General features: G+C 38.8%; 4 protein-coding genes across 13 annotated transcripts in view; all 4 read right to left on the bottom strand.

Annotated features, from left to right (window-relative positions):
* LOC128653928 (uncharacterized) overlaps positions 1-28,590 on the bottom strand; it is a 155,520-nt gene extending 126,930 nt beyond the window's left edge. Inside the window, exon 1 of one of the 6 annotated variants that reach the window (XM_053707543.1) lies at positions 28,329-28,590. In XM_053707543.1, the coding sequence (XP_053563518.1) occupies positions 28,329-28,391 (63 nt within the window). In that variant the 5' untranslated portion in view covers positions 28,392-28,590. The remainder of the gene's footprint in view (positions 1-28,328) is intronic. The other 5 variants (XM_053707528.1, XM_053707536.1, XM_053707519.1 and 2 more) reach the window with 5 other exon arrangements.
* A 71,383-nt stretch (positions 28,591-99,973) lies between these two features.
* On the bottom strand, positions 99,974-341,970 carry RHOT1 (ras homolog family member T1). Of its 3 annotated transcripts, XM_053707478.1 has the most exons (21): positions 341,814-341,970; positions 332,912-332,970; positions 330,238-330,319; positions 329,922-329,965; positions 324,554-324,607; positions 310,169-310,221; positions 308,640-308,748; positions 301,949-302,050; positions 300,372-300,470; positions 299,785-299,893; positions 284,863-284,983; positions 257,833-257,917; positions 256,237-256,382; positions 254,968-255,068; positions 216,755-216,885; positions 216,233-216,316; positions 196,838-196,957; positions 194,726-194,928; positions 159,409-159,531; positions 122,590-122,733; positions 99,974-101,618 (listed from the first exon to the last, which is right to left on the bottom strand). In XM_053707478.1, exons 1-21 carry the CDS (start codon positions 341,848-341,850, stop codon positions 101,501-101,503), a joined length of 2,124 nt encoding a protein of 707 aa, XP_053563453.1. In that variant the 5' UTR covers positions 341,851-341,970; the 3' UTR covers positions 99,974-101,500. The 3 variants fall into 3 exon arrangements, with proteins under 3 accessions (XP_053563453.1, XP_053563463.1, XP_053563469.1); XM_053707488.1 differs by lacking the exon at positions 122,590-122,733; XM_053707494.1 differs by lacking the exons at positions 122,590-122,733; positions 159,409-159,531.
* Positions 341,971-386,988: 45,018 nt separating this feature from the next.
* RNF135 (ring finger protein 135) lies at positions 386,989-458,569 on the bottom strand. 2 transcript variants are annotated; one of them, XM_053707461.1, is made up of 7 exons: positions 457,987-458,568; positions 443,692-443,787; positions 428,595-428,825; positions 414,392-414,557; positions 407,871-407,954; positions 394,975-395,079; positions 386,989-391,965 (listed from the first exon to the last, which is right to left on the bottom strand). In XM_053707461.1, exons 1-7 carry the CDS (start codon positions 458,530-458,532, stop codon positions 391,445-391,447), a joined length of 1,749 nt encoding a protein of 582 aa, XP_053563436.1. In that variant the 5' UTR covers positions 458,533-458,568; the 3' UTR covers positions 386,989-391,444. The 2 variants fall into 2 exon arrangements, with proteins under 2 accessions (XP_053563436.1, XP_053563442.1); XM_053707467.1 differs by lacking the exon at positions 407,871-407,954 and having other exon boundaries at positions 457,987-458,569.
* Positions 458,570-463,154: 4,585 nt separating this feature from the next.
* ADAP2 (ArfGAP with dual PH domains 2) overlaps positions 463,155-560,000 on the bottom strand; it is a 101,266-nt gene continuing 4,420 nt past the window's right edge. For both annotated transcript variants that reach the window (XM_053707449.1, XM_053707440.1), the window contains 10 exons: positions 530,050-530,180; positions 516,924-517,015; positions 509,785-509,864; positions 507,848-507,954; positions 505,482-505,628; positions 504,768-504,851; positions 491,094-491,156; positions 476,223-476,300; positions 475,436-475,664; positions 463,155-466,431 (listed from right to left, as the gene is read on the bottom strand). In XM_053707449.1, coding sequence (XP_053563424.1) covers positions 466,397-466,431; positions 475,436-475,664; positions 476,223-476,300; positions 491,094-491,156; positions 504,768-504,851; positions 505,482-505,628; positions 507,848-507,954; positions 509,785-509,864; positions 516,924-517,012 — 912 coding nt within the window. In that variant the 5' untranslated portion in view covers positions 517,013-517,015; positions 530,050-530,180 and the 3' untranslated portion in view covers positions 463,155-466,396. The remainder of the gene's footprint in view (positions 466,432-475,435; positions 475,665-476,222; positions 476,301-491,093; positions 491,157-504,767; positions 504,852-505,481; positions 505,629-507,847; positions 507,955-509,784; positions 509,865-516,923; positions 517,016-530,049; positions 530,181-560,000) is intronic.

The raw sequence follows: 560,000 nt of genomic DNA, 5'->3' as shown, positions 1-560,000 counted from the left end.
CTTTTCAGGCGCTGGAGGTGGCGGATCCCATAGGAATCAATGGGAGTCTGACCATAGCGAAAGTTCATGTTCGCTGCTGCCAGATATCCCATTGATTCCTATGGGAGCTGTCTACACCTAACACCCTAACATGTACCTCGAGTCTAAACACTCCTACTCTGCCCCCCCCTACACCGCCGCAACTAAATAAATATATTACCCCCCTATACCGGTACCCCCGGAGCCCCCCGCAACTAAATAAAGTTATTAACCCCTAAACCGCCGCTCCTAGACCCCGCCGCAACTATAATAAATGTATTAACCCCTAAACCGCCGCTCCCGAACACCGCTGCCACCTACATTATACCTAGTAACCCCTATCCTGCCCCCCCTATACCGCCGCCACCTATAATTAAGTTATTAACCCCTATCCTGCGGATCCCGGACCTCGCCGCACCTAAATAAATAGTTTAACCCCTAAACCGCCGCTCCAGGACCCCGCTGCAACCTATATTAAACTTATTAACCCCTAATCTGCCCCCCCTACACCGTCGCCACCTATAATAAATTTATTAACCCCTATCCTGCCCCCCCTATACTGCCGCAACCTATAATAAATGTATTAACCCCTATCCTGCCCCCCTACACCGCCGCCACTATAATAAAATTATTAACCCCTAAACCTAAGTCTAACCCTAACCCTAACACCCCCCTAACTTAAATATTAATTAAATACATCTAAATAAATGTAACTCTTATTAAATTAATTATTCCTATTTAAAACTAAATACTTTAAAATAAACCCTAATATAGCTACAATATAAATAATAATTTTATTGTAGCTATCTTAGGATTTATTTTTATTTTACAGGCAAAGTTCAATTTATTTTAACTAGGTACAATAGCTATTAAATAGTTATTAACTATTTAATAGCTACCTAGTTAAAATAAAGAGAAATTAACCTGTAAAATAAAAACTAACCTACAATTACACCTAACACTACACTATACTTAAATAATTTATTCCTATTTAAAACTAAATACTTACCTGTAAAATAAACCCTAAGATAGCTACAATGTAATTAATAATTACATTGTAGCTATTGTAGGATTTATATTTATTTTACAGGTAACTTTGTATTTATTTTAGCTAGTTAGAATAGTTATTAAATAGTTATTAACTATTTAATAATTACCTAGCTAAAAGAAATACAAAATTACCTGTAAAATAAATCCTAACCTAAGTTACAATTAAACCTAACACTACACTATTATTAAATTAATTAAATAAATTACCTACAAATAACTACAATTAAATACAATTAAATAAACTAACTAAAGTAAAAAAAAAGCTGTTACAAAAAATAAAAAAAATAAGTTACAAACATTTAAAAAATATTACCACAATTTTAAGCTACTTACACCTAATCTAAGCCCCCTAATAAAATAACAAAGCCCCCCAAAATAAAAAAATGCCCTACCCTATTCAAAATTAAAAAGTTACCAGCTCAATTACCTTACCAGCCCTGATCGAAACAGCCAATAGAATGTGAGCTCAATCTGATTGGCTGATTGGATCAGCCAATCGGATTGAACTTCAATCTGATTGGCTGATTCAATCAGCCAATCAGATTTTTCCTACCTTAATTCCGATTGGCTGATAGAATCCTATCAGCCAATCGGAATTGAAGGGACGCCATCTTGGATGACGTCCCTTAAAGGAACCTTCATTCTTCGTTAGTCGTCGGGAAGAAGAGGATGGCTCTGCGTCGGCTCGTCTGAAGATGGCTCCGCTCCGCTCCAGATGGATGAAGATTGAAGACGCCACTTGGATGAAGACTTCAATCGGATGGAAGACTTCTTCAGCGCCCCTTGGATGATGACTTCTGATGCTCCGGATCTCCTCTTCAGTTCCATCGGTGGTTGGCTAGCTGAAGACGGCTAAAGGTAGGATGATCTTCAGGGGGGTAGTGTTAGGTTTATTTAAGGGGGGTTTGGGTTAGAGTAGGGGTATGTGGGTGGTGGGTTTTAATGTTGGGGGGGTTGTATTTTTATTTTACAGGCAAAATAGCTGTTTTCTTTGGGGCATGCCCTGCAAAAGGCCCTTTTAAGGGCTGGTAAGGTAATTGTAATGGAGCTGGTAACTTTTTAATTTAGAATAGGGTAGGGCATTTTTTTATTTTGGGGGGCTTTGTTATTTTATTAGGGGGCTTAGATTAGGTGTAAGTAGCTTAAAATTGTGGTAATATTTTTTAAATGTTTGTAACTTATTTTTTTTATTTTTTGTAACTTAGCTTTTTTTGTACTTTAGTTAGTTTATTTAATTGTATTTAATTGTAGTTATTTGTAGGTAATTTATTTAATAAATTTAATGATAGTGTAGTGTTAGGTTTAATTGTAACTTAGGTTAGGATTTATTTTACAGGTAATTTTGTATTTCTTTTAGCTAGGTAGTTATTAAATAGTTAATAACTATTTAATAACTATTCTAACTAGCTAAAATAAATACAAAGTTACCTGTAAAATAAATATAAATCCTAAAATAACTACAATGTAATTATGAATTACATTGTAGCTATCTTAGGGTTTATTTTACAGGTAAGTATTTAGTTTTAAATAGGAATAAATTATTTAAGTATAGTGTAGTGTTAGGTGTAATTGTAACTTAGGTTAGTTTTTATTTTACAGGTTAATTTCTCTTTATTTTAACTAGGTAGCTATTAAATAGTTAATAACTATTTAATAGCTATTGTACCTAGTTAAAATAAATTGAAATTTGCCTGTAAAATAAAAATAAATCCTAAGATAGCTACAATAAAATTATTATTTATATTGTAGCTATATTAGGGTATATTTTAAAGGTAAGTATTTAGTTTTAAATAGGAATAATTAATTTAATAAGAGTTACATTTATTTAGATGTATTTAATTAATATTTAAGTTAGGGGGGTGTTAGGGTTAGACTTAGGTTTAGGGGTTAATAATTTTATTATAGTGGCGGCGGTGTAGGGGGCAGGATAGGGGTTAATACATTTATTATAGGTTGCGGCGGTATGGGGGGGCAGGATAGGGGTTAATTAATTTATTATAGGTGGCGACAGTGTAGGGGCAGATTAGGGGTTAATAAGTTTAATATAGGTTGCGGCGGGGTCCGGAAGCAGCGGTTTAGGGGTTAAACTATTTATTTAGGTGCGGCGGGGTCCGGGGGTTAATAACTTTATTATCGTGGCGGCGGTATAGGGGGGGCAGGGTAGGGGTTACTAGTTATAATGTAGGTGGCGGCGGTGTACGGGTGCGGCGGTTTAGGGGTTAATACATTTATTATAGTTGCGGCGGGGTCTAGGAGCGGTGGTTTAGGGGTTACTAACTTTATTTAGTTGTGGGGGGCTCCGGGGGCGGCGGTGTAGGGGGTAGAACAGTGTAGTTAGTGTGGGTGCTTAGTGACAGCTTGTCAATAAAGCTGTCAAAAAGCCGAAGAGCAGCGAGATCGGATGAGTGATAACTATAACAGTCCGCTGCTTATCGCCCCGTACTTGGTGCGCAGCTTTTTGACAGCTTTTTTGATAACTTTGGCAAACGTATTCAGGTCCGCGGCGGCGATGGTAGGCGAGCTTAGGCGGGCGTATTGGGCCGGCGAAGACAGGTAAAGTAGACGCGTTGATAACTAGAGGCCTTAGTGTCTATAAAACACTGGGAGCTGCCATGTTGTAACTTGTGTTACCTTCTCTGCTGTGGCCAATTAGAGACAGTTATAAATAGGTCAGCCAATGGTTGTGCTGGATTTAACAGTGTTCTGCACTTCCATTTCTAACAGGAACTGAAAAGCTCACAATTTTAGAATGGAATTACAGGCAAAGAGGACAAAATAAATAATGAAAGTATATTGCCGAGTTGTTTTATATATACAATTTATCATTTTATATTACCATCTCAAAGTGTTTAATGTCCCTTTAACCCTGGGAGACTAGATTAAAAACCCTGGGATCCTGAACAGACTGAAACCAAACTTCCAGAAAGAAGCTTAACCTACCCCCAACCAGAGTCTCTGGAACAAGAGCCGCACCCTCATGCAATACAATATAATAATATATATTATTATATATATTTATATATAAAAGTAGCAAAAGGTGTTCATCGCCAATGTAGCAAAAGGTAAGCAAAGTATCTGTAGAGTGAAGGCACTGAACTTATTCGGAAAATGTATAAAACATACCTTTATTGAAATTCATGTTCAAAAGAAACAGTCTAACAGAAAAGACAGTGACCAGGAGCGTAGGTATAAGCGGAGTGTGAAGTCATCTGACACGTATCACGCCGTTATGACGCTTTCTAAAAGATAGGTGTGTGGGATTACTCTGCCTTCTTATAGGTTGTAATACAAAATTAAAACACCACCTTTAATTACTGATGTACCAATTATATTTCACCTAAAGTGAATTGACTAACAACATACAAGTTTACGTGTAAAAAACTAAACAAGAACATCTTTAGCAAATCAAGTATTAGTGAAGACTCATTGAATATCTTAACTAAATATTTTAAACAAAGTATTTTAAACACAAAGGGGTATATTTATCAAAGCCTCAACAATGCTGCATTCGCCGGCACCAATACGCTCGCCTAACATCGCGGACGCGGACCTGAAAATACACTTAGACACAAACAGCGACAACACGGTCCTTGACTTAAAAAATAGCCTTATGAAAGCTAAAAAGGCAACTCTCTCTTTATCACTAAGAGAAGCACAGGTGATACTGATTAATTGGGACTATATTACTCCAAGCAGATGAATAAAATGGAACCCAACTTCTCTGAACCAGTGTATTAAGTGTCAATATCACAATCCCTCCCTAACATCGCAGCCGTGGACCAGAATATGATCTCCATATTTATAAAAATAAAACGTCAAAAAGCTGCGCACCAAGTACGGGGCGATGAGCATTGGACTGTTGTTAACTAGCAGTCATCAATCTCGCGTCCATTCAGCTTTTTACCAACTTTATTTATACCCTGTCACTAAACGCCGCCACTATACTAAAATGTTTAACCCCTATCCCGCCGCTCCTGGACCCCGCCGCAACTTTAATAAAGTTATTAACCCCTATCCTGCCGCTCCTGAACCCCGCCGCAACTTTAATAAAGTTATTAACCCCTATCCCACCGCACCCGGACCCCGCCGCCACTAAATAAATGTATTAACCCCTAAACCTTTGGCCTCCCACATCACTACCATTCACTAAACCTATTAACCCCTAAACCGCCAGTCCCCCACATCACCATAAACTAAATTAAGCTATTAACCCCTAAACCTAACAACCCGCTAACTTTACATTAAGATTACAACATCCCTATCTTAAAATAAATTTAAACTTACCTGTAGAAGTAAAAGAAACTATATTAAACTATTAATTAACCTACCCTAACTATTATACTAAAATTACATTAAATTATCAATTAAATTAACTGTATGACATATTAGAAAACACTAACCCTACTCAAATTATTTAAATCTACTATTAAATATTACTAAATTACAAAACGAATAAACGCTAAGTTACAAAAAAAACAAACTAAATTACGAAAACAAACAAACCACAGTATCAAAAATAAAAACGAATTTCACCTAATCTAATAGCCCTATTAAAATAAAAAAGCCCCCCTAAAATAAAAAAACCCTAGCCTACAATAAACTACCAATGGCCCTTAAAAGGGCCTTTTGCGGGGCATTGCCACAAAGAAATCCGCTCTTTTACCTGTAAAAAAAAATACAAACACCCCCCAACAGTAAAACCCACCAACCAACCAACCCCCCTAAATAAAAAGCTTATCTAAAAAAACCTAAGCTCCCCATTGCCCTGAAAAGGGCATTTGTATGGGCATTGCCCTTAAAAGGGCATTTAGCTCTTTTACCTGCCCAGACCCTACTCTAAAAATAAAACCCACCCATAAAACCCTTAAATAAACCTAACACTAAACCTTGATGATCCACTTACAGTTTGTCAGGGATTTTACCCGTTTTGTTTGCCATGTGCTGCTGGCAGCCATTTTACTCACCTCTCTTGCTGACTGTGGTGCATTGTGGGGGATGCTGCTCATTTCCTGCACTTCCTTTTATGGCCACACTGGTGTGCATCATCCGTGTGAGACAGGATGCAGTCTCAGAATTGTGATGGAACCTTTCAGCCAATAGGAATGCAAGGGACCCCATCTTGGATGACGTCACTTGCATTCAAGTTCCAGTTGGCGGCGGCGACCGTATTGAAGAGGAGCTCCGCGCCAGATGTCTTCAGGATGGACCCGCTCCGCACCAGATGGCTGAAGATAGAAGAGACCGCATGGATGAAGACTTTGCCGGATGGATGAAGATGGAAGAGGCTGCCCGGATGAAGACTTCTTGCCGGCTGGATGGATCCTTCAAGTGGAACTTTAAAAACTGTAAGTGGATCGTCGGGGGTTAGTGTTAGGTTTATTTAAGAGTTTTTTGGGTGGGTTTTATTTTTAGAGTAGGGTCTGGGCAGGTAAAAGAGCTAAATGCCCTTTTAAGGGCAATGCCCATACAAATGCCATTTTCAGGGCAATGGGGAGTTTAGGTTTTTTAGATAGGATTTTTATTTGGGGGGGTTGGTTAATTGGGTGGTGGGTTTTACTGTTCAGGGGTGTTTGTATTTTTTTTTTACAGGTAAAAGAGCTGATTTCTTTGTGGCAATGCCCCGTAAAAGGCCCTTTTAAGGGCCATTGGTTGTTTATTGTAGGCTAGGGTTTTTTTTATTTTGGGGGAGTTTTTTTCATTTTGATAGGGCTATTAGATTAGGTGTAATTCGTTTTTATTTTTTATACTGTTTTTTTTTTCTCGTAATTTAGTGTGTTTTTTTTGTAAATTATTTTTTTTTTTTGTAATTTAGTAATTTTTAATAGTAGATTTAAATAATTTGAGTAGGGTTAGTGTTTTTTAATATGTAATATAGTTAATTTAATTGCTATTTTAATGTAATTTTAGTATAATAGTTAGGGTAGGTTAATTAATAGTTTAATATAGTTTCTATTAAATCTACAGGTAAGTTTAAATTTATTTTAAGATAGGGATATTGTAATTTTAATGTAAAGTTAGCGGGTTATTAAGTTTAGGGGTTAATAGCTTAATTTAGTTTATGGCGATGTGGGGGGCTGGCGGTTTAGGGGTTAATAGGTTTAGTTAATGGTAGTGATGTGGTAGGCCAAAGGTTTAGGGGTTAATATGTTTATTTAGTGGCAGTGGGGTCCGGGAGTGGCGGGATAGGGGTTAAGACATTTATTTAGTTGCGGCGGTGTCGGGGAGTGTTGGAATAGGGGTTAATAACTTTATGTAGTCGTGGCGGGGTACAGGAGCGGTGGGATATGGTTAATACCTTTTATTTAGGTTGCAGCGATGTCGGGCGGCAGATTAGGGGTGTTTAGACTCGGGGCTTATGTTAGGGTGTTAGGTGTAAACGTTACTGGTCTTCTACCATTGAAATCAATGGGATATCTGGCAACATCGAACATAAGCTTTCACTGCTTTCAGACTCCCATTGATTCCTATGGCATCCGCGGCCTCCAGGGTGATGGTTTGAAAACCGGGTACGCTGGGCCGGAATAGCCGCGAGCGTACCGGTTAACTATTTGATAACTTTTAAAAAGTGTCAAATAATGCTGAATGTGTATTCGGAACATCTGTACTGACGTAAGCATTGATCTGTATCGGTATGTTACATCACAGATTTAAATTTTTGCCGGTCTGTAGGTTTTGATAACTAGGTCGGATCAAGCTCGCAACAATTACGCTGCAGAATTCCAGCGTATTTGCGGTTGACGGCTTGATAAATATCCCCCAAAGTCCTAATTCCACTGACTTTACACCTCATTTAGAAGACAAAATGTTGTGAAATGTTGAGAAAGTGCCATAACGTTGTGAAACAAGTCAGATTACTTCACACTCCGCTTATACATACGCTCCTGGTCACTGTCTTTTCCATTAGACTGTTTCTTTTTAACATGAATTTTAATAAAGGTATGTTTTATAAATTTTCCGAATAAGTTCAGTGCCTTCACTCTACAGGTACTTTGTGTACCTTTTTGCTACATAGGAGATAAACACCTTTTGCTCATTAGATACAGTCTCAACTGATAGTGATGTATCTGTGGCTGCTACCCCCCCCCCCGCTAGCCCCCCTGCTAGAAGGAGACGTGTTGCTCCAGCTGCCATTGCTGCTGAAGGGTGTGTAATGCCTCATCTCCAGAGGCCAGATATCCCACCCTTCAAAGCAAATCCTGGCATCAAAGTGGATGTGGCAGGATTTAGCCCCCAGCAGTTTATGGAGGTGTTTCTGCGCGATGATGTATTGGGGAACATTGTCGCCCAAACTAATTTATATGCCCATCAGTTCCATGCTGCAAAGCCTGACACTGTTTTGGCAAAGCAGCAATGGGCCCTATCGATGTGCCAGAATTTTAAAAATTCTGGGCATTGACTATGCTGATGTACAACATAAAGAAACCCTCCATCCGCTCCTACTGGAGCAGTAGTCCCATTTGCTCTACCCCCATTTACTCCCAGAGTATGTCGAGGAAGAGTTATGAAATGATTCTACATTTCATGCACTTCAGCGACAACAGCTTGTGTCCCCCTAGGGAGCATCCCCAGTTTGACAGGCTGTATAAAATCTGCACCTGATTACACACTTTGCTGCCAGGTTTGCAGAGGCTTATACACCTGGAAGGAATATATGCGTGGATGAATCCCTGATGAAGTATAAGAGAAAGCTGGGATTTAAGCAGTATATTCCTTCCAAGCGCTCTAGGTATGGTGTAAAGCTGTATAAGCGCTGTAAAAGCAAGACTGGGTATACTTAGGCCTTCGGGGTGTACGAGGCAAAGGATATCCACCTTGACCCTCTAGGTTGCCAGAACATATGGGAACCAGTGGCAAGATTTTCTGGGACGTGATATTACCCCTGATGAACAAAGGGTACCACTTGTATCTAGACAATTTTTATACAGGTGTCCCTTCATTCAAGCTACTGTATTGTTTTGATACAGTAGCTTGCGGTACAATCAGAAAGAACCGCCCAGGTTTCCCAGGACAACTTTTATGCACCCGGCTATAAAGTAGGGAAAACCTCAGCTCTGCACCAAGAGGAGCTGTTGGCAGTTAAGTACAGAGGCAAGAAGGATGTGTATCTTCTTACCACCATCTACACTGAGAGAACTGTGGAGGTCTCTGTATGTGGCAGTGCTGAGAACACAAGGAAGCCATTGCAGAATGCAGCAACCCACAACGCTTTTTTGTTGTTTAAAAAAGCAAACCTCGGAATGAAACTGACTTTTTTACAGTTTCAGCTCCAGATCATTTTAGGGATTTTGTACCATGATGCACCTGCTCCCCGGGCAGTGGTGGGAGAGAGCAGAGTTGGGGCTACCCACTTTATTTTTAAAATCCCCCCTACTGCGGCAAAGCAGAATCCTCAAAAAAGATGCAGAGTCTGTACCAAGACGGGACAGAGAACGGACACCACCTTTTACTGTCCTGATTGCCCTGGACAGCCTGGAGTCTGCATTGGGGACTGCTTCAGGCGGTATCACACACTGGTCCATTTTTTTGTTTTTTACATTTGCCGTTCATTTTTTTTTTGTTACGTTTACTGTTACTGAGTTAGTTGTTTGTTTATTTTTACTTTTACTGTGCCAGACTTTTACATTTCACTACTCTATTTTTAAAAGTTCTAAAATTGGTGCATGGGTGTACTGAGAAGGCCTTGCAGAAAACACCCTGAAGTGTTTTCTTGCAATAACAGGCACTCCTAAATCATAGTCAAAAAGCAATGTGTGTGTAAAAATTAAAATTAAAAGATAACCTCAATACACTTTCTCCAAAAATTTTGGCTAAAATGGTTGCAACAAAGGCATCAAATCACTCCATACCTCGGGGTGTCAACATTTCAAATATATAAACTTTCATGGCAATAAATAAAACTGGGGTATGTGATAGGCCCCAAACTAAAGATAGGCCTATCAGAAGAAATACTCTCAATTTCAACTCAAATTGCTAAAACAGTTGCATCAAAGGCATCAAAACACTCCATATCCAATACCTTGGAGTGTCAACTTTTCAAATATATGCATGTTCATGGAAAGCAAATAAATTGGTGTATGTAAAAAGGCCCCAAAAAAGAAGATAGGCAAAGAAGATATGTCAAATTTGAAAACAATTACAAACACATGTCAGAAGTTTGGCATTGCACCCCCCAAACAACTCAACAAACCTATGCATAGATTGTATCACTGTACTCAGGAGATCTTGCTGAACACATATTGGGGAGTTCTTTGGCAGTAACACATAACAGGAGCTGTGAATCTATGCCTAAAGTACAACGTGTGTGAAAAATTACACAAAAACATTACTACCCAAAAGTTCGACAAAGACTGGTATTTGAATTGGTGCATGGAAAGTGTTAAAATACCAACATTTCAAATACCCTAGGGTGTCTACTTTTCAAATATATATGGTTTGATGGGGGTAAATTACATTGGCCGGCTTCAAAATTTTCCCAAATAGGACATGGGTGCATGATGACCAGATGTGAAAATTCCAAGTTGGAAAACTGGAATGCGCCCCCTAAAAATAAGGCCTTTTAGCCCCCAGAGAACCCGACACAACTATACATGGGTGGTATCACTGTACTCAGGAGATGTTGCTGAACACATATTGGGGTGTTTTTTGGCAGTGACCCTTAAAGTTCTCAGTACATGTATTCTTAAATTGATATGTGTGTCAAAAAAACACCACATTTTTTTCACATTTTGGCATAGATTGGTGATAAAATGGTTGCGTGAAAAGAATTTAATACCTTAGGTTGTCTTTTTAAAAAAAATATATACATGTGAAGGGTTATTTAGGGATTCCTGACAGATATCAGTGTTACAATGTAACTTTTGCTAATTTTGAAAAAAAAAATGGTTTGGAAATATCAAAGTGCTACTTGTACTTATTGCCCTTTAACTTGCAAAAAAAGCAAAGAACATGTAAACATTGGGTATTTCTAAAATCAGGACAAAAATTAGAAACTATTTAGCATGGGTGTTTTTTGGTGGTTGTAGATGCGTAACAGATTTTGGGGGTCAAAGTTAGAAAAAACTAAATTTATGCTAACCTGATAAATTTCTTTCTTTCTGCACATGGAGAGTCCACAACGTCATTCCAATTACTAGTGGGATATTCAACTCCTGGCCAGCAGGAGGAGGCAAAGAGCATCCCAACAAAGCTGTTAAGTGTAACTTCCCTTACCCATAATCCCCAGTAATTCAGCTGAAGGAAAATTAAAAAAGAAGAGACACAAGGGTGAAAAGGTGTCTGAGGTTTACTCAAAAAAACTGCCAAATAATAATTAAAGGGGGCAGGGTCCTGGAATTTCCATGTCCAGAAAGAAAGAAATTTATCAGGTAAGCATAAATTTTGTTTTCTTCCCTAAGACATGGAGAGTCCACAATATCATTCCAATTACAACCAATACCCAAGCTAGAGGACACAGAATGAACAGTGTTATGGTTGCCTCCAGGCTGGCTGGAAGTTGGACCGTAGAAAAGGATGCTCCTAGCACTCACCAAAGGAGCAGCAGCACCGTAGACTCTATAACTGCTGCGTAGCCACCATAAGTAATGCAGACTCTATGAACCACCGCTGCTGGGCTGGTATCTCGCCGTCTGCTCTGCGCCCTGGACCTATGACCAGGCTCCAGTAGGTGAACCTCTTCCTTCTGTAGCAATCCCTGTAGCTAAGGGAGTATGAAGAGCATAGCAATCCCTGTAGTGATTATAAGCTGTATCCTACAAACATGAGTCAAAGCTTCAAGTTAGAGGGTCAACATAGGTCTGAAGTGCTGGAGCACACAGCCTGCTTTTTATTGAGGTTACATGCAAACAGGACACTCTCAGGGGGAGGCATAAAATCCCCCATCACACATTTGATATTAGATAGAGAGACACTCCCTTTGACAGGCCACAACATTACTTCAGCAGATAACATTTTACACACAATAAAACAATGCAGTCCACCTTATCACTACTAGAAGTCTGATTAGACAATGGGAATGTTTTATCACTAAACTTAATTAGAGCTGATCCCAGCAAACTTGTATTCAGAATGCTTCTTGAAGCTGAACAAAGTTATCTCTGTAGTTCTGACTGAAGGGTCTGTCACATAGCACTTAATGGCACACAATGAAACTGAACCAAGTGGGAGAAAGCCAGGGACAAGTCATTTCACAGGTCTGGGGACATAGTCTTAAAGGGGCATTGTTCACCAAAGTCACAATATGTCCCCAGACGGTTCTTAAAGGGCCATACACACCCAATAAAAGTTAATATGTTTTCAGGGGCACAATCTTCCAGGGGCCATAGTCATGTGGAAGGAGGCTGGCAAATACGCTTCTCCAAAATCCAGGGAAGCAGGGCAATTTTCCATTTAAAGGGCCAGTTACAAATAGCAGTTTGTAACAAACAGGAAGGGAGAAAAAGGCAGGAGGACCTAAACAGAAAGCACCGCCGCTTGACGATCCTTTCTCCCAAAAGAAGCCTCGGCCGAGGCAAAAGTATCAAATTTGTAGAATTTGGAAAAAGTATGCAGAGAGGACCATGTTGCCGCCTTGCAAATCTGTTCCACAGAAGCTTTATTTTTTAAAGCCCAAGAAAGGACACAGCCCTAGTGGAATGAGCTGTAATTCTATCAGGTGGCTGCTGTCCAGCAGTCTCATAAGCCAAACAAATCAAACTTCTCAACCAGAGAGACAGAGTAGTAGAAGTGGCCTTCTGGCCCTTATGCTTTCCAGAGAAAACAACAAACAGGGCAGAGGATTGTCGAAAATCCTTAGTAGCTTGTAAGTAACATTTTAGAGTGCGCACAACATCCAAGTTATGCAAAAGACGTTCCTTATGAGACGAAGGATTAGGACAAAAAGAAGGAACAACAATTTACTGATTAATGTTTCGATCCAACACCACCTTAGGGAGAAAACCCAATTTAGTACAAAGGACCGCCCTATCTGCATGAAAAATAAGGTAGGGGATTAACACTGCAGAGCTGAAAGCTCAGAAACTCTGCGAGCGGAAGAAATATCAAGTAGAAACAAAACCTTCCAAGAAAACAATTTTATATCAACAACATGTATTGGCTCAAACGGAGCCTGCTGCAAAACTTTAAGAACTATATTAAGGCTCCACGGAGGAGCAACAGGTTTAAACACAGGCCTGATTCTAACCAGAGCCTGAACAAAGGCTTGAACATCTGGAAAGTCTGCCAGACGTTTGTGCAAAAGGATAGATAATGCAGAAGTCTGACCCTTCAAAGTACTAACCGACAAACCCTTCTCCAGGCCATCTTGAAGAAAAGACAAAATCTGGGGAATCTTGACTCGGCTCCAGGAGAAACCCTTAGATTCACACCAATAAAGATATTTACATCATATCTTATGGTAGATCTTGAAGCATAGTATCAATGACCAACTCAGAAAAACCACGCCTAAACAGAACCAGGCGTTTAATCTACAAGCAGTCAGCTTCAGAGAATCCAGGTTTGGATGGAGGAAAGGACCCTGAATTAGAAGGTCCTTCCTTAGAGGTAACCTCCAAGGAGGAAGAGATGACATCCTTACTAGATCCGTGAACCAAATACTGAGAGGCCATGCAGGAGCAATTAGGATTACCGATGCTTTCTCCTGTTTGATACAAGCAATGACTCGTGGAAAGAGAGCAAATGGAGGAAATAGATATGCCAGAGAGAACTTCCAAGAAATTGCTAGAGCATCTATTAGAACAGCCTGAGGATCTCTTGACCTTGAACTTTACTTTGAAAACTTGGTGTTTTGATGGGACGCCATCAAATCCAACTCTGGAACCCCCCATCTGAGGGTTATCTGAACACTTCCGGATGGAGAGCCCACTTCCCAGGATGAAAGTTCTGTCTGCTCAGAAAATCTGCCTCCCAATTGTCCACTCCTGGAATGTGGATGGCAGATAGGAGACCATTGTGAGCTTCCACCCACTGCAGAATGCGAGTCACCTTCTTCATGGCTAAGGAACTCCGAGTCCCTCCATGGTGGTTGATGTAAGCCACTGATGTGATGTTGTCCGACTGGAATCTGATAAGCCTGACTAAAGACAGTTGAGGCCACGCTGATAGGGCATTGAAGATAGCTCTCAACTCCAAGATGTTTATGGGAAGAGAAGACTCTTCCTGAGACCACAGGCCCTGAGCCATCAGAGAACCCAAACAGCTCCCCAGCCTAACAGGCTGGCATTCGTCATCACAATCACCCAGGAAGGTCTCAGGAAACAAGTGCCCCGAGACAGATGATCCTGAGAAATCCACCACAAGAGAGAGTCTCTTGTTAGGGGTCCAGATTTATCCTCTGCAACAAATCTGAATGGTCTTTGTTCCATTGACGGAGCATAAAAAGCTGCAGCGGTCGCAGATGGAACCGAGCAAAAGGAATGATGTCCATGGAGGCCACCATCAGACCAATCACATCCATGCATTGAGCCACTGATGGATAAAAGGCAGGAAGCAAGAAGTTTGGATTTTCTGACCTCTGTCAGTAAAATCTTCATGTACAGGGAATGTATTATTGTCCCTAGAAAACACACTCTTGTAGTTGGAACTAGAGAACTCTTTTCCATGGGAACATAGAAAAAAACAACAACATTTCTGTATGAGATTTTGCTAATTGAAAAGATGATGCCTGAACCAAAATGTCGTCTAGATAAGGTGCCACAGCAATTCCCTGTGATCTGACCACTGCCAATAGCGCCCCAAGAACCTTTGTGAATATTCTGGGAGACGTGGCCAGACCAAACGGAAGCGCAACAAAATGGAAATGAAGGTCCAGAAAGGCAAACCTCAGAAACTGATGATGATCCCTGTGAACGCGAACATGAAGGTACACGTCCTTCAGGTCTATGGTCATCATAAACCGACCTTCTTGTACCAATGGAAGAATAGAACGAATAGTTTCCATCTTGAAGGACATAACCCTGAGGAATTTGTTGAGACACTTTAGATCTAGGATGGGACGAAAAGTTCCCTCTTTTTTGGGAACCACAAATAGATTTGAATAGAATCCTAAACCTTGTTCCTTTAGAGGGACTGGTACAATACCTCACAGGGAAGATAGGTCCTTTACGCAATTACAAAGGCCTCCTTCTTTACCTGGTTTGAGGATAATCTTGACAGGAGGAATCTGCTCCTTGGTGGGCAAGACTTGAATCCTATTTTGTAACCCTGCGATACTATGTACACAGCCCATGGATCTGGGACATCTCGTATCCAAGCATGTCGAAAAAGAGAAATCCTGCCCCCCACCTGATCCAAATTCGGATCAGGGGCGGACCCTTTATGCTGATAGAGTCAGCGGAAGGCTTCTTGTTTTTTTTTTTTTTTAAATAATTTTTTTATTGAAGTTAAAGCATAAATCATCACAACAAGGACTCGCCCTGAGGCCAAAGTTACAACAAAGAGAGTAATACATTGTCTATACAAAGGCATTATTGAGAAAGCAATATGCACATACAGCAAGAGAAAATACATTTCAAATCTGGTTATGAAGATAGACAGCATCTTAGGCGAGATGAAATAGAACTTCATTTTATATTATATTGTCAGCGTATGAACTCCACACTCTAATAATATTTTACCTAAAACCAAAATATCAGCCTGTGGAGGGTTAACATAAGTATCAGCCACTCTTGGGCCGAGATATATAGGGGGGGGGGATATTCAGCGGATAAGCACCGCTATACGCATAGGGAAAGGGGTGGGGGGGACGGAGCCATATATAGATGTAAGTAGCATAAGGCACCTGGTGTGGACTCAGAAGTGTCCGATCGTAGAGACCGTGGGCCTGGTAGCTGGATTACTAAAAAGCCAAATGAGATATGTCTTGGAAAGTTAGTCTACTTAGGAGTAGATAGTGGGGTAAAGTAACATCCTTATACGAAATGGAGTAACTAAATTGGGGCCAGAGGCCACTCTGCTGATTTATTCAGGGAGACCCAGACATTACAAGCATAAACTATAAATAAATGCATACATGTCATGATAATAGCAATTCACATAGCTGTTCAGGACTGATCTAAAGAGTAACGAAGTAGACAATATATGAACTTATCCAAACATTGCGTATCACACTTGCCCACTAGCTGATGTGGGGCATGATAGAAAATATACATTTCCATATAACATTTGAGAAGATAGTAAACAGTTTTAACTTGCAAATACAAGAATAAACATTTCTCAATCTTGTGTCTAATCTTTCCCTATTACTGGGCCATGAGAGCAGAAAAATACTAAACCTTAACTATACCTAGGTGGGGTTTCAAAAATCTAGAAATGTTGCATATGCATGGTTATCCCTTCCAAGCTAGTAAGACCCAAAATAATAACCTTTCGACTCCATTTTCTGACTGTGCGTGAACTTAGACCCAGTGATCTATCTGGGTTTATGGCGGTGCCTATAAATGTACATTTACATTTTGGCTAAAATCAGATAATAGAAGTGGTCAAGTTTTAAGTACTGTTCTGTTAATGTATGAAACTATTAAAACACATGAGAGTTTGCAAAGCGGCAAGCTTACCCTCCATTTTACTCCTTAATGTAGTGACAGTATGTCATTGCAAGTTATATCACACCCCAAGGTGAGTTGGTCACTTATTAGATTAGTAGTCTAAAAAGGAGACCTTTAAGCAAGAAATGAAAGTTAGCTAACTCTAAAATAAAAGACATAACAAATATAAAATATAAGGTATTGGCAACATTAGCATAACTACTAGCTTGTACAAGGAAAATAGGAACTGGAGATAAAATGGCCACGACCTGCAGGGAAGAGACACTGAAGTCAGAAACCCTTCACACATACAAGCATTACCTCTGATTTGCACATTGTGAATTATAGATACACTAATACATTGTGTATAGAACATAAACAAAAATATTGGGTGTTGAGGCTCTAAAGATATGGATGAGAACCTCCCTTGGGGACTATGATTACATCTTTAGTTATGAGGGTAATGTGGGACCCAGCACATATATTATTGGAACTCGTATTTAACAGAAAATCAGGGAATATGGAATCAATATGGAGGAACAGGGAAGAGAAATATAACAGAAACACTATCCCTCAGTATTGTAATATTATAAGTGGTACATTTAGCGAAGGATAAGCCTTGCAGGTTCAATTAGCACAAGCCGATTTCAGCAAAAGTTCCGGGTGAACCTCTGAACAATAACACAGCTGATGCCTGCGTATTTCTTGTAGTCAAATTAAGTGCGATCAGCTTAAGGGGCCTGAGAGTTATATTAGGCAAGTCTTTATCAAATCTCCCATAAGGTGTAGTCGCATTAAGGGAGAGAAAAAAAAGAATAAAGAAAAAAAAAAAGAAAAAATGCAGTTCATACATACGATCTAAGAATATTCATTAGATCTCTATTCAATGTGTCTGTTGAGTGAACTCCGGTAGAGAGTGTGAGGGTGCCATTTTCTTTTGCACCTAGGGATTAGGTTATGCAGCTAGCCGATGCCACACGGTAGTAAAGCCAGGGCAGGTACTGTATCCACAATCCACAAACCGCCCACTCCGATGAAAGGCACCTGGGTTCTTATCAGAAAAATTAGAACCTTCTCTGTTAGGTGAGAAGTACCAGGATTCAGCATCTGTCCCTCCGGAGCAGGCTTGTAGTGTAGAGAACCGGGGGCCGCTTGTGTAGGCATGTGCTCCATCGCTTCTTCCACTGTGACTGCTGTTTCCCAGCTTAGAGGGATGGCCACATCCCCTGGGGCTCGGGCGCATTGAAAGCCCATGGAGTCGGCAGATAGCGAGGTCGTAGGTGGGTGCTTGCAATCTTTATCCTCTGGTAGCAGCGGTGCCGATCTCGGACGGGTCACTAAACTTCCACTTGCTAGGCTCTCTGTAGGAGCGCGGTTCTCACTAGATAGCCGTATGCCAGCACTCCCGGTCTCCATTTTTTGCATATCAGAATTGACTGGTTGTAATAGCTGTTTGATTTCAGCTAGATTCTCATCCATCCGCCATGCCAGTCGTTTCAGCAGAGACTGTACAGTAGGGTTTAGATCTTCTGTGGGTACCAGGAACATTTTTGCAAAAGTAGTCAGCTTTATTCAAGTGAATAGTATAGGAGTAGTCCATAAAACAATCTATTTAAAAGCTTCTGGAGTTTGTAGTTGGGCTCTGAGCCCACGTGGCGAATATCGAGCATGTAAGTTGAGGAATAAATCTACTCCTTAGCTTCAAAATCCGGTTCTTTGCTCAACTTCCACATTAAGTGTGTTGGAACCTTCTTTAGGTACTTTGGTTGCAGTAAGTATTAGCAATTATCTCCTAAAAAATAGGATTTAGAGCCAGAGCTCTTACTATGTGCGTCTAGCTTGTTTGGCAGTTGGCTTCGCCCCCCAGGCTTCTTGTTTTGTTTTTCCTTATTCCAAGGCTTGCTAGATTTCCAAGTGGACCTTGATTGGTCTGGTTTAGAAGAGGAAGAGGAGGACTTCTGTCCCTTAAAGTTGCGAAAGGAACGAAAATTAGAAGACTGTCGACCCCTAGGTCTATTCTTCTTGTCCTGGGGTAGGAAAGATCCCTTTCCACCCGTAATCTCAGCAATGATTTCTAAAGCCAGGTCCAAACAGAGTTTTACCCTTATAAGGTAAAGCCAAAAGCTTGGCCTTTGAAGAAACATCCACGGATCAAGATTTTAACCAAATAGCTCTGCGGGCTAGTACAGTGAAGCCAGACATCTTAGTTCCCAGTCTAATTATCTGCATGTTGGCATCACAGATAAAGGTACTGGCCAGTTTGAGAGCTTTTAACCTATCTTGCATCTCCTCTACAGTAGTTTCCTCTGAAACAAGGTCAGACAAGGCATCACACCAATAAGATGCTGCTTCCGCAACCGTGCAATACTCCCTGCAGGTTGCCACTGTAATCCTTGATGGATATAGATCTTCTTTAAGTAAGCCTCTAGCTTCCTATCCTTAAAAGAACAACTATCCTCTATAGGAATAGTAGTTCTCTTATCAAGAGTAGAAATAGCTCCTTCTACTTTAGGCACAGTGCGCCATGAGTCACGAATAGAGTCAGCAACAGGAAACATCTTTTTAAAAACAGGGGAAGGGAAAAAAGGAATCTCTGGTTTATCCCATTCCTGAGATATAATTTCAGACATCGTCCTTGAAACAAGAAAAACCTCCTCCGAAGATGGAGAATCATAAACTCTATCCAGCTTAGAAGACTTTGTGGGGTTGACAGCAATCGAAGGTTTAGAGTCGTCCAAAGTAGCTAGGACCTTCTTTAGAAGTAACCAGAGGTGTTTAAGCTTAAATCTAAAATTAACCTTTCAGATCCTAAAGATTTTTCTGCTAAAGTGTCAGAGTCTGAGATTTCACCTTCAGAAGCTACTGAAGTATTTTCCTTATCAGACAAAATGGAAAGGGCAGACATAGAGGGCTCAGAAGCCTTACTAGTAGGCAAATGTTTAGATTTCCTCTTACGCTTACCCGAAGAAGGGAACACTGACAAAGCCGCTGATACTGCAGATGTAATCTGAGCGGCAAAATCCACAGGTAAATACACACCCCCGGGAGGTTGAGAGGGCACAGAAGGCACAGTATGAGACACAACTAAGGCTTGGGACATTTGAGGAAAAAGCTGAGGCATGTCACGCACAGCATTATCCTGAGAGACACTTGGCTCAGAAGGAAGGAATTTTTTTCTTTAAATTTTTAAGTTTTTGCTAAACATGAGGAACAAAACTGCATAGGTAGGCAATCTGGCTCTCTAAACAAAGCAAACATCTATCCATAAAGATAGACTGATCCTGTTCTGAATACATAGCTTAGTATAACAGGCCCACTAGCAATGTCCAATCAATACATTTTAATATCAAAAACAAAATTTATTCTTAAAGTTAAATATTAAACATCAAACAATTCTTTTTTAGGTTCAAATATATTTATAATTTTGAAAACTGCCTCAGTTGCCTGAGGCTCCTATAGGCCAGAAAAAATTGTCCTACTAGTAAGAGGAACTCTATTCGGAAAAGATGGAGGTCGTAAACTGAGAGCTAGTTAGAACGCCTTAAGCTCACTATCAAAAGTCCCCTAGCGTACTAAAAGGTAACATATGAATTATGGGTGAGAGAGTGAGCGCTAAAAGCTAAAAAGGCTAAAATAACTAAAAGCAGTACAATTTAATAGGACAATTCCAATATGCAAAATTCATAAAATACAGTTTCACAAATAGCAATGGCTAAAAACTACATGGATCCATGTTAAGTCTATAAAAATAAAATTATAGTACACGTGCTATACCAAGGTGATGATGTACAAAATTGTATGCACAGCATAGGTAAAACAATACAAAGGTAACATGCAAATTGTGGGTTAATAACCAATCCTGTGATATATGTGGCAATCAAAAAATGACTGGATGTGAGTAAAAAATAATGACACAATAGAAAAAAATGTCCAATATAAACAAAAAAGTGTCCAATATAAACAAATAAATGAAGTCCAAAGTGTCCAGTGATAAATATCCAAAACGCTGCTATATAATAATCAGTCCACCTTCAATGTGTCGTGGAGGAGTGGTAGATGTATAAGGTAAAAATGTATAAGGTAAAAATGGTTATAATAGTTGGACTTTTGCACTTTTTGTATTTTTTACGGTTTATATATATTTGTTACGGTGTATTTTTTTTTTTTTTTTAATATTTTTATTGAGGGAAAAATGTCGGCAAACAAGCCAAACAATTGAGCATTGTACAGTCACCTACAAAGAGTAACAATCATAAGGTATCATATACAGTATACATTATAGGCTGCATAAACCAAGGTTAATAAGTCTGCCTAAAATAGGAGAGATCACTTATGGATCCCTTAACATTCACCTCAGATTTTACATTTTTCATGATGTTATAGCTGGTAACTAATAATAGGATGAACTTTAAATTGTTAGGTTTAAGACTTTTAACTCAATTTGTAAGTGAGGCTGAACATGTTACATAAGAGAGAGTTGTTAGATTTAAGACTTTTAACTCAATTTGTCAGTGGAGCTGATCATTTTAATCATGCTAAAAAAAAAAGAGATAAAGTCAATACTGTGGTAAAATGAAAAGCTGCAAGTAAAAAAGTAGTGAAGGTTGTGGTATTAGTTAGAGAGACCGCGGAGATAGTCCTCCTGAATTAGGAGGCATATTATGGTGGGGGGGGTGGTCATTGGAGTGTAGTGGGTAGTTGAAGTGCTAGTTACATATTAGGTTAATGGAATATCCAGTACATGGGAGCCACAAATTCTATAAACGCAGAGCTGGCGTAATTTATAGAGCTTATTCGGAGAACGGAGCATAGGGAGGGTATGAAATATAGTAGTAATGCAGGACCTGCCTGCACTAAAGACGCTATGGTGGACCTCAAACTGAAGTTATGTGTCCCAATATAGAAATGGTAGGCAATATGAACTTAAACCTGGCATTATTAAAATGTATGTTGGTAACCCAAAGTAATACAGATATAGCTCTGCACATAATGAAACCAAAAAAAAAACAGGTTGCGGTATATGAACGACTAGTCGCGTAGTTAGCCTTCCTTAGTAGAAGGATTATTATGGAAGGGGGGGAGGAGGGGGAGGGGGGACTCTAAGTATGAGGGGTTAATTATGTCAGGTATGATCCCTACATCGGCATCTGAGTATTCGGCAATTGCTATTGAGAGCGCTAGCTAACAAACTGCCCTACTGTGTATGCATGTATCTTACGTCAGGTTCCTAAATGTAGATTAGGACTAGTACCTTGTTAGTGTGTAGAGGAAGAGAGCCTCGCTGCCTCGGCCCGCCGGCAGTTTGGCTTCTTTTTGTGAAAAGAGAATTATTGGCACTTGCCTAGGGGTATGTTAAGAGAGTAAAATGCAAGAGTGTGGTTTTGTGTCAGGCTTGCAACAGAAATAAGTATAAACATAAGAGACTTTTAGGATGTAGAGTAAATGGACCCTCTATGGCAGCTACTTTAGAGCAGCCTCCATTAAGCTATTTTGAAATATCTACAGGGCTAAACCAAGGAACAGTACTCAGTATAGTAGGAGAATTAATATCTAGGAGAACTTGATTACAAGCTAGTATATGCGAAATACGAGTATATATGATTCTCAGTACAATATACATAGTAGTAAATAAATATTATACAAGGTGAATGTATAGTAGGACATCAGCATTGCATGCTAGTTTAAAGAAACAACTTTAACTGCTGTGACTTTCGCTCAAAGCACTCATGTGCACATCATACATTCTTGCAAACATATTTACAGGGTATGCCTAAAGTGGCCATACAGAGTAATGAGGTTGTAGGGAGGTAATATTGCATAACAATACAGAGTTAAAAAATTGGCCATCTATGATATTGCCTGCTGAGGATATTGCATAAACATATGGTTATGTGTCAAGGTCACAGCAATTGCCTAATACCCTACACTATAAAAATACTGAACCCTTCTCCTCTACAAAACACAGTGTTGAGATGGCTTTTGGGGTATAAAGAGTAAGCAAAAAGGGGGGGCACCCAACATAACTCAAAAAAGCAATGGCAGTTTACAGCTAGTTCTACCTAGTGCAAACGTAAATAACAGGTCAATAACAGGTCACATCAGACAAAGTAAACTTGCATATATGAAATGTTAAGATGAGGTAATTATCCATATCTAGCGCACTGTCCACCATTTCCTTCAGGGGGCAGAATCGTCTGTCAGCATGATTAGCCCACTTCATGGTAAGTCAGGCTCAGTCCAAATACTGTAACTTTTCCGGTGCGAGGAAGTGGTCCCCAAGATTGTAAAGGTCCGTGTTTGGGCCATGGTGTCCCTTTAGAGTCCGCAATTACTGTTGAATTGAAGGATGGCACATATGCTACCAGTGCAGGGATCTTCATCAGGTGAGATTTATGTGAGAAAGCAGGCTGGATGACTGCGAACCTGCCAGATGGTGAAGCGCCCATAACTATCACCTTCTCCTGACCGGAGCCCAGGGATTCAAATAGTGGGCTGCCTGCAGTCTTTTCATGACCGCTCTGAGGTGTGTGTGTAGCTGTGACGATGACACTCACGTGCTGCTGGTAATGTGAGGTTTCTGTAACCTGCCTTGGTCTCTGTGTCAGGGCTGAAACAAATGCAATAAGGTCCATCTCCAGGCTCCGAAAGCGCTCATCTATGAGTCGTCGCGCAGACTGCTCCCAGACCTCCATATTAGTGCTGCGTCACAGACAGCTTACTTTCTACGGCCCTTAGGGTGTCACAGTATGAATGGCTAATTAGGTACGGGTACCCAGGACCTGGTAGTTTGTAGTCCCCTGATTTCTCTATTCACATTAGACTCTGGAGGGAATGAGCCCATCAGCCAAAACGGCGATGCACACCATGGGGTGGGGTTGAAGGGCTCAAAGTTGGTATAAAGCCTCTGCGTAGAGCTCCTGCTCGACTTGTGCTCCTACGTGGGTGCCAAAGGACTCTTGGGTGGCAAACTGGGGAAAGTGAAGGTTTATATCAGTACGGTATTTTCCATATTATGGCCCAGAAGCCAGGAGCTCTGCTCAAACACGTCCAGCTCCATCGGCAGTTGGCTCCGCCCCCTTTACGGTGTATTTTTTACCTTATACATCTACCACTCCTCCACGACACATTGAAGGTGGACTGATTATTATATAGCAGCATTTTGGATATTTATCACTGGACACTTTGGACTTCATTTATTTGTTTATATTGGACACTTTTTTGTTTATATTGGACATTTTTTCTATTGTGTCATTATTTTTTACTCACATCCAGTCATTTTTTGATTGCCACATATATCACAGGATTGGTTATTAACCCACAATTTGTATGTTACCTTTGTATTGTTTTACCTATGTTGTGCATACAATTTTGTACATCATCACCTTGGTATAGCACGTGTACTATATTTTTATTTTTATAGACTTAACATGGATCCATGTAGTTTTTAGCCATTGTTATTTGTGAAACTGTATTTTATGAATTTTGCATATTGGAATTGTTCTATTAAATTGTACTGCTTTTAGTTATTTTAGCGCTCACTCTCTCACCCATAATTAGTAAGAGGAACTCTCCTGTAGTGATTTTCTCCGGTGAGCTGATTAACAGAGCCATTACCGCTCCGCTCCGTAAAAGCAGAAGTGTGGTCGTCACGTGAGCGGGACATACAGAAACTACGTCAAAGAAATTTCCACATCTCTAAGAAAGAGCGTGAAAGAAACTTGCAGTTTAAAAAAAACAACTAAAATATAAAACAGTTAATACACTGTTTAAAACAAGTCCTATCAATGTAAAATTCATATACAAGCCTCTAAACCTAGAAGCATACATGTATAGTAGGTAACTAATAAAAGAAAGTCTTCTACTGTTAACCCATAGAATCCCCTGGCCAAGTGAACTCCCCATATTTGAGTCCCATACTTGCAAAATAAAAAACACTCAAGTGCCTTGTCCCCATATGAATCCTTAACTGATAAGAATTATTAAATCCCCCAAAAAGTATCAGATAATGAGGCTTAACCTCTTAAGTGCTGCTGTCCTTATGTACCTTGAAGGCAAAGGCACTTACCTTAGATCCAACTGCAGGACAGATGCTGCTCCTTAGGTGTGGCAGGTATTTCACTCCCTGTCATGGACCTGTAGGAAAAGAAAGAACAGAGTAACCAACTCTGGCTTTCTGTAAAGGGGTAGCAAAGTGTTAAAAGTAAAGCAAAGACTACCTTGCCGCCTTTTAACTGCTAAAAGCCACCACTACTCTTACTAAAGAGATTGACATGGACACAGCTAGACCCCAATCCTTGCTTGCAGGGAAAAGTACCCATAAAATCTTCAGACATTAACTTTGCACATCCTCCAATGACAGAGGCATGACTGGGGATTATGGGTAAGAGAAGTTACACTTAACAGCTTTGCTGGAGTCCTCTTTGCCTCCTCCTGCTGGCCAGGAGTTGAATATCCCACTAGTAATTGGAATGGACTCTCCATGTCTTAGGAAAGAAAGTATTTTTTTCTCCATTTTTTCATCATATTTTATCATTTGTTTTATAGTAAGTTATATGATATGATGAAAATAATGCTATCTTTAAAAAGTCCATTTATTGGTTACAAAAACGGTATAAAATATGTGTGGGAACAGTAAATGAGTAAGAGGAAAATTACAGCTAAACACAAACACCGCAGAAATTTAAAAACAGCCCTGGTCCTTAACGGTAAGGAAATTGAAAACAGTCTGGTCAATAAGGGGTTAAACAGTTATTAAAAAATACATATAAAAACATACATATTGTGCAAGCATGGAAAATATCAAAATCTATTATAAGTGATGAAATTTATAACAGAACTTATCTTATTTAAAATAGCTCAATTTAATCCAAGTCTTTTGTGACACTTTTTTGTTTCGCGAAACAGTTAACCAGAGCTCTGTGGATGCGCTAACCATGAATTGTGCTTAAGCGTTTGCATTTACTTTCAACTTGCAATACAAGTGCGATTTAACTTGCGTGCAAACAAAGGTGAAAACCCAATATTGCTCGTGCACAAGTGTTTGCGCTCCACTCATAATATGGCCATATGGCCTATAATGTATAAATATATATATATATATATGTGTATATATATATATATATATATATATATATATATGTTACAGTTAAAGTGCAGAAACAGTTAATGTGCACATTAGCTAGCTAATCTGCAGATTAACTAATTTGCTCAGTTAAAGTGCAGAATCTGCACTTTACCTCGGTAATGTGCACATTAACTGCTTCCGTGTAGTTAAAGTTGGAAACGCTTGTTTCTCTCATGTAAACTGTTTATTGAAAAAGAAGCTGAAGAATGTTCCGATTTCGGCCGAGGGCATATACGCTCCAGAGTGCTCTGTTCTAATCACCTAGGTAATGTGCACATTAACTGCTTCCGTGTAGTTAAAGTTGGAAAAGTTTGTTTCTCTCATGTAAACTGTTTATTGAAAAAGAAGCCAAAGAATATTCTGATTTCGGCCGAGGGCAGATACGCTCCAGAGTGCTCTGTTCTAATCAGAGCCTCGGGCGCCGCAACTGCCTCTGGGAACCTTACCATGGGTTCCAGCCCACACGTCTTGAAATTCTCTGTCTGGGAAATTATCTATCGAATCTATCTATTTATTATAGATTCGATAGATAGATAATTTCCCAGACAGAGAATTTCAAGATGTGCGGGCTGAGACCCATGGTAAGGTTCCCAGAGGCAGTTGATTAGAACAGAGCACTCTGGAGCGTATCTGCCCTCGGCCGAAATCGGAACATTCTTCGGCTTCTTTTTCAATAAACAGTTTACATGAGAGAAACAAACTTTTCTAAAAAGCTAAAGTGCTTGAAAGTGTATTATTTGTTTTTCAACTGTATTATCACAGATACATTACAGCTAGAATGGCAGATATTTCACATTCTCAGTATGATGTTCTTACATTTATTTGTGCTCATTGCATAATTCCACAATGGGTTGCAGGGAAGTCGATTCTGTAACAATTCAGAATGCAGAATGGGAAATATACAATGCTTAGAAGTGTAGAGGCCAAGATGCTAATAAATGCAAAAACAGAATGAGAGCAGTTGTTATACCCTTGGGAAAACTACTATAAATTTGTTAAGAAGTTGAAGTATGTCTGGGCAATGAATGATGCATAAAGTGCGCTGCACTGCCCTTTAAGATTTTGTTTTTACCTCCATTTTCAGAAGAAAGTGCCCCAGGCTCTCTAAAAAAAAGTGATATGAACTGATTATCATAGGAAAAACCATGGGACTCCCTTTAGTTTATATATATGTTACCGCTAAAGTGCATTTTTTGCACTTTAAATAGTGCCTAGTAGGTAATGTGCAGATTATCTAGGTAATTTGAGAAATGAAACAATTTTTCTGCACTTTAACTGATCACCCTAGTTAATCTGCAGATTAGCTAGGTAATGTGCACATTAACTGATTTCTGCACTTTAACTGTAACATATATATATATATATATATATATATATACACACAGTATATATATTTAAAATTAACAAAAACATTTTCTTCTATGTATTCTTAAAGCACTTTCAGTTTGAGCTTAGTTGTTTTAGTGCACCTTCGAAAGACAAAAGAGTCTTTATAGCGTTCCCCATAGAAGTCTATAGCAAAATGGATGCTAGTCTTTTGCTCTCGTGCTGGCATTTTACTTTCAAAGTGAGCGCAGTACTAGTAGAAGCACTATAGATTTAACTTGAGTGGTGTTAGTTCTTAAAATATTTTTGTGCTCCACTTGTAATCTAGTCCTTTGTGTTTTAGGTCTTTAAGTAATCTAAGGTATCTTTCTGCTTTCGAATTTCTGTATTTGTGGAGAAAAACTGAAAACTTGTTATACAGGAAATGGCTAACCTGGGCACATTATACTTTTACTGTTTGACAAGGATTTAAAAAAAATTTTTTTATTATGTTATGTTGCAGATCATATTTTGTTCCGGGGATTTTTTGCCTTTATTAAGCTTGTTACACTTTACCTAAATATGCTTCATTAATACTGATCCAAGAAAACAAGAAATGTGCTACTTTAAAATAATATAGGTGTAAACAAATTGTACTAAGTGACAGATTTTTTTATGTAACTAATGTGTGTGTATGATCTGTTCTCACCAATAGTCTCAGTATGCACCAAAAACGACCATGGAGTGTAGTTTCTTTTTTTTCTTTTTTGTATTTAATGAATGTGACACAATTTTTATGTGACTTTTATTTCCTTTCAACACTGGTATTTTTTATTTTTGCCTAATTTTAAAAATACATGAAGAGGAAAATAAATGTATTTTTAATAAAGTATTTTTGTAAAACGGCAAAGTTCTCTAATTTACATTTGTTTTTAAACAGCTGTTTCTCATTTACTTTAAACATTGCATTTGGGGCTTTAGAAAAATACCAGTTTTTCTATATACAGTAATGTGGAATACGTACAAACATAACTAAAAAATAATGTTATCTCAGTTTAATGGATTTTCTTGCTTTTTTATTCTTTATTACTATCACTACAAATGTTTTTTAATGGAACGAACCACACTTATTTTGATTATTTGGCAATGTAATACCTTCTCAATAAAACAAAATTATTTTAAGATATTGCAGTTTGTTATCAAATTCTCCCAAGACTAACTGTTTTACACAGTGTAACTAGAGGAATTTAAATTATTTACAATAAATGTTAAAGTATACAAGTCACTCTCTACTAAAATACAGCAACGCTTACCCTTGTGTCTTTTCTTTTTTCCAGAAAGCTTTCAAAAATCAAATCATCTATTACAGGATCCATGAGTTCACTAGCTCGCTGAGTCTGCTGCGATGCTGATATTCTTATGTAAAATACTGGTTACTTCCTTGTTCTAATGCTCTGTTCCCTGACCCATACAACCAGGGAAGAGCATGGTTTGTTTGTCTTTCCACAATGGTATCACTAGCTGTCTCTTTTATGATTTATTCTTCTAAACTGAAATTTAAATTACTAAATGGGGAAAAGCCTCCACAAACCTGAAAAAATAGTTTGTTTGATTAGCACAAGAAATAAATAAATAATACATTTTTTAAATATTTTATTTTAGATGGGACAAAAAAAACTAGATTTATGCTTAAAGGGAAACTGAACCCAAATTTTTGCTTTCATGATTCAGATAGAGCATGCAATTTTAAGCAACTTTCTAATTTACTCCTATTATCAATTTTTCTTCGTTCTCTTGCTATCTTTATTTGAAAAAGAAGTCATCTAAGCTATTTGTTTGGTTCAGTACCATGGAAAGCACTTGTTCATTGGTGGATAAATGTATCCACCAATCAGCAAGAACAACCAAGGTTGTTCACCAAAAATGGGCCGGCATCTAAACATACATTTTTGCATTTCAAATAAAGATACCAAGAGAATGAAGAAAATTTGATAATAGGAGTAAATTAGAAAGTTGCTTAAAATTGCATGCTCTATCTGAATCATGAAAGAAAAAATTTGGGTTCAGTGTCCCTTTAACTGATAAATTATTTTCTTTCCTGGCAGGCAGAGTCCACAAATTCATTCATTACTGTTGGGAATACAACACCTGGCCACCAGGAGGAGGCAAAGACACCCTAGTCAAAGCATTAAAGGTACTTGAAACCCAAAAAATTTCTGTCATGATTCAGATAGAGAATACAATTTTAAACAACTTTCTAATTTACTTCTATTATCTAATCTGTTTTATTCTCTTGGTATCATTTGTTGAAGGAGCAGCAATGCACTACTAGTTTATAACTGAACACATGGGTGAGCCAATAACATCATTCTTCCTGCCTGAAGTCCGACGCCACCCACACTCTGTCACTCAGTCAGCAGCCCAGCAGGCACGCCTCCCCGGCAGCGCTGAGGCTGTGTGATCTAGCTCCATAATGGAGGCGGTTTTGAGAACCGCCTCTATTGGAGCTTGTATGGGGCCCGGCGAGACACCACTGGGTGGCGCTAGCTCTTAGTGAGCAGTGAGCACTATATTCAGGTCCATGTTGCACAATAATGGAGGGCAGCGGACCGGCTCATATCCTCCTTATTGCGCAACATGCGCTGAATATCATTGGCAGCAGTAGTAGGAAATAATGTTCATGATGATCTGGGTAATCGCAGGCGGGGGGTGGGGGGTACCCTTGGGGGGGGCGTGGCCAAAAACAAAAAATACTTTTTTTTTTTTTTTAAATAAATTTTATTTTAAGAGAAAAAATGTGGGGGCGCCCTAAAAGGGGATAAATCTAATATCTTACAAGGGTGATGCTAAATAGCAAAGGGTTAGATATAATATGTCAAATCCATACACCTCATGAGAGAAAGATTATGTTGATAGATTGATTATAAGACTAACAGTCTAAATAATTACAGCATGTGGGATATAATAATTACCTCCTAAGAGAAAGACAATAAAATATATTATATATATATACACAATGGTGAATAGTGGCTCAATTTCAGATATATTCTGCTATAAATACCTCCTAAGAGAAAGACAAAAATAAGAAAATATATATACACAATGGTAAATAGGTAGCTCAATCTTAGATATACTTAATTCACAATAATGGGTGAATTGTAGGATCCAATGCACTTTGTAGCAAACATATGGAGGATAGCAAATACTAGAGGTGATATAGTCTCTAATAATGTTGGTGCAAAGTCACTGTTAGAAAGTAGGCAGCTATCTGTAGAGATCCAAGGCCGGGATCCAAAGCAGCAATCTACAAAGACAAGAAAAAACAGAAGCGCCACATGGCCCAATATTGTCTGATCCAGAAATAAAGTAGATATATGTGCACAGAGTGAACTCACATTTGTTTAAGCACCTCAATTAGTGCTATAGTAGCAGTCTGGGATTTCTTATAGTCACCCAGGGGACCAATCTTTGATATAGGTATGATGTCTAAATTAACGACATAAAAGAACACAGGTGCCTATATGGCCTAGTATTGTCTTGACAGAGGTGAGTTTAGAGTATTGATAGAAAGGTACTCAAATTTGTTGTAGCATCTCCCTTGATGCTATAGAGGCAGGATGGGATCAATATAGTCACCCACCAGACTTAAGCAAAGGCCTATATCTTAACACTGGTGGTTCCTGGATTTCCTCTGTGTCCAGCAGGCCTTTGCTTAAGTCTGGTGGGTGACTATATTGATCCCATCCTGCCTCTATAGCATCAAGGGAGATGCTACAACAAATGTGAGTACCTTTCTATCAATACTCTAAACTCACCTCTGTCAAGACAATACTAGGCCATATAGGCACCTGTGTTCTTTTATGTCGTTAATTTAGACATCATACCTATACCGAAGATTGGTCCCCTGGGTGACTATAAGAAATCCCAGACTGCTACTATAGCACTAATTGAGGTGCTTCAACAAATGTGAGTTCACTCTGTGCACATATATCTACTTTATTTCTGGACCAGACAATATTGGGCCATGTGGCGCTTCTGTTTTTTCTTGTCTTTGTTAAATATTATTTTAAATCTTCTTTTCTCTGATTGGACAGGGGAGGCGCTGCCTCCCCTGCCTCCTATTACTGCACGTCACTGATTTAATATATATATGCAGCCACCAATCAACAGCTAGAACCTAGTTTCTCTGCTGCTCATGAACCTGCCTAGATAAACCTTTCAGCAAATGATAACAAGAGAAGGAAGCAAATTAAATAATAGAAGTAAATTGGAAAGTTGTTTAAAATTGTATTCTCTATCTGAATCATGAAAGAAAATGTTTGGGTTTCATGTCCCTTTAAGTACCCTCCAACTTCCCTTACTCCCCCAGTCATTCAGCCAAGGAAAAAGGAAAAGTAGGAGAAACACTAGGGGTATAGAGGTTCCTGAAAAACAATGCCCAAAAAATAATAGGGTGGGTTTGTAAACTCTCCGTGCCAGGAAAGAAAATAATTTATCAGATAAGCATACATTTTGTTTTCTTTCCAATGGCAGGGAGAGTCCACTAATTCAATCATTACTGTTGGGAATCCAATACCCAAGCTAGAGAGGACACAGAATGAACAGGGAGGGAAAATAAGGCAGGTGAACCTAAACTGAAGGCACTACCGCTTGAAGCACTTTTCTCCCAAAAGAAGCCTCAGCTGAGGCTAAACCATCAAACCTAAAGTTTGAAAAGGTACAGATTTGTTCTATAGAAGCTTTGTTCTTAAAACTACCCATTAAAGGGACAGTCTAGTAAAAATTAAACTTTCATGATTTAGATAGGGCATGAATTTTTAACAACTTTCCAATTGACTTTTATCATTAAATTTGCTTTGTTACCTTGGTGGTATTTTTGAAAAGCTAAACCTAGCTAGGCTCAAACTGATTTCTAAACCACTGAAAACCGCCTCTTAGCTCAGAGCATTTTGAAAGTTTTTCACAGTTAGACAGTACTAGTTCATGTGTGTCATATAGATAGCATTGTGCTCACTCTCCTGTGCAGTTATTTAGGAGTCTGCACTGATTGGCTAAACTGCATGTCTGTCAAAAGCACTGAGATAAGGGGGCAGTCTGCATAGGCTTAGATACAAGGTAATCACAGAGGTAAAACATATATTAATCTAACAGTGTTGGTTATGCAAAACTAGCTAATGGGTAATAAAGGGATTATCTATCTTTTTAAACAATAACAATTATGTTGTAGACTGGCCCTTTAAATGACTTAAAAACAATCTTCTTCAGAGCACTTTCTTCGCCATCCTCCTAGTTTACTAGGCAAAGAATGACTGGGGGAGTAAGGGAAGTGGGAGGGATATTTAATGCTTTGGCTGGGGTATCTTTGACTCCTCCTGGTGGCCAGATGTTGTATTTCCAACAGTAATGAATTCATTTGTGGACTCTCCCTTCCATTGGAAAGAAAAAACAAAAGATTGAGTAAAATTTCATAATGCACTAATGCCATATTTTTAAAATGTCTGATACAGCGGCAGGGTGAATTTGATTTAAATCAAACTGATTTAAATCACAATTTAAATCACCAGCCAGTATGACCAATCTAAATCAATTGAAATTGTGGCTTTCATTTTTAGAATAATAACTTTGTAGATTATTTTTCCAGTTATATCAGACCATTACTGATTTGGTTATTTATCATTAGATATGCATAGATAGATCATTGAAATAAATGAAATTCTTGGGAGGTGAACTAAATCCAGTTTTATAGGTTAATCATTCATATTTTATCAACTTTTCAGCTCTATTTAATTTATTGAAAGGAGAAAAATAATTATTACCTTAATAATAACAATTTAAATAGTTTAATTTAACTAAAGAAAAATAACCATTACCTTAATAATAACAAATGAACTTGTTTTATTTAACTAAAACAATAACATTATATTTATTTGTTATGCTTGCCCCTCCCTCCTCACACTTAGGTCCTTGTGCAGATCTATTCCACTATAAACAGTCTTCTATTCAGTAAGCTTCTTTTTAGGGGAGCAATGACATTAAAGGGACAGTAAAGTCAAAATTAAACTTTCTTGATTCAGAAAGAACATGCAATTATTAACAATTTTCCAATTTACGCCTATGATATAAATTGCTTCGTTCTCTTGGTATCCACTGTTAAAAGGCATACATATGTAGGCTGAAAGGCAATGCACTACTGTGAGCTAGCTGCTTGTTACTGTCCCAATGTGTTTAGCTAGTCCCGGGTAGAGCATTGTACTCCTTCAACAAATGATAACAGGAGAATAAAGCAAATATGATAATAGAAGTAAATCTGAAAATTGCATGCTCTATCTGAAACCCAAAAGTTTTCTTTCATGATCATGTCCCTTTAAGGTCTATTTCTCAACTCTGAATGTTTATTTTAGAACATTTTACTGTGAAGAAGGGGCGTGTTATTTCTGCAGACACAAATTCACAGTTTTGAGAACTACAAAACCAGTAATCTGTGATAATATCTTCAAGATAGAAAAATGAGCCAAAATAACTTGACAGAAACCTCTGGGAGAGCGTGACATGGTGAATGATGGATTAATGGAATTTATCAAAAAAATAAACATTACATCCATGAAAATACAACATCTTGCTACACAATTAAAAACTAGAAGCAAATTTTTGGTGGATTTAGAAAATCCGCCCAAAGAAAGAATACACTTATAGCACTCAAGAGCTATCAGATTATCTATAACATCACCTGGGTGATGAAATAATTATCAGTACTTTACAACAAGTCTTTGATAAGTAATTGTCAGAGGTGAGTAGAAAGAAATGATAAAATATAACTTTTATTTACTTCATTGTATTAAAAGGGGGGGGAAAAACCACACACAATTAAAAATACACGCAATCTAGACCCATGCGTTGTTACCCAGTATGTCTAATATAGTTAGATGAACTTGGAGCCGATATAAAAATCAAAACAGACACTAGTACAGGGAAAAGTAGATATCCAGTTGGATGGATTAATTAGATGTAAGATTATGGATATACGTACAAAATTTGTGAGTCTATTGATCAAAATTGATCTAAATTCGATATCTACACCATTAGAAGGTTTGGTTGATATCTAGTTGAATACGTATACTGTTAGTATTAATCAGGTACAACCTAACTGAGATCTGACCTATATTGGTTGATTGTGTCTGCTACTAACCAATACAGTCTATTTGTCAGTTGGTGATATTAAGGTGATGCAACTAATATTTACATAATAAATTTGTGTTCTATAATGTGAGTAACACTTTGATGTGATATATTGTTAAGTATAGTTACGCCTTTATGGTAGCTTACTGTATAGGTGGATTAATACTGAAATATATTGGACTTGTATTACAAGCTACAATAGTATCTATATATGTTACCTATTGGTATACACCTATAAGTGAATTTCACTATCAGTATTACTATTTGTGCTCCTTGTCAGCAATGTTGCAACTATGTGTTTAATAGTTCTACTATTTATGCTCCTTATCAGCAGTGTTGCAACTATGTGTTTAATAGTTGTTAAATATTTTTTAGGGTATATTAGCCACACATAGAAAGTTGAAATATTGTTGTCTGTTTTAGTATTTTCCTCACAGTCTTTTGTGGGTTATTATTTTGGTATATAAAGATCTTTCAAAAATGTTTTAGATCTCGCAATACTTTGCAAGTGATTCTATTTATATATAAAGATCTTACAAAAATATTTAAGATCTCACAACTTTTTAAATTATTGTGTAGGAAAAGATTCAACTTTAGTGTTAGCTACATAGTTACATTGAAAAGATATACATAGAAACAATGTTATAAAAAATATTTAAGTATATATTCTTTCAACATATGTATTGTCTGATGTTATAATTTGAGCTGCAGTTTAATCACCAACAGCAAACCCACACAGTCACAATGCTATTCTAAAAAGTTTGTCAGGCTATGTTACAGCACATTTCCGGTATTGTATGGTGTTTACTGTTAATGAATAATTAGTGAGACTGCAGTTCTGACACTGCTAATGGAATATAGACTGCGGTATCTAACACTGCTAATGAAATATAAACTACGGTTCTAACACTGCTAGTAACATACAAACTCCCAAGGTTGACGATTTTAATTATTACATCAAAGAGTCAATGAATCTTATAGCTACATAAATACTAGGAGATCTACTTCTCCTGTTAATTAGAGTATTAAGGTTCAAGTGCTTTCCTTATCAGTTCTGTTCAGCGTTCAAACACTGCTTTTAGTCAGTTAGTCAATTGTAAGTTTTGTGAAGCATTTTAAGCAGTTTTTGGTAATATTCAGTTAAGTATATCCCTGATTCAAACGCTACTCTTATCAAAACTAACAAGCATTCTGTGCAGCTGTTAGCTATGTTAAACTAGAGTCTTTTCTTAATATCCGGTTCCTTAGTAAAATATATTTAACATGAGTATAACTGAGTTTTTATAAGTAAACAAGAGTGAAATTATTTATAGTGTCTTCAAATGTAACTCCACCTCTCTAGAGTACGTCCCATAATGGGCGTATACAGATAGGATTCTGGGTCTTGTAGCAGTGATGTGCAGTCACTAGAGGCAGGTGAGGCAGTGCTTCACCTCTCATATGGGCAAAAATATATATTTTTTTATTGGCTTTAAAAAATAAAAAAAATAAAAATTGCAATTTTTTTTCACCCAGCATTTTTTTTCACAGCTAGATGTTGTGCAATGGAGAGGCACAAGCAGGTCTGCCCATCATTACACAACATGCTGCGCCACCTACTGGATGAAAGTGGTTAAGATCATTGCATGGCCCATAAGTGCTTTATTTGAGGCAGTCCTATTTGGGCTGACCCAATCCAGTGAGAGGCATTAGTAAGTGGAACTTAGGGTTGGGGCTGGATGTTAAATCATATAAAACAAAACAAAAACGCAAAAAAACAACTTTCATTTATTTTGTTGCTGTCCTGTGAAGCTGCCAGCTTTTGCTAAAGTGAAAAAGAGAGTTCTGTATTTCCCCTCTAAGTGCATTGGAATGTTCCACTGTCACTTCCTTAATACAGACAGAGGCAGAGCAGGAAGAGAGATGCAGTCAATGAGCAGTGTTTTAGCCACATCTTAGTAAGTTCTTCAACCTTAGATTTCACTGAAAGGGATTCTGTTAGTGACAATTATAATTTAATGAATGTGGTTTAGTGTTTTTTTTACTGTTTTACAACAGTTAAAGGATCGTTTTTGTATTTTGTTTCCTCAAACTTTACACCCACTAACTTAGCAGCTTGCCTCTGTACTAATTTATAGTCTTACTTTCTGAACTCTCTGTAGCTCTGCTGTTTTATTACTTAAAAATGCAATGGTCCCTCTTCACCCCCACCCTTGTGTGTGTGTGTGTGTCTCTCTCTCTATCTATCTATCTATCTATCTATCCATCTCTCTTCTTATGTGTTGCTCTACCCATGGTCTCTTTCTCTCTCTGTCTCTCTTCCTCCCCATCTGACTCTCTCATCCCTTATGTGTCTCTCTAACCCTCTGTGTTTGATTGTCTGTGTCTCTCTCTCTCTCTCTAACTCTCTGTGTGCGATTGTGTCTCTCTCTCTCACACCCTCTGTGTGTGATTGTGTCTCTCTCTCTTTCTCTCTAACCCTCTGTGTGTCTCTCCCCCCATCTCTCTCTCCCTCTCCCCCCGAGTGCCTTTCTGTTTTTCTGTCTGCCTTTTATTTATTTAATTAATGAATTGGTAGTGCCATCTGATAGTGTGGCTTTATTTAAAGGGGTGGGGTCAAGCGCCCCACCATCTTTAAATTTCACCAGCGACCACTGGATCAAGACATTTTTATATTTACTGAATAATGAAAAAATCTATAAGCATAATTTGCAGCATTAAAGTAAAAAGTATGTTTTAAACATATTTTAACCCTTTGAGTGCTAATGACTGCTCTGAGCCGTCACAGAGTTTTTCACTCTGGTGCTAATGACAGCTCAGAGCCGTCATGAGCACTCTCCCACCTTGAGGGAGATCTGGGGGCTCCTTACTGATCCTACCCCAGCAATCGTGCCTGTAGAGTGACAGGCATCACCGGGGCTTCACGTGATGCACGGTGACGTCACGCGCAATTACGTGATGACGTCACCGCGCAACTTTATTTATACTTAACCATGTTAAGTATAGGAGGAGGGGGCATGATGCTTAGAAGCCTGCATCTCAGGCATATAAGCAGCTACAGACCCCCAAGACCCATTGTTGGAAAGGTAATCGCCTAACCTTTCCAACAGTGTAAGTCTTGGGGTCTTTTCAAAAATAAAAATAAATATTAGCACCCAGGTGGGAAATGGCTTAGCAGCCAACGGGTTAATGGGCATGGATTTCTATATCTCATAATCAAAGCTAGCATTTTGTTATCTGGCAAGTGTTTCTGTTACAATCCTTTAGACTAAAATCAGATGTTTACTAAGTTGACCAGTTTTCCAAGAAACCATTTAAAGGGACATGAAACCCATATGTTTTCTTTCATGATTTAGAAAGAGCATGCAATTTTAAATAACTTTCCAATTTACATCTAATATCTAATTTTCTTCATTCTTTTCATATCCTTTGTTGAAAATCATATCTAAATATGCTCAGTAGCTGCTGATTGGTGGCTGCACATAGATACCTCAAATGATTGGCTCACCCATGTGCATTGCTATTTCTTCAACAAAGGATATCTAAAGAATGAAGGCGTATCCTAGCCACTGCCTCACCAGCCTCTGACGTCACTGCACGTCACTGTCTTGTAGTCAGATTACGTTGAACTGCGGTATTGAGATGGAAATAAACAGGTTTTAATATTAGGTCTCTGTGTGATGAATTTTGTTCTGTAATTTGTCAAATTCTGCACTTAAATAAATCTTTCTAATTTATAGCAAATGTTATGTTAGTTTATCCTGAAGAAATATATTTGGTTATTGGTGATTACCCTAAATAGAAATATTACATGTCTATTAACATAAACTTTATTCTTTTGTACTGCCTTATTATTGTTTTGTTGTTTTTTTTGTCATATTCTTGACTGTGTATATTATTATAAGATACGATGTTATATTTAATATTGTGTTTGAATACATGAATTATTTTTAGTAAAATATACTTGTGAATAAAAAAGTTATGATACAAAAAGGGGGGTTATCTGATTAACTGTGTGAAAATGTTGCTATTATGTATATTGACCAGTGTTTGGATAAAAATAAATGTGTGAACTGTGACATAGGTGTGCGTGAGAAAAAGTGTTACTTAACTTAAATTCTGTGCTGATATTGTTATTAATACGTGTATTAAAAACTAATCTATATTTCGGGATGAATAACCTTTAGCTCAGTGGTCTCAAATACCGGTCCCAGGGCCGTAAGTGCCCTCAAAGATAGTTTCACCTGGCCCTCCCTTGTTTATTAGGTAAATCATTAATTTTAGCCCCATCAATTTTTTTAGGGTTCTAAGAGGTGTAACAAGTTGATTTTCTATATAGGGTCTCACTAGGTACCTGGTTGGATAAATGTCACTTTTTACACAGTTATACAGTTCCAGAATGATAACTTTACTTGGCACACAAAAGATAAAAATACTCAACTGTGTATGTCTATTGTGGGTTACAACTCCCAACATACACTACTACTTGGGTAAATGTCACTTCTAGGGACATTTACAGAGCACTCACTCTTTTAAAGTGGCCCCCATCGGAGAAGCACACTTGGCCCCTAGATACAATGAGCTTGGTACTCCTGCTATAGATTCTAATTTATCTTAAATAGAAACTATCTCTAGATGGATGTTTCCTCAAAAAAACATTTTATTGAAAAAAAAATCATATTTACATAAAAAAAACATAATTTATGTAAGAACTTACCTGATAAATTCATTTCTTTCATATTAGCAAGAGTCCATGAGCTAGTGACGTATGGGATATACATTCCTACCAGGAGGGGCAAAGTTTCCCAAACCTCAAAATGCCTATAAATACACCCCTCACCACACCCACAAATCAGTTTAACGTATAGCCAAGAAGTGGGGTGATAAGAAAAAAGTGCGAAAGCATAAAAAATAAGGAATTGGAATAATTGTGCTTTATACAAAAAAATCATAACCACCACAAAAGGGTGGGCCTCATGGACTCTTGCTAATATGAAAGAAATGAATTTATCAGGTAAGTTCTTACATAAATTATGTTTTCTTTCATGTAATTAGCAAGAGTCCATGAGCTAGTGACGTATGGGATAATGACTACCCAAGATGTGGATCTTCCACGCAAGAGTCACTAGAGAGGGAGGGATAAAAAGACAGCCAATTCCGCTGAAAATAATCCGCACCCAAAATAAAGTTTAAATCTTATAATGAAAAAAACTGAAATTATAAGCAGAAGAATCAAACTGAAACAGCTGCCTGAAGTACTTTTCTACCAAAAACTGCTTCAGAAGAAGAAAACACATCAAAAAGGTAGAATTTAGTAAAAATATGCAAAGAAGACCAAGTGGCTGCTTTGCAAATCTGATCAACTGAAGCTTCATTCCTATACGCCCAGGAAGTAGAAACTGACCTAGTAGAATGAGCTGTAATCCTTTGAGGCGGAGTTTTACCCGACTCGACATAGGCATGATGAAACAAAGATTTTAACCAAGATGCCAAAGAAATGGCAGAAGCCTTCTGACCTTTCCTAGAACCGGAAAAGATAACAAATAGACTAGAAGTCTTTCGGAAATCCTTAGTAGCTTCAACATAATATTTCAAAGCTCTAACTACATCCAAAGAATGCAACGCGTTTTCCTTAGAATTCTTAGGATTAGGACACAATGAAGGAACCACAATTTCTCTACTAATGTTGTTAGAATTCACAACCTTAGGTAAAAATTTAAAAGAAGTTCGCAACACCGCCTTATCCTGATGAAAAATTAGAAAAGGAGACTCACAAGAAAGAGCAGATAATTCAGAAAACTCTTCTTAGCAGAAGAGATGGCCAAAAGAAACAAAACTTTCCAAGAAAGTAATTTAATGTCATCGTATTATAAGATACGATGTTATATTTAATATTGTGTTTGAATACATGAATTATTTTTAGTAAAATATACTTGTGAATAAAAAAGTTATGATACAAAAAGGGGGGTTATCTGATTAACTGTGTGAAAATGTTGCTATTATGTATATTGACCAGTGTTTGGATAAAAATAAATGTGTGAACTGTGACATAGGTGTGCGTGAGAAAAAGTGTTACTTAACTTAAATTCTGTGCTGATATTGTTATTAATACGTGTATTAAAAACTAATCTATATTTCGGGATGAATAACCTTTAGCTCAGTGGTCTCAAATACCGGTCCCAGGGCCGTAAGTGCCCTCAAAGATAGTTTCACCTGGCCCTCCCTTGTTTATTAGGTAAATCATTAATTTTAGCCCCATCAATTTTTTTAGGGTTCTAAGAGGTGTAACAAGTTGATTTTCTATATAGGGTCTCACTAGGTACCTGGTTGGATAAATGTCACTTTTTACACAGTTATACAGTTCCAGAATGATAACTTTACTTGGCACACAAAAGATAAAAATACTCAACTGTGTATGTCTATTGTGGGTTACAACTCCCAACATACACTACTACTTGGGTAAATGTCACTTCTAGGGACATTTACAGAGCACTCACTCTTTTAAAGTGGCCCCCATCGGAGAAGCACACTTGGCCCCTAGATACAATGAGCTTGGTACTCCTGCTATAGATTCTAATTTATCTTAAATAGAAACTATCTCTAGATGGATGTTTCCTCAAAAAAACATTTTATTGAAAAAAAAATCATATTTACATAAAAAAAACATAATTTATGTAAGAACTTACCTGATAAATTCATTTCTTTCATATTAGCAAGAGTCCATGAGCTAGTGACGTATGGGATATACATTCCTACCAGGAGGGGCAAAGTTTCCCAAACCTCAAAATGCCTATAAATACACCCCTCACCACACCCACAAATCAGTTTAACGTATAGCCAAGAAGTGGGGTGATAAGAAAAAAGTGCGAAAGCATAAAAAATAAGGAATTGGAATAATTGTGCTTTATACAAAAAAATCATAACCACCACAAAAGGGTGGGCCTCATGGACTCTTGCTAATATGAAAGAAATGAATTTATCAGGTAAGTTCTTACATAAATTATGTTTTCTTTCATGTAATTAGCAAGAGTCCATGAGCTAGTGACGTATGGGATAATGACTACCCAAGATGTGGATCTTCCACGCAAGAGTCACTAGAGAGGGAGGGATAAAAAGACAGCCAATTCCGCTGAAAATAATCCGCACCCAAAATAAAGTTTAAATCTTATAATGAAAAAAACTGAAATTATAAGCAGAAGAATCAAACTGAAACAGCTGCCTGAAGTACTTTTCTACCAAAAACTGCTTCAGAAGAAGAAAACACATCAAAAAGGTAGAATTTAGTAAAAATATGCAAAGAAGACCAAGTGGCTGCTTTGCAAATCTGATCAACTGAAGCTTCATTCCTATACGCCCAGGAAGTAGAAACTGACCTAGTAGAATGAGCTGTAATCCTTTGAGGCGGAGTTTTACCCGACTCGACATAGGCATGATGAAACAAAGATTTTAACCAAGATGCCAAAGAAATGGCAGAAGCCTTCTGACCTTTCCTAGAACCGGAAAAGATAACAAATAGACTAGAAGTCTTTCGGAAATCCTTAGTAGCTTCAACATAATATTTCAAAGCTCTAACTACATCCAAAGAATGCAACGCGTTTTCCTTAGAATTCTTAGGATTAGGACACAATGAAGGAACCACAATTTCTCTACTAATGTTGTTAGAATTCACAACCTTAGGTAAAAATTTAAAAGAAGTTCGCAACACCGCCTTATCCTGATGAAAAATTAGAAAAGGAGACTCACAAGAAAGAGCAGATAATTCAGAAAACTCTTCTTAGCAGAAGAGATGGCCAAAAGAAACAAAACTTTCCAAGAAAGTAATTTAATGTCTAGCGAATGCATAGGTTCAAACGGAGGAGCTTGAAGAGCCCCCAGAACCAAATTCAAACTCCAAGGAGGAGAGATTGACTTAATAACAGGTTTTATACGAGCCAAAGCTTGTACAAAACAATGAATATCAGGAAGACTAGCAATCTTTCTGTGAAAAAAAGAACAGAAAGAGCAGAGATTTGACCTTTCAAGGAACTTGCAGACAAACCTTATCCAAACCATCCTGAAGAAACTTTAAAATTCTAGGAATTCTAAAAGAATGCCAAGAAAAAAAGATGAGAAAAACACCAAGAAATGAAAATCTTCCAGACTCGATAATATATCTTCCTAGATACAGTTTTACGAGCCTGTAACATAGTATTAATCACAGAGTCAGAGAAACCTCTATGATTGAGAATCAAGCGTTCAATCTCCATACCTTCAAATTGAAGGATTTGAGAACCTGATGGAAAAAAGGACCTTGTGATAGAAGGTCTGGTCTTAACGGAAGAGTCCACGGTTGGCAAGTGGCCATCCGGACAAGATCCGCATACCAAAACCTGTGAGGCCATGCTGGAGCCACCAGCAGAATAAACTAACGTTCCTTAGAATCTTGGAAAAAGAACTATAGGCGGAAAGATATAAGCAGGATGATACTTCCAAGGAAGTGACAATGCATCCACTACTTCCGCCTGAGGATCCCTGGATCTGGACAGATACCTGGGAAGCTTCTTGTTTAGATGAGAAGCCATCAGATCTATTTCTTGAAGTCCCCATATTTGAACAATCTGAAGAAATACCTCTGGGTGAAGAAACCATTCGCCCGGATGTAGTGTTTGGCGACTGAGATAATCCGCTTCCCAATTGTCTATACCTAGGATATGAACCGCAGAAATTAGACAGGAGCTGGATTCCGCCCATACAAGTATTCGAGAGACTTCTTTCATAGCCAGAGGACTGTGAGTTCCTCCTTGATGATTGACATATGCCACGGTTGTGGCATCGTCCGTCTAGAAACAAATGAACGACTCTCTCTTTAGAAGAGGCCACGACTGAAGAGCTCTGAAAATTGCACGGAGTTCCAAAAATGTTGATTGGTAATCTCACCTCCTGAGATTCCCAAACCCCTTGTGCTGTCAGAAACCCCCATACAGCTCCCCAACCTGTCAGATTTGCATCTGTTGAGATCACAGTCTAGGTTGGAGGAACAAAAAGAAGCCCCCTGAACTAAACAATGGTGATCTGTCCACCACGTCAGAGAGTGTCGAACAATCGGTTTTAAAGATATTAATTAAGATATCTTTGTATAATCCCTGCACCACTGGTTCAGCATACAGAGCTGAAGAGGTCGCATGTGAAAACGAGCAAAGGGAATCGCATCCAATGCAGCAGTCATAAGACCTAGAATTTCCATGCATAAGGCTACCGAAGGGAATGATTGAGACTGAAGGTTTCGATAAGCTGAAACCAATTTCAGACGCCTCTTGTCCGTCAGAGACAGAATCAAGAACACTGAATCCATCAGGAAACCTAAAAAGGTTACCCTTGTCTGAGGAATCAAACGAACTTTTTGGTAAATTGATCCTCCAATCATGTTCTTGAAGAAACAACACTTATAAAAGACTGAAAAGGTTCTTTCTAGAGAAAATGAGCAAAGGGAATTGAATCCAATGCTGTGGCCATAAGACCTAAAACTTCTATACATATATAGCAACTGAAGGAAATAATAGAGACTAAAGGTACCGATAGACGGAACCCAATAACATTATCCCTTGTCTGATAGAGACAAGGACAGTGACACAAACTATCTGGAAACCTAAAAAAGGTGACCCTTGTATGAGGGATCAAGAGCTTTAGAAAAGAAGATCCTCTAACTATGTCCTGAAGAGTAAGTGAATCATATGAGATTCCGCATCCTCAGAAAATAATCTGAATGAAAACAGAAAAATGAAAATATGCATTTATTGTATCTAATGAAAACAAATAATGCTATCAAAGACCATAAAAAGGCAAAATAGTTTGAATAAAACTCCAAAACCCGGTTCCTCAAAAGAAACTGGAAGAAATACCCCAGAAGATTCCAGGTCTGAGCAGCGCTTGAACCCCATGGGTGCCCAGCCATGCTTCAACAGTACCCAAAATATATAGGACAGAAACACAGTTAAAGAAAGTGTTAGCCTTGCTGGAATAAAATCAAAGACATTTTGAGCAAAATAAATTTCAAAGAAGCCTTAACCTGCCCCTTACCAGCCAAGCTGGAATACGGCACGTACATCGCAAAATTAGGGAGCTGATTTCGAACTCCAATTATAGACATGTTACTTGGGAAAGAACTCAGGAATTCGTTCCTTAATAGGAACAACCAAACTAGTATAAGCTTAAAGTTTTAGTCTTAGAACTCAACCTTGAAGCTCAGAGTAACAGTTAAGAATTGAATCCAATTATAAAACAAATAATTGATTATCTTAGAACAAAGGAAATATGGATTTTTTTTAAAAAAAAATCACAAAATTCTTCTAGCTAAAAAAGCTAAAGACATAGATTAACCCTCATTTGCGAAAATATTCAATAAAATAAAGACACAAATGAAATTATTAGCATGATAGTCCGGATTAAAGGACCAGCCAATACAGTGGACTTGCATAATCAATAAATGCAAAACAACAAGACAAATGCAACAGCACCTAGTCTAGTAAATGTTGTCCCTTTAACAATGCTAAAATAAATCATAATCTGATACTTGATCTTAAAGTAAACAGAGAAAATTAAGCAATTGCAATATCCAAATAAATCACAGGACCAAGAAAAGTACCTGAAACTAAATAATTTTCCATAAATAAGATACAACTATCTAAAGGAAAATAAATACTATTTTGCTATAGAAACAATAGCATAATTAGTAGAATTAGAGATAGCCCCAATAAATTGGAGAACCCTCCAAATTGAATTTAACTGCTGGCAAAGAATATAGTTTAAAACCTTTGAAGAAGGAATAAAAGAAAATTCTCAGCCTATTCCATTCCCTAGTATAGGGAATTGGAAAGAAAACCTCTAAAGAAATAAATAGGCAGAAATAATGTCAGCTAGTCTTAAAGAACTAGTTACCTTAATATCCAAAATAATCAACACCTTTTCAACAAAGAACAAATGTACTTTAATAATTGAAAAATAATAAAAAAGTAGATTTGTTAGTGTCAATATCTGATGAAGAAAATTTCTGAAAAAAACATCATCAGAGAAGGATAAATTAGTATGTTATTGGTCATTTGAAACTTCAATAATTACAAAAGAAGTGAAAAAGACCTAAAAATTTTATTAGAAGGCACGAAGTCAGACAAAGCCTTTAACATAGAATCAGAAAAATATTTCTTATAAGTCTTTTAAATATTTCTTGTAAGAAAAGAAAATATATAAAGCATAAATAATAATGGAATCCGCATGTAAAAGTATAACATATTATCTTATTACAAACCATAGCTAAAGATAAACATTAATAACAAAATTAAATGAACTTAGCTTTGGTAGAACTGAAACTCAGTTAAGCGTTTTTCCAAAAGTGGCTTCTGATTCAGAGTCCATTTGAGACATCTTGCAATATGTAATAGAAAAAACAACATATAAAGCAAAATTGATCAAATTCCTTAAATGACAGTTTCAGGAATGTAAAAAAAATGCCAATGAACAAGCTTCTAGCAACCAGAAGCAATAAATAATGAGACTTAAATATTGTGGAGACAACAATGACGCTCAAATTTTTTAGCGCCAAAAAAGCCGCCCACATTATTTGGCGCCTAAATGCTTTTGGCACCAAAAATGGCGCCACATCCGGTAACACCGACATTTTTTGGCGCAAAAACGTCAAAAAAATTACGCAACTTACGGCGACACGTATGACGCCGAAAATGACAAGAAAATTTTTGCGCCAAGAAAGTCCGCGCCAAGAATGACGCAATAAAATGAAGCATTTTCAGCCCCCGTGCGCCTAACAGCCCACAGGAAAAAAAGTAAAATTTTAAGGTAAGAAAAAATTGAATTATTCATATGCATTATCCCAAATATGAAACTGACTGTCTGAAAATAAGGAACGTTGAACATCCTGAATCAAGGCAAATAAATGTTTGAATACATATATTTAGAACTTTATATAAAAGTGCCTAACCATAGCTTAGAGTGTCACAGAAAATAAGACTTACTTACCCCAGGACACTCATCTACATGTAGTAGAAAGCCAAACCAGTACTGAAACGAGAATCAGTAGAGGTAATGGTATATATAAGAGTATATCGTCGATCTGAAAAGGGAGGTAAGAGATGAATCTCTACGACCGATAACAGAGAACCTATGAAATAGACCCCGTAGAAGGAGATCATTGAATTCAAATAGGCAATACTCCCTTCACATCCCTCTGACATTCACTGCACGCTGAGAGGAAAACCGGGCTCCAACCTGCTGCGGAGCGCATATCAACGTAGAATCTAGCACAAACTTACTTCACCACCTCCACAGGAGGCAAAGTTTGTAAAACTGATTTGTGGGTGTGGTGAGGGGTGTATTTATAGGCATTTTGAGGTTTGGGAAACTTTGCCCCTCCTGGTAGGAATGTATATCCCATACGTCACTAGCTCATGGACTCTTGCTAATTACATGAAAGAAAAACTAATTTACATTAAAAAAAATCTTGTTTTTGTTTTTTAAATAATTGATTTGTATCCACTCTGTGCAGTGGTAAAAGTGCCACCCAGCTGTTATTTCACTGGCATGGCTTGAATTTTCAAAGTTATATTAAATGTAGAGTTTGTATTTAAAGGGACTTTCATGATTTAGATAGAACAACTTTCCAATTTAGTTATTTTATCACATTTACCTCATTCTCATGGTATCCTTTGCTGAAGGATACTGAAATGTACAATTGGGAGCTAGCTGAACACACTGGGTGAGCCAATGACAAGAGGAATATATTTATAGTCACAAATCATCAATTAGCTAGCTGACCGCAGTGTATTTCGGTTCCCAAGCCTACCTACATATGCTATTCAACAAAGAATACTTAGTCAATATAGTAAATTAGATAATACCTGGAAATAGGAAAGTTGTTTAAAATGGCATGCTTTATCAGTATAATGAAACTTTAAATTTGACTTTACTGTTCCTTTAAAATATGAATAGACTTTAAATCATAGTTAAAAGATATAATTAAAAATAAAAGCTGTGCTACACAGTCCACTAGAAAAATACAGGCACGCTCCCTTTTAAAACTGTAGCCGCAGGACCGAGCAGTAATTCCAAATACTTCCTGCTTGTCAGGGGCAAGGTGCAAACTATGCATAGTATATAGCAGGTGGGATCACTCTATATGTCACTACACTAGGATTAATAAGGGAGTGATAAGGAAGAGGAAGTGTTGGTAGGATAGAAACTGTAATATATATATAATCAATGAAAAATAAATGTATTAGTGTTTCAGTCCTAAGTGTATATACATGATATTGCATCATTTGCTATCACTTTAAGGTTCAGGACCTTAAATGGACAGTCTACTCCAGAATTTGATTGTTTAAAAGGATAGATAATCCCTTTATTACACATTCCCCAGTTTTGCAAATTTAGAAACATGTTTGCTAATACATGTATATTACAAAAATGCTTCTATTCAAAATGGAAATGCATCCATGTGGATTCCAATTTTAGCTGGAATGTCCCTTTAATTTATTTGGTCCTCTTTTCTGAAATTTAATTCTGAAAATGTTGGGCTTTCTAATTAATGAGTGGAGACTCCAAAAGTAACACTGATAAATTGCACATGCACGTGACCCCTCTAACTGGCCGCTGCATAGAAGGAAACCTAGATTACAACAATGTGGCCCATATTGTTTTAGAGACTAAAACGTTAAACTTATTTTATCAAAATATACACAACTAATATAATGCTTCTGTCTATTATGTTCAGGCTAATCTTTGCTTTGAATACACTATTCTAGCTAGCATTTATTTAGTCTTTAAGGTCCCTTTAAGAGGGAAACAAAATTTAACCATTAAATAAAACTGGTTTAACTGCATTGCTGCTATGCAGTTTATGCTATTCAAATGTTGTGAATTAGATAAGAAAAACAATAGTTAAGCAAAAGTATCACATAAAGATGTCTATCCTGTTTTAAAGGGACAGTCAATTACAAGACATTTCTGTTGTCTTGTTAAATGACATTAACTTATTGTTTGCTGCAATTGTTTTTCAAAAGCCAAATTCCACTCACCACTTGCCATATTTGGAAAAGCCAATCTGGGCTCAAAGCTGCAGACAAGAAAGATACAGCCACCAAGTTAGTATGAAATGAATTGTTTTGCAGCTGTTATCTGTTAAAGCCAATGAGAGAAAGACATTTAACAGGGTTAGCCTTGAGATGTCTGCACTGCAGTGCACATTGCCAGCTATGAGAATAAAATGTAAAAAAAAAATCACAATTTTTCAGAGCTAAACTGCAAAGTTGTTTTCATGTGTATGTACTAAACCTTTTATATTAAAATCTCAAGGTGTTTTAAGCTGCAGTCTCTGTGCAACATTTCAAAAGTATTAAAGGGACAGTCAACACCAGAATTGTTGTTGTCAGATAAGATAGATAATCCCTTTATTGCCCATTCCCCAGTTTTGCACAATCAACACAGTTATAATAATACACTTTTTACTTCTGTGATTACCTTGTATCTAAGCCTCAGCAGACTGCCCCCTTATTTCAGTTCTTTTGACAGACTCAAGTTGTTTTTGTTGCAGACACTTGAGTTCCTGTTATCCCATAATTTCTTCCAGTTTAACGGCAAGTTCTATCTGCAGAGACGTGGCACGGCCATGGGGGCTAAATTTGCCCCAGCCTACGCCAACCTATTTATGGGTTGGTGGGAGGCGTGCCACATCTTTGCAGATAGAAACCCATTCAAGGCTGACATTAAAATGTACAAAAGATATATCGATGACCTCCTGTTCATCTGGATGGGGGGTCACGATAAATTGGTACAGTTTGTGGAGTATCTCAACACCAACTATGTAAATCTTCAATTTACATATGCTCATGACCACACCTGCATACCATATTTGGATCTCCTCTTGATAGGGGACATGGATGCAAGGGTCATCAAAACCACCTTATACCGTAAGTCCATTGCTTCAAATGCCATTTTACATGGAAGAAGCAATCATCCGAGACATATGGGCTTCGGAGTAGCAAAGGGCCAGTTCATCCGTGTTAAGGGCAACTGCACGGATGTAGAGGATTTTGAGAGAGAGAGACAAATTCTGATGAATAATCTCTTGGATAGGGGCTATCACAAGAAAACAGTGAGCCGAGCACTGTTGGAGGTCAATCGTATGGATAGAAAGCAATTACTCATTGATCATGATATGCAAAAAAACAATGAGAACAAATTTGATGCTTCTAAGCCACTTTTTGTGACCTCCTTCAGTTCACAATTCAGCGCTATATGTAATATAGTGAAAAAACACCTTCCAATTCTTGCGGCTGAAGACAGCTTCAGAGATATTACATCAGAAGGCTGTAATTTTGTTTCGAGGAGGGGATGCACACTTGGTAATACCCTATCCCCCAGCTTACTGCATCAATCCACTATACCCAGAAGTAGTTGGTTGGAAGTTAAGGGGCATTGCAGATGTCATTATAGCAACTGTATATCCTGTGGTCATACTCGATCTACACACAACTTCCAGTCAGCAGTCACTCAGAGGGTTTATGACCTTAACACGTATACCAACTGCCGCTCGACTTATGTCATTTATATGGTGGATTGTACACAATGTAATAAACAATACGTGGGGTGTACCTCCAGAGAAGCCAGAAGCAGGATCAGGGAACATTTAAACAATATTGAAAATGGCACTGAATGTTCCGATCTGGCTAGGCATTTCATTTTCATCCATGATAAAGTGGCCACGACATTCAAATGGCAAGTAATAGAACACATTCGACCATCTATAAGAGGGGGTGATCGAGCAGCCAAATTACTCTACAAAGAGGCCTTCTGGATCTTCAAATTGCAGACCAGAAGACCCAAAGGCTTTAACATTGATGGTGACATCATCAATTTTTGGTGCCACCATAAGTAATAATTGCCAGTCAAATTTTACCATTCAGAAGAGACTGGTTTATTTACAATATACACATGTAACTTAATATAATGCCCTTAGAAATGTAATACTATTGGTTTACTCAAGACTAGAAGGGATGCTAGCAAATAATAAATATCTATCTGATCTTATTTATATGATCTTTTGTGTGTAAAATATATACATTCACTGTATTTAGGCTTGTAGGATTAACTGTTCAGTATAAGAATACTAACACTAGCATATTTTGACTCTAAGTGCAGACCTTATATATTAGGCTCCTGATAACGGTAGAGCCATATATGAATTGTGACCTAATTTGATATGTATGTCTTTTCATATTTATGTTATAGGTCTTTGCCTTCCTTACACTACAGTTTTCAGGGAGTCTCAATGACCCTGAACATGCTTTCTTTATGCAATTTTTTATCTAGCTATATACTGGTTACCATTGCAATGTTAGTTCCTAAAAATATGCTGCTGTTTACTTGCCATTTTACTATGACATTATTATCTAGCTATAGCTTTGATTACAATTGCACTCCTAGTCTTTAATAACATGCTGCTGATTATATGCAAAATATCTTCTATAATTACTGTTTTTTACATTGTGTAAAATCATAAAGTCCGATAGCCAGCACTGCCCTTGTCCATTACGTCTCAATAGGTCCCTTCTCATTGGTCAATCCAGGTTTGACATACCTGTGCACTCAGGTGTATTTAAGTAGTGGTTTTTATACTATACAATAGTGTCCATGACTAAGGCAATGGGTTGCCGAAACGCGTAGGACTAGTGTTTTTTTTTTGTCCTGGATTGATTAGGGCCATTTTTTGTTTATTTATTTTATGTTCTCCTACAGTTTCTTTTCAAAATAAACTTGTGATTTATACGCTTAGAAGGCTTGTGGGACTTTGTTCTATTTTTCTGCATATCTTGTTTTCCCACTAAGCCTCAGCATATCCCGGACCCGAGGAGTACCTTTACCCAGTCTACGTCACAACCCGGAAGTGATAGCCGGCAGAGCGGGCGGCCCATGCCGCTTCGTAACGCTCACCCTGAAGAGAACGGAGGTCCAAGTGGTTGAGAAGAGGCAGTTGACGCGGGGACCCAGGCTGTTTGGAGGACTTACAGCTTTCCTGGTGAACGATCCGCTGTCTCCAGTTTGCCCTAACCACAAGAAGATCAGCTGCGGGTGAGTGTTATCAATTGCTATTTGACTATCTTCAGTGACTAAATAAGTGTACTATTACCTTGAGCTGTTGAGAGGGACTTCTTGTATATATTGAATCATTTTATTTGAATTGTCTAGTTATTATGTATTAAGAAATGTTTTATATGAATATGGGTTGTTGTTCTGCCTTTTTCTTCAGACACAATGATTAAGTGTTAATAAGAGACCTAGACCCCAGACTGTAACAACACCTCGGCCCTACAGGTTATTGATAGTGATATCACCTACAGCACAAAAATCCTATTAGCTAAATTCTCCCCAACCTCTAACACACTGTCTACAAATGCATTCACAACATATAGGGTTACACCTAAGGGAACCTGAAACCAGTATTAGTTCAGACATCAGACATCAAGAAGGTCCCTAACGAATGTTTCAGATTGATAGTACCTACAATATTCTAAGATGGGACCTCAGCCCCAGACAAGAGAACACATGGAAACACCTATCCATAAGATTGTGAGTCAATGCTAACAACTAACATGACTAATAAGGGTATGAATAAAGGAAAATAAAAGGGGGTCACTAAACCTATTCTGCATTGCAACAAAACCACTACAAAAGGTAACAAACGACTCCACCACCCCTTTGACATGACATGAGGCCCAAGAAACTAACAGGACTGGGTGGGCAAAGGTTCCATAATAGACGGCACTGGCCGGAAGCAAATACTAGTTGGGTTACTGTTTATACCAGTTAGAATTTGTACAGTTTTTCTTGGTCGATTTAGACACTATCGCCTAGATTTAGAGTTTTGCGTTAGCCGTCAAAACCAGCGTTAGGGGCTCCTAACGCTGGTTTTGGGCTACCGCTGGTATTTAGAGTCAGTCAGGAAAGGGTCTAACGCTCACTTTCCAGCCGCGACTTTTCAATACCGCAGATCCCCCTACGCCATTTGCGTATCCTATCTTTTCAATGGGATCTTTCTAACGCCGGTATTTAGAGTCTTGGCTGAAGTGAGCGTTAGAAATCTAACGACAAAACTCCAGCCGCAGAGAAAAGCCAGGAGTTAAGAGCTTTTTGGGCTAACGCCGGTTCATAAAGCTCTTAACTACTGTGCTCTAAAGTACACTAACACCCATAAACTACCTATGTACCCCTAAACCGAGGTCCCCCCACATCGGTGCCACTCTAATAAAAAATTTTAACCCCTAATCTGCCGACCGCAAACCGCCGCAACCTACGTTATCCCTATGTACCCCTAATCTGCTGCCCCTAACACCGCCGACCCCTATATTATATTTATTAACCCCTAATCTGCCACCCCCAACGTCGCTGCCACCTACCTACAATTATAAACCCCTAATCTGCCGACCGGACCTCACCGCTACTATAATAAAGTTATTAACCCCTAATCCGCCTCACTCCGCCTCAAAAACCCTATAATAAATAGTATTAACCCCTAATCTGCCCTCCCTAACCGGACCTCGCCGCTACTCTAATAAATGGATTAACCCCTAAAGCTAAATCTAACCCTAACCCTAACACCCCCCTAAGTTAAATATAATTTTTATCTAACGAAATAAATTAACTTTTATTAAATAAATTATTGCTATTTAAAGCTAAATACTTACCTGTAAAATAAACCCTAATATAGCTACAATATAACGAATAATTATATTGTAGCTATTTTAGGATTTATATTTATTTTACGGGCAACTTTGTATTTATTTTAACTAGGTACAATAGCTATTAAATAGTTAATAACTATTTAATAGCTACCTAGTTAAAATAATTACAAAATTACCTGTAAAATAAATCCTAACCTAAGTTACAATTAAACCTAACACTACACTATCAATAAATTAATTAAATAAAATACCTACAAATAAATACAATTAAATAAACTAACTAAAGTACAAAAAATAAAAAAAGAACTAAGTTACAAAAAATAAAAAAATAATTTACAAACATTATAAAAATATTACAACAATTTTAAGCTAATTACACCTACTCTAAGCCCCCTAATAAAATAACAAAGCACCCCAAAATAAAAAAATGACCTACCCTATTCTAAAATAAAAATTGAAAAGCTCTTTTACCTTACCAGCCCTTAAAAGGGCCTTTTGCGGGGCATGCCCCAAAGAAAACAGCTCTTTTGCCTGTAAAAAAAAACATACAATACCCCCCCCCCAACATTACAACCCACCACCCACATACCCCTAATCTAACCCAAACCCCGCTTAAATAAACCTAACACTAAGCCCCTGAAGATCTCCCTACCTTGTCTTCACTATGCCGGGTATCACCGATCCGTCCAGAAGATGGTCCGAAGTCTTCATCCAAGCCCAAGCGGGGGCTGAAGATATCCATCATCAGGCTGAAGAGGTCCATCATCCGGCTGAAGTCTTGATCCAAGCCCAAGCAGGGGCTGAAGATATCCATCATCCGGCTGAAGTCTTCAATCTTCTTTCTTCCGGATCCATCTTCATGGCCGACGACTTCCCGACGAATGACGGTTCCTTTAAGGGACGTCATCCAAGATGGCGTCCCTCGAATTCCGATTGGCTGATAGAATCCTATCAGCCAATCGGAATTAAGGTAGGAAAATTCTGATTGGCTGATTGAATCAGCCAATCAGATTCAAGTTCAAGTTCAATCCGATTGGCTGATCCAATCAGCCAATCAGATTGAGCTTGCATTCTATTGGCTGATCGGAACAGCCAATAGAATGCGAGATCCAATCAGCCAATCGGATTGAACTTGAATCTGATTGGCTGATTCAATCAGCCAAACAGAATTTTCCTACCTTAATTCCGATTGGCTGATAGAATCCTATCAGCCAATCGGAATTCGAGGGACGCCATCTTGGATGACGTCCCTTAAAGGAACCGTCATTCGTCGGGAAGTCGTCGGCCAGGATGGATGTTCCGCGTCGGCGGGATGAAGATGGATCCGGAAGAAAGAAGATTGAAGATGCCGCTTGATAGAAGACTTCAGCCGGATGATGGATATCTTCAGCCCCCGCTTGGATCAAGACTTCAGCCGGATGATGGACCTCTTCAGCCCGATGATGGATATCTTCAGCCCCCGCTTGGGCTTGGATGAAGACTTCAGCCGGATGATGGACCTCTTCAGCCCGATGATGGATATCTTCAGCCCCTGCTTGGGCTTGGATGAAGACTTCGGACCATCTTCTGGATGGATCAGTGATACCCGGCGTGGTGAAGACAAGGTAGGGAGATCTTCAGGGGCTTAGTGTTAGGTTTATTTAAGGGGGGTTTGGGTTAGATTAGGGGTATGTGGGTGGTGGGTTGTAATGTTGGGGGGGGTGTATTGTATGTTTTTTTTTACAGGCAAAAGAGCTGTTTTCTTTGGGGCATGCCCCGCAAAAGGCCCTTTTAAGGGCTGGTAAGGTAAAAGAGCTTTTCAATTTTTATTTTAGAATAGGATAGGGCATTTTTTTCTTTGTTATTTTATTAGGGGGCTTAGAGTAGGTGTAATTAGCTTAAAATTGTTGTAATATTTTTTATAATGTTTGTAAATTATTTTTTTATTTTGTGTAACAGTTCTTTTTTTATTTTTTGTACTTTAGTTAGTTTATTTAATTGTATTTATTTGTAGGTATTTTATTTAATTAATTTATTGATAGTGTAAATTCTAGGTATTTTATTTAATTAATTTATTGATAGTGTAGTGTTAGGTTTAATTGTAACTTAGGTTAGGATTTATTTTACAGGTAATTTTGTAATTATTTTAACTATGTAGCTATTAAATAGTTATTAACTATTTAATAGCTGTTGTACCCTAATTAAAATAAATACAAAGTTGCCTGTAAAATAAATATTAATCCTAAAATAGCTACAATATAATTATTATTTATATTGTAGCTATATTAGGGTTTATTTTACAGGTAAGTATTTAGCTTTAAATAGGATTAATTTATTTAATAAGAGTTATTTTATTTCGTTAGAATAAAATTATATTTAACTTAGGGGGGTGTTAGTGTTAGGGTTAGACTTAGCTTTAGGGGTTAATCCATTTATTAGAGTAGCGGCGAGGTCCGTTCGGCAGATTAGGGGTTAATAATTGAAGTTACGTGTCGGCGATGTTAGGGAGGGCTGATTAGGGGTTAATACTATTTATTATAGGGTTTTTGAGGCGGGAGTGAGGCGGATTAGGGGTTAATAACTTTATTATAGTAGCAGTGAGGTCCGGTCGGCAGATTAGGGGTTAATAAGTATAGTTAGGTGGCGGCGACGTTGGGGGGGGGCAGATTAGGGGTTAATAATTATAATATAGGGGTCGGCGGTGTTAGGGGCAGCAGATTAGGGGTACATAGGGATAATGTAGGTTGCGGCGGTGTACGGAGCGGCAGATTAGGGGTTAAAAGTGTAATGTCGGTATCAGCGATAGCGGGGGTGGCAGATTAGGGGTTAATAAGTGTAAGGTTAGGGGTGTTTAGACTTGGGGTTCATGTTAGAGTGTTAGGTGCAGACTTAGAAACTGTTTCCCCATAGGAAACAATGGGGCTGCGTTAGGAGCTGAACGCTGCTTTTTTGCAGGTGTTAGGTTTTTTTTCAGCTCAAACTGCCCCATTGTTTCCTATGGGGGAATCGTGCACGAGCACGTTTTTGAAACTGGCCGCGTCCGTTAGCACCGCTGGTATTGAGAGTTGCAGTGGCGGTAAATATGCCTCTATGCTCCCTTTTTCGATCCTAACGCAGCCATTCTCTGAACTCTAAATACCAGCGGTATTTAAAAGGTGCGGGGGAAAAAAAGCACGCGTAGCTAACGCACCCCTTCTAACGCAAAACTCTAAATCTAGCCGTATGTTTTTTGTGAAAAAGGTTCTCTCAACTTATGAAGCTTACATATGTTCAGGTAAATCAGAATGCATAAAATTCCTTTCCAGAAAATCAACTGATGCTTTCCACTCTGCCCTCATTGGTCTCCTTCCCTCATAATCAACAAGCCCCCCCCCTTCCCCAAATTCTTCACCTCCCTCTCCCTTCCATTTCCTCCCCTCCCACTTACTTCAGGTAGACCCTTAAAGGAATAATAATCACTTATAAATTATCCGGTGATGGGGTTACTTACCCTACTGAAATTTGTTTTATCTCTAGATAATCCCGATCTAGCGGATTGAAACTGAATAAGTAGCATTTTGCACTTATTTATCTCTCTCTCTTACATATTTCCTTACTAATATCTACTAGTTGCTCTCTTATATTTCTATCCCCTATTCTGCTCTCCCCTTTCCCCCTACTTTCTACATCCCCCTCTTCCCCCCCTTTTTTTTTTCTCCCCCCCCCCCTCCTTTTTATCGGAGTACACTCCCAGATCTAAGATGTCCAAACACAGTAGGTTCCAAGAACACACCCTTCATATGACCTCAATTAACGCAAAGAGACTTAACATAAATCCCTCCCTCTTAACCTCACACACATTGACAAAGACACTGACGGAAGGTATATCCTTCTGGTAGGGACCCTCTTCGGCCATCACATTACGTTGTTAACGTATACGCCCCAAACCAAGCCCAAAGTACCTTCTTCAAAAAAGTTGGCCAACCAAATGTTAGATCATGCGAAGGGAGTTCTATTTTTGGCAGGGGATTTTAACCTCTCGCTAGATCCTGCAATGGATTTGTCTAAAAGCAACTTGTGTGTCCCTAAAAAAATCCTCAAAGCAGTGAAAAACATCCACAACAGCCTCACTCTGCATGACATTTGGAGAACCCTACACCCAGCTGGTAAGGACTATACATTTTTCTCTTCACCCCACAATAGTTACCAGTGGCGTATTTAGGTTTTGTGCTGCCCTAGGCACTCAAAATTCTGCTGCCCCCCCCCCCTTTTTTGTAGACATTTTTTTTGGTCAGAGCATAACATGACATTTTTAAAAAAATTATTTTTCATGGCAAGGAACAATTTCCAATATATTTAAGTCTCTAGGAGCAAATTAACAGAAATAAATTATAGAACAGTGTTTCTCTAATTGTCAAGAGTTAAATGCAAAATAAAGTAAAGAAAATTTGTTTTACTATGTATATTGAAATGTGCATTTTCTGAGAACGTTGATAACAAGGACTTAATTTAATTTAAATTACTTTTGTTTTTATTTGAAAATAAGTAGTTTGTTGATTTTCTTTCTCTCTTTTTTTTTCTTTTGTAAGCTGATTTATTAAAGCATCTCTAAATCAGACTAAAATAAATTAATCTAAAAATACATTTTCCACCAGATCTCACGCTAGCAATTATTGTGGAAGATATGTAGCACAAGCAAACATATAAACACAGACACATAACCAAACAGAAATACACTAGTTACACTGACTGAATAGGAGGACCTCCTTGTTTGAGATAGAAATCAAATATTTGAATGTGATAAAGACCAAGCTAGGCATATCAGCTCTGCTATAAAGCACATTCCTGGCTCAGATAAAAACTTTTTTTGCATGCCTATAACAAAGATTTATGTTCTCCTTTGCTCCCTACCTGCGGGCACACTCTGTGCAGGGGGAAGCTTGCTAGTTATTTGCAGACCACCGGAACTTCCACTCTCCTTCATTAGCTGCCTCAACAGGTTGATCATCTCTGCTAATACAGCACATTCCTGGCTAAGATAACAGCTTCTCTGCATGCCTATAAAATAGATTTATGATCCTCTTCCTACTTGCGGGCACTGAGCAGTGAGAAGCTTGTTAAGTAATTGCAGCGGGCCAAAACTTTCACTCTCCTTCATTACGTGCCTCACCAGCTCACATGACCAATAGAGGCATTACTTCAGCTTACAACCCAATAAACAACAAGTGTCCGATGCATGTTATATACAGTGGGAAGTCAGCTGACATATCGCAGGGTCAGAGCTGCTTGTAAATAGAGCTAGTGTGATAAAAACATGACTACATAGTGTAAAAACCAAATTCCGCGTGATGGCAATTTTAACATGAAATAAATAAATAAGCATTATGCAATTGTTTGCTGCTTCCCCAAATATGCCGCCCTAGGCCCGTGCCTTGTTGGCCTAGGCCATAAAATGCCCCTGATAGTTACACAAGAATAGACCACATATACACAGATTCTAACGGACTCTCAAAATTACCAATCAATGTGAAATAGGACCAATAACATGGTCTGACCATGCCCCAGTAACGTGTACAATTATCTGGCCAGATCTCCCGATTACATCTAAAATATGGAGATTAGATGACACTCTCCTATATAACCTGTTAATATTGCAGGAAACACAGAAAGAGCTGGAAGAATACTTCCGACTTAATGCTCATTTATCCTCCTCAGCTATAGTCGAATGGGAAGCCCATAAATCTGTTCTGCACGGCTCCTTTATAAAACACAAAGCCAAGATCAATAGACAGAATAGAGAAAAACACTCAGAACTCTTAGCCCAAATTAAATCCCTTGAAGCAGAACACAAAAAGATGCATCTAATGAGTTAGTCAAAACCCTGAAACTTAGCACGAGATCTACCCTTAAACAACACTTAACCGAGATACACCAAAGGAAAGCATTACATCTCAAACAATATTACTTTGAAGGTGGCAATAAACCAGGGAAAGTATTGGCTTGCTGTATTCGAAGCAATTAAATAGTTACATACAGTCCCTTACGACAAGGGAAGGACACATTTTAAAGAGCAGCCCTCAAATTGCATCAGCATTCAGAGCATATTACAATTCACTATACAACATAGATAACACTAGGACCACTACATTTACCAGAGGTTGATAACATTGCTCTCCAAAAAGCCACATATACCTACTTTCAGGGGTTAGATTTACCATCATTAAATAATTAAGACGTCGTGTGCCTTGAGGCACCAATTACAGTTGAGGAATTGTATCAGGCCATTAAAGACACGCCAACGGGTAAAAGCCCGGGGCTGGATGGTTTTACTTCCAGATATTATAAAATGCTTAAAGAAGTACTTTCACCCCACATGCTAGCCATTTTTAACAAATTAAGAGATGACCCATACGTATCTACCAACCTGTTAGAGGCCACGTCACAGTCATCCCGAAACCTGGGAAACCGCATACAAGCCCTAAACATTTCAGACCAATATCCTTAATAAACACTGACATGAAAATTCTGGCCAAGATTTTAGTTAACAGGCTAAATAAGTTCCTCCCGGTCCTGATATCCAATGACTAAGTGGGATTTGTGTCTGCAAGAGAAGCCAGGGACAACACCATCAAAATAATGACTTTAATAAATCATGCAAGAGCCTTCGGGGTTCCCATGGTTCTTTTCTCGACGGATGCGGAAAAGGCCTTTGATAGGGTTAGATGGTCTTTTCTGCACAGGGCAATGGAGGAGATGGGCATACCAAAGGCTTTCGTTAACATGACAATGGCACTATACTCTAACCCTAATGGCAAGAATAAGGGTAAATGGCACCCTATCGGAGTCATTTAGAATTAGTAACGGTACCAGGCAGGGATGTACTCTCTCTGCCCTCCTATTCGACATCTCCTTAGAAGTATTAGCACAAAAAATAAGGAATAATAAGTTGGTTAGAGGCCTGACTGTGGGGGACAAGTAACATAAACAAGCTATCTTTGCAAACAACATTCTCTTCTCCTTGACGGAGGCAGAGAATTCTGTCCCAGAACTTTTAAAAGAATTGGAATCATATGGTAAAATCTCTAATTTCAGCCTCAATATCAGTAAATCTGAGCTCCTAAACATTAATACACAACCACATCATGTACAACACTTAAAAAATAGATATAATATCTCTATTGCACAAAATAAGCTATGATACTTGGGAATATACTTAACCGCCACACCACAAGACCTTTTCAAATATAATTACTTCGATTTAAAACAAGAAATTTCCAGAGACTTATCTTCCTGGTAAAATAAACCACTCACATGGCTTGGTAGGATTGGAGTGGTAAAAATGAATGTCCAACCTAGGATCCTATATATCTTGCAAACACTACCTATTCCTATGCAAGAGGGTTACTTTGATCAGCTTCAGAAACTGATAAAAAATTTTATTTGGGCAGGATCTAAACCCAGAGTACCTAAACGAACTATGTATCTGCCCAGAGAGAGAGAGGTGGACTTGAAGTCCCTAAATTAATAGATTACAGAAAGGCAATCATGCTCCAACATATTGTAGAGTGGGCTCATAACACTAACCAGAAAGCTTGGACCGGACTAGACAGACACATTTTTAAATTTAATAACATGAGTGCCCTGGCATGGACCCGCCACAGAAAAGGCCCAGAACCTTAATCAAATACTCTGTCCCATCCACAACATTGGCGGAATGGGATAGAATTATAGCTACAAGCACTCACATCTCTTCTAAACAGGGTCCATTAACATCAATCATTGAAAACTCTGAACTTCCTTATAGCCAACTGGGGTTTCGAGTGAAACAGCCATATAGCCTTAGAACAAGCTCCATATGCTACCTTGTAGAGAACGGTAGAGCCAAACCACAAGCAGCCCTTTAGGAAACCCACAAAGAGATTTTTGCGTCGTGGCTACGCTATAACCAACTCATTCACTATATCTCACATCACAAAAGCGAGCTGGGAAGGGAAGCTACACCATTCGAAAAAATATGCATCCTACCTATCACACCTAAGCACCTTATCTCGGCCCTCTATAAAATTGTGGCCGTCATTGATTCAACGACTCTCCCGTCATACACTATAGAGTGTCAAAAATATCTAAATTTAGAAATAGAGACTGATACTTGGCTCAAAGCATTTAATGCAACAAAAAGTCATCAGTCTCAGCACAAATTCAGGAAATGCTCATAAATTTTTTGAGCAGGCAGTATCTCACCCCTCTGAGACTTCACAAAATGTTTCCTTCTTTGAGTGCGAGTTGTTGGAGGGGATGTGGAGAGGAGGGTTCCCTCCACCATATTTGGTGGTCCTGCCCGAGGATTCAAAACTTTTGGCTAGAGGTGTCTCATGAAATGTCAGAGATACTTGCCACTCAGATATCCAATAGCCTAGAGACCCTCCTACTCTGCTCGCTACCCAAAACAAGTGGCTCAGCCCATAAGGCTCTCCTTCTGATAATGTTGACGGCTGATAAAAAGCTCATCCCAAAACATTGGAAGACACATGTCACTTCTTCTATTCAGGACTGGAAAACACAAGTAGCAGAACTTATCACACTAGAAAAATATCACTACTTTAAAACATAATTTGGCAGCTCACGAGATGATCTTGTCTCTCTGGAACAGAACAATTTGAGGGTTTAACCTGAACCTCCCATCCCTATATATGATTCTACACATAAATCCCTTCTTCCCCATCCCTATGGGAATAGTCCACCCCCCCCTTTTTTTTTCCTCTCTCCTTCTTCTCCTCTCCCTCTCTCTCCCCTATCTCTTCCCTCCTCTCTATTGTCCTTATTTTATGTACCACTTTCTTTCCTTCTTTTTTCTAATACTGACTAAAGGTATATTCATCATACAACTACTTTCTCTGACATGTATTCTACGCTAAGAATAACATATAATAAATGAAGAAAAACAAAGTGCATCACCCAGGCAAGCAAGATCAGAGACAGAGGATCTATCACCTTGACAAAATTGATTAGACTAAATACTTGGGCCTAGATTTGGAGTTCGGCGGTAAAAGGTCTGTTAACGCTCCGCGGGCTTTTTTCTGGCCGCATCATAAAATTAACTCTGGTATCGAGAGTTCAAACAAATGCTGCGTTAGGCTCCAAAAAAGGAGCGTAGAGCATTTTTACCGCAAATGCAACTCTCTATACCAGAGTTGCTTACGGACGCGGCCGGCCTCAAAAACGTGCTCGTGCACGATTCTCCCATAGGAAACAATGGGGCTGTTTGAGCTGAAAAAAAACCTAACACCTGCAAAAAAGCAGCGTTCAGCTCCTAACGCAGCCCCATTGTTTCCTATGGGGAAACACTTCCTACGTCTGCACCTAACACTCTAACATGTACCCCGAGTCTAAACACCCCTATCCTTACACTTATTAACCCCTAATCTGCCGCCCCCGCTATCGCTGACACCTGCATATTTTTTTTAACCCCTAATCTGCCGCTCCGTAAACCGCCGCAACCTACGTTATCCCTATGTACCCCTAATCTGCTACCCCTAACACCGCCGACCCCTATATTATATTTATTAACCCCTAATCTGCCCCCCTCAACGTCGCCGACACCCGCCTACACTTATTAACCCCTAATCTGCCGAGCGGACCTGAGCGCTACTATAATAAAGTTATTAACCCCTAATCCGCCTCACTAACCCTATCATAAATAGTATTAACCCCTAATCTGCCCTCCCTAACATCGTCGACACCTACCTTCAATTATTAACCCCTAATCTTCCGATCGGAGCTCACCGCTATTCTAATAAATGTATTAACCCCTAAAGCTAAGTCTAACCCTAACACTAACACCCCCCTAAGTTAAATATAATTTTTATCTAACGAAATAAATTAACTCTTATTAAATAACTTATTCCTATTTAAAGCTAAATACTTACCTGTAAAATAAACCCTAATATAGCTACAATATAAATTATAATTATATTATAGCTATTTTAGGATTAATATTTATTTTACAGGCAACTTTGTAATTATTTTAACCAGGTACAATAGCTATTAAATAGTTAAGAACTATTTAATAGTTACCTAGTTAAAATAATAACAAAATTACCTGTAAAATAAATCCTAACCTAAGATATAATTAAACCTAACACTACCCTATCAATAAATTAATTAAATAAACTACCTACAATTACCTACAATTAACCTAACACTACACTATCAATAAATTAATTAAACACAATTCCTACAAATAAATACAATTAAATAAACTAGCTAAAGTACAAAAAATAAAAAAGAACTAAGTTACAGAAAATAAAAAAATATTTACAAACATAAGAAAAATATTACAACAATTTTAAACTAATTACACCTACTCTAAGCCCCCTAATAAAATAACAAAGCCCCCCAAAATAAAAAATTCCCTACCCTATTCTAAATTAAAAAAGTTACAAGCTCTTTTACCTTACCAACCCTGAACAGGGCCCTTTGCGGGGCATGCCCCAAGAATTTCAGCTCTTTTGCCTGTAAAAAAAAACATACAATACCCCCCCCCCAACATTACAACCCACCACCCACATACCCCTAATCTAACCCAAACCCCCCTTAAATAAACCTAACACTAATCCCCTGAAGATCTTCCTACCTTGTCTTCACCATCCAGGTATCACCGATCCGTCCTGGCTCCAAGATCTTCATCCAACCCAAGCGGGGGTTGGCGATCCATATTCCGGTGCTGAAGAGGTCCAGAAGAGGCTCCAAAGTCTTCCTCCTATCCGGCAAGAAGAGGACATCCGGACCGGCAAACATCTTCTCCAAGCGGCATCTTCGATCTTCTTCCATCCGGAGCGAAGCGGCAGGATCCTGAAGACCTCCAGCGCGGAACATCCATCCGGACCGACGACTGAACGACGAATGACTGTTCCTTTAAGGGACGTCATCCAAGATAGCGTCCCTCGAATTCCGATTGGCTGATAGGATTCTATCAGCCAATCGGAATTAAGGTAGGAATTTTCTGATTGGCTGATGGAATCAGCCAATCAGAATCAAGTTCAATCCGATTGGCTGATCCAATCAGCCAATCAGATTGAGCTCGCATTCTATTGGCTGTTCCGATCAGCCAATAGAATGCGAGCTCAATCTGATTGGCTGATTGGATCGGCCAATCGGATTGAACTAGATTCTGATTGGCTGATTCCATCAGCCAATCAGAAAATTCCTACCTTAATTCCGATTGGCTGATAGAATCCTATCAGCCAATCGGAATTCGAGGGACGCCATCTTGGATGACGTCCCTTAAAGGAACAGTCATTCGTCGTTCAGTCGTCGGTCCGGATGGATGTTCCGCGCTGGAGGTCTTCAGGATCCTGCCGCTTCGCTCCGGATGGAAGAAGATCGAAGATGCCGCTTGGAGAAGATGTTTGCCGGTCCGGATGTCCTCTTCTTGCCGGATAGGAGGAAGACTTTGGAGCCTCTTCTGGACCTCTTCAGCACCGGATTATGGATCGCCAACCCCCGCTTGGGTTGGATGAAGATCTTGGAGCCAGGACGGATCGGTGATACCTGGATGGTGAAGACAAGGTAGGAAGATCTTCAGGGGATTAGTGTTAGGTTTATTTAAGGGGGGTTTGGGTTAGATTAGGGGTATGTGGGTGGTGGGTTGTAATGTTGGGGGGGGTATTGTATGTTTTTTTTTACAGGCAAAAGAGCTGAACTTCTTGGGGCATGCCCCGCAAAGGGCCCTGTTCAGGGCTGGTAAGGTAAAAGAGCTTGTAACTTTTTTAATTTAGAATAGGGTAGGGAATTTTTTATTTTGGGGGGCTTTGTTATTTTATTAGGGGGCTTAGAGTAGGTGTAATTAGTTTAAAATTGTTGTAATATTTTTCTTATGTTTGTAAATATTTTTTTATTTTCTGTAACTTAGTTCTTTTTTATTTTTTGTACTTTAGCTAGTTTATTTAATTGTATTTATTTGTAGGAATTGTGTTTAATTAATTTATTGATAGTGTAGTGTTAGGTTAATTGTAGGTAATTGTAGGTAGTTTATTTAATTATTTTATTGATAGGGTAGTGTTAGGTTTAATTATAACTTAGGTTAGGATTTATTTTACAGGTAAATTTGTTATTATTTTAACTAGGTAACTATTAAATAGTTCTTAACTATTTAATAGCTATTGTACCTGGTTAAAATAATTACAAAGTTGCCTGTAAAATAAATATTAATCCTAAAATAGCTATAATATAATTATAATTTATATTGTAGCTATATTAGGGTTTATTTTACTGGTAAGTATTTAGCTTTAAATAGGAATAATTTATTTAATAAGAGTTAATTAATTTCGTTAGATGTAAATTATATTTAACTTAGGGGGGTGTTAGTGTTAGGGTTAGACTTAGCTTTAGGGGTTAATACATTTATTAGAATAGCGGTGAGCTCCAGTCGACAGATTAGGGGTTAATAATTGAAGGTAGGTGTCGGCGATGTTAGGGAGGGCAGATTAGGGGTTAATACTATTTATGATAGGGTTAGTGAGGCGGATTAGGGGTTAATAACTTTATTATAGTAGCGCTCAGGTCCGCTCGGCAGATTAGGAGTTAATAAGTGTAGGCAGGTGTCGGCGACGTTGTGGGGGGCAGATTAGGGGTTAATAAATATAATATAGGGGTCGGCGGTGTTAGGGGTAGCAGATTAGGGGTACATAGGGATAACGTAGGTGGCGGCGCTTTGCGGTCGGAAGATTAGGGGTTAATTATTTTAAGTAGCTGGCGGCGATGTTGTGGGGGGCAGGTTAGGGGTTAATAAATATAATACAGGGGTCGGCGGGGTTAGGGGCAGCAGATTAGGGGTACATAAATATAACGTAGGTGGCGGTCGGCAGATTAGGGGTTAAAAATTTTAATCGAGTGTCGGCGATGTGGGGGGGCCTCGGTTTAGGGGTACATAGGTAGTTTATGGGTGTTAGTGTACTTTAGGGTACAGTAGTTAAGAGCTTTATGAACCGGCGTTAGCCAGAAAGCTCTTAACTCCTGCTATTTTCAGGCGGCTGGAATTTTGTCGTTAGAGCTCTAACGCTCACTTCAGAAACGACTCTAAATACCAGCGTTAGAAAGATCCCATTGAAAAGATAGGCTACGCAAATGGCGTAGGGGGATCTGCGGTATGGAAAAGTCGCGGCTGAAAAGTGAGCGTTAGACCCTTTAATCACTGACTCCAAATACCAGCGGGCGGCCAAAACCAGCGTTAGGAGCCTCTAACGCTGGTTTTGACGGCTACCGCCGAACTCCAAATCTAGGCCTCAGTTTGATACTTTAGGAAGGTGAGGACAATATTCAGCCGGGGTTACTATTTTAATCTCATCAATCTTCTTTCTTTTTCCTTTCTTAATAATTAATTTACCTTGTGACATACATTTGAATGCCATGTACATTATTGTCAAACAAATTTTATTGCCATGTTATGTTATATTGTCATCTTCTTTTTACAAATTTCAATAAAGCTTCTTTGAAAATAAAAAATAAATAAAAAAGTGCAGTTACACTCAATAACACTATCTAATAAAAATCATAAAAAAAATATATTGCACAAAAAGGTTATAAGGGCTCAAAGATATGAGATATATATATCTAAACATATATATATATATGTGTGTGTGTGTACAGATATATTTATGTTTATATATGTATGTACAGACATATATAAGTGCATTGGAGTCCTTTGTAGTTAAGTAGATGGAAACATGACAAATCATATTAATCTAACTTTAATTTTTTAATAAAGTGTTATACTGTGTATTTACTGTAAATATTTCAAATTCCAATGTTTTGCACATAGCAGAATATGTTCTATATTTTTACATAGATATTCCTATATATACAGTATCTCAGTATCTATACCTATATATGATCATGTGTGTATATTATATACAGTGCATATATATATATATATAAAATTAGTATCCTATATAATAAAAGACAAGAGTTTGTCTGAAGCCGTCATGCGCAGTTCAGACAAACTCTTGCTGATCGCACGCGCACCCACCCGGCAGCAGCGCGAGGACCCGGCAGCTCAGCTGTAACACAGAGGCGCGCGAGGACGAGAGAGGAGAGAGAAGAGAGAGAAGAGAGAGAAGAGAGAGGAGAGAGAGGAGAGAGAGGAGAGAGAGGAGAGAGAGGAGAGAGAGGAGAGAGAGGAGAGAGAGGAGAGAGAGAGAGAGAGAGAGAGAGAGAGAGAGAGATTTTAAATATAACACAACATGGCCCGTGTTAACGGGCTTTAGGACTAGTAGCTATATACTGTACCAAAATACCTTCAGATATACACTGTGTGGCCACTTTATTAGGTACAGCTACCTAGTAGCGTGTTGAGCCTCGTTTAGCCTTTAGAACAGTCTGAATTCATGTAGGCATGGGTTCAACAAGATGCTGAAAAAATGTTGGAGGTATTGTGTACCAACTCCTGCAGATTCGATGGAGGTGTAGGCCTGCAGCGAATAGCCCTTTCCAGCTCATCTCAAAGATGTTTAATAGAATTGAGAAACAGGACTGAGCAGGAAAGAAAAGTCATTGTCATGTTCCAGAAACCATCCCATAGTGATGCAGGCTTTGTGCACCGGCGCATTATCCTGTTGGAAGTAACCATCTGCCTGAGGATAAACTGTCAACATGAATGGATGCACTTGGTCAGCAACAATGTTTACGTATGCTGTGGCATTCAGACATGAATCTAGGGGTAAAACATTCCCTACACCTTAACACCGCAGCCACCAACTGTAGAGTTTTCATCAGACATGATGGGTCTATGGATTCATGCTGTTTTTGACAAATTTGGAGCCTGCCATCAACATCATGCACTAGGAAGATCGACTCATCAGGCAAAGTTACCTTTTTCCAGTCTTCTATGGTCCAGTGCTGGTGGTGTTGTGCCCACAGAAGGCATGCTATGTTGTTCTTCTCTAAAACAAAGGCTCCTGACGTGGCCGCTGGCTGTTGTAGCCCATCCACAAGGTGCCCCAAGAGGTGTATTGTATGTTTTTCACTACACCAAGGTTAAATTCTGATGTAATTTGCAAAATTGTGGCCTGTCTGTTTGCTTGCACAAGTCTAGCTATCCCCCTTAGACCTCTCTCATCAACGAGTGTCTTTCTTTAACAGTTCTGCCGCTGACTGGATGTTTTTTGTTCATTGCACCATTCTCGATACACTTTTAAAACTGTGGTACATGAAAAGTTCAGGAGTACTGCTGTTTCAGATAAGCTTCGTCCAGCACGTCTTGAACCTACTATCATGCCATGTTCAAAGTCCATTAGATCACTGCTCTTCCCCATTCTAGCTGCAATTTGTATGCTTAACTGATAGTAGGAAGGTTGTACTGCTGTATTAATACCAAAACTGTGGCCACGTGACATGTAACATAGTGGAACAAACCATTTGTGTGCACAGCAGGGCTGTACATAATAAAGTGGCCGCACAGTGTATGAAGAAATATGTATTTCTGAATAAATAGAACATATTCTGCTATGTGAAGAACATTGTAATGTGAAATACTCATATTTTCATGTCGGGTTAGCATATTTGAGAATATGCGACCAGCTTTGCGCACAAGTAGGGTGTTAGGTTTTCCCACCACTTTTTTTGCTCCATTGACTTCTATGGGGGAATATATTAATGTGTTTGTTATGACTCCATTTTGCCTAACTAAAGTCTCTTTCATAATCTCTCTTCTGAAAGGCAAGGCTCTGACCTGTGTATCACCTCTTGAGAAAGATGATCCGGTACTTAGAACCCTGTTCCTTCAACCACCTACATACCCCAGCTCATTTGGTGAAAAGACTGAAGAACCTATGGAAGTCGGCTCTCTTCACCTTTCAAACTCTGAGCGACTTAGACGGAGTAGATTGGGGTTATGCTTATATTGTGGACAAAAGGGTAACCTTTTATGTAATTGTCCAACCCGTTCAGTAAAAGACAAAGCTTAATTCAGGTGGGAAGAGCTGAATTAAGCCATACCAAGTCTTCTATCTCTTCCCAAACTATGTTTTCTGTTCCTGTAACCCTGCACTTTAATGCTACTACCCTTCACTTACAAGCCATGATTGATTCAGGAGCTGCAGGAGTCTTCATGGATGAAGAAGTTGCCTTTAGGAATGGGATTCCTACTATCCTCTGGACTGTTCCACTCCGAGTATCCACTTTTAGTGGTCAACCATTGGGTACTGGCATTATCCAATATGAAACCAAACCTTTGCATTTTACCATAGGAGTGCATCATAAAGAAATCTTGAATTTCAACCTGGTCTCTTCATCCCGATACCCACTAATCTTGGGTTTACCTTGGCTCAAGACTCATGATCCTCTTTTCTGTTGGTCTTCTGGAGATCTTCTGTCCTGGGGTGTGCAGTGCATTGATCACTGTAGTGTTGTTTCACTCAAAAGACCTTCCTGCAATATAGCCTCTGTCTCCATACATCCAGAATTACCTCCAGAGTACAAGGAATTTGCTGATGTGTTCTCCAAATCTAAAGCGGAAGAATTACCTCCTCATCGGGTATTTGACTGTCCTATTGATCTCCTCCCTGGCTCCCCTTTACCTAAGGGTAAGACTTATTTATTATCTGTTCCTGAGATTAAAGCCCTTGAGCTATATATTTCTGAAAACCTTTAGAGAGGCTTCATTTGTCCATCCTCTTCACCGGCAGGGGCAGGATACTTCTTTGTATCTAAAAAAAGACGGAGGATTACGTTGACTATCGGGCTCTTAAAAAGATTACCATCAAGAATAGTAATCTGCTACCCCTCATATCTGAACTGTTTAACTATCTGAAAGTGTCTTCTATCTTCACAAAATTGGACCTTAAGGGAGCCTATAACTTGATCCGTGTCCGAGAAGGAGATGAGTGGAAGACTGCTTTTAATGCTAGGTTTGGACATTATGAGTATCTAGTGATGCCTTTTGGGCTATGTAATGTCTTTCAAAATTTGTGAATGAGGTATTCAGAGACTATTTGAATCAATTTGTGATCATCTATTTAGATGATATCCTGATCTTTTCTGCAAACCTAGAGGATCACATTAAGCATGTTCGTTTGGACCTTCAACGACTCAGGGATAATCATCTTTTTGCCAAGTCTGAGAAATGTTCCTTCCATCAAACGAAAATCCCTTTCCTGGGTTACATCATATCCATGGTGTGGGTGTAGAGGGTTTAGTAGTGCGCTGGTATAAAGGTAGATACCAAACACCTAAAAAGTAGAAAGATCCTTCAGTCTTTCAACAAACGATAGAGTGTGTGATTGGGAGTGATAGGTGCGCTACTTGTAGCTGAAGGTATACTAAAAATTTGATAGATATATATCAATGAAGGATATGTGAACGATATAAGGATGTGAATTACAAGGTGAAATATAGATAAAAAGTAAAAACTAAATAGTGTTCATTACTATATTACTATTTTTATAACACTTTGGTAGGATAATAAAGAAATTATGTAGTCACTGTGAGTGGAAAATATATTTTATAAAAATGCATATAAACAATATACTAGTTATACTAAAAACATCAATTTAAAGGGACGTCTCCCTTATTATATAAAATGCTCAGATATAAAAACATACATAGATTATTTGACACTTTAAATAGTGTTTACATATGCTGCCCCATACATAAATTTATGCAAGTGTCCGTCTCTTTGAACGTATAGGCAAGTAAATGGTGTTTGTATATCCTGCTGTACTCAGGTAGATAATAACAGTGCAGATGTGCAGTTCAAATTTGCATGAACACTTTAGCCGATGTTAATAATAGAGAGTTATTTCTAGATAAGTATTTTCTCCGGGTGAGACAGGTTACTATACAATATTTTCTCAGTACCTGTTATTCTCCAAACCCGTCTGCAGCGTCCGATTCCCCTTCTCACCTGGTAACTGATCAGCGCCGCATGTGTCTTGGTGTCTGACGTCACAGCTTGGTATCTCGGGTAGGATTGGCTGGGATTGTTAAAAGACAAATTCTTTTGAATGATGAGATGAAAACTTTTATGAAATAACGATATTTGTAGAAGGATCCTGCACTTAGTGCTAGATGCACGCAGGATTTTGAAGGTTCCAATAGGAGTATGATAGTCAACCCGGGTTGTTACAGTTTATAAACTGAAATCGTAAGGTATCCAGAAAAAGACAGTCTCTTTGTGTATTTATTTCACACAATTGTAGGGTCAGCAGTCACAAGGTCGACGCGTTTCCCTCAATAGAGCTTTATCAAGATCCTGGTGACTGTTGTATGATTATATTTAAAGGCATCAGTTCTTTCTGATTGGTCTTCCAATAATTGGACTCATTTAAGGTGGAATGTTTTGTTATCCATCTTGCTTATATGTATCAGTAAAGATTTAAGGTGGGATTTTTATGGGACAGCTTTCTATATGTTAAACAGTTATAAACTCTACAATACAGAACATAATCAAAGAATTATTATAATAACATAGTTCTATTATAGATCGAAGTTTTTTAGGTATTAACTATATGGCTTCATTCAAAGAGAAAAGGTGATAGATCCATTTCAGAGTTAAGCCCATTTGGATATAATGTGTTGTATTTATAAATTAATTCAGCTTCTTTAATTAATAATTTTTTCTCTATATCTCCTCCCCTCCAGTTATTTTTTACTTTTTGTATTCCCCAATAAGAAAGATCTTTGGTGTTCCCTTTGTGGACAGATTTGAAGTGTTTATATAGATGTGTATCTTCAGAGCCTCGTTCTATCTGGCAAAGATGTTCTCTTATTCTGTCTCTTACCATTCTTTTGGTCTCACCAAAATAAAAGAGATTACAAGAACATTTGAGAATATAGATTATGTTCTTGTTGGTGCATCTTATTATATCCTTGATATTAATTAATTTGTCAAAATTATTTATTTGTAAGTTTTTTAACTTTTTACTATGTGTGCAGGCTTTGCAGGTATAGCATGGGAAAAAACCACTAATGTTTTTTCCTGTCAGATCTTTCTGTCTCTTCACATTTTGTTTTGGCTTTTTTAGTTCACTGGGAGCTAGTATTGATTTTAAGTTTGTTGCTCTTTTAAAAACAAATTTGGGTTGTTCCATAATAGTTTTCCCCAGAATAGTATCCTCCCTTATAAGGTGCCAATGTTTTCTTATGATGCCTTTAATTATATTGTAATCGGCATGATAATTAGTAATAATCATACAACAGTCACCAGGATCTTGATAAAGCTCTATTGAGCGAAACGCGTCGACCTTGTGACTGCTGACCCTACAATTGTGTGAAATAAATACACAAAGAGACTGTCTTTTTCTGGATACCTTACGATTTCAGTTTATAAACTGTAACAACCCGGGTTGACTATCATACTCCTATTGGAACCTTCAAAATCCTGCGTGCATCTAGCACTAAGTGCAGGATCCTTCTACAAATATCGTTATTTCATAAAAGTTTTCATCTCATCATTCAAAAGAATTTGTTTGTCTTTTAACAATCCCAGCCAATCCTACCCGAGATACCAAGCTGTGACGTCAGACGCCAAGACACATGCGGCGCTGATCAGTTACCAGGTGAGAAGGGGAATCGGACGCTGCAGACGGGTTTGGAGAATAACAGGTACTGAGAAAATATTGTATAGTAACCTGTCTCACCCGGAGAAAATACTTATCTAGAAATAACTCTCTATTATTAACATCGGCTAAAGTGTTCATGCAAATTTGAACTGCACATCTGCACTGTTATTATCTACCTGAGTACAGCAGGATATACAAACACCATTTACTTGCCTATACGTTCAAAGAGACGGACACTTGCATATATTTATGTATGGGGCAGCATATGTAAACACTATTTAAAGTGTCAAATAATCTATGTATGTTTTTATATCTGAGCATTTTATATAATAAGGGAGACGTCCCTTTAAATTGATGTTTTTAGTATAACTAGTATATTGTTTATATGCATTTTTATAAAATATATTTTCCACTCACAGTGACTACATAATTTCTTTATTATCCTACCAAAGTGTTATAAAAATAGTAATATAGTAATGAACACTATTTAGTTTTTACTTTTTATCTATATTTCACCTTGTAATTCACATCCTTATATCGTTCACATATCCTTCATTGATATATATCTATGAAATTTTTAGTATACCTTCAGCTACAAGTAGCGCACCTATCACTCCCAATCACACACTCTATCGTTTGTTGAAAGACGGAAGGATCTTTTTAGGTGTTTGGTAACTACCTTTATACCAGCGCACTACTAAACCCTCTACACCCACACCAAGTTCTTTTCCTTCACTCAGTAGTTGCTGCAGGTAACTCCCTCTTTTTTAAAAAAACATGGAAGATATTTTTGATTTTCGAGATAAAATAATTTTAAATATGAAAGATGATAATGCCCCCTCAAACAACTCTGCCCCATCTGAGAAACTAACAGATCTGTTACACGACCTAGAAATTAATATGACTAAAGAATTAAAACAAAAAATGGAAGTAACTTTTCTAAACAGATATACAACTAAAGGCTTAATCCCCAAAGGTTTAAAGATTAACAAAAATTGTACTTTCCAACTTTCAGACGCTTTACAAATGGAATGGTCTGAAACTTTAAATAAAGCCTCAAATACTCTGATTGATATCTTAAAAAGATCCAGACAAGAAACACTAACCATTATTGAAAATAACATCTTAGAAATAAAAGAGAGATTAAAAGACAAAAAATCAAGCTATGAATTCAAAGAGAGACAGAAAGTCATAATGGAAAAATTGGCAAGTTTAAATAAAGATCTCTTACGGACAAAATGGGGAAAAATGGAAAGGGATATAAATGACAGTACCCTAGGACACAAAGAAACAAACCCTAATGAGACATTACCCAAAGAATATAGAGAGGAACCAAGAAGGGAATACACATATACAAATAGGATAGCAAAAGATTCACAACAACCATATCGCAATAATTATACCAATAATAGAAACTATTCAAATAATGGTAATTATAACTATGATAAACCATATAACACTAATTCTCGCCCCCAATATGAAGGATACAGCTATCCAAGATACAGAAATAGGGAACATTTTTATCAAGAATTCAGACATAATTCCTTCAGACATAATGAAGAAAGAGGCTATTACCCTAGACAAAGAGAATGGGAATATCCAAGAAGGACAAACAGACAGAATAGCTACAGACAGGAAGATAATTGGAAAATCCCAGTCCAAAATCGTTTTGAAAATTTAAGGGAATATAGACCTATAGGTAATGAACACAAAAATGAGGAACCAGTTTTTTTAGAGAAGAGCCCTCTAAGGGAGGGCACATCAAGAGATATAAAAGAAAAGGAGCAAGATTCCAATTTAAGAAAGAAAAGAAGCTTAGAGGAAAGAGAGGGAGAGGATTACTTAAACGAGGCAAAAAGATGGAGGTAGAAAAAGAACACCAGGGAATTTTCAACCTCAGTAGTCACATTTTAAAAAAGGAAGAAGAAAATATCTTAAAACTAGGCCTCTCATTTGCCCCCACAGCAAGATTAAGCAAATTTCATACACACATCCATGTTAAAAAATTTGTAAGAAATCTCACAATCAAAAGATTTTTTCTTAAGAACCCAGTTGAAAGACAAATGAATATAAAAACACAAAATTTAGATAACATTCAACATACTAATCTTAAGGATAAATCCAAATTTAATCCTGTTTTTGCCAAAGGGAATTTTCTGGAAACGTTTGAAAAATTGGTCTGTAATGATATACAAAAATGCTCCCTCCCTAAAATAAAATTTTTTAATATGAGTATCAGAGAAAAGTCTATCATTGAGAACCTTCAAAAAAATGCAGAAATAACAATAAAGCCAGCGGAGAAGGGAGGTGGGATTGTCCTTCTAAATACCAGTGACTACCTAAAAGAGGCACACAGATTACTTGGAGACATAAAAACATATAAACCATTAGACTCCGACCCTACAAATCTTTTTAAAAAAAGACTTGATAAGATTCTAACAGATGGGAAAAAATCAGGAATATTAAATGAAAAAGAATTTGTCTTTCTAACATCAAAATTCCCTGTGATTCCCATCTTTTATTATCTTCCCAAAGTCCATAAATGTTTGGTCAACCCCCCAGGGAGACCAATCATTTCTGGAATCAACTCTCTATCTGCAAACTTATCTAGATACGTAGATAATTATTTACAAAAACATGTAAAGAACTTAAAATCTTATCTGAAAGACTCTACACAAGTCCTTAACACTCTAAAGACAGTACAGTGGGAAGATGATATGTTTTTAGTAACATGTGATGTTACATCATTATACACTGTGATCAATCACTCTAAAGGTATAAAATCAGTGGATCTTTTTCTTAAAAAAGATATAAATATGTCAGATCAACATAGAGCATTCATCCTAAAAAGCATAACATATATATTAGAAAACAATTATTTTTCATTTGATGGAAAGTTTTATTTACAGACCGAAGGTACAGCAATGGGCACAAGGTTTGCACCTAGCTATGCCAATTTGTTTATGGGAGCATGGGAAGATGATTTTTTTGGCTCCGGCAGCTATGGTGCAAACCTTGTGCTCTACAAGAGATACATAGATGATCTCTTATTAATATGGAGGGGTACTGAACAAGATCTTAAATCTATGTTTGACAGAATGAACCTTAACACCTGGGGTCTAAAATTCACTTCTAACTATAGTAAAGAAAAAATTATCTTTCTAGACCTAGAGATAATGATTATGAATAAAGAACTTGAAACAAAGACCCACTTCAAAAAGGTTGACAGTAGTAGTTATATACACTCAAAAAGTTGCCATTTATACACCTGGAAACTTAATATTCCCACAGGTCAGTACCTCCGGATTAGAAAAAACTGTTCAAGAACCATAGATTTCGAACAACAATCAGAAGTCCTAGCAGAGAGATTTCAGGCTAGAGGGTATAATAAATTAACTACAGACAAAGCAATTGATAGAGCCAAAAACACTGATAGAGAGTCCCTCTTAACTTATAAGGAGAAAAGAAAAGAAAACGATAATGAAAATGTTATTGATATTCCGTTTATTACTAATTATCATGCCGATTACAATATAATTAAAGGCATCATAAGAAAACATTGGCACCTTATAAGGGAGGATACTATTCTGGGGAAAACTATTATGGAACAACCCAAATTTGTTTTTAAAAGAGCAACAAACTTAAAATCAATACTAGCTCCCAGTGAACTAAAAAAAACAAAACAAAATGTGAAGAGACAGAAAGATCTGACAGGAAAAAACATTAGTGGTTTTTTCCCATGCTATACCTGCAAAGCCTGCAAACATAGTAAAAAGTTAAAAAACTTACAAATAAATAATTTTGACAAATTAATTAATATCAAGGATATAATAAGATGCACCAACAAGAACATAATCTATATTCTCAAATGCTCTTGTAATCTCTTTTATTTTGGTGAGACCAAAAGAATGGTAAGAGACAGAATAAGAGAACATCTTTGCCAGATAGAACGAGGCTCTGAAGATACACATCTATATAAACACTTCAAATCTGTCCACAAAGGGAACACCAAAGATCTTTCTTATTGGGGAATACAAAAAGTAAAAAATAACTGGAGGGGAGGAGATATAGAGAAAAAAATATTAATTAAAGAAGCTGAATTAATTTATAAATACAACACATTATATCCAAATGGGCTTAACTCTGAAATGGATCTATCACCTTTTCTCTTTGAATGAAGCCATATAGTTAATACCTAAAAAACTTCGATCTATAATAGAACTATGTTATTATAATAATTCTTTGATTATGTTCTGTATTGTAGAGTTTATAACTGTTTAACATATAGAAAGCTGTCCCATAAAAATTCCACCTTAAATCTTTACTGATACATATAAGCAAGATGGATAACAAAACATTCCACCTTAAATGAGTCCAATTATTGGAAGACCAATCAGAAAGAACTGATGCCTTTAAATATAATCATACAACAGTCACCAGGATCTTGATAAAGCTCTATTGAGCGAAACGCGTCGACCTTGTGACTGCTGACCCTACAATTGTGTGAAATAAATACACAAAGAGACTGTCTTTTTCTGGATACCTTACGATTTCAGTTTATAAACTGTAACAACCCGGGTTGACTATCATACTCCTATTGGAACCTTCAAAATCCTGCGTGCATCTAGCACTAAGTGCAGGATCCTTCTACAAATATCGTTATTTCATAAAAGTTTTCATCTCATCATTCAAAAGAATTTGTTTTTCTTTTAACAATCCCAGCCAATCCTACCCGAGATACCAAGCTGTGACGTCAGACGCCAAGACACATGCGGCGCTGATCAGTTACCAGGTGAGAAGGGAAATCGGACGCTGCAGATGGGTTTGTAGAATAACAGGTACTGAGAAAATATTGTATAGTAACCTGTCTCACCCGGAGAAAATACTTATCTAGAAATAACTCTCTATTATTAACATCGGCTAAAGTGTTCATGCAAATTTGAACTGCACATCTGCACTGTTATTATCTACCTGAGTACAGCAGGATACAAACACCATTTACTTGCCTATACGTTCAAAGAGACGGACACTTGCATAAATTTATGTATGGGGCAGCATATGTAAACACTATTTAAAGTGTCAAATAATCTATGTATGTTTTTATATCTGAGCATTTTATATAATAAGGGAGACGTCCCTTTAAATTGATGTTTTTAGTATAACTAGTATATTGTTTATATGCATTTTTATAAAATATATTTTCCACTCACAGTGACTACATAATTTCTTTATTATCCTACCAAAGTGTTATAAAAATAGTAATATAGTAATGAACACTATTTAGTTTTTACTTTTTATCTATATTTCACCTTGTAATTCACATCCTTATATCGTTCACATATCCTTCATTGATATATATCTATCAAATTTTTAGTATACCTTCAGCTACAAGTAGCGCACCTATCACTCCAAATCACACATTACATCATATCCAAACTAGGATTTGTGATGGATTCTGGTAAATTATTTGCCATTCTTGACTGGCCGCAACCCACTACCCTGAAAGAGTTACAGAGGTTCTTGGGATTTGCCAATTACTACCGAAAGTTCATCAATAATTTTGCTTCAATTTGTATCCCTCTTACCAATCTAACACAGAAAGGTGCCAATGTAAAGAATTGGTCTGAGACTGCCATCCATGGTTTCAAACTCCTTAACCCTTTAAGGACACAGCTTTCAGTTTGCTCAATTGTTTTATGACGGAAAAATTCCGTCATATGTCCTTAAGAGGTTAAAGAGGAGTTTTGTTCCGCCCCTGTACTTCATCATCCTAAACCTGCGAACCAGTTTATCTTAGAAGTGGATGCATCAGATGTTGGAGCTGGTGCAATCCTTTCCCAAAGAGATCCAAAAACCTCTCGAATACATCCAGTTGCTTTCTTTTCTTGAAAATTCTCCCTTTCCAAACAACACTATGATGTGGGAAATAAAGAATGGTTAGCCATAAAGATTGCATTGGAAGAATGGCGACACTTATTAGTGGGGTCCTTTTGTGATTCTCATTGATCACAAAAACCTTCTTTATGTCCAATCTGCCAAAAGACTCAATGCCCGACAAGCCAGATGGTCATTATTCTTCTCATGATTCAATTTTGTGTTGTCTTTTGTTTCGGAAACTAAAAATGTCAAAGCAGATACATTATCTAGACAATTCCCGTCTAAAGTAACCATGCATTCTTCCGAGACAATCATCTCTCCAGATAGAATAATCGCTCATATTGATGCTTCCGCTCTCAAGAGTCTTAGGACTGCACAAATTCAAATTCCCTCTAACTTTCATCTACCTACCAATTGTCTTTATGTACCTAAGAAGCTACGTGTCAAACTTCTTGCTTGGGCACATGACAACAAACTCTCTGGACATCCTGGAATCAAATATACCCTGGAGAGGCTGAGAAGGCATGTATGGTGGCCGACGTTATAAAATGATGCTAAAAATATGTTTCTTCTTGTTCTGTCTGCAACTCTAATAAGACCTCCATAAAACCACCTTCAGGTATTCTCTATCCAATTCCTATTCCTTATATTCCTTGGACCCATATAACTATGGACTTTATCAGTGATCTGCCTCCTTCAGATGATAATACTACTGTATGGGTAGTTGTTGACCGGTTATCCCGTATGGCCCATTTCATTGCCTTACCTGGTCTACCTACAGCACAGAAACTATCCGGCCTCTTCATCCAATATATCCTCCGTCACCATGGTATTCCCACTGATATCGTTTCTGATGGGGGAACTCAGTTTGTGGCTATGTTCTGGAGAGCTTTCTGCAAACAACTGGGTATTACTATATCTCTTTCCACAGCATTCTATCCGCAGACAAATGGACTCACTGAGCATACCAATCTGTCTTTGGAAGTTTACCTCCGACACTATGTGAATGCTCATCAAGAAAATTGGTCCTCCTTGTTACCGCTGGCCAAATTAGCCCACAACACACAATGGAATGCCTCCCTAAAGACTACTCTAGCTCAAGCAGCTTTGTGATATCTACCTCGAACCTTTCCCCTGGTGACTTTGGATTCAGAGGTTTCTACTGCTTCCCAAAGAGTACACTCTCTCATCAGACACTAGTGAAACATTTGTCAGTCTTTACGCCATAAGTATGGCTCTCTACCCGACATTTGAAGTTGAAGCAACCCTCAGCCAAGCTCGGTCCATGGTTTGTTGGACCATTCTGTGTCTTACAGAAAGTGTAAACTAGCCTTACCCTCTGCCTTACGAGTACATCCTGTTTTTCATGTCTAGTTACTCAAATCTGCAATATATTAACAGTACGCCCATCCAGTCCATCGTCGTCCTTCTCTTGTGGTTGATGGTCATCAGGAATACGAAGTGTTTCATATTTTGGACTCTAAACTCTGTGGCTCCAAGTTGTGGTATCTGGCAGACTGGAAAGGATATTCGGTGGTGGATCGCACCTAGATACCTGCTACCAATGTTCATGCTCCTGGGCTGGGTTGTTCCTTCCACCGTTCCCATCCCAATAGCCCTGGGTCCTCTTCCTAAGTATCTTGAGGGTGGGGTACTGTTATGACTCCAGGTTGCCATGACACTATTTTGATGCCAGGTTGCTCTGCCTCGTGTCACCTGTGACGTATCATGTCACCTGTGGCGTATCGCATCACCGTTGGCGCACTTTTTCCTTTATATGCCATTCAGTTTCTCTATTTTCATTGCCCTTGTATTGAGTTTATCTCTGGGTATGTTTTGTGCTATATATTTGAATATCAAACTTTGGCTTGTGACCTGGACCTCCTTTGACTATTCTTCTGCCTGCTGATTTCACCTTGTTTGTTGCCCGATTGGTTATGACCTTGGATTTCCCTGACTACTCTTTTGGATTCTGATTCTGTTCCTGTGACTGTTTGGTTTGACCCCTGGCTTGTCGACTCGCTTTGACCTTCCCGATCTCTTTCTGGTATTCAGCTCATTATACTTATATACTATAGTCATCTTCCTCCTGGGTCCTATCACTACTATCCTAATAGATTTTTCGTTATCACTCTATTTGACGCCGGGATAACAAGACTACCGGCCAGGATTGGTTTGATAGCGAAATATCTGAAAGGATTTTAACAGTGTAATGATATTCTAACTTTGTTTTTTTTTGTTTGTGTGTATCTGGTTAGCGCAAGAGTGAAAACATTTTACTTTCAACTTGTAATACGAGCACTACCCAATGCGTGAAAAAAAATTACTTCTAGCGGTTAGCTTGCGAGCTGAAGCGTTAAATACCGTTAGGGCCCTGTATTGGGTTTTGGTTTCATATAGCAGAAACAGCTATTTCCTATACAATAATATACATAAAGGAACATTTTCTATATATATATATATATACATATATATTTCTTTTTTAAGACACGATGAGTCCACGGATCATCTTAATTACTAATGGGTTATTCACCTTCATATCAGTCTCTACAGCAGAGCGTTCGTGGTTTTAGAGCAATGGGAACTTGTGGGACATAATTCTTACAGCGCTTCCCATATATTTTGCTGCCCTAACCCTAAAAACCTGAGGAATACATATTCAGGAATTTCTTTCTCTTCACAAGTCCATGTGGGGGATAGGACCCCTCAAACCTGGTGAACTGCCTTAGCTGTCAAGCAGATATATAAGGTGTTTTGTTATTTTCCTGGGAACGCTGTGAGGAAAAGGAGCACTTTACTATTTACCATTTGTTAACATTATATAAAGGGCTTATATATTGGGCACGTTATTATGGGACATAGCTCTCAGTGTCTGAGAGAACAAGACAGCGTTTTTTGCAGGCACTGGGGCTGGGTGAAAGCATTTTTGAGGGCTGGTGTTTTTCATGGCATTAGAGTTTAATTTAAAATAACATCATTACAGGAGTCTTGACAGTTAGCCACGCCCACGATGGGCGGTTCTTCGGTATTGCGCGCTTTTTCACTGCGTCTCAATTTGTAGACTCAGTCAGACACATATACGAGTTGGATGTTTTGTTCTGCCTAGAAACACTTGTTTTTGACAATAAATCAAGTGTTTCTAGTTCTGGAGTGTAGCTAATGCAATTGTTATCGAGTCCGGATTACTGGCCAGACAGGGTAGTGATTTTTCCGGTCTTGCAGTAAGGTAGGCACCTCAGCAGAGCTGCTGAGGTGTAGGGGTGTATTTATTTTTAATTAAAGTATAGTTGTTTAATCATGTTTTTGCAACTCTCAGTAAAAAGGTGACACTTTTTTAAAATTTTTAAAGAAAATCAAATTTAAAGATACAGTAACGTTTTTTTGTGCATACATTTTATTTGTCAAAATTAAAGTTTTTATAGCCTAATTATTCTATTGTGATTAAGTATGGACCAAGGAGACTTGCAAAATGTTACTTGCTCCTTGTGTTTTAATGCAAATGTGGAATCACCAATCCCTTTCTGTCCCTCATGTATTGAGAGGACTTTAAGTAAAAATTCCTGAGCAAAACTTTTCAAAAGGGGATGCTATCCAAGAGTCTAATGTCGAGATTCAAGGTATGTCGTTGCTTTCTTCCCAAGCGTCGCAAATTTTAACGCCCACACAAGCAGTACCCAGCACTTCTGCTCTAGCGCCCGCTGGACTTACTTTAAGAGACATAGCTTCTCTCATGTCTTCTACAATCTCTGATGCATTGTCTGCTTTCCCAATGTTGCAGGGCAAGTGTAAGAGGAAAACCAGACATTCAGTAAGTTCTGATGCAATTGTTGCAATTTCGGAGGTACCCTCCCAAAGACACGAAGAGGAGGGTACTGCTATAGTATCTGAGGGGGAAATCTCAGATTCAGAAAGTGCTTTGCCTCCGACGGATTCGGAGGTTGTAACTTTTAGATTTAAACTTGAACACCTCTGCCTATTGCTTAGGGAGGTTTTGGTTACGTTGGATGACTGACTCCACAGTTGTGGTTATCCCTGAAAAGTCTAGTAAATTGGACAGATACTTTGAGGTTCCTTCTTACACAGACGTATTTCCAGTTCCAAAGAGAGCTTCGGAGATTATTACTAAGGAATGGGAGAGACCAGGCATTCCCTTTTCTCCCTCTACTATTTTCAAGAAGATGTTTCCCATAGCGGACTCTTTTAAGGAGGCTTGGCAAACAGTTCCTAAGGTGGAAGGGGCTGTTTCCACCTTAGCCAAGAGAATGACTATTCCCATAGAGGATAGTTGTGCTTTCAAGGACCCTATGGATAAGAAGTTAGAGGGTCTACTTAAGAAGATTTACGTTCACCAGGGTCTGGAATGGCAACCAGCTACGTTCATTGCTACCGTCACTAGTGCGGCGGTCTATTGGTTTGATGCACTGTCTGAATCTCTAAGACTTCCTTGGAAGAGATCCAGGACAGGATAAAGGCTCTAAAGCTTGCCAATGCCTTTATTACGGATGCTTCCCTTCAAATGAATAAACTGGGAGCTAAGATTTCAGGTTTCTCTATCCTAGCCCGCAGAGCTTTATGGTTGTAACCTTGGCCTGTGGATGTATCTTCCAAGTCTAAGCTTATGGCTATTCCTTACAAAGGGAAGATTTTGTTTGGACCTGACCTAACGGAAATTATCTCTGATATCACGGGAGGTAAGGGTCATCTTCTTCCTCAAGATAAGAGAAACAAACAGAAAGGACGACAGAGTAATTTTCGTTCCTTTCGAAACTTCAAAGGAAATTCTTCCTCTTCCTCCTCTAAGCAGGAACAATCTAAACCTGCATGGAGACCTAACCAGTCTTGGACTAAGGGAAAGCAGTCCAAGAAGCCTGCTATTGAATCCAAGACAGCATGAAGGGCATGCCCCCGATCCGGGACCGGATCTTGAAGGGGCAGACTTTCCTTCTTTGCTCGGGTTTGGGTTCAGGATGTTCAGGATCCCTGGGCAATAGAGATTGTGTTCCAGGGATACAAACTAGAGTTCAAAAGTTTTCCTCCCAGAGGCAGGTTTCTACTTTCAAGGTTATCTGCAAACCAGACAAAGAGAGAGGCGTTCTTACATTGTGTAAGAGAACTCTCTACCCTGGGAGTGATTGTCCCTGTTCCAGTCCTGGAACAGGGTCAGGGTTTTTATTCCAATCTGTTCATAGTTCAAAAAAAGGAGGGAACTTTCAGACCAATTTTAGACCTCAAGTGTCTAAACAAATTTCTAAGGGTTCCGTCCTTCAAGATGGAAACTATTCGTTCCATTCTTCCCTTAATCCAGGAGGGTCAATTTATGACAACTGTGGATTTAAAGGACGCGTACCTACATGTTCCGATTCACAGGGATCATCACAGTTTCCTAAGGTTTGCCTTCCAGGACAAGCACTTCCAGTTCATGGCTCTTCCTTTCGGGCTGGCCACTGCTCCCAGAATTTTCACAAAGGTTCTGGGGTCTCTGTTGGCGGTCCTTCGATCTCGGGGCATAGGAGTGGCGCCTTATTTGGACGACATTTTAGTCCATTCCCATCTTTTCAGCAAGCAAGATCCCACACAGAAATAGTGTTATCTTTCCTGAGAACTCACGGGTGGAAGGTAAATTTGGAAAAGAGTTCCCTAGTTCCAGACACAAGGGTCACCTTCTTAGGAACAATAATAGACTCCCTGTCTATGAAGATTTTTCTGACAGAGGTCAGGAAATCAAAGATTATCGATACTTTCCTAGTCCTTCAGTCTACTTCCCGGCTGTCAGTGGCTCAGTGTATGGAGGTAATCAGGCTGATGGTAGCGGCAATGGACATCATCCCATTTGCTCGGTTCCACCTCAGACCTCTGCAGTTAAGCATGCTCAGACAATGGAACAGAGACTATGCGGACTTGTCTCCTCGAATAACTCTGGACCAGGAGACAAGGGACTCTCTTCAATGGTGGTTGTCTCTGGATTATCTCTACCAGGAAACCTGCTTTCACAGACCATCTTGGGTGATTGTGACAACAGACGCCAGCCTTCTGGGGTGGGGAGCAGTTTGGGGCTACCTAAAGGCTCAGGGAGCTTGGACTCAGTCAGAGTCTACTCTTCCTATAAACATTCTGGAACTGAGAGCGATCTACAATGCTCTCCTGGCCTGGCCTCAGTTAGCCACGGTCCAGTTTATCAGGTTCCAGTCTGACAACATAACTTAAGTAGCTTACATCAATCATCAGGGAGGAACGAGGAGTTCCTTAGCGATGACAGAGGTAACCAAAATAATCCAGTGGGCGGAGGCATACTTTTGTTGCCTGTCGGCGATCCACATCCCAGGGGTGGACAACTGGGAGGCGGATTTTTTGAGCAGGCAGACCTTTCATCCAGGGGAGTGGGAACGTGATCTCCAACCTGATTCTCAAGTGGGGTCAGCCGGAATTGGATCTCATGGCATCTCGACAGAATGCCAAGCTTCCAAGATACGGGTCGAGGTCCAGGGACCCCCAGGCGGAACTGATAGATGCTCTGGCGGTTCATTGGAACTTTAGTCTAGCATACCTATTTCCTCCGTTTGCTCTTCTTCCTCGGGTAATTGCTCGAATCAAACAGGAGAGGGCCTCAGTGATCCTCATAGCACCGGCCTGGCCTTGCAGGATTTGGTATGCAGATCTGGTAGAGATGACATCTCTTCCGCCTTGGAGACTTCTGTTGAGAAAGGACCTTCTGATTCAAGGGCCCTTCCTTCACCCAAATCTAGTTTCACTGAAGCTGACTGCTTGGAGATTGAATGCTTACTTTTATCCAAGCGGGGGTTTTCTGACCTGGTCATAGAGACTATGATTCAGGCTCGTAAGCCTGTAAATAGAAGGATTTCCATAAGATTTGGCGTAAATAGCTCTATTGGTGTGAATTCAAGGGCTACTCATGGAGTAGAGTTAGGATTCCTAGAATTTTGGCTTTTCTCCAAGAGGGTTTGGAGAAGGGTTTATCGACGAGTTCCCTAAAGGGGCAAATCTTGGCCTTATCTATTTCGTTACACAAACTTCTGGCGGATGTCCCAGATGTACAATCATTTTGTCAGGCTTTGGTCAGGATCAGGCCTGTGTTCAAACCAGTTACTCCTCCATGGAGTCTTAATTTAGTTCTCAAAGTTCTTCAAGGGGATCCGTTTGAGCCTATGCATTCCTTAGATATTAAGTTGTTATCTTGGAAAGTTTTATTTCTTGTTGCTATTTCTTCTGCTTGAAGAGTATCAGAGCTCTCGGCATTGCAGTATGAGTCTCCTTACCTTATTTTCCATTCAGATAAGGTGATTTTACGTACAAAATTAGGATTTCTTCCTAAGGTTGTTTCTGATCGGAACATTAACCATGAGATTGTTGTTCCTTCTTTGTGTCCTAATCCTTCTTTTCAGAAGGAAAGACTTCTGCACAATTTGGACGTGGTCCGTGCTTTAAAGTTTTTCTGAAATATTTTTTTTATTGAGGTAATAAACGATTACAATAAAACAGAAAATGTGTCCAAATCAAAATCGGGTATAAAGAATACATCTTCATAACTCTCTTGTAGAAAATAAGCTAGGTCAGAAGCCTTAAGACAGCAATATTACAATAATGAGTATTCTCCTTATTAGATCATTGCAAATAAAAGTGCTAACCAAGCTAAATAACAAAATTCATAATAAAGGCATTGTGTCTAGCGATGATTGGGAGAATATATCTATAGATGTGGGTCGAAAAATGTATAGCGTATAGGGTTGGGAGCAATAGAAAGGGCTCATATATGAAAGAGAAGGGTGACTTGGACACGTAAATATGAAACCTCTTTTTTAGCCCTTGCGTTGGAGGGCATTGAAAATGGTCCCCATATTACTACGGTAAACAGGGAAAAATGTATTCTAAATGAGTTAAAGCAACATGGGGGGTTAGTATGGTGGCTTTAAGTGGGGGAGGGGATGTTCAGCTGGCCAGAGCCGCTCAAAAAAGGGGGGGGCGGAGCTGTAGGAACTTTAAGTGTATCTAAGTATAAAGCCTTTGGGGTAGCTACCAAAAGAACATACTTATAGAAAAGTATACCAGTATATACTGTGGGTTGCCTAGTGTGAATGTCTCATCCGGTGTAGGTCCAATAATATGTATAGAATTATGGTAGTGTGGGGAGTATGTAGGGGAGATGTTAACTATGAATCGGTCCCCCAAGGACTTTACTTAAATCAACATTGAGTCATAGTAGTGGAAGTCTAAGGGATAAAATGGAGTTGTAACTGTATTTAAATCTCTATAAGTATCCTGATACTAGGAGTTAAGCGAAAATACGGGCAGTGATATCTTAAGGGAAGTGGCGTATGAGAACCAATATGATATGTATAGGGAGGGGATAATATGGCATCCTATAAATGGTATTGCATAGATCAGCCCAAAATATAAACAGCAAATATGTAGCTAGCAACATAGAGATTAAGGAATACAGTAGCTTGCAGGGCATAGGTATAACAATAGGATATAACGACATTTACCTGTGAGGATACGTTAAATATAAGAACATTATAGAGGGTCTCGAAACCACCTGTTTAGGAGCAACCTCATGTTATGGGATCAGCATTTACAATATGGGCGCTGTAACTAGGTCTCTTCACCGTTGCGTTATAGAAAATGTTCAGCATATGAAATATGAATTGGCTGCCCATAAACACCATCTCATATGCTAACAATTAACAGTTAAACAACAGCTATGCATGACTGTATATAATGATGAGTGGATATAAAGCACAATTCTAAAGGTCCTAACTAGGTTAGCCAATATAGTATATGTTCTCTGAATTATTATGAGCTCAGCTACCTAGGACACTGGTCTCATTGCTGGTTAATCCCTATACATCATATATGATTTAACATAGAGATGGTCGACTGTAGCCACAGAGAGATAATATATAATTAAATTGGGTTAGGCTAAAAACACTCGAAACACTGTAAAATGGTTTTCTTAAACAATGACATAACTATGAAACATCTATATACACATTGCATAGTGACAATACAGACAATCGTGGCAAAATCACTAGGAGCTAGGGTCACTAAGAATTGACAGAGTCGAACAAAATAAATATCTGCATAAACTTGTTTGTTAAGTTCTCTAGGGTAACAGCACTAAGTCACATAAAGAGGGCTACATAAATGTATCTCTGTTACCACTTGCGTCGAATCATCCATAGCTAGCCAATTCCTGCTTTTAGAGGCTTTAGAACGTCTCTTTGGAGCCATTGATGTGGGGGTCCATGTAAGGGGGCATAAAACATTGGGGCTGCGGTATGAGTAGGAATGTCTAAGGATCTCAAGTATCTGCCATTTCGGAATCCTCTTTCTGCACCCAATTTCGGAAGTGCCGGTTCACTGTATCTCCCTTTCTAAAGGGCCCCGGTTATTTGCATGGGTGTTTAATGGCTGCCTCATGGGGAACAGGAGCGTCTCTGAGCTGCAGCTGTCTTCTTACGAGCAGCCGTGATCTATCAATTCAATCTTCGGCGTGGGAGGACTCCCTTCTCAGACAGTTGAGGCTGGTTAATCCAGATATGCCCTGTGGGTGTTTCAAAGGGCTCCTGTAAGTAGGTAGACAGGTACGTTCGCTGGGCTGGTCTGTTTGGGGAGGGCTGGTCAGTGTCGTAGCTTCTTCTCTGACTGCTGCTAAGTCAAAGGCGGTTAATACAGTCAAGGGCCGCAATTCTGTTGCATGGTGGGGAACATGTCTTGGGGTCACTGTCGGCCGGCTGATATTCCCGGTCTCCTCTCGGGTGTTATCTTCTCGCCTAAGTCTTGGACTTCCCATGTACGGCGTCGGAAGGCTCTCCCCGCAATACAACCTCTCTCCTACTAGATTAATCAGGGTGGAAAGTTCCCGGCTTATTGAGGTAAAGTGACGATCCAGTAGCTGCGTCACTTTCGACTCCCATCTGTCCAAGTACTCCATGAGTATAACAGGCTCGCCTCAGAGTAGTATATACGAAGCTTAAACGATCAGGTGTATTTGCTTATGACTTGTTACCACGTCAGGATGTTGCTTCTAAGCCCAGATGACAAAGCAACAAGGTAACAGCAGTGCAATAGATCCCAGAATCAGGGCAGCATCAGACAGTAGTGTTTTATTACGAGTCCCGCTCAACTCAGCTGTGTAAACTTGGTATCTCTGTGATCGGTAACTTTTATAGATCAAGTTGTAAGAGCTCGAGATATCAAAATTTAGAATAAAAGTTGCAATGGCAGTAAATAAATGAGTTATATAAGCGGGAGCTCCAAGAAACACGTCCGTTCCACTCCAATGTTAGCTCCACCCCCCGTGCTTTAAAGTTTTACCTGCAGGCGACTAAGGACTTTCGTCAGTCTTCATCTTTGTTTGTGATTTTCTCAGGAAAACGTAAGGGTCAGAAACTACTCTTTCTTTTTGGCTGAAGAGTATCATACGTTTTGCATATGAGACTGCTGGACAGCAGCCTCCCGAGAAGGTTACAGTTCATTCCACGAGGGCTGTTGCTTCCTCATGGGCATTCAAAAATGAAGCTTCTGTGGAACAGATTTGCAAGGCTGCAACTTGGTCCTCTCTGCACACTTTTTAAAAATTCTACAAATTTGACACTTTTGCCTCAGCTGAGGCCGCTTTTAGGAGAAAGGTTCTTCAAGCAATGGTGCCTTCCGTTTAGGTGCCCTGTCTTGTCCCTCCCGTATCATCTGTGTACTCTAGCTTGGGTATTGGATCCCATTAGTAATTAAGATGATCCGTGGACTCATTGTGTCTTAAAAAAGAAAAGAAAATGTATGCTTACCTGATAAATTTATTTCTTTTTTGACACGATGAGTCCACGGCCGCCCTGTTCTTGTAAGACAGGTTGTTGGTTATTATAAACTTCAGACACCTCTGCACCTTGGCGTTTCCTTTCTTTCCTTAACTTCGGTCGAATGATTGGAGTGGGAGGAAAGGGAGGAGCTATTTAACAGGTCTGATGTGGTGCTCTTTGCCGCCTCCTGCTGACCAAGAGGTGAATATCCCATTAGTAATTAAGATGATCCGTGGACTCATCCTATCAAAAAAGAAATACATTTATCAGGTAAGCATAAATTTTCTTATATATGTATATATATATATATATACACATATATTTAAACTCTGCAGTTTGTATAACAAGTAATTCGAAACACATTAAGGGAAAAACAATTTTACATTACACGGTCCCTTTAAGATTGGCTCCTCTTTACTGTCCCTTAAAACCAAGCTGTATGTTTCTGAGCCCTTATGACTTTTCATATCTCATTTAAGACACAATATTAGTGAACTATAAAACAACTTGAGCATGACTTTCTCTGGCTGAACTAGCAAGTAACTCTCTGTCATTCTTATCTCCAATATTATCCTTTCCTTGCCACTATTCGCTACTAACCATGCTCAGTTCATACTATTGCAGAACGTGCACCAGTGGCAGACTGTCTGGTTTGTAGACACATCTCATTGGCATTGTGTTATAAGTATATTGATTTACTCCACTCATTTATGCAAGACAGTTGTGGACAAAATCCAATGCATTTCATAAAAGAGACTGTGGTTACTTGTTCAGTGGATCATTTGATATACTTCAAAGATTTACTGAGTTTGCTTACCAGTGAGGTTACTTCCATTACCAAAAATGCTTCTAGTGAAAGCTATTACTGTTTTCAGTGGCATATGCACATATCCTGTGAGGACCCGTGTACCAGTGTTCAAATACCATAACTGCTCAGAGAGCTGACAGTGGAGAGTATGGCCTTTGAAGACCTATGCCATACAAACCACCACTCTTTGAAAAGGTGTGGTGCTTGAATACTGGTGCAAAGGTCCTCATAGAATATGAGCGTATGGCGCTGAAAAACAGTAATACATTTTATTAGAAGCATTTTTGATAATGGAGGTATATTGCAAAAGTTCTTATATTTCAAATTGAAATGCAGCTGTGCACATTTCATTTTAGACCCTTCTATCCCTTTAAGGTAAAACACTGACAGTCGATGATGTGCAATGAGCCAGAAAAGGGAGGAATCAAAACGTTATTTTTAGTACTAGATTCAAACCTGGAAGAACTAAATGCAAATCGTGTATTATTCAAAGTTTTGTCACAAATTAAGAGAGATAAATTAATTAGAGATGAAAAGATAAATACAGAATTAAATCCACTAAAAAAACTAAAACAAATAAAAATTCACTTAAAGAAAATCACAACACCAAATTATGGTACACAGTTTTGTTTTTTTAATGAAATCCACAAAAAAGGGGCAGTGATGAAAAATATAGGTTTCATATAAGTTAATATTCCTATTTTTAGTTTGCCTTTACAAATGTGCTACTAATGGGAATTTATCTATCTAGATTTCGACTATTTTATTTGCTCGGTTCCACCTCAGACCTCTGCAGTTAAGCATGCTCAGACAATGGAACGGAGACTATGCGGACTTCTCTCCTCGAATAACTCTGGACCAGGAGACAAGGGACTCTCTTCAATGGTGGTTGTCTCTGGATTATCTCTCCCAGGGAACCTGCTTTCGCAGACCATCTTGGGTGATTGTGACAACAGACACCAGCCTTCTGGGGTGGGGAGCAGTCTGGGGCTACCTAAAGGCTCAGGGAGCTTGGACTCAGTCAGAGTCTACTCTTCCTATAAACATTCTGGAACTGAGAGCGATCTACAATGCTCTCCTGGCCTGGCCTCAGTTAGCCATGGTCCAGTTTATCAGGTTCCAGTCGGACAACATAACTTAAGTAGCTTACATCAATCATCAGGGAGGAACGAGGAGTTCCTTAGTGATGACAGAGGTAACCAAAATAATCCAGTGGGCGAAGGCCCACTTTTGTTGCCTGTCGGCGATCCACATCCCAGGGGTGGACAACTGGGAGGCGGATTTTTTGAGCAGGCAGACCTTTCATCCAGGGGAGTGGGAACTCCATCCGGAAGTGTTCTCCAACCTGAGTCTCAAGTGTGGTCAGCCGGAATTGGATCTCATGGCATCTCGACAGAATGCCAAGCTTCCAAGATACGGGTCGAGGTCCAGTGACCCCCAGGCGGAACTGATAGATGCTCTGGCGGTTCATTGGAACTTTAGTCTAGCATACCTATTTCCTCCGTTTGCTCTTCTTCCTCGGGTAATTGCTCGAATCAAACAGGAGAGGGCCTCGTGATCCTCATAGCACCGGCCTGGCCTCGCAGGATTTGGTATGCAGATCTAGTGGAGATGACATCTCTTCCGCCTTGGAGACTTCTGTTGAGAAAGGACCTTCTGATTCAAGGGCTCTTCCTTCACCCAAATCTAGTTTCTCTGAAGCTGACTGCTTGTAGATTGAACGCTTAATTTTATCCAAGCGGGGGTTTTCTGACCTGGTCATAGAGACTATGAGTCAGGCTCATAAGTCTGTAAATAGGATTTCCATAAGATTTGGCCTAAATATCTCTATTGGTTGAATACAAGGGCTACTCATGTAGTAGAGTTAGGATTCCTAGAATTTTGGCTTTTCTCCAAGAGGGATTGGAGAAGGGTTTATCGACGAGTTCCCTAAAGGGGCATATCTTGGCCTTGGCTATTTTGTTACACAAACGTCTGGTGGATGTCCCAGATGTACAATCATTTTGTTAGGCCTTGGTCAGGATCAGGCCTGTGTTCAAACCAGTTACTCCTCCATGGAGTCTTAATTTAGTTCTCAAAGTTCTTCAAGGAGCTCCGTTTGAGCCTATGCATTCCTTAGATATTAAGTTGTTATCTTGGTAAGTTTTATTTCTTGTTGCTATTTCTTCTGCTTGAAGAGTATCAGAGCTCTCGGCATTGCAGTATGAGTCTCCTTATCTTATTTTCCATTCAGATAAGGTGGTTTTACGTACAAAATTAGGATTTCTTCCTAAGGTTGTTTCTGATCGGAACATTAAGCAGGAGATTGTTGTTCCTTCTTTGTGTCCTAATCCTTCTTCTCAGAAGGAACGACTTCTGCACAATTTGGATGTGGTCCGTGCTTTAAAGTTTTACCTGCAGGCGACTAAGGACTTTCGTCAGTCTTCTTCTTTGTTTGTGATTTTCTCAGGAAAACGTAAGGGTCAGAAACTACTCTTTCTTTTTGGCTGAAGAGTATCATACGTTTTGCATAAGAGACTGCTGGACAGCAGCCTCCCGAAAAGGTTATGGCTCATTCCACGAGGGCTGTTGCTTCCTCATGGGCATTAAAAAAATGAAGCTTCTGTGGAACAGATTTGCAAGGCTGCAACTTGGTCCTCTCTACACACTTTTTCAAAATTCTACAAATTTGACACTTTTGCCTCAGTTGAGGCCGCTTTTGGGAGAAAGGTTTTTTAAGCAATGGTACCTTATGTTTAGGTGTCCTGTCTTGTCCCTCCCGTATCATCTGTGTACTCTAGCTTGGGTATTGGATCCCATTAGTAATTAAGATGATCCGTGGACTCATCGTGTCTTAAAAAAGGAAATTTATGCTTAAATGATAAAAAAAAATTTTTTTTGACATGATGAGTCCACAGCTGCCCTGTTCTTGTAAGACAGGTTGTTGGTTATTATAAACTTCAGACACCTCTGCACCTTGGCTGTTCCTTTCTTTCCTTAACTTCGGTCGAATGACTGGAGTGGGAGGAAAGGGCGGAGCTATTTAACAGCTCTGCTGTGGTACTCTTTGCCGCCTCCTGCTGACCAGGAGATGAATATCCCATTAGTAATTAAGATGATCCATGGACTCATCGTGTCAAAAACATAATTTATGTAAGAACTTACCTGATAAATTCATTTCTTTCATATTAGCAAGAGTCCATGAGCTAGTGACGTATGGGATATACATTCCTACCAGGAGGGGCAAAGTTTCCCAAACCTCAAAATGCCTATAAATACACCCCTCACTACACCCACAAATCAGTTTAACGAATAGCCAAGAAGTGGGGTGATAAGAAAAAAGTGCGAAGCATAAAAATAAGGAATTGGAATAATTGTGCTTTATACAAAAAAATCATAACCACCACAAAAAAGGGTGGGCCTCATGGACTCTTGCTAATATGAAAGAAATGAATTTATCAGGTAAGTTCTTACATAAATTATGTTTTCTTTCATGTAATTAGCAAGAGTCCATGAGCTAGTGACGTATGGGATAATGACTACTCAAGATGTGGATCTTCCACGCAAGAGTCAGTAGAGAGGGAGGGATAAAATAAAGACAGCCAATTCCGCTGAAAAAAATCCACACCCAAAAATAAAGTTTAAATCTTATAAAGAAAAAAACTGAAAATATAAGCAGAAGAATCAAACTGAAACAGCTGCCTGAAGTACTTTTCTACCAAAAACAGCTTCAGAAGAAGAAAACACATCAAAATGGTAGAATTTAGTTAAAGTATGCAAAGAAGACCAAGTTGCTGCTTTGCAAATCTGATCAACCGAAGCTTCATTCCTAAACGCCCAGGAAGTAGAAACTGACCTAGTAGAATGAGCTGTAATCCTTTGAGGCGGAGTTTTACCCGACTCGACATAAGCATGATGAATTAAAGATTTCAACCAAGATGCCAAAGAAATGGCAGAAGCCTTCTGACCTTTCCTAGAACCGGAAAAGATAACAAATAGACTAGAAGTCTTTCGGAAATTCTTAGTAGCTTCAACATAATATTTCAAAGCTCTAACTACATCCAAAGAATGCAATGATTTTTCCTTAGAATTCTTAGGATTAGGACATAATGAAGGAACCACAATTTCTCTACTAATGTTGTTAGAATTCACAACCTTAGGTAAAAATTTAAAAGAAGTTCGCAACACCGCCTTATCCTGGTGAAAAATCAGAAAAGGAGACTCACAAGAAAGAGCAGATAATTCAGAAACTCTTCTGGCAGAAGAGATGGCCAAAAGGAACAAAACTTTCCAAGAAAGTAATTTAATGTCCAATGAATGCATAGGTTCAAACGGAGGAGCTTGAAGAGCCCCCAGAACCAAATTCAAACTCCAAGGAGGAGAAATTGACTTAATGACAGGTTTTATACGAACCAAAGCTTGTACAAAACAATGAATATCAGGAAGATTAGCAATCTTTCTGTGAAAAAGAACAGAAAGAGCAGAGATTTGTCCTTTCAAGGAACTTGCAGACAAACCTTTATCCAAACCATCCTGAAGAAACTGTAAAATTCTCGGAATTCTAAAAGAATGCCAGGAAAAATGATGAGAAAGACACCGAGAAATATAAGTCTTCCAGACTCTATAATATATCTCCCTAGATACGGATTTACGAGCCTGTAACATAGTATTAATCACAGAGTCAGAGAAACCTCTTTGACTAAGAATCAAGCGTTCAATCTCCATACCTTTAAATTTAAGGATTTGAGATCCTGATGGAAAAAAGGACCTTGCGACAGAAGGTCTGGTCTTAACGGAAGAGTCCACGGTTGGCAAGAGGCCATCCGGACAAGATCCACATACCAAAACCTGTGAGGCCATGCTGGAGCTACCAGCAGAACAAACGAGCATTCCTTCAGAATCTTGGAGATTACTCTTGGAAGAAGAACTAGAGGCGGAAAGATATAGGCAGGATGATACTTCCAAGGAAGTGACAATGCATCCACTGCATCCGCTTGAGGATCCCTGGATCTGGACAGATACCTGGGAAGTTTCATGTTTAGATGAGAGGCCATCAGATCTATTTCTGGAAGTCCCCACATTTGAACAATCTGAAGAAATACCTCTGGGTGAAGAGACCATTCGCCCGGATGTAACGTTTGGCGACTGAGATAATCCGCTTCCCAATTGTCTATACCTGGGATATGAAAAGCAGAAACTAGACAGGAGCTGGATTCCGCCCATACCAGAATTCGAGATACTTCTTTCATAGCCAGAGGACTGTGAGTCCCTCCTTAATGATTGATGTATGCCACAGTTGTGACATTGTCTATCTGAAAACAAATGAACGATTCTCTCTTTAGAAGAGGCCATGACTGAAGAGCTCTGAAAATTGCACGGAGTTCCAAAATATTGATTGGTAATCTCACCTCCTGAGATTCCCAAACCCCTTGTGCTGTCAGAGACCCCCACACAGCTCTCCAACCTGTAAGACTTGCATCTGTTGAAATTACAGTCCAGGTCGGAAGAACAAAAGAAGCCCCCTGAACTAAACGATGGTGATCTGTCCACCACGTCAGAGAGTGTCGTACAATCGGTTTTAAAGATATTAATTGAGATATCTTTGTGTAATCCCTGCACCACTGGTTCAGCATACAGAGCTGAAGAGGTTGCATGTGAAAACGAGCAAAGGGGATCGCGTCCGATGCAGCAGTCATAAGACCTAGAATTTCCATGCATAAGGCTACCGAAGGGAATGATTGTGACTGAAGGTTTCGACAAGCTGATATCAATTTCAGACGTCTGTTGTCTGTCAAAGACAGAGTCATGGACACTGAATCTATCTGGAAACCTAAAAAGGTTACCTTTGTCTGAGGAATCAATGAACGTTTTGGTAAATTGATCCTCCAACCATGATCTTGAAGAAACAATACAAGTCGATTCGTATGAGATTCTGCTAAATGTGAAGACTGAGCAAGTACCAAGATATCGTCCAAATAAGGAAATACCACAATACCCTGTTCTCTGATTACAGACAGAAGGGCACCGAGAACCTTTGTAAAAATTCTTGGAGCTGTTGCTAGGCCAAACGGTAGAGCCACAAACTGGTAATGCTTGTCTAGGAAAGAGAATCTCAGAAACGGATAGTGATCTGGATGAATCGGAATATGCAGATATGCATCCTGTAAATCTATTGTGGACATATAATGCCCTTGCTGAACAAAAGGCAGGATAGTCCTTACAGTTACCATTTTGAATGTTGGTATCCTTACATAACGATTCAATATTTTTAGATCCAGAACTGGTCTGAAGGAATTCTCCTTCTTTGGTACAATGAAGAGATTTGAATAAAACCCTAGCCCCTGTTCCAGAACTGGAACTGGCATAATTACTCCAGCCAACTCTAGATCTGAAACACATTTCAGAAATGCTTGAGCCTTCGCTGGGTTTACTGGGACACGGGAAAGAAAAAATCTCTTTGCAGGAGGCCTTATCTTGAAGCCAATTCTGTACCCTTCTGAAACAATGTTCTGAATCCAAAGATTGTGAATGGAATTGATCCAAATTTCTTTGAAAAAACGTAATCTGCCCCCTACCAGCTGAGCTGGAATGAGGGCCGCACCTTCATGTGGACTTAGGAGCTGGCTTTGGTTTTCTAAAAGGCTTGGATTTATTCCAGACTGGAGATGGTTTCCAAACTGATACCGCTCCTGAGGATGAAGGATCAGGCTTTTGTTCCTTATTGTGACGAAAGGAACGAAAACGATTATTAGACCTAAATTTACCTTTAGATTTTTTATCCTGTGGTAAAAAAGTTCCTTTCCCTCCAGTAACAGTTGAGATAATAGAATCCAACTGAGAACCAAATAATTTATTACCCTGGAAAGAAAGGGAAAGCAAAGTAGACTTAGAAGACATATCAGCATTCCAAGTTTTAAGCCATAAAACTCTTCTAGCTAAAATAGCTAGAGACATATACCTGACATCAACTCTAATGATATCAAAGATGGCATCACAAATAAAATTATTAGCATGTTGAAGAAGATTAATAATGCTATGAGAATTATGATCTGTTACTTGTTGCGCTAAAGCTTCTAACCAAAAAGTTGAAGCTGCAGCAACATCTGCTAAAGATATAGCAGGTCTAAGAAGATTACCTGAACACAAGTAAGCTTTTCTTAGAAAGGATTCAATTTTCCTATCTAAAGGATCCTTAAAGGAAGTACTATCTGCCGTAGGAATAGTAGTACGCTTAGCAAGAGTAGAGACAGCCCCATCAACCTTAGGGATTTTGTCCCAAAACTCTAATCTGTCAGATGGCACAGGATATAATTGCTTAAAACGTTTTGAAGGAGTAAATGAATTACCCAAATTATTCCATTCCCTGGAAATTACTTCAGAAATAGCATCAGGGACAGGAAAAACTTCTGGAATAACTACAGGAGATTTAAAAACCTTATTTAAACGTTTAGATTTAGTATCAAGAGGACCAGAATCCTCTATTTCTAACGCAATTAAGACTTCTTTAAGTAAAGAACGAATAAATTCCATTTTAAATAAATATGAAGATTTATCAGCATCAACCTCTGAGACAGAATCCTCTGAACCAGAAGAACCATTATCAGAATCAGAATGATGATGTTCATTTAAAAATTCATCTGAAAAATGAGAAGTTTTAAAAGACTTTTTACGTTTACTAGAAGGAGGAATAACAGACATAGCCTTCTTAATGGATTTAGAAACAAAATCTCTTATGTTATCAGGAACACTCTGAGCATTAGATGTTGACGGAACAGCAACAGGTAATGTAACATTACTAAAGGAAATATTATCTGCATTAACAAGTTTGTCATGACATTCAGTACAAACAACAGCTGGAGGAACAGATACCACAAGTTTACAGCAGATACACTTAACTTTGGTAGATCCAGCACCAGGCAGCGATTTTCCAGAAGTATCTTCTGACTCAGTGTCAACGTGGGACATCTTGCAATATGTAATAGAAAAAACAACATATAAAGCAAAATTGATCAAATTCCTTAAGCAGTGAACAAGCTTCTAGCAACCAGAAGCAATAAATAATGAGACTTAAATAATGTGGAGACAATAGTGACGCCCATATTTTTTAGCGCCAAAAAAGACGCCCACATTATTTGGTGCCTAAATGCTTTTGGCGCCAAAAATGACGCCACATCCGGAACGCAGACACTTTTGGCGCAAAAAAACGTCAAAAATGACGCAACTTCCGGCGACACGTATGACGCCGGAAACAGAAAAAAAATTTTGCGCCAAAAAAGTCCGCGCCAAGAATGACGCAATAAAATGAAGCATTTTCAGCCCCCGCGAGCCTAACAGCCCACAGGGAAAAAGTCAAATTTTAAGGTAAGAAAAAATTGATTTAATCATATGCATTATCCCAAATATGAAACTGACTGTCTGAAAAAAGGAACGTTGAACATCCTGAGACAAGGCAAATAAATGTTTGAATACATATATTTAGAACTTTATAAAAAAGTGCCCAACCATAGCTTAGAGTGTCACAGATAATAAGACTTACTTACCCCAGGACACTCATCTACATGTAGTAGAAAGCCAAACCAGTACTGAAACGAGAATCAGTAGAGGTAATGGTATATATAAGAGTATATCGTCGATCTGAAAAAGGAGGTAAGAGATGAATCTCTACGACCGATAACAGAGAACCTATGAAATAGACCCCGTAGAAGGAGATCATTGAATTCAAATAGGCAATACTCTCCTCACATCCCTCTGACATTCACTGCACGCTGAGAGGAAAACCGGGCTCCAACCTGCTGCGGAGCGCATATCAACGTAGAATCTAGCACAAACTTACTTCACCACCTCCATAGGAGGCAAAGTTTGTAAAACTGATTTGTGGGTGTGGTGAGGGGTGTATTTATAGGCATTTTGAGGTTTGGGAAACTTTGCCCCTCCTGGTAGGAATGTATATCCCATACGTCACTAGCTCATGGACTCTTGCTAATTACATGAAAGAAAAAGAAATACATTTATCAGGTAAGCATAAATTAAGGGAAAAACTATTTTACATTACACGGTCCCTTTAAGATTGGCTCCTCTTTACTGTCCCTTAAAACCAAGCTGTATGTTTCTGAGCCCTTATGACTTTTTATATCTCATTTAAGACACAATATTAGTGAACTATAAAACAACTTGAGTATTACTTTCTCTGGCTGAACTAGCAAGTAACTCTCTGTCATTCTTATCTCCAATATTATCCTTTCCTTGCCACTATTCGCTACTAACCATGCTCAGTTCATACTATTGCAGAACGTGCACCAGTGGCAGACTGGCTGGTTTGTAGACACATCTCATTGGCATTGTGTTATAAGTATATTGATTCACTCCACTCATTTATGCAAGACAGTTGTGGACAAAATCCAATGCATTTCATGAAAGAGATTGTGGTTGCTTGTTCAGTGGATCATTTGATATACTTCAAAGAGTTACTGAGTTTGCTTACCAGTGAGGTTACTTCCATTACCAAAAATGCTTCTAGTGAAAGTTTTTACTGTTTTCAGTGGCATATGCACATATCCTGTGAGGACCCGTGTACCAGTGTTCAAATACCATAACTGCTCAGAGAGCTGGCTGTGGAGTGTATGGCCTCTGAAGACCTATGTCATACAAACCACTGCATACTCTTTGAAAAGGTGTGGTGCTTGAATACTGGTGCAAAGGTCCTCATAGAATATGAGCGTATGGCGCTGAAAAACAGTAATACATTTTACTAGAAGCATTTTTAATAATGGAGGTATATTGCAAAAGTTCTTATATTTCAAATTGAAATGCAGCTGTGCACATTTAATTTTAGACCCTTCTATCCCTTTAAGGTAAAACACTGACAGTCGATGATGTGCAATGACTCAGAAAAGGGAGGAGTCAAAACGTTATTTTTAGTACTAGATTCAAACCTGGAAGAACTAAATGCAAATCATGTATTATTCAAAGTTTTGTCACAAATTAAGAGAGATAAATTAATTAGAGATGAAAAGATAAATACAGAATTAAATACTGTACACTAAAAAAACTAAAACAAATAAAAATCCACTTAAAGAAAATCACAACACCAAATTATGGTACACAGTTTTGTTTTTTTAATGAAATCCACAAAAAAGGGGCAGTGATGAAAAATATAGGTTTCATATAAGTTAATATTCCTATTTTTAGTTTGCCTTTACAAATGTGCTACTAATTGGAATTTATCTATCTAGATTTCGACTATTTTATTGTGATAACTAACTACATTAAGCAACTAAAAACTGTGTAAATTTCCTAAAGCCTATAATACATGGGTGTATATGGTGAGAAACTAAAAGTGGCATTTTTTTCCCCCCATGAATGTGAATCATTTTAGAAATTGCATTTGATTTGGGTTCTAAAATATATTTATATTTCAAAAAAATAAAATAACTTAGCTCACAAAATTATATATAGACATTCATTCACCTGGTATTAGCAGTCGCAGTGGTTTTTTTCTGACAGAACACAAATTGAATTTAGACATTAATTAATTTGTTTTAAGATTCCTTTTAGACCACGTGCATCTTTAAAAAAATAATCAGGGAATTCAATTTACATCACATTCAAGTAAATGTAATTTTGCTCAGGGAGCAGAACATTTCAGAAAGATAATCAAAGATACTTGAACAATCTCTCTGGTTTGAGGTTAAAAAAAGAAAAGCTATAATTCACAGGTTGGCTGCTGGGTGCAACAGGTGCCCTGTAATGGTTTTAAGGTAGAGTTGAAACAAAGTTATATACAATATGTACAGGAAAATTCCTTTTGGGTGATCTGCTTTGGAGGCATTTAGTAGGTAGGCTAGCACATTACTAAACGCACAACTGAATATAAACGTTTAACCATTGCATGATTGGTTAACAAATATGTCAGCAGTTATCTTTTAAAACAGCATTACATCATGCAGCTATTTGTATTTTGTGTGTTTCGTTTTTTACAACATGAAGGGTGTCAAACCCACAACTGTCAAAGGATTGTATGAATTAATGACTGCAACAGCAGTTAGTCTTTAGCACCACTGCCTGACTTGTAATGGTCTTCAGTAACTTTTCATTATTGGTGCCAAAACAAGAGATTATGCGTTCAATCTCTACCATAACTGGTTGCATGTACTAAGTTCTACTTTAACTTTATAACTTGGGCAAAGTTTACTTTAAAAAGCTGCTGTGGCATCACTGTATCAAAAAATGCCATCAGTCCATCTAAGCATGGACTGTCCTGCTCCCACGAGGACCGGAAGATCAACTGCATTGTATTGATGAACACATTGATGAGCAAACTAAGAACATGTATGCATTTATAATGCAGCCCACAACAAAACCTTTAACATCAGAGTCTTCTTCAGTGCAGACATAATCATCTTGAGCGTTGGCAAATTCACCTTTGAAAAAACTTTCTTGAATACTGTTAACACATTTTTTTTTAAAAAAAAAACAGGTGTAGTTGAGCGTTACAATGAATAATGTCATTATAAATACATCTGAGCTGGCAGAAATGTAAGCATGGGCAACATACATCAAAAGGATTTGTGGCTTTTTGGCTGTGGGGTAAGGTATCCACATGGCTTATTTCATCATGGATCATCGCTGCTTTAACAAGGCTTTGTACATGGCAAAACCCAGAACGGCAAAAATTGTTGCACCAAAACTTGCCCGAAGCCAAAACGTTGAATTTTTCAACTCTGCTTGTGACATGTGCCTGTTAGAAAAAAATAAAACACAATATAAAATTATTAGTCCAAGTCAGTCCTGAAAAAAAGAGAATAAACCTTTCAAATATTATAATGTATATGTTATGGCAGGATGTAAACATTTGGCTTATTGGAGATCATCATTTGTCTGTGCTAACTGGATTCGTAAAATGTAAAAACGTACATTGATATTGTCTTTAATCCATTCAGCAGAATAATAGATCTAATAATAAATCATTTGTAAACTTAATTTACCTTGATGACTGTTTTGTAAAACATTTGTGTTATTTCAATTCATCTACACCCCAGAAATAAAAAACCTTCTTAAAAAGCGAAAAACAGAATTTATGTTTACCTGATAAATTACTTTCTCCAACGGTGTGTCCGGTCCACGGCGTCATCCTTACTTGTGGGATATTCTCTTCCCCAACAGGAAATGGCAAAGAGCCCAGCAAAGCTGGTCACATGATCCCTCCTAGGCTCCGCCTACCCCAGTCATTCGACCGACGTTAAGGAGGAATATTTGCATAGGAGAAACCATATGATACCGTGGTGACTGTAGTTAAAGAAAATAAATTATCAGACCTGATTAAAAAACCAGGGCGGGCCGTGGACCGGACACACCGTTGGAGAAAGTAATTTATCAGGTAAACATAAATTCTGTTTTCTCCAACATAGGTGTGTCCGGTCCACGGCGTCATCCTTACTTGTGGGAACCAATACCAAACCTTTAGGACACGGATGATGGGAGGGAGCAAATCAGGTCACCTAGATGGAAGGCACCACGGCTTGCAAAACCTTTCTCCCAAAAATAGCCTCAGAAGAAGCAAAAGTATCAAACTTGTAAAATTTGGTAAAAGTGTGCAGTGAAGACCAAGTCGCTGCCCTACATATCTGATCAACAGAAGCCTCGTTCTTGAAGGCCCATGTGGAAGCCACAGCCCTAGTGGAATGAGCTGTGATTCTTTCGGGAGGCTGCCGTCCGGCAGTCTCGTAAGCCAATCTGATGATGCTTTTAATCCAAAAAGAGAGAGAGGTAGAAGTTGCTTTTTGACCTCTCCTTTTACCGGAATAAACAACAAACAAGGAAGATGTTTGTCTAAAATCCTTTGTAGCGTCTAAATAGAATTTTAGAGTGCGAACAACATCCAAATTGTGCAACAAACGTTCCTTCTTTGAAACTGGTTTCGGGCACAGAGAAGGTACGATAATCTCCTGGTTAATGTTTTTGTTAGAAACAACTTTTGGAAGAAAACCAGGTTTAGTACGTAAAACCACCTTATCTGCATGGAACACCAGATAAGGAGGAGAACACTGCAGAGCAGATAATTCTGAAACTCTTCTAGCAGAAGAAATTGCAACCAAAAACAAAACTTTCCAAGATAATAACTTAATATCAACGGAATGTAAGGGTTCAAACGGAACCCCCTGAAGAACTGAAAGAACTAAGTTGAGACTCCAAGGAGGAGTCAAAGGTTTGTAAACAGGCTTGATTCTAACCAGAGCCTGAACAAAGGCTTGAACATCTGGCACAGCTGCCAGCTTTTTGTGAAGTAACACAGACAAGGCAGAAATCTGTCCCTTCAGGGAACTTGCAGATAATCCTTTTTCCAATCCTTCTTGAAGGAAGGATAGAATCTTAGGAATCTTAACCTTGTCCCAAGGGAATCCTTTAGATTCACACCAACAGATATATTTTTTCCTAATTTTGTGGTAAATCTTTCTAGTTACAGGCTTTCTGGCCTGAACAAGAGTATCGATAACAGAATCTGAGAACCCTCGCTTCGATAAGATCAAGCGTTCAATCTCCAAGCAGTCAGCTGGAGTGAGACCAGATTCGGATGTTCGAACGGACCTTGAACAAGAAGGTCTCGTCTCAAAGGTAGCTTCCATGGTGGAGCCGATGACATATTCACCAGATCTGCATACCAAGTCCTGCGTGGCCACGCAGGAGCTATCAAGATCACCGACGCCCTCTCCTGATTGATCCTGGCTACCAGCCTGGGGATGAGAGGAAACGGCGGGAATACATAAGCTAGTTTGAAGGTCCAAGGTGCTACTAGTGCATCCACTAGAGCCGCCTTGGGATCCCTGGATCTGGACCCGTAGCAAGGAACTTTGAAGTTCTGACGAGAGGCCATCAGATCCATGTCTGGAATGCCCCACAGTTGAGTGATTTGGACAAAGATTTCCGGATGGAGTTCCCACTCCCCCGGATGCAATGTCTGACGACTCAGAAAATCCGCTTCCCAATTTTCCACTCCTGGGATGTGGATTGCAGACAGGTGGCAGGAGTGAGACTCCGCCCATTGAATGATTTTGGTCACTTCTTCCATCGCCAGGGAACTCCTTGTTCCCCCCTGATGGTTGATGTACGCAACAGTTGTCATGTTGTCTGATTGAAACCGTATGAACTTGGCCCTCGCTAGCTGAGGCCAAGCCTTGAGAGCATTGAATATTGCTCTCAGTTCCAGAATATTTATCGGTAGAAGAGATTCTTCCCGAGACCAAAGACCCTGAGCTTTCAGGGATCCCCAGACCGCGCCCCAGCCCATCAGACTGGCGTCGGTCGTGACAATGACCCACTCTGGTCTGCGGAAGGTCATCCCTTGTGACAGGTTGTCCAGGGACAGCCACCAACGGAGTGAGTCTCTGGTCCTCTGATTTACTTGTATCCTCGGAGACAAGTCTGTATAGTCCCCATTCCACTGACTGAGCATGCACAGTTGTAATGGTCTTAGATGAATGCGCGCAAAAGGAACTATGTCCATTGCCGCAACCATCAAACCTATCACTTCCATGCACTGCGCTATGGAAGGAAGAGGAACGGAATGAAGTATCCGACAAGAGTCTAGAAGTCTTGTTTTTCTGGCCTCTGTCAGAAAAATCCTCATTTCTAAGGAGTCTATTATTGTTCCCAAGAAGGGAACCCTTGTCGACGGAGATAGAGAACTCTTTTCCACGTTCACTTTCCATCCGTGAGATCTGAGAAAGGCCAGGACGATGTCCGTGTGAGCCTTTGCTTGAGGAAGGGACGACGCTTGAATCAGAATGTCGTCCAAGTAAGGTACTACAGCAATACCCCTTGGTCTTAGCACAGCTAGAAGGGACCCTAGTACCTTTGTGAAAATCCTTGGAGCAGTGGCTAATCCGAAAGGAAGCGCCACGAACTGGTAATGCTTGTCCAGGAATGCGAACCTTAGGAACCGATGATGTTCCTTGTGGATAGGAATATGTAGATACGCATCCTTTAAATCCACCGTGGTCATGAATTGACCTTCCTGGATGGAAGGAAGAATTGTTTGAATGGTTTCCATCTTGAACGATGGAACCTTGAGAAACTTGTTTAAGATCTTGAGATCTAAGATTGGTCTGAACGTTCCCTCTTTTTTGGGAACTATGAACAGATTGGAGTAGAACCCCATCCCTTGTTCTCCTAATGGAACAGGATGAATCACTCCCATTGTTAACAGGTCTTCTACACAATGTAAGAATGCCTGTCTTTTTATGTGGTCTGAAGACAACTGAGACCTGTGGAACCTCCCCCTTGGGGGAAGCCCCTTGAATTCCAGAAGATAACCTTGGGAGACTATTTCTAGTGTCCAAGGATCCAGAACATCTCTTGCCCAAGCCTGAGCGAAGAGAGAGAGTCTGCCCCCCACCAGATCCGGTCCCGGATCGGGGGCCCACATTTCATGCTGTCTTGGTAGCAGTGGCAGGTTTCTTGGCCTGCTTTCCCTTGTTCCAGCCTTGCATTGGTCTCCAAGCTTGCTTGGCTTGAGAAGTATTACCCTCTTGCTTAGAGGACGTAGCACTTTGGGCTGGTCCGTTTCTACGAAAGGGACGAAAATTAGGTTTATTTTTGGCCTTGAAAGGCCGATCCTGAGGAAGGGCATGGCCCTTACCCCCAGTGATATCAGAGATAATCTCTTTCAAGTCAGGGCCAAACAGCGTTTTCCCCTTGAAAGGAATGTTAAGTAGCTTGTTCTTGGAAGACGCATCAGCTGACCAAGATTTCAACCAAAGCGCTCTGCGCGCCACAATAGCAAACCCAGAATTCTTAGCCGCTAACCTAGCCAATTGCAAAGTGGCGTCTAGGGTGAAAGAATTAGCCAATTTGAGAGCATTGATTCTGTCCATAATCTCCTCATAAGGAGGAGAATCACTATCGACCGCCTTTAACAGCTCATCGAACCAGAAACATGCGGCTGTAGCGACAGGGACAATGCATGAAATTGGTTGTAGAAGGTAACCCTGCTGAACAAACTTTTTTTTTTTAAGTAAACCTTCTAATTTTTTATCCATAGGATCTTTGAAAGCACAACTATCTTCTATGGGTATAGTGGTGCGTTTGTTTAAAGTGGAAACCGCTCCCTCGACCTTGGGGACTGTCTGCCATAAGTCCTTTCTGGGGTCGACCATAGGAAACAATTTTTTAAATATGGGGGGAGGGACGAAAGGAATACCGGGCCTTTCCCATTCTTTATTTACAATGTCCGCCACCCGCTTGGGTATAGGAAAAGCTTCTGGGAGCCCCGGGACCTCTAGGAACTTGTCCATTTTACATAGCTTCTCTGGGATGACCAAATTGTCACAATCATCCAGAGTGGATAATACCTCCTTAAGCAGAGCGCGGAGATGTTCCAACTTAAATTTAAACGTAATCACATCAGGTTCAGCTTGTTGAGAAATGTTCCCTGAATCTGTAATTTCTCCCTCAGACAAAACCTCCCTGGCCCCATCAGACTGGTTTAGGGGCCCTTCAGAACCATTATTATCAGCGTCGTCATGCTCTTCAGTATCTAAAACAGAGCAGTCGCGCTTACGCTGATAAGTGTGCATCTTGGCTAAAATGTTTTTGACAGAATTATCCATTACAGCCGTTAATTGTTGCATAGTAAGGAGTATTGGCGCGCTAGATGTACTAGGGGCCTCCTGAGTGGGCAAGACTCGTGTAGACGAAGGAGGGAATGATGCAGTACCATGCTTACTCCCCTCACTTGAGGAATCATCTTGGGCATCATTGTCATTGTCACATAAATCACATTTATTTAAATGAGAAGGAACTCTGGCTTCCCCACATTCAGAACACAGTCTATCTGGTAGTTCAGACATGTTAAACAGGCATAAACTTGATAATAAAGTACAAAAAACGTTTTAAAATAAAACCGTTACTGTCACTTTAAATTTTAAACTGAACACACTTTATTACTGCAATTGCGAAAAAATATGAAGGAATTGTTCAAAATTCACCAAAATTTCACCACAGTGTCTTAAAGCCTTAAAAGTATTGCACACCAAATTTGGAAACTTTAACCCCTTTACAGTCCCTGGTATCTGCTTTGCTGAGACCCAACCAAGCCCAAATACGATACCAAATGACGCCTTCAGAAAGTCTTTTCTATGTATCAGAGCTCCTCACACATGCGACTGCATGCCATGCCTCTCAAAAACAAGTGCGCAACACCGGCGCGAAAATGAGGCTCTGCCTATGATTTGGGAAAGCCCCTAAAGAATAAGGTGTCTAAAAAAGTGCCTGCCGATATAATCTTATCAAAATACCCAGATTAAATGATTCCTCAAGGCTAAATATGTGTTAATAATGAATCGATTTAGCCCAGAAAAAGTCTACAGTCTTAATAAGCCCTTGTGAAGCCCTTATTTACTATCTTAATAAACATGGCTTACCGGATCCCATAGGGAAAATGACAGCTTCCAGCATTACATCGTCTTGTTAGAATGTGTCATGCCTCAAGCAGCAAGAGACTGCTCACTGTTCCCCCAACTGAAGTTAATTCCTCTCAACAGTCCTGTGTGGAACAGCCATGGATTTTAGTAACGGTTGCTAAAATCATTTTCCTCATACAAACAGAAATCTTCATCTCTTTTCTGTTTCTGAGTAAATAGTACATACCAGCACTATTTTAAAATAACAAACTCTTGATTGAATAATAAAAACTACAGTTAAACACTAAAAAACTCTAAGCCATCTCCGTGGAGATGTTGCCTGTACAACGGCAAAGAGAATGACTGGGGTAGGCGGAGCGTAGGAGGGATCATGTGACCAGCTTTGCTGGGCTCTTTGCCATTTCCTGTTGGGGAAGAGAATATCCCACAAGTAAGGATGACGCCGTGGACCGGACACACCTATGTTGGAGAAATAAATTCTTTCATGGTTCAGATAGAGCACATATAAATTGTAAACAGCTTTCCAAGTTCCTTATATTATCCAATTTGCTTCATTCTCTTGGTATCCTTTGTTGAAGATACAGCAATCCACAACCCCAGGAAGTGAATAGCTGCCCCTGAGCCTAACTAGGTATGCTTTTAAACAAAGGATACCAAGAGAACAATACAAATTAGATAACAAGTAAATTGGAAATTGTTTAAAATTGCATGCTCCAACTTAATCATGAAAGTTTGATACTGACTTTACTGTCCCTTTAAACTAACTTCTTGTGTTTTTAATGTTCTTTTCCCATAGAACTGCCCTCCTCTACTGAGGCTACCATAAGGCATGGTGTCGGTTTAAACAAAATGTAAAGACAAATGTAACGTTTCATTAAAAAACAAACACTATTTCTTGAATGCAACACATTTAATAATGAAGACCTTTACCAGGCCAGGCTCTATAATGGGTCCTGAAGGGAAGATGGGAGCTAACAGGGGAAGCACACGGGGAGAATATGGTTACCTTAAATAATGGAAAGAGAATTGGGGGCATTATTTTATTGTCTGACTCAGGCAGAAATTCCCTTAACAGACCCTGTTAACCACACATCACACATTGATACCATTTGATCTTTTTGTGTCCTTATCTGATAAGGAAAAGTATATCATAATAAAAATGAACAATTTACCCTAATTGTCGTGAGTCAACTGGGTTTCTAGGCAAAATTTGCTTTTACTATTAAAGGGACAACAAACACCTTGATATGACAACATTTTTCTCTTGTCTTCATCTAGTTTAACATATCAGTCTGTACATTATTAGAAAAGATTAACATCTTGTTTGCTGCAACTATTTTCCAATGGCCAAACTCTACCTACTACTTTCCTTGTCTAGTGGAGCCAAACTGGACTTGAGTCTTGAGAAGACAGAACTTGCCGCTGTCATTGTGTTAACAAAATATCCATCATTTGGCTTAAAGGGACAGTCAAGTTCAAAAAAACGTTCATGTTTTAAATAGGGTATGTAATTTTAAACAACTTTCCAATTTACTTTAATCACCAATTTTGCTTTGTTCTCTTGGTATTCTTAGTTGAAAGCTAAACCTAGGAAGGCTCATATGATAATTTCTAAGCTCTTGAAGGCCGCCTCTTATCACATTTTTTTTATTTGCTTTTCACAACAGGGGAGAGCTAGTTCATGTAAGCCATATAGATAACATTGTGATCACGCCCGTGGCTTATGGCAGACACTGCACTTATTGGCTAAAATGCAAGTCAATAAATACATAAAATTTCATGTGATCAGGGGGCTGTCAGAAGATGCTTACATACAAGGTAATCACAGAGGTAAAGAGTGTATTAATATAACAGTGTTGGTTATGCAAAACTGGGGAATGAGTAATAAAGGGATTATCTATCTTTTGAAACAACAAAATTTCGGGTATTGAATATCCCTTTAAGCAGAAAAGATAAACCGCAAATTAGCAGCCAATATGAGGCAAGGTAAGGCCTGTGAAGCCTGTCATGTGGTTTCCTGGAACCAGAAAAGATAAGAAATAGACAAGAAGTCTTCCTGAAATCTTTAGTGGCTTCAACATAATATTTCAGAGCTCTCAACACATCAAAAGAATGTAAAGATCTCTCCAAAGAATTCTTAGGATGGGGACATAAAGAAGGGACAACAATTTCTCTATTAATGTTGTTGGAATTCACAACCTTAGGTAAGAATTTAAATGAAGTCCGCAAAACTGCCTTATCCTGATGAAAAATCAGAAAAGGAGAATCACAAGAAAGAGCAGATAATTCAGAAACTCTTCTAGCAGAAGAGATGGCCAAAAGGAACAACACTTTCCAAGAAAGTAGTTTAATGTCCAAAGAATGCATAGGCTCAAAAGGAGGAGCCTGTAAAGCCTTCAGAACCAAATTAAGACTCCAAGGAGGAGAGATTGATTTAATGGCAGGCTTGATACGAACCAAAGCCTGAGCAAAACAATGAATATCAGGAAGTTTAGCAATTTTCCTGTGGAATAAAAAAGAAAGAGCAGAGATTTGTCCTTTCAAGGAACTTGCAGACAAACCTTTATCCAAACCATCCTGAAGAAACTGTAAAATTCTAGGAATTCTAAAAGAATGCCAAGAGAATTTATGAGAAGAACACCATGAAATGTACCTGTCCAGGTCCAGGGATCCTCAAGCGGAAGCAGTGGATGCGTTGACACTTCCGTGGTGTTATCAACCTGCTTATATTTTCCCGCCTCTAGTTCTTCTTCCAAATGCTTGTTATTAAAAGTAAGTAACAGCTAAGTGTATAGGTAGGTGTTATACTGTGCAGCAAACTGCCCGTTAATACACTGTGATAGCAATTACAAAATTAGTGCTGTTTTTAGCTTGTCAATATGTTAATTATTATTCACGCAATAGTCTAAAATTACTACAGCAACAAGTGGGTTTGAAAATAGTATTTCCAATTGTGAAGCGGATAACAATTATCAGCTTGATGAGACGTTAGTCTCAGGTAATGTAACAGAGGACTGCTCCCCGGTGAGTATAGCTATCTGATTAATCTGAGAATATGGTCATCGTCGGCTCAGATATAACAATTAACAACTAAACTAGTACTACTAGATTAAAAGAGGGGTCCCAATTTCCCCTACTCCGTACCAATATAGACCTTATGTAGGTCCCACTGGGAGTACCAACGTACTGTTGTTTAACCACAATAAATATACAGCATCATCACCCTGAGTGAATTTATAACAAAACTATCTGACAACTCAAGTTACATTTAATACCGCCTGGTATCATCCAGACGTGCTTATTTTCTCAACTACTAGTCCTCTAGGGTTTTTAAGTGAGCCCAATTTTTAATTAATTCTTATTAAAGTTTATGTTTTAATGTGTCTTTTTCTATACATATACCACACCATACGTATACAATTTAACATTTGAGGGAGTGAGTGCTATTATTGTGTACACTTTTTTTGCAACTTTCTTTGATTGTATAAGCTTCTAGTAGAATGAGTCCTAATCCCCTGAGGAGGTTTATGTCCCGCTGTCTCATAAGCTAAGCGGATAACACTCCTTAACCAAAAAGACAAGGAAGTCGACCTTCTGACCCTTACGCTTCCCGGAATAGACAACAAAGTAAGAAGATCGTCTAAAATCCTTAGCAGCTTGAAGATAGAACTTCAAGGTGCGAACCACGTCCAAATTATGAAGCAAACGTTCCTTCAAAGAAGGATTGGGACACAAGGAAGGAAACGCAATCTCTTGATTGATGTTGCAGTCTGACACGACCATAGGAAGAAAACCTAACTTAGTATGTAGGACAGCCTTATCAGAATGGAACACCAGATAAGGAGGCTCACATTGCAAGGCAGCAATCTCAGATACTCTGCGCGCAAAGAGTGAGTACATATGTATTTATGTGTTTATATTTCTGTCAATACATATATACACATATAAATACATAACTTAGACATGTATATGTACGTATCTCTATGTGAAAGCCCTTTGCCTGCCTTTTTTTCATCTAACACCTGAGACCCCATATCTTTGAGCCCTTATAACATTTATATACAAATTAGTTTTTTCAAAAAACTTTTGATAGATGGTGTTATTAGGAGTGTAACTTTACTTTTTCAATGTAATGTTGATGTGTTTTGTGAAACTTTTTTGTTTTGCGAAACAGTTAACCAGAGCTCCGAGGACGCACAATCCCGAAACGCTTTAACATTAATTGCACTCAAGAGATCGCAAGCGGCAATAAACCCATTTTTGCTTGCGCGTAACCATTAGCGTGCCAACCGGAATCTGGCCCTTTATTGGGGGTCGATAAACATTTCATATATTTTTATTGTGGGTCCCTAAAGATCCCCACCTCAGTAAAACCCCATGCTGTGTGTTTGTAACCATTTATTTTTGAGAGCTTGTTGCTTTTCAAAGACCTCTTTTAATCTGTAGCTGCTAAGGGAGCTAAGATAGAGGAGTTTGAATAAAACTTCCCCTCCCAGCTACATTGCAGCTACACTAACTCCACCACTTTGAAAATCCACCTTCATGACAAATATGTGTCGTCTTTCAAACTGACTGTGATGCACATTACAATAATATGTTGTAATGGGCATCAGATAGGTTTAGGGAAGAGAAGGCAGGGCTACCCTAATCTCATTCCTTAAAGGGATATGAAACCCAAAAATGTTCTTTTGTGATTTAGACAGAGAATACTATTTAAAAAAAAAAAAAAAAAGAAGCATAAAAAAGGCATGGAACATCCACTTGCAACTAAAATATACTGTACCTCAAACTGTCACACCTGGTAGACCTAAGTTATCTACAAACTAGATGAGGACTATAACTGCTTTACATCAGGGCTTCCCAGCCTATAGCCTGTGGGTCATAACTGGCCCTTCATAGTTTTTCTGTGGCCATAAACACCACTTACTGAACCAACTCTGCTTAACCCCTTAACGACGCATGTCGTACAGGGTACGTCACACACAAACTGGTCTTTAAAGACCAGAGACGTACCCTGTACGACATTTGGGTTTAAAGCGGCTGGAAGCGATCCTAATCGCTTCCAGCCGCTTTCAAGGTATTGCCATGATGCCTCGATATTGAGGCATCACTGCAATACCTTTATTCCCAAGACCGATGCAGAGAGAGCCACTCTGTGGCCCTCTCTGCACCGGTAGTGATGGAGCCAATCGTTGGTGGGTGCTGCAGGGAGGTGGGTGGGCGGCCCATCGCTACCCGGCATCCGGTTCCTGAATGTGCAATGTGCACGCCGGGTGCTGGGAGCGTGCGGGGAGCGTGTGCGCAACAACCACTGCCACCAATGAATGGGAGAGTGCAGAGTGGGAGAGAGGGAGATGGAGGGGGGGAAATTAATGATCAAAAGTATCTGGGAGGGGGAGAGGGAGGGGGGTATTGAGGGGGGGGAAGCTACACTACAGAAAAAATTTAATTACATAAAAAAAAAAAAAAAAACTTTTTTGGGAGGCAAATTGGGTAGTGGCAGACAGCTGCCAGTACCCAAGATGGCAGCAAATAGGTAGTTGGCAAGGGTTATATAGCTGTTTGTGGGGATCAGAGAGGTTGGGGGCTAAGGGGGGTCTGCCAGTACTTAAGATGGCGGGGGGCCAATTGTGGGGTGGGGGAGGGAAGAGAGCTGTTTTGGAAGGATCAGGGGGTGGGATGTGTCAGGTGGGAGGCTGATCTCTACACTAAAGCTAAAATTAACCCTGCAAGCTCCCTACAAACTACCTAATTAACCCTGTCATTGCTCGGCATAATACAAGAGTGGTGCACAGCGGCATTTAGCAGCCTTCTATTTACCAAAAAGTAATGCCACAGCCATATATGTCTGCTATTTCTGAACAAAGGGGATCCCAGAGAAGCATTTAAAACCAATTGTGCCATAATTGCACAAGCTGTTTGTAAATAATTTCAGTAAGAAACCCAAAGTTAGTGAAAAAGTGAACAATTTTTTTTTTAATTTCATAGAATTTGGTGGTGATATGGTGGCATGAAATATATCAAAATGGGCCTAGATCAATACTTTGGGTTGTCTACTACACTACACTAAAGCTAAAATTAACCCTACAAGCTCCCTAATTAACCCCTTCACTGCTTGGTCTAATACAAGTGTGGTGCGCAGCGGCATTTAGCGGCCTTCTAATTACCAAAAAGTAATGCCACAGCCATAAACGTCTGCTATTTCTGAACAAAAGGGATCCCAGAAAAGCATTTACAGCCATTTGTGCCATAATTGCACAAGTTGTTTGTAAATAATTTCAGTGAGAAACCTAAAGTTTGTGAAAAAGTGAACAATTATTTTTATTTGATCGCATTTGGCGGTGAAATGGTGGCATGAAATATACCAAAATGGGACTAGATCAATACTTTGGGTTGTCTACTAAAAAAAATATATACATGTCAATGGATATTCAGGGATTCCTGACAGATATCAGTGTTCCAATGTAACTAGCACTAATTTTGGAAGAAAAAAAAATGGTTTGGAAATAGCAAAGTGCTACTTGTATTTATGGCCCTATAACTTGCAAAAAAAGCAAAGAACATGTAAACATTGGGTATTTCTAAACTCAGGACAAAATTTAGAAACTATTTAGCATGGGTGTTTTTTGGTGGTTGTAGATGTGTAACAGATTTTGGGGGTCAAAGTTAGAAAAGGTGTTTTTTTTTCCATTTTTTCCTCATATTTTATAAAAAAAATTATGGTAAATTATAAAATATGATGAAAATAATGGTATCTTTTGAAAGTCCATTTAATGGCGAGAAAAACGGTATATAATATGTGTGGCTACAGTAAAAGAGTAAGAGGAAAATTAAGGCTAAACACAAACACTGCAGAAATGTAAAAATAGCCCTGGTCCTTAAGGGAAAGAAACTGAAAAATGGCCTTGTCCTTAAGGGGTTAAAGGGACAGTCAGCACCAGAATTTTTGTTGTTAAAAAAGAAAGGTAATTCCTTTATTACTCATTTCCCAGTTTTGCATAACCAACACAGTTTTAATAATACACATTTTACCTCTGTAATTACCTTGTATCTAAGCTTCTGCTGACTGCCCCCTTATTTCAGATCTTTCGACAGACTTGCATTTTAGCCAATCAGAGCTAACTCCTAGGTCACACGTGCATGAGCTCAATATTATCTATATGAAACACATGAACTAATGCCCTCTAGTGGTCAAAATGCATTCAGATTAGAGGCAGTCTTCAAGGTCTAAGAAATTAGCATATGAACCTCCTAGGTTTAGATTTCAACTAAGAATACCAAGAGAACAAAGCAAAATTGGTGATAAAAGTAAATTGGGAAGTTGTTTAAAGTTACATGCCCTATTTAAATCATGAATGTTTTTTTGGACTTGACTGTCCCTTTAAAGTGAAGGTAAAGTTTTCCGGTGTTTTGCATATTATTATATTATTTATATATTATACAGTCTGATCGCCAATTTTTTTAATTACGTTTATATATATATAAAATAGGCAAAAAAAGAATTTGTTTTTACGTGCTCTTCCCTTCTTTACTCCTCCCTCCATCAATTTCCTGCTTGTTGAGACTCTGACGTACAGAGCGGTCCCACCCGCTCTACACGTAGTTCAAAAGCGCGTTCTCGACAATTTGCGCATGCGCACACTGCGTCGTCCATTCGATTTGCAAGGGTGAATCTGTATTGCGCATGCGATATACTGGAACGCGCTTTGCTCATAGAGTAAGTGAAGGCAACGCATGCGCATAGAGTCCAACAATGCGGTGACGTAATATGACGGCCGCCTAACGGCCAGTGTTTCAATTGGGTTATAAAAAAACGTGACCGGGCTGAGAAAAAACCCCTAAAAAACGGGTTGTTTTAACATTGTTCAGAAAAGCATTAATAAACGTTAAAAACAAAATAAATATAGCGATTTGAAAAAAATCATGAATTAAAGTCCCATTAAATTTTTGAGTACTTGCAGGGTAAACAATATAATAGATGCAACTTTACCTTCACTTTAAGCTTAAGGATATGCCAAACTTACCTTAGGCCTGCTTGATGGAAATCAGGCTTAAAGGGATATAAAAGCGTAGAACGAAAATGCTGTAATATGCTACATTGTTGCACTATTGCTTGTATAAAACTGTGTGCCTAACCCCAGCATGTTGGCTTTCATATCTCATGGAAAGACTTTATTTAAATAAATAAATTTAAAGGGACATGAAACTCATACATTTATTTTTGTGATTCTGACAGAGTATATATTGCTTCAGCCACATGCATGCTCCTACATCTTCCTACCTGCTTTTTAACAAAGGATACCAAGTGAACAAAGTCAATTTGTTAATAGCCGTAAAAAAAAAATAATTAATTTTACACTCTATGTGAATCACAAAATAATTTTTGAGCAGTTTTATGTCCCTTAAATAATAAAAAAACATAATTTATGTAAGAACTTACCTGATAAATTCATTTCTTTCATATTAGCAAGAGTCCATGAGCTAGTGACGTATGGGATATACATTCCTACCAGGAGGGGCAAAGTTTCCCAAACCTCAAAATGCCTATAAATACACCCCTCACCACACCCACAAATCAGTTTAACGCATAGCCAAGAAGTGGGGTGATAAGAAAAAAGTGCGAAAGCATAAAAAAAATAAGGAATTGGAATAATTGTGCTTTATACAAAAAAATCATAACCACCACAAAAAAGGGTGGGCCTCATGGACTCTTGCTAATATGAAAGAAATGAATTTATCAGGTAAGTTCTTACATAAATTATGTTTTCTTTCATGTAATTAGCAAGAGTCCATGAGCTAGTGACGTATGGGATAATGAATACCCAAGATGTGGATCTTCCACGCAAGAGTCACTAGAGAGGGAGGGATAAAATAAAGACAGCCAATTCCGCTGAAAATAATCCACACCCAAAACAAAGTTTAAATCTTATAATGAAAAAAACTGAAATTATAAGCAGAAGAATCAAACTGAAACAGCTGCCTGAAGTACTTTTCTACCAAAAACTGCTTCAGAAGAAGAAAACACATCAAAATGGTAGAATTTAGTAAAAGTATGCAAAGAAGACCAAGTTGCTGCTTTGCAAATCTGATCAACCGAAGCTTCATTCCTAAACGCCCAGGAAGTAGAAACTGACCTAGTAGAATGAGCTGTAATCCTTTGAGGCGGAGTTTTACCCGACTCGACATAAGCATGATGAATCAAAGACTTTAACCAAGACGCCAAAGAAATGGCAGAGGCCTTCTGACCTTTCCTAGAACCGGAAAAGATAACAAATAGACTAGAAGTCTTTCGGAAATTTTTAGTAGCTTCAACATAATATTTCAAAGCTCTAACTACATCCAAAGAATGCAACGATCTTTCCTTAGAATTCTTAGGATTAGGACACAATGAAGGAACCACAATTTCTCTACTAATGTTGTTAGAATTCACAACCTTAGGTAAAAATTTAAAAGAAGTTCGCAACACCGCCTTATCCTGATGAAAAATCAGAAAAGGAGACTCACAAGAAAGAGCAGATAATTCAGAAACTCTTCTAGCAGAAGAGATGGCCAAAAGAAACAAAACTTTCCAAGAAAGTAATTTAATGTCCAGCGAATGCATAGGTTCAAACGGAGGAGCTTGAAGAGCCCCCAGAACCAAATTCAAACTCCAAGGAGGAGAAATTGACTTAATAACAGGTTTTATACGAACCAAAGCTTGTACAAAACAATGAATATCAGGAAGAATAGCAATCTTTCTGTGGAAAAGAACAGAAAGAGCAGAGATTTGTCCTTTCAAGGAACTTGCAGACAAACCTTTATCCAAACCATCCTGAAGAAACTGTAAAATTCTAGGAATTCTAAAAGAATGCCAAGAAAAATGATGAGAAAAACACCAAGAAATGTAAATCTTCCAGACTCGATAATATATCTTCCTAGATACAGATTTACGAGCCTGTAACATAGTATTAATCACAGAGTCAGAGAAACCTCTATGACTGAGAATCAAGCGTTCAATCTCCATACCTTCAAATTTAAGGATTTGAGATCCTGATGGAAAAAAGGACCTTGCGATAGAAGGTCTGGTCTTAATGGAAGAGTCCACGGTTGGTAAGTGGCCATCCAGACAAGATCCGCATACCAAAACCTGTGAGGCCATGCTGGAGCCACCAGCAGAACAAACGAGCACTCCTTTAGAATCTTGGAAATCACTCTTGGAAGGAGAACTAGAGGCGGAAAGATATAGGCAGGATGATACTTCCAAGGAAGTGACAATGCATCCACTGCCTCCACCTGAGGATCCCTGGATCTGGACAGATACCTGGGAAGTTTCTTGTTTAGATGAGAAGCCATCAGATCTATTTCTGGAAGTCACCACATTTGAACAATCTGAAGAAATACCTCTGGGTGAAGAGACCATTCGCCCGGATGTAACGTTTGGCGACTGAGATAATACGCTTCCCAATTGTCTATACCTGGGATATGAACCGCAGAAATTAGACAGGAGCTGGATTCCGCCCATACCAGTATTCGAGATACTTCTTTCATAGCCAGAGGACTGTGAGTCCCTCCTTGATGATTGACATATGCCACGGTTGTGACATTGTCCGTCTGAAAACAAATGAACGACTCTCTCTTTAGAAGAGGCCATGACTGAAGAGCTCTGAAAATTGCACGGAGTTCCAAAATGTTGATTGGTAATCTCACCTCCTGAGATTCCCAAACCCCTTGTGCTGTCAGAGACCCCCAAACAGCTCCCCAACCTGTCAGACTTGCATCTGTTGAAATCACAGTCCAGGTCTGAAGAACAAAAGAAGCCCCCTGAACTAAACGATGGTGGTCTGTCCACCACGTCAGAGAGTGTCGTACAATCGGTTTTAAAGATATTAATTGAGATATCTTTGTATAATCCCTGCACCACTGGTTCAGCATACAGAGCTGAAGAGGTCGCATGTGAAAACGAGCAAAGGGGATCGCGTCCGATGCAGCAGTCATAAGACCTAGAATTTCCATGCATAAGGCTACCGAAGGGAATGATTGTGACTGAAGGTTTCGACAAGCTGAAACCAATTTTAGACGTCTCTTGTCTGTCAGAGACAGAGTCATGGACACTGAATCTATCTGGAAACCTAAAAAGGTTACCCTTGTCTGAGGAATCAATGAACTTTTTGGTAAATTGATCCTCCAACCATGTCATTGAAGAAACAATACAAGTCGATTTGTATGAGATTCTGCTAAATGTGAAGACTGAGCAAGTACCAAGATATCGTCCAAATAAGGAAATACCACAATACCCTGTTCTCTGATTACAGACAGAAGGGCACCGAGAACCTTTGTAAAAATTCTTGGAGCTGTTGCTAGGCCAAACGGCAGAGCCACAAACTGGTAATGCTTGTCTAGGAAAGAGAATCTCAGAAACTGATAGTGATCTGGATGAATCGGAATATGCAGATATGCATCCTGTAAATCTATTGTGGACATATAATGCCCTTGCTGAACAAAAGGCAGAATAGTCCTTATAGTTACCATTTTGAATGTTGGTATCCTTACATAATGATTCAATATTTTTAAATCCAGAACTGGTCTGAAGGAATTCTCCTTCTTTGGTACAATGAAGAGATTTGAGTAAAACCCCAGCCCCTGTTCCAGAACTGGAACTGGCATAATTACTCCAGCTAACTCTAGATCTGAAACACATTTCAGAAATGCTTGAGCCTTCACTGGATTTACTGGGACACGGGAAAGAAAAAATCTTCTTGCAGGAGGCCTTATCTTGAAGCCTATTCTGTACCCTTGTGAAACAATGTTCTGAATCCAAAGATTGTGAATCGAATTGATCCAAATTTCTTTGAAAAATCGTAATCTGCCCCCTACCAGCTGGGCTGGAATGAGGGCCGCACCTTCATGTTGACTTGGGAGCTGGCTTTGGCTTTCTAAAAGGCTTGGATTTATTCCAGACTGGAGATGGTTTCCAAACTGATACCGCTCCTGTAGGGGAAGGATCAGGCTTTTGTTCTTTATTGTGACGAAAGGAACGAAAACGATTAGTAGACCTAAATTTACCTTTAGATTTTTTATCCTGAGGTAAAAAAGTTCCTTTCCCCCCAGTAACAGTTGAAATAATGGAATCCAACTGAGAACCAAATAATTTATTACCCTGGAAAGAAAGGGAAAGCAAAGTTGACTTGGAAGACATATCAGCATTCCAAGCCATAAAGCTCTTCTAGCTAAAATAGCTAGAGACATATACCTGACATCAACCCTAATGATATCAAAGATGGCATCACAAATAAAATTATTAGCATGTTGAAGAAGATTAACAATGCTATGAGAATTATGATCTGTTACTTGCTGCGCTAAAGCTTCTAACCAAAAAGTTGAAGCTGCAGCAACATCCGCTAAAGATATAGCAGGTCTAAGAAGATTACCTGAACATAAGTAAGCTTTTCTTAGAAAGGAATCAATTTTCCTATCTAAAGGATCCTTAAAGGAAGTACTATCTGCCGTAGGAATAGTAGTACGTTTAGCAAGAGTAGAGATAGCCCCATCAACCTTAGGGATTTTGTCCCAAAACTCTAATCTGTCAGATGGCACAGGATATAATTGCTTAAAACGTTTAGAAGGAGTAAATGAATTACCCAAATTATTCCATTCCCTGGAAATTACTTCAGAAATAGCATCAGGGACAGGAAAAACTTCTGGAATAACTACAGGAGATTTAAAAACCTTATTTAAACATTTAGATTTAGTATCAAGAGGACCAGATTCCTCTATTTCTAATGCAATTAAGACTTCTTTAAGTAAAGAACGAATAAATTCCATTTTGAATAAATATGAAGATTTATCAGCATCAACCTCTGAACCAGAATCCTCTGAACCAGAGGAATCATTATCAGAATCAGAATGATGATGTTCATTTAAAAATTCATCTGAAAAATGAGAAGTTTTAAAAGACCTTTTACGTTTACTAGAAGGAGGAATAACAGACTTAGCCTTCTTAATGGATTTAGAAACAAAATCTCTTATGTTAACAGGAACACTCTGAGTATTAGATGTTGATGGAACAGCAACAGGTAATGTAACATTACTAAAGGAAATATTATCTGCATTAACAAGTTTGTCATGACATTCATTACAAACAACAGCTGGAGGAACAGATACCACAAGTTTACAGCAAATACACTTAACTTTGGTTGATCCAGCATCAGGCAGCGATTTTCCAGAAGTATCTTCTGATTCAGGGTCAATCTGAGACATCTTGCAATATGTAAAAGAAAAAACAACATATAAAGCAAAATTGATCAAATTCCTTAAAGACGCCCACATTATTTGGCGCCTAAATGCTTTTAGCGCCAAAAATGACGCCACATCCGGTAACGCCGACACTTTTTGCCACAAAAAAACGTCAAAAAAAAACGCAACTTCCGGTGACAAGTATAATGCCGGACATAACAAAGAAAATTTTTTGCGCCAAGAATGACGCAATAAAATGAAGCATTTTCAGCCCCCGCAAGCCTAACAGCCCACAGTGAAAAAAGTCAAATTTTAAGGTAAGAAAAAAATTGATTATTCAAATGCATTATCCCAAATAATGAAACTGACTGTCTGAAATAAGGAATATTGAACATCCTGAATCAAGGCAAATAAATGTTTAAACACAAATATTTAGAACTTTATATAAAAGTGCCCAATCATAGCTTAGAGTGTCACAAAAATAAGACTTACTTAGCCCAGGACACTCATCTACATGTAGTAGAAAACCAAACCAGTACTGAAACGAGAATCAGTAGAGGTAATGGTATATATAAGAGTATATCGTCGATCTGAAAAGGGAGGTAAGAGATGAATCTCTACGACCGATAACAGAGAACCTATGAAATAGACCCCGTAGAAGGAGATCATTGAATTCAAATAGGCAATACTCTCTTCACATCCCTCTGACATTCACTGCACGCTGAGAGGAAAACCGGGCTCCAACCTGCTGCGGAGCGCATATCAACGTAGAATCTAGCACAAACTTACTTCACCACCTCCACGGGAGGCAAAGTTTGTAAAACTGATTTGTGGGTGTGGTGAGGGGTGTATTTATAGGCATTTTGAGGTTTGGGAAACTTTGCCCCTCCTGGTAGGAATGTATATCTCATAAGTCACTAGCTCATGGACTCTTGCTAATTACATGAAAGAAATGATCTGTTAGCTAATGTGAGAAAACAGAGCATGCACGGTAGTCAGACGATTATTATTATTTTTTTTATGATGTAAGGCAAATTTTGAAAAACTCTGATCGAACTCAGGAGCCAGGAAGTATAATGAGCAGCCAGCTACAATGTTAAAAGCGGGCAAGGGTTTCTTATGCTAATAAATGCACAATAATATGTTTTTAAAATAAATGGAGGAGTAAATTCCAGGGTACATGGCCCTTTGCATTTGTCAAGCCCTACTATGAGATAGCAATTGGTTATAAAGAGCTGACAGCTTTACTCAATTTCTCTACTGATTGATGCAAAAGCTAAAGGAAATAGGATGAAATCACACTTCTTATACAGTTTACATTTCTGTTAAAAAGGCAACACACAGGTATAGACACTGACCAGTACATAAATACTACTGTGAAATGTAAAGAAAACCCACACCATTTGTAACCAATTAAAAAAATTAAATGTATGCTTACCTGATACATTTATTTCCGGATATGGTGAGTCCACTACGTCATCAATTACTGTTGGGAATATCACTCCTGGGCATCAGGAGGACCTCCTCACGTTGGCCAGGAGTGATATTCCCAACAGTAATTAAGGAAGTCGTGGACTCACCATATCTTAGGAAAGAAATGTATATTATTATAAAGATAAATGTGTGACACAGGAGAGACATTCCCTGTATCCCTTTTAGAACAGTGTAGCAAAACTGTACCAGCTGATATAGAATTAAACAGGAAATATTGCTTAAGTTGATATATCAACTTTATAATTTACTATTAAAAATGTTATATACAGATGCCATAGCGTCAATAAGTTCATATGATGGGGTGAGCCTGACAACTAACAGTATAAAAAAGAATCACAACAGATTCATTACATTACCCTATTTTAAGACTATGGACTTGATGTTAGATTGGTATTTACTTGTGCAGGCAAATGTCTAAATGTTCTGTAGTTCTTGAAAGTTGACATAAAATCTAATACTAAAACTTCAGATAACCCGGTTTTATTAGTGCTTTTAGGACACGGCTAATGTTGCGCATATAAATAACACCAAACACTATTATTTATTAATAGTCCCATGCTAGTTATAGCGATAGGTCGCTGATACCTGGAAGCAACTCTACATGACTCAGCAGATGACTCCATGAAGACAGAGTTCTCAATATTGTGGACCGGATGAACTTGGTGTCCCAGGCAGCTGTCCGTGTCTGCTAACAGCGTTTCACCCAACACATCTACCCCGGCTCTCAACCTTATACACACACATGCATACAGGGTGCAGTTTATAGTAAAGCTCCACAAAAGCAATTACCAACACAAACTCCCGCCGCACCAACTTACAAAACATAAACGGCATGGCACAAATGATGGCACTGCAGCCAAACCAAGAATGAATTGGAAATGCAATATATCTTATAACACCATTACCATAGCTAGCACTAACTTTTGGAAAAATAATCCCATGTCATGTGATATTGGCAAAATATTAAAGGGACATTAAACACTAAATACGTGTCCGATAGAATAATGCATTTAAAGAAAAGATTAGTCTAAGAATAACATGTTGATGTATTTTTTAAAGTTTCATTAGCTGTTTAAATAGTGACAAAATAAGTGTAAAGTTTAAGTGTCTTTAAAACAATAGGAGCTGCCATGTTGTAACTTAGGTTAGCGTCTCTGCTGTGGCCAATTAGGGACGCCTATAAAAAACATAATTTATGTAAGAACTTACCTGATAAATTCATTTCTTTCATATTAGCAAGAGTCCATGAGCTAGTGACGTATGGGATATACATTCCTACCAGGAGGGGCAAAGTTTCCCAAACCTCAAAATGCCTATAAATACACCCCTCACCACACCCACAATTCAGTTTAACGAATAGCCAAGAAGTGGGGTGATAAAAAAGTGCGAAAGCATATAAAAATAAGGAATTGGAATAATTGTGCTTTATACAAAATCATAACCACCACAAAAAAAGGGCGGGCCTCATGGACTCTTGCTAATATGAAAGAAATGAATTTATCAGGTAAGTTCTTACATAAATTATGTTTTCTTTCATGTAATTAGCAAGAGTCCATGAGCTAGTGACGTATGGGATAATGATTACCCAAGATGTGGATCTTTCCACACAAGAGTCACTAGAGAGGGAGGGATAAAATAAAGACAGCCAATTCCTGCTGAAAAAAATCCACACCCAAAATAAAGTTTAATGAAAAACATAAGCAGAAGATTCAAACTGAAACCGCTGCCTGAAGTACTTTTCTACCAAAAACTGCTTCAGAAGAAGAAAATACATCAAAATGGTAGAATTTAGTAAAAGTATGCAAAGAGGACCAAGTTGCTGGTTTGCAAATCTGATCAACCGAAGCTTCATTCCTAAACGCCCAGGAAGTAGAAACTGACCTAGTAGAATGAGCTGTAATCCTCTGAGGCGGAGTTTTACCCGACTCAACATAGGCAAGATGAATTAAAGATTTCAACCAAGATGCCAAAGAAATGGCAGAAGCTTTCTGGCCTTTTCTAGAACCGGAAAAGATAACAAATAGACTAGAAGTCTTTCGGAAAGACTTAGTAGCTTCAACATAATATTTCAAAGCTCTAACAACATCCAAAGAATGCAATGATTTCTCCTTAGAATTCTTAGGATTAGGACATAATGAAGGAACCACAATTTCTCTACTAATGTTGTTGGAATTCACAACTTTAGGTAAAAATTCAAAAGAAGTTCGCAACACCGCCTTATCCTGATGAAAAATCAGAAAAGGAGACTCACAAGAAAGAGCAGATAATTCAGAAACTCTTCTGGCAGAAGAGATTGCCAAAAGGAACAAAACTTTCCAAGAAAGTAATTTAATGTCCAATGAATGCATAGGTTCAAACGGAGGAGCTTGAAGAGCTCCCAGAACCAAATTCAAACTCCAAGGAGGAGAAATTGACTTAATGACAGGTTTTATACGAACCAAAGCTTGTACAAAACAATGAATATCAGGAAGAATAGCAATCTTTCTGTGAAAAAGAACAGAAAGAGCAGAGATTTGTCCTTTCAAGGAACTTGTGGACAAACCCTTATCTAAACCATCCTGAAGAAACTGTAAAATTCTCGGTATTCTAAAAGAATACCAAGAAAAATGATGAGAAAGACACCAAGAAATATAAGTCTTCCAGACTCTATAATATATCTCTCTAGATACAGATTTACGAGCCTGTAACATAGTATTAATCACAGAGTCAGAGAAACCTCTTTGACCAAGAATCAAGCGTTCAATCTCCATACCTTTAAATTTAAGGATTTGAGATCCTGATGGAAAAAAGGACCTTGCGACAGAAGGTCTGGTCTTAACGGAAGAGTCCACGGTTGGCAAGAGGCCATCCGGACAAGATCCGCATACCAAAACCTGTGAGGCCATGCCGGAGCTACCAGCAGAACAAACGAGCATTCCTTCAGAATCTTGGAGATCACTCTTGGAAGAAGAACTAGAGGCGGAAAGATATAGGCAGGATGATACTTCCAAGGAAGTGATAATGCATCCACTGCCTCCGCCTAAGGATCCCGGGATCTGGACAGATACCTGGGAAGTTTCTTGTTTAGATGAGACGCCATCAGATCTATTTCTGGAAGTTCCCACATTTGAACAATCTGAAGAAATACCTCTGGGTGAAGAGACCATTCGCCCGGATGCAACTTTTGTCGACTGAGATAATCCGCTTCCCAATTGTCTACACCTGGGATATGAACCGCAGAAATTAGACAGGAGCTGGATTCCGCCCAAACCAAAATTCGAGATACTTCTTTCATAGCCAGAGGACTGTGAGTCCCTCCTTGATGATTGATGTATGCCACAGTTGTGACATTGTCTGTCTGAAAACAAATGAACGATTCTCTCTTCAGAAGAGGCCAAAACTGAAGAGCTCTGAAAATTGCACGGAGTTCCAAAATATTGATCGGTAATCTCACCTCCTGAGATTCCCAAACTCCTTGTGCCGTCAGAGACCCCCACACAGCTCCCCAACCTGTGAGACTTGCATCTGTTGAAATTACAGTCCAGGTCGGAAGCACAAAAGAAGCCCCTTGAATTAAACGATGGTGATCTGTCCACCACATTAGAGAGTGTCGAACAATCGGTTTTAAAGATATTAATTGAGATATCTTTGTGTAATCCTTGCACCATTGATTCAGCATACAGAGCTGAAGAGGTCGCATGTGAAAACGAGCAAAGGGGATCGCGTCCGATGCAGCAGTCATAAGACCTAGAATTTCCATGCATAAGGCTACCGAAGGGAATGATTGTGACTGAAGGTTTCGACAAGCTGAAATCAATTTCAGACGTCTCTTGTCTGTTAAAGACAGAGTCATGGACACTGAATCTATCTGGAAACCCAGAAAGGTTACCCTTGTCTGAGGAATCAATGAACTTTTTGGTAAATTGATCCTCCAACCATGATCTTGAAGAAACAACACAAGTCGATTCGTATGAGATTCTGCTAAATGTAAAGACTGAGCAAGTACCAAGATATCGTCCAAATAAGAAAATACCACAATACCCTGTTCTCTGATTACAGACAGAAGGGCACCGAGAACCTTTGTAAAAATTCTTGGAGCTGTAGCTAGGCCAAACGGCAGAGCCACAAACTGGTAATGCTTGTCCAGAAAAGAGAATCTCAGGAACTGATAATGATCTGGATGAATCGGAATATGCAGATATGCATCCTGTAAATCTATTGTGGACATATAATGCCCTTGCTGAACAAAAGGCAAGATAGTCCTTACAGTTACCATCTTGAACGTTGGTATCCTTACATAACGATTCAATATTTTTAGATCCAGATCTGGTCTGAAGGAATTCTCCTTCTTTGGTACAATGAAGAGATTTGAATAAAACCCCATCCCATGTTCCGGAACTGGAACTGGCATAATTACTCCAGCCAACTCTAGATCTGAAACACAATTCAGAAATGCTTGAGCTTTCACTGGATTTACTGGGACACGGGAAAGAAAAAATCTCTTTGCAGGAGGTCTCATCTTGAAACCAATTCTGTACCCTTCTGAAACAATGTTCTGAATCCAAAGATTGTGAACAGAATTGATCCAAATTTCTTTGAAAAAACGTAACCTGCCCCCTACCAGCTGAGCTGGAACGAGGGCCGCACCTTCATGAGGACTTAGAAGCAGGCTTTGCCTTTCTAGCAGGCTTGGATTTATTCCAGACTGGAGATGGTTTCCAAACTGAAACTGCTCCTGAGGATGAAGGATTAGGCTTTTGTTCTTTGTTGAAACGAAAGGAACGAAAACGATTATTAGCCCTGTTTTTACCTTTAGATTTTTTATCCTGTGGTAAAAAAGTTCCTTTCCCACCAGTAACAGTTGAGATAATAGAATCCAACTGAGAACCAAATAATTTGTTACCCTGGAAAGAAATGGAAAGTAGAGTTGATTTAGAAGCCATATCAGCATTCCAAGTCTTAAGCCATAAAGCTCTTCTAGCTAAAATAGCTAGAGACATAAACCTGACATCAACTCTGATAATATCAAAAATGGCATCACAGATAAAATTATTAGCATGCTGAAGAAGAATAATAATATCATGAGAATCATGATGTGTTACTTGTTGCGCTAAAGTTTCCAACCAAAAAGTTGAAGCTGCAGCAACATCAGCCAAAGATATAGCAGGTCTAAGAAGATTACCTGAACACAGATAAGCTTTTCTTAGAAAGGATTCAATTTTCCTATCTAAAGGATCCTTAAACGAAGTACCATCGGACGTAGGAATAGTAGTACGTTTAGCAAGGGTAGAAATAGCCCCATCAACTTTAGGGATTTTGTCCCAAAATTCTAATCTGTCAGACGGCACAGGATATAATTGCTTAAAACGTTTAGGAGGAGTAAATGAATTACCCAATTTATCCCATTCTTTGGAAATTACTGCAGAAATAGCATTAGGAACAGGAAAAACTTCTGGAATAACCACAGGAGATTTAAATGCCTTATCCAAACGTTTAGAATTAGTATCAAGAGGACCAGAATCCTCTATTTCTAAAGCAATTAGTACTTCTTTAAGTAAAGAACGAATAAATTCCATTTGAAATAAATATGAAGATTTATCAGCATCAATCTCTGAGACAGAATCCTCTGAACCAGAAGAGTCATCAGAATCAGAATGATGATGTTCATTTAAAAATTCATCTGTAGGGAGAGAAGTTTTAAAAGATTTTTTACGTTTACTAGAAGGAGAAATAGCAGACATAGCCTTCTTTATGGATTCAGAAACAAAATCTCTTATGTTATCAGGAACATTCTGCACCTTAGATGTTGAAGGAACTGCAACAGACAATGGTACTTTACTAAAGGAAATATCTGCATTAACAAGTTTGTCATGACAATTAATACAAACAACAGCCGGAGAAATAGCTACCAAAAGTTTACAGCAGATACACTTAGCTTTGGTAGATCCAGCACTAGACAGCGATTTTCCTGTAGTATCTTCTGACTCAGATGCAACGTGAGACATCTTGCAATATGTAAGAGAAAAAACAACATATAAAGCAAAATTGATCAAATTCCTTAAATGACAGTTTCAGGAATGGGAAAAAATGCCAAAGAACAAGCTTCTAGCAACCAGAAGCAATGAAAAATGAGACTTAAATAATGTGGAGACAAAAGCGACGCCCATATTTTTTAGCGCCAAATAAGACGCCCACATTATTTGGCGCCTAAATGCTTTTGGCGCCAAAAATGACGCCACATCCGGAACGCCGACACTTTTGGCGCAAAATAACGTCAAAAAATGACGCAACTTCCGGCGACACGTATGACGCCGGAAACGGAAAAGATTTTTTTGCGCCAAAAAAGTCCGCGCCAAGAATGACGTAATAAAATGAAGCATTTTCAGCCCCCGCGAGCCTAACAGCCCACAGGGAAAAAGAGTCAAATTTTTGAAGGTAAGAAAAAATGATTAATTCAAATGCATTATCCCAAATATGAAACTGACTGTCTGAAAAATAAGGAATGTTGAACATTCTGAGTCAAGGCAAATAAATGTTTGAATACATATATTTAGAACTTTATAAACAAAGTGCCCAACCATAGCTTAGAGTGTCACAGAAAATAAGATTTACTTACCCCAGGACACTCATCTACATGTTTGTAGAAAGCCAAACCAGTACTGAAACGAGAATCAGCAGAGGTAATGGTATATATAAGAGTATATCGTCGATCTGAAAAGGGAGGTAAGAGATGAATCTCTACGACCGATAACAGAGAACCTATGAAATAGACCCCGTAGAAGGAAATCACTGCATTCAAATAGGCAATACTCTCCTCACATCCCTCTGACATTCACTGCACGCTGAGAGGAAAACCGGGCTCCAACTTGCTGCGGAGCGCATATCAACGTAGAATCTAGCACAAACTTACTTCACCACCTCCATCGGAGGCAAAGTTTGTAAAACTGAATTGTGGGTGTGGTGAGGGGTGTATTTATAGGCATTTTGAGGTTTGGGAAACTTTCCCCCTCCTGGTAGGAATGTATATCCCATACGTCACTAGCTCATGGACTCTTGCTAATTACATGAAAGAAAGGTCACTAGAATTTGCAGCCAATGGTGGTGTGGAATATAACATAATTTATGTAAGAACTTACCTGATAAATTAATTTCTTTCATATTAGCAAGAGTCCATGAGCTAGTGACGTATGGGATATACATTCCTACCAGGAGGGGCAAAGTTTCCCAAACCTTAAAATGCCTATAAATACACCCCTCACCACACCCACAAATCAGTTTAACGAATAGCCAAGAAGTGGGGTGATAAGAAAAAAGTGCGAAAACATAAAAAATAAGGAATTGGAATAATTGTGCTTTATACAAAAAAAATCATAACCACCACAAAAAAGGGTGGGCCTCATGGACTCTTGCTAATATGAAAGAAATGAATTTATCAGGTAAGTTCTTACATAAATTATGTTTTCTTTCATGTAATTAGCAAGAGTCCATGAGCTAGTGACGTATGGGATAATGACTACCCAAGATGTGGATCTTTCCACGCAAGAGTCACTAGAGAGGGAGGGATAAAATAAAGACAGCCAATTCCTGCTGAAAATAATCCACACCCAAAATAAAGTTTAAAGAAAACATAAGCAGAAGATTCAAACTGAAACCGCTGCCTGAAGTACTTTTCTACCAAAAACTGCTTCAGAAGAAGAAAACACATCAAAATGGTAGAATTTAGTAAAAGTATGCAAAGAGGAACCAAATTGCTGCTTTGCAAATCTGAACAACCGAAGCTTCATTCCTAAACGCCCAGGAAGTAAAAACTGACCTAGTAGAATGAGCTGTAATCCTTTGAGGCGGAGGACATAGGCATGATGAATTAAAGATTTCAACCAAGATGCCAAAGAAATGGCAGAAGCTTTCTGGCCTTTTCTAGAACAAGAAAAGATGAAAAATAGACTAGAAGTCTTTCGGAAAGACTTAGTAGCTTCAACATAATATTTCAAAGCTCTAACAACATCCAAAGAATGCAATGATTTCTCCTTAGAATTCTTAGGATTAGGACATAATGAAGGAACCACAATTTCTCTACTAATGTTGTTAGAATACACAACCTTAGGTAAAAATTCAAAAGAAGTTCGCAACACCGCCTTATCCTGATGAAAAATCAGAAAAGGAGACTCACAAGAAAGAGCAGATAATTCAGAGACTCTTCTGGCAGAAGAGATGGCCAAAAGAAACAAAACTTTCCAAGAAAGTAATTTAATGTCCAAAGAATGCATGGGTTCAAAAGGAGGAGCTAGAAGAGCCCCCAGAACCAAATTCAAACTCCAAGGAGGAGAAATTGACTGAATGACAGGTTTTATACGAACCAAGTCAATTACAGTCCAGGTCGGAAGAACAAAAGAAGCCCCCTGAACTAAACGATGGTGATCTGTCCACCACGTCAGAGAATGTCGTACAATCGGTTTAAAAGATATTAATTGAGATATCTTTGTGTAATCCCTGCACCATTGGTTCAGCATACAGAGCTGAAGAGGTCGCATGTGAAAATGAGCAAAGGAGATCGCGTCCGATGCAGCAGTCATAAGACCTAAAATTTCCATGCATAAGGCTACCAAAGGGAATGATTGTGACTGAAGGTTTTGACAAGCTGATATCAATGTTAGACTTCTCTTGTCTGACAAAGACAGAGTCATAGACACTGAATCTATCTGGAAACCTAAAAAGGTTACCCTTGTCTGAGGAATCAATTAACTTTTTGGTAAATTGATCCTCCAACCATGATCTTGAAGAAACAACACAAGTCGATTCGTATGAGATTCTGCTAAATGTGAAGACTGAGCAAGTACCAAGATATCGTCCAAATAAGGAAATACCAATACCCTGTTATCTGATTACAGACAGAAGGGCACCGAGAACCTTTGTAAAAATTCTTGGAGCTGATGCTAGGCCAAACGGTAGAGCCACAAAACTGGTAATGCTTGTCTAGAAAAGAGAATCTCAGAAACTAAAAGTGATCTGGATGAATCGGAATATGCAGATATGCATCCTGTAAATCTATTGTAGACATATAATGCCCTTGCTGAACAAAAGGCAGGATAGTCCTTACAGTTACCATCTTGAATGTTGGTATCCTTACATAACGATTCAATATTGATAGATCCGGAACTGGTCTGAAGGAATTGACCTTCTTTGGTACAATGAAGAGATAGAATAAAACCCCAGCCCCTGTTCCAGAACTGGAACTGGCATAATTACTCCAGCCAACTCTAGATCTGAAACACATTTCAGAAATGCTTGAGCCTTTGCTGGGTTTACTGGGACACGGGAAAGAAAAAAATCTCTTTGCAGGAGGCCTTAACTTGAAGCCAATTCTGTACCCTTCTGAAACAATGTTCTGAAACCAGAGATTGTGAACGGAATTCATCCAAATTTCTTTGAAAAAAACGTAAACTGCCCCATACCAGCTGAGCTGGAATGAGGGCCGCACCTTCATGGGGACTTAGGAGCTGGCTGTGGGTTTCTATAAGGCTTGGATATATTCCAAAGTGAAGATGGTTTCCAAACTGATACCGCTCCTGAGAATGAAGGATCAGGCTTTTGTTCCTTGTTGTGATGAAAGGAACGAAAACGATTATTAGACCTAAATTTACCTTAGATTTTTTATCCTGTGGTAAAAAATTTCCCTTCCTTCCAGTAACAGTTGAGATAAAAGAATCCAACTGAGAACCACATAATTTATTACCCTGGAAAGAAAGGGATAGCAAAGTTGACTTAGAAGACATATCAGCATTCCAAGTTTTAAGCCATAAAGCTCTTCTAGCTAAAATAGTTAGAGACATATACCTGACATCAACTCTAATGATATCAAAGATGGCATCACAAATAAAATAATTAGCATGTTATAGAAGAATAATAATGCTATGAGAATTATGATCTGTTACTTGTTGCGCTAAAGCTTCTAACCAAAAAGTTGAAGCTGCAGCAACATCCGCTAAAAATATAGCAGGAGTAGAGACAGCCCCATTAACCTTAGGGATTTTGTCCCAAACTCTAATCTGTCAGATGGCACAGGATATAATTGCTTAAAACGTTTTAAAAGGAGTAAATGAATTACCCAAATTATTCCATTCCCTGGAAATTACTTCAGAAATAGCATCAGGGACAGGAAACACTTCTGGAATAACTACAGGAGATTTAAAAACCTTATTTAAACGTTTAGTTTTAGTATCAAGAGGACCAGAATCCTCTATTTCTAATGCAATTAATACTTCTTTAAATAAAGAACGAATAAATTCCATCTTGAACAAATACAAAGATTTATCAGCATCAACCTCTGAGACAGAAACCTCTGAACCAGAAGAACCATTATCAGTATCAGAATGATGATGTTCATTTAATAATTCATCTGAAAAAAGAGAAGTTTTAAAAGACTTTTATGTATACTAGAAGGAGAAATAACAGACATAGCCTTCTTAATGGATTTAGAAACAAAATCTCTTATGTTATCAGGAACACTCTGGAGTATTAGATGTTGACGGAACAGCAACAGGTAATGTAACAGTACTAAAGGAAATTTTATCTGCATTAACAAGTTTGTCATAACATTTAATACAAACAACAGCTGAAGGAACAGATACCAAAAGTGATACACTTAGCTTTGGTAGCTCCAGCACCGGGCAGCGATTTTCCTGAAGTATCTTCTGACTCAGTTGCAACGTGGAACATCTTGCAATATGTAATAGAAAAAACAACATATAAAGCAAAATTGATCAAATTCCTTAAATGACAGTTTCAGGAATGGGAAAAAAAATGCCAGTGAACAAGCTTCTAGCAACCAGAAGCAATAAATAATGAGACTTAAATAATGTGGAGACAAAAGTGACGCCCATATTTTTTTAGCGCCAAATAAGACGCCCACATTATTTGGCGCCTAAATGCTTTTGGCGCCAAAAATGACGCCACATCCGGAACGCCGACACTTTTGACGCAAAAGAACGTCAAAAAATGACGCAATTTCCGGCGACACGTATGACGCCGGACACAGCTCCCCAACCTGTAAGACTTGCATCTGAAACAGAAAAAAAAATGTTTGCGCCAAAAAAGTCCGCGCCAAGAATGACGCAATAAAATGAAGCATTTTCAGCCCCCGCGAGCCTAACAGCCCACAGGGAAAAAGTCAAATTTTTTAAGTTAAGAAAAAATGATTGATTCAAATGCATTATCCCAAATATGAAACTGACTGTCTAAAAATAAGGAATGTTGAACATCCTGAGTCAAGGCAAATAAATGTTTGAATACATATATTTAGAACTTTATAAAAAAGTGCCCAACCATAGCTTAGAGTGTCACAGAAAATAAGACTTACTTACCCCAGGACACTCATCTACATGTTGTAGAAAGCCAAACCAGTACTGAAACGAAAATCAGCAGAGGTAATGGTATATATATAAGAGTATATCGTCGATCTGAAAAGGGAGGTAAGAGATGAATCTCTACGACCGATAACAGAGAACCTATGAAATAGACCCCGTAGAAGGAGATCATTGCATTCAAATAGGCAATACTCTCCTCACATCCCTCTGACATTCACAGCACGCTGAGAGGAAAATCGGGCTCCAACCTGCTGCGGAGCGCATATCAACGTAGAATCTAGCACAAACTTACTTCACCACCTCCATAGGAGGCAAAGTTTGTAAAACTCATTTGTGGGTGTGGTGAGGGGTGTATTTATAGGCATTTTAAGGTTTGGGAAACTTTGCCCCTCCTGGTAGGAATGTATATCCCATACGTCACTAGCTCATGGACTCTTGCTAATTACATGAAAGAAAACAGTGTTTTGCAATTCCATTTCTAACAGCAACTGAAAAGCTCACAATTTCAGAATAGAATTACAGGAAAATGGGACAAAATACATTTTGAAAGCATATTACAGAGTTTTTTTATATATAAAATGTATCATTTTTTATTACCATCTCAAAGTGTTTTATGTCCCTTTAATAAAATACATAGGGGGGAATCTCTACACATGCCTCTTACAATACTGAATAAGTTTAAGAAATCTGATCAATACAAATTCCAATTTATTTTAAAAAGAAAACAAAAAACCCCCGATAGGTTTGGACTTTCAGATGAAGATTTTTTCTTGTTAAATGCCTTATAAATAGATTAGTCTGCTGCTTCGGATTTGAAGGTGTTATACGCTAAAAATAGTTAAGGCATAACACTGCTTTTAGGAAATGCTAATAAGAGGAACTATTTTGATTAAAAATATTCTTAAATGGGTTAAGAAAAAGCTCATTTTATTGACAATATTTTTTCCCCATGATCCTCTCTCTCTTTGCCATCTTGCCTGTTGACTATTTTAGTCACTATGCATGTACAATATGTTGTCTTTAGAGCTTATTATTAGCAAATGTTTGTCTTCCAAGCCAGAAAGGAGTTACACAAACTTCCAATTTAGGAGTGGCAATGCAAGACCAAATGAGATGTAGCATATGCAAGTAGCTGCACATCACTGTCTATGTCCAGCTCAGGAAATGAACTGGAATGTGCTGGTCAACAAGTTTAACTAGATAATTAACAGCTTTTGAGGGGTTAAGCATGTAGACTGAAACAAGCATTTTATTATTAGATCAAACGTAACTTGAGTTTATACCCAGATACCATGAACAATTTTGGATCTTTTGCCACTTAAAGGGATATAAAACCTAACAATTTTCTTTCATGATTCAGAAAGAGCAAACAGAGATTTTAAACAACTTTCTCCGTTATTTCCGTTATCTTTTGTTGAAAAGCAGGAACATCTGCTTAGGAGCCGGCCCATTTCTGGAGCACTATATGGCAGCAGCTTTGCTAGAATGTTATCCATTTGCAAGAGCATTAGATAGCAGCACTATTTCCTACCATGTAGTGCTCCAGATGCCTACCTAGGTATCTTTTCAATACAGAATATCATGTCATGAGAACGAAACAAATTTGATAATAGAGGTAAATTGGAAACTTTACAAAATGGTAATGTGCACTGTCTGAATCACAAAAGAAATAAATTGGGGTTCATATCCTTTCAAATTCAGCTCAGTTATAGGTTCTCACGTCTTGGTTGAGAATTGCAGCTTTAATGTCTGAGAATTCTAAGCACTTTTAAAGGGACACACAGGTCAAATTAAATTTTCATGATTCAGATACAGCATGTCATTTTAAACAACTTTCCAATTTACTTTCATTAAAAAAAAAATGTGCACAGTCTCTTATATTTACACTTTTTGAGTCGCCAGCTCCTACTGAGCATGTGCAAGAATTCACAAACTATACATACAAGGTATACCTCACTTTACAGCACTTCGCTAATACAGCGCTTTGTGGAGCTGAAGTTTAACCTCCAAGGACTTTGAAACAGTGCTGCAATCATCGTGAGATTGCAAGAAAAGTGACTGGCACCATTTTGTTATGCACAGTTCACTCTGTTTACAGCATAATGTGCATTCTGTGTCTCAGTGTTATAGTCTGGCAAATTGTACTACAGTAATTGTCACTATTTTACAGGTACAGTATTTATTGAATACTAATGGAATACTGTGCTGTGCGAGTGTTAAACTAAACATAGCACTATTGCACCCCTAATATATGTTAGTTTAAAAATGTTTTCAAGTTTTAAAACACACTGGCAAGTGAAAAGAAAGCTAAAACTGCCTTGTTTCACTTTACAGCGGGGCTCCGGTCCCTAACCCGCTGTATGAACGGGGTATACCTGTATATGCATTTGTGATTGGCCGATTGCTATCACATGGTACAGGGGGAGTGGAAAAATGCATAACTTTGAAATTTGTTAGAAAAAAATCTACTACTCATTTGAAATTCAGAGTAAATGCTATTGTATTGTCTTGTTATCTTGCATTTGTTGAGTATGCAAATCCACTGTGTTTACTGGTCCTTTAAGGACAGTCACTTATCTAGAGTGGTATATAAACAGATTGTCTCTGCAGAACACTCTACTCTTTCCCAAATGAAAACAGCCAAATAATTAAATATTTTACATAAAATGCCTTAGTTTTTAATTTATTAACATATTTTCAAGGCCTTCCTAAGAGTAACAAATATCTCCATAAGGTCAAGGTGTTTACTAAAAATGTATTCATGACAAGTGTTGTCTAATAAAAAAACAAAAACATTTGGAAGGGTTGGACTAAACAATAGATTTTTTCACTCTTATGATGGCGTTGCGGCAAAAAACCCTCATAAAAAAAAAAAGACTGATAATAAACAGCCAGTGCACTTTTTTTTTTTTTTTTAATGAACAAAAGTTTTTGAGTTTTACAGTGTATAATTTACATTTGACAAAGAATTCCATCTCTGCTAAATTTTAAGTCATTGAACATGGTTACACATACCTCATATACAAAAGCACAAATTAAGCATAATATATTATTATCAGTAATAACCTTTCAAAACCCTGTGGAGGAGGGGACCCAGCCAGTAAGAAGACCCATGGTGCTCTATCTATCACCCCCCCCCTGCCCCGGGGGAGACTGGATACATCCCAAAGGGAGGGGAAGGGTAATGGGATGTGACCCACCCAGACAAGCTGGGCAGGAGCGGGAGAGGCAGGGGGGCACCCACTTCATAACTCTTTTGGTTTTAGTCAGGTGTTCTGAATCTTTGCTGTCTATTTCTATTTCTAGCTTCGGAGTACATTATCCAGGGTTCCCATATCCTCAAAAATTGCTCCTTATTGTCTAGTATGTCTGCAGAAGCACTACTCATCTGATAGTAGAAATCAATCTTATTCTTGATTAACAAAAATGATGGCACCGATGTCTTCCAGTATCTAGCTATGTTTAGTTTAGTTATCGTACAGATAAGTGCTATTAATTTATTAACTCTTGAATTCAGACCTGGTAGGGGTTCATGTAGCAGTGCCTGAGTAGGGGATAAATTAATTTGTCTTTCCAAAATTTCACTCAGAAGAGATGACGTTTGGGACCATATATTAATTACATGACAACAATGCCACCACATATGGGAGTATGTCCCTCTTTCATTGCAACCTCGTAAACAATTTGTGTTAGCCTGAATCTTATGTATTCTGGAGGGGTGAAAGTACCATCGGAATGCCACTTTTATGAAATTTTCTTTTAAATGGGCACATATCGAAAAAGAAGTGCCAGACCTAAGAGTGTCACACCACTTTTCTGCTGACCAGGTGAAATTTAATTCAGACTCCCATTTTATCATGAATGGTAATTTATTTAACTTAGGAGGTGTATTGAATTGAATATAAAGGTCGGAGATTGCTCCTCTAATCCTACTGGTGGCCAAGCACAACCTCTCTACATAAGAACTAGCAGACATCTTATCGTTACCTAAAACTTCAGCTACCCTGGCTCTCAACTGAAGGTAGTGAAACCAACTGGCAACCCCCGACCTTTTGAGTTCAGCATACTGATGGAAAGTTATAACCTTAGTCCCCTCAAGAGCATCTGCAATTCGATATAGTCCCTTGTTTGCCCATTTCTCCTGTGTATCTTGGTCATAACTAGTGGATAACGTTACCAGCGGGGTCGCTTTCGATCCCCTCTGAAGCAAGGGGTATTTGGTTGTCAAGGTGTCCCACATTATCAATGTATGTGCTATGGTGATAAAGGATCTCCAATTAGTGGGTCTATCTTTTTTTTTAGACCACAAGAGTTTATAAATAGGGTATGTCTTCATCATGTCTGATTCTATCTGTACCCATTGGATTTTATCTAAATGATTATGCCACAGGGTGGATTGTGCCATTCTAGCCGCGTAATAATAGGATGTTAAATCCGGCAGCCCCATCCCTCCTCCCACCTTATGTCTACTAAGGGTTTGTTTGTTTACTCTAGATCTTTGGTATTTCCATGTGCACTTTTTTTTTTAACATTTCCTTCTTGTATATTTATTATTACTACTATTAAAATGTAATTTGTGCAAAGCAACACCAAATTCCATGGAGCTGAATATTAAACAAAAAAACTTCAATAACAAATTATTAGATGGAGAGGTTCCATACGGGTTTTGTGTAAGGAGGCCCTTGCTTGCTTTAGTGGTAGGGAAGATGTGCACCAATCAATAGCTCCTTACATTCATTAGAACAAAGAGTGTGTAAAAGGTCTTGGGTGGGGTGAGCAAACATTTTTAAACCACATGTATATATTAGTAAGGTGTTTTAAATCATATACTGAGACTACACAGCACCAGCAGAATTAACTGTAGAATGTCTGTTTAAGAAAAAGACGGCTTTGCTAAACCCAAGGTGATCGACTGCAAAGAATTCTTAGTGGTCAAATAATTCCTCCAGGTCTTGAGAAACCATGATACAAAAAGGTGTTTTTCAGGGTGCTGTATTTTAATGTAAACATTGTCCAATTTAAAACCCTGATCTTTTGCATTAGCAGCGCAAGCTTTAATAATTATAGGAATGAGCTGATCAATAAAGCAGCATAGCTTGCATTGATCCTATTAAAAGTACTTTTGTTTTTCAAAGCAAATAACTTTGTATGAAGCAGCATCAATCTGCAGGCACAAAGCGGCTTAAATTAATAACATATTATTTTGTAATGATCCTGTCTCCACAATGTAATCTTCATATGAATGTCCAAATCTGGTATAATTTACATATCGTGACAAATCGTGCATGCATTTGGTGTGATTATTTCTACAATCCTGTGTAATAACATGTCACATAACATGTCATAACAGCGGTAGGGGATGATTTTATATACATACAAAAACTGGTAGTAAAGCATCCATTGCACATCATATAGTTAGGAGTTAACATCATATAGACTAAAATTTGTTAAAGGGATAGGCAACCCTAAAACTTAGTTTCATGATTTGGATAGAACATACAATTTTAAACAACTTTCCAATTTACTTCTATTATCAAATTTGGCTCATTCTCTTGTTATCCTTTGCTGAAGGAACAGCATTGCACTACTAGCACATTTAGCCAATCACAAGAGAAATGTGTGCAAGCATCAATTAGCAACTAGCTCCCACTAGTGTAGGATATGTGTATATTAGTTTTCAACAAGGGATTCCAAGAGAATGAAGCACATTTCAAAATAGAAGTGAATTTAAGTGTCTTAAAATTGCATGCTCTATCTGAATCATGCAAGTTTAATTTGTTACTTTACTATCACTTTAAATATACCACTGTGTTATTTCAAAGTTTAAATGGCAGGAAAAATGTCAAAGGTATTTTTTCATTGGAGGACAATGTTAAATGCTGTAGAACAGGGGTTAATTCTGCTTTCTATTTGTTTTAATTATTTGACATACAGTACATCTATATGCAAATTATTCCAAGGGTCCTGTAAGTGACTCCAATGCCTCCCAGATTAAATTGTCAAAGCACTACTGGGAGATAGCTGCTGATTGGTGGCTACACAAATATGCCTCATCATTGGCTTACTCAGTGTGTTCAGCTAGTTTGATAACAAAATTAAATTGGAAAGGTGTTTTCTTTTTAAATATATGCTCTATCTGAAAAAAATACAAATTTGGGGTTACATGTCCCTTTAATACCCAGTTTTTAAAAAAACAAAATAACAAGGGAAGGGGTGGAAAACCTTGGTGTTATGTTAAAAAATGCTGCTGACATTGCTGCTATCACCAGTTTCTTTAAGATCATTTTTAAGAAGAGTATTGTCAACTTGGGCACACTCAAAAAAAAAAAAAGAGTGCAATTCTAAAGTTGCATCTTTTTCTTTTTTTTGTTAATTAACACAATATTGTCAGGCAAGCAGCAAATATTGTGGCAGGCTAGTGTCATTACACTTATAGCTTCTACAGCAAAAAAAACCCAATTTATGCTTACCTGATAAATTACTTTATTTCATGGTGGTGAGAGTTCACTATCCATTACTCCTGGGAGTTGCTCTTACCTGCCACTAGGAGGAGGCAAAAATACCCAAACCCCAAGAGCTCTTTAAAACCCCTGCCACCTTACTGGAAACTAAGTCTTGTCTTTGCCTCTGCTGGAGGAAGGTGAATAATGAAGATATGCAGGTTGTTCATTTAATGAGAGGGGTTCTCAAAAAAAGGAAAAGAATTAAGAGCAAAAAAAATGGAGGCAGGGAAAAAAGCTGTGCAAAAGAAATAAATCATCACCAGAAAAATAGCAGGGTGGGGTCTCAAGTACTCTTACCCCCAAGAAAGAAATGGATTTATCAGGTAAGCCTAAATTATGTTGTCTTTTATACAAGTGATGAGAGTCCACAATTCATTACTCCCGGGAACTAATACCCAAGTTGTGGAGTCGATGAGTAATAAGAAATAAGGACGGGATAAAAAGAAACTCTTTTTACACAGAGAAACTAAATCCACAATCCTAATAGAACCCAAAGAAAAACAGGGTATAACTATTTTATTCTTTTTTATGCAATTAAAAATAACCAAGAGGCAAAAATACAAATATAACCAGAGACAACTGCCTGAAGGACTTTCTTACCGAAAGCTGCCTCAGAAGAAGCAAAATATCAAAATGGTAGCAGTTAGTAAAAGTATGCAAAGACCACCAAGTAGATGCAAATTTGGAAGCCTTATTATTATTTAGGTGGAGGCTGACCTGCCTCCAAGTAAACCTTATGGATCAAAAGTATCAAACAAGAAGCCAAAAAAACAACAGAAGCTTTCTGCAATTTCCTGGAACCAGAAAAGTGAATAAACTAGAAGTTTGTCTGAAATCCTTTGAAACATCTACATACTTCAATGCTTTTACTACAGTTAAGTTATGAAGCAGCCTCTCCGAAATCTCAGGATTAGGACATAAAGAAGAGACAACAATTCCCCTACTTATATTATCCATAGACACCACTTAGGCAAAAAGTAAAATTTGGTCCTCAAAACAGCTTTTTCTTGATGAAAAATAAGACACAGAGGATCACATGAAAGAGCAGATACTTCAGAGACTCTTCTAGCAGAAGAGATAGCCAAACAAAACAAAAAAGAAGCTTAAAGTAAAAGTCATTCCTAGTGTTTTTGAAACGCTAGGATTGACTAATGAAACAAATAAAGGGGGTTTTTATTCATGAAGTATAAGATATTTCATGTAGAAATCTCCTTAATTTGTTTCAAGCGATCGCCGTTCTTAGCTGCTCAGGTAGCCCACGGCAGATAACTGTTTGGCTTGAGGGGTGATGTTATCACCTCTTAGCCAATAGCCGTGCGGTAAATCCGGCTTGGCGCTCTTGGGAGCTGGATTTAACGCACAGCTATTGGCTAATAGGTGAAAACGTCACCTCTTAGCAAAATATTTTTTTGCCGTAGGCTGCTATAGTGGCTAAGAACGGTGATCGATTAAAACAAATAAAGTAGCTTTCTATATGAAGTATCTTTATGAATGAAAGTACCCTTTATTTGTTTCAATAGTCAATCCTAGCGTTTCAAAAACCCTAGGATTGACTTTCACTTTAATATCCACTTTATGCATAAGTTTAAAATGGAGGGGACTGCAAATCTTCAAAACCAAATTTAGATTCCAAAGGGGAGAAATTGGCTTAATTCTGGTCAAAGCCTTAAAAAGAACTGACAGATAAACCCTTATCTAAACCATCCTGCAAAACCTGCAAAATCCTGGGAATTTTAAAAGAATGCAAGGAAAAGACATAATGCATAAATAAAGGCCCTCAAGACCTTATGATAAATTTTCCTGGTCACAGGCTTACGGGTCTGTATCAGTCTCAATAACAGAATCAGAGAAACCTCTTTGCCTAAGAAATAGCCATTCAATCACCATGCCACCAAGCTTAGAGACTTGAGATCCAGATAGAAAAATGGATATTGAGACAAAAGGTCTAGACACAGAGGAAGTGGACGACTGGACATCGGAAACTAGATCTTCATACCAAACTCTTCGAGACCAAGCCTGAGCAATCAGAATTACAGATGTCTCCCTCCTGTCTGATTCTGGCAATCAGACAGAAGGGAAAAAACATTGGCTATTCGAAATGACCATGGAGCAACCAGAGCATCCACAAACTCTGCTGGAGGATCCTTGTACTGCGCACAATTTGCGGTTCAACCAAGAAACCATCAGATCTATCTCTGGGAGACCCCAAAAACCCACTATCTGATTGAAAACATCTAGATGGAGAGACCACTCCCCTGGATGCAAGGACTGACGATTGAGAAAAAACATAATTTATGTAAGAACTTACCTGATAAATTCATTTCTTTCATATTAGCAAGAGTCCATGAGCTAGTGACGTATGGGATATACATTCCTACCAGGAGGGGCAAAGTTTTCCAAACCTCAAAATGCCTATAAATACACCCCTCACCACACCCACAATTCAGTTTAACGAATAGCCAAGAAGTGGGGTGATAAAAAAGTGCGAAAGCATATAAAATAAGGAATTGGAATAATTGTGCTTTATACAAAATCATAACCACCACAAAAAAAGGGCGGGCCTCATGGACTCTTGCTAATATGAAAGAAATGAATTTATCAGGTAAGTTCTTACATAAATTATGTTTTCTTTCATGTAATTAGCAAGAGTCCATGAGCTAGTGACGTATGGGATAATGACTACCCAAGATGTGGATCTTTCCACACAAGAGTCACTAGAGAGGGAGGGACAAAATAAAGACAGCCAATTCCTGCTGAAAATAATCCACACCCAAAATAAAGTTTAATGAAAAACATAAGCAGAAGATTCAAACTGAAACCGCTGCCTGAAGTACTTTTCTACCAAAAACTGCTTCAGAAGAAGAAAATACATCAAAATGGTAGAATTTAGTAAAAGTATGCAAAGAGGACCAAGTTGCTGCTTTGCAAATCTGATCAACCGAAGCTTCATTCCTAAACGCCCAGGAAGTAGAAACTGACCTAGTAGAATGAGCTGTAATTCTCTGAGGCGGAGTTTTACCCGACTCAACATAGGCAAGATGAATTAAAGATTTCAACCAAGATGCCAAAGAAATGGCAGAAGCTTTCTGGCCTTTTCTAGGACCGGAAAAGATAACAAATAGACTAGAAGTCTTACGGAAAGATTTAGTAGCTTCAACATAATATTTCAAAGCTCTAACAACATCCAAAGAATGCAACGATTTCTCCTTAGAATTCTTAGGATTAGGACATAATGAAGGAACCACAATTTCTCTACTAATGTTGTTGGAATTCACAACTTTAGGTAAAAATTCAAAAGAAGTTCGCAACATCGCCTTATCCTGATGAAAAATCAGAAAAGGAGACTCACAAGAAAGAGCAGATAATTCAGAAACTCTTCTGGCAGAAGAGATGGCCAAAAGAAACAAAACTTTCCAAGAAAGTAATTTAATGTCCAATGAATGCATAGGTTCAAACGGAGGAGCTTGAAGAGCTCCCAGAACCAAATTCAAACTCCAAGGAGGAGAAATTGACTTAATGACAGGTTTTATACGAACCAAAGCTTGTACAAAACAATGAATATCAGGAAGAATAGCAATCTTTCTGTGAAAAAGAACAGAAAGAGCAGAGATTTGTCCTTTCAAGGAACTTGCGGACAAACCCTTATCTAAACCATCCTGAAGAAACTGTAAAATTCTCGGTATTCTAAAAGAATGCCAAGAAAAATGATGAGAAAGACACCAAGAAATATAAGTCTTCCAGACTCTATAATATATCTCTCTAGATACAGATTTACGAGCCTGCAACATAGTATTAATCACAGAGTCAGAGAAACCTCTTTGACCAAGAATCAAGCGTTCAATCTCCATACCTTTAAATTTAAGGATTTGAGATCCTGATGGAAAAAAGGACCTTGTGACAGAAGGTCTGGTCTTAACGGAAGAGTCCACGGTTGGCAAGAGGCCATCCGGACGAGATCCGCATACCAAAACCTGTGAGGCCATGCCGGAGCTACCAGCAGAACAAACGAGCATTCCTTCAGAATCTTGGAGATTACTCTTGGAAGAAGAACTAGAGGCGGAAAGATATAGGCAGGATGATACTTCCAAGGAAGCGATAATGCATCCACTGCCTCCGCCTGAGGATCCCGGGATCTGGACAGATACCTGGGAAGTTTCTTGTTTAGATGGGACGCCATCAGATCTATTTCTGGAAGTTCCCACATTTGAACAATCTGAAGAAATACCTCTGGGTGAAGAGACCATTCGCCCGGATGCAACGTTTGGCGACTGAGATAATCCGCTTCCCAATTGTCTATACCTGGGATATGAACCGCAGAGATTAGACAGGAGCTGGATTCCGCCCAAACCAAAATTCGAGATACTTCTTACATAGCCAGAGGACTGTGAGTCCCTCCTTGATGATTGATGTATGCCACAGTTGTGACATTGTCTGTCTGAAAACAAATGAACGATTCTCTCTTCAGAAGAGGCCAAAACTGAAGAGCTCTGAAAATTGCACGGAGTTCCAAAATATTGATCGGTAATCTCACCTCCTGAGATTCCCAAACTCCTTGTGCCGTCAGAGATCCCCACACAGCTCCCCAACCTGTGAGACTTGCATCTGTTGAAATTACAGTCCAGGTCGGAAGCACAAAAGAAGCCCCCTGAATTAAACGATGGTGATCTGTCCACCATGTTAGAGAGTGTCAAACAATCGGTTTTAAAGATATTAATTGAGATATCTTTGTGTAATCCTTGCACCATTGATTCAGCATACAGAGCTGAAGAGGTCGCATGTGAAAACGAGCAAAGGGGATCGCGTCCGATGCAGCAGTCATAAGACCTAGAATTTCCATGCATAAGGCTACCGAAGGGAATGATTGTGACTGAAGGTTTCGACAAGCTGAAATCAATTTTAGACGTCTCTAGTCTGTTAAAGACAGAGTCATGGACACTGAATCCATCTGGAAACCCAGAAAGGTTACCCTTGTCTGAGGAATCAATGAACTTTTTGGTAAATTGATCCTCCAACCATGATCTTGAAGAAACAACACAAGTCGATTCGTATGAGATTCTGCTAAATGTAAAGACTGAGCAAGTACCAAGATATCGTCCAAATAAGGAAATACCACAATACCCTGTTCTCTGATTACAGACAGAAGGGCACCGAGAACCTTTGTAAAAATTCTTGGAGCTGTAGCTAGGCCAAACGGCAGAGCCACAAACTGGTAATGCTTGTCTAGAAAAGAGAATCTCAGGAACTGATAATGATCTGGATGAATCGGAATATGTAGATATGCATCCTGTAAATCTATTGTGGACATATAATTCCCATGCTGAACAAAAGGCAAGATAGTCCTTACAGTTACCATCTTGAACGTTGGTATCCTTACATAACGATTCAATATTTTTAGATCCAGAACTGGTCTGAAGGAATTCTCCTTCTTTGGTACAATGAAGAGATTTGAATAAAACCCCATTCCCTGTTCCGGAACTGGAACTGGCATAATTACTCCAGCCAACTCTAGATCTGAAACACAATTCAGAAATGCTTGAGCTTTTACTGGATTTACTGGGACACGGGAAAGAAAAAATCTCTTTGCAGGAGGTCTCATCTTGAAACCAATTCTGTACCCTTCTGAAACAATGTTCTGAATCCAAAGATTGTGAACAGAATTGATCCAAATTTCTTTGAAAAAACGTAACCTGCCCCCTAACAGCTGAGCTGGAATGAGGGCCGCACCTTCATGTGGACTTAGAAGCAGGCTTTGCCTTTCTGGCTGGCTTGGATTTATTCCAGACTGGAGATGGTTTCCAAACTGAAACTGCTCCTGAGGATGAAGGATCAGGCTTTTGTTCTTTGTTGAAACGAAAGGAACGAAAACGATTATTAGCCCTGTTTTTACCCTTAGATTTTTTATCCTGTGGTAAAAAGGTTCCTTTCCCACCAGTAACAGTTGAAATAATAGAATCCAACTGAGAACCAAATAATTTGTTACCCTGGAAAGAAATAGAAAGTAGAGTTGATTTAGAAGCCATATCAGCATTCCAAGTTTTAAGCCATAAAGCTCTTCTAGCTAGAATAGCTAGAGACATAAACCTGACATCAACTCTGATAATATCAAAAATGGCATCACAGATAAAATTATTAGCATGCTAAAGAAGAATAATAATATCATGAGAATCATGATGTGTTACTTGTTGCGCTAAAGTTTCCAACCAAAAAGTTGAAGCTGCAGCAACATCAGCCAAAGATATAGCAGGTCTAAGAAGATTACCTGAACACAGATAAGCTTTTCTTAGAAAGGATTCAATTTTCCTATCTAAAGGATCTTTAAACGAAGTACCATCTGACGTAGGAATAGTAGTACGTTTAGCAAGGGTAGAAATAGCCCCATCAACTTTAGGGATTTTGTCCCAAAATTCTAATCTGTCAGACGGCACAGGATATAATTGCTTAAAACGTTTAGAAGGAGTAAATGAATTACCCAATTTATCCCATTCTTTGGAAATTACTGCAGAAATAGCATTAGGAACAGGAAAAACTTCTGGAATAACCACAGGAGCTTTAAATACCTTATCCAAACGTTTAGAATTAGTATCAAGAGGACCAGAATCCTCTATTTCTAAAGCAATTAGTACTTCTTTAAGTAAAGAACGAATAAATTCCATTTTAAATAAATATGAAGATTTATCAGCATCAACCTCTGAGACAGAATCCTCTGAACCAGAAGAGTCATCAGAATCAGAATGATGATGTTCATTTAAAAATTCATCTGTAGGGAGAGAAGTTTTAAAAGATTTTTTACGTTTATTAGAAGGAGAAATAACAGACATAGCCTTCTTTATGGATTCAGAAACAAAATCTCTTATGTTATCAGGAACATTCTGCACCTTAGATGTTGAAGGAACTGCAACAGGCAATGGTACTTTACTAAAGGAAATATTATCTGCTTTAACAAGTTTGTCATGACAATCAATACAAACAACAGCTGGAGGAATAGCTACCAAAAGTTTACAGCAGATACACTTAGCTTTGGTAGATCCAGCACTAGACAGCGATTTTCCTGTAGTATCTTCTGACTCAGATGCAACGTGAGACATCTTGCAATATGTAAGAGAAAAAACAACATATATAAAGCAAAATTGATCAAATTCCTTAAATGACAGTTTCAGGAATGGGAAAAAATGCCAAGGAACAAGCTTCTAGCAACCAGAAGCAATGAAAAATGAGACTTAAATAATGTGGAGACAAGAGCGACGCCCATATTTTTTAGCGCCAAATAAGACGCCCACATTATTTGGCGCCTAAATGCTTTTGGCGCCAAAAATGACGCCACATCCGGAACGCCGACATTTTTGGCGCAAAATAACGTCAAAAAATGACGCAACTTCCGGCGACACGTATGACGCCGGAAACGGAAAAGAATTTTTGCGCCAAAAAGTCTGCGCCAAGAATGACGCAATAAAATGAAGCATTTTCAGCCCCCGCGAGCCTAACAGCCCACAGGGAAAAAGAGTCAAATTTTTGAAGGTAAGAAAAAATGATTAAATCAAATGCATTATCCCAAATATGAAACTGACTGTCTGAAAAATAAGGAAAGTTGAACATTCTGAGTCAAGGCAAATAAATGTTTGAATACATATATTTAGAACTTTATAAACAAAGTGCCCAACCATAGCTTAGAGTGTCACAAAAAATAAGATTTACTTACCCCAGGACACTCATCTACATGTTTGTAGAAAGCCAAACCAGTACTGAAACGAGAATCAGCAGAGGTAATGGTATATATAAGAGTATATCGTCGATCTGAAAAGGGAGGTAAGAGATGAATCTCTACGACCGATAACAGAGAACCTATGAAATAGACCCCGTAGAAGGAGATCACTGCATTCAAATAGGCAATACTCTCTTCACATCCCTCTGACATTCACTGCACGCTGAGAGGAAAACCGGGCTCCAACTTGCTGCGGAGCGCATATCAACGTAGAATCTTAGCACAAACTTACTTCACCACCTCCATCGGAGGCAAAGTTTGTAAAACTGAATTGTGGGTGTGGTGAGGGGTGTATTTATAGGCATTTTGAGGTTTGGGAAACTTTGCCCCTCCTGGTAGGAATGTATATCCCATACGTCACTAGCTCATGGACTCTTGCTAATTACATGAAAGAAACATAATTTATGTAAGAACTTACCTGATAAATTAATTTCTTTCATATTAGCAATCTTTGCAAATCTGATCAACAGAAGCTTCATTCCTAAACGCCCAGGAAGTAGAAACTGACCTAGTAGAATGAGCCGTAATTCTTTGAGGCGGGGATTTACCCGACTCCACATAAACATGATGAATCAAAGACTTTAACCACGACAACAAAGAAATGGCGGAGGCCTTCTGACCTTTTCTGGACCCAGAAAAGATAACAAATAGACTAGAAGTCTTTCTAAAATCTTTAGTAGCTTCAACATAATATTTCAAAGCTCTTACTACATCCAAAGAATGTAAAGATCTCTCCTTTGAATTCTTAGGATTAGGACACAATGAAGGAACAACAATTTCTCTACTAATGTTGTTAGAATTCACAACCTTAGGTAAAAATTTAAATGAAGTCCGCAATACTGCCTTATCCTGATGAAAAATCAGAAAAGGAGATTCACAAGAAAGAGCAGATAACTCAGAAACTCTTCTAGCAGAAGAGAGATGGCCAAAAGGAACAGAACTTTCCAAGAAAGTAATTTAATGTCCAGAAAATGCATAGGTTCAAACGGAGGGGCTTGTAAAGCCCTCAGAACCAAATTAAGACTCCAAGGAGGAGAGATTGATTTAATGACAGGTTTAATACGAACCAAAGACTGTACAAAACAATGAATATTAGGAAGATTAGCAATCTTTCTGTGAAAAAGAATAGAAAGAGCAGAGATTTGTCCTTTCAAGGAACTTGCAGACAAACCTTTATCCAAACCATCCTGAAGAAACTGTAAAATTCTAGGAATTCTAAAAGAATGCCAAGAGAATTTATGAGAAGAACACCAAGAAATGTAAGTCTTCCAGACTCGATAATAAATCCTCCTAGACACAGATTTACGAGCCTGTAACATAGTATTTTTTACTGAGTCAGAGAAACCTCTATGACTAAGAATCAAGCGTTCAATTTCCATACCTTCAAATTTAATGATTTGAGATCCTGATGGAAAAAAGGGCCTTGAGATAGAAGGTCTGGTCTTAACAGAAGAGTCCAAGGTTGGTAACTGGCCATCCGAATGAGATCCGCATACCAAAACCTGTTAGGCCATGCTGGAGCCACCAGCATTACAAACGAACGTTCCATAAGAATTTTGGAAATCACTTTTGGAAGAAGAACTAGAGGCGGCAAGATATAGGCAGGATGATAATTCCAAGGAAGCGACAACGCGTCCACTGCCTCCGCCTGAGGATCCCTGGATCTGGACAGATACCTGGGAAGTTTCTTATTTAGATGAGAGGCCATCAGATCTATTTCTGGAAGTCCCCAGATTTGAATAAACTGAAGAAATACCTCTGGGTGAAGGGACCATTCGCCCGGATGTAACGTCTGGCGACTGAGATAATCCGCTTCCCAATTGTCTACACCTGGGATGTGAACCGCAGAGATTAGACAGGAGCTGGATTCCGCCCATACAAGTATCCGAGATACTTCTTTCATAGCCTGAGGACTGTGAGTCCCACCCTGATGATTGACATATGCCACGGTTGTGACATTGTCTGTCTGAAAACAAATAAACGATTCTCTCTTCAGAAGAGGCCAGAACTGAAGAGCTCTGAAAATCACACAGAGTTCCAAAATGTTGATTGGTAATCTCGCCTCTGAGATTCCCAAACCCCCTGCGCTGTCAGAGATCCCCATACAGCTCCCCAACCTGATAGACTCGCATCTGTTGAGATCACAGTCCAGGTTGGACGAACAAAAGAAGCCCCTTGAACTAAACGATGGTGATCTATCCACCACGTCAGAGAGTGTCGTACATTGGGATTTAAGGATATTAATTGTGATATCTTTGTAAAATCCCTGCACCATTGGTTCAGCATACAAAGCTGAAGAGGTCGCATGTGAAAACGAGCAAAGGGGATCGCGTCCGATGCAGCAGTCATGAGACCTAGAATTTCCATGCATAAAGCTACCGAAGGGAATGATTGAGACTGAAGGTTTCGACAGGCTGAAACCAATTTCAGACGTCTCTTTTCTGTTAGAGACAAGGTCATGGACACTGAATCTATTTGAAAACTCAAAAAGGTTACCTTTGTCTGAGGAATCAACGAACTCTTTGGTAAATTGATCCTCCAACCATGTCTTTGAAGAAACGACACAAGTTGATTCGTATGAGATTCTGCCGAATGTGAAGACTGAGCAAGTACCAAGATATCGTCCAAATAAGGAAATACCGCAATACCCTGTTCTCTGATTACAGAGAGAAGGGCACCGAGAACCTTTGAAAAGATCCTTAGAGCTGTTGCTAGGCCAAACGGAAGGGCCACAAACTGGTAATGCTTGTCTAGAAAAGAGAATCTCAGAAACTGAAAGTGATCTGGATGAATCAGAATATGAAGATATGCATCCTGTAAATCTATTGTGGACATATAATGCCCTTGCTGAACAAAAGGCAGAATAGTCCTTATAGTTACCATTTTGAATGTTGGCATCCTTACATAACGATTCAATGTCTTCAAATCCAGAACTGGTCTGAAGGAATTCTCCTTCTTTGGTACAATGAATAGATTTGAGTAAACCCCAGACCCTGTTCCAGAATTGGAACTGGCACAATTACTCCAGCCAACTCGAGATCTGAAACACATTTCAGAAATGCCTGAGCCTTCACTGGATTTATTGGAATGCGAGAGAGAAAAAATCTCTTCGCAGGCGGCCTTACCTTGAAACCTATTCTGTACCCTTGAGAAACAATGCTCTGAATCCAAAGACTGTGAATCAAATTGATCCAAATGTCTTTGAAAAATCGTAACCTGCCCCCTACCAGCTGTGCTGGAATGAGGGCCGCACCTTCATGTGGACTTGGGAGCTGGTTTTGACTTTCTAAAAGGCTTGGATTTATTCCAGATTGGAGGTTTCCAAACAGAAACCATTCCTTTAGGGGAAGGGTCAGGCTTCTGTTCCTTATTCTGACGAAAGGAACGAAAACGATTTGCAGCCCTATATTTACCTTTAGATTTTTTGTCCTGAGGCAAAAAAGTTCCTTTCCCCCGGTAACAGTTGAAATAATTGAATCCAACTGGGAACCAAATAATTTATTACCTTGTAAAGAAAGAGAAAGCAAAGTTGACTTAGAAGACATATCTGCATTCCAAGTTTTAAGCCATAAAGCTCTTCCAGCTAAAATAGCTAGAGACATATACCTGACATCAACTCTAATGATATCAAAGATGGCATCACAAATAAAGTTATTAGCATGTTGAAGAAGTTTAACAATGCTATGAGCATTATGGTCTGATACTTGTTGTGCTAAAACCTCCAACCAAAAAGTGGAAGCGGCAGCAACATCAGCCAAAGAAATAGAAGACCTAAGAAGATTACCTGAACATAAATAAGCTTTCCTTAGAAAGGATTCAATCTTCCTATCTAAAGGATCCTTAAAGGAAGTACTATCTGCTGTAGGAATAGTAGTACGTTTAGCAAGAGTAGAGATAGCCCCATCAACTTAAGGGATTTTGTCCCAAAACTCTAATCTGTCAGATGGCACAGGATACAATTTCTTAAACCTTTGAGAAGGAGTAAATGAAGTACCCAGATTATTCCATTCCCTAGAAATTACTTCAGAAATAGCATCAGGGACAGGAAAAACTTCTGGAATAACTATAGGAGGTTTAAAAACCGAATTTAAACGCTTAGTAGATTTAGTATCAAGAGGACTAGAATCCTCCATCTCTAATGCGATTAAAACTTCTTTAAGTAAAGAGCGAATAAATTCCATTTTAAATAAATATGAAGATTTATCAGTGTCAATATCTGAGACAGAATCCTCTGAACCAGAAATATCCTCATCAGAAACAGACAAATCAGAATGATGACGGTCATTTAAAAATTCATCTGAAAAATGAGAAGTTTTAAAAGACCTTTTACGTTTACTGGAAGGAGGAATAACAGACATAGCCTTCCTAATAGATTTAGAAACAAATTCTTTTATATTAACAGGAACATCCTAAGTATTAGATGTTGAAGGAACAGCAACAGGTAATGGTATATTACTAATGGAAATACTATCTGCATTAGCAAGCTTATCATGACATTCATCACAAACTACAGCCGGAGGAACAATTACCACAAGTTTACAGCAAATGCACTTAACTTTGGTAGAACCAGCATCAGGCAGCGTCTTTCCAGAAGTAGATTCAGATCCAGGGTCAATGTGAGACATCTTGCAATATGTAATAGAAAAAACAACATATAAAGCAAAATTATCAAATTCCTTAAATGACAGTTTCAGGAATGGGAAAAAAATGCCAATGAACAAGCCTCTAGCAACCAGAAGCAATGAAAAATGAGACTGAAATAATGTGAAAAAAAGGTGGAGACAAGAATGACGCCCACATTTTTTAGCGCCAAAAAAGACGCCCACATTATTGGCGCCTAAAAATTTTTGCCGCCAAGAATGACGCCACATCCGGTGACGCCGATATTTTTGGCGCAAAACGTCAAAAAAAATGACACGAACAACTTCCGGCGTCAAGTTTGACGCCGGAAATGACAAACAAAAGTCTGCGCCAAGAATGACGCAATAAATTGAAGCATTTTCAGCCCCCGCGAGCCTAACAGCCCACAGGGAAAAAAGTCAATTTGAAACAAGGTAAGAAAGGTAAGAAAAAAATGATTATTCATATGCATTATCCCAAATAATGAAACTGACTGTCTGAAATAAGGAATATTGATCATCCTGAATCATGGCAAATATAAGTTTAAAGACATATATTTAGAACTTTATAAATAAAGTGCCCAACCATAGCTTAGAGTGTCACAAAAAATAAGACTTACTTACCCCAGGACACTCATCTACATATAGTAGCTAGCCAAACCAGTACTGAAACGAGAATCAGTAGAGGTAATAGTACATAAGAGTATATCGTCGATCTGAAAAGGGAGGTAAGAGATAAATCTCTACGACCGATAACAGAGAACCTATGAAATAGATCCCGTAGAAGGAGACCATTGAATTCAAATAGGCAATACTCTCTTCACATCCCTCTGACATTCACTGCACACTGAGAGGAAAACCGGGCTCCAGCCTGCTGCGAAGCGCATATCAACGTAGAATCTAGCACAAACTTACTTCACCACCTCCACGGGAGGCAAAGTTTGTAAAACTGAATTGTGGGTGTGGTGAGGGGTGTATTTATAGGCATTGTGAGGTTTGGGAAACTTTGCCCCTCCTGGTAGGAATGTATATCCCATACGTCACTAGCTCATGGACTCTTGCTAATTACATGAAAGAAATCTGCTTCCAAGTTGTCTACTCCTGGAATATGAACCTCAGAATTTAGACAGTAATTTACTTCTGCCCAGGAAATATTTCAAATAAAGTAAATTGCACTGAGTTCTAGAACATTTATTGGTTACCTTGCCTCCTGAAGAGACCAAAACCCTTGTGCCCTCTGAGAACCCAGATGGCCTCCCAACCTGAAAGACTTGCATCTTTAGTAATCACAGTCCAGGTAGGACAAGCAAAAGAAGCCCCCTGCATAATAAGCTGATGATTCAGCCACCAAGACAGAGACTGACTTGTTCTGTGATCTAGATGAATTATTTCAGATATAGCTGGGTATAATCCCTGCACCACTGCTAAAGCATAGAAAGCTGAAGAGGCCTCATGTGCAAACAAGCAAACATAATAGTATCCTATACAGCAATCATGAGACCTAACCCCTCCATGAAAACATGAAAAGAGAAACTGAGGAAAAAGAAAGAGACTTTTAGACAAGCCAACACTAGCTTCAATCTTCTTTGATCTGTCTCATGGAAACAATCTATCTGAACCCCCAGAACAACAGTATGCTGGTGTGAGAGTCTGTTAAATGTAAAGATGGAGCTTAAACTAAGATATCGTCCAGGTATGGAAACACTGCAATACTCTAAGTTCTGATCACAGACAGAAGGGTACCCAGAACCTTTAGGAATATTCTGGGAGCTGTAGCCAGATTAAAGGTTATAACAACCAACAAAGTGCTTGACTAGAAAGGCAAACCTTAGAAACTGATGTTATCTGGGAATAGGAAAATAAAGGTAAGCATCCATTAAATCTACTGTGGACATAAAATGATCTTGCTGAACAAAAGGCAGAACTGTCTCAATAGTCTCCATCTTGAAAATAGAAACTTTGAGAAATTTGTTTAGAGCTTTTAGATCCAGAACTTGTCTGAAAGTTCCTTCCATCTTTGGAACAATGAAGAGATTGGAATAAAACCCCATTCCCTCTTCCAATAAAGTAATAGGGACAATCCCTTGCATAGATTCTACAGGACGCCTGAAATCCAGATAGCGAACTAAGTAAAGAGGGAGTGCATGTGCAACCCGATGTAAGATAAGGGGAAAACTACCTAGGGTGCGAAAAATCTGACACGCAAAATCTGGAAAAGCCTACATGCACTATCCCTACAACACCTGTGGAAGACTTGTGACTAATTCACAACAGGTAAAAAATATGTCACTACCCATACTCCAAATATATCCCTTTAACAAACACTGAACTCTGAGGAGAAATAGGCCTCAACTTAGTTTGAGAACCATTCTCATTGAAGAATGACATGCACATCTTCATTCATCACCTTCCCCCAGCAAAGGCAAAGACACAACTAGTTTCCAGTGAGGTGGGAGGGGTTTTATAGAGCTCTTGGGGTTTGTGAATCTTTGCCTCCTCTTAGTGGCAGGGGAAGTAATTCCCAGGAGTAATGTATTGGGGACTATCACCACCTATAAGAAAGAAAACAAGATCACCCGTACCTCTGTAACCCAGGTGTATACATTAGACTGTAAGCTCTAGGGTACACTTAATTGTATTTCACTGTGCTACATGCAGCAAATAGGATGTACAATTCAATAAACTAAATATACATTGTATGATTTTTAAATATTATATACTGTACTTTGTCAAAGTAAACACTGCAGAAAATAATAAAATATGCTTAAAGGGACATTGTACACTTTTTATTACTAATTCAAAATTGTGTATTTGCTAATGTAAACATGTTTTTGCATTGAAAAAAAACTATTTTTTTTATAAGGTTTGTGGATCAGTGTCCTTTCAACAATACTTCCAATCAGTCCTTCTCAAAATGTATTTGTGAGTCACTGTGCACATCCAAATATGTCCCACAACAGCAGGACCTAGGCCTGTAGTTTCAGGAGTTGCCTTCAAAAGCCAATATGCAAGAAATATTTCAATACCACTTTTACACAAACATGGAATGCCGGATAGTTACAAATGCGGCCTATATAAATTTGGAGTTTAATGGCGTTTAAATCCATTCCACACACAAATACCTTTTTATTTATTTATTGGCGCGGTTTCAGATGAATAAAAAAAAGATTTATTTGTGTACAATATCCTTTTAAAATAATGCAGGAAATGTGAAAGGATTAGTAAGCAAGTTTATGAAAAGTGAAATGACCAAAACCCGCAATAGGGTGTAAAAATTATTACATTGTCACGTTAATCATATATGAACGGCCATTTCAGGAAATTTAGAAAGATATGGTTCAATTATAGTAAAGCCAAGGTTGTGAGCCTATTACTTTTTTAATTAGGAGCCAATCACTTCTCATTTTCTGGATAAAAAGAAATGGTTAGAGGAAAAAAACGATGAAGAAAAAACAGTGTAAGGGCTGCCCAGATAAACTTAAAAGAACACCTGGTGGGAAAAAAGAAAGAAACAAAAAAACATAACACTTTGCTATATAAAAATGGATATTCAACACTTAAATGCATGAGAACAAAACAACATTATGGGAACAGAATGTTTGGCAAATGTTAAAAAGCTAATTGTGGCATAAAGATGTCCTCAAGGGGAATTTAAAAAAAAAAAAAAGCTGCTGGCAAAGGCTGATCATAATAGGTGGCCATTTTGTTAACAACATGCTCTATTCCTTTTCATGGGAACTGGAGAAGAAGAAAGGGGTTATGCTATTACTTCCCAAACACAAGGATGGGAAGTTGGCTCGTAAATGCAATCATTAACTGGTGAGTGCGGCTCCACTTGCTAAAGCTTAATAGTTTTTTTATGCTTCTAGTTAACCCACCTGTTGCTGTAAACGACAACTAATTGAATACAGTGTATTGTAAATGTCAATATACTCTGCCAAGATATTAATGAAATGACACTGGACGCAGATTATATGGACATAGTGATATTATCTGAACCACATCAACAGAAACACGTACTCTTTCCTATAGAATTAAAGATATTTATCATCAATAAATCATTTGTAGATTAAACATAATTATTTAATCATAACCTTATATAGAGGCCAATAAATTGTGCAGTCCTGCATTATACACCATTTGTATTACACCAATTAAAGGGACAGTCTAGTCCAAAAAAAAAAAAACATTCATGATTCAGATAGGGCATGTAATTTTAAACAATTTTCCAATTTACTTTTATCACCAATTTTTCTTTGTTCTCTTGGTATTCTTAGTTGAAAGCTTAACCTAGGAGGTTCATATGCTAATTTCTTAGACCTTGAAGGCCACCTCTTAAGAATGCATTTTAACAGGTTTTTCACCACTAGAGGGTGTTAGTTCATGTTTTTCATATAGATAACACTGTGCTCGTGCACGTGAAGTTACCTGGGAGCCATCACTGATTGGCTAAACTGCAAGTCTGTCAAAAGAACTGAAATAAAGGGGCAGTCTGCAGAGGCTTAGATACAAGATAATCACAGAGGTAAAAAATATATAAATATAACTGTGTTGGTTATGCAAAACTAGGGAATGGGTAAACAAGGGATTATCTATCTTTTAAAACAATAACAATTCTGGTGTAGACTGTCCCTTTAACTAAACCCATAGGAAATTATACGTTGCTTTGTAATCGGGGACAGAGCGTAAGGACAGCTAGGTTTCGCATGCATGGTGATAAAGATGGCAAATGGTATACAACTGCCTACAAGCCATTGCTTTCCCCAGGATCTTTTTAATGGGTGCACCACCCGGCAGATTTTACTGACCACCCAGCTAAAATTTTAGCCAAAAATAAGCTAAAATTTAGATATGTGCATTCTGATTATTTGTGATGTTCCGATTGCAGAACATTTGGCTCTTTTCGGAAAGTTGTGAAAATGCAAATCCATATCTTATTGTGTTGCACTTTCACAAGAAGGAATCTGGCTCCAAAAAAAGCCAAACGCTTTGATCGGCCGTCTTCTTCCCCATTCAGATTATCACGAGTGATCCAAATGCACACGCCTACTAAAATAAGCAAATATTAAACATTTTCAATGCTTATTGCTCAAATTATTATTAAATACATTTATGTTAAATTATGCCATTTAAATTTGTGCTTTGGATAGCAGAAAATGTTAGAAGTTTTAATGTATTACACTGCCCTCATCTGGCTACTTTTTAATGCCAACTGGCTGGCAACATTTTCAGTTGAGAAGTTATCATACTCTACAATAATTTAGCAATGTATATCTTTAATTTTACAGCATGAGTTTTACTTTTTGCCAAAATACAGATTTTAAACATATTATCTACTAACCTTAAAACAGAATGCAAACCAAATAATAAGAATTCTAATAAAAAATCATACCATGCATTTTGTTTAAAATTGTGCGTCTCTCTCGCTCCCTGGAGAAACCAAAAATCTAATTATGTAACCCGCAAATGCTGCAAATCAAATAACTGGTTAAGGAATTTTTTTAGCAGTTTGTAAACAAAGCTTAGATTTTGCTTTTTGGCCGTTCTATAAAGCGCTGGACAAAGCACAATTTTACACAATAGCGAGTGTTTAAAAGGACAGTGTACATTCATTTACATATAGCTGCATGTAATAGACACTACTATAAAGAAGAATATGAACAGATACTGATCTAGAAATCCAGTATAAAACCTTATAAAAACTTACTTAGAAGCCCCAGTTTAGCACTGTTAATGTTAGGCCGGGACACCCACTGAAAGGGGCTGAGAGCAGAACCTCCTCACCTCCTCTGCATATGAAAAGACCCATTATACAAACAGAAGCAATCTGAAGTCTGTATACAACAGTATACATCTAAAAATTCTGAATTCAGCACAGTGTTATTCATTTTAATAAGCAAAACTATACATTGTTACAAAAACACTCCCAGATGTGATATGCAAATGCATCATCTACAAAACATTTCTGCAAAGAAAAATCTAGTGTACAATGTCCCTTTAAAACATTAAATATTGCAAATGTGAGCAGATAGATTTAGTGTTACAAGGCAATACTTAAAGGTCCAACTGGATGTTTGTCTTTCATTCATTAAGGTACAATCAACTTGCTTTTCTGCACCATAATAGTCTACTTTTAAACTCTTAAATCAGGAAGCGTCAGTAGACGCTTTGAAAACAGGATTATTATGAAAACAATTTGAGACCATTTGAATCAAACAAGATATCAAAAGACCATACAAATGGAGCATGTACAAAGTGCTTCAAGTTAAAAAAAAACATACATAAATTACTAAATCTCCATATTGCTATATAATTACCTTTATAAAAGGTCTATTTAAATAAGGTAATAATATTTATTCATTGAGTAATTTTATACTTACATTATCATTTATATTTGCTTCACATGGAACCATTAGGGCTAGTAAGTCACTTTCAATAACAACACTTAAAGGGACATTAAACACTAAATACATGCTAGATAGAATGATGCATTCAAAGAAAAGATTAGTCCATGACTAACATGTAGATGTATTTTTTAAAGTTTCATTCGTTGTTTAAAAAGTGACAAAATAAGTGTAAAGTTTTAGTGTCTATAAAACACTGGGAGCTGCCATGTTGTAACTTGTGTTACTTTCTCTGCTGTGGCCAATTAGGGTCAGTTATAAATAGGTCACTAGAGTGTGCAGCCAATGGTTGTGCTGGATTTAACAGTGTTCTGCACTTCCATTTCTAACAGGAACTGAAAAGCTCACAATTTCAGAATGGAATTACAGGCAAAGAGGACAAAATAAATAATGAAAGTATATTGCAGAGTTGTTTTATTATATACAATTTATCATTTTATATTACCATCTCAAAGTGGTTAATGTCCCATTAAGTAATATCTGTTTATCTGAGGTATCTTTACCAACTGCTTTATAAGAGTTTAATTCTATAATGTAATGTACAGCTTATCAAATGGCTGCGTTTTTCAATAATGCTATTTTAAAGTTATCATTCAGGCTAAGAAAATAATCCCCTTTGATTCACATTATTCCCAAGCAAAAAGGTTAAGGTGCACTAATATAGGCCAGCACTAAATGCCAAACAGACGGGATAGGAATAAAGGGGGAAAAACAAACAAACAATAGCTATATTAGTAAGTTAAGGCACTCAAGGGCGCAAGTAATAAAATGCAAGACCTGTTCACAACGGCAGTGAAGAGTTTGTTCTTTACAGACTGCAGCAGGTCTGAGTTGAGCAGGTTCTGACAGATGCAGAATGTACACCTATTGCAGGTGCAGAGGCAGCGTAACCGGGCGTGACTGCGGAGACACACAGAAGGACACAAGTTCAGTGTGCGCATGCTCTTATGCCGTATGGCTGGGAATGTTGTACTGTCTGTATAAAATATTATTGGGATTGCATTGTCAGAGGAGTGGGAGAGGGATAAGAAAGGAACAAATAATATATAAAAGTCAAATATATACATTTAAAGACAGTAAAATATTTCAGATCTCCACACAAATCGTTTTTATTTTTCCCATATAAAATAAGTGCAAGAGTATGTAGGATTCCATAAAGAAAACGGTGTATATTACAATGCTCATATGATTATGTGCGTCTTTATACAGAATGTTTAGTTCACAATGACCAGGTTATCTTTCCTTTGTAATATGTACCTGCAAGTAGGGATGCACCGAAATTTCGGCCGCAGAAACGTTTTGGATGAAAATGGCATTTTCGGTTATTTCTTTTTTTTTTTTGCCTGTTATTTTCGGTAAAATTATTGTGTAGCATATTTCAAATTTGATGCTAGTCTAGAGCTGCTGTTTGAGTTCATTTCTTGACTTACTGTTTTGCATATAATAATAGTTTTCTAGGACTATACTTTATTTGGATAATTGTTAAAATAAAAAAAACTGTTAAATCTGATTCTGTTACATAGAACTAAATAAAGAATAATACAGTATATTGATATTTAATATTGTGTAGCGAAATCTTGGTAGCAGAAACATTTTGGCCGAAAATGGCATTATAGTTTTTTCCGGTTTGTTTTGAGGTCACAGATGAAGGCGTGAGCCGAAACGCGTCTGACCATTCCTTGCTACATGTAGCTTGTTTTTATGTTACTGTAATCTCTCCTAAGTGATGCCAGCAATAAATGTGCTTTTTTGTTTCGCAAACTACTTCTGTGCCTGAGACCCGCTTTCTTTGTTACTGTATTGTTTTGTTTTTGCCTATTTTTTTTCTTGGTAAAATTAATGTGTTGTTTTAAGATATTTTTTGTCAAATTTTAGTGTGTTACTTTCAATAAAAGTGTGGTTATTTTATTTTATTGGCTTGCAGTTTTTCAATTCAGATTCATTCATTAAATAGTCTAATTATCGGTTTCGGTCCAGAATTTTCATTTCAGTGCATCACTACCTGCAAGTATTGTTTATCCTTGGTTATTACTGTTATTTATGGCAAATAACTCATAGCATAAACACATGGAAGAGGCAACTTATTTAGAAAATGGTTACTTGGATACCACTGTCTAACCAAACATGTTATGATAACAACTACTAGAAATGTTATATTGCTTTATTCCGAAAGGACCTCTTCTCTGGTTCTGCCGTAACTAGATACAACATGCATTTTTGCATGTGTAGTACATGATTTTGTACTATACAAGTTTATTCATATTCAGAGTAGCTATTGGGTAAGCAGTTCCTGGCTAAGTAAGTAATTTTTATGAATAAACAAGATGTTTAAAAAAGGAAGAACACCAGCAACATTTGTTCTACACCAACATATATAATAATATGTTAATATGTGGCAGTCTCTGTTATCCACTACTTTCAATCTTTTGTGAATTAACCATTTCTTTTATAAAGTAGTGAGAGTCCCCAAGCCATTACTCCTGTGATTCAACTTCTGGCCACTAGGAGGCAAAGAATACCAAAATTCCAAGGTGTACTTAATCCCTCCAATCTCTCTGGTATGCCAGTCTTATCTTTGTCTCTCAGGAGGAAGGTGAATAATTGAGGTGCTCCTTATTCTTCATTGAGAGGGATCCTCAGACCAATTTGAGGCCTATTTCCCCCTCAGAGAGCTCCTGCTGAGAGACAGAGGGGAAATTGGAATATTGGGTAGTGAGACAATCACTCCCAGTGGTGGAATTAGTCACAAGCCTGCCACAGGTGTAGCGAGGACCAGTCTCTCAGCCGCCTCCTGTTGGTTTACCAATTTACTCCTTACCTGGATCCTCTGCACTGGATGGTCTCTCTTCTAGAAGAAGTATTTTCTGCAGCTCTGGGTAAGCACCGTAGTTTGGGTGCATCTAAAGGTAAGTGAACAAATTCATGCACTCACTTAGTCCTCAGGCTATTAGAAGGTATACCATTCATGTGGTACAATATACTCAGGGTACACTGTAATATACATTGTAATATACAGACATACCACTTACACACTAGACTAGCAGTCTAGTAGTTCACAGGAGACTTTTGTCTGAGCTATAGTAGATCCTCTTAGTGTTTGATATTTTTTCTTTCACAAAAGGTCCAAAGGGCTTTACACACTTTTTTTTTTTAATCCCCTGCACTATGGAGTTGCACTCCCAACTCAATTTAGCAAGCTCCATTTATTTATATGCATTATAGCACAGCAGACAGTTTGGCAGCAAGTTAATATCTTCCTGACACGTAATGGTCCTCTGCACTCTTTGCGGCCATTTCTGCTCTGAATCACTGTGTGAAGGGGGAAGATTTCCATTCTCCAGAGTTGGATAATGTTATTTATGGGAATATAATTTGCTATTACACAGCGATTCACTGTTTACTGCTGCGGTCTCAGCAGCACGTGTCCTCAGTGCAAGATACCCCTACCAGCAAAGAGCATTTCATTAAAGGGACACTGAACCCACATTTTTTCTTTCAGTATTCAGATAAAGCATACAATTTTATGCAACTTTCTAATTTACTCCTATTCAATTTCTCTTCGTTCTCTTGTTATCTTTATTTCAAAAAGAAGGTATCTAAGCTAAGGAGCCAGTCAATTTTGGGTTCAGACTCTGGACAGCACTTATTTATTAGTGGGTGAATTTATCCACCAATCAGCAAGAACAACCCAGGTTGTTTACAAAAAATGTGCCGGCATTTAAACTTACATTCTTGATTTTTAAATAAAGATACCAAGAGAATGAAGAAAATTTGATAATAGGAATAAATGAGAAAGTTGCTTAAAATTGCATGCTCTATCTGAATCAAGAAAGAATTTTTTTTGGTTCAGTGTCCCTTTAATTATGAAAAGTAAATTTAAAAATATATATATTTTAAAAACGAGTTTTATTTTCTCATATTTCACGGGCAATATACTGGCATTATTGCGGGGGGGGGGGGAGAGGTTAGGGGTTGAACGTCCAATTCTATTTGTTCCTCTATTTTGTACTTATAAGTATCCTCTGTTAACTTCAAACTGCTGTCGGACTTCCGCACAACTGCACTTGAGCAGTTTGGAAAATGTACTGGCTGTCCTTAAAGCTAGCGGAGTATTAGAAGATGTTTCCTTTACCAGCTTCTAGTATTGAGCTTTGGTAAACTATTAATAAGGTGGATGGTGCTATCTCCATTTTAGCTAAACGCACTACAATTCCTTTAGAGGATAGTACTTCTTTCAGAGATCCAATAGACCAAAAATAAGAGACTTTTCACAGAAATACTTTTCAACATGCAGGTTTTCTCTTCAGTCCAGCAAATAGCATCACTTGTGTGGCTGCAGCCTCTACTCTGTGGTATATAATTCTATCTGATAATTTATCAAATTATTTTGTAGAGGGAGATTTTAAACATAATTTGAAGCTAATAAGATCTGCTAATGCCTTCTTTTGTGACACAATTGTTAACATAATTAAGATTAATACTAAGACTATGGCATTATCTGTTTTGATTTGACTTTTTTCCAAAGTTGGTTTCTTCTGATAACATAAACTAGGAAATTATAGTTCCTTTTCGTTGTCCCAATCCACCAAATTCCAAGAAAGGCTTCTAGATAATTTAGATGTAGTGAGAACATTACATCTCTACTTGCAAGCTACAAAGGATTTTAGACAACCCTCTTTTTTTGTTTATTCTTTTCTCAGTTCCACACAAAGGCCAGAAGGACTCAGCTGTTTCTTTACCTTCTTGGCTAAAACTTGATTCACAAGGCTTACTTGGAGGCAGAAAAAGTCTCCCCCAAAATGCCCCCATTCTACTTGCTCAATTTACTCTTCCTGGACTTTCAAAAATGAGGCTTCTATTGAACAAATTTGTAAGGCAGCAACATGGTCATTCTTGCATAACTTTTCTTAATTCTACCACTTTGATGCTTTTGCTTCTTCCGAAGCAGCATTTGGTAGAAAAGTCCTCTAGGCAGCAGTGTCTGGAAAAAAGGTGCCTGCCTTTTCAAAAAATGTTTTGTCCAGCTCAAATTACTTGTGAGCTTGGGTACTAGTGCCCAGAAGTAATGGCTTGAGGACTCTCACCACCTTATAAAAGTAAACAATTTATGCTTGCCGGATAAATTAATTTCTTTCATGGTGGTGAGAGTATTGAAGACACGCCCATGTTCTTTACATTTACATTAAATAAAATCTGGTGGCAGTTCTAGATTCCACCTAATTTTCCCTGCTTTTTCCTTTCCTACATTTCTCCCTGCTTGGCTATACTTGAGTTTTGGGAATCTTTGCCTCTTCCTAGTGGCCCAGAGCTGAATACCAGGAGTAATGGCTCGTCGACACATCACCATGAAATAAATTAATTTATCAGGTAAGCATAAGTCTTGTTTCTCCTGCATGAAGACATATTTCTTGTGGATTGTATCCAATTTAGCGAATGACTGAGCTACTTTCTTAACTTGCATATCTCCTACATATGTTACTGGTATTAAAGCCATAGCACAGTCCAATTTAATCCAGACTTACAGCTGATACAGTTAAAGAGACAAGGTCTTAATTGCAAGAAAAAATGGTCTAATATTTGGAAAAAAATTACTTGCATGTAGAGTACTATGGGGATGTTAAGCCTCTGTGCTGAAACTGAAAAATAACCCATATTTCCACAGGGAGACAGCAAGTAAAAAGCCAAAAATTATGTTCTGGGAGAACATGTCCTTCCTAATTTCATATCTGTTAATCCACACACATGAACATCTTAATTTAGGTTTATTTGGTAGATTACTAAATGATACACGTTTCTGCGTTCAGCCATTTTCATAGCCTAACACTTGTTAGGCTATGAATACGGCTGAACGTCGAAACGCGTAAGCCTGCTGTGCTGCGCATCCCATCTTTTTGTATTTTTGGTTGGCTGCCGTCATCTTTTTAAACAAGTTATTAAAAGTCAAGTTTTACTTTATGAGCAGAGTTTTTTTTTCCTTTACCTGTGTATTACTAAACCAGCACTCTTTGCTCAATTGTGCACGCTTACCTTGGTTTGTATTGGGACAAGAGATACACTCCCCCTCTCTGACGTCAGACTCCGGAACAGAGTGAATCAATGGGATGCGAATATTTGGAGGCCTAGAAGCCGGCAGCTAGCTTATATTGGAGGAGCAGCAGAGGGCCTGGCCGCAATGGATGCTTTTCCGCACCAGCGTCTGTGATCTCGTTTGGCCAGAGGAGATTGAGGTATCACACGAAACCCACGGAGGTATGTGTTTAGCTACTAACGGAGAGGTAGCGCAGTATTGTTTATGTGAACATAGAGTTCCAGAGATACATGGTCTCTGTCATCCGGCTGTACTAGCTTTGGGGATTGAAGTCCCAGGATGTACACTACTTTACTATTCCCCCATGGTGATTTTGGTACCTCATAGAGGGTGCAGAAAATATCTGGAATGAACTTTTATATTTTGTCCCTATCCATATATGCTGTTGGCTATAACATACATTGACTGTAAATAGTGTCTTATCACACACTACCTGATCCAAATGTGTACATAAAGAAAATATTACATGCTACCTTTGATGCAAAGCAAGGAAGGGAGGGAAGCCCTTAACAGGTCTGGAGCTTGGTACAAGATTGAGGCACAGTAAAAAGTCAGAAAGCAGGAGACATTTTTTTCTGACTTCAAGGAAAAATCTATGAAAAGCTTACAGACTTATGCTTGCCTGCTCCCTAAGAATTTGTGATTACATATTGTTTCTCTTTAAGGATATTTATTCCAAAGCAGTGGTGTTGTCTGAACCATATAAGCATTTTTACAATATAGAGAAAGTCAAAATCATGAAGCTTCTTCCGACAGTTTTCATCTTTATTTTTTTGAGAGACTGTATCATCCACAGTTAGGTTTTTAAAACATATAGAAACTAGAGGCTTAGATAGAGGCGTGCAATAATTGAAGAAATTAGACATTAGGGAGTTTTTATTTTTTTCTGTGTAGGCACAGAAGTGCTTACCCAATAGTACCGAATCACACTCATTTGCTGCTATAAACTGAAATAGAATTATAAATGTATAAGAGTACATATTTATATTGTATCCAGTTCATGTCTGCTCATCATTTCCTATAGGCTATTCTATCTCATTATACATTTGGCTTATAGCAGAATACATCAGCAGCAGTTAGCTATAATCACAGATTGCATATAAGCAAATTACATTAAACTGCTATCACTTATGAACTGTGGCTAAATGTAGCAAGCCATTAAAGTGAATGTAAATTTTGATGCTAAAGTGCCCGGTTTTTAAAAATTTGATAAAAAACAGGGGCACTTTAATTAATCAAAATTTACATTTCATTCGCTGTGAAGAAATACTTACCTTTTAAACTTGACAGCAGCTCCAGCTTCCTCCGGTCGTCGCAAGCCATTTGTGATGTCAGAAATGATGGATAGGTCATCCTCCAATCACGGTTTCCCCCTCGGGGAATCAGTGTCTGATTCAACGCCGTGATTGGAGGAAACCGGATTCCTCATTTTAGACCCAGGAAGAGGCTTTGCAATGGGTGGAGGAAGCTGGAGCTGCCGTCAAGATTAAAAGGTAAGTATTTTTTCACAACAAGAATAAAATGTAAATTTTGATGAATTAAAGAGCCCCTGTTTTTAATAAAAAATTTAAAAACCGGGCACTTTAGCATCAAAATTTACATTCACTTTAATGTCTAAATAACATTTAGGAACCAATTCCTATTATTGATAGATGTTGCAGATCTGCAGACACATTGGCAATAAAATGACTATTTGAAATTAATTCTCTGCAGCTATTTCTACAAACTGTAAGTTGCCCCTGACATGAAATAAGATATTCTAAAACTAAAGTAAAATAATATTATATGAATGAAATAAATTTTAATGGGATAGCGACACTCCATGAGTTACCCTATCCATCGTACTCTACATTAGTGAATCAGCTTACTTGATTAGTGTGATTTATATCACTGGATGACAGAACAAGGACAGAACAGGGTTTGCTTACTACAGAATCAAATTAAAACACCCTGTAAATTATTATAAACTATGCTGTTTAAGTTCTGATGACAGGTTATACATTTCATGTAGTTCCTCTCCTGAGACAAAGTAAACTATAAAACATAATAATAATAATAAAAAACATAATTGTTCAAGGAATTTATTTTTTTAGTGGTGTGAGGTCTATAAATGGTGAATTTTCAAGTTCATGTGCCAATCACAATCACATTTCTGCTTTATTTCCTTAAATCTAGGTTATTTGGCTGGCTATAAGTCTAAATCACTGTAACTCAGATTATAATAGTGTAAGTACATAAGTATATACTAGAAAGTAAATACTTAGTAGGACATGTGTTTAACGTAACACAGCGAACCCAAATAACTATGAAAAATACCAGTTGGTCTGGTACATCATAAACAGCTCAACAGCAGTATAGATGTTGAAATACCCAAGAGAATCAAGTGGACATTAAAGTAATGTATGCACTGCATTGCAAAAGATCTGAATACAAAAGAAATGGGTTCAAATATTTAAAAATGTAATTTTGTTATCAAAATCTTCAGTGCTTTGTAATACAGGGATAGACTGCTTGAAAATCTTTCTGAGTGTTGTGCATTTGCTGTGGCCAATAAGAGACCAATATAAAATGGCTCCTGCACTATTTATAAAAATGTATAGTGCGAGTTTGTTTGTTTTTTCGCCATATGTAGACAAAATATTTTTATACTGAATTAAATTCTCGGTTTGGTGTTTCTTATAATTAGCTAATAAAAAAACATAATTTATGTAAGAACTTACCTGATAAATTCATTTCTTTCATATTAGCAAGAGTCCATGAGCTAGTGACGTATGGGATATACATTCCTACCAGGAGGGGCAAAGTTTCACAAACCTCAAAATGCCTATAAATACACCCCCTCACCACAGCCACAAATCAGTTTAACGAATAGCCAAGAAGTGGGGTGATAAGAAAAAAGTGCAAAAGCATAAAAAAAATAAGGAATTGGAATAATTGTGCTTTATACAAAAAAATCATAACCACCACAAAAAAAGGGTGGGCCTCATGGACTCTTGCTAATATGAAAGAAATTAATTTATCAGGTAAGTTCTTACATAAATTATGTTTTCTTTCATGTAATTAGCAAGAGTCCATGAGCTAGTGACGTATGGGATAAAAAATACCCAAGATGTGGAGCTTCCACACAAGAGTCACTAGAGAGGGAGGGATAAAATAAAGACAGCCAATTCCGCTGAAAATAATCCACACCCAAAACAAAGTTTAAATCTTATAATGAAAAAAAACTGAAATTATAAGCAGACGAATCAAACTGAAACAGCTGCCTGAAGTACTTTTCTACCAAAAACCGCTTCAGAAGAAGAAAACACATCAAAATGGTAGAATTTAGTAAAAGTATGCAAAGAAGACCAAGTTGCTGCTTTGCAAATCTGATCAACCGAAGCTTCATTCCTAAACGCCCAGGAAGTAGAAACTGACCTAGTAGAATGAGCTGTAATCCTTTGAGGCAGAGTTTTACCCGACTCGACATAAGCATGATGAATCAAAGACTTTAACCAAGACGCCAAAGAAATGGCAGAGGCCTTCTGACCTTTCCTAGAACCGGAAAAGATAACAAATAGACTGGAAGTCTTTCGGAAATTTTTAGTAGCTTCAACATAATATTTCAAAGCTCTAACTACATCCAAAGAATGCAACGATCTTTCCTTAGAATTCTTAGGATTAGGACACAATGAAGGAACCACAATTTCTCTACTAATGTTGTTAGAATCCACAACCTTAGGTAAAAATTTAAAAGAAGTTCGCAACACCGCCTTATCCTGATGAAAAATCAGAAAAGGAGACTCACAAGAAAGAGCAGATAATTCAGAAACTCTTCTAGCAGAAGAGATGGCCAAAAGAAACAAAACTTTCAAAGAAAGTAATTTAATGTCCAGCGAATGCATAGGTTCAAACGGAGGAGCTTGAAGAGCCCCCAGAACCAAATTCAAACTCCAAGGAGGAGAAATTGACTTAATAACAGGTTTTATACGAACCAAAGCTTGTACAAAACAATGAATATCAGGAAGATATGTGGAAAAGAACAGAAAGAGCAGAGATTTGTCCTTTCAAGGAACTTGCAGACAAACCTTTATCCAAACCATCCTGAAGAAACTATAAAATTCTAGGAATTCTAAAAGAATGCCAAGAAAAATGATGAGAAAAACACCAAGAAAAGTAAATCTTCCAGACTCAATAATATATCTTCCTAGATACAGATTTACGAGCCTGTAACATAGTATTAATCACAGAGTCAGAAAAACTTCTATGACTGAGAATCAAGCGTTCAATCTTCATACCTTCAAATTTAAGGATTTGAGATCCTGATGGAAAAAAGGACCTTGCGATAGAAGGTCTGGTCTTAATGGAAGAGTCCACGGTTGGCAAGTGGCCATCCGGACAAGATCCGCATACCAAAACCTGTGAGGCCATGCTGGAGCCACCAGCAGAACAAACAAGCACTCCTTTAGAATCTTGGAAATCACTCTTGGAAGAAGAACTAGAGGCGGAAAGATATAGGCAGGATGATACTTCCAAGGAAGTGACAATGCAGCCACTGCCTCCGCCTGAGGATCCCTGGATCTGGACAGATACCTGGGAAGTTTCTTGTTTAGATGAGAAGCCATCAGATCTATTTCTGGAAGTCCCCACATTTGAACAATCTGAAGAAATACCTCTGGGTGAAGAGACCATTCGCCCGGATGTAACGTTTGGCGACTGAGATAATCCGCTTCCCAATTGTCTATACCTGGGATGTGAACCGCAGAAATTAGACAGGAGCTAGATTCCGCCCATACCAGTATTCGATATACTTCTTTCATAGCCAGAGGACTGCGAGTCCCTCCTTGATGATTGACATATGCCACGGTTGTGACATTGTCCGTCTGAAAACAAATGAACAACTCTCTCTTTAGAAGAGGCCATGACTGAAGAGCTCTGAAAATTGCACGAAGTTCCAAAATGTTGATTGGTAATCTCACCTCCTGAGATTCCCAAACCCCTTGTGCTGTCAGAGACCCCCAAACAGCTCCCCAACCTGTCAGACTTGCATCTGTTGAAATCAGAGTCCAGGTCGGAAGAACAAAAGAAGCCCCCTGAACTAAACGATGGTGGTCTGTCCACCACATCAGAGAGTGTCGTACAATCGGTTTTAAAGATATTAATTGAGATATCTTTGTATAATCCCTGCACCACTGGTTCAGCATACAGAGCTGAAGAGGTCGCATGTGAAAACGAGCAAAGGGGATCGCGTCCGATGCAGCAGTCATAAGACCTAGAATTTCCATGCATAAGGCTACCGAAGGGAATGATTGAGACTGAAGGTTTCGACAAGCAGAAACCAATTTTAGACGTCTCTTGTCTGTCAGAGACAGAGTCATGGACACTGAATCTATCTGGAAACCTAAAAAGGTTACCCTTGTCTGAGGAAACAATGAACTTTTTGGTAAATTGATCCTCCAACCATGTTCTCGAAGAAACAATACAAGTCGATTCGTATGAGATTTTGCTAAATGTGAAGACTGAGCAAGTACCAAGATATCGTCCAAATAAGGAAATACCACAATACCCTGTTCTCTGATTACAGACAGAAGGGCACCGAGAACCTTTGTAAAAATCCTTGGAGCTGTTGCTAGGCCAAACGGCAGAGCCACAAACTGGTAATGCTTGTCTAGGAAAGAGAATCTCAGAAACTGATAGTGATCTGGATGAATCGGAATATGCAGATATGCATCCTGTAAATCTATTGTAGACATATAATGCCCTTGCTGAACAAAAGGCAGAATAGTCCTTATAGTTACCATTTTGAATGTTGGTATCCTTACATAATGATTCAATATTTTTAAATCCAGAACTGGTCTGAAGGAATTCTCCTTCTTTGGTACAATGAAGAGATTTGAGTAAAACCCCAGCCCCTGTTCCAGAACTGGAACTGGCATAATTACTCCAGCCAACTCTAGATCTGAAACACATTTCAGAAATGCTTGAGCCTTCACTGGATTTACTGGGACACGGGAAAGAAAAAATCTTCTTGCAGGAGGCCTTATCTTGAAGCCTATTCTGTACCCTTGTGAAACAATGTTCTGAATCCAAAGATTGTGAATCGAATTGATCCAAATTTCTTTGAAAAATCGTAATCTGCCCCCTACCAGCTGGGCTGGAATGAGGGCCGCACCTTCATGTTGACTTGGGAGCTGGCTTTGGCTTTCTAAAAGGCTTGGATTTATTCCAGACTGGAGATGGTTTCCAAACTGATACTGCTCCTGTAGGGGAAGGATCAGGCTTTTGTTCCTTATTGTGACGAAAGGAACGAAAACGATTAGTAGACCTAAATTTACCTTTAGATTTGTTATCCTGTGGTAAAAAAGTTCCTTTCCCCCCAGTAACAGTTGAAATAATGGAATCCAACTGTGAACCAAATAATTTATTACCCTGGAAAGAAAACAGAATTTATGCTTACCTGATAAATTACTTTCTCCAACGGTGTGTCCGGTCCACGGTGTCATCCATTACTTGTGGGATATTCTCCTCCCCCACAGGGAAAGGCAAGGAGAGCACACAGCAAGAGCTGTCCATATAGTCCCTCCCAGACTCCGCCCCCCCAGTCATTCGACCGACGGTTAGGAGAAAAAAAGCAGAAACTATAGTGTGCCGTGGTGACTGTAGTGTATAGAGAAAGAAATTCTTCAAACCTGATTAAAAAACCAGGGCGGGCCGTGGACCGGACACACCGTTGGAGAAAGTAATTTATCAGGTAAGCATAAATTCTGTTTTCTCCAACATTGGTGTGTCCGGTCCACAGTGTCATCCATTACTTGTGGGAACCAATACCAAAGCTTTAGGACACGGATGAAGGGAGGGAGCAAATCAGGTTACATAAACAGAAGGCACCACGGCTTGCAAAACCTTTCTCCCAAAAATAGCCTCCGAAGAAGCAAAAGTATCAAATTTGTGGAATTTGGACAAAGTGTGCAGAGAAGACCAGGTCGCTGCCTTACATATCTGATCAACAGAAGCCTCGTTCTTGAAGGCCCATGTGGAAGCCACAGCCCTAGTAGAGTGAGCTGTGATTCGTTCAGGAGGCTGCCGTCCGGCAGTCTCGTAAGCCAATCGTATGATGCTTTTCAGCCAAAAGGAAAGAGAGGTAACAGTAGCTTTTTTTGACCTCTCCTCTTGCCAGAATAAACTACAAACAGAGAAGACGTTTGTCTGAAATCCTTTGTTGCTTCTAAATAGAACCTTAAAGCACGGACTACATCTAAATTGTGTAACAAGCGTTCCTTCTTTGAAAACTGTATTCGGACACAAAGAAGGCACAACTATTTCCTGGTTAATATTCTTGTTGGAAACAACCTTTGGAAGGAAACCAGGTTTAGTACGCAAAACAACCTTACCTGAATGGAACACCAGATAGGGCGGATTACACTGCAGAGCAGATAATTCAGAAACTCTTCTAGCAGAAGAATAGCAACCAAAAACAGAACTTTCCAAGATAACAACTTGATATCTATGGAATGTAAGGGTTCAAACGGAACCCCTTGAAGAACTGAAAGAACCAAATTTAGACTCCAGGGAGGAGTCAAGGGTCTGTAAACAGGCTTGATCCTGACCAAAGCCTGAACAAAAGCTTGAACATCTGGCACAGCTGCCAGTCGTTTGTGTAACAAGACAGATAAAGCAGAAATCTGTCCTTTTAGAGAACTCGTTGATAATCCCTTATCCAAACCTTCTTGGAGAAAGGAAAGGATCCTAGGAATTTTAATCTTACTCCATGAGAATCCCTTGGATTCACACCAACAGATATATCTTTTCCATATTTTATGGTAATCTTTCTAGTCACAGGTTTTCTGGCTTGTACCAGAGTATCTATCACAGAATCCGAAAACCCATGCTTAGACAAAATCAAGCGTTCAATTTCCAAGCAGTCAGCTGGAGAGAAACTAGATTTGGATGTTCGAATGGACCTTGTACTAGAAGATCCTGTCTCAAAGGTAGCTTCCATGGTGGAGCCGATGACATATTCACCAGGTCTGCATACCAAATCCTGTGTGGCCACGCAGGAGCTATCAAAATCACCGAGGCCTTCTCCTGTTTGATCCTGGCCTGGGAATGAGAAGGAACGGTGGAAACGCATAAGCTAGGTTGAAAGTCCAAGGCGCCACTAATGCATCCACTAGAGTCGCCTTGGGATCCCTGGATCTGGACCCGTAGCAAGGAACCTTGAAGTTCTGACGAGACGCCATCAGATCCATGTCTGGAATGCCCCATAATTGGGTCAACTGGGCAAACACCTCCGGGTGGAGTTCCCACTCCCCCGGATGAAAGGTCTGACGACTCAGATAATCCGCCTCCCAGTTTTCCACTCCTGGGATGTGGATCGCAGACAGGTGGTAGGAGTGATCCTCCGCCCATTTGATGATCTTGGTCACCTCTCTCATCGCCAGGGAACTCCTTGTTCCCCCCTGATGGTTGAAGTAAGCAACAGTCGTCATGTTGTCTGATTGGAATCTTATGAATCTGGCCTTTGCTAGTTGAGGCCAAGCCCGAAGAGCATTGAATATCGCTCTCAGTTCCAGGATGTTTATCGGGAGAAGAGACTCTTCCCAAGACCATAGACCCTGAGCTTTCAGGGAATCCCAGACCGCGCCCCAGCCTAATAGACTGGCGTCGGTCGTGACAATGACCCACTCTGGTCTGCGGAAGCTCATTCCCTGGGACAGGTGTTCCTGAGTCAGCCACCAACGTAGTGAGTCTCTGGTCTTCTGATCTACTTGAATCACTGGAGACAAGTCTGTATAGTCCCCATTCCACTGTTTGAGCATGCACAGTTGTAATGGTCTTAGATGAATTCGCGCAAAAGGAACTATGTCCATTGCTGCAACCATCAACCCTACTAATTCGATGCACTGAGCTATGGAAGGCCGTAGAACAGAGTGAAGAACTTGACAAGCGTTTAGAAGCTTTGACTCTCTGACATCTGTCAGGAAAATCTTCATTTCTAAAGAATCTATTATTGTTCCCAAGAAAGGGACTCTTGTTGACGGAGACTGGGAACTTTTTTCTATGTTCACCTACCACCCGTGAGATCTGAGAAAGGCTAGAACAATGTCTGTGTGAGCCTTTGTCTTTGAAAGAGACGACGCTTGAATTAGGATGTCGTCCAAGTAAGGTGCCACTGCAATGCCCCTGGGTCTTAGAACCGCTAGAAGGGACCCGAGCACCTTTGTGAAAATCCTTGGAGCAGTGGCTAGTCCGAATGGGAGAGCCACAATAGGTAATGTTTGTCCAGAAAGGCGAACCTTAGGAACTGATGATGATCTTTGTGGATAGGAATATGCAGATACGCATCCTTTAGATCCACGGTAGTCATAAATTGACCCTCCTGGATTGTAGGTAAAATTGTTCGAATAGTTTCCATTTTGAACGATGGCACTCTGAGAAATTTGTTTAGTATTTTTAAATCCAGAATTGGTCTGAAAGTTCCCTCTTTTTTTGGGAACTACAAACAGATTTGAGTAAAACCCCTGACCTTGTTCCACAGTTGGAACTGGGAGTATCACTCCCATCTTTAACAGGTCTTCTACACAATGCAAGAATGCCTGTCTCTTTACTTGGTTTGAAGATAAGTGAGACATGTGGAACCTTCCCCTTGGGGGTAGTTCCTTGAATTCTAGAAGATAACCCTGAGAGACTATTTCTAGTGCCCAGGGATCCTGAACATCTCTTGCCCAAGCCTGAGCAAAGAGAGAGAGTCTGCCCCCTACTAGATCCGGTTCCGGATTGGAGGCTACCTCTTCATGCTGTCTTGGTAGCAGCAGCAGGTTTCTTGGCCTGTTTACCCTTGTTCCAGCCTTGCATTGATTTCCAAGCTGGTTTAGTCTGGGAAGCGTTACCCTCTTGTCTAGAGGCTGTCGAGTTGGAAGCCGGTCCGTTCCTGAAATTGCGAAAGGAACGAAAATTGGACTTATTCTTAGCCTTGAAAGGTTTATCTTGTGGGAGGGCATGGCCCTTTCCCCCAGTGATGACTGAAATAATCTCTTTCAATTATGGCCCAAAAGGGGTCTTACCTTTGAAAGGGGTATTAAGCAATTTTGTCTTGGAAGATACATCCGCCGACCAAGACTTTAGCCAGAGCGCTCTGCGCGCCACAATTGTAAACCCTGAATTTTTTGCCGCTAACCTCGCTAACTGCAAAGCGGCGTCTAAAATAAAGGAATTAGCTAACTTAAGTGCGTAAATTCTGTCCATGACTTCCTCATACGGAGTCTCCCTACTGAGCGACTTTTCCAGTTCCTCGAACCAGAACCACGCCGCTGTAGTGACAGGAATAATGCACAAAATAGGTTGAAGGAGGTAACCTTGCTGTACAAAAATCTTTTTAAGCAAACCCTCCAATTTTTTATCCATAGGATCTTTGAAAGCACAATTGTCCTCAATAGGAATGGTTGTGCGCTTGGCTAGAGTAGAAAACTCCCCCTCGACCTTAGGGACTGTTTGCCATGTGTCCTTCCTGGGGTCGACCATAGGGAACAATTTCTTAAATATAGGAGGAGGGACAAAAGGTATGCCTGGCTTCTCCCACTCCTTATTCACTATGTCCGCCACCCGTTTAGGTATCGGAAAAGCATCAGGGTGCACCGGGACCTCAAGGAACTGTCCATCTTGCACAATTTTTCTGGGTTGACCAGATTGTCACAATCATCCAGAGTAGATAGCACCTCCTTAAGTAATGCGCGGAGATGCTCTAATTTAAATTTAAATGTCACAACATCAGGTTCTGCCTGCTGAGAAATTCTTCCTGTATCAGAAATTTCCCCATCTGACAAACCCTCCCTCACTGCCACTTCAGATTGGTGTGAGGGTATGACAGAAAAATTATCAGCGCCCTCCTGCTCTACAGTGTTTAAAACAGAGCAATTGCGCTTTCTCTGAAATGCTGGCATTTTGGATAAAATATTAGCTATGGAGTTATCCATTACTGCCGTCAATTACTGCATAGTAACAAGCATTGGCGCGCTAGAAGTACTAGGGGTCGCCTGCGCGGGCATAACTGGTATAGACACAGAAGGAGATGATGTAGAACTATGTCTACTCCCTTCATCTGATGAAACATCTTGGGCAACTTTATTATCTGTGGCAGTACTATCCTTACTTTGTTTGGACGCTATGGCACAATTATCACACATATTTGAAGGGGGAACCACATTGGCTACCATACATATAGAACATGATCTATCTGAAGGTACAGACATGTTAAACAGGCTTAAACTGGTTAATAAAGCACAAAAACCGTTTTAAAACAAAACCGTTACTGTCTCTTTAAATGTTAAACAGGGCACACTTTATTACTGAATATGTGAAAAACTATGAAGGAATTATCCAATCTTTACCAAATTTTCACCACAGTGTCTTAATACATTCAAAGTATTGCACCCCAATTTTCAAGCTGTTAACCCTTAAAATGTGGAAACCGGAGCCGTTTTTAATTTTAACCCCCTTACAGTCCCAGCCACAGCCTTTGCTGCCACTTCACCAATCCCAGGGGGGTATATGATACCAAATGAAGCCTTCTAGGAACGTTTTTAGTGGATTCCAGACCCTCACACATGCAGCTGCATGTACTGAACTCAAAATTAACTGCACAGTAATGGCGCGAAAATGAGGCTCTGCCTACTACAGAGAAAGGCCCTTCCTGACTGGGAAGGTGTCTTAACAAGTGCCTGGTGCTAAAAACGTTCCCCAATGTTATAAAAGTGTGAAATACAACTTCAAACTGCATATAATACTTAAATAAAGCAATCGATTTAGCCCCTAAAAGTGTCTACCAGTTTATAGCCCATAATAAGCCCTTTATTCTGTTTGAGACTAAGAAAATGGCTTACCGATCCCCATGAGGGGAAATGACAGCCTTCCAGCATTACACAGTCTTGTTAGAAATATGGCTAGTCATACCTTGAGCAGAAGAGTCTGCTGTTTCCCCCAACTGAAGTTATCTCATCTCAACAGTCCTGTGTGGAAACAGCAAACGATTTTAGTTACTGTCTGCTAAAATCATAATCCTCTCACAAACAGAAATCTTCATCTCTTTCTGTTTCAGAGTAAATAGTACATACCAGCACTATTTTAAAATAACAAACTCTTGATAGAAGAATAAAAAACTACAACTAAACACCACAAACTCCTCACCATCCCCGAGGAGATGCTACTTGTTCAGAGCGGCAAGGAGAATGACTGGGGGGGCGGAGCCTGGGAGGGACTATATGGACAACTCTTGCTGTGTGCTCTCCTTGCCTTTCCCTGTGGGGGAGGAGAATATCCCACAAGTAATGGATGACACCGTGGACCGGACACACCAATGTTGGAGAAAGGGAAAGCAAAGTTGACTTGGAAGACATATCAGCATTCCAAGTTTTAAGCCATAAAGCTCTTCTAGCCAAAATAGCTAGAGACATATACCTGACATCAACCCTAATGATATCAAAGATGGCATCACAAATAAAATTATTAGCATGTTGAAGAAGATTAACAATGCTATGAGAATTATGATCTGTTACTTGTTGCGCTAAAGCTTCCAACCAAAAAGTTGAAGCTGCAGCAACATCCGCTAAAGATATAGCAGGTCTAAGAAGATTACCTGAATATAAGTAAGCTTTTCTTAGAAAGGATTCAATTTTCCTATCTAAAGGATTCTTAAAGGAAGTACTATCTGCCATAGGAATAGTAGTATGTTTAGCAAGAGTAGAGATAGCCCCATCAACCTTAGGGATTTTGTCCCAAAACTCTAATCTGTCAGATGGCACAGGATATAATTGCTTAAAACGTTTAGAAGGAGTAAATGAATTACCCAAATTATTCCATTCCCTGGAAATTACTTCAGAAATAGCATCAGGGACAGGAAAAACTTCTGGAATAACTACAGGAGATTTAAAAACCTTAAACGTTTAGATTTAGTATCAAGAGGACCAGATTCCTCTATTTCTAATGCAATTAAGACTTCTTTAAGTAAAGAACGAATAAATTCCATTTTGAATAAATAGGAAGATTTATCAGCATCAACCTCTGAAACAGAATCCTCTGAACCAGAGGAATCATTATCAGAATCAGAATGATGATGTTCATTTAAAAATTCATCTGAAAAATGAGAAGTTTTAAAAGACCTTTTACGTTTACTAGAAGGAGGAATAACAGACATAGCCTTCTTAATGGATTTAGAAACAAAATCTCTTATGTTAACAGGAACACTCTGAGTATTAGATGTTGATGGAACAGCAACAGGTAATGTAACATTACTAAAGGAAATATTATCTGCATTAACAAGTTTGTCATGATATTCATTACAAACAACAGCTGGAGGAACAGATACCACAAGTTTACAGCAAATACACTTAACTTTGGTAGATCCAGCATCAGGCAGCGATTTTCCAGAAGTAGCTTCTGATTCAGGGTCAATCTGAGACATCTTGCAATATGTAATAGAAAAAACAACATATAAAGCAAAATTGATCAAATTCCTTAAATGACAGTTTCAGGAATGGGAAAAAATGCCAGTGAACAAGCTTCTAGCAACCAGAACACAAATAAACAATGAGACTTAAATAATGTGGAGACAATAATGACGCCCATATTTTTTAGCGCCAAAAACGGTAACGCCGACACTTTTGGCGCAAAAACGTCAAAAATGACGCAACTTCCTGTGACAAGTATGACGCCGGAAATAACAAAGAAAATTTTTTTGCACCAAAAAAGTCAGCGCCAAGAATGACGCAATAAAATGAAGCATTTTCAGCCCCCGCGAGCCTAACAGCCCAAAGGGAAAAAAGTCAAATTTTAAGGTAAGAAAAAAATTGATTATTCAAATGCATTATCCCAAATAATGAAACTGACTGTCTGAAATAAGGAATATTGAACATCCTGAATGAAGGCAAATAAATCTTTAAACACAAATATTTAGAACTTTATATAAAAGTGCCCAACCATAGCTTAGAGTGTCACAGAAAATAAGCTTACTTACTTACCCCAGTACACTCATCTACATGTTGTAGAAAGCCAAACCAGTACTGAAACGAAAATCAGCAGAGGTAATGGTATATATATATATATAAGAGTATATCGTCGATCTGAAAAGGGAGGTAGGAGAAGAAATCTCTACGACCGATAACAGAGAACCTATGAAATAGACCCCGTAGAAGGAGATCACTGCATTCAAATAGGCAATACTCTCTTCACATCCCTCTGACATTCACTGCACGCTGAGAGGAAAACCGGGCTCCAACCTGCTGCGGAGCGCATATCAACGTAGAAATCTAGCACAAACTTACTTCACCACCTCCATAGGAGGCAAAGTTTGTAAAACTGATTTGTGGGTGTGGTGAGGGGTGTATTTATAGGCATTTTGAGGTTTGGGAAACTTTGCCCCTCCTGGTAGGAATGTATATCCCATACGTCACTAGCTCATGGACTCTTGCCAATTACATGAAATAAATGTTGTTGCTACTTTGCCTATGAAATATCAATGCTAAACCCTGTATTGCAGATAAAGTCTGTACTATTAATAGGCCAATCACTGAAAGCCATAGGATAATTTAAATAGTTACCTTTTAATATTGTAAATCCAAAAATACTATAAAAGAAAAATGCATGCAGTGTAGTAGTTACAATTTCATAGAGCTTAATCCAGCTTAGCAGCATGGGGTGCTACGTCCAAGAGAAATACATGCAAAGGCTAGAAACAGTTGGGCAGAAGCAAACTATTGGCTAGAGTTTAGACATTAAAGGGACACTGAACCCAATTTTTTTTCTTTCATGATTCAGATAGAGCAAAAAAATTTAAGCAACTTTATAATTTACTCCTATTATCAAATTTTCTTCATTCTCTTGGTATCTTTATTTGAAAAGCAAGAATGTAAGTTTAGAAGCCAGCCCATTTTTGGTGAACAACCTGGGTTGTTCTTGCTAATTGGTGGATAAATTCACTCACCAATAAACAAGTGCTGTCCAGGGCCCTGAACCAAACATTGTCTGGCTCCTTACCTTAGATGCCTTCTTTTTTCAAATAAAGATAGCAAAAAGAACGAAGAAAAATTGATAATAGGAGTAAATTAGAAAGCTGCTTAAAATTGCATGCTCTGATTCAAAAAAGATTCAAAGTTTAGTGTCCCTTTAAGCTGCATCCTCAGCTAGAAAGTGTTAAACCACATAGCCTCATTTTCATTTTCATATGGCCATACGACCTCTAACAGATTACACACAAGCTTCACAAAAATCATAAATGAAAGGTCATGAAGAACCAATACGATCTGCCAAACCGCCATACAAGAGAGAAAAAATACTTTTTTCATATCAAGAAATGACAAAAAATGTCTGATTGTATGCCAGATAATAAGTGCTTGCTTTGCACTGTGCTAGGCAGTGGGATTAAAGGATACAATAGAAACTGATAAACAGGGCATAGAGACTTTAGAGGAGAGAGAGAGCTTGTTTGGGGAAAAAAAAACTAAATCCTACTTATTATGCATATTATTCTTTTTTACCATTTAATAAATACTTATGGGAAGATAGTATGAAATATTCCCCAAGCAGAGTATGTTAAGTCCAAAATTAGTAAACAAATAAATAAAACATGAAATACTTTGGAGGTAACTGAGCTTATCCTGTGCAAAATAAGGATAAATGGACATAAAAGTCCATACTGAAGAGGAGTGGTGTGGAAAAGTTTGCAATATTCTAGTAAAAAAAGTATTATTTATGTAAAACAAAAACAACAAACATTAAAAGGACCACTAAACGCAGAAGAATTGCATAATTAACAAGTGCATAATAAAAAGACAATGATTTCACACCTTCTATAGATTTTTTTGTGACAAGTTTATTTTTTCCTCCCATTTTCCGGCCCCCTGTACCATGACTGACATCAGCCAATCACAGACTAGTATACCTATACCCTGTGAGCTTGTGCACATTGCTCAGCAGGATCTTGTTTCCCAGAAAGTGTGTATATAAAAAGACTGTGCATAATGTGATAATGGAAGTAATGTGCATATTGTATACCTGTTACAGACGCTCAATTACTTGTGCTTCTAGTACTGTGAGTAAGCTGTATCTGCCCACATTTATGCTCCTTTATTTTTAAAAGGAGAGAGTTAATCAAACTGAATTTGGGTTCAATTACTGTATATCAGATCTATACATCTATTAAAGGGATATGAAACCCAAAATTATTGTTTCATGATTCAGATAGAGAATGAGATTTTAAACAACTGTCTATTTTACTTCTATTTTAAAGTTATACTTTGTACTTTTGGTATCATTTGTTGAAAAGCAGGGGGATATATGCTCAGGAGCTTGCCTATGTCTAAAGCACTATATGGCAGCAGTTTTGCAAAAATGTTTTCCATTTGTAAGAACACTAGATGGCCGCACTATTTTCTGCCATGTAGAGCTCCAGACACCTAACCATGTATCTCTTCAACAAAGAATATCATGGGAACTAAGCACATTTGATAACAGAAGTAAATAAGAAATATAATTAATGCTTACCTGATAAAATCATGGTGGTGAGAGTCCACAATCCATTACTCTGGGAATTATACTCCTGACCACTAGGAGGAGGCAAAGATCCCAGAGCCCTTAAATAACCCCTACCACCTTACTGGAAACTAGTCTGACATATAGCCAAGCTAGAAAAGGAGAAGGTAGGAAAAGAAAACAAGAACAGCACAAAAAAGGAGCATGGAAAAAGGAGGTGAATGCTCATAACTGCCGCCAGAAAAAAACAATCACAATAAAAGATAATGAAATAAATTTATACAATAAGCATAAAATGATATTTGCCTTCATAAAGGTGGTGAGAGCCCAGGATCCATTACTCCTGGGAACGAATACACAAGATGTGGCTTCCACCAGTAATCTGTGCGGGACAAGACTTATATTATTCCAAATATATTTTAAAAAATAATAATAAAAAAAGGCTATAAAGTAAGCTATATGAATCAAAATCTATAATCAAGCGGCTAAGAAACGGCTTCTGACCCATTCTGGAACCAGAGAAAAAGAAAAAAACAAGCTAGAAAATAATCTACAATCCTTAGTTTGCTCTGACCACATCCAAATTGATAAGGATGCTCATAAAAAAAGCAGACAAATCAGATATTCTTCTAACAGAAGAAATAGCCAAAAGAACCCACAAATCTGGAACAGAATGAAACCAACCAACAAGGTGTCATCTGCCCCCTACCGCAAGATCTAGATCAAGTGTCACACCTTCATGCAGACATGGTAGAGAAAACGGGATTCTTTGACTGTTTCAAAATAGAGATAGGCTTCCAGGAAAAAAAGTTAAGAACCCTGCTTCAAAAATGAAGACAATGTCTGTTTCTTAGATTGACTAAAGGAACAAAAATGTCATGAAGCTCAATACATACCCTTAGACTTCTTATCCTGAGGGAGAAAAGCTCTTTCCCCCAATAAAGTTTGTACTATTCGGCTCTTTTTGGAGCTGGAATGATTCTTGTGCAAGATCACTATGTTAAGATCTGGATTTGCACAAGAATCAATCTGGCTCCGAAAAAGAGGCAAATAGTGCATACTTCCGCATTCGGATCCTAATGCACATACCTACTGTTTAACAGACTTATCCTTAGGCACTTAGAATCAAGTGCAAAACACTTATCTTAAAAGAGAACAAAGAAGTTCAAGTTTAAACAAAAAAGAGGAAGATTCAGATTCTTGATCAGAGACTGACTCTTGATCATCTGAAAATATTTCACCCCAGAGGATAAATCAGAAAAAACAGTAACTGGAACATACGGCTTAATAGACTTAGATTTACTTAAATCAGATAAGCAAGTAGAGGGATTAAACAGAAACCACCTTCTTATACTTGGAGGGGGGATGGCCGCCAACATACCAGATATAGTAGAGCGTACAAAATCTTAAAATTCTGAAGCAAAATCTGAAGAACTCCCCTGTGTAGAACCAACAGAGGTAGGACAGATACCTTAGAAGTATAAGCAGCATTTGACTCATCAGAATGCATTAATGATCTGTACATGATTTGCAAAGCTGAGCAGGGTAGGGGTTATATAAACCATCTAGCAATAGATACACGTAATATTAGTAGGAAAGTGTTCAAAGGATCTAGCTTCTAGGTACCAAATATTAACAGAAGAGGGAACAGAATCAGTATACTTCATATGAATAGTAGAATAAACAGGCAAGTAATGAAAAAAGAAATCAGGATACAGAAAATGATTTAATCCATAGTGCATCGGATTAGCGCTAACCCGACAACAGGCCGATTCCACAGACATGCCCATAACACTAAATGTGCACACAAAAAAAGCACGCTAAAAAGCTGACACTTTAGCGCTGTTAACACTCAAAAAAATTCTGTGTGTGAAAAAAAATTAAGCATGTATCAAACCGATGCAAACATTTTAAACTTAACGCACCTCAAGGCTTACATAGGGCGAAAATAAGGTACTTATAAACCCATGGCTAAAATGCCTGACATAACAGTCCCCTGGCTATAATATACTTATAAGTAAGTACCTACTAATAGCCTATATATGCTAAGCAGGTGTCAACAATAACCCCCAGGCACACATACTACTAGACCATAAGCAGAAAAAACTGCTTCCAGTAGATAGCCAATCCAGTGCTGTATACGAGACAGCAGAGGATCAATCTATCTATATCTATGTGTGTGGAGTATAACGTTGAAACAACAAGAGGAGGCTAGAAACCGGTCCCTGAAACAACTGTGGCAGGCCTGTCACTTACTCCCATACGGTGTTCTTGTGCCACTATTCATACTTCAATGATATCCCTCTGTCCAGACTGTAGCTTTCTGAGAGCCCTTCTCATAAACACCTAAAGCACTTTCCTTCTTCACCTTCCTCCGGCGAAGGCCAGGTCAAGACTAGTTTCCAGTAAGGTGGGAGGGTTTTTTAAGGGATATGGGAGTTTTAAGATCTTTGCATCCTCCTAGTGGTCAGGAGTATAATTCCCAGGAGTAATGGATTGTGGACTCTCACCACCTTTATGAAATAAAACATTTTTGAAATTGTATGCCTTGTCTGAATCACAAAAGAACAATTTTAAGCTTCATATACATGCCAGATATTTGTAAAAATTAAAATGGTGACATATATAGCCTTTGCTCACTACTAAAGGGACATAAAAGTGTGAAAAATAAATGCTATAATGGTCATATTTAAGGTCAAATCAAAAGTAGTGCATTGCTGTCAGGAGCTGGTTATAACTATGTATTTAACCCCTTTGTAGGTGTTAAACACTTACAGTGGGTATTGAGAAGAATCACCCCCTTGAAAATTATCACATTTTGTTGCTTTGCAACGTATAACATCCAAGTGAAAGATATAACACCAACATGTCAGGCAAAAATAAAGACAACTGAAAAACAGAATCACTCAGTTGCAAAAAGGATCACCCCCTTGTATCAGTATTTTGTTGAACCACCTTTTGCTTTAATTACAGCCTTTAGTCTGTTGGGATTTGTCTCTACTAACTTAGCACATCTAGACTGTGCAATATTTGCCCACTCTCCTTTGCAGAACTGCTCCAGTTCCGTTACATTTGATGGTGACAGTTTGTGGACTGCAGTCTTCAAGTCATGCCACAGATATTCAATGGGGTTAAAAGGGATAGGAAAGCCAAAATTAAACTTTCATGATTCAGATAGAGCAGGTCATTTTAAGACACTTTTCAATTCACTTCTATTTTCAAACGTGCTTCGTTCTCTTAGTATCCCATTTTGAAAAAGAATACGCACATATCATACACTAGTGGGAGCTGCTGCTAATTGGTGCCTGCACACATTTGTCTCTTGTGATTGGCTAACAAGATGTGTTCAGCTAGCTGCCAGTAGTGCAATGCTGTTCCTTCAGCAATGGATAACAAGAGAATAAAGCAAATTTGATAATAAAGTACATTGGAAAGGTATTTAAAATTGTATGTTCTATATGAATCACAAAAGAAAAAAAAATTGTGTTTACTATCCCTTTAAGTCTGAGCTCTGACTAGGCCATGCAAGGACAGTCACCTTTTTCTCCTTCAACCACTGTGTGGTCATTTTTGCTGTGTGCTTTGGGTCATTGCCATGTTGGAAGGTAAACCTTCTTCCCATTGACAACTTCCAGGCAGAGGGCAGCAGATTATCCTCAAGAATTTGACGGTATCTTGCCGCATCCATTATTCCTTCTATCCTGACAAGTGCGCCAGTGCCTGCTGCAGAGAAACACCACCATAACAGGATATTACCACCTCCATGCTTTACTGTAGGTATGGTGTTATTTGGATGGTGAGCTGCATTGGATTTCCTCCAGATATATCGTTTGGTGTTGAGGCCAAATAATTCAATTTTAGTCTCATCTAACCATAATACCTTTTTCCATGTGGCCTCAGAGTCTCCTAGGTGTGTTATGGCAAAGCTCAGTCATGACTGCATGTGGCCTTTCTTGAGAAGTGGCTTTTTTATTGCAACCCTCTCATACAAGCCACATTTATGGAGAATTTCCTTGCCACCCATAGTTGGTTGATTGCTTCAGTTGCACTACCAGGGACTGAGATGCTCCAGGAAAGCTCTTTTCATGCTGAGCTAATCAACATGCCCACAGCTGATCACAGTTGAAGGTCAAATGGCTTTGTGTGTGCCGTTGAGAAGGTGATTATCTACACCTGATTGAGTTTACAAAGTAATTTTAGGGTGTGATCCTTTTTCCAACTCAGTGATTCTGTTTTTTGAATGGTCTTTATTTTTGCCTGACATTTTGGTGTTATATCTATCACTTGGATGTTATAAGTTGCACTGAGTAATTACAACTGGATAAACGAAAACTGTGCCTGTCTTTATTTCAGGCTGCAAAGCAACAAAATGTGATTATTTTCAAGGGGGGTGATTCTTTTCAATACCCACTGTTATATGCAAGCAATGGTGCATTTTCCATAGTACTGTACGGCCCTTTAGTGTGTGGCTTTATAATAATGTGTTCTCTCTCATTCCTATGTTATATGTAGCAGTGTTCTGCTTAATATTGGCTTACATTTTAGCCGGGTTGTCAGTAAAATCAGCCAATATTAGCGAATATTAAAAATGTTCAAGGCTTATTGCACAAATTATCATTAAATAAATTTATGTTTAAAAGTATGCAATTAATTTGGGCATTGGAGTGCAGAAAATATATTACACTGCACCCCCCCCCCCCCTTACTTGGCTACTTCATAATGCCACCCAGCTGGCAACATGTTTTGTGGAGAACACGGTGCAGCAAATTCATTGAGTTGTGGAGAGCTTATTTGTACTTCAGTCAATTTTCACTATAGAATATAAGAATGGGAATACAGTCTTTTGAAATGCCTCGCAATTCTTAGCAAATATATACCAGACTAGACTATGAAAAACAAGATTATTATGTTACATCAGGAGATAGTCTGTAGTGTATTATATCTTTAAAGGGACAGTCTACAATATAATTTTTATTGTTTTAAAAGATAGATAATCCCTTAATTACCCATTCCCCAGTTTTGCATAAACAACACAGTTATATTAATGTACTTTTTACCTCTGTGATTACCTTGTATCTAAACATCTTCTGAAAGCCCCCTGATCATATGACATTTTATTTATTATCTATTGACTTGCATTTAATACTGTGTTGTGCTAAATCTTAAATAATTCCTTGGGCGTTAACACAATGTTATCTATATAGCCCACATGAACTAGCAGTCTCTTGTTGTGAAAAGCAAATACAAAAGCATGTGATAAGAGTCTGTCTATAGTGGCATAGAAACAGGCAGAGATGTATAGGTTTAAAATGTTATAAAGTATATTAATATATCAATGTTGGTTGTGTAAAGCTGGGGAATGGGTAGTAAATGAATTATCTATCTTTTTAAACCATAACAATTTTAGTGTGTTAAGTAATGCTAAGGGAACAAAGCATACAACCAATTTTAATTCCTTCACCCCAGCATTATTTGTTATAAATAAAATGAGTGATTTTGAAAAGTAATTATTAGGGATATTCCAATAAAAAAAAAACAACATGCAAAAAAAGTTAAATACAAATGCAGCTTAGGACCTACTAAACATTGCAGCTACTAAGCAGAAAACACTTAGTGAATGACAGCTATGAATGGCTGTCACTCCCGATTAACTATTTGGCCATATTCTGCTTGAGAATGACCACTGTTCTATGGTAACCACAAGTTCTATTAAGTTAAAAATGTTTCACTCTCTAGAAAGAAAATATATCCATTTTGTTTAGTTCTTGCAAAATCTCTCAATACTGTACTTTACTGAACCCTGATAGTCAATCAACTTATATGATATCCTACTGTTTATAAACTGGTTAAAATAAGTTGTATCAAATTATACAGCACATTAACCCTTTTGTTGAAGCCCAACTTAGTGGTCAGAGGACACATCTAGTCAAATTCATGTTGATTGCTAACAAAAAATTTGTAACTAAAGATAAATATGTGAATTTGTAATGTAACATTATAAGTCTCCAGAAATCAGCCTGTTGTTCCATATGTTTCAAGACAGCCCCAATCACAACTCCACTATGTAAACCTAAGGCACGGATAAAGTGAGTCAGAACTAATCATTTCGTTTAGGTCAAGATTAGAATAGACACACAATTCTAATGCAAAAATAACACATTCTAATGTGTTAGGGCAAACAACCTTTGCATTACTTACCATAGATAATTATGTGTTCAAACTCTGCAAAAGGGGTTAATAATTTGGTAAAGTGCCACATTAAAGGTGCAAACTTTTCAGTTCTGGAGCACTGGAATCCTGCTTAGAAGCTGCAAGGCTTGCATTAAAGCATTTAACCCCTATGCGGGGGTTTAACATATTGTTTTGTAGGGTCTGTAATACAAAAATGAGATACTTATGCCTTTTAGAAGTAGGTACTATATCACAGGTTACTTTGCTCAGCATACTCTGTTGATGTAGTACCTACGTCCAACCTTCTGCATCATGCTGTGGTCCTCGCTGTCAGCTTTGACAGCTAATACTGTAGCCAGGGGCAGATGGTATCTGCCTTCATATGATAAGGGTGCGCTGATCATGCTCCCTTTACTACATGAAGTCAGACTGCAGATGCAGACAGTGACACTAACTTGCGGTAATGTCGTGGGTGGTGTGGGAGTAAATGAGGAAGGCGGTTGGGTCCCAGGAGAGGGTGGGGGAGGCTTCTCTACATGTAGAAAATAAAAGTTTAGTGAGGGAGAGGGAGGGATGGGTTTCCTATGCTACGGAAAGTGGTGAGGGAGGGGGGCACTATGAGGAAAACGGTTAGCTGCCTGTACTTAAAATGGTGGCATCTAGTGAGAGGGGGGTGGGTTGTTTGGGGAAGGTTCCTTACACTAGAGAAATTAGAAGAAGAAATTGTGTATATATATTTAAAATACCTAAAACTGTCTGCCAGTACCTAGGGAGGGAACAGAGCCGTTTGGGAGGGACCAGGTAGGGATAAGGGGGTGGGAGGGTAATATGTACAGTGCAGCTAAAATTAATCTTACAAGCTACCTAATTAACCCCATTCACTTAATGATTTTCTTCTTTAATATGATCTCATTCGGCATTTAAATGGTGGATTGAAATATACCAAAATGGGCCTAGATCAATATCTTGGGTTGTCTACTAAAAAAAATAACATAATTTATGTAAGAACTTACCTGATAAATTCATTTCTTTCATATTAGCAAGAGTCCATGAGCTAGTGACGTATGGGATATACATTCCTACCAGGAGGGGCAAAGTTTCCCAAACCTTAAAATGCCTATAAATACACCCCTCACCACACCCACAATTCAGTTTAACGAATAGCCAAGAAGTGGGGTGATAAGAAAAAAGTGCGAAAGCATATAAAATAAGGAATTGGAATAATTGTGCTTTAAAAAAAAAAAAATCAAAACCACCACAAAAAAGGGCGGGCCTCATGGACTCTTGCTAATATGAAAGAAATGAATTTATCAGGTAAGTTCTTACATAAATTATGTTTTCTTTCATGTAATTAGCAAGAGTCCATGAGCTAGTGACGTATGGGATAATGATTACCCAAGATGTGGATCTTTCCACACAAGAGTCACTAGAGAGGGAGGGATAAAATAAAGACAGCCAATTCCTGCCAAAAATAATCCACACCCAGAATAAAATTTTAATGAAAAAACATAAGCAGAAGATTCAAACTGAAACCACTGCCTGAAGTACGTTTCTACCAAAAACTGCTTCAGAAGAAGAAAACACAACAAAATGGTAGAATTTAGTAAAAGCATGCAAAGAGGACCAAGTTGCTGCTTTGCAAATCTGATCAACCGAAGCTTCATTCCTAAACGCCCAGGAAGTAGAAACTGACCTAGTAGAATGAGCTGTAATCCTTTGAGGCGGAGTTTTACCCGACTCGACATAAGCATGAAGAATTAAAGATTTCAACCAAGATGCCAAAGAAATGGCAGAGGCCTTCTGACCTTTCCTAGAACCGGAAAAGTTAACAAATAGACTAGAAGTCTTTCGGAAAGTCTTAGTAGCTTCAACATAATATTTCAAAGCTCTAACCACATCCAAAGAATGCAATGATTTCTCCTTAGAATTCTTAGGATTAGGACATAATGAAGGAACCACAATTTCTCTACTAATGTTGTTAGAATTCACAACCTTAGGTAAAAAATTCAAAAGAATTTCGTAGCACCGCCTTATCCTGATGCAAAATCAGAAAAGAAGACTCACAAAAAAGAGTAGATAATTCAGAGACTCTTCTGGCAGAAGAGATGGCCAAAAAAAAAAAAAACTTTCCAAGAAAGTAATATAACGACCAAAGAATGCATGGGTTCAAAAGGAGGAGCTTGAAGAGCCCCCAGAACCAAATTCAAACTCCAAGGAGGAGAAATTGACTTAATGACAGGTTTTATACGAACCAAAGGTTGTACAAAACAATGAATATCAGGAAGATTAGCAATCCTTCTGTGAAAAAGAACAGAAAGAGCAGAGATTTGTCTTTCAAGGAACTTGCGGACAAACCTTTATCTAAACCATCCTGAAGAAATATAAGTCTTCCAGACTCTATAATATATCTCTCTAGATACAGATTTACGAGCCTGTCACATAGTATCAATCACAGAGTCAGAGAAACCTCTTTGACCAAGAATCAAGCGTTCAAACTCCATACCTTAAAATTAAGGTTTTGAGATCCTGATGGAAAAAAGAACCTTGAGACAGAAAGACTGGTCTTAACGGAAGAGTCCACAGCTGACAAGAGGCCATCCGGACAAGATCCGCATACCAAAACCTGTGAGGCCATGCTGGAGCTACCAGCAGGACAAACGAGCATTCCTTAGAATATTGGAGAATACCCTTGGAAGAAGAACTAGAGGCGGAAAGATATAGGCAGGATGACACTTGTAAGGAAGAGATAATGCATCCACTGCCTCCGCCCGAGGATCCCGGGATCCGGACAGATACCAGGGAAGTTTCTTGTTGAGATGAGAAGCCATCAGATCTATTTCTGGGAGTTCCCACATTTGAACAATCTGAGGAAATACCTCTGGGTGAAGACCATTCGCCCAGGTGCAACGTTTGGCGACTGAGATAATCCGCTTTCCAATTGTCCATACCTGGGATATGAACCGCAGAGATTAGACAGGAGCTGGATTCCGCCCAAACCAAAATTCGAGATACTTCTTTCATAGCCAGAGGACTGTGAGTCCCTCCTTGATGATTGATGTATGCCACAGTTGTGACATTGTCTATCTGAAAACAAATGAACAACTCTCTCTTCAGAAGAGGCCAAGACTGAAGAGCTCTGAAAATTGCACGGAGTTCCAAAATATTGATCGGAAATCTCACCTCCTGAGATTCCCAAACCCCTTGTGCCGTCAGATACCCCCACACAGCTCCCCAACCTGTAAGACTTACATCTGTTGAGATTATAGTCCAGGTCGGAAGAACAAAGAAGCCCCCTGAACTAAACGATGGTGATCTGTCCACCATGTCAGAGAGTGTCGTATAATCGGTTTAAAGATATTAATTGAGATATCTTTGAGTAATCCCTGCACCATTGGTTCAGCATACAGAGCTGAAGAGGTCGCATGTGAAAACGAGCAAAGGAGATCGCATCTGATGCGGCAGTCCTAAGACCTAAAATTTCCATGCATAAGGCTACCAAAGGGAATGATTGTGACTGAAGGTTTTGACAAGCTGATATCAATGTTAAACTTCTCTTGTCTGACAAGGACAGAGTCATAGACACTGAATCTATCTAGAAACCTAAAAAGGTTACCCTTGTCTGAGGAATCAATGAACTGATTGGTAAATTGATCCTCCAACCATGAACTTGAAGAAACAACACAAGTCGATTCGTATGAGACTCTTCGAAAATGAGAAGACTGAGCAAGTACCAAGATATCGTCCAAATAAGGAAATACCAAAACCCTGTTCTCTGATTACAGAAAGAAGGGCACCGAGAACCTTTGAAAAAAATTCTTGGAACTGAGGCTAGGCCAAACGGTAGAGCCACAAAACTGGTAATGCTTGTCTAAAAAGAGAATCTCAGACACTTAAAGTGATCTGGATGAATCGGAATATGCAGATACACATCCTGTAAATCTATTGTAGACATATAATGCCCTTGCTAAACAAAAGGCAGGATAGTCCTACAGTAACCATCTTGAATGTTGGTATCCTTACATAACGATTCAATATTGATAGATCCGGAACTGGTCTGAAGGAATTGACCTTCTTTGGTACAATGAAGAGATAAAATAAAACCCCAGCCCCTGTTCCAGAACTGGAACTGGCATAATTACTCCAGCCAACTCTAGATCTGAAACACATTTCAGAAATGCTGAGACTTTGCTGTGTTAACTGGGACACGGGAAAGAAAAAAATTTCTTAGCAGGAGGCCTTAACTTGAAGCCAATTCTGTACCTTTCTGAAACAAAGTTCTGAAACCAGAGATTGAGAACGGAATTGATCCAAATTTCTTTGAAGAAAACGTAATCTGCCCCATACCAGCTGAGCTGGAATAAGGGCCGCACCTTCATGGGTACTTAGGAGCTGGCTATAGGTTTTTATAAGGCTTGGATATATTCCAAACTGGAAATAGTTTCCAAACTGATACCGCTCCTGAGGATGAAGGATCAGGCTTTTGTTCCTTGTTGTGAGGAAAGGAACGAAAATGATTATTAGACCTAAATTTACCTTAGATTTTTTATCCTTTGGTAAAAAAGTTCCCTTCCTTCCAGAAACAGTTGAGATAATAATTTATTACCCTGGAAAGAAAGGGAAAGCAAAGTTGACTTAGAAGACATATAAGCATTCCAAGTTTAATCCATAAAGCTTTTCTAGCTAAAATAGCTAGAGACATATACCTGACATCAACTCTAATGATATCAAAAGATGGTATCACCAATAAAATTATGAGCATGTTATAGAATAATAATAATGCTATAAAATTATGATCTGTTACTTGTTGCGCTAAAGCTTCTAACCAAAAAGTTGAAGCTGCAGCAACATCCGCTAAAAATATAGCAGGTCTAAGAAGATTACCTGAACATAAGTAAGCTTTTCTTAGAAAGGATTCAATTTTCCTTTCTAAAGGATCCTTAAACGAAGTACTATCTGCCGTAGGAACAGTAGTACACTCAGCAGGAGTAGAGACAGCCCCAAAACCTTAGGGATTTTGTCCCAAAAAACTCTAATCTGTCAGATGGCACAGGATATAATTGCTTAAACGTTTAGAAGTAGTAAAAGAATTACCCAAATTATTCCATTCCCTGGAAATTACTTCAGAAATAGCATCAGGGAGATTAAACACTTCTGGAATAACTACAGGAGATTTAAAAACCTTATTTAAACGTTTAGATTTAGTATCAAGAGGACCAGAATCCTCTATTTCTAATGTAATTAATACTTCTTTAAATAGAGAACGAATAAATTCCATCTTGAACAAATACAAAGATTTATCAGCATCAACCTCTGAGACAGAAACCTCTGAACCAGAAGAACCATTATCAGTATCAGAATGATGATGTTCATTTAAAAATTCATCTGAAAAAAGAGAAGTTTTAAAAGACTTTTATGTAAACTAGAAGGAGAAATAACAGACATAGCCTTCTTAATGGATTTAAAAAATAAAATCTCTTATGTTTATCAGGAACACTCTGAAAATTAGATGTTGACGGAACAGCAACAGGTAATGTAACAGTACTAAAGGAAATTTTATCTGCATTAATAAGTTTGTCATGACATGCAATACAAACAACAGCTGGAGAAACAGATACCAAAAATTATAGCAGATACACTTAGCTTGGTAGCTCCAGCACCGGGCAGTGATTTTCCTGAAGTATCTTCTGACTCAGTTGCAACGTGGAACATCTTGCAATATGTAATAGAAAAAACAAAATATAAAGCAAAATTGATCAAATTCCTTAAATGACAGTTTCAGGAATGGGAAAAAATGCCAAAGAACAAGCTTCTAGCAACCAGAAGCAATGAAAAATGAGACTTAAATAATGTGGAGACAAAAGCGACGCCCATATTTTTTTTTAGCGCCAAATAAGACGTCCACATTATTTGGCGCCTAAATGCTTTTGGCGCCAAAAATGACGCCACATCCGGAACGCCGACATTTTTGGCGCAAAATAACGTCAAAAAATGACGCAACTTCCGGCGACACGTATGACGCCGGAAACGGAAAAGATTTTTTGCGCCAAAAAAGTCCGCGCCAAGAATGACGCAATAAAATGAAGCATTTTCAGCCCCCGCGAGCCTAACAGCCCACAGGGAAAAAAGAGTCAAATTTTTGAAGGTAAGAAAAAATGATTAATTCAAATGCATTATCCCAAATATGAAACTGACTGTCTGAAAAATAAGGAAAGTTGAACATTCTGAGTCAAGGCAAATAAATGTTTGAATACATATATTTAGAACTTTATAAACAAAGTGCCCAACCATAGCTTAGAGTGTCACAGAAAATAAGATTTACTTACCCCAGGACACTCATCTACATGTTTGTAGAAAGCCAAACCAGTACTGAAACGAGAATCAGCAGAGGTAATGGTATATAAATAAGAGTATATCGTCGATCTGAAAAGGGAGGTAAGAGATGAATCTCTACGACCGATAACAGAGAACCTATGAAATAGACCCCGTAGAAGGAGATCACTGCATTCAAATAGGCAATACTCTCCTCACATCCCTCTGACATTCACTGCACGCTGAGAGGAAAACCGGGCTCCAACTTGCTGCGGAGCGCATATCAACGTAGAATCTAGCACAAACTTACTGCACCACCTCCATAGGAGGCAAAGTTTGTAAAACTGAATTGTGGGTGTGGTGAGGGGTGTATTTATAGGCATTTTAAGGCTTGGGAAACTTTGCCCCTCCTGGTAGGAATGTATATCCCATACGTCACTAGCTCATGGACTCTTGCTAATTACATGAAAGAAATATAGTTTTGATAGGTAAATAAAAAAAAACAATTCTCTATTTCTGTTTAAATGTAGTGATAGCAAACATGCTAAAAATTCTATGGTACTTTGGGCAAGTTTTTCCCTAAAATTCCCAGTCCTTAAGAGGTTAAACAATTAAGAGAATGTTATTTTGCATTAGACTGTTCTTTAAATAAAAATCTCTATAATTATTATCATGGACTAACTGTGCAGATTTTTTTTTTTTATCTAAATAAAGATTCTGATACGCTAGTTTTAATGTTTTCCATACAAGATTAAAACCAGATGGCTTTTAGGCAGCTTAACAGCTATTATTAAACCAACACTGTTTAGATTCCTTCTTCTATTTCCAGGTGAGTATGACATTTTCTAATAGGAAGAAATATATTCGCTTTGGAAGGATCATTAGCTTAATTTCTGAGAAAATACTAAAATAAGTCTCTCTCTCCTCCTAAATGAGGAACATACAGTGGTAAGGTTACAGGTGCCATGCGTTGTCATAGACAGCATGCATTGACTTCAGGACAGAGAAGCGCATTCTGCTACTCACGGATACATCGCCATGGTGGTCATCTTGATGAAAATCTCTCTGCTGGGGTTATCGGCTGTATTGCATGTGAAGGCTTGGGGTGGAGGCATTTTGTGCTTTTTGCAGAAGTCACCAGGGGAGATGCTGCTCTCCTGCTTCACCTCGTGGAGGTCAGATTTGGATGCAACAATGAGGCATGGCGTACGGCTATCCATGAAGTGTTGCTAGGAGGATAAACATTACATTATTACAATTGCATTACACACCTTATGTTTGTTCTACAAGATTAAACTGGAATAACAATGTCATTAAAGAACCTCATTTAACTGGAATTGTGTGTGCGCGTGTATATAATTTGCCAGCCGGATTGCATTATGAATTAAGGCAAATCAAAATGAGATTTAAAAAAAGCAAACTGTTAATATTCGTTCTTGCTCTATGAGCAGTTTATAAATAGGATAGTTGAAGGAAGAAAAATTATTTTAGGGACATTAAACACTAAATAAATGATAGATAGAATGATGCATTCAAAGAAAGTTACATTAGTTGTTTAAATTTGACAAAATAATTAAAAAGTTTTAGTGTCTATAAAACAATGGGAGCTGCCATGTTGTAACTTAGGTTACCTTCTTTGTTGTGGCCAATTAGGGAAAGTGTTATATAGGTCACTAGAGTGTGCAGCCAATGGCTGTGTGGAATATAATAGTGTTCTGCACTTCCATTTCTAACAGGAACTGAAAAGCTCACAATTTCAGAATGGAATTACAGGAAAAGGGGAAAAAATAAATAATTAAAGTATATTGCAGAGGGTTTTTTTTATATATAAGATTTATCATTTTATATTACCATCTCAAAGTGTTTAATGTGCCTTTAAAGGGACATAAACATGAAAATTATTTTCCAATAAAAATGTTTAATTATGCTTTATTTGCAACAAACTTTAACCATTTATTTTGACTGCTTTTCCTGTAATTTAATTGTGTTTTTTTCCTCATTCTCCCATGAGGCTGGAATAAATTCTGTAGGATTCAGAACACTCACCCAATAAACGCTACCCAGGTATCACTTGATCTACACTGGAGCTATCTTGCCTATATAATACATATCAGTTCATGTCCATTTAAATATGAAAGATTAGCTTTGTAGTTTTTCTCTGGACTTGCATACAAACTTTCTTTTAAAAAAAAAAAACTAAAAAAACTAAATGAAGTTATTCATAGCAAGACAACAGATGACACGTGATACACCTGCTTGGTGAGATATTTAATGTTTTCAGTAGACTTTTTTACAATTACATTTTCTACTTTTCCCCTTATTTTAGTTTTCTGAAGGACTTAAAGGGACATTCTGGTCAAACTTTAAATGCACATAGATAAATACCATATTTGAACAGAAACATATTTGCAATATACATGTATTGGCAAAAATGCTTCTAATAAAAGTTATCACTGTTTTAATGTTAACTTTTTTCTCTGCATGTGAAGCATAGCTAGATATTCTCAGTGCACCATCATTTTAAATACTGCAGCTGCTCAGAGCCCCAGCGGGGGTTGTATCATGTCAGCAATTATGCAAATTGGGTGATTACCAGTTGGTACAAGCACCTTAGGCTTTCTGAGCAAATTCTGAGTTTAAAATGCTGGTGCACGGACACTTTTGAAACCGCTATAAGATATTGTGCTGCCTGGATCCGAGAATGAAATGATTCCCCCATCATAATAACATTACTGATTAGCATATCGACCTACTAGCCTGACCTTGGTAAGCCTGCCTGCATAATTGAGCAATAAGTGGGAAGGAAGTTAGGGAAGAGATGCACTTTTCCCACCTTGAATGTCACCCCTGGCCAGTTCTGTGTCTTTGTGCATGATGCAGTCGTGCTGTTGGGAGCCTGCGACTTCCCTCATGGAGACAGAGGACAGAAGTGGTCTCAGCCTGACAGTGACTGACTCAGTCACTGAAGTGCTGCCTGGGTCCGTTGGACCCACTTGGTCCCATGCTTGAGCAGGCCCTGTGTATATTACAAAAATGAAATGCATCCATGTGGATTTTAATTTTGGCTGGAATGTCCCTTTATAAGTGTTTATTATAGAAGATAGCGGCTTAGTTTTTTCATTGCAATGTTTTACAAACCTTAAATATCCGTGAGCAGTATTCAAAGGACTTTGGATTAGAGTTGTCATAGACCAAGCAAACAACATCACATATGGTGTCAACTGGAGATAAGGCCTCACATTCAGCAACATGATGCAACTAGAAAAAACAAGATATTACTTTTGTGATAATTGTATTGTTAGTACACCGGAAAATCTATTTGGCAATAAACTAGTAAGGCTGAGAGCCATAATACAAAATAAAAATGATTTTTTTATGCAGTTATCAAATGCACAGTACACATTTTAGTCTGATTGTCTATCAGTTTTCTTTGGCCAATATCCCCTATCAAACTATGCTATAGGATCAGTCAATTATGTGATTTGAAGTACAAACACGACAATCAAAACTGGGAACTAGCTGTACACCACTGGTGAGCCAATTATAAGAGGACTCTATGTGTAGCCATCAGCAGCAAGATTCCAGTAGTGCATTGCTGGTCCTGATCCTACCTTTCATCAAAGGATACCAACAGAAAGAAGCAAATTAGATTACAGAAGTAAATTAGAAATAGGTTTAAAGCTGCATGACATCTGAATCATAAAAGAAAATGATTGCGTTTGTATCCCTTTAAGAATAGAGGGATAATAGAATTTAACACATTATAGTAACAGAAATACACAATCTTTCCAGATATCATGTGACCAAGTGATTTGAATGTTGAACATGCTTTAAAGATATCTATTGAAATAGTAGACTATACCATCAGAGGCAAAGTTCAACATGTTTGACTACTCTTACTGTAGAAAAACAGCTTTGTTTGCTAAAGGTAAAAACCTCCTTTCCTCTAGCCTTAAAGGGACAGTATACAGTAAAATTGTTTTCCCTCTATATGTTTCTAATGACTTGTTATACCAGCTACAGAGTAAAAAAAAAAGAAGAAGATGAAAAATGGCTTCATTACGTTTATTTTTGTATATTAAAAAGCCAATTTTGTTCTGTGATTCCACAACTCGTCAAAATGGGTTGAGCTTGCAGGGAAATCAGATCTCTTTATTTTATCACTTTCTATACAAACTCATATGCTTATTTATATTATCTATGTCTGTATACCAAAGCCTAATACTTATAGAGAACAATCGTAAATTAACAATGTATTGCTTATCTCTTTTAGACCCCACTGGGAGGATTATTTCTTCTGCAGGCTATGTTTACACAACTTTTCTATAGCCTATACTTAAAAGGGATAGGAAAGTCAAAATTAAACTTGCATGATTCAGATAGAGCATGTAATTTTAAGACAATTTTAAATTCACTTCTATTTTAAAATGTGCTTTGTTCTCTTAGTATCCCTTGTTAAAAACTAACACACATATCCTACACTAGTGGGAGCTAGCTGCTGGTGCCTGCACACATTTGTCCCTTGTGGTTGGCTAACTAGATGTAGTCAGCTAGCTGCCAGTAGTGCAATGCTATTTCTTAAACAAAGGATAACAAGATAATAAAGCACATTTGATAATAGAAGTAAATTGGAAAGTTGTTTGAAATTGTATGTTCTATCCAAATCAAGAAATAAAATGTTGGGGCTTCCTGTCCTTTTAAGTATAGAAAGGTAGGGAAGCTATTGCAATTGCTGATATAAAGGTAAATGAGCTATTTGTAAACATTTAAACACTCAGGCAGGTCAAATGAATCACTTAGAACAAATTAAAGGGAAGAAAAAATGAAGGTAAACTGTCCCTTTAAGATGTGACATTTTAGCAATGTCTAGTCTCCTTAAAATAAACAGTGATCCTACTAACTTACTAAATGCCCTCTGAACATTTTTAAGGTAATTATAACCACTTAATCCTTCATTTCTGGAAAATACAGGCCTAAGATGATGAATATCTCCTTACTAGTCCTAAAGCCCGTTGACACGGGCCGTGTTGTGTGATATCTCTATCTCTATCTCTCTCTCTCTCTATCTCTCTCTATCTCTCTCTCTCTCTATCTCTCTCTCTCGTTCTCCCCTGCGCGCGCGATCAGCTGTGCTGCCCGGTTCTCCCCTGCGCGCGCGATCAGCTGTGCTGCCCAGTTCTCCCCTGCGCGCGCGATCAGCTGTGCTGCCCGGTTCTCCCCTGCGCGCGCGATCAGCTGTGCTGCCCGGTCCTCGCGCTGCTGTCGGGTGGGTGCGCGTGCGATCAGCTGCAAGAGTTTGTCTGAACTGCGCATGACTGCTTCAGACAAACTCTTGTCTTTTATAATATAGGATAAGAAACAGCCTTTCATTGGAATTGTGTTGCCTCTTTTAAACCTAATCTAATTCTACAATATATTTTTCTGAACCACTGTCCAAAACTGTATTTTATATTTAAGGTGAGGTTATTCTAATATATTTATATATATATATATATATATATATATATATATATATATATATATATATATATATATATATATATATATATATATATAATGTCAATTCTACAGGACCACCCTCCTAAAGGACGTCTGCCTGGGTGCATAAATACTAAGAATAGTCCACAAATCAAATGCACTCTCAGGACTTTTCAACACAAAAGTTTCAAATTTATTGGAACGTTTTCGGAAACAACCTTCCCTCATCATGCTGATGAAGGGAAGGTTGTTCCCGAAAACGTTACAATAAATTTGAAACTTTTGTGTTGAAAAGTCCTGAGAGTGCATTTAATTTGTGGACTATATATATATATATATATATACGTACACATTTATATATACACGTACACATTTAATAACTCATTGTGTTTATGTGACTATCTTTGTTAGTGCCTAGCAATGTGGATTGTTTAAAGGGACAGTCTAGTCCAAAATAAACTTTCATGATTCAGTTAGGGCATCTCATTTTAAACGACTTTCCAATTTACTTTTACCACCAATTTTGCTTTGTTCTCTTGGTATTCTTAGTTGAAAGCTAAACCTAGGTAGGCTCATATGCTAATTTCTAAGCCCTTGAAGGCCCACTTTTATCTGAATGCATTTTTATTTGCTTTTTACAAGAGGAGACTACTAGTTCATGTGGGCCATATAAATAACATTGTGCTCATGCACGAGGAGTTACCTAGGAGTAAGCACTGATTGGCTAAAATGATTATTTCACCTGTGCTCTAGTTAAGATGTAATAAATATCTGGCATGTTAAGAGTCCGGAGGACTGGGTTTTGGAAAAACTTGTATAAAGGGATAGTGCACTGTGATTTTTTTTCTGCTTAACGTTTCCAATTATCAATTTTACCTGATAGTGTCTATTAAATGATTTACATATATCATTAATCTTTATGTTGTCGTTCAAAATAGCTGCTTTTGTCTGCTGTATCCCCACCTATACTGAATATTTACAAACTAAGTAAACGTTATAGAAAAGCTATGTAAACAAGGATGTTTACAAATAAATCACTGTCGCAGAAGGTGGTGTCACAGAGATAATACAACATTCATTTTCTATTGTTCTCTATAAGTATTGGTATTGAGAGAAAAAACATAATTTATGTAAGAATTTACCTGATAAATTAATTTCTTTCATATTGGCAAGAGTCCATGAGCTAGTGACGTATGGGATATACAATCCTACCAGGAGGGGCAAAGTTTCCCAAACCTCAAAATGCCTATAAATACACCCCCCACCACACCCACAATTCAGTTTAACGAATAGCCAAGAAGTGAGGTGATAAGAAAGGAGCGAAAGCATCAAAAATAAGGAATTGGAATAATTGTGCTTTATACAAAAAAATCATAACCACCATAAAAAAGGGTGGGTCTCATGGACTCTAGCCAATATGAAAGAAATTAATTTATCAGGTAAATTCTTACATAAATTATGTTTTCTTTCATGTAATTGGCAAGAGTCCATGAGCTAGTGACGTATGGGATAGCAAATACCCAAGATATGGAACTCCACGCAAGAGTCACTAGAGAGGGAGGGATAAAAATAAAGACAGCCAATTCCGCTGAAAAATTAATCCACAACCCTAATCAAAAGTTTTAATCTTTATGATGAAAAAAGCTGAAATTATAAGCAGAAGAATCAAACTGAAACAGCTGCCTGAAGTACTTTTCTACCAAAAACTGCTTCTGAAGAAGAGAAAACATAAAAATGGTAGAATTTAGTAAAAGTATGCAAAGAAGACCAAGTTGCTGCTTTGCAAATATGACCAACAGAAACTTCATTCTTAAAAGCCCAGCAAGTGGAAACTGACTTAGTAGAATGAGCCGTAATCCTCTGAGGCGTCGATTTACCCGACTCCAAATAAGCATGATGAATCAAAAGCTTTAACCAAGATGCCAAAGAAATGGCAGAAGCCTTCTGACCTTTCCTAGAACCAGAAAAGATAACAAATAGACTAGAAGTCATTCTGAAATCTTGTAAACGAAGTCCGCAAAACCGCCTTATCCTGATGAAAAATCAGAAAAGGAGACTCACAAGAAAGAGCAGATAATTCAGAAACTCTTCTAGCAGAAGAGATGGCCAAAAGGAACAATACTTTCCAAGAAAGTAATTTAATGTCCAGAGAATACATAGGCTCAAACGGAGGAGCCTGTAAAGCCTTCAAAACCAAATTAAGACTCCAAGGAGGAGAGATTTAATGACATACCTGATACGAACCAAAGGCTGAACAAAACAATGAATATCAGGAAGATTTGCAATTCTTCTGTGGAACAGAACGAGCAGAGATTTGTCCTTTCAGGGAACTTGCAGACAAACCCTTATCTAAACCATCCTGAAGAAACTGTAAAATTCTAGGAATTCTAAAAGAATGCCAAGAGAATTTATGAGAAGAGCACCATGAAATGTAAGTCTTCCAAACTTGATAATAAATCATTCTAGACACAGATTTACGAGCCTGCAACATAGTATTAATCACTGAGTCAGAGAAACCTCTATGACTAAGCGCACTAAGCGTTCAATCTCCATACCTTCAAATTTAATAATTTGAGATCCTGATGGAAAAACGGGCCTAGAGATAGAAGGTCTGGCCTTAACGGAAGTGGCCAAGGTTGGCAACTGGACATCCGAATAAGATCCGCATACCAAAACCTGTGTGGCCATGCTGGAGCCACCAGCAGAACAAACAAATGTTCCATTATGATTTTGGAAATCACTCTTGGAAGAATAACTAGAGGCGGAAAAATATAAGCAGGTTGATAATTCCAAAGAAGTGTCAATGCATCCACTGCTTCCGCTTGAGGATCCCTGGACCTGGACAGATACCTAGGAAGTTTCCTGTTTAGATGAGAAGCCATCAAATCTATTTCTGGAAGCCCCCACATCTGAACAATCTGAAAAAACACATCTGGGTGAAGAGACCACCCTCCCGGATGTAAAGTCTGACCACTGAGATAATCTGCTTCCCAATTGTCTATACCTGGGATATGGACCGCAGAAATTAGACAGGAGCTGGATTCCGCCCAAGCAAGTATCAGAGATACTTCTTTCATAGCTTGAGGACTGTGAGTCCCACCCTGATGATTGACATACGCCACGGTTGTGACATTGTCTGTCTGAAAACAAATAAACGGTTCTCTCTTCAGTAGAGGCCATAACTGAAGAGCTCTGAGAATCGCACGGAGTTCCAAAATATTGATTGGTAATCTCGCCTCTTGAGATTTCCAAACCCCCTGCGCTGTCAGAGATCCCCAGACATCTCCCTAACCTGAAAGACTCGCATCTGTTGTGATCACAGTCCAGGTTGGACGAACAAAAGAGGCCCCTTCAACTAAACGATGGTGATCTAACCACCAAGTCAGAGATAGTCGAACATTGGGATTTAAGGATATTAATTGTGATATCTTTGTATAATCCCTGCACCATTGGTTCAGCATACAAAGCTGAAGAGGTCTCATATGAAAATGAGCAAAGGGGATCGCGTCCGATGCTGCAGTCATGAGACCTAAAACCTCCATGCACATAGCTACTGAAGGGAATGACTGAAACTGAAGGTTCCGACAAGCTGCAACCAATTTCAGACGTCTCTTGTCTGTTAAAGACAAAGTCATGGATACTGAATCCATTTGGAATCCTAAAAAGGTTACCCTTGTCTGAGGAATCAAAGAACTTTTTGATAAATTGATCCTCCAACCATGTCTTTGAAGAAACAACACTAGTTGATTCGTGTGAGATTCTGCAGAACGTAAAGACTGAGCAAGTACCAAGATATGGTCCAAATAAGGAAACACCGCAATACCCCGCTCTCTGATTACAGAGAGTAGGGCACCGAGAACCTTTGAAAAGATCCTTGGAGCTGTTGCTAAGCCAAAAGGAAGAGTAACAAATTGGTAATGCTTGTCTAGAAAAGAGAATCTCAGGAACTGATAGTGATTTGGATGAATCGGAATATGAAGATATGCATCCTGTAAGTCTATTGTGTACATATAATGCCCTTGCTGAACAAAAGGCAGAATAGTCCTTATAGTCACCATCGTGAATGTTGGTATTCTTACATAACGATTCAAAATTTTTAGATATAGAACTGGTCTGAAAGAATTCTCCTTCTTCGGGACAATGAACAGATTTAAGTAAAACCCCAGACCCCGTTCCTGAAAAGGAACTGGCACAATTACCCCAGACAACTCCAGGTCTGAAACACACTTCAGGAAAGCCTGAGCTTTCTCTGGGTTTACTGGAATGCGTGAGAGAAAGAAACTTCTCACAGGCGGTCTTACTTTGAAACCTATTCTGTACCCGAGAGACAATGTTCTGAATCCAATGATTTTGGACTGAATTGATCCAAATATCCTTGAAAAATCTTAGTCTGCCCCCTACCAGCTGGGCTGGAATGAGGGCCGCACCTTCATGCGGACTTGGGGGCTGATTTTAATCTTTTAAATGGCTTGGATTTATTCCAGACTGAAGAAGGCTTCCAATTGGAAACCGTTCCTTTAGGGGAAGGATCAGGTTTCTGTTCCTTATTTTGTCGAAAGGAACGAAAACAGTTAGCAGCCTTAAATTTACCCTTAGATTTTTTATCCTGAGGCAAAAAAGCTCCCTTCCCCCCAGCGAAACAGTTGAAATAATCGAATCCAAATGAGAACCAAATAATTTATTACCTTGGAAAGAGAGAGATAGCAACGTTGATTTAAAAGTCATATCAGCATTCCAAGATTTAAGCCATAAAGCTCTTCTAGCTAAAATAGCTAAAGACGTATATCTAACATCAATTCTAATGATATCAAAAATGGCATCACAAATGAAATTATTAGCATGTTGAATTAACTTAACAATGCTATACACATTATGATCTGGTACTTGTTGCGCTAAGGTTTCCAACCAAAAAGTTGAAGCAGCTGCAACATCAGCCAAAGAAATAGCAGGCCTAAGAAGATGACCTGAACATAAATAATCCTTCCTTAGATAAGATTCAAGTTTCCTATCTAAAGGATCTTTAAAAGAAGTACTATCTGCCGTAGGAATAGTAGTACACTTAGCAAGAGTAGAGATGGCCCCATCAACTTTGGGGATCTTTTCCCAAAACTTCAATCTATCAGTCGGCAAAAGATACAGGCCTAGATTTAGAGTTCGGCGGTAGCCGTCAAAACCAGCGTTAGAGGCTCCTAACGCTGGTTTTGGGCGCCCGCTGGTATTTGGAGTCAGTGATTAAAGGGTCTAACGCTCACTTTTCAGCCGCGACTTTTCCATACCGCAGATCCCCCTACGCCATTTGCGTAGCCTATCTTTTCAATGGGATCTTTCTAACGCTGGTATTTAGAGTCGTTTCTGCAGTGAGCGTTAGAGCTCTAACGACAAGATTCCAGCCGCCTGAAAATAGCAGGAGTTAAGAGCTTTCTGGCTAACGCCGGTTTATAAAGCTCTTAACTACTGTACCCTAAAGTACACTAACACCCATAAACTACCTATGTACCCCTAAACCGAGGTCCCCCCACATCGCCGCCACTCGATTAAAATTTTTAACCCCTAATCTGCCGACCGCCACCTACGTTATACTTATGTACCCCTAATCTGCTGCCCCTAACACCGCCGACCCCTGTATTATATCTATTAACCCCTAACTTGCCCCCCACAACGTCGCCGCAAGCTACTTAAAATAATTAACCCCTAATCTTCCGACCGCAAATCGCCGCCACCTACGTTATCCCTATGTACCCCTAATCTGCTACCCCTAACATCGCCGACCCCTATGTTATATTTATTAACCCCTAATCTGCCCCCCACAACGTCGCCGACACCTACCTACTCTTATTAACCCCTAATCTGCCGAGCGGACCTGAGCGCTACTATAATAAAGTTATTAACCCCTAATCCGCCTCACTAACCCTATCATAAATAGTATTAACCCCTAATCTGCCCTCCCTAACATCGCCGACACCTACCTTCAATTATTAACCCCTAATCTGCCGACCGGAGCTCACCGCTATTCTAATAAATGTATTAACCCCTAAAGCTAAGTCTAACCCTAACACTAACACCCCCCTAAGTTAAATATAATTTTTATCTAACGAAATAAATTAACTCTTATTAAATAAATAATTCCTATTTAAAGCTAAATACTTACCTGTAAAATACATCCTAATATAGCTACAATATAAATTATAATTATATTATACCTATTTTAGGATTAATATTTATTTTACAGGCAACTTTGTAATTATTTTAACCAGGTACAATAGCTATTAAATAGTTAAGAACTATTTAATAGTTACCTAGTTAAAATAATTACAAATTTACCTGTAAAATAAATCCTAACCTAAGATATAATTAAACCTAACACTACCCTATCAATAAAATAATTAAATAAACTACCTACAATTAACCTAACACTACACTATCAATAAATTAATTAAACACAATTGCTACAAATAAATAACATTAAATAAACTATCTAAAGTACAAAAAATAAAAAAGAACTAAGTTACAGAAAATAATAAAATATTTACAAACATAAGAAAAATATTACAACAATTTTAAACTAATTACACCTACTCTAAGCCCCCTAATAAAATAACAAAGCCCCCCAAAATAAAAAATTCCCTACCCTATTCTAAAATACAAATATTACAAGCTCTTTTACCTTACCAGCCCTGAACAGGGCCCTTTGCGGGGCATGCCCCAAGAATTTCAGCTCTTTTGCCTGTAAAAAAAAACATACTATACCCCCCCCCCAACATTACAACCCACCACCCACATACCCCTAATCTAACCCAAACCCCCCTTAAATAAACCTAACACTACCCCCCTGATGATCTTCCTACCTTGTCTTCACCATGCCAGGTTCACCGATCCGTCCTGGCTCCAAGATCTTCATCCAACCCAAGCGGGGGCTAGACATCCACTGAAGAAGTCCAGAAGAGGGTCCAAAGTCTTCCTCCTATCCGGCAAGAAGAGGACATCCGGACCGGCAAACATCTTCTCCAAGCGGCATCTTCTATCTTCTTCCATCCGATGACGACCGGCTCCATCTTGAAGACCTCCAGCGCGGATCCATCCTCTTCTTCCGACGACTAGACGACGAATGACGGTTCCTTTAAGGGACGTCATCCAAGATGGCGTCCCTCGAATTCCGATTGGCTGATAGGATTCTATCAGCCAATCGGAATTAAGGTAGGAATTTTCTGATTGGCTGATGGAATCAGCCAATCAGAATATAGTTCAATCCGATTGGCTGATCCAATCAGCCAATCAGATTGAGCTCGCATTCTATTGGCTGATCGGAACAGCCAATAGAATGCGAGCTCAATCTGATTGGCTGATTGGATCAGCCAATCGGATTGAACTATATTCTGATTGGCTGATTCCATCAGCCAATCAGAAAATTCCTACCTTAATTCCGATTGGCTGATAGAATCCTATCAGCCAATCGGAATTCGAGGGACGCCATCTTGGATGACGTCCCTTAAAGGAACCGTCATTCGTCGTCTAGTCGTCGGAAGAAGAGGATGGATCCGCGCTGGAGGTCTTCAAGATGGAGCCGGTCGTCATCGGATGGAAGAAGATAGAAGATGCCGCTTGGAGAAGATGTTTGCCGGTCCGGATGTCCTCTTCTTGCCGGATAGGAGGAAGACTTTGGACCCTCTTCTGGACTTCTTCAGTGGATGTCTAGCCCCCGCTTGGGTTGGATGAAGATCTTGGAGCCAGGACGGATCGGTGAACCTGGCATGGTGAAGACAAGGTAGGAAGATCATCAGGGGGGTAGTGTTAGGTTTATTTAAGGGGGGTTTGGGTTAGATTAGGGGTATGTGGGTGGTGGGTTGTAATGTTGGGGGGGGGGTATAGTATGTTTTTTTTTACAGGCAAAAGAGCTGAAATTCTTGGGGCATGCCCCGCAAAGGGCCCTGTTCAGGGCTGGTAAGGTAAAAGAGCTTGTAATATTTGTATTTTAGAATAGGGTAGGGAATTTTTTATTTTGGGGGGCTTTGTTATTTTATTAGGGGGCTTAGAGTAGGTGTAATTAGTTTAAAATTGTTGTAATATTTTTCTTATGTTTGTAAATATTTTATTATTTTCTGTAACTTAGTTCTTTTTTATTTTTTGTACTTTAGATAGTTTATTTAATGTTATTTATTTGTAGCAATTGTGTTTAATTAATTTATTGATAGTGTAGTGTTAGGTTAATTGTAGGTAATTGTAGGTAGTTTATTTAATTATTTTATTGATAGGGTAGTGTTAGGTTTAATTATATCTTAGGTTAGGATTTATTTTACAGGTAAATTTGTAATTATTTTAACTAGGTAACTATTAAATAGTTCTTAACTATTTAATAGCTATTGTACCTGGTTAAAATAATTACAAAGTTGCCTGTAAAATAAATATTAATCCTAAAATAGGTATAATATAATTATAATTTATATTGTAGCTATATTAGGATGTATTTTACAGGTAAGTATTTAGCTTTAAATAGGAATTATTTATTTAATAAGAGTTAATTTATTTCGTTAGATAAAAATTATATTTAACTTAGGGGGGTGTTAGTGTTAGGGTTAGACTTAGCTTTAGGGGTTAATACATTTATTAGAATAGCGGTGAGCTCCGGTCGGCAGATTAGGGGTTAATAATTGAAGGTAGGTGTCGGCGATGTTAGGGAGGGCAGATTAGGGGTTAATACTATTTATGATAGGGTTAGTGAGGCGGATTAGGGGTTAATAACTTTATTATAGTAGCGCTCAGGTCCGCTCGGCAGATTAGGGGTTAATAAGTGTAGGTAGGTGTCGGCGACGTTGTGGGGGGCAGATTAGGGGTTAATAAATATAACATAGGGGTCGGCGATGTTAGGGCAGCAGATTAGGGGTACATAGGGATAACGTAGGTGGCGGCGGTTTACGGAGCGGCAGATTAGGGGTTAAAAGTGTAATGCAGGGGTCAGCGATAGCGGGGGCGGCAGATTAGGGGTTAATAAGTGTAAGGTTAGGGGTGTTTAGACTCGGGGTACATGTTAGGGTGTTAGGTGCAGACTTAGGAGGTGTTTCCCCATAGGAAACAATGGGGCTGCGTTAGGAGCTGAACGCTGCTTTTTTGCAGGTGTTAGGTTTTTTTTCAGCTCAAACAGCCCCATTGTTTCCTATGGGAGAATCGTGCACGAGCACGTTTTTGATGCCGGCCGCGTCCGTAAGCAACTCTGGTATCGAGAGTTGCATTTGCGGTAAAAATGCTCTACGCTCCTTTTTTGGAGCCTAACGCAGCATTTGTTTGAACTCTCGATACCAGAGTTAAATTTATGGTGCGGCCAGAAAAAAACCCGCGGAGCGTTAACAGCCCTTTTACCGCCGAACTCTAAATCTAGGCCACAGTTTCTTAAACCTTGAAGAAGGAGTAAAAGAAGTACCCAGTCTATTCCATTCCCTAGAAATCACATCTGAAAAAATCAGGAACTGGAAAAACCTCAGGAATAATTACATGAGGTTTAAATACCGAATTTAAACGTTTATTAGTTTTAATATCAAGAGGACTAGTCTCCTCCATATCTAATGCAATCAACACCTTCTTTAATAAGGAATGAATATACTCCATTTTAAACAAATATGAAGATTTGTCAGTGTCAATATCTGAGGCAGAATCTTCTGAACCAGATAGATCCTCATCAGAGATAGATAAATCAGAATGTTGTCGGTCATTTAAAAATTCATCAATTTTATGAGAAGTTTTAAAAGACCTTTTACGTTTATTAGAAGGCGGTATGACAGACAAAGCCTTCTGAATGGAATTAGAAACAAATTCTAATATCCTGAACATTAGATGTTGAAGGAACAGCAACATGTAACAAGTTTACAACAAATGCACTTAGCTTTGGTAGAACCAACATCAGGCAGCAGGATTCCAGTAGTAGATTCTGAGACAGGGTAAGTTTGAGACATCTTGCAATATGTAAGAGAAAAAATAACATATAAAGCAAAATTATCAATTTCCTTATATGACAGTTTCAGGGATGGGAAAGAAATGCAACAAAATAAGCCTCTGGAAACCAGAAGCAAAAAGAAATGAAGACTTAAATAATGTCAAAAAGTTTGGCGTTAAGTATGACGCCCAACTGACAAAATATTTTTTGGCGCCAAGAAAGTCTGCAAAAAACACGAGCATCATAGATGACGCAACTACGTGAAAAAACGGCGCCAACTAAGACGCCGGAAATGACGAAACTACGTCAACAAACGTAATTCTCGCGCCAAAAAAGTCTCGCGCCAAGAATGACGCAATAAATTATAGCATTTTGCGCTCCTGCGAGCCTAACAGCCCGCAATTTAGAAAAGAGAGTCAATTTGAAAATTTCAGGTAAGAAATTTTTTTTTCATATGCATTACCCAAATATGAAACTGACAGTCTGCAAAAAGGAAATATACTGATAAACCTGAATCATCGCAAATATAAGTACAAACATACATTTAGAACTTTAAATATAAAGTGCCAAACCATAGCTGAGAGTGTCTTAAATAAAGGAAACATACTTACCAAAAGGCACTCATCTACATAAAGTAGATAGCCTAACCAGTACTGAAACGAGAATTAGCAAAGGTAATGGTATATAAGAGTATATCGTCGATCTGAAAAGGGAGGTAGGAGATAAATCTCTACGACCGATAACAGAGAACCTATGAAACAGATCCCCGTTAGGATGACCATTGTATTCTATAGGTGATACTCCCTTCACATCCCTCTGTCATTCACTGCACTCTGAGAGGAACCGGGCTTCAAAAAAGCTGAGAAGCGCATATCAACGTAGAAATCTAGCATAAACTTACTTCACCACCTCCATAGGAGGCAAAATTTGTAAAACTGAATTGTGGGTGTGGTGGGGGTGTATTTATAGGCATTTTGAGGTTTGGGAAACTTTGCCCCTCCTGGTAGGATTGTATATCCCATACGTCACTAGCTCATGGACTCTTGCCATTTACATGAAAGAAATATAAGATAAGGAGGATTTTGAGATGCAAGCTAACTAGGTGTACTCTCCCTGCAAGATCAGCCTTTTTCATTGGGTTGTGGTTCCATTTAGCAGAGCAAGTTATTTTACATACAATTATATACCCAAAAGAAACATTTCCCACAAATTTTAAACTCTGCAGCTGGTATACAAAGTCATTGTAAACACATTAAAGGGGAACCAAATTTAAAGTACTCTGTCATTTTAAGCATGTTAAAGTTGCTGCTTTATTTCTTTCATGTAATTAGCAAGAGTCCATGAGCTAGTGACGTATGGGATATACATTCCTACCAGGAGGGGCAAAGTTTCCCAAACCTTAAAATGCCTATAAATACACCCCTCACCACACCCACAATTCAGTTTTACAAACTTTGCCTCCGATGGAGTTGGTGAAGTAAGTTTGTGCTAGATTCTACGTTGATATGCGCTCCGCAGCAAGTTGGAGCCCGGTTTTCCTCTCAGCGTGCAGTGAATGTCAGAGGGATGTGAGGAGAGTATTGCCTATTTGAATGCAGTGATCTCCTTCTACGGGGTCTATTTCATAGGTTCTCTGTTATCGGTCGTAGAGATTCATCTCTTACCTCCCTTTTCAGATCGACGATATACTCTTATATATACCATTACCTCTGCTGATTCTCGTTTCAGTACTGGTTTGGCTTTCTACAAACATGTAGATGAGTGTCCTGGGGTAAGTAAATCTTATTTTCTGTGACACTCTAAGCTATGGTTGGGCACTTTGTTTATAAAGTTCTAAATATATGTATTCAAACATTTATTTGCCTTGACTCAGAATGTTCAACTTTCCTTATTTTTCAGACAATCAGTTTCATATTTGGGATAATGCATTTGAATTAATCATTTTTTCTTACCTTTCAAAAATTTGACTCTTTTTTCCCTGTGGGCTGTTAGGCTCGCGGGGGCTGAAAATGCTTCATTTTATTGCGTCATTCTTGGCGCTGATTTTTTTGGCGCAAAAATTCTTTTCCGTTTCCGGCGTCATACGTGTCGCCGGAAGTTGCGTCATTTTTTTGACGTTATTTTGCGCCAAAAATGTCGGCGTTCCGGATGTGGCGTCATTTTTGGCGCCAAAAGCATTTAGGCGCCAAATAATGTGGGCGTCTTGTTTGGCGCTAAAAAAATATGGGCGTCGCTTTTGTCTCCACATTATTTAAGTCTCATTATTTATTGCTTCTGGTTGCTAGAAGCTTGTTCACTGGCATTTTTTTCCCATTCCTGAAACTGTCATTTAAGGATTTTGTTCAATTTTGCTTTATATGTTGTTTTTTCTATTACATATTGCAAGATGTTCCACGTTGCAACTGAGTCAGAAGATACTTTAGGAAAATCACTGCCGGGGCTGGAGCTACCAAGCTAAGTGTATCTGCTATAAATTTTTGGTATCTGTTTCTCCAGCTGTTGTTTGTATTGCATGTCATGACAAACTTATTAATGCAGATAAAATTTCCTTTAGTACTGTTATATTACCTGTTGCTGTTCCGTCAACATCTAAATTTCAGAGTGTTCCTGATAAACATAAGAGATTTTATTTTTTAAATCCATTTAGAAGGCTATGTCTGTTATTTCTCCTTCTAGTTTACATAAAAGTCCTTTAAAACTTCTCTTTTTTTCAGATGAATTTTTAAATGAACATCATCATTCTGATACTGATAATGGTTCTTCTGGTTCAGAGGTTTCGGTCTCAGAGGTTGATGCTGATAAATCTTTGTATTTGTTCAAGATGGAATTTATTCGTTCTTTATTTTAAAGAAGTATTAATTGCTTTAGATATAGAGGATTCTGGTCCTCTTGATACTGAATCCAAACGTTTAAATAGGGTTTTTAAATCTCCTGTAGTTATTCCAGAAGTGTTTAATCTCCCTGATGTTTTTTCTGAAGTAATTTCCAGGGAATGGAATAATTTGGGTAATTCTTTTACTCCTTCTAAACGTTTAAGCAATTATATCCTGTGCCATCTGACAGATTAGAGTTTTTTGGGACAAAATCCCTAAGGTTTGGGGCTGTCTCTATTCCTGCTAAAATGTACTACTATTTCTACGGCATATAGTACTAAATTTAAGGATCCTTTAGATAAGAAAATTGAATCCTTTCTAAGAAAAGTTTACTTATGTTCAGGTAATCTTCTTAGACCTGCTATATTTTTACCGGATGTTGCTGCAGCTTCAACTTTTTGGTTAGAAGTTTTAGCACAACAAGTAACAGATCATAATTTTATAGCATTATTATTATTCTATAACATGCTAATAATTTTATTGGTGATACCATCTTTTGATATCATTAGTGTTGATGTCAGGTATATGTCTCTAGCTATTTTAGCTAGAAAAGCTTTATGGATTAAACTTGGAATGCTGATATGTCTTCTAAGTCAACTTTGTTTTCCCTTTCTGTCCAGGGTAATAATCATTTTTTCGTTCTTTTTTTCATAATAAGGAACAAAAGCCTGATCCTTCATCCTCAGGAGCGGTATCAGTTTGGAAACTTTTTCCAGTTTGGAATATATCCAAGCCTTATAGAAACCTATAGTCAGCTCCTAAGTACCCATGAAGGTGCGGTCCTTTTTTCCAGTTCAGCTGGTATGGGGCAGATTACGTTTTCTTCAAAGGAATTTGGATCAATTCCGTTCTCAACATTGTTTCAGAAAGGTACAGAATTGGCTTCAAGTTAAGGCCTCCTGCTAAGAGATTTTTTTTCTTTCCCGTGTCCCAGTTAACACAGCAAGGCTCAGCATTTCTGAAATGTGTTTCAGATCTAGAGTTGGCTGGAGTAATTATGCCAGTTCCAGTTCTGGAACAGGGACTAGGGTTTTATTTTATCTCTTCATTGTACCAAAGAAGGTCAATTCCTTCAGACCAGTTCCGGATCTATCAATATTGAATCGTTATGTAAGGATACCAACATTCAAGATGGTTACTGTAGGACTATTCTGCCTTTTGTTTAGTAAAGGCATTATATGTCTACAATAGATTTACAGGATGTGTATCTGCATATTCCGATTCATCCAGATCATTTTTAGTGTCTGAGATTCTCTTTTTAGACAAGCATTACCAGTTTTGTGGCTCTACCGTTTGGCCTAGCCTCAGTTCCAAGAATTTTTTTCAAAGATTCTCGGTGCCCTTCTTTCTGTATTCAGAGAACGGGGTTTTGGTATTTCCTTATTTGGACGATTATCTTGGTATTTGCTCAGTCTTCTCATTCGAAGAATCTCATGCGAATCGATTTGTGTTGTTTCTTCAAGATCATGGTTGGAGGATCAATTTACCAAAAAGTTCATTGATTCCTCAGTCAAGGGTAACCTTTCTGGGTTTCCAGATAGATTCAGTGTCCATGACTCTGTCTTTAACAGACAAAAGACGTCTAAAATTGATTTCAGCTTGTCGAAACCTTCAGTCACAATCATTCCCTTCGGTAACCTTATGCATGGAAATTCTAGGTCTTATGGCTGCTGCATCGGACGCGATCCCCTTTGCTCGTTTTCACATGCAACCTCTTCAGCTCTGTATGCTGAATCAATGGTGCAAGGATTACACAAAGACATCTCAATTTATATCTTTAAAAACCGATTGTTCGACACTCTCTAACGTGGTGGACAGATCACCATTGTTTAATTTAGGGGGCTTCTTTTTGTGCTTCCGACCTGGACTGTAATTTCAACAGATACAAGTCTCACAGGTTGGGGAGCTGTGTGGGGATCTCTGACGGCACAAGGAGTTTGGGAATCTCAGGAGGTGAGATTACCGATCAATATTTTGGAACTCCGTGCAATTTTCAGAGCTCTTCAGTTTTGGCCTCTTCTGTAGAGAGAATCGTTCATTTGTTTTCAGACAGTCAATGTCACAACTGTGGCATACATCAATCATCAAGGAGGGACTCACAGTCCTCTGGCTATGAAAGAAGTATCTCGAATTTTTTTGGTTTGGGCGGAATCCAGCTCCTGTCTAATCTCTGCGGTTTATATCCCAGGTGTAGACAATTGGGAAGCGGATTATCTCAGCCGCCAAATGTTCCATCCGGGCGAATGGTCTCTTCACCCAGAGGTATTTCTTCAGATTGTTCAAATGTGGGAACTTCCAGAAATAGATCTGATGGCGTCTCATCTAAACAAGAAACTTCCCAGATATCTGTCCAGATCCCGGGATCCTCAGGCGGAGGCAGTGGATGCATTTTCACTTCCTTGGAAGTATCATCCTGCCTATATTTTTCCGCCTCTAGTTCTTCTTCCAAGAGTAATCTCCAAGATACTGAAGGAATGCTCGTTTGTTCTGCTGGTAGCTCCGGCATGGCCTCACAGGTTTGGTATGCGGATCTTGTCCGGATGGCCTCTTGCCAACCATGGACTCTTCCGTTAGACCAGACTTTCTGTCGCAAGGTCCTTTTTTCCATCAGGATCTGAAATCCTTAAATTTATAGGTATGGAGATTGAACGCTTGATTCTTGGTCAAAGAGATTTCTCTGACTCTGTGATTAATACTATGTTACAGGCTCGTAAATCTGTATCTAGAGAGATATATTATAGAGTCTGGAAGACTTATATTTTTTGGTGTCTTTCTCATCATTTTTCTTGGCATTCTTTTAGAATGCCGAGAATTTTTTTCAGTTTCTTCAGGATGGTTTAGATAAGGGTTTGTCTGCAAGTTCCTTGAAAGGACAAATCTCTGCTCTTTCTGTTCTTTTTCACAGAAAGATTGCTATTCTTCCTGATATTCATTGTTTTGTACAAGCTTTGGTTCGTATAAAACCTGTCATTAAGTCAATTTCTCCTCCTTGGAGTTTGATTTTGGTTCTGGGAGCTCTTCAAGCTCCTCCCTTTGAACCTATGCATTCATTGGTCATTAAATTACTTTCTTGGGAAGTTTTGTTCCTTTTGGCCATCTCTTCTGCCAGAAGAGTTTCTGAATTATCTGCTCTTTTCTTGTGAGTCTCCTTTTCTGATTTTTCATCAGGATAAGGCGGTGTTGCGAACTTCTTTTGAATTTTTACCTAAAGTTGTGATTTCCAACAACATTAGTAGAGAAATTGTGGTTCCTTCATTATGTCCTAATCTTAAGAATGCTAAGGAGAAAGCATTGCATTCTTTGCATGTTGTTAGAGCTTTGAAATATTATGTTGAAGCTACTAAGTCTTTCCGAAAGACTTCTAGTCTATTTGTTATCTTTTCCGGTTCTAGAAAAGGCCAGAAAGCTTCTGCCATTTCTTTGGCATCTTGGTTGAAATCTTTAATTCATCTTGCCTATGTTGAGTCGGGTAAAACTCCGCCTCAGAGGATTACAGCTCATTCTACCAGGTCAGTTTCTACTTCCTGGGCGTTTAGGAATGAAGCTTCGGTTGATCAGATTTGCAAAGCAGCAACTTGGTCCTCTTTGCATACTTTTTCAATTCTACCTTTTTGATGTATTTTCTTCTTCTGAAGCAATTTTTGGTAGAAAAGTACTTCAGGCAGCGGTTTCAGTCTGAATCTTCTGCTTATGTTTTTTATTAAACTTTATTTTGGGTGTGGATTATTTTCAGCAGGAATTGGCTGTCTTTATTTTATCCCTCCCTCTCTAGTGACTCTTGTGTGGAAAGATCCACATCTTGGGTAATCATTATCCCATACGTCACTAGCTCATGGACTCTTGCTAATTACATGAAAGAAAACATAATTTATGTAAGAACTTACCTGATAAATTCATTTCTTTCATATTAGCAAGAGTCCATGAGGCCCACCCTTTTTGTGGTGGTTATGATTTTTTTGTATAAAGCACAATTATTCCAATTCCTTATTTTATATGCTTTCGCACTTTTTTTATCACCCCACTTCTTGGCTATTCGTTAAACTGAATTGTGGGTGTGGTGAGGGGTGTATTTATAGGCATTTTAAGGTTTGGGAAACTTTGCCCCTCCTGGTAGGAATGTATATCCCATACGTCACTAGCTCATGGACTCTTGCTAATATGAAAGAAATTAATTTATCAGGTAAGTTCTTACATAAATTATGTTTTTTCTCTCTTAATCAATATGGCTATATCAGGTTTATCTAAGAATAAAAAGCTTACCAACAAATACTTTTCTTGCCCATACACATAAACTGTGTTTATAGCATAAAACGACCTGTGCTCCTCCCGTATTCGCATCTGTCTCTGCAAGATAAACAGAAATGGCATTATAATTATACTTTCAGGATCTTGAGTAATATTATATTAATACAAACAAGATATCAACGATTTGAGAACAGTCAGCACATGCTGGCCACCACCTAAACCAGTCATGGCAAACATTGGCACTCCTGATGTTCCAGAACTACATTTCCCATGATGCTCGCTTGGACTTCAGTGTGCCTAAGCATCATGGGAAATGTAGTTCTGAAACATCTGGAGTGCCAAGGTTTGCCCTCACTGCTTGACCTTCACAAAAGCAAAGAAAAGCAATTATTTCCTTATCTAATTAATACATTTATGTTACTTCTATAGACTCACATTTTTCTCATTTGCAACAATGAAGACAGCATATCTAATAAAAATGGTGGTACAGAAACAAATATAATATGTCAATCTTGGAGTTAATATTTTTTGCTTTACCATGAGATTCCTTCCTAAATGTGACTGTAGAATTCCACTTTTTCCACATCCTTTGGAACCAATAACATTGCACCTGAACACGTTCCGCTGTGTCTGCCTTTTGTGCAGATCAATCTTCTTATCCCGAGTAACTGAAATGAAGTTGAAGATCCAATGAATGATGATGAGAACTATCCAACCATGATATTCTAAAGATAGTTGTGCATAACAAATGTTATTTTTAAAAAGATCACGGTATTTGTTTAGACCCTGTCAAAATCGGAGGGTCCCAACTTTATTACAAAAAAGGGTGAGCATGCGAACTTGTACTGGATTGTTATTTGACAGAATTCAATGTGCAAAGCACAACTTTGATTTAAGAGTTGTGGTGAATAGCTAATTTCTATAGGTTACTATGTTGTATTTTGTTAAAAATAGTTAAAAAGCTGAAACATATATTCCACTGCATATATACCCATTAAACACTAAATACAATGTATGCACCTCCTGATTATGGGTACCGCCATTTTGGAACCTAGGTTTCACTGCACATATGCAAACACATCTGCTCTGGAATGCAGTGAAAGCGGCACCTATGACTAGAGAGAGGTGCTGAATAACTTCTATGCTTCTAAATGTATTTAATGTCCCATTAGAAAAGGGGAAACCGTTTTATATTCCCTGTTCAATCCCTTCCCATTACAATGACAATATCTGCTGCAAGATATTATATATGACTAATAGATTAAAGAGTCAGTAAGCACTATGAGATTGTAATTTTGCTTTGTTCTCTTGGTATTATTTGTTGAAAGCTAAACCTAGGTATGCCCATGTGCTAATTTCTAAGCCATTGAAGCCACCACTTATCTCAGTGCATTTTTTACTGTTTTTCACACCTAGACCGTGCAAGTTCGCGTGTGCCATCTAGATAAAATTGTTATTTATAAGTCAGCACTGATTGGCTAAAGTGCAAGTCTGTCAAAAAAACTGAAATAAGGGGCAGTCTGCAGAGGCTGAGATACAAGGTAATCACAGAGGTAAACAGTGTATTAATATAACTGTGTTGGCTATGCAAAACTGGAGAATGGGTGATAAATTATTTCCTATCTTTTTGAACAATAACAAATCTGGAGTAGACTGTTCCTTTAAACTTTCATGGTTTCCGATAGAGCATGCAATTTTAAGAGGCTTTTGAGCTAATTTTCACTCTCAAACTTACTTTGTACTCTTGGCATCCTTTGTTAAAAAAAACATATCTAAGTAGGCTCAGGAGCAGCAATGCACCACTAGGAGCTAGCTGGTGATTGGTAAACACATACATGCCTTTTCTCATTGGCTTAGCAGATGTGTCCAAGTAGTGCACTGCTGCTCTTTAGAGGGGGTAAAAAAAAACATAATTTATGTAAGAACTTACCTGATAAATTCATTTCTTTCATATTAGCAAGAGTCCATGAGCTAGTGACGTATGGGATATACATTCCTACCAGGAGGGGCAAAGTTTCCCAAACCTCAAAAACAGAATTTATGTTTACCTGATAAATTACTTTCTCCAACGGTGTGTCCGGTCCACGGCGTCATCCTTACTTGTGGGATATTCTCTTCCCCAACAGGAAATGGCAAAGAGCCCAGCAAAGCTGGTCACATGATCCCTCCTAGGCTCCGCCTACCCCAGTCATTCGACCGACGTTAAGGAGGAATATTTGCATAGGAGAAACCATATGATACCGTGGTGACTGTAGTTAAAGAAAATAAATTATCAGACCTGATTAAAAAACCAGGGCGGGCCGTGGACCGGACACACCGTTGGAGAAAGTAATTTATCAGGTAAACATAAATTCTGTTTTCTCCAACATAGGTGTGTCCGGTCCACGGCGTCATCCTTACTTGTGGGAACCAATACCAAAGCTTTAGGACACGGATGAAGGGAGGGAGCAAATCAGGTCACCTAAATGGAAGGCACCACGGCTTGCAAAACCTTTCTCCCAAAAATAGCCTCAGAAGAAGCAAAAGTATCAAACTTGTAAAATTTGGTAAAAGTGTGCAGTGAAGACCAAGTCGCTGCCCTACATATCTGATCAACAGAAGCCTCGTTCTTGAAGGCCCATGTGGAAGCCACAGCCCTAGTGGAAGGAGCTGTGATCCTTTCAGGAGGCTGCCGTCCGGCAGTCTCGTAAGCCAATCTGATGATGCTTTTAATCCAAAAAGAGAGAGAGGTAGAAGTTGCTTTTTGACCTCTCCTTTTACCAGAATAAACAACAAACAAGGAAGATGTTTGTCTAAAATCCTATGTAGCATCTAAATAGAATTTTAGAGCGCGAACAACATCCAAATTGTGCAACAAACGTTCCTTCTTCGAAACTGGTTTCGGACACAGAGAAGGCACGACTATCTCCTGGTTAATGTTTTTGTTAGAAACAACTTTTGGAAGAAAACCAGGTTTAGTACGTAAAACCACCTTATCTGCATGGAACACCAGATAAGGAGGAGAACACTGCAGAGCAGATAATTCTGAAACTCTTCTAGCAGAAGAAATTGCAACCAAAAACAAAACTTTCCAAGATAATAACTTAATATCAACGGAATGTAAGGGTTCAAACGGAACCCCCTGAAGAACTGAAAGAACTAAGTTGAGACTCCAAGGAGGAGTCAAAGGTTTGTAAACAGGCTTGATTCTAACCAGAGCCTGAACAAAGGCTTGAACATCTGGCACAGCTGCCAGCTTTTTGTGAAGTAACACAGACAAGGCAGAAATCAGTCTCATCAAGGAACTTGCAGATAATCCTTTTTTCCAATCCTTCTCGAAGGAAGGATAGAATCTTAGGAATCTTAACCTTGTCCCAAGGGAATCCTTTAGATTCACACCAACAGATATATTTTTTCCAAATTTTGTGGTAAATTTTTCTAGTTACAGGCTTTCTGGCCTGAACAAGAGTATCAATAACAGAATCTGAGAACCCTCGCTTTGATAAGATCAAGCGTTCAATCTCCAAGCAGTCAGCTGGAGTGGGACCAGATTCGGATGTTCGAACGGACCTTGAACAAGAAGGTCTCGTCTCAAAGGTAGCTTCCATGGTGGAGCCGATGACATATTCACCAGATCTGCATACCAAGTCCTGCGTGGCCACGCAGGAGCTATCAAGATCACCGACGCCCTCTCCTGATTGATCCTGGCTACCAGCCTGGGGATGAGAGGAAACGGCGGGAATACATAAGCTAGTTTGAAGGTCCAAGGTGCTACTAGTGCATCTACTAGAGTCGCCTTGGGATCCCTGGATCTGGACCAGTAGCAAGGAACCTTGAAGTTCTGACGAGAGGCCATCAGATCCATGTCTGGAATGCCCCACAGTTGAGTGATTTGGGCAAAGATTTCCGGATGGAGTTCCCACTCCCCCGGATGCAATGTCTGACGACTCAGAAAATCCGCTTCCCAATTTTCCACTCCTGGGATGTGGATTGCAGACAGGTGGCAGGAGCGAGTCTCCGCCCATTGAATGATTTTGGTCACTTCTTCCATCGCCAGGGAACTCCTTGTTCCCCCCTGATGGTTGATGTACGCAACAGTCGTCATGTTGTCTGATTGAAACCGTATGAACTTGGCCCTCGCTAGATGAGGCCAAGCCCTGAGAGCATTGAATATCGCTCTCAGTTCCAGAATATTTATCGGTAGAAGAGATTCTTCCCGAGACCAAAGACCCTGAGCTTTCAGGGATCCCCAGACCGCGCCCCAGCCCATCAGACTGGCGTCGGTCGTGACAATGACCCACTCTGGTCTGCGGGAGGTCACCCCTTGTGACAGGTTGTCCATGGACAGCCACCAACGGAGTGAGGCTCTGGTCCTCTGATTTACTTGTATCTTCGGAGACAAGTCTGTATAGTCCCCATTCCACTGACTGAGCATACACAGTTGTAATGGTCTTAGATGAATGCGCGCAAAAGGAACTATGTCCATTGCCGCTACCATCAAACCTATCACTTCCATGCACTGCGCTATGGAAGGAAGAGGAACGGAATGAAGTATCCGACAAGAGTTTAGAAGTTTGTTTTTCTGGTCTCTGTCAGAAAAATCCTCATTTCTAAGGAGTCTATTATTGTTCCCAAGAAGGGAACTCTTGTCGACGGAGATAGAGAACTCTTTTCCACGTTCACTTTCCATCCGCGAGATCTGAGAAAGGCCAGGACTATGTCCGTGTGAGCCTTTGCTTGAGGAAGGGACGACGCTTGAATCAGAATGTCGTCCAAGTAAGGTACTACAGCAATGCCCCTTGGTCTTAGCACCGCCAGAAGGGACCCTAGTACCTTTGTGAAAATCCTTGGAGCAGTGGCTAATCCGAAAGGAAGCGCCACGAACTGGTAATGCTTGTCCAGGAATGCGAACCTTAGGAACCGATGATGTCCCTTGTGGACAGGAATATGTAGATACGCATCCTTTAAATCCACCGTGGTCAAGAATTGACCTTCCTGGATGGAAGGATTGTTCGAATGGTTTCCATTTTGGACGATGGAACCTTGAGAAACTTGTTTAGGATCTTGAGATCTAAGATTGGTCCGAACGTTCCCTCTTTTTTGGGAACTACGAACAGATTGGAGTAGAACCCCATCCCTCGTTCTTTTAATGGAACAGGATGAATCACTTCCAGAAGATAACCTTGGGAGACTATTTCTAGCGCCCAAGGATCCAGAACATCTCTTGCCCAAGCCTGAGTGAAGAGAGAGAGTCTGCCCCCCACCAAATCCGGTCCCGGATCGGGGGCCCGCATCTCATGCTGTCTTGGGAGCAGTGGCAGGTTTCTTGGCCTGCTTTCCTTTGTTCCAGCCTTGCATTGGTCTCCAGGCTGGATTGGCTTGAGAAGTATTACCCTCCTGCTTAGAGGACGTAGCACTTGGGGCTGGTCCGTTTCTGCGAAAGGGACGAAAATTAGGTTTATTTTTGGCCTTGAAAGACCTATCCTGAGGAAGGGCGTGGCCCTTGCCCCCAGTGATATCAGAGATAATCTCTTTCAAGTCAGGGCCAAACAGTGTTTTCCCCTTGAAAGGAATGTCAAGCAATTTGTTCTTGGAAGACGCATCCGCTGACCAAGATTTTAACCAAAGCGCTCTGCGCGCCACAATAGCAAACCCAGAATTTTTCGCCGCTAACCTAGCCAATTGCAAGGTGGCGTCTAGGGTGAAAGAATTAGCCAATTTAAGAGCACGAATTCTGTCCATAATCTCCTCATAAGAAGAAGAATTACTAATAATCGCCTTTTCTAGCTCATCGAACCAGAAACACGCGGCTGTAGTGACAGGGACAATGCATGCAATTGGTTGTAGAAGGTAACCTTGCTGAACAAACATCTTTTTTAGCAAACCTTCTAATTTTTTATCCATAGGATCTTGGAAAGCACAACTATCTTCTATGGGTATAGTGGTGCGCTTGTTTAGAGTAGAAACCGCCCCCTCGACCTTGGGGACTGTCTGCCATAAGTCCTTACTGGGGTCGACTATAGGAAACAATTTTTTAAATATGGGGGGAGGTACGAAAGGTATACCGGGCCTGTCCCATTCTTTATTAACAATGTACGCCACCCGCTTGGGTATAGGAAAAGCTTTGGGGGGCCCCGGGGCCTCTAGGAACTTGTCCATTTTACATAGTGTTTCTGGAATGACCAGATAATCACAATCATCCAAATTGGATAACACCTCCTTAAGCAGAGCGCGGAGATGTTCCAACTTAAATTTAAAAGTAATCACATCAGGTTCAGCTTGTTGAGAAATTTTTCCTGAATCTGAAATTTCTCCCTCAGACAAAACCTCCCTGGCCCCCTCAGACTGGTGTAGGGGCCCTTCAGAAACAATATCATCAGGGTCCTCATGCTCTTCAGTATTTTCTAAAACAGAGCAGTCGCGCTTTCGCTGATAAGTGGGCATATTGGCTAAAATGTTTTTGATAGAATTATCCATTACAGCCGTTAATTGTTGCATAGTAAGGAGTATTGGCGCGCTAGATGTACTAGGGGCCTCCTGTATGGGCAAGACTGGTGTAGACGAAGGAGGGGATGATGCAGTACCATGCTTACTCCCCTCACTTGAGGAATCATCTTGGGCATCATTTTTACTAAATTCTTTATGACATAAATCACATCTATTTAAATGAGAAGGAACCTTGGCTTCCCCACAGTCAGAACACAATCTATCTGGTAGTTCAGACATGTTAAACAGGCATAAACTTGATAACAAAGCACAAAAAACGTTTTAAAATAAAACCGTTACTGTCACTTTAAATTTTAAACTGAACACACTTTATTACTGCAATTGCGAAAAAGTATGAAGGAATTGTTCAAAATTCACCAAAATTTCACCACAGTGTCTTAAAGCCTTAAAAGTATTGCACACCAAATTTGGAAGCTTTAACCCTTAAAATAACGGAACCGGAGCCGTTTTTATATTTAACCCCTTTACAGTCCCTGGAATCTGCTTTGCTGAGACCCAACCAAGCCCAAAGGGGAATACGATACCAAATGATGCCTTCAGAAAGACTTTTCTATGTATCAGAGCTCCACACACATGCAGCTGCATGTCATGCTGTTCTCAAAAACAAGTGCGCCATACCGGCGCGAAAATGAGGCTCTGACTATGATTAGGGAAAGCCCCTATAGAATAAGGTGTCTAAAACAGAGCCTGCCGATATTATTTTACAAAAAATACCCAGATTAAATGATTCCTCAAGGCTAAATATGTGTAAATATGATCGATTTAGCCCAGAAAATGTCTACAGTCTTAATAAGCCCTTGTGAAGCCCTTATTTACTGTCTGAATAAAAATGGCTTACCGGATCCCATAGGGAAAATGACAGCTTCCAGCATTACATCGTCTTGTTAGAATGTGTCATACCTCAAGCAGCAAAAGACTGCTCACTGTTCCCCCAACTGAAGTTAATTCCTCTCAACAGTCCTGTGTGGAACAGCCATGGATTTTAGTAACGGTTGCTAAAATCATTTTCCTCATACAAACAGAAATCTTCATCTCTTTTCTGTTTCAGAGTAAATAGTACATACCAGCACTATTTTAAAATAACAAACTCTTGATTGAATAATAAAAACTACAGTTAAACACTAAAAAACTCTAAGCCATCTCCGTGGAGATGTTGCCTGTACAACGGCAAAGAGAATGACTTGGGGTAGGCGGAGCCTAGGAGGGATCATGTGACCAGCTTTGCTGGGCTCTTTGCCATTTCCTGTTGGGGAAGAGAATATCCCACAAGTAAGGATGACGCCGTGGACCGGACACACCTATGTTGGAGAAATGCCTATAAATACACCCCTCACCACACCCACAAATCAGTTTAACGAATAGCCAAGAAGTGGGGTGATAAGAAAAAAGTGCGAAAGCATAAAAAATAAGGAATTGGAATAATTGTGCTTTATACAAAAAAATCATAACCACCACAAAAAAAGGGTGGGCCTCATGGACTCTTGCTAATATGAAAGAAATGAATTTATCAGTTAAGTTCTTACATAAATTATGTTTTCTTTCATGTAATTAGCAAGAGTCCATGAGCTAGTGACGTATGGGATAATGACTAACCAAGATGTGGATCTTTCCACGCAAGAGTCACTAGAGAGGGAGGGATAAAATGAAGACAGCCAATTCCTGCTGAAAATAATCCACACCCAAAATAAAGTTTAAATGAAAACATAAGCAGAAGATTCAAACTGAAACAGCTGCCTGAAGTACTTTTCTACCAAAAACTGCTTCAGAAGAAGAAAACACATCAAAATGGTAGAATTTAGTAAAAGTATGCAAAGAAGACCAAGTTGCTGCTTTGCAAATCTGATCAACCGAAGCTTCATTCTTAAACGCCCAGGAAGTAGAAACTGACCTAGTCGAATGAGCTGTAATCCTCTGAGGCGGAGTTTTACCCGACTCAACATAGGCATGATGAATTAAAGATTTCAACCAAGATGCCAAAGAAATGGCAGAAGCTTTCTGGCCTTTTCTAGAACCGGAAAAGATGACAAATAGACTAGAAGTCTTTCGGAAATTCTTAGTAGCTTCAACATAATATTTCAAAGCTCTAACAACATCCAAAGAATGCAATGATTTCTCCTTAGAATTCTTAGGATTAGGGCATAATGAAGGAACTACAATTTCTCTACTAATGTTGTTGGAATTCACAACCTTAGGTAAAAATTCAAAAGAAGTTCGCAACACTGCCTTATCCTGATGAAAAATCAGAAAAGGAGACTCACAAGAAAGAGCAGACAATTCAGAGACTCTTCTGGCAGAAGAGATGGCCAAAAGGAACAAAACTTTCCAAGAAAGTAATTTAATGTCCAATGAATGCATAGGTTCAAACGGAGGAGCTTGAAGAGCCCCCAGAACCAAATTCAAACTCCAAGGAGGAGAAATTGACTTAATGAACCAAGGCTTGTACAAAACAATGAATATCAGGAAGATTAGCAATCTTTCTGTGAAAAAGAACAGAAAGAGCAGAGATTTGACCTTTCAAGGAACTTGCGGACAAACCTTTATCTAAACCATCCTGAAGAAACTGTAAAATTCTCAAAATTCTAAAAGAATGCCAGGAAAAATGATGAGAAAGACACCAAGAAATATAAGTATTCCAGACTCTATAATATATCTCTCTAGATACAGATTTACGAGCCTGTAACATAGTATTAATCACAGAGTCAGAGAAACCTCTTTGACCAAGAATCAAGCGTTCAATCTCCATACCTTTAAATTTAAGGATTTGAGATCCTGATGGAAAAAAGGACCTTGCGACAGAAGGTCTGGTCTTAACGGAAGAGTCCACGGTTGGCAAGAGGCCATCCGGACAAGATCCGCATACCAAAACCTGTGAGGCCATGCTTGAGCTACCAGCAGAACAAATGAGCATTCCTTCAGAATCTTGGAGATTACTCTTGGAAGAAGAACTAGAGGCGGAAAGATATAGGCAGGATGATACTTCCAAGGAAGTGATAATGCATCCACTGCCTCTGCCTGAGGATCCCGGGATCTGGACAGATACCTGGGAAGTTTCTTGTTTAGATGAGAAGCCATCAGATCTATTTCTGGAAGTTCCCACATTTGAACAATCTGAAGAAATACCTCTGGGTGAAGAGACCATTCGCCCGGATGCAATGTTTGGCGACTGAGATAATCCACTTCCCAATTGTCTATTCCTGGAATATGAACCGCAGAGATTAGACAGGAGCTGGATTCCGCCCAAACCAGAATTCGAGATACTTCTTTCATAGCCAGAGGACTGTGAGTCCCTCCTTGATGATTGATGTATGCCACAGTTGTGACATTGTCTGTCTGAAAACAAATGAACGATTCTCTCTTCAGAAGAGGCCAAGACTGAAGAGCTCTGAAAATTGCACGGAGTTCCAAAATATTGATCGGTAATCTCACCTCCTGAGATTCCCAAACCCCTTGTGCTGTCAGAGACCCCCACACAGCTCCCCAACCTGTAAGACTTGCATCTGTTGAAATTACAGTCCAGGTCGGAAGAACAAAAGAAGCCCCCTGAACTAAACGATGGTGATCTGTCCACCATGTCAGAGAGTGTCGTACAATCGGTTTTAAAGATATTAATTGAGATATCTTTGTGTAATCCCTGCACCATTGGTTCAGCATACAGAGCTGAAGAGGTCGCATGTGAAAACGAGCAAAGGGGATCGCGTCCGATGCAGCAGTCATAAGACCTAGAATTTCCATGCATAAGGCTACCGAAGGGAATGATTGTGACTGAAGGTTTCGACAAGCTGAAATCAATTTTAGACGTCTCTTGTCTGTCAAAGACAGAGTCATGGACACTGAATCTATCTGGAAACCCAAAAAGGTTACCTTTGTCTGAGGAATCAATGAACTTTTTAGTGAATTGATCCTCCAACCATGATTTTGAAGAAACAACAAAAGTCGATTCGTATGAGATTCTGCTAAATGTGAAGACTGAGCAAGTACCAAGATATCGTCCAAATAAGGAAATACCACAATACCCTGTTCTCTGATTACAGATAGAAGGGCACCGAGAACTTTTGTAAAAATTCTTGGAGCTGTTGCTAGGCCAAACGGCAGAGCCACAAACTGGTAATGCTTGTCTAGGAAAGAGAATCTCAGAAACTGATAGTGCGCTGGATGAATTGGAATATGCAGATATGCATCCTGTAAATCTATTGTAGACATATAATGCCCTTGTTGAACAAAAGGCAGGATAGTTCTTACAGTTACCATTTTGAATGTTGGTATCCTTACATAACGATTCAATATTTTTAGATCCAGAACTGGTCTGAAGGAATTCTCCTTCTTTGGTACAATGAAGAGATTTGAATAAAACCCCAGCCCCTGTTCCAGAACTGGAACTGGCATAATTACTCCAGCCAACTCTAGATCTGAAACACATTTCAGAAATGCTTGAGCTTTCGCTGGGTTTACTGGGACATGGGAAAGAAAGAATCTCTTTGCAGGAGGTCTTATCTTGAAACCAATTCTGTACCCTTCTGAAATAATGTTCTGAATCCAAAGATTGTGAACAGAATTGATCCAAATTTCTTTGAAAAAACGTAATCTGCCCCCTACCAGCTGAGCTGGAATGAGGGCCGCACCTTCATGTGGACTTAGAAGCTGGATTTGCTTTTCTAGAAGGCTTGGATTTATTCCAGACTGGAGATGGTTTCCAAACTGAAACTGCTCCTGAGGATGAAGGATCAGGCTTTTGTTCTTTGTTGAAACGAAAGGAACGAAAACGATTATTAGCCCTGTTTTTACCCTTAGATTTTTTATCCTGTGGTAAAAAAGTTCCTTTCCCACCAGTAACAGTTGAGATAATAGAATCCAACTGAGAACCAAATAATTTATTACCCTGGAAAGAAAGGGAAAGTAGAGTCGATTTAGAAGACATATCAGCATTCCAAGTTTTAAGCCATAAAGCTCTTCTAGCTAAAATAGCTAGAGACATAAACCTGACATCAACTCTGATAATATCAAAAATGGCATCACAGATAAAATTATTAGCATGTTGAAGAAGAATAATATTGTTATGAGAATCATGATCTGTTACTTGTTGCGCTAAAGTTTCCAACCAAAAAGTTGAAGCTGCAGCAACATCCGCCAAAGATATAGCAGGTCTAAGAAGATTACCTGAACACAAATAAGCTTTTCTTAGAAAGGATTCAATTTTCCTATCTAAAGGATCCTTAAAGGAAGTACCATCTGCCGTAGGAATAGTAGTACGTTTAGCAAGGGTAGAGATAGCCCCATCAACTTTAGGGATTTTGTCCCAAAACTCTAATCTGCCAGACGGCACAGGATATAATTGCTTAAAACGTTTAGAAGGAGTAAATGAATTACCCAATTTATTCCATTCCCTGGAAATTACTTCAGAAATAGCACCAGGAACAGGAAAAACTTCTGGAATAACTACAGGAGATTTAAAGACCTTATCTAAACGTTTAGATTTAGTATCAAGAGGACCAGAATCCTCAATTTCTAATGCAATTAGGACTTCTTTAAGTAAAGAACGAATAAATTCCATTTTAAATAAATATGAAGATTTATCAGCATCAACCTCTGAAACAGAATCCTCTGAACCAGAAGAATCATTAGAATCAGAATGATGATGTTCATTTAAAAATTCATCTGTATAAAGAGAAGTTTTAAAAGACTTTTTATGTTTACTAGAAGGAGGAATAACAGACATAGCCTTCTTAATAGATTCAGAAACAAAATCTCTTATGTTATCAGGAACACTCTGAACATTAGATGTTGATGGAACTGCAACAGGTAATGGTATTTTACTAAAGGAAATATTTTCTGCATTAACAAGTTTGTCATGACATTTAATACAAACAACAGCTGGAGGAACAGCTACCAAAAGTTTACAGCAGATACACTTAGCTTTGGTAGTTCCAGCACCAGTCAGAGATTTTCCTGAAGTATCTTCTGGCTCAGATGCAACATGAGACATCTTGCAATATGTAAGAGAAAAAACAACATATAAAGCAAAATTGATCAAATTCCTTAAATGACAGTTTCAGGAATGGGAAAAAATGCCAAAGAACAAGCTTCTAGCAACCAGAAGCAATGAAAAATGAGACTTAAATAATGTGGAGACAAAAGCGACGCCCATATTTTTTTAGCGCCAAATAAGACGCCCACATTATTTGGCGCCTAAATGCTTTTGGCGCCAAAAATGACGCCACATCCGGAACGCCGACATTTTTGGCGCAAAAGAACGTCAAAAATGACGCAACTTCCGGCGACACGTATGATGCCGGAAACAGAAAAGATTTTTTGCGCCAAAAAAGTCTGCGCCAAGAATGACGCAATAAAATGAAGCATTTTCAGCCCCCGCGAGCCTAACAGCCCACAGGGAAAAAGTCAAATTTTTTAAGGTAAGAAAAAATGATTGATTCAAATGCATCATCCCAAATATGAAACTGACTGTCTGAAAATAAGGAATGTTGAACATCCTGAGTCAAGGCAAATAAATGTTTGAATACATATATTTAGAACTTTATAAAAAAAGCGCCCAACCATAGCTTAGAGTGTCACAGAAAATAAGACTTACTTACCCCAGGACACTCATCTACATGTTGTAGAAAGCCAAACCAGTACTGAAACGAAAATCAGCAGAGGTAATGGTATATATATATAAGAGTATATCGTCGATCTGAAAAGGGAGGTAAGAGATGAATCTCTACGACCGATAACAGAGAACCTATGAAATAGACCCCGTAGAAGGAGATCATTGCATTCAAATAGGCAATACTCTCCTCACATCCCTCTGACATTCACTGCACGCTGAGAGGAAAACCGGGCTCCAACCTGTTGCGGAGCGCATATCAACGTAGAATCTAGCACAAACTTACTTCACCACCTCCATAGGAGGCAGTTTGTAAAACTGATTTGTGGGTGTGGTGAGGGGTGTATTTATAGGCATTTTGAGGTTTGGGAAACTTTGCCCCTCCTGGTAGGAATGTATATCCCATACGTCACTAGCTCATGGACTCTTGCTAATTACATGAAAGAAACAGGGTAATAAGGAGGGCAGTAAGAAAATGCTTTAACACATTAGACTATTTTCTTTTTGTACTATTATATCCTTTAAATTGTGCATAGAAACACAGTTTTGCAAAATACTTTCATTGTTTATTTTGCCCCTTGCCCTGTCATTTAAAATTAGAACTTTTCCAGTCAAGAAAACGGAAAGAGAACATGGTAGGCTTCACAAACCTAACCTTATCACATATCTGTCCACAATTTGCAGTTTGTTATCTTATTTCAGATGAACCCAAACAATAGATTATTTTAACACAATGAAAGTAAGAGGCCCTCCAAATACAAGTCCAAATTGGATCAAAAATTAAAAAAAAAATGTAAGTAGAGTTTGTTCATTGAAGAAAAATTGCAGCAAACAAGGTGTTATTTTTTTCTAATAATGTTCATACTCTGTTGAGATGCAAATCTATTTGAACATTCTTGTAATTACACGGTGTTTACTGTTAACAGTAAGACACTTTGCATATAAGCAGAAACTTAAAAAAGTAAAACAACAAGGAGGACCTTCATGTGCCTGAACAATAAGTATAATCATGTTTTGCCAATTCATCATGATAGCACAAGAGGCAGGAAATAATTCAATAGTACCAAATAGTGCAAATAATCTGCTAAGGTGCGAGTAAATAATAAAGAAACAAGGTTATAGTACATAAAATGAGGCTTGATACATCACTTGCACACAAAAAGACAAAAACAGCGAAAGAGGGTGGGGAAAGGGTTGAGAGAAACCTCCATCCTTCACATGGTATATAGTGATTCAATGAAGAAATAGTTTCTAAAAACCCATGGTATTGGTGGAGATGGAAAAAAGTGAATAGGGCAGTCTGTAATGAAGAATGTATCCTGAAAAAGAAAGTCACAAGAGACTGAAATGATGCTGCAACTGTGAGGTTGGGGACACAGTGCAGTAAGCTTGGGAACAATTGCTTTGGACCATGGCTAGGACTGTGAAAACAAGTGGAAGAGGAAAAGGTAAATGCTAAAAGGGGAAGGAATGGTGGCTCATCATTATAGACTTCACAGGTATATTAGAGTTGAACTTGTAGGTCTATAAGGTCTGAGAAGATATTTGCAGTCACACTGTCCCAACTGTACCACATCAGCTTGGTCAATGAGAAGATCCTACCACTTTATAAGAGCAAAAACATTATTCAAATTTTGAAAGCTTTTGTTTGTAAGAGAGGCTTCCCCAGGTTAGCAACCTTGAGCCAGATTGATTATATTAGACCATTGCCTATACAGAAGGATTCACATTGTCAGTAACAAGAGGCCAACTGTAGAATGCTACCTGTTATAAGTTGTGGTACTGCACCACCATACAAGGGATGGAAATATCGCTGGAAGGAGAGGAAGCAGTTGATTAGGATCATGCAGAGTCAATTGCTTAAAGCGAATGTAAATTTTGATGCTAAAGTGCCCGGTTTTAAAAAATTTGATAAAAAACAGGGGTACTTTAATTCATCAAAATTTACATTTCACTCCTGTTGTGAAAAAAACTTACCTTTTAATCTTGACAGCAGCTCCAGCTTCCTCCAGTCTTCACAAACCATTTCTGATGTCAGAAATGATGGATGGGTAATCCTCCAATCACGGCTTCCCCTCCGGGGGAATCAGTTTCTGATTCAATGCTGTGATTGGAGGAAGCCGCATTTTAGACCCAGGAAGAGACTTTGCGATGGGTGGAGGAAGCTGGATCTGCTGTCAAGATTAAAAGGTAAGATTTTTTTCACAACACGAGTGAAATGTAAATTTTGATGAATTAAAGTGCCCCTGTTTTTAATAAAAAAATTTAAAACCGGGCACTTAAGCATCAAAATTTACATTCACTTTAAAGGTATACCAAACCTAAAAAAAATTATTTCAAGATTCAGATAGAGCATGCATTTTTAAGCAACGTTCTAATCTACTCCTATTATCAATACTACTACTACTACTCTCTTGCTATCTTTATTTAAAAAGTAGGAAAGTAAAGCTTAGAAGCCGGCCCATTTTAGGTTGAGCACCCTGGATAGAGTTTGCTTATTGGTGGCTACATTTAGCCACTATTAAGCAAGCATAACCAGGGTCCTGATCTGCCCAAATTTCGGAGGAGCTGTGTGCTGTGTGCTATGTTACATGCTATTCTAGAGGATTATTAAAGGATGTTTTGTGCCATGTGAAAAGAATAGAGGAACAGCAGCAGTAAATGTCTAGTATGGCCCCTAAAACTTTGAAACATTATGTGGATGAGACAACTGAGGATGCTGCCCCAGGGAAGGTCATCATGGAGAGTACAATTTGTAAAGAGACATTTTTCAAAAGGGTTGTGATACCCACTAGGCAGCAGAGCAGTTTTAATGAGTATGAGTCACATAAATCCCTGCAGTCTCAACACTGACTACCAATGCCTCGGAAGGAGAGTCACAGACTGAGACTTAACAAGCGGATTACAGAAGTTGTAGTTACATCTTTTATAATATATTAGTTTATATCCCAGCTCTCCATATATCTTTATACTCTGGTCCAATAAATAGCGGACTGGAAGTTGCCCAATGGTACTATTTTTATTTATATCTTAAGATGTAGGTAAATATGATACAACCCCTTAGGCAACTTCCCTTTTGGTGTATTTTCACAGTGCAGAATCTGTATGAATTCTCATAGTTGCAAAATCTATATAGTTCCCTATTCTGGAGGTATTTTAGTATATTACAGCTGACCTTATTATTACACACTTTAATGTACAGTTAGTTTTTAAATTAATATTATATATGGAGTATACAAAATAGATTGTTATCCTTGACTGTAGATATTACTAACTTATTTTTTTTCTATGGCTTCAATTAATTAGCTAATTTTATTTTTGGAACATTTTATTTGTTCACCCTTATAGTAAAATATGAATGTATTTATTAATGCATGAGAATACAGTTTAGATAAATTAATGTTCTTGTTTTTTTCCCCATCTACAATTTGGTTTTTCTCCTCTAATGTTCTTACTTAGCTTGTAGGGAACCCAAAAGTGGCCTTTTTTTCAGTACAGTCATCTATATTAGTTACTACAGAAAAGTAAGAAAGGAAAAAAAAATAATGTGAGCTGTATGAGAAGTTCAAAAGCCATCCATAATGCATAATACATTTCATAACAAAGCTTACATAGGCCTGTGTCAGGTGAAATTAACTTACTGTCACTGAAAAATAAAAGAGGGCTGAAAGGTTAATGGTGAGAATAACTGGAGCAGAGAACTGGCTAAAAGGAAAAACCACATATTGCGTAAGTCCCAAGAAAAGCACATTTATTGCCAATGGTAGTTGTGGAGTGGATATGAAGGCACTATTAAGACTAAAGGTGGACAATAGACTAAAAGCTTTTGTTCATGCACTGAAACAGTTAAAACCATCTCTGACATTTTACATCAATTTCTAAAACACTATTCCCAGTTATACAACAACCGTGGCCATGAACATTCCTTAGACCTAGAGGATACTAACTCCCAATATCTACAAAACTGTGGACTACCGAAATTATCGCCTCAGCAGACCTGACCTGATATAACTCAGTCTGAAATATTGGCAGCAATCAATGATCTTAATCAAGGTAAAAAGTCCAGGCCTGGACAGCATTACACTCAAATATTATCACACATTTGCCTCCACGCTATTACTAATCAGGTAGGATTTACCCCTTACAGGGAGGCAAGGGTTAATACTATAAAAATATTAAAAACTTAATGCAAATTGGATAGCCTTCAAAACATACATCGCTTTGATAGGCTTAATTTGACATTTCTCAAACATCCCTTAATTAAATTTGGATTTGATTAAACCCTTAAAACAAAAATATTTTCTCTTTATAGTACCCCCTCTGCTAGAATAAAACATAACTATTCATTATCCTCAACCTTTAATATAACGAATGGACATTGACAATTGTATTCATGGTCCCCTATTTTGTTTGTTTCAGCTACATTGGTGTTAGTTTCCAAGATCAGGAATAATGTAGGAATCAAAGGCATTAAAAACTGGCTCCACAGAATAAAGAACAGAGTTATATGCAGATGATGTTTTTTATTACACTAACACCTTTAACATCACTATCAAATCTTTATAGGGAACTGAAACAATATAGTCATTGCTCCAATTTCAAGATAAAAGGTGAGAACAGATTAGCATTGGGTTCGTTGAAGCACTTTTAACCCAAATTAAATTAGAATATAGATTTACCTTACAGAAATAATCCATTAAATATTTAGGGATTCAGATTAAACCTAACCAACAGGTACTTCAATGCTTGAATTATGATTGTATGTTGAGTGGTATTCAAATAGCGCTGTATAGTTGGAGGAGTAAAACATTCTGACAAGTAATTAAAAAATTCTGTAAAAACAAAATGTATGCTTACCTGATTTTTTTCATTCCTGGCATGGAGAGTCCATGAATCCATTCAATTACTAATGGGAATTCAACCCCTGGCCACCAGGTGGAGGCAAAGAACACCCCAGCAAAGATTAAAGGGACAGTACACTGTAAAATTGTTTTTCCATTAATGTATTTGCAATGACTTGTTATACCAGCTGCAGTGTATAAAATATTTGAGAAATTGCATTTTCGGGTTTATTTGTGTATATGAAGTCGCTGGTTTTGTGCTTTGAAACCACAGCCTATTACAAGGGGTTGAACTTAAGGTAATATCAGATCTCATTATGTTATCACTTTTATGTACACAGACTTGCTTCCTTATCTTATAATTGTCTGGAACACCAAAGCTCAATATATAGAGAGAACAATGGAAAATAATCATTTTATTACTTAACTATCCTGTATCCCACTGAGAGTGTAACTTCTTCTGCTGGCTGTGTTTACATAGGCTTGTCAATAGCATATACTCCAGTATCAAAACTTTCAGTATAGGTTGGGAAACCACAAGTTAAATCAGCTATTTCAAATGCCAAAAGAGGGCTAAAGGAGCTACTTGCAACCAATTTAATACACTCTAGCAGGTAAAAAGGATCATTTGGAATAATTTAAAGGGGAGAAAGTTTTTGGGTGAAATGTCCCTTTAAGTATCCTCCCACTTCCCACAATCCCCAGTCATTCGGCAGAGGAAATATGGAAAGAGAAGAGGACCCAAAGGGTATTGAGGTGCCTAAAGTTAAGAAAATGGCAAAAGCCATCTTGAAAATAAATTAAGGGCGTGGACTCTCCATGCCAGGAAAGAAAAAGAAAAATAATTTATCATCAGGTAAGCATAAATTTTGTTTTCTTTCTAATGGCATGGAGAGTCCACAAATCCATTAAATTACTAGTGGGAGGGGGCGTGTCCGGGCTGCAGCCATGCAAGGCTGCAAAACCTGAAGCTGCAAGAGAGGATTTGGTAATTCGCCAATTATCGTTGGAATCCTGTTACACCTACATATGGAAGCGCTATAGTTAAACTTGTGAATGTGTACTGAACAGGACTATATATATATAAATATTGTGTGATATTTTGTCTCTTGTGGTCTGGTCTGGACCGTTGAGTTCCTGGTGGCGGCCTAGTACGGACTCAACCCCCCCCCCCAGTTCGCTGGGTTGAACAGACGGAAGGTATCTGTTAAATCTCTCATGTCTCTGCAGAGTAGGAGCAATCGTTAACTTTGCTATTGTGTGCTAACATTGGCCATTATGGAGGACATAAGTACTATTTTCAAAGCCCTCATGGAAGATATTGAGCGCAAAATTTGCATCAGGCTTGACGGCCTTACAGATCTCTGCTGTAACATGATGGGGAGAAAGAGTGCCAAGTCACCTGCCACTACAAAACCTGCTGGTTCACAAGCGCTACGAGACAGCATTAACATAAGCACGGCACAAGCTTCTCACTCGGGGGCAGGGCTATTACAGGTTGGAGGAGAGCGGAAGGGAGGACAGGGAGATGCTTGCGACTCAGTTGCCTTGCAGAAAAGTGCCCCCCTTGAGGGCATGCTCTACTTAGGAGAGATCCGGGGATCCTCTATCGAACAGTGCCAGCTGGACAACACGCTTCATAGATGTCCCCTAGATGATAGTCAAATCACAGGCACCATATTACATGCTGTGGCACGGGGGAGAGCGGCCGGCTCCCGTATGTGCAACTCTGTCACCTTAGGGACTAACTTTACTGACCTGGAAGCTCGGATGGCAGCTGTGGGAGCTACATCTTCTTTGGACTGTCTTCCCCTTTGCTCGTGGGAGAGTGGTCTTTTCAGCGGCTTACAGGAACCTAGAGCCCTACACAGAACTGGGAGTTACGATCCCCAGGACATACTTAGATGTTTCTGCAGAGGTTTCCTGCACCAGCGCTTAGGCATTGGATAAATGTAGAAATAACTGTACTATGCTGGTCCAGGTTAGAGAGATCGCTTCTGCCTTAACTTGGTAGCGGTGCTGCTTTATGCCGGACAGCATGTTAAGATCAACTGGATAATACTCATATTCCCCATAATGATCACTCCTGAGTCTGATGCCGAGTGTTATGCTTTAGGAAATGTAATGTGTTTATGCTGCTGTATAAAAAACTTTTTTATTTTTTTCTATTTTTACTTTTGCGACTGTATGCACTGTGTGTGAATATGTAGAGGGTAACACTTAGACAACTGGTCTGTAATACAGCTGCTGCTGTGACTATCTAGAGTCTAACCCCTAAAAGCTTGTGGTTGGAACTGTATTGAGGACACTGGGGACGGTATTTACATGGATATACACACTAGGTATAGTCTTCCCTTGCTCATTTATGGTTACAGTGGCGCTTGTACTTATACTGAGACTACATGCATGTAGTATATTATTTAGGCAGATGAGCTGATTTGTGAAGCATAATGTAGTGTCTGGACATGATTCTTTCCTGATAGTCTATTCTGTTTAATTGCAGAGGTCCAAAAGTGGCCTGTGTGTGTGTTAAATATTGGACCCCCTATTGAGCGGTTGCTTTACTACTTATAAGGGCTTATAGCCTGTTTTTTCTCAGCAGATATATGCCACTAAACTATATATCCAGTTTATCTAAACGCCCTATATATAGCTATATATAGATCTTGCTGAGATAGTATAATAGAAAGAAAGTGTAGTTATAAGATGGCCGTAGGTCTCCAGAATAGTTTTAGTTTCACAGAGGGGGCTACTAGCTTAACAGAGTTATCTCCTCCACCTTTATAATGTTATTACCTATGTAGAGGTTAGATTTATACCTTTTCTGCTGTTATTTATTTTTTGGCCTCATCATCTAAATAAACCTCCCATGTTTTATAAAGTTAATATCAAAGGCCCAAGAGAGGCCTTATTAAGCTCTGGAGGTGGGAACTGAGGGTTTAACCTATGCACCCTTTGAATTTATATACTTGTGTAGATATTGTTGGGTAATGGGGAGCAAGTTTTTCAAGTGATCATACCTTTTAAATACACCTCCCATGTCTAAAACAGTGGATATCGAAGGCCTTGAGGAGGCCTTCTTAAACTCAGGAGGTAGAAAATATGTTATCCGCCATAGTCATATATTTTTACTTATTCACAAGTGTATTGCTTAGAGTCCTAGCTATATAGCGCTCCCAGAGGAAGAGTAGGATTTTGTATATATATAAAGTTAATTGTTCTGAGGATAAACAGATCTCACATATATAGCCTGAGTGTAACATGGATTTTGGGTCTGCAAATCTCATAGAACTAAATTTATGGCAGATGGGTAGCCTGCAGGTTGGCCACATAGCAAACATAGAAATTTATAATAAAATAGAACAAGAAGTATTGTAGCTAGTGCTGAGATGAGGTATCGAACACGCCTAATTGTATGTAACATTGACTTTATGCTTATATGTCTTAGCTTGTACTTAGTGTATTATGTACTGTTAGGTAAACCTTACTCGATCTGAAGTCCATGATGTGGACATATAATGACCTATCTTTTCCATTCCAGAGTTATGACACGACAGTTAGGTCTCATAATTATTATTTATTAAGTTATTTTTGATTTGTCCAAGTTTAAATGTTTATATCTAAAAAGAGGTGCTGCTCATGGCTTAATACATTTTCCTCTAGTGAGGAGTAACTGTTGATTATAGTTTCTAGGACATGCCTATATATTAAATGTACGAGTCTTGATGTATGCTTGTAGGCGTGTTGCCATGACAACTGTTTAATTTTGTCTTTATATGTTCTTGCTATCACAATAAAAATTATTAAAAAAAAAAAATTACTAGTGGGAACCAATACCCAAGCTAGAGTCCACAGAATGGAAGGGAGGGAGAACAAGACAGGTGTACCTAAACAGAAGGCACCACCGCTTGAAGAACTTTCCTCCTAAAAGAAGCCTCAGCTGAGGCAAAAACATCAAATTTGTAAAAAGTATGCAATGATGACCAAGTGACCGTCTTGTGGAACAACCATTTCTTCTGAAAAGAAGAATTAGGACAGAACGAAGGCACGACAAGAATATTGCGATCCAATATCACCTTAGGAAGGAAAAACTAATTTGGTACAAAGGATAGCCTTATCCGCATCATCACACTGCAGAGTTGAAAGCTCTGAAAACTTTCCAAGAAAAAAGTTTAATATCAACAGAATGCAAAGGCTCAAACGGAGCCTACTGCAGAACCCTAAGAACAAGAATAAGGCTCCATGGAGAAGCAACCGATTAGATACAGGCCTGATCCTGATCAAAGCCTGAACAAGGATTGAACATCTGGCAAGTCCGTCAGACGTATAATCGAAAAGACAGAAATCTGACCTTTCAGAGAACTAACTGACAAGTCCTTCTCCAGGTCCTCCCGCAGAAAAGACAGAATGTGGGAAAAACATAAATTATGCTTACCAGATAATTTAATTTCCTTCTGTACAAGAAGAGTCCACAGCTTAATTTCTTGCTGTTGGGAAATACTGAACCTGGCCACCAGGAGGAGGCAAAGACACCCCAGCCAAAGGCTTAAATACCTCTCCCACTTCCCCTATCCCCCAGTCATTCTGCCGAGGGAACAAGGAACAGTATGAGAAATATCAGGGTATAAAAGGTGCCAGAAGAAAATTATAAATTTAGGGGGCCGCCCATCGGAGAACATGGGTGGCGGCCGTGGACTCTCCTTGTACAGAAGGAAAACATTTTTTTCTGGTAAGCATAATTTATGTTTTCCTTCTTAATACAAGGAGTCCACAGCTTCATTCCTTACTGTTGGGAAATTTATTCCCAAGCTCTAGAGGACATTGAATGAAAACGGGAGGGACAAAAAGAGAGGCGGACCCTAATCTGAGGGCACCACAGCTTGTAAAACCTTTCTCCCAAAGGTTGCTTCAGCTGAAGCAAAAACATCAAACTTGTAAAATTTAGAAAAAGTGTGTAAGGAGGACCAAATGGCCGCCTTACAAATCTGATCAATAGAGGCCTCGTTCTTAAAGGGACAGTATACACTCATTTTCATATAACTGCATGTAATAGACACTACTATAAAGAATAAGATGCACAGATACTGATATAAAAATCCAGTATAAAATGTTTTAAAAATGTACTTAGAAGCTTTCAGTTTAGCTCTGTTGAAAAGGCAGTTGGAAAGCCCACTGCAAGTGGGAAATAAGACACTCCCCCCCTCCCCCTTCTTTTGCATATGAAAAGACCCTTTACACAAACAGGAGCAAGCTGGAGAAGGTAGCTGACGGTATTCAAATAAAACTTTGGGGCTTGGTTAGGAGTCTGAAAATCAGAGCAATGTTCTTTAAAAATAAGCAAAAACAGAATTTATGTTTACCTGATAAATTTCTTTCTCCAACGGTGTGTCCGGTCCACGGCGTCATCCTTACTTGTGGGATATTCTCTTCCCCAACAGGAAATGGCAAAGAGCCCAGCAAAGCTGGTCACATGATCCCTCCTAGGCTCCGCCTACCCCAGTCATTCGACCGACGTTAAGGAGGAATATTTGCATAGGAGAAACCATATGGTACCGTGGTGACTGTAGTTAAAGAAAATAAAATATCAGACCTGATTAAAAAAACCAGGGCGGGCCGTGGACCGGACACACCGTTGGAGAAAGAAATTTATCAGGTAAACATAAATTCTGTTTTCTCCAACATAGGTGTGTCCGGTCCACGGCGTCATCCTTACTTGTGGGAACCAATACCAAAGCTTTAGGACACGGATGAAGGGAGGGAGCAAATCAGGTCACCTAAATGGAAGGCACCACGGCTTGCAAAACCTTTCTCCCAAAAATAGCCTCAGAAGAAGCAAAAGTATCAAACTTGTAAAATTTGGTAAAAGTGTGCAGTGAAGACCAAGTCGCTGCCCTACATATCTGATCAACAGAAGCCTCGTTCTTGAAGGCCCATGTGGAAGCCACAGCCCTAGTGGAATGAGCTGTGATTCTTTCGGGAGGCTGCCGTCCGGCAGTCTCGTAAGCCAATCTGATGATGCTTTTAATCCAAAAAGAGAGAGAGGTAGAAGTTGCTTTTTGACCTCTCCTTTTACCTGAATAAACAACAAACAAGGAAGATGTTTGTCTAAAATCCTTTGTAGCATCTAAATAGAATTTTAGAGCGCGAACAACATCCAAATTGTGCAACAAACGTTCCTTCTTTGAAACTGGTCTTGGACACAGAGAAGGTACGATAATCTCCTGGTTAATGTTTTTGTTAGAAACAACTTTTGGAAGAAAACCAGGTTTAGTACGTAAAACCACCTTATCTGCATGGAACACCAGATAAGGAGGAGAACACTGCAGAGCAGATAATTCTGAGACTCTTCTAGCAGAAGAAATCGCAACTAAAAACAAAACTTTCCAAGATAATAACTTAATATCAACGGAATGTAAGGGTTCAAACGGAACCCCCTGAAGAACTGAAAGAACTAAATTGAGACTCCAAGGAGGAGTCAAAGGTTTGTAAACAGGCTTGATTCTAACCAGAGCCTGAACAAAGGCTTGAACATCTGGCACAGCTGCCAGCTTTTTGTGAAGTAATACCGACAAGGCAGAAATCTGTCCCTTCAGGGAACTTGCAGATAATCCTTTTTCCAATCCTTCTTGAAGGAAGGATAGAATCCTAGGAATCTTAACCTTGTCCCAAGGGAATCCTTTAGATTCACACCAACAGATATATTTTTTCCAAATTTTGTGGTAAACTTTCTAGTCACAGGCTTTCTGGCCTGAACAAGAGTATCGATCACAGAATCTGAGAATCCTCGCTTCGATAAAATCAAGCGTTCAATCTCCAAGCAGTCAGCTGGAGTGAAACCAGATTCGGATGTTCGAACGGACCCTGAACAAGAAGGTCTCGTCTCAAAGGTAGCTTCCAAGGTGGAGCCGATGACATATTCACCAGATCTGCATACCAAGTCCTGCGTGGCCACGCAGGAGCTATCAAGATCACCGACGCCCTCTCCTGCTTGATCCTGGCTATCAGCCTGGGGATGAGAGGAAATGGCGGGAACACATAAGCTAGTTTGAAGGTCCAAGGTGCTACTAGTGCATCCACTAGAGCCGCCTTGGGATCCCTGGATCTGGCCCCGTAGCAAGGAACTTTGAAGTTCTGACGAGAGGCCATCAGATCCATGTCTGGAATGCCCCACAGGTGAGTGACTCGGGCAAAGATTTCCGGATGGAGTTCCCACTCCCCCGGATGCAATGTCTGACGACTCAGAAAATCCGCTTCCCAATTTTCCACTCCTGGGATGTGGATAGCAGACAGGTGGCAGGAGTGAGACTCCGCCCAAAGAATAATTTTGGTTACTTCTTCCATCGCTAGGGAACTCCTTGTTCCCCCCTGATGGTTGATGTACGCAACAGTCGTCATGTTGTCTGATTGAAACCGTATGAACCTGGTCCTCGCAAGCTGGGGCCAGGCCTGGAGCGCATTGAATATCGCTCTCAGTTCCAGAATATTTATCGGTAGAAGAGATTCTTCCCGAGACCAAAGACCCTGAGCTTTCAGGGATCCCCAGACCGCGCCCCAGCCTATCAGACTGGCGTCGGTCGTGACAATGACCCACTCTGGTCTGTGGAACATCATCCCTTGAGACAGATTGTCCAGGGACAGCCACCAACGGAGTGAGTCTCTGGTCCTCTGATTTACTTGTATCTTCGGAGACAAGTCTGTATAGTCCCCATTCCACTGACTGAGCATGCACAGTTGTAATGGTCTTAGATGAATGCGCGCAAAAGGAACTATGTCCATCGCCGCCACCATCAACCCGATCACTTCCATGCACTGAGCTATGGAAGGAAGAGGAACGGAATGAAGTATCCGACAAGAGTCCAGAAGCTTTGTTTTTCTGGCCTCTGTTAGAAAGATCCTCATTTCTAAGGAGTCTATAATTGTTCCCAAGAAGGGAACCCTTGTTGACGGGGATAGAGAACTCTTTTCCACGTTCACTTTCCAGCCGTGAGGTCTGAGAAAGGCCAGGACAATGTCCGTGTGAGCCTTTGCTTGAGGAAGGGACGACGCTTGAATCAGAATGTCGTCCAGGTAAGGTACTACTGCAATGCCCCTTGGTCTTAGCACCGCTAGAAGGGACCCTAGTACCTTTGTGAAAATCCTTGGAGCAGTGGCTAATCCGAAAGGAAGCGCCACGAACTGGTAATGTTTGTCCAGGAATGCAAACCTTAGGAACCGATGATGTTCCTTGTGGATAGGAATATGTAGATACGCATCCTTTAAATCCACCGTGGTCATAAATTGACCTTCCTGGATGGAAGGAAGGATAGTTCGAATGGTTTCCATCTTGAACGATGGGACCTTGAGAAATTTGTTTAAGATCTTGAGATCTAGGATTGGTCTGAACGTTCCCTCTTTTTTGGGAACTATGAACAGATTGGAGTAGAACCCCATCCCTTGTTCTCTTAATGGAACAGGATGAATCACTCCCATTTTTAACAGGTCTTCTACACAATGTAAGAACGCCTGTCTTTTTATGTGGTCTGAAGACAACTGCGACTTGTGGAACCTCCCCCTTGGGGGAAGTCCCTTGAATTCCAGAAGATAACCCTGGGAGACTATTTCTAGCGCCCAAGGATCCAGAACATCTCTTGCCCAAGCCTGAGCGAAGAGAGAGAGTCTGCCCCCCACCAGATCCGGTCCCGGATCGGGGGCCAATATTTCATGCTGTCTTGGTAGCAGTGGCAGGTTTCTTGGCCTGCTTTCCCTTGTTCCAGCCTTGCATTGGTCTCCAAGCTGGCTTGGCCTGAGAAGTATTACCCTCTTGCTTAGAGGACGTAGCACCTTGGGCTGGTCCGTTTTTACGAAAGGGACGAAAATTAGGTCTATTTTTTGCCTTGAAGGGCCGATCCTGAGGAAGGGCGTGGCCCTTACCCCCAGTGATATCAGATATAATCTCTTTCAAGTCAGGACCAAACAGCGTTTTCCCCTTGAAAGGAATGTTTAGTAGCTTGTTCTTGGAAGACGCATCAGCCGACCAAGATTTCAACCAAAGCGCTCTGCGCGCCACAATAGCAAACCCAGAGTTCTTAGCCGCTAACTTAGCCAATTGCAAAGAGGCGTCTAGAGTGAAAGAATTAGCCAATTTGAGAGCATTGATTCTGTCCATAATCTCCTCATAAGGAGGAGAGTCACTATCGAGCACCTTAAGCAGTTCATCAAACCAGAAATATACGGCTGTAGTGACAGGGACAATGCATGAAATGGGTTGTAGAAGGTAACCCTGCTGAACAAACATCTTTTTAAGCAAACCTTCTAATTTTTTATCCATAGGATCTTTGAAAGCACAACTATCCTCTATGGGAATAGTGGTGCGTTTGTTTAAAGTAGAAACCGCTCCCTCGACCTTGGGGACTGACTGCCATAAGTCCTTTCTGGGGTCGACCATAGGAAACAATTTTTTAAATATGGGGGGAGGGACGAAAGGAATACCGGGCCTTTCCCATTCTTTATTAACAATGTCCGCCACCCGCTTGGGTATAGGAAAAGCTTCTGGGAGCCCCGGCACCTCTAGGAACTTGTCCATTTTACATAGTTTCTCTGGGATGACTAAATTTTCACAATCATCCAGAGTGGATAATACCTCCTTAAGCAAAATGCGGAGATGTTCCAATTTAAATTTAAATGTAATCACATCAGATTCAGCCTGCTGAGAAATGTTCCCTAAATCAGTAATTTCTCCCTCAGACAAAACCTCCCTGGCCCCCTCAAATTGGGTTAGGGGCCCTTCAGAGATATTAATATCAGCGTCGTCATGCTCTTCAGTAACTAAAACAGAGCATCCACGCTTACGCTGACAAGGGTTCATTTTGGCTAAAATGTTTTTGACAGAATTATCCATTACAGCCGTTAATTGTTGCATAGTAAGGAGTATTGGCGCGCTAGATGTACTAGGGGCCTCCTGAGTGGGCAAGACTCGTGTAGACGAAGGAGGGAATGATGCAGTACCATGCTTACTCCCCTCACTTGAGGAATCATCTTGGGCATCATTGTCATTATCACATAAATCACATTTATTTAAATGAATAGGAATTCTGGCTTCCCCACATTCAGAACACAGTCTATCTGGTAGTTCAGACATGTTAAACAGGCATAAACTTGATCAGAAAGTACAAAAAACGTTTTAAAATAAAACCGTTACTGTCACTTTAAATTTTAAACTGAACACACTTTATTACTGCAATTGCGAAAAAACATGAAGGAATTGTTCAAAATTCACCAAATTTTCACCACAGCGTCTTAAAGCCTTGAAAATATTGCACACCAATTTTGGAAGCTTTAACCCTTAAAATAACGGAACCGGAGCCGTTTTAAGCTTTAAACCCCTTTACAGTCCCTGGTATCTGCTTTGCTGAGACCCAACCAAACCCAAAGGGGAATACGATACCAAATGACGCCTTCAGAAGTCTTTTATGAGTATCAGAGCTCCTCTCACATGCGACTGCATGCCATGCCTCTCAAAAACAAGTGCGCAACACCGGCGCGAAAATGAGACTCTGCCTATGCTTTGGGAAAGCCCCTAAAGAATAAGGTGTCTAAAACAGTGCCTGCCGATATTATTAAATCAAAATACCCAGAATAAATGATTCCTCAAGGCTAAATAAGTGTTAATATCAATCGATTTAGCCCAAAAAAAGTCTACAGTTTAAATAAGCCCTTGTGAAGCCCTTATTTACAATCGTAATAAACATGGCTTACCGGATCCCATAGGGACAATGACAGCTTCCTGCATTACATCGTCTTGTTAGAATGTGTCATACCTCAAGCAGCAAGAGACTGCAAACTGTTCCCCCAACTGAAGTTAATTGCTCTCAACAGTCCTGTGTGGAACAGCCATGGATTTTAGTTACGGTTGCTAAAATCATTTTCCTCATACAAACAGAATTCTTCATCTCTTTTCTGTTTCTGAGTAAATAGTACGTACCAGCACTATTTGAAAATAACAAACTCTTGATTGAATAATGAAAAACTACAGTTAAACACTAAAAAACTCTAAGCCATCTCCGTGGAGATGTTGCCTGTACAACGGCAAAGAGAATGACTGGGGTAGGCGGAGCCTAGGAGGGATCATGTGACCAGCTTTGCTGGGCTCTTTGCCATTTCCTGTTGGGGAAGAGAATATCCCACAAGTAAGGATGACGCCGTGGACCGGACACACCTATGTTGGAGAAATTATACATTTTTAAAAAAAACAAACTTTATGGGCTTTATAATAGATCATCTACAAAACATTTATGCAAAGAAAAAATGAGTGTATAATGGCCCTTTAAAGGCCCAAGAGGAAGCCACTGCTCTAGTAGAATGAGCCGTAATTCTCTGAGGAGGCCTATGTCCTGCTGTCTCATAGGCTAAGTGGATAAGACTCCTCAACCAAAAGGACAAGGAAGTCGAAGAGACCTTCTGGCCCTTACGCTTCCCAGAATATGCCACAAATAGAGAAGAAGCTTGTCTTAAGACACAAAAAGGGGACCACAATCTTGATTAATGTTGTGGTCTGACACGACTTTAGGGAAAAACCCTAGCTTAGTACGTAGGACAGCCTTATCCGAATGGAACACCAGATAAGCAAACTCACTTTGCTAGGCTGCAATCTCAGATACTCTGCGCGCCGAAGCAATAGCCAGTAGAAAGAGAACTTTCCAGGACAACAAGTTAATGTTGATTTCATGCATAGGCTCAAACGATCCTAATCAGAGCCTTAACAAAGGACTGAACATCTGGAAGCTCGGAGAGCATCTTGTGCAGTAAAACAGACAAGGCCGAAATCTGTCTCCTCAGGGAACTGGCCGAAAGACCCTTCTCCAGACCATCCTGGAGAAAAATCAGAATCCTGGCAACCTTAACTTTATGCCAAGGAAATCCACGCTCTTCACACCAGAATAAGTAGGTTCTCCACACCTTATAATAGATGCGACGAGTAACCGGCTTATCAATAGCTAGTATCAATAACTCTCTCAGACAACCCTCTCTTGGCTAGGACTAAGCGTTCAATCTCCACGCAGTCAGCCTCAGAGAATCTAGATTTTGATGAACAAAAGGACTTTGTTCCAGCAGATCCCAGGATGGAAGATGACATCCTCACTAGGTCCACAAACCATGTCCTTCGCGGCCACGATGGAGCAATCCGTATTACTGACGCATGCTCCTGCTTGATGGGGGCCACTACTCGAAGGAGGAGTGGTAAAGGCGGAAAAAGGTAGATTTAGATTGAACCTCCAAGGCATCGCTAATGCATCTATTAGCTCCGCCTGAGGATCCCTGGACCTCAACCCATATCTGGGTAGCTTGGTATTGAGACGAGACGCCATGAGATCTCCGGTGTACCCCACCTGTAGCATATCTCCGCAAACACTTCAAGATGGAGAGACCATTAATCCTGATGAAAAGATTGTCTGCTGAGAAAGTCCGCTTCCCAGTTGTCCACACCTGGAATGATGATCGCTGACAGTGAACAGCTGTGGGCCTCCGCCCACTCCAGAATCCAAGATACTTCCCTCATTGCTAGGGAGCTTCTCGTTCCCCCCTGATGGTTGATGTAAGCCACCAAGGTTATATTGTCTGATTGGAATCTGATAAACCAGGCTGAACCCAGAAGAGGCCAAGCTTTCAGAGCAATGTAAATTGCTCGAAGTTCCAAAATGTTGATTGGGAGGGAGCTTTCCTCCTGCGACCACAGGCCTTGTGCCTTTTTGAAACCCAAACAGCTCCCCATCCTGAGAGGCTCACATCCATAGTCACAATCTCCCAGGATGGTCTGAGAAAGGATGTCCCTCAGGACAGATGATCTGGAAAGAGCCACCAAGAGAGCGATTCTCTATCTTGGTTCTCTCTCTTGTGCAGGGAAATTTGTTGAGACAGATCCGAATGATTGCCGTTCCACAGCCTCAGCATGCACAGCTGTAGTGGTCTGAGATGGAACCTGGAAAAGGGAATTATGTCCGTGCTGGACACCATGAGACCAATTACACTGAGCCACAGATGGCCTTAAGGAGGCCTGGAGAGCAAGGCACGCCGAAGCTAGCTTGCACCTTCTCTGGTTGGTCAGAAATATCCTCATGGAAACTGAATCTATTATCGTGCCCAGGAATTCTACCCTGGTGCTTGGAATGAGAGAACACTTCTCTAAATTTATCTTCCATCCATGTGATCGAAGAAGGGAGAGAAGTGAAACCGAATGGTTCTATGCTAGACGAAAGGATGGCGCTTGAACCAGAATGTCGTCCAAGTAGGGAGCTACTGCTATACCTTGGGTTCTGGCGACAGCCAGGAGAACTCCCAGAACCTTTGTGAAGATTCTTGGGGTCGTAGCTAGACCAAATTGAAGTGCAATGAACTGGAAGTGCTGATTCAGTAATGCAAACCTTAGGAACTGGAAGTGGTCCCTGTGTATTGGAAGATGAAGGTAGGCATCCTTCAGATCTATAGTGGTCATGAACTGTCCTTCCTGAACTAGAGGAAGAATGGACCTTATTGTCTCCATCTTGAAAGAGAGAACATTTAGGAACTTGTTTAAGCACTTCAGGCCCAGATTGGGGCGGAAGGTTCCCTCCTTCTTTGGGACCACAAACAGGTTTGAGTAGTATCCCGGAACCGGGATAATGACCACTAAGGAGGACAGATCCCGCACGCACCCCAGAAAGGATTCCCTTTTTTCTGGCTTTAAAGACAGGCTTGAGAGGAGAAATCTGCCCTTGGGTGGATGAGATTTGAAGCCTATCTTGTATCCCTGAGCTATGACCTCCAGGACCCACGAATCCTGCACGTTCCTGGACCAAGCGTCTGAAAACAGCGACAGTCTGCCCCCTACACGATTCAGCTTTTAATCGGGGGCCGCCCCTTCATGCCGACTTGTTCTCGGTGGGCTTCTTGTACTGCTTGGATTTATTCCAGGATTGAGCCGGCTTCCAAGTGGTCTTGGTTTGCTCGGATTTAGAGGAGGACTGCAGACGTTGGGACTTCTCAGAACGAAAGGAACGAAAGTTAGATCCTTGTCCCTTAGATTTGTTCTTTTTATCTTGCGGTAGGAAGGCACCCTTGCCCACAGTAACCGTGGCGATAATGGAGTCCAGGCCTGGACCAAATAAAATGTTTCCCTTAAAGGGGAGGGAAAGAAGTCTAGACTTAGAAGTCATGTCCGCAGACCAGGACTTCAGCCAGAGCGCCCAACGCGTCTGCACTGAGAAACCAGAGATTTTAGCATTCAGGCGAATAATCTACATGTTAGCATCACATATAAAAGAATGAGCAATTCTCAAAGCCTTAATTCTTTCCTGGATAATGTCGAGGGGACCTTCCACCTCGATCAATTCCGCTAAGGAGTCGCACCAGTAGGCCGCAGCACCAGCAAATGAGGCAACAGCCACTGCCGGTTGAAATAAATATCCCGTATGCTGAAACCTTTTCCTGAGAAAAGTTTCTATTTTCTTATCCATCAGCTCTCTGAAAGACGAACTATCCTCAAGAGGGATAGTAGTACGCTTAGCCAATGTGGAGATAGCACCATCCACCTTAGGGACGGAACCCCACAATTCTAGTTGAGAGTCCGGGACCGAGAACAATTTTTTAAAGGCAGACGAAGGAGAAAAGGAAGATCCAATTCTATTGTATTCGTTTTTTTATAATATTCGCCATCTTTACAGGTACAGGAAAAGTTAGCGTTGCTAACCTGTCCTCATACACCTTGTCTAATTTAGGGATCAAAAGTTCCTCAGGTAACTTGGCCTCTGGAACCTCTAATATAGACAGAACCTCCTTTAGGAGAAAACGTAAGTGTTCAATTTTAAATCTAAAGGCTGGCTCCTCCACAGTCGGAGGCCTAGAGGTAGCTGACTCCGACCCAGACATTTTACCCTCTGAAGACTCAGAGTGTGACCCATCCTGGGATACCTGAAAGGTAGACAAATCAAGTAAATCACTAGAGGTCCTCTGGACTGGAGAGCTATGTTTAAACTTTTGCTTGCGCTTAGCAGGGCGAGGTAAAGCACTAAGGGCCTCAGACACCGCCGTCTTTAACTGCGCGGTAAAGTCTGATGGTAAAAGGCTCCCTCCAGATGGAGGATCAGGCGTGCTACGGGAAGCTGCATGAAACAATGGAGATGATTGATGAGTATGCACCTCACGGGATGGGGAGTCCTCAGAGGTGGACGGCTCAGTTGTACTAAAGGGGTTAACCTTCTTAGACAAAATAACCTTGTTGATGCATATGGAACATAGTTGAGGGCAGGCACACCAAGGCCTCCTCACAATATAGACAGGTATTACTAATAGGAATAGAGGGAGTACCCTCAAGCATATCAGGAACCTCCATAACTTGCGCTAACAACAGTAGGATACAAATAAATTTACTTTTTATTTTTTTCAAAAACGGCACCTATATACCCCCAATGACTGGGGCACTCTCCATCTCCTAGACCCAGGCACCCAGAGAAGAAGCGACCTCTCCGACAGCTAGTTCGGTCAGGAAAGAGAAAACAAAAGTGTAACCATACCCGGTCACGTGGTGCGCAATGCAGGACTGCCCCTGCTATGAGAAAAGGCGTGCTAATGCTATCAAGCTGCGCAGAGTTCAAAGTGAAAGTAAAAACCTGTATGTTCCGTTACCGCATAACAACAGTCTATGAGCCAGAAAAAAAAAAATCTCACAAACAGCATAAATCAAAGCAACACATTTGATTAATCCCCACTGTTCAATAACCTCCCTCAGGAGATATTAACCCATGATTCTATAAGATAAGACACTGTGACCCTGTCTTCAGCAATTTTAACATAAGTAAAATTGAAACGATCTTACCAGAAATCCATGCTGTGGAACAGAAACACAGCCTCTCAAGTGTGACAGTCTTGTAGCATCGCCCTGGACATGGGCTTGAGTGAAGAAAGCAGACAGTGAAGCTCGTCAACACTGGTTGCTTAGGGAGCTGTTAGCAGGCAGTCTGGATGGGTTCGCAGGAAGACTCTCCCTGCATCTCCAGACTCTAACTTTCGTCAATGTTCTCACTGAGAGGCTGACAAGACTACTTAAAACTCCAGTTCCATAACGAAAGGCATATATCCCTCCTGAGGAACAACTCAGAAATCTTCTGACACTTCTCTGCCATCCTCCTGTGACGAAAAGCCAAAGAATGACTGGGGGATGGGGGAAGTGGGAGAGGTATTTAAGCCTTTGGCTGGGGTGTCTTTGCCTCCTCCTGGTGGCCAGGTTCAGTATTTCCCAACAGTAAGGAATGAAGCCGTGGGCTCTTCTTGTATTAAAGGGACAGTATACACCAATTTTCATATAACTGCATGTAATAGACACTACTATAAAGAATAAGATGCACAGATACGGATATAAAAATCAAGTATAAAACTGTTTAAAAACTTATTTAAAAGCTCTCAGTTTAGCTCTGTTGAAAAGGTAAAAAAAAGCCCACTGCAAGAAGGAAATAAGACACTCCCCCCTCCCCCTTCTTTTGCATATGAAAAGACCCTTTACACAAACAGGAGCAAGCTGGAGTAGGTATCTGACGGTATTCTCCTAAAACTTTGGAGCTTGGTTAGGAGTCTGAAAATCAGAGCAATGTTATTTAAAAATAAGCAAAACTATACATTTAAAAAAAAATAAAAAATTATGGGCTATATAAATAGATCCTCTACAAAACATATATGCAAAGAAAAAATGAGTGTATAATGTCCATTTAAGAAGGAAATGAGCCTTTGTCGACCCTAGTGTCAACCCTCCTTGTTCAGAGGTAGGAAGACCCCATTTCCACCATAAACCATGGAAATGATTCAGCCAGAACAGGATCAAATACAGTTCAGCCTAAAACCACCAGGTCCTGCTAGAAATAAACCTAATAAAATCCTTGAGTATGCTTACATGAAAACATACAGTTCACAGACATTTGCAACTGTCACCTCAATATGTGGGAATAAAATAATTGTTTTTCTATAAAAAAAACAACATAGAAATAAATATAAATTAGTGTCCTAAGAACACTAAAACAAAGAGAGTATAATATGGAACGCATACATGTTCCAGGCATGAACAATAATCACCTCAATATGAGGGATATAAGAACATAGAATTCTATAAATAAAATATAAAAAAAAGAAAAAAACAGTGTCCAAGATTATGATACATGAGACCATACATGTTGAAATAAGACCCCTACAGAAAATAGGATAATAAACATGTAATGGAAGCTAAAAAAATGAGAGAGAGAGATAAATACACAGATTCCTGTACAGAACAGGTAAACAAAGAGCAACAACACAATGTACAAATATATCAAAAAGTAGGAAAAATACTAAACCTGTGCTAAGGATTGTACCTGGGACTCTAGGTTTACAGCCTGTTGCTCTCTCCTAATAGAGAGAATAATAAAAGATCCCAATGCTAAAATAGGATCACAAACATGTCACAGACAGAAAAAATTACTCTCAGTTTTAAGGAATTAAATAAGCCGTTAGCCGCTGGATACGAACCAACAACCCTTGAGTTGCAAAGCCACAAGGCTAATCACTTGGCTACATTGGCCTTATGAGAGAAATCACATACAGAGATTCCAAGAAAAAAAATATTATTAAATAAATATATTGCATGATACAAATAGATGTAATAACTGCAATCACAACAAGATGTCGCCAAACATAAAGAAATTGAAAATTTATAATAAAACTGTAATGAAAGATGTAGACTACACATTGTTGATGACAAAAGGCATCCAAAAAATTCAACCCCTAGAGAAAGGAAGAAACAGAGTACAAGTGCGCAAAAGAAGCTGAAGTCTGAACGACTTCCAAAACTCTAATCCCTCTGTCACTTATTCCATATTGCAAGATTTCCCCTGGGGCCGAGACACAAAAAAAGGCGCTAAGGGAGCCAGAGCAAAAGAAACCAAATCTCCTTATGACAGCTCATATGCTCAAGCAATTCGGTACATAGTTCCCTGTAACAAAACATACCCTACAGAGAGGTACATGTCATATAGTGATCAGAGGAAAGGCGAGATATAAATGCCATTTGATCGGGAGTACAATATGCAGCTGCTAGTCTCTGCGGACCTAAAACAAATACGTACTACTTTAACAAGTGCATCACACTGCTGTCATGCAGAAATATTCAAATAACTGTGTTCTATGAAAAAACCCTTGGGGAACAATCATAGTGCTCTTCCACTAATACCCCTGCTATAATAAGCCCAGTACACAGAAAAAAACGGCAACCGTATTCAGCCGTATGAAGTAAGAAAATCCCTTACCGCTTCCTGTCAAGAATCCACTCCTACAGATATGTGGGGGATACTAACAACAGGGCTAACACTGTGGTCCTACTATACTAGGACCTAAACGGAGTTAAAGAGCGCCATTCTCCAAAAAATGTGCAAAAAAACCGTAGACAACTTTTGATCCGGTCCCTAAATCCAATAAGCAGCGTATCTGAAAAAACTGAGGGCCAAATTTGAAAATGCACGCTGCCGAAATAGCCCCTGATAATCAGGACACTGTAATACTAGTGGCATGTATACCACGGTAAAACCGGGAAGAAAAAAGTGAGACAATCCCCACTCCCCATTCAGGGTATACAGTGTTAATAAATGCATATATAACAATTCAGCATGGCCATAGGATCAACATAGCCATAAGGACATCTAATTCACAACTTATGAACTCAATAGACCAAGATGGTGTACAAAAAATAATGTTCTTCAAGTGGGATTTGTTGAATGGCTTCAAAAAGCTGGTGCTCACTGAATGACAGATCACCTGCTGGAGAGTCGGATCAGGAAGCTCTTAGTCTGAAATATGGATGGGCAGGGTTAAACAGGTTAGTATATGTCACGAACCAAGCCTCCAGACTAAAAGGATCCTGTGGCTCTGTGCTTACTACACTGTTTGCTTATGTGTTGAGCCACAGTCAGTTCTAGCAGTTTAGAATTTTAAATGCAATAGCATACAACTTAAAAGAGCTGTCAAATGTGTATTTGTCTAATAGTATTTTCACCTGTGCAATCACAGGTGCACTTAATTTTGAATATACTCAGAGCCAATCCTGTGCAAAACCTCCCTATTTAAAGCTGGCTGTTAGGCTGCACATTGTCTTCACATTGTTTCTGTTTTGTCACAAGCCAGAAGCTGTTTCCTGTACTTCAGTACATATTTGGAGGAAGACTTCACCTTTGCACCTGTTTACAAGTTTGTTTTCTGCCTTGTGCAAATCCTGCACTTCAGTTATTACCAGGAGAAAGACTTTACCTTTAAACCTGTTACCTGTTTACAAGGTTGTTTTCTGCCTTGTGCAAATCCTGCACTTCAGTTATTACCAGGAGAAAGACTTTCCTTTTGAATCTGCATCTCTGCTTACTTGTTTGTTCCTTTCCACTCCTGGCGTATGTGGACATAACATACCTTAATAGTATATATTTAAAATACCCTGCAAGTATTTGCTCAAAGTATTTTGTTATTTAAATAAATCTGGTATCTTTTCAATCTATATGGCTTTTACTAACCTTCATTTAAAGCAACTGTTCCAGACAATGAGGCTCTCACAAAATATCCTGAGACAGAATCTGACAGTATAGCAGCAGCACACCTTTGATTTTTCCTATTTAACCGCTCAATAAAAGGTAATCAGGTTTGATTAGACGTCTGGTGGCTTCCCAATGGTATATTCTACAAAGGATAAGTTTCACAACAGCATAACTATTGTATATAAATCCCATTGCAAATTGCTATATCTGGGTAAAAAGCCTCAAATAGGTGGCCTACTTGTAGACTTGTTAAGGAGAGTTAGAATCCTGTTGATATAGGTCAGTGTGACAGATTAAAAAATGTCTGCGGAAGAGCCTGAGAAATTCTTCCTTTCACCTGAGCCTCAGATGGGAGAGCAGCAGAAACTTAGAACCTGAGTGAAGAGAAATATGTAAACCAAGCAACGGCTACAATGAAACTGAGAGGAACTATTTTCCTGATAATAAGATTGTTTTCTGTCTATGAAGGAACTAAGTTTAAAGAACTATTCTCACAGAATAAAAAATATGGTAGGCAGCAAAATTAGAGAACCAGTAAGGAGCGTAAAAATAGAAAAGCTCCAAGATGTGAACTTTACAGTGTTAAATTGTTTTCAAGTGGCTTAGACATGAGAAGCTTACATGCACAATATACAGGTGATATGGTGATACATATAAAATATATGATAGAGAGGGATAAGATATAGCAAAGGCATGAGGGTAGAGACCCATATATGTCTATTGCATGTGATCCCAGAGCCCAGCATATTCACGGAGGAAGTGTGGAACAATATGCCTAGCATGGCCCTTGCAATCCATGGGTATGGACAAGAGTATGGTCAGATTTATGCAGAGGATAAAGACATGTATGGAACTTTACAGCACAGAACAGAGAGACATCAGAGTTATGTCAGGTCTAGCGAGTACAGTAACACAAGTAGCCTTCCACAAGCAGAAAACTCAAATAACTGAAAGGAGAAGGAGGCTGACAGAAATAGGAGGGCTTTCAATTCAAATATAATAACCTATTCAAGATTTATCTTTTGCTTCACTTGTTTTTATGATGCACATGAGAGAAAAAAAAACCATAGTTAAAAATACTGGGTTTAGTCATTTGTAATTGATGAGGAGGGACAAAGAGTTAAACAAAGTAAGCTAGAGTGGCAGAGTAAAAATGGAGGCCAACGGAGAAGATATACACTATGCAGTCAAATTAGTTTTACTGAACATACACTCACATTTTCTGAAATCTACAGATCAATTCATCAACCAAATAAAAGTGTAATCATTTCTGCTTACCTGTTACTGCTGTAGCCTGGGACTCCTGCTCTGTTAATATTGAGTATCCTAAATAGCCCAGATATTCCAAACACCTTTGCACATCCATGTATGTGGTCAACCTAAAAATATATATAGTAGGGAGATTTGAGAGACTATGAATTAAAAGGCTCCAGGTCTTTGCTGATTAATGTAACAGTGGATATGTTCTTTAGATATGAAATTGTGTAGATTTATTTTCGTAGTTAACTAAAACGTTATAAAGGTTGTACAGCATTAAAACACTATTTTCACAGATTGAGGGCATTAGTTCATGTGTGACATATAGATAACATTGAGCTCACGCACGTGGAGTTACCTAGGAGTCAGGACTGATTGGCTAAAATGCATGTCTGTTAAAAAAAACTAAAATAAGGGGGCAGTCTGCAGAGGCTTAGATACAATGTAATCACAGAGGTAAAAAATATATTAATATACCCGTATTGGTTATGCAAAACTGGGGAATGGGTGTATACCCAGTATTAAAATAACAACAAAGAAAAATTGATAATAGAAGTAAATTAGAAAGTTGCTTAAAATTGCATGCTCTATCTGAATCACGAAAGAAAAAAATTGGGTTCAGTGTCCCTTTAAGGCTTTAAGCCAAGCAGCTAACGTAAAAAAATTAAATTCAGAGTTTTAAGATTTTGATAAAAGAAAAAACCTTGGGAAAGCAGATCCCTTTTTAGAGGATGCCTCCAAGGCAGGCACAAAGACATTTGAACTAGGACCACAAATCCTATGAGGCCACACTGGACTAATCAGAATTGCTGAAGCTTGTTCTTGCATGATTTAGGCAATCATTCTGCAAAGCAACACAAACGGAGGAAAGATGTAAATTAGGCTGAACAACCAGAGAACCACTAGGGCATCTATCAGACTCCCCCTGAGGGTCCCCAGACCAGGTACAATAATGGGGCAGTTTGTAATTCAATTGAAAGACCATGAGATCTATCTCTGGACAACTCTAAAGTCTCAAAATCTCAAAATCTCTGTATCAAAAAGGCAAAATAAATGACTGAGAATTCAGGTAAAGTGGGAGGGATTTAAAGCTCAAGTATGTTGGGGTATCTTTTGCCTCAGTGGTCAGGAAGGGAATTCCAACATGGGATGATTCATGGACTCTCACCATCTGATAAAAGACAACATTTCTCTGTAGGAATACTTTAGAACATACTACTGCCTCTATCTTAATGTAACTACCAGTATTAATTGATAATAAAAGCAAAAAGATCTGAAAGTCATACTCACGTCCACTGTGAAAGAAAGCCCTGGTAGGTAATCCAACCCTTCTCATTAGTGCACACAGTGTTATTGACGTCCGGTCCCCAAGGCATGTATGGGAAGACTTTAAATAAATCCTTAAGCTCTTCAGGAGATAAAGCACAATCTCTGTCCTGTATTAAAAAAAGGCCTGTCTGAATTTTCCAGGTTACAAACAACCACCAAAACAGTTTTACCTTCAAGCAAATCTAATGTTGATTAAGTTGGCGGTGAAATCACATTTACAGTACTTTCATGAAAGAAGGGTAATTTCTAACCAGGAAGGTAATGCAATAAAAACTAGAAGATATTGCACACACACAGACCAACCATCTAGTAGAGTATCCATTTAGCGATATAAACGGGCGTCATATGAAAAATAACTATGGTAAGTATGTGACGTTTGCTTCACATTCCAATATTAAAAACAGGACGTATTCCTTAAAGAGAAACTAAAGAAATGCTAGACATAATGATATCAAAAAAGAAATTAACAAATATGCAGGCGTATTTTAAAAAAAAATTTTTTAGTTGTTTAGTATATAGAAAATAAAATATTCAATATTTAATGGGTGATGTCATTTTGTAGTTTATTCTAGAATAAAAACAAGATGAAAAGTAACTATCTCAGAGGGTTTTAAGTGGCCTAACATAAGACTAGCACACAACCAAACCACTTTAAACCGCATTAAATGCAGATAATTAGTTTCAGGTTGTTTCAATATATTTCTACTTAAAAATACAGATGCCAAAATAACAGGAAACTGTCGACAATTTCCTCTCTTCCAAAAGCAATACTGAGGAAGAAACAAAAAACATTTTAAAGTTGACTTTTAATTTTCATTGTTGGCCCAATAAAAAAATCGAAAATACTGAATCTCGGAACTAACACACTGTTCCAACCGGCATTTGAATGTAACAAAAAATTATTTATCAGAGCATGTCATAATATACAACTTCCAAATTTACTTCTATTAACAAATTTGTTCACGAACATACCTAGGTATCTCTAAAGATGCAATGTACTACTGGTAACTAGTTGGTCATTGGCCAGCTAGCTCCCAATGGTGCATGGCCGCTCTGGAGCTGTCTTTAACTATGCGTTTAACCACTTTGATGCAAAGGATAATAATAGAACAAAATAAGTTTTATAATAGGAGTAAATTGTAAAGTTGTTTACAATTGCATGCTCTATTTGAAATCATGAAGTTTAATTCTGACTTTTCTGTCATTTTAAATTCCTGTGTGCTTAACCCTTTCAAATGGGTTAATACATAGCCAAACTTGTACTCCTGTGCCAATCCAATTGAGGATACAGCTAGTGAGCCAATCAGGAGCAGGTATCCATGCATTTGTTGCAAACACTAACTGTATCCTCATGAAGAACAGGCTTTGTACAGCTTTAACCCTTCTGCCTGCATTAAACACATAATGAAAGAAGGAAAATAGCTTAAATAGTAGGTGCTGCAATAAAACTTATATTTTAAACAAGTAATATGTAAATCCAATTAAAACGTACTTTCAAAGCCTTTTTTTTTGTTATGAAAGGAATATGCTGAAGTAAATATGTATTTAAAAACTCACCTGGTCATGTTTATCGAAAATACTTTGGAGAAACAGATAAGCATGATGATTCAATTCTGTTGTACAGTCAACAGGAACTTTTAACCTGAAACAAAATGCTAAAATCAAACACCTGCCTAGATGTAACAAGGACCTGACGGCTAATGAATTTAAATTAGTTCACCCATCCTGTCTCACTCATAAGAACCATTTATTTTTTAAAGGGACACTAACAGAAGACATTATGAGCATTTACTAAACATAATTGTTCCCTTGTCTTAAAATGTGTTGTAAAAGTTAAAGGGCAGTAAACAGCTTAAAGGGATAGCAAAGTCCAAAATAAACTTTTATGATTTAAATAGAGAATGTAATTTTAAACAACTTTCCAATTTACTTTTATCACCAATTTTGCTTTGTTCTCTTGGTATTCTTAGTTGAATACATGTGAATGCATTTTGACAGTTTTTTACCACTAGAGAGCATTAGTTCATGTGTGTCATATAGATAGCATTGTGCTAATGCACGTGGAGTTACCTAGGAGTGAGCACTGATTGGCTAAAATGCAAGTCTGTCAAAACAACTGAAACAAGGGGGCAGTTTGCAGAGGCTTAGATACAAGTTAATCACAGAGGTAAAAAGTGTATTAATATAACTGTTGGTTATGCAAAACTAGGGAATGGGTAATAAAGGGATTATCTATCTTTTAAAACAAAATTCTGGTGTTGACTTTCCCTTTAATGTTTTTATAAAATTGTTTTAGTTATGCATAATTAAAACACTTGCACAATATACTTTCATTTATATGTAATTTAGCTCTGAAAGTTGAGCAATTTCAAATTCTCAGAACTTAAAAAGCACTATTTTTACTTCAAGGCTAACTCTGCTACATATATGTTCCTAGTAGGATTTATCAGATAACCACTACAAAACTATGCATTTTAGACTAACATTATGACAGTGGCTAGCCTTGTTGTGTGGGCTAAAGCCCAGATTCGCTCCTTCAATATGATAATATTTGATAAATATGATATACGTGTCATGTGTTCCCATGTTTCCTGACAGCACTCTTGTAATAGGCAGCGGATGAGCTCTGCGGATTTTTCCATATATCTCTACACCAGCACTGATTGCAGCGCCAGTTAGATTTGGACTGGAGCATGTGAGAGAAGGTGGAGCGTCCTCAGCTGCATCATCAAGTGATTTATACTTAAAGAGACATTGTACACTATATTTTTCTTTGCATAAATGTTTTGTGTTATGTAGCCCATCTGGAGGTGTTTTTGTAACAAGTATAGTTATGCTTATTTTTAAATAACATTGTGCTAATTTTCAGACTCCTAACCAAGCCCCAACGTTTTAGATGTATACTGCTGTATACAGACATCAGATTGCTTCTGTTTGTATAATGGGTCTTTTCATATGTAGGGGGGGAATCTGCTCTCAGCCCCTTTCAGTGGATGTCCCAGACTAACCTCATTAACAGTGATAAATTGTGAACTTCTATGTAAGTTTCTAAAGGATTTATACTGACACGCTTTTAATATTTATCAAATATCATATTGAAGGAGCGGATCTGGGCTTTAGCCCACAGACAACAAGGTCAGCCACTGTCATAATGTTAGTCTAATATGCATTGTTTTGTAGTGGTTATCTGATAAATCCTATTAGGAACATGCAGTTAAATAAAAATTGGTGTATACTGTCCCTTTAAGCGGTTTATGAGCGCGTTAGTGCCGGCCAGAATATTGCTCTGATAAGTTTGCCCATCTTAGACTATGTACATTAGATCTTGCTGCTAGAGGGGGACTAGGGTTCAGATTGGTCACCCTCCTGTGCTATTTGTTTTTAAAGGGACATTTATAAAGAGTAGGCAATTAAAAAAAAAAAAAGCTAATTTACTTCTATTATCTAATTTGCTTAATTCTCTTGATATCCTTTTGCTGAAAAGCATATCTAGATAGGCTCAGTAGCTGCTGATTGGTTGCTGCACATAGATGTGTTATGTGATTGGCTCACCCATGTGCATTACTATTTCTTCAACAAAGGATATCTAAAGAATTACGCAAAATTAGATAATAGAAGTAAATTGGAATGTTGTTTAAAATCATATTCTCTACCTAAATCATGTAATAAATTTTGGGGTTAGTGTCCCTTTAAAGTGTATTGGATATTATTATGTATGTTTGCACACTGCTATAACTTTTTGCACTTTGTGGGATTTGAGCCATTGAAATGATGTAGCAATAACATAATTTATGCTTACCTGATAAATTTATTTCTCTTGTAGTGTATCCAGTCCACGGATCATCCATTACTTGTGGGATATTCTCCTTCCCAACAGGAAGTTGCAAGAGGATCACCCACAGCAGAGCTGCTATATAGCTCCTCCCCTAACTGTCATATCCAGTCATTCGACCGAAAACAAACAGAGAAAGGAGAAACCATAGGGTGCAGTGGTGACTGTAGTTTAATTAACATTTAGACCTGCCTTAAAAGGACAGGGCGGGCCGTGGACTGGATACACTACAAGAGAAATAAATTTATCAGGTAAGCATAAATTATGTTTTCTCTTGTTAAGTGTATCCAGTCCACGGATCATCCATTACTTGTGGGATACCAATACCAAAGCTAAAGTACACGGATGATGGGAGGGACAAGGCAGGATTAAGCGGAAGGAACCACTGCCTGTAGAACCTTTCTCCCAAAAACAGCCTCCGAAGAAGCAAAAGTATCAAATTTGTAAAATTTTGAAAAAGTGTGAAGCAAAGACCAAGTCGCAGCCTTGCAAATCTGTTCAACAGAGGCCTCATTTTTGAAGGCCCAGGTGGAAGCCACAGCTCTAGTAGAATGAGCTGTAATCCTTTCAGGGGGCTGCTGTCCAGCAGTCTCATAGGCTAGGCTTATTACGCTCCAAAGCCAAAAGGAAAGAGAGGTTGCCGAGGCCTTCTGACCTCTCCTCTGTCCAGAGTAAACGACAAACAGGAAAGATGTTTGACGAAAATCCTTAGTAGCTTGTAAGTAAAACTTCAAGGCACGGACTACGTCCGGATTATGTAAAAGACGTTCCTTCTTTGAAGAAGGATTAGGGCACAACGATGGAACAACAATCTCTTGATTGATATTCTTGTTAGAAACCACCTTAGGTAAAAACCCAGGTTTGGTACGCAGAACTACCTTATCTGCATGAAAAATCAGATAGGGAGAATCACATTGTAAGGCAGATAGCTCAGAGACTCTCCGAGACGAGGAAATAGCCATCAAAAACAGAACTTTCCAAGATAAAAGTTTAATATAAATGGAATGAAGGGGTTCAAACGGAACTCCTTGAAGAACCTTAAGAACCAAGTTTAAGCTCCACGGGGGAGCAACAGGTTTAAACACAGGCTTAAATCTAACCAAAGCCTGGCAAAATGCCTGGACGTCTGGAACCTCTGCCAGACGCTTGTGCAAAAGAATAGACAGAGCAGAAATCTGTCCCTTTAAGGAACTAGCTGATAATCCTTTGTCCAAGCCCTCTTGGAGAAAAGACAATATTCTAGGAATCCTAACTTTACTCCATGAGTAAGTCTTGGATTCACACCAATAAAGATATTTACTCCATATCTTGTGGTAGATTTTCCTGGTAACAGGCTTTCGTGCCTGTATTAAAGTATCAATGACTGACTCGGAGAAGCCACGCTTTGATAGAATCAAGCGTTCAATCTCCATGCAGTCAGTCTCAGAGAAATTAGATTTGGATGATTGAAAGGACCTTGTATCAGAAGGTCCTGTCTTAGAGGCAGAGTCCATGGTGGAAAGGATGACATGTCCACTAGGTCTGCATACCAAGTCCTGCGTGGCCACGCAGGTGCTATCAGAATCACCGATGCTCTCTCCTGTTTGATTTTGGCAATCAGTCGAGGGAGCAGAGGAAATGGTGGAAACACATAAGCCAGGTTGAAGAACCAAGGCGCTGCTAGCGCATCTATCAGAGTCGCTTCTGGGTCCCTGGACCTGGATCCGTAACAAGGAAGCTTGGCGTTCTGGCGAGACGCCATGAGATCCAACTCTGGTTTGCCCCAACGATAAATCAACTGAGCAAACACCTCCGGATGGAGTTCCCACTCCCCCGGATGGAAAGTCTGACGACTTAGAAAATCCGCCTCCCAGTTCTCCACGCCTGGGATATGGATTGCTGACAGGTGGCAAGAGTGGTACTCTGCCCAGCGAATTATTTTTGAGACTTTTAACATCGCTAGGGAACTCCTGGTTCCCCCTTGATGGTTGATGTAAGCCACAGTTGTGATGTTGTCCGACTGAAATCTGATGAACCTCAGTGTTGCTAACTGAGGCCAAGCCAGAAGAGCATTGAATATCGCTCTTAACTCCAGAATATTTATTGGAAGGAGTTTCTCCTCCTGAGTCCACGATCCCTGTGCCTTCAGGGAATTCCAGACTGCACCCCAACCTAGAAGGCTGGCATCTGTTGTTACAATTGTCCAATCTGGCCTGCGAAAGGTCCTACCCTTGGACAGGTGTACCCGAGACAACCACCAGAGAAGAGAATCTCTGGTCTCTTGATCCATGTTACGGTACCAACAGGATACCAAGGGTTAATACCAGGGAACAATGTCCTGCATACAGAATCAGCACTTCACAACCTCGATCAGTTTCCCTGCAAACATGAGACCAAGCTCCACATTTCAGGTTTAAAAAAGAATGTCTTTATTAAAGGCTGAATGCCTAGTATTTATACAGGTTTTGACCCCAGATGGGGGGGTTGAATATAACCCTGGCTTTAGGTTACAGAGGGCATTGGTTAAACAGTAAAGCAAACATATGAACAATGCATCAAACCTCTAAGAATTGTCTATTCACAGGTAAAACAGATTAACATATTAAGTACTCAGACAATCTGATGTTGGGCAGTCTAGTTAACATAATCACACAAAACCCAATCAGTTTACCTAGACAGACTCCTGAGACACAATCAGATCTTAAACATACATAGAAAACATCTTATTACAGAATATAGGAACAGTTCTTATTAGCTATAAAGTCTTTTATGCCCACTTGGCTTATAGAGTCACAATTGCTCCCACAAGGGGCACTCACACCCTGTACCCATCCTGTATTTATGGATACAGGGTGACATAGACATAAGGCAGAGTTATGAAAGTACATGGGGTGTCCAGCATATAAAATTCCATATTTCCATGCAGTCTCTGGGTATCCTTAAGCCCATGTACCTCCAGCCCAAAGAATGTTCCATAACAGGCCCTCCAATGTACAGTGGCGAGATTGGTTTTGTCACATCTCTCCCCTTTTCCAAACAGATTAACAGGGTATCTGACCTCCTGCCGGTCAGTGCCCTGGTTAGTCCAGCAACCCACCCATAAAACACAATTAGTAGTACAGCCCACCCACAATAAATGGTTACTACACCTGAGTACGGGGAAAACTTGTCCATGTCCAGGTGCCTCACCACAGCTGTGTGGGGGACTGGTACGCTGAATTGGTGGGTTGCGAGGTGGGCAGAGACCAGCTGTACTCTGCCCGGGTGCCAGCACTACCATGGAAGTAGCCTGGTGGGAGCCTGGTTGCTGGAGGGGGAGACCGACTGTCTCCCCTTTGGATACATAGCTGTGCTGCTGGAGGGGGAGACCAATCGTCTCCCCTTTGGCTAAACAGCCGTGTTGCTGGGGGACAGGACCAACTGTCCCTACCCCTTGTAACGCAGCCTGCCGCTGGGGAATGGAGTCTGGGCTCCCAATTCCCTGTATATTCCTCTGCTGCTGGGGGACAGGATCAACTGTCTCCGCCCCCTGTAACTCAGCCTGCCGCTGGGGAATGGAGTCTGGGCTCCTAATTCCCTGCATATCACTCTGCTGCTGGGGGACAGGACCAACTGTCTCTGCCCCCTGGTTTGTCATGCTCAGCTGTCCAGGGTATATACTGTGCCATATGCCACCAGAGCGCCTGGTAGGCATGTCAGTTTGCTGTATTCCCGTTATGAGAGAGAATTCCTGTCCATACAAACAAGGGTTCAAATTCCTCAGTGCCCAGACCAGGGCCAAACAGTCCTTCAAAATCCCATCAGCTTCTTTACGAGTTTTCTGTACCTGCTCTTTATAGGTATCCACAATCCCTTCATACTGACATAGGGTGCCCTTGAGTTGCTGCACCTCACTATGAGCCAGCGTCAGCTTCTCCTCAAGTGTCGCTAAGTTTGTCTTTAAGGTTTCATGTCCCACTCTCAAGCTGGTGTTTTCTGCAGTCTGTCGGTGCAGCTTGTCTAGCAGAGATTCACGTTCTAAACGTGCTTTTTCCTCTGCGCTCCTCTTCTCCTTCATCAGCGCATTGTAACGGGACCTCCACATACCAATAGCGGATAGAGATTTACTGAGCTCAGCGTCCTGGGGCTTAGCAGCAGGTGGGTCAGTCTCTGCTGCACGGATCTGGGCACGGGTAGTCACAGAGTTAACATCAGCGGGACCCATAGGAGCGTAGGCAGAAACAAGGGGGGCCAAGTCATTTCCAAGAAGAACATCAGCAGGTAAGTCCTTCTTGACCCCCACATTCACAGGTCTAGCGCCCACTCCCCAATCCAAATGTACCCTGGCAACAGGTAGGCTGAACACATCGCCCCCTGCTACCCTCACAGCCACAGTGTCTCCAGTGTACTGTTTCTCAGACACCAAGTTCTTTTGAAGCAAGGTCATGGTAGCACCAGTATCCCGTAGACCACTGACCTTCTTCCCATTCACTTTAACCAGTTGCCGGTTATTCCGGTGGGCAGCTTGCACAAGGTCTGCCTCATGTAGGATGCTCCAGCATTCTTGCGCCTCTACGTAGCGGGCCGCAGGCTGAGGATTACGTGGGATTCCGCCGGCGGGTCTTCTCCAGGACTGCGCTTGGTTCGCTGCGTTTAGGGGACACTCTGGTCTTTTGTGCCCTAGTTGCTAACATCTAAAGCACCGAATAGGTTGTGAGTAGCACCGCAAATTGAACAGGGCTCTCTGAGGGTAGTTCGTGGCCGGAGGCCGTGTGGTATAGCGGTGCGCCGGGGTTTGGTAACTGGCAGCTGCTGGGGTGACTGGGGGTCTGTACTCCACTCTAGCAGGGGGCTTAGTGGTAGCAGTGTCCAGTTTGCGGGCATCCGTATACTCATCTGCCAAGCGAGCCGCTTCCTGCAGGGTGGAGGGTTTACGGTCCCGAACCCACTCTCGAACTCCTGCGGGTAACTTGTCGAAGCAATGTTCCAACAGGAATAGCTGCAGCACCTCTTCCCCAGATATGGCTTGGCACCCCGCTATCCAGTGAGCTGCTGTGCGGTGCACCTTACATGCCCACTCAAGGTAGGAATCTCCAGCTAATTTAACAGTGTCTCTGAACCGCCTCCGGTATGCCTCCGGTGTACCCGCATACCTGGAGAGCAGAGCCTCTTTTACAGTATTATAATCCCTGACTTCCTCATCTGGAATGGCCCGAAAAGCCTCTCTGGCCCGGCCGGATAATTTTCCAGATAATATCGTGACCCAGTCCTCTGCGGGTACCTTGTGTAGTGCACATTGCCTCTCAAAATCCGCAGGAAGTTTTTAAAAGCTGCAAAATTTACTTTTCTCTTTTCCATCTTAGTCAGTATTGTAATAATCCCCCTCTTCCTGAGGTTACTGGCTTGTGTAGTTGCTCTTCTGGGCGATAAGGTTCATTCCGTCGCTTGCCACCAATTGTTACGGTACCAACAGGATACCAAGGGTTAATACCAGGGAACAATGTCCTGCATACAGAATCAGCACTTCACAACCTCGATCAGTTTCCCTGCAAACATGAGACCAAGCTCCACATTTCAGGTTTAAAAAAGAATGTCTTTATTAAAGGCTGAATGCCTAGTATTTATACAGGTTTTGACCCCAGATGGGGGGGTTGAATATAACCCTGGCTTTAGGTTACAGAGGGCATTGGTTAAACAGTAAAGCAAACATATGAACAATGCATCAAACCTCTAAGAATTGTCTATTCACAGGTAAAACAGATTAACATATTAAGTACACAGACAATCTGATGTTGGGCAGTCTAGTTAACATAATCACACAAAACCCAATCAGTTTACCTAGACAGACTCCTGAGACACAATCAGATCTTAAACATACATAGAATACATCTTATTACAGAATATAGGAACAGTTCTTATTAGCTATAAAGTCTTTTATGCCCACTTGGCTTATAGAGTCACAATTGCTCCCACAAGGGGCACTCACACCCTGTACCCATCCTGTATTTATGGATACAGGGTGACATAGACATAAGACAGAGTTATGAAAGTACATGGGGTGTCCAGCATATAAAATTCCATATTTCCATGCAGTCTCTGGGTATCCTTAAGCCCATGTACCTCCAGCCCAAAGAATGTTCCATAACAGGCCCTCCAATGTACAGTGGCGAGATTGGTTTTGTCACAATCCAGATTTAGCAGAGGGGACAAATCTGTGTAATCCCCATTCCACTGACTCAGCATGCATAATTGCAGCGGTCTGAGATGAAGGCGCGCAAATGGCACCATGTCCATTGCCACTACCATTAAGCCGATTACCTCCATACACTGAGCTACCGAAGGGCGCGGAATGGAGTGAAGAACACCGCAAGCATTTAGAAGTTTTGATAACCTGGACTCCGTCAGGTAAATTTTCATTTCTACAGAATCTATAAGAGTCCCTAAGAAGGAGACTCTTGTGAGTGGGGATAGAGAACTCTTTTCCTCGTTCACTTTCCACCCGTGCGACCTCAGAAATGCCAGAACTATCTCTGTATGAGACTTGGCAACTTGAAAGCTTGACGCCTGTATCAGGATGTCGTCTAGATACGGAGCCACCGCTATGCCTCGCGGTCTTAGAACCGCCAGAAGTGAGCCCAGAACCTTTGTAAAGATTCTCGGGGCTGTAGCCAACCCGAAGGGAAGAGCTACAAATTGGTAATGCCTGTCTAGAAAGGCAAACCTTAGAAACCGATGATGATCTTTGTGAATCGGTATGTGAAGGTAGGCATCCTTTAAGTCCACTGTGGTCATGTACTGACCTTCTTGGATCATGGGTAGGATGGTCCGAATAGTTTCCATTTTGAAAGATGGAACTCTGAGGAATTTGTTTAAGATCTTTAGATCCAAAATTGGTCTGAAGGTTCCCTCTTTTTTGGGAACCACAAACAGATTTGAATAAAAACCCTGTCCTTGTTCCGTCCGCGGAACTGGATGGATCACTCCCATAACTAGGAGGTCTTGCACACAGCGTAGGAATGCCTCTTTCTTTATCTGATTTGCAGATAGCCTTGAAAGATGAAATCTCCCTTGTGGAGGGGAAGCTTTGAAGTCCAGAAGATATCCCTGAGATATGATCTCCAACGCCCAGGGATCCCGAACATCTCTTGCCCACGCCAGAGCGAAGAGAGAAAGTCTGCCCCCTACTAGATCCGTCGCCGGATAGGGGGCCGTTCCTTCATGCTGTCTTAGAGGCAGCAGCAGGCTTTCTGGCCTGCTTGCCTTTGTTCCAGGACTGGTTAGGTTTCCAGGCCTGCTTAGATTGAGCAAAAGTTCCCTCTTGTTTTGAAGCGGAGGAAGTTGATGCTGCACCTGCCTTGAAATTTCGAAAGGCACGAAAATTAGACTGTTTGGCCTTTGCTTTGGCCCTGTCCTGAGGAAGGGTGTGACCCTTACCTCCAGTAATGTCAGCAATAATTTCCTTCAAACCAGGCCCGAATAAGGTCTGCCCCTTGAAAGGAATGTTGAGTAATTTAGACTTCGAAGTCACGTCAGCTGACCAGGATTTAAGCCATAGTGCCCTACGCGCTTGGATGGCGAATCCGGAATTCTTAGCCGTTAGTTTAGTCAAATGAACAATGGCATCAGAAACAAATGAGTTAGCTAGCTTAAGTGTTCTAAGCTTGTCAATAATTTCAGTCAATGGAGCTGTATGGATGGCCTCTTCCAGGGCCTCAAACCAGAATGCCGCCGAGGCCGTGACAGGCGCAATGCATGCAAGGGGCTGTAAAATAAAACCTTGTTGAATAAACATTTTCTTAAGGTTACCCTCCAATTTTTTATCCATTGGATCTGAAAAAGCACAACTGTCCTCAACCGGGATAGTAGTACGCTTTGCTAAAGTAGAAACTGCTCCCTCCACCTTAGGGACCGTCTGCCATAAGTCCCGTGTAGTGGCGTCTATTGGAAACATTTTTCTAAATATAGGAGGTGGGGAAAAAGGCACCCCCGGTCTATCCCACTCCTTGCTAATAATTTCTGTAAGCCTTTTAGGTATAGGAAAAACATCAGTACACACCGGTACCGCATAGTATTTATCCAGCCTACACAATTTCTCTGGTACTGCAACTGTGTTACAGTCATTCAGAGCAGCTAATACCTCCCCAAGCAACACACGGAGGTTCTCAAGCTTAAATTTAAAATTAGAAATCTCTGAATCAGGTTTCCCCGAATCAGAGATGTCACCCACAGACTGAAGCTCTCCGTCCTCATGATCTGCATATTGTGACGCAGTATCAGACATGGCCCTTACAGCATCTGCGCGCTCTGTATTTCTCCTAACCCCAGAGCAATCGCGCTTGCCTCTTAATTCAGGCAACCTGGATAATACCTCTGACAGGGTATTATTCATGATTGCAGCCATGTCCTGCAAGGTAATCGCTATGGGCGTCCCTGATGTAATTGGCGCCATATTAGCGTGCATCCCCTGAGCGGGAGGCGAAGGGTCTGACACGTGGGGAGAGTTAGTCGGCATAACTTCCCCCTTGTCAGAATCTTCTGGTGATATTTCTTTTATAGTTAAAGACTGATCTTTACTGTTTAAGGTGAAATCAATACATTTAGTACACATTCTCCTATGGGGCTCCACCATGGCTTTCAAACATAATGAACAAGTAGTTTCCTCTGTGTCAGACATGTTTAAACAGACTAGCAATGAGACTAGCAAGCTTGGAAAACACTTTAAACAAGTTTACAAGCAATATAAAAAACGTTACTGCACCTTTAAGAAACACAAATTTTGTCAAAATTTGAAATAACAGTGAAAAAAGGCAGTAACACTAACAAAATTTTTACAGTGTATGTAACAAGTTAGCAGAGCATTGCACCCACTTGCAAATGGATGATTAACCCCTTAATACCCAAAACTGAATAATAAAAGACAAAAACGTTTTGTTTTTTTTTGTTTTTTTTTTCAGTCACAACAACTGCCACAGCTCTACTGTGGCTTTTTACCTCCCTCAAAAACGACTTTGAAGCCCTTTGAGCCCTCCAGAGATGTCCTGGATCATGCAGGAAGAAGCTGAATGTCTCTGTCAGTATTTTTAGCTGCACAGAAAAGCACTAAAAAAGGCCCCTCCCACTCATATTACAACAGTGGAAAGCCTAAGGAAACTGTTACTAGGCAAAATTCAAGCCAGCCATGTGGAAAAAAACTAGGCCCCAATAAGTTTTATCACCAAATACATATAAAAACGATTAAACATGCCAGCAAACGTTTTATATTACATTTTTATAAGAGTATGTATCTCTATTAATAAGCCTGATACCAGTCGCTATAACTGCATTTAAGGCTTTACTTACATTAGTTCGGTATCAGCAGCATTTTCTAGCAATTTCCATCCCTAGAAAAATATTAACTGCACATACCTTATTGCAGGAAAACCTGCACGCCATTCCCTCTCTGAAGTTACCTCACTCCTCAGAATATGTGAGAACAGCCATGGATCTTAGTTACTTCTGCTAGGATCATAGAAAACGCAGGCAGATTCTTCTTCTAAATACTGCCTGAGATAAACAGTACACTCCGGCACCATTTAAAAATAACAAACTTTTGATTGAAGAATAAACTAAGTATAAAACACCACACTCCTCTTACGACCTCCATCTTGGTTGAGGCTTGCAAGAGAATGACTAGATATGACAGTTAGGGGAGGAGCTATATAGCAGCTCTGCAGTGGGTGATCCTCTTGCAAGTTCCTGTTGGGAAGGAGAATATCCCACATGATCCGTGGACTGGATACACTTAACAAGAGAAATATATATTTTAAACCAATTATGAATTTTTAGATACATTAGAAATAAAGTTATTTGTAAATAGTGGTGAATTCCCTTGCTGAATATGGTGCTGGATTTTTGCACCATTAATCTAACTTATATGTTTTAAAGCCATAACTGTTTAGGTCACTGTGATATAGCCATCCTATTAATCATTGTCTAGAAGACATTAACTAATAAATTATTCTCTTAAAACTAAACAAATAATTATATATATATATATATATATATATATATATATATATATATATTGCACTTGTCTTTGTGTAACCAGACAAAGATAAGATAATGAGGCCATTGTGTATAAAAAGAAAAAAAAAACGAAATTCATGTTTACCTGATACATTTATTTATTGTCCACGGATCATCTAATTGCTATTGGGAAAAGGCGGCAAAGAGCACCACAGCAAAGCTGTTAAATATCACATCCCTTCCCTCCAATCCCAGTCATTCGACCAAAGTAAAAGGAGAGAAAGGAAGCAACAAGGTGAAGAGGTGCCTGAGGTTTATAACATGACAAAAACCTGTCTTAGAAGAACAGGGCGGGCCGTGGACTCACCGTGTCAAGAAATAAATACATTTATCAGGTAAGCATATTTGTTTTCTTTCTAATGACACGGTGAGTCCACGGATCATCTAATTACTATTGGAAATCAATACCCAAGCTAGAGGACACAGATGATCATGGAGGGACAAGACAGGGACCCTAAACGGAAGGCACCACTGCTTGAAGAACCTTTCTCCCAAAAGAAGCCTCAGCCGAGGCAAAAGTGTCAAATTTATAGAATTTTGAAAAAGTGTGAAGAGAAGACAAAGTTGCAGCCTTGCAAATCTGTTCCACAGAAGCTTCATTTTTGAATGCCCAGGAAGAGTAAACCGCCCTCCTGGAGTGAGCCGTAACTCTCTGAGGTGGCTGCTGCCAATCAGTTTCGTAGGCCAAACGAATTATACTCTTCAGCCACAAGGAAAGAGAAGAAGCCATAGATTTCTGCCCCTTACGTTTCCCAGAGAAAACCACAAACAGAGCAGACGACTGACGAAAATCCTTAGTCGCCTGTAAATAGAATTTCAAAGCATGTACCACATCTAGGTTGTGCAGCAGATGTTCCTTATGAGAAGAAGGGTTCGGGCATAAGGAAGGAGCAACAATCTCTTGATTAATGTTCTGATCCGAAACCACTTTAGGAAGAAACCCCAACTTAGTACGCAAAACTACCTTATCTGAATGAAAAATAAAAGGTAAGGAGACTCATACTGTAATGCCGAGAGCTCTGAAACTCTACGAGCAGATGAAATAGCAACAACAAACAAAACTTTCCACGTTAACAACTTAAAATCTAAGGAATGCATAGGCTCAAACGGTGCCTGTTGAAGAACCTTAAGAAATAGGTTGAGACTCCAGGGCGGAGTAACCGGCTTAAACATAGGCCTGATCCTGATCAAGGTCTGACAGAACGATTGCACGCCTGGAACATCTGCCAGACGTTAATGTAACAAGATGGACAAAGCAGATACTTGACCCTTTAGGGAACTTGCCGATAAACCTTTTTCCAAACCTTCTTGGAGAAAAGACAAAATTCTAGGGTTCCGAAATCTACTCCAAGAGTAGCCTTTGGTTTCACACCAATATAGATATTTACGCCATATCTTATGGTAAATCTTTCTGGTCACAGGCTTACGAGCCTGAATCATGGTCACAATGACCAACTCTGAAAATCCACACTTGGATAAGATTAAGCATTCAATCTCCAAGCAGTCAGCTTCAGAGAAACTAGATTTGGATGAAGGAAGGGTCCTTGAAGTAGAAGGTCCATTCTCAACGGAAGTCTCCAAGGTGGGAGAGATGACATCTCCACCAGATCTGCATAGCAGATCCTGCGTGGTCACGCCGGTGCGATAAGGATCACCAATGCCCTCTACTGTTTGATTCGAGCAATGACCCGAGGTAGAAGGGCGAACGGGGGAGATAGATATGCGAGACTGAAATTCCAAAGAACTGCCAGATCGTCTATCAGGATAGCCTGAGGGTTCCTTGACCTCGACCCGTACCTCGGGAGCTTGGCATTCTGCCGAGATGCCATGAGGTCCAGTTCCGGCAGTCCTCATTTGAGAACCAGGCTGGAAAACAATTCCGGATGGAGTTCCCACTCCCCCGGGTGAAAGGTCTGTCTGCTCAGAAAATCCGCCTCACAGTTGTCCACTCCTGGGATGTGGATCGCCGACAGGCAGCAGTTGTGGGTCTCCGCCCATTGAATTATCTTGGCTACCTCTATCATGGTCAAGGAACTCTGAGTTCCCCCTTGATGGTTGATGTAAGCCACTGAGGTTATGTTGTCCGATTGGAACCTGATAAACTGGGTTGAGGCAAATCGAGGCCAGGTCAGGAGAGCATTGAATATTGCTCTCAGCTCCAGGATGTTTATGGGTAGGACAGACTCCGACTGAGTCCATGTCCCCTGAGCCTTTAGAGAACCCCAGACTGCTCCGCAACCTAGAAGGCTGGCGTCCGTTGTCACAATCTCCCAGGAGGGTCTGCGGAAGCAGGTTCCCTGGGAGAGATGATCCCAAGACAACCACCAAAGAAGAGAATCCCTTGTCTCCTGATCCAGATGCAATTGCGGAGACAGGTCAGCATAATCTCCGTTCCACTGCCTGAGCATGCATAACTGCAGAGGTCTGAGGTGGAAACGTGCAAACGGAATGATGTCCATGGCAGCTACTATCGGACCGATTACCTCCATACATTGAGCCACTGATAGCCGAAGAGAGGACTGAAGCGCTAGGCAAGAATCGAAAATCTTTGATTTCCTGACTTCTGTCCGAAAAATTTTCATTGATAAGGAGTCTATTATGGTTCCCAAGAAAACCACCCTTGTAGTTGGAACTAAGGAACTCTTTTCCAAATTCACCTTCCATCCGTAAGATCGCAGGAAAGATAACAACATTTCCGTGTGAGATTTTGCTTGTTGAAAGGATGGCGCCTGAACCAGAATGTCGTCCATATAAGGCGCCACTGCAATGCCCCGCAATCGGAGCACTGCCAACAGGGATCCCAGGGCCTTTGAAAAAATTCTGGGAGCTGTGACAAGGCTGAATGGAAGAGCCACAAACTGGAAGTGTTTGTCTAGAAATGCGAACCTCAGAAACTTGTGAAGGTCCCTGTGGATGGGAACGTGCAGATACGCATCCTTTAAATCCACCGTTGTCATAAATTGACCCTCTTGGACCAAGGGAAGAATGGAACAAATAGTTTCCATCTTGAAGGACGGTACTCCTTGTTTAGACTTTTGAGATCTAAAATTGGTCTGAAAGTTCCCTCTTTTTTGGGAACCACGAACACAAATGCACAAACCCAGACCCCGTTCCTGCATTGGGACAGGAACTATCACTCCCAGGTCGGAAAGGTCCTGAACACAGTGTAAGAACGCCTCTCTTTTTATCTGGTCTACAGATAATCTTGAAAGCAGAAACATGCCCCTGGGAGGAAAGGTCTTGAACTCTAGTGAGTATCCCTCCCTGGGACACGATGTCCACCGCCCAGGGATGCTGAACATCCTGAACCCAAGCCTGAGCGAAGAAGGAAAGCCTACCCCCCCTACAAGATCTGGTCCCGGATCGGGGGCAGTCCCTTCATGCTGCTTTTGAGTCAATAGCGGGCTTCTTGGATTGTTTACCTTTGTTCCAAGACTGGTTGGGCCTCCAAGAAGGCTTGGACTGTTCCTGCTTGGAAGGAGAGGGAGGCTTACTCTTGAGGTTTCGAAAGGAACGAAAATTGCTCTGACGTCCCTTCTGCTTATTCCTCTTATCCTGAGGGAGGAAATGTCCCTTTCCTCCCGTAATGTCAAAAATTATTTCCACCAACCCCAGTCCAAACAAGGTCTTACCTTTGTAAGGGATTGCCAAAAGCTTATACTTAGATGACACATCCGCAGACCAAGATTTTAACCATAAAGCTCTGCGGGCCAGTACAGCAAAACCGGACATTTTTTCTCCCAGTTTAATGACCTGTAGGGAGGCATCCGTAATAAAGGAATTGGCCAACTTAATGACCTTGATCCTATCCTGAATCTCTTCAAGAGGAATGTCTGTCCGAATAGAATCAGACAGCGCATCAAACCAGTATGCTGCTGCACTAGTGACGGTAGCAATACACAACGCAGGTTGCCATTGTAACCCTTGGTGCACATACATTTTCTTGAGTAACCCCTCTAATTTCTTGTCCATAGGGTCTTTAAAAGAACAACTATCCTCTATGGGAATAGTAGTTCTTTTACCTAGAGTGGAAATTGCCCCTTCCACCTTGGGTAGCGTCTGCCACTTTATAGAGTATGCTATAGGAAACATCTTCTTAAATATAGGGGATGGAGAAAAAGGGATACCCGGTCTCTCCCATTCCTTAGCAATAATTTCTGAAGCTCGATCTGGTACAGGAGAAACCTCCACCATGGAAAGTACATCAAAATATTTGTTTAGTTTACTAAACTTCTTAGGATTGGCTACGACAGTAGTGTCTGAGTCGTCCAGGGTAGCTAAAACCTCCTTAAGTAACAAACTGAGGTGTTCTAGCTTAAATCTGAAGGATACAACTTCAGTATCAGCAGAAGGAATTACACTGTCTGAGTCTGAGATTTCACCCTCAGATGCTACCAAAGTATCTTCCTCCTCAGGCTTCTGGGAGGAAACATTTGGAATAGCCACGACTGAGTCAACACCCTTATCTACTGATTCTTTACATTTCCTCTTCCACTTTCCCTGCAGCATGGGAAAAGCAGACAACACATCAGATACCACAGAGGACATGAGGGAAGCAATGTCTTGCAACGTAACTCCAGGAGGAGTAAGAGAGGAAGCGCAGGGCACTGGATGTGTGGATGATAAATTTTGGGACACTTGAGGAGAAAGCTGCGGCATATAAACATTGTCAGAAGACTCCTGAACAGCATCCGCCCCAGACAATGCTGGCTCAGAAAAAAGTCTATCCCTGAACTGTAAAGTTCTCTCAATACATGAGGAACAGAAAGGGATTGGTGGTTCCACATTAGCATCAAAACATAAACAACATGTAACATCTTGCAGGGCCTCTTGGTCCATCTTTATTCACCAATGAGCAGATTAAAATTAGATAAACTTATATTTTAACTTGAAATTACCACACACAAAAAACTTTACTTTCTCTTTAAATGTTAAACAACCGTTTTTATTTTGCTTGCAAGAAAAATCTTACATTTTTACAAGAAATACCAGACAACCTCTACACCTAAGCTGAGCTTTGCTGAGGTGCCTACCTGCCACCGGAGCGTATATTCCCTTTGATAGTAGACGTCCGGACTCAACCTTAACTATTTCTATTAAGGGATCTGAGGCTGTTCTTCTGCATCACCATAGCGCAGTATATAAAAACTTCTTAAACTGCTATCACCGCTCTCCGTAATAGCGGAAATGAAGTGAGACAGACAAAAGGGCGCGCAAACATTGCCGCCTCAGCTAGCTCCGCCCATCATGGGCGTATAGAGATTAAACCTCCCGGTCGGCAAATGGCTCTAACATAACGCCGCCGGGATTAGTGAAAACACACCTAACACATGAGCCACATCTTCTCGTCCCCAGTGCCTGCCATTACTGCCCTCATAACATAATCCCCAACTCCATTTTCGTGTGGGATGTCAATTGTGTCCATATTACCATTAAAGTGCCAATTTTTCTGTATCCCCAGAAAAATAAATTCAGCACTTACCTTTTAGAAATCTGCCCGGCAGCAAGGCAGCTCACTAAGTTTGAGAGGTCCTCTCCCTCACATGGACCTGTGGAAAAAGAGAAAGTCTGAGTAATCTTACTCAGGCTTTTAGTATTAGGGCAGCATAAATATATGGGAGGCGCAGTGAGGATTGTACCCCACAAGTTTCCATTTCTTAAAAGCCACTACTGCTCTATTGAAGAGACTGATGTGGACTATGGCTACACCCTAGTACAGAGCTTTCCAAACTTTTTATGTTGGTGACACACTTTTTAGACCTACATCATTTTCGCGACACAGTAATTCAGTTGTACTAGCAAACAGGAGTTTAAACTAACTTGTTTTAAGAGATACGGACACAAAGATAAATTATATAATAACAAAATGTATTTACAAGTTACAGTATGTAAGTATGTGCAAGAATTAAAACAAAAAAGTTTAATAACACCAATAGCTACTTACTATTTTAATGGGATGTATGAGGTTGATGGGATAAACACAGTTTCTGAATATTTAGTGGAATATTAGATAAATACACTCACATTTCATCATCAAGCATTTTTAAGCTTCCACTTCCTATCCATATATCAAAAACAGCAATGCACTACTGTGAGCTAGCTGCAAAAAAAAAAACACTTTGACTTCTGACTTAAAGAGCCATGAAACCCACATTTTTTCTTACATGATTTAGAAAAAGAATGTAATTTTAAACATCTTTCTAATTTACTTATATTATCTCATTTGTTTTATTCTCTTGATATTCTTTGCTGAAAAGCATATCTAGATATGCTCAGTAGCTGCTGATTGGTTGCTGCACATAGAAGCCTTGTGTGATTGGCATTGCTTTTTCTTCAACTAAGGATATCTAAAAAAATAAGCAAAATAAATAATAGAAGTGAATTGTAATGTTGTTTAAATTTCTAGTCTCTATCTGAATCATGAAAGAAAGATTTTGGGTTTAGTGGCCCTTTAAGCTCAGCGTTTAAGCTGCTGCCCTTAGAACTCTGTGAATCCGACTGACCACTGCCCGCGCTGCAAACACACTGCTGTCCCACTCACTGACTACACGTGCAGTCACAAGCCGATTTGAGGGGACTACACGTGCAGTCAGGAGCCAATGTACCACCAATGGGAATAGTTTCAGTTCCCGCTAAGCGGTGCTAATAGGTTAAGATGATCTGTGGCCCATTAGGTATCAATCACGTGTCAACCACATGATTTGCGTAGCAGGCAAGTGGAAAGTCGGAAACCAAAAACAGAATTTATGTTTACCTGATAAATTACTTTCTCCAACGGTGTGTCCGGTCCACGGCGTCATCCTTACTTGTGGGATATTCTCTTCCCCAACAGGAAATGGCAAAGAGCCCAGCAAAGCTGGTCACATGATCCCTCCTAGGCTCCGCCTACCCCAGTCATTCGACCGACGTTAAGGAGGAATATTTGCATAGGAGAAACCATATGGTACCGTGGTGACTGTAGTTAAAGAAAATAAATTATCAGACCTGATTAAAAAAACCAGGGCGGGCCGTGGACCGGACACACCGTTGGAGAAAGTAATTTATCAGGTAAACATAAATTCTGTTTTCTCCAACATAGGTGTGTCCGGTCCACGGCGTCATCCTTACTTGTGGGAACCAATACCAAAGCTTTAGGACACGGATGAAGGGAGGGAGCAAATCAGGTCACCTAAATGGAAGGCACCACGGCTTGCAAAACCTTTCTCCCAAAAATAGCCTCAGAAGAAGCAAAAGTATCAAACTTGTAAAATTTGGTAAAAGTGTGCAGTGAAGACCAAGTCGCTGCCCTACATATCTGATCAACAGAAGCCTCGTTCTTGAAGGCCCATGTGGAAGCCACAGCCCTAGTGGAATGAGCTGTGATTCTTTCGGGAGGCTGCCGTCCGGCAGTCTCGTAAGCCAATCTGATGATGCTTTTAATCCAAAAAGAGAGAGAGGTAGAAGTTGCTTTTTGACCTCTCCGTTTACCGGAATAAACAACAAACAAGGAAGATGTTTGTCTAAAATCCTTTGTAGCATCTAAATAGAATTTTAGAGCGCGAACAACATCCAAATTGTGCAACAAACGTTCCTTCTTTGAAACTGGTTTCGGACATAGAGAAGGTACGATAATCTCCTGGTTAATGTTTTTGTTAGAAACAACTTTTGGAAGAAAACCAGGTTTAGTACGTAAAACCACCTTATCTGCATGGAACACCAGATAAGGAGGAGAACACTGCAGAGCAGATAATTCTGAAACTCTTCTAGCAGAAGAAATTGCAACTAAAAACAAAACTTTCCAAGATAATAACTTAATATCAACGGAATGCAAGGGTTCAAACGGAACCCCCTGAAGAACTGAAAGAACTAAATTGAGACTCCAAGGAGGAGTCAAAGGTTTGTAAACAGGCTTAATTCTAACCAGAGCCTGAACAAAGGCTTGAACATCTGGCACAGCGGCCAGCTTTTTGTGAAGTAACACAGACAAGGCAGAAATCTGTCCCTTCAGGGAACTTGCAGATAATCCTTTTTCCAATCCTTCTTGAAGGAAGGATAGAATCCTAGGAATCTTAACCTTGTCCCAAGGGAATCCTTTAGATTCACACCAACAGATATATTTTTTCCAAATTTTGTGGTAAATCTTTCTAGTTACAGGCTTTCTGGCCTGAACAAGAGTATCGATAACAGAATCTGAGAACCCTCGCTTCGATAAGATCAAGCGTTCAATCTCCAAGCAGTCAGCTGGAGTGAAACCAGATTCGGATGTTCGAACGGACCCTGAACAAGAAGGTCTCGTCTCAAAGGTAGCTTCCAAGGAGGAGCCGATGACATATTCACCAGATCTGCATACCAAGTCCTGCGTGGCCACGCAGGAGCTATCAAGATCACCGACGCCCTCTCCTGATTGATCCTGGCTACCAGCCTGGGGATGAGAGGAAACGGCGGGAACACATAAGCTAGTTTGAAGGTCCAAGGTGCTACTAGTGCATCCACTAGAGCCGCCTTGGGATCCCTGGATCTGGACCCGTAGCAAGGAACTTTGAAGTTCTGACGAGAGGCCATCAGATCCATGTCTGGAATGCCCCACAGCTGAGTGACTTGGGCAAAGATTTCCGGATGGAGTTCCCACTCCCCCGGATGCAATGTCTGACGACTCAGAAAATCCGCTTCCCAATTTTCCACTCCTGGGATGTGGATAGCAGACAGGTGGCAGGAGTGAGACTCCGCCCATAGAATGATTTTGGTCACTTCTTCCATCGCCAGGGAACTCCTTGTTCCCCCCTGATGGTTGATGTACGCAACAGTTGTCATGTTGTCTGATTGAAACCGTATGAACTTGGCCCTCGCTAGCTGAGGCCAAGCCTTGAGAGCATTGAATATCGCTCTCAGTTCCAGAATATTTATCGGTAGAAGAGATTCTTCCCGAGACCAAAGACCCTGAGCTTTCAGGGATCCCCAGACCGCGCCCCAGCCCATCAGACTGGCGTCGGTCGTGACAATGACCCACTCTGGTCTGCGGAATGTCATCCCTCGTGACAGGTTGTCCAGGGACAGCCACCAACGGAGTGAGTCTCTGGTCTTCTGATTTACTTGTATCTTCGGAGACAAGTCTGTATAGTCCCCATTCCACTGACTGAGCATGCACAGTTGTAATGGTCTTAGATGAATGCGTGCAAAAGGAACTATGTCCATTGCCGCTACCATCAACCCGATCACTTCCATGCACTGAGCTATGGAAGGAAGAGGAACGGAATGAAGTATCCGACAAGAGTCTAGAAGTTTTGTTTTTCTGGCCTCTGTCAGAAAAATCCTTATTTCTAAGGAGTCTATTATTGTTCCCAAGAAGGGAACCCTTGTTGACGGAGATAGAGAACTCTTTTCCACGTTCACTTTCCATCCGTGAGATCTGAGAAAGGCCAGGACAATGTCCGTGTGAGCCTTTGCTTGAGGAAGGGACGACGCTTGAATCAGAATGTCGTCCAAGTAAGGTACTACAGCAATGCCCCTTGGTCTTAGCACAGCTAGAAGGGACCCTAGTACCTTTGTGAAAATCCTTGGAGCAGTGGCTAATCCGAAAGGAAGCGCCACGAACTGGTAATGTTTGTCCAGGAATGCGAACCTCAGGAACCGATGATGTTCCTTGTGGATAGGAATATGTAGATACGCATCCTTTAAATCCACCGTGGTCAAGAATTGACCTTCCTGGATGGAAGGAAGAATAGTTCGAATGGTTTCCATCTTGAACGATGGAACCTTGAGAAACTTGTTTAAGATCTTGAGATCTAAGATTGGTCTGAACGTTCCCTCTTTTTTGGGAACTATAAACAGATTGGAGTAGAACCCCATCCCTTGTTCTCTTAATGGAACGGGATGAATCACTCCCATTTTTAACAGGTCTTCTACACAATGTAAGAATGCCTGTCTTTTTATGTGGTCTGAAGACAACTGAGACCTGTGGAACCTCCCCCTTGGGGGAAGTCCCTTGAATTCCAGAAGATAACCTTGGGAGACTATTTCTAGCGCCCAAGGATCCAGAACATCTCTTGCCCAAGCCTGAGCGAAGAGAGAGAGTCTGCCCCCCACCAGATCCGGTCCCGGATCGGGGGCCAACATTTCATGCTGTCTTGGTAGCAGTGGCAGGTTTCTTGGCCTGCTTTCCCTTGTTCCAGCCTTGCATTGGTCTCCAAGCTGGCTTGGCTTGAGAAGTATTACCCTCTTGCTTAGAGGACGTAGCACCTTGGGCTGGTCCGTTTCTACGAAAGGGACGAAAATTAGGTTTATTTTTTGCCTTGAAAGGCCGATCCTGAGGAAGGGCGTGGCCCTTACCCCCAGTGATATCCGAGATAATCTCTTTCAAGTCAGGGCCAAACAGCGTTTTCCCCTTGAAAGGAATGTTAAGTAGCTTGTTCTTGGAAGACGCATCAGCCGACCAAGATTTCAACCAAAGCGCTCTGCGCGCCACAATAGCAAACCCAGAATTCTTAGCCGCTAACCTAGCCAATTGCAAAGTGGCGTCTAGGGTGAAAGAATTAGCCAATTTGAGAGCATTGATTCTGTCCATAATCTCCTCATAAGGAGGAGAATCACTGTCGACCGCCTTTATCAGCTCATCGAACCAGAAACATGCGGCTGTAGCGACAGGGACAATGCATGAAATTGGTTGTAGAAGGTAACCCTGCTGAACAAACATCTTTTTAAGCAAACCTTCTAATTTTTTATCCATAGGATCTTTGAAAGCACAACTATCCTCTATGGGTATAGTGGTGCGTTTGTTTAAAGTGGAAACCGCTCCCTCGACCTTGGGGACTGTCTGCCATAAGTCCTTTCTGGGGTCGACCATAGGAAACAATTTTTTAAATATGGGGGGAGGGACGAAAGGAATACCGGGCCTTTCCCATTCTTTATTAACAATGTCCGCCACCCGCTTGGGTATAGGAAAAGCTTCTGGGAGCCCCGGCACCTCTAGGAACTTGTCCATTTTACATAGTTTCTCTGGGATGACCAACTTGTCACAATCATCCAGAGTGGATAATACCTCCTTAAGCAGAATGCGGAGATGTTCCAACTTAAATTTAAAAGCAATCACATCAGGTTCAGCTTGTTGAGAAATATGCCCTGAATCAGTAATTTCTCCCTCAGACAAAACCTCCCTGGCCCCATCAGACTGAGTTAGAGGCCCTTCAGAAATATTAATATCAGCGTCGTCATGCTCTTCAGTATCTAAAACAGAGCAGTCGCGCTTACGCTGATAAGTGTTCATTTTGGCTAAAATGTTTTTGACAGAATTATCCATTACAGCCGTTAATTGTTGCATAGTAAGGAGTATTGGCGCGCTAGATGTACTAGGGGCCTCCTGAGTGGGCAAGACTCGTGTAGACGAAGGAGGGAATGATGCAGTACCATGCTTACTCCCCTCACTTGAGGAATCATCTTGGGCATCATTGTCATTGTCACATAAATCACATTTATTTAAATGAATAGGAATTCTGGCTTCCCCACATTCAGAACACAGTCTATCTGGTAGTTCAGACATGTTAAACAGGCATAAACTTGATAACAAAGTACAAAAAACGTTTTAAAATAAAACCGTTACTGTCACTTTAAATTTTAAACTGAACACACTTTTTTACTGCAAATGCGAAAAAACATGAAGGAATTGTTCAAAATTCACCAAATTTTCACCACAGTGTCTTAAAGCCTTAAAAGTATTGCACACCAAATTTGGAAGCTTTAACCCTTAAAATAACGGAACCGGAGCCGTTTTGAACTTTAACCCCTTTACAGTCCCTGGTATCTGCTTTGCTGAGACCCAACCAAGCCCCAAGGGGAATACGATACCAAATGACGCCTTCAGAAAGTCTTTTCTAAGTATCCGAGCTCCTCTCACATGCGACTGCATGCCATGCCTCTCAAAAACAAGTGCGCAACACCGGCGCGAAAATGAGGCTCTGCCTATGCTTTGGGAAAGCCCCTAAAGAATAAGGTGTCTAAAACAGTGCCTGCCGATATTATTATATCAAAATACCCAGATAAAATGATTCCTCAAGGCTAAATATGTGTTAATAATCAATCGATTTAGCCCAAAAAAAGTCTACAGTCTTAATAAGCCCTTTTTGAAGCCCTTATTTACAATCGTAATAAACATGGCTTACCGGATCCCATAGGGAAAATGACAGCTTCCAGCATTACATCGTCTTGTTAGAATGTGTCATACCTCAAGCAGCAAGAGACTGCTCACTGTTCCCCCAACTGAAGTTAATTGCTCTCAACAGTCCTGTGTGGAACAGCCATGGATTTTAGTGACGGTTGCTAAAATCATTTTCCTCATACAAACAGAAATCTTCATCTCTTTTCTGTTTCTGAGTAAATAGTACATACCAGCACTATTTCAAAATAACAAACTCTTGATTGAATAATAAAAACTACAGTTAAACACTTAAAAACTCTAAGCCATCTCCGTGGAGATGTTGCCTGTACAACGGCAAAGAGAATGACTGGGGTAGGCGGAGCCTAGGAGGGATCATGTGACCAGCTTTGCTGGGCTCTTTGCCATTTCCTGTTGGGGAAGAGAATATCCCACAAGTAAGGATGACGCCGTGGACCGGACACACCTATGTTGGAGAAAAAAAAAATTTAAAAGAATTTTAAATTCAAAGAAATTTGTGCTAAAGCAGTGACACACCTACACACTGCCGCCGACACACTAATGTGTCACGACACACAGTTTGGAAAGCACTGCCCTAGTAGAACAAACAGCACAAGCTTGTGTTGTTAAATAAAAAAATAAAATAACTCTTGATTGAAGAATCCTTTCAGTCACCTAACTTTACCCCTTCCTTGCTCTAACGTAGGCAAAGAGAATGACTGGGGTTGGAGGGAAGGGAGATGATATTTAACAGTTTTGCTGTGGTGCTCTTTGCCGCCTCCTGCTGGGCAGGATTGATATTCCCAATAGTAATTAGATGATCTGTGGACTCACCGTGTTATTAGAAAGAAAAGGATATTGATGTCACCTCTTCCTGCAAGCTAAGCACATTTGGACATGTTGTGGTTTCAACTAGCAAAAACAGCTATTTTGTATACAAAAATAAACCTAAAGTTGAAAATTCCTATACATTTTATACTCTGCAGTTGGTGTAACAAGTCATCGGAAACACATTTAGGGAAAACCATTATTACAGTATAAAAAGCTGAAGATGAGTGCACAGAAATAAGAAGCAGAAACTGAAGGTTGAAACCAAGGGCTGCATCGGCGTCTCTCCCGATACAAGACAGACCAATCAAACTGAAAGTTTGCAGTCTAAATATAAACAAAACAATAGTTTCCCTTAGACGGTATTCAAGCAAGGTGAGGTGAAGTAAAGTTCATACTTGAAAAGTATGAACTTTACTTCACCTCACCTTGCTTGAATACCATCTAAGGGAAACTATTGTTTTGTTCATTATTACAGTACACTGTCCCTTTTAATCCAATGGGGATTTTATTTTTACAATTGTTATCAAAACATGGTCGTTATGTCCACCTAGAAGCAGTAAACAGCAGAGATGCATTACTAGGGAAGCCTTGCAAAGTAACTCCTCAGTGGAAATATGCAGCCAACACTATAGGAAATGCACAAACAGATTTTCTTTGTAACAGGCATTTTGTGCATCCATTTTAATTGGTCTTTCTTTTCTGAAAGCTAAAATAAAAACTTTAAAATATTGAAGACTAACTTTTTTTTTTTTTTTAAAAAAAAAATATATATATATATATATATATATATATATATATATATATATATATATATATATATATATTTATATTATTTTCCCTTCTTTCTCCCTACAAGTAAAACCTGCCACAAGCAGTGTATTCCAGAGTGGCTTACTACCAGTACATTCCTTGCAAGCTTAAAATTTGCCGCAAACTATTATTAGCTTCTGTTGATAACCATAACTGGAATATGTTGAAAAACCTGACCTGGAACACGATGTATCACATATTTTTATGCATAAATATGAATGGAAAAACAAGGTGTTTTTATTTACAAATTAAGATGTTAATAAACAAAAGCAATTGATGGTTCGAGTGTGGGAAAATTACACAATCCCATGAACATTTACAAAATAGCAAAACTGATGATTTCTACTTAAGACATAGCTCTGTACCCATTAGAGGAAGAAATCAATTAGGCTATTTGTCACCTACAAATTCCTATCTTTTTTCTAATAAAACATAGCTTTTGATGGCAGCTAAAAACCCCAATATTGTTTTATACAAATGTTCTATACACTTTTTATACAATATTAAATGCTCTGACAGACTGTCCAACCTGCCTGAATAAGTTGCGAGTAAGCATGAAAAATATTAGAAATAACATTCCTCTGTCACAGTCTATGAGGTCCAGTACAGTAGATTGTATATATAAATAATATTAGGCATGTGCATTCGTCAATTCTTTTGTGTAATGAATAAAGAATAGTGCCACATTCTATCTTTTTGGTGACCAGATTTGTGTGAAAGTGAAACACACAAAGATCTGGATTTGCACAGATCTTTGTGTGTTGCATTTTCACATGAAAAAATCTGCATCGAATGCAGCTACCCAGGGTCATATTCGCCATTTGTAAAACAATCGACAAATGCATATGTCAAATATATATTCCAAGCAACAGTGCTATTTGATGGTCTATGATTGCATTCATTAAATTTATTTCAGTTCAAACAATTTCAACGTACAGAGAACATTGTTTACATAAAGGTGACTTACGGTGGAAATAAATACTCTGGTGTTAACTCCAAGTCATCGTCATATCCAAAGCGCCGTAATACGGTCCACGTAGTCTCATGTCTTCCTCTCTGTATGAAAAGTGTATGCAAGAAAAGAAATCCTGCAGGAAAAAATGCAATTACTTAACTTTGTTTTACTATCCATACTGATTGCCCTAACAGATAAAACACAAATATATATATATATATATATATATATATATATACACACTTTATCATGTAGCATTTTAACCCCATGGGCCAAATGGACGAAGATCTATGTCATGAGGTACATAGCCCATTGTACAGCATAACCTAGATCTACGTCCATACTGCGGCCCAGTGTTCCGTTACCATATGAAGGCAGATTGCCAGATCATTACATACAGTAACATGGTGTGTGTCACTGTCTGTAACAGTCTCTGTTGGTGCCAACGGGAGGTGTGGGAAGGAAAGTCAGTGGGGTGCCCAAAAATTTTGAAGGGAGAGCGATGGGGAGCTGCACTACTGAAAAGGTTTGGGATAGTTGGGTCGGGGCACCGCAATTACTGATCATGAGGAGGGGGAGGTCCACTACACTACAGAAAAAATACAAAATAATAAATACATTTTAAAAAATAAAAACCCTAAAAATTGGGTACTGGCAGACAGCTGCCAGCATCAAAGGTGGCTGTAACTAGTGGGTGGGGGGAAGGGTTAGAGAGCTGTTTTGGAGGGATCATGGAGGTAGAAGGGTTGAGGAAGGATCACTACACTGCAGAAAAAAATAAAATAATAATATAAAAAGCCCTAAACTGCATACTTGGGAGACTGTCTGCCAGTACCTAAGATGGTAGGGATATGTGTGGGTGGGGGGAAGAGAGCTGTTTGTGAGGGATCAGGGACGTGTCAGGTAGGAGGGTAACACCTACATTAATAGACTTTTCCATACCTGCCAATTTATTAATCCCTCAATTGCTGAAAATTTCATTAGTGTGGTGCGCAGCTGCAATTACCAGGCTTCTAAATTACCAAAAAGACCAATGGCAAAGTCATGTATGCCTGCTATTTCCAAACAGAGGGTATCCCAAAGAAGCTTTTACAATCATTTGTGTCATGATTGCACAAGCAGTATGTAAATAATTTCAGCAAGAAACCTAAAGTTTGTGAAAAAGTATTTTTTTTTATATGATCACATCGAATTGGCGGCATGAAATATACCAAAATGAGCCTAGATCAATACTTTGGGTTGTCTACTTAAAAATATATATAGTTATGATAAGTAAATAAAATTTAAAAAAAACAAGGCTCTATTTCTGTTGATAGCAAAAAAATAAATAAATAACTCTTCGGTATTTAGATCAAGTTTTTCTCTGAAATTCCTGTAAGTGAAGGGGTTAATTTGGATGAATAGCTAAGAATGATTGAATTATAGATAGGTAAACTAGAAACTGATACCTCCAGAAAATAGCGGCCTCCCTGTGATTTTTCCTAAACTGAGATGCTAATAAACTCATGATTAACACAGAGCATGCAATTTAAAACACTTTTTAATTTACTTCTATTATCATATCTTCTTGGTTCTCTTGGCATACTTAGTTGAAAAGCATACCTAAGTAGGATCAGGTGCAGAAATGTAGTACTGGGAGCTAGCATCCGTTTACACATATGCCTCTTGTTATTGGCTCACCAGATGTGTTCAGCTACCTCACAGGAGCAACAGGTTTCCAGTTTACTTCCATTATCAAATTTGCTTTGTTCCCATGATATTGTGTTGAAGAGATACATAGGTAGGCATCTGGAGCACTACATGGCAGGAAATAGTGCTGCCATCTAGTGTAATGAATTGTGGACTCTCATCACCTTATGAAAGAAAACATAATTTATGCTTACTTGATAAATTTATTTCTCTTGTAGTGTTATCCAGTCCACGGATCATCCATTACTTGTGGGATATTCTCCTTCCCAATAGGAAGTTGCAAGAGGATCACCCACAGCAGAGCTGCTATATAGCTCCTCCCCTCACTGCCATATCCAGTCATTCGACCGAAACAAGCCGAGAAAGGAGAAACCATAGGGTGCAGTGGTGACTGTAGTTTAATTAAAATTTAGACCTGCCTTAAAAGGACAGGGAGGGCCGTGGACTGGATACACCACAAGAGAAATAAATTTATCAGGTAAGCATAAATTATGTTTTCTCTTGTTAAGTGTATCCAGTCCACGGATCATCCATTACTTGTGGGATACCAATACCAAAGCTAAAGTACAGGGATGATGGGAGGGACAAGGCAGGAACTTAAACGGAAGGAACCACTGCCTGTAGAACCTTTCTCCCAAAAACAGCCTCCGAAGAAGCAAAAGTATCAAATTAGTAAAATTTTGAAAAGGTATGAAGCGAAGACCAAGTCGCAGCCTTGCAAATCTGTTCAACAGAAGCCTCATTTTTAAAGGCCCAGGTGGAAGCCACAGCTCTAGTAGAATGAGCTGTAATCCTTTCAGGGGGCTGCTGTCCAGCAGTCTCATAGGCTAAACGGATTATACTCCGAAGCCAAAAAGAAAGAGAGGTTGCCGAGGCCTTTTGACCTCTCCTCTGTCCAGAGTAAACAACAAACAGGTTAGATGTTTGACGAAAATCTTTAGTAGCTTGTAAGTAAAACTTCAAGGCACGGACTACATCTAGATTATGCAAAAGACGTTCCTTCTTTGAGGAAGGATTAGGACACAATGATGGAACAACAATCTCTTGATTGATATTCTTGTTAGAAACCACCTTGGGTAAAAACCCAGGTTTTGTACGCAGAACTACTTTATCTGAATGAAAGATCAGATAAGGAGAATCACAATGTAAGGCAGATAACTCAGAGACTCTTCGAGCCGAGGAAATAGCCATCAGAAACAGAACTTTCCATGATAGAAGTTTGATATCAATAGAATGAAGGGGTTCAAACGGAACCCCTTGGAGAACTTTAAGAACCAAGTTTAAGCTCCATGGAGGAGCAACAGGTTTAAACACAGGCTTAATTCTAACTAAAGCCTGACAAAATGCCTTGTGTAAAAGAATAGACAGAGCAGAAATCTGTCCCTTTAAAGAACTAGCTGATAATCCTTTGTCCAAACCCTCTTGGAGGAAGGACAATATCCTAGGAATCCTAACCCTACTCCATGAGTAATTCTTGGATTCACACCAATGAAGATATTTACGCCATATCTTGTGCTAGATTTTCCTGGTGACAGGCTTTCGTGCCTGTATTAAGGTATTAATGACTGACTCGGAGAAGCCACACTTTGATAGGATCAAGCGTTCAATCTCCATGCAGTCAGTCTCAGAGAAATTAGATTCGGATGATTGAAAGGACCTTGTATTAGAAGGTCTTGTCTCAGAGGCAGAGTCCATGGTGGAAAGGAAGACATGTCCACCAGATCTGCATACCAGGTCCTGCGTGGCCACGCAGGCGCTATCAGAATCACTGATGCTCTCTCCTGTCTGATTTTGGCAATCAGTCGAGGGAGCAGAGGAAACGGTGGAAACACATAAGCCAGGTTGAAGAACCAAGGAGCTGCTAGAGCATCTATCAGCGTCGCTTCTGGGTCCCTGGACCTGTAACAAGGAAGCTTGGCGTTCTGGCGAGACGCCATGAGATCCAGTTCTGGTTTGCCCCAACGATGGACCAATTAAGCAAACACCTCCGGATGGAGCTCCCACTCCCCCGGATGAAAAGTCTGACGACTTAGAAAATCCGCCTCCCAGTTCTCTACGCCCGGGATATGGATCGCTGATAGGTGGCAAGAGTGAGTCTCTGCCCAGCGAATTATCTTGGAGACTTCCGACATCGCTAGGGAACTCCTGGTTCCCCCTTGATGGTTGATGTAAGCCACAGTCGTGATGTTGTCCGACTGAAATCTGATGAACCTCAGTGTTGCTAACTGAGGCCAAGCTAGAAGAGCATTGAATATTGCTCTTAACTCCAGAATATTTATTGGGAGGAGTTTCTCCTCCTGAGTCCATGAACCCTGAGCCTTCAGGGAGTTCCAGACTGCACCCCAACCTAGAAGGCTGGCATCTGTTGTTACAATCGTCCAATCTGGTCTGCGAAAGGTCATACCCTTGGACAGGTGGACCCGAGATAACCACCAGAGAAGAGAATCTCTGGTTTCCTGATCCAGATTTAGTAGAGGGGACAAATCTGTGTAATCCCCATTCCACTGACTGAGATGCAGGCGCGCAAATGGCACTATGTCCATCGCCGCTACCATTAAGCCAATTACTTCCATGCACTGAGCCACCGCAGGGCGCGGAATGGAGTGAAGAACACGGCAAGCATTTAGAAGTTTTGATAACCTGGACTCCGTCAGGTAAATTTTCATTTCTACAGAATCTATAAGAGTCCGAGGAAGGAAACCCTTGTGAGAGGAGATAGAGAACTCTTTTCTTCATTCACTTTCCACCCATGCGACCTCAGAAATGCCAGAACTATCTCTGTATGAGACTTGGCAATTTGAAAGCTTGACGCCTGTATCAGGATGTCGTCTAGATAAGGAGCCACCGCTATGCCTCGCGGTCTTAGAACCACCAGAAGTGAGCCCAGAACCTTTGTAAAAATTCTTGGGGCTGTAGCCAACCCGAAGGGAAGAGCTACAAATTGGTAATGCTTGTCTAGAAAGGCAAACCTCAGGAACCGATGATGATTCTTGTGAATCGGAATGTGAAGGTAGGCATCCTTTAAGTCCACTGTGTTCATGTACTGACCCTCTTGGATCATGGGTAGGATGGTTCGAATAGTTTCCATCTTGAATGATGGAACTCTGAGGAATTTGTTTAAGATCTTTAGATCCAAAATTGGTCTGAAGGTTCCCTCTTTTTTGGGAACCACAAACAGATTTGAATAAAAACCCTGTCCTTGTTCCGTCCGCGGAACTGGATGGATCACTCCCATTACTAGGAGGTCTTGCACGCAGCGTAAGAATGCCTCTTTCTTTATCTGGTTTGCAGATAATCTTGAAAGGTGAAATCTCCCTTGTGGAAGAGAAGCTTTGAAGTCCAGAAGATATCCCTGAGATATGATCTCCAACGCCCAGGGATCCTGAACATCTCTTGCCCACGCCTGGGCGAAGAGAGAAAGTCTGCCCCCTACTAGATCCGTTGCCGGATAGGGGGCTGTTCCTTCATGCTGTCTTGGAGGCAGCAGCAGGCTTTCTGGCCTGCTTGCCCTTGTTCCAGGACTGGTTATATTTCCAGGCCTGCTTGGAGTGAGCAAAAGTTCCCTCTTGTTTTGAAGCGGAGGAAGTTGATGCTGCACCTGCCTTGAAATTTCGAAAGGCACGAAAATTAGACTGTTTGGCCCTTGATTTGACCCTGTCCTGAGGAAGGGTATGACCCTTACCTCCAGTAATGTCAGCAATAATTTCTTTCAAAGCAGGCCCGAATAAGGTCTGCCCCTTGAAAGGAATGTTGAGCAATTTAGACTTTGAAGTCACGTCAGCTGACCAGGATTTAAGCCATAGCGCCCAACGCGCCTGGATGGCGAATCCGGAATTCTTAGCCGTTAGTTTAGTCAAATGAACAATGGCATCAGAAACAAATGAGTTAGCTAGCTTAAGTGTTCTAAGCTTGTCAATGATTTCAGTCAATGGAGCTGTATGGATGGCCTCTTCCAGGGCCTCAAACCAGAACGCCGCAGTAGCAGTGACAGGCGCAATGCATGCAAGGGGCTGTAAAATAAAACCTTGTTGAATAAACATTTTCTTAAGGTAACCCTCTAATTTTTTTATCCATTGGATCTGAAAAAGCACAACTGTCCTCAACCGGGATAGTGGTACGCTTTGCTAAAATAGAAACTGCTCCCTCCACCTTAGGGACCGTCTGCCATAAGTCCCGTGTAGTGGCGTCTATTGGAAACATTTTTCTAAATATAGGAGGGGGGGAAAACGGCACACCGGGTCTATCCCACTCCTTACTAATAATTTCTGTAAACCTTTTAGGTACTGGAAAAACATCAGTACACACCGGCACTGCGTAGTATTTATCCAGTCTACACAATTTCTCTGGCACTGCAATTGTGTCACAGTCATTCAGAGCAGCTAACACCTCCCCAAGCAATACACGGAGGTTCTCAAGCTTAAATTTAAAATTAGAAATATCTGAATCAGGTTTCCCCGAGTCAGAGATGTCACCCACAGACTGAAGCTCTCCGTCCTCAGGTTCTGCATATTGTGACGCAGTATCAGACATGGCTCTTACAGCATCTACGCGCTCTGTATCTCGTCTAACCCCAGAGCTATCGCGCTTGCCTCTTAATTCAGGCAATCTGGCTAATACCGCTGACAGGGTATTATCCATGATCGCAGCCATGTCCTGCAAAGTAATCGCTATGGGCGTCCCTGATGTACTTGGCGCCATATTAGCGTGAGTCCCTTGAGCGGGAGGCAAAGGGTCCGACACGTGGGGAGAGTTAGTCGGCATAACTTCCCCCTCGACAGAACCCTCTGGTGACAATTCTTTTATAGATAAAGACTGATCTTTACTGTTTAAGGTGAAATCAATACATTTAGTACACATTCTCCTATGGGGCTCCACCATGGCTTTTAAACATAATGAACAAGTAGTTTCCTCTGTGTCAGACATGTTTGTACAGACTAGCAATGAGACTAGCAAGCTTGGAAAACACTTTAAACCAAGTTAACAAGCAATATAAAAAACGTTACTGCGCCTTTAAGAAAAACAAATTTTGTCAAAATTTGAAATAACAGTGAAAAAAGGCAGTTACACTAACAAAATTTTTACAGTGTATGTAACAAGTTAGCAGAGCATTGCGCCCACTTGCAAATGGATGATTAACCCCTTAATACTAAAAACGGAATAACAAATGACAAAAACGTTTTTAAAACCAGTCACAACAACTGCCACAGCTCTACTGTGGCTGTTACCTTCCTCAAACACGACTTTTGAAGCCTTTTGAGCCCTTCAGAGATGTCCTGTATCATGCAGAGGGAAGCTGAATGTCTCTGTCTGTAATTTTAGCTGCGCAGAAAAGCGCTAAAATAGACCCCTCCCACTCATATTACAACAGTGGAAAGCCTCAGGAAACTGTTTCTAGGCAAAAATCAAGCCAGCCATGTGGGAAAAAAAACTAGGCCCCAATAAGTTTTATCACCAAGCATATATAAAAACGATTAAACATGCCAGCAAACGTTTTATATTGCACTTTTATAAGAGTATGTATCTCTGTTAATAAGCCTGATACCAGTCGCTATTAAATCACTGCATTTAGGCTTAACTTACATAAATCCGGTATCAGCAGCATTTTCTAGCAAATTCCATCCCTAGAAAAATGTTAACTGCACATACCTTATTGCAGGATAACCTGGACGCCATTCCCCCTCTGAAGTTACCTCACTCCTCAGAATATGTGAGAACAGCAGTGGATCTTAGTTACTTCTGCTAAGATCATAGAAACCGCAGGCAGGTTCTTCTTCTAAATGCTGTCTGAGATAAAATAGTACGCTCCGGTACCATTTAAAAATAATAAACTTTTGATTGAAGAAAAAAACTAACTATAATACACCACTCTCCTCTTACTACCTCCATCTTTGTTGAGAGTTGCAAGAGAATGACTGGATATGGCAGTGATCCTCTTCCAACTTCCTGTTGGGAAGGAGAATATCCCACAAGTAATGGATGATCTGTGGACTGGATACACTGAACAAGAGAAATATATATTTTTTTCTGAATTTCAAAAATAAATAAAATATCATACAATTTAATCATAGCATGCAGACAGCAGCAGATTAGGCGGGAAAACAATTTAAACTTAGTATCTGAGGATAAACATATTTAACATCTTTAAAGTGATTGTCAATCCTAGCGTTTGTGAAACACTAGGATTAACTATTGGAACAAATAAAGGGGACTTTCAGTCATGGTGAAAATTCCTTTATTTGTTTCAAGCGTTCGCTGCACTGAGTTGCTTAAAGGGACACTCAATCAAAATTAAATTTTCATTATTCAGATAGAGCATGCAATTTTAAACAACTTTCCAATTTACTGCCATTAACAAAATGTGCACAGTCTTTTTATATTTAAACTTTTTGAGTCACCAGCTCCTACTGAGCATGTGCAAGAATAAGTGTGTATGCATTTGTGAATGGCTGATAGCTGTCACATGGTACGTGTATGCATTTGTGATTGGCTGATGACTGTCACATGGTACAGGGGGGAGTAGAAAAAAACAACTTTTAAAATTGTCAGAAAAAAAATCTACTACTCATTTGAAGTTCAGACTAAGTGCTATTGCATTGTCTTGTTATCTTGCATTTGTTGGTTATGCAAATCTACAGTGTTGACTGGTCCTTTAAGCAGCCCACAGCAGAACATTGTTTTGCTAAGAGGTGATGTTTCCACCTCTTAGTAAATAGCTGTGCGTTCCAGCAGGCGTCAAGCCAGATTTCTTTCACGGCTATTGGCTAAGAGGTGAAAACGCCACCTCTCAGCAAAACAGCGTTCTTCCATGGGCTGCCTGAGCAGTGCGTCCGGCGAATGCATCAAACAAATAAAGGAGCTTTCAGCATGAAGTATTTTATACTTCATGAATTAAAGTCCCCTTTATTTGTTCCAATGGTCAATCCTAGCATTTCAGAAACCCTAGGATTGTCAATCACTTTAAAGGGCCAGTAAACCTAAAAAAACATAATTTATGCTTACCTGATAAATTCCTTTCTTCTGTTGTGTGATCAGTCCACGGGTCATCATTACTTCTGGGATATAACTCCTCCCCAACAGGAAATGCAAGAGGATTCACCCAGCAGAGCTGCATATAGCTCCTCCCCTCTACGTCAGTCCCAGTCATTCGACCAAGAAACAACGAGAAAGGAGTAACCAAGGGTGAAGTGGTGACTGGAGTATAATTTAAAAGATATTTACCTGCCTTAAAACAGGGCGGGCCGTGGACTGATCACACAACAGAAGAAAGGAATTTATCAGGTAAGCATAAATTATGTTTTCTTCTGTTATGTGTGATCAGTCCACGGGTCATCATTACTTCTGGGATACCAATACCAAAGCAAAAGTACACGGATGACGGGAGGGATAGGCAGGCTCATTATACAGAAGGAACCACTGCCTGAAGAACCTTTCTCCCAAAAATAGCCTCCGAAGAAGCAAAAGTGTCAAATTTGTAAAATTTGGAAAAAGTATGAAGCGAAGACCAAGTTGCAGCCTTGCAAATCTGTTCAACAGAGGCCTCATTCTTAAAGGCCCAAGTGGAAGCCACAGCTCTAGTGGAGTGAGCTGTAATTCTTTCAGGAGGCTGCTGTCCAGCAGTCTCATAGGCTAAACGTATTATGCTACGAAGCCAAAAAGAGAGAGAGGTAGCAGAAGCTTTTTGACCTCTCCTCTGTCCAGAGTAAACGACAAACAAGGAAGAAGTTTGGCGAAAATCTTTAGTTGCCTGCAAGTAGAACTTGAGGGCACGAACTACATCCAGATTGTGTAAAAGACGTTCCTTCTTTGAAGAAGGATTTGGACACAAGGATGGGACAACAATCTCTTGATTGATGTTCCTGTTAGTGACTACCTTAGGTAAGAACCCAGGTTTAGTACGCAGAACTACCTTGTCTGAGTGAAAAATCAGATAAGGGGAATCACAATGTAAGGCTGATAACTCAGAGACTCTTCGAGCCGAGGAAATAGCCATTAAAAACAGAACTTTCCAAGATAACATTTTTATATCAATGGAATGAAGGGGTTCAAACGGAACACCCTGTAAAACGTTAAGAACTAAGTTTAAACTCCATGGTGGAGCAACAGCTTTAAACACAGGCTTGATCCTAGCTAAAGCCTGACAAAAGGACTGGACGTCTGGATTTTCTGACAGACGTCTGTGTAACAAGATGGACAGAGCTGAAATCTGTCCCTTTAATGAACTAGCTGATAAACCCTTTTCTAAACCTTCTTGTAGAAAAGACAATATCCTAGCGATCCTAACCTTACTCCAGGAGTAACCTTTGGATTCGCACCAGTATAGGTATTTCCGCCATATTTTATGGTAAATCCTTCTGGTAACAGGCTTCCTAGCCTGAATCAGGGTATCAATAACCGACTCAGAAAAACCACGTTTTGATAAAATCAAGCGTTCAATTTCCAAGCAGTCAGCTTCAGAGAAGTTAGATTTTGATGTTTGAATGGACCCTGTATCAGAAGGTCCTGTTTCAGAGGTAGAGACCAAGGCGGACAGGATGACATGTCCACTAGATCTGCATACCAAGTCCTGCGTGGCCAAGCAGGTGCTATTAGAATTACTGATGCTCTCTCCTGTTTGATTTTGGCAATCAATCGAGGAAGCAGCGGGAAGGGTGGAAACACATAAGCCATCCTGAAGTTCCAAGGTGCTGTCAAAGCATCTATCAGAACTGCTCCCGGATCCCTGGATCTGGACCCGTAGCGAGGAAGTTTGGCGTTCTGGCGAGACGCCATGAGATCTATCTCTGGTTTGCCCCAACGTCGAAGTATTTGGGCAAAGACCTCCGGATGAAGTTCCCACTCCCCCGGATGAAGAGTCTGGCGACTCAAGAAATCCGCCTCCCAGTTCTCCACTCCCGGGATGTGGATTGCTGACAGGTGGCAAGAGTGAGACTCTGCCCAGCGAATTATCTTTGATACTTCCATCATTGCTAGGGAGCTTCTTGTCCCTCCCTGATGGTTGATGTAAGCTACAGTCGTGATGTTGTCCGACTGAAACCTGATGAACCCCCGAGTTATTAACTGGGGCCAAGCCAGAAGGGCATTGAGAACTGCTCTCAATTCCAGAATGTTTATTGGAAGGAGACTCTCCTCCTGATTCCATAGTCCCTGAGCCTTCAGAGAATTCCAGACAGCGCCCCAACCTAGTAGGCTGGCGTCTGTTGTTACAATTGTCCAGTCTGGCCTGCTGAATGGCATCCCCCTGGACAGGTGTGGCCGATGAAGCCACCATAGAAGAGAATTTCTGGTCTCTTGATTCAGATTCAGAGTAGGGGACAAATCTGAGTAATCCCCATTCCACTGACTCAGCATGCATAATTGCAGCGGTCTGAGGTGTAGGCGTGCAAAAGGTACTATGTCCATTGCCGCTACCATTAAGCCGATCACCTCCATGCATTGAGCTACTGACGGGTGTTGAATGGAATGAAGGACGCGGCATGCATTTTGAAGTTTTGTTAACCTGTCTTCTGTCAGGTAAATCTTCATTTCTACAGAATCTATAAGAGTCCCCAAGAATGGAACTCTTGTGAGAGGAAAGAGAGAACTCTTCTTTTCGTTCACTTTCCATCCATGCGACCTTAGAAATGCCAGAACTAACTCTGTATGAGACTTGGCAGTTTGAAAGCTTGAAGCTTGTATTAGAATGTCGTCTAGGTACGGAGCTACCGAAATCCCTCGCGGTCTTAGTACCGCTAGAAGGGCACCCAGAACCTTTGTGAAGATTCTTGGAGCCGTAGCCAATCCGAATGGAAGAGCTACAAACTGGTAGTGCCTGTCTAAGAAGGCAAACCTTAGATACCGGTGATGATCTTTGTGGATCGGTATGTGAAGGTAAGCATCCTTTAAATCCACTGTGGTCATGTACTGACCCTCTTGGATCATGGGTAAGATTGTCCGAATAGTTTCCATTTTGAACGATGGAACTCTTAGGAATTTGTTTAGAGTCTTTAAATCTAAGATTGGCCTGAAAGTTCCCTCTTTTTTGGGAACCACAAACAGGTTTGAGTAGAACCCTTGTCCTTGTTCCGACCACGGAACCGGATGGATCACTCCCATTGTTAACAGATCTTGTACGCAGCGTAGAAACGCTTCTTTCTTTATCTGGTTTGTTGACAACCTTGACAGATGAAATCTCCCTCTTGGGGGAGATAATTTGAAGTCTAGAAGGTATCCCTGAGATATGATCTCTAGTGCCCAGGGATCCTGAACATCTCTTGCCCAGGCCTGGGCGAAGAGAGAGAGTCTGCCCCCTACTAGATCCGGTCCCGGATCGGGGGCTCTCGGTTCATGCTGTCTTTGGGGCAGCAGCAGGTTTCCTGGCCTGCTTGCTTTTGTTCCAGGACTGGTTAGGCTTCCAGCCTTGCCTGTAACGAGCAACAGCTCCTTCCTGTTTTGGTGCAGTGGAGGTTGATGCTGCTCCTGTTTTGAAATTCCGAAAGGGACGAAAATTAGACTGTCTAGCCTTAGCTTTGGCCTTGTCTTGAGGTAGGGCGTGGCCCTTACCTCCCGTAATGTCAGCGATAATTTCTTTCAAACCGGGCCCGAATAAGGACTGCCCCTTGAAAGGTATATTAAGTAATTTGGACTTAGAAGTAACATCAGCTGACCAGGATTTTAGCCACAGTGCCCTGCGTGCCTGTATGGCGAATCCTGAGTTCTTAGCCGTAAGTTTGGTTAAATGTACTACGGCCTCCGAAATGAAAGAATTAGCTAGTTTAAGGACTCTAAGCCTGTCCGTAATGTCGTCTAGCGTAGAGGAACTAAGGTTCTCTTCAAGCGACTCAATCCAAAATGCTGCCGCAGCCGTAATCGGCGCGATACAAGCAAGGGGTTGTAATATAAAACCTTGTTGAACAAACATTTTCTTAAGGTAACCCTCTAATTTTTTATCCATTGGATCTGAGAAAGCACAGCTATCCTCCACCGGGATAGTGGTACGCTTAGCTAAAGTAGAAACTGCTCCCTCCACCTTGGGGACCGTTTGCCATAAGTCCCGAGTGGTGGCGTCTATTGGAAACATCTTTCTAAATATTGGAGGGGGTGAGAACGGCACACCGGGTCTATCCCACTCCTTAGTAACAATTTCAGTTAGTCTCTTAGGTATAGGAAAAACGTCAGTACTCGCCGGTACCGCAAAGTATTTATCCAACCTACACAGTTTCTCTGGTATTGCAACAGTGTTACAATCGTTGAGAGCTGTTAAGACCTCCCCTAGTAGTACACGGAGGTTCTCCAATTTAAATTTAAAATTTGAAATATCTGAGTCCAATCTGTTTGGATCAGAACCGTCACCCACAGAATGAAGCTCTCCGTCCTCATGCTCTGCGAGCTGTGACGCAGTATCAGACATGGCCCTAGCATTGTCAGCGCACTCTGTTCTCACCCCAGAGTGATCACGCTTGCCTCTTAGTTCAGGTAATTTAGACAAAACTTCAGTCATAACAGTAGCCATATCTTGTAATGTTATCTGTAATGGCCGCCCAGATGTACTAGGCGCCAAAATATCACGCACCTCCCGGGCGGGAGATGCAGGTACTGTCGCGTGAGGCGAGTTAGTCGGCATAACTCTCCCCTCGCTGTTTGGTGAAATTTGTTCACATTGTACAGATTGACTTTTATTTAAAGTAGCATCAATACAGTTAGTACATAAATTTCTATTGGGCTCCACCTTGGCATTGGAACAAATGACACAGATATCTTCCTCTGAGTCAGACATGTTTAACACACTAGCAAAAAAACTTACAACTTGGTTATAATCTTTTTTAGCAAAAAAAAAAAAAAAAACGCACTGTGCCTCAAAGAGGTACTAACGATTAAATGACAGTTGAAATAATGAACTGAAAAACAGTTATTGCATCAAACTTTAAAACAACACAACTTTTAGCAAAGGTTTGTTCCCATTAGTAAAAAACAACACTAATTAAATTTGTACATAAGAAAACAAAACAACGTTTTTTATACACAGTCACTATAAGAATTCTCACAGCTCTGCTGAGAGAATTTACCTCCCTTCAAAGAAGTTTGAAGACCCCTGAGATCTGTCAGAGATGAACCGGATCATGCAGGAAATATAAAAGTAGCTGACTGGAATTTTTTGATGCGTAGCAAAGAGCGCCAAAAACGGCCCCTCCCTCTCCCACACAGCAGTGAAGAGAAACGAAACTGTCACAATTAAAGCAAAAAACTGCCAAGTGGAAAATAATGCCCAAACATTTATTCACACAGTACCTCAGCAATGTAAACGATTCTACATTCCAGCAAAAACGTTTAACATGAGAATAGTTATTAAAAAGGATTAGTGACCTTTAACACAGTAGTTCCGGTGAAATACCATCCCCAGAATACTGAAGTGTATACATACATGTCATTTTAACGGTATGGCAGGCTTTTCTCATCAATTCCATTCAGAAAATAAAAACTGCCACATACCTCAATGCAGATTCATCTGCCCGCTGTCCCCTGATCTGAAGCCTTTACCTCCCTCAGATGGTCGAGAACAGCAATATGATCTTAACGACTCCGGTTAAAATCATAGTAAAAAAATCTCTGTCAGATTCTTCCTCAAACTCTGCCAGAGAAGTAATAACACGCTCCGGTGCTATTTTAAAATAACAAACTTTTGATTGAAGTCATAAAAACTAAGTATAATCACCATAGTCCTCTCACACATCCTATCTAGTCGTTGGGTGCAAGAGAATGACTGGGACTGACGTAGAGGGGAGGAGCTATATGCAGCTCTGCTGGGTGAATCCTCTTGCATTTCCTGTTGGGGAGGAGTTATATCCCAGAAGTAATGATGACCCGTGGACTGATCACACATAACAGAAGAAATAATGTTATATAATTCTGCACATAGTGCATAATTATATAACATTATATTAGCAGCAGCTTTATAAAACCTAATATTCCCTGTGAATTTTTATAAAAAATGACTGTTTTTCAGACCCGCTCTCTGTGCTCTTCTGAGCGGGTCTGTGACTAGACAGCTGGCCAGATGCGCTCTGTGATAAAAACAGACCCGCTCAGAAGAGCACAGAGAGCGGGTCTGAAAAACAGTCATTTTTTTATAAAAATTCACAGGGAATATTAGGTTTTATAAAGCTGCTATTTTTTTAGGTTTACTGTCCCTTTAACAGAAAGAAGGTCTTCTTCTACACTTTAGAGAAAAACAAACTAACTTGTGAGGACCGCTTTGGCAATACAGATTACCTTTCAGTGTCAATCCATTGCCTGAAACTCCATCATGAACGTTCTTCTTTACAACGTTCTTCACATCCTCAAGAGCTTGGGGCGCTAACGGTATATGAAAACACGTCCTCTATGATACATAAAAAAAAAAATTAAACAAACACTTTTCTCAGAGTAACTAGCACTAAAGGTTAATTGTGAGTTCCACTTAGATTTTTTAAGGCTAAAATATTAAAAAGGGACTAATCTTTCATAGCTCAGAGAACAGATTTTTTTACCATTAGGAAATGTACCTCTTTCTCTTGACATCCACTGATAAAAAGTAGCTCTTTTCCATGAAAAGAACCCAAGAAAGGCTCAGGAGCATGCATGAGTTTTGAGATCTATATGTATAACATTGGTACAAACATTGCTGCAAACACTGCTGCCAGGGAGTACTCAAGACGTGCACCTGAATCATGAAAGTTTAAATTCGACTTGCATTTCCCTTTAACAGAAATTATTGTAACCAAAGTCTTTTGTCCCATAAACTGCCAAATAACAGTTAGGATGTGGATTACTGTAAGGTCAAATTAATTAAATTGTTATACAAATATGAAAACACTTACTTGAAAGAAGTTAAGTTCTGCATCATTTAAGATGCCATCGTTATCCAGGTCTGAAATCTTGAAAATTCGTGTCAGGGATTTGATACAAGCTGGCTTAAGCTGTATAATATAACAGATTGGTACATTTTAGTTATAGATCAGTTATGACAAGATACACTGTGAAAAATATATCTGCAAAGCAAACTACCTAGAACTTAAAATGTATTACAAATGTTGAAGGATAGCCTAAAGGGACCCATTTTTTTCTTTCATGATTCAGAGAGAGAATACAATTTTAAACAAGATTCCAATTTACTTCTATTATCTAATTTGCTTCATTTTTTAGATATCCTTTGTTGAAGACAATGCATCTATGTGCAGCCACCAATCAGCAGCTACTGAGCTAGGTATGCTTTCCAGCAAAGAATATCAAGAGAATAAAGCAAATTAGATAATAGAAGTAACTTAGAAAGTTGTTTTAAATTGCATGTTCTGTCTAAATCATGAAAGAAAAAAGATGTGGGTTTCATGTCCCTTGAAGTCTTCAATTTAATATTTATTAAATGTTAAAGGGACATGAAACCCAAATTTTTTCTTTCATGATTTAGAAAGAGGATGCATATTTTAACCACTTTCAAAGTTACTTCTATTATGTAATTGTCTTCATTCTCTTGATATCCTTAGAAAGAGGATGCATATCTTCATTCTCTTGATATCCTTAGAAAGAGGATGCATATTTTAACCACTTTCAAAGTTACTTCTATTATGTAATTGTCTTCATTCTCTCGATATCCTTTGCTGAAAAGCATATCTAGATAGGCTCAGTGGCTGCTGATTGGTGGCTGCAAATAGATTCCTCATTTGATTGGCTCACCCATGTGCATTGCTATTTCTTTAACATAGGATATCTAAAGAATGAAGCTAATTAGATAATACAAGTAAATTGGAATGTTGTTTAAAATTGTATTCTCTCTTTGAATCATGAAAGAAAATGTTTGGGTTTAATGTCCCTTTAAGTACCTTTCTCAATAAGACGTAAATATTTTCATACAATTTGACAAGTTAAACGGATATGAAACCCAAATTATTTATTTCATGACTCAGATAGAGCAGGCAACTTTCTAGTTTACTCTTATTATCATTTTTTCTTCATTCTCTTGCTATCTTTATTTGAAAAGCAGGAATGTAAGATTAGGAGCCAGCCCATTTTTAGTTCAGAATCTGGATGGCGCTTGCTGGTTGGTGGCTAAATGACGCTAAATGAAGCCACCAATCAGCAAGCACTACCCAGGACTCTGAACCAAAAATGGGCCGGCTCCTAAGCTTACATTCCTGCCTTTTAAAATAAAGATACCAAGAGAACAGGGGGGAAAATGATAGCAGGAGTAAATTAGAATCATGAAAGAAAAATTCTGGGTTTCATAATCTATATTAATTAATTGGAACTTCTGACCAGCAATCTGACTGATTTAACTGTCCTTCAACCTAGACGCAAAGCTACGATCATTTGATAAACTAACCTCTTTAGAAGGAAACTATATGTACTGTAAATTACAGTAAAATAGGCAAATTTAATAAAAAACACTTCTTAAATCTACCTCCTTATCTTCAGGGCAGTAAAGTGGTCCTGTAGGGTGCAGTACAGCTTTCTGAGCGTAGTAAAACAGTTCTGATATGTTCTTCAAATTTTTAGCTGAACACTAAAAATAAATAAATAAAATACATTTACAATATTGTATTAAATCCTAACAAGCTGTATATTTATTTAAAGAAAATGAATTGTTGGATGGACTAGTAGTTTTAGGTTTGAATAATTTTAACACTGAATTTGCAAATGCTTATACCGTTTTAATTCATTTGATAGAAATCTAAATTACTACAAATTTCAGTTATTCATGTGTAAAACAATTTTTTTTAATTAAGTGACATATTTGAATTTTATACACGGTTAAAGCAAATGCAGCAATCTTCACCACATATCACAGAGGGAATTGCCCTTGGTTTCAGTGGATGAAGCACACCGGTTCTTAATACAAACAAATTTAAAGGGACAGTTTGCCCAAAAAATTTCTCCACATTAAATTATTCCTAATGATCCATTTTACCTGCTATAGTATATTAAATTGTTTACAAGTAGCTCCTTTACTCCAATTTCATATATACAGGTGAAACTCGAAAAATTAGAATATCGTGCAAAAGTTCATTTGTTTCACTAATGCAACTTAAAAGGTGAAACTAATATATGAGATAGACTCATTACATGCAAAGCAAGATAGTTCATCTCATATATTAGTTTCACCTTTTAAGTTGCATTAGTGAAATAAATATATATAATATACGAGATAGACTCATTACATGCAAAGCAAGATAGTTCATCTCATATATTAGTTTCACCTTTTAAGTTGCATTAGTGAAATAAATATATTCTAATTTTTAGAGTTTCACCTGTATATTAAAACACTCACCATTATACATATGTGCAAAGAAAACTGCACTTACTTTGTGCGTGCAAAGTATTTTTTTCAATACTGAATAGGCAAAAAATATGTTATACAAAGTTTAGGTTACATCAATAAAAACTATCCCAGAACAACGTTTAGATTGGATTAAAATTATATATATATATATATATATATATATATATATATATATATATATATATATATATATATATATATATACACACACACACACACACATACATACATATATACACACACATACATATATACACACAGTATCCCACAAAAGTGAGTACACTTCTCACATTTTTGTAAATATTTTATTATATCCTTTCATGTGACAACACCTATGTGTGAGAGCGATAACACCAAATTTAACACACCTGCTCCCCATTCACACCCGAGACCATGTAACACTAACGAGTCATATGACACTGGGAAGGGAAAATGGCTAATTGGGCCCAATTTGGACATTTCCACATAGGGGTGTACTCACTTTTGTTGCCAACGGTTTAGACATTAATGGTCGTGTGTCAAGTTATTTTGAGGGGACAGCAAATTTACACGGTTATACAGGCTGTACACTCACTACTTTACATTGTAGCAAAGTGTAATTTCTTCAGTGTTGTCACATGAAAAGATAATAAAATATTTACAAAAATGTGACGGGTGTACTCACTTTTGTGGGATACTGTATATACTGATATATATATATATATATATATATATATATATATATATATATATATATATATATATATACATATATATCAACTGGAGTTTTATCAAACTTGGCAGCTTTTCTAATCTTTCTCAACTAATTTCATAGCATTACATACGCTTCTCATATGATATTATGAACTAACTGATGTGTAGCTGTAGGTACTGGTCTGTCTAGACCAGTGTTTGATTATCCCATACACCAGGGTGCCCATGGCACCTTGGAAATGAGCTATGCTGCCCCTAGTCTGCACATTTAAAAACACTAAACGACCCGACACACACATAACCACTGGCATTCACCTTAATCACAGCAGCATGTTGTGCATCCCTGGTCATCTGTCTTTTATGTTTTGTGGATCACTGCATCGCTTCATATCCTTCTAGGGTCTCTGCAAACTCAGCCAGCCTGGGGACTTTGTTTTGTGCAGCATTGCTGCACCATTTATCCATCATGTGTTACCGCAGTATCAGCCTTTCTGGGGACCCGGTCTTGTGGAGCATTGCAGCACTTCTAATCCTTACACACATATACATACATACACTCATTCCTAGTTTTTGGACAAATATGTCTAGCTTTGTTCCAGAACAATGAGTCAGACAGACTGACCAACCAACCATGAGTAAAAATCAGCCTAGCTGGCTATCTTGGTCCGAGTCTGCAGATTGGTGTAAAAAAAATAGAAACACCTGCACTCTGGACATGCAATTCTGACCCGTGTGATTGCCATGCTTCTGAACTAGAAATAAACTTCTTAAAGGGGCATGGAAGAGACAAACATTTTAAAGTCAAATTCAACAGTAATTTATGTTCAGACTCTATAGCCAGGCATATATCTATTTTGAGAAAGACTAAAAAAATAAGAATAAGAATTCTAAAAGCCACCCATTCAAAAAACGGACTACTCAGTAGTCTACTGCATTGTTTAAATGATCTGCTTTTAGGAACAGTGTGAGTGTTGGACAATAATATGTATTTTCTAAAACTATAAAATGTGACTATTACACTGCTATATTTGGTATTAATCATTTGGCTTCCAAAGAAAGCTTCAACATTTTTTTTCTTTAAGTCAAGGGGCTATTACTATTTAAATCAGTTAATATTTCATACTCCAACCCCATAAAAAGAGCCTGTGTGTCATGTTTAGTGTATAAGAAAGTAATAGTTTTTATCTCTGGGGGGGGGGGGGGACCCAATCAGGTGCATCAACTAAAACTAAAGCTTAGCTCATCTCTCCATAGGTGACCATATTTTCTAGGCAACAGAAATTTATCAAAAGTCTCCAGCATTAATGCATTGAGTTTGGTGGCCTTTAGACTTTCATTTACGTAAAAAGTTGAAGATTTTATTGCTAAATTATATATGTTTTCCCCTCACTACTGCCTACCACATCTGTACGGTATATACTGCATTTGTCCTTTCACATGAGTTAAAGACTCTACCAATTAACATAGCTACATTCCTGGCAACAAGAAAATGTTTGTTATCAGCTGCGTACAACTACTGAAGTTCCAAGAGATTAGAGGAACTATTTAAAAGATACAAAATGGAATCCAACATGAAATGTTTAATTAATGAAAATAGAATAAAACAACTAAGCCAGGAGTCGACAAATCAGTTTAAAATGTATGAGCCAGGCACACTTTTATGCGCCAGACAGTAGTATTTGTAATAAACAGATATATGGAGAATAACCCAAAAAGTTAGGAGCCTGGGGAAAAAATTTAGGAGCCAGTTACTACCAGGCTCCTGGGTTTGTTGAGCCCTGAACTAAGCAATACACATTTATTACTTTGTTTTTCTTGCATCTTCGGCAAAACATTTCTGAAAAGGTTTTAGCTCTTCGTATAAAGCCAGGATCTCAGACTTTGTGCTTAAAAGGATAGTGAACAACTTTTTTATATGATAAGTTTAGTTATGCCTAATGAAACAACTTTACAATATATTTTCATTATTTATTTAGCCCATTCTCATGTAATTTAGCTCTGAAAATAGAGCAATTTCTAACCATCAGACCTTGAAATGCCCACTTCTGACTCCTCAAGGCTATAACCCTGCTACATATCTGTCACTAATTGGTTTTAACTAATAGCAAATGGTGGTTGGAGTTTGGCAACACAACATAAATGTATTCTAATTACATAAGGTGTTTACTGTCCCTTTAACTATAATGCAGTTTGGCTCCATACTACATAGGAATTACTTAGTGCAGATAAAATTATTTACATCTATCCCTAAGTCACCACAAATAATGGAGAGGAGATAAACATGCTCATACTAAAAGGGCAAGAAGATAAACATACTCATACTTTGCTAAACAAATGCTGAATATGACTCTTTTCAGCACTGGATTTATTAGTGTGAAAGTGCTACACATAACGATGGATTTGAACAGATGTGTTGCATTTTCACACAAAAAAATAAATAAAATCAGGCTTGAAAAGAGCTGAATGCCGCTTCCCACGACCATATTTGTCATTCATTAAGCAAACAATTCAATGAACGTGCATGTCTAATCTCACCAGGGTTTTGAAGTGGTTAAAGGTACAGTCTAATAATTATAAAAAGCTTTACTTATCATAAAAGCACTGTCAGACTCATAAACCAGAATCAGGGCATTTTTGACATGTGCCCCTTTTCTCACATGACCGATTTACCTTACATACGGACGCCTAAGCACAGATGGTCTTTTAAACACTGATTGGTTGAGAGCATGAGTGGCATGGGGCTTCTATTCTCTGATTGGATTTCCACTCGTTCACTCTCATGAGCCTGCACTCAGCGCACCTATATGCATCTGCTCAAAAATACACACACTTTAAATGTAACTGTGGGACAATAAGTAAAATAGCCTTATGTTTATTATTTACACGTTTCAAAGCATCGCTAAATTCTGTCTCCTATCTGTCCCCAAGCTTATTCTGTGTGTGTGTATGTGTGTGTGTGTGTGTGTGTGTGTGTGTGTGTGTGTGTATGTGTGTATATATATATATATATATATATATATATATATATATATATATATATATATATAAATATTAGTAGTGATGTGAGAGGAGCCATCTGGGGACGGGTCTTTATTTCAAGGGGTGGGGTCTAGTGCCCCACCATCTTTAAAATTCACCAGCTGCCACTGGTTTGCATATGCGAATAACAAAGAATACCAAGAGAACAAAGCAAATTTGATGATAAAAGTAAATTGGAAAGTTGTTTAAAATTACATGCCCTATCTAAATCATGAAAGTTTAAAGGGACACTCAATCAAAATTAAACTTTCATTATTCAGATAGAGCATGCAATTTTAAACAACTTTCCAATTTACTTCCATTAACAAAATGTGCACAGTCTTTTTATATTTAAACTTTTTGAGTCACCAGCTCCTACTGAGCATGTGCAAGAATAAGTGTGTATGCATTTGTGAATGGCTGATGGCTGTCACATGGTACGTATATGCATTTGTGATTGGCTGATAGCTGTCACATGGTACAGGGGGAGTGGAAAAAGACAACTTTTAAAATTGTCATAAAAAAAATCTACTACTCATTTGAAGTTCAGACTAAGTGCTATTGCATTGTCTTGTTATCTTGCATTTGTTGATTATGCAAATCTACTGTGTTGACTGGACCTTTCATTTTGACTAGACTGTCCCTTTAAAGGGACACTGAACCCACAATTTTTTAATAATTCAGATAGAACATGTAATTTTAAGCAACTTTCTAATTTACTCTTTTTATCAAATTTTCTTCATTCTCTTGCTATCTTTATTTGAAAAGCAAGAATGTAAGTTTAGAAGCCGGCCCATTTTTGGTTCACAACATGGGTTGTGCTTGCTGATTGGTGGCTAAATGCACCCATCATTAAACAAGTGCTGTCCAGCGTGCTGAACAAAAAATTGGCTGGTTACTTAGCTTAGATGCCTTCTATTTCAAATAAAGATAGCAAGAGAAAGAAGAAAATTGATAATAGGAGTAAATTAGAAAGTTGCTTAAAATTGCATGCTCTATCTGAATCATGAAAGAAAAAAATTGGGTTTAGTATCCTTTTTAACTCTTGATTTCCCAAATCCTGCTGATAAAGTGCCAATTTTAAAACATGTATTTTGTATAAAGCTGACCGTCGCTAGCGCAATTAAATATATTTAAAAAAGTCAGGGAAGAAACCTATTTTCTTAGTTTCCTGGTGAGTATTAATAAAGTTTTGCTCAGCATGTCACAAAAAATGTGCATAGGATTTGCAGGGACTGAAAATTTTACTTGAAATTCAAGCCAAGCAGATTTTTTTCTGTATTCCCAAATTATAAAACATCTGGAAAAATATGCATTTGAAGGAGCATTAAACCCTATGAGTTTGTTATTCTAACAGCACATTCATAACTTTCTGTAACTGACATCAAGATAGGAAATAGATACGGTAACATGCTAGGAAACCTAGATGATAATGTGAAAACTAAAAGCTTTACATTTATTATTTTAATATTTGTAACAACTAATATAATTTAAAAACATTTTTCAAAATCTGCATATAATTGGCAGGCTTTTTTTTTTATATTTATGTCCCAGGTTTGCAACACCTTCACTTTACATAGATCAACACTATGGTCTTGTTCCAAGGCCGAAGGAGCTTGTAAAACTTGAGTAATGTCAACCTTAAAGGACCACTCAATGCAGTAGAATTAGATAACAAGTACATACTAAAAATAAAATGCTATAGAACTTATTCTGAATTTTAATTGAGCAGCAGATTTATTTTTTCTCACATTTTCCGTCCCCCAGTATCATGTGACATCAGCCAATCACAGACTAGTATACGTATACCCTGTGAGCTTGTGCACATGCTCAGTAGTATCTTGTTCCCCAGAAAGTGTGCATATAAAAAATTTGAGAATGGAAGTAAATTGGAAAGTGTCTTAAAACTGCATGCTTTTTCTGAATCATAAAAGTTTATTTTGACTTGAGTGTTCTTTTAATTTAATATTTGTATTAAAAGTGGATAAAGAAAGTTGTCACAAAATGGTACCAATATGTTAATTTGACAAAATTAACATTAAAATCACTGCAGATATCCCATGCAAGTCCTAGAAAACACAGGGACTTTCCTGGAACATACCTCTACACATGTTTCAATCTCAGAGTACTGGTTCATTATTGGAAGGATAGTTTCCATGCTACTGTACTCCAAGAGATCAGATTTGTTCCCCACCAATATCAGCGGTACCCTAAAAAAATAAAAATGCAACTTTTATTTATAGTCGGGGGCTTGTAAAGAAAATCAAACAATCAAGGGTGCAATTTTTACACTATCTACTAAAGTGCCCATATTAGTTGAAAACAACTGGCCAGGAAGTGATCCTGGTCAAACAGTTTGATACGTCTGCAAATTCACATCATGTATAAAACAGAATTCTTGAGCTACAAGAATATCCTGTTCTAAAAAAAAATGGACATTGTAGGAAAACAATTTGAAACTGCTGGTTAAATCCAGAAGGTGTTTGTGACATAAACTAACTACTTATAGGACAGCAAATTCTTTTTTTGTATTGTTCAGGTATAAAGATTTCAGTCACAATACTCCTCTCTAAAAAACTGCTAGATGGCACTTAGGAAAAAACATCACTGTTCTTCTAAGTAGGTAGAATATTATTTCAATAAAATATTCTATCTAATACAACAAAAAAATATTTTAATATTTAAATGCTCTGCAATTTACAGTTCATGATATTTTGTTTAAGGGACAGTGAAGTCAAAATTAAACTTAAATGGATTGGATAGAGCATACAATTCTAAACAACTTTCCAATTTGCCTCTATCATCAATTTTTCTTAGTTTTCTTCATAGCCTTTGTTAAACAGTAACCCTAGGTGAGGTCAGGAGCGTGCACGTGTCAGTCATCTGGCAGCAGTGTTTGCAACAATATTAATAGCAATGTTATACATAGCTATAAATAATGCTGACAAATAATGCTACATACACTCTGCAGCAGCAGAGTTTGCAACTATGCATAAGATTGCTATAAATATTGTGGCAAACACTGCTGCAAGATGGCTAAAGATATATGCACGCTCCTGAGCTCACCTAGGGTTACTGTTTAACAAGGGATACCAAACGGAACTATGCAAAATTGGAAAGTTGCTTAAAATTGCAATTGTTTGGGGCCATGAAAATACAAATTGTATTTCATATTTTTCAGGTAATTAAATGAAAATAACAAAATAAGATCTGCGTTATTAGGTAGTGATGTTGCCAGCTTTTTGATAACTGTACTGTGTAATTCGGGTGTAAGCTTCTTATTTTTTAATGGCTGCATTACTCTAGATTATTTATGTGGCATTCTTTGTATATGTTTTGTAAATTTAAAACGGTCTATGAAAAGCTAACCCAATGTGCACAATACATGGGTGAAAAAGTTGGCGACATCACTGATGTATGAATGTTCCCCACTCCTGTTTCAGCGTGCAAGAATATGTGAGCTACAAGATGGGGGTGCCGAGTATAAAACTGTGGAACCTGAATCTGAAAAGAGCTGCAGGCACAGGCAGCAAAATAATAGCATTGTGAGTAGTAACTATTCTGTTTAGGTTGTGTCCAGCAGTTTAATGTCCCTTTAAACAGGCAAGAAAATGTCAGTAGTCACATTACCTGCTGTCTTTGTCTGTTCGTTCATTAATTAAAGGGATCCAATGGTTGGTGACCTGAGGTTAAAAACAAATGAAAAGTTTAGCTTTAGAGAACATAACTGATATGGTACAAGAATATCTTATAGTAGGTATGCTTATTAGATCAACTATATGGGAAGTAATTATGGCTGCTTTGTCTGCAACAAAAAAGGGAAACATTTCAAATCTAAATTGATATTAGTAGATAATACATCTAGAAACAAACTTCTATTTAGGGCTAAATTTAGCGCTAAATTATCGTAATTACCAGCCATTACAAGTGGCTGGTTATTGCTACCGCAAGCGCGCTGTAGCAAATAGCACTCAGAAAATTAGCCAGAGATCCAATCTCTGGTTAATTTTCTGAAAGTGCTCCAAATGCCCTCAAAATAGAGGGCATTTTAGTTTTTTATTAAAAAAAATTAAGCATTTTTATTAATAAAAAACAACTGCACTAGGCAGTTTTGGGGTCTAAAGTTGGTGGGAGTGGGGTGATAGAAAAAAAAAACGGCACTGGAAAGTGCCTTTACATTGAGGTCTATGGGAACTGTGTGTTCCCAGTAAATATATATCTATATGCTTATATACATATTTATTTATGTGTATATATATATATATATATATATATATATATATATATATATATATATATATATATATACACACACACACACAGCTGTATATCAGCATACACATATATATTTACAAATGCTGCAATCGCTGCGCTACTTACCCCCTTCGCTGCGCTTAGGTTCTGGAATCGGGTCTTGTGTTAACTTGTAATACCACCACACATTTTTAGCGTGCGCTGGTATTACACAGTGGAGCGCAAATATCGTTTGTTTGTTTTTTAAATCAATATTTAGCGCTCCACTTGTAATCTGTCCCTTAGGGCGCTATCTGGGTAAGATCTCTAAAAAAAGCATATCCCCCCTGAAAATATTGAAAACATGACAATGCTAACAACAAACAGATGTAGAGAGCGCTTGTCTGGCTTAAACCCAAATAAAATACATAATATGCAAAGTGTATGAGCTTAAATAAACATCCAGTGATAATGTGGATATAATATCAATCTTCAAACATATATTTATTAAGAAGAAAAAAGATCATATGTAAGATTAAAAATGCAAAAATTGTAAATAATAATACGCAAACCATATGCATACATTAAAAAAAAAAAACTAAAGTTTTTAACTTAGTTAAAACAAATCAAACGAATGGATCCATAAATACAGCAAATGTCCAATGTGCGAATGTGTCCAAAAGTGAATAATGACATTAAACTAGATACCAAACTCAGTGTCTGTAATGAATCCGTGTGTGTGAACCAGTCAATGGTCACTAAGGCCTAGATTTAGAGTTCGGCGGTAGCCGTCAAAACCAGCGTTAGAGGCTCCTAACGCTGGTTTTGGGCGCCCGCTGGTATTTGGAGTCAGTGATTAAAGGGTCTAACGCTCACTTTTCAGCCGCGACTTTTCCATACCGCAGATCCCCCTACGCCATTTGCGTAGCCTATCTTTTCAATGGGATCTTTCTAACGCTGGTATTTAGAGTCGTTTCTGCAGTGAGCGTTAGAGCTCTAACGACAAGATTCCAGCCGCCTGAAAATAGCAGGAGTTAAGAGCTTTCTGGCTAACGCCGGTTTATAAAGCTCTTAACTACTGTACCCTAAAGTACACTAACACCCATAAACTACCTATGTACCCCTAAACCGAGGTCCCCCCACATCGCCGCCACTCGATTAAAATTTTTAACCCCTAATCTGCCGACCGCCACCTACGTTATACTTATGTACCCCTAATCTGCTGCCCCTAACACCGCCGACCCCTGTATTATATCTATTAACCCCTAACTTGCCCCCCACAACGTCGCCGCAAGCTACTTAAAATAATTAACCCCTAATCTTCCGACCGCAAATCGCCGCCACCTACGTTATCCCTATGTACCCCTAATCTGCTACCCCTAACATCGCCGACCCCTATGTTATATTTATTAACCCCTAATCTGCCCCCCACAACGTCGCCGACACCTACCTACACTTATTAACCCCTAATCTGCCGAGCGGACCTGAGCGCTACTATAATAAAGTTATTAACCCCTAATCCGCCTCACTAACCCTATCATAAATAGTATTAACCCCTAATCTGCCCTCCCTAACATCGCCGACACCTACCTTCAATTATTAACCCCTAATCTGCCGACCGGAGCTCACCGCTATTCTAATAAATGTATTAACCCCTAAAGCTAAGTCTAACCCTAACACTAACACCCCCCTAAGTTAAATATAATTTTTATCTAACGAAATAAATTAACTCTTATTAAATAAATAATTCCTATTTAAAGCTAAATACTTACCTGTAAAATACATCCTAATATAGCTACAATATAAATTATAATTATATTATAGCTATTTTAGGATTAATATTTATTTTACAGGCAACTTTGTAATTATTTTAACCAGGTACAATAGCTATTAAATAGTTAAGAACTATTTAATAGTTACCTAGTTAAAATAATTACAAATTTACCTGTAAAATAAATCCTAACCTAAGATATAATTAAACCTAACACTACCCTATCAATAAAATAATTAAATAAACTACCTACAATTACCTACAATTAACCTAACACTACACTATCAATAAATTAATTAAACACAATTGCTACAAATAAATAAAATTAAATAAACTATCTAAAGTACAAAAAATAAAAAAGAACTAAGTTACAGAAAATAATAAAATATTTACAAACATAAGAAAAATATTACAACAATTTTAAACTAATTACACCTACTCTAAGCCCCCTAATAAAATAACAAAGCCCCCCAAAATAAAAAATTCCCTACCCTATTCTAAAATACAAATATTACAAGCTCTTTTACCTTACCAGCCCTGAACAGGGCCCTTTGCGGGGCATGCCCCAAGAATTTCAGCTCTTTTGCCTGTAAAAAAAAACATACTATACCCCCCCCCCAACATTACAACCCACCACCCACATACCCCTAATCTAACCCAAACCCCCCTTAAATAAACCTAACACTACCCCCCTGATGATCTTCCTACCTTGTCTTCACCATGCCAGGTTCACCGATCCGTCCTGGCTCCAAGATCTTCATCCAACCCAAGCGGGGGCTAGACATCCACTGAAGAAGTCCAGAAGAGGGTCCAAAGTCTTCCTCCTATCCGGCAAGAAGAGGACATCCGGACCGGCAAACATCTTCTCCAAGCGGCATCTTCTATCTTCTTCCATCCGATGACGACCGGCTCCATCTTGAAGACCTCCAGCGCGGATCCATCCTCTTCTTCCGACGACTAGACGACGAATGACGGTTCCTTTAAGGGACGTCATCCAAGATGGCGTCCCTCGAATTCCGATTGGCTGATAGGATTCTATCAGCCAATCGGAATTAAGGTAGGAATTTTCTGATTGGCTGATGGAATCAGCCAATCAGAATATAGTTCAATCCGATTGGCTGATCCAATCAGCCAATCAGATTGAGCTCGCATTCTATTGGCTGATCGGAACAGCCAATAGAATGCGAGCTCAATCTGATTGGCTGATTGGATCAGCCAATCGGATTGAACTATATTCTGATTGGCTGATTCCATCAGCCAATCAGAAAATTCCTACCTTAATTCCGATTGGCTGATAGAATCCTATCAGCCAATCGGAATTCGAGGGACGCCATCTTGGATGACGTCCCTTAAAGGAACCGTCATTCGTCGTCTAGTCGTCGGAAGAAGAGGATGGATCCGCGCTGGAGGTCTTCAAGATGGAGCCGGTCGTCATCGGATGGAAGAAGATAGAAGATGCCGCTTGGAGAAGATGTTTGCCGGTCCGGATGTCCTCTTCTTGCCGGATAGGAGGAAGACTTTGGACCCTCTTCTGGACTTCTTCAGTGGATGTCTAGCCCCCGCTTGGGTTGGATGAAGATCTTGGAGCCAGGACGGATCGGTGAACCTGGCATGGTGAAGACAAGGTAGGAAGATCATCAGGGGGGTAGTGTTAGGTTTATTTAAGGGGGGTTTGGGTTAGATTAGGGGTATGTGGGTGGTGGGTTGTAATGTTGGGGGGGGGGTATAGTATGTTTTTTTTTACAGGCAAAAGAGCTGAAATTCTTGGGGCATGCCCCGCAAAGGGCCCTGTTCAGGGCTGGTAAGGTAAAAGAGCTTGTAATATTTGTATTTTAGAATAGGGTAGGGAATTTTTTATTTTGGGGGGCTTTGTTATTTTATTAGGGGGCTTAGAGTAGGTGTAATTAGTTTAAAATTGTTGTAATATTTTTCTTATGTTTGTAAATATTTTATTATTTTCTGTAACTTAGTTCTTTTTTATTTTTTGTACTTTAGATAGTTTATTTAATTTTATTTATTTGTAGCAATTGTGTTTAATTAATTTATTGATAGTGTAGTGTTAGGTTAATTGTAGGTAATTGTAGGTAGTTTATTTAATTATTTTATTGATAGGGTAGTGTTAGGTTTAATTATATCTTAGGTTAGGATTTATTTTACAGGTAAATTTGTAATTATTTTAACTAGGTAACTATTAAATAGTTCTTAACTATTTAATAGCTATTGTACCTGGTTAAAATAATTACAAAGTTGCCTGTAAAATAAATATTAATTCTAAAATAGGTATAATATAATTATAATTTATATTGTAGCTATATTAGGATTTATTTTACAGGTAAGTATTTAGCTTTAAATAGGAATTATTTATTTAATAAGAGTTAATTTATTTCGTTAGATAAAAATTATATTTAACTTAGGGGGGTGTTAGTGTTAGGGTTAGACTTAGCTTTAGGGGTTAATACATTTATTAGAATAGCGGTGAGCTCCGGTCGGCAGATTAGGGGTTAATAATTGAAGGTAGGTGTCGGCGATGTTAGGGAGGGCAGATTAGGGGTTAATACTATTTATGATAGGGTTAGTGAGGCGGATTAGGGGTTAATAACTTTATTATAGTAGCGCTCAGGTCCGCTCGGCAGATTAGGGGTTAATAAGTGTAGGTAGGTGTCGGCGACGTTGTGGGGGGCAGATTAGGGGTTAATAAATATAACATAGGGGTCGGCGATGTTAGGGCAGCAGATTAGGGGTACATAGGGATAACGTAGGTGGCGGCGGTTTACGGAGCGGCAGATTAGGGGTTAAAAGTGTAATGCAGGGGTCAGCGATAGCGGGGGCGGCAGATTAGGGGTTAATAAGTGTAAGGTTAGGGGTGTTTAGACTCGGGGTACATGTTAGGGTGTTAGGTGCAGACTTAGGAGGTGTTTCCCCATAGGAAACAATGGGGCTGCGTTAGGAGCTGAACGCTGCTTTTTTGCAGGTGTTAGGTTTTTTTTCAGCTCAAACAGCCCCATTGTTTCCTATGGGAGAATCGTGCACGAGCACGTTTTTGATGCCGGCCGCGTCCGTAAGCAACTCTGGTATCGAGAGTTGCATTTGCGGTAAAAATGCTCTACGCTCCTTTTTTGGAGCCTAACGCAGCATTTGTTTGAACTCTCGATACCAGAGTTAAATTTATGGTGCGGCCAGAAAAAAACCCGCGGAGCGTTAACAGCCCTTTTACCGCCGAACTCTAAATCTAGGCCTAAGAGATTGCGGTATAGTAATAAGATGTGTACTTTGAACACTGCTCTTATTTCTCCGGTTTTTCATTAAAAAGATGAGAATGATGTAACTACAAATCTTTTAACATGTTAGGACAAATGTTCTCGAAACTGTAAAAAAATTTGATATTACTCAGTTTGTTTTATAACAGTAAAAATATACTGCTCAAGCAAATCAGTTTAAAGGGCAAATATATTTTAAAAAAAATTAAACCTTTAGAGTATGTAATTTTAAGACTTGAGGCCCTACAACCTCTATGTTTAACCTCCACAAAGGGGTTAAACACATAGGTAAAGTACCTTTTCAAATAAGAGCATGTCATTTTCAACTACAAAAACCCTTTAAAGAAATAGGTCAAAATGAAAGTGTCAAGGCTCAAAGTGTACATTTTTTTTCACATTTCTAAAAAAAATTACATTATCAAATTTACATATTGTCCTTGTTATCTTGGCATCGTTGTTGAAACTTAGCTCCTTTCCATGACAGCATCTTAATAAACACACATGCATGCTCCTGAATCTATTTCTATCATAACAGTTTAATTTGGATTTTAATGTCCCTGTAACAAATTGGAAATTTAAAGAAAATATTTACTTAATTAGATGAATAACTTTCCAGGGTTTATTACAATAGAGAAAAACATAACTAAATATGTCAATAATAAAAAGTTAATGCACAGATCACAGTATTGAGGGGGCTAGAGATATAACAGATTATAACGGGAGATAATAATATTAACACTTTGAGCCTCATGCAATCTCCTCACTTTTATTTCTACAGTGCTTTTAAAGGTATCCTCTGGGACTGTGTGTGTTAGGTGATTAACAGAGACGCTCCGCAGCTTAACTGGCAGCATTAATTTTACATAGCTGCAGCTTCAACGTCAACAATTTTGCTCCCTGATTAATGTCTACAGTTCCAACCTGCCTACACTATATACCCAAATTCTGTCTTTTAACCACAGCTCCCTCACCGGTCTCTCCCCTCCCTTTCCCGCCGGCCCTGATTGCCTGCGGGTCATACCCCTATACCTTACCCCACATCGTCCTAAGGGGACAACCCCCCAGGGGAGAGACTAGACTATACACCTCAGTGAAAACTATTTCTGCTCTCAGATCTTAAGGCACAGTTCTTAGCTAGCTCAGTCACAATTCACAGGAGATGCCAGAAACCGTGAAGACAATGTAATAGCTCTACGCAATGATTCCATAGCCCCAGTCGGTCCTATAACGGATTTCTTTATAGTGCAAAACAGTCTTTACTCTTTCCCACTATTTGTCCTCTATATCTCATGCCACTACAATTGCAAAAGCACAAGATGCCGCAAGCCTTTAAAAGAAAACAAAATTCCCACAAACCTCCGAAGAGAACAGTTGCCGACCACTTTAACCAACATACACCTAGACAGCAATCTGGCTCGGAGGAGGATGCCTCGGACACAAGCAGCCTTAACGATGTTCGCATCAGAACAACACTAACCCAGGCCACAGGCCGTCTTCAACACCAAGATGCTGACACCGATAACAACATTATGGACTCTATCAGGTCGCTTTTGGCCTCGCATCACGACTCCCTCTCTAAGAAGTTTGATAAGGGCCATGCTGATCTGAAAAGAGACATAGCCCTAATAGGGGAAAGAACTGATGCGCTGGAGCGCAAGCAGGAAGACCTCAGAGTAGATCATGGCAACCTCTTAGATTACTCACAGAGTCTTGCAGAACAGATTACTGACCTGGAGCTCAAACTTGCAGACCTCGAAGACAGGACTCGTCGCAACAATATTAGGGTGAAGGGTATCCCTGAATCTGTGCCCCCACAGGAGCTTGAAAAATTCCTGCAAGATTTTTTTGTCGCAGTCCTTGGTCCGGAGATTGAGAAAGAGATGCTCCTTGACAGAGCCCATAGAGCCCTGAGGCCGAGGACGGCCGAAGGCGATAAGCCAAGATATGTGGTAGCCCGTCTACACTATTATACTTTTCGAGAGAAACTCCTGAGAACCCTGGCAAGTGACAAGTCACTCCCGGAGCAATATGCTGACATCCAGGTATTCCAAGATCTCTCTCCCCACACCCTCCAGATAAGAAGACACTATCAACCCTACACTAAAATCTTGAGGGACAAAGGCATTAAATACAGGTGGGGCTTCCCTGTTAAGCTCTACATTAATAAAGATGGACAGCAATATGCGGCATCCTCACCCCAACAGGCAAGGGAGTTACTCCAAAGATGGGGTCTACTATCACAGGACCTACCGGTACCTCCCCAAGCAATTGTACCAGGTAGAGGCCTGAGAGCATCTGCCCCTGAGTGGGGCGCCCTTCCGCAGAGACCCAGCAGTGGCCAGAGGAATACCTCAATATCAAAGACTAGAGACGCTCCCACATGAGACATTCCATCCTGGTCATTGCTCTGATGTGCTGATAGTTATCTCTCCAACTGGGGACTTATAATTGAGAGACTCTTTACTTCTACAGAGACTGACTCGTGTGTACCGAGGGTACACGAAGATTGGTGAGACTGCTAGGACACAATGGATGTTTTCTACATTAATGTTCTCTGGCTGTCTCTCCCCCTTGTTTTCCCTCCACTCCTCTCCTGTTTCTTTCCTCTTTCTTCTTTACACTTTTCTACACTACTCTTCTTCCCTCCTCCCTCTTTCCCCCCCTTTTTCCTACTCTACCTCCTTATGCCTATAATTATTTGTAATTGTACTTATCTAACTTATCAAAGACAGTTAAGTGATGTTACAGCTTGTGGCTTGTTATGTTCTAGCGCTTTCCCTAGATGACCACTGCGTAGAGGGGCGCATGCCCTGGCTGCACTAAAAAGATAAAAAAAGTAAATCCCTACCCCTCTTTACCCCAATGTTTAGATGAGCACCATCCAGTGCTGGGCTTGCCTTAATCTCCAATTAAGAGAATAACTAAGAGGTAATGTGTGCCGTAAATAGCTTTACACCCTTGCTTTCGGTTCCATACCCCTTAGATTTAAAAAATGCTACACATATTTGAAAACCCATACCCCTCTAAGCTACAATCACTGAAGCAGTCATCTTTCTCCCTATTGGGATAGGTAGGAGTTGGGTCACTTGAACATCTATTTGGCATTCATCTCCCATGAAATAGCATCCTTGAGGTCATAGAATTATACAATCCCCAAGTTTCTCCTTTTGGGCTGATGGTCATCATTATGGGTTGTTATTCTTATTCATGTTGTTACTGTTTACTTTGTTGCTGTTCTAACTGATATTTATGTATATACCTCACAAAGTTTAGATGGCTATCATCAGGAGTTGCACACATTTCAACCCCCACTTGTGACCAATATCCCTAATGTTAAGTACACCATTTATAGCTGTTCATTATCGCCTTGAATATATGCCCCCTTGATTGAGACGATCTCATGCCAATTATATTAACAGCCACCCCCACTTATACCTGATCAATCAGGAATTAGATTAGTTCTCAACCTGGCGGCCGTCAGATTTCCATGAGAAAATAGCCCTAAGGTTCGAGGTCGACACCCCTCCCAAGTTTAGCCCTTGCGAACTGACGATAGCCATCATATATTGTCTGTTTATAAGGATGTTGATTATGGTTGTTTTTTTTTTTTTTTTTATTGCTTTGGGCTGTCCATTCTAATATCTCTGTCCATAATAGCAGGAATTTGGGGCCTGGAATACCTTGCCCCACAAGAGCACCTTGTATGCACACAACCTCCCTCGGGGGGATACTATAGACAGAGAACCCTAAATACAGACTAACACACGAGTCTTTCACTTTCTCCCCCAACCTTCATTCTAGCAGAGCTGAGATTAGACTTCCCTTACCCCAATTTTTGTCTTAGCCTTATACCAGAGATAACAATATGCGTCCATTACAGTAATATAATATAAGACTCTCGCTTACAGCGAGATAATTAAAATAAGGACTGGGGATGGGAGAGAGGGGGAGAGAGAGTTTTCTTTTTCTCTCTTTTTCCCTCTCTCTCTCTCTTCTTATTCTTGCACGTTTTAAACTGACTGACTGGGGCTCGGCTATTTCTGCCGGCCTCTCCCCCCCACACATCTATAGTTGTGCTCTCCAACTGTTAGTTGCGAGATCACTCATTGTGATAGTGTATATATACACATCGACATACGCTAGTAACGTCTGAAACTCAAGACATCCTGTTCGTGGCCTGAAGTGCTCCCAACACCCGCCTCCCTCCTTTCCCCACCCATATCCCCTTACCCCCACTTACCTGCACCACCCACCTTAAAACCTATCCCCTTGCCCGCAACTGAGGTCCTCACTTGTTACCTAGGAGGCATCCGCTCACAACATGGCTCCCATTTTGGCTGCCACCTTGAACGTCCAGGGACTTAACACGCCTGCTAAAAGGAGTCTTCTGTATAACTACCTATTCACTCACAAAATACACTTAATGTTTCTGCAGGAGACCCACTGGGAAAGGGGCTCTAAACAGCCCAGGAGTTCCCCTTTGTACCCGATCTGTGAAACTGCCTCCTATACGAAAAAGAAAAGAGGAGCAGCCATAGTGATCCACCGTGATGTCAGTTGTAGGATAGACCATATTGAACGAGACCCTGAGGGTAGATTCCTTATCCTAGTTTGTGCCCTCTACACGTTGGCATCCATTTATGCCCCGAATAAGGGACAGATCCCCTTTCTCCGAAAATTCTTAAACAAGCTAGATCTCATCAAGAGAGGACATCTCTTGGTGGGGGGCGATCTGAATCTGGTCTGGGACCCAGTGCTTGACAAGAAAAAAAACACAAGCCACCCAACTGACCGTAACCTAATTTCACTGTCATTGGCCTTCCGTAGGCTAATGTATCAATTTGGACTGTTTGATGTCTGGAGATGCTTAGCTCCGACCGAACTAGACTACACACACCACTCGGTACCTCATAATTCATACTCCCGGTTGGATTATCTGCTCTGCGACTCATGGACACTAGAGAAATTTGCTATGTCAAAGATCAAGTCCTGTCCGTGGTCAGACCACGATATGGTTAGTGCCCAACTCTCAACCCTACAGTCCCCTGACTGTAGGCCGTCCTGGAAACTCCCAGACCAGTGTCTCGCGGAAACAGAGATTCCACACCTAAATGAAATCATCCTAGACTTTTTGGCACATAACGACACTGGGTCTCGAAATAGTTTGGGCCACCCTCAAAGCGTACCTGAGGGGTCATTTCATAAAGAAAAAGGCCCAATGGAAAGCGGCTCATAAGATTCCCTTATCGAAACTGTACGCCGAACTGAGACCCCTAGAGATGGCCAACAAAAAAGCCCCAGACCCCGCTCTTGCCACCCAGGTGGGTGTAATAAGGTCTGAGATCAACAAACGAGAGCTTTTAAAAGTGCAAACCAACCTATTCAAATTAAAACAAATATACTATAGCAAAGGGAACAAAGCCGATAGGCTTTTGGCCCGCAAACTTCGTAATAGGGCGGTTGCCAGTAGGATCCCGACCATCAACTCTGTCAGCGGCATGGTCCACTCTCCTAGGGAGATCGGTCAAGCCTTCTCAGACTATTATGCTGCCCTTTATGATCTAGACAGCGGTTCTAACGACCCACCGACGAGCGGTGAGGAGTTGGGGCAGTTCTTAACCAAGTTGCGTTTACCAAAGCTGAGCGAGGAGTCTGCTGAAGACCTTGACAGACCATTTACCTTAGAGGAAGTGAAGGCGGCCATCCTGTCCCTTAAACCTCACAAGGCCCCTGGTCCGGATGGCTTCTCCACTCTCTTCTACAGAACCTTTGCCTCTCTCCTTTCTCCTCTTCTACTCCGACTGTTTAACGATGTGGCTAAAGTAGGCAAGATGTTAAGGGAATTCTTGGAGGCCAATATTATGACCATCCCTAAAGAAGGGAAGGACCCCAAGGAATGCGGGAGCTATAGACCTATTTCCCTTATCAATGTGGACATCAAGATATACTCTAAAGTTCTTGCGACAAGACTGGGGAAACACCTCCCTTCTATAATCCACCTAGACCAAGTCGGGTTTGTCCAAGGCAGACAGGGCACTGACAATACCCGTAGACTGTTGAACATCTTCGCTGAATCACATGATATGGGCTTGCCCCTTCTCACCCTGTCATTAGATGCCGAAAAGGCGTTCGACAGGGTGAGATGGGAATATATGTTTGAAACTCTGAGAACATTTGGGATCCCGCACTCATTTTGTAAGGCAGTTGAGGCCCTATATACCCTTCCCACAGCAGTGGTCAAGGGGCTAGGTTTTTGCTCCCCTAGGATACATATACGGAATGGAACGAGGCAGGGATGTCCCCTGTCACCGCTCCTCTTTGTGATGGTTATGGAGCCATTAGCGGAAGCCATTAGGCAGGACACCCAAATCCAGGGCCTGTTGCTACATGATTCAGTACAAAAGGTGGCATTATTCGCTGATGACCTTACACTTTTCATTGTTGAGCCGACCCTATCGCTCCCACCGTTGATGGCTCTCATTGAAAGATTCGGTGTACTCTCTAATTACAAAATAAATGTAGCCAAGACGGAGGCGTTCACGATCCATCTTGATCACCAAGAACAGAGAGCTTTGCGACAGCAATACTCCTTCAAATGGTCTACTAGAGGTATCCGGCACCTTGGGGTCTTCTTGTCTCATGACAAGGAGACGGTCCTCCAGGAGAACTACCACACCTTGCTGAAGGCAGTTGACAAACACCTGAGAGCAAAGAAATATGACGAACTCTCCTGGATGGGTAGAATTGCAGCCCTGAAGATGATGCTACTACCCAAGCTAACGTACATTATGCGATGTATTCCCCTCCCAGTCCCAGAAAAGCTTCTGAAAAATTTTCAGACCCTTTTCAATAGATATGTCTGGAACAACAAGAAACCTAGAGTCGCGGCCTCAATCTTACAGTCCCCCCTGGATCAGGGAGGGCTGGGATTGCCAAGCGTGAAGATGTACTATGAGGCGGCAATGATCTCTCATGTCTCAGCTTGGGGACGAGACCTCCCTCCCATGAGATGGAGGGAACTGGAACAGGCATCACTACCTGCTTATATAGATCTATCTGATTTGCTGTGGTTCCCCCCGCATCTTGCCACCGTACACACCATCTCTAACTCAATTGTGAGAGGATGCCAAATGCTATGGTATAAATTGCGACACCACACCCAGATCGCCCCCCATCCTTCTCCTATCCAGCCTGTACTCCCCATACTTCAGACCCTCCCCAACATGAGACTGAACTGGTGGCGGCAGGTCGAGATTTTGACAGTAGGTGACTTTTATGTAGAAGGTCGTCTTCTAACGCAAGACGAGATGGTGGCAAACTTTGAGGTCCCGCGGCATTTGGAATTCGAACTTCTAAGATTAAGATCTCTACTAAAAGCGTGGGGGTTCCTGAGAGATGCCCCACGGCCTCTTACGGCTTGGGAATCTAGATGGAAAACGGGCCTCCAGACCTATAAACCCCTCACGGCACACTATCGATGCCTACTGGTTCCCCCCACAATTCCTAAGACGAGACACATGCTCTCCTGGGAGGCAGATCTAAAAACGGTATACTCCCCTAAGAAATGGACATTGGCCATCGCCAAGACCAAGGCTGCTTTACATTGCACCACGATGTACGAGCTCTACTTTAAAATGCTCACCAGGTGGCACCTGGTCCCGACCAGACTGCAGACCCTCTATCCTAATCACTCCCCCTCCTGTTGGAGAAACTGTGGTGGCATTGGCACCCCACTGCACAGCTGGTGGACTTGTCCCAACCTAAAGTCACTCTGGAGAAAGACCAGTAGGATCTGTAGCTTGATGGGCCTTCCAGAGATAAAGGACCCTGGAATGGCTCTTCTGCACTTGGGTTTGGAGAAAGTGCCTCCGCACAAGAGAACCCTTCTTATATACATACTCACCTCAGTTAAAATGGCAATTGCCAGGAACTGGAAAAAAGTGCACCCTCCGAAATGGCAGAGTGTAATGGAATACCTAAATTATGTCAAGTCCATGGAAGACTTTGTCTACAGAGTCCGGCGCAAGTCGGAAATTTTCTGTCTTGTCTGGGAACCTTACCTACAGAGCCTCAGAGCTAAACGTTAGGATCTTCTGCCCCTCAGTGTCACTGGCCCCTGATACGGGACCAGGACGGTCTGTACATCCCCCCCCCTCCACTCAATGAGCCCCTTCCCCCCCCCTTCTAATACCTCCTTCCCCCTCAGAGGGGGGTACTTTAGCCCGCGACAGTGCAAGGATGGCTGAATCTAGATTTCACTCCTTTGGAGCGGTGGCCCTTGTCGGCCCCGCGCATCCGCTCAGCTGCTTCTGCAGGCAATACCCACATAATAACCGACTACTAGCGTAATTTCGCTTTTAAAAAGCAGATCAAAAGGCGGAAAACGCCATAACCTTAACCTACCAACTGACAACGACTCTCCCAACCTGTGAACACTCCTGCTCACTCCTCATTTCACCTCTCACTCAGGTATAGTTTGACCTTTAGAACTGTTAGGAATGGAGGTGAAAGCCTGGTTATGTTACGCAATATCCATGTCATTTCAATATAACGCGAGATGTCATTCCTGTGATTTTTGTGTTTACTTCATATCTGTAATGTTTGAAAGAGTTGTGATAACTTATGCTTATAATAAAAATGTTTAATAAATAAAAAAAAAAAAAAAGTTAATGCACAATAAAAAGTGCATATCACAAAGATTGATCAAAGAGGTTGCAATGTTTTTTGGAGTAATTGTGAAAAAATAATTCTTACCTTGTCAATCGAGTTCTTATTGTTTACAGCGTACACTATGCAGATAACATTTGCCTTAAAAACAAATGATGCATTTATTAATATAAATATATATTTTTGTTTAAAAAAAAGCAGTTTCCGTTAAGAAAAACAATCTTTAGTATTATAGTAAGTAAATATTATATCTCCCTCAGAGAAACCCTGAAATGAGACAACTGACTTTACCCATTAGAGAATTCACAGCAAATAATTTGAGTACTATGCAGAAGTCAGTAACTGTAGTTCACTAACTAACTGTGTAATCAATGATTGGGTGAGAGAAAATCAAATACCATTATTTATTTTTGCGGAAAATCACTGTGAGTAGAGCATTACATAAACCAGGCATCAGTTCATTATACAGCATTTGTTTCACAATGAATGCCATATATGGCTGCGGGCAGCGCCATTTAGCTATTTGTGGCGCTGGGTTTATTAGTGTTAAAGTGCAATACACAAATATCTGTGTAAAATCCAAATATTTGTGTTGCACTTTAACACTTATAAACCCGGAGCCAAATGTCACTGCCTTATTTTGAATTTGTTTGCACAACAAATGCCAAATAACGAACTAATGCACATGCCTAATATACACCAATTCACAATCACTACATTTTACTTCAGGTTTTAAAAAATGTATTCACAATAAAATATATATCTTATTCACATGAGCTCTTCCTGACAAAGTTTCATCCATATAACTAGCAGCAATCACTATACATATATTGCCATTTGCTCTTTTGTTAATACTATGGGATATTTTAAAAAAAACAAGCTATATATTCTAAACAATGTTGTGTTGTTGGCATTGCAATAAAAGTCCCTTGCACAAATAACACTGCACATCACAATGGCTTCAGAACAGCTAGACCTATATTGTGCAGTCACCGATTATAGCATGACATGTCTACATCTTTGAATTTCCATTAAATACTTGCCTCCCTAAAAGGTCATATTTTCAGGATTACCTTGCTGATTATTTCACCTGAGCTCTAGTTCAGATATCCCCAAAATATGGCCTGTTAGGAAAGTCTGAGGACAGGTTTCAAAACCAGTGACTTATAAGGGTTTAATTTAAAGGGACACAAAGCAAGAGAACAAAGAAAAAACAGAATTTATGCTTACCTGATAAACTACTTTCTCTTGTGGTGTATCCAGTCCACGGGTTCATCCTTTACTCGTGGGATATTCTCCTTCCTAACAGGAAGTGGCAAAGAGAGCACACAGCAGAGCTGTCCATATAGCTCCCCCTCTAGCTCCACCCCCCAGTCATTCGACCGAAGGTTAGGAAGAAAAAGGAGAAGCCAAAGGGTGCAGTGGTGACTGTAGTTTAAACTAAAAATCTACCTGACTAATAGCCAGGACGGGCCGTGGACTGGATACACCACAAGAGAACAGCAGAGCTGTCCATATAGCTCCCCCTCTAGCTCCACCCCCCAGTCATTCGACCGAAGGTTAGGAAGAAAAAGGAGAAGCCATAGGGTGCAGTGGTGACTGTAGTTTAAACTAAAAATCTACCTGACTAATAGCCAGGACGGGCCGTGGACTGGATACACCACAAGAGAAATAAATTTATCAGGTAAGCATAAATTCTGTTTTCTCTTGTAAGGTGTATCCAGTCCACGGGTTCATCCTTTATATGTGGGATACCAATACCAAAGCTTTAGGACACGGATGAAGGGAGGGAACAAGACAGGTACCTTAAACGGAAGGCACCACTGCTTGTAAAACCTTTCTCCCAAAAATAGCCTCCGAAGAAGCAAAAGTATCGAATTTGTAAAATTTGGCAAAAGTATGCAGTGAAGACCAAGTCGCTGCCTTACAAATCTGTTCAACAGAAGCCTCATTTTTAAAAGCCCATGTGGAAGCCACTGCTCTGGTAGAATGAGCAGTAATTGTTTCAGGAGGCTGCTGGCCAGCAGTCTCATAGGCCAGACGGATGATGCTTTTCAGCCAAAAGGAAAGAGAGGTAGCAGTCGCCTTCTGACCTCTCCTCTTACCAGAATAGATAAACAAAGAAGTTGTTTGTCTGAAATCCTTAGTTGCTTGTAAATAGAATTTTAAAGCACGAACCACATCAAGATTGTGTAACAAACGTTCCTTCTTCGAAGAAGGATTAGGACACAGAGAAGGAACAACAATTTCCTGGTTAATATTCTTATTAGACACAACCTTAGGAAGAAAACCGGGTTTGGTACGCAAAACTACCTTATCTGCATGGAACACCAAGTAAGGTGAGTCACACTGTAAAGCAGATAACTCTGAAACTCTTCAAGCAGAAGAGATAGCTACCAAAAACAAAACTTTCCAAGATAAAAGCTTAATATCTATGGAATGTAAAGGTTCAAACGGAACCCCTTGCAGAACTGAAAGGACTAAATTCAGACTCCATGGCGGAGCCACAGGTCTATAAACAGGCTTGATTCTGACTAGCCTGAGTAAACGCTTGAACGTCTGGTACCTCTGCCAGACGTTTGTGTAAAAGAATAGACAAAGCAGATATCTGTCCCTTTAAGGAACTAGCTGACAATCCTTTCTCCAATCCATCTTGGAGAAAAGACAAAATCCTGGGAATCCTAATCTTACTCCATGAGTAACCCTTGGATTCGCACCAACAAAGATATTTTCGCCAATTCTTATGGTAGATTTTCCTGGTGACAGGCTTTCTAGCCTGAATCAGGGTATCGATACCCGACTCAGAGAAACCACGCTTAGATAGAATTAGGCGTTCAATCTCCAACCAGTCAGACGCAGAGAAATTAGATTTGGATGTTTGAAAGGACCTTGAAGTAGAAGGTCCTGCCTCATTGGCAGAGTCCATGGTGGAACGGATGACATGTCCACTAGGTCTGCATACCAGGTCCTGCGTGGCCACGCAGGTGCCTTTTAGAATCACTGACGCCCTCTCCTGCTTGATTCTGGCAACCAGACGAGGAAGGAGAGGAAACGGTGGAAACAGATAGGCCAGATTGAAGGACCAAGGCGCTGCTAGAGCATCTATCAACACCGCCTGGGGATCCAGGGACCTGGACCCATAAAGAGGAAGTTTGGCATTCTGACGGGACGCCATCAGATCCAATTCTGGAGTGTCCCATAGCTGAGTCAGCTGGGCAAATACCTCCGGGTGGAGTTCCCACTCCCCCGGATGAAAAGTCTGACGACTTAGAAAATCCGCTTCCCAGTTGTCTACTCCTGGGATGTGAATTGCTGAGAGGTGGCAAGAGTGATCCTCCGCCCACCTGATTATTTTGGTTACTTCCATCATTGCTAGGGGACTCCTTGTTCCCCCTTGATGGTTGATGTAAGCTACAGTCGTGATGTTGTCCGACTGAAATCTGATGAATTTGGCCGCAGCTAGCTGAGGCCATGCCTGAAAAGCGTTGAATATCGCCCTCAGTTCCAGAATGTTTATCGGGAGAAGAGCTTCTTCCCAAGACCATAAGCCCTGAGCTTTCAGGGAGTCCCAGACTGCACCCCAGCCCAATAGACTGGCGTCGGTCGTTACGATGATCTACTCTGGTCTGCGGAAACACATTCCCTGAGACAGGTGATCCTGAGACAACCACCAGAGAAGAGAATCTCTGGTCTCCTGGTCCAACTGTATTTGAGGAGACAAATCTGCATAATCCCCATTCCACTGTTTGAGCAGCAGGACCCTCCATGTGAAACAGCATGAAGATCTAGTCAGCCTAACTGCCCATCTGAGGCGCGAAATTAGGCCCCTCCCACCTTACTCCGGTGTTGTAAGGCCTAAAGAAACACTCCTAAGTGTTAAAATAATAGCCATGTGGGTAGCAACCCCTGAAAGAAACCCAAAGGAACCTCAAAGTGTCTCAAAAAACGATATTTACTAGTAAAAACCGTTTGCCATAAAAAAGTGTCAACCAGTCTAAATTAACCCTGTTCTGTAAGCTTGCAATTCCATACTTAGTCTCTGAATAAAGCTTACCCTTCCCTCATGGGGATCTCATAAGTCTTTTTCCAGCATTATCACAGTCTTGTCTAGAAATAAATGACTGAACATACCTTATTGCAGCCTAACCTGCAAACCGTTCCCCCCAACTGAAGTTTTCTGGTACTCCTCAGTCCTTTGTGGGAACAGCAGTGGATTTTAGTTACAACATGCTAAAATCATTTTCCTCCCTGCAGAAATCTTCATCTCTTTTCTGCAGGAGAGTAATTAGTACAAACCGGTACCATTTAAAATAACAAACTTTTGCTTGTAGAACAAAAACTACAAATCTAACACAACATTCACTTTACCCTTCCGAGAGGGACCCTATTGCTTAGAGCCGGCAAAGAGAATGACTGGGGGGTGGAGCTAGAGGGGGAGCTATATGGACAGCTCTGCTGTGTGCTCTCTTTGCCACTTCCTGTTAGGAAGGAGAATATCCCACAAGTAAAGGATGAACCCGTGGACTGGATACACCTTACAAGAGAAATAGATAATAGGAGTAAATTAGAAAGTTGCTAAGAATTGCATACTGTATCTGAATAAAAAAAATTAGGTTTTGTGTCCCTTTAAGCACTCATTTTTTGGGTGGCACTAGGCCACAGGTAAGGTAACAGGATGACTACAAACAGGTGCTGAATAAGTGTAAATTCAAGGTGGTCAGCAGGATGTTGTGCGCAAGTTACATTTTGTACCAAAACACATAAGTAAAAGTTGCCTATCTTTACATTAGGATAAGTATTCTATAAGGTGGAACATTTATGCTATGTCTTTATTCTCAAAATTCTCAAAAAGTACAAAGAAGGCAGCTTCCTCTAAACATGTTTTTTCTCTAGGATAGGATATTTATAGTTCTTTGGAAAATACACTTACTTTGTAACTCTTAAAAATTCTGTAATTTCAATTTAATAAATTCTGTGTTGGTTGACCTACTGACTTGATTTCTACAATTACATTTTGAGCCAGCTATAAAGCTATGTCTGGGATAGGAAAGTCAGAATTAATCTTGCATGATTCAGATAGAACATGTTATTTTAAAACACTTTTAAATTCACTTCTATTATCATATGCACTTTGTCTCTTGATATCCATTGTTGAAAAATAATTTGTACATATCCTACACTAGTGGGAGCTAGCTGGTGATTGGTGCCTGCACACATTTGTCTCTTGTGATTGGCTGATTAGATGTGCTCAGCTAGCTGTCAGTAGTGCAATGCTGCTCCTTCAGCAAAGGATATTAAGAGAATAAAGCAAATGTGATAATAAAATTAAATTGGAAAGTTGTTTAAAATTGTATGAATAGTAAAAACAAAACTAGGGTTCATGTCCATTTAATATCAAGCATGTCTAGCTATGTATTAAAATAAATCCAATAGAAAAATAATACACTTCTCTTACCTTACAGATCTCATTATACAGTTGTTCATCTGTTTGTTCAGCTTCTACAAATTGATCAAATGAAAATATATTACTGGCTAATAGAACAAAATAGTAGCAACTTACATATTAAAAATAATCCTTTACACCTTTGGATGAATAATTTGAGCCATTGTATTAGAATGTAGAATACGTAATCAGTGTTCTCCACAGAATATCTTGCCAGCCGGGTGGCAAGTCCTGGTTTAGTTAGCAAATGGCACAATGCTATTGAAGAAGTGTTCCTTTAATAAAAGTGTAATTACTGATGGACATATAGAGAAACAGAATAAAGTACCAGAATAGTCCACAATGTGTGTTGGGATCCTCTCTGGAGTAACATCACCAGGGATTGTAATTTCCTCAGCTCGTGCAGGAACCTCGAATAGAAGATAAACATAGCTCAATAAAGACATTGATGGTGATTCTAACACATAACAGAACAAGCTAAATGTTCTTCCAAACCAGTTATTCGCAACCAGGGTGTCAGCATTCCCCAGAATACAACAGCCCTGAGTTAAAAGGATACTGAACCCAATTTTTTTTCTTTCATGATTCAGGTAGAGCATGCACTTTTAAACAACTTTCTTATTTACTCATATTATCCCATGTTCTTTGTTCTCTTGCTATCTTTATTTGAAAAAGCAGGAATGTAAGCTTACGAGCTGGCCCATCTTTGGTTCAGCACCTCGATAGCGCTTGTTAATTGGTGGCTAAATGCAGCCACCAATCAGCAAGCCTTATCCAGGGTGCTGAACCAAAAATGGGCCGGCTCTTAAGCTTTACATTCCTGCTTTTGCAAATAAAGATAGCAAGAGAACAAAAAAAATTTGATAATAGGAATAAATTAGAAAGTGTTGTCACATAGGATGTTTGACAGAAAATTACCCAAATTCTAAATTATATATTTGAATAATAAGCTCAAAAATATTGCCAATACACTTTTTTTAGTTCACAATAAAATATGTAAAATTTTATCATTATGGGGGGTTATTATTGTTTCACAGACTTATTTAAGATAAGTTCTTCACTGAAAGTCCCAGTAGTGAAGGGGTTAACAACTTTCTAATTTACTTCTATTATAAAATTTGCTTAATTCTCTTAGTATCATTCATTGTAGCAGTAATGAGCTACGGAGAGCTAGCTGAACACATTGGAAGTGCCTTTGGCAAAAGGCATATTTGTGCATCCACCAATCAGCTAACTCCCAGTAGTGCTTTGCTGCTCCTGAGCCTACCTAGGTTTTTCAACAAAGGATACAAAGAGAATTAAGCAAATTAGATAATGGAAGTAATTTGGAAAGTTGTTTAAAATTCTGAATCATGAGAGTTTAGTGTTTACTGTCCCTGGCACTCAAGCAGCAGGAAACATGGTAAAACCATTGGAGTGGTCAGAGAGATCCAAATGAGTTTTAAAGGAATTTATAAAGTCGTAAGAGAAAAAGAAAAGTAGCAGAGCAGAACTCTAAGAAAAGCAGCCTCCTCAAAGGGAAAAAAAAACCTGGGGGAAGAAGTAGGTGAGAGGAGAAGGGGTTTCCCGGTGGGCAGTTTGAAGATTCAGCCAATTTCTAGTAAATCTCTTATCATTAACCCAGTTTTATAAAACAATCAGTTTGGCCCCGCACACTCATAAATTTGCATACTTCCAATGCAGACATTACATTTCTACATTGGTCTCGGGGGGACTGTTGTCCAAAGGTCCCTCCAACTTAGATAGCCTTTGTGCTTTGGCAAGGCTGGGATCTTACAGGCTTTCGCATACATATAATCTACTGCTCCGTCATTTTGAGAATTCCGCCTTACGTGGGATTGTTTCTAAATGGTCACACTTCGGGGACTTAGGGGTTGACACTACGTTGATCACTGCGAGCCTTGAGAGGGCAAACCAAAGTACTATTTCTGCAAAATTGAGAGAATCGAACTTGAAACTATTGCACCAAGCCTATATCACTCCTGGTATGCGTGCCAAATGGGTTCAGGGGGCAAAAAATCTATGTAATAAATGCAGCCGTGAATCACCTACTTGGATTCATTTGCTGTGGGAGTGTCCCAAAGTGCAGAGGTTCTGGCAAAAAATTTCATACTGGCTAACCAAATTAACTAAACAAAAGGTGTCCCTCACGGCGCAACATGTGATTTTTTTGACATCCAGAGACTTGACATATAAGTATGATGCCTTCATAACCACAGTCCTCATGCTAGCTAAGCAGATCATCCTAAGGGAGTGGGTGGGTGGTCGGTCTCTACCGTTTCAGCAGTTACTCAGGACAGTACATACTCAGATGTTGATTGAACAGACAGACACGAGGGGAGACCCTGAGAAAAGAGTGAAGAGATTTCTCCTTAAATGGTAGATCTATCTGTTTTATTTACCAGACGTAGTGAGAGACAGAGTTATTTTGCCCTTTAAAAACAGCCAGTATGTCCTAAATGAAAAACTTAGAGGCAATTGGTGTCTATCCTCTAATCAGGCCGGTTAATGGTCTATCCTGTACATGTGATTGGTGTGTCGGCTGGAGGGGGGGGGGATCCGGAGGTGCTCTGGGTAAGTATGACTGTTTGTTGATTTTTGTTTCTTTTTGTTATTATAGTTGATATGTTTTTCATTGTTTGTTTGTAAAAAAAATGGTCTTGAAAAAATTGAGTCCAAGTACATGCATGAAAAACCCATTTATGTATTATGCTTTGTAATATGGTCTTTTCTCTGCTTTTACTTTTTATTATGTATATGTTCACATCGAAACATTTATACTTATGTGACTGTTCTTGCCATGTATGTCTTGGATTCTTTTCTATAAATAAAGTGTTTAAAATAAAATTAAAAAATCAGTTTGGCAAAGCTCTTGTTTGTCTCTGAGACTTAGAACAATAATCTAATATGTACAAGATTACCCATAATCATTAACCCAGTTTTATAAAACAATCAGTTTTATGCATGTTTAAAAAACATGCATAAAACTTTATATGGCTTACCTCTTCTGGAAATTCTTCACTGACCAGAGACATGATCAACGATGTCTTCCCAACTCTGGCTGTAAAAATAAAGTCAAACGTTTACTCTCATGCATTAAAGGGACATAAAACAAGTTGGGATACTACACTTTTGCAGGCAAACAAGACTTTATTTCCGACATAATTTTCATATGGGAACAAAGAGCACCCCGAATTACCTTTAATTGTGTGTAATAAAAATGATGTGCTCAGACGCTTAGCAACTATGCAAATGCCATATGGAGAAAGCCTGAACTGTTTTATGTATTCTTTATTTTTGTACTGTTCAAAGTATCTTCCCATTAGGTAAATAACTGAACTGTCTCTGTACCACCAATACTGCAGTATCCCATCCCAAGAGGACAAATACGATATGTTTATATGGACTCTCAAACCCTATACAAGAACTCTAAGAAACCTCATGTTACAATGTCTTCACAATTGTATTACTACTGATATTCCTTGTACGTTGATACCAAATGAAAATTCTTATTATATGTACACTCGTTGTTAAAAGAAAAAATGTAATAAAAATATTTAATTTTTTTAAAAAAACAAGTTGGGATAGAGACAAAATATAATAATATGTACTTTAATTACTTGCAAATTTAAACTGCAGTGCCTCGCCATTAACCCTTTCTTTTAAGCTTCTGAATTGTACAGCTCTAACTCCCCCCACACAATTCCTTATATGGCTGTATCTATATCCACCTTTGCTTTGGTAGAATGCAAGACTTTAACACTCAAAGTCTGCTGGAGCTGACTAAGAAGCAAATAAGCTGCTGTGAACTCAGTTGAAATACAATGCCTGTGTTTCTGATGCTAAACATTGATAAGGGTGGGTGGATCAGACTTCTCCAGACAGCATAGCTATGTAACTCATTTTGCTTATTTTTGAAAATTATTTTAAAATACTTGCCAGCAATTTTTAAACATTTTTTTTATGCAAACTATTTTTACTTTATTAGCCCTTTTTTTGGATATGCACAGATCTGAACATGTTTTATAGCACTTTAAACATTAAATAAATCACTGCTTGAATGTTGCATTCAAAGCAAAGATTAGCCTGAGAATAATGTGTACAATTATATTAGTTGTTCAAAGTTAAGGGTAACATTCTAATGCCCATAAAGCAGTGGGCGCTGCCATATTATAACTTAGGTTACCTTTCCTGCTGAGACCAATTAGGATTGGTTATAAATGGATTACTAGAGTGTGCAACCAATAACTGTGTGGGATATAGCGGTGTCTGCACTTCCATGTTTAACATGAATTGGAAAGCCTGTCGTATTCAGAAGTAAATTACAGGAAAGGAGAACAAAATAAATAATGAAAGTATATTGCAAAGTTGTTTTCCTACATGTAATTAAACAAGTTATATTAATATCTTGAGGTGTTTAATGTCCCTTTAATGAAGAGCTCGATAAGCCAGGTGTCAAGGCAACAGAAGCAAATAATAATCCATGGCATCCTCCACGGCACCACCCCACATCTGCCTGACTGCCACTTCCCCCACTGCAGCCGGGCTCTGTGCTACCAAAGGCGAATATTCTCCACTTCACCTAGGTTGCATGCAGCACCAACTGTAAAATTATATTTTATATTTCCTATTTCCAAGCACTTATAACATCAGAATTTCCTGCCTGCATATGAGTGAGGAAATCAAGACAATAACTTGAGATGGTGGAATCTGAATTATTATCATGACAGGTACAATATCAGTAATGTTGTATATATTTTTATTTAAAAGCGGTTGACTGGTGTGTACACTTTTGTGTACAAGCATAAATGACATGGTGCATACATACCAAATCACCAGGCAAGTCAACAAGATGCCAAACACATAGATGTAAAAGAGAATTTTTGTACTGTAGAAGTGTTATTAAAAATAAGTTTAAAAAAAAAGGAGCAAAGCGTATATGGAGAACTGATGTGTTTTGCCAAGTCTGTATTATGATAAAAAAACAAAAACAAAAAAAAACAGTAAAAAAAGGTTGTTCACCAGAGCAACAGAGGAGACATCTTCTTCAGCCTGCATCACACCAGGCACCTCCCACATGTAACCTCTTCTCTATGTAGAAGCCAGTTCACAGTACAAGGGTATATGTAGTGTAACACAAGCACTAGATAGAGTGCAGGCTTTTACAAGAGAAGACTGGTGTGGGAGGAGCGGTAAGCAATACAAGCTGTAGAAGCTGTGTCAACTGTTGCATCCGATCAGTAAGTCCACCCTTGGCTGTCATTGTATGATGCACCACATCCACAGCGATACACACAATGTGTGGGTTCCCCTGCCTGCCACCGCCAACTATTAGCACACCCGTTAGTGATCCACTAGCACATTCATTTGGCAGTGAGAACACAAATAACAGTGCACGATATGAGACCACAAAATTTAAACACCAAGTTTCATTTTCTGGGGCATCATTGGAGCTCAGGAAAATCAAACACTGCACTATATGGCCCAAAGTAAGTGAACACCTGACCATCACACCTGAGCTTTTTGGACCATCCCATTCCAAAATCATGAGCATTATTATGGAGTTGGTCCCGTTTGAAGCTATAACAGCCGCAACTCTTCTGGGAAGGCTTTCTACAAGATTTTGGAGTGTATGTGTAGGGAATATTTGCCAACAGCAATCATCCCAAAGGTGTTCAATGAGGTTGAGGTCAGGGCTCTGTGCAACACTTGAGTTCCACCCCACCAAACCATGTCTTTATGGACCTCCCTTTGTGCACAGAAACACAGCCATATTTTAACAGGAAAGGGACTTCCCCAAAGTGTTCCCACAAAATTGTAAGCACCCAATTGTCTAGAATGTCTTTGTATCCTGCAGAATTAAAGGGACATTAAACCCAAATTATTTCTTTCATGATTCAGATAGAGCATGCAATTTTAAGCAACTTTCTAATTTACTCCTATTATCCATTTTTCTTCTTTTTCTTGCTATCTTTATTTAAAAAGCAGGAATGTGATGCATAGGAGCCGGACCATTTTTGGTTGAAAACCTGGGTTATGCTTGCGTATTGAAGGGTAAATGTCAGCCTCCAATAAGCAAGCGCTATCCATGGTGCTGAACCTAAAATGGGCTGGCTGCTAAGATTTGCATTCCTGCTTTTAAAATAAAGATAGCAAGAGAATAAAGAAAAATTGATAAAAGGAGTAAATTAGAAAGTTGCTTAAAATGGCCTGCTCTATCTGAATCATGAAAGAAAAAAAATGTGGGTACAGTGTCCCTTTAAGATGACCCTTTACTGGAACTAAGTGGCCTAGCCCAAACTCTGAAAAACAGCCCCAGACTATTAACCGCGTCTAAACTTTACAGTAGACACTATACTTTCTGGTAGGTAGCGTTCTCCTGGCATTTTCACTGCTCCAGAGACCAATGGTTGCATGCTTTACACCAGTCTTTCTCAACTCCAACTCTCAAGTACCCATAACCTGCCATATTTTCATGGATTCTTAACTAGAGCACAGGTGAAATAATTAGCAGCTTAGCAACCAAGGTCACTGAAATGCTGATTATTTAACCTGTACACTAGTTAAGTGATCAAGAAAATATGGAGTTGAGAAACACTGCTTTACACCACTCCAGCTGACACTTGGCATTGCTCATGTTGATTTAAAGCTTGTATACAGCTGCTTGACCAGGTAGACCCATCTCATGAAGCTCCCAACACTCAGTTATTGTGCTGATGTTGCTTCTAGAGGCTGTGTGGAACTCTGTAGTGAGTGATGCAACCGATGATAGGCAGCCCCTCTCTGTGAGTTTGTCTAATTTACCACTTTGTGTCTGGGCTTTTACTCCTCCTAGATGCTTCCACTTCACAATAATAGCACTTACAGTTAACCAGGGTACACCTAGAAGGGCAGACATTTCGCAAACTGACTTATAGAAAAGGTGTCAGTCTATGACAGTGCCACGTTTAAAGTCATTGAACTCTGTACTGTCACTATTGCTTATGCATCTGTTAACAATGGGTGTGGCTGAAACACCTGAACTCAATAATTAATGGGGGTGTCCACATATTTTTAGCCCTATAGCAGGGCTCAAAATTTCAAGCCCTAAGCTACTAGCCAGTCCAAAATGTTACTCTCCACTCTTGATCCAACCCATACCACACCCACTACCCACAAATACCACTCCCACTAACCCAACCCCTCTTTGCATATGTTTAGCCAATGTCAAACACCTTATTGTGCAGTAATTTTTAATATTGTTTTGTTTTATACAATAAATTAAATAATGCTACAAACAGTAATAAATTAACAAACATAAGTGCATAGCAGTAAGCAACATCAACTAGGGTTCTGGGGAGGACAACAGCTGGACCGAAAAAGGAAGTTGTTGAACTGAGAGAAAGCAGAGAGTGTTGACATTAATGTGAGGTCATAGCAGACCTGGAAAATTTGTTTTATACCTATAATCTATTTTTCTTCACTCCCTCCTCTCTTCAATCTCTTTCAGACCATATCTTCTCTTTAAACTATTTCTCTCTTCACTCTTAATGCTATCTTTTTCTCCTCTTTAACTTTTCCTCTCCAATCGCTCTCTACCCCATTTTACCCTCTCAGAAGAAACAGTTTAAGCACTAATGGGGTCCCTATAGCCCTAGAGGAATAACATATCCTTGCCCTTTCATGTATATATAATATCCCTTTAGATAATATTTGTAGACAATCACTCACTAACTTTCACTCGCCACTGTAAAATTTCCACTCGTCAATGGCTAGTGGCAATTTTGAGCCCTATCCTATAGTGTATTTCTATTGTGACATGAGTATTGCAGAATTGGTGAGTAGCCTGGACCAGGGTGTTCCTTGGGTGGCTAAGAAGTTTTCTTGCAATTGGTATTGGAATTATCTAAAGCACATAGTATGCCTTTAGGTTCCATTTCGTGAATGTAGGTTGGCAAGTTTGTTACAAAATGTACATTGCACTTATTAAAGTGAAAGAAAAATACATATTTATGAAACTAGAAACAAATGCAAGACAAATTACTCTTAAAACAGAGCAATTTGTTTTGTATGTGTTTAAAAATGTTGAGATCAGTGCCAGGAGCAAACTCTGCCTGTAAAAATCTGCATTTAGTAAGCATCTTTATTAAAAATAATAATTCCATGAGGTCTGTCCATGTGAGGGGCAGTGTGATATGTATCCATGTTAATGAAGTTTAGATCATTGTGCCCAAAGAAAGACATCATAACAAATTAGAACATTTTCACCTTAGGTTTGTCATGGGGTTTGATATGAGTTCTAATTAACTGGATCACCCATTGGTCATCCAGTATTTTTGTGGAGGGCAGCTGATAATACTTGTTCACTGTCAAGAAGTATTAGTGTACAATTATCACTGTTGTTCAAGAGTCACCAACTGATTATAAATGCACAGTGGTAACACACATAGCATAACAGCAACATTGTCTATAAAGCCGTTATAGTATTTTCATAGTAATACAATGATAATGTTAATTCAGTAAGTATGGTGTCACAATCATGTAAAAATAATATGGTTGGGAATTTTAAATAAAGAAAAAAAAACAGCTCTACAGCCGAGCTTGAAAAATCCCAGGAGCCAGAAAGCCATATACCTTTGAATTTTTCTTTAACTTTTAGCTTACTCTGGATTTGTTTCCTAGCGAGTACATTTGAACTGTGTCAACAAGTATTAGTGTACAATTATCACTGTTGGTCATGAGTCACCAACTGATTATCAATGCACAGTGGTAACACACATGGCATAACAGCAACTTTGTCTATAAATATACAAAAGGAAAAGAGAAAAGTGGTCAATTCTGAGCACTCAAAAATGTATGTAATACATATACTATTGTTGGCAAGGGGAATCCTAACAAAGGTGAAAAAAAATATATAAAACTTAACATTTATTATTAATAAATAAAAGGATAAATCAAACAATGTGTGCATTAAAACTTAGAATAAAAATGATAAGGAGTATCAGTAGTTCGCAAAGGAGGCAAATAAGGGAGACCACACAGACTGGTACAAACCAAGGCACTAGGGTGCTGCAAGAAACGAAATCTAAAAAAAGAGGATTGACCTCACAACAATTAAGCTGACTGCAGTGCAAAGCAGGTAAGTGCCGGTCTGTGTAGTAGCTATGACTAATAAACTATTAGTATAGGTTATACAATAGCTATGAGAAACAGAATCAATATCTGCAATAGTAGCGACTACTGGCCTTCGCCAAGACCTATACTAATAGTTTATTATTCATAGCTACTACACAGACCGGAACTTATCTGCTTTGCACTGTAGTCAACTTAATTGTTGTGAGGTCAATCCTCTTTTTTTAGATTTAGTTTCTTGCAGCACCCTAGTGCCTTGGTTTGTGCCAGTCTGTGTGGTCTCCCTTATTTGACTTTACAATTTGTGCCTCCTTTGCGAACTACTGATACTCCTTATTTTTATTCTAAGTTTTAATGCACACATTATTTGATTCATCCTTTTATTTATTAATAATAAATGTTAAGTTGTATATATTTTTTCACCTTTGTTGGGATTCCCCTTGCCAACAATAGTATATGTATTACATACATTGTAAGTGCTCAGAATTGTCCACTTTTCTCTTTTCCTTTTGTATAATTGACTACTTGGACAATGAGCACCCCCCACGCCTTATGATTATTATAACACTAAATGTTTTTTCAGTTTTTATTGCTGGATTCTAAATATTTATATCAATTTTTAGTGGGGTTTAATAGAAAACTCTAATTACTAACACAAATTACATTCCACATTGTTTATAAAGCCGTTATAGTATTTTCATACTAATATACGATAATGTTAAAAGAGTAATTATGGTGTCACAATCATGTAAGTATTAACAGATGTATGGAAATAAATTATCAGCTACCTATGTGACTGGATAATGCTTACAATTAACTTTTGTCTGTACAAATACATCTATGACATTGTCACTCTATAACATATGTAACACCCCAATGAAATACCTGTTTAAGAACTGCTATCATATATAGCTGATCAGATACCACCAGGAAAATAAAATATTATGAACTTTATAAAATCCTTCCCTAAACTCGTCCACGAGAGACAGCTAGCTTTTTGAAAGCTGCCTAATTATGCATCTTTATGACAAATAGATGGATAAATATTAATGTACATATTAAATTCTGTTAAAGAGACAGTAAAGCTCACAGTTTTTTTCCATAACAAATAGTTAACTAGTATAAAAAATCTAGTATATAAATGCGTGTTGGTTAAAGGAATAGTCTAGTCAAAATTAAACTTTCATGATTCAGATTGAGCCTGCAATTTAAAGCAACTTTCTAATTTATTTCTATTATCAATTTTTCTTCATTCTCTTTGTATCTTTATTTGAAAAAGCAGGAATGTAAGCATAGGAGCCAGCCCATTTTTGGTTCAGCACTTGGGTAGCGCTTTTTGATTGGTGTCTAAAAGTAGCCACCATTCAGCAAGCGCTTCCCAGGTGCTGAACCAAAAATGGGCCGTTCTTAAGCTTACATTCAAATAAAGATACCAAGAGAATGAAGAAAAATTGATATATTACAAAGTTGCTTAAAATTGCATGCTCTGTCTGAATCATGATATTGACTAGACTATCAGTTTAATCTCTACTATAGATAGAGACCTGCCTAGGCACCTCTAGAGCAGATGATAGCTGTCAATAAACCATTTTGATACATCTCCTTTTGGATACTTCTATAGCAAATACTAGGCATGTGCATTCATGATTCAGCTCCGAAAAAAGCTGAATGCATCTGTCGGCTGCCATCTTCGGCATTCATTTGCTGCCAAACATCATATTGCATATACCTAGCAGATACATCCTTGCCTAGATACCATTGGAAGCCAGCTACTGGTCTCTGAACCTGTAACATACAAACTTGTTGCTCTATGAACTTTCATGACAGATATATGGATGTTTAGATATCTCAATAACAGACATATTACATAGATAGTATTAGCTAAAACTATTAAGGATACATTTCTAGACCCCTACATTAACAGCTACATAACTTCTAAAAGCAATATGCGCCTGTCTGTCGGCCCCTCTACAGCAGATACCTGCCAGTCCCCCTCCACAGCAGATACCTGCCAGTCCCCCTCCACAGCAGATACCTGCCAGTCCCCCTCCACAGCAGATACCTGCCAGTCCCCCTCCACAGCAGATACCTGCCAGTCCCCCTCCACAGCAGATACCTGCCAGTCCCCCTCCACAGCAGATACCTGCCAGTTCCCCTCTACAGCAGGTACCTGCCAGTCCCCCTTTACAGCAGGTACCTGCCAGTCCCCCTCTACAGCAGGTACCTGCCAGTCCCCCTCTACAGCAGATACCTGCCAGTCCCCTCTACAGCAGATACCTGCCAGTCCCCTCTACAGCAGATACCTGCCAGTCCCCTCTACAGCAGGTACCTGCCAGTCCCCCTCTACAGCAGGTACCTGCCAGTCCCCCTCTACAGCAGGTACCTGCCAGTCCCCCTCTACAGCAGATACCTGCCAGTCCCCCTCTACAGCAGATACCTGCCAGTCCCCCTCTACAGCAGATACCTGCCAGTCCCCCTCTACAGCAGATACCTGCCAGTCCCCCTCTACAGCAGATACCTGCCAGTCCCCCTCTACAGCAGATACCTGCCAGTCCCCCTCTACAGCAGATACCTGCCAGTCTCTCTGCAGCAGAAACCTGCCAGTCTCTCTGCAGAAGAGACCCAAACTGTGCAAGGACACAAGTGTGAAGGGCATTCACCCCCTTACTACTACTACTAGATAGTAGTGCAATGCAACCCTCTGACAGTTGAGGGGTTAATTAACATTACGCTAATGCACATGAAGGTAAAGGCCTCAGTAAAATTAAGAGAGGAGAAAAACTATTTACTCACGTTCTCCCACCAACAGGATCCTCACGTCCTTCTTCATGGTGGCGGCTAACGGAATAGCCCCCAGCCAGGCCTATACCGCCCGCCGGGACCCCGGTGTCACCTCACAGCAAAGCCCACCTAGTGGAGGACTGGCAGCGAACGGGAGCCCGGCGGGGACATTAGGACATGGAACGCGAAGCCAGAAAGCTCAGACGTGACGTCACAGGCCAGCAAATGCTGCAGAAACCATTTAGCAGAGCCTGTGTGCACAGGGACCAAAAAGCTGAAGATTGATACACAGATAGAACTATACTTGAAGAATTGTATATATAGAATTCACAATATGCACTTACACTGCCAACTCCCAAAGAACGTAAGAACGCCAGATGTCCAATATTCACCCAACATTCCAGTGAAATAGCTGTAAAATAGATTGGGTTACTTTTACCTGAGGTCTGCTGTAGCATAAAGCTGACAATGGCTATAGGTTATGTCCTATATGGGCACATAGCTTATGGACCAGGAAGTCTATTAGGCTTGATCTGGGGTCACCCCACCTACAGCAGGCATCCTAAAAAAATGCAGTCTTTACAGGCATAGAGGGAAGAGTGTGCGCTTTTAAGAGGACACAAAATATCAAAAAGGGTCCAACTTCCTAAACTATTAATAAATTATGACAATAATAAAATTATTATAAACTCTAATTTCATTTAGAATGTTAAAGGTATATGAAACCCGACAGAGGCGTAACTAGAAGCCGCAGGGCCCAGGTGCAAGAATCTAAGAAGGCCCCCCCAAAAAAAGTGAATTTGATACATATCTTTTTTTTCTTCTTTTTTTTTTTACATTTAACACAGAAAAAATAGTGAATCAGATTACGTCTGCAAAAGGAGGTACCCTGTGCCCACAGTCTGTGAGATGGTGTGACCCCTATTACTGTATATAGTGACACTGTTTAACCCACCAGTACTGTATATAGTGAGTCAGTGACACAGTCTGTAATCTGCCGGTGAGATGGTTGGCCTGACCCTACCCGCCCCAGTACTTTATAAAGTGACCACAGTAGTCTGTGACATGGTCCAGCCCCCCGTACTGTATATAGTGGTACTGTATAGACTGACACTGTTTACCCCTGCCCCCCCCCCATGCTGTAGTAACCAGGGATAGGCAAGGTGTCCGTACACGGACACTGGTGTCCGTGACTAGCCCTTGCAGTGTCCGCCACAACCTTAGTATAGCTTTTCTTTCTGAATAAATAATAGGAATAAAAAAAATAAGTAGTGTAAATAAAGTTAGTGGCTTGCCAAGAGACTGCTAGCGATATTGGGTGATAAGTTATGGAATAAATAAAGCCTTAGTGAAATACTGGATGTGTATCTGCATCTGTATAATAACACCCAGCTCTATATAATGACACAGTAGTGACACTGGCACATGCGTATAGCCAGACAAGGGCTGGTTATAGGGTCAGTGGTATCTGCATCAGTATAATAACACCAAGCGCTATACAAAGACACAGTAGTGACACTGGCACATGCATATAGCCAGACAAGGGCTGGTTATAGAATCAGTAGTATCTGCATCAGTATAATAACACCCAGCACTATATAATGACACAGTAGTGACACTGGCACATGAGTATAGCCAGACAAGGGCTGGTTATAGGGTCGGTCGTATCTGCATCAGTATAATAACACCCAGCATTATACAAAGACACAGTAGTGACACTGGCACATGGGTATAGCCAGAGGAGGGCTGGTTATAGAATCAGTGGTATCTGCATCAGTATAATAACACCCAGCACTATATAATGACACAGTAGTGACACTGACTCATGGGTATAGCCAGAGGAGGGCTGGTTATAGAATTAGTGGTATCTGCATCAGTATAACACCCAGCACTATATAATGTCACAGTAGTGACACTGACACATGTGTATGGCTAAAGGAGGGCTGGGTATAAAATCAGTGGTATCTACATCTTTATAATAACACCAAGCACTATAAAATAATGTTTTTAATTTCAAATGTACCTTGGTGTCCTTCACTAAGATCTATACTTTGGAAAATGTCAGCCACAGCCTTTGTCTGTGCCTATCCTTGGTAGTAACAAAGTGTGTAATTTGCTGGTTCCACAAACATACACACACAGACACATACATACATACATACACACACAGACACAAACATACACACACACACACAAACATACACACACATACATACATAAATACACACACAGTCACATACATACATACACACACACACACACACAAACATACACACACACACATATACATACACACACACACACAAACATACACACACATACATACATACACACAAACATACACACACAGACACATACATACATACACACACAGACACATACATACATAAATACACACACAGTCACACACATACATACATACACATACATACACACACACATAAACACCAATGGGTAAAACAGAAACACTAACCCCTGTAGTCAGAGACACTAGTGAAGCATCATGTCACACTCACATGATCTCAGTGCAGGCAGTGGCAGGTCAACGTTTTTTATTGTTGACGTTTTTAGCGTTTTTTAAGCTGGGCCCCCACCCTTGGGGGCCCAGTCGCCATTGCAACCTCTGCACCCCCTGTAGTTTCGCCCCTGAAACCCGACATTTTTCATTCATAATTCAGATAGAGCATGCAATTTAAACAACTTTCTAATGTAATTATACATTTTTCTTTGTTCTCTTTGTATCTTATGCTGAAAAGAAGGGATGTATGCTTAGGAGCCTGCCTATTTCTTGTGCACTATATGGCAGTAGTTTTGCTAGAATGTTTACCATTTGCAAGCGCACTAGATAGCAGCACTATTTCCTGCCATGGAGTGCCTCAGATGCCTACCTTGGTATCTCTTCAACACAGAAAATCATGGAAACAAAGAAAATTTGATAATAACTTTTAAAAAAAAAATAGTATGCTCTGTCTGAATCACAAAATAAAATCTTTGGGTTTCCTATCCCTTTAAAAAGGACACAAAGTCAAAACTGAAAAGTGCATTTTTGCATTTCAATTTTTAAATAGAAGCATTTTTGCAATATACTTCCATTAGCCAAAATGTTTCTAATTAAAGTTATTGCGGTTTTTCCAGCCACATACACACAATAGTGAGGGCCAGAGCACCAGTATTCAAACACCGCATCTCAGAGAGTCAGCAGTAACTTGTATGACACACACAGGCAATACATACCAGTGCCAGCTCTCTGAGCATCAATGACATTTTAAACATTTTAGTTTTGACCTTTCTATCCATTTAAAGTGCCATAAAACAGGTTGAGATCTGTGCATATCCTAAAAGGGCTAATTAAAGGGACACTCAGGTCAAATTAAATTTTCATGATTCAGATACAGCATGTAATTTTAAATAACTTTCCAATTTACTTCCATTAAAAAAAATGTGTACATTCTTTTATATTTACACTTTTTAAGTCACCAGCTCCTACTGAGCATGTGCAAGAATTCACTGACTATACGTATATGCATTTGTGATTGGCTGATTGCTATCACATGGTACAGGGGGAGTGGAAATATACATAACTTTGAAATTTGTTAGAAAAAAATCTACTACTTATTTGAAATTCAGAGTAAATGCTATTGTATTGTCTTGTTATCTTACATTTGTTGATTATGCAAATCTACTGTGTTGACTGGTCCTTTAAGTAAAAAATAGTTTGCATAAAAAAATTGTTTAAAAAATTGCTGGCAAGAATTTTAAAATCATTTTCAAAACTAAGCCAAATGCGGTCTGGAGTTTCTGATCCACCCCCCTTATCAGTGTTTAGCATCAGAAACAAAGTCATTGTATTTCACAGCATCTTATTTGCTTCTAGGCATGCTCCAGCAGATAATCACTGTGTTACTTCTGCATTCTTTCCAGACAATGGTAGGTATAGATACATCCATAGAAGTGAAATGTGTGGGGGGAGTTAGAGCTGTACAATTCGGAAACTTAAAGGGACACTGAACACAAATGTATTCTTTCGTGATTCAGATAGAGCATGCAATTTTAAGCAACTTTCTTATTTACTCCTATTATCAATTTTTATTTGTACTCTTGCTATCTTTATTTGAAAAAGAATGTATCTAAGCTATTTTTTGGTGCAGACACTGGACAGCACTTTTTTATTGGTGGGTGAATGTATCCCCCAATCAGCAAGAACAACCCAGGTTGTTCACCAAAAAATGGACCTGCATTTAAACTTACATTCTTGCTTTTTAAATAAAGATACCAAGAGAATGAAGAAAATTTGATAATAATAGTAAATTAGAAAGTTGCTTAGAATTGCATGCTCTATCTAAATCACAAAATAAAAAATTTGGGTTCAGTGTCCCTTTAAATGAAAGGGTAAATGGCGAGACGGTAGGCACTGCAATATAAATTTGCAGATAAAGTAATTAAAGTACTGTACATATTATTATATTTTGTCTCTATCCCAACTTGTTTTATGTCCCTTTAACTTTTTTATTTACCTTACTGTAGACTTTCACAGTTGTTCCTGCAGCTGATTGATTGGTAGCCTTGTTTAAGTCACACTGGCAATAACTATGGTAAGTTTTGGCCCTATCTTTACAGTGATATAGGATTAGCCACACCATCCTTACTGTGTTTGTAACATAGTCTGACTCTCCACTAAATGTGACAACCATTAGCTAAACTAGCTCTCTATCATACATTCTGCAGTTTGGGAATCCTGTAGCCTTTTATGTGACATGAAACCCAACTTACTTTCATTTTTCAAACAGACCATGCAATTTTAAACATCCCAATTTACTTCCATTATCAAATTTGCTTCATTCTCATTGTATTCCTTGTTGAAAAGCATACTTGGGTAGGCTCAGGTGCAGCAATGCACTACTGGGAGCTAGCTGCTGATTGGTGGCTGTACATATATCTTTTGTTATTGGCTTTGTCAATGTGTTACACTAGCTCCCAGCTGTGCACTGCTGCTCCTTTAACTAAGGATACCAAGAAAATGAAGCAAATTTGATAATAGAAGTAAATTGAAAAGTTTTTTTTTACAACTGGATGTTCTATCTGAATCACAAAAGAAAATGTTGGGCTTCATGTCCCTTTAAGGGGATAGTATACATAAATTTTCATTTAACTGCATGTAATAGACACTACAATATAGAATAACATGCACAAATAGTGATATAAAAATCCAGTATAAAACCTTTTAAAAACTTACTTAGAAGCTCCCAACTTAGCACTGTTGATTAGGTTAGGCTGGGACACTCACTGAAATGGGCTGAGAGCAGACCCTCCCTCCTGCATATGAATAGATCCATTATACAAACAGAAACAATCTGAAGTCTGTAGACATCAGTATGCATCTAAAACGTTGGGGCATGGTTAGGAGTCCCAAAAATCAGTACAATGTTATTTAAAAATAAGCAAAACTGGGGGACATGTTCAACTAGCGATCCTAACCAGTCGCACTTTTAGGAGCTCCGGCTGACCAGCCTTGAATCCGCCGAAAACAGGCTACATCCTACAGCCACAGAGTCATCCCTGATTATTATATCACTTATAAGCTCTACACAGAGCCCATCATTACCTCTGCAGCTGTATATTTGACACCTGAGCTCTTGAACGGACGATAAGGGCCTGGAGCGGCGGCTAATTACAGGCAGCGCTACCCCCTTGGTAATCCGAGGATTTATCTTGCAAGACCGATAGGTCTCATCAATATTCCTTGGGACAGCAAGATCTTTAATTTACGTCTGCGCCACCACATACTACTAAGCCTAGGCTTTCCCAACGACCATGCAGGAAATGGCAGCCATAGAAGGAACATGTTTACAAAATGCTAATCACTGTTTCAGTAAGCTCGAATGCCTTCTACAATCCCTACTCAATAGAGCACCAGCAGTTTACTTTTTACATTTATTCAACAACAGCAGCACAGACTCTGCTTCAGTTACTATACCCAGCGTGGCTATGTCTCCCACCAACAACGCCGGATCTCAAGGCAAAAAATCTTGCAAGGAACACCCAGTGAGAACACTACATCAGCTAAATGTCCCAGAGACACCACAAGGAGATGAGCAACTACACTTGAAGATACTGACCCCAATGGCTGGCACACTGGACGTTGGCGTGGATCCGGTAAGCATTTCTACCCTGCAGAGGAAATATACTCCTGATGGAATACTAAAACCTGACACCAATGGGCTCCTTTAGGATACCGGGCTAAACTTAACAGAGATACCTACACAGCCTACACTTGTAAGGGGCTTTTACACTTCTGTGTCCACTTTTATGCTTACCTAATACATTTATTTATTTCTGGATATGGTGAGTCCACGGCGTCCTCAATTACTGTTTGGAATATCCTTAGTCGCAGGCAGATAAAATTTAAAAGGACGCACAACATCCAAGTTGTGCAACAAGCGTTCCTTATGAGAAGAAGGATTAGGACATAGAGAAGGAACAACAATTTCCTGATTAATATTCCTATTTGAAACAACTTTAGAAAGAAACCCGAACTTAGTACGAAGAACCGCCTTATCAGCATGAAAGATAAGATAAGGCAAATCACACTGCAAGGCAGAGAGTTATGAGACTCTCAGAGCAGAAGAGTTAGCCATAAGAAACAAAACCTTCCAAGATAACAACTTAATATCTATGGCATGCATCGGCTAAAACGGAGTCCACTGCAAAACTTTAAGTACAAGGTTAAGGCTCCAAGGAGGAGCAACAGACTTAAACATAGGCCTGATTCTGACCAAGGCCTGACAAAAAGATTGCACATCTGGCACGTCCGCCAGCCGCTTATGTAGCAAAACAGATAACGCAGAGATCTGACCCTTCAGGATACTAACTGATAAGCCTTTCTCTAGACCTTCCTGGAGAAAAGACAAAATTCTAGAAATCCTTACCTTACTCCAAGAGTAGCCCTTGGATTCACACCAATAAAGATATATACACCATATCTTATGGTAAATATTTCTAGTAACAGGCATGCAAGCTTGAATCATAGTCTCAATGACCGATTTAGAAAAACCACGCCTAGACAGAACTAAGAGCTCAATCTCCCAGCAGTCAGCTTCAGAGAAACAAGATTTGGATGAAGGAAGGGACCCTGAATCAGAAGGTCCTTCCTCAGAGGGAGTCTCCAAGGTGGGAGAGATGACATCTCCACTAGGTCTGCATATCAGATCCTGCGAGGCCACGCAGGGGCTCTTAGAATCACTGATGCTCTCTCCTGTTTGATACGATCAATGACTCGTGGAAGAAGAGCAAACGGAGGAAACAAGTATGCCAGACTGAAGACCCAAGGAACCGCTAGAGCATCTATCAGAGTGGCCCGAGGATCCCTTGACCTTGAACCATACCTTGGAAGCGTGGCATTTTGCCGAGATATCATCAGATCCAACTCCGGGATCCCCCATTTGAGGGTTAAGCTGGAGAACACTCCCCGGGATGAAAAGTCTGTCTGCTCAGGAAATCCGCTTCCCAGTTGTCCACTCCTGGAATGTGGATGGCAGATAGAAAGCAATTGTGAGCTTCCATCAACTGAATAATCAGAGCCACCTTCTTCATGGCTAAGGAACTCCGAGTTCCTCCCTGATGGTTGATGTAAGCCACTGAGGTTATGTTGTCCGACTGGAACCTGATAAACCAGGCTAAGACCAGTTGAGGCCAAGCCAACAGAAAATTGTAAATTGCTCTCAACTCCAGGATATTTATGGGGAGACCAGACTCCTCCCGAGTCCATAGACCCTGCACTTTTAACGAGTCCCAGACTGCTCCCCAGCCTAGCAGGCTGGTGTCTGTCATCACAATCACCCAGGAAGGTCTCCGGAAGCATGTGCCCTGAGACAGATGTTCCTGAGAAAGCCACCATGGGAGAGAGTCTCTTGTCAACTGATCTAGATCTATCCTCTGAGACAGATCCACATGATCCATGTTCCATTATCTGAGCATGCACAACTGTAGAGCTCTCAAATGGAAACGAGCAAAGGGAATGATGTCCATTGAAGCCACCATCAGACCGATTACCTCCATACATTGAGCCACTGATGGTCAAACAGTAGACTGTAGAGATGGGCAAGAGGAAAGAATTTTGGCTCTTCTGGCTTCTGTCTATCTTCATTAATAGGGAATCTTTTATTGTCTCTAAGAAAATTACCCTTGTAGCTGGAAGAAGGAAACTCTTTTCCAAATTCACCTTTCATCCGTGGGAACGAAGAAAAGACAACAAGATCTCTGTGTGAGACTTTGCTTGTTGAAAAGAAGGACGGTACTCTGAGAAACTTGTTTAGACACTTTAGGTCTAGAATAGGTGAAAAGTTCCCTCTTAATTTGGGAACCACCAACAGATTGGAATAAAAACCTAGACCCTGTTCCTGTACTGGGAGTATCACACCTAGGGAGGAAAGATCCCGTACACATTTCAAGATTGCCTCTCTTTTTATCTGGTCTGCAGATAATCTTGAGAGGTGGAATCTGCCCCTGGGAGGAAAAGTCTTGAATTCTAATTTGTAAATCTGAGATACTATGTCCACAGCCCAGGGATCTGGGACATCTCATTTCCAGACTTGAGAGAACCGAGAAAGTCTGCCCCCCACTTGATCCGATCCCGAGAGTCAGCTGCGGGTTTCTATGATTGCTTCCCCTTGTTTATGGACAAGACTTGGACTGTTAATGTTTGGCAGAGGAAGGGGAAGACTTACCCCTGAAGCTACGAAAGGAACGAAAATTACTCTGTCATCCTTTTGGTCTATTGTTCTTATACTGGGGAAGAAAAGATCCGTTACCACCTGTGATATTGGAAATGATTTCAGCCAGACCAAGTCCAAATAAGGATTTATCCTTGTAAGGAATAGCCAAAAGCTTGAAATTAGATGAAACATCCGCTGACCAAGACTTCAGCCACAAGGCACTACGCGCTAATACCGCGAAACCAGAAATCTTGGCTCCTAATTTAATAACCTGCAATGAAGCGTCCGTAATAAAGTAGTTAGCTAACTTAATAGCCTTAATCCTATCTTGTATCTCCTCCAAGGGAGGCTCTACCTGAAGAGAATCAGACAATGCGTCAAACCAGTAGGCTGCAGCACTTGTCACAGTGGCAATACACACTGCAGGTTGCCATTGGAGACCCTGATGAATATACAATTTTTTCAAATAAGCCTCCAGTTTCTTATCCAATGGGTTCTTAAAAGAGCAGCTAACCTCAATAGGAATAGTGGTTCTCTTAGCCAGAGTAGAAATAGCCCCTTCAACTTTGGGCACCGTTTGCCACAACTCCTTAATGGAGTCAGCCACAGGAAACATTTTCTTTAAGACAGGAGACGGGGAAAAAGGAATCCCAGGTCTCTCCAATTCCTGAGTAATGATTTCTGTAGCACGGTCTGGCACAGGAAACAACTCCACTGAGGCAGGAACATCAAAGTATTTATTGACAACGACAGGGTTATCCGAGTCATCCAAGGTAGCCAAAACCTCCTTTAACAAAACCGGGAGTATACAACTTCAGCATCAGACGAAGGACTTACATTGTCTGAATCTGATATTTCACCATCAGAGGCTACTGACGTATCTTCCTCATCAGACTTATGAGAAAGGGCAATCTGTGTAGCTAAGACTGGAGCAGATGCCTTACTTTCTGATTCTTTAATTTACCTCTTGCGTCTTCCTTGAAGCATAGGAATGGCAGCTAATGCCTCAGATACCGCAGAGGATACCTGGGCAGGAATCTCTGCTTGCAAATACACTCCTCCAGATTGTGAGGAACCACAGGGCACTGCATGTGTTGACATTAAGGCCTGGGGCGGTTGAGGAGAAAGCTGTGGCAAGGCCTGAACAGCATCTTTCTGAGAGACATTTGGCTCAGACATAAAAAACTTATCTTTATATTTTACAGCTCTCACAATGCAAGAGAAACAAAGTTGCATGGGAGGTACCACTTGGCTATTCAAGCAAAAGATACATATGTCCACAACAGGAGGATCCTGATCCATTATGAATGAAATATTAATCAATTAATTCCACACAAAAAAATATATATTTTTTTTTATTTATAACTGTCCCTTTAAGAAAACTGATAGCGGTAAAAAAATACGCTTTTAAGTCTTGAAGGCGCGCATCTAGCCAGAAGAGAAGGGGCCAAAATGGAACTGTTTCCTGTAGCACTCAGCTACAGGAACAATAAAGTAAAAAACATCTCTCATAAGTGAAAGCTTAGTCATAAAGTGTTTGGTTAAAAACAGGAACCACTAAAAAAAAACATCTGTAGCCAAATAAAGTTTTTAAGCTCTCTTGTCTCTCCACATAAAATAGTGCCTGCAACTGACAATTTTAACCTTTTCTATAGGGTTTGAGCCCCACTGCGTCTGCAGATACCAGGTCTTATTTTAACCCCTTCAGTGCCAGTCTTCCTAGTAAAAACAAAAAAATGGCACTTACCTGCATCTAGCCGTCTGGCAGGAGGACAGCCTACCCGGTATGAGAGGAAGCCACTCCTCACAGAGACCTGTAGAGACAAGAAAGAACAGAGTAAACCTACTCTGGCTTTCTATTTTAGGGCAGCAACAATGTTAGGAAAACGCAGCAAGGCCCACCTCACAAGTTCCTAACTGCTTTAAAGCCACCACTACTCTACTGAAGAGATTGACGTGGACTACAGATAAACCCAGAGCATAGGAAAGATCAGAGCAAACCTACTCTGGTTTTCAAAATAAAATCTTAGTTGTAGCAAAGAAATTCTAGACACCAAAAACTTCATCTCCTCCATTGACAGAGGCAAAGAGAATGACTGGGATTTGTGGGAAGGGGAGTGATACTTAAAGGGACATAATACTCATATGCTAAATCACTTGAAACTGATGCAGTTTAACTGTAAAAAAGGAAGATATTTTACCTCACAACTTCCTCAGCTCAGCAGAGTAAGTTCTGTGGAAAAAGTTATACTTCAGCTGCTGCCCAGCTGCAGCTAAAAAAAATTAAAACAAATGAAGAAATGAACAGCAACCTATTAGCATCAGCCGTGCTGAAGTCATGAACTCTTTTACTGTGATCTCATGAGATTTCACTTAACTCTCATGAGATTTCATAGTAATCTTCCTTAAACTGAATAAGGAAATAAGATGAGTGCACGAAGTTCGCTCCTTTGCCTGTCCTGGGACAGACATACTGATTTGCTGCTTAGAAGTCCTTTACAATGGGATGTGGCTACTTCGGAACTTTTGATGTAAAATATCTTTCTTTTTTACATAGAGATGTTCAGGTGATATTTTCTAGTCAGCTTTTTATAGCTATGCTGCATCACTTTCAAGTGTTTCAATATTTGAGTATCATGGCCCTTTAACAGTTTAACAGTGGTGCTTTTTGCCTCCTCCTGCTGGCCAGGAGTGATCTTCCCAACAGTAATTGAGGATGCCGTGGACTCACCATATCTTAGGAAAGAAAACTCCTCCTGTAACCCAAGATGGTTTTCTTGAGCACAATACACATCCAGCTCTACAATGCTTGAACTTTCCCATAAAGCTCTCAATAGGATTATAAGGCACCTTTCTCATAGTGTCTTGCGAGGAAACACTTGTCTTATTTAAAGCCTCTTAATACAGGGTTTTAACCCCTATGGTAACATCATAATACTCTTGAAAAAGTTTCTGGCATAGAAACGAAACGTACGTAGAGAAATTCTGTTTTTAAAGTTATTGTCTCAGGGAGGCTACCAGGGCTCAGATGTTGTGGGCACCTATTGGGTGAGCTGAGAGACATAGATTTGTAAGTTTTTATATTTTATTTCACAATAAACGTGTTATACTTTAAACACTGGAGTGGTATCCCTTCCATGTTTGATTGTGGACTGCCGTGGGAAAGTGAAACAATCTCTCCGGTTGGACAGGCTTTCCAGACGTCACTGAGGGAGGTTATCTGAGGAACAAACTCCATGGTTGTATACAACCTGATGCACACATCATACAGAACGATCCTGTGAGTAATACCCAGGGAAGGGGGTTTTGATAATTGATAAGTACCAAACATATTACACTTAGAGCGTGCTGCGCTTCTCTTTCTTCATATTTTACACACATACACACACAAAAACACTCAGACACACACACACAAAAGCACTCAGACACAAACACACACAAATTCAGACACACACTCATACAAAATATGTAAACTGCACTGCATTAATTATAAAGCTCATGTCTAGAGCTGCTCCCTGGCTCAGCAGAGCATCAAATGAAAGATAAACAGAGCACTCTAAAAATAAATCATTAAAGAAAAGGTTTAGGCGCGCAAACTATGAAAATTCTGCTTTCTGACTCTGTTCCAGTGCACAGCCCCGGGCCGTGTGCCTACCGCTTCTTATGGCGAAGCACCTCTGCTCTCTGCCCACCCCAGACCCCTGTCCGCCCTCCCCTCCTACCTCTTCAGTGTTCACTTTAGAGACAGTGTCATACAGTCATGTGGTCAGGTGCCAGACATCCCCCCTCATGATTTCCCAGTTCCCGTTTAGAGAGACAGCACAGCAGTGAGTGACTCCACTGCTCCACACGTCACTGAGCAGTGAGCACAGATAGGCAGGCAGGTTTAGGCTAGCAGCGTAACTTTGCAAGCCCCACGGCACGCCCACAACATTCATAGTGAAATTGGGCAGGGGAGGAGCAAAGTACAAACAAGCAAAAGCAGCCGGGAAAACTATTTGTGGAAATTGCAGCGTTGGCTCAAGGGGCATAAAAATGAAGTGTCTACAACTTCCCCAGTCCCACTAATGTTCACAAATGCTGGCCCCTCTAATAAAAAAAATATATGCATCTCTGGAGGGTGTCACCCGGGTGCGGCTCGCACCCCCCGCACCCCCCTAGTGACGCCACTGGTTGTAGAATAAGGATCTAGAAGGGCAAACGAGCCTGTTCTCCTGATAGCTTTTAGTCATCTAGATTCTCTCCATTAAGTAAGAGAGATTATATTTTGTTTTGGGGTTTTTTTCTTTAAATTAATGGATCACAAGTGAAAAATGTGACTTGACTAACGCCCATGGCCAGCGGCCGAGGTTGTGGGACAAAGTTAAGAATTATATCTTTAGAACTCTGTTGTATAATACATTACACAAGAGAAATTCTTTGTAAATATTTCTGGATTTCAGTTTTGTAGAAATAACGTTATATTGTTATAGAGTTATAATGCCTTATTCTTTACAGTCACCTATTTTTATCAGTTGTCTTTAACTGTCATTCACATGGTTAATACTATTGTACAGAGCAACTAATTACAAGCTCTGTAAAATACATCTACCCGCTTACCCAAGTTAATCTGCCCATTGGATGGAACTCAAGGACCTTGCCATTTGTGAAATGTTATACCACATTCTTTCACATACTTGAGAATACACAATGGGAGACTCTACAATTGCTTTGTTTCCTCAATACAAATCCCATTGTTTCTCCTTAGCACATTTAAGTCCACCTTCCACCTTAGTACACTCAGATGATATGGTGTTCAAGTACTAGTTTATTAAGAAAATGTCCAGTTCTGACCCTTTTCTTTATTTTTTGTTTTACCCTTCATTTTTTTTACTTACAATTTCAACTCTTATGTTAAATGCATACTAGAACAGTTAGTAGCATAAGGTTCATGTCTCTGTATGTCTTATCTTGATAATATCCGATCCTCAATAAAAATATTTAAAAAAAAATAAATAAGCAAAACTATACATTTTTACAAAAACACTCCCAAATGGCTATATAAATGGATCATCTACAAAACATTTATGCAAAGAAAAATCTACTGTACAGTGTCCCTTTAAGCTGTCTCTTCCTAAGCCTTTGCAAACATCTCCAATTTTTCAGGTCTCAATTGCGTACATATGTGATTGTTGTTGTTTTTTAAACCTACTACCCCTTATCCCATGCCTAATTTAAAGGGAAAGTCTACTTAAACATTTTTATTGTTTAGAAAGATAGATAATTTGGTTAATATAAACGTTCTCTAAGTCTGAGGGCGGAGTAAGTTAGAAGAGTTGATTTGGTTATTTAAGAGATCATATATTTGACTTATAAGAAAACAAGTTAGAGGTCCAGTTAAATCCCCTCTCTATAAGGTCTTGTTGCGATAGTTAATTGAGAGTCTGATGTGATAAGAATCCCCAAAGGTTCTATCTGATCTTCAGAGGAACGTATGGCGAATATTTCCTTACCTGCTACGAAGTCAGGGTTATCTCTTAACGAAGTGAGTGGAGATGGAATAGACGCTAAATAAGTTTTTTGTTTTGTTTACTAGTTCCCAAACACGTGATGTTTCATTAATAATAGGATTAAAGCATTTAGAGCTATGGAGGGGTGTGTGTTGGGTCTCCAACAGAGACTACTCAAAGAGTGGGTGTTTATATTTTGTTCAATAGGAGCAGAGACTACTCAAAGAGTGGGTGTTATTGATATTTAGTTCAATAGGAACAGACTACTCAAAGAGTGGGTGTTATTGATATTTTGTTCAATAGGAACAGAGACTACTCAAAGAGTGGGTGTTATTGATATTTTGTTCAATAGGAACAGACTACTCAAAGAGTGGGTGTTATTGATATTTAGTTCAATAGGAACAGAGACTACTCAAAGAGTGGGTGTCATTGATATTTTGTTCAATAGGAACAGACTACTCAAAGAATGGGTGTTATTGATATTTTGTTCAATAGGAACAGACTACTCAAAGAGTGGGTGTTATTGATATTTAGTTCAATAGGAACAGGGACTACTCAAAGAGTGGGTGTTATTGATATTTTGTTCAATAGGAACAGAGACTACTCAAAGAATGGGTGTTATTAATATTTTGTTCAATAGGAACAGACTACTCAAAGAGTGGGTGTTATTGATATTTTGTTCAATAGGAACAGACTACTCAAAGAGTGGGTGTTATTGATATTTAGTTCAATAGGAACAGAGACTACTCAAAGAGTGGGTGTTATTGATATTTTGTTCAATAGGAACAGACTACTCAAAGAATGGGTGTTATTGATATTTTGTTCAATAAGAACAGACTACTCAAAGAGTGGGTGTTATTGATATTTTGTTCAATAGGAACAGACTACTCAAAGACTGGGTGTTATTGATATTTTGTTCAATAGATACCCATAGTTTGTAGTTTTTATCAAGTTTCTAAAATGCTATGCGTTGTAAAAATATTGCTTCTCTATAGGTTTTAATATCGGGAACTCCTAAACCCCCTTGTGATTTAGGTAGGCGGATTATAACTCTATTTATCCTACAAGGATTTCTATTCCAAATGAAAGAACTAAAAAGATTTTGTATATCTGAAATATAGTTAGGGGATATGGGTATTGGTAGGGTTTGTAAGATGTACAAAAATCGTGGAAACATGTTCATTTTGATAATGTTAATTCTCCCTATACAGGTATATCATTTTGGTTTACAAATAGGTAGATCTTTAGCAATAACATTTTTTTATACAGGGAGTGCAGAATTATTAGGCAAATGAGTATTTTGACCACATCATCCTCTTTATGCATGTTGTCTTACTCCAAGCTGTATAGGCTCGAAAGCCTACTACCAATTAAGCATATTAGGTGATGTGCATCTCTGTAATGAGAAGGGGTGTGGTCTAATGACATCAACACCCTATATCAGGTGTGCATAATTATTAGGCAACTTCCTTTCCTTTGGCAAAATGGGTCAAAAGAAGAACTTGACAGGCTCAGAAAAGTCAAAAATAGTGAGATATCTTGCAGAGGGATGCAGCACTCTTAAAATTGCAAAGCTTCTGAAGCGTGATCATCGAACAATCAAGTGTTTCATTCAAAATAGTCAACAGGGTCGCAAGAAGCGTGTGGAAAAACCAAGGCGCAAAATAACTGCCCATGAACTGAGAAAAGTCAAGCGTGCAGCTGCCAAGATGCCACTTGCCACCAGTTTGGCCATATTTCAGAGCTGCAACATCACTGGAGTGCCCAAAAGCACAAGGTGTGCAATACTCAGAGACATGGCCATGGTAAGAAAGGCTGAAAGACGACCACCACTGAACAAGACACCCAAGCTGAAACGTCAAGACTGGGCCAAGAAATATCTCAAGACTGATTTTTCTAAGGTTTTATGGACTGATGAAATGAGAGTGAGTCTTGATGGGCCAGATGGATGGGCCCGTGGCTGGATTGGTAAAGGGCAGAGAGCTCCAGTCCGACTCAGACGCCAGCAAGGTGGAGGTGGAGTACTGGTTTGGGCTGGTATCATCAAAGATGAGCTTGTGGGGCCTTTTCGGGTTGAGGATGGAGTCAAGCTCAACTCCCAGTCCTACTGCCAGTTTCTGGAAGACACCTTCTTCAAGCAGTGGTACAGGAAGAAGTCTGCATCCTTCAAGAAAAACATGATTTTCATGCAGGACAATGCTCCATCACACGCGTCCAAGTACTCCACAGCGTGGCTGGCAAGAAAGGGTATAAAAGAAGAAAATCTAATGACATGGCCTCCTTGTTCACCTGATCTGAACCCCATTGAGAACCTGTGGTCCATCATCAAATGTGAGATTTACAAGGAGGGAAAACAGTACACCTCTCTGAACAGTGTCTGGGAGGCTGTGGTTGCTGCTGCACGCAATGTTGATGGTGAACAGATCAAAACACTGACAGAATCCATGGATGGCAGGCTTTTGAGTGTCCTTGCAAAGAAAGGTGGCTATATTGGTCACTGATTTGTTTTTGTTTTGTTTTTGAATGTCAGAAATGTATATTTGTGAATGTTGAGATGTTATATTGGTTTCACTGGTAAAAATAAATAATTGAAATGGGTATATATTTGTTTTTTGTTAAGTTGCCTAATAATTATGCACAGTAATAGGCACCTGCACACACAGATATCCCCCTAAAATGGCTATAACTAAAAACAAACTAAAAACTACTTCCAAAACTATTCAGCTTTGATATTAATGAGTTTTTTGGGTTCATTGAGAACATGGTTGTTGTTCAATAATAAAATTAATCCTCAAAAATACAACTTGCCTAATAATTCTGCACTCCCTGTAGCTATGTAGTTGAGATAATTGTCGTCAAAGGAGGGGGGTAAGATGGACCCCTAAGTATTTAAAGGATTTAGTACGCCATTTAAAAGGGCATATCTGTTTCACCTCTGTTACCATAGAAGGGGGAGATTGATGTTCAATATCTCAGACTTTGAATAGTTTATGAGGAAATTGGATACTTTAGTAAAAGACTTAAGTTCTGACATGAGTAAGAGTTTATGTTCAGAGGTGTTTATTTAAACTCTTTTTTTTCTCTGTTTTGTCTAATTTTCGTTGCAAATGTCTCTATAACGCAGACGAACAATAAGGGTGAAAGAAGGCAATCATGACGAGTACCATTTGAAATTGAAAAGGAAGTAGATTGAACATCATTTATGCAAACTTTAGCAGTAGGATTAGAGTAAAGGTAAAAAAATTCTATGCAAGATATTATTACCCCATTTTTAGTTCAGAACCTGGGTTGTACTTGCTTATTGGTTATTAAATGTAGCCACCAATAAGCAAATCCTATCCAGGGTGCTGAACCTAAAATGGGCCGGCTCCTAAGTTTTACATTCCTGCTTTTTAAATAAAGATAGCAAAAGAACAAAGAAAATGAGATAATAGGAGTAAATTTGAAAGTTGCTTAAAATTACATGCCCTATCTGAATCATCAAAGAAAAAAAAATTGGGTTTAGTATCCCTTTAAATGGTCTTGTTGGTGTTCAAAAATGTCATCATTTAGTTTTCAGAAAAACCTGTCTTGTTTTGCATTGGGGGCATAAACGCAGACTATGGTAATGAGAGAATGAAATAATCTACCAATAAGGATAATATACCTCCCTTCTCTATCTTTAATTTGTTGGAGTTCTTGATAAGGAATATGTTTGTTGATCTAAATTCCAACTCAGTTTTTGCTGAATGTGAGTCCAGATAAATGTTATCAAATAAATTAAAAGAAGATTTAGGTTCCTTCCCTCTTTTAGAATGGGTCTCCTGGAGAAGGATCAGGTCTCAGTGTTGAAGTTTATAGTATCTAAGGGCCATGGTTCTTTTTTGCGGGATATTAAAACCTTTGACATTGTGGGAAAAGACAATCAAATTATTATGAGTGTCAGACATATTTACTAGATAAGACAAAAGTTGGAAACCATATAGTTAAAGTATGGGACATTGACTTATTGGCTAAAAGTAAAAAGTATGAGTTTAGCCTCTTCACCGAATCCGACATATATACATTGTGCAGTACTTTGCTTATTGCACCGCATGACGTATATATATATGTCTGAGCTTCAGGAAGCTCCAGCAGTCTCGGCTGTTAAGTTACAGCCGAGAGCTGGCGTTTCTGTGCTCCAGGCATCTGCCCACTTATGGAACCGGAATGCCAGATCGTTACAGACAGTGACACTCTGTGAATAATTCTCTTCTCCAATGTACGAGCGAGGAAACTTACGTTGGAGAAGATAATTATTCACAGCGTGGCATTAAAAGATGAATGGGACGTTGCCCGGTTACAAATAGAGCAGTGTTTTAAAGATAAACTGAGGTGACTTGGAAAAGACCGGTCCCTCTGATGTTTACAGGTCTAATACACGCTGCCGGTGTGCATTCCCTTGATTGAAATCTGTGCCTGACTCTGTAAGATTTGTTTGTATTTTATTTTATCTGTTTTTATACATATACATTTTTTTTAATGTTGTATTAAATCCTTGGAATACATGTTCTGGTCTGTGCCAGTGGGATTTTAAATAACAATAACAAATAAGCTCTCCCCCATAGAAGCTCTCCCCCATGTGAGTACCGTTTATTCGGATTGGGATATCATTTTATATGTAAATTGTTTTGCACTATGTCTATGTTTCTATCTTTTTGAGGAAACCACCCTAATACAATATTATAACAGAAGAATTCAAGAAAATAAAGTGGACTTTCTACATCTATTTTCATTTGTGGTGAATTATAATTTAAGTATATTTTTTGCATTTCTATTTATGCACTGTGCTTTTTTTGATCATTTTTTATTTGCTTTGTTGTATCACTTACATAGAGTGTATCACTTTTAAATACATTTAAAATTATCAGTGGGAACTGATAGAGTAGTGGTCAAGTTGTCTGCCTAATAGAGTTCAATTCCCCTAATAGCAAATTATATTCTGTGCAGTTTGTTTGATCACATTTTTTCTTTTCTTTTTAATTTAATTTTCAGAGCAGACGCTAGAGTTCTATTAGATAATTTAGGATCCTTTGAGAAATACAACCAAGTGAAAGGGAATGCCACATCTAAATTTAATATTGTGTTCTTGAAGGGTTTTGTTTATAAACCGCAAGTCTCTTCTTCTCTGGATAGTCTGGGGGCTGAGATCTTTGAAAATTTGCAAGGATTGTCCCTTAAATTCTATTTTAGTAAGAGACCTTGCTGCCCTCCAGATTTCTTCTTGAATTTAAAAATTTAAAAATCGAATTATATCTCTGGGAGGATAATTTGGGTTTGGTTTAGGGCGGAGAGCCCTGTGGGCCCTTTCCAGAATTATATCCTCACCTGTTGAGGATTGTGGTAGCAAATGGCTAAAGAGACCCTTTAAATACAATTTAATTAGGTCTGGTGTTACATCCTTGGGGACTCCTCCAATTCAAAGGTTATTATAGCAGTCGGTTGTCAAGGTCTTCTATTTTATCTTGAAGTAATTGAATTTGAGAGTCTTAAATCGAGAGAAGTTGGGCGTTAGAGCTGACCTTATTGTTCAGGGTATCTTGTCCCTTGTTTAAGTATTCAAGTCTGTAGCCCATATCATTGATATATTTTCTAGATCCTAAAGTTCCTCTTCTATAAAAGACTTCAGTGAGTCTATGGGGTCAATTTATTAAATGGCGAGCGGACATGATTCACTATAGCGAATCATGTATATTGAATAATGGCCGCTCAACATTGCTAAATGTCAACAGCATACGCTATCAGCATTTATCCTTGCACAAGCATTTCTAGTGAAATTGGTTTCATGGAATGTTCGCGGAATCTCTTCCCCTATGAACCGTAAAATGATTATTAAAGAGCTGAAAGGCTTGAACAGTAATATAGCGTTTCTTCAAGAAACATATTTGCAACATAAAGAAAGCCTTAAGCTAAAAACAGGCTGGGTGGGTGAGGTGGTTGCTGCTACAAACAGCCTGACAAGAAAAAAAAGGTGTTGCCATCCTTCTACATAGAAATCTTATCGTATAATATAATCCATACCGAAATAGATATTTTAGACCAGATATATATTTTATGCAACATATAAATTAAGAAGCTATTAATATATACAAATGATAGATTAATAGTAGCAGGAGACTTCAATATCATAGCCCAATTTCCAATTGACCGTATGTGCCAGGGAAAAAAAAGGTATTAAATGACATAGAAATGAAACAGGGTTTTTCAGAGTTTTTAGGAATGCACTAAACCTAAAAGATATTTGGAGGCTGCAAAATCCAGACATAAAACATTACACATGCGAATCGAGGACACATAAATCATTCTCCCGTATTGATTATATTTTAGTAAATGAAAAATTAGTGGGTCAAGCAGAATCTGATATCTCTCATATTCGCATCTCTGACCACGTACCAATATCACTCTCTATTCAAGCCGGTTTCCTCAGGAAAAACCCAAATTCATTCATATTTCCCAAATATTTATATACAAATATTACATTTTAAAACTGATTAATAGATACCTGGGGCAAATATGTGGCACAAATCAAAAAGTCAGTTAAAAATCAGGAAACTTACTGGGATGCCCCAAAAGCCATACTCAGGGGGGAAATAAAAGCTTATGTAATTAAGATGCGTAAAAAAAAACACGGCAAGAGATTCTCAGCTCTCTAATCAGCTAAGTAGAGCATATAATCACTACATACGTGAACCTAGTTCAATAAACTGGACAAAATATATACAGTCTAGGAAAGAAAGGGACATTTTTTTTACAGCGGAACGCAGCAACAGAAATTATAAGAACAAATGCCAGATTACATAGATATGGGGGCAAAATTGGAAAATACCTTGCTAATCTGTTTAAACAAGTTTGTGGCTCGAATATAATTTCGAAAATCCAAATAGGAAAAAAGAGCCTAACCCAATCTGATAAGATAGGCAGATACTTTTTTAGTTATTACCAAGAGCTCTTTCTATCTAAGGAAATAAACTTGAAGAATAAGAACTCTTTTTGGGATAAATGTACTTTACCACAATTAAAAGAAGAAGAATTATCTGAATTAAATAAATCCATACTGGAAGAAGAGATTATTCAGGCAATTGAATCAGGTAAATGCAACAAAGCAGCAGGGCCTGATAGTCTCCCAATTGACTACCATAAAATCTTTATCAAAGAACTAGTTAATCCTTTACCAAGTCTATTTAACATATATTTTTCCCAAAATCTTCCCATGTCCAAACATTTTGCCAGCTCGCTTATTACTTTAATTCTGAAAATGCAGCTTAATGCAGATTATAAGTTACTAGCTAGTATAATAGCTGCAAGACTACAGAAAGTCATCCCAAACCTGATTCACAGTGATCAAACCAGATTCATAAAGGGGCGTTCCTCATTTTCAAATTTACGCAGACTATTATTGGTGCTTGACCACTATAATCTTGAAAGGAAAAATGGAACGATTATTAAAGAGGATAAGGCCATAATAGCTATAGATGCCGAAAAAGCTTTTGACGCTATCAATAGGAAGCACCTCTATACATCCCTTGGGCGATTCGGTTCTAAAGGACCTTTCATGGGTTTTATTCACACTTTTTATAACAATCCTTTCTCTGCACTCATTATTAACGGAGCATGTACTCCCTCTTTTCAGCTATATAGGGGAAGCCGTCAGGGTTGCCCACTTTCTCCCCTATTTTTTAATTTAAGCATAGAACCCCTTGCCATGTTATTACGTGAAGAAATTAAAGGAATGCTGATGATCTGCTTGTATTTTTAAGTGACATAGAGGAAATTGTCCCTAAACTGCTAAATATTTTTTAAAACCCCTAATCTGCCGACCAGACATCGCCGCCACTATAATAAATGTATTAACCCCTAAACCGCCGCACTCCCGCCTCGCAAACACTATAATAAATTTTATTAACCCCTAATCTGCCCTCCCTAACATCGCCGCAACCTACCTACAATTATTAACCCCTAATCTCCCGCCCCCAACGTCGCCGCTACTATAATAAAGTTATTAACCCCTAAACCTAAGTCTAACCCTAACCCTAACACCTCCCTAAGTTAAATATAATTTAAATAAAACGAAATAAATTTACTATAATTAAATAAATTATTCCTATTTAAAAATAAATACTTACCTATAAAATAAACCATAAGATAGCTACAATATAACTAATAGTTACATTGTAGCTATTTTGGGATTTATATTTATTTTATAGGCAACTTTGTATTTATTTTAACTAGGTACAATAGCTATTAAATAGTTAACAACTATTTAATAGCTACCTAGTTAAAATAATTACAAAAGTACCTGTAAAATAAATCCTAACCTAAGTTACAAATACACCTAACACTACACTATCAATAAATTAATTAAATAAATTAACTGCAATGATCTAAACTAAAATACAATTAAATAAACTAAACTATGTTACAAAAAAAATCAAACACTAAATTAAAAAAAATTAAAAAATATTAAAAGAATTTTAATATAATTACACCTAATCTAAGCCCCCTAATAAAATAAAAAAGCCCCCCAAAATAATAAAATTCCCTACCCTATACAAAATTACAAAAGTAATCAGCTCTTTTACCAGCCTTAAAAGGGCTTTTTGCGGGGCATTGCCCCAAAGTAATCAACTCTTTTACCTGTAAAATAAAATACAAGACCCCCCCAACATTACAACCCACCACCCACACCCAACCCTACTCTAAAACCCACCCGATTTCCCCTGAAAAAAACCTAACACTACCCCATTGAAGATTACCCTACCTTGAGCCGTGTTCACCCAGTCGGGCACCGATGGGCCAGAAGAGGACATCCGGAGCGGCAGAAGTCTTCATCTGATTGGGGCAGAAGAGGTCCTCCATCCAGCAGAAGTCTTCATCCAAGCGGCATCTTCTATCTTCATCCATCCGACGCGGAGCGGGTCCATCTTCAAGACATCCGATGCGGAGCATCCTCTTCTTCCCGACGACTAACGATGAATGAAGGTTCCTTTAAATGACGTCATCCAAGATGGTGTCCCTCGAATTTTGATTGGCTGATAGGATTTAAGGTAGGAAAAATCCTATTGGCTGGTGTAATCAACCAATCGGATTGAAGTTCAATCCTATTGGCTGATCCAATCAGCCAATAGAATGCGAGGTCAATTCTATTGGCTGATCCAATCAGCCAATCGGATTGAACTTCAATCCGATTGGCTGATGATTTTCCCTACCTTAATTCCAATTGGCTGATAGAATCCTATCAGCCAATCGGAATTCGAGGGACGCCATCTTGGATGACGTCATTTAAAGGAACCTTCATTCATCGTTAGTCGTCGGGAAGAAGAGGATGCTCCGCATCGGATGTCTTGAAGATGGACCCGCTTTTGTAATTTTGTATAGGGTAGGGAATTTTATTATTTTGGGGGGCTTTTTTACTTTATTAGGGGGCATAGATTAGGTGTAATTAGATTAAAATTCTTGTAATATTTTTTTATTTTTTGTAATTTAGTGTTTGTTTTTTGTAATATAGTTTAGTTTATTTAATTGTAGTTTAGTCTAGATAATTGTAGTTAATTTATTTAATTAATTTATTGATAGTGTAGTGTTAGGTGTATTTGTAACTTAGGTTAGGATTTATTTTACAGGTAATTTTGTAATTATTTTAACTAGGTAGCTATTAAATAGTTCTTAACTATTTAATAGCTATTGTACCTAGTTAAAATAAATACAAAGTTGGCTGTAAAATAAATATAAATCCTAAAATAGCTACAATGTAACTATTAGTTATATTGTAGCTATCTTATGGTTTATTTTATAGGTAAGTATTTATTTTTAAATAGGAATAATTTATTTAATTATAGTAAATTTATTTTGTTTTATTTAAATTATATTTAACTTAGGGGGGTGTTAGGGTTAGGGTTAGACTTAGGTTTAGGGGTTAATAACTTTATTATAGTAGCGGCGACGTTGGGGGCGGGAGATTAGGGGTTAATAATTGTAGGTAGGTTGCGGCGATGTTAGGGAGGGCAGATTAGGGGTTAATAAAATGTATTATAGTGTTTGCGAGGCGGGAGTGCGGCGGTTTAGGGGTTAATACATTTATTATAGTGGTGGCGATGTCCGGTCAGCAGATTAGGGGTTAATAAGTGTAGGTAGGTGGCGCGGCAACGTTGGGGGGGCAGACATTGGGGGGGGCAGATTAGGGGTTAATAAATATAATATAGGTGTCGGTGATGTTAGGGACAGCAGATTAGGGGTTCATAGCTATAATGTAGGTGGCGGCGGTGTCCGGTCGGCAGATTAGGGGTTAAATAATTTTTTTATAGTGCTTGTGATGTGGGGGGCCTCGGTTTAGGGGTTAATAGGTAGTTTATGGGTGTTAGTGTACTTTGTAGCACTGTAGTTAAGAGCTTTATGTTCCGGCGTTAGCCCATAAAACTCTTTACTGACTTTTTTATGCGGTAGGAGTCTTGGAGGTAGAGGCTGTACCGCTCACTTCTTCCAAGACTTGTAATACCGGCGTTAGGAAAATCCCATTAAAAAGATAGGATACGCAATTGATGTAAGGGGATTTGCGGTAGCCTTGAGTCGCAGAAGAAAAGTGAGCAGTGAGCCTCTACCTGTCAGACTCGTAATACCAGCGGGCGTTAAAAAGCAGCATTGAAACCTCTCAACGCTGCTTTTTAAGGCTAACGCAGAACTCATAAAGTTAAATTTTCATAATTTATTCAATAAAATAAGAAATGGTCTACTTTACCCTTGTCATTAGCCAGGAAAATTAATTTAATAAAAATGATAACTCTTCTGAAACTCTTATACATTATGCAGAATCTACCCTTGTTTTTAAAAAATCAGGATATCAAAAATTTAAATGCAGCGCTTAGAGTGTTTTTGTGGGGTACAGGCAAGCAGGTTTTCACTTTATAGGTTTTCACTTTATAGACTTTCACAGGAATTTGCAGGTCTGGGCTTGCCTGCATTTCAGAAATACAATCTAATCTGAAAATTGAAAATTGTCCCAGAGTGGTTACTAGACATGTCTCATCTTTGCATAAAAGAGATTGAATTTCCTTATTTCAAACCTTATATCTTCAAAGCCTTATTACATGTTGATGTAAAAGCATGGCCCCCTAATTTGAAAGATGTATCTACTTTTAGAAATCTGATAATTGCGTGGCAAAGATTTTGTAAATTCCTTAATGTAGATTTTCATACTTCCAAATTCCTCCCTATTTTAGGTAATCCTTTATTCCCCTCTGGTTGTGGCTCTGGAAACTAAAAGGGCTAGAATTTTTCTCACAATGTATAGATACTGCAAGTTGTGCGGTTCACTTATTTGAAGACCTTAAAACAATGTATAACCTTCAGAATCATGATATGTATGGATACTTTCAAGTAAGTCATTTTCTAAACTCAGTTAACCTAGAATCTTTTTTCAAAAATTGGGAAAGAATTTATGCGGATTGATTTATTTAAGCAGGGCAGAGTATCTATTTCGGGTTGGTACAACCTCATGTTAAAAATAGAAGGGGAAAAAAATCTTAGGGATATTGTGCAGAGGTGGAATCATGATTTCCCGATAGTGAACACTGAAGTAGTGAGTATAAGTTTTACTAGAGCATGGAGGGCAACACCTCAATTATCTTGGCGAGAGTCACACATTAAATTGATTAATAGGACATATATAACTCCTCAGGATCAAGGTAAATGGAGGAAGGATGCAGACTATATGTGCACTAGATGTAGATTCCTGCTGGCTGATTTAACGCATTGCCTCTGGGATTGCCCGAAAGTAAGAAACTTTTGGGGAAACGTTTTATTCTGGCTATCCAAGATTTTGAAGCGGGTAATTGTCCTGCATAAGGAGAAGTCAGTGTTCCTTAGAGATTTATCTAGTGAAAGGGAAGATTCTGATTTTATTAATGTTGCAATACTTAATGCTTGAAATATAATCTTCGCTTCATGGAAAAACAGAAAGAGTCCACATTGTTTGTGAAGAATGTGCAGCTTATAGCAATTTTAAAGCAAAATTACATAAACAGCTTAGTAGAAAAAGAAATTCAAGGCTATTTTTTTAAAATGGGGCAGCTTTATTAGCAGCCTCCCAACTATTATTCAGTCACAATATATAGACCCTTTGCGCTCCGTTACTGTTCAAAATATGCGTCTCAGAGGCGAAATTAATGATGTGATTTAAAAGGAAAGAAAATGAAAAATAAAGTTGGATAGGGGGAGGGAGTGCGTGCCCTTTTTTTTTTGTATATATAGAAAAATGTCAACATTGTGCTTTACACGATATATAAAGTCATGTATTTATGAAGACTATTGTTTAGCTGTGCTTGAATGAGCACGATAATTGCATCATTGTATGACGATATATGATTTATTCTAACATTTGTGTGTTGCAAAATTTGGCACTCCATGTATTTTCTTTCTTTGTTGATTATAAATAAACTGTTTAAAAAAAAAAGCACACCCTCTACAATACAAGTACCCCCCCCATAACAAAATGTACCTAAAAAAAAACTCTACCCTAGAAATTAAAAAAAAAACTTTTCTTAAAATTAAAAATGCATTCTACATAACAATACATCATTTTAAATATTGAATATTTATGTGTAGGGCCTTAACTTCTACAGATTGTTTTAGGTTATGACAGTTTAGGGGTCAATGTTTAAATGATATGCATAGTCATGTACAATGCATTTTGTTTAAAACATTGTAGATATCTATAGACTAAAAGGTATTTAATGAGGCTTTTAATTATTTTAAACATGAACATATATTTTCAAAGAAGCCTGATGAAACAGCCACTGGTTGGCTGAGAAACGCGTTGCTAGTATTTTAATAAAGTAAGTTTTTTTACACTTGCCACTTGATGCCTGACTACTACTAGTATTATTGTTATCTACACCATATTCTTTGGATCACTGGGAGTTCCTGATTACCGGACACTAGTCTACTGGGTGACTATATTGATCCCAGCTTGCCTTGACTGCACCAAGGGAGATGCTCTACCAAATGTGAGTGTATTTTATACCATTATATACCTCGCCTGTACAAACAATACTAGGTCATATAGGCTCCCTTGTGTTCTGTATCATCTTCTACAGATTATTGAATATCCACTGGTCAGTCTTCTGGGTGACTGCTATTGATCCCAGATTGCTCCTTCTGCACCTCTAGGGGTGCCACACCAAATGTGAGTGTATATACCAAACTTATTATCTTCACTGCATCAAACAATATTGGGCCATGTGGCGCTTCTGTCCTTTTATGTTGTCTGCAGATGTTTGAAATAATAGCAATCAACCATTAAATCCCTTCTACGATATGTATAATATTTTAAAGGGACAGTCTAGCCAAAATTAAACTTTCAAGATTCAGATAGGGTATGTAATTTTAAACAACTGTCCATTTTACTTTGATCATCAAATGTGCTTTGTTCGCTTTGTATTCTTAGTTGAAAGCTAAAGCTAGGTATGATCATATGCTAATTTCTAAGCCCTTGAAGGCTGCCTCTTATCTAAAAAAAAAATTATTTGCTTTTCACAACAGGAGACTACTAGTTCTTGTGAGCCATATAGATAACATTGTGCTCACGCTCGGGGAGTTATTTAAGAGTTAGCATAACACAGCACTAATAAATAAAAATTCATGTGATCAGGGGGCTGTCAGAAGATGCTTAGATACAAGGTAATCACAGTGGTAAAGAGTATATTAATATAACTGTGTTGGTTATGCAAAACTGGGGAATGGGTAATAAAGGGATTATCTATTTTTTAAAACAATAACAATTCTGGTGTAGACTTAAATAATTTACATTGTTCATGAGAATGCATATTTTGTCAAGGAGATGTGGTAAACGCCATAGGGCCAGAAAAACCTCGCTGGCCTAGCCAGACTCCTGGAATTGAGCCCTGGTACACAACGTCTTAAAAGTGGTGCCAATCGAGCAGGGTGTAGGGGATCAAGTGGCCCTTTTAGTATGTTGTCGGAAATTTGATGAGGCACCTAAGGATACTACTTATTTGGGGGTGCTACCTTCTGAACCGGAATTGAAGTGTTCCCCATTCCTCCTAGAAGGTAGCACCCCAAACAAGTGGTATACCTAGGTACCTCATCAAATTGCCAACAACATACTAAAAGGGCGACGATCCTTTGCACCCTGTTCGATCTGCAACCCTTTTAAGAAGCGGCGGGCCAGGCTCAATTCTGGTCCTGCACTAAGTTCCAGGAGCCTGGCTAGGCCAGTGACATTTTGCTGGCCCTCCGGCAGTCAGCCACTTGCATTTTAGAACATCTCTTTGACACATTATTTAAACATTGATTATAATTTTAGCGACATAGCTTCATAGTTATAATGGGGAGGTATATTATTTAGTATAATTTATTATAGTGAGTTATTTTTCTGACAGTAGGCTGTATGTGGGAATTAGTTGTGGCGTTCCAGGAGAGTGTAGGCTAGACAATACGTAAGTGTAGGCGGTATTAGGGACTTAGCTGGGCATTCCAAGGGTATATAGGTAAGGCGTGACATAGGTGTAGGCAGTTTCCACACTATTTTTCTATATCACTTATATCTGTCTGAGCTCATTCATTCGTTATACGACTATAACTTTATTTGTTTAACCTAAGTTGGGCTATATTTCACTTGTCTCACATTTAAATACACATTTATGGAGAAATTTGTATATTCATTTAAAGGTAAATCTCCAAGCATGCCACCTAGAAGAGATAAAAATAATAATAATAATAAAACATGGCTGCACAAGATAGTATTAATGAGGAATCTAGCCTGGACACAGACTCTCAACAACTAGCTAAGGTAACAATTGAAATGATGCTTCCTCAATTTGATAAGATAAGACTAGGAGGCCATTTTTTGCAGTACAGCGGTCCCACCCCTTGCTCTCTCTCTATCACCCCTCTCTTTTGCTCTCTCTCTCTCCCCCTCTCTTTTGCTCTCTCTCTCTCCCCCTGTTTTGCTTGCTCTCTCTCCCGTCTCTTTTGCTCTCTCTCTCTCCCCCTCTCTTTTGCTCTCTCTCTCCCCCCTCTCTTTTGCTCTCTCTCTCTCCCCCTCTGTTTTGCTCGCTCTCTCTCCCCTCTCTTTTGCTCTCTCTCTCTCCCCCTCTCTTTTGCTCTCTCTCTCTCTCTACCTCCTTTCTTTTGCTTTCTCTCTCCCCCTCTCTTTTGCTTTCTCTCTCTCCCCCTCTATTTTGCTATCTCTCTCCCCCCTCTCTTTTGCGCTCTCTCTCTTCCCCCTCTCTTTTGCTCTCTTTCCCCCCTCTTTTGCTCTCTCCCCCGCTCTTGCTCTCTCCCCCTTCTCTTTTTCTCTCTCTCTCTTCCCCCTCTCTTTTGCTCTCTCTTTCCCCCCTCTTTTGCTCTCTCTCTCTCTCCCTCCTCTCTTCTGTTATCTCTCCCCCCTCTCTTTTGCTCTCTCTCTCCCCCTCTCTTTTGCTATCTATCTCCCCCCTATCTTTTGCTTTCTCTCTCTTTTGCTCTCTCTTTCCCCCCTCTTTTGCTCTCTCTCACCCCTCCTCTCTTTTGCTTTCTCCCCTCTGTTTTGTTTGCTCCCCTCTGTTTCTTTCTCCCCTGCCCGGCCACTCCCACTCATCACGCCTGCCGGCCATGCCCCCATCAAGGCACTCCCGGCCATGCCCCGGTCACGTCACTCCCGCTCTGCCATGCCCCCTCCATGGCAGCTTCCGGAAACCACTTTTTCTGCTGCTCAAGGCCAGGTATTTTTTTCCTTGCGCAGTCTCTACTGCGCATGACTGCATCTGACATACATACCTGGCCTTTTATTATATAGGATAAGATAAACTATGGTTTTAAACAGTTTAAGCTAATATACAAGCATTTTATAGGATACATTGTATAATACAGGTGCAAAAACCAAATGCAGATATTGGACAACATATCAAACAAGTATAACATATAGAGCCAGAAATGATGTATAAGCATAAGTTAAATAAATAATCCTAGTAACTTTTTACTTATAATATCAACATTAAAAATTAAAAATTATTTTTTGTTTTCCAATATTTTTTTATGTTCTATTTTCACTATGATGACTTTGTTCTTTAATAAATCTTTAGTGTTTTGAACATATGTTTGTTTTTCAAGTGTTTGTCTCTTGCTTGTATCAGGTCCTCACACTTGTTACTCGTTATCTATATTGGCATAAATATTTTTGTTGTTGCCCTTTATGTGTAGAGAGTACTGAATTCCCTATCTTTTTATAAGGCTTACTTACCCTTATTATCTTTCTCTTAATGTTGATATTATATTTAATTATAGGGTCTGCACCTCTCACTATACTATACACATTTTTTGACTTAAAATATTTTTAGCAGCTCCCTTAAAATTATCTTTCAACTTTTTACTTATACTAGATGATCTTTAGTAAGATACATAAAGTTAAAGTTAAGTAATCTGTATACCCAGAATCACAGTTATTTTAACTTATAACACAGTTATGGAGGCCTATTTATCAAAGGTCTTGCGGACCCGATCCGGCAATGCGGATCAGGTCCGCAAGACCTCACTGAATGCGGAGAGCTCTTGTGAGCTGCTGGTGCAATGCTGAATACGGAGAGCGTATTGCAACGCCGCCCCCTGCAGACTCGCGGCCAATCAGCCGCCAGCAGGGAGGTGTCAATCAACCCGATCGAGTACGATTGTGGCAATTCCTGTCCGCCTCCTCAGAGCAGGCGGACAGGGTTATGAAGCAGCGGTCTTTAGACCGCTGCTTCATAACTGCTGTTTCTGGCGAGTCTGAAGACTCGCCAGAAACACGGGCCTACAAGCTCCATACGGAGCTTTATAAATGGGCCTCATGGACTCTTAATTTAGAAATGTTACAGTGCAAGCAAAATAACCTTCGTAACACTTGCAGAATAGTGACTGCAGCAGTAGAGTACAGGCCTAGGCCGGAGTTATCTTCACTGAGGTAACTGTGGCAACTTAAGAGGGACTAGGTTTACTTTTAGCCAATGAGGAGGAAGTTCAGCACAGTGTTTATTAACAGAAGTTCCTTTTATGCCATTTTTACCAAGCAATATGCATTATCTTCACCCTCTTTCCAAACATTCAGACTGCCCTAACCCCAAATACAAACATCTAAGTTCAGAAAAACATAATTTATGCTTACCTGATAAATTCCTTTCTTCTGTAGTGTGATCAGTCCACGGGTCATCATTACTTCTGGGATATTAACTGCTCCCCTACAGGAAGTGCAAGAGGATTCACCCAGCAGAGCTGCATATAGCTCCTCCCCTCTACGTCACTCCCAGTCATTCGACCAAGGACCAACGAGAAAGGAAAAGCCAAGGGTGAAGTGGTGACTGGAGTATAAATTAAAAAATATTTACCTGCCTTAAAAACAGGGCGGGCCGTGGACTGATCACACTACAGAAGAAAGGAATTTATCAGGTAAGCATAAATTATGTTTTCTTCTGTTAAGTGTGATCAGTCCACGGGTCATCATTACTTCTGGGATACCAATACCAAAGCAAAAGTACACGGATGACGGGAGGGATAGGCAGACTCTTTATACAGAAGGAACCACTGCCTGAAGAACCTTTCTCCCAAAAATAGCCTCCGATGAAGCAAAGGTGTCAAATTTGTAAAATTTGGAAAAAGTATGAAGCAAAGACCAAGTTGCAGCCTTGCAAATCTGTTCAACAGAGGCCTCATTCTTGAAGGCCCAAGTGGAAGCCACAGCTCTAGTAGAATGAGCTGTAATTCTTTCAGGGGGCTGCTGTCCAGCAGTCTCATAAGCTAAACGAATTATGCTACGAAGCCAAAAAGAAAGAGAGGTAGCGGAAGCTTTTTGACCTCTCCTCTGCCCAGAGTAAATGACAAACAGAGAAGACGTTTGTCGGAATTCCTTAGTTGCCTGCAAGTAAAATTTTAGAGCCCGGACTACATCCAGGTTGTGCAGTAGATGTTCCTTCTTTGAAGAAGGATTTGGGCATAAAGAAGGAACAACAATCTCTTGATTGATATTCCTGTTAGTAACTACCTTAGGTAAGAACCCAGGTTTAGTACGCAGGACTACCTTATCCGAATGAAAAATCAAATAAGGAGAATCACAATGTAAGGCTGATAATTCAGAGACTCTTCGAGCCGAGGAAATAGCCATTAAAAATAGAACTTTCCAAGATAACAACTTTATATCAATGGAATGAAGGGGTTCAAACGGAACGCCCTGTAAAACATTAAGAACAAGGTTTAAACTCCATGGTGGAGCAACAGTTTTAAACACAGGCTTAATCCTGGCCAAAGCCTGACAAAAAGCCTGGACGTCAGGAACTTCTGACAGACGTTTGTGTAACAGAATGGACAGAGCTGAGATCTGTCCCTTTAATGAACTAGCAGATAAACCCTTTTCTAAACCTTCTTGTAGAAAAGACAATATCCTAGGAATCCTAACCTTACTCCAAGAGTAACCTTTGGATTCACACCAATGTAGGTATTTACGCCATATCTTATGGTAAATCTTTCTGGTAACAGGTTTCCTAGTCTGTATTAAGGTACTAATAACTGACTCAGAAAACCCACGTCTTGATAAAATTAAGCGTTCAATTTCCAAGCAGTCAGCTTCAGAGAAGTTAGATTTTGATGTTTGAAGGGACCCTGTATCAGAAGGTCCTGTTTCAGAGGTAGAGACCAAGGCGGACAGGATGACATGTCCACCAGGTCTGCATACCAAGTCCTGCGTGGCCACGCAGGTGCTATTAGAATCACTGATGCTCTCTCTTGTTTGATTCTGGCTATCAATCGAGGAAGCAACGGGAAGGGTGGAAACACGTAAGCCATCCTGAAGTCCCAAGGTGCTGTCAGAGCATCTATCAGGACTGCTCCTGGATCCCTGGATCTGGACCCGTAACGAGGAAGCTTGGCGTTCTGTCGAGACGCCATGAGATCTATCTCTGGTTTGCCCCAACGTCGAAGTATTTGGGCAAAGACCTCCGGATGAAGTTCCCACTCCCCCGGATGAAAAGTCTGACGACTTAAGAAATCCGCCTCCCAGTTCTCCACTCCCGGGATGTGGATTGCTGACAGGTGGCAAGAGTGAGACTCTGCCCAGCGAATTATCTTTGATACTTCCATCATAGCTAGGGAGCTTCTTGTCCCTCCCTGATGGTTGATGTAAGCTACAGTCGTGATGTTGTCCGACTGAAACCTGATGAACCCCCGAGTTGTCAACTGGGGCCAAGCCAGGAGGGCATTGAGAACTGCTCTCAATTCCAGAATGTTTATTGGCAGGAGACTCTCCTCCTGACTCCATAGTCCCTGAGCCTTCAGGGAATTCCAGACGGCACCCCAACCTAGAAGGCTGGCGTCTGTTGTTACAATTGTCCAGTCTGGTCTGCTGAATGGCATCCCCCTGGACAGGTGTGGCCGAGAAAGCCACCATAGAAGAGAATTTCTGGTCTCTTGATCCAGATTCAGAGAAGGGGATAAGTCTGAGTAATCCCCATTCCACTGACCTAGCATGCACAGTTGCAGTGGTCTGAGGTGTAAGCGTGCAAAGGGTACTATGTCCATTGCCGCTACCATTAAGCCGATTACCTCCATACATTGAGCCACTGACGGGTGTTGAATGGAATGAAGAGTGCGGCAAGCACTTTGAAGTCTTGATAGCCTGTCCTCTGTCAGGTAAATCTTCATTTCTACAGAATCTATAAGAGTCCCCAGGAAGGGAACTCTTGTGAGTGGAACGAGTGAACCTTTCTTTTCGTTCACCTTCCATCCATGTGACCTTAGAAATGCCAGCACTAACTCTGTATGAGATTTGGCAGTTTGAAAGCTTGAAGCTTGTATCAGAATGTCGTCTAGGTATGGAGCTACCGAGATTCCCCGCGGTCTTAGTACCGCCAGAAGAGCACCCAGAACCTTTGTGAAGATTCTTGGCGCTGTAGCCAATCCGAATGGAAGAGCCACAAACTGGTAATGCCTGTCTAGGAAGGCAAACCTTAGGTACCGGTAATGATCCTTGTGAATCGGTATGTGCAGGTAAGCATCTTTTAAATCTACAGTGGTCATGTACTGACCCTCTTGGATCATAGGTAAAATTGTCCGAATAGTCTCCATCTTGAACGATGGAACTCTTAGGAATTTGTTTAGGATCTTTAAGTCCAGGATTGGTCTGAAAGTTCCCTCTTTTTTGGGAACCACAAACAGATTTGAGTAAAACCCCTGTCCCTGTTCCGATCGTGGAACTGGATGGATTACTCCCATTAACAAGAGCTCTTGTACGCAGCGTAGAAAAGCCTCTTTCTTTGTCTGGATTGTTGACAATCTTGACAGATGAAATCTCTCTCTTGGAGGAGAGTATTTTAAGTCCAGAAGGTATCCCTGAGATATTATCTCTAGCGCCCAGGGATCCTGAACATCTCTTGCCCAAGCCTGGGCGAAGAGAGAAAGTCTGCCCCCCACTAGATCCGATCCCGGATCGGGGGCCCTCAATTCATGCTGTTTTGGGGGCAGCAGCAGGTTTCCTAGTCTGCTTGCCCTTGTTCCAGGACTGGTTAGGTTTCCAGCCTTGTCTGTAGCGAGCAACAGCTCCTTCCTGTTTTGGTGCAGAGGAAGTTGATGCTGCTCCTGCTTAGAAATTACGAAAGGAACGAAAACTAGACTGTCTAGTCTTGGCTTTGGCTTTGTCCTGAGGCAGGGCATGGCCTTTACCTCCTGTAATGTCAGCGATAATCTCTTTCAACCCGGGCCCGAATAAGGTCTGCCCTTTGAAAGGTATATTAAGCAATTTAGACTTAGAAGTAACATCAGCTGACCAGGATTTTAGCCACAGCGCCCTGCGTGCCTGAATGGCGAATCCTGAATTCTTTGCCGTAAGTTTAGTAAGATGTACTACGGCCTCCGAAATGAATGAATTAGCTAGTTTAAGGACTCTAAGCCTGTCCGTAATGTCGTCCAGAGTAGCTGAACCAATGTTCTCTTCCAGAGACTCAATCCAGAATGCCGCTGCAGCCGTGATCGGCGCAATGCATGCAAGGGGTTGCAATATAAAACCTTGTTGAACAAACATTTTCTTAAGGTAACCCTCTAACTTTTTATCCATTGGATCTGAAAAAGCACAGCTATCCTCCACCGGGATAGTGGTACGCTTAGCTAAAGTAGAAACTGCTCCCTCCACCTTAGGGACCGTTTGCCATAAGTCCCTTGTGGTGGCGTCTATTGGAAACATTTTTCTAAATATCGGAGGGGGTGAGAACGGCACACCGGGTCTATCCCACTCCTTAGTAACAATTTCAGTAAGTCTCTTAGGTATAGGAAAAACCTCAGTACTCGTCGGTACCGCAAAATATTTATCCAACCTACACATTTTCTCTGGTATTGCAACTGTGTTACAATCATTCAGAGCCGCTAACACCTCCCCTAGTAATACACGGAGGTTTTCCAGTTTAAATTTAAAATTTGAAATATCTGAATCCAGTCTGTTTGGATCAGAACCGTCACCCACAGAATGAAGTTCTCCGTCCTCATGTTCTGCCACCTGTGACGCAGTGTCTGACATGGCCCTAATATTATCAGCGCACTCTGTTCTCACCCCAGAGTGATCACGCTTACCTTTTAGTTCTGGTAATTTAGCCAAAACTTCAGTCATAACAGTAGCCATATCCTGTAATGTGATTTGTAATGGCCGCCCAGATGTACTCGGCGCTACAATATCACGCACCTCCCTCTGAGCGGGAGATGTAGGTACTGACACGTGAGGCGAGTTAGTCGGCATAACTCTCCCCTCGTTGTTTGGTGAAATTTGTTCAATTTGTACAGATTGATTTTTATTTAAAGTAGCATCAATACAGTTAGTACAAAAATTTCTATTGGGCTCCACTTTGGCATTGCAACAAATGACACAGGTATCATCTTCTGAATCAGACATGTTTAACACACTAGCAAATAAACTTGCAACTTGGAAATACAATTCAAATAGAATAATATTAAAACGTACTGTGCCTTTAAGAAGCACAGAAGATCTATGACAGTTAAAAATTAATAAATTGAAACAGTTATAGCCTCAATCCTTTTAAACAACACAACTTTAGCAAAGGTTTAATCCCATTAGCAAAGATAACAATTTCTGAAAGCAGGAAACAAATTACAGAATAAAAGTTTTTATTTCAGTCAAACTATAATTCTCACAGCTCTGCTGAGAGAAATTACCTCCCTCAAAATAAGTTTTGAAGACCCCTGAGCTCTGTAGAGATGAACCAGATCATGCAGGGAATACAATGAGTTGCTGACTGAAATATTTGATGCATAGTAAAAGCGCCCCTCCCCCACACACACAGCAGTGAGGGAGAACAGAAACTGACAGAAAAAACAGATTTAAGCAACTGCCAAGTGGAAAAATGGTGCCCAAACATTTATTCACTCAGTACCTCAGCAAATGAAAACGATTTTACATTCCAGCAAAAACGTTAAACATAATCTCTAGTATTAAACAGCTTTATGTCTTTCTTACAGTGTAATTCTAGTGAAGTACCATTCTCCCAGAATACTGAAGTGTAAAGTATACATACATGACATTATATCGGTATGGCAGGATTTTCTCATCAATTCCATTGTCAGAAAATAAAAACTGCTACATACCTCTATGCAGATTCATCTGCCCGCTGTCCCCTGATCTGAAGTTTACCTCACTCCTCAGATGGCCGAGAAACAGCAATATGATCTTAACTACTCCGGCTAAAATCATAGCAAAACTCTGGTAGATTCTTCCTCAAACTCTGCCAGAGAGGTAATAACACACTCCGGTGCTATTTTAAAATAACAAACTTTTGATTGAAGATATAAAACTAAGTATAATCACCATAGTCCTCTCACACGACCTATCTAGTTGCTGGGTGCAAGAGAATGACTGGGAGTGACGTAGAGGGGAGGAGCTATATGCAGCTCTGCTGGGTGAATCCTCTTGCACTTCCTGTAGGGGAGCAGTTAATATCCCAGAAGTAATGATGACCCGTGGACTGATCACACTTAACAGAAGAAATACTTTTTTCAGCAAAGACTTTATAAATACTGTCCTTTTCTTTTAAATAAAGGCAATCACAGGGGCTTTTTTCCAACAAAAACGTTAACAATGCTGTCCTTTTTGGATCAAGATGCTGAGAAAGTATCAGAGGTTTCACTCAATACAGACGTGTTAGACAGCTATCTTTGTTGCCCACTTTCAACTTTGTTGCCTACTTTCATATGTGCTTTTTCAGGGAAAACTTTGAAGTCACTGTCCCCTTTTTGTGGGGGGAGGGGGGGGAAGATACACGAATAGGCTTTTTCTAATAGAAACTTTTAAAGACACTGGGGCCTATTTATCAAGCCGTCAACCGCAAATACGCTGGAATTCCGCAGCGTAATTGTGGAGAGCTTGATTCACCTCATTTATCAAAGCCTACAGACCGGCAAAAGTAGAATTTTGTGACGTAACATACAATCCACCGGTCTCAGTCCGACACAGATCGATGCTTACGTCACTACAGATGTTCCAAATGCAAGTTCAGCACTATCTGACTACTTTTGCAAATTATCAAATTTCTACCAGGTACGCTTGGCACTATTCCGGCCCAGCGTACCTGCTTTTAAATCCGCCGCCCTAGAGGCGGCGGATGCCATAGGAATCAATGGGAGTCTGAAAGCAGCAAAGCTTATGTTCGCTGCTGCCCAATATTCCATTGATTCCTATGGGAGAATAAAAGTTATGTTTACACCTAACACCCTAACATAAACCCTGGGTCTAAACACCCCTAATCTGCTGCTTCAACACCGCCGCCACCTACTTTATACTTATTAACCCCTAATCTGCCGCCCCTAACATCGCCGCCACCTACCTACAACGCCGCCACTATATTAAAGTTATTAACCCCTAAACCTAAGTCTAACCCTAACAGCCCCTAACTTAAATATTATTTAAATAAATCTAAATAAAAATTACTATCATTAACTAAATTATTCCTATTTAAAATTAAATACTTACCTGTAAAATAAACCCTAAGCTAGCTACAATATAACTAATAGTTACATTGTATCTAGCTTAGGATTTATTTTAATTTTACAGGCAAGTTTGTATTTATCTTAACTAGGTAGAATAGTTATTAAATAGTTAGTAACTATTTTATAACTACCTAGCTAAAATAAATACAAATTGACCTGTAAAATAAAACCTAACCTAAGTTACAGTAACACCTAACACTACACTACAATTAAATAAATTAACTAAATTAACAACAATTAAATCAATTAAATTAAATTAGCTAAAGTACAAACCCCCCCCCCCCCACTAAATTACAGAAAATAAAAAACAAATTACAGATATTTAAACTAATTACACCTAATCTAATAGCCCTATCAAAATAAAAAAAAGCCCCCCCAAAATAAAAAAAACCCTAGCCTAAACTAAACTACCAATAGCCCTGAAAAGGGCCTTTTGCGGGGCATTGCCCCAAAGAAATCAGCTCTTTTACCTGTAAAAAAAAATACAAACACCCCCCCAACAGTAAAACCCACCACCCACACAACCAACACCCCAAATAAAATACTCACTAAAAAAACCTAAGCTCCCCATTGCCCTGAAAAGGGCATTTGGATGTGCATTGCCCTTTAAAGGGCAGTTAGCTCTTTTGCAGGCCCAAAGCCCTAACCTAAAAAATAAACCCACCCAATACACCCTTAAAAAAAACCCTAACGGGGGGCGTGTCCGTGCAGTGTCCTGGAGAGGACGCAACTTCTGAAGGCTCCAGCAGAATCAACACTAATCCGCTAATGTGTCCAAACGGCAAGAGCACAACCAAATATCATACAGATACCACGACTCTGGTAGTTGTGGTCTCATAATTACCTCTCTTGGCGTTTATATGACTTTGGAGACTCAGCTCGGAACTTTACGGCCTAGGGCAGCGGCCCATTGATAGGTATCCACCCCCCCCCCCGGGAAGAAACGGGTTATTGGTGCTGCCGGATTATTCCGACTTAACGATTCTTCACCTTTATCCAGCTCTAAAGGATCAGAGGGCTGAGGCTTCATACCGCTAATGGCGGGGAAAAAGTACATCCTTCCTTGAAAACTAATTGCAACAAGCAAAGGATATCCAATATGGCGGAGGAACCCAGCCAGCTACGCCACGAAGAACTCATGGCAAGATTTACCGAACGTATGTTAAAGCTGATGGAGAGAGCCCCATTTGAATATTTATTGCAGCGCCTAGAAGCAGAACAGGAGAGCACAAGACCTACTAATGATCCTTTACAGGAAAATACCCAGACAGGCTCTACTACATCTGACCTTCCTCCAGCTACACTGAAGCTTCCCGGTGCGGCGAACGCACCAGAAGCTGATTCATCTCCTGGAGTATACAAGGTTACCACACAGCCCATACTATGGCCGACCTCTACTCCAAGCCAGAATACTAAAGCGCAGCATGAGGAGGACCCTTACCTAGTGGACTTACCTCTGGAATTTCCTCCGGTGTTTGCGGATCCCTTGAAACCTGTAAATCTAACCATTAGGGCCGCAGCACAGAAAATAGTAATGATGGGCATAGCAACACGGTTTCAGCATGAGGATACCGGATCAGGCTACACTAATGAGGGGATTTCACAGAGTGCACCCAGGACGGGATCACTACTTGGAACCCATCACACAGTCAGAGACATACCACCGCACTTAGCAGATCGCGGCTACAAGCCGGCTCCTTCCCCTAGGATACTCGGCGGCACGCTCGAGGTACCTACTCTGTTAGCCACACTAAATACTCATGGGATTTTTGTTTCACTGACCCATTTGAACTTGCTCGAAAGTTGCCGCATGAACACTCATTCTACTATCGTCTACTATGGCCAGCTGGACACAGGGGGTTAATTGCATATAAATCTGATCCTAACATCCAGTTCAGTTACTGTCTATGGCAATTGCCAGTCAGAATAATTTTGTGGCGAAGTGTTTAACATTATATTGCTAGGTTCAGGATTTATACTTTAAGTTATGAGATGATTTACACTGTTCTTAAGTTTAACCTTGTTGGTTGGTTAGTTATGTTATGATTAATACGTATGTGAACTATACACGACACACAGCAATACTGATTTGAGAACCTCCTCAGCCTGGTATATCAACTTGTTTTAATATGCATAGAACAGGGATAGATAAAGATCTCATAAACCCAAATCTAAATGTTATATAGATAGATGAATGAGAAGGCTGATCAGAGTAGGTGCCCTGAGGATTGCTGCCTTAGTTTTAATGCTTTAACTAGAACAACATATCCTCAAGCTTATCCTGTACTAAGGCTTGTGCTCTCTGTATATACACTTAAGCTGGTAAACATCAAGCACAAAATGTTATCTATTAGTTACCAAGTTTTGGAGTTAATTAAGGAGTGTGCTAGATCAGTATTAGCAAAATAGGGGAGTGAATTGTTTTAATTGGAATTACAGGCCCTGTGCTCTTCTCTCCCTCTGATCCTTCCATCACACCAAGCTTTTACCATATCTTAGTTACAACTTATGGCTTGTTTTTGTATGACTTTCTTTATCATTGTCTTGTTTATTTGGGTTAACATACATGTTTCATTTATGGACTTATTTGCTGATATCCTATACCGAGACAACCATGATATATATCTGATGCATTTATTGTATGACAACTTATGGCTTGTTTTTGTTAGATTTTCTTTATTATTGTCTTGTTTATTTGGGTTAACAAACATATTTCATTTATGGACATAGATGCTGATATCCTATACTGAGACAACCATGATATATATCTGATGCATTTATTGATTGATGTGTATATTTGAATCCCAGAAGTTTCCCCCCTCCTACTTATCATTTATTTTTTTTATTTTTCCTGCATTATCATTATACAATCCCTTTCTGTGTGTTTACATTAAATTAGGGAAGACCCATGAGTGGTCTGCATTGTTTTTCAAAGGGATGAAAAATGAGGACTATTATTCAGGACTTACAAGCATGTTTGTGAAATATCAACTTGTCCTTGTATTGCTCATTTCTATAAAAGCATGTCAACTGCATCATATAATTCCTCAATAAAAATTGTTTAAAAAAAAAAAAAAAAAAAAACCCCTAACACTAACCCCATGAAGATTCACTTACCGGTAGACGTCTTCATCCAAGCGGCAAGATGTCCTCAACGAATCCGGCAGAAGTGGTCCTCCAGATGGGCAGAAGTGGTCCTCCAGTCGGGCAGAAGTCTTCATCCAGACGGCATCTTCTATCTTCATCCTTCCAACGCGGAGCGGCTCCATCTTCAAGACATCTGGCGCGGAGCATCCTCTTCCAACAACGTATTCTTGCTGAATGAATATCATTTTAAGTGACGTCATCCAAGATGGCGTCCCTTCGATTCCGATTGGCTGATAGAATTCTATCAGCCAATCGGAAATTAAGGTAGAAAAAATCCTATTGGCTGATGCAATCAGCCAATAGGATTGAACTTCAATCCTATTGGCTGATCCAACCAGCCAATAGGATTGAGCCCACATTCTATTCGATGATTGGAACAGCCAATAGAATGCCAGCTCAATCCTATTGGCTGATTGCATCAGCCAATAGGATTTTTTCTACCTTAATTCCGATTGGCTGATAGAATTCTATCAGCCAATCGGAATCGAAGGGACGCCATCTTGGATGACGTCACTTAAAGTGATATTCATTCAGCAAGAAGACATTGTTGGAAGAGGATGCTCCGCGGCGGATGTCTTGAAGATGGAGCCGCTCCGCATCGTAAGGATGAAGATAGAAGATGCCATCTGGATGAAGATGTCTGCCCGTCTGGAGGAGCACTTCTGCCCGTCTGGAGAACCACTTCGGCCGGATTCATTGAGGACATCTTGCCGCTTGGATGAAGACGTCTCCCGGTAAGTGAATCTTCATAGGGTTAGTGTTAGGATTTTTTTTAAGGGTGTATTGGGTGGGTTTATTTTTTAGGTTAGGGACTTTGGGCAGCAATAGAGCTAAATGCCCTTTTAAGGGCAATGCCCATCCAAATGCCCTTTTCAGGGCAATGGGGAGCTTAGGTTTTTGTAGTTAGTAATTTATTTGGGGGGTTGGTTGTGTGGGTGCTGGGTTTTACTGTTGGGGGGGTTGTTTGTATTTTGTTTTCCAGGTAAAAGAGCTGATTACTTTGGGGCAATGCCCCGCAAAAGGCCCTATTAAGGGCTATTGATAGTTTAGTTTAGGCTAGAGGTTTTTTATTTGGGGGAGCTTTTTTATTTTGAGAGGGCTATTAGATTAGGTGTAATTAGTTTAAAGATCTTGTTATTTGTTTTTTATTTTCTGTAATTTAGTGGGGGGGGGTTGTACTTTAGATAATTTAATTTATTTCATTGTTGTTAATTTATTTAATTGTAGTGTAGTGTTAGGTGTTATTGTAACTTAGGTTAGGTTTTATTTTACAAGTAAGTTTGTATTTATTTTAGCTAGGTAGTTATTAAATAGTTAATAACTATTTAGTAACTATTGTACCTAGTTAAAATAAATACAAATTTGCCTGTGAAATAAAAATAAATCCTAAGCTAGATACAATGTAATTATTAGTTATATTGTAGCTAGTTTATGGTTTATTTTACAGGTAAGTATTTAGTTTTAAATAGGAATAATTTAGTAAATAATATTAATTTAAATTTAAATTTATTTAAATAATATTTAAGTTAGGGGGTGTTAGGGTTAGACTTAGGTTTAGGGGTTAATACATTTAGAATAATGGCGGCGACGTTGGGGGCGGCAGATTAGAGGTTAATAAATGTAATGTAGGGGGCAGCAGATTAGGGGTTAACAACATAATGTAGGTGGCGGTGGGCTCCGGGAGTGGTGGTTTAGGTGTTTATAAGTTTATTTTGTTGCGTCGGGGTCCCGGAGCGGTGATTTAGGGGTTAAAAAGTTTATTTAGTTGTGGCGGGGTCTGGGAGCGGCGGTTTAGGGGTAAAACAGTGTAGTATAGTGTGGGTGTTTGGTGACAGTATACCAATAAAGCTGGTAAAAAGCCAAAGAGCAGCGAGATCGAGGACTGTTAGTTAACAACAATCCGCTGCTCATTGCCCCCGTACTTGGTGCGCGGCTTTTTGACAGCTTTTTTGGTAACTTTGGAGAGTGTATTCAGGTCCGCGGCGGCGATGTTAGGCGAGTGTATTGGTGCCGTCGAATGCAAGTAAGTTGACGGCTTGATAAATAGGCCCCACTGTTCTCTTTACAGAGGGTGACTCATAACATAGCCAAGTATGTACTCTAAGGCTTTCTTTACTGGGCATTACAGCATATTACATACAAGGGGACTTGTTCTATGTAGATTCCTATGTGGACAGCTTAAACTAAGGTGTATGTCTTGCACATTTCTTCACCCCCCGTAGTAAAAGTACCATAGCCTTATTAGCCTTTTTAAGACAGACTGATTCCTTAGTTCCAGCAGGGGCAATAAAAGCAATATCCTTTTTAGATAAGGAAGCTCAGAAGCTGTTAATGGTTTCACTCTAGGGCTTTCTTCACTGGGCAGTACAGGACCTTTCATGGGAGGGGGCTTAATCTAAGAAGGCTGCTTAGGATTTACACAGGCAAGCATTAGTTAAGACATATAACCTTCGTATTTCTTCACCCCTCCCACCCACAATAAAGACAAAGTGTCCCAGACTTATTAGCCCCTTAGAGCCAGATGAGTCCTTACTTGCTATATTTCTATTTTATTAAAGCTTGAATATGGCAGTTAGCCAAACAGGAGTCTATGGCCAATAGACAGGGCCAATAGACAGGGCCAATGTATAGAGTTACCGGACCAGACCATGGATAGGCCTGTGGGGCGCCACAACCCAGTCGGCCTAATACTGAGACTCAGGCAGTAAGCGTGCCAAGAGAAGGCGGCAATGCGGCAGCAGGAAGTATCCCGATGGAGGTCAGGCTAAACTGCGCTGGCAGAGACTGTCCTGCTGAAGGAGCTCTTCTGACCCACGGCACCTGTAGAGAAGTACTCCGTGTCCGTGCTCTTACTCCACTATGCTGCTGCAGATGGTGCAGAAAATGTCACATCCGGTGATGTCGTATCCGGGTGTGTTTTGTAATAAATAAATGTAGATAGAAAAAGCTGAAAGCACTTTAGGGCAATTCCCTACAAAAGGCCCTTTTAAGGGCCATTGTAAATTGTTTTAGTGTTAGTTTTTGTTTTGTTTTTGGGTGGGTTTTTTATTTTATGGGGCATGTAGATTAGTGTTAGGTATAATTTTAGATACTGTAGTTCATTATTTTATGTAAATTAGATTTTTTTTATTGTAACTTAGGGGGTTTAGTTTAGAGGGGGGATTAGTTTAGAGGGGGGTTAGTTTAGAGGGGCGGTTAGGTGTTAAGGTAGAGTAAGGTTACATTGTGGTTGGGGTTGTAGTGGTTTAGGTTTATTTTTTTGTAACTTAGATTTTTTATTGTAACTTAGGAGGTTTAGTTTAGAGGGGGGTTATGTGTTAGGTTAGTTTGTGTTTGGAGTATGTGGCAGTATAGGAGGTAATCGTTTAGTACAAAAAACAAATGTACAGAAAGTGTAAGATGGAAAAATACACAATGCTCTGTTACAAATGGACTGAGAACCAATACTCTCCTTTAGTTTGGACTGCTGCCTTCTTTCAGTCTCTCCCCAAGGACTGTGATACGATAGAAATACAATGGTAGATGGTGCTGGTCTTTTGGAATTCTAATCCCTCTGATAATAAAGAGAGAAGGGCTTGATGTGTATGTAAAAGCCAATTAAAAAAGGTGCAAAATACTCACTCCATAAGTTGTATATTGTCTGCTTCTTTGGAGTGTCTCACTCAGATAATCAGTGCTGTTTATCCCAAGGGATTCAATAAAACTGAGAGTAGACTAGAAACTCCAATGAGAAGTATGCATAGATGTTATAATAAAATAAATAGTAACTTACTCCATCAGAATAAGATTTCCGGCCGTCACAGCAAAAAAAGGAAGGTATTCCAGTAAAGATAAAAAAGGGTTTATTTTCTCTACGCGTTTCAACGTCTAAGGAACGTCTTTTTCAAGAGCTGGTATAAAATCAGTTAAAACAGGTGAAATGTTTGTGTGCTGTGACCTTCCAGGCCGGTTTAAATACAGATATCTGATGTTCCAATTTCCTGTCAAAAACAGGAAGTTGGACTCACAATAAAATGGATTTGTAATATTATTCAAGAGAACATAATATCCGATTTATATTCATGCCCAACCAAAACTTATCTCAAAGCAAAGTTATAATTTAAATTTCAACATATGCCACGTTTATATTTATTTTTTTTATCTAAAAACAGGTAGTTCGGCATGAATATCAATATCTACCAATGAAAATTGGCCTTGCTACGTGATAGCCGAAAAGTTCATTGTAAGCAGTCCTCAATCGAGTAGTTTAAAGTCAGAAGTTCCATTTCAGGTCCACTTTGTATCACATGCTTCCGTCGTCCTATTAGGCGTAGGTTACCGTCCACTGTAGTAAATGATCCATGATTGGATAGAGTTCCGTTTTGTTGTTCTGTTATTGGTTCTTCTAAAAGGAGAGGGTAATCCCGATTGACGTGTATGTTTCGTAGGCTAAGTGACCCGATTTAACAAACCTTCTGTAGAGTAAAATAAACAGGTGAACAGCAAATGTTCTTAATCGACATGGTATGCATATTAGAGTACAACATTAAAGTACAACATTTTCAAGATGCCAGCAAGTTCATAGTAAAGAACATAACATTTTACATTTAAAATCGAACAGTTATATTGTACGTACAAACACGGTCTCCCTCATATCACATATGTAGTTACTAGAGATGCTAGTTAGCTGCCAATGCATGGTATAATGTTTTTGCATTGAATAAAATAAAATAAAACATATTCATACAGGTATGATCTAATAAACCAGTGCTGAGTCAAATTTTTTTCCGTGAATCGTTACTATATATAAACCTTGCTATTTAGCCATATATAGAGAAAATCTAAAGTTTTTATGAAGACGGTTTCTTTATGTAATTATAGTACAATTTAACATTTCCATTTAATTTGACAAAATTTACTATCTATAAGTTTGCACGATGTTCCTCATATATTTAAATATTATTAAAAGGACAATATATTGACCAATGTAATTTCTACCAATATAGTGATAATTGGAAATGAACCTTTTTCTAATACCTTACAAAAGAATAATCAAAGTAATATTTCTATTCTACTCTCAACTTTATTGAATCCCTTGGGATAAACAGCACTGATTATCTGAGTGAGACACTCCAAACAAGCAGACAATATACAACTTATGGAGTGAGTATATTGCACCTTTTTTAATTGGCTTTTACATACACATCAAGCCCTTCTCTCTTTATTATCAGAGTTAATAGTTTAGTACTTGCAGTGGGTATGTTGCAGTAGAGGGGTTAATTGGATAGTAATTGTGGTGGGTATGTGGCGTATCGGGGTTAATAGGATAGTACGTGCGGTGGGTATGTGGCGGTATAGGTGTTAATAAGATAGTACTTGTGGTGGGTATGTGGCATTATAGGTGTTACTAGGATAGTACTTGCGGTGGGTATGTGGAGGTATAGGGATTAATTGAATAGTACTTGCAGTGGGCTAGTGGCGGTATAGGGGTTAATAGTATAGTACTTCAGGTGGGTATATGGCGGTATAGGGGTTAATATGATAGTACTTACGGTGGGCTAGTGGCGGTATAGGGGTTAACAGGATAGTATTTGCGGTGGGTATGTGGAGGTATAGGGGTTAATAGGATAGTACTTGCAGTGGGTATGTGGCAGTATAGGGGTTAATAGGATAGATATTTGCAGTGGGTATGTGGTGGTTTAGATCATTATTAGTGTAGTGTTAGTTTGCAATAGTGGGGTACTTCAGTTTAGGGGTATTAGGATTAGTGGTTAGGTACGGCAGTTCAATTTCAAAGGATCCTTTTACTATGCATCACCAATATGGTCTGCGATGTTGGGTGTTATCTATAGCCAGTGTTGCCGACCAATGGCATGTATAGTAAACGCCTCTCGGCGATACCCATATGTCGGGAGCTTGGAATATTTCTTCAGGCTCGCTCAACATATCGGTGGATACTTTCGATCATCAGGCCCATAGAGAGCAGTCCCACCCTAAGATAAACTAAGATAAGTTTCTAAATATATAATGTAGCCAATGGTTACCTGCAAAACGGTTTCTGTTTTAACCCCCCATTACCCCTTTAATTCAGGCATAGTTTTGTTTGGAAGGTGCTATCCAGGCCATAACTTTAGCAGAATGCACTTGTGCACGTGCACGGTAGGGGGCAGAATCCTATGACACCTGACTAAAGCAGTGCACAGTATAATGCTGAAGCTTTTACAAAGCATGTGACATTATCCCCATGGAAACGAGCAAGCCTCTTGGTAACAAATCCCCTTACTTGCATAAGTATTTATCCTCACGTGCACATTTATGTTACATGATACCACAAGGTTTGGAGTAGGACACCGATAATGGGGCTGGAGCAGGCTACATTTGGCAACACTAAAGTGTAAGTAATTTTGCAGATTTTTGGAAATTTTATTAAAATACTTATAAGCGTTTTTTTACACTTTTTTTTCACACACTGTTTTACCTAAGTTGACCCTTTTATAATATGCACATAACTCAAATGTGTTATGGCACTTAAAGGGATACTATACCCAAAAATTTTAGAATGCAAATTTAAAAAACAATCCAATTTCCTTATATTATTTATTTTGCTTCATTTTTTAGATATCCTTAGTTGAAGAAAAAGCAATGCACATGGGTGAGCCAATCACATGAGGCTTCTAAGTGCAGCAACCAATCAGCAGCTACTGAGCCTATCTAGATATGCTTTTCAGCAAAGAATATCAAGAGAATAAAACAAATTAGATAATAGGAGTAAATTAAAAAGTTGTTTAAAATTGCATGCTCTTTCTATAGCATGAACAAAAAAAAATGGGTTTCATGTCCCTTTAAGGGCTTTTAAAGGGCTGGACTTCACACTGATTGGATGTTAATTGGAATTACTTTAAGCATGGATTTAGCCCTTTTCACTGATAGATTTAAAAAAAAAAAAGTACACATATACTTTTTTAATGGCAAAGATTACATATATGGCATTTCATTAGCTAAAGTTTACCATCACTTTAAACACACCATTATACAAGAAGGCACTCGCCAGTCTTTATACTCTCTGGCCTCTATTTAACAAGGTCTGGCGGACCTGATCCGACAGTGCAGATTAGGTCTGCCAGACCTCGCTGAATACGGCGAGCAATACGCTCTCCGTATTCAGGATTGCACAAGCAGCTCACAAGAGCTGCTGGTGCAACGCCGCCCCCTGCAGACTCGCGGCCAATGGGCCGCCAGCAGGGGGTATCAATCAACCCGATCGTACTCGATCGGGTTGATTTCCGGCGATGTCTGTCCGCCTGCTCAGAGCAAGCGGACAGGTTATTGAGCAGTGGTCTTTGTGACCGCTGCTTCATAACTGCTGTTTCTGGCGAGCCTGCAGGCTCGCCAGAAACACGGGGCATCAAGCTCCATACGGAGCTTGATAGATATGCCCCTCTGTTCGTTTGCAGCCCACTGTTAGTATTGTAACATCATACACATGCATTTAATATTTGAATTGAAACATTTGTGAAATACATGTGTAATAGCAATAGTTATTCTAGTAAAACCTATAGCTGTTAAAATGACAGCTTTGATTGTAAATCTGAGCTTATATACAGTAAGAGCTATCACTGTGACAGTTATAATTTTTTCTAGAACCATTTTTGCTACTATATGTGTATTAAAATGCATTCATGTGCAGTTCAGTTTTATTTGTATGTTCCGTTAACCTTTTTCAATCAACAAAAATATTTTTTAAGATGTTTAAAGGGACAGTCTACTTCAGAATTTTAATTGTTTAAAAAGATAAAGAATCCCTTTATTACCCATTCCCCAGTTTTGCAAAACGAACATGGTTATATTATTACACTTTTTATCTCTGTGATTACCTTGTTTATAAGCCTCTGCAGACTGCCCCATGATTTCAGTACTTTTGACAGACTTGCATTTTAGCCAATCAATGCCCTCTCATAAGTAACTCCACAGTTGTGAGCACAATGTTATCTATATGGCACATATGAACTACCCCCCCCCCCCCAAGCTGTGAAAAACTGTCAAATCCATCGAGATTAAAGACGGCCTTCAAGGGCTTAGAAATTAACATATGAGCCTACCTAGGTTTAGCTTTCAACTAAGAATGCCAAGAGAACAAAGCAAATTTGATGATAAAAGTGAATTGGAAAGTTGTTTAAAATTGCATGCCCTATCTGAATCCTGAAAATTTAATTTTGACTAGACTGTGCCTATAATTGCTGCTTTTTAATGTTCATGATAGATTTTTTTATGGAACATCCCTTTAACTTGACATCTACTTAAGTTAAAAATGTATTATACTTAATGAATTTCCTTTCTTAATGCCAGATAACCAAATCGCTGGAAAGAGTAAATAATTCAACGGGAGTTTGTAAGTGTGCAAAAGTGTCTGAACTTCTTCTACAATTGAATAAAATGAGAGTAATCTTTCATCACCATCCAGCAGCACCCCTACAACATCTGGTTTTGGCTGGCGGATTTTGATGTTGTCTTTGTTATGCCAAGCCACAAATCGGTCGGAGTTCCATTCTATACACCAGGACAAATTGTTTCTGCCAAGTTGATCCCCCTGGCTGATCTCTGAAGAAGCAACTCCGACTGCCCCTACGTTGCTCTCCTTGGTGCTGATTTCCCAGTAATGGAATCCAGTAGAGAAACCCTGAGAGCCCAGGGCTTGGCAGTTGGTGAATCTTCTTGGTTGTTTGGGGTACTGATTGTTATCACTCACTGTGACAGTCTTCAGGTCTCTGGAATAAGATAGCCTGCAACTAATAGTTTCTTCATCAAAAAACACATTGCGTGCCCCTGAAATTAGAAAAGTGACAATTAAAATATTTATTATTTATCAAGCCAAGTCTATCAAAGATTAAAATATGATTACTATAAGTTTTGAGATATAAAAACACTGTTTATTTTTACCAAAACATATTAAGGGGTAGATTTACCAATGTCTGACCGACATCGCGGAATGTCGACAGCATATGCTGTCGGCATTTATCATTGCACAAGCAGTTTACCAGAACTTCTTGTGCAATGCCGCCCCCTGCAGATTTGTGGCCAATTGGCTGCTAGCAGGGGGTGTCAATCAGCCTGATCGTATAGGATCGGGCAGATTGAAGACCGCAGCCTCAGAGACAGCCGACAAGTTATGGAGCAGCGGTCTTTAGACTGCTGCTTCATAACTGCTGTTTCTGGCGAGCCATTCGGCCCTTGTTAAATCGACCCATAAATGTTTATAATTTGTGCAGATGACTCTTCCCACTCATTTATAAAAGTCACATTATTATTATCATAATGTATTTATTTTTAAATTTAGAAAAATTGATTTACAATTTCCATTAACTGGCTTCCTCTATTAAGCAACACACCTTTAAATGTTGTCCCTATTAGTCTGAAAACAAGGTATACTTTGTTATTAGTTGTGCACAAAGATGCCTTTCCGTAAATTAAAATTTGTAAATAAAAAACAAGATGCCATTCTTTTAAAAATGATTCGTTTTTAAAGAATCTCTCTTTCCGTATCCCACCATGGTGCCGAGTTACTTTAAAGAGATAGTAGACACCTTGTAATTTCAAGACATGTCTGTTGTGTTGCTGTAGAATAACATACCAGCCTAGTCTAACAATTCTTAACATCATTTTCATGGCAATTGTTTTTCAACCCATCATTTACCTAATTTGGAGGAGACAATCTATGTTTTAGACTGCAGACAACAAGGCTAGCATTAGTAATAATGTTAGTATAAAGTAAGTATATTGTTTTGCAGTTGTTATCAGCTAAAGCCAATTATGAAACAGGGTTAGCCTTGAGATGTCAGCAGGGTGTCATGATTCAGATAGATCATACAGTTTAAAAACAACTTTCCAATTTACTTCTATAATCAAATTTTCTTTGTTCTTGCGGTATACTTTGTTGAATGAGTGGCAGTGTAATACTGGGAGCTAGCTGAACACATCAGATAAGCCAATGACAAGAAGCATATATGTGCAGCCACCCAATCACCTCCCAGTAGTGCTTTGCTGCTCCTGAACCTAACTAGGTATTCTTTTAGGCAAAGGGTAGCAAGAGAGATGAAACAAATTGTATAATGGAAATAAATTGGATAGTCATTTAAAATTGCACCCACTATCTGAATGATAAAGGAAAAATGTTGTGTTTCATGTCCCCTTTAAGTTCAGAAAATTAGAAAATCGTATATTGCAAAGTTGTTTCATTATGCATAACTAAATGTTTTATATAAATATCTCAAGGTGTTTAATATTACTTTAAAGTGATGGTAAACTCTGCAAGAATCAGAGGTTTGCAAACCTTTTACCATACACTTTTTATTCCCTGTCAATCTCTGCAAGAAGGGGCAGGCAAGCGAGCAGGATTACTGCAGAGAAGGGACTTACCGAAAACTCTATTGCAGGGAGGTATGGGAAAAAATGACCATGCTATTAAACTTTATTTGGCAGGAAGTTCACATTTCAACAAAGTTGTATATGCAAGATTACCATCATTATAAGTCATCCACCTATATGGAATCAAGATGTGTGAATATGCTTTCACCCCTAAATATAATCAATGAGTGCCAATGTTGTTAAGATTGCGCACTACAGCAGCTGTCTTGTTGCTGTGTGACCCTTGCGTTGTACTGTTGCTAGCCCTTAGACTGATAATCACCTCCCTTTATGGGAATAAGTACTACGTTTTCACCCACACGTACATGCAGATGACATCTCATTTAACAAAGTCATTCAAAAGTATTTGTAGTACTGTGTGTAGCAACAGCTTTTAATGTCTATGAGAGTCAATTCAGCCAATTAAGCAATGTAGCAAAATCGGTCATAGCTGCCGTAATATTTATATTGAAATATTCAGGCTTCTCTGTGCAGAGTTTTTTTAGACTTTTTCAATCACTGCATTCAGCATCAATTTACAATAATACTGCCACATCAGACCACAGATTAGACCCTGGCCCTGCAGGCCCTCTTAGCAATATTCCATGGCCTTGTAGCTCTTCTCAACCATACCTGAGATTAGACTACTCTGCCTTGTAGAGCCTTGTGGATTGTCACACAAGACCTCCAATCTGACCCATATTGCCACATCAGAACTCAGATCAGACCCCTAGCCCTGTGGCCCCTTTCAGACATAATGCCACATCAAACCCAAGATTAGACCACAATGCCCTAAAGGCCATCAACTATACAATGCCCTAAAGACCCTCAACTATACTCTGATCTTTAGACCTTCTCAGTCATTTGCCACATAAGACATCAGATTAGTCCCCATGGCATTGTAGCCTCTATTAAGTATACTGCCATATCAGACCTCAGATCAGACCCATGACCCTGCAGCTTCTCTCAGCCATATTGCTACATCAGACCTGAGATTGAACTATATGGCCTTGTAGGCCCTGTCAAGCACATTAATTCATCAGACCTTGACCCTGCAGCAACTTTTCGCCACATTGCCACATCAAACCTCAGGTCAGGCTCCAAAGAGATGCAGCCCCTTGATGAGCAGCTTATCCTCATTAGACCCCAGATCAGAATCAATAATCTTGCACTCCCTCTTTGGCCACATGCCTATATTAGACTTCATATCAAACCCCGTGAATTTTTAACACTTCCAAAACATATGGACACATCACACCTCAAAACAAAGGCACAGTTTTTCTCATAAGTTTTTTTGAATTGTATTTGCAGGGCTACTTTGTGTTGGCAATAATAAGGTAGAGTGATACATACTCTGCTTTAAACCTTTATGTTTGTCTGCATTATATAAATCTTGTTTATTTGTTGATCCTACTCTGGTTTATTACTTACATTGCAGGAACTTGTTTGAGCACTTTTCCTGGGGTTTTGCTGTGGGATGTTGCACAAAGCCACAAGAGGCTTCTGCTGCTTGGAATCTGAGAGTGTCTTCTGGGACTGCAAACGAGATTTGATCATAAGACACGTGGTAAATAAAATGATAGAAACAGAGCATTTTATCTACAATAAAGGTAAACATGTAATTATGTTTCCACATACGTTGCTGAGATACAAATAAATATGCCTTAACACATAAAAAATAGTTAATCTTTCAAATGAGGGGTCATTTGTACCACTAAATGGTAAAGAGATGATAGCGCTCCATTAGGGTCCCCTTCTCCTATCTAAAAACTACCTAGTGTTTTAGAGGGGCATGCAACGTTCATTTGAAGTGTACCAGCTCTTTCAAACTAGGGATTGCATGCCCCATTAAACAGGGACTTCCCAAAAGCAGCTGCTCCCACCTCTATATCATTGTAAAAAATAAATTGTTAATGTCCTTTTATTTTTATTTTTTAATGCATAAACATATTATACAACCTACCCTATGGTAGACAGGACCGTGATTAGACATCAGTCAGACCCATGCACCTACAATCCATGTCAGCCACACACCCACATAAAACCTCATATCACACTTCTAGTCCTGTAGAATCTCTATCGGCTACATACCCACACACCTCAGGTCAGGAAGCTGAACCTACATTCCCTCTAAAACACGTCACACCCCATGATTTCATAGCCCGTCTATAACCACTAGGCCATATAAGAACTCATATGAGACCTTGTAGACCTAGAGCCCCACTATAATCCATATTTCCATACCAGGCTTACTAACAGAACCCAAGGCTCTGCAGCCCCTCTTAACTATGTTACTACATGTGATCTCAGATCAGACCACATAGCCGTGCAGCTCGTCTACTAGACTCATGCTAACATCAAACCCATATCAGACCATAGATCGAACCTATGACCCTGCCGCCCCTCTCAGACGGATTGCCACATTAGACCTAAAATCAGACACCTGGCCCTACTCTCCCTGTCAGCCAAACTAACACATCATACCTAAGTATAAACACTTCATAGGATCCAGCACTACAAACTACATACAATTACACTGTAGTATTAAAAAGGAGCTACTGCACACCTTGGCATGGTATCACAGGCATTATTAAGGGATGGTAACTCAGAACATTGCCTGTTTGGAACCTACATTTTAATAAATATTTGTTTTACCCTTTCAAGTTGCTGGTGGTTATATTGAGTATACCTTAGACCAAGCCCATAGTTCTGCAGCAGTGCTCAGCCATTTTGGCACATTAGACTTAAGATCAGACAATGGTTCTGTAGTCCCTCTCGGACATATAGCACCATCAGACCTGTAAGCTTCTCTCAGCTATGTCCCCCTCCCCCTGCCTCAATCTGTGCAGCACACTGTGTAAAAACGGGCATTTACATGTCCATTTTTCTTATATACTTTTTACCATACAGCTGGTTAAAAAGCTGGACTGACTGGTTTAATACATGATAATTCTACACACACACACGTACCTACACACCACAAAGCGAGGGAAGTAGTAAGGGAAAAGAAGCCAGCTGCTCATAAACTGAGAGAGAAAATATTTAACGCAATATAATAACGCACTTTAAGTCGTGTTAGCACACATAAGGAATTAGTGTACTCCCGCCGGGCTTATGTGCAGAAAACCCGACAGGAGTACACTTATTCTTCATGTGCGCTAAACCGTGAAGAATAAGTAATAGATAATCCCTTTGTTACTCATTCCCTAGTTTTGCATAATCAACACTGTTATATTAATACACTTTTTACCTCTGTGATTACCTTGTATCTAAGCCTCTGCAAACTGCCCCCTTATTTCAGCTTTTTTGACAGACTTGCATTTTAGCCAACCAAAAGAACAAAGCAAAATTCGTGTTAAAAGTAAATTGGAAAGTTGTTATTATTGAGTTGTTGAAATGACATGCCCTATCTGAATCATGAAAGTTTATTTTGGACTTGACTGTCCCTTGAAGGTGAGTTATGTATTTATCAAGTATAAAATATAGAAAAATATTAAGAATTAATGTAAATAATTATAATAGATGTACTAAAACATTCTAAATAATAAATAGAATATATATTTTTTTACAGTATCTATAATAATTAATATTTTTAATATTTAAAATTTACATAATGCCCCATAAAAATAACTAATTCTTCATGTGCGCTAACCCTAAACCGCGTTAGACCTTAAGTGTGAAACGCATATATTACATTGCAATGTTCTTCACATAGAATTTTTTTTAATTTTATATTTCAATATATACAGTATGTGATAATGTTAATGTAAAATATATATCTATACATATATATGTATATGAATAGATATATAAGTATAGATATATACAGAAATAAATAGAAATACTTATTTGAAATAAAAATAACATTTTTCTTTATGTGAACACTGGAATGTGAAATATTAATAACTGCTGTTGGGTTTGCTCGCAAGCGATAAGTGTTAGTTTTTTTTCTTCTGCACTCTCCATTGAAGTCTATGGGGAGAAAAAAGTGCAGTTATAATATAAGAGGTCCTGAAATTAGCACACATTGAGTTTCGCTCATGCACATGTTTAACTTTCAACTTTTAATCCAAATTCAAAAAGTACTTTGGCAAGTGTACTGTGTTGACGTAGTATCTATGTCCAACACTTTGGAGCATGCTGCAGTCCCCACGGTGAGTTTAGACAGTGGAGACCACCACTTGGGGCAGAAGGCACTGATCATGCTCCCTTATTATATGAAGCCAGATCGCCAATACAGACAGTGACACAGAAAGTGTTGCTGTCTGTATCGGCTGCGGTGGTGCCAAAGGAGGTTTGAGAGGGTAAGAAGGAGGTGGATGGGTGATCCATTGCTGGAGGGAGAGGGAGAGTAGGGTTCCCTTCACTACGAAAATATTTTTGGAAGGGGAGAGGGAGAGATGGGTGCCTACACTATGAAAAAGACAAATTGGAGGTGCAGGAGGGAGGAGGACCCTACTGGTAATCGATTGAAGGGGGAGTAACAGCTACCTGATTAACCCTTTCACTGCAAGGAATTTCAGAGGTATGGTGCGCAGCTGCAATTAGCGGCCTTCTAATTACCAAAACTCAATGGCAAAGTATACCTGCCATTTCTGTGCAACGGGGATCCTAGAAAAACGTTTACAATCATTTGTCTTATGACTGCAGTAGCTGAGTGTAAATAATTTTAGTTTGAAATCCAGTTTGTGAAAAAGTTAACTTTTTTTTTTAAATAATGGTGGTAAAATGGTGGCATAAAAAATATCAAAATGGGACTAGATTGATATCTTGGGTTGTCTAGTTTAAAGATATACAGGTAGCCCTCAGTTTACGTCGGGGTTAGGTTCCAAGAGGAATGGTTGTAAATCGAAACCGTTTTGAAATTGAAACCCAGTTTATAATGTAAGTCAATGGGAAGTGAGGGAGTTAGGTTCCAGGCCCCTCTCAAAATTGTCATAAGTAACACCTAATACATTATTTTTAAAGCTTTGAAATGAAGACTTTAAATCCTAAACAGCATTATAAATCTAATAATATAGATTGTATCATTATCAAACTAAGTTTAATGAGCAAAAACATTTGCTAACAGCACGTAATAAAATAATTACACAACAGACTGCATCATCATCAAACTAAGTTTAATGAACAAAAACTTTTTTTTACTTGCATTTTTCTGCAATCAGTTTTCTGCATTGTTAGCATGTTAGATAATATTGGGTCTGCACCTATTCTATGCATTTCAATCTGCAGTGATTAAGCAGTTAGACACCCTCATCTCAAGCTGCTGGACAGGAAGATAATAGGGAAGTGGCTGCTCGATAGCTAATGTCTGTTCTGTGTACACAGATCAATTTCAGACCTGTTAAGTTGCATAACTTTTCTGCAAAACAAGCGGACGACTTCCGGTGGGCGGCGTACCAAGATGGCCACGGACTGATACTGCTCTGTCTCAGCTCGTGTTATAGCAAGAATTAGTGGCCACACTTTTAGCCATCCATATCACCCTTGGCAAGCATTGTGCCTGGGTACCTACCAGGATCAAGTTTTGACATCTCTTGGCCCCCGTGAAGTCATTAACAGAGAGAGGAAAGCTGGCGCAACATTACACACTGTTCACAATATAGTGAGGAACAGGCACAGAAATGGAAGCCTTTTCTATTGAAGGGGAACTCCGAGCCATGACTATTTCTCTTCAAGACCTGCTCCTACCAGCTCTGGATAAAATAGAACTCACACTACAGAAATTGCTGATGGAAACTCAAATCGGGAACTCCTTGAGCCCCTCTTCAACATGGCGCCAATCCACAGCAGAGGCGGCTCAGGATAATGTCCACAAGACTCCAGAGGTGCCCCAACCAGAGCATAATGTGGGTTTGCAGAGACAGCGGGCACACAATCCAGCTTTATTGGACACCGGCTTACTGGACCACCGCTCCCGCACCCAAGACAGAGCAGTAGAGATCGGCACAGTCATGGGAGATGGAGTGCCAGTGCCGAGGAATAGGGTAACAAAAAATACATGTGCATCGCAGAGTGATACTGGCACTTACTTGTCTATCCAACAGTTGCGGAGGAGCGCACTCTTCTATACAGCATGTCAGACATATGGCGACACATTGATCCGAGAATCCAGTCCGCTTGTTACTCAGCTAGTGAATCCATCTGCAGCGGGACTGTCTACAGCTGCCTGCAGCCGCAGCTCCCACGTGGAGAATAATGGACAATACATTCGTAGGACAATGGGCATCGGCTGATTGCCAGTACAAATGAAGCCACTTAGTCAATCCAAATGTATCCCAGTAGATTAGAGATTCTTTGGATTTTGAATTTGTTTAAATTTCACATTTTATGTTACATATGGTACACCTTACTAAATCTGTGACAAGCACTATGTTAATTAGCTATTACTAAAGGCGTTTGTAAAAGCAAGGATCCAACATAACAAGGAATCCAGAGCGGTGTTTTACTAGTTGTATTTATACCCTTATCCTAGTGACAGTTCTTGTATAGTCTCTTAGACCCCATAGTTAAAGCAGCTCTGTTTGAATGGGGATGAGCATTACCCTGCTGAACCTATAGCACTAATTATTTATCCACCTTGCCTCTCTAGTACCTGAGACCGTAGGTTAAGTCTATTTTCTATTAAGTACCTAAAAGCATAGTTAATTGGGGTCTTGACCATAAGTGATCCTTTACTGGGATTCCTGCCAGTCTCACATAGCAAGAATAAAATCTGCATCCAAATCTTACGACCCTAAAACTTGATGACTAAGGATTGGGAATTTGGCAACTCAGCTTATCATATATCCTACGATTAAAACACAGTCTGACTCAGCCCTGTGTCTGTAAACTGTCACCAACACTTGATCATGTTATTGTTGTTCTATCTGTTTTTTGTTTTGTTTTATTTTGTTGGTTTTTTTGTTTGCTGTTTAATGTTTAAAAAAAAAATGAGACACATTGGTTCTGTCCCCTGGACCTAGAAATTAATTATTATACATAAGCCCATCGTATATGTGGGTGGAATCTCTCTATATGGATACAGGCTTAATCTCAGAAACAATAATGTAGAATACATCCTGTTTGGGTATCTTTTCACAGGTGAAATATGTATATTTGTGTCACTTAATTGTTTTCACTTTTCTCCAGTGATTTATGAAACGCATTGTTGTAAATCGTCCTAGGGGAATCAATTGTAAACTGTATTTATTTCCTGTCTCTTAATAAAAAGAAATTTAAAAAAAACAAAAAAAAAACAAGCGGACAGCTCCACCTACTGGCTATTTTAATTAGTGCACATGACTGAAAAAAAAAGGTTGTTATTCTGAAACGGCGCAAATTGAACCAGTGTAAACCGGGGGTCACCTGTATATAGTTTTGGGGGTGAATTTTGAGTTCTGATATACCAAATGAGTTTAACCCCATTGCATCATTTTAGACATAGCTGCAGATTAAATCCTTAAAATAATCAAAAATATTGAATAAAAAATATATACATAGTTGGTCTTAGATACTCTTTTTAGATTTGTGTTACTTTTTTTTGTAATTTTACAATATTTTTTTTTTTAAATCTGAGAATGGCTTTCATAGGTAAATGAAAAAAAAAACAAAAAAAAAAACAAAGGCTCTATTTCTGTGTAAATGGAATGATAGCAAAAATGCAAAAAACAAATTATTTGATACTTTGGGCGAGATTTTCTCTGAAATTCATAATAGCGAAGGGGTTAATTTTTACTTTTTTGCATTAATTATGTATTACTTTTGCATTGTGCGTATATCTCTTGCTTGCCTTAGGGTCCGAGATGCCACTTTTACCATTTTATTTTTCATTCAAACTGTAACTTTCCTTATAGATTACAAAGGTTTACAGGGCTAAATTTATTAAGCTGCATTTGCAGCTTTTTCAGCTTAGTGGAGCAGGTTTGCATAAGCGAGACTGCTGCAACTTATTTAAAGGGCCATGATGCCCAAATGTTAAAACACTTGAAAGTGATGCAACATAGCTGTAAAAAGCTGACAAGAAAATATCACCTGAACATCTCTATGTAAAAAAGAAAGATATTTTACCTCAAAATGTCCTAAGTATTCAAACCCCATTGTAAAGGACTTTAAGCAGCCAATCAGTATGCCTGTCCCGGGACCTGCAAGGGAGTGAGCCTCATGCACACTTATGTTATTTCCCTATTCAGTTTAAGGAAGTTTACTATGAAATCTCATGAGATCACAGTAAAAGAGTTCATGACCTCAGCACTGTTGATGCTGATCGGCTGCAGTTAATTTCTTCATTTTTGTATTACCTGTAGCTGGACAGCAGGAGTTACTCTGGTGAGCTGAGGTAATTGTGAGGTAAAATATCTTCCTTTTTTACATATAGATGCTCAGGTGATATTTTCCTGTCAGCAGTTGCAAGTGTTTTAGCATATGAGTATTATGTCCGTTTAAGAAGCAGGAACCGCTTCTTCTACCTCTCTACCACCTCAGAGATGGCGAGATCAATCACCCCTACACTCGCTCGTTTGGCGTGATTGACATTCTCTGCTCAAGTGCAATTGGTTGCACTGGAGCAGGGGGGCGGCATTGAACATGAATCCTCTATTGTAATGCTAAATTTCTCCGCGCAATGCAACATCCCAAGTGGCGATAGTAGGCGAACCTGTCAGCGTGTAGGGATAGTAAATCTAGCCCACTGTATCTTCAAGCAGAAATTCTGATTGATTAGGATCATAGGGTCACTCACAAGAATTTCAAAAAAATATATCAAATTACTTATCTACAAACCTCCCCATAGACTTTAATGATGTTTTTCTGTTGATAATCATTAGATACTTTCCTAAAAGATTTTTTGCTGAGTAAATTACAAAGGACAGATTCCTTAAGGCAGTGTGTAGAGCCTTATGTGAAATAAATAATCTGTACTCACAGTTAAGAAAGTCGATATCTGCAAAAGTATGATGCCCAGGTGCATATACTTGTAAGTTCAATAGTCCCAAAGGATCACCACACTATATACTTGATAACAATTTGATGATAAAAAATTTTTTTTGATAAAAATTAATTATATACGATATGAGTATAAGCGTATATAGTAAGTAACAAGTATTAACTACTCGCAATCCTGGAGCCTTCGATCCTACCAGCGGCAGCTAACTGAATAACCCCTAAGAACTGACAGGATGATTTGTAATCAGGCTGAACAGTCTAGGGTGCCGTGGGCCGAAAATTCAGATACACCGTCTGGTCACAGGAATATCGGCTCTATGCGATACTAGATATTAACTCCGTGAGTGGAGTGGTTAAGAGCAACGCGTTTCAATTTTTCAATCTTTGTCAAGCTCGTTACCGGAATACTCTTTCCCGGGTATATATATACCTATATCTGCGTGCTGATTGGAGTGATTCCTAACCAATCAAGATCGCTGCAGGCGCTAACTGTCAGTCTTTCTTTGTTCTAAGCCGCGGCCAAGATACAAATGGCAAGTTGCCATGCCAACATTAAAACTTACAACTTGCTAAATAAATAGTGAGAAATATACAAACCACTACTTAAACTGTCCTAAACAAACTTGGAAATCAGATTAGAAATGTCAATTATAATAAATATTTAAAAAAAAATTAAAAATATAAATAACACACATAACAACCGAATCGAGTAAAACTGCCAGAGGATATCACAATTAATAATTAAAACAGTTTTGGAAGCTTATTAAAATATTTATATAAAATTCTAATAAGGTGATAGGTATCCTCAGATATAGATATGAAAAATATTATTTAAATAAATTTTATTTAAATAAATTTATAGAGAATACGGAAAAAATCATGAAAAACATATTTGACATTAAAACTAAAGTATAATATAATAAGATTAAATATATAGATATAAAATCTTATTAAAATTTATAAAAATTGGAGTGATGAAATCATATATAAAAAATACTAGTCTTACTTTAACAATATTATTATAAAAAGCAACCTAGGTCAAACTCAAGATTTAGACCATTTGGAGTTAATGTTCTAAGCTCAAATATCCACTTGGCTTCTAATTTGAGAAGTTCATTTAATACATTACTCCCTCTCCAGTTAGGTTTTATTTTGTCAATCACAGTGTAGCTAAAGTGCTTAGTGTTCCCATTATTGCATCTTTTAAAATGTTTAGGGACAGGGAGATCTTTGTTCCTTTCGAGGTTCATATTTTCAATTGAGTTTAGATGTTCCCTAATTCTATCACGTATAGGCCTAGTGGACTCACCTATATATTGAATCCCACACGAACACTCTAATAAATAAACCACATTTGAGTCAGTGCATCTGTATAAGTTTTTGATTTTATATACCTTATTTGTAATTGTTGATTTAAATTCTTTTCTTTTAGTTGAGTGTTTGCAGGCCTTGCAGCTCAAGCAAGGGAAAAAACCCACAATTTTGTCACCTTTCAAATCTATATCATTTGGGGAACTAGCTGTTTTCTTCAAATCAGTAGGCGCTAAGTAATTTTTCAGATTCTTGCATTTCTTATATATTACACTAGGTTGATTTGGCAAACATGGGCCAATCACTTCATCAGACTTTAAAACGTGCCAATGTTTTTTGAGGATTCTTTCTAATTTTTTGTTATCCTCATTGTATTGTGTAATAAACGGGACTTTTAGTTCACCATCTTCTCGTATAGTGGCAACATTAGTTTTACTCTGTTTTCTACTCAATAAGAGATCCCTATTCATATTAGCAGCCTCGGTTCTTGCATTTTCTATTAATTCTACATTGTAACCCTTATTGATAAATTTATTCACCAAAATTTGTGATTGTTGATTGTAATCTAAATCTTCCATGCAATTCTTCCTAATTCGCATGAATTGGCTTTTTGGAATGTTTTTCTTCCATTTATCCAAATGGCAGCTTTCTGCATGTATATAGCCATTGGCGTCTACGGGCTTAAAATGAGTTTTTGTTACAATCTTGTTATTTATAATATTTATTTGTAAATCTAGAAAGTTTATACTCGATTCTTGTATTTCAAACGTGAATTTCAGATTTTTTTCATTATTATTCATTCTCGAGAAGAACCATTCCAAATCAGTTTTGTTGCCTCTCCATATAATAAGTATATCATCTATATAACGTTTATAGGAGACCAGATTTGCCCCCAGATCGGTGGAGTCAAGAAATATTCTCTCCCACAGACCCATAAATAAGTTAGCATAACTAGGGTTAAGGAACAAAGATCTCCCTGTCCCTAAACATTTTAAAAGATGCAATAATGGGAACACTAAGCACTTTAGCTACACTGTGATTGACAAAATAAAACCTAACTGGAGAGGGAGTAATGTATTAAATGAACTTCTCAAATTAGAAGCCAAGTGGATATTTGAGCTTAGAACATTAACTCCAAATGGTCTAAATCTTGAGTTTGACCTAGGTTGCTTTTTATAATAATATTGTTAAAGGAAGACTAGTATTTTTTATATATGATTTCATCACTCCAATTTTTATAAATTTTAATAAGATTTTATATCTATATATTTAATCTTATTATATTATACTTTAGTTTTAATGTCAAATATGTTTTTCATGATTTTTTCCGTATTCTCTATAAATTTATTTAAATATAATTTATTTAAATAATATTTTTCATATCTATATCTGAGGATACCTATCACCTTATTAGAATTTTATATAAATATTTTAATAAGCTTCCAAAACTGTTTTAATTATTAATTGTGATATCCTCTGGCAGTTTTACTCGATTCGGTTGTTATGTGTGTTATTTATATTTTTTAAAATTTTTTAAATATTTATTATAATTGACATTTCTAATCTGATTTCCAAGTTTGTTTAGGACAGTTTAAGTAGTGGTTTGTATATTTCTCACTATTTATTTAGCAAGTTGTAAGTTTTAATGTTGGCATGGCAACTTGCCATTTGTATCTTGGCCGCGGCTTAGAACAAAGAAAGACTGACAGTTAGCGCCTGCAGCGATCTTGATTGGTTAGGAATCACTCCAATCAGCACGCAGATATAGGTATATATTTACCCGGGAAAGAGTATTCCGGTAACGAGCTTGACAAAGATTGAAAAATTGAAACGCGTTGCTCTTAACCACTCCACTCACGGAGTTAATATCTAGTATCGCATAGAGCCGATATTCCTGTGACCAGACGGTGTATCTGAATTTTCGGCCCACGGCACCCTAGACTGTTCAGCCTGATTACAAATCATCCTGTCAGTTCTTAGGGGTTATTCAGTTAGCTGCCGCTGGTAGGATCGAAGGCTCCAGGATTGCGAGTAGTTAATACTTGTTACTTACTATATACGCTTATACTCATATCGTATATAATTAATTTTTATCAAAAAAATTTTTTTATCATCAAATTGTTATCAAGTATATAGTGTGGTGATCCTTTGGGACTATTGAACTTACAAGTATATGCACCTGGGCATCATACTTTTGCAGATATCGACTTTCTTAACTGTGAGTACAGATTATTTATTTCACATAAGGCTCTACACACTGCCTTAAGGAATCTGTCCTTTGTCACTAGGAGGCTTGTCGTCTACACGGATACTCGTTTGCAAGCACAAAGGACTAAAAGACTCTCTTACAGACTATTTTACATTTGTTCGATTGGACACACAGAACCAGTGTATTCTGCACTTTGTTTTTTGTAAACTTTGATTTTTGTATTTTATTGTATTTATTGATGCATGTTTTTTGAGATATTAAGGTCGACCTTTTACTTATTGTATTAAATGTATTTTTATGAATTTCAGTATATTTTTGAAAGGTATTTTTTATAAACATACTTATGAGTTGCTCTATATAAATATACCCATTTTTAATCGCATTTTTTATCCGCATTTCATTGATTGCATTTATTTATAGTAATTTATTTGCAGTACTTCTTTGTATTTAATATAGGACTTATAGATTAGGCATTTGTGGTTAATCTTCTGCGCTTGCTATAGTCTACTTAAATCTGGTATTATCTGTCCAATACGGCTGTACTTTAGCTCTCCTTGAGCGCTCCATTATCATACATTTTAATATTTGCTAGTTTCTATAGAATCTGAGAGACTTCTATTTTGTTTTTGGAGTTTGTGTAGTAGTTTTATTTTGGCGCAGTCTCACACCTCTGTTTATACCGTTGAGTAAATTACAACACAGTGACATTCATTTTTCACATTATAAACTTACACATTAGTTAGTGCATTTCAAAATTAATTTACATTTTTAATAGAAGCATTTTTGCAATGTCTTCTAGTACAAGCTAACACTATTTCAGTGATTGCTTTTAAGGTTCACATACACTATTCATTTTAATCAGTGTTCAGATGGCTGAAGTACCTTATATTGCATTAGCAATGACTCAGTTTATATTATATAAGCAAACCAGCTGTTTAAATTGCAGATGCACTAAACATATCCAGATATGCACAACATGCCCGAGTGCAGTAAAGTACTCCATACACTGTAACAGTAAAAAGATTTTTGATTTTACAAGTGCACTGTATCCAAAACATGTGTCAAAATAAGTTTTGGGGCTCCATTTATTAAGCAGCGGATTCTCCTTCAGAGGCCCATTATTTCAGGCTTGCCTGAAATGTAAGTTAAAAAGCAGCGGCTGCGATCGGGGGCAGGGGGGCGGCATTGCTCAAGCATTTTACCAAAAATGCTTATGCAATGTTAAATACGGACAGCGTATGCTGTCCACATCTAGCAATGTTGAGTGGACATTATTCGCTACAGCGAATCATGTCCGCTCGACATTTAATAAATCAATGTGTGTAAATACTCATCATTTCACATTTTCCGCAGAAAACCTTAACCAGTGTTTCCCATTGGAGTAGATGATTCTGGGTAAGGATATGTAAATTAACTCCACAGTGTCTTACCTTTTTTGCTTAAAATATTTGGATTCTCTCTTACCCATAATCCTCTGCTACAGGAGAAAAATACTGGTAGATCCGTTTTTTTGTGGTAAAATGTATTGTGGAGGGCCAAGTTTGAGTCTGCCCTATACCATCTTAACAGTAAAAATCTAAAAAATAATTGTATTAATAGTAACTCATTTTATTTTGTAAACAAGTACTGTAATTGTAGTAAAAATCTGAGGACAATCTATGGATACTTTGAGGCATTATCTTTGGAATGAGTGCAAGTACAATGCAATGTTGCTCCCTAGCCAAGCCCACTATCAATGACTGGCCCTCCATATAAAAAAGTTTGGATGCCCATTTAAGCTTCAGTTTAATTTTATATCTTGTCAGGGCCCTACTTTGTTTATGTGTAATCAATATATACTAATAGGCTAAAATTGTGTTTTTTTCTACCCCATTTTATGACTCACATGGTTGGAACATCTTTGGTCTCTTTTCTGGATGATGTACAGCGGAACAAGAGGCATCACCTACTTGGATTTCAAGTAGATCTTCTAAGCAGGAATTTGATTATAAGACACACAAAGTACAGTTAATAATATTATAAAATATAAAATGTTTTCTATACTAAAGAAAAGAAATATAGAAGACAAGAGATGCTAAGGTACAAAAAAAAATCGACCATACTAAAAGAAGGGTTGGTCACAATCTATCAGGGATTTGCTCCCAAAATGGCTTTTCGCTTTCTGAATTCTGACCTAATTGGTAGTCGAGTTTCTCAAGTGATCACAATTCAGAATTGTTTCATTTGTTAAAAGCCTGCAGCCATAAACAATGGGCTTCTTCTTGTGTTAAGTACCTGATCTCAAAATATAAACTGGGAGGTCACCCAAAACTGACTGATAAAATAGCCTAGTCACACTCCTTCAGGGGACATTTTAGTCGAAAAAATGAAATAATCTAATTCTAATTTGTTGTGCGACTAGCACTGCTGATTGGATCAGTGGTGGTTTCTGCTTGCAGTGCTCTGCAGGTCCCAAGCAGTATTTCTACTGTGTGTTTAACACGTTTGTAGCATGTCATTTTTGACTATTATGTCCTTTAAAGGTTACAGTAAAGGTCTATTCATGTAACCCTTTTGTTCACTGTGCAAGGGAAATACTTTTACAAGTGTTATATTTAACCTACTGTAATCGGAATCCATCCTTAATATGGGCATATTTCTATAGTCACTTCAAGACCCCAATGGCGTGTTTTTATGTTTTGTTTTCACTATTTAATTTTAGTCATACTTGTACTGTGATTGTCACTTACAGTACTGGAGTCTTTAAAATGAGTGCTTTACTTATGTGCAATATAATCGACTGTTTGCAAATAGCCGTGAAATAGTTATAAAGATGCCAAAAATGCCCTCTAGAAGACTTATCAAGTGCAGAGAAAGTGTCAAATATCAAAAAAGCAAAACTGGCCTTGAGAAAGTGTTGAAAAGTGACTCAAAAATAGATTGTGATCAGCGAGAACTATTCAACCCCAGGGCTGGACTGGGAATAAAAAGTAGCCCTGGAAAATATAGAGACCAGCCCTATTTTTCATTGAGTCAGTAGAATGCGCACGACCCATTTTTCTCAAAGGAGATTACAGGGATACTCCTTCCCCCAATATTTTTTTTTCTGAATTATATTTGTTTTTAATAAAAATGCCAGATTGTTGTAATAAAGGCACTCTACAACCCAATTGAATCCATTAATTACCCCTTTAAATTGTAGATTTCTAGCTCCAGCTGCTGCAGCCCACTGGGAAATCTCCTGGGGCCCGATCCGATATGCAGCGTCGCCCGCAGAAGCCGGCGACGCCAAATTTTGCGCTGGTTTGGTATCACATATACGGCGTAACATGGAAGTTACGCTCGTATATTTCACCCTTCGGCCATAGTTTTTTGGCCCATAGAGTGATATACCAAACCCGCGCAGTTTAGTATCCAATATACAGCGTAAGGACTTACGTGGCGAAAATGGAGAAATCTTACTCCATTTTCACCTCGCCACAAATTGCAGGCGTAGTAAGCCTTACGCTGAGTATTGGAGCCCCATAACTCCCTAAACTGCTTGCAAAATAAAACCTAACACCTAACGCATGCGCAATGTCTATCTACCTGTCAACCACAATCCCCCGCCGCAAACCCTAATAAACTGTTTAACCCCTAAACCGCCGCTACCGGACCCCGCCGCCACCTATATTATATGTATTAACCCCTAATCTAATCCCCCTACACCGCCGCCACCTATATTAAATTTATTAACCCCTAATCTAATCCCCCTACACCGCCGCCACCTATTTTAAATATATATACCCCTAATATGATCCCCCTACACCGCCGCCACCTATATTAAATTTATTAACCCCTAATCTGAGCCCCCTACACCGCCGCCACCTATATTAAATTTATTAACCCTAATCTGAGCCCCCAACACCGCCGCCACCTATATTAAATTTATTAACCCCTAATCTGAGCCCCCTACACCGCTGCCACCTATATTAACTATATTACCCCCTAAACCTAAGTCTAACCCTAACACCCCCTAACTTAATTATTATTGAAATAAATCTAAATAATATTAATATTATTAACTAAATTATTCCTATTTAAAACTAAATACTTACCTATAAAATAAACCCTAAGATAGCTACAATATAATTAATAATTACATTGTAGCTATATTAGGATTTATATTTATTTTATAGGTAACTTTGTTTTTATTTTAACTAGGTACAATAGCTATTAAATAGTTAATAACTATTTAATAGCTACCTAGTTAAAATAATTACAAAATTACCTGTAAAATAAAACCTAACCTAAGTTACAAATATACCTACACTATCAATAAATTAATTAAATAAACTACAATTATCTAAACTAAAATACAATTAAATACACTAAACTATATTACAAAAACAAACAAACACTAAATTACAAAAATAAAAAGATTACAAGATTTTTAAGCTAATTACACCTAATCTAAGCCCCCTAATAAAATAAAAAAGCCCCCCAAAATAATAAAATGTCCCTAAACTAAATTACAAAGTAACCAGCTCTTTTACCAGCCCTTAAAATGGCTTTTTGCGGGGCATTGCCCCAAAGTAATCAGCTCTTTTACCTGTTAAAAAAAAAGCAATACAATACCCCCCCCAACATTACAACCCACCACCCACACACCCCTACTCTAAAACCCACCCGATCCCCCCTTAAATAAACCTAACACTACCCCATTGAAGATCACCCTACCTTGAGCCGTGTTCACCCAGCCGGGCACCACTGGTCATCTGATGCGGCAGAAGAGGACATCCGGACCGGCAGAAGTCTTCATCCGATCGAGGCAGAAGAGGTCCTCCATCCGGCCGAAGTCTTCATCCAAGCGGGGCAGAAGAGGTCCTCCATCCGGCGAAGTCTTCATCAAAGCGGGGCAGAAGAGGTCCTCCATCTTCAAGACCTCCGACGCGGAACATCCAACGGACTAACGACGAATGAAGGTTCCTTTAAATGACGTCATCCAAGATGGCGTCCCTCGAATTCCGATTGGCTGATCCTATCAGCCAATCAGAATTCTAGGGACGCCATCTTGGATGACGTCATTTAAAGGAACCTTCATTCGTCGTTAGTCCGTCGGCCAAGGAGGATGTTTCGCGTCGGAGGTCTTGAAGATGGAGCCGCGGATGGATGAAGACTTCTGCCGGATGGAGGACCTCTTCTGCCCTGCTTTGATGAAGACTTCGGCCCGATGGAGGACCTCTTCTGCCCTGCTTGAAGGAAGACTTCGGCCGGATGGAGGACCTCTTCTGCCCCGATCGGATGAAGACTTCTGCCAGTCCGGATGTCCTCTTCTGCCGCATCGGATGACCAGTGGTGCCCGGCTGGGCGAACATGGCTCAAGGTAGGGTGATCTTCAATGGGGTAGTGTTAGGTTTATTTAAGGGGGGATCGGGTGGGTGGTGGGTTGTAATGTTGGGGGGGTATTGTATTGCTTTTTTTTTTTTACAGGTAAAAGAACTGATTACTTTGGGGCAATACCCAGCAAAAAGCCATTTTAAGGGCTGGTAAAAGAGCTGGTTACTTTGTAATTTAGTTTAGGGTAGGGACATTTTATTATTTTTGGGGGATTTTTTATTTTATTAGGGGGCTTAGATTAGGTGTAATTAGCTTAAAAATCTTGTAATCTTTTTTTATTTTTTGTAATTTAGTGGGTTTTTTTGTAATTTAGTGGGTTTTTTTGTAATATAGTTTAGTGTATTTAATTGTATTTTAGTTTAGATAATTGTAGTTTATTTAATTAATTTATTGATAGTGTAGGTGTATTTGTAACTTAGGTTAGGATTTATTTTACAGGTAATTTTGTTATTATTTTAACTAGGTAGCTATTAAATAGTTATTAACTATGTAATAGCTATTGTACCTAGTTAAAATAAATACAAAGTTACCTGTAAAATAAATATAAACCCTAAAATAGCTACAATGTAATTATTAATTATATTGTAGCTATCTTAGGGTTTATTTTATAGGTAAGTATTTAGTTTTAAATAGGAATAATTTAGTTAATAATATTAATATTATTTAGATTTATTTCAATAATAATTAAGTTAGGGGGTGTTAGGGTTAGACTTAGGGGTTAATATATTTAAAATAGGTGGCGGCGGTGTAGGGGAATCATATTAGGGGTTAATACATTTAATATAGCTGGCGGCGGTGTAGGGGGCTCAGATTAGGGGTTAATATATTTAAAACAGGTGGCGGCGGTGTAGGGGGATTAGATTAGGGGTTAATATATTTAAAATAGGTGGCGGTGGTGTAGGGAATCATATTAGGGGTTAATAAATTTAATATAGCTGGCGGCAGTGTAGGGGAATCATATTAGGGGTTAATAAATTTAATATAGCTGGTGGCGGTGTAGGGGGCTCAGATTAGGGGTTAATATAGTTAAAATAGGTGGCGGCGGGTTAGGGGGCTCACATTAGGGGGTAATACATATAATATAGGTGGGGGGGTGTAGGGGGCTCAGATTAGGGGTTAATATAGTTAATGTAGGTGGCGGCGGTGTAGGGGAATCATATTAGGGGTTAATAAATTTAATATAGCTGGCGGCGGTGTAGGGGAATCATATTAGGGGTTAATACATTTAATATAGCTGGTAGCGGTGTAGGGGGCTCAGATTAAGGGTTAATATAGTTAAAATAGGTGGCGGCGGGTTAGGGGGCTCAGATTAAGGGTTAATATAGTTAAAATAGGTGGCGGCGGGTTAGGGGGCTCTCATTAGGGGGTAATACATATAATATAGGTGGCGGCAGTGTAGGGGGCTCAGATTAGGGGTTAATATAGTTAATGTAGGTGGCGGCGGGGTAGGGGGCTCACATTAGGGGGTATTACATATAATATAGGTAGCAGTGGTGTAGGGGGTCAGATTAGGGGGTAATACATTTAATGTAGCTGGCGGCGGGGTCCGGGAGCGGCGGTTTAGGGGTTAATATATTTATTATTAGGAGTGAGAGGGGGGATTGCGGATAGAGGGGTATACGTGTCGGGCTATTTTTGGGAGGCGTGTTAGACAGTAACGGCAGATTTTATACTTTAGTTAGTTTTTTTATGCGGCGGCATTTTCTAAAGTGCCGTAAGTCACTGGCGACTCCAGAAATTTGTACTTACGCTGATTTCTGGACATCGCTAGTTTGTCCGACTTACGGCACTTTAGCAACTGCCAGTGCCGTATATGTGATAGGTCGCTGTGCGAGGTGAAACTACGGGCGGCGCAGGTTTCCATGCTTGCTCCGAAACCTGCGCTGTATATCGGATCGCGGCCATGGTGTCCAGGTAGGCCAATCTGGCCTTGTTCAACCCTATAGGAGATACAGGGCTTTTAGCAAGGATCCAAAAACACATTTGCGAGTGTTAGAAAAAGCAGGAAAAAATCCCGCTATAGTGATCGCTTTTATTTGAAAAGTAGCCTTTTCATCCAGAAAAAGCAACAGCTGATAGATTGTGATTGAGGCCTAAATCCTACATTTACCCCCTTTTGCCTTATCTTGTTGATACTCATGAAAACCATTTGTTGAATTTGAAACCTATGTTACCTATAGTACAAGTTTGATCCTGGAGAAAAGCAAGCTGCTTGCAATAGGTGATATTATTTAGATCAGTGTTTTTCAACCAGTGTGCCGTGGCACACTAGTGTGCCGTGAGAGATCCTCAGGTGTGCCACGGCAGACTGACAACAGTGTGACATATTTTTTAAACTTTGCTTGTTTTTTACTCCCAGTGCAGGGGTAGTTTGTAGGAGGCATGGCATAACAGCACAATACATACAGTATGTGTGTGTGTGTTTGTGTGTATGTGTATATATACATGCTGTATTAGGCTACAATGTGTGATTTTTTAAAAATTTTGGGATGGTGGTGTGCCACAGGATTTTTTAATGTAAAAAAGTGTGCCACGGCAAAAAAAAGGTTAAAAATCACTGATTTAGATCACCAACTGGAAAAATATTATTATTATTAGATATTACTATTTCCATTTTTGTGAACAATATTAAAAAGGCTGTATCTGTAAATCACTTTACACTGTATGTTTAAAATCTAATGACATATTACATAATTTAAAACAAATTCAATAAAGAAAAAAAGAAAGGTGATGAAAGAAAGGAAATATTTAAAGAGACATTAAACACTTTTTTCAACTGAGTAAAAATTGTGCGTTGTCCAATGCTCCCTAATGCGATTAAAAAAAAACACAAAATGCAGAAAATTGCCTTAATTAATTACATTATTTGAATTGCAGCTTATGAAAGTTACAGATTTCATTTTTTTTGGCCTCTCTAGGGAGTGTGGGTTAAGCATAATTTTTACACAAAAAGCAAGATGTGTTTAATATCATTTTAATTGGGTAATTGGCTTAGAAACAAAAAATGATGAAGTTCCTTTTGGATTTTGGTTAAAAAAAAGGGCTGACCTTGTTTTGGAGGGCAGTGGGACTGTTCCAACAGTGCATGCTTGAAGAGTGATTTTTTAATTTCAGATACCATATGCGTAATGTCTACAATTCTATTTTCATCAAATAAAACTTCATCCTTTGTTGTAGTTAATGGCTTAAAGATGTCACTTTCTGCTCTTGTGTCCTGGTAAAACAAAAAAACAAACAAAAAAAACATAATTCTACAGGTCCTATGTTGAATTATAAAGAGATAGTTGGCTAGAACAAGCATAGAAGTTTTTTCAAAGGTGGTATTAGTGGTAATATGGGCCTCTATTTATCAAGCCGTCGACTTTCTTGCATTCGACGGCACCAATACGCTCGCCTAAGATCGCCTAACATCACCGCCGCGGACCTGAATACGCTCTCCAAAATTATTAAAAAAGCTGTCAAAAAGCCACGCACCAAGTACGGTGCGATGAGCAGCAGACTGTTGATAACTAACAGTCATCGATCTCGCTGCTCTTTGGCTTTTTCACAGCTTTCTTGCTATACTGTCATTAAGCACCCACACTATACTATACTGTTTTACCCCCTAAACTGCCGCTCCTGGACCCCACCGCAACCTACATTATACCTATTAACCCCTAATCTGCCGCCCCCTATACCACCGCCACCTACATAAAGTTATTAACCCCTATCCTGCCGATCCTGGACCCGCCGCAACTAAATAAATTGTTTAACCCCTAAACTGCCGCTCCCGGAGCCCACCGCCACCTACATTATATTTATTAACCCCTAATCTGCCCCCCCTACACTGCCGCCACTATAATAAACATATTAACCCCTAAACCTAAGTCTAACCCTAAACACCCACTAACTTAAATATAATTTAAATAACTCTAAATAAATATTCATATAATTAACTAAATACTTACCTATAAAATAAACCGTAAAATAGCTACAATATAAATAATAGTTACATTGTAGCTATCTTAGGGTTTATTTTTATTTTACAGGCAACTTTGTATTTATTTTAACTAGGTACAATAGTTATTAAATAGTTATTAACTATTTAATAACTTCCTAGTTAAAATAAATACAAATATACCTGTAAAAAAAAACCTAACCTAAGTTACAATTACACCTAACACTACACTATAATTAAAATAATTAAATAAATTAACTACAATTAAATAAAATTAAATACAATTAAATAAAATTAAAGTACAAAAAAAACAGACACTAAATTACAGAAAATAAAAAAATAATTACAAGAATTTTTAACTAATTACACCTAATCTAATCCCCCTAATAAAATAAAAAGCCCCCCAAAATAATAAAAATCCCTACCCTATACTAAATTACAAATAGCCCTTAAAAGGGCCTTTTGCGGGGCATTGCCCCAAAGTAATCAACTCTTTTACCTGTAAAAAAAATTACAATACCCCCCCCAACATTACAACCCACCACCCACACAACCAACCCTACTCTAAAACCCACCCAAACCCACAAAAATAAAACCTAACACTAACCCCCTGAAGATCACCCTACCTTGAGACGTCTTCACCCAAGCGGGCCTAAGTCCTCAACGAAGCCGGGCAAAGTCTTCATCCAACCGGGCAAAAGAGGTCCTCCAGATGGGCAGAAGTCTTCATCCAGGCGGCATCTTCTATCTTCATCCATCCGACGAGGAGCAGCTCCATCTTGAAGACATCCGATGCGGAGCATCCATCCAGACCGACGATTAACCGATGAATGAATATTTCTTTAAATTATGTCATCAAAGATGGCGTCCCTTGAATTCCGATTGGCTGAAAAAATTCTATCAGCCAATCGTAATTAAGGTAAGAAAAATCCTATTGGCTGATGCAATCAGCCGATTTTTCCTACCTTAATTCCGATTGGCTGATAGAATTCTATCAGCCAATCGGAATTCTTCGATGACGTCATTTAAAGGAATATTCATTCATCGGGTAGTTGTCGGTCTGGATGGATGCTCCGTGTCAGATGTCTTCAAGATGGAGCCGCTCCTCGTCGGATGGATGAAGAAAGAAGATGCCACCTGGATGAAGACTTCTGCCCATCTGGAGGAGCTCTTCTGCCCGGTTGGATGAAGACTTTATCCGGCTTTGTTGAGGACTTAGGCCCGGTTGGATGAAGACGTCTCAAGGTATGGTGATTTTCAAGGGGTTAGTGTTAGGATTTTTAAGGGGGGTTTGGGTGGGTTTTAGAGTAGGGTTGATTGTGTGGGTGGTGGGTTGTAATGTTGGGGGGGTATTGTAATTTTTTTACAGGTAAAAGAGCTGATTACTTTGGGGCAATGCCCCACAAAAGGCCCTTTTAAGGACTATTTGTAATTTAGTATAGGGTAGGGATTTTTATTATTTTGGGGGCTTTTTTATTTTATTAGGGGGATTAGATTAGGTGTAATTAGTTTAAAATTCTTTAATTATTTTTTTATTTTTTGTAATTTAGTGTTTTTTGTTTTATGTACTTTAGTTAATTTTATTTAATTGTATTTAATTTTATTTAATTGTAGTTAATTTATTTAATTATTTTAATTATAGTGTAGTGTTAGGTGTAATTGTAACTTAGGTTAGGTTTTATTTTACAAGTAAATTTGTATTTATTTTAACTAGGAAGTTATTAAATAGTTAATAACTATTTAATAACTATTTTACTTAGTTAAAATAAATACAAAGTTGCCTGTAAAATAAAAATAAACCCTAAGCTAGCTACAATGTAACTATTAGTTACATTGTAGCTAGCTTAGGGTTTATTTTATAAGTAATTATTTAGTTTTAAATAGGAATTATTTAGTTAATTATAGGAATATTTATTTAGAGTTATTTAAATTATATTTAAGTCAGTGGGTGTTAGGTTTAGGGGTTAATATGTTTATTATAGTGGCGGCGGTGTAGTGGCGGGCAGATTAGGGGTTAATAAATATAATGTAGGTGGCGGTGGGCTCCGGGAGCGGCAGTTTAGGGGTTAAACAATTTATTTAGTTGCGGCGTGGTTCGGGATCGGCAGGATAGGGGTTAATAACTTTATGTAGGTGGCGGTGGTATAGGGGGCGGCAGATTAGGGGTTGATAGGTATAATGTACGTGGCGGCGGGGTCCGGGAGCGGCAGTTTAGGGGTTAGTACATTTATTAGAGTTGTGACGGGGTCCGGGAGCGGCGGCTTAGGGGTTAATAAGTTTATTAGAGTGGCAGTGGGCTCCGGGAGCGGTGGGTTAATTGGGTTTAGGGGTTAATAAGTATAATGTAGGTGTTGGCGGTGTAGAGGGGCAGATTAGGGGTGTTTAGACTCGGGTACATGTTAGGGTGTTAGGTGTAGACATTTACCATAGGAATCAATGGGATATCGGACAGCAGCGAACATAAGCTTTCACTGCTTTCCGACTCCCATTGATTCCTATGGCATCCGCCGCCTCCAGTGCGGCGGATTGAAAACCAGGTATGCTGGGCCGGAAAAGTGGCGAGCGTACCTGGTAGTTCTTTGATAACTTCCAAAAGTAGTCAGATTGTGCCGAAATTGCGTTCGGAACATCTGTAGTGACGTAACCATCGATCTGTGTCAGACTGAGTCCGGTGGATCGTATGTTACATCACTATATTCTACTTTTGCCGGTCTGTAGGGTTTGATAACTACGGCGAATCAGGCTCGCCACAAATATGCTTCGGAATTCCAGCGTATTTGTGGTTGACAGCTTGATAAATAGAGGCCATGGTCTTGTGATACCTCCCAAAAGGGAACTGATAGTATTTTTGGCAACATCAGTTTTAAAAACTTCTAGAATATGCAACAAACATAATTTTAAGAATTTTGGGATATGTGGAAGATTAATAAAACTATACAACTATTTCTTCTAGGGTAGGATTGACAATTTGGAAGAATAAGGTATTTGACAAACACCAAAACTGGGTTACAAGGTGTCAAAACCACCATACATTTAAGTCTTCAAATGTTACTCTCCTGTCTATGACTCCTATGGTTTGATGATCAAAAACTTGCCAAATGGGAAGAAATCACACACAATCTTTGTTTATTTTTTTTAGCATTATCTTGCAATGTATGTGTCTCTCCTTCACACACAGAATCCTATATACCTAGATACAATTTGCCTTTCTAAAATTATTTGAGGGACCTCACCAATCTCCAACTTCTAAGTCTCTATAGTGTGAATTAAACTCACTTTTATACAAGCAAAATTATATTGTTTTGTAGTCCTGTAACATATCATTGTAAATGTATTCTATCTCCTCTGCTAAGGCCAGTTAGCGGCAAATATAAAAAAGCTACTACAGTGACTTAACAATGACTGTGTAGAATTTAGCAGTGTTAGGTCTCAGAAGACCTGAGTATACATCTCCAATTCTCACAGAAATTAGAAAAAACACTATTTTCCAATTCAAATTGCAGGAAAGGGGAGCAAAATAAATAATAAAAGTATAATTAAGAATAAAAGAAAGTGACTGTAATTGCACATGCCAGAGGGACAAGGTAACAGCTGGGTCATGGATGGTACTGAGGTTTGTTATGAGTGTTACTGGACATTTTATAGATGGGACAGACAATCAAAGAAAAGTCCAGCACACCTGTACCTGTGCACGTTGTAGGGAGACTGCAAAGCCCTCAACGTAACCAATATGATAGAGACAGCAGCACAGTATTCTTTTATCCTTTATTGGCACCAACAAAACTGTCTCTGTGATATAGATGGGACAGAGCATGTCCTGGGTGGAGCTGGTGCAGTCCCAGAAAATCGTAATGCCTAGAATCTGTGGTTGGGAAGTGAGCCATCCTGCGGTATCTGTGATGTTTGGTTTGGTATAGCTGCCATACAGATTAATGATCTATGGATCTAGATATGGGTTACATAGCTCATAATTATGTTAGAGTAACAGTGTCTGTCTCCAGTTCTTGAGATTTGTGACCACACCATCATTTTAGCCTCTTTATATTGGTACGTGAGTGAGTAACATCACTTTCAGTTAAACTGACTAACGTTTTTAAGGATATTAAGTCATTCTAAGTCTTGTGTAAAATTATGCTTGTCTCAAACTCCTTCGGACGCCAAAAAAAGCTAATTTTATAACCTGAAAATGCTGCATATGAAATAGCTGGCTACGGAATTTGAAGCATTTTGAAGACCTAAATTTGCATTTTGGCCACTCTATTTACACAAAAACAGATGCTTAATGTCCCTTAAAACAAAGATAATGTGAATATCTGGTCACTTTTTTGTTGCCGAAACAATCAGGTAAGAAACATAAAATTTCTGTTTGTGCAAGACCCCTAGGAAATTTTTATCTGCAAGATACATTGGTAATAGAACTAAGAACAAGCTCACTAAATTAATCTTAGGACTGTGGTAATTATGGTATTTGGCCCTTAGTCTTGCTCATCTGAATTTCTTGCTGGAGCTCATTAATGATCAAGCATCCTTTTAAGAACCCTGCAGTTCCTTTCATTTGGTGCTTGATTATTCTTGGTGATAAAGACCCTCTTATTAGAAAAACACTAAGGGCTAGATTACAGGTGGACAATTATTTAACGCTCCTGCTCAAGCATTAACTGCGCTAGAAGTAAGCTTTTTACACGTGTTGGGTAGAACTCGTATTAAAAGTTGAAAGTAAACTGTTTTCACTCGCGCGCTAACCTGACGGGCATAAAAAGACGAACTTAGAATATCGCCTATTCCCCCATAGAAGTCAATGGAGCAAAAAAAAAAGTGGAAAAAGCTTACTGAAGCGCAAACACAATAACAAATTCTCAAGTTAGCTAACCCGACATAAAAATAATGTTCTTCACATAGATACATATTTCAACATATATCTGATGGTATTTTGGTACAATATATATCTATACCTATACATAGATTATTTTATATTTATATATACTGTATATATGTACATATATATATATATATATATATATATATATATATATATATATATATATATATACACGTTGATTGGAGTAGCCGTGTTAGTCAGAGATTTAGATATCAAAATAACAAGAGAATTGCATTGAGCAATGATACTTTTTTATTGGACTAACTATACATTTATAAGATGACAAGCTTTCGGAAGAATGTCTTCTTTTTTCAAGTCTGAAGAAAGTATTTTGTTATTATTATTATTCCCCTTTTTTTTCTTTCTTTCCTTTCTCCTTTTTTGACTATCTTATATTCCTAATATACCTAATTTCCCATCTTTATTCATATTAATTCTATGTTGATATATAACTATGTCAGTATATGCTTTGTGTATAACCATATATTTCCCCTGCCTGTTATCTTTTACTGACACTATCTGCCTGTCTCCTAAACCCCCATCATGATTTTTACGACACCCCTCCTCTTAATACAACATTAATCTACAACATTCTGCAAAAAGAAAAATGTATAGCAGAATGAAGGTGCACAGAGTTAGAAAATCATTTATATAAAGAAAAAAGGAGAAAAAGTGGTACCCTAACCAGCACTGATTATAAAATTAGCATTTCAACCCAGTGTTTGACATATGTCACACCAGACAGTTTAAGTGCAACAAATGCAAATTTATTATTAAAGGTACAACTATTATTTATAAGCAACTACATACAACAAAGTGACCGGTCACTAATAATTAATAGTAAAGCTTCCCAGGAAGTTGTGATTATAAAGCATGCCAGAACTGTTACCAAGTCCATATCAAGTATAGTGGACCCAAAAGATATATGCCAAAATATAATCCAAGCAAAGTTTTCTATATATTATATCCAAATACAACTTGGGTAGTCCAATATAAATTATTCCTTGGGATGTCTTGCTGAGGCAACCCGCTGTACACCTCACTTATAATAGTACACACTGTATCCGTATATGGCTTAATTATATGGTGATTCCCCCGACACACAAACTGCAATGCTGCTATGCGCGTTTCACCAAATTTGTTAGTTTCACTCAGGCTTCATCCGGTTTGTGTGTTGCTCGGTTATTTGCCAAGATATATTTTTGCAGAAGGGTATCGCCCAGTGGGGGAAATAACTTTATCAGTCCACAATGAACAAACATGTAGTATGCCAATACTTTAAATGTCCAAATAGAAACAATGTTGATCTTTTCCATACATTTGTAACATTGTAAAACACTCAATACTAATATATTTACAAATATACACTCAATTGTCCTTTATGTCTTATATTTTTTAATAATAATCCAATATATTATTCCCATAGATGGCAGTTTTAAAAATCCACCTACATTCCCTTTGGAGTAAACTTTTATCTATATCTCTACCTATTCCAGTTTATCATTTCCAAACCCAAATATTTTAATTGCTCTTCTGCACTTTGATAGTATTTTTTATACGGGCTACACTACTAGAGTTGACCTCATGTTTGATATCTCTTTTATGTTCCTTAAAGGGACATGGAACCCAAAATGTTTCTTTCATGATTCAGATAGAGAATACAATTTTAAACAATTTTCCAATTTACTTCTATTATTTAATTTGCTTCCTTCTCTTGTTATCATTTGCTGAAAAGTTTATCTAGGCAAGTTCATGTGCAGCATAGAACCTAGGTTCTATCTGTTGATTGGTGGCAGCATATATATATTGAATCTGATTGGCTCACCCATGTGTTCAGTTAGAAACTAGTAGTGCATTGCTGCTCCTTCTAGAAATGATACTAAGAGAATGAAACAGATTAGATAATAGAAGTAAATTAGCAAGTTGTTTAAAATTGTATCTTCTATCTGAATCATGAAAGAAAAAATGTGGGTTTCATGTACCTTTAATTCTTTCTTTTAACTTCCTAAAAGTTTCCCCAACATAGTACACGAGGCAGCTGCAAAACACAACATAAATAACTCCCCTAACTTTTACAATTCATTTTTCCTTTTATTTTGTGGGAATATCCCTATTTGTCAACAAAATAACTTCCTTGTTGCATATTTTTACAGACAGAATATTTCTTGCATTTCTCATTGCCTTCACATACTTTATTTAGCAATATCGTTCCATTTGTTGTTATATTGACTGATATATCTGACTTTTGGATCAGGCTTAGTAATTTTATCCTTGTACACTAGTGCAGTGCGATCAGTCTGTTTGGATCTGTTATACAGAGTAAAAGAGAAAGATGTGTGTACTGAATAGTGTATAATGAGATATACATCAATTACTAAATAATTGTGGTAGATGTTGCTGATGACAGAGAACAAAGTACTAGAAGCATTTATTCTATTGAGAAAAAGAAATGGCTTATTGCAACAAAGCAAAGTAACTGCTATATAGTAATGTCCGAGCAGGCTTTGAGCTATAGTTCCTTTTTACTTCTTACTTCTGAATAGTTACAGTAATAACAAGCAAATGTTACTTTTTCAGATAGTGAGGCAGAGTCTGGGGATGATGGTGCATATTCAGCTGAGGAAGAAACCCTCCAGGATACGGTAAAAAGGAACACTAATTATAACAGGTTTTCTGGACGGGGGAACATGCACACTAGAATGGATATGAGACAGGGCCCTAATAGGGTATATGCAGTCCAACACTCTGGTAAACCTAGCTTTCAACAACAAAATACACACCAACAGAGAAAATATCAACCATCTGTAAACCCTGTTCCATCTTATGAACAACAATCTATGAATGAGTCAACAAGTAGAGATGAAGAGTTTTCACAGATGGAACAGGTTTTTCACATGGGTCAGCGGTCCAGGGGAGGTGGGACAGCAATCACACTACCCGAACAAGGAAGGTACCCAGTAAGACAAACCAGGATGCCATCAAAATACAAACCGTCATAAATCTATCTGATCACACCTTGACAAAAGAAGAGTACAGAGTGTTGAGTTTGGGCCTGGGCTTTGTGCCCACTATAAGCTTTAATTTGTTTAATACAATGTTGGATCTTAACAAATTTGTGCGCAACTTAACACTCTGTAAACACTTCAAAAACAATGAATCAGAAATTCCTATAGAACAATCCCAGGGGCAAGTGAATTCTAATATCTACCAAGGGTTTCAATTCCAAGATACATGTGACCTCATAGCTCTGAGGGGGTTGGAACATGAGACAATAACTGATACCACTAATACACAAACCACATCACATAAGAAATACAAAAATCCCTCTACTTTCTACCCCATCCAGAGCAGGGGAAATACCATAGAGACTTTTTATAGAAGAGTTGAGGCTGACTTGAGAAAACTACATCATGAGAAAAAAACAGTTAAAAACAATCTAAGTGTACTTGAAAAACAAGCCATGAGATCATTAAGTGACAATTTGAATATTGTCATAAAACAAGCGGATAAAGGGGGCTCTGTAGTTGTCATGAATAGGTCATACTATATAAGTGAAGCCTTGAGGCAACTGGAAGATGACAACAGTTACATCAAACTGAGGGGAGACCCGACAAATGTGTTTCAGAGACAACTTATGCACCTTTTGGATGGTGCTGTGGAAGAGGGTTTTATTGACAATGACACCTGTCAATATTTGTATGTCAAACACCCGGTAATTCCAATTTTCCACCACCTTCCTAAGGTGCATAAAACAATTGAAAACGTGCAGGGAAGACCGATAGTGAGTGGAATAGGATCTATGCTAGAGCATCTTTCAGAGTGGTTGGATGACTTGTTACAACCTTTGGTCATAGCCCTCCCTAGTTATATCAGGGACACAAAACACATTCTGAATCTTATTGATCAAATCAGATGGACACAGAATTCTATGTGGCTCACAGTGGATGTCACAGCATTGTACTCTTCAATCCCCCATCATTTAGGATTGAAGGCTATTGAATACTTTTTGATTAATGAGACAACTTACAGTGAGCCTTTTAGAGCCTTTGTGTTGGAGGTCATTGAATTTCTCCTTTCACACAATTATTTCCAATTCGAGGGTGATTACTATCTGCAGAAATGTGGGACTGCTATGGGCGCTAAGTTCGCCCCTACCTATGCCAACCTATATATGGGTTGGTGGGAGCGGTCCCACATTTATGCGGATAGTAACACCTTCCGTCCTGCCATTAGGATGTACTATCGTTTCATAGACGATTTGCTGTTTGTTTGGGACAGTGAGAGATACCCAGTGAATGAATTTGTTAAATATCTGGATCAGAATGATTTCAATCTGCGTTTCACACATGAAACAAACAAACAGAATATTCATTTTTTGGATGTGGAGCTTAGGGGATGGCAATCAGGCGAGATTACATCTGAAGTATACAGGAAGCCCATTTCAGGGAACAGTATATTACATGCCCAAAGTTGCCATCCTCGCCAGGTTCCATATTCCGTGGCTAAGGGACAACTTATTCGTCTTAAAAGGAACTGTACAAAAGTAAATGACTATGAACGCCACGCAGAAGCATTACAGGATAGATTGAAAGAAAGGGGATATAGTACCAAGGTGCTTAAGAAATCTAGAAATGAAGTAGACAAACTAACAAGAGATTCCCTTTTGGTGGACCGCATAAAACCTAGTGGTCACCAAGAATGCAAATTGACATTTGTTACAGATTATTCTGAACAATACCACACTATTTGCAATATAATCCGGGGACATTTTAAACTACTGGCAGCTGATGATTGCCTAGCTGATGCAGTAAGAAAAGGCTGCAGATTTTCGTATCGACGGAATAAATCTGTGGGTAGCATCCTGTCTCCCTCACAACTTAAAAAAACGGCTCCAGCTATACAATCTTCCTGGCTTAGACATAGGGGCACATATAGATGTGGGAACAATCAATGCAAAGCATGTGAACATGTCCACATAGGCTCATCATTTCAATCCTGCACTACAGGGGAAAGTTTTGAAGTAGCAGCCTGCGTGAACTGTAGATCCACCTACTGCATCTATCTCTTGTGGTGCACAGTTTGTAACCTCCAATACATAGGTTTAACAACAAGAGAGGTACGCTCACGGATACGTGAGCATTTATCAACCATTAGAGTAGGTAAGAGTACCACCCCCGTAGTTAACCATTTTGTTAATACACACGATAAAGATTGCGCAAGCCTCAGATGGATGGTAATTGAGAAAGTTCAGGCCCGAGGGAGGGGTGGAGATAAATTCCAAATTCTATCCAGACAGGAGATGTACTGGATATTCAGACTTCAGACCAAGGTTCCCTTTGGTCTGAACTCTGAGTATGACTTTATCAATCATTGGAATTGATTATGTCATCCCCCCCCCCTCCTTCAGGTCCCTTTGAAGGCTTTTTTAAAGTCTTAAAGCCTTAGAGCTTTCAAAGGCCCTTGAAATTTAGAGATCAATAAACTAACAATTGTCTCATGTAAGTTTCCAATTATATATTGGTCAATAGCACTTATGTGTGTAGATGACTAGTATATATACAAAAATATTTTTTCCTAACCTTGGTTATGGAGATAACACACTTAGAGTTATACAAAAACATATAAGTTATACGTTATATGTTACATCCATTTGTCCTTCCACTTAATCCATTACAAGGTTTAATTTACTATTAAGCTTCTATAGTTTTTCAGTATAAGAATTAGGTAAATCATTGCAGCCCCTGTAGAGATAAAATCTACATGAAAAGTTGTATGAAATTTGATATGAAATCTATATACAAAAAAAATCAGTCTTTCCTCTCTTAAAGCCCACCACATAACAGTGTACTCAGTGCACTTACTGTTTTGTATATGTTACTCAGCTCTACTTTTTTCCCCCCATTTAAAACCTTAAAATGTAAAATTTAAAGTTTGAAATTTAAAATGTAAGATTTACATTTTCAGTTTAATCCATCTCCAACATAAGAAATATGAGATTGAAGCATAAAGTAAATGTTAGATATGTGTGAACTTAGGTTACTGTACAAATGTATACTCTAAATTGCATGAATTGATGTGTGCATATAATCTATCCCATTGCTAAAAAAGAGTACTATGTACTGCACCTTTAAAAACCCTAATTGATAATTAAGATTTCTACCAATCAAACCCTAGTATAGGGTTCTTAAGCAGGAGTGTCTGTATGTTGTTTTAGGACTATGAGTACGGCGCAAGCCGAAACATGTTAGTCTGTTCTTTCTAGTAGGGTATGTTCCCTCTGTATTTTAAATATTTCTAAATAAAGAGACTTTTTATTTTAATTGCAGCAACTGGCATCTTGTATATTTTTGAGCATTTATTCTATTAACACAGAGTTGAGTATAATGTCTTAGGGAAATCGGATATACTCAGGCGGCAACAATGTATTAAGAATAGATAACAATTGTTACTGATTAAATCAGGTAAAGATACTAAGTGATACTCAGTACCAAAATAAAGCTAGGAATACCTAAAAGTTTAACTGCTATGCAGTCAGAGAGATACATATGCAACCGCAGTAATACAAGCAGAATGAAGTGATCACATGATGGTAAGACTGGACTTACTTTGAAGAAGTCTCTGGTGTAGGAGCGATCCGGGATTTGTTAACAGAACAAGATGGAGAATGCAGTGTCTTTAGAAGCACTGTTGTTAGGGGGTTGATGTAACCTTGATAGTCGGTTCCGGTACGTGTTAGACTCCTGGCACGTAACTCCTGTAGCTGTGAATGTGAGGAAGTCTGTACATGCGGAAGTGAAAAAGTTCCAAGACTGCCGAGGGAGGCACACAGCGATAGTAATCACGATAGGTAGGTTGATAGAGTAAAGGTTGCTAATCCGTAGATTTAGTTAGAGGAAGCTGCTACAACTTCAGGTACAATGAGGTATACTATAGTTAAATAACAAGACTATAATATCTAGGTTCAAAGATACAAATTACATAGCTTAAATGAAGAAGTACAACACACAATTGTACTGCATGTAACCAATACCAAGCAATTAGGTAAGTGATCTTTAGCCCTTATAAGGGAGAGTCTAAGAAGTACCTGCCCCAAATTAAAGGTACAGTATCATGACAACTAGTGCCTCCCTATTTTGTGTCTTTGCTGACCAATATGTCTTTTTTGTTTTTTAAAGAATATCCCCTTTCTTTAATTCTATTCTGTAAGGTATATGCCTTATTTTTGAGAAAAATTTATCCTATGTCTACGATATTGACCCTTAGGTATATTCCTAATTAGTGACTGAAGATGATGGCTATCTACAATATAAGGGAATTTCCTGAAGTGGGTTTCCTATATGTGCAGGTTTCTTTTATATTATTATTTATCTGAATTTTCAAGTCCAAAAATTCAATCTCATTTTTACTCCAAGTATAGGTAAATTTTAAATTCAAATCATTATCATTAAGATATTTCATAAATATATGTAATTCCTGGATGGACCCATACCTTAGTAGTAAAATATCGTCTATGAACCGAAGCCATAGTCCTACATTATTGCCATCAAATTCATCATTGACAAATTGTGCAAAATACAGTCAGATATATGTAGAAATATGTATTTATAAATAAATAGATATTCTTCTATGTGAAGAACATTTGAATGTGAAATATGAATATTTTCATGTCAGGTTAGCACACTTGAGAATATACAATCGGGTTTGCGCATGAGTGGGTGGTAGTTCCCCCCCCCCCCCCTCCTCCTTTTTTTGCTTTTTTTTGGTAAGCTTTTTATGCATGCCAATTTACTCTCAACGTGTAATATGAGCACAACCCAACACACACTTGGGGGGTCTATTTATTATTGGCCGAATTGGGCCAATTCACCCTGTTTTCGTGCGAGCCTTCAGGCTCGCCGGAAACAGGAGTTAAGAAGCAGCGGCGTACAGAAATCCGCCCGATCCTATACGATCGGGCTGATTGACACCCCTGCTAGCGGCCAATTAGCTGCGAATCTGCAGGGGGCGGTATTGCACAAGCAGTTCACAAGAACTGCTTGTGCAATGCTGAATACAGACAGCGTATGCTGTCCGCATTCAGCGATGTCTGGCGGACATGATACGCTACCCCAAAAACCTTACTTCTAGCACAATTAACGCTTGAGCAGGAGTGCTAAATAGCGCTCCACTTGTTATCTGGCACATAATTTGCAATGCAGTATAGAATACATGGAATTAATTCCCCTGGTGTACATGCTAAAATGCAACTTATAAAGAAATACTGTGACATTTTTATGTAAATTTTAGGAATATTACAAACAGGAGAAAACTTTTATCACAGAAGAAAAAAATGCTTCTTATATGAATGCATCCCAGAAAAACAAGTGAGTTAAATTCAGTACAATTTCAACAATGACTGAAATATTTAGTGCAATATTAGACTAAGTACCAGTTACCTTCAAAACTTCTATCCAATCATTTTGCAGTCTGTCTTCTAGCTGGGTTTTTAATTCCTTAACTTTCTCTATGCCGGTGATAAGTGGGTTAATAATTTCATTTATTTTCTTTTGAGCTCTTTCCTGCTCTTGTTTAATTCTCCAGAAAGCGGCTCTCTCCTGTTTGTCTAGATAATCTTTCATATCTCTGAACTCCTTTGTAAGGTTTTCTTTAATTTCGCAAAACAGTACCTGAAAGAACAAACAATTTAAAACTGTTTTTTTTTTTGTTTTTTTTATTTATTTATTTTTTTATTTTTTATTGAGGTTATTAAATACGTGTACAGTATATGCAGAATTGTCAAAACTGGAAAAGTATAAACATTAGAATAAAATGCCCAGTCAAACAAAAGTAAATAGTCAGATATATACAGATTCCAAATGAAAAAGTAAAATAGATAAAAATAAAAAAAAGGGACAAGGATAGATATAACCTCATGTTTATGAGTATATGAGCCTTGTCTATAATTAATAGGTAACTCTTGGACCATGATATAGTATACATATACAGTGGAGGCAAGTAAATTGAATCTCTAGCCACTTTTGGGCTTGATATAGTATGGAACATTATAGCAATAAAAACCACATTACTAGGGTAACAATATAGAAATGGCATATGAATGAAATTAGCCTAAACCATGGAAACCAGCCTTCCAAACATGTAAAAGGAGCTGCCTAATGCGGCTACATAATAAATACCAATGGATGACAATATAAATGACATACAGTACCCCCAAAGGTAACGAGCAGTTAGAAAGGTTATCAAATAATAAGGATTAGGGCTTAATACACATTTGCCATGGAGCTCATATAGACTGCACTATAAGATGTCTGAAACTAATGCTCTCCTTTACGGGTCGCCAATATATTATTAACTAAGGCCTAGATTTAGAGTTGGGCGGTAGCCGTGAAAACCAGCGTTAGAGGATCCTAACGCTGGTTTTTATCGCCCTCTGGTATTTGGAGTCAGTCAGGAAAGGGTCTAACGCTCACTTTCAAGCCGCGACTTTTCCATACCGCAGATCCCCCTATGCCATTTGCGTATCCTATCTTTTCAATGGGATCTTTCTAACGCCGGTATTTAGAGTCGTGGCTGAAGTGAGCGTTAAAAATCTAACGACAAAACTCCAGCCGCAAAAAAAAGTCAGTAGTTAAGAGCTATCTGGGCTAACGCCGGTTTATAAAGCTCTTAACTATTGTGCTCTAAAGTACATTAACACCCATAAACTACCTATGTACCCCTAAACCGAGGTCCCCCCACATCGCCGCCACTCTATTAAATTTTTTTAACCCCTAATCTGCCGCTCCGTACCCCGCCGCCAGCTACGTTATCCCTATGTACCCCTAATCTGCTGCCCCTAACATCGCCGACCACTATGTTATATTTATTAACCCCTAATCTGCCGCCCCCGCTATCACTGACCCCTGCATATTATTATTAACCCCTAATCTGCCGACCGCACATCGCCGCCAGCTACGTTATCCCTATGTACCCCTAATCTGCTGCCCCTAACACCGCCGACCCCTATATTATATTTATTAACCCCTAATCTGCCCCCCACAACGTCGCCTCCACCTACCTACAATAATTAACCCCTAATCTGCCGACCGCATCTCACCGCTACTATAATAAAGTTATTAACCCCTAATCCGCCTCACTCCCGCCTCAATAACCCTATAATAAATAGTATTAACCCTTAATCTGCCCTCCCTAACATCGCCGACACCTAACTTCAATTATTAACCCCTAATCTGCCGACCGGAGCGCACCGCTACTATAATAAATGTATTAACCCCTAAAGCTAAGTCTAACCCTAACACTAACACCCCCTAAATTAAATATAATTTAAATCTAACGAAATAAATTAACTCTTATTAAATAAATTATTCCTATTTAAAGCTAAATACTTACCTGTAAAATAAACCCTAATATAGCTACAATATAACGAATAATTACATTGTAGCTATTTTAGGATTTATATTTATTTTACAGGCAACTTTGTATTTATTTTAACCAGGTACAATAGCTATTAAATAGTTAAGAACTATTTAATAGCTAAAATAGTTAAAATAATTACAAAATTACCTGTAAAATAAATCCTAACCTAAGTTACAATTAAACCTAACACTACATTATCAATAAATTAATTAAATAAAATACCTACAATTACCTACAATTAAACCTAACACTACACTATCAATAAATTAATTAAATACAATACCTACAATTATCTACAATTAAATTAACTAACTAAAGTACAAAAAATAAAAAAGAACTAAGTTACAAAAAATAAAAAAATATTTACAAACATTAGAAAAATATTACAACAATTTTAAACTAATTACACCTACTCTAAGCCCCCTAATAAAATAACAAAGACCCCCAAAATAAAAAAAATGCCCTACCCTATTCTAAATAAAAAAAGTTCAAAGCTCTTTTACCTTACCAGCCCTGAAAAGGGCCATTTGCGGGGCATGCCCCAAATAATTCAGCTCTTTTGCCTGTAAAAAAAACCATACAATACCCCCCCCAACATTACAACCCACCACCCACATACCCCTAATCTAACCCAAACCCCCCTTAAATAAACCTAACACTAAGCCCCTGAAGATCTTCCTACCTTATCTTCACCATACCAGGTTCACCGATCCGTCCTCTGAAGTCTTCATCCAAGCCTCCGAAATCTTCATCCAAGCCCAAGCGGGGGCTGAAGAGTGACGTCCATCCTCCGGCTGAAGTCTGGATCCAAGCGGCGGCTGAAGAAATCCATCATCGGGCTGAAGTCTTGATCCAAGCGGGCGCTGAAGAAGTCCATCATCGGGATGAAGTCTTCTATGATGCGGCATCTTCAATCTTCTTTCTTCCGGAGCCATCATCTTCCAGCCGACGCCAACTCACCGAATGACGGTTCCTTTAAGGGACGTCATCCAAGATGGCGTCCGTCAAATTAGGATTGGCTGATAGGATTCTATCAGCCAATCGGAATTAAGGTAGGAAAATTCTGATTGGCTGATGGAATCAGCCAATCAGATTCAAGTTCAATCAGCCAATAGATTCAAGTTCCGATCAGCCAATAGAATGCAAGCTCAATCTGATTGGCTGTTCGGATCAGATTGGAATCAGCCAATCAGAATTTTCCTACCTTAATTCCGATTGGCTGATAGAATCCTATCAGCCAATCGGAATTCGACGGACGCCATCTTGGATGACGTCCCTTAAAGGAACCGTCATTCGGCGAGTAGGCGTCGGTAGAAGAGGTTGGATCCGCGTCGGCTGGAAGATGATGGCTCCGGAAGAAAGAAGATTGAAGATGCCACATCATAGAAGACTTCATCCCGATGATGGACTTCTTCAGCGCCCGCTTGGATCAAGACTTCAGCCCGATGATGGATTTCTTCAGCCGCCGCTTGGATCCAGACTTCAGCCGGAGGATGGACGTCACTCTTCAGCCCCCGCTTGGGCTTGGATGAGGATTTCGGAGGCTTGGATGAAGACTTCAGAGGATGGATCGGTGAACCTGGTATGGTGAAGATAAGGTAGGAAGATCTTCAGGGGCTTAGTGTTAGGTTTATTTAAGGGGGGTTTGGGTTAGATTAGGGGTATGTGGGTGGTGGGTTGTAATGTTGGGGGGGGGGTATTGTATGTTTTTTTTTACAGGCAAAAGAGCTGAATTATTTGGGGCATGCCCCGCAAATGACCCTTTTCAGGGCTGGTAAGGTAAAAGAGCTTTGAACTTTTTTTATTTAGAATAGGGTAGGGCATTTTTTTATTTTGGGGGTCTTTGTTATTTTATTAGGGGGCTTAGAGTAGGTGTAATTAGTTTAAAATTGTTGTAATATTTTTCTAATGTTTGTAAATATTTTTTTATTTTTTTGTAACTTAGTTCTTTTTTATTTTTTGTACTTTAGTTAATTTAATTGTAGATAATTGTAGGTATTGTATTTAATTAATTTATTGATAGTGTAGTGTTAGGTTTAATTGTAGGTAATTGTAGGTATTTTATTTAATTAATTTATTGATAGTGTAGTGTTAGGTTTAATTGTAACTTAGGTTAGGATTTATTTTACAGGTAATTTTGTTATTATTTTAACTATTTTAGCTATTAAATAGTTATTAACTATTTAATAGCTATTGTACCTGGTTAAAATAATAACAAAGTTGCCTGTAAAATAAATATTAATCCTAAAATAGCTACAATATAATTATAATTTATATTGTAGCTATATTAGGGTTTATTTTACAGGTAAGTATTTAGCTTTAAATAGGAATAATTTATTTAATAAGAGTTAATTCATTTCGTTAGATTTAAATTATATTTAATTTAGGGGGGTGTTAGTGTTAGGGTTAGACTTAGCTTTAGGGGTTAATACATTTATTACAGTAGCGGTGAGGTGCGATCGGCAGATTAGGGGTTAATAATTGAAGTTAGGTGTCAGCGATGTTAGGGAGGGCAGATTAGGGGTTAATACTATTTCTTATAGGGTTATTGAGGCGGGAGTGAGGCGGATTAGGTGTTAATAACTTTATTATAGTAGCGGTGAGATGCGGTCGGCAGATTAGGGGTTAATAAGTGGAAGTAGGTAGCGGCGACGTTGGGGGCGGCAGATTAGGGGTTAATAAATATAATATAGGGGTCGGCGGTGTTAGGGGCAGCAGATTAGGGGTACATAGGGATAATGTAGGTGGCGGCGGTGTACGGAGCAGCAGATTAGGGGTTAAAAAAAATATGCAGGGGTCAGCGATAGCGGGGGCGGCAGATTAGGGGTTAATAAGTGTAAGGCTAGGGGTGTTTAGACTCGGGGTACATGTTAGGGTGTTAGGTGCAGACGTAGGAAGTGTTTCCCCATAGGAAACAATGGGGCCGCGTTAGGAGCTGAATGCTGCTTTTTTGCAGGTGTTAGGTTTTTTTTTCAGCTCAAACTGCCCCATTGTTTCCTATGGGGGAATCGTGCACAAGCACGTTTTTGAAGCTGGCCGCGTCCGTAAGCACCGCTGGTATCGAGAGTTGAAGTTGCGGTAAATATGCTCTACACTCCTTTTTTGGAGCCTAACGCAGCCCTTCTGTAAACTCTAAATACCAGCGGTATTTAAAAAAGCACGCGTAGCTAACGCACCCCTTTGGCCGCAAAACTCTAAATCTAGGCGTAAGGGCGTTGGTTATAAGTATCTAAGTAATATACTACAGGTGACAAAGTGTTCTAACTTACTAATCCAGGATATAGCTAAGCTTCCAATACAATAAGTATTATATAATATCTCTAGAGAAATATCCTATCAGTCTGTTAACGTCATTACATACTTATTATCAAACTTGTATGTCATAATGAAAGGCAAAGCATGATCATAAGGCAATGTTATATTATACAGTGGAAAAAGGAATGGGAAGAGACCTCAAAGGAGATAAACAAAACATTGGTACACATCTATTATATGAACAGTACTCGTGCTAAATAGGGTTGCTCAAAAGACAAAACAACTAAATAGGAACATTGCTGAAATAGCGCTCCGCCTGTAACAGTCATCTAAACAGCCCTACCACAGCAAGTAACCAAATTAAATGTTGCACACAACGGTACTCACTGTTGGCTAGTATGCCAGTATGCAAGAGGTTAACTTTAGGTACAAGCAAGCAGAGCAAAGATTGAAAATTGCATGTCCCGGAACCTCAACCCACTAGCATGATAGCCAGATTAGATGACATAAAAACAAATCATCTAGCCGACACCGGTCATTAATGTAGATTGCTCTATTTGTGAATAAGCGTGTCCATGCTTCAGCTGCCTGTCATGTAAGATTGGAACCTGTTCCCTCCTTGCATGCATAAGTTCCGTTTCCAGCAGGTGAGAAGTTGGTGAGGTGAGAGCTACTAGGGTTGATAGAAAAGGATGCTCATTGTCCCGGATTTGGGTTCCTACCCTGCAGTACTTTAATGGAGATAGACCCCATACCTGTTCAATGCGACCCAGTGTGAGAATGACTACCCTATGCAACCTTAGATATTGAGCTCCTGAGTTCCCTGATGTACTCGTAACAGAGCGGTAAGCCAATTCTACATCGTTCTGTAAGATCTGGGCCTGTTTCTCCGCTTTACTCTCCTTAAGATGTGGTGTGGCTTCAGCCGTGTACAGTGTGTTATGCCTGCGCTGTACCTCTTCAATCTGGGCTGCTGAATCTGGATTACACCCGGTCTGCTCTGGCTGATCAGAGGAGGTCCGGCATATACCCACAGTCTGTGAATATTCGCAGGAGGCTTGCTGGCCTGCTTTCATATCACGATGAGGATAGGTAGGAGGTGGCGAGTGCCGAGGCCCTAGGTAAACACCATTTATATGGAGCTCCCCATCTGAAGCGACTCTGCTACGCCTATTGTAAATGACTTCCCGAATTGAGCCAAAAGTTTTGTGCAGCATTTCTGTGAAGGCTGTCTTGTGAAATTCCAGAAGCTTGCTTAGTTCCAAAACAATTGCTTCCGTCGCCGCCATTGCTCAGACAAGTGGTATTGTCACCCTTCTATTTGAAAGTACTTAGGTGGTTTTTGAGGATAATGTAAGGCAGCACTATTCGCTGCCTATAACCCCGGATCTTTCTAATCTAGGGGGGGAATGTGCGGCAGCCCCAGCAGTGAAGAAAAACAGAAATACCACACAGTTCTCACTACCATGCGGTCTGTCCCCCGCTGCTTAGCTGAAGAGCATAGGGATAGTCAGCTTTAAAAAAGAGGTTTCTAAGATCTTCCAGTGCTTCCCAAGAGACAGTAGCTTAAAACTTTGCTGTAGGAAACCATTTAAGTAGTAATTAATTCTTTAAAACCTAATGTAAATCAGGAGCTCCTCCAAAACATGACCTCCCGCAACAGCTGTAGGCTCCTCCCCCTTAAAACTGTTTTTAAAGTGATTTGCATAGAACAATATATTGCATAGGAAGAGTCATCTAAAATATTTTCCTTGCTTGTATACCTCCTTTTTGCCCATTTCTAGAATACCCATCCTCTGCACTCTTTATACATAGATGGGATAATTCTCACACAATAAACATAACAATTGGATCCCCATTAGTCTATTTAATGAACATTGAGTTAAAGGGACAGTCTAGTCCAAAATAAACTTTCATGATTCAGATAGAGAATGTAATTTTAAACAATTTTCCAATTTACTTTTATCACCAATTTAGCTTTGTTCTCTTGGTATTCTTAGTTAAAAGCTAAACCTAGGAGGTTCGTATGCTAATTTCTAAGCCCTTGAAGGCCGCCTCTTCTCTCAGGGCATTTTGACAGTTTTTCACCACTAGAGGGTGTTAGTTCACGTTTATCATATAGATAACACTGTGCTCACGCACGTGGAGTTCCAGTGAGCTAGCTCTGATTGGCTAAAATGGATGTCTGTCAAAAGAACTGAAATAAGGGGACAGTTTGCAGAGGCTTAGATACAATGTAATCACAGAGGTAAAAAGTGTATTTATATAACTGTGTTGATAATGTAAAACTAGGGAATGGGTAATAAAGGGATTATCTATCTTTTCAAACAATAAATAATCTGGTGTAGACTGTCCCTTTAAGTGATAAACTTTATACATTCAGGGGGGGTTTGGGGAATCTTTATTAGCACCCTTTCAAATGGGCTGGACTCTCTCCCAACCACCCTCAATGGGAGGGTGATATTTGCTACTGCTTTTTTTTTAGATTTAGCGTTTCCATAGCCATTACTGCAGTGCTGATATTTTTAGTATAGGTGGCAATTTTAAAAGGCAAAAACAGCTATTTCAAGCCGTAATTATTTCGGGTCAGTAATGCATAACTCATGCATCAATGCTCTAATGAAGAATTTGAGCAATGTTTCTTTTAATATGACTGTGTTTCCCTTGACTTCTCAATAGTGTTCTATAGTGGTCTAATACAGACTGATGGCTAAAAACCATGGGAGGGGCCTTTAATTTAGATTAGGACCCAATATTAGTTAAACAACCCCCACAACATAGTAACCCAGATAAAGCAGTAGGGTCCTGTCACGGATACCGGGCTGCAAGGGTTAAACTCCCACCCCCCTACAACCTCACTGTCACGGATACTGGGCTGCAGGGGTTGAACTCTTACCCCCCTTTTTTGGTTGGAGTATAAGGTGACAGCCCAATTCAGTATTGCCTGTCCCAACCCCCCCCCCACCCTAGACTCAGAATGTTTGAGATTATTGCAACCTCCTGCTGTTATGTGTCTGTACATTCAGTCTAGGTGTGAGACACAGAGCAGACAAGCGAATGCTGAGACCTCCTGCTGTTATGTGCCTTTCTGTTATTGTATGAATCATCCATTGTCCTTTTGTGATTAGATAATCGAATGCTGAGACCTCCTGCTGTTATGTGTCTTTCTGCTATTGTGTGAGTCATCCATTGTCCTTTTGTGATTAGAATCTTGTTTAACTAACCATTGTCTGATGTTTGTCTCATTGTATAATATTTGTTATAACTACCCCCCTTTTCTGTTGGAAATGTATAAAAGCTGTGTTGTCTGTGAAATAAAGCAGTTCTTGTTTCATCTGAATGCTAGTCTGTCTAGTTATTTGGGTGGGCTCCTTCTAGAATCACTTTCCTGAGCTACATAGCAGCCTGTTCCAGGCAGAGGAAGGACACTCTGGCAGAGATACCTAGTCTGGGTAGCTGGAGTCTGCAACAGGGTGGGACCCTGAGTACTGGTGCTGTTAGGCATCAGGGGTGGCTACAGGCTGTGGTCACTTGCCAGCTACATAGCTGCAGTCGGCAGGGAGGAAGCAGGACCCGTTTGGCGGAGCTACCCAGTCGGGGTAGCCGGGGTATCCGTCACAGGTCCCTATCTTCTTCTTTTCAACCTGCATAACGCACAATTGATTACTTTTTTTACGGGATCTTGGGTGCTGAACAGGGTACAATCTGCAGACATAAGAATGGTCTCATGGTCAGACCACTCTTCCCTACACATTGTATTTCATCATTCATATTGGAGCACTAATTGTCTTAACTGTAAACTTGACAACTGGCTTATTGATGCCTTAAATAAAACCAAAGCAAACATTGCTGAATTTTTACTTTATAATGACAATGATCACACAAATGCATTCACTCAATGCGCTGCTCTTAAGGCATATCTTAGAGATTACTTTCTTGAAAAGGCTGCTATCCATTGAAAACGTTGGAGGCAGCCCTAGCGAAATTATCTTGTCAACTCAGAAATTTACTTCAAGAAAATAAATCCCAGCCCTCCACCACTTGTAAGATATATAGATAGGGGTGCCTCTCCATGCCCTGTTTTAGACATTGAAAAGGTTTTTGACAAGGTGAGGTGGTTATAGGTTTTACCTACACTACCTTTGACCTAACTAACGGCACTAAGCAGGGGTGCCCACTGTCACCTCTCCTTTTTGCCTTAGCAATTGAGCCTTAAGCACAAGCAATACTTTTATATTAGGTGTAACATTAGGAGAGTCTCAACCCAAAGTAGCTTTATTTGCTGGTGACTCTTAATTACCTAACTTGAAAAATCAATTATAGCACTTTTTTAACTATCCATTTATTTTTGTCCTTTACCAACTATAAATTCAATTTAGACAAAAAAGAAGTTTAACACACCTACAAAATACATAACACTTTTCAGTGGTCTCCTAGAAATCTATCTAGGTCTGGTCTTACACTTAGTGCTGCAAAAAAATTATAAAGATAAATTACTAGAATTTAAGATACTATTGGAGGGCTGGGAATTTGCAAAAAATTCTTGGACCAGTTGGATTGCAGCAGTGAAAAAACAATTATGGGCTAGATTACAAGTGACGTGCTAAAGTTAACACGGGTCGCGATACGCAATATCGCCAATATCTTGCATGCGTGTTACAAGTTGTAAGAAAATGTGTTAGTTCAGGAGCAAACTGAATTTTTGCTTGCCAGATTAGCATGACCAAAGGCTTCGAATAAAGGGTAAAGATTAAAAAAAATGTGTACCAAACACAACATAAATGCATTAAAATAAAGTGTTATAGATACAGTATATATACAGTTTCTGATAAAGAATAGCTATATAAATATTAACACTTTTTATAAGGGTTAAAAGGTATATGGTTTATGACAAAGGATTTGACTGGAAAGGGCTATAATGTGTGTATGTATATATATATATATATATATATATATATATACACAGTATATATATGTGTGTGTGTTTTTTGTGTATATACATACATATATAGACATGTATGTAAATCTATACACTTTAGAGCCCTTTTAAGTCAAATGCTTTGAAAAATCATTTTTAATTTATTATAAAATTTAATAATGTGTTTTAATGTGATGTTACTGTAAATATTTAACAGAAGAAAATGTTCTTGGTATTTTTAAATACATATTTCTATATATCTGAATTTATATCTCTACCTATATATTCATATATAGATATATAGGTATAGAAATATATTGAACAAAAAATAAATAATATATAAATAAAAATGTATATTTAAAAATAAAAAGAACCTTTTCTTCAATGTGAATAATATTGGAATCAAAAATATTCATAACAATTTTTTGGTTAAGCGATGTAGGTCTTATGTGGTGTCGGATTAGCGAGCAAGCGATAAGGTTGTTTTTTTAAAGCACTCTCCAATAAAACCTATGGAGCTAACAAGCTAACAAGGTTGTGATATCCAAAGTCCTGAAGTTAGTGTGCATTGGGTTTTGCTCGCATGCAAACAATTGACTTTCAACTTGTAATACGCAAGTGGGAAAAAAAAATGTGTGCCACTTGTAATCTGGCCCTATGTATGGAAAGAAAACTAACTTTACAGAAATCAGTACAGTATGGAGGCTTAGCCCTATCTAACCTATTAATATATCATGATGCCACCTATGTCCCTATTGGCATGGGGAGTCACAACAGATAATTTGAGAAGGACTGAGGCTGAACAAGCTTTATTACCACAGTGCATTTTTCTTACAGACCTACAATAGATCCCAAATTATCCAAGAGTTGATTTGGATATAAACCACCCTCTTATTGTAGACACTCTTACACGCCGTTATACCATCAGATATAATCCCGGGATCACTCCTCATCTGTCCCTCAAACATAGGATCTCAGGGATTCTTCAGTGTCTTATTGATCTTCATGCAATGTTTTGGAGTGCACATGATATAATTTGTGTATAAACTTTTAGGCCCTGATATTCAAAACCTCTCTGCTCAGGTGAGATATTCTAAAATGATCCTCCAGCACTGCGAGATCCCTAGTGAAATTTTCAATAGGCACATTTTGCTATACTTCTCCAAGGGGTGCTCCCTGCATTTCTGTATGTGAAGGAGAGACAAACCCAGTGCAATATAGCAATGCATGATATGACAGTTCTGCTGTATTTACAGTTTGTGCTTTCTATTTTATATCAATTTATACTTCAGATTACATTTTATTACATTTAAACTTTGCACTTTATATTTTGTATTTTATTTTGTGTACAGCAGTGTATTTAGGAGTGTGACTTTACTAATTCTGATTATGACTTCACAGTTTTTGTGTAACTTTAACAAATTAGGCTATACTGTATATTTATGTGTATCATTTACAAATGCCATTGCACTTTACATGTCTTTTATTTAAATTAAAACTGTCAGCTTCAGTTTCCCAGAGAGTGTCATTACTTTCAATGGGCTGGATAATCAAAGAGTCTCTAGTTTGGAAAAAGATTATAGTGCTGACTTCACAGGGGCAGAAATCAATGATGATAAGAAAATAGATGAGAGAAGCCCTCCAAAGAAAGTAATGAAGCTCTCTGGGATACAAAATTTCACATGGGAGAGAGAAGGTAACTGGAGAACCCTTGGGGTTGATATAAAGGCTCCGTTTGCATCAATTACTAATAACAACTAAAATGTTTTCACTACAATTTAACTTGCTTTGGTCTATATTTTAGTATATATTACTTTTCTGAAAGTTAAAATAAGTGTATTTTGAATTTTGAGCAAACATTACCAGCATACATCTAGCGAGACAAATCAGTGAGACCAGCTTGTTAAAAATGCAGGGGATGCCTTCAGGGAATTATCTAAAGAAAAGGGTCTGTGCATGTGGCGAGATGTCTCCCATAGAATGTAATCAAACTCACTGGAAAGGGACACTTTTCTAGGGAGAGCGAAGTTAGCAGGGAGCAGGGTGGCACACTTAAAAAATTAAATCCTGTAGCCAATATGGATTAGATTAAGCTGCTTTTAGCTTATAGTACCCTACAATCGTCTCTATTTTTGTATGTATCTGTTTTTCGTTTAGGGTAACAAAAGATTTTCATATTTTGACACAATCTCAGCACATTTTAGTATGCAAGAAAAAAAGGGAAATCTGCATGGGGAAAATGTTTAGATAATACGCAAGACCTGGAGGAATCATTTCAGCTACACCCAAGGTGCGCTCCTGTTAGATTGTTAAATGAATGTTTCCATAATTTGTGATCTTTCCTCCTGCGATCTAAAAGGCTCTCTTGGATGGGGTCATTAATGTTCTTAGAATGAATGTTTTTCCTTGCTTGTTAAAGATACTCCAGGTCCTACCAATATCAATACCTGATAACTATCTAACAACTTTGCAAAAAGCCTTTAGTGACTTCACTTGGGATAGGAAAAGCCCAAGAATAAATAAGTGTGCAATGTTGCTTCCTAAAGTCTCAGGGAGGTTTAGGGGTCCCAGGTATAGAATTGTATAGGACCACCATTTTCCACAGCAGGATAGTAGACTGGAGTGTCCATCAGGATACTAAGTTGTGGGTTAGTCTGGAACAAATTATTAACGGTCAACCTCATCTGGGAAGACTATGGTGGAATCCTCACCCGAAAGCAGTACTTCCATCTATCTGCAACCTAGTAAATAGAGAAACACTGAAGGCGTGGGAGATAATTAATAAACTTAATCCATTTTTATAGGTTATCCTCACTAACCTCCCTAATTAATAATGCTGATTCCCCCCAAGTAAATTTTCTACAGAGGATTTGCAAATTGGGGATGTAGCTATATATTCACTAATAGTGATCCTATACTTACCCAAGCTGAGCTTATAGATAAGGGATTAACATAGTTTAATAACTGGTTTAATTATAGAAAAGTGTATAATTATCTTTAGAGCAATAAATCAGTTCACAACACAATTAGACCTCTCACCAAATTTGAAAAACTATGTACGGCTGTCCCCCCCACTGTCACATACCATCTCCACAACTGATATAAAATCCTGACCTAATGTTCTCCAGGTCATTTGCCTTGCAGCATGGAAGGATGGGAAAGGGATTTAGGCGTAATAATGCTACCACAACAAGGTAATAGCATTTTCCCTCTCAATAACACCTTCTTCAGTATCACTTGATCTGGTTGAAATGAGTTATAAAATATTGCATAGGTGGTACTGTAACCCCAAACTAAACTACATTGTTTATTCACCCACAAGAGCAATAAATGCTGAATGTGTGGACACATTAAAGGGGCATTGTACACTAGATTTTTCTTTGCATAAATGTTTTGTGGATGATACATTTATATAGCCCATCTGGGAGTGTTTTTTATAAAAATGTATAATTTTGCTTATTGTTTAAGAGCATTGTGTTGATTCCTAACCAAGCCCCAAAGTGCCACTCCTGCAGGCTCCTGTTTATTTTATCTGTCTTTTCATATGCAGGAAAAGGGGGGAGTGGGGAGTGTCTGCTCTTTTTGTTTACCCAGCCCCTTTCAGTGGGTGTCCCAGACTACCTCATCAACAATGCTAAACTGGGAGCTTCTAAGTAAGTTTTTAAAAGGTTTTATACTGGATGTTTCGATCAGTATCTGCATATTCTTCTTTATAGTAGTGTATATTACATGCAGTAGACAGTTCCCTCTTGACCATCTTGTGTGGTTATTAACTAAAATACCCAAGATGCCTTCACCTTCGCATAAGAAGTTGTGTCAAATTATGGTGAACAGCGCAAAACCCCTTGTAGCTAAAACTGGAAAAGCAAAGAGACCCCAACAGTGACGATGAGGAAATGCAAGGTTTCAGGCATTTTATATTTGGAGGAGCATCACTTCTGCCAACTTCATACTATAGAAATGTACTGTCTAATGCAAAATCTGGTAAAAACTTATTCCAGTGATTGAACAGAAAGTAACAATTAGACATTCACATAAATCGACAAATCAACAAACATAAATTAAAGAGATAGAAAGGTCAAAATTGAAACATGCATCGGTGCATTTCAATTTTAAATAGAAGCATTTTTACAATATACTTTCATTAGCAAAAATGCTTTTAGTAAAAGGTATTGCTGTTTTTCAGGGGCATATGCACATATCCTGTAAAGGCCCATGAACCACCATACAACACCATGCAAGAGATCTTATATAACTTTATATGTCTATAGCAGAGCTTTCCAAACTTATCATGTTGGTGACACACTTTTTAGACCTACATCATTTTGCGACACAGTAATTGAGTTGTACTAGCAAACAGGAGGTTAAACTAACTTGTTTTAAGAGATACATAAATGATATAATAACAAAATATATTTCCAAGTAACAGTATGTATGTGCAAGAATAAAAAAAAAAGTTTAATAACACCAATAGCTACTTACTATTTTAATGGGATGTATGAGGTTGATGGGATGAACATAGTTTCTGAATATTTGTTGGAATAATAGAAAAAGACACTCACATTTCATCATCAAGCTTCCACTTCCTATTCATATATCAGAAACAGCACTACTGGGAGCTAGCTGCAAAAAAAACAAAAAACCCTGACTTCTGACTTCAGCTCAGCGTGCCAATGGGAATAGTTTCAGTTCCCACTGAGCTGCGCCAAAAGCATAAGATGACTAGGTATCAATCACGTGTCAACCATGTGATATGTCTAGCAGGCAGGTGGAAAGTCGGAAACCAAAAAAAATTTAAATAAAAAAAAAATGGTTCTAAGGCAGGGACACACCTACACACTGCCGCCGACACACTAATGTGTCATGACACACAGTTTGGAAAGTACTGGGCTATAGAATACATCAATCCAAAAACAGATTTTTTTTTTCTAAAAAAAAAAACATACCTGACTCTCATGATAGTTGTTCTTCTTTTCAGAGATAACTTGCTTGTGCTTCGTGATATCTCGATTCATTTCACTAATCTTCTTTTCATATTTATCCTTAATAAATTAAAAAAATTGTTTAATTACTGTTCATACTAAATTGTATGGAGAATATGTATCACAATAAAAAAACATTATGAACAGTAACATTTGGTTTAACTACTTCTGTTTACATAACAAAGTTACAGCTTTTACTTAATGGCATTCTTAATCATCTCAGGGCCAGGTTACGAGTTGTGCGTTAACAGTTACGCATGAGCGATTAGGGTTTTATCGCAGCTGTTTGCATGTGTCAGGATTTCTTCTCGTATTACAAGTTGAAAGTAAACGAGATCGCTTGATCACAATCGAAGCTAACGTGCGTCGGGTTAACATGACCTCAGAGCTTTGGTTAACTGTTTCACGAAACAAAAAAGTTGCACAAAAATCATTAAAAATGCATTACAAAGTACAGTTACACTCATAATAACACCAGTTAATAAAAATTATTAAAGAAATATTCCACAAAAAAGTTATAAGGACAAAGATATGAGATCTCAGGTGTCAGAAAAAAACGGCAGGCAAAAGCCTTTAACATTAAGATACATACATATACATGTCTAAATATGTGTGTATATATATGTGTATATATTTATTTATATATGTATAACATATAAACACATAAATACATATGTACATATATAGACATATTGGAGCCATTTGCAGTTAAGTAGATGAAAACATATATATGTAGAAATAAGTTTTTATGAATAAATAGAACATATTCTGTTATGTGAACATTGCAATGTGAAATATTAATATTTTCATGTTGGGTTAGCAAACATGAGAATATGTAATCGGGTTTGAGTGCGAGTAGGGTGCTAGGTTTTAATTAGGTGAATAGGTTATGGCACACGCAATATTATAAGTTAGCCTTTTTACACATTTAGGGTTATCGCACAAACGGAAACAGTTTACTTTCAACTCATAATACGATTGCAACCTGATCTGCACAAAAAACGTACTTCTATTGCAGTTAATGCTTGAGCAATTGCGTTAAATAGCGTTCCACTAGTAATCTAACGCTCAATCAAACTCTAATTAAAGAGACATAAAAGTCAAAGTTATGCAATAAAAAAAACTTTCTATTTTACTTCTATTATCAAATTTACTTTATTCACGTGATATCCTATGTTAATGAATAACTCAGGAGCATGCACGTGTCTTTAGTACTCTATGGCACCAGCTCCTGCACATATGTGGGAGTTAACAGCTCACCTGGGTTTCACATGACACTGGTGACACAACAATGAAAAGAAGACTTTGAAAATAGTCAGAAAAAATGTACCGATTGCTTGAAAGTCACAGTAAGGGGCATATTTATGTAAGTGCGAGAGGACATGATACGATGTGGCGTATCATGTCCGCTGCACATCGATAAATGCCAACAGCATACGCTGTTGGCATTTATAATTGCACCAGCAGTTCACCAGAACTGCTTGTGCAATACCGCCCCCTGCAGATTCCCAGCCAATCAGTCGCTAACAGGGGGTGTCAATCAACCCGATCGTATTCGATCGGGTTGATTTCTGTCTGCCACCTCAGAGCTGTCAGACAAGTTATGGAGCAGCGGTCTTTAGACCGCTGCTTCATAACTTCTGTTTCCGGCGAGCCTACAGGGGCATCAAGTTCCATTCGGAGGTTAATAATTCGGCCCCTAAGTGTCATTGCATTGGTTTTTTTATATTATTTTTATTAAGGTTTAATAGGGAATACAAAACAAACATCACAAGGATATATGTCACAAAAGCATTTAAAGATAAAAAAAAATTTGAATCATATGACAGTATGGGCTAGATTAACTGTTGCGCTTGAGCGATAAGAGGTTTACTGAGGCTATTTGCGCGCATCGGAAGAAACACGTTTATTACAAGTTGAAAGTAAACACATCCACTTGAGCGCAATTGAATTTAATGTGTTGCGATAGCGTGACTTCAGAGCTTTGATTAACTGTTACACAAGTCAAAAAAGTAGCACAAAACACATGAAAATTACATTTAAAAGTACAGTTACACTCAAAATAACACGGTCTAATAAAAATGATATGATTTATATGTGTATATATGTATTTACAGACATATATACACATAAACACATAAATACATATGTATACATATATATATTTATTTCCAATGGCATTGAGAGTCCACAAATACATTCAATTACTAGTGGGAATTCAACTCCTGGCCACCAGGTGAAGGCAAAGAACACCCCAGCAAAGCTTCAAGTATCCTCCCACTACCCACAATCCCCAGTCATTCTTTGCCTGTGTAACATTGTAGGTGATGTGCGAAGGTGTGTGAAGAAATCAAGTTGTTAATCCTTTAATGGGTACTTTTCCCTGCAAGAAAGGATTGGGGTTATGCTGTGTCTATGTAATTCTCTTTACCAAGAGTAATGGTGGCTACCACGACGAGGTGGTCTTTGCTTACCTTCCAACATTTTTGCTACCCCTAAATAGAAAACCAGGGTTGGTTACTCTGTTTTCTCTTTATCTACAGGTATATGTTTGCTGTACCTGCCTTACAGCGGATCCACAGGTATGTGTTTTTACCTTCCAGGTGAGAAGGATGCAGCACTTAGGAGGTCCTTGTTTAAAAAAAAAAAAAAAGAAAGAAAGGATACTTAGAGAACAAGGTGGATCCTTATGGGACTGAATATCCCTTTTAAAGGTTGGGGATTTATTGGGCAGCAGTTCAGGGTACTGTTCTGTTATGTGAAAGCTTTTTGATTTTGGCTATAGGGATTTGTTTGCACAAGTTAACTTTTTTATTTAGTTTGGGTAATATCTCTTTAAGAAAGTTGTTGGACCGAACCTTACTTTTAAATTTGCAATCATGTGCAGGGATAGGCAAAGTGTCCGTACATGGACACTGGTGTCCGTGACTGGCCCTTGCAGTGTCCGCCGCCCATTTTGCTGTGGGGAGGGAGGAGTAAGACATGAATACTGGTCCTGACTCCTCCTTAACACACGTGGTGCCACGTTTTGCAGTGTTTGGGCCACTCCCACATGATGCCGCTTAGTACCAGAAAATGACTCTGAGTGACACAGAGAGGGAGGAAAGATTCAAGAAGCAAGCTGCCACTGTGTCCCTGGAGCTTTATATGCAAAGTTAAAGAACTTTAACCAGCACCTGAGGTTTATTATAAGTAGTATTTAAATAGAAAGAAAAGATATAGTAAGGTTGTGAATCATAACCTTAGTATATCTTTTCTTTCTGATTAAATAATAGGAAAAGGGAAAATATTTAGTGAGAATAAAATTAGTGGCTTGTCAAGAGACTGCTAGCAATATTGGATGATAAGTTATGGAATAAATAAAACCTGAGTGAAATACTGGATGTGTATCTTCTGCATCTGTATAATAAAATTCAGCACTATAAAATAATAGTTTTAATTGTAAATGTACCTTGGTGTCCTTCACTAAAGGTCTTTACTTTAGAAAATGTCAGCCACAGCCTTGGCTCGTGCCTATCCCTGATCATGTGACCGTTCAGTTACTTCCTGAAGGCTGATCAGTTTGTTCTAGCTGGAAGCCGGATTTTCAAGGAGACATACCGGATTTTATGGCATTAGATCGTTTTTCCTGCCTCTCGCTTCTCTCTGATGTTTGCAGCTTTTTAGGATCTGCAGTTTAAACTGGATTTATCTGCTGGTGTGGATTGGATTCCTGATTACCGGTTGGGTGAGTCTCTCCTACGTGGCTGGAGTGTAGAGGTGCCGGTTTTAATAATTATTTATCTATGCTTAGCATTTTATTCTAATTTTTTATATTGAAATTAGAGTATAAGGGAAGTAAAGAGCTATTTTATTTACTATGGATGCCGATCCCAAGCTTTCTCTGTCTTTTGATAAATGTCTTTATTGTGCAGATGACCAGGTTATATCTCCTGTTCAATTTTGTTCTCCTTGCGTTATTAAGGTTTTATTATCTAAGGATAAGGATTCCTTATTTGAGCCTTCTTTTTCTCAGGATAATGCTGTTCAGGGGTTGTCTCAGCCTTCTGTTAACATGTAACAGTCTTTGACAGATTCACATGCAGTCTCCAAGACTGATTTGGTTAGTCTTTCTCAGTTATCTAGCGAAGATCATTCCTCTGCAGCTTCTGAGGGCGAGATCTCTGATTCAGAATCTGCAGTTCCTAGTATAATAGATTCTGAGGAGGTTAATTTTAGATTTAAACCGTTTACTATTGAAGGAGGTTTTAGCTACTTTGGATGACACTGAAACTGTTGCAGAGCCTCCGAAAAAGGCTAATAAACTGAATAGAGTTTTTTAAAGTCAAACCTAAATCTGTTGTGGTTTTTCCTGTTCCAGATCGCATGTCTGACATTATATCTCAGGAATGGGAGAAGCCGGGTGTTCCTTTTAAAGGGACACTAAACCCAAAAAATGTATTTCATGATTCAATTCAAGTAGAGAATACAATTTTAAACAACATTCCAATTTACTTCTATTATCTAATTTGCTTCATCCTTTAGATATCCTTTGTTGAAGAAATAGCAATGCACATGGGTGAGTCAATCACACGAGGCATCTATGTGCAGCAACCAATCAGCAGCTCTAAACATATCTAGATATGCTTTTCAGGAAAGTATATCAATAGTATTAAGCAAATTAGATCATAGAAGTTTATTAGAAAGTTGTTTAAAATTGCATGCTCTTTCTAAATCATGAAAGAAAAAATGTGGGTTTCATATCCCTTTAACCCGCTTCCTGTGTTTAAAAATATGTTTTCTGTGGCTGAGAGATCTGTGGCACACTGTTACTACAGTAGAGGATGCTATATCTACCTTAGACAAGAGAACTACTATTCCTCTCGAGGATAGTTCCTCTTTTACAGACCCTATGGATAAGAAACTGGAGGGTTATTTAAGAAAGATATTTCTTCATCAGGGTTTACAGTGGCAACCAGTTGCTAGTATTATGACAGTTGCTGGTGCAGCCTCTTATTGGTGTGACTCTTTGTCTGATCTAATTTCAAAGGAGACTACTATAGAGGAGATCCAGGATAGGATCAAGGCTCTAAAGCTGGCTAATACTTTTATCTGTGATGCCAGTATGCAAGTTGTTAGACTGGGAGCCAAGATTTCTAGTTTTTGCGATACTAGCCTGTAGAGACCTTTAGTTAAAGTCTTGGTCTGCGGATGTGACTTCTAAATCCATGCTTCTGTCTCTACCTTTTAAGAGTAAGACTTTATTTGGTCCTGGTCTGGCAGAGATCATTTCCACGGTTACTGGTGGAAAGGGAGTTTTTTTACCACAGGATAAGAAAAATAGACCCAAGGGTCGCCAGACTTTTAATTTTTGTTCCTTTCCTAACTTCAAGGGACAGAGATCATCCTTGTCTTCTAAATCTGAGCAAGCCAAGACTTCTTGGAGAGCTAGTCAGCCCTGGAACAAGGGTAAGCAATCCAGAAAGCCTTCTGCTGAGGCTAAGTCAGCATGAAGGGGCCGCCCTGATCCAGTTCTGGATCAGGTAAGGGGCAGGCTTTCCTTTTTTCAGTAGGCTTGGATTTGCGATATTCCAGATCCTTGGGCAGTGGATGTAGTCTCCCAGGGATACAGAATAGGATTCAAGTCTTGTCCCCCTAGGGATAGATTCCTATTATCAAGATTATCTATAAACCAGGTAAAGAGAGATCCCTTCTTAAACTGCGTAAGGGATTTGTCCTGTCTGGGAGTGATTATCCCAGTTCCTCTAGCAGAACAGGGTCAGGGATTTTATTCAAATCTTTTTGCAGTTCCCAAAAAAGAGAGAACGCTTAGACCCATTCTAGACTTAAAGTCTCAACAAGTTTCTCAAGTTTCCGTCCTTCAAAATGGAGACTATTTGTTCTATTCTCTTTCTAGTTCAGGAGGGTCAAATTTCCAATTTGTAGCCCTGCCTTTCAGCCTCGCCACTGCTCCTCAATTCTTTACGAAGGTTCTAGGGGCTCTTTTGGCTGTGGCCAGCTCTCTAGGGATTGCGGTGACTCCTTACCTGGATGATATCTTGGTCCAGGCGCCATCTTTTCAGTTAGCAAGATCCCATACAGATTCTCTGTTAGCTATTATCCACTCTCACGGGTGGAAGGTGAATCTAGGGAAAAGTTCCTTGGTGCCAAGTGCCAGCGTATGTTTTCTCGGGTCAATCATAGACTCAGTATCTATGAAGATTTTTTTGACGGAGTTCAGAAAATTCAAGCTTCTGGAGGCCTGTCGTTCTCTTCAGTCATCTGTTCGTCCATCGGTGGCTGTATGCATGGAAGCAATTGGTCTCATGGTGGCATCCATGGACATTATTCCATTAGCTCGCTTCCATCTCAGACCTCTACAGTTATGTATGCTCAATCAATGGAATGGAGACCACTCGGATCTCTCTCAGAGGATAGTATAGACTCTCAGACAAGGATGTCTCTGTCTTGGTGGATCTCCCAGGACCATTTGTCTCAGGACACTTGTTTTCTGAGACCTTATTGGAAGATTGTGACCACAGATGCCAGCCTGTTAGGCTGGGGAGCAGTTTGGGGGTCCCTAAGAGCTCAGGGACTTTGGACTCAGGAGGAGTCTGCCCTCCCTATAAATATCCTGGCATAAAACAGGAGCAGACTTCGGTGATTCTAATAGCTCCAGCATGGCTTCGCAGAACTTGGTTTGCGGACCTAGTGAGGATGTCGTCATTTCCCTCTTGGAAATTGCCTCTGAAGAAGGATCTTCTACTTTAGGGTTCCTTCATCCCTCCGAACTTAGTCTCTCTGAAGCTGACTGCTTGAAGATTGAATGCTTAGTCTTGTCCAGATGAGGTTTTTCTGTGAAGGTTATTGAGACTATGATTCAGGCTCGTAAGCCTGTTACTCGCAAGATTTATTATAAGGTATGGCGTAAATACCTTCATTGGTGAGGATTTGGGGTTTTTTCTTGGAGTCAGGTGAGAATTGCCGTATTATGTCCTTTCTTCAGGAGGGCCTGGAGAAGGGTTTATTAGTCAGTACCCTAAATGATCAGATTTCGGCTTTGTCGATTCTTCTACAGAAGCGTCTAGCAATTTTGACAGATGTTCAATCTTTTGTCTAGGCTTTGGTTCGAATCAGGCCTGTGTTTAGGTCAATTGCTCTTCCTTGGAGTCTTAAACTGGTTCTTAAAGTTCTGCAGCAAGCTCCATTTACACCTATGCATTCTGTTGATATCAAGTTATTGTCCTGGAAGGTTTTGTTTCTGCTGGCAAATTCCTCTGCCCGTAGAGTTTCTGAACTTTCGGCTCTACAGTGTGATTCTCCTTATTTTATTCTTCATGCGGATAAGGCGGTTCTCCGTACTTAATTAGGATTTCAACCTAAGGTGGTTTTGGAACGCAATATTAACCAAGAAATTGTTGTTCCATCATTTTGTCCTAATCCTTCCACTAAGAAGGAGTGGTTATTGCACAATCTGGATGTTGTGCGTGCTTTAAGGTTCTATTTATAGGCTATGAAAGATTTTCGTCAAACTATTAGATATCACTTGAGTGCTAACCTGACACTGTGCTAGACCAACTGCTCTAAGCCCGAAGGTATTAGAAGTACTTATATATATAAAATTATTTTTTTTTTGTAAAATATATATCTATACCTATATGAAAACAGATTCAAAACCCCTATGAGCAGGTGCTCGAACTACAAGCCAGGCTTACTAACAGTTACTGATACAATCACAAGCAGGGTGTGGGACTGCCGAACACTGTGCTCCTCTAATGGCAAAATTCCCCCAGGATAAGGGTAAAAACTTACTTCCAGCCTCTTTCAGCTCAATACCTCACGTTGTCCCAACGGCCGCCACCGCAGCCGTCTGTGACTCAGGGTTGCTTCACCAGCCGTAATGTTACCTCCTTAGTCTCTCGGGGGATTGCTGTACTGTGCTTCTCGTCGGCTCACCACTGCCTGTTAGATCCTCAGCACCTGTGCAGGGCTTGTTTCTCACTCCTGCACCAGATAGTCAGTGCCGCCTCTGTGTTCACCTCCTCCAATCACAGGTGATATAATGAACAGTGCATCTTCAGTGATATTGGACCCAAAAAGGTGCTCAGCTCAAAAGGAAAAATTCCTGGGATGTGTACCCGGTCCGGTCTGAGAGTGCTGTCCCCTTTTCCTTGTTTTGTATATATATATATATATATATATATATATATATATATTTATATATATATAGTAATACTTTTTGAGTGAAGGGCACTCTCAGGATTTTTGAAGTCATAAATAGTTTTTATTTCGGGTAACAACAAATCTTCAGAGTCGACGTTTTGGCTTTCTTAGAAGCCTTCTTCAAGACAAACAACATCTAATTTCGGCATGTAGCCGTGCTCCACAAACAGGAAATTGTGCAATTTTCTGTTTGTGGAGCACGGCTACATGCCGAAATGAGATGTTGTTTCTCTGTCTCTCTCTCTCTCTCTACCCCCTCTCTCTCCCTCTCCCCTCTCTCTCTATCTCCCCCCTCTCTCTTTCTCTCTCTCCTCTCTCTCTCCCCTCTTTCTCTCCCCTCTCTCTCTCCACATCTCCCCTCTTTCTCTCTCCCCTCTCTCTCTCTCTCTCTCCCCCCTCTCCCCCCTCTCTCTCTCTTCCCCCTCTCTCTCTCCCCCTCTCTCTTTCTCCCCTCTTGATCTCTCTCCCCTCTCTCCCCTCTTTTGAGCTGCTTGAGCTCTCTCCATGGCCTTTCACACCCCCGCCCCCTTCACACTAGGCTCCGCCCCTTCGCGGGCCTTCACGATAGACTACGCACCCTTCACAGTCAACCACACCCCCCGCATTTTCGGTCACGCCCACTTCTGCTCGGCAGTCGGCAGATCAGGTAGGGATTTAAGACCAGGTGTGTTTGTCCTTGTGCTGTCTCTACTGCGCATGACAGCTTCGGACAAACACACTTGGCCTTTTATAGTATAGGATATATATATATATATATATATATATACACTCACCGGCCACTTTATTAGGTACACCTGTTCAATTGCTTGGTAACACAAATTGCTAATCAGCCAATCACATGGCAGCAACTCAATGCATTTAGGCATCTAGATTTGTTGAAGATGACTTGCTGATGTTCAAACTGAGCATCACAATGGGGAAGAAAGGGGATTTAAGTGACTTTGAACGTGGCATGGTTGTTGGTGCCAGACGGGCTGGTCTGAGTATTTCAAAAACTGCACAACCATCTCTAGGGTTTACAGCAGTGTTTCTCAAACCCAGTCCTCAGGACCCTTAATAGGCCACATATTCATTATTCATTATATAACTAGAGCACAGGTGAAATAATCAGTTCACCCATCAGCTGATCAATTCACCTGTGCTCTAGTTAAGATATAATAAATATGTGGCCTGTTAATGGTCCTGAGGACTGGAGTTGGAAAACACTGGTTTACAGAGAATGGTCCGAAAAAGAGAAAATATCCAGTGAGTGTCAGTTGTGTGGACGAAAATGCCTTGTTGATGTCAGAGATCAGAGGAGAATGGCAGACTGGTTTGACATGATAGAAAGGCAACAGTAACTCAAATAACCACTTGTTACAACCAAGGTATGCAGAATACCATCTCTGAATGCACAACAAGTCTAACTTTGAAACAGATGGGCTACAGCAGCAGAAGAACACAGGAAACTGTGGCTACAATTCGCACAGGCTCACCAAATTTGGACAATAGCAGATTGAAAAAATGTTGCCTGGTCTGATGAGTCTCGATTTCAGCTGCGACATTCAGATGGTAGGGTCAGAATTTGGCGTAAACAACATGAAAGCATGGATCCATCCTGCCTTGTAACGGTTCAGGTTGTTGGTGGTGGTGCAATGGTGTGGGGATATTTTCTTGGCACACTTTAAACCCCTTAGTACCAATAGAGCATTGTTAAAATGCCACACCTGAGAATTTTTGCTGACCATGTTCATCCCTTTATGACTACAGTGTACCCATCTTCTGATGGCTACTTCCAGAAGGATAATGCACTATGTCACAAAGCTCTAATCATCTCAAACTGGTTTCTTGAACATGAAAATGAGTTCACTGTACTCCAATGGCCTCCACAGTCACCAGATCTCAATCCAATAGAGCACCTTTGGGATGTGGTGGAACTGGAGATTCGCATCATGGATGTGCAGCCGACAAATCTGCAGCAACTGCGTGATACTATCATGTCAATATGGTCCAAAATGTCTGAGAAATGTTTCCAACACCTTGCTGAATCTATGCTACAAAGAATTAAGGCAGTTCTGAAGGCAAAAGGGGGTCCAAAACGGTACTAGCAAGGTGTACCTAATAAAGTGGCCGGTGAGTGTATATAGTTTATTTTAATGTGCTTTGTAAACTTTTTTTTACCCTTACAGTTTACTTTAGGTCTCAAGTTTCACTAAATATTCTATTTCTCTTGAGCACAATCAATAGCTTTCAACTTGTAATATGAACTCAAGTTAGTGCGTTCAGGGTATCCACTGAAATTATTGGTTTGCGAGATTGATGTCGGCCGAGCAAACCCATCTCTGTTAAACGCACTTTACCATGCACTACTTGCGCACTAATATTAGCACTGACCAGCGATATCATTAGTGTGCCACTTGTAATCTGACCCTTAGTAAGGCCACTCTTGGTCCTTATGATTCTTATTTTAAATGAATAGTAGATTTTTTTCTGACACCTTTCATGGGGAACCACCATTATTATTTCGAATGTTACCAGTGTGGTTTATGCTTCTTTTATATGATGTTCATTTTAGTGAAGATTTCTTTTGTGTGTATATTGTAACGTTAAACCTTGGAGTGTTTTTATTAAGTTAAATGCCTAATGCAACATTGTTTTGTATGTTATCAGTTCTTTGTGGTTTTTGAATCCCACACTTTAGACCAGTGATTTTCAACCTTTTTTTTGCCGTGGCACACTTTTTTACATTAAAAAATCCTGTGGCACACCACCATCCCAAAATTTTTAAAAAAATCACACATTGTAGCCTAATACAGCATATATATATATATATACACATACACACACAAACACACATACTGTATGTATTGTGCTGTTATGCCATGCCTCCTACAAACTACCCCTGCACTGGGAGTAAAAAACAAGCAAAGTTTAAAAAATATGTCACACTGTTGTCAGTCTGCCGTGGCACACCTGAGGATCTCTAACGGCACACTAGTGGCACACCTGAGGATCTCTAACGGCACACTGGTTGAAAAACACTGCTTTAGACAACACTGCAAAAGGAGGGGTTTTCTTATTAGGGATACAACACAGGTGTTATTGATACTAAGTATCCAATGAGGGGTGTCTTTGTATTTGTAAATTTATAAGCCTGAGGAAACAGCCTTACACTTTGCCTCAATATCTAGTTGAGACTGTGCTAGGCCTATACAAGGAGCTGCCTACCGTCATATAGAGACATATAAAAGGGACTATGAATTCTTGTTTTGGACTACAATATTTCTCATTTGCGTTATTATTTAATTTCTTAAATTTATATTACTCAGTGGCGAATCCAGGGAGGGGAAAGGGCAATCGCTCCCAATGTATATATGTGTATATGTGCATCAGTGTGTGTGTGTGCATATGTGTGTGTTTGTGTATATGTGCAAGTGTGTTTGTGTATGTGCATATATGTGTATGTATATGTGTGTGTTTGTGTATATGTGCATGTGTGTGTATTTTTGTATGTGTGTATATATGTGTAAGTATGTTTGTGTTTGTGTATATGTACAGTGTGTGCATGTGTGTGTGTATGCATGTGTTTGTGTATATGTGTGTATGTATATATGCATGTGTCTGTGTATATGTGCATATGTGATTGTGTGTGTTTGTGTATATGTGCGTTTATTTTTGTTTGAGTGTATATGTGTGTATGTATATGTGTGTGTTTGTGTGTATATCTTTGAGAGATCGGAAGAAGTCCAGCAAGGACCTGGCTCAGAAACTGGCAGCTTCATCAGGATTCCAAGTTGACCATTCTACAATCCGTAGAAGCTTGATCAGGAATGTCTTTGTGGAAGAGTAGCAGCCAAGAAACCACTTTTTTGGAAGGGGAACAGGGTGAAAAGGATAAGATATGCTACAGCTCACAAACATTGGAATGAAGATCAGTGGAAAAGAGTATTATTAGTGACAAATCCAAGTTTGAAATCTTTGGATCCAATTGTCGAAAATATGTGGGAAGAAGAGTTGAAGAGAGATGGAAGAATGAGTACTTGAAGCCTTCAGTAAAACATGGGGGAGGGTCTGTCCTGGTTTGGGGCTGCATTTCTGCCAGTGGTATTGGCGATATTGTCTGAATTGATGGGATCATGAAAGTACAGACAGTTTTTAATTCATCATGCCAATCCATCTGGAAAGCACCTAATTGGGAATAGTTTTATTTTTCAGCATGATAATGATCCCAAGCACACTGCTAATGCAGTGAAGTCATATTTGGAGATAAAACACAGCTGATAAAACACTGACAGTCATGGACTGGCCTCCACAGAGTCCAGACCTGAATATTATAGAGGCATTATGGGATGACCTGGATAGAGAAATAAATAAAAGACAACCTAAATCTAAAGAAGAATGGTGCAAATAGGCATGCTGGATGTCGCAGCTACCAGCCCACTGATGGTCCCGGCAAAAACCTTCAGGAGAATTCATCCTTAGACTTGAGAGTCTCCAATATCCAGCCACAGGCAATCAGGAGAAATCCAACAACCACTTTCCACAAACAGTACGCTGCAACTTGATAAAAGTACTAAAACCTGTAATAAAACGTAAGGGTACAGTTGATCAGCTTAAAACTATGCAACACATTTCAGCTGTATCCTGAAGTTTTATTAAAGTTTTTAGTACTTTTATCAAGTTGCAGCGTACTGTTTGTGGGAAGTGGTTGCTGGATTTCTCCTCATTGCCTGTGGCTGGATATTGGAGACTCTCAAGTCTAAGGAGGAATTCTCCTGAAAGTTTTTGCCAGGACCATCAGCAAGCTGGTGGCTGTGACATCCAGCCTGCCTATTTGCACTATTCATCTATATAGTGCCATCTCACTTGTGAGTGCACCCATTTGGGAGGTCTACACCATGAGGCGCCCTTTTGTTTTTACCTTGAAGATACATGTTGGTTTTCCTGCACCTTAAGAAAAGGAGGAGCTGCTGTGGTGACTTTAATTATTCTTCTGGATTAGATACAGGGATTTCCCTTTATCCAAAGCATTATGTGTAGTATAGCGCCCCCTGTTTACGTTGTATACAAAGTGACTTTGCTGAAAGAAGCCTGGTATACTATACCAGAAGATTACTTCAAAAAACATTTATTTCCTCTAGTGTAGGTCCCTAACCCTCCCTTGCCTATTTCCTTTTCCATAGTGTAGTGCGCACTGCCCCTTCCTCCCCCACCTCGCTGGGCAGCCCACCTGCCCCCCTCCTTCCCTTCCACCACTCCCACTCAGCACCAATGAATGATCAATACAGTGAGTGACACGGACAGTGTCACTCTATGTAATAATCTGCTGATCTGGCTTCATATGGTAATGGGGCATGATCAGTACTCGCTTACCATATGAAGGTAGATGCCTTCTGTCCCCCACTACAGTTTCTGCTGCCTAAGCTGACAGCCGGGGTCCAAGCATGTGCCACAATGTTGGATCGTGGACGTAGGTCAACACAGTACAATGGGCAAAGTACCGACCTACGTCCATATGGCGCAAGAAGTTAAAGGGACATGAAATCCAAAGAAATTTCTTTTGTGATTCAGATCGAGCATAACATCTTTTGTACTTCTGTTATCACATTTTCTTTGTTATCTTGGTATCTTTTGTTGAGAAGCAGGGACGTAAACTCAGGCGTGTGCACGTGTCTGGAGCACTATTTGGCAGCAATTTTGCAAGAATATTAATATCCATCTGAATGAACACTAGATGGCAGCACTAAGTCCTGCCATTCAGTGCAGCAGACGCCTACCTAGGTATCTCGACTTCAACACAAAATACCATGGAAACAAATCAAATATGATAATAGAAACAAACTGGAAACTTTTAAAATGGTCTGTCTGAATCACACAAAAACATTTTTGGGTTTCATGTCCCTTTAAGCATTGCAAGATCTGCATATCAAACACATGCTTTAAAATAATTTTAATCATTAAAAATTCCTGGCGTATGGTTTGTTTTATGCATTTACATAGAACGTGTCCCATAAAATTGGTATCATATTTTAATAAAGAGGGCAAACTAGATATCTACATTAATTATACAATACTTGCCTTATTTTTCCTATAGAGATCTAATAGTGGCACAGGCTGGCACTCTTTATGCTGGCTTACACAGTCTGGGCACAGAGGTTGGCAATGAGAAACACAGAAGTGCTGTAGACCCTTAATATGCTGCCTGCACGACCAGTTAAAGGCTGCGTTTAGCGGGTTTACCAGCAGATGTCGCTGCAGTACCGAGTCCTCATGAAGGCGGAGGTGACTCTGGCATAGTGGTGTCATACAGGGTAAACAGTACTTGAGGGGCACTGGGCCCGTACACTCTGCACAGTTCTCGTGAGCCTTGGTGTCTTGTGCTTGCAGCAAATCCAGCAGAGAGGCCAGATCCGTGTTCTTGCTAAGATGCGGCTTGCTTGACAATACGTTTTGGCAAACCGGACACACATTTTTCTTGTTAGTCCTCCAATAGCTCTCTATGCAGTCCATGCAGAAAGTGTGCCCGCATGGCAGTGTAGTGGGGCACTTATATCGGCATATACAGATGCTACAGGTTAGGTCTTTGGCTTGTAATGTTATCAACACTGGAGCCTCGTCAGCCATGGCTGAGAATAGAAACTGGAAGTAGCTGGCGACAAAGAATCAGGGCTGGGACATGACGGGGCAGTGCTAGAACCAGGAGTGTGACTGTTGTAGTTTTTATGTAAAGCTAAAGTGTTTCTCAAGCAAGTAGGAAACTCACTCACTTTACATAGTAGTCACTTTCTAATGTAACTATTGCTTCAGAGTTATATACAGGTGTAATTCATAGAGGTAATAAATCATTGCTTTATAGACAATTAAAACGTTTAATTATTGCATACATTATACATATAGACTGGGGCATCTCAAATCCCATGCTAGAATTATTTAAAGGGACAGCCAACCCCAACATTTTCTTTCATCATTTGGAGAGCATACAATTTTAAACAACTTTCCAATTTCTATTATCAAATTTGTTTCATTATCTTGTTGTCCTTTGCTGGAGGAACAGCATCGCACTACTGAGTGACAGTTGAACACATTTAGTTAGCCAATCACAAGAGACAAATGTGTGCAGGCACCAATCCGCAGCTACCTCCCACTAGTGTAGGATATATGTGAGTATTCTTTTTCAAGAAGGGATACTAAGAGAACAAAGCACATTTGAAAATAGAAGTGAATTTAAAAGTATCTTAAATTTGCACACTCTTTCTGAATCATGCAAGTTTAATTTTGACTTGACCAATAGCCGTGCGGGAAATACAGCTTGGCGCCAGGTTTTGTGGCGCCAAGCTGTATTTCCCGCACGGCTATTGGCTAAGAGGTGGAAACGTCACCTCTCAGCCAAATTGCGTTCTGCCGTGGGCTGCCTTTAGCAGCTCAGCGCAGCAAACACTGCTAACAAATAAAGGGGCTTTCAGAATTAAGTATTTTATACTTTATGAATGAAAGTCCCCTTTATTTGTTACGATTGTAAATCCTAGCGTTTCCCAAACGCTAGGGTTTACCATCACTTTAAGACTAGCACACAAATAAGACCAATATATATATTATTTAAGTAAGAAAGCCCTAAAGAAGCTAAGGAGTATAAGAGGTGATATATTCTAATAACTTTAATTAAAACAGTTTATTTTGATTTATGTGTGGCTCTAAAACATTTGCAAAATCAATCATATAAAATTAGGGACGTCTCCCTTAAAAGCAATTCTTCTAGTACAGTTTATGCTAAAATAGTATCAGATATATTAAATATCTGGTTCATATATTGCTAGTATGTGTAACCTCAAATTCGTTACAATAAAATCGCAACAAATTATACATGTATATATTTAACAACAATAGCAGAAAACATGCTGAAAACAAACTAGTCCACCTTAGCATTGAGAGTTCATATACAATTTTGTATGGAATCCAGATCCAAAGTCTCTATTGAGTCAATACTGGCATATATATTTTTCAAGTTATAGACTGTAGTTTTCCATAATATGTAGCTTATCACTACTTACTTGTGAATAGTTGTTAGTCAATATAACAAAGTAACAAAGTCTGGCCAAGGGACACTGACCAAATCAACACTTTTTCCTTAGTGCAGGATAATGTGAATTATAGCTTACCAGAATCTTCAGACACGTACTGTGCGATGCACATATTATGTGCCCTTCTGATAGAAGTAGAGAATAAGCTTACCAGGATCTTCCGACACGGTAATGTGCCTCTTTACAAGCTTACTGTGCTTTTCTCCGGTGGTTGATTACATCGGTTGTTGTTTTCAGTGTCTTCCGTTACCCAAGCGTGGCTGTGATGATGTCACTCTCACCTCGCTTTCTATTGGTTACGGTTTTCTTCCTCTGTTACCCGCTATGATGTGCTCAGGACTGCTCTTAATGTGACAAATGGCCGTTTGTATTCCCTGTACTTGACAGTTCTCAAGATCCTGCAGGGAGAGTCCTTTAGAGATGTTATTATCCTGAAATGAAATCCTCAGCTTTGTAGTAATCTGCTAATAACGTCAACACGTTTCGCCCTGGTGTGGGCTTTGAGAACTGTCAAGTACAGGGAATACAAACGGCCGTTTGTCATATTGAGATCAGTCCTGAGCACATCATAGCGGGTAACAGAGGAAGAAAACCCGTAACCAATAGAAAGCGAGGTGAGAGTGACATCATCACAGCCATGCTTGGGTAACGGAAGACACTGAAAACAACAACCGCTGTGATCAACCACCGGAGAAAAGCATAGTAAGCTTGTAAAGAGGCACATTACCGTGTCGGAAGATCCTGGTAAGCTTATTCTCTACTTCTATCAGAAGGGCACATAATATGTGCATCGCACAGTACGTGTCTGAAGATTCTGGTAAGCTATAATTCACATTATCCTGCACTAAGGAAAAAGTGTTGATTTGGTCAGTGTCCCTTGGCCAGACTTTGTTACTTTGTTATATTGACTAACAACTATTCACAAGTAAAGTAGTGATAAGCTACATATTATGGAAAACTACAGTCTATAACTTGAAAAATATATATGCCAGTATTGACTCAATAGAGACTTTGGATCTGGATTCCATACAAAATTGTATATGAACTCTCAATGCTAAGGTGGACTAGTTTGTTTTCAGCATGTTTTCTGCTATTGTTGTTAAATATATACATGTATAATTTGTTGCGATTTTATTGTAATGAATTTGAGGTTACACATACTAGCAATATATGAACTAGATATTTAATATATCTGATACTATTTTAGCATAAACTGTACTAGAAGAATTGCTTTTAAGGGATATGTCCATTTATACACCAGTAAATTCAGTGTGGAATCTGATTTATGGAAGTTATTCACATTGAATGTTAGGTCAGCATTTATCTGCAGAGTTCCGCTTGCTAGATCTTGTGGGATTGTCACCGTCTGGGAGTTACGCCTCTCCTACAGCACACTTTCCTTATAAAAAACCTGGTTTCTGTAAGGGTATTAGGGACTGCTTATATCCACCTCACAAGTAGGGTTGTTGTGTCCAATATTCAACCAGACAGTCTGGCATTTTAATAGGCTGTCCTGTAAAATTATAGAAACATACTCAACTCTTAAATGTTACGTTTTTTAAAGGGATAGGACAGTCAAAATTAAACTTGCAAGATTCAGATAGAGCATGTCATTTTAAGACACTAAAATTCACTTCTATTATCAAATGTGCTTCATTCTCTTGGTATCCCTTGTTGAAATAGAATACGCACATATCCTACACTAGTGGGAGCTAGCTGCTGATTGGTGCCTGGCTGCACACATTTGTTTCTTGTGATTGGCTAACTTGATGTGTTCAGCTAGCTGCCTGTAGTGCAGTGCTGTTCCTTCAGCAAAGGATAACAAGAGAATGAGGCAAATTTGATAATAGAAGTAAATTGGAAAGTTGTTTAAAATTGTATGTTCTATCCAAATCATGAAATAACATTTTGGGGTTTCCTGTCCCTTTAAGTCGCTTGAGTGGCAACTAAATTGAAAGGCCGCTTATGCTTCTATGCTTTGCAAATGCGGCCTAAAAAGGTGACAACGCATATGCACAGCCAAGTGGGGGAGAGAAACCCCTGTCTTATCTGTTACTGGCAGACATGAAAAACACTGCAGTGTGTGTTACTGTATGTGTAGCCACAAGAGTAAAATCTCTGCTGTATTTCTTTGGGGGGTTTTAACCATAAGGGTGTATAAACGCTGTTCTGTGTGTGCTACTGAAATATAAGGGAAGTAAAATCACTGCTCTATGTGCATTACGGGCATCTAACCAAGTAAAATAGTTGATTTGTGTGTTACTGAAAGCCAAAAGGATAAAATCATCATTTGTGAGAATTATATATAGTGGGGTCAAAAGTGATTTAAGGTAAATGTTTGTGTAGGGACCATGGCATGACCCCACTTACCTTATTTTTTTATTCTACTATGGACTTTATAACCACTTACCACCTATGTCACCCAAAGGTTTTCCAGCATTTTTGTAAAGGACACCTAGTTACAACCCAGCTCACAGATGGCTACTACCCACCCTTTAAAACACCTTACTCTGCCCATGAAATACCCACATGGCTCAATGCCTGCTATGACTTTGTTTACTGAACACATAAGACTCTGGTCTCCCTGACTCAGCCTATGCCTCACAGTCCTGAACTGGATCTGGGAAAATTTGGGAGGTATGAGGCTGATGTAAGGACATTACACCAGCTCACGGCAGCCATAGACAAAGGGGCATAGCAACCATTCACACATAGTAGTGACAGGCATAAGATTCTCATGTTACCATGGTGTTCCGCGCACTACATTTCTATGAGGCTGGATTTTAATTGCTCATACTCCAGTGAAAATATCCGAATTGTGATACATACACGGTACACACTGAAAAAAACAGCTTCTTTTTATGCCATTTTCTTTGTATAACACATACTACATTGTTTTAAATGTTACAACTTTTAACCTCTTAAGGACATATGACGGAATTTTTCCGTCATAAAACAATTGAGCAAACTGAAAGCTATGTCCTTAAAGGGTTAATCAAAGAATGTTTACACAAATCATTTTTCCCAAGCATATTCCTCATATCTGTCTTTTTTGTGTTTTGCAAATTATTAACATCATTGTTCTTTGCTCCTTTTTTTGTTCTTCAACATGAAACCTTCACAGTACGACAAAGTAAAAATAATGGCTTTAAATATACAGAAAAACAATTATTCAATTTTTTTTTATATCCTTTATTGTTTGTTTACAAAAAGGTACCCCTGTTTGAGACATCATTGCCTTTTAAAAATAGAATCATCACAATCTAAAAGTCTATATAGATCCACATAAATTAATCTCAATACTAATAAATGTACAAGTTTATTACACAATTATAGTAACAGTTAACCAAGAGTCTGTTCATTTTGCAACTTCTCAGGAAGTGCCAGTTGTGAAATATACTTTGTGAAAAATAACCAGAAAGTTTCAATTCCACAAATTCCGTATTTGCTTAAATAGCACTTTTTATGGCAGCTATACTCCATGGCATCTGACCAACCACAGGAAAACAACCAGTGTTTCATTTAATTTGAGTGTGCAGATAGAGAGAGGTTTTGTGTAGACTGTGGGGAGAAAAGACAGAGAATAATTTACTTCCTCTGAATTTGTCTTTGAATTATCTAATGAACATAACCTATAGTGACTGGGTGTTTACATGCAGTAGTGCTAAGATTTGTGCATTTTAACTTCTATTTGCTTTGAAACCAGAAATATATGATGTGACATCACAGCAGCTTTGGTAGTTGCAGGTGTTAAAATAAAATACAATTAGGGGTGGGTGGGATGATGGAGAGGGAGGGAAGCGAGGCAGTGGGCACATACTGAGAGGTTTTGTGCAGTGGAAATGGGAATTGTGTTCCTTTGGGGACAAAAGAGAGAATGTTTGGAAGACCAATTTGAGAAAGGAAAGAGGTGGGGGGGGGTAGCAGGAAATGGTAGGTGAGGAGTAATAATAATAAAATAATTTGATACATAAAATACAGAGATAAGATTCTGTCATTACTATGTTATGATGGCACCTGAGGAAAATCATTTCCACTTTATTTGCATCAGTTCATCTAAATCCAAATTAACTAAGATGACTGAAATTTCAGTCATAAAGAAAATCTTTCCAATACCTTCCTAGATGGACTGTAGATCTTCTTTACATTGGTTTAAAGGGACAGTCATCTTAAAGTCTTATCTTAGATGTAGCTGCAAATAGCCTCCAGCACCTTTTCTATATCATGTAGCAGGAACGGTAAAAACTTTATTTTAAAATTAATAGTGTTTCTGGCCTCTTTGAAGTGGCTGCCAAGCTCCACCCACTAATGACATTATGATCTGGGCTGCATATGACGTCCTATCACAAAATGCTCACTAGTTGGTTTCAACAGACTGCTTTCCAGCAGAGTGCCTAGATGCAGCCCAGATTGTGATTTCATCAGTGGGCAGTGCTTGGCAGCCATTACAACGTGGCAAGATACTTTAAGATGGCTAAGGTGTAGACTGTCCCTTTAAGGTGAGCAGAGTATGCAGTTAGGGTTAATGGGCCAGGACACTGGTACCTATGTAATATATAGTGGCAGGGGTCTGAAGTTGCTTGATGGGCAGCTGTAAGATGCAGCTATTATTTAGTTACCCACACTGCCATCAAATAATAGTGGTTTGAGAAAATCATTAACACGGAGCCACTATAAACAAAAATCTGCTGTCGGTAGATGTTTTTTGTAGCAGCTCCATTCGTATATCCTGCATAGCATCTTGCACTGTGTTTTTAAAGAACCCTAAAATAAAAAAAATGCACAAACACTGATTATATATAAAAACTCAATATAATAATATAAAGATTTTCTGTTTGTGGTAAAAAACTTAAACCCAGTGCAATCTTTGCCCTCAGAGACTGGTTTTTATAGTAATTATTTCACTATAACAACAGCTATTTTTGTTATACTACACACCAGTACTTGCCAACATACTATAGCGTATATTCCAATCTTTCAGAATTTGCTATTCAAAATCAGCTAATTTTTGTCATCTTTAGAAACTGTATTTCAGTCTCTGAAAAATTCAAATGCTTTTAGGGGATTTGCAAAAAAAGAAAACCAGCCAATGGGGAATGAGAACATCATCAAAAACTTGTTTGCAAGTTTTTATAGTGTCCTAACAGGCTCAGTTTGTGGCATCAGCAGTTAACCTGTTTAATCTCATTTAGGGGTCAATTTATTTTTTGGCCGAATTGGGCCAATTCACACTGATTCCATGCGAGCCTTTAGGCTCACTTAACTCATACGCCACCTCTGAGGCTGCGCACAGCAATCTGTCCGATCCTATACAATTGGGCTGATTGACACCCCCTGCTTGCGGCCTATTGGCCGCAAATCTACAGGGGTCGGTATTGCACAAGCAGTTCACTAGAACTGCTTGTGCAATGCTGAATACGGACAGCGTATCATGTCCGCCAGACTTTAATAAATTGACCCCTTAGTGTCAATATTTGTAAACATTTTTCATAGTTTAAGTATGTGATTTGTTCACTGGATTATTGTTTTAATTAAACTAGTAGCTTATCGTGTTGTTGATATGTGATTGGAGCTTTACAACCAAAGAAATGTGCACAAAAAAACGTTGTGATGCTGCGCGAAAATGGTCAAAATCGGATTTCTAAACCATTAAAAGTCTTGCATAAATTTTCAGGAAAAATTGGAATTAGATTTTTACTAACCTATCAAAACTAACAGTGCAAAGTCATTTGAAAACCATTCAAAAATCTTTTCTTTTGAGAGGTTTCCAAATTTGAAAATAGTTTATCACACTGTTTTCATTTGCGCAAAGATTGGAATATACTTCTATTTTACTTGCGCAAGCTCAACTAGAAAAAAAAAATATTTTCAAGCTTGTACTAATATTGTATGGTTACTTTTAAAATTGTAAAGGATTTTTTTTTTTTAAAGCAGAGCATGTCTTTGAAATAGGATAGGGTCCTCTTTTTTTAGTTTTTGTTTAGGGATTGCATTACCTTGAAAATTGAATAATTTACAATTTTTAAAAAATAAAAAAATCTTATGAAGATTTAAGAATATTTGAATGGTACGCAACAACGTTTGCTGTTTATACTTTCGGTCTCAAAAGGTCATTTTCCTAAACAGTGTAATCACAAATGGCATCTTCAACCACTAAGATGGCTAGAGTCTATACCAAGATTATATTGCTGTTGTTAATTTATCACTGAAATGCAGATGTGCAGGCTAGAAAAATGTATTGACCCTACAAACTTGTTCCATAATTTTACATTATGTGCTTCGCTGCTCCGGTGTATTGTACACTGTATTAGCTAAATGGCTAATCATGGAATATTCATGCCATCATCCTGTATTTGGCAGATATTACCAAACAACACTTGTCGTATGTCAATACGGTAAAAACGTGGCTTTTATCTTGGGCGTCTTTTTCGGAAACTTGCAGCTTCTGAAACAAACGAATAAAATAGAAATGAATGAAGTATTTTAAAGGAGACATTATATGAAGTAAAAGGTTACAGATGAATTTTAAAATAAAATGTTCACTAAGGTAAATATCATTAAATATAATTGACTCCTGTAAAAGACACATTTTCTAGTTTTAAATTAAAAGGACATTGGAAGTAAATTTATTTTTACAAAAATCTTTCCAATTTAATTTTATTATCAAATGTACATCTTTCTCATAGTTGACCATGCTGAATTTTAACACATTTCTTATGAGTGCATATCAACATAGGCTTAGGAGCATGAACTTGGTTTGAGCATTATATGTATAACAATGGGACATAATACTCATATGCTTAATCACTTGAAAGTGCTAATGGCTGTCACGTGGTACAGGAGGAGTGGAAAAAGACATAACTTAAAATTGTCAGGAAAAAAATCTACTACTCATTTAAAGTTCAGACTAAGTGCTATTAAACTTTCATGATTCAGATAGGGGATGCAATTTTAAACAACTTTCCAATTTACGTTTATCATCAAATTGGTTTTTTTTCTCATGGTATTCTTTGTTGAAAGTAAACCTAAACTGATTTCTAAGCCATCTCTTATCTCAGTTAGTCCCATAGTATAATATTGCAATTAATCATGGCATTGCAAAAGATCTGCATATAAAATATATGCTTTATAAACATTTAAACTGTAACTTTGTAACAAGTAACTTTAGTGTGCAATATTAAAATATTATAAAATAATAAAAATTATGGATGTTATCTTTGTTTAAATTGTGGAAACTGTAACTCAGTTATTAGAGGCAAGGAATTTCTGCACCCCAGAACTGGACATAAGTATCACATTAATGATTATTATACCTGCAATTCTACCTATGCTATCTATTTGATAAAATGCCCATGTTCAAAAGTTTACATAGGTGAAATGACACGAAAGGTACGTGATCGGATTAACGAACACCGGTCTAACATAAGATGTAAAAATAGGGATGCCCCGGTATCATCTAATTTTTTGGAGGCTGGTCATGCAATTAGTCAGCTGCGATGGCAGATTATTGATAGTGTTAAAACACTTAGGAGGGGTGGAAATTGGGAAATGTTATTAAAACAAAGGGAAGTAATTTGGATAAGTAAGTTGGACACCATGATCCCTAATGATGTATTAAGAAGGTGAAATAATGTTTGTAAATATATGCTGCTTTAACTTCTGATATTATGTTGATGCATTGTGTATAGAGCATAGTCATTCCAATTATATGTATTGTATTGATAAGTGTAATATTAATTTTTGACCACTAGGTGTCACTGTAAGAGTATTGTAGTATTGGTATATAGGATATATGGCCTGGTAACAGGTAATACTTGTTGGTGTATCCAGGTGTATTTAAGGCACCTACACAGGTGTATTTGCATTGCATGATTAAGGGTAAATAGCCCGAAACATCGCATGTTTATTTGATGACTCTGTAGTTCCAATAAAAGTCTTTTATTCAAAATCCTGGTGCGGTAGAATACTTTGGACTCCATTTATTAAGCAGCGAATGCTGCTTTGGAGGCCCATCGTTTCAGGCTCACCTGAAACAGAAGTTAAGAAGCAGCGGTCATGAGAACACTGCTCCTTCACCTTTTAGGTGGCAGATTGAAATCCTCCCGATCCAATCGGGATGATTGACAGCACCTGCTAGCGGCCGATTGGCCACCAGTGAGCAGGGGGTGGCATTACACAAGCATTTCACTAGAAATGCTTGTGCAGTGATAAATGCGGACAGCGTATGCTGTCGGCATTTAGCAATGTCGAGCGGACATGATTCGCTATAAAGAATCATGTCCGCGCGACATTTAATACATCTACCCCATGGCATCAAATCTGGGTGAAATATGCAATTTCTGTCCAGTCCTAGACTATTTTCTCAGAATCTACAAATGACTTTTGAAATGGGAAATATGATTTAAAACTTAGATCTATAGTTAAACAATTGCTCCACATCAGACAGTCTGACTTTTTAGCGAAGTATAACCTCAAACTAAGGAAGAATCTAAGGAAGTATGAGTCTATTTACTCTTCCTCAGGATAAAAGATAAAACAGTATGCTTGCATTTGTAAATATGTTTTTTGTACATAGGCTACTAGAAAAATAACTAGAAGACATGTTGACACCATTTGCAAAGTCATTGTTGGGGTCCCTGACAAGGATAAGATAAATTTTTCTTCATTTATACAAAATAATATACACTTCAGTTTATCTAAAGATCAACCCAAATAAGCAAGAGCTGAAGTTATTCAGACATCAAGAGGATGGGTATGTAAGGGCCTAATTCATACATCAAGAGGAAGGGTATGTAAGGGCCTAATTCAGACATCAAGAGGAAGGGTATGTAAGGGCCTAATTCAGACATCAAGAGGAAGGGTATGTAAGGTCCTAATTCAGACATCAAGAGGAAGGGTATATAAGGGCCTAATTCAGACATCAAGAGGAAGGGTATGTAAGGGCCTAATTCAGACATCAAGAGGAAGGGTATGTAAGGGCCTAATTCAGACATCAAGAGGAACGGTATGTAAGGGCCTAATTTAATTATCAAGAGGAAGGGTATGTAAGGGCCTAATTCACACATCAAGAGGAAGGGTATGTAAGGGCCTAATTCAGACATTAAAGGGACATGAAACCCAAATTTTTTCTTTTATGATTTAGAAAGAGCATGCAATTTTAAACAACTTTCTAATTTACTTCTATTATCTAATTCACTTTATTCTCTTGATATATTGTGCTGAAAATCATATCTAGATATGCTCAGTAGCTGCTGATTGGTTGCTGTACATAGCATAGATGCCTTGTATGATTGGCTCACCCATGTGCATTGCTATTTCTTCAACAAAGGATAGCTAAATAATGAAGCAAACTAGATAATAGAAGTAAATTGGAATGTTGTTTAAAATTTTATTCTCTACTTGAATCATGAAAGAAAATTTTTGGGTTTAGTGTTCCTTTAAGAGGAAGGGCATGTAAAGGCCTAATTCAGACATCAAGAGGAAGGGTATGTAAGGGCCTAATTCAGACATCAAGAGCAAGGGTATTTAAGGGTCTAATTTAGTCATCAAGAGGAAGGGTATGTAAGGGTCTAATTCAGACATCAAGAGGAAGGGTATGTAAGGTCCTAATTCAGATATCAAGAGGAAGGGTATGTAAGGGCCTAATTCAGACATCAAGAGGAAGGGTATGTAAGGATCTAATTCAGACATCAAGAGGATGGGTATGTAAGAGTCTAATTCAGACATCAAGAGGAAGGGTATGTAAGGTCCTAATTCAGATATCAAGAGGAAGGGTATGTAAGGGCCTAATTCAGACATCAAAAGGAAGGGTATGTAAGGGCCTAATTTAATTATCAAGAGGAAGGGTATGTCAGGGCCTAATTCAGACATCAAGAGGAAGGGTATGTAAGGGCCTAATTCAGACATCAAGAGGAAGGGTATATAAGGACCTAATTCAAACATCAAGAGGAAGGGTATGTAGGGGTCTAATTTAGCCATCAAGAGGAAGGGTATGTAAGGGCCTAATTCAGACATCAAGAGGAAGGGTATGTAAGGGCCTAATTCAGACATCAAGAGCAAGGGTATGTAAGGGCCTAATTCAGACATCAAGAGGAAGGGTATGTAAGGACCTAATTCAGACATCAAGAGGAAGGGTATGTAAGGACCTAATTCAGAAATCAAAAGGAAGGGTATGTAAGGGCCTAATTTAGCCATTAAGAGCAAGAGTATGTAAGGGCCTAATTCAGACATCAAGAGGAAGGGTATGTAAGGGCCTAATTTAGACATCAAGAGGAAGGGTATGTAAGGCCTAATTCAGACGTCAAGAGGAAGGGTATGTAAGGGCCTAATTCAGACATCAAGGGAAAGGGTATGTAAGGGCCTAATTCAGACATCAAGAGAAAGGGTATGTAAGGGCCTAATTTAGTCATCAAGAGGAAGGGTATATAATGGTCTAATTCAGACATCAGGAGGAAGGGTATGTAAAGAAATAATTCAGACATCAAGAGGAAGGGTATGTAAGGGCCTAATTCAGTCATTAAGGGGAAGAGTATGTAAGGGTCTAATTTAGCCATCAAGAGGAAGGGTATGTAAGGGCCTAATTCAGACATCAAGAGGAAAGGTATGTAAGGGCCTAATTAAGTGGAAGAGTATGTAAGGGCCTAATTCAGACATCAAGAGGAAGGGTATGTAAGGGTCTAAGTCAGGCATCAAAAGGAAGGGTATGTAAGGGTCATTAAGAGGAAGAGTATGTAAGGGCCTAATTCAGACATCAAGAGGAAGGGTATTAAGGGCCTAATTCAGACATCAAGAGGAAGGGTATGTAAGGGCCTAATTTAGTCATCAAGAGGAAGGGAATGTAAGGGTCTAATTCAGACATCAGGAGGAAGGGTATGTAAGGACCTAATTAAGACATCAAGAGGAAGGGTATTTAAGGGTCTAATTCAGACATCAAGAGGAAGGGTATGTAAGGGCCTAATTCAGACATCAGGAGGAAGGGTATGTAAGGACCTTAATCAGACATCAAGAGGAAGGGTATGTAAGGGCCAAATTCAGACATCAAGAGGAGGGGTATGTAAGGGCCTATTTCAGACATCAAGAGGAAGGGTATGTAAGGACTTTATTCAGACATCAAGAGGAAGGGTATGTAAGGGCCTAATTTAATCATCAAGAGGAAGGGTATGTAAGGGTCTAATTCAGACATCAGGAGGAAGGGTATGTAAGGGTCTAATTTAGTCATCAAGAGGAAGGGTATTTAAGGGTCTAATTCAGACATCAAGAGGAAGGGTATGTAAGGTTCTAATTCAGACATCAAGAGGAAGGTTATGTAAGGACCTAATTCAGACATCAAGAGGAAGGGTATGTAAGGGTCTAATTCAGACATCAAGAGGAAGGGTATGTAAGGGCCTAATTTAGACATCAAGAGAAACTGTATGTAAGGGCCTAATTCAGACATCAAGAGGAAGGGTATACAAGGGTCTAATTCAGAAATCAAGAAGAAGGGTATGTAAGGGTCTACATCAGACATAAAGAGGAAGGGTATGTAAGGGTCGAATTCAGACATCAAGAGGAAGGGTATGTCAAATAAAGATACCAAGAGAATGAAGAAAAATTGGTTATAGGAGTAAATAAGAATGTTGCTTAAAATTGCATGCGCTAACCCCTTATAACTGCTTTGTATTTTAATAAAAAACAAAGATGCTCATATTTTTTTTAAAATAAATTAACTTTACACTTTATTTTGGGGGGAAATGTGGGACATTTTTTTCATTAACCATAGAGCTGATCTCTGGTTAATTCAGACATCAACAGGAAGGGTATGTAAGGGCCTAATTCAGAAATCAAGAGGAAGGGTATGTAAGGGCCTAATTTATTCATCAAGAGGAAGGGTATGTAAGGACCTAATTCCGACATCAAGAGGAAGGGTATGTAAGGATCTAATTCAGTCATTAAGAGGAAGGGTATGTAAGGGTCTAATTCAGACATCAAGAGGAAGGGTGTATAAGGGCCTAATTCAGACATCAAGGGGAAGGGTATGTAAGGGCCTAATTCAGACATCAAGAGGAAGGGTATGTAAGGGCCTAATTCAGACATCAAGGGGAAGGGTATGTAAGGGCCTAATTCAGTCATTAAGAGGAAGGGTATGTAAAGACCTAATTCAGACATTAAGAGGAAGGGTATGTAAGGACCTAATTCAGTCATCAAGAGGAAGGGTATGTAAGGGCCTAATTCAGACATCAAGAGGAAGGGTATGTAAGGGCCTAATTTAGACATCAAGAGGAAGGGTATATAAGGGCCCAATTCAGACATCAAGAGGAAAGGTATGTAATGGTCTAATTCAGTCATTAAGAGGAAGGGTATGTAAGGGCCTAATTCAGATATCAAGTGGAAGGGTATGTAATGGTCTAATTTAGTCATAAAGAGGAAGGGTATATAAGGACCTAATTCAGACATCCAGAGGAAGGGTATGTAAGGGTCTAATTTAGTCATCAAGAGGAAGGGTATGTAAGGGTCTAATTTAGTCATCAAGAGGATGGGTATGTAAGGGTCTAATTCAGACATCAAGAGGAAGGGTATGTAATTGTCTAATTCAGACATCAAGAGGAAAGGTATGTAATGGTCTAATTCAGTCATTAAGAGGAAGGGTATGTAAGGGCCTAATTCAGACATCAAGTGGAAGGGTATGTAAGGGTCTAATTCAGTCATTAAGAGGAAGGGTATATAAGGACCTCATTCAGACATCCAGAGGAAGGGTATGTAAGAGTCTAATTTAGTCATCAAGAGGAAGGGTATGTAAGGGTCTAATTCAGACAACAAGAGGAAGGGTATATAAGGGCCTAATTCAGACATCAAGAGGAAGGGTATGTAAGGGCCTAATTCAGACATCAAGCGCAAGGGTATGTAAGGGTCTAATTCAGACATCAAGAGGAAGGGTATGTAAGGGTCTAATTCAGACATCAAAAGGAAGGGTATGTAAGGGTCTAATTCAGACATCAAGAGGAAGGATATGTAAGGGCCTAATTCAGACATCAAGACGAAGGGTATGTAAGGGCCTAATTCAGACATTAAGTGGATGGGTATGTAAGGGTCTAATTCAGTCATCAAGAGGAAGGGTATATAAGGACCTAATTCAGACATCCAGAGGAAGGGTATGTAAGGGTCTAATTTAGTCATCAAGAGGATGGTTATGTAAGGGTCTAATTTAGTCATCAAGAGGATGGGTATGTAAGGGTCTAATTCAGACATCAAGAGGAAGGGTATGTAATGGTCTAATTCAGTCATCAAGAGGAAGGGTATGTAAGGGTCTAATTCAGACATCAAGAGGAAGGGTGTGTAAGGGTCTAATTAAGTCATCAAGAGGAAGGGTATATAGGTGCCCACCTCAGACTTTCGGGAGGCATTTCTAGCTGTGTGTCAGTCATGCAAATGGAAGAATGTGAGACAAATACAAATATTTTTATTCAGGACAGGTACCTTTGTGTTTAACAACTACAGTAATACATCTTACAATACTCTCAGCTTAATTGCAGCAAAGACCATTTAGGGCTAGATTACAAGTAGAGCTCTATTTTAACGAGCACCTGTAAAGGGACAAATTATTATTTTTTGCATGTTAAATAACCAGCCATTACAAGTGGCTGGTTAATGCTACCGTAGCTCGTGGCAGCACTTTACATTATAATTAATTAACCAGATATCAGCTGAGCTCTATGGTTAATGAAAAAAATATCCCACATTTTCCCTCAAAATAAAGTGTAAAGTTAATTTATTTTAAAAAAAATATGAGACTCTTTGTTTTTTATTAAAATACAAAGCAGTTATAAGGGGTTAGCGCATGCAATTTTAAGCAACTTTCTTATTTACTCCTATAACCAATATTTCTTCGTTCTCTTGGTATCTTTATTTGAAAAGGCAAGAATGAAAGCTTAGGAGCCAGCCCATTTTAGGTTTGGCACCTGGGTAGCACTTGCTGAAGAAAAATTGATAATAGGAGTAAATTAGATAGTTGCTTAAAATTGCATGCTCTATCCAAATCATAAAAGAAAAAAAATGAGGTTTAGCATCCCTTTAAATTAATTCCATTAAAAAGGTGACCCATTTAACACAAGCAAATATATTCCTGAATTCTGTTTCTAGCCAGAAATATATCTTAGCCATTTTTAAATGTATCTATGGTATTGGCATTTACTACCTCCTCATGTAATTAGTTCCACAATTTGATTGCTCTTACAGTGAAAACATTTTAATGTTGCTGGAGATTAAATCACCTTTCATCCAACTTTAAATTGTGACCTTTGTTTCCATGGAATAAACAGAGCTTCCGCCAGCTCTGTATATGGGCCTTGTATATATTTATATAAAAGTAATCATATCATCTCTCAAGCACCTTTTTTTCTAGAGAAAACAGACCCAGTTTGGCTAACCTCTTCTCATGGTTTAAATTCTCCATTCCCTTTGTTAGGTTTTTTATTGAGATTGATCTCCAGAACTGCACTTTATACTCAAGATGAGGTCTTACTATGGATGTATATAGAGACAGAATTATGCTTCCCTACCTTCCCTGCTTACCATGCTTAGTAGGACCTAGTACCTCAGAAAGTGTGCACACAAGAATGAGTAGATTTCTTTTTACAATTGTTTGCACTAGCTATTTTACATAGAAAGTATTTTCTCACACTTCAACAACTAAAAACTTCTGTAAGTGTTTGTGGTGTAATAATTAAAGAGTTTATCGAAGCCATATGGGTATTCCCAACCCATGCCATTTCAAATGACAACATAATATTTGCCAAGTTGCCACATTTGAAATGCTATGACTTTATCATTATATTATATCATAATATAGTGGGCGGGAAAAACATCCTGTAATTAGTCAGAGCATGTCATTTTAGCAATAGTGATTGGGCATGTGCGTTTGATTGATTCGTCTGCAAATAAATAGGGAAGATAGCGGCCGCCGACGGCATTCAGCACTTTTTGGAGCCAGATTTCTTCTGTGCAAATCCATATCTTAGTGTGTTGCACTTTTACAAGAAGACATTTGGCTCCCAAAAAATCTGACTGCTGCGGGTGGCCGCCATCTTCCCCATACTTTGCGGCTGAATCAACCGAATGCACAGGCCTACTGGTCACCCTGCAGTTCTATGTGTTTAAAGTCTGCAAAGAGTACCGCTCTAAAGAAGCAGAGCACTGTAGGTCCCAAGCGGACACAGCTGGTGACCCAATCAGCAGCGGTAGTCGTATCTTGCTGTGCTACTACTGCTGCAGAGTGCTCTTTGGCTCCTAATCAGTACTTTAACTATGTGTTAAACTCTTTACAAGGATTAAACACATAGAACTGCAAGGTTGCTAACCTTAAAATGGCATGATCCAACTAATAAGATTATTTCTCAATTAAAATGTCCCTTTAAGACTTTCAGATGTAGATATAGACAAACATTATTTGAAAACAACTGTAATGTATTGGTTACCAATTAGGTCCTCCCTTGACATAGGTTTAGATATGAGCACCCTTAGCGCCTCCAGCCATTCCTTGTGGTCCTTGGCATTTTCACATGTGAACAGAAATTCCCTCTCCGGGGTTTTGATAATTATGCCAGCTTCCCATTTGTTTCCCTTGATCCCTTTAGGTAAACCTTCCGAGACGTGGTATCCATTCTCCTTGTTTCCAATAAAGACTCCGCCCTGCTCAAAAGCATCCTGTAAAATAGATTCAGCATGAAGCGTGAGCATATACACAGGTTATTTCCCAGCATGCTTCCCATAATCACTGATCTTTACTATTAGGTATGATTGTCTAAAGGTTATTTAAAGGGACATTAAACACTAACTAAATGCTAGATAGAATGATGCATTCAAAGAAAAGATAAGTCTGAGAATAAAATGTAGATGTGTTTTTTAAAGTTCCATTAGTTATTTAAATATTGACAAAATAAGTGTAAAGCTTTAGTGTCTATAAAACAATGGGAGCTGCCATGTTGTAACTTAGGTTACCTTCTATGCTATGGCCAATGAGGGTTAGTTATATATAGGTCACTAGAGTGTGGAGCCAATGGCTGTGTGTCATATAACAGTGTTCTGCACTTTCTAACAGGAACTGAAAAGCTCACAATTTCAAAATAGAATTACTGGAAATGGGGACAAAATAAATAATTAAAGTATATTTCAGAAGTTTTTTTATATATACGATTTATCATTTTATATTATCATCTCAAAGTGTTTAATGTCCCTTTAATAGATTGCTAGTGAAATAATTACCAAGGGATTCTTGTAATACAACAGTTTACGTTCTTGAGAATCCAAATTGAACCATCTTTTCTTAAAAGCTTCTTTATGCTGCAAGAAAAAAAGAAAATCTTTTTTTAAATAGCCAATAGCAGAACTGTTATTGGTTATTTTTAGAGAAAATTAAATAATATGTCACTGTTCCTAGTGTATGGAAATTCTTTTAAATAACTGGTAGGTTGCTGCATAAGAGTTGATCTAAAAGTGTTAAATTGCAGATAATGATAGTGTTAAAGACACAGTAAAGTAAAAAGTAAACTTTCATGATTCATATAGAGCATTCAAGTTTAACTAACTTTCCAGTTTACTTCTATTATCTAATGTGTTTACTTCTTTTAGTTTCCTTAGTTGAAGAGCATACCTTAAAAGCCTGAAATGTTATATATATATATATATATATATATATATATATATATATATATATATATATATATATATATATACACACACAGGTGAAACTCGAAAAATTAGAATATCGTGCAAAATTTAAAGGGACACTATACCCAAACATTTTCTTTCATGATTAAGGTAGAGAATACAATTTTAAACAACATTCCAATTTACTTCTATTACCTAATTTGCTTCATTCTTTAGATATACTTTAATGAAGAAATAGCAATGCACACGGTGAACCAATCACAGGAGGCTTCTATGTGCAGCTACCAATCAGCAGCTACTAAGCATATCTAGATATGCTTTTCAGCAAAGAATATCAAGAGAATGAAGCAAAATAGATAATAGAAGTAAATTAGAAAGTTGTTTATAATTGTATGCTCTTTCTAAATCGTGAAAGAAAAAATTTGGGTTTCATGTCCCTTTAATTTATTTCACTAATGCAACTTAAAAGGTGAAACTAATATATGAGATAGAATCATTACATGCAAAGCAAGATAGTTCAAGCCGTGATTTGCCATAATTGTGATGATTATGGCTTACAGCTCATGAAAACCCCAAATCCACAATCTCAGAAAATTAGAATATTGTGAAAAGGTGCAATATTCTAGACTCAAAGTGTCCCGCTCTAATCAGCTAATTAAGCCATAACACCTGCAAAGGGTTCCTGAGCCTTTAAATGGTCTCTCAGTCTGGTTCAGTAGGAATCACAATCATGGGAAAGACTGCTGACCTGGCAGTTGTGCAGAAAACCATCATTGACACCCTCCATAAGGAGGGAAAGCCTCAAAAGGTAATTGCAAAAGAAGTTGGATGTTCCCAAAGTGCTGTATCAAAGCACATTAATAGAAAGTTATGTGGAAGGGAAAAGTGTGGTGGAAAAAGGTGCACAAGCAGCACGGATGACCGCAGCCTGTAGAGGATTGTCAAGAAAAGGCCATTCAAAAGTGTTGGGGACTTTCACAGGGAGTGGACTGAGGCTGGAGTCAGTGCATCAAGAGCCACCACACACAGACGGATCCTGGACATGGGCTTCAAATGTCGTATTCCTCTTGTCAAGCCACTCCTGAACAACAAACAACGTCAGAAGTGTCTTACCTGAGCTAAAGAAAAACAGACCTGGTCTGTTGCTCAGTGGTCCAAAGTCCTCTTTTCTGATGAGAGTAAATTTTGCATCTCATTTGGAAACCAAGGACCCAGAGTATGGATGAAGAGTGGAGAGGCACATACTGCAAGATGCTTGAAGTCCAGTGTGAAGTTTCCACAGTCTGTGTTGATTTGGGGAGCCATGTCATCTGCTGGTGTTGGTCCACTGTGCTTCATTAAGTCCAGGGTCAACGCAGCCGTCTACCAGGAGATTTTGGAGCACTTCATGCTTCCTTGCGCAGACAAGCTCTATGGGGATGCTGACTTCATTTTCCAGCAGGACTTGGCACCTGCCCACACTGCCAAAAGCGCCAAAACCTGGTTCAATGACCATGGGATTACTGTGCTTGATTGGCCAGCAAACTCGCCTGACCTAAACCCCATAGAGAATCTATGGGGCATTGCCAAGAGAAAGATGAGAGACATGAGATCGAACAATGCAGAAGAGCTGAAGACCGCTATTGAAGCATCCTGGTCTTCCATAACACCTCAGCTCAGCAGTGCCACAGGCTGATAGCTTCCAGGCCATGCCGCATTGAGGCAGTAATTGCTGCAAAAGGGGCCCAAACCAAGTACTGAGTACATACAGTATGCATGCTTAAACTTTTCAGAGGTCCGATATTGTTCTACAGGTATGTACAATCCTTGTTTTATTGATTGCATGTAATATTCTAATTTTCTGAGATTGTGGATTTGGGGTTTTCATGAGCTGTAAGCCATAATCATCTCAATTATGACAAATCACGGCTTGAACTTTCTTGCTTTGCATGTAATGAGTCTATCTCATATATTAGTTTCATCTTTTAAGTTGCATTAGTGAAATAAATTAACTTTTGCACAATATTCTAATTTTTCGAGTTTCACCTGTGTGTATATATATATATATATATATATATATATATATATATATATATACATATATATACATACTATATATATATATATATATATATATATATATATATATATATATATATATTGGTTTAAAAATATATTTGAGTTTCTCTTGAGTCTCACAATATCTTATTAAACCAAGTTACTGAACATTAAAGGGACAGTAAACGTAAAAACTATGTTACATAATTCTGCACATAACATTATCTTAGCGACACCTTTGAAGAAAAAAAAAAAAAAGATTTGTGAGATTGTAGACCCCAATGTTATACTTACCTTGATTTCCTCGCCAGCCTCTGATACAGTCTGCTTTTCAAAAGCACGTCACGTTTGTAATCACAGCACACCAGATCAGGCTATAGAACTAAATTGAGTTCGCTCCCGCTCTGGGTAAAGCCCATGACACGCTTTTGAAAAGAAGAACGGATGGGGGGCGGAGCCTACAGCTGTTGCGGAAGGACGTATATGTGAAGAGCTCCTGATTCTTACTTGGGCCTAACTATATATATTTTTTTAAAAAACACAATTATTGTGCTGGACATTTTCGCTAAAGTGCTCTAAGATACCCTAGAGGAGTTGGTGAGTTAATACTGCATAAACGGATCTTCCTATGCTCCTCAGCTCGACCACATGGAGACCGAACACATGGCAAACAGGCCTATCTAGTGACTCTGTCTTTCTATGTAGTCAAGGCTGCCGCACATTTTACCCCCCCCCGGGTTTATATGAACTCCGGGTTACTAGCAACACAAAATTGTTGCCCCTACCTTATCTAGCTATCTAAAAGTTATCCACTTCTTGTAACATAGGTGCTTGGTTACTACCCTTGAAGGAAACAGTACCCGTATTGCTAACGAGATACCACTGCGCACATCTTAAACATGGAGGCGCTGGACAATTGGGAATACACAGTGACCCAGCTATTAAAAAAACATTTTCAAAGATTAGAGGAAGAGCTTGGTGAACTCCTCCAACTACATGGATCTTCTGGGCTACTAACAAGGGAACACACTTGTGTCCAGCAAACCGCTAGGACATGGCCGGATAGCATAGCGTCCCTCAACTTTTGCAGCGCGACGGATGCAACACTCTCCACAGATGGGTCTTTACCTATCTCGGCTTCAGATCGGGAGAATCTAGGTAGCGGTGAGGAGTCAAGTGTCCGTGAAAAACCTAGATCGAAAACTGCTGCAAGACTAGATACTGGAAAGGAGACTGTCTCCCAGGATGTCGCCCGAGTAATCCAAATCAAGCTACCCCCAATTCGGGCACATCGATCAGGAGCTCTGGCTCTGAGTCAAGCTCCCTCTCTGTGGCTGGACATAATTGCTGGCGGCATGGATTGGGCTGAGTGCGACAGCAATTACAGAAGTGTGGATCTGACAGAGTATGGTGCTGCATTTTCTGCCACTCGCAGTACGCTTCTCGGCAATACACCACCCTGGAACATTTACTGGATTAACTTTCCTTTCCATCGACAGGTCAGTACATGCCTCATGGAGGATGGGGAGCAGGGCACCTGCTGGGAACCAAGCAAACTACAAACATTTTCTCTCAGCCTGCTGATTGCTATTTTGGAACAAGACCAGTCGGGGATCGGCTGAACGTTATACAGCTGACCTCAACATAAAATGCACCCTAGACATTCCGTTCCTGTTTCAGACTGCCCTATCTTAATGATGGCTATTCAAGCCGGATCAATGTAGGTTAGCAGCATAGAATACCCAAGTATGTACTTAGGCGCATGATTACACATTTATATCTTCAAGTGACAACATCCACCTGAATGTTTACCCCTTGTCTATCGGATCCCAGCATTAAAGGGTATGGCTGACATATATTCACAGCTCTGTAAGCTTGAAGGAGACCCTCTAAGGAAGTAGATGTAATGGCTCATACTAGGTCACACAGTTATGCTTTCTGGACTCGATAACACTTATGAACATTTCTTATACTGTTATTCTATGTATGTAATTGAACAGCTCCTGTTTATGCATGCCAATTTACCTGTAGGGTCTAATAATAATTCTTTAGGTTATAGACACCATACCCCAAACATTGTATTAAAGTGGTATTGATATTACATGTATTGCGTCACCCCTACAGCGCTAACACTAAGGCTTAGAAGCTGCATTGTTTGGTTTAGAAGCTACCTTATTCTATCTTAGTCTTACCCACCAATTGCCCTAAGTCCATTGATTTATACCTAGACTGTGGTTAAACGACACCAGCGGCCGAGGTGTCGTGACTATACTGGGTTAAGTAGGCTGCTGCATACTTAGGCATATAATACTTATCCTTAGAGGGTGAATAGATTCGGGAGTGAAATATACCATATAGGGATTAGTCTCGCTAAGCAATTGGGTTAGAGATTGTACCAGAATGGTTAAACCACTACTTTGCTGATAACCCCCTTTTTAATGGTTTCTAACAAGTCAAATAACTAGGAGCTATGATTGTATTTCCCCTAATATGCTGTTGCACATGTGAGATTGTTACCGTTATTAATGTTGAGACTCACTCTGAAGCCTAGAGTTGTTAGAATGTCTTAGACTCACTCTAGGGCAGGGGTGTCCAAACTTTGCTCTCCAGAGGTTTTGGAACTACATTTCCCATGATGCTCAGCTAGATAAAATGCTGGCTGAGCATCATCGGAAATGTAGTTCCAAAACCTCTGGAGAGCAAAGTTTGGACACCCCTGCTCTAGGGTATATACAAGACACATGGCACCCATAAATAGTCCTAGTTACTGTTAAAATTATACTTGAAAGGCAAGTAAATTGAGATTTAATAGAAGGGAATACAGGCTTCATATAACTGATAAAATTCATATGTAGGTGCCATTATGTATATCACTAATACTAACACCGGTGAAGTGGGGTATAGGGGACCTCTGTTTCTGCTAGACTCTACAATAATTTATCATACCCAGTGCAAAAGCTTTGTGATGGAGCCTATATTTTGTGGTCTATGACTTAAGTCCAGAGATAGCAAGTTAGAACTGAGGCTTGATCTCCGTTATATAGCACAATATTCTCAGTACGCAAGACCTGTCCAGAGATGCTGAATAATAACCTAATAGTTAATCCTAGTGTTAGCAAGCTGGCAAGGAAGCGTATAATGGCCAGCAATGTTCAGATGGGGGGTGAGAAAAAGTGTTATTACTGACTGTCTTATTTATAGCTCTCAATGTGTGCCTGTTTAAAGATTGTATGCATTTTTAGGGTAGTCTTGTTCAATATTATTTATAAGATGTGGATACTTATCATTACACAATGCAGTGATCTAGGGTCCGAGAGTGGCCCTTTTTCGTTATGTTTATATTTCCCCCCTGAAATTCCCCAACATGATATCTCTCTTTTTGGAGGTCCAAAAGAGGCCTCTATATAATATTAGGGGAAACCATTCTCTTAGTTACTGACATGTATCTGTTAATTTGCTGAAATATAGACTTTAACAACACCTAGCCCAAGAGTGGCTATAGTTCAACTTACCTCCATTGAATGTTATTATTTTATTATGGTCCAAGAGTGACCTTCTATCTCCAGAGGAGAACTATATAATTGGAAAAATGAGGTTATCATTTTCTTTTTTTTGCCTACTTAATGTTTGAATCTATATGTATCTAAGACTGTACATTATTCTATCAAGGTGAACTTTACCTCAAGATTTGTAAGCTTTAAGGTTTGGCAATTGTGTTTGTAATGTTTCTGTCTCTATTTGCCTCAATAAAAATATTTAAAAAAAAAAAAAAAAAAGAACGGATTAGAAAAGGGGGGAAGAAAGGAACTTTTGGATAATTTTTTTTTTTTTTAAATATTACTTTAAAAGGTTTGGATTTTAGAATAAGTTTGGGGTTTGGAATTCTGAATTTGGGGATTTGTTATATGCTATTAAACCGGTTTACACAGAGAGTAAGAAATAAACTGCTGCTTGGATTTTATTCAGAGTAGAAATAATAATTTATCATCTTTCTTTGATTTATAAAAATGTAGGAAACAGAAAAATATTACCTACATTAAACCTAATTTTACACATAATATAGTAGTGTACAGACCAACAATATGATACAGATCAAATTGCTGATCCACCAATGCTAGGAGACGAAGGATGTGTCTTTGATGCCTAAGATAACATATATTTCTAGCACATATGTAACAGGTCACTAATGTTAATGTGTCCTGAACTAAATTTCCCAAAGTCAAAAACTGATTCTCTGAGACACTGGAATATCCACACACAACAACGGTTGTAAAACCCAAACTGCTGTAGGGTGCACGGCTGTGGTGGTGCAAAAAAATCAGTCAGTCAATACACAAAGTATGCAGCTGCATTTTTGTAATCCACCAATAAAAAAAAATCACACGTTTTCCGCCTATTGCAGGCTAATATTTAATTAAAGGGATAATAAACCCAATTTTTTTTTTCTTTCATGATTCAGATAGAGCATGAATTTTAAGCAACTTTCTAATTTACTCCTATTATCAAATTGTCTTCATTCTCTTGCTATCTTTATTTACAAATCAGGAGTGTGAAGCTTAGGAGCCAGTCCATTTTAGGTTCAGCACCTTGGATAGCGCTTGCTTATTGGTGGCTACATTTAGCAAACCAATAAGCAAGCGTAACCCAGGTTCTGAACCAAAAATTGACCGGCTCCTAGGCTTTACATTCCTGCTTTTTAAATAAAGATAGCAAGAGAACAAAGAAAATTTTTAAATAATGGTAAATTAAAAAGTTGCTTAAAATTGTATGCTCTATATGAATCATTCAAGAAAAAAATTAGGTTTAGTATTCCTTTAAATAACACAGGAAAAGATTGAAGTTGTGGCATTTTCCACACTTGCTCAAGAGAATTTGGTGTTCATGTGTAAAACTTCTTCACAGCGGAAATCTTTTGATACTTTCCCTAAGGAAGAATCTTCTTTCTTAAGGGACAATTCTACATCCTCATCCTGAGCAGCTGACGTTGAAAGCCTGTTTTGGTGGATTTTTCTATTCTAAAAAAGGCTAGGAAAGCACTGACTCTTGCAATATAAAGTAAAGTCGGGCAATATTTTACTATGTGTAGTATAAACCAAGAGAATAAAATTGCTTCATTTTCACCTTGGAATTCCTTAATTATGGTTCCTTGCAAGATATAAGTATCAGCCTTCTAAATGTGCAGGTATCAGCCATCTCAGCAGTTTCTAAATTCAGGCACTATTTATTGTACAATTCTTGCAGGTGTTGATGGGAGTCAAACCTCCGTGAACATATCTGGTACTCCAGTGAGATTTACTTTTACTTCCTTATGAGCCTCACCCTGGAATATTTCTATGAAAATAATTTTTTTTGACAATTACTTTATCTAGATTTTCCTCTTATTACAATATTAATATTGCAATATTTGGCTTTTTATCTGTCATCTGTCTTCATTTCTTCCTAAATCCTCTCTTTTAGGTGTTTGAAGGCAGCTACAATTTATGCCAAGTAATCAGCAGCTCCTAGGAAAGTGAACATTATCGTGATAGGATGTGCTCAGTCTCTATCATTAAAAGGGACAGTCTACTTGATTCTTTTTTTTATTGTTTAAAAAGATAGAAATGTTGCCTACTTGAATTGTCTTTTGTGGTTCTGTTTATTCCTACTTACATATTCTTAAATCCAGACTTTTTCATTCTATCTTTTTTTAAATAAAAGTTTTAAATTTCTCCCCACCAGTAAGTAAAAAAACAAACAAACGAGTGTGTTCTAAAATGCAAATGATAGCCTATAATACCTTTCTTATTACAGTACTGTGCTATCTTTCTTAGGGTACTATGTATACAAAAGTATTAAAAATGATATTAAAACGACCTTTAGGGTACATGTATAAACTGTATTATGACATCTAAATATTGTCTAAATGACACAAGATATTGTTATTTACACTTGGTCCCATTTTACAAATGCAAATATACAAATATTCCAAAAATAAAACAATTCTGAAATCCAAACCTTTTCCGGTCGTAACCATTTTGGATAAAGGGTTTTGTACCTGTACTTTCTCTTAAATATGCAAAATAATAGGATTTCTTGAACTTAAGGTATAAACATTTTTTTTTGGTTATCTAATAAAGCTATAGTATTTACGCAGTATCTACTGCTAAGGGACCCTGGAGAAAATCTTGGAGTTCAGATGACTTTCTTCACTACAAGTTCATCCTGAACTCTTACTATTCTGCCCTTAATCTATATAAGAAACATTACTTCTCTACTCTTATCTCTACTCTTTCTTCAAACCCAAAACATCTGTTCTCCACGTTCAATACTCTCTTCCGTTCACCCCCACATCCTACTACAACTTCTCTCTCAGCTCAAAATTTTGCCAGCTACTTCAATAACAAAATCGACTTCATCAGAAATGAAATCAGCTCGCAACATACTACCAGTCTCCCACCCCCTCAAAAGCTCACAATCATCCAAAACCCACATAGCCATAAAATTAGCTCTTTTGCCCCTGTTACAGAGGAAGACGTTTCTGCCCTTATACTGTCCTCTCACCTCACTACCTGTCCCCTCGACCCCATCCCCTCACAGTTACTCCCTCTCTTCTACCCTTACCCCTACACTCACAAACATCTTCAACCTCTCCCTCAGCACTGGTATAGTTCCTCATCTCTTAAACATGCACTGGTCCCACCTATCCTCAAAAGACCTTTTCTCGATCCAACCTCCCCATCCAACTACCGCCCTATTTCCTAACTTCCTCTTGCCTCAAAGCTTCTTGAAAAGCTAGTATTTGTACGTCTATTCCATTTCCTTACATTAAACTCCCTCCTTGCAATTTGGATTTCGCCCCCATCGATCCACAGAGACAGCAAAACCCAAAGGCCACTTCTCTCTGCTTATCCTCCTTGATCTGTCTGAAGCCTTCGATACTGTTGACCACCCTCTTTTGCTTCAAACCCTCCAATCCTTTGCAATTTGCGACACAGCTCTCTCGTGGTTCTCTTCCTGTCTGTCTAACCATACCTTTAGTGAAGCCTTCTCTGGGGCATCCTCTGCCCCGTTACCACTCTCTTGGGGTACAGCAAAGCTCTGTCCTTGGTCCCCTTCTCTTCTCAATCTACACTTCATCATTAGGTTCCTTAATAAAGTCCCACAGGTTTCAATAGCATTTGTATGCCGACCACACACAAATCTACCTCTCTGCACCAGACCTATCTCCTTCCTTGCTAACCCGTGTCAATAACTGTCTTTCTCATATCTCATCTTGGATGTCCTCTCACTACCTCAAGCTAAATCTCTCCAAAACTGAGATCCTTATTTTCCCCCCTTCTTCCGAAATCTCCACTCCCATTTCTCTATAACTGTTGATAACTCCATCATTATCCCTACCCCACATGCCGATGTCTTGGGGTCACACTTGACTCAGATCTTTCTTTCACTCCTCACATTCAGTCTTTGGCTAAAGCCTGCTGCTTCCACCTTAAAACATCTCTAAAATTAGACATTTCCTTACACAAGACACAACTAAGATTTTAATCCACTCTCTCATCCTTTCCCACCTTGACTACTGCAACTCCATACTCTCTGGTCTGCCTAGCTGCCACCTAGCTCCTTTACAATTCATAATGAATGCCTCTGCCAGGCTCATCTTAATTACACATCGCTCTTCATCTGCTGCACCTCTCTGCCAATCCCTTCACTGGCTTACTCTTGCCTCCAGGATTAAACACAAAATTCTCACTCTGACATTCAAAGCCCTCAACTGCACTGCTCCCCCCTACATCTCAGACCTTGTCTCCAGATACTATCCCTCCCGTCCCCTTCGCTCTGCTCACAATCTCTTACTCTCCTCCACTCTTGTAAACTCCTCACATTCCCATTTACAAGACTTCTCCAGACTGGCTCCCATTTTATGGAACTCTCTGCCTCGCTCCACAAGACTCCCCTAGTTTTGAAAGCTTCAAGCGCTCTGTAAAGACTACTATTCAGGGATGCATACAACCTACACTAACCTTCTTAACTCCATTGCTATCCCCTTGGACCCCTTAGCATGTAAGCCTATGAGCCCAGCTGTTTGCAGATCGCCTTAATAAGAGCCGACTACAACAGTGCAACTCTCGGTAGGGCCCTCTACCCATTTGATCCCTATAATGTTATCTTGTATACCGCCTATGTTTATAGCGCTGCGGAATCTGTCGGTGCTCTACAAATACCTGATACTAATAATAATAATAGTAGAGGGAGCTGTCACTCAATCAGTGAGCAGCAGATACTTAAGGTACAAATTGTACCATAAGTGACAATGAAAAATCAGTTTTATCTAGGGGATTAAAATTTATCCCCACACAAAAAGTTAATTCTTTTCAACTCTTTGTAGATGCACAAAAATTTGTGAGAAATTTAACGGTAAAAAGATTCTTTGCCAAACAGCCATCTGTACAATATATACCACCTCAAGATAGTCTAAGAAGTAAATTTAAAAACCCCTCAAGATTTTACCCAAGTCACATAAAGGGTCCCAATATAGAGGTATTTAAAAAATTGATAATGAAAGATATAGACAATTTAACCAACAAAGTGAATAAAAGTTATCACAATTTAACAAAACAAGAAAAGGATATTCTTACAAATCTAAACAAGAGAGAAGATATAGTGATAAAGGAGGCGGACAAGGGTGGAGGTGTGGTCATTCTAGATAAAGAACACTATATGGAAGAAGCTAACAGAATCCTAGGAGACTCAAATACATATATTATCTTAACAAAGAATCCTAAGAAAGAATACACCTCCACTCTTCAAAAACTACTTATAGAAGCATTTAACCAAAATATAATAACAGAAGAGGAATTAGATTTTCTTTATAAAACAGATTCCAAGACCCCAATCTTTTATTTTTTACCCAAATTACATAAGCATGCAACAAGGCCACCAGGGAGGCCGACAAGTTCAAACTTGTCAGCATTCATAGATTTTTTTTCTCCAACCCTATGCACAGAAGGCACAATCTCATTTAAAAGACACCAAACATATTTTACAAATCATACAAAATATACCCTGGCAAGAAAATTACTTTTGGGTCACCATGGACGTGACTTCTTTGTATACCATAATTGATCATAAAAAAGGAATTGAGGCAGTTAAATGTAAACTATCAGAAGATAAAGATTTATCACCAAAATTACTAGATTTCATACTTAGAGCCATAGAATTTATTCTATATCACAACTTTTTTTGGTTCAATGGGAACTACTTTTTACAGATTTGTGGGACTGCCATGGGCACCAGGTTTGCACCAAGTTATGCCAATATTTACATGGACTATTTTGAGACGATTCATATATGGCATAATCAAGAATTTGGTGCAGACCTGGTGTCCTGGCATAGATATATAGATGACATTCTGTGCATATGGAAGGGGGGTGAGTCCAAACTCATTGAATTTGTACAAATTCTCAACAACAACAATCAGCAAGTCACATTATCAGTAGAATATGACAAAAAATAAATAAATTTTTTAGATTTAACTCTTTACACTATAGATGAAAAAATCCACAGCAAAACATACTTTAAGAAGTGTGACACTAACACTTACATTAGACATGATAGCTGCCACCATCCTAACTGGCTAAAGTCAGTACCAAAAAGCCAATTCCTACGAATACGCAGGAACTGCAGCAATATAGATGATTACGAACAACAATCAAGAATACTTAAAGAAAGATTCATACAAAAGGGATATGACCAAAGCGCTTTAGAACAAGAAAGAAAAGAAGTTGGAAATAAAATAATATCAACTCTGTTAGAAAACAAACATAAAAATGAGACCTCATTTAATAATAATTTCCCTAAATTTGTGACCACATTTAATGTAGAACATCATATAATCAAAAAAATTATACAAAAGCACTGGCACATTATAAAGGAGGATGAATATCTAGGACCTATAATTCCAGCTAAGCCCACAGTTATCTTCAGAAAAGGACAAAATTTGAAACAAAAATTAGCTCCCTCACTCATAAAAGGCATAGCCCCCAAAAAACCTTTACAAATAAGTAACATGACAGGCTTCTTAACTTGCGGCAAATGCAAAGGTTGTAACTACACCAGAAGAACACATAAAACATTTGACTCCACAGTTACGGGAAAAAAATTGAAATAAAAGAATTTATTACCTGCAAAAGTAAAAATGTGATATACTTGTTGCAATGTGGCTGCAAAATCCAGTATTTAGGACAAACGTCCAGATTTTTAAAAACAAGAATCATGGAACATCAAAATAAAATAGAAAAGAATCATGATGACCACGGAGTGCCGCTACACTGCAACAATTGTGAATATTTCACAAAAGAATCCTTTCTATGGATAGGAATTGAGAAGGTTGAACTTCATTGGAGGGGTGGTAATCTGGCGAAACAACTAGATCAAAGAGAATTAAAATGGATACATACACTTAGAACATATGCCCAATGGGGTCTAAATAAGGACACAAAAATTGCTGCTTTTGTCTAAAAAATGTTTTAACATATAAGGGGGGCAAAATAAATGATAAATTCAAAATGTGAAAATATGGGGCCTAAATAAATCAGTAACATCTTTTGCTCTTGTTGAGGTGAATACTTATATTCGTGAACGGAATTTAATTCACTCCGTTCACAAGTACAAGGGCACAAAAAAATTGCTGTTTTTGTCTTAAAAACCTTCAACATATGAAAGGGGGGCAAAACAGATGACAATTTATAATGTGCTCCTAAGAAAAAATGGGGCCCAAATAAACCAGTAACATTTTTGTAAAGTGAATATTGAAAAAACATTAGTACATGAAAGGGGAGCAAAATAAATATGTATTTATATAGACAGTTCATGTTATATCATCACACTTGTGATACACATATTGTACAATATAACTCTCACATTTAATTTCAAGAAATTATACGCAACACACAAGTCGCTGTGTCAATATTTAACATTCAATAAGTATAGAAGTCTTTTTAGAATACAGATGTTTAATTATACAAAGTATCTATTCTAACTTGTAACAAATTTCTAAGTGGCAACTTTATTCTACCTTCTCTAAATATTTGGATACGTAGAATTTATATGAGAAACTTTGTATATGTGAATAACACTTATGTCTCTTTATTTAAAAAAAAAAAAAAAAATCAACATCACTATACCAGAAACTGAATCTCATTGGATAACCTATAACATGTGATCTTCACTGACATACCGGACCTGAAAGAGAACTTAAAACAGAGAACTACCTGAAAGGGAACTACAAAACCTGCGAAAATGATGATATCTATAGTAATTTTATATTGTAAAACAAACCTATAGTTTCTAATATAATTAATATTGTTTTTTATGTTCTTTTAGAAGTTTATTTTAAACTTACAATTGAAATTTTGAATCGGGTGTAAACCTGCTCTCCTCCAATGGGAAGCAGGTAGCGTTACTGATATGTATTTAAAGGCCACCTGTGCAGCGGAAAGGTATGCTTTGGTTTGTAAAGCACTTTTATTGCTCTTGAGAAAGACAGCTGGGACCGTTGAAACGCGTTGAGCCAAATAAAGACAAACTTTTTTACTGAATCTGTGATATTGTCTTTTTATATTGGGAAGGAGCCGGTAACCTGCAATATACACTAGTTATACAATCGAAGAAGGAAAGGAAGACACCAATGACTGATACAAGTTTGCACTTAGCTGAACCAGCGCCTCCAGCTAGCACACCTGATCTATTCACACAGACCTTGGGAGAGACTGTGGGACGGCTGCGATTCACCAGAAGGGGAAAGTATTAACATATATTATACACCTGTTTGTATACAAATTGTGTACAAACATGCATTTCTTTCTGATTTTACTTGACTTTTTACGTGGAAAATATTTATATTTAACTGATGATCTTTAATATCCATGATATACAATTTGTCTACAATATCCCTTTATTTTAAAGTTTGCTGTTATTATTTATATTATATAATATTTAAAGTAAAAAGCAAGCTCGTATTACAGTATGATAGATAACTGCCTATCCCTTTAAAATCAACCTGTTTTAATTATATAATTATGTAAATTTAATAAACTTATCTTATCTAAAATCTTTAATATTGTGTAGTTAAAAAACATTATATACTTTTAATATTTATTGTTTGACTTTTCCTTTAATTTAACTAAAGATTTCACTGATATTCTATAAAAGTAATCGTGCTGCCATGCTTGAAATTGTTTTCCCCTTATCTATCTCTCCTACTGTGGATAATTAGGGACTGGTATAATACATACTCCTGTTAAGCAATAAAAAAAATAACCTTTCAGTAGTACAATTTGCCATAACATATTCTGTATAATTTATTAATATATTAGGCTTGCATCATATTTTGGCAATGGTACACAAACACTTATAAATAATGAATTCAGTTCACATTGAGAAGGCACATACCGTTGGACCGGTTTTCTCCATGTATCCAGACTTAGAATAATTTCTGGTGATCTTTGGTATGAGCTAAAAACAAAACAATAAAATTAGGGAGTTAACAGACTAGTAATGTTCCTTGAAACATGCATTATTTTCAACAAAATTGGTAACGAATTATTAAGAATCCGAAGTCTTTGGTTTGTGTTTAAATAGCTGCCATTTCTCAAGAAAAATAATACAAAATTAATTTACAGTTGTCACACAAAGTGTATGTATGACCTACATTATCTAAACAGAGGGATATTGTGCAAAACAAAATGTTAAAACAATGTAAAATAGGTCTTTATAAACTGTAAAAGAAAAGGAAAATGATACTAATCGAAAAAAGCAAGGATTTTTTTCCAGATATTGTTCATTCACAAATGAGCATGTATACTTTTTTATTTTCAAAATGTATTCAAGTTTGTTTTTGTTTTTAAGATCTAGATAGAGCATACAATTTTAAACAACTTTTCAATTTAGTTCCATCATCAATTTTGCATAATTTTCTTGTTATCCTTTATTGAAGGAGCAGCAATGTACAACTGGGAGCTAGCTGAACCCATCAGCAAGCCAATGACAAGAGGCATATATGAGCAGCCACCAATCAGCAGCTAGCTCCCAATTCCTGAACCTCTCTAGACTGGCGAGATTCTCTAAGATGTTTTGTCCACATTTCAAAGCCCCTCAGGGATTGTATTAAAGGCAATTTTTACCTTGGGAACTGTGCATCTAATTAAAGGGGCAGTAAATAACTTGTAATTACAAGAAATTTCTGTTGCATCACTATAGAATGACATATTAGCCAAGTTGAATTGTTTTTAAAACAAATTAAAGGGACATGAAACTCAAAATTGTTCTTTCATGATTCAGATAGAGAATACAATTTTAAACCACTTTACAATTTACTTCTATCATCTAATTTGCTTCATTCTCTTAGTATCCTTTGTTGAAGAAGCGGCAATGCACTACTTGGAGCTAATTAAAGCACTGGGTGAGCCAATAACATGAAGCATATATGTGCAGCCACTAATCAGTAGCTCTTCAACCTACCTAGGTATCCTCTTCAACAAAGGATAGCAAGAGTACGAAACAAATTAGATAATAGAAGTAAATTGGAAAGTTGTTTAAAATCATGTGCTCTATCTGAATCACACAAAAAAAATATTTGGGTTTCATGGCCCTTTAACATCCTGTTTATTGTGATTGTTATTCAATAGCCAAACTCCACTTACCATTTGGTTTATTTGGAGGAGTGCAGACAGCAAGGCTAATCACTATCATATATAGTATATAAGCTTGCACTTATTGGGTGCAGAAATATAACCTATACAGGAAATAGTAACATTTACTGTTATTTTAATGTCTTTTAAAGGGACATGAAACCCAATTTTTTTTCTTTCATGATTCAGACAAAACATACAATTTTAAACAACTTTCCAATTTACTTCTATTATTTAATTGCATCCTTCTCTTGTTATCATGTGCTGAAAGGTTTATCTAGGTAAGCTCAGGAGCAGCAGAGAACCTAGGTTCTAGCTGTTGATTGGTGGTTGCATATATATATATATATATATATATATATATACTGTATAGATTGTGATTGGCTCACCCATGTTTTCAGTTAGAAACCAGTAGTGCATTGCCGCTCCTTCCACAAATTATACCAAGAGAATGAAACAGATTAGATAATAGAAGTAAATTAGAAAGTTGTTTAAAATTGTATTCTCTATCTGAATCATGAAATATTTTTTTTAGGTTTTATGTCCCTTTAATGTGTTCATACGGATTGGAAAACCCCATGAAAGGCCCTTAGCATTGAGATCCTAATGACAGCCATACCTAGGTATTTTATATACATAGAGCAAACCTATGGCTATTAGCCTTGCTCACATACTGAAGATATTGTCAGTGCCACAGGGACTTTTGTGTCATAGATTTCCGTATATTAATAAATTGCCAAGAGCTCTTCTTTGTTTAAACTGCTGGAATTCAAACAGAAAAGTAAACAAAAGGCACTTTCAGTTCTTAATAATGGACTATTTATACAGTTGAAGAAATATTGATGTTCCTTTTGCAGACACATAATGCAATTATTAATATAATGAATTCATTTCTGTGTACACCAAAAGTTCTGGTCTAGAACATGTTGCTTCATGATGTGGCTGCTGCTCTAAACAAAGCTGTAGTATAACTTTGTAATAATGTTACTGCATTCCCTGCCCCTAAATATCACACTTGTCTCACAAAATCCCTTGTTTCCTTGACACTTTTATATAATCTGTGTTTACACTTTTCCTGGTATTAGATCCACTTAGGGGTCAATTTATCAAGCTGCAAGGGACAGGGGCGCACATATGCGCCCCTGTCTGCCGCAGCTCGCCTCTGGCCACAATGCCGGAATTCAGCATTGCACACGAACGATATTTTGCGTTCGCGTGCTATCCCGCCCCCTGCCCACACACAGCCAATCACGTGCGGGCAGACAGGAGCTGTCAATCTCCCCGGTCGGACGAGACCGGGGAGATGAAATCCGCCACCTAAGAGGTGGCGAAAGGTTAGGGAAGCAGCGATCTGATGACCGCTGCTTGTTAAATACGGTCTGCAGGTTCTCTTGTGAAGACGTAAAGACATAGGTTTGCTCTATGTATATATAATACCTGGGTATGGCTGTTCTCTTGTGAAAACCTGTCGTAGGGGGTGGAAGGCTGGTGAAAGTCTTTGATAACTTGACCCCTTACTCTCTCCCTGTCTTTCTCTCACATACATAGATTTTGACAGTAGAAAAACAAGGCCCATTGAGTAACCGCATATTTAATTTTTAAGTATTTGCTTAAAGGAGCATTATACACAAATTTTCATATAAGTGCATGTATTAGACACTACTATAAAGAAGAATATGCAGAGATACTGATCTAAAAATCCAGTTTAAAACCTTTTATAAACTTTATTAGAAGCTCCCAGTTTAGCACTGTTGAAAAGGATAGGCTGGGACACCCACTGAAATGGGCTGGAAAGCATAAAGAGCAGACACTCCCTCCCCTGCATAGGAAAAGACCCTTTACATAAACGGGAGCAAGCTGGAGTAGGTATACATCAGTATACTTCTAAAACTTTGGGGCTTGGTTAGGAGTCTGAAAATCAGGACAATGTTATTTAAAAATAAACAAAACTATACATTTTTAGAAACAAAAATCCCTGTATGGGCTATATAAATGGATCATCTGCTAAACATTTATGCAAAGAAAAACCTAGTGTACACTGTATAATGTCCCTTATGTCTTAGGACATTCTTGAATTCCCTTACAGCATGTGCCCTTGCCACCTCTATTGGAAGTCTATTCCATGGGGCTTATTTATGATAGTGCAAGCGGACATGATATGATGTAGCGTATCATGTCTGCCGCACATCGATAAATGCTGACAGCATGAGCTGTCGGCATTTATCATTGCACAAGCAGTTCTTGTGAACTGCTTGAGCAATGCTGCCTCCCGCAGATTTGCAACCAATCGGCCGCTAGCAGGGGGTGTCAATCAGCCCAATCGTAAAGGATCGGGCGGGTTGATGTCCGCGGCCTCAGAGCAGGCGGAGAAGATATGGAGCAGCGTTCTTTAGACCGCTGGTTCATAACTGCTGTTTCTGGCGCTGTTTGTGCAAGAAGTGGATTTGCTAATTACTCTTGTGAATACCAGGCTCTATACTGAGATCATGACTCCTTGCTGCAAATTCTGTGAAACATGCTTTTAATTGTCAGCTTTATTAAAGCCCTTAATATAATATTTCTATTAGACTTTCTATCATTTCACCCATCTGAGTTATACATATTAAAGTGATGGTAAACTTTCCCTTTTATAAAAACAGATCTGGAATATTAGTGATAATTTAGATTGAGTTTAATTCATCAGTTGAAATGAAGATGCGCTATAACTTGCTTTTTAATATAGATATGAATTTTAAATTCCCTGCACTCCGCCAGCCACTTCAAAAGTCAATTTTTCTTATGCTAAAGGTTTGAATTGTTGTCCAATCAGCACTCTAGGTACAACAAAAGGGCCATATAGGGAGAGCGCTGATTGGACAACAGTTAGCTCACAGAAAAATTGACTTTTGAAGTGGTCGGCAGATTGCGGGGTATTTGAATGTTATATCTATATTTAAAAAAGCAAGTTATAGCGCTAACATTATCACTAACATTCCGAATCTGTTTTTATAAAAAGGAGAGTTTACCATCACTTTAAGGTCGGAGTCCATATACCAATTTAGTAACCTTCCTTTGAAAAGTTTCTGGTTTATGTATCTACTTCTGTAGATATGGACTCTAGAACTATATACAATATTATTTTATTTTTCTCTTATTACTTCCTTTTAGACCATTTCTTTGTGTACATTTCAAAGCTGATCTATACTTTTTCATTCTCAGTCTACCCAGGTAGAGCCATGATCCAAAATCAATGTTAAAGGGACAGTAAAGTCAAAAGTAAATAAACTGATTGGATAGAGCATGACATTTTAAACAACTTTCCATTTTACCTTTATTATCATTTTTGCTTAGTTTTACTTGGTATCCTTTGTTAAAAAGAAATGCAAAGTGAGCTAAGGAGTGTACACATGTCTTTAGCCATCTGGCAGCAGTGTTTGCAACAATGTTTATAGCAGTGTTATACATAGTTACAAATACTGCTGCCATAGACTGCTGTAGACACGTGCATTCTCCTAAGCTCCTATAAGCCTTCAACAAAGGATACCAAGAGTACAAAGCAAATGTTATGACAGAAGAAAATTGGAAAGTTGTTTAAAATTGCATGCTCTATCTGAAAGTTTATGAATTTCTGGTCTCCCTTAGATTCCCTGTGGAATAGCGTGTAAAACTCTTGAGAAAACTTCGGTTTCAACTCTTGGGAGGATCACAACTGCAGATGAAAAAAAAGTATATTTGTATCACCAAGACAATTGGGCTATTATGACAGCATAGACCAAGCAGTCTGAGGTGAAATATAATAAACTTAGGTAAGTTGCTGTTAATGCAAGCACAGCAAATCAAAGCACACTGATTTCTCAGATCTGTTATTGCCTCACAGATAGGAATCAGTGTAGAATTGCAAGTAATTATAAAAGTCTTTTATGGTCACTAATAAGCAACACTAAACTTCCTTTATATACCTGCCTGCAATAAATTGAGAGATTATGCAGGAGTGGTTGTTAGTACAAAAAAGAAGAGAGAGAGAGAGCAGCTTGAGGTTTCTAGTTGTACTGTCTCTTTAAATAGCACACCGGAGCAGGTCTTGTGAATAAGCAAGTAAGTTGAAAGGAGCACAAAGTTTGTATAAGCAGAGTAGAGCTTTAGTTGTTATGGCTGTATATATATATATATGCAGTTAAATGGAAAGCAGATTCTATTTAAGCAAAGCACTCTGTGCTGTTAAGCTCAAGATGTAATGTGAGCTTAAAACAGATAAATAGTCCTTACTTTACAAAGGTAGTCTCCCAGGCTTGTCTGTGAAATGCAGCAGGGAATGCACGCAGCTTGAACTCCAGGCAAGCTGACAGGTTTAGTTCAGTACTTCAGTAGAAATAAATGAAGCTTGTAATTTTGCAAAGCAATGATGTCCGTTTGCAAACAGGTAGCAGAAGTGCAATGAATCCAATTAGGAAGGATCAAGAAAGGAGTCTGAAATGAAGGCTTAATTTCCAAGTAGCAGGAACAAACAAACAAACTGTGAAACAGTATTATCTGCAATAACTAAGCACCTGTTTAATGTCAGGTGATCCCTTAAGTAAAGGGAAAGGTAAAACCATGTGATGTGGAAATGGAAGGAGAGATGCAAAACAAGGAGTGGAATCCTCACATAGCATCTCCCCTCAAGTTCCTCAACAGTTCAACAGTCTAGAATTCAGCCAAGACCTTGTTGGACATCTGGCTCCATTTGAGATACTAAAATCTGGTAACCACTGTTTACAAATAGTAAAGCACCTCTGTAATGTGTCCCTTATACAGTATTATAGCACAGTTTATTTCTGGAAACTTCAGTAATTCTATTTCCTTAGCTGAAGGGCTGCTGATTTCTCCTCTGCTGTAGTGCTCAGTGCTAACACTGGCTACTTGTTAAGCATTTTGTCTTCTTTTTGGTATCTATCCTCTAGTGTTGTCTGCTGCACTCACACACATACACATCTGTTCTCTTGCTGTATATTTATGTCCTCTGTGCAGGGGGACTAGCTCAATGAAATCACTTTATATAAAGTGACAACTCTAGCTTGTGCTAGGATAACAGCATTTTTTAAATTCTTGTTGACATGATCGACATACCTGTCCCTTCAAGAACCCATCTCAGTTGCAAAACATATTGCTTTATCTGCCTTTATCTTTATGAATACAAGATTTATCGGAATGTTTGCCTTCTAGGAGCATATTTATTCATCAGTTTTGTGTACACAGGTTTTTGACTATATCACTTGGGGAGCCTTTTCAAATGAAATAATAAAGTACAAAGGGTTTTCACTTTGTTTTCACCCAACACCCTTGGAGCTGGGAACAAGTTTGAAGACAATTTGCCAATTTCTTTCTGCACCTGAATCCTTTATATCTTTACTTAAAGGGCCATGATACCCAAATGTTGAAACACTTTAAAGTGATGCAGCATAGCTGTAAAAAGCTGACTAGAAAATATCACCTGAACATCTCTATGTAAAAAAGAAAGAAATTGTACCTCAACATGTCCTAAGTATTCACACCCCATTGCAAAGGACTTTAAGCAGCAAATCAGTATGTCTGTCAGGGACAGGCAAGGGAGTGAGCCTCATGCACACTTATGTTATTTCCCTATTCAATTTAAAGGGACATAATACTCATATGCTAAATCACTTGAAACTGATGCAGTATAACTGTAAAAAGCTGACAGGAAAATATCCCCTGAACATCTCTATGTAAAAAAGGAAGATATTTTACCTCACAATTTCCTCAGCTCAGCAGAGTAAGTTCTGTGTAAAAAGTTATACTTCAGTTACTGCCCAGCTGCAGGTAAAAAACATAAAAAAATGAAGAAATGAACAGCAGCCAATCAGCATCAACAGTGTGATCTCATGAGATTTCATTGTAAACGTCCTTAAGCTGAATAGGGAAATAAGATGAGAGTGCACGAAAGCTTGCTCCTTCCGCTGTCCCGGGACAGACATACTGATTTGCTGCTTAGAAGTCCTTTACAATGGGATGTGGCTACTGAGAAACTTTTGAGGTAAAATATCTTTCTTTTTTACATAGAGATGTTCAGGTGATATTTTCTAGTCAGCTTTTTACAGCTATACTGCACCACTTTCAAGTGTTTAAACATTTGGGTATTATGGCCCTTTAAGGAAGTTCACTATGAAATCTCATGAGAGTTAAGTGAAATCTCATGAGAGTTAAGTGAAATCTCATGAGATCACAGTAAAAAAAGTTCATGACCTGTTGATGCTGATTGGCTTTTGTTCATTTCTTCATTTTTTTTATTTTTTTTTTACCCGCAGCTGGGCAGCAGCTGAAGTATAACTTTTTACACAGCACTTCCTCTGCTGAGCCGAGGAAATTGTGAGGTAAAATATCTACCTTTTTTACATAGAGATGCTCAGGTGATATTTTCCTGTCAGCTTTTTACAGTTATACTGCATCAGTTTCAAGTGATTTAGCATATGAGTATTATGTCCCTTTAAAGAAGCTTTAATGAATGTTTTGTCAGAATAGTAATTTTATGGTTTAGGAAAAATGGGTTACTCTGGTGCCAACTCACCTTCATTGTCTATGGGTTATTATTAAAATAATGGACAAGCTTGCTTCTTGTGTAAAAATGAACGGTATATTTCAGTGAGACAGCAAGGCAGACTGTTCCACTCCTGCACAGCATGATGGTATGAATGGTACATGGTTAGGCAGAATCAGTTAACCTACACAAATTGCATCACATTCAAATATACAGAAAAGGAATGACTAAGGGCCAGATTACAAGCGGAGAGCTAAATATCGCTTGCAAGCAACAAAGCAAGCGATATTAGCGATCCAGTTTGTAATACCAGCACACAATAATGAGCGCTGGTATTACAAGTAAATCGCAATGTAAACGCGAGCTTGCGTTCGCATTGCTAGGAAACATTGTGCTCACAAGAGCCCGCTTCCATTGGCAGTGAAGGGGGAAAGTAGCGCAGTGATGGGTAGCATTTTTAAATATATATGTACATGACTATATACAGATATATTTATGTGTTAATATGTGTTGTGACAGAAAGTCTGGTTTGGTGATAGAGGGAGTATATATTAGACCAAGTTTAAAGGGACAGTTCACCCAAAACATTTCTCCCCTTTAAATTATTTCCAATGATCCTTTTAACCTGCTAGAGTGTATTAAATTGGTTACAAGTAGCTCCTTTACTCCTATTTCAGCATTTGAAATAGCTGATTTAGCCTGTGGTATCGCCACCTACACTGAACAAATTAATACTGGAGTATAGGCTATTGAATAGCCTAAGTATACACAGCTAGCAGAAGAGATTACACTCTCAGTGGGATGCAGGATAGTTAAGTAATAAAATGATAATTTTCCATTGTTCTCTCTATGTATTGAGCTTTGGTGTTCCAGCCAAATAAAAGATAAGGAAGCAAGTCTGTTTACACAAACTTAGAACATAATGAGATCTGATATCACCTTTAAAGGGACATTAAACACTAAATACATGCTAGATAGAATGATGCATTCAAAGAAAAGATTAGTCCATGACTAACATGTAGATGTATTTTTTAAAGTTTCATTAGTTGTTTAAAAAGTGACAAAATAAGTGTAAAGTTTTAGTGTCTATAAAACACTGGGAGCTGCCATGTTGTAACTTGTGTTACCTTCTCTGCTGTGGCCAATTAGGGACAGTTATACATAGGCAGGGCCGCCATCAGGGGGTGACAGGGGTGACTCCTGTCAGGGGCCCAATGGGCCAGGGGGGCCCCATGAGGCAAGAACTAAAAAAAAAAAAATTTTTTTTTTTTTTACATTTTGGCAGCCACCAGTGGGTACTACAGCAGAGTGCTAATTGAGCATGGGAAATGTTATTACAAGGAGTAAAGTATTAGCATTTGAGAGGATTTCTGAGTGTGTACTAAACCACTATGCACAGGGTGAGACAGACTTGGCACTTTGTTTGTAGAGTGTGTGCCTGAGTCAGACGGCAGATCACTTTCATTTGTAGAGGAGGTAGGACTTATTTAGCAAATGTTTTTTATTTCTTTTTGCAATTTCGGATTGTAACTTCAGTGTGGTAGTAGTTATATGGTGGGGCCAGGGGTCCATAAAAACATTTTTTTTAGCAGCAGTGTATTTATGATTATTTGACAATGCAGTCAAAATTCTATGTTTAAAACCATGCAGAAATGTTTCCTCCTCAATAAACAAATGGTAGGTGCCCTTTTGGCATATATATATATATATATACATTCCAGTTTACTGCCCCTTTATGCAAGGACTTTCCAGATGTAAGGAGACATTTTATCTAAGATTTTTACATCTGCATAAAATGTTATACTCTCAGACTAAGATTGCTCAGTGTTTGAAATGAGACAGGTTAACGTAAAACTGTTCAGTTTACACTACAGCTGACTTAATTTTGAAATACATACCAACAAGCCTAAATCCTGCATTTAACCAGATCTAATGGTATGAGTACCACAGCTTATTGTTTCACCAAGACCATATAGAGTACAGCATATTCAAAATCCATTAGTACAGCTGACAGATGGGAACATTTGTACACTATATTTGAAGTGGTGCTCTTGGTTGGGGAAAATGGGGGAAAAACAAACAAACAAATGTCAACCTTTTAAAAGACTTTCACAGAATTATTTTTGTCTACACATTTACAAATATGATTCTTTAAAAGTGATCTCTTAATTTCTGCAGTTGTCTGTTCCTTTTTAGGACATTTTGACCTTACTACTGATTATTCACATCTTTCTACAGACTTTGAGACTAATGAGACCTTTACGGAAGTTACCAATCCACCATTTAACCTTTAAATTATTGTTTAGGCAGGGCCCTTCCTTTCAGCCACTGCATGCTGTTGTCATCATTTTTCAGAACTCCATATTTTGTTTTCTAAATCTCTTTTTGTCTTACAAAACTGTAGTCTACCTCATTACTTGTCAGGTCAATGTAAACAAGTGCTGAGTGTCTGTTTGGGTGTCTGTGTCTGAGTGTGTTTCTTTGCGTGTCTGCTAGAGTGTCTATATGTGAATCCTTATGGGTGAGTGTGTGTGTGTGTGTGTGTGTTTCAGTGTATGAGTGTGTCTGTATGTTACTACCTTTACAACATTTCCAAGCTTAAATAGACACTTAAGAATAAAGTGCATATACGTTTTAGTCACTTGGTCAAAAATTGCACATGTCAAAGGGTGGGGGGGGGGGGGGCCCTGATCAATGGTTAAGTCAGGGGGCCCCAAAATTTCTAGTGGCGGCCCTGTACATAGGTCATTAGAGTGTGCAGCCAATGGTTGTGCTGGATTTAACAGTGTTCTGCACTTCCATTTCTAACAGGAACTGAAAAGCTCACAATTTCAGAATGGAATTACAGGCAAAGAGGACAAAATAAAAATTAAAGTATATTGCAGAGTTGTTTGATTACATACAATTTATCATTTTATATTACCACCTCAAAGTGTTTAATGTCCCTTTAAGTTCAACCCATTGTAATAGGCTGTGGTTTCAAAGCACAAAATCAGCTACTTCATATACACAAATAAGCATGAAAATGAAATTTCTCAAATATTTTATACTCTGCAGTTGGTATAACAAGTCATATAAAATACATTAATGGAAAAACAATTTTACAGTGCACTGTCCCTTTAATACATTTCATTTTACCATTTTGCTAAGAAACCCCAGGGAAGTGATTGGTGTTTTTTAGTTGTGAATACCTTACAGCTGTTAAAGACAATTACACTCAGGTGTGGCTCATGATTACTGCTCCTAGGGTTTAAAAGGGAAGATTACAGCCAGGCAGGAGGCCTGATATGATGCAGACAGAGATTTGCTGTTTTGGAAGCTTGTGCAGAGAATTTTGTCCTTTTGCCTTACCTGTGAACAAACTGTATGCTGCTGTTAAAGTCACCTTGCTATTTTGGAAGAAAATAAAGTTTTGAAAACTTTAACTGGATTGTCCGCTATTGCATTTAAACCCTAGAAGACAGTGGTTGCCAAAGATTCTTGTTACAGTGTATATACACTTAATAACACATAAATGTATATAATCATATACATATATATTTACATTGTGGTCTATGGGAACACACAGTTCCCATAGACTGCAATTTCAAAGCACTTTTCAGTGCCGTTTTTTTTTCTAACACCCCACTACCACCAACTTTAGACCCCAAAAACTGCCTAGTGCAGTTGTTTTTAATTTAAAAAATGCTACTTTTTTATGTTTTATTAAAAACTACAATGCGCTCTATTTTGAGGGCATTTGGGGCACTTTTAGAAAATTAACCAGAGATCTAATCTCTGGTTAATTTTCGGAGCGCTAATTGCCACTTGTAATGGCTGGTTAATTATCACGCTCCCGCAAACAGGCACAATATTTTAGCTCTCTTCTTGTATAATCTAGCCCTAAGGTGTGTTTAAAAGGCTGTATCATAAAATACATGTCCAAATTATGAAAGTATACCTATCTATAGCTATTCCTGGGCTTAGCAGATCTAGATTTTAGAGTAATTAATGTTTCTTATTTACACAACAGATACGTCTGTAGTAGCCACTGTCTCCTGGCTGGCTATAATGTCACACAGCAAATGTTAGAAAATGCCTGGTCAGCTGTTTTCATCTTTTGCTCACTTTCAACCACCAATCATTTCTACTATATCAACTTTGTCCCACAGGTATATCCACTGTGTGTATGGGTCTGCATTTCAATTTTAAATATTTAATAATAATAACAATAGTGATATATATATATATATATATATATATATATATATATATATATATATATATATATATACAGGGCTGACTATACATTGTGGTTAGTAAACAGAAATGTCCTATTGAACTATAAAATATAAATTATGCATAACCAGTTTGTATAGATAACCTGTGGGACAATTATTTTTATTTTATTCTATTGTTCTGCGTTGTACACAAAATGAAGGCTCTGTGGTCTAGGGAATTCTAGACATTTTCTCTCATTGTCAAACTAGAAAAAAATATCTTTTTGCTTACATATGCCCACATTTTTGTTTCTAAAATCAGCATTTGCTTACAGTAACAATACAAGGAAATAAATGCTAAAAATATAATATGCTCTGCTAGTCTATGCACCGTCTGTATAATAAGGAATTTCCTGAAGGCAGGTGGCTTTATGATCAGCAAAACTATTAGTTATAAGGAAATGCATATATACAATTAGGGAGGGGTTTTTAGTTGTGGTGGTGTAATTAATAGTTTAAGTATATTTGAGAAGCTGTGAAAGATGAAGATCCTTTCAGGATTTATAACTTTCTCTTCCTGGTTTAAGCAGTTTGCAGTGATGAAGAACTGGGGACAGAGAAAAACCTGTACCATGATAGGGATTAAAGGGACATTAAACCCAAAAATTTTCTTTCATGATTTAGAAAGAGTATGCAATTTTAAACAACTTTCTAATTTACTTCTATTATCTTATTTGCTTCATTATTTTGATTTCCTTTGCTTAAAAGCATATCTAGATAGGCTCAGAAGCTGCTGATTGGTGGCTGCACATAGATTCCTTGTGTGATTGGCTCAGTCATGTGCACTGCTGTTTCTTTAACAAAGGATATCTAAAAAATGAAGTAAATTAGATGATAGAAGTAAATTGGAATAGTGTTTAAAATTGTATTATCTATCTGAATCATGAAAGAAAAAAATTGGGTTTAATTTCCCTTTAAGTCATGGTCAAAGTAACAGACCAAGGGCCCAATAACCAGTAATCAAGCAAGGGACAGGGAAGGAAGGCACCTGGTGCAGTAACAAGGGAGGGACCAAGCAAGAATCAGCAGCCTATCAGAAGACCTGCCTGAATATCCAATCATGTTAGGGAAGATACACTGTGAATGTACAGGGTGAGAATGTGCCAAGTAGTTGGCTTTGTGACACTTTTTGCACAGGCATGAAAATTAACACCAATACATCATCATTGTCTGTTAAGCAAGAGCGCATTTCTTTCCAAATGTGCAGAGATTGAAGAGAGATATATAATAAATGATGATGGTGGCATCAATGTGGCAATATATTATGTATATGTATGTACATAAATGTTTTGTTATGGCACTTGATTTACACTTCAATACCGGGATTGGTGTGGACAACTTCAAGCAGGCTTCACTGTTATAGATAAGCCACATATAATAATATATGTGTATATATACACATACATATAACAAAACACACACATCATGTATTTACAATATTTTAGCTTAGTTAAAAGACAAAATATGCCATTAATTACACCTCTGAACCACAAACACAAATAAAAATTGCTAAAAAATAGTAGAAGTTAAACCCATATATAATAATAATAATAATAAATTTGCTAAAGACAGCAGTGGGTTAAACCCATATATAATAATAATAATAATAATAATAATAATAATAATAATAATAATAATAATAATAATAAATTAATATGTTTAATACCTCTGAATCAGGTGTATCTGGGAAAGTTACCCTCAAGTAGTTAAAACGAGCTGCTCTTAGCACATTAAACCAAGCCACAATTTCCTGGAAAAGAAAAATGTTGTTGAAAAACAAATATTTCAAATACTAAATGCTTCCCTGTTGAGTAGATGTTTGTGTCATGTGAACCTGATCATGGAAGTCCCACTGCATTACATAATGTTTCAGCATCAATAGGTGTATTCAGGATGTTGTTCCCTCTAATTATTCCATTATAAAAGAGAAACTTGTTATGCAGTCTGCTCTCCTCTCTCTCTAAACTAAATCTACCTCATAGTCCTTCTAGTGCTATTCTGCAATGTGATGGCAAACAGCCATTTTTTGTCCTGTTTTTCCTCAGTTCACCTTTTTCTCCCATAATGCTCCTTATATATCTCCTCATGCAAGTCCCCACTGCTACATATAATAATATGAGAGAGCTCAGTGGGAAAACGTTACTAGTCTTGAGACAAAAAAGTTATTAGTGCATTTAGTGTTAAAGATGGGCAAACGCAAACAAATTTTGGATGTTGCAATTTCTTACTTGCCCAGGACTAGCTGGTTTGTGGAAATTTCTAGTGATATATATTTCACAAAGCTAAGAGGCCTCAGTGAAAAGCAAGCATGTGTGAACTTTAGGTCAGCAAAATAGTCGCCACTTACAGTTTTTGTGGAACTACATAAAAGTCTACTTGCCTCGCTCTTTTCATGGTACACAAATATGCTCCTTGTCTGGCCATCTTTTACAAAAGTAATCTCCAACCCATTTTGGTGTCCGATTTTCTCCCCTTGGAACATGGCATTTAGAGTAGTAATGGGTATTGTTCCCCTAAGACCCCTGATCTATGGAAAGCAAAAGAACATTACAGAAACTCTTACGTACATATACATTCTTTATTATCTGCAATAGGAATAAGCTGAAGACTAACAATTCCTAACATTCATTTAGATGCTTTTATTCCACCAGTCATTAAAGGGACAATAAACACTAAGGGCCAGATTACAAGTGGGGTGCTAAATAACGCTTTCGTGACAACGATATTAGTGCTCTACTGAGTAATTCCAGCACACGGTAATGTGCGCTGGTATTATAAGTTGACAGCAATGTGAATGCAAGCTCGCGTTCGCATTGCTGGGAAGCATTGTGCTCACAAGAGCGCACTTCCATAGGCTCCAATGGGATCCTTGTTCTGATGCTTTCATACACGGCACAGGTGCCTATATACATATATATTTATGTAATATCAATAAATCCCAGCCAACGAGTCTTAGAAATCTTTAAACAAAGGATTTTTAATTGTATATGTTATGTATACAATTAAAAATCCTTTGTTGAAAGATTTCTAAGACTCGTTGGCTGGGATTTATTGATATTATGTTATTATTGAGTCAAGGACCAGACTCTATCCCGTGCATGAGCATATTGTAAATTTATCTAGAAGATGGTGCGGTCACTGTTTGGTAATTATATATATTTATGTGTTAACGTGTATATACATATTAACACATAAATAACTACATATATAAGCATATAGATATATATTTACTGAAAACACCTAGTTCCCATAGACCGCAATGTAAAGGAACATTCTAGTGGTGTGGGGTTTTTTTTCTAACACCCCCCACTCGCCAACTTTAGCCTCCAAAAACTGCCTGGTGCAGTTATTTTATTACAAAATAAAATGCTACAATTTGTATTTTTAATAAAATACACACTATTGTATTTTGGGGGCATTTGGGTCACAATTATAAAATTAACCAGAGATCTCTAGAGCTTATCAGTCATTTCTGATCTTTATATCCTTAAGACAATCTGATGATATTAACCATTATAGAAAAAGCAGCATATATATAAAATATACAGACCGCACTTGCTGGGTTTCAGAAAAACTTCAATATTTCTTTATTCCGGTGACTTTTCGAGGAAAATCTCCCCTTCCTCAAATTTTCCTCGAAACGTCACCAAAATAAAGAAATTTTGACGTTTGTCTGAAACCCAGCGAGTGTGGTCTGTATATTTTCTATTTAAAGCCCCTGCCGGCACCCGGGTTGATGTCATTTTTGGTTAGTGAGAGTGCATATAACATTTCTGTGTATATATATATATAGTCCTTATTGAGGAAAAAATGCACTCATTGGTCTTTTTAGCACAATATACAAACTTTTAATTCATTTTAGAAAGACATCATAAAACGGTCATAACGTTTTGGTGTTATTCCAACACCTTTGTCAAATGTTGCCAAGCATCACAATCAAGGAATACACATATCCCCAAAAGAAGAAAATAAAATGCAACAATTAGGAGCGGCCCATATAGGAGTACAAAATGATAAAAAGGATATCGTAAAAAATGAATGAAGACTGTATCGATATACACTTCTTCCCAGGTTGTATGGTCCCTTTAAAAGCATAATGCTGGAGAGGATTTGCAACCCCTTGGAAATACACGGTACTGGAAACCAGATAGAGCTGTATGGAAAACAAGGGTAGAAAGGGCGCACACTGCTCTAAGCGTAGTAGGTTAAAAATGAGTGGAATTTGTTTTATAAACTAACACATTCAAACAGCTAGGAGGTATGATAAAAACACATATATATATATGCACATATAAGGATTCTCACGGCCCAGGAGAAACTTCACAAGTGTATCAGTTTGTCTGATGTACATATATATGTGTTTCTTACCTCATAGCTGTTTTGTGAATTTGCATTCGTTGGTTTATAAATACATTCCCACTTATTTTTAACCTACTACACTTAGAGGAGTGTGCACCCTTTGTACCCTTGTTTTCCATATATATATATATATAGTTTTATGGTTTATTGTGTAATCATCTTACATATCTTAATATCTGCACAATTACAATTTTTATGTAAACAAAATAATGATATATATTGGTGAATCTGTTTTAAGTTTCTAGTTGAATACTCTCTTATTATGATAAGTTTTCTAAAATAACTTTCCAACTAAACACACTGCAAAAGAACCAGTACTATTTTAAGTAAAGAAATATTTAAAGTAGTAAAGTATTTTAACGCAGGCGGTGAAGGAAGAATACTCACATCATCTCTAGTGTAATACTTTAGTAATCCTTCAGAAAAAACAAACTTCCTCCTTAAAAACTGTCCATTGTCTCTTCCTCTCTTCCACAGCATACCTTCCTTGTGTGCTTTTATAGAAAAAAAAAGGTTAGCTTACCAAACAAACTTACAGGAATAACATTTATTGTTAAGCTATATCTTAAAGGGACACTGAACCCATTTTTTTCTTTTGTGATTCAGATAGAGCATGCAATTTTAATCAACTTTCTAATTTACTCCTATTATCAAGTTTTCTTCATTCTCTTGGTATCTTTATTTGAAAAGCAGGAATGTAAGTTTAGATGCCGGCCCATTTTTGGTGAACAACATGGGTTGTTCTTGCTGATTGGTGGATAAATTCACCCACCATTAAACAAGTGCTGTCCAGTGGTCTAAACCAGAAATTGGCTGACTCCTTAGCTTAGATGCCTTCTTTTTCAAATAATGATAGCAAGAGAACGAAGAAAAATTGTTAATAGAAGTAAATTAGAATGTTGTTAAAATTGCATGCTCTATCTGAATAACAAAAGAAAAAAAATGGGTTCAGTGTCTCTTTAAATGTAACCCTAAGGCCAGTTTTTCAAACATTTTTAATATCCTTATATGTCTACTTATTTGAGTTGCAAGCTGCCTTATTTAAATATATAAGAGGACTGGGAGACATTTGCATATGGGGTCAGGATCAGACCTCGGATCAGAACACATGACCATATAGTTCCTATCAGCTATATACCTATAATGAACTTCACATCAGACCCTTTTGTCTACATTGCCTGATAGTTATTTGCCCAAACTAGACCACAATTTAGTCACATGACCCTGAAGATCCTGTTAATTATATGGACATACCAGTCCTAAAATCAAACTCCATGGGCCTATAGTCCCTACTAACTACAGTGTACAGGGACTTTTTGCACATATTTTACAGGATATTCAGTGGACTTTAGTAACATTTTTCTGCAGTCTTCCAATAGATTTATATATCAGCGAAGTTGGAGTGTTATAAGGTTCCTAAGCTTTACTTACTGTGGGCTGGGTGTTGTACTGCGCATCAGGAGTCACACTGTTCTTGAGGCTGCTGTTCTAAAGCGCTATTAGAAGGTAAACTGCTGCAATCAGAGCCAGGCGCCACACTAAGTAATGTTGGATTAGCGCAGCAGGCTCTCTGGTTATTCTTCTGCCTGGTCTGTGCATTGTAACAAAGCCAGTGCGCTAAGTTTTATTACTTTATACCTTTCCTATTTGGAAGTGAACCTGGCCTTGTCCCTGGCACCAAGCCAGGGGGAGGTGTTAAAAGGTCATCTCTGTGTCCCATTCAGTGCTTGGGTATTGCGCATGAAGACTGAAGTATTCTTGTTCCTGGACTGTTCTTCTGACCTTAGCAAAGTTTCTAGCTTACGTAACCTGTCTGACCCTTCTACTGAGATATGCTATTTGTGGACTGATTTACTGGTTCATGATAATTGGAATTGTGCTCTGGCTTTTGAGCTATTATTGTCCTCTTGTTCAGACATTTGTTTCTGGACAGCTCTTCTGGTTCTGACCCCTGACCTGTTTACAGATTTTCCTTCTGATTTCTACAACCCATCTTCTGCTCAACTAGTTCCAGGTAAAAAAAAAAAACACGTAATCCTCAAATTACCTTATATAATAACAGAATAGCAATGTGTTTGCTGCAATTGTTTTTATTAATGGTCAAACTCTTCCTTTTTGGAGGAGGCGGAGCCAATGTGGACTTAAGACTGGAGACAACAGGGCTTTCCAGGGTCAAACTAAATAATGAAAGTATATTGCAAAGTTCTTTTACTATGCATAAGTAATAAGCATGTAATATTACAATCTCAAAGTGTTTACTGCCTATGGACCTCAACCTCAAATGCTCTATCTAAGCAAAAATGACAATCAATTCCAACATTTACCTGTGTCATACACAGATCTCCTATTTGATGTAAACTCTTTCCGTTCATACTTTGCTCTGATCCATTGTTCTTTTAAGACCCTGGAAATCACAGACATGTAAGAATAAATAAACAGTTCACAAAATTGACAAAATAAAGCTAAAGAAACTGGCGTAATAGATTTAATACACTCCTGGGGTCTATTTATCAAAGCATCAACTGAAAATACGTTTGCATTCCGCATCGTATTTGTCGCGAGATTGATCCGCCGTAGTTATCAAAGCGTCAAGATCGTCAAATGTTGAAATTTGTGACGTAAAATACGATCACACGTTCTCAATCCGACGCAGATTGATGCTTGTATCATTACAGATGTTTCGAATTCACATTCAACTCTATTTGACCCTTTTCCCAATTTATCAAACATTTAACAGGTACGCTTGCGTCTATTCCGACGTAGCGTACCTAGTTTCAATCCGCCACCTTTGAGGTTGCGGATGCCATAGAACTGAATGGGAGTCTAAAAAAACACAGAAAGCTTATGTTCGATGCTGCAAGAGAATGAAGTATATTACATAATAAAAGTAAATTAGAAACTTTATTAAAATTGTATATCCTTTCTAAATCAAACAAAATTATTGCTCCACATTTGGTGCACTAGTAGATATAGGGATAAAAATGAAAAATACATTACTACTTATGGATTATGCTACAAATTTGTCTCTCATTACAAAGTAATGGGACAATATTATTTCTACAAATTTGTTAAAAAGTTTTGCCCCAAACTTGTCGCCCTAATAAATATAGAGATACAAATGAAATACACAACATAATATAGCTAACTTGCTTTTTTTTTGTGAAAAATCTATGTGCACCATGTTTAAGCCATGGTATAAATAAAGTTGAGAAAAACCCGAATAACCGCGACATCGATGACTGTTAGTTAACACCAGTACGATACTCTTCGCACCTTAATTGATGCGCGTGTTTTTGACGGCTTTTTTGATAAATAAGGGTATCATATTCAGATCCGGGTTAGCGATGTCTGGCGAGCGTATTGACGCTTTGCTAAATAGACCCCCTGCAGTTAAAATAGATCACTGGGTAACACTTTAAAGAGGAGAACTTTTTTTTTTTACAACGTCCCTTTAAACATTCCAGTGCAAAAAATATATTTTAAACAACTGTTTAAAATATATCTCTGGATAAGAGAGTTGTTAATTGGATTTTCCACCTTTGAACTAAACTCCAACATGGGTTTAACAAAGAGTGGCATTTTTAAAAGAAAGTTTTAAAAGATTGCTTTATTTTTGTTTCTGCTGTATTATTTGAGATATGGGGGTCAATTTACCAAAGTGCGAGCAGACATGATACGATGTAGCGTATCATGTCCGCCGCACATCGATAAATGCCGTCAGCATACGCTGTCGGCATTTATCATTACATAAGCAGTTCTTGTGAACTGCTTGTGCAATGCTGCCCCCTGCAGATTTGCGGCCAATCGCCTGCTAGCAGGGGGTGTCAATCAGCCCGATCGTATAGGATCAGGCGGATTGAAGACCGCAGCCTCAGAGGCAGCAGACAAGTTATGGAGCAGTGGTCTTTAGACTGCTGTTTCCAGCAAGCCTGAAGGCTCGCGCGGAAACAGGGGCATCAAGCTCCATTCAGAGCTTGATAATTCGGTCCCAATGTGTATAATAAATTAATGATTAGTATTTTCACAGAATATTTTTTTGTTGTGAGCTGTATAGCAGAGATGAGCAGAAGCAAAACATTTGTTTCATCTGAAAGATTTGTTTCCCAATGTTCGGTTGAGCCAAATGTCATACATGTGGTCTTTCTTTCAGACGAATATTGGATTTGGATTTGCTTCCAATGGGAACAGGAAATATATGCAACATTTTTAACAAAAAATCTTACATTATAGAATTTGACAAATTAAAAAAAAAAATCTTTCAATGCTAACAGAACATACAACTCACTGATTGAATTTGAGACAAGCTTACAGAAGCCACACAACTGCACATTTCAGTACCACTAGTCAAAGTGATTGGGGCCCATTTATCAAGCTCCGAACGGAGCTTGTGGGCCCGTGTTTCTGGCGAGTCTTCAGACTCGCCAGAAACACAATTTATGAAGCAGCGGTCTAAAGAATCGCTGGAAATCAACCCGATCGAGTACGATCGGGTTGATTGACACCCCCCTGCTGAGTCTGCAGGGGGCGGCGTTGCACCAGCAGCTCTTGTGAGCTGCTGGTGCAATGTTAAATGCGGAGAGCATATTGCTCTCCGCATTCAGCGAGGTCTTGCGGACCTGATCCGCACTGTCGGATCAGGTCCGCAAGACCTTTGATAAATAGGCCCCATTGTCTGAGCTTTACCTAGTCTACCACCTCCCTATGCTAGATTAAATCCAACATTTAGTGTCCTGATTGGCTGTCCCTAAAATAAATCATTAATAATACTATCCCAGGATTGGACAGAGGACAATACACACAAAACTGATCAGACCCCTGTACATCATTACTTACAAAAAAGCTGATTAGCCAAATATAGCTCCCCCTTCCTGCACCTTTTTTGGATCTGAACAGCACAAACAAAGTAATAAATGTATTTGGTCAAGCAATCATTTGTTCTTCATCCATTTTGCCCAATAATGAAATGGCTGTTCGTAAATTAGACAACTCGCCGAATTTATATTTGTCCAAAGCTGAATGCATATCTCTACTATGTAGAATAGTGATTGTTAAAGGTAGATTAAACCCAAAATGTTTCTTTAATTATTTAGATAGGAGCATACAATTTTAAACAATGTTCCAATTAACTATTATCTATTACATCTCAGAGATAGTAATCTAAGTGTCATGAAAAGCAGCAACGCATTTTATGAGACCCATAAGATAATGAAAATAAAAAAACATATCAGATTAAGTGGATTCTAAAAAGTGTGTTTCAATTGATTTAAAAAAAGTGTGTTTCTTAATGAATAAGTAAATGGGGAAAAAAGTATATTGTTTATTCCAGACTACTGGGAGCTAGCTGAACACATCTGGTAAGCCAATGACAAGAGGCATACATGTGCATCCATCCAGCTAGTTCTCAGTAAATTACTGATCCTGAGCCTACATAGGATGCTCTTCAACAAAGGATGCTTTTCAACAAAAGATACCATGGGAACTCAAAGACAATTAGAAAATAAAAGTTAATTGGAAAGTTGTTGAAAATATGCATGTTCTGTGTGAATCATGAAAGTTTAACTCTGACTAGACTGTCCCTTTAAATGTACTTGAGAGTTTTCTTTTTTTTTCCATCTTTTTCAACATGAGTTAACCAATGAATGACTGGTTATAAATGGCTATAAATACCAGTTTGCATACCTATCAGTTTGTCAATTATTAAATGCTGTTACAACAAATCTGGCATTGCACTTTTAGGGTGCAATCACATAGTTCACATAAGTTTCAGCGCAGCTGCTGAAACCCACGTCGCCCGTAAGTTCACCTCGCACATCGGGTGAATCACATAACCCACGCCACCATATGATATACTGGCATAAGTAGGCCAAACTGCCGATGTTCAGAAATGTGCGCAACTCCACGTTTCTGGCATCGCCAGTACTTTACTCCAGTATATTGCATGCGCAATTGAAGATTAAAGAGTAGGAGTGTCTGTGTTGACTTCACTCATAAAAATTGAAACCGAAACCAATTAATAAACGGACACGTGAAAAAAACCTATATAAACCCATGTGTAACCGCCATATTTGCCTATGCTAGGATTGTTCACTGAGCTACAACACAGGGCCTAGGAGTGGAGGTATAGAGAGTGAGAGAGAGGAGCAAACACCAGAGCTGTAGAGTGAGTTACTACTGAATTGAGGAGGAGTAGGACACTGAGACGTATTTGAACATATTGCACACATTGCATCCAAGTTCATAAGCTGCCATTGTAATACCGACTGCCGACTCCAGTTCTATGTTAGTCTGTGGGAGTAAAAACTGTGCACGCCATGTAAAATCTACGTGCGTAACTTGTGTGCTGCTCCGGGTTTGTGATTTTGTGATTTGAGAAAAAAATGGAGAACTTGTTTTTGCGCACGTCGCCAAGTATGTGATCGAGGTGATGGTCTTTTCCATCCATTTCTACTTGCTTTTTTCCTTTTCATTTTTTTTACTCTGTCTAAATAAAGTTATTTTGTAGGTGTGCAGCAAAATGTTGGCGTTTCTTGCATGAGCACTTAAAGCAGAGCTCACAATTATCCTGTATTTCGATACATATTTCAGCAGCTCTATTCCTTCTTCTTCTCTACATTCCCTATCATTTATCCCAACTATGCTTGACCATGTCTCTACATTGCATCAACTCTGCCAATGGCACACTACGCCAACAACCAACTTCACCGTCTATGTTATCATGACTCCACCTCCAGCCTGAATCTGAAATAGGAAAATCTTGTGAGTTATGTATTAGGTTATTATTATTGAGTGTATAAAAGCATGGGCTGCTCTGTGTATTCACTATATAAGCTTTAAATAGAACTCAAGCCTACACAAGTGTATCACAAATGCAGCAGAATAACTTTATACATAAAAGGTGAGTGGCTTTGACCTGTGCTGGTTGCAGGGTTTTATAAAATGTCAGTTTTTATATACTATGGGCCAGATTACAAGTAGTTTGTGCTACCACTCGCGCGTTAACACCGTTAGACTTTGGCTTTTTGCGCACATCAGTTTGCATGCATATTACACGTAAAAAATATTCAATTGCGCTCTAACCCAACAAGCACAAAAAGACAAACAATTTTACAGTGTACTGTCCCTTTAAATAACTTTCTGTGCCTGAACACAGTGTTATCTATATGGGTACTTTCAGTCTCTTTGTGTTAAAAATCAATTTAAAATCCATGTGATAAGAGGCATTCCTTAAGGGCTTATAAATTAGCATATGAGTTTGTCTAGGTTTAGTTTCAACTAAGAATACCAAAAGAAAAAAGCAAATTTGATGATAAAAGTAAATTGGAAAGTTGATTAAAATGGCATGTCCTGTCTAAATAATGAAAGTTTAATTTTGACTAGACTGTCCCTTTAACCTCTACAATCACGTATTTCTTTATTTATCAAATAGCTTTGTGTAATTTTCAAGCCAATTTGTGTATCAATTTATGTAGCCATTCATCAAAGTCTTCTAATGTGGTCTATGATCAGTTGCTCATCAACAGAATATGTGCCTCTCCCATATTTCAGTTTTTATGCTTTCTAATTTACTTTAAAAAACATAACTGTTGACAGCAGATAAGGACTGTAAAACCCATGAAGAATATTTCCTTCTGAAGTGTTTGATGTGCATGAATGTTGATATCTCATGTTGGTTTGGTATTAACTGCCCTGCTCCGAGGATGATTAACAAATAAAGTGTAGCTGATTAGGAGTCACAATCACATGGGGTTCACAGTCTATTGGAACAGCATTTTATGGAGGATATGACACAAACAATAAATGGCTTTTTTTTTTTTTTTAAATTAGGGGTCTATCTCTGTGTTTTTTCCCTTTACATGAACTGTGACAACCCCCTAAATACAGTATATATAATCTAGGTATGGAACATGAAAACATGAGTTATGTTTAAGTTATGTTTAATTAAAACAAATTGTAAAATAGGATTTTAAGCGGCATTGTCAAATTAAAATGTGTCTCTCACAATAAGTATGTTTTGTATATCAAATGTTTAATTTTATCGCCAATTACTTATCCCCTTTCAGGTTTTGCTGCAGTGTAGACACTCATTTTACACTCACTTTCCCTGCTTACTATACTGACTCGCAACTCAAACAATAAAAGCACAGAAATCCATTGAAGGTTATTTTCCTTACTGTATGTTACCATTTCTATTCCTATTCTCATTGCTATGTGAGCAATGTGTGCTTTTTTTATTTGGTTTAGCATTACCAGCAAATTTGTCATGTGTGCTCAGTAGTTATATCTTTAGGATTAAATAATCTCAGGCTCATTACAGGATGGGGGTGGACTGAACCAGGGAGCAGGGTGGCAAAGGCCCAACTGGCCACTCTTGGTGGTGGAATTTGAATCAGTGCAGAAGGTGCAGTGCCCAGCAGTTTATTTTGTTTTTTTATTTTCATTAATTCATTTAAATGTGTATCTGTCTACAGCATGTGTATATAAACATACATACATATATAGGGGTGTCTAGGTTTTATGTCGCTGTAGATATATTCTGTCTTACCTAAACTGCCCGACTTGATGACAGAGATGTGCCTGCCCAGCCCAGTGCCCAAATTACTATGCACCTTAGCTGGGGATTGTCATCCTGAATGCCCCAAAAGTACTGGTTATAGCTGTAGGCTTTCCTACATGCATTTGTTAGAAAGGTCCACATGATAACCAAGGCCACTGGGTAGTAATTGCTCCATGTGCCAAAAGTTGCCAGTCCTCCCCTTTACTTGTACTGAAATCCGTAAAAGAGGATAATGATACTAAATCCAACAAATATGGAGGTAAATCCAAACATTTTACCATGATCTTTGCAAAATTAAACTTAAAGAGATACTTAACCCAAATCTTTTCTTTTATGATTCAGATAGAGCATACAATTTTAAGCAACTTTCTAATTTACTCCTATTATCAATTTTTCTTTGTTCACTTGGTATCTTTATTTGAAAAAGCAGGCATGAAAGCTAAGGAGCAGCCTATTTTTGGTTCAGACACTGGTTAGCACTTGCTGTCTTGTGTCTAAATGTAGCTACCAATCAGCAAGTGCTTTCAAAGGTGCTGAACAGAATTTGGGTTTAGTATCCCTTTAATAATGTGCATAAGGACTGTACTGGCTATATGTTTTCAAATTAATAAAATGATTTATACATTTGGGAGCTCTCTCTTCTTCATTTTATATTAGAAGCTATATTTTGTTGTTAACTGAAATAGATAAAGATTACAAGTCCAGACCATTGGTAACAAGAAATAGTTGATGATTACCATTACGGACCATTAGGTAATTAATGACCGACTTTTGTAATTGTCTGAGAAACAAATGTGCATAAACTGACGACAGGCTAAATAATGCAGCCTTTACACAGTATTATATATAGTGTTTCTGTTTATTTTAATGGAAGAGTAATTTACAAAAATGTAATTAGTAATAACTTACGTGTAGTCTTTGGCCCTGGGTTTGTAGTAAAAAGGAGGTATATAAGCTTCATATACAGCATTTGCTTGCTGGTTTCCGTGGTTTTTCATAAACTGAAACATAAGAAATCACAAGTGGTTTAGAAAACACTGCACATAAATTAAAAGTGAAATTTCTGGTAATGTATGCACAGTTTGTGATCATTACCAATTGTTTTCAAAATTTCACCCAATCCAAATCATTTGAAAACCTTGAAATGAACAATTTATTCAGAATGTTTTCAAATGCTTGACGCAAAAAAACACTGCAATAGTTTGTAAGACGACATTTTGACACAGACCAAAAGCATTTCGTAAGATGTTTAGAACCATTAAAAACTATTTTTACACTTTCTAGTGACATTTCTGGACTATTCACATATTTGTTTGCATGCACAATTTACATTTTAACAAACCCACATTTTTTTAATATTTAAATGTAAATTAAAATACATCTATCACTTATGTGCTAGAAAATATTTGTTACATTGCAAAAAGATTTGTTATGTGTATTGTTTTGCAGGACCAGGACACACCCCTTAATCTTACTTCCTATGCTGTGGCCAATCAGGGACATATATAAATGAGCTCCTGCACATATCAACCAATAAGCAAAACCCACAAACAGGGCCGTCTTTAATATTGACTGGACCCTGGGCAAACATTTCCTTGCCCCCCCCCCCCCCCATGCAATTTCGATCTCCAATCCAACATCCCAAAAAACAACTAAGTCAATTTATTTTATAACTTTTTTTAAATTATTAACCCAGCACTGCTGGGCTAATCATTAAAAAAAAATAAAAAAAAATCAATTGCAATATGTGAAACTGGACCTAAGCAGTACTAATAAGTAAATACATATATAAATTCCTCCACTGTGGATTCATTTAATATGCTTTTGAATGTGATTCTGGTGTGAGGTTAGCTGGTTAAAGAAATTTAGGGCAGCCAACAGGAGCAAAGCAAGGTAAATATTGAGAAAGAAGCATGGAGGTACAGACAAATATAAGTTTACTGACTGGAACAGCAGAACTACCATGAGAAGCTGTAAAATCTGAGACGGAGAGAAAAAAAAACCTATAAAAATAAACCTTACCTTAATGTGTGAAATATCAGCATGACACTATACATCAGCCACAGCAGCACATGTCACTTCTTTGCTAGGAACAAGTCCCCTCTCACCTTGCACTAGACAATGCTGCATGGGGGAGGGACATGTGTGCACTCACTTATTCTTCCCCCTGACACCTTTCTACAAAGCAATGTTCCCCTAACAAAGTTCAGTTAGTTGATCTTAGGGCCACAGCAGAAAGAGCAGGGCTAAGGGGACGAGCAGACTGGATGCTGTCTGTGCAAGGCTGCATGGATACAGTGTGAGACGAGTCACACAGCCTCAAGGCTGAAGAGAGCAGTGTGTGCAGCTGCACAGATCCTCAAATCCTCACATGCTTGCTGCTCCAGCTTTCTGTGGCATGCGCCTACACCCAGTATATGAGTGATCAAGTTTTGCAATTAATAAATTATATTTACAAGAAATGCAGCGTTTTACTCAGATTTTAGTATGCTGCATTGAGGTACACATCTTTTTTTCTGAATACTGAATTAGAATTTATATATATATATATATATATATATATTCAATGTCCATAGGGCACTGCACGCACTTTTTAAGTTTAAAGCTGCCCGGGGTGCATTCAATCAAATTGCATACAAATTCCAGAAAATAGGAGCGCACTCGCCGGGTCTTAAACAAGTAATAATATTTATTTAAACAACGTGACGTTTCGGGGTGGTTAGCCCCGTCCTCAGACCATTAGTAATGGTCTGAGGACGGGGCTAACCACCCCGAAACGTAGCCCCGTCCTCAGACCATTAGTAATGGTCTGAGGACGGGGCTAACCACCCCGAAACGTCACGTTGTTTAAATAAATATTATTACTTGTTTAAGACCCGGCAAGTGCGCTCCTATTTTCTGGAATTTGTATATATATATATATATATATATATATATCCCATATGTATCTGCTATCACAATTCAGGTGGGTCATCAGGGTGCAAAGTCAGTATATAAATAGATCTTCCTTCAAGCAGGAACTGCACTCACTGGGTTTGGATACAATAATACTTATTTGTTACGTGGTAACGTTTCGGGGTTCACAGACCCCTTCCTCAGACCAAACAATGTGCAAGTAAAAACAGTGAATCATAAATGTACTAAGCACCACCCATCAAACAGTTCAAAAAATTGCGCCAAAACTGTGTTTTCATGGCAACATCACAGTTGCCTGGTTACAAAAATATATAAACATATATAAACATTAAATGCATAGTGTGTTCCCATAACAAATATATATATATATATATATATATATATTCTAGTGTAAACAACATATAGGAACCATTCAACTATATTTAGTACCAAATGTGTTACTTCAATAAAGTCCATAGATTCAAAGTTATATAGCATTGCATGTATTAGCTCGTATGAATCACATTAAGTTAGAACAATAAATCCCAAGCAGGATACAGAAGCAGGTATAAAAGCAGATATAACGACAGCTGTATATATGTATATGTGTATTTAGTAATGTAATACGTCTAATATCCCCATCCTTCTCTATCGTTATGGCACTTAATACTGTCTCCTGGGTGTAATTCTGATTAAATGGACACCGTAGTCAAACTCAGTGCGTATATAAATAGTACATATTGTAGTAGTGTCATCAAGAGAGTCTTATTTATATCGTGCATATGTTATAGGATTATGTGTTCCTACTTACGATATAGCTCCTTCAGTCAATTCTTAAATATACGCTGTTAAGCAACATTTATCTGATCAGTGACGGATTGGGCACAATTTTACAGAGCCGACGTGTGCATGACTTGAGGTATAGCCCAAACACATGGCTAATTAGCATACTGCTGTGACATATGCTAAACAGCGCTCTATACAGAGTAAGCAGGCATGCAGAGTATTTTTGGCCTCTAAAATATGCCTAGACAGCAGGCTTGTACATAGATCAAATGCATGTATTAACGATAGGCAGTATGTGAAATACAATGTGTCAAAAAGTAGACTGATCATTGATAGAATCTAATGGTATCTCAGGGCAATGAGCGCAGAGAAGGCAACCATGGGGGAGGAGTATCAATTCCACTATATGATTCAAGACATATCGATATATATGAGACTCAGTGTCTATTCATTGGATCGATCTAATAGTCTAAAAAATATGTACACACACCCACTCAGTTAAAGGTATAGTGTGTAGTAATAAAGGTATAGTGTGTAGTAATAAGAGTACTCAGTAGAGCATATATTAATAATTGGTGACACGTAGCTTGTTTAATTCTTTCATTAGAGAGCTATATAGTATGTGACAATCATATGAGTGGACGTATATTGTTACACTGAGTCATAACCATTATTCTATATTATTATTATCATGTGTGTACATATATGTAATATTCTAAACCAAAAGTTATTATTATGACATAAGTGTTTCCATTAAGTTATCAACATGATCAGATGAAGTCATCCAAGATAGCGTCCCTTCAATTCCGATTGGCTGATAGAATTCTTTCAGCCAATCGGAATTAAGGTAGGAAAAATCCTATTGGTTGATGCAATCAGCCAATAGGATTGAAGTTCAATCCTATTGGCTGATCCAATCAGCCAATATGATTGAGCTTGCATTCTATTGGCTGATTGGATCAGCCAATAGGATTGAACTTCAACTAGGAAACGGCACTCAGCAAATAGTCCAACCTCCTGGTGCACTGCTAAACAGATTATATAGAATCCAAGTAAACCCCTACTCGGCCAGTATATATGGGGAATACAAAAAGCAGGCAAACAACAGGAATATAAACAGCAAGCCTTTGTATGTGCATAAGAAATCCAAACAGAGGACTTTAAAGTGAAAGTAAATCCTAATGTTGTACAAACGCTAGGATTGACTTTTGAAACAAATAAAGGGCACTTTCATTCATGAAGTATAAGATACTTCATGTAGAAAGCGCCTTTATTTGTTTTAACTAATCGCCATTCTTAGCTGCTACAGCAGCACACGGCTAAAAATTTGTTTAGCTGTGTGCTGCTGTAGCAGCTAAAAACGTCCCCTTTATTTGTTTCAAAAGTCAATCCTAGCATTTGTAAAATGCTAGGATTTACTTTCACTTTAAAGGGACAGTCAACCATAGAATTGTTATTGTTTTAAAAGATAGATAATCCCTTTATTACTCATTCCCCAGTTTTGCATAACAAACACAGTTATATTAATGTACTTTTTACCTCTGTGATTACCTTGTATCTAGGAACCTTCTTCCAGCCCCCTGATCACATGACTGTTTATTATCTATTGTCTTAAATTTAGCATTGTTTTGTGCTAGATCTTAAATAACCCCCTGTGCCTGAACACAGTGTTATCTATATGGCCCACATGTACTTTCTGTCTCTTTGTGTTGAAAAGAGATTTAAAAAGCATGTGATAAGAAGCAGCCCTCAAAGGCTTAGAAATTAGCATATGAGCCTACCTATGTTTAGTTTAAACTAAGAATGCCAAGAGAAAAAAGCAAATTTGATGATAAAAGTAAATTGGAAAGTCAATTAAAATTAAAAGTCCGATCTGAATAATGAAAGTTTAATTTATACTTGACTGTCCCTTTAAGCAATGACGTTTCAGCTCACACACAAGCCATTCTCAAGTGGATGTCGTGGCCTCCACTTGAGAAAGGCTTGTGTGTGAGCCGAAACGCAATGGCTTAAGGCCCTCTGTTTGGATATCTTATGCACATAAAAAGGCTTGCTGTTTATATTCCTGTTGTTTGCCTGCTTTTTATATTCCCCATATATACCCCATATACACTGGCCGAGTAAGGGTTTACTTGGACTCTCTCTCTCTTTCTCTCTCTCTCTCTCTCTCTCTCTCTCTCTCTCTCTCTCTCTCTCTCTCTCTCTCTCTCTCTCTCTCTATATATATATATATATATATATATATATATATATATATATATATATATATATATATATGACTGCTATCACCTTTCTTCAAGCTTTTGGATAATTTATGAATACCATACTAAGCTGTTATTACTGTAGAATTTATATGAAGTGCTGCTAAGGTGATGCACCCCAGTCAAGCAATATCTGCTTCTCTGTCTGTGGCTAGCCCCACTGCCACTGCTAGAGTCAGCAACTCCTGTTGTTTGTGTCTGCATGTGTGAGTGCTTGTGTGTATTTGTGAGTGTTTGTGTGTTGTGTGTGTATGTTACTGCTTGTAGGAGTGTTTGTGTCTGTTTGTATGTGTGCAAGTATTTGTCTGTGTGTGTTGAGTGTGTGAGTGTGTGAGTGTCTGTGTGTGTGTTTGTAATTCATTTTGAAGTCAGACTTATAAATTATTATTTTAAAATGTGTTAACTGTAACTATCCTCCTCTCCATGTGTAGTGTTGTCATACAGTGAGACATGCAAGGGCTAGTGTGTGTGTGTGTGTGTGGGGGGGGGGTGCACTTTAGAATTTGGGTGGTGAACATTTTGGATTTTTGCCCTAGGAGACAGATTCTCTAAAAAAAAGCCCTGGAGAAGCCCTCTTAAAAGACAGTTTAATATTGTTTATCTTTTCTCCATTGCTATGACCAATCAGGGACAGATATTAATAAGCTTCTGCACATCAAGCATTTACTTTGCATTATGTAGGAGGGTTAGAGGATTCCACAGAATGTATTCCAGCTCCTCTGGGGCAGTGGACAAACTACAATGTTCAAATATATCTTTCTGGGAAAAAACAGGCAAAATGAATAACAATTTCTACGGCCAAAGTTTCCTGCTAGCGGTGTCAATGCTTGTGCAATATCGTGCGGACATGATTCGCGACATCTGCAGGGCGGACAGTGAATCCGCCTGGCATTTGATAAATCTACCCCTTAAACTCTGTTGTCCAAAATGAATAGGTGAATTTGCATCAGTAGAATGTGTTTACTAACGAAGGGGTCGATGATAATCTATCGTTTGATAATTATCGGCAGAATAATAGTTCGCTATAAGCACTTTTAGCACTAAAAACTCATTATCGGATTTCTGGAAAAAGGCCTTAAACATAACACGGGACTGTCCTGTTCAAGGTGACAGCTAAACAGACTTAATAAACCAGCAAACTGTGCTTTTCATCTCCCTAGAAAGTAGTGGTTTTGCCCATACACTGAAAATAGATCTCTTCGCCATATTCAATTAAGTTATGAAATTAATTATTTGAGCATCTCTTTAATAAGATCTAGATTTATAAGATCTGGATTTGCATAGATCTTAGTGTGGCGATCTTTCACAAGCATAAATCCGGCACCAAAAATAGTTGAAGTCCACAAGGGGCCGTCTACTTCTGCATTCGGAAGCTAACGAAGCTGCTGAATACCCATGTCTGTCTTTTATAGTTCATTGGTAGTGGGCTATCCTATAATTTATATATATAATTGTAATAGTTAACCAAATGCATGATATCTCACACATTAAACAAGAGCCACAAAAAATGCAAGAAAAACATAATTTATGTAAGAACTTACCTGATAAATTCATTTCTTTCATATTAGCAAGAGTCCATGAGCTATGGGATATACATTCCTACCAGGAGGGGCAAAGTTTCCCAAACCTCAAAATGCCTATAAATACACCCCTCACCACACCCACAAATCAGTTTAACGAATAGCCAAGAAGTGGGGTGATAAGAAAAAAGTGCGAAAGCATAAAAAATAAGGAATTGGGATAATTGTGCTTTATACAAAAAATCATAACCACCACAAAAAAAGGGTGGGCCTCATGGACTCTTGCTAATATGAAAGAAATGAATTTATCAGGTAAGTGCTTACATAAATTATGTTTTATTTCATGTAATTAGCAAGAGTCCATGAGCTAGTGACGTATGGGATAATAAATACCCAAGATGTGGAACTTCCACGCAAGAGTCACTAGAGAGGGAGGGATAAAATAAAGACAGCCAATTCCGCTGAAAAATAATCCACACTCCAAAATAAAGTTTTAATCTTATAATGAAAAAAAATGAAATTATAAGCAGAAGAATCAAACTGAAACAGCTGCCTGAAGTACTTTTCTACCAAAAACTGCTTCAGAAGAAGAAAACACATCAAAATGGTAGAATTTAGTAAAAGTATGCAAAGAAGACCAAGTTGCTGCTTTGCAAATCTGATCAACCGAAGCTTCATTCCTAAACGCCCAGGAAGTAGAAACTGACCTAGTAGAATGAGCTGTAATCCTTTGAGGCAGAGTTTTACCCGACTCGACATAAGCATGATGAATCAAAGACTTTAACCAAGACGCCAAAGAAATGGCAGAGGCCTTCTGACCTTTCCTGGAACCAGAAAAGATAACAAATAGACTAGAAGTCTTTCGGAAATCTTTAGTAGTTTCAACATAATATTTCAAAGCTCTAACTACATCCAAAGAATGTAATAATCTTTCCTTAGAATTCTTAGGATTAGGACACAATGAAGGAACCACAATTTCTCTAATGTTGTTAGAATTCACAACTTTAGGTAAAAATTTAAATGAAGTCCGCAACACCGCCTTATCCTGATGAAAAATCAGAAAAGGAGATTCACAAGAAAGAGCAGATAACTCAGAAACTCTACTAGCAGAAGAGATGGCCAAAAGGAACAACACTTTCCAAGAAAAAAATGTAATATCCAAAGAATGCATAGGTTCAAACGGAGGAGCTTGTAAAGCCCCCAGAACCAAATTCAAACTCCAAGGAGGAGAGATTGACTTAATGACAGGTTTTATACGAACCAAAGCCTGTACAAAACAATGAATATCAGGAAGATTAGCAATCTTTCTGTGAAATAGCACAGAAAGAGCAGAAATTTGTCCTTTCAAGGAACTTGCAGACAAACCTTTATCCAGACCATCCTGAAGAAACTGTAAAATTCTAGGAATTCTAAAAGAATGCCAGGAAAATTGATGAGAAAAACACCAAGAAATGTAAGTCTTCCAGACTTGATAATATATCTTCCTAGACACAGATTTACGAGCCTGTAACATAGTATTAATTACGGAGTCAGAGAAACCTCTATGACTGAGAATCAAGCGTTCAATCTCCATACCTTCAAATTTAATGATTTGAGATCCTGATGGAAAAAATGACCTTGAGATAGAAGGTCTGGTCTTAACGGAAGAGTCCAAGGTTGGCAAGTAGCCATCCGAACAAGATCCGCATACCAAATCCTGTGAGGCCATGCTGGAGCCACCAGCAGAACAAACGAACGCTCTTTTAGAATCTTGGAGATCACTCTTGGAAGAAGAACTAGAGGCGGAAAGATATAGGCAGGATGATACTTCCAAGGAAGTGACAATGCATCCACTGCCTCCGCCTGAGGATCCCTGGATCTGGACAGATACCTGGGAAGTTTCTTGTTTAGATGAGAGGCCATCAGATCTATTTCTGGAAGTCCCCAGACTTGAACAATCTGAAGAAATACCTCTGGGTGAAGAGACCATTCGCCCGCATGTAACGTCTGGCGACTGAGATAATCCGCTTCCCAATTGTCTATACCTGGGATGTGAACCGCAGAGTTTAGACAGGAGCTGGATTCCGCCCATACAAGTATCCGAGATACTTCTTTCATAGCCAGAGGACTGTGAGTCCCCCCTTGATGATTGACATATGCCACGGTTGTGACATTGTCCATCTGAAAACAAATGAACGATTCTCTCTTCAGAAGAGGCCACGACTGAAGAGCTCTGAAAATCACACGGAGTTCCAAAATATTGATTGGTAATCTCGCCTCCTGAGATTCCCAAACCCCCTGCGCTGTCAGAGACCCCCATACAGCTCCCCAACCTGTCAGACTCGCATCTGTTGAGATCACAGTCCAGGTTGGAAGAACAAAAGAAGCCCCTTGAACTAAACAATGGTGATCTGTCCACCACGTCAGAGAGTGTCGTACAATCGGATTTAAAGATATTAACTGTGATATCTTTGTATAATCCCTGCACCACTGGTTCAGCATACAAAGCTGAAGAGGTCGCATGTGAAAACGAGCAAAGGGGATCGCGTCCGATGCAGCAGTCATAAGACCTAGAATTTCCATGCATAAGGCTACCGAAGGGAATGATTGAGACTGAAGGTTTTGACAAGCTGAAACCAATTTCAAACGTCTCTTGTCCGTCAGAGACAAAGTCATGGACACTGAATCTATTTGGAAACCTAAAAAGGTTACCCTTGTCTGAGGAATCAATGAACTCTTTGGTAAATTGATCCTCCAACCATGTTCTTGAAGAAACGACACAAGTCGATTCTTATGAAATTCTGCTAAATGTGAAGACTGAGCAAGTACCAAGATATCGTCCAAATAAGGAAAAACCACAATACCCTGTTCTCTGATTAAAGATAAAAGGGCACAGAGAACCTTTGAAAAAATCCTTGGAGCTGTCGCTAGGCCGAACGGCAGAGCCACAAACTGGTAATGCTTGTCTAGAAAAGAGAATCTCAGAAACTGAAAGTGATCTGGATGAATCGGAATATGCAGATATGCATCTTGTAAATCTATTGTGGACATATAATGCCCTTGCTGAACAAAAGGCAGAATAGTCCTTATAGTTACCATTTTGAATGTTGGTATCTTTACATAACGATTCAATATTTTTAAATCCAGAACTGGTCTGAAGGAATTCTCCTTCTTTGGTACAATGAATAGATTTGAGTAAAACCCCAGACCCTGTTCCAGAACTGGAACTGGCACAATTACTCCAGCCAACTCTATATCTGAAACACATTTCAGAAATGCTTGAGCCTTCACTGGATTTATTGGAATGCGAGAAAGAAAAAATCTTCTTGCAGGAGGCCTTACCTTGAAACCTATTCTGTACCCTTGTGAAACAATGTTCTGAATCCAAAGACTGTGAATCGAATTGATCCAAATTTCTTTGAAAAATCGTAATCTGCCCCCTACCAGCTGTGCTGGAATGAGGGCCGCACCTTCATGTGGACTTGGGAGCTGGCTTTGGCTTTCTGAAAGGCTTGGATTTATTCCAGACTGGAGATGGTTTCCAAACAGAAACCGTTCCTTTAGGGGAAGGATCAGGCTTCTGTTCCTTATTCTGACGAAAGGAACGAAAACGATTAGCAGCCCTATATTTACCTTTAGATTTTTTATCCTGAGGTAAAAAGGTTCCTTTCCCCCCAGTAACAGTTGAAATAATAGAATCCAACTGGGAACCAAACAATTTATTACCTTGGAAAGAAAGGGAAAGCAAAGTTGACTTAGAAGACATATCTGCATTCCAAGTTTTAAGCCATAAAGCTATTCTAGCTAAAATAGCTAAAGACATATACCTGACATCAACTCTAATGATATCAAAGATGGCATCACAAATAAAGTTATTAGCATGTTGAAGAATTTTAACAATGCTATGAGTATTATGATCTGACACTTGTTGTGCCAAAGCCTCCAACCAAAAAGTGGAAGCTGCCGCAACATCAGCCAAAGAAATAGCAGGCCTAAGAAGATTACCTGAACATAAATACGCTTTCCTTAGAAAGGAATCAATTTTCCTATCTAAAGGATCCTTAAAGGAAGTACTATCTGCCGTAGGAATAGTAGTACGTTTAGCGAGAGTAGAGATAGCCCCATCAACTTTAGGGATTTTGTCCCAAAACTCTAATCTGTCAGATGGCACAGGATACAATTTCTTAAACCTTTTAGAAGGAGTAAATGAATTACCCAGATTATTCCATTCCCTAGAAATTACTTCAGAAATAGCATCAGGGACAGGAAAAACGTCCGGAATAACTAAAGGAGGTTTAAAAACCGAATTTAAACGCTTAGTAGATTTAGTATCAAGAGGACTAGATTCCTCCATCTCTAATGCGATTAAAACTTCTTTAAGTAAAGAACGAATAAATTCCATTTTAAATAAATATGAAGATTTATCAGTGTCAATATCTGAGACAGAATCCTTCTGATCCAGGGTCAATCTGAGACATCTTGCAATATGTAAGAGAAAAAACAACATATAAAGCAAAATCTATCAAATTCCTTAAAAGACAGTTTCAGGAATGGGAAAAAATGCCAATGAACAAGCCTCTAGCAACCAGAAGCAAATGAAAAATGAGACTTAAATAATGTGAAAAAAAGGTGGAGACAAAAATGACGCCCACATTTTTTAGCGCCAAAAAAGACGCCCACATTATTGGCGCCTAAATGCTTTTGGCGCCAAAAATGACGCCACATCCGGTGACACCGACATTTTTGGCGCAAAACGTCAAAAAAATGACGCAAACACGAACAACTTCCGGCAACAAGTATGACGCCGGAAATGACATAGAAATTTTTGGCGCCAAAAAAGTCCGCGCCAAGAATGACGCAATAAAATGAAGCATTTTCAGCCCCCGCGAGCCTAACAGCCCACAGGGAAAAAAGTCAATTTTAAGGTAAGAAAAAATGATTTATTCATATGCATTATCCCAAATAATGAAACTGACTGTCTGAAATAAGGAATATTGATCTGAAATAAGGAATATTATATTAGTCCTAAAGCCCATTCACACGGGCCATTTTTTGAAGTACAGCGGTCCCACCCTTTGCTCTCTCTCCCCCTCTCTTTTGTGCTCTCTCCCCCTCTTTTTGCGCTCTCTCCCCCTGCTCTCTCTCTCGCTCCACCTCTCTTTTGCTCTCTCTCTCCCTCCTCTCTTTTTGCTCTCTCTCACCCCTCTCTTTTGCTCTCTCTCCCCCTCTCTTTTGCGCTCTCGCTCCACCTCTCTTTTGCTCTCTCTCTCCCCCCTCTATTTTGTGCTCTCTCCCCCTCTCTTTTGCTCTCTCTCTCCCCCCTCTCTTTTGCTCCCTCTCTCTCCCTCTCTTTTGTTTTCTCCCCCCCTCTCTTTTGCTCTCTCTCCCCCCTCTCTTTTGCTCTCTCTCCCCCCTCTCTTTTGCTCTCTCTCTCCCCCCTCTCTTTTGCGTTCTCTCTCTTTTGCGTGCTCTCTCTCCCCCCTCTTTTGTGCTCTCTGTCTCCCGCTCTCTTTTGTGCTCTCTCTCTCCCCCTCTCTTTTGCGCTTTCTCTCCCCCCTCTCTTTTGCTCTCTCTCTCTCCCCCTCTCTTTTGCTCTGTCTCTCTCTCCTTTTTTTTGCTCTCTCTCTCCATCCCTCTCTTTTGCTATTTCTCTCCATCCCTCTCTTTTGCTCTCTCTCTCCCCCCTCTCTTTTGCTCTCTCTCTCCCCCCTCTCTCTTGATTTGTCTCTCTCTCCCCTCTCTTTTGCTCTCTCTCTCCATCCCTCTCTTTTGCTCTCTCTCCCCCCCTCTCTATTACTCTCTCTCCCCCCTCTCTTTTGCTCTCTCTCTCCCCTCTCTTTTTCTCTCTCCCCCCTCTCTTTTGCTCTCTCTCCACCTCTCTTTTTCTCTCTCTCCCCCCTCTCTTTTGCTCTCTCTCCCCCTTCTCTCCCCTCTATTTTGCTCTTTCCCCTCTCTTTTGCTCTTTCCCCTCTATTTTGCTCTCTCTCTCCCCTCTCTTCTGCACTGTCCCCTCTCTTCTGCTTTCCCCCCCTCTCTTTAGCTCTTTCCTATCTCTTTTTGTCTCTCCCCCTCTCTTTCTATTTCTCTCCCCTCTCTGTTGCGCCAACTGTGCCAGACCACCCCCCTGCCATGCCCACCCACGCCCCCGACCACACCGATCAGCCCACGGCCATGCCCGGCCACGCCCACGCTCCTGTCCGGCCGCGCCCACTTTCGCCGCAAACAGCATGGATTGTCAGGTAAGGCCAGGTGTGTTTGTCCTCGTGCTGTCTCTACTGCGCATGACAGCTTCGGACAAACACACTTGGCCTTTTATATAATAGGATAAGGGCACCTGTCAATTCAACCTTATATTACATGTTTAAAAACACAAAATAACTATTTAAAGTTTCCTGACCATTTAAAGTTCAACAGATTAAAATGCCACATTAGATCATGCTGATATCCATCTGATTAAAACTATATGAGACTAATTTCTCTTAAACACTATAAGCCAGAATGTCGATATTTTCATCCAATTGAGAAGCGAACAGTTCTTGCTGTGACATATTCCCCTCAGACATCACTAAAAAGATTGGATGGAATACTTTGTACCTGTATAGAATCATCATCCCAGTAATCAAGACGCACAGATTTGACTCTTCCAGATGACTGTAAATTACGATGGATCCCTGAACACTGCACACAAATAAATACTCCCAGGCTACAGGATGCCCAGTCAGGATCTGAAAGAAATTAAATAAAGTTTTTCAGTGCTATTGTATTTACATACCATGGTTCTAATGGCAAAGTTACCTCACTGAGAAGCTGTAGATAAACTGTCCTTTTCTTTATCTTGCTGAATACTAGGTCCAGGAATATATATTAATAACAATTGTCAAGTCTCAGTCCTAAAGGATTTCCCATAAATCTTTAAAACATTAAGGGACAGATTACAAGTGGGACGCTAAATCGTTGTAAGTAAACTTTTAACGTGGGTGGGTTAGAGCGCATATTACAAGTTTAACATAAATTGTTTGCACACAAGCGAAATTCAATGCGCGCTAACTTCAGGACTTCTGATATCGCAATCACGTCAACTCATTAATTACAAGTGGAGCGCTAAATTATCTCGGTAGCAATTAGCGCTTTTAAAATTAACCAGAGATCAGATCTCTGTTTAATTTTATGAATGTGCCCCAAATGCCCCCAAAATACATACTAGTATAAAAATAAAGATAGTAGCATCTTATTTTTTTAATAAAATGACTGCACTAGGCAGTATTTTGGGTCTAAAGTTGGTGGGAGTGGGGTATTAGAATAAAAAGGGCACTGAAAAGTGCCTTTACATTGCGGTCTATGGGAACTGTGTGTTCCCAGTAAATATATATGCATATGCTTATATACATATATATTTATGCATTAACACATACATATATAAGCATATACATATATATTTACATTTGCTGCCCTCTTTGAAGGGCGATGTTCTGATGCCGGCTCTGACGGCATCATAACAAGGCTCCCATAGGACACGCGTTAACTTTAATTGCACTCAAGCGATCATGTTTACTTTCAACTTGTAATATGAGCAAAATAAACGATTCGCTCAAACACCCATAACTGTTCGCGCTCCACTCGTAATCTTGCACTTATTTGGAAAAACAGCATTTTTGTATTGGCTAAAAGATACCGTTCATTAATGGGAGTTTGTATTCAGACACATGAATTGTATAACTACACCAAAAATAAAGAATGCATGGAGAAATACCTGAGCAGTTCTTTAAGAAAGATACATATTATTTAAAGGGATAGAAAGGTCAAAATCGAAATGTGTGTAGGATCATTTAAATGTTAAAAAGAAGCATTTTTGCAATATACTTCCATTACAGTTTTTCTGCAGCATATGCACATATCCTGTGAGGGCCAGTACACCAGTATTCAAACACCACACCTTCTCAGAGTCCGTGGGAGCTTTTAAGAGACAAATTACATCTTCACAGAAGAAATACACATCAACTTCAGCTCTCTGAGCTTGAATACTGGTGAAAAGGCCCTCACAGGATATGTGCGTATGCCACAGAAAAACTATTAACTTTTACTAGAAGAATTTTTGCTAATGGAAGTATTTTGCTAAAATGCTTCTATTTGAAATTGAAATTCATTTATGCACACTTCAATTTGACCTTTCTATCCCTTTAAGGGAGCTACAAACAATAGGAATTTTTGAAGAATCTCAGTTAAGATGAACCTGCACACTCTATTGAATGCCTGAATTGTAACATTAAAAAGGAAGCCAAACTGGTTCTTCAGAGAAGTTACACACACACTGTAAAAACAAAGAGATGGCTTACAGGAAATACAGGCTGAAATCTGCCAAAAGTAAAGTCAAAATTATATAGAGCATGCAATTATACAGAATTTATAGTTTACTTCTATTATCAAATGTGCTTTGTTCTTTTGGTATCCTTTGTTGAGGAGTACAACTAGGTAGGCTCATAGGAGGAGAAGGATGTGCATGTGTATGGAGTACTCTATGGTAGCAGAGTTTGCAACGTTTATAAGAATGTTGTTGCAAATATTGCTACCATACAATGACGTGCACACTCCTAAGCATTAGTATGACTCCAACAAAGGATACCATCAGAATAAAGCAAATGTAATAATACAAGTAAATGTAAAAGGTTTTAACACTGCCCACTTTATCTTAACTTTACCTCCCTTTAAGAAGTGTGCATAGTCAGTGAATAATTGACAAACAAAAGGATAATTAGAGTCAAGCAGAAATTATATATAAAATGTTTGTATTAATCATATCGAAAGCAGTAATTCTGAATTTAAAATATTAAAACATGTTTTGGAGGGTTTTAACTAAAAAGTCTTTACATTTAAATTATAAGAAGCAGGAAATGTATGACTGATAACCTCACAGGTATGGTGGTGAGCAGGACAAACTCCTATAATAACCAGATCTAAAAAAATAGATGAATTCAATATAGGAACATTGTTAGAAGGAAAAAAAGGTTATATATTTAGATTTTTGGAAAAAAATAAACAATTAATGTGCATATGTCCTTTTAAACCCTTCACTGACAGGCTTATTATATTTGCTGAAGCTGTGTTCAAACAAACATATCATGAAAACAATACATTTCTGGTTTTTTTTTTTTGTTTTTTTTAAATAAGCAGACCAAAATAACTATAATTTAAAGAAATACCAAAAAAGGATGCAAAAAAACATAATTTATGTAAGAACTTACCTGATAAATTCATTTCTTTCATATTAGCAAGAGTCCATGAGCTAGTGACGTATGGGATATACATTCCTACCAGGCTTCATTCCTACCAAGCTTCATTCCTAAAAGCCCAGGAAGTAGAAACTGACTTAGTAGAATGAGCCGTAATCCTTTGAGGCGGGGACTTACCCGACTCCACATAAGCATGATGAATCAAAGACTTTAACCAAGACGCCAAAAAAATGGCAGAAGCTTTCTGACCTTTCCTGGAACCAGAAAAGATAATAAATAGACTAGAAGTCTTTATAAAATCTTTAGTAGCTTCAACATAATATTTCAAAGCTCTTACTATATCCAAAGAATGTAAAGATCTCTCCTTTGAATTCTTAGGATTAGGGCACAATGAAGGGACAACAATTTCTCTACTAATGTTGTTAGAATTCACAACCTTAGGTAAAAATTGAAATGAAGTCCGCAACACCGCCTTATCCTGATGAAAAATCAGAAAAGGAGATTCACAAGAAAGAGCAGATAACTCAGAAACTCTTCTAGCAGAAGAGATGGCCAAAAGGAACAAAACTTTCCAAGAAAGTAATTTAATATCCAGAGAATGCATAGGTTCAAACGGAGGAGCCTGTAAAGCCCTCAGAACCAAATTAAGACTCCAAGGAGGAGAGATTGACTTAATGACAGGCTTGATACGAACCAAAGTCTGTACAAAACAATGAATATCAGGAAGATTAGCAATCTTTCTATGAAAAAGAACAGAAAGAGCAGAGATTTGTCCTTTCAAAGAACTTGCAGATAAACCTTTATCCAAACCATCATGAAGAAATTGTAAAATTCTAGGAATTCTAAAAGAATGCCAGGAGAACTTATGAGAAGAACACCAAGAAATGTAAGTCTTCCAGACTCGATAATAAATCTTCCTAGACACAGATTTACGAGCCTGTAACATAGTATTAATTACTGAGTCAGAGAAACCTCTATGACTAAGAATTAAGCGTTCAATTTCCATACCTTCAAATTTAATGATTTGAGATCCTGATGGAAAAATGGGCCTTGAGATAGAAGATCTGGTCTTAACGGAAGTGTCCAAGGTTGGCAACTGGCCATCCGAATGAGATCCGCATACCAAAACCTGTGAGGCCATGCTGGAGCCACCAGCAGTACAAACGAACGTTCCATTAGAATTTTGGAAATCACTCTTGGAAGAAGAACTAGAGGCGGAAAGATATAGGCAGGATGATAATTCCAAGGAAGCGACAACGCATCCACTGCTTCCGCCTGAGGATCCCTGGATCTGGACAGATACCTGGGAAGTTTCTTGTTTAGATGAGAGGCCATCAGATCTATTTCTGGAAGTCCCCAGATTTGAACAATCTGAAGAAATACCTCTGGGTGAAGAGACCATTCGCCCAGATGTAACGTCTGGCGACTGAGATAATCCGCTTCCCAATTGTCTACACCTGGGATGTGAACCGCAGAAATTAGACAGGAGCTGGATTCCGCCCATACAAGTATCCGAGATACTTCTTTCATAGCTTGAGGACTGTGAGTCCCACCTTGATGATTGACATACGCCACGGTTGTGACATTGTCCGTCTGAAAACAAATAAACAATTCTCTCTTCAGAAGAGGCCAGAACTGGAGAGCTCTGAAAATAGCACGGAGTTCCAAAATGCTGATTGGTAATCTTGCCTCCTGAGATTCCCAAACCCCTTGCGCTGTCAGAGATCCCCATACAGCTCCCCAACCTGAAAGACTCGCATCTGTTGAGATCACAGTCCAGGTTGGGCGAACAAAAGAGGCCCCTTGATTTAAACGATGGTGATCCAACCACCAAGTCAGAGAAGATCGAACATTGGGATTTAAGGATATTATTTGTGATATCCTTGTATAATCCCTGCACCACTGGTTCAGCATACAAAGCTGAAGAGGTCTCATGTGAAAACGAGCAAAGGGGATCGCGTCCGATGCAGCAGTCATGAGACCTAGAATTTCCATGCAAAAAGCTACCGAAGGGAATGACTGAGACTGAAGGTTTCGACAAGCTGAAACCAACTTCAGACGTCTCTTTTCTGTTAGAGACAATGTCATGGACACTGAATCTATTTGAAAGCCCAAAAAGGTTACCTTTGTCTGAGGAATCAAAGAACTCTTTGGTAAATTGATCCTCCAACCATGTTTTTGAAGAAACAACACAAGTTGATTCGTATGAGATTCTGCAGAATGTAAAGACTGAGCAAGTACCAAGATATCGTCCAAATAAGGAAATACTGCAATACCCTGTTCTCTGATTACAGAGAGAAGGGCACCGAGAACCTTTGAAAAGATCCTTGGAGCTGTTGCTAGGCCAAACGGAAAGGCAACAAACTGGTAATGCTTGTCTAGAAAAGAGAATCGCAGAAACTGATAGTGATCTGGATGAATCGGAATATTAAGATATGCATCCTGTAAATCTATTGTGGACATATAATGCCCTTGCTGAACAAAAGGCAGAATAGTCCTTATAGTCACCATTTTGAATGTTGGTATTCTTACATAACGATTCAATATTTTTAGATCCAGAACTGGTCTGAAGGAATTCTCCTTCATTGGTACAATGAATAGATTTGAGTAAAACCCCAGACCCCGTTCCAGAACTGGAACTGGCACAATTACCCCAGCCAACTCTAGATCTGAAACACATTTCAGAAATGCCTGAGCCTTTACTGGGTTTACTGGAATGCGAGAGAGAAAAAATCTTCTCACAGGAGGTCTTATCTTAAAACCTATTCTGTATCCTTGAGAAACAATGTTCTGAATCCAAAGACTGTGAATTGAATTGATCCAAATATCTTTGAAAAATCGTAACCTGCCCCCTACCAGCTGTGCTGGAATGAGGGCCACACCTTCATGCGTATTTGGGAGCTGGTTTTGACTTTCTAAAAGGCTTGGATTTATTCCAGACTGGAGAAGGTTTCCAAACAGAAACCGTTCCTTTAGGGGAAGGGTCAGGCTTCTGTTCTTTATTCTGACGAAAGGAACGAAAACGATTAGCAGCCCTGTATTTACCTTTAGATTTTTTGTCCTGCGGCAAAAAGGTTCCTTTCCCCCCAGTAACAGTTGAAATAATAGAATCCAACTGTGAACCAAATAATTTATTACCTTGGAAAGAAAGAGAAAGCAAAGTTGACTTAGAAGTCATATCTGCACTCCAAGATTTAAGCCATAAAGCTCTTCTAGCTAAAATAGCTAAAGACATATACCTGACATCAATTCTAATGATATCAAAAATGGCATCAAAAATAAAGTTATTAGCATGTTGAAGAATGCTATAAGCCTTATGATCTGACACTTGTTGCGCTAAAGCCTCCAACCAGAAAGTTGAAGCTGCAGCAACATCAGCCAAAGAAATAGAAGGTCTAAGAAGATTAACTGAACATAAATAAGCTCTCCTTAGAAAGGATTCAATCTTCCTGTCTAAAGGATCCTTAAAGGAAGTACTATCCACCGTAGGAATAGTAGTACGTTTAGCAAGAGTAGAAATAGCCCCATCAACTTTAGGGATTTTATCCCAAAATTCTAATCTATCAGATGGCACAGGGTACAATTTCTTAAACCTTTGAGAAGGAGTAAATGAAGTACCCAGACTATTCCATTCCCTAGAGATTACTTCTGAAATAGCATCAGGAACTGGAAAAACTTCAGGAATAACTACATGAGGTTTGAAAACCGAATTTAAATGCTTAGTAGATCTAGTATCAAGAGGACTAGACTCCTCCATATCTAATGCAATTAACACTTCTTTAAGTAAAGAACGAATAAACTCCATCTTAAATAAATATGAAGATTTATCAGTGTCAATATCTGAGGCAGAATCTTCTAAACCAGATAGATCCTCATCAGAAACAGATAAGTCAGAATGATGATGGTCACTTAAAAATTCATCTGAAATATGAGAAGTTTTAAAAGAACTTTTACGCTTACTGGAAGGAGGAATAACAGACAGAGCCTTCCTAATAGATTTAGAAACAAATTCTTTTACATTAACAGGAACATCCTGAACATTAGATGTTGAAGGAACAACAACAGGTAATTGATTATTACTAATGGAAACACAATCTGCATTAGAAAGTTTATCATGACAGTTATCACAAACAACAGCCGGAGGAACAGTTACCAAAAGTTTACAACAGATGCACTTAACTTTGGTAGAACCAGCATCAGGCAGCGTCTTTCCAGAAGTAGATTCTGATCCAGGGTCATGTTGAGACATCTTGCAATATGTAATAGAAAAAACAACATATAAAGCAAAAATATCAAATTCCTTAAATGACAGTTTCAGGAATGGGAAAAAATGCCAAATGAACAAGCCTCTAGCAACCAGAAGCAATGAAAAATGAGACTGAAATAATGTGAAAAAAAGGTGGAGACAAGAATGACGCCCACATTTTTTGGCGCCAAAAATGACGCCCACATTATTGGCGCCAAGTACAATGCCTATATTTTTTGGCGCCAAGTATGACGCCACATCCTGTGACGCCGAAAGAAACGACTCCCACAATTTTGGCGCAAAAAAACGTCTGAACGTCAAAAATGACGCAACCATACACAAACTTCCGGCGTCAATTAGGGCGCCGGAAATTACAACATTTTTGCGCCAAAAAAGTCTGCGCCAAGAATGACGCAATAAATTGAAGCATTTTCAGCCCCCGCGAGCCTAACAGCCCACAGGGAAAAAAAGTCAATTGAAAAAATTCTTTTAAGGTAAGAAAAAAATATTCCATATGCATTATCCCAAATAATGAAACTGACTGAAAATAAGGAATACTGATTATCCTGAATCATGGCAAATATAAGTTTAAACACATATATTTAGAACTTTACATATAAAGTGCCCAACCATAGCTTAGAGTGTCATAATAAAATAAGACTTACTTACCCTAAGACACTCATCTACATATAGTAGACAGCCAAACCAGTACTGAAACGAGAATCAGTAGAGGTAATGGTATATGAGAGTATATAGTCGATCTGAAAAGGGAGGTAAGAGATGAATCTCTACGACCGATAACAGAGAACCTATGCAATAGATCCCGTAGAAGAAGACCATTGAATTCAAATAGGCAATACTCTCTTCACATCCCTCTGACATTCACTGCACTCTGAGAGGAACACCGGGCTCCAGCCTGCTGCGAAGCGCCTATCAACGTAGAATCTAGCACAAACTTACTTCACCACCTCCATGGGAGGCAAAGTTTGTAAAACTGAATTGTGGGTGTGGTGAGGGGTGTATTTATAGGCATTTTGAGGTTTGGGAAACTTTGCCCCTCCTGGTAGGAATGTATATCCCATACGTCACTAGCTCATGGACTCTTGCTAATTACATGAAAGAAAGTTATTTGTTTTAGTTACTATGGAGAGAATGGTAAATTTCAGTTTTGGCGTATTTTATCTAGGTCAACTAAACTTATGCCTAGGGCAGCAATTTAAGAAGGGCTCTTCTCATTATATTACACAGTATACCTACAATAGTTATGTTTATTTCCCATCATCCCAGGATCTCCAGCCTTTTCAGTTGCTAGGATACAAGCTTTGGTTTGTCAGATGAGCCAGCGCCGGCACATCTGCTTCATCGATGACATGGCACTATGGAGACGTCACAAGTAAGAAAGCTTATAAAAAACGATCCCAGCACAACGTCTCCTGTCACCGCACTGCCCGTACAAATTATTCACAGCGCAACAAAGAACAAAGAAGCCAAAGACTACAACTCCCGGCATGCATTTACGTAAAGCAGGGGAGACAGGAGATGCTTATTGAAGACGTTGCTGGAAACGCTGGGACTTGTGTAATCCGATCGCTCATCGAACACCCAGCACCTGGCTTGGAAGGGTTCTCTGAACGTTCCAACCAAGTGCTGCATTTGCTTGGAGCTTTTGCCGAACGCAGCCACTGAGGTGTGCAGCACAAAGGCATGGCTGTGGTAATAAAATCAATATCTGTAGGATTACCAAAACTTGAATGGTTGCTGATGTAGGGGTTATTTTAAAGTTTGCCACAGTATGAGTTTCTACCACATAAACTCCAATCTGAAGAGCTAGTGATTTTCTAATAAAAGCTTTGGCCATGTTTTCCTTGACACTTATGAGTTACACATGCTGCAGGGTGTGCAGAGGGTTACATGAATCACACCCCTGGACAGCACATGAATAGTGATCCTAGACAGCACCATTCATAATCTTCCCTGCATACCCTGCAGCATGTGTAACTCATAAGTGTCCAGGAAAACATGGCTGAGATGGCAACCCTACCCTTACCTCTCATCACTATTTTGTTATCCCTGCAGTAATCAAGAGGTTAACATAACCTATGCCCAAAGGGGGCTGTGTGCGTACTGGACAATTAATGGGTTAATTAACCACTGAAAATGTACTTTGCAGGATTCAGTTAACCCATTTAATTTACTGTATTTTCATAGAAACAAAGGTTAAGTCATTGCAATCATTTAACCTCTTGATTATGTTGTACTCTGGGTTACCAAGTGGTCAAATCACTGTTCAGTTCAAAATTGGGTTGGAGGAGGGGAATTTGGATGTCATGATATAACATATGTATATGGTCCTGGGAGTTATGACAGCTGTACAGCATTTGCCATGCACTGGTTCAGCTATAATGAAAACCTGGGCTGTTGTGGGTACGAGAACCTATTTCTTAAAAGGAACTCTCCTCCTATTGCAAAAAAATATTTCTATAGAGTGATCATGGGCATCTGATAAGGCAACAAGATACCTCACTTAAAGGGACAGTCTACTCCAGAATGTTTATTAGTTAAAAAGATAGCTAATCCCTTCATTACCCATTCCCCAGTTTAGTATAACCAAATAACCAACACCGTTATATTAATACACTTTTTACCTCTGTGATTACCTTGTATTTAAGCCTCTGCAGACTGACCCTTTATTTCAGTTATGTTGACAGATTCGCATTTTAGCCAATCAGTGCTGACTCATAAATAACTCCATGGGAGTGAGCACAATGTTTATCTTTATGGAACACATGACCTAGCAGTGTCTAACTGTGGAAAACTGTCAAATTGCACTGAGATAAGAGGTGGCATTCAAGGGCTTATACATTAGCATATGAGCCTACCTAGGTTTAGCTTTCAACAAAGAATACAAAGAAAACAAAGCAAATTTGATGACAAAAGTAAATTGGAAAGTTTTGAACATTTCCTATCTGAATCATGAAAGTTTAATTTTGACTAGACTGTCCCTTTAAAGTGATGGTAAACTTTAAATAATAAAATGCCATAAATGTACTCCATTAAAAAAATATGTGTACCTTTTTTTAGGGTTAAATTAGTGCATATAGTAATGCTTCTATTACAAGGTTATGCCGGCCCACATGGATGAACTCTTTTTATTTTTTATGACAATTTCAGTGAACATCCAATCAACATGTGTGTCAGTTGACAATCTTGAAGTCCAGCCCCTTTAAAGCCCATAGAAAGCCTATGTAGAGTGAATGTGACTGCTCTATACATCACAGCCCAGCCAAAAGAGGAAATGAAGGGGGACGGAGGAACAGACAACACAAGTTAGGATTATAAACCTTTTATTATAAAATATATATACACTTAAAAAAAATAATTATGTGGTTTTACTTGCTAACTAATATATATTTTATTGCAACATTCTTATAGTCTGAAATTTACCATCACTTTAACATTCCTGCTTTTTCAAATAAAGATACCAAGAGAACAAAGAAACATTGATAATAGGAGTAAATTAGAAAGATGCTTAAAATTGCATGCTCTATCTAAATCATGAAAGAAAAATGTTGGGTTTTTTCAAATAGGGGGTTGCATGTTCCTCTAAGGGCTTTGCTTAATATTTACACACACATATGCGATGAATGACAATGTTTTACTCAAAAAAAAACAACAAAAAAACTTTCCAATTTACCTATATTATCTAATTTGCTTCATTCTCTTGATACCCTTTGTTGAAAAGCATATCTAGGTAGAGAGCTAGCTGCTGATTGATGGCTGCACATATATTCCTCTTGTCATTGGTTCACCTGATCTGTTCAGGTAGTTTCCATTGCTGCTTCTTCAACAAAAGATACCAAGGGAATTAAAGGGTCATACAACTGCATTAAAGGGACAATCTAGTCAAAATTAAACTTTCATGATTCAGATATGGCATGAAAATGTAAAGATCTTTCAAATCTACTTTTATCATCAAATTTGCTTTGTTCTCGTGGACTTATTTGTTTAAATCTAAACCTAGGTAGGCTCATATGCTATTTGCTAAGCCCTTGAAGACCGCCTCTTATCTCAGTGAATTCTGACATTTTTCACAGCTAGACAGTGCTAGTTCATACATAAAGTGCTCACTCCCGTCGATATATATGAGTCAGTACTGATTGGCTAAACTGCAAGTCTGTCAAAAGTACTGAAACAAGGGGCAGCTTGCAGAGGCTTAGATACAAGTTAATGACAGAGGTAAAAAGTATATTAATATAACTGTGTTGGTTATGCAAAACTGGTGAATGGGTAATAAAGGGATTATCTATATTTTTAAACAATAACAATTTTGGAGTAGACTGTCCCTTTAATGTATTAGAGTATTTTCAGATATCATTATTGCTTGGCACAAAAGTCAGTTCTGGAACAGAAATATACTTCTGCCCCTGGGCTGAACATGGACTGGTGATTGGCAGATATGCACATATGCCAGGTGTGATTGGTGCATAAGCCGGCAGTACAATGTAATTCTGGAGTTGACTTTAACTATGTGTCCAACCCCTTTGTTGGGTTAAACTCATAGTTAGAGACAAATAGTGCAATAATTAAATGCTTAAACAATACAAGGAATATTATACTGAAACACTTTTAAAACGGTATCCTAATAACCGCTAGTTATCAAACTTTTGCAAATCTAAAATTAATCAGAAAGGAAAGCAATCATATATAAGCAAATAGTATCAAAGAAAATGTGCTTTAAAGATCCCAGTGATTGGATTTAAAGGAACAGTCTACACCAGAATTTTTATTGTTTAAAAAGATAGATAATCCCTTTATTACCCATTCTCTAGTTTTGAATAACCAACACTGTTATATTAATACACTTTTTACCTCTGTGATTACCTTGTTTCTAAGCCTCTGCAGACTGGCCCCTTATCTCAGTTCTTTTGATAGACATGCATTTTAGCTAGGGTGATCATATTGCCGCTTTAAAAAGGGGCACATTTGAAAAATACAAGTCAGGGCTGTTTTCATGGCTGTTTAAAGAAATGTTTTGTATAAGAACCCTGACATATGTATTTTTCATATGTGTCCCTTTTTAAAGCGGTATATGGTCACACTAATTTTAGCCAATCAGTGCTGACTCTTAAATAACTCCACGGGAGTGAGCGCAATGTTATCTATATGACACAACTTAACTAACAGTGTCTAACTGTGAAAAACTGTCAAATGCACTGAGATAAGAGGCAGTTCAACAGCTTAGAAATTAGCATATGAGCTACCTAAGTTTAGTTTTCCATAAAGAATACTAAGGAAGCAAAACAAATTTGATGATAAAAGTAAATTGGAAAGTTGTTTAAAATTGCATTCCCTATCTTAATCATGAAAGAATAATTTTGATTAGACTATCCCTTTAAGATAATCAAATGCAGGTGCTATATTGAAAAAGGACTGGACTTTTTAATTTATTTCCTACTAAGTTCTGTTACATTTTATTTTCTGTATGTGTTACATGTTGCAACAATGTTTGTTTAACAACTATACATTGTTACTGTTTGCTTATATATGATTGCTATCCCTTCTGATTAATATGCTGTTCAGCTTTGTTTAAAGGAATAAAAAAATCTTGTAAACACAATAGAGAATTTTCTTCTTGCAGTGCTATTGTTTTTTAATAAATATTGCCTTACAACTTACTTGTTATATGTTCTATTAGTTTTTCTGAATCATTATTTCTGTATTTCCCCCTTTTACTGTTCTTTACATAAACAAATAAATAAAGCAATATAGTCTTCTGATAATAAATATATATACACAAATAAAATATTATGTAATTATATTATTCACCACATATCTGAAAACTTTTAAGGCACCAACCAATAAAACTATATTAAAATGTATTAGTTGTGCAGGTTTTGTTCTATTACACAGTGTACAGTATTAGCATATGGGCATGATTTACAATTTCTTACTAAAACCAAGAATTCTTTATTGTGCAATTTTAGAATGTTTTTCACAGTCAGCAACTTCTTTTTCTATTTCAAGCTTTTGTCATCCACTTGCACAACTAAAAAAGGGTCACTTGGTACAAATAATAGGAACTTGGAGTCACTGCAGTTTTCCTTTTTTAAGTGCAGCAAGCGCAGTCACAAATGGCACATGCAGTGCTCACAGCTACAAATGGCACACACAGCGCTCACAGCCACAAATGGCACATGCAGCACTCACAGTTACAAATGCACATGCATTGGTCACAGCCACAAATGCACACACAGTGCTTACAGCCACATATGCATGCTCAGTGCTCATGGCCACTTATGGATGCTCAGTGCTCAGAGCCACACATGCATACGTGGCGCTCACAGCCACAAATGTACACACAATGCTCATGACCACATATGCACATGCAGTGCTTGCAGCCACATATGCATACTCAGTGCGCACATCCACACATGCATGCTCATTTACTTTTAGCTGAAAAATGCATAACTTTATCTGTTTTAGCCTTTATTATACATGATTAGAGCTGCTGACTATACTTGGCCTTTAAACCTTCATCTGGGAGTTTACAATAAAATCCTAGCTTTGGAATTAGGTGCATGTATTTTATACAGTGAGTATTACGTACATTTCCTTTTGTGCAGTAATGCACTATTTTTGTGCCCTCTCCTGTTTATACTTTGCTGTATGCTTCACATTTGACTAAATGATAGTTCCTAACATTTATTTATTAAAATGTTGAGATACCAAGATTGTTTCATGATTTGTTTCTGCTGAACTCAGAAAAGCTCCTCAAAAAAGGATATTTTGTGCGTAAAGTACCTCTTTTCCTAATAGAAACTGTGAGGTCTCCCAAAACTGCCACATAAACCCCTTTGTTTAACCTGCAAGGAAAATACTCATTTACATGTGTGACATTATTAACCTATTGTCATTATAATACATCCTCAACACTGAAGAACATATGTATCTAGGCAGGATGGACAGTCACTTTAGAACAAAAAACATTTGATTGCAATTCCTACTAGCGTTTTTCAAATCGGGTTTCGAAACGAGATTGCTAAGACTCAACTTTCATTGTTAGCTATTGCAATCCATTTCCATCCGCACCACTGCTAACCCATCTAAATGCATCTTTTAGGATGGGCAGACTGTGCACTCGTTATATGGTTGTATTTCTCTTGTTTGTTACAGGCCTGGTTGTATTTTGGCGTGAACTGTAAACAAGATGGCGGATTGCAGTGGGGTCATGCAAAAAAAAAAAAAAGAGATAAGTGTTTTGAATAGAAACTTGTATACAGTTCATGCTAAACTGGAACCGGGCCTGTAACTAACAAAAGAAAAAAATATAGTTTACAAAAATTAAGTGAAAGAAAAATACATCCTAACAACCTAAAAGATGCATTTAGATGGATTAGCTGTGGTGCAGATGTAAATGGATTGCAATAGTTAAAAACCCAAGTTTTATAACAGTGCAAGTGAGATTTACAAATATCAAATATTAAAAATGCAATATAGGAACACGCTATTTGTAGATTATGTTTTCCTGCATATCCCATTAGGTGTACATGATATCATGTAGTCATCATATCTACATAGATCTGAGTGATATATAACATATTTTTAAACTACTTTGCTGTATTCATGATGCCAGGGAGAGAAAAGGACATCTGAGGCCTGTAGCGGCGGCGATCTCACAGGCAGCATCTCCCACGCTTCAACTCCAACTTGTCATCTCAAATCACCCGCAATAAACACCATCCCCTTCGACAAGATCAAATAACATGGGTGAGCAAGGGAAGAGAAAGATGGAGGAAACATCAACAACTGACAGCGTAATTGACATACGGGCTGAAAAGCCTCCCAACAAACATGATATGCTATTTCTCAGTTTGGAGGCGTTATTCCAAAGACTGATAGACAAGGCGCCTTCTGCACAGGACCTTCAAACTCTCATAAATAAGATGTCACCAGTTCAATCGAAGTTACTGATAATTCAGCAATCTAAAAAATTTTTTCGATGCGGCCTATCCCTAGGGCCCCAGGGAGGCTGTACAACCCAACACTCAATCGATTGAGAACTCCTACCTTCTGAACAACCATGCCATAGTGACACCAGAGACAAAGGGCACTTAGCACACAACAACAGCCGATAAAGGCCTTTTACCAGCAGTGCCTCAAGAACTTACTGGCATTATGAACAAGCCTCATCGAACAAAAGATCGACGCATCTTGGCCACGGCCCCGTGGGGGTTCGGGGGGATCCCTGGCGGTGGTGTGGCTGAAGAGCAAACTTCATGTAGGACCGCAGCATGGCTTAATGATCCAGATCAACACTGCTACCACCCGGAGAAAGTCCACACTTTACATAGCTTTGTCCAATCCAGAGACAACTTCAGAGGGACTTATAAGGTACCGGTACTAAGACCTCCTTGGACGTATCTCACTACCAAGGTTTTGGGAGATACTTATGCACCTGACATAGCTCCCCACGACCGGAGGTTAATGTTAAAAAACCCAGGATCCCAACGACCTAGCCTATTGTTAAGTATGCCTAATGTCACAAATAACGGGACTCTAACCCATACACTGTCTAAATGCTTTGTTTTACTCTTGCAGTTGCATACATGAACTTGTGGGCAAATACGTCCTGGTTCTTGAATGTTTTTGAAGGTTATGACATTAGTTTATAATAGTATGCATTTCCTGTTATAATAATAGTTAAAATGTTATATAGTTAAGATATAACTTTCATCTCTAGCACCATCATTTATACTGGCAAGGAAAAAGTGTTTTAATATCAAGTTTCTGGCTAACAAGATGGAACCCCTTGCTAAATAGTATGTGTAAGGCTTGCTGTGGGCATGAGGCAGAGTGGTCGCATAGGTTTTCATATCACCACATTCCTGACTCTGCAGCTTATGGCCGGAGACGTAGAAAGAAGGAAAGGTTTAAGCACTGAACAATTATGTTGACCTCTGGCTTAGCGTATACGGTAAGATCCTGTCATTCCTAAGCCCCTTACGACAAGGGTAATACTGTTGACCATGTTGCAATGCTAACCCCACATAGAGTTGACAAAGGGGATCTATCATTTACAATTCCTACTATTTACCTTATTATGCACTAGCCAGGCTGTCACTCTTAATGTTTCTTATATATTTAGTCCCAGGCATATATCTGTTTTAAAAACGTTTCCTTATATAGAAATCAGATAATAGAGTATGGCAAACTAAGCGCTGTAGGATCCTAATGCTCTCCTCCAAATAGTCCCCTAGCGGACTGGATATGAACAGAGTAATAGGTAACGAAGGGAGCGCTTAAAGCTTAATAGGAGATGAAATAGTATAGCAATACTTAAAACTGCATATAACTAATAGTGGATATAGATATGTGAAATAGATGACCGCGGTCTAAAATTAAAATTAAAATTTTAATCCAACAATCTTAGGTTAAAAAAACATTAGAAGGTAACATGGATCCATGATACATATATGAAAATTAAAAATTAAAAACAAATGAAGTCTGACTGATACAGTATACAGACCTGAACAAACAGCCTAGAAATCTAGCAGTTTGGATAGGGATACACAATATAACAACAAGTGGTAAAAAAGTCAGTGACGATATAAAACAATAACCATTTTATAATTAGTGTAAAATTGTGTAAAATTAGTGCAATGTGTGCAAAAGGTGTTTGGAAAGGTGATCCAAAAAAGTGATCCAAAAAAAAGATCCAAAAGGGAGGATCGGATAAGTCTTAAAAGTCCAAGCTTAAGAGCAAAAAATGTGTGTCCACGAAGAAAGTCAAATCCTCAATCAAAAATAAATCCAAATAGCTCCAAATGATAATCCGCAAAAAAAGTTCAATAAATGTAGTAGCAAACAACTGTGGTCGTGATAGAAAACGAAGTTGAAAAGGACATTCAATAAAAACGTGCTCCCAAATGAAAACAGGTGATGGTTAAAAACTAGTGTCAGTAGGAAACACTGGGAACAAACTTGTCAGTGAAAAAAATAACATTTTAACCGTATGTAGAATTCTTTGACCTGTAAATGAAAACAAAAAATGAGACAAAGAAACGTCTTGAGAAAGGCCTTGATATAGGCCGAAACGCGTAGACACAGACATACTGGTAAGCTTATTTCCTATTTTCTACAAAGTGTAAAAACTTTATTGCACCATTGTTTGCTTCTCAATAAAAAAAAAACTAAAAAACAAAACAAACAAAAAACTGGGGAATCTATACTATAATCGCATTTGTAACATGTCCGTCGGTGTCGCCAGTTGCGCACGCATCCTCAAAGGAATGTTGGCTGTGCGAGGCAGCCAAAAGAATGTTGGTTGCGCACGCAGCCAAAAGATTCCACATAGATGCAGCAAAGCTGCATCCTGGTGGATTCTGAAAATGGCAGGGTGGTGAAAGAATCCACCTCACCACCCTGCCATTTTTCGGAATCCACCTGGAGGCAGCATAGGCAAACAAAGCCTTAAAAAAACACACACAAAAAACACGCAACAGCCCACACGAAACAACAAAAAAACACGTAACTGCCCGCAAGAAATTAAAAATACCTAACCGCCGCACGAAGTATAAGAATAAAAACCTAACCTCCCTCGCGAAGTATTAACAAACACCAAAACCGCCAACATCGCAAAATAATAGTAATTAACCCCTAATCCACAAATAACATAATTAAAATATTAACCCCTAAACCGCCAACCCCCCACATTCGCAATAAACCTAATTAATATATTAACCCCTAAACCAACAAACCCCCACATCGCAATAAACCTAATTAACCTACTAACTCCTAAACCGCCTATACATTGCAATAAACCTAATTAACCTATTAACTCCTAAACCGCTAACCCCCCACAACGCAAATAACTAATTTAATTACTAAGCCCCCTAACCTAACACCCCCTAAATTAACCACAATTACTAAGTTACATTTAAATAAAACCTAAAATTAAATTACAAAAAAAATTAAAATTACAAAAAATAAAAAACTCTAAAGTTACAGAAAAAAATAAACAAAATTATCAAAAATAAAAAAAAATTAAACCTAATCCATATGAAAATAAAAAAGCCCCCCCAGAATAAAAACACCCCCTAATATAAACTACCAATAGCCCTTAAAAGAGCCTTTTGTAGGGCATTGCCCTAAGTTAAACGGCTCTTTTACATTTAAAAAAATATTAACAGTAAAAAAAAACACCCACCAAACCCCCCAAAATAAAAAAAACCTAACACTAAAAAAAACTAAACTACCCATTTCCCTTAAAGGGGCATTAAATCCAGTATAAAACTGTTTAAAAACTTACTTAGAAGCTCTAAGTTTAGCTCTGTTGAAAAGGTAGCTGGAAAGCCCACTGCAAGTGGGAAATAAGACACTTCCCCCCCCCCTTTCTTTTGCATATGAAAAGACCCTTTACACAAACAGGAGCAAGCTGGAGAAGGTAGCTGAAGGTATTCAAATAAAACTTTGGAGCTTGGTTAGGAGTCTGAAAATCAGAGCAATGTTATTTAAAAATAAGCAAAACTATACATTTTGAAATTAAAAATTTTTTTATGGGCTATATAAAAAAACATTTATGCAAAGAAAAAATGAGTGTATAATGCCCCTTTAACCCTTTAAGGACACAGCTTTCAGTTTGCTCAATTGTTTTATGACGGAAAAATTGCGTCATATGTCCTTAAAGGGACAGTCAAGTCCCAAAAAAACTTTCATGATTTAAATAGGGCATGCAATTTCAAACAACTTCCCAATTTACTTTTATCACCAATTTTGCTTTGTTCTCTTGGTATTCTAAGTTGAAAGCTAAAACTAGGAGGTTCATATGCTAATATCTTAGACCTTGAAGACTGCCTCTAATCTGAATACATTTTGACCACTAGAGGGCATTAGTTCACATGTTTCATATAGATAACATTGAGCTCATGCACGTAAAGTGACCTAGGACTGAGCACTGATTGGCTAAACTGCGTGTCTGTCAAAAGAACTGAAATAAGGGGGCAGTCAGCAGAAGCTTAGATACAAGGTAATTACAGAGGTAAAAAGTATATTAATATAACTGTGTTTGTTGTGCAAAACTGGGGAATTGGGTAATAAAGGGATTATCTTTCTTTTTAAACAACAAAATTCTGATGTTGACTGTCCCTTTAAGAGGTTAACTACAAATTTTAAGTTTCTGCTTAACATTTTTTATGTTATGTTTTGAAAACATATCAGCATTTTATTCTTTCATATGTATGATAGAGAAAAAGTATGTATCATTAAATGTCCCTTTAATGATACATACATTTGAGACCATCATAGACTGAACCAATGCTTCTGAGACAGGTGATGGTAATTTGGTTCTTAAAGTGATAGTAAATCCTAATGTTTTTAAAACACTAGGATTGACCAGTGCAACAAATAAAGGGGATTTTCCGTCATGAAGTATAAAATACTTCATGCTGAAAGTTCCTTTATTTGCCTGCAGCGTATGCCACGCTGGGTGCCTCAGGCCTCTCACGGCATAACACTATTTTTGACATTTCCACCTCTTAGCCAATAGCCATGCGGCTCAGTTGGCATTATGCCGGTTAGCTAGCGCGCTATTGGCTAACATCACCTCATCAATGAAATAGCATTTTGCCATGAACGACCTGAGGCGCTCAGCGCAGAATACGCTGCAGGCTAATAAAGGAACTTTCAGCATTAAAGGGACAGTCAAGTCCAAAAAAAAACTTTCATGTTTTAAATAGGGCATGCAATTTTAAACAACTTCCCAATTTACTTTTATCACCAATTTTGCTTTGTTCTCTTGGTATTCTTAGTTGAAAGCTAAAACTAGGAGGTTCATATGCTAATTTCTTAGACCTTGAAGACTGCCTCTAATCTGAATACATTTTGACCACTAGAGGGCATTAGTTCACATGTTTCATATAGATAACATTTAGCTCATGCACGTAAAGTGACCTAGGACTGAGCACTGATTGGCTAAACTGCATGTCTGTCAAAAGAACTGAAATAAGGGGCAGTCAGCAGAAGCTTAGATACAAGATAATTACAGAGGTAAAACGTGTATTATTATAACTGTGTTGGTTATGCAAAACTGGGGAATGGGTAATAAAGGGATTATCTATCTTTTTAAACAACAAAAATTTTGGTGTTGACTGTCCCTTTAAGTATTTTATACTTCATGACTGAAAGTCCTCTTTATTTGTTGCACTGGTCAATCCTAGTGTTTCAAAAACGTTACGATGTACCTTCACTTTAAGAACCAAATGACCATCACCTGTCTCAGAAGCATTGACAGTTGAAGAATGTATACAGGTTTCTCACGCCAGAAGGTCTACTACTTTACAGTATGTCATTTCCGTTAGGGGATCATACTTGAAAATAAAAAAAACTTTTATGAACTTTGTAACAGAAAGAATGGTCTAAAAGATACATTTGTTAAACTATATCTTTGTCTAAAAACAGCTTTATGGTAAACCACAATTTGATACTCAGTCATGAGTAATATATTAAAGAGGAGGTAGACAGTAAACAAATGGTCAATTATTGAGTAATGAAATGTGATGGAAATGTGCAATTAAACATTTTAAAATAGTTGTTTTATATTATGAGAGTCTAATTTTAAAATGCTGCATGATAAGACTGTGCTTAAAGGGACATTCCAGTCAAAATTTAAATGCACATAGATTTATTACGTCTTTGAATAGAAACATATTTACAATATACATGTACTGGCAAAAATGCTTCTATTAAGAGTTATCACTGTTTTAATATTAACATTTTTTCTCTGCATGTGCATGTGAAGCATAGCTAGATATTCTCAGTGCACCAGCATTTTAAATACTGCAGCTGCACAGAGCACCAGTGGGGCTTGTATCATGTCAGCAATTAACAAATTGAGTCATTACCTGATGGTACGAGCACCTTAGGCTCTCTGAGCAAGTGCTGTGTTTAAAATGCTGGTGCACGGTGCATACTTAAAGGGACACTGAACCCAAATTTTTTCTTTCGTGATTCAGATAGAGCATGAAATTTTAAGCAACTTTCTAATTTACTCCTATTATCAAATTTTCTTTATTCTCTTGGTATCTTTACTTGAAATGCAAGAATGGAAGTTTAGATGCCGGCCCATTTTTGGTGAACAACCTGAGTTGTCCTTGCTGATTGGTGGATAAATTCATCCACCAATAAAAAAGTGCTGTCCAGAGTACTGAACCATGAAAAAAGCTTAGATGCCTTCTTTTTAAAATAAAGATAGCAAGAGAACAAAGAAAAATTGATAATAGGAGTAAATTAGAAAGTTGCTTAAAATTGCATGCTCTATCTGAATCACGAAAGAAAAAAATTTGGGTTTAGTGTCCCTTTAAATACACTTTTGAAACAGCTATAGCTTTTATTAGAAGCATTTTTGCTAATGCATGTATATTACAAAATTGCTTCGGTTCAATACCGAAATGCACCCATGTGTTTTCAACTTTTGGCTGGAATATCCCTTTAAATTGTGGCTAGAGTCATCGTTAAACTTAAAGGGACTTAAAACCCAATGTTTTTCTTTCATGATTCAGATTGAGCACACAATTTTAAAACAACTTACAATTTACTTCTATTATAAAAAATTTCCTTATTTTCTTCTTATCCTTTGTTTAAAAGCAGTGACAACATTTTGAAATTCTGTACACAGCAGCAATTCAAAAGGGAAGACTTCATAGATGTGAAGCAGAATATTTATATCATATTTTAATGCAAGCTTTTGGGGGAAGTGAAAATGAGAAGCTATTTTTACATTTTGTAGCACTGTGCAGAGCAGGGTTGGCTACACTCATGGCCCATTTTTCATGATTCTATACACAACGGAACAGTTAAAATATTAGCAGATATAAGCAGGGTTTTTTTTGGGGGGGGGGGTTTGTCTGTTTTTTGTCTTTGGCAAGAAACTAAGGCTTGTATACCTTTCTACTCTGAATGCTTCAGTCATGAAAATTACTTAGTGCAATACATTTTAAATAGCTTATAAGGTGTATTTTTCTTTTCAGCAATATAACCGCATTATGAAAACTAACTCTTATTATGACTAGTACATTAGTTTAGCATACGTTTTTATACAATGTGCAAAGAAGCAGCTATGTCACTGCTTGTTGAAATAGTATCTCACAAGACTGAGTAGAGAGAGTGCAGAAAAACTGTACACAGCTAGACTGTAAGTAGAGTGATATGGTGATTCTTGTTAAAAGAGCCAAGCAGATTAATGTCTGAGTCATGTTAAACTGACTGTATTTGACATCAACCTCTGTGGGAATATATACTTGTGTCCGGTTCTTGTTTGGATGAGATTTGGCTGAAACATCTTCCACAAAGTGTTTGTCACCTGATTAGGTGAATTACGTTCTGTGTGTGATTACTGTGATCTATCTAACTATATTCATAGCTTTGTTTTATTTTAATTTTATAATAAAAAGTGATCTGATTTCACAGCATCCCAGTACCCTACCCTTTTCAGTGGTGATGGGTATATTTGTCTCTCTCCCTGGTATAAACAGGCCTCCAAGGTTTTTTGTGTGGCCCTAAGTGCCATTAACCAGAAGAGAGATATCAGTAATTTGTTATCAAAAAAGCAGTTCAACACATTTCATAAGGTCATTAATAGAACCCAGATTTGTAGGTGTGAAACTATTTTGCTCCTTTTGATTTACTTCTATTTTTTTAAGACCCATGGAAATAAATGTTTGAATTTGATGTGTCCTAAAAATACCTAAAATGTTTTACTCTTGGGTATTGAGCCTACAACATCCTAATTATATGTTTCCAGCTGTGCTTGTAACTGAGGTTCTTAGGTGTGACACCACCATCCTTTTTGTGTTTGGAGTAAGTCCAGGAAGGAACCTGGTGGCAGCTTGACTGTTTGCATGACAGGATAGATTGATATCTGTACCTAGACACCAGCTCTGCCTTTCCAAACTAACACAGAGGAAAATGTTTATTGTCTTCAGCCACATTCAGATCTCTCTTGATAAAGCTCACTGGAATGTGCAATAAAGATGTTGAAATGAACATCTCTCCCAATGACAGAAGCACTTCAGGTCTTCCAAGAAATTATAGAAAAAGAAGCACCTGGATCAGCTGAGGTCTCAGTTCCCAAGTAGTTTTGTTCAGATTTGCAGAATATGTAACAGGTGAGAGAAGGTCCAAGAAACACTATCTTGGAATTCTAAGGAAATTGCTGACATGAAGTTGGCACTTCTTACCACATGCAAGACAGAGCACAGTTTTTACACCTTTAAGCGGATTTTAACTGAAGGCAGAAGAGTGTTTACTCCTAAAAATGTATCTCAGTATTTTATTGTTCAGTATCATGCAAAGCATGTGAAATTACTTAAAGGGACAGTCTACTCCAGAATTGTTATTGTTTAAAAAGATAGATAATCCCTTTATTACCCATTCCCCTGTTTTGCATAACAAACATGGTTATATAAATACACTTTTTACCTATGTGATTACCTTGTATCTAAGCCTTTGCAGACTGCCCCCTTACTTCAGTTCTTTTGACAGATATGTATTTAGCCAATCAGTGCCCTCTCACTTGTAAATCCAGGGCGTGGTCACAGTGTTATCTATATGAAACACATGAAATTATGCCCTCTAGCTGTAAAAAACTGCCAAATGCATTGAAATAAGGGGTGGCCTTCAAGGTTTTAGAAATAAGCATATGAACCTGCCTAGGTTTAGCTCTCAACAAAGAATACCAAGAGAACAAAGCAAATTTGATGATAAAAATTAATTGGAAAGTTGTTTGAAATTGCATTCCCTATCTGAATCATGAAAGTTGAATTTTGACTAGACTGTCCCTTTAAGGTTAATAAAAGTGTGTTGAGAGTTTATCTTAGTACTTAATTGTTCAGTGCTGTAAGAAGAGTGAAAGGATTATTTTAAAGCTGTTTATAACATAATGGTGTATCATAAGTTTTTTTCTTCTTGCCTAAAAAAAATATAAATTCCTACATGGTTTTTAAAATCTAGAAAATCCTAAAACAAGAGTTGAAAAAAAAACAAAATTGAGTTTTTTTTCAATCGTAGAAATCAGGGACTGTCATTAAACGTGTATACAGTAATGTACCTGATTTTAAAAATGCAAGTAGTATATGCAGTTAAATTAAAATAATTAAAATGCTTAGATGACGTGCTCTAATTTGTTAGATCATGTAACTTTATTGCTAGAAATGCTACAATGCTATGTGTTAAAATAGGAATAAAAAGAATCCTGTACTTTTCTGGACACCCCATGTGTACAAGAAAACAATAACTTCTTCCCCCGTATCATTACACATTGTCTTGTCACAATATCTACTGCCTTCCCATTGAGAAAGATGAAGACTTAGTGCAATATTGGAAGAGAATATTTTCAATAAATTGCAACAGTAGAAAGGATCCCTTATTGCATCAATAAACTTTTCTCAGAATATGAGTCTGTATTTCAAAGAAAAAGGAAATGTAAATGTCTGTAAGATCCATGCTGACTTACATATTTTAAATAACTGAATAATAGGAAGTGGTCACAAGTCAATAATACAGTGACAGCTTATGTTCTGTGTAAATTGGCATTGCTAGCATTTTACTGTTTTATAAGACACATCCTGTCCAGTTACAGCTATTGGAGGGTTGATGAAGGCACCATAGGAGTCTGGACAACTACTGCTTTACCCTTCGCAGTGCTGTTTCTCGCTAAAATACATGGCTGTCATAAAGGCATGTCAGGGGCCACGTGCATCTAGGGGGCCCAACTTGGCCTTGATCTCCCTTGCACTCATATAAAACCTAGACTGAGCAGGGCGAAGCTAGTACTGGAAGACTCAGCAAGGACAGGAGCATACGATCCAGCTGCCTTGGAGCCTGCAGTTGCACTTATCCCTACAGCCCTGGTCACTGTAACTCGCTCAAATTCTTGCACTAGGCCATGTGTGGAATGCGGCTGGGGGTCCCAGTGATGAGACGGCTGGAGACCCTGACATGGCTTAGTGCCATAAGCTGTAGTAGGGTGCAAGCCAACTCCTGTACCATGCAAGCCTGACTGAGACTTAACTAGAAACACCTGGAGTCTGTACTGAGAAGAAGCATGCCACGGCCCTTAGGGGAACAGAATAATGGTACAATATTACACCGCTAAATGCACAAACCATTATCTTAGGCCTAACATTTATTTTATCATGTTTTTATTCAGTCAAGCATATCTTCTGTTTATCCTTCATTCCCCCTTGCTCTTCCCTTTCTTTCCATCCCTCTTCCTTCTTCTCTCTCTTTCTCCCTCTCTTGTTTTTCCCTCCCTCCCTCTCTCGCTCTCTCGCTCTTCCCTGTCTCCCTCCTCCCACTCGCCCTCCCTCTTTCTCTCACTCCCACAAGAAGCAAAATAAGCTGTTTCTCAAATGACAAAATAAAGCTAAAGAAGCTATTTGTAAACAATATTATACACTCAAACAGGTCAATTGGATAATTGGGAACACATTAAAGGGAAGAATAGTTTACAGTACGCTGCCCTTTAACTGCAAATCTGAAGATCAAAGGCACAGTGAGTAATAGTGGGGGATTTTATTTCTACTATTCCTATCATTATTTTAATCCTCTTTCTTCCTTTGTATCTTTCTGCTTGCTCTGTATATACCTGAGAAGTAATAAAATGCAATACCTTGCAGTCTGCACAGCTGCCACCACTGAGATTTATGGGTGTTACAGTAATGAAGGGGGTGCATGGCAACCCCCTAGTAATGTGTATAGCATTTACCACTCATTTTAGCTCACTTACACATGTCCATAGCTTAGCATTAGGCACATTCCCAACATAAGGCATAAACCATACATATGTGACGTGCAGGAAGTTTTAGGAGGAATACTTTAGTTTATGCAAAACAGTTCCAGGTAATTGCAGATACTTACTTGTACTATTGGACTATTAAAAGAAAAAGAAAATACACCCATGCAATATAATATAATTAACATAAAAATGAATATATATATATATATATATATATATATATATATATATATATATATATATATATATATGTATAAAATTAAATCATGTTGATGCCTAACTAAAAAGTCCAAGACAGTGGTATTAATTTGTCAAAATCTATTTTTATTTTTTTTAGATTACATTTTTAAATTTATGATAAAACTTGTTGCTCATACACTTTAGTTATTACTGATTAAAAAATAAATTCTGTATTTTATTCCTTTAAAAAAAAAAATCTCCATTATTTGATTGAAACTATGACTATGGGCATTTCTTTAAATGTCGAGGCTAACAAATTTGTTTTCCTAGTTGCTTTTGGAAGAAATTACATGAAACCATGACACTCATTGATTTTTCAAATAAGAATATGATAGAATGAGCAAAACACACAGAGCAGTGACTTCTTATGATTCATATATATATATATATATACACACACATACAGGTATAAAACCCTTTATCCAAACTGCTTGGGACTGGAAAAGGTTTGGATTTTTAAAAAGTTTTGGATTTTGGAATATTTGCATCATGTCGTATACATATAATTTTTAATACTTTTGTATGTATAGTACCATCAGAAAGAAAATACAGTGCTGTAAACGGAAAGGTAATAGTTGTTGTTTAAAATAAATATATCGACTATTACCATTTTAGAACACAAAAAACAACCCAGAGACGAAGGCAGAGAAGATTGTGACTTACAGGAAAAAATAGTATTTTTGATAAATATTAATTAAAAAGTTTTGATTTCAGAATAAGTTTTAATTTTGGAGTTCTGGATTTGGGGTTTTGTACATATATATGTATGTGTATGTATATATATATATATATATATATATATATATATATATATATATATATATATATATATATATATATATATATATATATATATATATATGTGTGTGTTTGTGTGTGTATATATATATATATATATATATATATATATATGTGTGTGTGTGTGTGTGTGTGTGTGTGTGTGTGTGTGTTTTATAATAATATAAAGAAAAAAAATAATGAGCCAAGAACAAAAATATTTAAAATATTTATATTTTTAAAATAAAAAGTGGTGTTAACATTGTTTTAAAGTGATATGGTATATGATAAAGGTGTTTGACTGGGAAGGGCTCAAAGGTGAGAAGAAGACCAAATGAAAAGATGCTGGAGGAGTGCTTGACAACATCTGTCAAACATGGTGGAAGCAATGTGAGGACCTGGGGGTGCTTTGGTGGTGGAGTGCGAGATTTATACAGGGTAAAAAAGACCTTGAAGAATGAAGGTTTTCATTCCATTTTTCAACACCATAACATACCCTGTGAAAGGCACTTAATTGGAGCCAATTTTCGCCTCTAAAACTCCAAACTATGCAATAACTACTTAGGGAAGAAGCATTTTGCTGGTATTCTGTTTTTAATGGAGTGGCCAGCACAGTCACCAGTTCTCAACCCTATTGAGCTGTTATGGGCAAATCCAACTTGTGGGAGGTGATTCATGAAGCATGGGGTGAAAACTCTTAATATTACCTCCACATATTGACAACTAAAATTCCATTGGTCTGCAATGCTGTAATTGCTGCACATGGAGGATTTTTTGATGAAGGCAAAGTTTAAAGGACACAATTATTATTTCACTAAAATGTATTATTTCTAACCTTGTCAATGACTATATTTCCTGGAAAGTCATTTCATGTAAGATTTCAGGGAAAATAAGGAAGTGTCTAAGTGACACCAAACTTGTGGATTCCAGTATATATAGGGGTGCTCAAAACAATATGTGGGGAGAACAAAAATATCCTTAAAAGATCAAGTTTTACAGCATCTCAGATCCATTGAAGATGAAGAATCGACCACACCTATAGCCAAACATTTTAGGGAATTCCACAACTCTAATTCCAATTTATTGAGTGTACAGGGGATTGACCATGTACCTAGCTGGAGAAGGGGAGGTAATAGGGAGAACAAATTAAATCTTAGAGAGGTCTTCTGGATATTTACTCTTAATACCTCCATTCCAGATGGTCTAAATTTTAGGAGAGATATAGATTTATATGTGTAGCTGAATCTATTTAAGTGTAGACATCAGACTGATTAGCGTAGTGATATCAGAGTTCCTTAGGAATTATTTATGAGTGAGGGACAAAAGGTACAAATATTATATATTATTATATTTTTTTACATATACATTAATTAACTTTAAACTAATAGCAAATAAATGTTACAATTTATAAATTTTAAATTAATATTGTTAATATCTTAGGTAATATGTATCGTATCCCAGCATTCAGTTTATAACATTGCAGCCTAGATTCTTTAGGTATGTTTCATTAAGTGTATATTAACTATTTGCACTGTTTCTTTAAGTGTTTAAGTGTTGAAGTGAATAAAAAGCCGGGAATAGCCATTGCTCCTCTATGCAGTGAACAAGTGCATTGAGCACGAAACATGTCTGCTGAGGAGCACGGCTTCACTTTGCATACCTTGCATCCACCTTTGTGATGTGTAAGGTTTAACTCAATTTATGGTTTTATCGAATGCTGGAATAAAGGTTTTTCTACTACTTTTTTAAATCGTTGCCTAGACTTGTGCTTTGGACATATGTGTGTGTGTTTGTGTGTATTTGTATGTGTTTATGTATATATGTTTATGTATGCATGCATGCATGTGTGCACATACATACACATACAAATGTACATACATATATATGTATATACACATTTGAGCCGTTCCCAGTCATACACCTTGTTATATACAGTGGCAAGAAAAAGTATGTGAACCCCGTTAGAAATGACTGCATTTATATATAAATTAAGTTACAGTAATCATCAAAAATAATCTATTTTAACTAATAACACATTATTGTATTGTTCTTATACATATTGAATATATAATTAAAATATTCATAGTATAGATTGGAAAAAGTATGTGAAACCCTAGGATAATTACTTCAACAAAACCTAATTAGATTTGGAAATTGGCAAGTCTGATGTCCAATTAATGAAATAATTGGAGGTGTGGGTTAGTGTAACTTTGACTTATAAAAAGCACTCAAACATTTGAAATAAAACAAAGACCACCTTGACACTCCACAACGCTACTGGGAAAATGTTTTGTGGACTGATGAAACTAAGGTTGATTTGTTTGGTAAGAACATGCAGAACTATGTATGGAGTAAAAAGGGCACCACATATATATGTATATACACATTTGAGCCATTCCCAGTCAAACACCTTGGTATATACAGTGGCAAGAAAAAGTATGTGAACCCCGTTAGAAATGACTGCATTTATATATAAATTAAGTTACAGTAATCAACAAAAACAATCTATTTTAACTAATAACACATTATTGTATTGTTCTTATACATATTGGATATATAATTCAAATATTCACAGTATAGCTTGGAAAAAGTATGTGAAACCCTAGGATAATTACTTCAACAAAACCTAATTAGATTTGGAAATTGGCAAGTCTGATGTCCAATTAATGAAATAATTGGAGGTGTGGGTTAGTGTAACTTTGACTTATAAAAAGCACTCAAACATTTTGAGTTTGCAATTCACAAAATGCATCTGTTGATGTGAACCATGCCTCACAAAAAAGAACTCTCAGAAGACCTGCGATCAAGAATTGTTGCATTGCATAAAGCTGGAAAGGGTTACTATGTTATCTCAAAGAGCTTATATAAGATAAGATAGAGCTGTTAGACAAATTATCTATAATTGGAGACAATTTAGTACTGTGGCAACTCTACCTAGAAGTGGCCGTCCTGCCAAGATGACTCAAAGGGCACACTAAACAGATCTCAATCAGGTAAAAAAGAACCCTAGAGTGACAGCTAAAATTTTGAAGAAATCATTGGAACTGGTAAACATTTCTGTTCATGAGTCTACTATAAGGAAAACATTGAACAGGCATGGTTTCCATTGCATGATACCACAAAGAAAGCCACTGCTTTCCCCAAAAAAAAACATTGCTGCATGTCTAAAGTTTACCAAAGACCACCTTGACACTCCACAACGCTACTGGGAAAATGTTTTGTGGACTGATCAAACTAAGGTTTATTTGTTTGGTAAGAACATGCA

The sequence above is a fragment of the Bombina bombina genome, chromosome 1 (genome assembly GCF_027579735.1).
Source record: "Bombina bombina isolate aBomBom1 chromosome 1, aBomBom1.pri, whole genome shotgun sequence".
NCBI lineage: Eukaryota > Metazoa > Chordata > Amphibia > Anura > Bombinatoridae > Bombina > Bombina bombina.
The sequence above is the reverse complement of the archived record's forward strand: the minus strand, read 5'-3'. Positions and strand labels throughout refer to the sequence as shown.

What these genes read in the sequence shown, in the direction of transcription:
- RNF135 (XM_053707461.1), bottom strand. Translation starts at nt 458,532, where the DNA reads ATGGCTGACGAGGCTCCAGTGTTGATAACATTACAAGCCAAAGACCTA. An exon ending in ACCAAAGATGTTCCAACCAT is followed by an intron (nt 395,080 to 407,870) that starts GTGAGTCATAAA and finishes TCTCGTTTGCAG; the next exon opens with TCCCAGAAGACACTCTCAGA. An exon ending in CTCAAACAAGTTCCTGCAAT is followed by an intron (nt 391,966 to 394,974) that starts GTAAGTAATAAA and finishes TTCTAATTTCAG; the next exon opens with GGGCACGCAATGTGTTTTTT.
- RHOT1 (XM_053707478.1), bottom strand. Translation starts at nt 341,850, where the DNA reads ATGAAGAAGGACGTGAGGATCCTGTTGGTGGGAGAAC. An exon ending in CAGAACTTAACTTCTTTCAA is followed by an intron (nt 299,894 to 300,371) that starts GTAAGTGTTTTC and finishes TATGTATCATAG; the next exon opens with AGGACGTGTTTTCATATACC. An exon ending in ACTGCTCACGGATATTTAAG is followed by an intron (nt 194,929 to 196,837) that starts GTTTGTAAAACA and finishes TTATCCTCCTAG; the next exon opens with CAACACTTCATGGATAGCCG.